Below are 576,716 nucleotides of genomic sequence, written 5' to 3' on the forward strand. Positions count from 1 at the left end.
AAAATTTATACTAGAAATTGGCTGTATATGACTAGTGTGATTAAGGCAATTGTACTAAGCTAAGTGTATTTTAAAAAATGGTATAGGTATCTTCCCCAAAGTTAAAGGAACTCTCCAGGTATTCTGTTAGAGGTAAATGTCTGGATTTAATAACAATGTCAGTAAAAATAAGTGAGATAAAGCTTTCTGGGGCCAGTCTTAGAACTCTTGGGGATGCATGACTTGGAATGACACCAGTAAGGTGATCTGTGCCAGAAGTATTCCCTTTGTGATAGGCACCAATGGGCAAGAAACACCATGTTCCTGTGGGTGGTGTTTCAAGTCCTGCAGGATGTAACCTTCATAATGCCAGGGCTTGGCGTTGGTTGAGGAGAGAAGCTGACCCGCCTGCAATCACTGCATGTGAACCGGAACACCTGTTTGTTGAACTCTGTTTCCATCTTCGTCATCTTTCTGCAGAGAGCACTTTGGGGAGCAGCTTGTTCTGAAGTCAATCTTGTGTGTCTGGTTAGTACAGAAGAATCAGGCAAAGAGGATGGGTTTAATGTCCTTTGCAACACAGAAGACAATGCACCATAGAAGGACAAAGATAATTGGTCTGCTGGACTCACACTGATGATCTGGAAGTCTAAGTCCCAATGAGAGCTGGATCACTGATTATACAACCTTGGTACCATGCTGCTTTGAGGCCCTTCTCATCTAGAGGCACCCTGTGCCAGGCCCGTCCCCCAAGGAAAAACTTCATCTGTACTGTCGCCATCACCAAGGGCAGCAATGTGGAGAAGAACTGCAGTGGATTGCTCAAAACCAAAACTGCTGGCAGAAAGCCTGGCAGGGAAAAGAGCGTGTGAAAGTGATCTATGGCTCCGAATCATGTTTACCCAAGGAAGAATAAAAAATGTTGAGACATTGCAAGTTTGGTCAAAATTACAGAGCAGTTGAAAAATACTGAAGATGCCACAATTTCCCCCAAATCTACACCAGCCCAAGTTCCAAGTAGCAAACACCAGAACACGCTAGATGAAATCCAGAGGGCTAGCAGTTTATGGTGACTGAGAGACAAGAAGCTGGTACTTTCTGAGGCTTTTCTTCAAGATGGAGCACCAGTCTGAACCCAAAATATCCTGTAGGTCCAGTCTGGAATTAAATTATGCTCTAAGCACACAAAAACAATTAATGATATTAAAATATCAGAAAAAAAATAGGAAGAGGGTGCAATAGAAATTGATACTGAATCTTTCCTCCCTCTTCAGTGATTTTCACACGGTAGGAGAACCTTGTTTTTTTAATTATGTATGAGTGCTACCAAAAACAAAACAAAAGTAGGTTAATAAAAAAATACATAACACCAGGAAGTTACTGAATCAGGTAAGTTTCTCTAACAGTATACTACCATAATAAGACTCCTTTTTATCAAGGGGTGCTAGACCAGGGGATGCCACAAAATTCTTTCTTTGACAAATAAAGCAGACTACAGTCAGGGTCACTGTTAGCCTTTAAGCATCCTTGGTGCTAACAAGAAAATGACGCCCCCTCTGGGCCAAACAGTCTTTTGCATATTCAAGCAGGAAAGCAGGTTATGCCTTTGGGCAAATCACAAAACTGCAAGCATCCCTACGGGTGAATAAAATGCCATGATGGGGCCATATTGTCAAGGGAGCTGCAAACTGGATTTTAGTTCCCACTTGGTCCCTTGGAAAGGTACTATGGTGCAGTGAACTTTCCACACAACTGTATGTGACAGCAATGCCTGTACTTTAATCACATTTTTATTAACAAAAATCACAGGAGGTGTAAGTATGAAAATTGGAAGGGTATACTAACCTTTGAACAGTATACTGGCATCTCTGGATTGTGAAATGGTGATATTTTTATTTTCAAATTATCTGTAATTAATAAATTATCCACTACAAACCAGTATCATGACTGAAATAAGAAAAATAACAGTAAAAATTATTAATTGTCAAATCCCTTTTCATTTGGGGTCTTCTCTCATACCATTATTTTTTGCCATTTGTTTTCACTTCCTGTTACTGTCTTTTGTTCCACTTGTTAGATTTTAAACGAATGCTAATGGCTGACAATTTGTCTGGCATTGTCTAATCCCTGGCATTAGATACTTCTTCAAGTACTGGGGTGTGGAAGAAAGCGGCCTTTGAATCTCAGGTCTAACAGTTTCTAATTTGGTAATATTGGTCATTTAACTATTCTGAATCTCGAACTCCTCATGTATAAAATGTAATCTTTAGGTAGTAAGCTTACTAAAAAGGATACAATTAATATGTATAATATGGCTATGCATAAGAGGTTTTAATAAATTATATATAATTACTATTACTATTATATCTGAATTTCTTCAAAATTTTGATTATACCCTGAGTAAGAATATTAAAGTCTCTTACAGCTCCCCGTGGCACTAACTGGTCATTCATCTTGGGTGAAACTGTACTTGAAGTAACTCTTAAATTAATAGGTTGGCTTTAAGTAATTGATTTCATTTCTCCTGAGTATATGCAGCTGAATTGGTTAAGGGTTGGGATGAGAATTACCTCGACAATTGAAAACAGGAAAGAAGTGTTGGTCTAAAGTATCGATAAGCATGAGCTGATATTAAGAGTAGGGACAGTTTTCATGAGTGGTGATGCCACACAGAGGTGGCAGAAGCAGGAAGTGGCGGAGAGGGCAGACAGGAGGTAGAAGGATGCTGGGTAAGACAGCCTGTGCTACCTGCCTGAAATAGAAGTGAGAATAAAGAGTCAACCACCGATCTCTGGGTTGTTGGCTCACTTAGAAAACAGCATGGAAGAGTCAGAGGTCTGGTTTCTAGAGCCACCTGCATAATTTCTGACTTGGCAATCTTTAGCCTGTCTCACATTTTCAGATTGCCCGTGTTATTTCTCATATTTGAAAAAATAATGATTTGAGTTCATTAAGGACCAAAAGAGACACGTATACAAAAATTGCATTTTAAACATTCTGTCCACACCTGAGTTAGTGTTACGGGCAGTCAGAGTGGTAGTCTTCCTCTCCCTTTGAGGCTTGCTAGATGCTGTGCCAAGAGACCAAGAGGAATACAACCAGGACTGAAGTTGCAATGCATTTCCTAGCGATGTCGATGAGTTCGTTGATAAAACAAGGGCTTATTTACCACCTTCAATTTACACATGGTAGATAGTGATACAATGTAGGGGTGCAGTGGTAAATAAGCCAAGATAATACTCTTCCCTATGGCTACCAGCTATGCTATATAAGTTCTAAGAAGGGAGTTGTAGGATGCTGTGAGATGGGGCCAGGATCTGGTCGGGTAATTCTCAAGGAGGAGACATTTGACACGAAAGCTGAATAACAAAGCTGAGTTAACCAGTCAAAGAGAGGGAGAAAAGAGCCTTCTGACAGGGCAGAATGGACAAATGCTCCTGAAATGAGCGCTTGTATATGGTAGGAACTAAAAGAAGTTCAGTGAGGCTGAAACATGGAGGCAAAGAGGATGAGCTAAGATTAAGGTGTAGTCAAGGTCCACTCCATATAGACATTGCAGGGCTACACTAAGGATTTTGGTCTTGAGGCAGAATGCAATAACCATATATCCAGTTGGTCAAGACTAGTGGCACTGGAGTATGAGAGAAGGACATAGAGAAAAGATATGTAGTTAGTCCTGACAATGGATTTGCTAAAGGTTATGTATTTATGGGTGATAGAACTGGAGGCATAATATATATTTCCTAACTCTCTGCCTGCGTATTTTGATGGGTAATAGTCCCATTTACTGACTGCCAGATATGGGTGAAAGATCATGACTTCAATTTAGGCATGATGAGTCCAAAATGCTTTTGAGATATCTAAGGGGAAGTGCTAAGTAGGTTAATGGAAATTCAGGTTTGCCATTCAGGAGAGGAGGTCTGGACTGATGTATAATCTGATCCTTACCCGAGAATACAGGAGTTAGAAGCCATGGGCACAAAGACGGAATTACCTAGGATAAAGAATACAATTAACTATATATATTTTTAATGTTTTTATTTATTTTTGAGACAGAGACAGAACATGAGCAGGGGAGGGACAGAGAGAGAGGGAGCCACAGAATCCGAAGCAGACTCCAGGCTCTGGGCTGTCAGCACAGAGCCTGATGCAGGGCTCAAACTCATGGATTGTGAGTTCATGACCTGAGCCGAAGTCAGACATTTAACCGACTGAGCCCCCCAGGTGCCCCAAGATAAAGAATACAATTAAAAGGGAAGAACAGGGGCGCCTGGGTGGCGCAGTCGGTTAAGCGTCCGACTTCAGCCAGGTCACGATCTCGCGGTCTGTGAGTTCGAGCCCCGCGTCGGGCTCTGGGCTGATGGCTCAGAGCCTGGAGCCTGTTTCCGATTCTGTGTCTCCCTCTCTCTCTGCCCCTCCCCCGTTCATGCTCTGTCTCTCTCTGTCCCAAAAATAAATAAATGTTGAAAAAAAAAATTTTAAAAGGGAAGAACACTTAGACCAAACCTGAGACAAAACTGACTGCTATGTGAGCTATACGGACCTTGCTTAATCTGCTACATAATCTAAATGATCTCTGAAGACTAAATGTCTATAAATTGCATAGTTGGATGCCCACCAGTCCCTAACTCAATTTTCAGAAGCAGACTGTGTCAATTATACTTCTTTTATAGCTTGGAGATACTCTTGCTATGATCATGGCATGTTTTTTAGTCAATCTATTTTGTTGTTATTTGCTACCACTTTAGATTATTAAAAAGAAATGCAGCCTGTTTTAGAGAGCAGATCACTCAGTAAAATTGTGCCTTGGTGCCAGAAATAACATTAAGAAAAATAAATGGAAAAGAACGCAAGATTCTTTGATGTGAAAACTTAGAAAATAGTACACCAAAACGGAATGACAACCTCACCCTGCTTGGGTCCACAAACCACCACACCTTTTTGTGGGCCCATCCAGGACTGTCAAGATAGCAAGAAATAAATGTCTATTAAATGCAGCCATTCTGGGCGCCTGGGTGGCGCAGTTGGTTAAGCGTCTGACTTCAGCCAGGTCACGATCTCGCGGTCCGTGAGTTCAAGCCCCGCGTCAGGCTCTGGGCTGATGGCTCAGAGCCTGGAGCCTGTTTCTGATTCTGTGTCTCCCTCTCTCTCTGCCCCTCCCCCGTTCATGCTCTGTCTCTCTCTGTCCCAAAAATAAATACACGTTGAAAAAAAAAAAATTAAAAAAAAATAAATAAATAAATGCAGCCATTCTGATTTTGGGTTAACTTGTTATTGAAAACTAATCCTTAATTTCATCCTGAGTGAGAGTGTTGATTTATTGATCTTTTACATGTAAATTATCTAATCATGGTGGACCATCCAGAGAGAGGACTTGTCAAGTTCAATTCAGCCTTGTTCAAAAGGAGCTGAGCAGTCGTTTAGATCTACCAGTGAGGGAGCTGCAGTGAATCAATACACTGTATTTATTGTGTATTTATTTTGACATTAAATATATAGGTTTTTTTAAAGTTTATTTATTTTGAGGTGGGGTGGTGCAGAGAGGGGGAGAGAGAGAATCTCAAGCAGGCTCTGGGCTGTCAGGGCACAGCTGGACTTCAGGCTGAGTCTCAAGAACCATGAGATCATGACCTGAGGCGAAATCAAGAGTCAGATGCTTAACCAACTCGGCAACCCAGGCGCCCCTAAAATGGAACATTTTGTCAAGAAAGATTTCATGGAGATTCTGGTAATCCAAGTAATAGAGTAGCATTCATGATCCTATTATCTATCTACCTATCTTCTATCTTTTTTTATTTACTACCTACCTTTATGCTATTTTTGTTGATTGATTAATCAGTGATACACATATAAAGTTAGGTTCTTTCCCTCCAGCTTCAGCTAGGTGAGGTTTTTGTGTGATCCTAATGACAAGTACACAAACATCAAGCGATCAAGGAAAAAGCAGTCCCTTAATCTGTTATTGCTGACATTGATAGGTACTAGATAGTAGCTCTTTATCAGGAAATGTGTTTATAAGTCACTCTAAAAATTTGAAAAAATTTTAAGACCTGCCAAATTTGCAAAAATATGCATAATACTAAAAGAAATACTGGAGAAAAACTAGGTGATCTTAGAAAAGAATGAATTGGTAGGAGATGAAAATATGACTCTACAACCATGACAACAAAGAATATTAAAGAGAGAGAACAATGGAAAGGAAAATAGTGAAATAGTATCAGATGTGAATATAACTAACAGGCATTAATTAAGTTGCAGGAGCAGAACATAATAAATAGAGAATTTTACAAAACAGACATTATAATGAAAAATACATGCAAGAGAGTTAAGCCCATTTAAAAATAATAGGACTTTGAGTAACTATGAAGTTGCCCTAGAGATAGATAGTGAAACCTTGGATTGCGAGTAACCTGTTCTGTGAGTGTTCCACCAGATGGGCGAACATTTCTAATACATTTTAACCTGAGAAACGAGCGATGTCTTGTAATTGTGAGTAGTCCGTGTGCCGAATGTCACATGATTGCAACTGAGCCAGTGGTTCTTGAAATTTGCTGTGATATACACGTGCTTTGGATTATAAGCATGTTTCTGGAATGAATGATGCTTAGAAACCAAGGTAAGCATATTATGAACCAAGTTATTTGGAGGCCAACATTGAAAGACCTGGGTGGCTCAGCTGGTTAAGCATCTGACTTCAGCTCAGGTCATGATCTCACGGTTCATGGATTCAAGTCCTACAACAGGCTCTGTGCTGACAGCTTGGAGCCTGCTTGGGATTCTCTCTCCCCCCTCTCTGCCCAACCCTGCTTGCACCCTCTCTTGCTCTTTCTAAAATAAACATTTTTTTAAAAATAAAGAATATTTAAACAGTGAAATAATAGAGAAGTTATTTGTGGATGATACCAGCAAGAAAAAAAAAAAAGGATAATCCTATTTTTAAATTTTTTTTTAACGTTTATTTATTTTTGAGAGAAAGAGACAGAGTGTGAGTGCTAGAGGGGCAGAGAGAGAGGGAGACACAGAATCCGAAGCAGGCTCCAGGCTCTGAGCTACCAGCACAGAGCCTGACGTGGGGCATGAACTCAAGAGCGGTGAGATCATGACCTGAGCTGAAGTCAGTCACTTACCTGACTGAGCCACCCAGGCACCCCAGTGATAATCCTATTTTTAAAAAGTTTTGACAATTATAAAATACTTACTTTTAATTTTTTTTTTTTAATGTTTATTTATTGTTGAGAGACAGAGGGAGACAGAGCGTGGGTGGGGAAGGAGCAGAGAGAGAGAGAGAGAGAGAGAGAGAGAGAGAGAGAGAGAGAGAGACATAGAATCCAAAGCAGCTCCAGGCTCCAAGCTGTCAGCACAGAGCCTGCCTTGGGGCTCGAACTCACGTACTAGGGAGATTATGACCTGCACTGAAGTTGGAGGCTTATCTGACTCAGGCACCCCTAAAATACTTATTTTTAAAAAAGTAGTGAAAATATGGGTACTCAGCCACTCAGGCACCCCTAAAATACTTATTTTTTAAAAAGTAGTGAAAATATGGGTAAAAGGCTATGGAGTTTTGAATAGTAGTTGGAGAAATAAAAGAGAAAAAGGAAACATTATTAACCAGTTAACCCATAATATTTTCTGACATAGACATCCTTTAAAAACTCACCTTTAGGAAAGAATGATTTTAAATGGATGTTGATATTCTTTCTGATAAGCAAACCAAACAAGCTAGAAAACATGAAACCAAAAATATTGGTGAAGTCATCAATATATGTTCTTTGACCAGATGTCTTTTTAATAGCATCCTTGGATTTGGGAAAGTAAATACAGGTTACAAAGTTAATTTGGACTTTGCCTTAATGAGAAATAGGGATTTGAATGTTCCAAAGCCAGGAATTATTATAACTCTAATACTGGCTAACATTTATTAAGGGATTTGTGTCAGCCACTGTACTAAGGATTTTACATGCTTTAGCAGGAACTATGATTAAACCAATTTTTACAGGTGAAGAATCTGAACATAGACATTTTAACACAGTAGCCAAGGTTGCTCAGAAATGGATACTTGTCAGACTGCACAGTGGGACGCCAGAGCCAGCATGCTCCCCCCCTCTGCTGAATCTGGTGATACTAGGAAGAGAGACAGTGGAAACTTGGCCTACAGCCTTAAAGTACTGAATTGCTTCTATCTATATAGGAAAGTGTGTGGTTCCCATTTTATTATATTTTATTTTTGAGCTTGACATTCATGTAGCAAGGAATCCAGCAGCACTAACTGTAATGCCAACACAGTAGTGTTCATATACTGGACAGGCAGGCTTGAGCCGATACGTAAGGTAGCTGTGGTTTACCTCCAAACAATGTGCAGCCACCACATACATAGGAGAGAGGCTCCCTCAGACAGGCCTGCTTTCATAGGACACCCAGAAGGAATGGTCTCACAAATCATCATGTCGAATACTAATAAAACTAATACCAACAATGACAAAAATAACAAACTCCAGGTAGAATTTTACTGAAACCTTTTCAGGCATACTGAGGAGGGAGTTAGCATCTCATGGTTCAGAGTGAAGTTCTCAACAATCACTTAACCATCTCTACTCTCTAATTTTTCTTTTCCTTTTTTTTTTAATGTTTATTTTTGAGAGACAGAGACAGAGCACAAGTGGGGGAGGAGCAGAGAGAGAGGGGGACACAGAATCCCAAGCAGGCTCCAGGCTCCAAGCTGTCAGCATAGAGCCCGACACAGGGCTCAAACTCATGAACGATGAGATCATGACCTGAGCTGAAGTAGGATGCTTAACTGACCAAGCCACCCAGGCGCCCCTACTCTTTATTTTTTCTAAGATCACTCCAATGTTTTTATAAGTTTTCATTGTCTCTCTTTTTCTTCTCTTTCAGCTCTTTTCAGGGCCCCCTCAACCTGTGTTTCCTCTTCTCCCTTAACTCTGAATCATCTGCTGAGTGTTTCTCTTTGTCTTTTTTATGTAGCACAATGTATCCCTCTCCTCCATCCACGGTTTTGCATGGTCATCTATCATTTCCCTTAACAAAAAGTATCTCAGGAGTAACTCATTTAAGAAGATTCAGGGTGAGGGGCTCCTGAGTGATTCAGTAGGTTGGCTGGCATACTCTTGATGTCAGCTCAGGTTCATGAGTTCAGGCCCCATGTCAGGCTCTGGGATGGGTGTCGAGCCTGCTTGAAATTCTCTTTTCTTTAACTGCTTGCCTGCGTACCTGCACTCGCTCCAAAAAACAAAAACAAAAAAAAAAAAAAAAAAAAAAAAAAAAGAAGGTTCAAGGTGGTGGGGATGATAACTTACCACATTTTCTCCAGTCACACTTGTGACTTTCAGGATCTGAATGGATACATGTCACCTCCTGTTATCCAGTTTCTCATGCCTTTTGTTCCATCCACACTGACCTCTGTGCTGACCCTTGGACCTGCCAGGCACATCTTTGTTTTGTTTTCTCTCCCTGAAATGTTTCCCACAAGGTTCATTTCTTTATCTTCTTCCTCTTTCATCAAAGTGATCTTCCAAGAGAGACTCAAAAATCTCAATCTCTGACATTTCCTCCTGGCTTTCTTTGTAACACTTAACCACTCTCTAACAGAGTATGTATTTTACTTCCATGCATATTTTACATCTATTTCCCTTTCAGAATTTAAAGCATAGGAAGGTAGGAACTTCTGTCTTCTTTTGTACACACTATGTCTTCAGAGCTAAGAATAGGGTGGGGCAGGCAAAGCTCGTTACATATTTGTGTTTGAATAAATTGTATCTAAGTGCCAACACATTGCTGGTGGGTACATTTTCAACTAATGACTGATTGACTTACTGAAGAAACGAGCAAACTTGCAGGGAATCAGAGAATTTAAGAATTTAAATCAGAGAATTGAAGTGAGTGGAATCTGAGAGTTGAGAGATCATATGCTTCATCCATCCAGTTTCACAGATAAGGAGATCGGGACCCAGATTGTAGGGATTTATAGATCCAGTGACCCTCACCCCACAAGTGAGAAGCAAGATTGCGATGATTATATAGTCATCTGACCTCTGAGTCCAGTGCCCTGTGACATGTGTAGATACATATTAGGAAAAGAATTAAATATATTTTATATTATTCTAAGGTTTATTTTATCAGATATTGATCAGAACATTTGAGTAAACCTCCCTGAATCTTAGCTTGGTGTCACATTCATTTTCAGGGCTTAAGCCTGGGTCGCTTCTGGCTTGGGCTGGTTTATTGTCAAAGCCCCTGCAACTTGTCTTTCAGCTACTGGATATTACTTCTCACTGTATGAGCCACGGGTGATCTTTTTAATTCCACTAAGCTGCTGAAGCTAATAAAAGTAAAGGTCTTTTTGCCTCTGTAGCACTCCCGTTGATGCAGAAATGTTTCTTCTATGTTCTCTTGCACTAAATCCTCTCGTTTCTTAATTATCCAGAGGATGGAAAACCAAAAGAAAAGAGCATTTGTGCCCAGCCCATACTGGAACAGGGGAAAATAGTTTCCAAACTATTCCTACTTTTAAAATAGACTTAACAAGTAGAAAATCTCTTTCGCTTCAATCTTCTACATTATTTGCCATTTAAAAGTGACTCAGAAACGATCTTCGTTTTTGGCATGGGCAAAAGAAAAACCCTGGGCTCTTGTTGTTTACATTGATGGTGATAATGGACCATTTGTTGCTTTTTAATTATTGTATACTTCATAGCAGAGTGGACTATGTTCTTAAAGTCAAATGTAATTAATGGTTTCAGCCTAAGAGAGGCATAATGATAACTCAGTAATTCCGTCCATTCAGAGATAAGGAAACAGGTAAAATATCTTGTCTGAGGGCACATAGCTAGAAACTGGAAGAATGTAGGTTTTAATTCAGATCATTCTGATTCTAATAGCTAAGCACTTTTGACTATAGTATGGCCATAAAGGAGAGTTGTCGTTCCCCTGTAGAGTAGTATCAACGGCTCCCAAGCTATTTTGAAAGAGCTTTTATTTATTTTAAACATTTAAATTGGATTCTGGATGCATAGACTCTCAAGACTGAAAAATCTCTGGTGTCCTCTAAGCCATCCTCTCTTGGCAGCTTTGATCTCTAATGCAGTGTCTGGGCCACTGAGCATCTGGTATCCTACTGAACAATTTGAGGGATAGGGAACTTAGTCATTACCTCCAAAATAGGATTCAGTATAATTCTGACTACTAGAAGAGTCATTTATTTTGATATAAGTTCTACATCTCTAAAACTTTTGAGTTGTTGGAACCGAAATATATCCAGTTCATCGAGACTATGTTTTAATTCTCTCATTTATCAACCTCTTCCAGAGTAAAGAATCAGAACAGAGCACAATACCTTCAGACCTCACTGTAATAATATATTTGGCGAGGGGCATGGCCCCAAAATTAAAATGCTGCTTAGTGGTACAAGGAGGTTCAGGAAATTTAACCGTGATGGACTTGGGGTCCAAAGGTCTGTCTTATGATACAAATCTACCTTGATCCCTGCTGTGCTTTGGTGCCACCTGGTGGTGGATGCTCTTTGACAGATGCTTTGATGTTTGCGGTGGGTACTCCGGTTGATTAGAAAAAAGCAGCCTTAAACAATGACACAAGTTAAGTTCGTTATAACAAACTGATAATTTCAGAGAATAAGAACAGTGGTAAATAGAATAGAACAAAAATATTTTATTGAGAGTGGAAGTAAGGAAAAGCCTCTTTGAGGAGGTGACATTTAAAACTTAAATGATTATAGGAGTCAGTCTAACCACCACCCCCCACCCCAACCCCAGTTAATGGTAAGGGAAGTAGCAGATACAAAGATCATCAGGAATATAGAAACAACATATTTAAAAAACTGCAAAAAGCTCAATGAGGCTGACAAGTTGTTAATAGAAGGAGCTGTTGATAGGAGGGTAGTTGTTAACTGCAGAAGTAGCCAGAAGCCTGAACTTGAAGGATCTTAAAAAGATTTGAGGTTTGAAGGATCTTGAAAAGATTTGAGGTTCTCAGACTGCAGGGGGAAGCCATTAAGGTTGGGATTGATATTACTGAAGCGAGACCAAGAGTAAAAGCAGGGAGACCAGTTAAGAGATTATTGAAATGGTTCCGCTGAGCCGGGCTTATAGCTTGAACTAGAATGGATAAAAATAGACGCATTGGCTGATTTGGGGGGAATTTGCTTTCTCTTGATTCCATTTTGTTTTCTCTTTTTCTCTTATGTGGTTTATGCCCACATAATGCCCTGCATTTTAGAATGAAGAAAATGAGGTAATTAGACGCACAACTGATTGAATTAAAACCAGTTTTTTGGAGTTTGTTTTCATTTGTCTGTTTACCTAGATAGACCATCAGAGATAACCCTCTGAGTTGTATACATTAAAAGTCTATCATTATTTGTGTCACGTTAGAGAATAACAGGAAACACTTCTGATGTCACATTGACCATCTGACTTCCAAGCAGGTACCAAAGAAGAGAATGAAAATGGGGCTTAGAAAGAATGTTTTCTTCCTTCCTTATTCTACCAAGGGGTTCAGCTTCCTCTCAGGTGTGAATAAGGAAGGTGCACACAGAGGCAGCATAATTTCATAAGTAAGAACACGGGTTCTGATACAAGACTGCCTCACCTCTGTTCCACGTCTTCCACTTGGTTGGGCAAGTTACATAATCTCTTTATGCCTCAGTTTTAAATCTATAAAATGAAGATGAAAATAGAACCCACTGCATGGAGTTGTTGGGATAATGGAATGAGTAATATAAAGTAGGTGTTTAGAAGAGCGTCTGGCATATAAGCCTTGTTAAAAAATATTAGCTTTTAAGTTTGTGAAAGATCAGTATGCGGTTGTTAAATAGTTTGAAAAGTTGTCACCAATAAGAGGGTTATATATTTAAAGTAAGCATAAAAGTACACTGTTTCACTTTTTCTATGTGCAACCTGGAGATGAGTCACGTACTGGAAATACTTTCTTGCCAACTTGAACACCCAAAAAATCCAACATCAGCAAAAGGGCAAAATGAAGAAGGAAAATGAAAGGAACATCTAGGGTTTCCACTTACGTCCTCTTTTCTATTAAGAATTTGAAGGGAGAGGCTCTTGGTAGATGTTTGCTATTTTCCAAAGATGGAAATCTGTTGGAGGAACCTCTACACTTAAGAGCATTTTGACACCTCTAATTAGTGTATTGCAAATAAAGAAGAAAACAAATAAGACAAGGCAGGCCATGGACTTTACAGTGACTAACCTTAAATACAACTAAAGACATAAACTCTGTGATGCGTTTTCTCTTAAAGAATTTTAAGAGATGCTAGAAAATAGTTTTGTCTGGATAACTGAGTTGGATTGTAAACAACAGTCTGCAAGAGTCATATTTCCCAAGATGGCACTCTTTTTTTTTTTTTTTTTTTTTTTTTTGTAAACCAGCAGACCGCTTTGGCAATAGCCAAAACATTCAGGAATAACTGTTAATGACATAGCCAGATGTGCCTTAGAGAATCAACTGTCTGGCCAAACCACCAAATTCTACAGAAAGGGAGAATGAGCTCAGCAGGTAGAAAAAATTCCATCATGCATGATGTATGCTAGGAATATTATTGTGACTCAATAGCATGGTCTTTATTTCCTATTGGGTTTAAAACTCTTCCTTAAAGAAGCCCGTTTTCTTCCAGTGTTACTGCAAGATAACAAATACACCTTCCTAAGTCATAGCCTGGTGTCCTGAAAGCATTCACCTGTGTTCAGCAGGCTTGATTCATTTCCAGGGCACCCTGTACTCAGTGGTGATTCTCGCTGATTACAGAAGACAAGCCAGAATTAGTCATTCAAATGTTTTATTACATAAGAGCTGTTTTACTATGTTTTGTTTATTAAGAATTTATTTTTTAAACAAATTATGATTTGAAGATACTTCAGTAAGGAAACACTGGGTTATCCTTATATTAGCAGGGAATGCTTTCTCACTTCTTGGAACCTCCTCAGGCTTCCCCTTGAGGTTCTTTACCAGAGGAGGCCTCTCCCTTCCTGTCTCTCTCTCCTCAGAGGAGGTGGAGGAAGAGGATTTATCTGAATAGAGAGTTTGAGAGCTCATTCAGGGCAACTTCTTTGTTTCTCTGTGTTTCTGTCTGTTTCAGTGTCTCTCCCTCCATTTCAGCCAGATGCTGGCAAGAAGATGCATTCTCAGCTGTACCTTTTCCCGCAAGAGCTTTTCTTGCCTGTAGGTGTTTTGCAATCTCATCTGCTTTCTGTCATGCGGTAACCTTATCAGATTAGGTTCTGGGTGGGGGTCGGAGAAGAGGACTGAGAAGGATCAGGCAGTTTGTTTTTGAAAAGGAAGTACATTCAGTTCAGAGGCATGGAAGTAAGTCCACTTGAGCTATTGATGCCAATGAGTGCCTAATTGCTAGCGGAGTGGGATAGGGCTAGGATGTCTCAGGGATGAAGGAATGAGACTCGAGGGGTATCCACTGGCTTATAAAGTATCTCCAGCGTTTGAGCAAGGTAGAGCAGGTGTAATTGTAAGGGCTGTAACGCTGATTAGTAAGCTGCTCTGTGCCATTTATACACCAAGGGAAGAAAATGATAGTGGCAGAGGACTTAACTCTTAGGTCAACATGTGAAAGCTGAAAGGCCTCCATGGTAGCATTTAAAGACCTCCTCATCTCCTGAAGTCACAGGGCGGACCATTGTAAAGTTCAGTCCCAGGACCTGGTTTTCAGACTAGCAGATTTACAAAGATGGTTGAACTAACAGCCCTCAAAAGTTTCCTTGGTTAATGTCAAAGTGCTGATAAAGGAATGAGATCTTGAGATATGGACGAAGAATGTGTAGATGACTGTCCTGGATACCCAGACTCTCAGCTCTACCCTGAGCCTTCTAAGCCAACAGGAGTGTCTCCTTCCCCTTGCTGTTGGACAGCACCCTCTCCTTGCTTGGAGACAACTTAAAGTCCTCATGTGAGAGATGTGCCTCTCAAGGTGTCTCTGGCCTCAAAATCTGCCCTAACATCCCCCATGGCTTCTGAACCACAAACTAGATTCAGTCTCAATGTGGCCTGACCAGGGAAATATTGGGAGGAAATAGGTTATTCATCAAAAATATCTCAGGGGGCACCTGGGTGCCTCGGTTGAGTGTCTGACTTTGGCTCAGGTCATGATCTCACAGTTCGTGAGTTCAAGCCTTGCCTCAGGCTCTGTGCTGACAGCGTGGAGCTTGGAGCCTGCTTTGGGTTCTCTGTCTCTCTCTCTCTCTCTCTCTCTGTCTCTCTCTCTCTCTGCCCCTCCCTCGCTCATGCTCTTTCTATCTCCAAAATAAATAAACATTAAAAAAAAAAAATCTCAGGACCTAGTTAATGTGTACTGGCAGGGACCAAAAGAGCATGCTGGGTACTGGATAAGGATACCTATAATTTAAGGTTTAATGTCTTAGCAAGTATACTTCTAGCTATTCCTAACAGGCTGCCAATATAGCTCCTTGAAGTTGGGGGAAAAAAATGATAGCTGGAAAAGCTGGAAATGCATGGATAAATACTAACAAAAAGCTCAGACAACTAGTCACGTCAGAAAAGATTTATTAGGTAACACCAGCGAAGGGTTGACTGTGTTTCCCAGAAGGTCCCAAAGGAAACTCCCATTCACTTGAGCCTTAGGAATCTTCTAGTGAAGGAGGACCAGCATGATAAAGAAGCTCAGATGGCTGTTCTTTGTAGGCAGGGCGGAGAGTATGCTCTACTCGTAAGGGTCTGGGTTCCCTCAAGGTAATAGGATTCCAGGCTAGCAAAGGCCACGTGGCAGCACTTAATGATCAGAGTCTAGATGGATGCAATTACTATCATGGGCAGTACTGTCAGAGCCAACCAGGGAGCCCTGACCCATAGGGATCGGTCAATGGTAATGATTTATAGACCATGGTGATCGTAGGGTCAAGATAGATGGACAGCCAGCAAAAGTATCCTGTAACATCTAAAATAAAAAATGCTAAAGAGTGTAAGAAGAGAAGGCTTTTGTCAGCCATAGCAAAGTCATGATCCCTTGCCAGTTTCCATACATGAGCCTGTTCTTAGACCTGGAGTTCAAAGACTTAAAAACTAACTTCCTTTGAGGAAAGATTCTTAAATGTCTATGTAATGTTTATATTGTGATTCTTAGTCCTCCTTCTTGGGAACCTATGACCATTGCACAGGTAACATGTATTCTATGGGGAAAGGAATATCTTTCAGGGTAGTTTGATACAGGGTGCGAGAGGACTTTAAAGGAGGGTGTAAAAACATCATCATGTCTCCCCTGCAAGAGTGCAGGGGGGCCAGTGATAGTGTCTTGGCTCAAAGTTGGTCTCACAGTGGGCCCAGTATGTCATTTTTCCTGGTCTCTGAGTGCACAATTGGTATGGATATACTTGGTAGCTCGCTGTACCCTCATGCTGTTTTTCTGGCCTGTGGAGTAAGAGCCAGAAGGGGAGAAGAGGCCAAGTAGAAGCTCTTGAGCTTGCTGACTTTGGCCAAGATAATAAGTCAGAAACAATACGTCATTCTATGTGCAATTACAGGGATCAGTGCTAACCTCAAAAACATAAAAGGATACAAATTACTATTATATCCCCATTTAACCTACCAGTCTGGTTGTACAAAAGTGAGATGAATTATGGCAGATGATGTGAAACTATTTATTGGGTAACATGGAAGGCTGTTACTTTAGAATGGGACTTTTCGGTATGTTCAGCCTGCATTACCAGCCCTGCTGCTACTTGGGCCATATGTCATGGCAGATCCTATGTGCTAGAGATTTCTTGATAAGGATGCCATGTACGTTTTCTGCAAGCCCCAAAAGAAGCATCATAGCATAGACACCCCACACTTCTGGAACAATATGACATCATCTACTACAGGGAACTTTTCATCTTTTGAAAAGTAACTCCTTGGGGTGCCTGGGTGGCTCATTCAGTTAAGCATCTGAATCTTGATTTCGGCTCAGGTCATGATCTCATGGTTCTTGAGATTGGGCCCCACATCCAGCTCTGTGCTGACAGTGTAGAGCCTGCTTGGGATTCTCATTCTCCCTCTCTCTCTGCCCCTCCCTTGCCCTACTCTGCTGCTGGACCATAACAGACGCTTGACATCTATGGTACATGTCCATCTGTATCTGGGTTTTGTCGACCCACCAAGTAATCATATTGAAGGTAAAGCATATGAAGGAAATGATACATTCAAGTTCAGACCCAAAGGAGCCTGGAGGGCAGAAAGAAGTTAAAGATAATCCAAATTTCCTCTTCCAGACACCTTTCCTTATTGCACTAATGCAGTTCCCTATGACCAGCTGACAAAACATGATGGGTTCAGGCTGTCATGTTAGCAAAATTCAAGAGTGTATTGCTGCTTTAATCGCACTCAAGATTGTCCTGAAAGATATCAGTGAGGCAAAATCCTCCTATGGGCAGAACTTTGAATGGTATACACAATCATCAAGTAGGTATGGAAGGGAAGTGATCTGAGGTAAGACTATGCATGTGCCTATATCCCTGACACTCTGACTATATCCATGGCAGCACAGTGCTTGAAAAATTGGCCTTTAAACAGAGTACTCAGAACATCAAGGATAAAGGTTTACACATGTATGCTAAAGGCTGCCCAGCTAGTATACATTTACTACCATTGCTGAATCTCAACCAATCAAAAGAAAAAAAAAAAAAAAAAAAAAGGATGTTAACCTACCAATATGGCACCGTTCTTCAAGAAACCAAACAGCCACTGGGTGGCAAGTTGAAAATCAGACCTCTTTCATCCTGGAGGGATGGATACATGTTTGAGTATATGTTTTTCCATCTTTTCCAGTGTTAAGGGGGCAGCACAACTCTCTATGTCTGAATACCTAGAAAGCTTCCAATCTCTTCCACTTTTTGCTTCTTCTGGCAAAGCTGGGGTAACATATCCACACTGTTTGCCTGTTTTGCTCACTGACAAAGCCATAGCCCAACAGAAGGGAACGGTATTTCCCTCATACACCTTGTGTCAGTCAAGCCAGTTTCAGAGACCAAAGGCTGCCTAGAGACTCTTGTAGACCCAGAGGTTTGGGTCCAGCATGAGTGCAGAGCAAAATCCTGATCAATTCTGTTCAGTGCTTATCTCTGCTGAACTTCTGTACTGCTTCTCGAGTAAGATGCACACAAAAAGAAGGTCTGTGGGAGACTCACCACTCCTTTACAGACTCATGTTGCCCAAGACTGACTTATTCAGCTGTCCTTTTCTGCTAGAACAAACAAGTAAAACTTAACGATATAGAAAGCTTGGTGACATTTTCCTCTAGCATCCCCAAACTGAAGAAGATGGTAATTAAGTCATTTCCTGTATAATAAACACAGCAAAATATTAAAGTGAAGCTAATCAGCCTGAGGAGCATTACTAAAAAGGAAGGGGAAGGAAGAGAGGGAGATAAATCACTCGTGGGTGCCATTGGGAGGAAATAAGGCAAGTGAGACTTGAAGTTTGTGTTTGGTAATATTCTAATTACAGCTACCCACTGTGGTGCAGAGTAAATTTAATTTTTATTACCCAAACGCAGCCTTCTGTTCTCACTGTGATAAGCATTACCCTAAGAACTAGCTTATGGGACTCAAACGGATTGACTTTTGGGGTTGGTGTCCTGAGGTGTCTTAATAATTTCATCCTCACATAAGAGAGTGCAGAGGAATACCTGGATGGATAAAGTATCAATGGCAATGTAATGGCAGATGTGGTGGGAATAACATTTTGCCTTATTCTTTCCATTTAAAAACCGTATTTGTTATAATATGTTTTCTCCTTTGCTTTGCTTTTGCTGGATGAATCCGGTTTTTCCTCCTCTTTCTTGCCTTGTACTGGCAACTTGATGTTACTATTATAGAGTTCTACTTTTCTAATGGCTAACTTCCTATTTCTAAGTACTAGCATTTCATTCTATACTTTTCGGTTGATGAAACAAATTTAAATAATATCATTCCTGGCAGTTTATTCCCCAGACATCAAAAAGAGTTCTGATATGAAACCCAGCCTCCACTGATTGCACAGGTATGGGAGTGAGCAGAGGGGACGTGTGTCACATGACAGTTTCTGGGTGAAAACCATCCAATATTGGTGGCTGTGGTGGGGGTTGTTGAATGATTCAAGGGCAAACACAAGAGCCAGTGACTCAGACTGCCTCAGTTCTTGTGCTTTTATTACAGTAAAACCTTGGTTTGTGAGCATAACTCATTCCGGAAACATGCCTGCAATCCAAAGCACTTGTATATCAAAGTGAATTTCCCCATAAGAAATAATGGAAACTCAGAAGATTTGTTCCGTAACCCAAAAATATTCATATAAAATGATTATAATACTGTAATACAATACAAAATAATAAAATAGAAAATATAAAGAAAAATAAACAAATTAACCTCAACTTACCTTTGAAAACCTTCATGGCTGGTGTGAGGGAGACAAGAGAGAGGAGGGTTATTGTGCAGGACAACTCTCACTATCACTAACAGAATCACTGCTATCTATCGGCTCAGTGGATTCTTCTTCTGCATGGGGCCATTGTATTCACTTGCACAGATGATGACTACAGTACAGTATTAATAAACTCTTGTTACATACTGTATTTAATGTAGTTGGCACTATGGCAGCAGAGGAAAGGGTCTGTATCTGCAGGCAGCCTGACCTAGAATGAAGCAAAGCATTCCTAAGCTCACTCTTATAGGGAAAAGCAAAGGACTGTCCATAGATGCTTTGAAGTGACAAAAACTACACTAGTGTCAGTTGCTGGCATCTTCCAACATTCTGAAAAATCACTGATTTTTGGCAAACACCATGGCCTGAGACCAAGCATCTGAGGATGGGAGACGATCACCCACAGTCCTGCAGGGGGAGACAGAGAGAGAACAAGAGGAGTACCATTGGCTCAGTTGTGATCATGTGACGTTCGGTGTCACATACTACTCATATTACAAGACATTACTCGCTTATCAAGTTAAAATTTATTAGAAATATTTGCTCATCTTCCAGAACACTCACAGAGCAAGTTACTCGCAATCCAAGGTTTTATATATTTGCATTTTTCTCCCCAGACCCTGCTGTACTTTCTCATCTTGTGGTTATTGATAGGTCCTGCTTTAAAAAAAAAAAAAAAAAAAAAAAAAATCCCTGAACTTTTGGATTTGTGTCTTTTTTTTTTTAAGGTTTTTTTTTTTTTTTTTTCTGGAATTTCAGAGTTTCCTCATCTAGATTTTGAGACCAAATTGTTCCTGTCCGCTTTATGTTTTTAAGAATTCCCCATTTTGCTGGTTTTGTTGTGCCAACATTTCCTGTTATTGGAGCCCCTATGAGTTAGACTTGATATTTAATCTGTAATTGAAGCTGCATTTTTTTTAAGGAAGGCAAAGCCATGACATACATGGCTATTGTGGTCTCTATGCTAAAATCCAGAGAAAGGGATTGATTGAGTAAATGAGAAAACAACAGATCATTGGGGGTTATTTATATTTTGTTTGTGAAATGCGATTGATACAGAAACTCATGAAACGTTTCCGGAGGCAGTATGCCTTAGATCAAATTTGAACATCATATAACTCATACTCAGTACTTCGTTTAATGCAAAAACAGCACAAACATTTAGATTTTATTTTCAAACAGTTTTAAGAATCACTCAAGAGGAAGATGTTGATCCTCATGACGTCTTGCATTTATTATTTTTATTCTCCTAGCCACTTGCTTTCCTTTTTCTTTGGAGTCAAACATGCAGGGTCTGTCAGTCATGAATCCGCCTTTTTTCACTACTTTTTTTGTTTTCTACATTGGCATGTTCCACTTAGTTCTTACTTTCCACTGTATCCCTGTATTGGAGGCTAGTTGTGAAAAGAGAGTTGGAGCTGACTCCGTGTGTGTTTACCCAGAATTTCACCACCCACTGTTCCTTGTCATTAATTGAAAGAGAAAATAGAAGCTAACAGGAACCAGAGTTGATGTGGCTTACAAAGTTAATGAAGTGGAGGAAATATGAAGATTCGGGAGATGAAGGACGACGCACCCCATGAATTACAGAAATAACTACTCCGAATTGAACGAGTTCCTGATGTTTTTTTGGATGCATATTCTTAAAATATCAAGGGCTGTGTACAAAAACACGAAGTAATTAGAAATCCAGAAAAATTAATGGAAATAGATTCACTTTGCCATAGAAGGAAGAGAATCAGGAGTTTGGAAAGAGTTGATTTAAAAAAGATTGGTACGATACGAAAGAGAATTAAGAAATAATGAAGAGAGAAATGTATGTCTCGAAAGCACTTAGGCTGTGATATAAGAGGTCAGTATTTCAGTGCAATAAAATTATGTAACTAGGAGATATCAACCAATATATGGCTCTAACCACCTATGCATAAAAACCTAGACAACGTCATCTCTACGGACATAACAATGTAAATATGTTTTGGGGGGGATTTTTTTTTAAGTGAATAGCACAACAATTCAAGGGAAAACAGCTTTATTGAGTAAGATGTTTTGATAAGCTTGTTAACCGGGACAAAAGCATTTCAGGTTAGTTCCCAGATGAAAGAGAAAGCAATTCTGCAACATAAAAGGTGGGGGAAATAAAGGGATGCTCAGTGTTGCCCTAAGGGTGCAGAAAATGGTTAGTATCGCTGACAAAACACTTTCAAAAGACCAGGCATATCTAGTGAGAATTTACCAAATTATTTGTTAGTGACTTTTACTTAAATCTTTTCTTTCATCTCACCCATAAAATTTTCAACAAATTCTCAGTTGCTCACTAATGCTTTTTGTGAATGGATTGTTTCCATGGGATATTTTAAAACTTCAGGGGAAGTAGTGTGATCTATGAAGAAAATCAAAATACCTTGGAAAGCCAAAAGCTTGGAACCACAGCCAGTCTGATTTGCGAAACTTGGAAACACAGTAAAAATATTTCTTTCATTTAGGAAATGACAGAAACTACCTACTCCTATATATTATGCTACTTTTAGTCATTCAACCTTGAATTATGGACTTTCTACCCTTCATAAAGCACTCGTTAGCACAATTGAATGATTAAGTTTACTTAAAATGGGATAGTGAGTAGCAATTAGATCTTATATAATCAAATACCAAAGTAATGTAATGGACACTAAGTATAATGAGTATTCAGAAGTATAGATCGCTCTGAAGAGATAACTGGGGAAGGAACTCAAAAAGGAAATTAAATATGAACTAGATTTTAAAAGATAGGTGAAATTGCTTTCCTTCCTGCCTTCCTGCCTTCCTTCCTTCCTTTCTTCCTTTCCCTTTCCTTCTTCCTCCCTCCTTCCCTCCCTCCCTCCCTCCTTTCTCTTTCTCTTTCTTATTTCCTTTTCTTTCCCTTTCCCTTCTTTCCTCCCTCCCTCCCTCCCTCCCTCCCTCCCTTCCTTTCTTTTCCTTTCCTTTCTTTCTTTCCTTCTTTCTTTCTTTCTCAGTAGGCTTCACACCCACCATAGAGCCCAACATGAAGCTTGAATTCATGACCCTGAGATCAAGATTAAAGCTGAGATTGAGAGTCAGATGCTTAGCTGACTAAATCACCCAGGTACCCAGATAGGTGTAATTTTTTTACACAGAGAATGGAGTGGACATTGAGGGACAAGAAGAAGGGGGATGTGTGAGTAACAGTGTGGAGATGTGGGCAAAGCACAAATGTGTTTGAGGAAGAGTGGACATAAAGTTCCAGTGGCAAGTGAGAATGGTAGCAAAATAAGCCAGAAATCAGAGTCTGATCCTACTTCACATGTCTGATCCTCAATCACAGCATTACCCAGGCTCTCTAGGACTTGTGGAAGTATGGGGATTTGTGGAGATTCAGAGGTCCCTGAGGCTTGGAATGTTGAGGTTAGGCTGTGGTGGAATGTATCCAAGAATTCTGAACCCACAAATCTCACAGAACTCCCTTTGCCAGCAGAGGCCCCCTTTCTTTTGTCCTCCAATGAGCTGGCTCTGCTGTACTTAAAGACCTCTGAAGTAGTGACCTCCTCTGAAGCAGGCATGTGAACATGGATTTATTTTATTTTATTTTTTTATGTTTGTTTATTTTTGAGAGAGAGAGACAGACAGAGCACTAGCAGGGGAGGGGCAGAGGTAGAGACAGAATCCGAAGTAGGGTCCAGGCTCTGAGCTGTCAGGACAAAGCCTGATGTGGAGCTTGAACCCACGAACCACAAGATCATGACTTGAGCTGCATTCCGGTGCTTAACCAACTGAGCCACCCAGGTGCCTGGAGAATGGATTTTTAAAGTGCTGGATCATAGAAGAAAGGACATGTCATTTCCTGGGCCATTTCACACACATACCCTCAATTTCTTCATATAATTTGGCAAAATCTTGCAATTCTTTTTGGGTATAAACCATCTCCTTCTGGGTCAGACTTTGTGTTTGTTCCCTGACCTGTTAGTTTTACATGGCTGCTATTACAAAACTACCACAGACTTGGTGCTTAAAACCACACAAGTTAATTCCCTTAGAGTTCTGATTATCAGAATCCCTTAATGGTGAGTCAGCAAGGCTGAGTTACTTTTGGAAGCTCTAGGAAAGAATCGGTTGCCTTTTCCATCTTCCAGAGGCTGTCAGCATTCCTTGACTCATAGCCCCATCCTCCACCTAGAAAGCCAACAGTGTGGCAGCTTTGAATCTCTTTTTCTCAATCTGACCCTTCTCTCCCCCTCTGATGAGGATTCTTGTGATTATACTGAACTCACTCAGATAATTCGGGATAATCTTCCCATTTCAAGAACCTTAATTTAATCACATCTACAAAGTCCCTTCTGTAAGATAACATATTCAAGGGTCCCAAGGATTAGGATTGTTAAAATAATTGAACAAGAGGCCATTCAATTGAGGTGGCTGTAATGATTGGTAGCCCATATAAGCAAACCAAAACCTAAGCCAGAGTCAATTTCTATAAGTGCTCTCATACCCCAGAAAACAAATTTAAGAACACCCAATCACAAACAGCCAACTAGGTTTTCTCATATAAGGCAACTACTTAAACTATAGCCCATCAAATATTTTCCTTTGTCTTGCTTCTGCAACTGCTGTAAAAAGCCCTTCCCTGGGGCACCTGGGTGGCTCTATTGGTTGAGCGTCTGACTTTGGCTCAGGTCATGGTCTCACAGTTTGTGGGTTCGATCCCTGCATTGGGCTCTGAAGTCTGTTATTCAGTCTAATCTAGCTGGAGCACATAGGGATCTGATGTTTGCTGCGGGTTTAGAGGCAAGAAAATGGGAATGAGTGGCACATGAAGAGAATTGGTATTTGGTTGTAAAGTACCTGCTTCAGCATAGCTGTCTCAGCCACAGTGATGTAGTGACAGCCACAGTCCCCAGAACTGTGAGTGACAGCAAGAGTTTCCTGAATTCTGGATTACAGTGTCAGGGTGTGACTCTTAATTCAAAAATTCAGTTACAGCTTCTGCCCCTCTACTTCATCCAATGGGTTTGTAAAAACACCTCCCCTTCGGAGGAAATCCTTTGCTGCTTGAAATATCTAGGTGGGTGTCTATTTTCTGCACTGAACTCTGATAGGCCTTTGAATCCAATACAGAGTTATGACCTATGGCAGCTAATAGCAATATTCTGACAGGTCTTAAGTTTGGAATCCCAGCTCTAACACTTAATGGCTGTGTGATCTCATATCAGTTTTATTTTTTAATACGCCTCAGTTTTCTTGCCTGTAAATGAGAGTTATAATATTGCCTGCCTGCTGTCACCCAGGGGTTTCTTTCTTACTTTTTTTTTTTTTTTAGTTAAATGAATGACTATATGTAATTAGTAAATGTCTGGAACATATCTTTACTATTATATAGAACATCACACCCCAAAAATATAGCAAATAATTTATTTTAATAAGAAAAAGTCACACAGGAAATCATAAAACTTTATCATTTGTATCAGTCTAGTAATTTAAAGGAAAGGATTTATATTTAAAAAAGTTCATGTTTATTTATCTTGAGAGAGAAAGGGAGAGAATGAGCAGGGGAGGGGCAGAGAGAGAGGAAGAGAGAATCCCGAGCAGACTCTGCACTGAATGAGCCAACCAGGTGCCCCAAAAGAAAGGATTTATATTTCAAAAGGAGACAATTTTAACATAAGTAATTTTTTTGTCTAGTTAACTGAAAAGGCAGAGAAGAACAGTATCATAAGGAGGCAGCTCTCACCCCTAGCTTTAGGAAAACAAAGTGAAGACATGGAAATTAATTAAAATTAGAAACTTGGAGGGCCCCCACAGAGCTGGAACCCTGGTCTCTGAGGAAGGCATGACTGGCTTTGCAAGAGTCTCTACAGGCAGTATGTTGAGGCTGATTCTAAAAGTATTGGGGAAAATATAAAATGGATGCAAACACTGATGCAGACTGGGACACACTTCCTTTGTTGGAAATGTTTTTAAAGAGCAAAGACAAGATGATGCTTATAGGAGCAGGAAGCAAACAGGAAGCAAGCACAAGGCAATAGGATGGAACCAGTTTCTTTTCTGTGTCCTAAAGCTCTGACTGTCTCTCTCTAGTGCCAGATACCAGCTAGACAAGAGGAAGCCAGCCCACAGCAGCGATGTGATGTGGAAACTTTCAGCCATAATATCTCAAAATGAATATGGAAGGATAGGTATGGAGCTGACAGAGAATAGATTAATCAATGACTAGCGAATCTACCTAAACTACTCAGCATCCGTATTTAAACTTGAGATAGGAAATTGAAATTCCCTATTTCTCCCCAACACAATGTCACTATCCTTCATACAGATGGAGATGCACTTGAGCTTTCCCAAACGGGAAGGGAAGCAAAATTCCAACACCCATTGTCCTCATCTCTGGAAGACAGCTGCACTGTCCCTTTCTGTGCTATGTTAATTAGTCGTGAAAATTCACTCATGGGTCCGACTAACTATTGTATTACTTAAAGACAACTTTTTCTTTTTTTAAGTTTATTTAGTTGGAGAGAGAGAGAGAGGGAGAGCACAAGTGGGGGAGGAACAGAGAGAGAGAGAATCCCAAGAAGGCTCAGCACCTTCAGCACAGAGCCTGTGAGTTTGATGTGGGTCTTGAACTCGCGAACTGTGTGAGCATGACCTGAGCCGAAATCAAGAGTCGGATACTTAACCAACGAGCCACCCAGGCACCCCGTATTACTTAAAGACAACCGTTACACAAAATTTTTATACAATACTAAAGAGAAGGAGGAGATAGTGCCATGGGGAGAATCCTCTCAAAGGGAAAAAGGCACAGTGCTCCATATATATATATATATATATATATTTTTTTTTTTTTTTACAACTTATTACAAAAAGAGTCATGATGTTTGGTAGGCTTTTTCATTTTTGCAGGCAACATTCTACCCATCTGAACACCTTTCTTGAATTTGCTCACCAAGTAAAATGACATTTTTGGATCTGACAGTTATTTGTGTTGAAAATAATATTTTAAAAATGGGTTATAATTGAGTATATTTTACCTAGCATTTTCTAGAATGTAAGGAGATAGTTACATTTCCAAAATTGTCAGATCATTCTAGCATCTCTCATACATTCTCCAAATATGCTCACTTTCTTCTCTTCCTATTTTTATACAGTTAATTTTTTATCCAATAAACATTATTTTCCATACCCTTCCATGAACCTTCATGATGTCTAAACATATTTAACTTGATATTGTTACTGATCATAACAATGCGTGTTTGATCTTTCAGTACTTCTGAATAAAGGAACTCTTGGCTTCTAATTGAAATGTAAATAATAGATATTTAAATACATTAGTGTATTATTATCCTTTTTTAAATTCCTTTTATGCACCTCTTCTCCCTTCATCATCTACAGGCATTTTTTTTCACGACAGATTTTAATTGTTATATGAAGGATGCCAACAGGAAGATGGAGTCACCATTTAGCATTTGATGTCAAAATGGGATTTTTGAGTCAATAACATAAAAATAAACTTGAACGACAAGTTTGTTGAGAAGAGGATTTCATTAACATACCTGGGGCCAAGCTATGTTGATCCGATCATAGGATTTTATCATAAGCCAAGAATAGAACAAAATCAGAATAAAGTGGGGGCAGTTCTTGTCATACAGGGAGGAGAGAGAGAGAGAGAGAGAGAGAGAGACAGAGAGAGAGACAGAGACAGAGACCATGCCTGATTGACCTTGAATGGGGGGAAGAAGGCCACAGCCATCATGGAAGTAAAGGTCTGTATCCTGTGTTCTATGTCCTCACGTCCCCTTTTCCAGACTAGTGGTCCAAGCATCATGGGGGGTATGTATTAGACATGTTCTGGAGAAAGTAGGAAACAGAATAACTTTCACCATGTTTTCTATTCAGAACCTTGGTATAACACACACCGGCTGACCCTTCTCCACCATAAGGGGAAATAAGGCAATTGGTGGAGAGCTGAGTGCAAAGAGCTAAGGTACCTTTGCTGGCTATGCATAACAAAGGCTGATACAAGGATCTCACAGGACTGGGAAAGCCATGCCCCATGCCTTAAGGACTGCCATGTTTTCCCCTATATCCTGATTTCATTTTCAAGAGGAAAGCAAAAGAAAGAAAGATCCCTGTGGTAATTTTAACTATGGATTGAGAGAATGTTAATGCAGTACAGATTTTTAATTGAAAGACACTGTGCAAAACAAAAAATAATAAGCTATTGTTAAAATTTCCCTCCAATCCCAGTGCCTGTTGTCCCTTGTGGATAGTTTAGAAGAGCTACAGATAATAATGGATGCTTGCATTCTTTGGACATCTGTGTAGTGTATGTGTGAATTTAATTTCACAATAATTATCTATTGATTTAAAAGAGCTTGGTGATAAGGGCTCTAGGCACATAACTACATATAATCTAAGTCACAGGCATTTTGGAGACAGAACTCCAAATAGATAAATGTGGGGATTATACTGTTTAAATATTTCTTTAAACTATTTGGCAATGTTGATATTATATAGCAAGAAGCGATTAGTTATAATAGTCAAATAGGTTCACTCATGTAAAAGTGTACAATTTTCAATCTTTTGTGATATTTGAGGCTATTTCTACTCAAGAGCATTCTTATTGGATTTACTTCAGAGAAAAACCAATAAAAATTACTTTATTATTTGTAAAAGACCACTATTCACAGAATAAATGGTTGCATTTATAAGTTATCAGCTATGAAAAAATCTGTTCTAGTTCGAAAGTTTGAGGATTTATTCTATTTTTTTTTTTACATTGTTTTATTTTTCATCCAGCTTACATAGTTACATCTTGATTTAAGCCTAGGCATTGACTAGCTATATTTAAAATGAGATAACATTATAAATGGGATTTTTTTTAATGTTTATTTATTTTTGAGAGAGAAAAAGCATGAGCTGGGGAGGGTAAGAGAGAGAAGGAGACAAAGAATCCAAAGCAGGCTCTGGGCTCCAAGCTCTCAGCACAGAGCCTGAAGCAGGCCTCAAAATCAGGAACTGTGAGATCATGACCTGAGCTGAAGTCGGATGCTTAACTGACTGAGCCACCCAGGTGCCCCAAAATGAGACATTGTAGTATAAACTATCATTTTATATAATAATTGCTGCCATATAATTTATTTTCCTATTTTAATACAGAATAATTTGATTTTAATGAGTTATCATTTTATTTGCTTCATACAATAATTAAAAGCCTCAGACTGGAACCACATTCTATTAAATATCTGTTACAACACATCTGTAGAAATGTCTGCTCTATGTGTATAAAATTCTCAGGAAACTGGAAACTTAATATTCAAGTTTTATATAATTCTGTTAAGACCACTCTTAGAAAAAACATTAAGGAAAATTTATGACTAAGGTACTGAAGTAGCTAACAAAAATTCTGCCAGTTTAGAATATCTGCTGGTTTGGTGCTATCCATAGAGTTTTTGTTTTAACGCCAGAATCAAAGATTCCTTTTAAAAAATAAAATAAATAGTATGTCTGGGCCACTGGTTGGCAACTTTTGATTCATGGATTTTGTGCTGCTGGTGTCATCAAATGTAAGAATTTATGTCTTCACTTTTTTTTATGTTCCAATTTTTGCTAAGTATTTCTTCACGCTTCTTTGAGTTCCATTTAATTTATTACTTTTTTAATGTTTATTTATTTTTGAGAGAGAGAGAGAAAGACAGAGAGCATGAACAGGGGAGGGGAAGAGAGAGAGGGAGACAGAGAATCTGAAGCGAGCTCCAGGCTCCGAGCCGTCAGCACAGAGCCCGATGCGGGGCTTGAACCCACAAACCGTGAGATCATGACCTGAGCCTGAGCCAGATGCTCAACCCATGGAGCCACCAAGGCGCCCCCTAGTTCCATTTAATTTCAACGTATTATTTTTTTCTCTACCTTTGCTTTGCTTCACTATTGTTTTTCCATTTCTGTACTATTACTTGGTTTGGAATGGATCTGTTTCCAAACAGGTGTTTTGTTTTCTGTGTGTACACTATTTAATATGATAATAATTTGCATTTATTGAGGACTTATCATAGGCCAAGTGTTGTACTATAACACACACACGCACGCACGCACACACAATCTCAATAAATATTCTCCCCTTAAAGAGGCTGGTATTACTATTACCTTTATTACAGAAGAGGAAGCTAAGGCATACACACAGAAAAAGAGTAATGTAACTTGTCCAAGGTCACAAAGCTAGCAAGTGAAAGAGGTGAGGTTTCATGACTTGTGGTCTGACTTTGAAGCACAGTTAACAGTATTCTAGTGAAGGGGCACCTGGGTGGCTCAGCTGCTTAAGCATCTGACTCTTGGTTTTGGCTCAGGTCATGATCTCACAAATTCATGAGTTCAAGCCCCCACATCAAGCAGTATGGAGCCTGCTTGGGATTCTTGCTCTCTTTCCCTCTCTCTGTCTCTCTCTCTCTCTCAAAATAAATAAAAATAAACATTAAAAAAAACAGTATTCTAGTGAAAATTCTATTAGTTGTGATGGAAATTTATCAGAAACTAGCTTATAAAAGATGGCATAAAATGCATCATCTATATGAAAAATCCAGGAGTGTATTTCCAAACACACTGGATTTAGATACTTAACTAACAACAGGGTCCCTCTTGTCACCCTTTGGCTTCATTCTCTTCCCTCTCAGACTGCCTCCATGTGGCTAGAAAAATGGCCACTGGTGGCTGTAGTCTCATTGGCCTTGGCAGCCAGAGATCCTAGAGAAATGAGAGCATCTTTCCTGGTACTTCTGGCAATAATCCTAGGGAGGGTTATGATTAGCATTGTTTGGGTCACATGCTTAAAGGTGAATTGTGGTCAGGATATTTAAAAAGTTTTTTTAAATCTTTATTTATTTTTGAAAGAGAGACATAGTGTGAACAGGGGAGGAGCAGAGAGGGAGACACAGAATCTGAAGCAGCCCCCAGGCTCTGAACTGTCAGCACAGAGCCAGACGTGGGGCTTGAACTCACGAACCACAAGATCATGACCTGAGCTGAAGTCAGATGCTCAGCTGACTGAGCCACCCAGGCATCCCAGAATTGTGGTCAGGATTTTTAAAGACAGCTGTGAACAATGGTCAGCCCTATCTAAACCATAAAGACTGAACAGGATTACTGCAGAAGAAGGGTTCGATAGGGACTAAAGAAGGATATTGGGCAGGCCAAAAAAACAAAAACAAAAAACAAAAACATTCAACATCCATTAATGCACACTGGCATTAGACTTCATGAATTACTAAATATACAAAACACAAAGAAACTACATAAAACTTTAGAAAAATACCATTATCTTCATTTTTTTCAGATAACAAAAACAAAGACTGATACAACTTGGCCAAGTTCACATCATGTGTAAGTTATCACACCTTTTATAGATAATTATGTATCCAAATGCATTGCTACCTAGGGGAAATACCTTACAGAATTCAAAGCCTAGACCTAAACATTAAGGCATCAATCTCACTATCAATTTTTTTAAAGATTAAATATATGTAAATGGATGAAATTAGACATCAGTCTGATTTAGTCCTTCAGGATTTGATGATAATTAATTTTTAAAAAAATATTCTAATGCCTTATGCATCATTTTACTTGCATTTCCTGAGGGTATAGAATCAGAATGGAAAATTTGCTTCAGCTTTATTCACTTTCTTTAGTTGAATGAATGTGATTGGTTGAAACCATACTGAATAAAATAGGTTCAGAAGTTATAAGAACTTGAAGCAACAGCAAGTACCTGATTAACAGTCTATGTAAAGCAGAAGTGTCATCAGGGAAAGGAACTTATTAATGTTTGTAAAGGTCATTATTGCCTAAGGAAGGGGGAATGACATTTCATATGCATCTATATCCCCAGTGTACATGCATTTCATATTTCTTTATTTTTTTAGTCATCTTAAGTCCATCTCTAAGCCTCCATTTGCAATAGATATTAATAAATTAAATCTAAGACATTACTAGGTTATGCCCCCTACGTGTGGGTGTCTAAAATCTAAAGGTTGTGCGCATCAAGTATCTCTGTTCCCCTGGAAGCCTCCCCTTGTCGAGGTTGAAACCATTATGTCTAGGGTCCAGGCTCTGCGGAGGCTGCTACCTAAGAGGAGTCAAAGGACCCATAAATTTTGGTCCCTTTGACACATTGTGGAAATATCATCTCTCTCTAATTGGCCTTGATGGCTTTCCTCTCTTCCACCCTCTCTCCTCACCTGCTGGGACAGCCAAAATGATCTCACCCATGAGCAAGTACTTCTGTAAAAAATAGGAATGGCTGTTGTCCGTAAGATGATTCTACTTCAAGCTCTGCAGAAAGTCCAGAAACAAGGAAATACAAATTGCCTGGCTCCCAACTTGAAATAAGAGGAAGAGGAAGAAATGGAAGACAAACACCAACTATTGTCTTAAAAATGCTGTTCTATCATGTGTATATCACCAGGATCTACAGCTTGAATTATATACAGGTTCATCAGTGTTGCACCTCTGAAATCATGTGGCATATGACAAGAAAGTCTCATTACCTCAAGCCACCTGGAAGTGTGGCTAATCAACCACGTCTCAGCTCCTGTGAGTTGGTGATTATACCTGAAATGGATGCCAGCAGGATCCATAAACAGCAGCTAGATGAAGGAATGAGGAGATTCCATTAGTGGGGTAAGCGGAATAAATATTTTAAAACCGTTGGAGAACAGTTTAAGAGGTCAGACAAAAATACCTACAGCTGGAAAGTGAGTCTACCATCTATTCTGAAACTGAAGGATATATAGAATTTTTGGTTTAGGGAGTCTTTAAACTCATCTAACTCAGAAATCATCATGTAGATTCTGTGGGTCCATGGAGGGGTTTAAAGTTTTCTGGAAATGTTTGATTGGTATTCCATTTATAAATAGTGGGGGTTTTTTCTTTTTGTTTTTTTGTTGTTTTTTGTTTTTTGGGTTTTTTTTTTTTTTTTGCTATCTGTAACACTGTAATAAAAAACAGAAAGTAAACTTAAATATATTGTGTAAATATACTTAAATATATTGTGAAGGGATACCAAATGGGTGTGTAAAATACAACTCAACTTGAGATCCCGACTTTCACATAAGATGGGACTCCACGGGGCCCATCCTGGAGGAATATCTGTTAAACCCAGGTGATGCTACACCCCTCCTCTGTTCAACATCTACACTGGCTTCCCACTGTACTCTAGGGGCCTAACCCAGGCCCACAGGTGCTTCAGGCCACACCCCTTACCTTGCCAACCTCATTTCTCACCACATTTTCTTTGCTCACATATTAGCCTCCTTGCTGCTCCTAGAAAGTATCACCCTTGCTCCTATCTGCCTGCAGTGTTCTTTCCATAGGCACCACTGTATTTTGCTTCCTCGCCTCCTTCAAGAATTTGCTTATATGCCATCTTGTGAATGAGACCCTTCCTGACCACTGTATTTAAAAATTGACTCCCTGTCTCTAAGCCTCTAATCCTCTTCTCTTACTCATGTATTCATATATTTTCTCACCATCTTACACACTGTGCAATTCAGTGTTGTGTTTTATTTTACTGTCTGGCATCCCCCACTAGTGTGCAAGCTCTCCAAGACAAGGACAAGGTAATTTGGTTTGCTTTATTATACCTAGAACCTTACCACATCGAAGGTGCTTAGTAAATCATGTTGAATAAATGAATACAGGGCTAGATGATCAGTGGAATAAAAGATCAAATGCCACCTCAGAAAGGCCAGAGTAAGTGATCAAATTTTATTTATATATTTGTGTCTGTGTTTGTGTATTGTAACACTGAATGTGTTAAAATATATATTGACACTTTTATCTCTTATTCCAAATCGTTATTGCAGTTTGTCTTATACACACACAAGTGCCCATGCATTTATTGATCACATGCTTAAATACACACACACACACACACACACACACACACACACACGAATCATATTCAAATATAGGCTATATTTGTTAAGCACCTTCTGTGGTCCAGACCTTATACTGGGATTGTTCATCTCGTTTAACTCAATTGATCTGCAAAACAACTTACAAAGCTATTAAGGTATTTCAATAGAAGTTAAACCCTGAAAGCAAGAGAAAGAGGGATTTTAGAATTCTCCACCTACCTTCTAGTCACTGCAAGGATTTGACAGGTTATCATAAAGGTAGAAAGTCCACATATTTGAGTAGACTCTTCCTTATTCTAGTTCAACAGTCCTCAAACTGAAATGACATTAAATACATCACACAGGGATATATATGGAAGATCATGTATAATCTACTTCATAGGCAAATAGGGATTATAAAGAGTAATTTTTACTCAACCTGATTTTTAGCTTATTTTCTAATTTAACCTGTTAAAAATGTCACTTCAGTTTTGTCTTAACATGAACCTCATTGTGATTGCAAGTTACCTGGTTTCTTTTTGCCTGAACTTCAGAATATAGCTTCAACTGTCATATATATATATATATATATATATATATATATATATATATATATAATTTATTTATTTATTTTTATTTTTTTAATTTTTTTTCAACGTTTATTTATTTTTGGGACAGAGAGAGACAGAGCATGAACGGGGGAGGGGCAGAGAGAGAGGGAGACACAGAATTGGAAACAGGCTCCAGGCTCTGAGCCATCAGCCCAGAGCCGGACGCGGGGCTCGAACTCACAGACCGCGAGATCGTGACCTGGCTGAAGTCGGACGCTTAACCGACTGCGCCACCCAGGCGCCCCTGTCATATATTTTTTTTAACTTTATTTATTTTTGATAGAGAGAGAGAGAGAGCAAGAGTGCGCTAGGGAGGGGCAGAGAAAGAGGGAGACACAGAATCTGAAGGAGGCTCCAGACTCCGAGCTGTCAGCACAGAGCCCGAGGCAGGGCTCGAGCTCCCAAACTGTGAGATCATGACCTGGGCCGAAGTCGGACGCTTAAACCGACTGAGCCACCCAGGCGCCCCTCAACTGTCATATGTGTGCACATACCTAAACATTTTGTTAAGCAACACTGGAACAAGAAGGTTGTTGTTCTTCTCCACTCTCTTTAAAATTCAAACTTGCTTGTGTCCGCTCACATAAAATCACAGCAGCAAACTCATCTGTTCTGTGTCTGCTCTTCACAGCATGGTTGTCAGCAATACAAGGACAAGAAAACACTGCAAGTGTTAGAATATATAGACAGCTTTATCTCCCATTCCAAATTGTTGGTGCTTCTGTCTGATTGCTGTATTTTGATTATGAGAGCTTTTTTTAATTCTTTTTTGATATTGTAAGTAAAAATCAAAACCCCCTACTTCCCTTTTAAGAATTTGGATCAGTTTAATTTCAGAGTGTCCTGAGATTGCAAGGTGAACTGTTAAAAAATTGCTACTATTAATAACCACTTATCTGCTTGAAACAGGATTTTATTTTTGAAATCATCTAACGAAAACTCCACAGGAATGAATTGTAGGCTAAATTCTAAGACTAATTGTCATCTACAGTCTCCAATGTCAAAGTTGTTGTTCCTTCCTTGAGTCTATCATACTCATCAAAGCAGCATCATTGTCCCTGATTGAATTTTTCAGCAAGCAATTATTACAAATTTTAAATTAATTTAAATAAATATACACTTGTTTGTTTTAAGCAAAGGGTTTTAGAATAAGATTTTCTCTCTCTCTCTCTTTAAGGTTCTGCTACTCAAAATAGTTTAAAATTCACTGCTGTCACCAAGGGGTTGGTAAACATTGTCTGAAAGGGCCAAATACGAAATATTTATTTTTTTCAAGCCAAGAGGCAAAACTGAGGATATGATGTACTTATGTAATTTTTAAAATGTAAAACCATTTTTAAAGTTCAAGAATCATTCTTAATTTTGAAGCCACCAAACCAAGGTGGTGGGCTGGATTGGGGCCTGTGGGCTGTAGTTTGCCAATCTCTGTGCTAGCCCAACATCATTCTTTTTGTAGGTCAAGAAATACTTAGCAGAAGTGAATGTTCTATGGAAGGTTTATAGACACTGTGGCAGCATTGAGAGAAGAGCGTGAACTGCACTGTGGGCCTCTCGGTGTCTGACATTGCTGGATTGATTGTTAATGAAAACTCAACAAGAAAAGAGGCCCAGATGTAAAAATCCAAAGACCCTAGACCAGGGGCACCTGGGTGGCTCAGTCGGTTAGGTGACCAACTCTTGATTTTGGCTCAGGTCATGATCTCATGGTCCACGAGGTCAAGGCCCGTATTGGGCTCTGTGCTGACAGCTCAGAGCCTGCTTGGGATTCTCCCTCTCTCTTCTGCTTGTGCTCATATGTTCTTTCTTTCTCTCCAAATAAAAACAAACAAACAAAAAAAAAGACCCACACCACAGGTAAAGCCAAAACCACATGGAATATGACCACATTAAAAAACAAACAAATAAACACGTTTAGCAGGTTTTTTTCTTCCCCATATTGAACCCTACTTTTGTATCCAAAGGAAAATTTCTTATACTTCTTGTATAATTTCCTATGTAATAAGTCAGAAATTCCAGATGTCTAGGAATTATATATACATATATAAAAATTTAACTCCTACTCTTACAATGCCAATTTAGTGAATAAAAAAGTAAAAAATACAGAAAACGTAAATATAGAAAAATTTAGCATCTTTTTCTTCTCAGAGCCACAACTTTATGTTCTGATGTGTAGATTAGAATATTAGTGATGACTAAAGATGAAATAGCAGGAAATGAGATTGTATCTGGTAGGAATGAGATTCTGTTTTTGGATTATTTCTATCAGTTTTACTGAGCAAGACCTTCTCAGGAACTGAATATAGACATCTTTAATGTTCAATCATCTTTTAAAACCTCTGGGTCATCAAAAATTTAAGATAAAAAAAGATTGTACCATCAGATAAGTTTTCTCCTCACAGAAGTATTCCATTTAACAAAGGAAGAAACAATGGTGAATTAGAATTATTACGATGTAACTTCTAATGAATTAACAAATCTAGGAATTCATTATTAATAGCAGCTTATGTCAGAAACAGAGACAAATATTTTGTGCCTCCTACTGAAAGCACACAATATCATCTATTGAGTAGTTTTGTTAAAAAACAAACAAAAAACACAAACAACAACAACAAAAAAACAACCCTGAACTTGTATCTGGAAATTCTCTAGGTCCTAATGCCAATTTACAAATTCACAGGACATACAGGAGACAGAGAAGCATGTGAAATGACACTGCAGGAATGGAATCTGCAGAATTCAGATGGTAGCAAACCCCATAGGACAAATGATCCACTTTTTTAAAAAGTTTATTTATTTATTTTGAGCGAGAGCGAGAGCGAGAGAGCCGGGGAGGAGCAGAGAGAGAGGGAGACAGAACACCACACAGACTGTGCTGTCAGCACAGAGCCCGACATGGGCTGGATCTTGTGAACCGTGAGATCATGACTTGAACCAAAATCAAGAGTTGGACACTTAACCGACTGAGCCACCCAGATGCCACAATACTTTTTTTAAAAAACCAAATATAATACAAGGAAAATAAGGCAGAACTTATTAAAGAAGCTTGAGAGACATATAAAACAATACTGATAATAAAAAATAGAAGTATAAATTCATAAGACAATTATGTAATTCATAAGACAAATTGTAAAACACATGGAATTGATGTGACTGTTGACAGTTTGAATGATTATTTGATATTTGATAATATTAAGAAATAATTATCAAATTCATATAAGGTGATGACATTTTTTTTTAAATTTTTTTTAATGTTTATTTTCGAGACAGAGAGAGACAGAGCATGAACGGGGGAGGGTCAGAGAGAGAGAGAGGGAGACACAGAATCTGAAACAGGCTCCAGGCTCTGAGCTGTCAGCCCAGAGCCTGACGCGGGGCTTGAACTCACGAACCGCGAGATCATGACCTGAGCCGAAGTCGGACGCTCAACCAACTGAGCCACCCAGGCGCCCCGGTGATGACATTTTTATAGTTTTCAGTTTTTAGAGCTACATATTAAAATATTTATGGATAAATGATGTCTGTAGTTTGCTTTAAAAAAATTCCAGCAGGAGTTAAGTGGTCAAGGACATACATAAAACAAGACTGGTTATGAGCTAAGTGTTGAAGCTGGATGATGGGTTCAGGAGGTTCCAGTACATGTACTTTGTGTATGCTTGAAATTTTGCATTGCAAAATGTTTTTAAAAGATAGCCAAAGGGAATTCTCAAAACCAACTAAAATGGTCATAGTGGCCCTCCACCAAGAATTCTAGTAATTCAAAAGGGGATAGTGATAGGAAAACATCAACAACTCCAATAGCCCCATAAGAAGATTTTTTATATAAGACACATTCATCCATGAATAGAAATCTGAATTTGCAAGGCACGCTTTTTGAAAATATTACTTTGTGTAGTAAATGTTACTTACATGGTTTGTATCTAATGTAATACAGAAAGTTCAGAAGTATGGCATTGGGAATGAGTATCACTTTAATTTGTGGCTTAGAGCAGAGGATGCCAGAGTCCTGCCCACATCTCCTTGCCTTTACCACTTCCGTGCTTGCCACTGATCTGTCTTCCAACTGTGAGCTCTTTAACTCTTTGATGAAGGGCTTTTTCAAACTGTGCAAGGGGCAGGCTAGAAGTACTGGGGAATGTGTCCCCTGGGAGCAGCCCTTGATCAAGACTGACAGAAGTTTGTCTATAAACATACCTGGCCTCTTTGCTCTTCCTATGGGATGAGTCTGAGGCCCATGGTCTACAATGACTCCAAGGGTTTCCCAAGTGGAATTGAACTCTAGCTTTCTTCAGTGGTAACTGACTTCAGCACTTACCTTTTATTGGTTTCTTTCCATTCCTTGAACTCTCCCCTTAACTTCTCCACTCTCCCATCAGTATTCCCCAGGATCACTTTCCAAATAAACCACTTGCTCTCAAATTCTTGCATCAGAGTCACTTCTTGAGGAACTCAAACCAATTTACATTCAATTTGTAAAAAGCAATTGAATAAAGGTGATTCTATCATTTTGGGCTGGCGAACCTAGAATTTCAGCTATGTATTCATGGTTTTGTTTTTTGGTTTTGTTTTCTGAGGGTGATAAATGTCAGTAAACTGGTATAACAATTCTGCTTTTATGTTAATTTTTAAATTTAATGTATGTTCTTAGGACTTTGAATTATCCCATTTATCAAGGAAGATTAGAACAGTAGGTTACAAACTTTAGTATGTTTAAGAAATGCTTAGGTGTCTTGTTATAGATGGGAATTCCTGGGGGCACCTGGGTGGCTCAGTGGGTTAAGTGTCGGACGGACTTTAGCTTCAGGTCATGATCTCACAGTTTGTTAGTTCGAGCCTGAATCGGGCTCTGTGCTGACAGCTCAAAGCATGAAGGCTGCTTCGGATTCTATGTCTCCCTCTCTGTCTGCCCCTCCCTTGCTCACATTTTGTCTCTCCCTCTCAAAACTAAATAAATATAAAAAAAAGTTCTTTAAAATGTGGATTCCTGGCCCCCACCCTCAGTGATTCTGATTCAGAAGAACTCCAGATTTACTATTAATACTTATGCACATGAAAACATTAGAAATATTTACAGAGGAGTCCTGAGGACCTTACTTTGAGAAACACTGACCTGGATGCCAAAGTTTTCGTTACTTTTAAGACCTCGTGGCCATTTGGGTTCTATATGCCTATCAGAAGGTTTCATCTGACTCTGATTGGCTATATCATGTCCTGGAGTCCCAATTCTATGCTGCTAATGCTAAAACTTAAATTTAATTTTAATCTGGTTCATATGGTACTGTGGCTATTTCTGTCCGTTTTCTGCAAAGGTAGACGTGGGAAGTGCAGTCTGGAAGAAAAACGTGTGGTGTAGTATGAAGGGTGTGGTAAGCAGAACGGTAGCAAAGGTCTTAAAAATGCAGTGCTCCACCCCTCACTTATTTCTTGGGTGTGCCTCAGCCATGCTTCCTTTTGAATCCTTTGTGCCCAGTTGGGAGATGAAAGCAGAAAGCACTGCTGGGAAATCACTTAGCTATGAGGCTAACATTTGCTCTTAATCTTCTCTTCAGGCTCTTCTAGTCTTTACTGCCCAGTGAAAAATCAGAGCTAAGGCCACAGGGAGCCAATGAGATAAAGTATCACCATGTCCCAGGCCTCCCCACACTCTTATTTTACATCCGGAACACTATTCTGAGAGTAATTTCCAAATGATGACCACTTATTTCATTTAGGTGAGCCACTTCGCCCTTGTCAATTAGTTCACACAGTTTTATTTGGATTTTACATTTTGTCTATTCCTGGAGCTCCAACTGGCTTCAAAGGGCATATAACTGCACCTTCAACTTTATTGGTATGGCAATGGTATCTTCCTCTTTCCTCATTACATTGTATGACTCTTAACCTCTAAAAGTCACTTACTGAGACATGTTCTTTTTGGCCCAGTAACACAAAATGGCACAGTTGGAGCCTTAGAATGATGCATCGTCCTAGAGTTAGTTTTTGTAGAAATGAAAAGTATATACTCCCAAATGTGTTAAAGTTACTAATTGCTACTTGATACAAATTAGAATTCTAAATGTCTGAGTGATTTAAATTCTTTTTGTCTCGAAAGATTCATTTCTGACATTCCCTTCCGACAGCAACACATGCAAAAACAAAACAAAACAAAACAAGACATCAAGGTACCAGATTCCAGAATGCAATAGGGGTGAATCTGAACACATGGAGGCAATTGTATACTTAAAAACATGTCACAGCTTTAAAAATACAAATTCAATGATGGTCACTCTCTTGTCATCCCAAACCATTAGACCAGTGTTCCATCAGGAGGAAGGCATTCTAACTCTTAATTTTTCCTCCTAAAAAATTGTCATGCTATTTCTAGTAGAAGAAAAAGGCAAATGAAGGTATTTCCTTAGACCATTGGTTTCACATGTTTGGTTTTTGAAAGCTCTTTACAGTCTTAAAAATCAATGAGGATCCCAAGTATTTTTAGTGTGAGAAATTAAAAATTAGAAAAAAATGACATAATGACTCATACAGAAATAACAAACCTACTATATTTTAAATGAAAAAACATTTTATGAACGTATGTATATGTTCCAAAACAAACAAAAAAAGTTGGAGAGTGGCAGAAAATAAAAGTTCTGTCCTCCCACTGCTAATATTTTATTGCCATCCATGACTTTCAAGACAATTGAAAGATGTGTCATTATTAGCTCACTATGAATTTAAATAAAAGTCCACTACTGGAAGCAGCAGTCGTCAAATGAACTAAAACTATTCCTGCCTTACTCTCTCAAAATGCAATGACAATGGGTTGAGAGATGTGATATTTAACCTTTCTCGCATCTTAGTAAAATATCCTGAAATTGCTGCATGACAGAAACGTCCCCCTAACTTCTCTTCTTATGTTTATTCTGTAATGGTAGTCTGGCTATAAACACACACACACACACACACACACACACACACACACACACACACACACACCTGCATGCACATGTATACATCATATTTATGTAACCATATGCAAAGTATTTGTATATTGATACTTAAGAAAGCACAATAAATCCTGTGAATGTTCTGAAATCCATTTGTCTTTGTTAATCAGAAAATGAGCTTTCGGACTTAATAGTCAGAAATGGCTATGCTGGATAAAATAAAATAAAGTATTTTATTTAAGATTCACATCACCTGTTTTTACTTTACAGAATGTGGCAACTAAAAATTTTTCTTTACATATGTGGATCATATTATATTTCTTTTCAACAGCAGTCATCTCTGGGGAGGAAAAGATAGTAATTTACAGGGTTTTAAAAGTTAAAGAAACAGGAAGGAAGGTAGCATGTGCATTTTAATTTTTGATAGATTAAAGTATTGAATTGGAGCTTATTAATATTTTGGAGAGTACTGAAAGGAGGAAAAATAAAAAAAACTTTTTTAGAATAAATTCAGATTGGTGATTAGGAGCTCTCTGAAGATTTTACAGCTCACTGCCTAATCATAGATTACTAGTACTTAAAAAGAAAAAAAGTCCTCATCATAAATAGTGCCTCTTTATTTGTTAAAGCATGATTGGGCGTTTTACTTATGTCGAAGAGACCGTATTGGAGCCCAGGGATGATGGAAGAAGTAGAAGTTTTAATTCTGATAGGGTCACCTCTTGTCTCTTCCATAAGTGACAGCAGGAGTCTTATTTCTTCTCAAAGTACATTGATGATTTTGAAGAAAGAACCATCTTCATACTCAGATAAATCTATAGAAAATAAAAGTCAGGGTGCCTGAGTGGCTCAGTCAGTTAAACATCCAACTTCAGTTCAGGTCATGTTCTCATGGTTTGTGAGTTCGAGCCGCATGTCGGGTGCTCTGTACAACAGCTCAGAGACTGGAGCCTACTTCACATTCTGTGCCTCCCTCTCTGCTGCTCCCCACTCATGCTCTGTCTCCCTGTCTCTCAAAAATAAATAAATATTTTTTTAAAAGTCGTATGTGTGTTGATTTTAAACAAAATATTTTCTTTAAGGGTTTTATTACAGGAAATTCCAAATCTACCCAAAAGTAATAACCCAGTCCAGTTATCAATCCCTGGTCAGCCAAGCTCCACCCACATCGCCATCCACTTAGCACCTCCCTCAATCCTGTGTTATTTGAATTCCAGTCTGCATGCTAGCTCATCTACAAAAATGTCAGTATGTAATTCTGAAAAAATAAGAACTTTATTTTGGAAACATAGCCACAATACAATTATCATATCTAAACAAGGAGTTAATAATTCCTTAGCATGATCAAATAGCCAGTCAGTGCAAAAAACCAAAACCCTACATTTTCAAGTTGATTAACTAAATGTTAATTAGAATTAGGCTCTAAAACTTACCTAGGGTCATCATGTGCTCTAAACAATTACCTTTTCCTATTTCAGTATATGAACTTCTATCACTCCCTCATGTGCTGATTTCTGAGGAAACAAACATATAATTAGTCATCTTGTTATGTGTCTATGCTTCTCTGTTTATTGAGATTCCTCTAGCTATTGATTGGCAATGTCAAAAATACCATATAACACAATCTACCCCTTAGAAACAAACAGAATTACATTATGATTATTAGCCACTAGATGCCACAGTTGTTTCACACAAATGAAATCAGCTCAGCCTTGGTCTGTCAAGAAAAAATGATAACATTCTAAATATCAGAGTAAAATACTAAATTGAAGTGTCAGAACTAGCCTAAACTGGCTTGCACCTAGTAGCAGACCCGTACATTGAACCATATATTTAAATATTTACCTTTAACTCTTGTACCTGAGCAAACTATGATAGCCACCCTTTTAAATGCATCTGTGCCTTTGTCTATGATTTTGAAGTTCTTGCTAATTCTTTCCAATCAATTCAAACATGGAATGGAGTACCTTCCGAGAAGCCTGCTGAATGGCTCTCTGTAAGTGCTTCAGACTTGATTTTGGGTTGGTTAAAGTTGCTAAGGATTGAGAGAAGACAGGGAATCAGTTCTGCATTTTTTTTTCTGGAAAACATCATACTTTTTAGAAGCTTTTGTTGTTATTACTTTCCTCAAAATCTGCTGAGCTGCTTCATCAAGATGAATCAAGTGGTTCACTAGTGTACCTACTGAAACATTCTTGTTTAGGTAAGAACAACAATCTTATCATTTTTGGTCAGCAATATTAGAATTATATACACTTCTGCAAGCTTTCTTTCAATGTAGTATTCAGATCTGGCTATATTTTAGTATACATTTAGTATTTTTATTCAATGATAAAAAGTTTCCATACAAATTTGTCACTTACCACCCCTCTTATTCAAATACAGGTTTTGTTGTTGTTGTTAACTTTTCCCTAGAATGTTTTACCCTATTCTTTGTTTTAATAAAAAAACGTAGCCCTTGGTAGAAATTTTCCAGAAAAGCATCTACCTGAAAACTCATGTATCTCAAAATTAAAGTAAGTATGGGAAAATTACTTCACTGACCTTGGGAAATACCAAATAAATAGCCTGAGGAATCTCAACATATACGAAATTACACTCTTAGGAAAAGCTTTCTCAAAACTTCTACTTAATAAAAATGGGGAAAAGGTGTAGACACTGTGTGGGATGTCATGGAGGTCACATCAGTAATGCTTTAAATGCTTTCCCTGATTCTACCCTTGTCCTTCCCTAACTTTTTCTTCTCACAGGAGCTAGAGTGGTCCTTGTAAAACATAAGTAAATAAAAAACATACTACCGTTCTACTCAACACCTTCGTTATCAATCAGAATGAAAGACCAAGCCTTTACAAATGTCTGTAAGCCTCAAAATATTCACAGTCTGATGTGATAGACACTAGTTAGATGTGTCTTTTGAACATGTGAAATGTAGCTGGTTTGAAATTAGATGTGCTATTAAGATGTGAAATACACAATGGATTTGGAAAACTTAGGACTGATTAAAAGAATGTAACTTTTCTCTGTAATAATTTTATATTATTATTTATATATAAGTTGCAGTAATAATATTTTGGATACACTGAGTTGAGTAAAATATGTTATTTAAATTAATTTCACCACTTTTTAAAAAACTGTATCCACAAGAAAAAAGTTAAATTACAGGACTGACATTTATGGCTCACATTCTGATTTTGTTGAATGGCACTAGCCTAAATGACCACCAGGTCACCAGCTCCCTCCCAGTTCCAACTCACATCAGCTTCTTTGCTATTCCTCAGTATAACCATGTATATCTCAAGCCTTTGTGTTGGCTGTTCTCTCCTCCTGGAAAGTCTTGCCACAGATATCCTTATGGTTAGTTTCCTCACTTTTTTCTGTTCTGTGCTAAAATTATCAGAAAGAACTTCTCTGACCAATCAAAGATGGCCTCACAGAACACTTGTACCTACCCACTTTTTTAAAAAACCTGTAACGGGGCGCCTGGGTGGCGCAGTCGGTTAAGCGTCCGATTTCAGCCAGGTCACGATCTCACGGTCCGTGAGTTCGAGCCCCGCGTCGGGCTCTGGGCTGATGGCTCAGAGCCTGGAGCCTGTTTCCGATTCTGTGTCTCCCTCTCTCTCTGCCCCTCCCCCGTTCATGCTCTGTCTCTCTCTGTCCCCAAAATAAATAAACGTTGAAAAAAAAAAAAAAACCTGTATCACCTAGCATATTATATATGTTTGTGTGCATGCTTACATGGTGTGTGTGTGTGTGTGTGTGTGTGTGTGTGTGTTTGTGTGTGTGTGTAGTATTTCCTTAGTAGAATAACCCCCATGAAGTCAGGGACTGTGTTTTTTTTATTCCTGTTCCTCTGGAATATTACCTGGATTTTGGTAGATACTAAATAAATATGTGTTAAATAAATGAAAGGATAAATATCACTAAAAATAAGTAAAGAGATATCTGAGGCATTTTATCATGAAGGTTTGGAAAATGAGAAGAATTAACATTTCCTGGGTGCCTACAATGAACTAGATACTGGGCTAAGCACTTATATATAATGTCTTAATCCTCACAGAAATGTATTTGCAGATTAGATATCTAAAGTTCAGACAATTTAAATAATTTTCCAAGGTCATTTAGCCAGTATGGAACATCATTTCAATACTTTTTATTTCAATGTCTCCAAGTAGCTCCCCTGACTCCCAGAATAAATCAGATGCTCTTGTAAATAATTTCTAAGTACTTCCCCTTCATATAATTTGTCACCACTGTATTCATTTTGTAGTGTGGCACTTAATGTCTGTCTTCTCGCTGAATTATAAACTTCATGAGAGGTGGCAGTGAATATCTTGTTGATATTTCCACCCTAATACTTAATCTCTAGTACATATTTATTGAATACATGAATGAATAAAATTAACTTTATCTTACAATATTATAACAGCTGATGAGTGGGTTATTTGTGGCCAATGAGAATTAATGATTTTGTAATCTTCTAAAAGAATGGCACTCATTAGAATGAAACCCTGCTGGATATTTCAGGGGAAAGTAAGCTGGTGTATAGGTGTTCTTCACACTTGACCATACCTTATGATCACATCTTATGGTCCACACCTTATGGATTTCCTCTGGAAATGTACTGTCCAACATGGTAGACATATAGGGCTATTTAAATAAAACTTAATTAGGGGCACATGGGTGGTTCAGGGCATTTGGACATCAGCTCAGTTCACGATCTCACGGTTTGTGGGTTTGAGCCCCATGTGGGCTCTGTTTTGACAGCTCAGAGCCTGGAGGCTCTTTCAGATTCTCTGTCTCCCTCTCTCTCTGCCCCTTCCCCACTCACACTCTATTTCTCTCTCTCTCAAAAATAAACATTTTAAAAAATTAAAAAATAATTAGATTCATTTCCTAAACTATATTAGCCACATTTCAAGTGCTCAACAGTCATACATGGCTAGTGGCTGCCTTAGGACAGAACAGATAAATAAAATTTCCATTATAGGGAGAGTTCTAATGAACTATTCTAGGAAGTTAAAAAATTCTTAGGAGGATGTATTTTTAAATCAGAAAGGGATGGTTCGATTAGTTTTGTATTCTAACTAAAATTAAACTTTGAAAAAGAGCTTAATCTGTATTCTCAAGTGTTTCTGGGCAAGACACAGACATGGAAAAGGAGCTTCATTGTCTAGTGGATGAAACGTTTAGTCAGACGAGCTCATGCACAGCCAGTGACTGGTGTGGAAAGAACCACTCCTCTGAGGGCTCTGGCCAGGCCTACTGTTCCAGGGAAGCCGCCAGCACCTGGCGGGATTGAGCCCTATGTCTAATGCTATTCAATACCATCCCTTTGCGTTTGATGTACAAAACAGAAGACTGAAATTTGAAGAGGAAAGGGTTTGGAATGCCAAAACGCACCTCAAACTATTAGACTCACAACTTCTGGAGAGTTTTTAAATGTCCCCTTCCTCAAAATGTTACATATCTTTGGGCAATTTCTTCATCATGTAACTTTCAATAATCTTGGCCAATATAATTGAACTTCCTTTGAGATTCTGTCGCTGAATGTCTTTCTTGCTAATTGGACAAATAAGACATTTCCTGTCATGCCTAAGAAAATAAAAAAGTTTATAGGCAAGAATAAAAATTACATTTTCTATTTTATTTTCTGATTAAGTTTACTTATTGAGGGCGGGTAACAAGAATTTTCTTAAATTGAATCTTCTGGGTATTGGCTCTAGAATTTGTTCACATTTCTCCAACATTGGCCTCTCCCAGTGAATAAGTCTTTTACCAAGACTGAAAATAGTTCATGGTTCTCACTTCTAGACAAGAGGCCAGTAGGAGAACTGAGGCGGAGACCAGGAACCAGCCCCACACTTCCCAACTCAACAGGTGGGGAACATGGGATTTTTATGTTCTTTGGGGACTGGGTCCCCACTCACCGTTATCTGTCAGTGTCTGCCTCTGAGATTTTCTTAGGAGAGACACCTAGGGACAGCGGTGCTCTGCATAGACTGGAGAGGAGTGGTGAAGGAGGCAGGCGAAACTGGGAAGTTAGGAAGGTTGGGAGGTGAGGTCCTAGAGCCCGGACCTAGGATGGGACAGATGGTTCCCCCAGCAGTGCGCGGGACACCGAGCGGAGAGCAGAGACACGGAGGAGCAGCAGCAGGGGAGACGCGAAAAGCACCGCAAACGCGAAGAGGGGAGCGCGCACGGACCTGGGCGGGGCGGAGTGGGGAAGGGTCACGCCGGGACGTCACCCGCTGTGGGCCGGGGGAGGCGAGCGGGGCGGGAGCTGTGGGCGCCTGCCGGGGGCTCTGGGACCCGAGCTCCGCCGATGAGGTCAGTGGATCCGACGCGCCGGGAGGAGGGCAGTGGAGCCCCCGGACGCGGGAGTTGCGAGGCCGGCGGAGGGGCGGGACGGGACGGGAAATGGGACGGAGAGCTAGGGCCGTGGGAGGAGGAACGAGGGGGCGTCGGCGCTGGAAGCCGGAGGCGGCCCGACCGGGATCGTTTCCTTCCGGAGAGGAGGCCGGCTCTGGACCGAGGCGGGGACGGGGGGCGTCCAAGGGCGGGTGACGGGGAAATAGCGCGGCTCTCGCTTCTCCCGGGCTGGCAGCGGTGCTGCTCGTGGCTCCTCCTCGGGGCCAGTCCGGAGCCCGGCGGCGGGGGGGAGCGGGAGGCGGAGAGCGAGGGCGGGGGCTCGGGAAGGAGGGAGGAGGGAGGGACCAGGCGCGCCAGTGACAGGGTGGCAGCCTAGGAGCGGACGCGTTGCCGCCGCCGCCGCTCCACCTCCTCCTCCAGCAGCTCCTCTCGCTGCTGCCGCCGCCACTGCCGCCGCCGGGAGAAGTTTCACTCCCGACCCTCGTTCGGAGCCCGGACCTAGAGCCGAGCGGGGGAGCGCGGCCGGCAGCGGCAACCCGCAGTGGGCCAGGCGCCCGGAGCGCCCCGACCGTGAGCCGGCGTCGGCGCCTCGGCGGCGGGCAGCGGCCCGGGCTGGGGGCGCTGAGGCGGAGGAGGGGCGGGTGTGAGCCGCGGGACCCGCGCGCAGCGCCGCAGCCACTCAGCTAGCGTCCGCGCCGGGGGCAGTCGCGATGGCCGTGCGCTCCCGCCGCCCGTGGATGAGCGTGGCACTGGGGCTGGTTCTGGGCTTCACCGCCGCGTCCTGGCTCATCGCCCCCAGAGTGGCCGAGCTGAGCGAGAGGAAGAGACGCGGCTCCAGCCTCTGCTCCTACTACGGCCGCTCGGCCGCTGGCCCCGGCGCTGGCGCGCAGCGGCCGCTCCCCCAACCTCAGCCCCGGCCGCGGCTGGAGCAGTCGCCGCCCCCCGCGCGCCAGGAGCTTCAGGGGCCGCCGCTGCCACAGGCAGCGCCCGGAGCAACCAGTTTTCGGAGCAGCCCCTGGCAACAGCCACCTCCGCTGCAGCAGCGGCGGCGAGGACGCGAGCCCGAAGGCGCAACGGGGCTGCCAGGCGCCCCCGGGGCCGAAGGGGAACCCGAGGAGGAGGACGGGGGCGCGGCTGGGCAGCGGAGAAGCGGCCGGCCGGGGAGTAGCCACAACGGCAGCGGGGACGGGGGCGCTGCCGCCCCGAGCTCCCGACCCCGGGATTTCCTGTATGTGGGAGTGATGACCGCGCAGAAGTACCTGGGCAGCCGCGCGCTAGCGGCGCAGCGGACCTGGGCGCGCTTCATCCCCGGCCGCGTGGAGTTTTTTTCCAGTGAGCAGCACCCCAACGCCGGAATGAGCCAGCCCCCGCCACCCCTGCCTGTCATCGCGCTACCGGGGGTGGACGACTCCTACCCTCCCCAGAAAAAGTCCTTCATGATGATCAAGTACATGCACGACCACTACCTGGACAAGTATGAGTGGTTTATGCGCGCCGACGACGATGTCTACATCAAAGGTGACCTCCCAGCGCCGGCTGTCCCGCCTGCCCGCTGCCCCCCACCCTCTTCTCCCGAATCCTTCCTCTGCAACCAGCCCTAATCCCTGCCCAGCCCCTCTCTGCTTTGCTGCCAGCACGTGCTCTGAGCTCCTGCAGCCCCCAGCCCTCGGTCCCCACCCCTCGCATCCGCCCACCATGCCTAGTCCGCTCCTCCTCTTCTGCTGCAGTCTGGACCCTCCTCACACCTGACCGGTTTTATTAGCCTTTCTCACTCTTGCTGTTCTCTTTTCCGCCCAGCGCTTGCCCCTACTCTTCACTCTGTGTCAACGCTGAGGAAAGGGACTTTAGGGTTAGCCAAAGGCGTTTCCTACTCTGTCATCCTCCGAAAGCCCGGGTGGTAGTAGTTTCCCAAATCTATCTAGAGGGGCGTGTCCTCAGTAAAGGAAGGGAAGACCGAGGAAGCGGGCGAGAGCCGGTCTGGATACGGGTGTTCTAGCGTTATTCCACAACGCTTTTGTTTTGATTGGATCTAGCGCGGTTTCAGAAATGGTGAGATTAAGGAATTATTTTCGCTATTCGGGACCGTTCCCTCTGCGTTTCCTTCCCTCTCTTACGACCCCGTCAAGCACCGGGAGTCCTTGAGCACCCACACCCACATCGCTCCAGCGCGCACCTCCTTCCAGCCACAGCAGTGCTGCACAGAGTCGGGCCCTAACCCCCACCCCGCCCCCCGTCCACCTCAATAAAACCCCGGGCGGAGGAGAGCATTTTCAGGAATTGGTGGTGCGCAGAAGGTGAGAGCGCGGGTGACTTATCCAGACCCCAGGAGCTCCAAGCTGTATTAGCATGTACTAATGTGGATCCTTTCCAATCCATCTTGGTGGCGGCGGCGATAAGCAGAGGCTTGGAGTCCTTCCCCAAAACCACGCGCAGCCACAGCAGGAGAAAACTTTGTCAGTTTTAAAAGAGGCGCGGTCTTTCACCCTCATCGTGGGTGGCTCTGGCCAGAGGTTTCTAAACTCAGCAGGGAGAAGTTCCTAAGAGCGGGAGTAAATCTTCCCAGTACCGCCCGCTGTGGAGATGGAGATGGGCGCAAGGGAAGTCTCAGGGTTGTGTTGAAGTAGGGTCTCCCAGTGCTTCCTCCATTTCCCAGCTTCTTGGTCAAAGGGGGGCAGCCCTTCCTTACTGTTAAGAAAGCCTCGTTGCTTTCTGCTTATCCAGGTAGTCTTTCACAGGATTCAAGGAAAAACAAACAAATTCCGTTTTGGCTCAGGGAGTGAATGTGGAGTAATAACTAGAGATTTCTTGGGGTTAGGTTGGGAAGAGCAAAGTCATTCCATTGGTGATTCGATACAAAAATAAATGGTTGCCTTTCTAATGAATACGGTATCTTACAGACAGATTTCAGATGTATAGCTATCTATAGCTATAAGTGATAGATCCCTTCTAGTCCCCTTGTCTTCTGTGTATGGTTGAAGTCACAAAGGTTTCCTGGCAGAAGTTTGCCACACTTGACAGAGAATTTCTAAAATGCACGAACAGCATCTACTTCTGTCATTTCTCTTAATGGTTTGAAAGACTGTCCTTCAGAACACCGAAGTGCCATATTCATTCCATCTCTATTAAGAATGAAATGCATTTTGGATTAAGAACCCAATAATAGCTAAAACTCACTGAAATCCAAGGGGGAGGGGGGGAGGTGTGGCGTGGCTTCAAGATAAATGACTGCAGATGAGTTCTCATCAAAAAACGATAGTAAAGATGCTGACTGGGAATATAAAGAAGGTGGCTACTTCATTGTGTCGCTTTGTAGAATACCAAATGTGTTTTAGCTACACAATTTGACGTTTAAGTGGTTTTTCTTGATGAACTTACATACTGTAAGGAAACCAATTATATTATTATTTTAACAAATGTTTATTTTTTCCAAAAAGGTGCTTTTCAAAGTTCCCAAGTTAAATTCCAACACAACTTTAATATTCTTTCTCTCTCTCAATTTTTGTTTGTATGTGACTCAAGTTTAGTTCAGGACAAAACACGACCAATTTATCAGGAAAAAATACTAATCGGATATCAACAATCTGCCAATCAGTGCTGAATATAAATGTTGTTATTTTCTGAAAATTTTATCATTAACTCAGATATGCTAAGAAATTTATCATTAATCTCCTTATCATAATCTCACCTTTTACAAAAAAAAAGTCTGGTGATTATTATACTTAAGGTTTTCCAGTGACCTTGAGTAGAAGGTTAAGAACATTTTATTATGACTTAATTAGTAACGGAAATTTCATAGTTTTAAAGTAATAGAATATTCAGAGAGGTCTTTCTTCCTTTCAGCTGTATTATGACTTTTGGGGAGTTTGTGCACAATGTTGAAAGGTCTTTCCCTTACTTTGTATGTTCTAAATGATTATGAAATTAGGAAAAGGAGAGATTGTTGCCTTTCTCTTTGTAGGTGATAAGTTAGAAGAGTTTCTTCGATCACTCAATAGCAGCAAGCCTCTCTACCTGGGCCAGACTGGCCTGGGGAACATTGAAGAACTTGGAAAATTGGGGCTGGAGCCTGGAGAGAACTTCTGTATGGGAGGACCTGGCATGATCTTCAGTCGAGAGGTTCTCAGGAGGATGGTGCCACATATTGGTGAATGCCTCAGAGAAATGTACACGACTCATGAGGACGTGGAAGTAGGACGATGTGTTCGACGCTTTGGTGGAACTCAGTGCGTCTGGTCTTATGAGGTAAGACAGGCTGTGATGAAAATGTTCACATGTTACAGATTCTTGCCAGTTTATTGCCTGGGGCAATGACTATGTTTATTCTCTTGCTTGGAAATGACAGCATCAGCCGTGTATGGACACAAGGGTGATTGTGGGGAATAACTTTCTTCACAGAGCCGAGGCCTGTGGGAGGTGTTTTTTATTAACATGGCCCTTAACTTTAAGCAGGAATCTGTATATATGGTCACATCTCTGGAAGATGCTCTTTCCCCTCTATTTGCTTTATTGGTGTTGATATACGTGCTTATCCATTTCCTGTCTCTAACAAGGGGACTAATTTTATTCTCTTGGGTTGTAGCTTTTAGCATTTGGTACTTGGTTGGTTGTTGCTGTTGTTGTTTTGGTTAGGTGTATAATTGCATCTCTTTGTTTCCAAACAGTTTTAAGTTTTCTTGGGAGATTTTCAGGTGGAAATTTAACATGCATGTTTTTTTTTTTGTTGTTGTTGTTGTTGTTTATATAGGAATATTTTTATTTTATTTTATTTATTTTTTTTTATGAAATTTATTGACAAATTGGTTTCCATACAACACCCAGTGCTCATCCCAAAAGGTGCCCTCCTCAATACCCATCATCCACCCTCCCCTCCCTCCCACCCCCCATCAACCCTCAGTTTGTTCTCAGTTTTTAACAGTCTCTTATGCTTTGGCTCTCTCCCACTCTAACCTCTCTTTTTTTTTTTTTTCCTTCCCCTCCCCCATGGGTTCCTGTTAAGTTTCTCAGGATCCACATAAGAGTGAAACCATATGGTATCTGTCTTTCTCTGTATGGCTTATTTCACTTAGCATCACACTCTCCAGTTCCATCCACGTTGCTACAAAGGGCCATATTTCATTTTTTCTCATTGCCACGTAGTACTCCATTGTGTATATATACCACAATTTCTTTATCCATTCATCAGTTGATGGACATTTAGGCTCTTTCCATAATTTGGCTACTGTTGAGAGTGCTGCTATGAACATTGGGGTACAAGTGCCCCTATGCATCAGTACTCCTGTATCCCTTGGATAAATTCCTAGCAGTGCTATTGCTGGGTCATAGGGTAGGTCTATTTTTAATTTTCTGAGGAACCTCCACACTGCTTTCCAGAGCGGCTGCACCAATTTGCATTCCCACCAACAGTGCAAGAGGGTTCCCGTTTCTCCACATCCTCTCCAGCATCTATAGTCTCCTGATTTGTTCATTTTGGCCACTCTGACTGGCGTGAGGTGATACCTGAGTGTGGTTTTGATTTGTATTTCCCTGATAAGGAGCGACGCTGAACATCTTTTCATGTGCCTGTTGGCCATCTGGATGTCTTCTTTAGAGAAGTGTCTATTCATGTTTTCTGCCCATTTCTTCACTGGGTTATTTGTTTTTTGGGTGTGGAGTTTGGTGAGCTCTTTATAGATTTTAGATACTAGCCCTTTGTCCGATATGTCATTTGCAAATATCTTTTCCCATTCCGTTGGTTGCCTTTTAGTTTTGTTGGTTGTTTCCTTTGCTGTGCAGAAGCTTTTTATCTTCATAAGGTCCCAGTAATTCACTTTTGCTTTTAATTCCCTTGCCTTTGGGGATGTGTCGAGTAAGAGATTGCTACGGCTGAGGTCAGAGAGATCTTTTCCTGCTTTCTCCTCTAAGGTTTTGATGGTTTCCTGTCTCACATTTAGGTCCTTTATCCATTTTGAGTTTATTTTTGTAAATGGTGTGAGAAAGTGGTCTAGTTTCAACCTTCTGCATGTTGCTGTCCAGTTCTCCCAGCACCATTTGTTAAAGAGGCTGTCTTTTTTCCATTGGATGTTCTTTCCTGCTTTGTCAAAGATGAGTTGGCCATACGTTTGTGGGTCTAGTTCTGGGGTTTCTATTCTATTCCATTGGTCTGTGTGTCTGTTTTTGTGCCAATACCATGCTGTCTTGATGATTACAGCTTTGTAGTAGAGGCTAAAGTCTGGGATTGTGATGCCTTCTGCTTTGGTCTTCTTCTTCAAAATTCCTTTGGCTATTCGGGGCCTTTTGTGGTTCCATATGAATTTTAGGATTGCTTGTTCTAATTTCGAGAAGAATGCTGGTGCAATTTTGATTGGGATTGCATTGAATGTGTAGATAGCTTTGGGTAGTATTGACATTTTGACAATATTTATTTTTCCAATCCATGAGCAGGGAATGTCTTTCCATTTCTTTAAGTCTTCTTCAATTACCTTCATAAGCTTTCTATAGTTTTCAGCATACAGATCCTTTACATCTTTGGTTAGATTTATTCCTAGGTATTTTATGCTTCTTGGTGCAATTGTGAATGGGATCATTTTCTTTATTTGTCTTTCTGTTGCTTCATTGTTAGTGTATAAGAATGCAACTGATTTCTGGACATTGATTTTGTATCCTGCAACTTTGCTGAATTCATGTATCAGTTCTAGCAGACTTTTGGTGGAGTCTATCGGATTTTCCATGTATAATATCATGTCGTCTGCAAAAAGCGAAAGCTTGACTTCATCTTTGCCAATTTTGATGCCTTTGATTTCCTTTTGTTGTCTGATTGCTGATGCTAGAACTTCCAGCACTATGTTAAACAACAGCGGTGAGAGTGGGCATCCCTGTCGTGTTCCTGATCTCAGGGAAAAAGCTCTCAGTTTTTCCCCGTTGAGGATGATGTTAGCTGTGGGCTTTTCATAAATGGCTTTTATGATCTTTAAGTATGTTCCTTCTATCCCGACTTTCTCAAGGGTTTTTATTAAGAAAGGGTGCTGGATTTTGTCAAAGGCCTTTTCTGCATCGATTGACAGGATCATATGGTTCTTCTCTTTTTTTTTGTTAATGTGATGTATCACGTTGATTGATTTGCGAATGTTGAACCAGCCCTGCATCCCAGGAATGAATCCCACTTGATCATGGTGAATAATTCTTTTTATATGCTGTTGAATTCGATTTGCTAGTATCTTATTGAGAATTTTGGCATCCATATTCATCAGGGATATTGGCCTGTAGTTCTCTTTTTTTACTGGGTCTCTGTCTGGTTTAGGAATCAAAGTAATACTGGCTTCATAGAATGAGTCTGGAAGTTTTCCTTCCCTTTCTATTTCTTGGAATAGCTTGAGAAGGATAGGTATTATCTCTGCTTTAAATGTCTGGTAGAACTCCCCTGGGAAGCCATCTGGTCCTGGACTCTTATTTGTTGGGAGATTTTTGATAACCGATTCAATTTCTTCGCTGGTTATGGGTCTGTTCAAGCTTTCTATTTCCTCCTGATTGAGTTTTGGAAGAGTGTGGGTGTTCAGGAATGTGTCCATTTCTTCCAGGTTGTCCAATTTGTTGGCATATAATTTTTCATAGTATTCCCTGATAATTGTTTGTATCTCTGAGGGATTGGTTGTAATAATTCCATTTTCATTCATGATTTTATCTATTTGGGTCATCTCCCTTTTCTTTTTGAGAAGCCTGGCTAGAGGTTTGTCAATTTTGTTTATTTTTTCAAAAAACCAACTCTTGGTTTCGTTGATCTGCTCTACAGTTTTTTTAGATTCTATATTGTTTATTTCTGCCCTGATCTTTATTATTTCTCTTCTTCTGCTGGGTTTAGGCTGCCTTTGCTGTTCTGCTTCTATTTCCTTTAGGTGTGCTGTTAGATTTTGTATTTGGGATTTTTCTTGTTTCTTGAGATAGGCCTGGATTGCAATGTATTTTCCTCTCAGGACTGCCTTCGCTGCGTCCCAAAGCGTTTGGATTGTTGTATTTTCATTTTCGTTTGTTTCCATATATTTTTTGATTTCTTCTCTAATTGCCTGGTTGACCCACTCATTCGTTAGTAGGGTGTTCTTTAACCTCCACGCTTTTGGAGGTTTTCCAGACTTTTTCCTGTGGTTGATTTCAAGCTTCATAGCATTGTGGTCTGAAAGTATGCATGGTATAATTTCAATTCTTGTAAACTTATGAAGGGCTGTTTTGTGACCCAGTATATGATCTATCTTGGAGAATGTTCCATGTGCACTCGAGAAGAAAGTATATTCTGTTGCTTTGGGATGCAGAGTTCTAAATATATCTGTCAAGTCCATCTGATCCAATGTCTCATTCAGGGCCCTTGTTTCTTTATTGACTGTGTGTCTAGATGATCTATCCATTTCTGTAAGTGGGGTGTTAAAGTCCCCTGCAATTACCACATTCTTATCAATAAGGTTGCTTCTGTTTATGAGTAATTGTTTTATATACTTGGGGGCTCCGGTATTCGGCGCATAGACATTTATAATTGTTAGCTCTTCCTGATGGATAGACCCTGTAACTATTATATAATGTCCTTCTTCATCTCTTGTTACAGCCTTTAATTTAAAGTCTAGTTTGTCTGATATAAGTATGGCTACTCCAGCTTTCTTTTGGCTTCCAGTAGCATGATAAATAGTTCTCCATCCCCTCACTCTGAATCTAAAGGTGTCCTCAGGTCTAAAATGAGTCTCTTGTAGACAGCAAATAGATGGGTCTTGTTTTTTTATCCATTCTGATACCCTATGTCTTTTGGTTGGCGCATTTAATCCGTTTACATTCAGTGTTATTATAGAAAGATATGGGTTTAGAGTCATTGTGATGTCTGTATGTTTTATGCTTGTAGTGATGTCTCTGGTACTTTGTCTCACAGGGTCCCCCTTAGGATCTCTTGTAGGGCTGGTTTAGTGGTGACAAATTCCTTCAGTTTTTGTTTGTTTGGGAAGACCTTTATCTCTCCTTCTATTCTAAATGACAGACTTGCTGGATAAAGGATTCTCGGCTGCATATTTTTGCTGTCTAGCACCCTGAAAATCTCGTGCCAATTCTTTCTGGCCTGCCAAGTTTCAAAAGAGAGATCAGTCACGAGTCTTATAGGTCTCCCTTTATATGTGAGGGCACGTTTACCCCTTGCTGCTTTCAGAATTTTCTCTTTATCCTTGTATTTTGCCAGTTTCACTATGATATGTCGTGCAGAAGATAGATTCAAGTTACGTCTGAAGGGAGTTCTCTGTGCCTCTTGGATTTCAATGCCTTTTTCCTTCCCCAGTTCAGGGAAGTTCTCAGCTATTATTTCTTCAAGTACCCCTTCAGCACCTTTCCCTCTCTCTTCCTCCTCTGGAATACCAATTATGCGTATATTATTTCTTTTTAGTGTATCACTTAGTTCTCTAATTTTCCCCTCATACTCCTGGATTTTTTTATCTCTCTTTTTCTCAGCTTCCTCTTTTTCCATAACTTTATCTTCTAGTTCACCTATTCTCTCCTCTGCCTCTTCCATCCGAGCTGTGGTGGTTTCCATTTTGTTTTGCATTTCCTTTAAAGCGTTTTTCAGCTCCTCGTGACTGTTCCTTAGTCCCTTGATCTCTGTAGCAAGAGATTCTCTGCTGTCCTGTATACTGTTTTCCAGCCCAGCGATTAATTTTATGACTATTATTCTAAATTCACTTTCTGTTATATTATTTAAATCCTTTTTGATCAGCTCATTAGCTGTTGTTATTTCCTGGAGATCCTTCTGAGGGGAATTCTTCCGCTTGGTCATTTTGGATAGTCCCTGGTGTGGTGAGGACCTGCAGGGCACTTTCCCTGTGCTGTGGTGTATAACTGGAGTTGGTGGGCGGGGCCGCAGTCCGTCCTGATGTCTGCCCCCAGCCCACCGCTGGGGCCACAGTCAGACTGGTGTGTGCCTTCTCTTCCCCTCTCCTAGGGGCGGGATTCACTGTGGGGTGGCCTGGCCCGTCTGGGCTACTTGCACACTGCCAGGCTTGTGATGCTGGGGATCTGGCGTATTAGCTGGGGTGGGAAGGCAAGGTGCACGGCGGGAGGGGGGGCAGGCTTAGCTCGCTTCTCCTTAGGTGATCCACTTCAGGAGGGGCCCTGTGGCAGCCGGAGGGAGTCAGATCCGCTGCCGGAGGTTTGGCTCCGCAGAAGCACAGAGTTGGGTGTTTGCGCGGAGCGAGCAATTTCCCTGGCCGGAACCGGTTCCCTTTGGGATTTTGGCTGGGGGATGGGCGGGGGAGATGGCGCTGGCGAGCACCTTTGTTCCCCGCCAAACTGAGCTCTGTCGTCCGGGGGCTCCGCAGCTCACCCTCCCTTTGTCCTCCGGCCTTCCCGCTTTCCGAGCAGAGCTGTTAACTTATGACCTCCCAGATGTTAAGTCGCGCTTGCTGTCGGAACACAGTCCGTCAGGCCCCTCCGCTTTTGCAAGCCGGACTCGAGGGCTCTGCTTGGCTGGCGAGCCGCCCCTCCGCCCCGGCTCCCTCCCGCCAGTCCGTGGAGCGTGCACCGCCTCGCCGCCCTTCCTACCCTCTTCCGTGGGCCTCTCGTCTGCACTTGGGTCCGGTGACTCCGTTCTGCTAATCCTCTGGCGGTTTTCTGGGTTATTTAGGCAGGTGTAGGTGGAATGTAAGTGATCAGCAGGACGCGCGGTGAGCCCAGCGTCCTCCTAAGCCGCCATCTTCCTGCGCCTCCTCAACATGCATGTTTTTAAATCATAGGAAAAGTTAACTCATAGGGTATCATTTATGATAGATTTATTCACAAAATAAAGGGGGCTTGTTACCTGGGAAAATAGAAGAAGTTATGAAGATGTTAAGTAACTGTTTAGTATTATGACTGGTTCCCTACAATTGGTCTCTGTCTGCCGTTCTATTTCCTGAACAGCAGCTGTTGTTTATATAATCTGAGTTAGGAACTGTTCTTTTATTGTGATAATTAGTTTTATGAAATACTCTGGGATTTTTTTTTCCTTCAGAAATTTGTTTTGAAGAGAAATACAATTTTGTTTGAAATAGTTTTCCTAAAGGTTAGTGTTAGTAAGAATTTGATTTGACATTTGGTGTATTGCAGTTTTGAGTAGTTTGGTTTTCAGGTCGTTGGAGTTTGATATACTCAGCTGCACACATATGTAAATTATAACTTAACTCATTTTTTTATCTTTTCAAATTTTTCTTGTCTCCTGGTATAGAAGAAACATGAAAATAGGTTCCTTGAGAAGTCATGATACCTCAAGATTACACAGTTACTTTGTAATTACTTTAGTAATTACTGTGTAATTATTTTAGTTAATTTTGCTTTATTTTTAATACTTTGTGGTATTTACACTTTTAGGGAATATTTCTTCTATCTATTAAAGAAACTAAAAATTATCAATAAATAGTTATTTGGAATATGTACTATGCAAATTTAAAATTGTTATTACCTCATTTCTTTTGATACTAAAATTGTAATTTTTCTTTTGTATAACTATGACTACCCTGTAGAATAAAAATGTTTGCAATGCAAGAACATTATAGTTAAAAATAGGTATTTTAGAATAAACTCACTGAAAAATATTTGTTTCTCCATTTACCATAAAACTAACTGAAAGGCATAAAACAAATACACAGTATAGAAAACACATTAGGTTGATTTTGTTTATATGAAGATACAACTTTGGAGACATTCACTCTGTATGGATGAGTAAACAAAATTATTGATATTTAAAAATAGAGATGGAAACTTATAATGTTTTATTTGGTACTTTATTGCCTTAACATCACATAGAAGGTCTTAAGGAACCTTTTGTTTAAATGTCCTTCCCTTCAAGTTTTCGTTGATCCTGCCGTCTTCATCTAGCTGTGAACCCATTTCATCTAGCTGTGTACCCATTTATGTTCCAGGAGAGTAAAGTAAACTCAGGTGACCTACATGCTCAAGAATCGACTTAATATTTTATTTTTAATATAGGCATTTTATAGTGGAACTTTAGGTCATATCATAAAGTGACATAAAAGAACAGATAAATCAAGAAATTGCAAATCTTACAAGATGTAACATCATGATCACAGTATTTTCATTAACTTTTCAAAATACATTTAAATTTACACTCATACTAGGTTATCAACTGAGTTCACAATCTATATGAAGAAATCATTTCTATCTTTTTTTCCTCGCAAAAGAAAATATTATTCTCTAAAGTTGTGCTGTTTTAGAAGGTTGACTTTATCTTTTGCTAAACAATTACATAGAATTTACTTTGTTTTGGAATATCAGTTTTTAAAGAGCTATTTAAACAGAATTTTGAGGGGGCATTGCTTTGGTAGTACAAAGTCTCAGGTGTTATTTAAAGGAATGATGGAACATTTCATGGCCAAGGTATTTATTAAATAGCATCTGTTGGGGCGCCTGGGTGGCGCAGTCGGTTAAGCATCCGACTTCAGCCAGGTCACGATCTCGCGGTCTGTGAGTTCGAGCCCCGCGTCGGGCTCTGGGCTGATGGCTCAGAGCCTGGAGCCTGTTTCCGATGCTGTGTCTCCCTCTCTCTCTGCCCCTCCCTCGTTCATGCTCTGTCTCTCTCTGTCCCAAAAATAAATAAACATTGAAAAAAAAATTTAAAAAAAAAAAATAAATAGCATCTGTTAATAAATTTAGTAATGGTAAATATACAATTAAGTAATAATTTAAGCATGTTAATATTAGGATGCGTTCTGTGTTATATGGGACTCCTGAGTAGATCAGTTGGATCACAGCCAAACTAGGGTTTTCCAGTTTAGATTTTAGGTTAGTTCATCTGATGTCCATTCTTTGCTACTGTTCACATTATTTGAAAAGAATCTATTTTACTGTACATTGGTGTCCTCAGTAAAGATGAAATTGTACATCTGGTCGTATAACAAGCTATGAAAGGATCTTTAACTTTGTTTTCTTTTTTCTTTTAAAAGATCCATCTGTGATAGAATTCTCTTAAAATCTTGAATTTCCTTTATCTATACCTTTCATGGATTTCAGAATTTTGTTTGGCTTTTCCTCCTAATAAAAGTTCTTACAGAGTTAAGAGCACTGCCTATGAATTTTGAGTTTAAATATATGAAGCATTCATGGTGCAATATTATCTTTTAAAAATGATAAACAGGCTTGAAGATCTTCCAGGAAGAGGATTGGGCAAACATAATTAAACTATATAGACTTTGTAGCTTTTCTTTATGATAAATTATAATTTTTATAAAATCTAGAAATCTTTTAGTATTATTTACTGTTCAATGAAAGTATACTTTCTCTGTTTTATATACAATTTAGCATTAATTGAGAGAGAGAGGATACACTTGAACTTGGGTTTGAGTTCTCTTGTCTTTGGTAAGTTAGTTCTTTGAGCCTTGTTTAGTTCAACTGAAATTGGACATTATTACAGTGTCTGCTACATAATTTTTGGAGAAGATTAAGTGAATTGGCGAGAAAACCTATGTAAAGCCCTTCATATAGTGTTTAGTACACAGTAAATTTTCAATAAATGTTAATTATTATAGCCATAATTGTTGCTGAATAGATCATGTATTATACATAACATGGATTCATCGATATTTTATTATATTTTTTAATGATTAGTAATGAATGATTTGTCTATATCAAAAGAGTCAAACTAAAAATAAACTGAATTCTTTTCAGTTAAGGAATCCAACTTTAAGGTTTTTTGGCAAAGAGCAAGAAAGTTTCAAAAATACTGAAAGTATGGGGATTCCATGTCAGTAGAACTTACTATAAAACATGGAAGTCTGCATGTTTAAATGATGCATTACACATATTTGCTTCAGTCTTTGAGCACCATAATAATAGTTTATCTTAAAAAAACAGTGTGGAAAATAGTATCTAACAAGTGGTGATCTAATATACATATTTAAGGAATGTCAAATACATCAGACTCAATATTAAAAAAAAAAATATTGTATAGGTTTCTAGATGGGTTGCCGGAACAATAGCCCCTTTTTCTGAGTTTCTCTGGAATTTTCAGTAGAAACAGAGGTTAATAGTGTCTCATTCTGCAATCAACTATATGAACACCAGGAACTTGGCTTTCAAGAAGCTAGAACCTGTTCCTGTGGTGCTCACTTTTGCAGGAAATGATGGATAGCTTTACTTCCTCCCTGGGGTAAGGTCCTCATGGTCTGGGAAAAATGTCTTGCATGGGGGCTTCTTGCTTTGTTTCTCTCTCTGTCATCTCCTCCCCTTTTACTTTTTTCTTTCTGTATTTAATGATATATAAAATAGATTACAAATGCATTTGGTATGCACCACTTTTCATCAAGTTCTTAGTAAATTAACGTGCTTATGATAGACCAGCTCCTATGTCACAAGAGATCACAGAATATGCGCCCAGATCACTCCTAGGGTGCAGGAATGACTTGACCTCTCCTGACCAAAGAGGCCTTTAGTTGCTGATCAGCCTCAGATGGACTGGTTCTCTGTGTGCCTAAGACCATTGGAGAGTCAGAATTATGATTCTCCCTTTGGTACTTGGAGGTAGAAACATCTAGAGTCCTAGGACATATGGCATATGTTAATCAACACACTTCATGGGTTGCTGTTGTACTCATTTATACCTCAAATTGTATAAGTAAAGATTACTAACTAAAGCATGTTCGTGAAAAATCATTCTATTTTATTCATTCTGTGAGTGTGAGAATTTATTGGCATCTACTGTTGGCTAAGTTCGCTTTTGTGGTAGAGCTCTATCTTGGCTACTGTTTTTCTAGTTCTCTGAGCTGCAATCTGGCAGCTTGGGAGGCTGCATATGGCTCTTAAACATTGTTTGGCTCATGGAGTGTTTTAAGGTTTTCTGTTTTTGTTTTCAGATGCTTTTAGGAGAGGCCGGCAGTCTTCAGTCCCCTTCATATCCTAATTCTAACAATAGGCTTCCCTTGCATGTTTATTTTAACTGCCTGGCCCAGGTATGCTTATGAGTCCTGATATTTTGAGGCAGATAACGCACATGTTGAAATTTTTATTAAAATATTCTCTAGAAGATGAAATGATTTTCTAGTGAGAATGAGATGCGTATTTTAAATACTGTAATTTACAGAAGAATTTTTTCCAACTTGGCTGTTAGAATTGTGTGTCATATAATATATTTATACTTCCTTTGTTGTAGGTGTATTTTTAGTAACTAGAAAGTCCTCACTGTTAAAAAAAAAAAAAAAAAAACAGTTCAGCCAATCCAGTTTCAGCATGTACCTTAGGAGAATTGCAAGTTCTATTTCTTTGGTTTCTGTTTTAGTGCGATTCTTTATATTCAAGCATTAAGTAATTTTAATTTCAATGATTCTTCTTCTCCCTATGAGGGAGTTTTACATTTCATCTAAGACTCATCTTCAGAATGGTGTGTATTTATCTTCTTAATGTTTATAGTTAAATGGAGCCAGAGAATGCATGTGTCTTTATTTCATTCAATTAAATGTTGTTTCGAATAAAATATAGCTCTATATTGATAAAGATATTTCTCTATGGGCTTAAAAACCATTTCTTAGGACTAAACAGATTTTTTATTAGATTCCTTAAAGAGTTAATTTCAAGCCAGAATGTCTTATGTCTCATGTTGGCCCCCTGAAGGCTATAAACACCCTAGAAAATTCCATTATTTCACAAAAGGATATGTTCTGGAAGTGTTTCTCTGGGCTTATAATACCAGAGAGCTATACCATAAAAATCTTAACTACATATAAGTTCTTCATAACATAACCATTAAGGTTAAAATAGTTGTGCCATTCTTAAAGGGCTATTGTACATCCTTCCTGGCATCTTCCTGTTAACTTAGGGGCTTCACTCTTCTACAATGCTGATTTTGCTGTATCATGAACATGGTTTATGCCCCCAGAGTATATTAATATGTATGGAGAAGCATAAGTGGGGACTTGGATCAAAAATTCAGTCGTTCAAACATCTTTTCTTGGTTCTTATTCACAGTTTAGTTTTTAACTAAAAGCGGTAACCTCCTCACACCTACCCTTCCCACCCCCATTTCGCTTGTCAGATGAAATCATCATGCATTGATTTTATGCAGCTTCTTTTCTGCTACATTGTTTTCTTCCTTGTACAAAATGAAATTGCATTCCAAGTTGAAGGAGAAACATGGTGTGGTTTTTCCATATTTTGTAGTCTTAGCTAGTTTATTGTTATTGTTAATGGATGCCTTATCACTTGAATTGTGACAACATATGCTTTATAAGATGATTCTGACAAATTGTGGAAAATAGTAAGTGAGAAAGATGCCTCCACACAATTTGAAATAAGTTCCATGACGACATAAATACTATCTTAGATTAAAAGCTTTGGATATTTTTCCTCCTTAATTGATCATAAGTATACTAATTTCCTGAAGAAATTCCAAGTCAACTTTTTACGTCTGCTTGCTTTGTCTTGGTCTCCAAAAAACCCCCTATGTTTTTAGAAACATTTATTTCAGTCTCTTTTCTATCGAATGAATTAGTGTTCATCATGCAAATAAATGTATTCAGTAATACAACTGATACAGCATTTTCCTTTGATAATAACATGTTACATGTTTTGAGCAAAGGTGTGCCTTTTAATAATGAGGTATTTGAGCTAGTCATAAATTTCATTAAAATAAAAAATTCAGCTTCTTTAGTCATCTGAGTCATTATTTGATATGATTGAACAATAAGAAAGCCTGAGTAAACTGAAAAATTAAGGGATTGCTGTTCCCTCAGAATTCTAACGTTCTGTTCATTTACTGTCCTAACTATTAAACAACACTCTAGTTAAGGCTTAACCACATACAAATAATTTTGAATGATAACATGCATTTAAGGTGACCCTGTCTTAGAAAGGTGTGGGACATTTATGGCACAGTATGTGATAAGTTTCTAAATTAATTAAATTAAAACAATGCTAAAAAAAAATCAGCAAACCCTGTTTTGGAACTAACTAATGAATGGAATGGATTTCTTAATTCATTGAGTTTCTAAAATCTTTATTCACCATTTGTCATTCAAGCTCTGTCCCTCATTCTTCACTGTCAATGGCATCTGCACTTTTCATTGTCTCTTTCAGTTTCATTCATTAAAGAGAGATAGCTTAAAAAAATATATGCATGCTAATAAAAGTAGTATGCAATAAAATTAAATTCAAATGTGAAGAAATAAAGGGAAAAGGAAAATGTAGAAAAATAAAAAAAAAACTTTAAAAATGTGGGTTGGGCTCATGTTTTGCTGTTGTTAAAGAGAACTTTACCTAGATACTGAGACCTGAAAGAGATCTTTCCCATAGAACAGAGAGGGGCTCTGAGGGATCACAAAACTCAGCACCACTTCTGTGAGTAGAACAGTATGAATTGTTTCAGTATTTCTTGTAAATCACCTCAACATAAGCCAGGAGTGCCACACAGACGGGCAGTTCTGCATGAGGAGTTCTACTTGGAGACAGTGCAATTATGTTCAAGTGCACCATTGCCTCCTGCCTTACTTGATTTTATTTTAAAATTTAGAATAGCTTTCAGAAAGCCCTTCATGGATATTGCCTCTCGCTAAGATGTTTCATAGTAGGTTGGCCAACAGGAAGTTTGAGTTACGCATGTTCTCTGGTGAGAACCCAGAATGTATCTGTTGTGTCATTGGTTAAGGACAGATACATGATTGTTCTTTGCTCATCAAGAGGATGATGGAAACACTAGCTAGACATGGAGAAATCAAACCAGATTAGAGACCCAATGGCCGTCCCACCTGAGGAGCTCAGAGTGAAGTCCAAGAGAATTCCTAACATCTTGGCCTAGAATTAGCAATGTGGTTACCTCGCTATCAAGTTGATTATTAGAAATGTCTATTTTCATTAATTCGATAATTTATGGTATAATCATATAAGTTATGTAATTTTTATTACTTTTTTATATAAATGTAAGTTTAATTTTAGGTAAAATTTGCACGCCCAAATGAAAACATTGAACAATCAACATTTTAATGAAAAAATCTCTTTTAATCTAATGTTCCTGTATGTAGAAATAAATTTTATATGAGTTGAGTATATTTAATACCCATGATGAGTGTTACGAAGTATGAGAAAAATTACAGTGGTAAATTAAATTTAAACTAGTCTGCCTTAGAATTCAGTCATCTCACATCTTATATAGCTGGCCGATTTCATTTGCCCAAATATGTCTCCATCAGCAGTGAACACACATAGACCTTCCTTGTCCTCATGGAGCTCAGAGGGAGGAGGGAGTCCCGCTTCTAACGTTGTCTTGCTTTCACGTCTGATACAGAGTTGGGTTTCCCATTTTTGTCATCCTTCCGAATTCTCTTTCATTCTAAGTCAGGAGAGCTCCACTTGGGTTCACCAGTGATGTGTGTGTTGGAACTGGGATCACGGGGTCTTTATCTGAGTTTTCTTAGGTGAACATCTTCCTCTCTTGTTTGTATTAATTTACTGAAGAGGAGTAAAACAAAGGCACGTTTAGTGGTTTGATGGCATGTAAATATATTTTTTGCCTTTTGTAAAGCACAGGCCACTAAGAATTTGTTTTTTAACCAAATCTAGAGCTGGAATACTTGGCTTCAAGTTGTAGATCTGCCATTCACTAGCTGTATGGCCTGAGACAGTAACTTAACTTCTTTGTGCCTTAGTTTCCTCATCTATCAAATGGATATAATCCCAGTACCCACCTCCTAGAATGGTTGTAAGGGTTAAATGAGTCAACGTATATAACAGCACTCACAATAATGCCTGGCAGTGTTAAGTGTTCTGCAGCTGTTAGCTATTTTCGCAGAAGCAGAATGGTATAAAACGGTGCCAACTTTACAGAGCCATTGTGAGACGTAAAAAGGTCAACGTATTAGAAGGCCTTAGACTAATGCTTGACACATAATAAGTCCTGTATAACTCTTAACTACTATTAATGTTTTCCAGTGTACAATGTTCATATTCTTTTTTACCCTCATGGGAAAGAGAACGTTGATTGGAAAGGGTTTATTGCAATTGCTTTCTGAAAGATGGGCTTTGCTGTAGCAGGGAACGTGCTGATTCAGTACTTCCTCAGCCTGACTGCACAATTGAATCCCCTGGGAGACTTCGGAAAAAATCTGATGCTGGAACCCATCCTTGACCCATTATATCAGAATCTCTTAACAGGTGAGACCTGCCACATAGGTGATGTTTCAAACTCCCTAGGTGATTCCAATGTGGCTCTAAGATTTAGACCTCTGTATAACTTTTTTTTAAATCACTCTCTGTATTCAAATATCCAGTCCATTCTTTATTCCTTAAAATTGACTTTTTGTTCTGTTTTACTTTGGGGTAGATCATAGGAGGGAAATCGACATTCTGCATTTCTGTCTATGTTTGTTACTTACCTGTTCCAAAGAGTTAGTGACTGGATTTAAGATAATAAATTTAAAGCCATCACTCATAACTGTAGGTTTTCTTATGGTCTGCTTTTCATGGTTCACATATTACTCTTTTCTTTTTTTTTAATTAAAGATAGATTTTAAAACATTCTTAGAAAAAAATATTTTTTTAACCCATGCAAGGCTAGAGTTTTTATACCTGTTTTTATTTAATATGTTTGAGTAATGTATAGTAACAGAGTTCTTAAAATTATAGGTGGAATGTTTTCATTGACTTGATTGCATTAACATTGGTGACTTGGAGCTCAAAAGGATAAAAGATAACGTAGTATCTGTTTGATTGCGGAAACAGTAATTTATTTACAAACTTTTTTGGGTAAATTTGATTTCAGCCAGTATTTTCAGCAAGTATTTCCATGCCCATGCTATAGTTGACTGCTATAATGGAGAAAAATATAGGATACACAGGATTATAAGGGAAGAAGTCCCCAAGGAGAAGAGCAAAGTGCAGTACTTCCTTCAAACTAGACGTCATATACAGGTGCATTGCCAGGTAAGTCAGGATGCCTGAGGAAGCAAAGGTGGAAGAACAGCATGATGGCAAATAGTGTGTTTGCTTCAAGTATGTCTGGAGGTAGGAGAAATGAGGCTCAAAAGCTGTTGGTAGAACTCAGGAAAGGCCTTGTACATCATCTTTAGAAGTTTAGGATTATACCTTGTAGATCACTGATTCTTAGAATCACCTGGGGAGATGTCATTGGTTTAGATACCGTAGTTGTGATGGAGCACTTGTGTAGAATTGCTAAAAATCTCTGGGCAATTGTAATGAGTAGTCAGAGTGGAAAATCAGTTCCATAGATCATGGGGAGCTTTGAAGATTATTTTTTCACTGGTGAATGCCATGATCACATTATGCTACAGGTAATGGTTGTAGCATGGAAGGATGGACTTTTTAGACTATAGAGTTCCTAGGGATAGTAACAAAAGACAACTAGGATGATATGGTACCAGACCCATGAGAGATGAGTCTTGATGAAAGAGTAAAAGTGGCAGTAGAGGTGAGCCTAGTGAGGAAAGAAAATTGATAGAAGTAGGTGATTGATTACATACAAGGTGTAATGGGGGAGAGTACAAGGTAACTCCTGGGCTTTGGATTCATATGCTAGTACTATTCCCAGAGACCGCGAATAAAGGAAGAAGGGTGAGTGTGGGTGATTGGTGTGTTTCAGGTGTGGGCAGAGGGTGAGGAAAATGGAGGTCCATTTTGGATACATTGAATTTTGTTTATTATTTATCTATTCAACAAATACTTACTGAACAACGAATATTCCTGGCCCTTTTATAGGAAGAAAAAAAGAGAAAGAAAAGAAATGGACAAAATTACTGCCTTGTTTTCTAGAGGGGAAAAAGAGTAAATCAGTAAGGGAAGGCCAAAAGAACACAAGACTGTGGGTGTGCAATTTTAAATAGGGTCGTTAGGTGGGCTTTACTAAGAAGATGATATTTGAACCATGTGAGGAAGAAGCTCTCCTGCCAAAAGCAGTCAGCAGTCAAGTCAAGAACTTGCCAGAGGGCAGAAGGGAAGCTAGAGTTGAATAACAGGCCAGGAGGGTGAGATCTGAGGGGATAAGGGGTAAGACATCATGTTCAGCTTTGCAGTCCTTTGTAAGTACTTCTTAGTAGAAGATTGAGGCCTACAAAGCTGTTGCTTTCTGAGATTAAGCTGGTAGGAGTATGGCTCTACCGTAAGTATTATCAGACTACGTGAATGCATTTGTTTTAGGCAAGCTTCACTCATGGGTGAAACAGTTATTGTTTAAAATGTAAAAAGAAAAACCATGCCAAAGCCATAGGATTAAAAGATTGTTTAAAATTTAATTTATTAAGAGTCATTGATTTTTAAATTGTTTACAATTCAAATTTTATTTGGTGATTGGAACCAGTAATATTATAAAATGGTTCAAAAACAAGGCATAAAAATAGATATAGTTAAAAATCTTTCAATTCCTGGACTCCATCTGCCTGGAGAGGCCTTCCCCCTAACAACTGTCTACTCTTTTTTCCAGAGTTTCTTTTGCATGTGAGACTATGCATGTATAGTATTGCCCACCTCTCGAATTTACATTTTTCACAAGAGGTGGCATATTATATACATTGCTGTGAATGTTGCTTTTTTCAATAAAGAACATTTCCTGAAGTTATTCTGTCGTTACCTCATTTTCATTAATCTCATTCTCTTTAAAAAAATCATCATTATCTTTTATTTAAAATTTTTTTTAATGTTTTATTTTTGAGAGAGAGAGAGAGAAAGAGCGAGCGAGTGGAGGAAGGCAGAGAAGAGAGTGAAATCCAGAATCTGAAGCAGGCTCCAGGCTGCTCAGAGCCAGACAGGGGGCTCAAACTCATGAACTATGAGATCATTACCTGAGCTGAAGTTGGATGATTAACTGACAGAGCCACCCAGGCACCCTATTCTCTTATTTATTGTTGCCTCGTATTTAAAAACGAAACTGAAAATTGTCTCTTATTTTAAGAGGCACTGCATGCATTTATGTGAGAGCAAAAGGAAAATGGACAGTGCAACAGCCTGCAATCAGTATATATATTTCCATCTTTTCTGGATTGCTAAATTTGAAAAAAAAATTTTAATGTTTATTTATTATTTGTGAAAGACCAACAGAGCATGAGTGGGGGAGAAGCAGAGAGAGAGGGAGACACAGAATCCAAAGCAGGCTCCAGGCTCTGAGCTGTCAGCACTGAGCCTGACATGGTGCTCGAACTCACGAACCATGAGATGATGACCTGAGCCCGAGTCGGATGCTCAACCGACTGAGCCACCCAGGTGCCCCAATTGCTAAAATTTTTTATTGTGTGTTTTTTTAAGGTTTTATTCAAATCCCAGTTAGTTGATATACAGTGTAACATTAGTTTCAAGTGTACAATGTAGTGACTCACTGCATCCATACAACCCAGTGCTCATCACAACAATTGCAAACAAACAAAACCAAAAAACTGGGGCACGTGGGTGACTCATTTGGTTAAGCATCCGACTTTTGCTCAGGTTGTGACCTCATAGTTTGTGGGTTTGTGCCCCATGTCAGGCTCTGTGCTGACAGCTCGGATCCTGGAGCCTGCTTCAGATTCTGTGTCTCCCTCTCTCTCTCTCTCTCTCTCTTTCTCTGCCCCTCCTCCACTCACACTCTGTATCTTTAAAATAAATAAACATTAAAAACAATTTTTTAAAAACCCTGAAAAACCAAACTAAAATAAATAAATAAATTTTTAAAAAGAGTAAGAGACTCCCCACATGGTTAACCCTTTTTAAAAAAATGTGTATTTGAATATGTAAAATTATTATCTGATTTATTTAAGATATGTATAGTGTGATCTGAAAGGTAGCCTGGTACAAATTGTAATATTAAAAACATATTTTACATCTTTTTTTTAAAGTTTATTCATTTATGTAAATAATCTCTACACCCAATGTGGGACTGGAACTTAAAACCCCAAGACCAAGAGTTGCCTACTCTTTCACTTGAGCCAGGCAGATAGCACCCCAAAAGCATATTTTATATTTCTTGAATATGAAGGAAATATTTAAATATGTATTAAATATTAAGGAAATAAATAAATGTGATAATATATTACATTTACCGTATAATATGTTAAGTATGTTTGTTATATTTAATGTAAACATGTATGTAAATATGCATATTTAAATTTATTAACTTAGGAGCTTCTGAGGACAGATTTAATCGAGAGGCACAGAAGTGCTTTACTACTAAACAACCAATAAGAAGATAACGGGCATAAAGCATAATAAATGTCAAGTCATAAATTTGGGCTTCCATTTTTTATACGTTATTTGCCAGATCTTGTATGCAATATATTATGTCATTGTAAAGTTTCCTGCAGTAGAATTACCAAATAAATTTAGGGTCATTGAAGTGTGGATCTATATTACACAATATTATTTGGCAATAGACTAAAGTTATTTTTACTTCTTTTGAAAATTTTGTTGATAGTTTTAGATAAGTAATTGATTGAATACTTATAGGATATTCTTTGTTATATCTGGAGGTTATTCTTACAGTATAGAACTAAGTTACAAGGTTTCTATCTTGTATGGCTTTTGCTTAGTGTTTAAATACCTTAAGATACATATCTTCCTTTGTGAAACTAGAGTTTAGGAATTATGAACATACAGTCTATTTTATGTCTTAATAGAACATTAGGAGCTTCTGCTACAAATAGATTTAGAGCAGAATACCTTAGATTAATTACATAGCATATAAATCCGTCATCCTTAATATCCTACCCATATAATTGCTTACATTAAGATTCATATGTTTCCTTTATTCATATGTTTCCTTTCTGCATTTCTCATATTTAACCTTTCTCTTATTTCGGTTTCCCATTTTAATTAAATAGCCTTAAAGATTTACAAAATTATAGTCAATTAAATCATGGCAAGAATGTCTGCTGACTTTGAAAAGTCTATAGAAAGACCCAGTATAATCAAATAGCCTTTGTTAATCAGTATTTGCTTTTCTGACAATACATTTTGTAGTAGTGTTTGTGAATGTTTGCTTTTATTGGTTGTCACCATGTGACTGATGATTACTCTTGTTGTTATACACATTTGTTGCAATAATATTTATATATTTACTCCAGTAAATTCTGCATATAGATGGTCTAACACTTAATCAATTTTTAAAATAATTTCAAATCCATTTGAATTGATTTGTTTTTTCATTTGAAGAGCATTTCACAGTATACCATAAATTAGATTTTTGAAACCTAAGCAATATAATAAATGGTAGTATATTCATTGAAATACAAAATACATACATAATTATAAAATGATTATGATATTTTTATAATAAAGCAAAATTAGTGTAAATGTAGGTATTTTCATCAGGTCCTGTAAGGTCCTAATTTGAATACATTTTAATTTTTGGTCCTTTTTTTCTTATCTCAACCAAGTTCTAATTTTTGTAATCTTAACAAAATTTTAATTTCCTGTCCTTTATTCTCTTAATGTTTCTTCATTTTCTAGCACTCTTAGTGTTGAAATGCAATTACCAGGTTTTATTCTGCCTCAATCCATTTTAAAAGTAATACCTTAGCTAGCAGATATATAGCCACAGTGGCATTATGAATTTTGATTACACTTCTCTTATAAAACTAAATTGCCATATTAAGGAAGAAAATACATCACCTTATTTCAATTTTGACACTTTTAACACAAGGTCACATGGTTTTGTGTTGTTAAATGCCAGGACCAGCCTGGCAGACACCCTCAAACTCTCCAAGGCTTGTAAAACTTAAATCTCTTTTGCATTAGACCAGAGTTCCATTTCTCCAAGTACCTCATTTGAAGAGTTACTTGAAACAGTCATAATGAGTGAAATTGATTTTATCAACTTTGACAGATAGTTGTAAAATGTGTCTGGAAATAATGGCGAGCAGATCTGTTCTGATGCTCTCCAGGCTTTATTTTCTAGCAATTACCAGTTGTATAAAATATGTAAGTAATGATGCTGATAATTCCTGATTATATAAAATGTTTTATTTAAATTTTTTTTAATGTTTATTAATTTTTTTGAGAGAGAGACAGAGCATGAGCAGGGAAGGGGCAGAGAGAGAGGGAGACACAGAATCTGAAGCAGGCTCCAGGCTCTGAGCTGTCAGCACAGAGCCCAGCATGGGGCTTATACTCATGGCTTATACTCATGAGCCAAAGTTGGCCACCCAACCGACTGAGCTACCCAGGTGCCCCCTTTTACCTTTTTAAAGAACCCTGCTTTCACTTTATTCCTTGTCCAAAAGATGATTTGTGACCGAAAATGCTATGTGAAAAAAATATTTTTAGGAATGTGAGTGGTGAATCCCTTTTTTAGTTTTCCATTTCTCCATACTAGTATTGTTTTTCAGTTTACATGCATGACTCTATGGGAGTCATCCAGTTTCCACAACTCTTAGGTAAGTTGAATAAAGAATGATTTTAGCAGTATATTATTCTCATGGCCAGTTCCTATACATTTATTAGTCACATTTTGGAATGTTAGAGATTTGTGAAAATGCTTTTTTTGTTAGCACATTTGCTGTACTTTTTTCTGTAAAGTAGAATTAATGTGGCTTAGACAAACTAATCTAGATCTGAATCTAATAGATTTTCTTCTATTTAAAAAATTGGTGGATAATGTTGGCATCATTTTGTAGAGCTGTATTGGTCAGATTTATTTCTTTTGTTTTTTTTTCTTTCCAAGTGTTTGTTTTAGTTCCATTTAGCTAACAGACAGTATAATCTTATTCTCAGGTATAGGGTTTAGTGATTCATCACTTACAATAGTCAGTATTCATCACAATAAGTGCCCTCCTTAATACCATCACCTATTTAGCCCATCCCGCTATCTACCTCCCGGCTGGTAACCATCATTTTGTTCTCTGTAAAGTCTGTTTCCTGGTTTACATCTCTCTCTCTTTTTCCCTCTTTGCTCATTTGTTTTGTTTCTTGATTTGTTGTTGATTTGTTTCAAATCCCACATATGAATGAAATCATATGGTATTTGTCTTTCTGTGACTGACTTATTTCACTTAGCATAATACACTCTAGCTCTATACACATTGTTGCAGATGACAAGATTTCATTCTTTTTGATGGCTGAGTAATGTTCCATTGTGTGTGTGTGTGTGTGTGTGTGTGTGTGTGTGTGTGTGTATGTATGTATAGATATACCACTTCTTCTTTATCCATTCATCAGTCAGTGGACGTTTGGGCTCTTTCTGTGACTTGGCTATTGTTGATAATGCTGCTATAAGCATGTGTCCCTTCGAATCAGTATTTTTTGTACCCTTGGGTAAATACCTGGTAGTGCAATTGCTGGGTCATAGGGTAATTCTATTTTGAACTTTCTGAGAAACCTCCATACTGTTCTCCCAGAGTGGCCGCATTAGTTTGCATTCCTACCAACAGTACATGCAGTGCACATCCTCTCCACATCCTCACCAACACTTGGTGCTTCTTGTCTTTTTGATTTCAGCCATTCTGACAGATGTGAGGTGAGGTCTCATTGTAGTTTTGTTGACTGTTTCCTTCACTGTGCAGAAGCTTTTTTTTTTTTTGATGAAATTCTGATAGTTAATTTTTGCTTTTGTTCCCCTTGCCTCAGGAGATGTATCTAGTAAGACGTTGATACAGCCCATATCAGAGAGGTGACTGCCGATGTTTGGCTCTAGGATTTTGATGGTTTTCTGTCTTAAATTTAGGTCTTTTATCTATTTTGAGTTTATTTTTGTGTATGGTGTAAGAAAGTGGTCCAGTTTCATTCTCCTGCTTGTTGCTGTCAGTTTTCCTAACGCCATTTGTTGAAGAGACTGTCTTTATTCCATTGGAGATTCTTTCTTGCTTTGTCAATTGACCATACAGTTGTCGGTTCATTTCTAGGTTTTCTATTCTGTTGTATTGATCTGTGTGTGTATGTTTGTGCTGGTACCATATTGTCTTGATCACTACAGCTTTGTAATATAACTTGAAGTCTGGAATTTTTTTTAAGAAGAACTTCTTTTGTATAATTAGTTAATTAATTATTTTGAGAGAGAGAGAGAGAGAGAGAGAGAGAGAGAGAATGAATCAGGGAGGGGCAGAGAGAGAGGGAGACTGAGAATCAGCACATATTCTGATGTGGAGCTCGAACTCATGAACCAAACTGTGAGATCATGAAGTTGGAAGCTTAACTGACTGAGTCACTCAGGCATTCCTAAAGTGTGGAATTTCGATGCCTCCAACTTTGCTTTTCTTTTTCAAGATTGCTTTGGCTATCTTAGGTCTTCTCTGGTTTGATACAAATTTTAGGATTGTTTGTTTTAGCTCTCTGAAAAATGCTGATGGTATTTTGATAGGGATTGCATTAAATGTATAGATTGCTTTGGATCATACAGACATTTTAACAATATTTCTTTCTTCCAGTCCATGAGCATGAAATGGTTTTCCATTTCTTTCTGTCCTTTTCAATTCCTTCCAATAGTGTTCTATAGTTTTCAGAGTACAGATCTTTTACCTCTTTGGTTAGGTTTATTCTCAGGTATCTTAGAGTCTTTGGTGCAATTTCTTGATATTGAAGTAAATTTAGTTGCATCTCTACATCACGTTAACAGTTAAGGTATGTAGCCCATGGGAAAATGGAAACCAGAGTAAGGATTTAGGGTAGTGTAAAAAGCAGTGTATACAACCCAGTCTAATGTTGATCCAGAGCTTAGTGTGGTTCTATTCATTTTACTCTATCTCGTTAAGAACAAAGACTATGCTAGGAAATGTCTAAACTGTCTAGTGTTTATTATATGATGAGCAATTACCTAATTGCCCACCTAAGCTTTTTAACTTGAGTACATAAAATAATAATAATAATAATAATAATAATAATAATATAAGCATCAAACTGGTTTATATTGATACATAGCTATAAAAATAACTATTGATCATTAGTTGCATACCAAACACTTTACTGGATGCTTTAACATGCTTTTCTGTGCTGTAAGGGTGATTAAGTGAGTTAAAGTGTCCTTTCTTTTGTCTTAGGGTATAAATGGGCACCATACTCAGAGCACTTTTGTAACTTGCCCAAATTCACACAGCCAGAGAGCTGTTTGAGTCTTGCTTTGAACTCTGGTTTATTTGATTCCAAAGACCATATTTTTCTCTGTAATATTACATTGACATTCTGCCTTAACTTTCAAAGAATGACATTTCATTTTTATTTTAAAACTATGTTGTCAGATTGGAATAGACAAGTTCAAGTATATTCAGTATGAGGAAATTGGAAAGAAATGACGTAGGCTACAAAGGTCAGACAGTAAAGACCAGAATGGAGAGCTGCTGCCATCAGTTTTAGCATCCTTGCCACATCCTTTCCTGTTGGAGATAAAGAGTGTCTTCATCTTTCTGGGAGAGACCTGTAAAGAGTGAATGAAAAGGACCAAAAGTGTTATAGTCCTTCTAGTCCTAAGCGTGTATGTTTACAGGAAAAATATCCGACACTAAAGTTTTCATTTTCTATAGAAGCAGAAAATTGTATATTTTACTTTACCTCAGGGCAAGAGTAAAAAGGTAGGCTGTCAGTTTTATCTTAATTTTTTTTTCTTTCAGCTGTACTGTTTAGGAACAAAGTACACATGGGCATGTGTATCACACTAGAATTTCACTTGTTGGGGTATATTCTGAGAATGCATGAATTTATCTTAAAAATATTCTTTGTTCTGTTAACTAGTTTGTGTTAGAATGAAGATTTCTCATGTACTTCTCAGAAGTGCATATACATAGAGGAAAATTTTCAGAAGTAGTTACATATTGTTTTTAAAAAAGCTGAAACTTTGTAGAAACCATTATTTCAGAGATTTTTATTATGAGTATTCATAATTATTAGCTTCTAGGAGTGCCTTTTACATGGACTTACATTGTTAATAAATTCTTGTGAAAATCCCTGCAGATAAATGGGTTTATTACCATTTTTATTAGAATCGTCATAATAAGCAGGCTTGTGTTGAGTGCCAGCCGAATGCTTAGCTCTAGATAGAATATGAAAAGAGATAGTGCTTCAGATAACAGCTTTAGAATCCTAGAGTCTTACAGTAAAGTCATACAGTGGAAATATTAGAACAACAGCCCATGTCAGAATGAATGCATTTCAAGCACTTACCAATATAAGATTGCATGTATTGTTCTAAAGACATAAACTCTTAAAGAGTTGAGAGTATAGCTAGGAAAAAAGATAATCTTCACTATAGCATGTTCAAAAGGAGCCATCCCTGGGGGCACCTGGGTGGCTCAGTTGTTGAGTGTCTGACTTTGGCTGAGGTCATGATCTCATGGTTCCTGAGTTCGAGCCCTGTGTCTGGCTCACTCCTATCACCTCAGAGCCCGATTTAGATCCTCTGTCCCCCTCTCTCCTTGCCCCTCCCTGCTCCCGCTCTCTCTCAAAAATAAAACTAAACACTATATATGTATACATATGTATGTATATATATATGGAACTATCCCTGGGAGCTATGAAATTTGGCAGAAGAGCTTCATGGAGAAGTTGATCTTAACTTTGAATAGTAGGTAGGTCAGTTTTCCAAGCATAGAGAAGAGATGAGCCAAGATGGGCTGTGCATGGTGCCCTGAGGGCATGGTTGTTGGGACCTGCCACCTCCCCTAGGTCAAAGCTGTAGAAGAAGGAGTCACAGCACCAAAAGAGAAAATTGGACATTCTTCTATCATAGGGATGACTGTGTCAGTGAGTACCAGAGAGCCAAACTGTTGGCAGAAAGCAACGCAAAGACTGCAGAGGAGACATGATCTGTGAATCCTGGAAAGAAGTGAGAATCTTCTTTGACCCCTGGGAACCTTCTAGGCTTCCAGTTAAAGTAATATCTTGGAATTCCAGGAACTCTTAGGCTACTAGGTTAACTTAATCTCTTTGAAAACTGCCATATTCAAATTCTTATCCAATGTAACTCATTCTTTCCAATCCAGTTAATTGTAAATTGCCTCTCTGTCCACCCCTCATTCAGTGGTAGTGAGCCAGCAAAAAGGAATGACTAGGCATGTAGAATTACCTAGCCAATAAGGGGAAAACCTGAGAAGGAACAAGGGGGAAGGAAGGGGGTTGATCAAAACCCTATAAAACAAAGCACCTTGCCTATAGTCGTGGCATTCACTTTTGAATGTCCCCTCTCTGTTAAGAGAGCTTTCATACTGTTCTTACGTTCTGATCTTACACTCTAATAAACTTTTGCCTGATGCTCAAATAAGTAAAATAAATAAGTACATACATACATACATACATACATAAATAAATAAATAAATAAATAAATAAATAAATTGCCTTTCTCAGCCTCCCCGATCTTATCACAACCTCCCTCTTGGCAACATTTATAGACTCACATATCATGCCAATTGAAAACAATTTTTTTTTCTCATTTTGAATAATCCACTGAAAACAGCTCCTGTTTAATACAGCTTTAAGAAAAATTTAAAACGTGTATTTGTGAAAAATATATCTAGCTTAAAAACGTGGCAGTACTCTAATCGACGCTGTTCTACAACCATTTGTACTTATGGACAACCTGACTACCTCATCTTGCTTTGTGTGTTTCAATTGATTGGCAGCGCTGATTTCCTCCAGCATTTTTCTGTAAATGAAGGCCTTTTAACAGAAGACACTCATTAATTTCTGTCTCATATTTTAACTAAGTAAATTATTAAGTGCTTAACAAATTATACCTGGGCTTTTAATATTTGTGTTAATTTTGTTTTTAACCTTTCTATACGGAAACAGTTTACCAGCTTAATGGGATAGGTATTTGGGTAGGAGTGTATAAAGCCATTTTATGAGTTATTGTGTCACATAGGAATGTATTTGACTAAAAAAAAAAAAAACCCACACAACAGAAAATTTGTACACAGTGGCTTTTGTCAATTTTCCAAAAGTGTAGGTGATGACTCCATGACTAAGTAGATGCTAAATGGTATCATCATGGTCCCATGCTTTAACTCTCTTTTTGGCTCTGCCTTTGCTTAGAATGTTAGCTTTTGTCCTCATGCTTACTGATTTCAGGCACTGTTAAGGATCTAATCCTAGTTCCAGGTAGGAAGGGGAAAGACTTGCTATTGCCGTGAGTTTAGTCCTTTCTTCAGGATGGAGGTCCTCCCCCATGAACTTCGGCCTACATATCCTTGGTTGGAATTGTGTCATATAGCCATCTGTGACTGCAAGAGAAGTGGGAATCTAGCTTCCACGGTAGGAAAAAAAAAAAGCCAAGGAGAAGAGCTTGGAAATGGGTGTTAATAAGGCTAACATGCTGTATTAGAATTCTCTGGAGAAACAGAACCAATAAGATGTATGGGTAGCTGTCTATCTGTCTATTGATCTATCAAGTGACAGAGATATTTTAAGGAACTGGTTCACATGATGGGATGGGTGAGGGGTGCTGCAAGTCTGAAATCTTCAGGGAAGGCTAGAGGTCTGGAAATTCTGACAGGAATTGATGTTGCAACTGAAATCTAAAAGTAGTCTGGAGGCAGAATTACTAATATCTGTTTAAAGAAGGGAAAGAATTTTTTAAGGAAAAAAAATTGAGTTTTCTTAGGGTCTTATTTAGTTCTAAGGTGGTAAATGACTTACAGCATTTTAACCAATAAGATTACTTTCACCGTAATGGACCAGAGAATGTTAGGAGGGATAGTGGAATGTTGACTGGCCTGGAAATTGGGATACCTAGTTCATCACCTTTCTTTTCTGAACCATGTAAGAGAACCACCTAATAATAGATCTCCTACCCTTCCAACTAGATTGTGACACTTACATGAGATAATGGATCTAAAAAATGCTTTATGAACCGCAGAGTGATAAAATACATGAGTATAAACCAGAATATAAAGGTAAGTGTCTTGTAATAACCTTCTCTGAGCTTTGAAGATGGCAGGGCTGGTGAGCTGTCAGATGAGAATTAGAGCTGAAAGATCTGTTCCTAATTTTTTACAGGGTAAGCTTTAGTGCAGAGGGCCTCAGAGGAACATCCGTCCCATGAAAGTGTGACTGTGGAAAGCAATAGGAGGGCCATTTCCTGGCAGAATGAGGAATGTTTGAAGTTCACATCAGACTGTTAGATTTGGTCAGCATGACAGCTGTTTCAATCCGTGTTCTCTTTGGACATACACAACATTCAACTAATATTGGGAGAATATGATTTAAGAAATACTTCATTTTAAGAATAAAATCTTCTAGATATACGTAGTAACTTCAAAAAAAATACTAAATAAGGGAATAACAGAAGAGTTTACCTAATGTTACATTTATTAAGAATAGCCTGTAAGTAATCCCAAGTGATGTTGCTTAAATTAATTTTACTTGTATATAGAATAACTAACCACAACTAATAGTCATTGATAATTTCTTAGTTCATTCACCCATCATTTAAAGCACATAAAAGTCAGCTATAATTCCACAAAGAGTTGATAATAAATATACCTGCAGAATAGGATTTATATAACCCTGACTATATTTACCATTAATTTCTGACTTCTTCCATAAAATTCTCAGTGCCTTTCAAAGAATGATTTTGAATGTGTTTGTGTAGGATAGCAACTTTCTTACAAAATGCAGAAGATGTATCTAGCAATTTAATTCCTTTCGAGAATATTGATGTTGAAACTCTTAAACACTAGCTGTTAGCACTTTTTCTTGATGTTCATGTGGAGTGGATACTTAAAACTTCAAAGTCGGCTTCAAGTTTTCAATGTTGGTTACAAGTAATCTTTCTTCTGTCCTAGCAGTTTTGCTGCCATTTACTGTAAGGAAAGTTGAGATTATTTTAAATTTGTAGTATTTAGTAAGTGAGGCACCCTTACCAGTAGAGAAAATGATTACAGTACTGTGCCTCTATATAATAGATCTGTAGTCACTAAATATGGTTTCCTACATTTGCAGTATGAAATAGAAAAAATACTTAAGATGTAATGTGAAAAGAATGAGTTAAAAGTGGAATATAAATCATAACCTCAATTCAATATATAAATTATATATTGCAGTATAATTAGGTCTTTGGGGATACTACTACATTGCTCTCTGTTATTCTTGGTAAGAATATATTAATATGTATAATACTGGGAGTCATCTGTTTAATGAAATTGATACTGGGAGTCATCTGTTTAATGAAATTGAGTGCATTTTTATGTGGGGAAATGAAAAAAAAAACAGACATATTGCCAGATGATGGGCATGGAGTCAACTGTAGCATAATTGATTTGAATTTAATGTGGTAGGCACTGTCTGTCCTATGTTCTTCAGTAGTGGAGATTCATGATTACAACAGCCTTGTAGGAAGATACCCAAAGTAGCAGTATGTGGAAAATTCTAGAAGAGTGATTGTATTTGAAATGGTGGATGGGAACCTTTTATTTGTCATTCATGATAGGTTGTTCTTTGGTAGTTGGGTGTAAAATAGGCTTGGGATTGGTTCTTGGAGAACATAAGATTAAATTTAGATATCTTGATTTTGTTTTCAAAAAACGATACAAACAGCTTTTTATTTCCAATAGAGGTCTGCTATGAATCAGATAGGAGAAAAGAAAAGAGAAGCGTTGGGGAAACAAATTGCTCTACAGAGGTTTAGTTTGACAGTTGAAAAGAGTCTCACTGCTATGGTTAGCCTACCCAGGAAGATAACCCTACTAATTTAGGAGCCCTGAGTTTAGAAGGTGGCCCTTAGAAATACAGAAGGAAATTCTCACTCATAATAAGAATTAGACCCTTACATTAAATCAGTCATAGTGAGAGTTGGGCTATAAACGAAAGACAAACTATTAAAAGAGCTATTTTATTTTTGCAAGCAGTGGAGGGACAAAGGGGGGCAAGAGAGAGACAGAGAGAGAGACAGAGAGAGAGAAAGTGAGAGAGAGAGAGAGAGAGAGAGAGAGAGAGAATATCCCAAGCAGGCTCCACGCTGTCAGCCCAGACCTGGATGTGGGACTCTATCCCGTGGACTATGAGATCCTGACCTGAGCCCAAATCAAGAGTCAGATGCCTAACCAACTGAGCTACCAGAGGCCTCAAAGAGCTATTTTAATTACTGTTCTAAGAAGTACATTTCTAGTAAAGATAAAATTTCTTTGGTTGTAACATGTTTCTCTTGTGCAGTTACTTTTTTTTTTTTTATTGTGAGAGAATTTTAAGTATTCAAATTGACATTTCTTCAGATATACTTCTCTGAAATGTACTGTTTTGGGCAGTTCCTTTAATGGTTAAATAATCTCTCTTTCTGATCACACGCATGAAAATATCATTATTATATACTATTTTTCTTCCTAGTGGTCATATAGAGTTATATATGAAATAGGAAATAAGAAAATCAAAGAACATATTTGTTGGTTTTGGGAAGTCTATCTCTTTATTCTCTGTTCCTAAATTAGACTCACAACACAGCCTTACTTCAGAACACTCATTTTCTTGTGCCAAATAATGAAGGACAGATACCACTCCTGAGGCCACTCTGTCATTCATCCAATTAAAAGGTTGGTTCTTGACAGTCTGTCGTTTGGATAAAATACTCATTTCACACAGTTTGCATTTCCAGAGTTCATTCATCCGCAAGAAGGCTAACAAATAGCTGTGTAAGAGGAGCTCTTCACATAAATTGCCTGAATAAAAAGTAGAATGAATGGAAAAGCCAGCCTAAAATTGTACTGAGACATCAGATGCGGGTGCTCTTTGGAGTTACTTACTTTTTACCAAATTCTAAGTGAATCACATGAAAATATTGCCTTTTTAAATAGGTGTTGTAGCACACTAGTTACAGCTCTCACGCTCTAAACTGAAGTTACACATCCAGGCATTCACTTGCATAGCTCATAAATCGCTGGCCCCTGTTGAAACAGTATTTGTTGGCAAAGTTGGTGCAGGACAGTGTCCTGTTAAGTCCTTTTTTAAAAAAAAAATAATGTTTATTTATTTTTGAGAGAGAGAGGGGAGAGACCGAGCACAAGCAGGGGAGCAGCTGAGAGGGAAACACAGAATCTGAAGCAGGCTCCGGGCTCTGAGCTGTCAGCACAGAGCCCAACGCGGGGCTTGAACTCACGAACCATGAGACCATGACCTGAGCTAAAGTCAGATCCTAAATCGACTGAGCCACCCAAGTGCCGTATTAAGTCCTTTTTACAACCACATTGCTACAGAGTAGTTTCTTATGAGACTGATCTGGGATCAGGGCTGGGAACAACTTATTTGTTGATTCAGAAGGCAATTTTTGGTATAAAAAATAATAATAACTTGAAGGCTAAAAAAAATAAAGGATTTCAAAACTTTCACAGAGTACTAATTAAAAGATTATCAATATTCATACTGCTTTTAAGTATTAATTCAGTAATACATATGTCTTTTTTTTTTTTTTTTTTAAATTTTTTTTTTTTTCAACGTTTATTTATTTTTGGGACAGAGAGAGACAGAGCATGAACGGGGGAGGGGCAGAGAGAGAGGGAGACACAGAATCGGAAACAGGCTCCAGGCTCTGAGCCATCAGCCCAGAGCCCGACGCGGGACTCGAACTCACGGACCGCGAGATCGCGACCTGGCTGAAGTCGGACGCTTAACCGACTGCGCCACCCAGGCGCCCCAATACATATGTCTTGATGTAAAATTTTGGGCAAAAGTGATCAACTTGATAAAATTCTTCAGTGGCTAAAAAGAAATAACACTTCTAAATCAAATTCACATTTGGAGAACATTAATTTGCCTCTGACTTTTGGTCTTACATACCCTGCAAAATAAAGGTCAAGCACTTTTGCAGGGCGTATCAGTCAGAATTCTTCATTGAAAGCACCTTAATGGATTCCTACCTCTGGTGGGAATTTATCAAAGAGGATCTTGGGCAGTTCAAGGAACTCTGCCAGAACCTGAGAAACAGGTTAAGGCTAGGCTCCCCGAGGCAGGTCCCAGAATTATGCTCCTGTCCCTGTCTCGTAAGATACCAGGTGTCACATGTGATGTAGCAGCCACCACTCTTGCAGGGAAGCAGTCTACACCGTTCACCTCACTAGCTTCCTGGGTGGGGAAATCCTAGATTAGATTTCCATACCCCAGCTCTAAGGAAGGCTGTGAACGTGACTGTGTTCCAATTTTTGCTTCTTGGACAGATGTAAGATGGGGGGATTCCTCAAACATAACAATGAGATATAGATGATGAGAGTCCAGAAGAAAATTAAAGTGTGTATGCATGCAAGGTGTTCAACTACTAGCTTCATAGCTTATTCTGTTCCACTCTCATGTTGTCCCGTATACTCTGCATTCTGGCCATAGCGTCCTCATCATCCCTTTAGCATCCCTTATACCTTTCTGATAGTGTGGTTCGGCTCATATTGCTCCCTGAGCTTGAAATTCTCTCATTTATGTGTACTGTCCTTCAAAGGCTGCCTCAGTAGCCAGGTGTTCCACAAAGTCTTCCTTTTTTTTTTACCCCCCTGGGAAGAAATATCTTCTCTCATTTGGAGTTCTCTCTCTTGTTCTCTTACTGTCTTTTGGAGTTCTGTCTCATCCCTATTTGAATGAAAGCCTGTGCCAACTTCATTCATTTTTATGGAGCTTTATGTCATACTGATCATTTGGCTGTATTCATTGGTCCATCCTCTTGTCAAAGGAAATTTTTTAAATATGACTCATTAAGACTCTAATTTTGCAATATTTGAATGGGAATTTACATTTTCCCTATTTCCTCCAAATGCTATTTTGCTTTTAGCTTTAGGTATTATTTTTATGCATAGTGTGAAAAATAAAACAATCCTGGAAGTTACATATTTTGAATTTTTCTCCGCAAATGTGTAATGTTAAGACAAGTTTGCTTTGGCTGAGAAAACAAGCCTGTCTACCTGCTTGTCTCAGTGTAGGTTCAATTATATTGGTAGGTTATCATAAAAAAATAATTTTTCAGATTAGAAACAAAAGACAAAATACAAACCTATTTTATTACCACGTGAAACCTTGGAATATGGAAAGTCTTATTCTGAATGAGGCTTTGAATTTGTATCATGTAGTGAACTTTATATCAGTGAGTCTGGATTTACTAATATTCTTCACTGGTATTGAAAATGATGGGCTCAAAGTAAAGGTGCTCCTCACTTTTTCACGCAGAGCCTGTAATATCAATTAACATGGGAAATCCTTTTATAAGTACTTCCTCCAGATGACAACTTAAAGCCTGAGAATATTAAGATGTAAAGATTATACATGGTTAAATTCTAATTATTCTATTTCATGTGATAGTGGCAGATATTATTCCCATTCACTGGGGACCATTTTCTGTTATCTGAGTTATAGAACTATTAAAGAAAGTATGATCTTGATACATTATCTTAGCTTCTAAATAGTTTATGCTAATCAAATTATAATGCCTTTGAAGGAATGCTTTAAAGGCTTGACATTAAATAGAAATGTTCTTAATTCCCTTTTTCAGTATGGGCTACCTTAGGAATGCACAAGGAATATGAGATTAAACCTATTTTTTAGGTCTAAAGGACTGTGGGGGTGTTTTCTTGTTTGTTTGTTTTTAAAAAGCAAACAAAACCTTTGATTATTGCAGATGTGAGATGAATTTCTGAGCATTGAATTATGAATAAATTGATGTGATGAATCTTCTTTTGTCTATTGCTAGTTGAACTCATTCTTAGCATTTGTCGTGATGACTTGTGTGTGAATCAGGGATTAAAGTTTTCCAGAAGAGATGGTTGGCAAAAATATGTCATCAGACTTTTGTAAAAATTTTATTTTCAGGAAGATAAGCTTGAGGCATTATGTTAACCTTTTACAAATTACACTGAGAACAGATCCACACATTGGTAATTTTAGATAGAGTCTTAAAGATGTGAACATATGCTTTTGGGGGGGAAATTACATAAATTTGACCTTGTCTCTCTTTTATAAACTGTTCTTTAAAATTTCACCATTACAAAAAAATGAATTGCGTATCCTTATGTGTGTGTATATAATACATATATGTATATAGTATATACAGATTACAGATTTATATGATAGAAAATTTGTGTAGTTGATATATACATTATATAATAATATATTCATTTACCTAAATAATAATTATACATACATATGTGTCTCTGTGTATGTCTATAATTATGTATACACACACACAGCTTTATAGTAGGCAGATTTATGAAGTCCTTCGTTATGACTTTTATATGACTTTTCTTGGCATAAATAAAACTTATCCAAATTTTTGAATATATCACTTTTGATACAGCAGATTTATGACTTCAATTCTTGTGATATGAATACTAAGCTCATAAAAACCATCTCACATGTGAAGATTACCACAGAGTAACACTCATTGAAACTGTAAGAATACTGCTCATTTGTTTTATTTAAATAAGTCTATCATGGGGCGCCTGGGTGGCGCAGTCGGTTGGGCGTCCGACTTCAGCCAGGTCACGATCTCGCGGTCCGTGAGTTCGAGCCCCGCGTCGGGCTCTGGGCTGATGGCTCAGAGCCTGGAGCCTGTTTCCGATTCTGTGTCTCCCTCTCTCTCTGCCCCTCCCCCGTTCATGCTCTGTCTCTCTCTGTCCCAAAAATAAATAAACGTTGAAAAAAAAAAATTTAAATAAGTCTATCATTCTCTTATAAATGTTAATCTCTAAAATTTCTATTAAATATTTGCAAAACTACATTTGTCAACCTTTTATAATTTTCGTAAAATTAATCTATGTTGTATTCTTGAATATACATTTTATTCATGTGTAATTATGAAATAAAATAATTATTACTTAAAAATTTTATTTCCAAAGGACATGGTCCCAATAAGCTGGAGTAAAAGAAGGTATAGTCACGTTTATTGGATCACACACTATGTATAAGATGATCTGTATTATCTCGTTTAGCTTTGATGGTAACCCTGCTGGTATGTATTCTTATCTCCATTTTACAGATGATGAAAACTGATGCTAAAGAGAAGGTTTAATCATCTTCCTAAAGTCTGTCTGATTGCAAAGCCTGTGCTCTTTGCACTCTGCCTCATCAGATCAGGGAGAGAGTGCACACTTTGGTTTGGATTTCTAAAAGTATCTTTTATTTGATAATGGATTTGAGAGGTAGAGCTTATGTTTAACATTTTCTTTATTTCAAGCATGTTGCAAATTGAGTCAATAATAGTTTACAAGATAAGCTTCATTTGATCCTTAGATTTATCCTGCCTCTAATGGAAACTCTCCATTGGAGTGTTTTCTTGAACCTCCAGGAATCAGCAGTTGCATTCTTTTTTTCTTTTTTTTTACATTTTTTGAAATTTTTATTTATTTTGAAGTTTTAAGTATTTTATTTATTTGAAGTTTTAAGTATTTATTTTGAGAGACAGAGAGAGAGAGAGAGAGAGAGAGAGAGCGCAAGCAGGAGTGGGATAAGAGCAGAGAGAGAGGGACAGAGAGAATTCCAGGCAGGCTCCCTGCTGTCAGCGCAGAGCCCTACATGGAACTCGAACTCATGAACCATGAGACCACCACCCAGAGATCAAGAGTTGGATGCTTCACCAGCTCAGCCACCCAGGCACCCCAACAGGTGCATTTCTCTGGGTCTGAAAGTTCTCGACAGAAGTTATTCTGTGTTTTATTTTGATGATAAAGTAAAAGTAATATAATGACACACGAACAGATTCTGAATCATTGGACAATGTCATAATTGAGTCTTGCCATGCAGAATCAGTATATTTATAATCATGTTTACTCTCTCATTGGAGCTAAATCGGACGCTTTTCATTATGAGTAAAGGGTAGCAGAGGAGAGTCAGACTTAATATGGACATAATACAGTAGCACCAAAATGAGGATTAAAATATCATCAGGGCACTCTATGAAAAGGGTTTTTCAGTAGTGCAAGCAGAGAAAACTGTTGGAGGAATTGCTTCATGAAATGGTGATTATATACACATGCTGAACTCAAAAGAACTTGTGCCATTGTAGGCAGGCGGTACCATAAACAATTTGCAAAAGAACCATTGTCACATTAAAATATTGCCAAACGAATGTTAATCCAAATTTTAAATGTTTGCATGTTTGTGTTGGTGTAGTTTAATTTGTGAAGTAATTATGTATAAATAAAACTATATTATTATGCAGGATTTAAGTCCACAGCTTTTATATTTAGTAATATGTTTATATATATTTAGCTAATACTGTAATAACTTAAATCAACAATCATGATCCTTCAGGTTTTTTTTTTCTTTTAAAAGTGTTTTGTCAATAAAATTTCATAAAGGTAGGTTAGGATATTTCACATGTCTGGAGGACAGGGACCAGGTCTAATTCAGAGCTCTAGACCATAGTTGTTTTCAATAAATTTGTGGAGAATTAAATTGTATCATACGTTACATTTGTGGCTATTAAGGTCATGCACATAGAACACTATAATAATGAGCGTATAAATTTTGGAGTTTCACTATTAAGCATTGCTGTGGAATTTGGAAGGCATTGACTGGAAATCTTGTGAGATTAGATGACGTCTTGGCAAGTTGTACCATGCTGCACAGAGCTAAGGAGCACATATGTACGAGAGTTGTAGTGAGGTTGTCTTCCACTATTCAGTGCTACTCTCTTTTCTAATGATAGCTCTTCAAGGATTGTTACCAAACTTCAAGTGTCCAATTAGAAAATGATAGTCACAGAACTATGGTTTTCCTTTGGGCTTGTACACGGAGTCTATAATATCCCTCTCCTATGGTGCTTGGAAAAGGGCCAGGTGAAATTCATCTGAAAAAGAGTCAGCACCTGTACCTGGAGGTCTCCTTTCTTGGACTGAGATAAGTGACCCATCTGAATATCCGTGACAGTTTGCTGGTAGAATTGGGGAGGAGGTGGAACACTACTTGTTCTGGACTGGTGGTTTAAGATAAGCTTGATTTTAATTTGCTTAAACAGAATTACAAGCCATGCATAGAGATGGCCTTATAAATTGCCAGTGGTCAGGGGCCTTCAGGTCATTCACTTGGGACAATGAAACAGATTGAGTATTTTCAGCTGTTGACTAGAGCATATATTTGTAACTAGTACATTAATTTTTTTAGATCAATGCACTTTTGAAAAGGTTACTAGAAAAGAAATTTGTCCTGTGTATAGATAAAAATATCAAGCTCTCTAGTTCTTCTTTTCTTAATTACAAAAGCAACGTGTTCTTCTTAAAAAGTAACAGCACACATAGGTGAGGGGAAGAAAGTAAGTCTCCTTTCTCTGTACCCTTCATAATGTGTGTCCACATTTTAAACAAATCTCGCTTCTTGTTAAAAAATGAATGGCACATTAAGGAATGTACTCCTGAAATCATTGTTGCACTATATGCTAACTAAGTTGGATGTAAATTGAAAATAAATAAATAAAAATGAATGGCACAGCAAGGATTAATTTATAATTTTCTTTGCAAATGCTAATGTCACATGATAATTTTAGTGTGCTAATATTCTTAGGAAATCTATTAGTTTCTTTTTTATTTCTTTAAATTTGTCTGCCCAAATTAACTGGATTGGAAATGAAAATAAATTGAGCCTACAGGTTGGATTTGTTGTGCTTCAGTAAAAACAGATGTCTATTTTAATACCTGATTATTCCAATATCCAAAGTCCATGAATCATCCTGAAGTTTTCTGTGAGCTGCTGCCCTGGGTTTTGTAGGGGAGGATAGGCATCTAGGGACTCTGTGGGACAGGAGGAATGTGGAACATGGCACATGAGCCTGCTTGGAGAAAGCAAAAACCCAAAAATCGCTAGTCTGTTCTTTCTACATTGGCTTGGGCACCCCAAGAAATGCCACAGGCTAAATATGGTACAGTTTACCGAAGTATTAGCTTTGCTTGTAGTTTTGAGGGCAAACAGTTACAATGAAATAAATAAGGCTATGTAAGGAATAAAATTAAGTGCCTAATTCATAGGAATTTTCAAGTTTTAACAGAAAGAAATTCTTTTTAAGCATTGAGTTTATTCCATTAATACCTGAGTGTACGTAGCTCACCTCCTTCCTCATGAGAGTACTTCTGTTTGATAGGCACCTGGGTAGTTCAGTCAGTTAAGCGTCAGGTTCTTGAGTTCAAGCCCCACATTGGCTTGCTGCTGTCAGCACAGAGCCCGCTTTGGATTCTCTGTCCCCCTCTCTCTCTGCCTCTCCCTCCCTCTGTCTGCCTCTCTCTCTCTCTCTCGAAAATAAACACTAAAAAAAAAAAAGAGTAATTCTGTTTGGGAAAATTTGAGAAACTCTCCGGTATGTTAAGGAAATGAGGAAAGAACAGAGAAGACACTCATGGACTTTTTATTTTGGACAGTATGGGAGAAAAGACAGGGAGAAAAAGAACTGAAGATTTCTCCTTTTTAAATTTCCTACAGGGGCGCCTGGGTGGCGCAGTCGGTTAAGCGTCCGACTTCAGCCAGGTCATGATCTCGCGGTCCGTGAGTTCGAGCCCCGCGTCAGGCTCTGGGCTGATGGCTCAGAGCCTGGAGCCTGTTTCCGATTCTGTGTCTCCCTCTCTCTCTGCCCCTCCCCCGTTCATGCTCTGTCTCTCTCTGTCCCAAAAATAAATAAACGTTGAAAAAAAATTTTTTTTAATTTCCTACAGTATTTAGTACAACACCTTGCAGATGATAGGACATGTAAAATGCTTATGGATTGTTTGATTCAGTTTCTCTTCTTATTAAGGAGAATCATGCTGGAATAGGGTACTAGCTCCCAAATTTTGCCAGTAAGTTTTCTTTAAAACTCAACTATTACTTTTTTTTTTAATCCTGTAAATGTAAGAAGCTCTGACTCGTGAAGAGCAAAAAAGAACAAGAATTTGAGAGAAATGAAACTATGAAAATATTACTTGAGCTACAAAACTTGTTTTTCTGTATTTTTTATTCAGGCAAAATTGTATATAACATTTTATTAGTTTCTGGTATGCTCTTGAACAACATAGGTTTGAATTGTGCGGGTCTGCCTATATCTGGTCTTTCTAAGAATACAGTATATAATACATGTAACATACCCATGAATACATGTTAATTGATTTTTTATATTATTGTTAAGGCTTCAGGTCAACATTAGGCTCCTGGTAGTTAGGTTTTGGGGAAGTCAGAACTTAAATGTGATATTCCATTGTGTTTATATACCACATCTTCTTTATCCATTCATCTGAGGATGGACACTTGGGTTGCTTCCATATCTTGGCTATTGTAAATAATAATGCGGTAAACATAGGGATGCATATATCTTTTGGAATTAGTGTTTTCGTTTTGTTTGGTTAAGTAAATACCCCGTAGTGGACTGAACAGATCGTATGGTAATTCTTTTTTTTAATTTTTTTTTTTTTTAATTTTTTTTTTTCAACGTTTATTTATTTTTGGGACAGAGAGAGACAGAGCATGAACGGGGGAGGAGCAGAGAGAGAGGGAGACACAGAATCGGAAACAGGCTCCAGGCTCTGAGCCATCAGCCCAGAGCCTGACGCGGGGCTCGAACTCACGGACCGCGAGATCGTGACCTGGCTGAAGTCGGACGCTTAACCGACTGCGCCACCCAGGCGCCCCTCTTTTTTTTAATTTTTTGAGGAACCTCCATACTGGTTTCTATAGTGGCTGCACCAGTTTGCATTTCTACCAACGGTGCATGAATGTTCCTTTTTCTCCATATTCTTACCAATGTTTGTTATTTCTTCTAATAGGTGTGAGATGGTATCTCATTGTGACTTTGATTTGTAGTTTCTTTTTTTTTTTAATGTTTATTTTATTATTTTTGAGACAGAGAGAGACAGAGCATGAACGGGGGAGGGGCAGAGAGAGAGGGAGACACAGAATCGGAAGCAGGCTCTAGGCTCTGAGCCATCAGCCCAGAGCCCGACGCGGGGCTCGAACTCACGGACCGCGAGATCGTGACCTGAGCCGAAGTGGGACGCTTAACCGACTGAGCCACCCAGGCGCCCCCCGATTTGTAGTTTCTTGATAATGAGCCATGTTGAACATCTTTTCATGTGTTTGTTGTTATAGTTATATCTTCTTTGGGAAATGTTTAAATCCTTTGCTCATCTTCTAAAAATTAAACTTTTTATTGTTGATATTTTAGATATTAATCCTTATTGAGTATATGATTTGCAAATCATTTCTCCCTTGATTAGGTTGCCTTTTCATTTTTTTGATGATTTTCTTTCCAATGCAGAAGCTTTTTAGTTTGATGGAGCCCCACTTGTTTATTTTACTTTTGTTGTATTTACTTTTAGAGTCAGTTCTAAAAGTTGAATGTCAATACCTATGTCAAGAGGCTTACTGCCTATGTTTTCTTCTAGGAGTTTGATGGTTTCAGGTTTTACATGCAAGTCTTTATCCATTTTGAGTTAAATTTTGTGTATGGTGTAAGATAGGGGTCTTAGATTCATCCTTCTACATGTGGCTATCCAGTGTCCCCATTGCCATTTATTGAAGAGTCTTTCCTTTCTCAATTTTACATTCTTGGCTCCTTTGTTGTAAATTAATTGACCATGTATATGGGGGGCATTTTGTGTACTCTCTTTTTTGTTCCATTGATCTATGTGTCTGTTCTTATTTCAATACCTTAATGTTTTGATTACTGTATTCTTGTATAGTTTGAAATCAGGAAGTATGATGCCTCCAACTTTGTCCTTTATCAAGATTGCTTCATCTATTCAGAATCTCTTGTGGTTTTATACAAAGTTTAGAATTATTTTTTTTTGTGTTCCATGAAAAAATGTCATTGACATTTTGATAAGAATAGCATAAACTCTGTGGACACCTTTGGGGATTACGGACATTTAAAAATATTAATTCTTCCAATTCATGAGCATGGAATATTCCATTTATTTGTGTCTCCTTCAGTTTCTTTCATCATTGTCGTAGAGTTTTCACCATACAGGTCTCTCTTCTACTTAATTAAATTAAATTTATTCTTAGATATTTTATACTTTTTGATGCAATAGTAAATTTTCTTACCTTATCTTGCTGATAGTTTGTTATTAGTGTGTGGAAATGCACCAGTTTCCTATGTATTGATTTTGTATCCTGAAACTTTACTAAATTAACTTATTAGTTCTAATAGTATTTTGGTGGAGTCTTCAGGGTTTCCATATATAGTATCATGTCATCTGCACAGAACAGTTTTCCTTTCTCCCTTGCAGTTTGGATGCTTTTTATTTTATTTTTGTTCTTGCCTAACTGCTGTGGTTAGGACATTCGGTGCTATGTTGAATAGAAGTGTTGAGAATGGATATCCTTGTCTTGTTTCTGATCTTAGAGGAAAAACTTTCACTTTTTCTCCATTGAGTATCGTGTTGACTCCGGGTTTGTCATATATGGCCTTTATTATGTTCACATATGTTCCCTCTATAGCTACTTTGCTGAGAGTTTTTATAATTGATGCTGAATTTTGTTAAATGTTTTTTCTGATTCTATTGAGATGATCATATGATTTTTTTCCTTTATTTTTTTAAAGTGGTAAATGAATAATATTGATTTTTGGTCATTAAACCATCTTTCCATCCCTGAATAAATCCCACTTGATCATGGTGAATGAATTTTTAAATGTATTGTTGAATGTAGTTTGCTAATGTTTTAAAAATTGAGGATTTTCGCATCTAGGTTAATAAGTGACATTGGCCTGTAATATTCTTGGTTTGTGGTGTCCTTCTGTGATTTGGTACAGGGTAATGCCAGCCTCATAAAATGACTTTGGAAACTTTCGTTTGTCTTCAATTTTTTGGAAGAATTTGAGAAGAAAAGGTATTAAATACTCTTTGAATGTTTGTTACAATTCATCCCTGAAGCCATCTGGTCCTGGACATTTGTTTGTTGGAAGTTTCTTTCTTATAGATTCAATCTCTACTGGTAATTGGTCTATTCAAATTTTCTTTTTTATCATGATCCAGTATTGATAGATGGTAAGTATCTAGGGATTTATTGAGTTCTTCTTTGTTGTCCAACATGTGGGCTTATAATTTGTAATAGTAGTTGCTTATGATCCTTAATATTTCTGTGTATTAGTTGTGAATTCTTTTTTTCTTGGTGCCATCAGTTTTATCTTTTCAAACAACCAGCTCTTAGTGTCTTTAATATTTTCTCTTGTCTTTTTTTGTCTCTGTTTTTGCTCTAATCCTTGTTATTTCCTTGCTTCTACTAACTGTGAGCTTCCTGTCTTCTTTTTTTTTTCTTTTTTTAAAATATAATTTATTGTGAAATTGTTTTCCATACCACACCCAGTGCTCATCCCAACAAGTGCCCTCCTCAATGCCCATCACCCACTTTTCCCTCTTCTCCACCCCCCATTAACCCTCAGTTTGTTCTCAGTATCCAAGGGTCTCTTATGGTTTGCCTCCCCCCCCCCCACCCCCCCCCCCCCCGCCGGTAACTTTTTTTCCCTTTCCCCTCCCCCATGGTCTTCTGTTAAGTTTCTCAAGATCCATATATGAGTGAAAACATATGGTATCTGTCTTTCTCTGACTGACTTATTTCACTTAGCATAATACCCTCCACTTCCATCCATGTTGCTGCAAATGGTTAGATTTCACTCTTTCTCATTGCCAAATAGTATTCCATTGTATATATAAACCACGTCTTCATTTCAGATAAAAGGCTAGTATCCAAAACCTATAAAGAACTCACCAAACTCCATACCCGAAAAACAAATAATCCAGTGAAGAAATGGGAAGAAGACATGAATAGACACTTTTCCAGAGAAGACATCCAGATGGCCAACAGACACATGAAAAGATGCTTAGCGTCACCCCTCATCAGGGAAATACAAATCAAAACCACACTGAGATACTACCTCATTCCAGTCAGAGTGGCTAAAATGAACAAATCAGGAGACTATAGATGCTGGCGAGGATGTAGAGAAACGGGAACCCTCTTTCCCTGTTGGTGGGAATGCAAACTGGTGCAGCCACTCTGGAAAACAGTGTGGAGCTTCCACAAAAAGTTAAAAATAGATCTACCCTATGACACAGCAATAGCACTGCTAGGAATTTACCCAAGGGATACAGGAGTACTGATGCATAGGGGCACTGTACCCCAATGTTTATAGCAGCACTTTCAACAATAGCCAAATTATGGAAAGAGCCTAAATGTCCATCAACTGTCTTCTTTATTGTCTGTTTGATGTTTTTGTTCTGTTGGTAGACCTGTATCACTAGGAACTTCCCTGATAGAACTACTTTTGCAGTTTTGGATTGTGATATTTCCATTTTCATTTGTCTTGACCTATTATTTTTTTTATTTTCCCTTTTTGATTTCTTCATTGATCCATTCATGTTCAGTAGCATGTTATCTAGTCTCCACCTATTTGTGGTTTTTCCATTTTTCTTCTTGTAATTAATTTCTCGTTTCATACAATTGTGGTCAGAGAAGAAGCTTAATAAGATATCACTTTTCTTAAATTTATTGAGACTTATTTTGTATCTAACATGTGGTGTATCCTGGGGAATAGTGTATGTGCACCTTAGAATAAGGTGTATTCTGTTGCTTTTAGATGGGATATTCTATACATATCTATTAAGTCCATCTGGTCTAATGTATTGTTTAAGGTTGATGTTTCCTTATTTATTTTTTGTGGATACTTTATCCATTGATGTGAGTAGATTATTAAAGTTCCTTACTATCATTGTATTGCTTTAAATCTCTCTCTTTGGTCTACTAATATTTACTTTGTATATTTAGGTACTCCTTGGGTTCATAAATATTTACAACTGTTGTGTCCTCTTCTTGGGTTAACCCCCTTTATCATTATGAAATGCCCTGTTGGTCTTTTGTTACAATTTTATTTTAAACTATTTTGTAATCGATATTTTTTTTTAAGTTTGTTTTTGAGAGAGACAAGGATAGCGTGAGCAGTGAGTGGCAGAGAGAGAGAGAGAGAGAGAGAGAGAGAGAGAGAGAGAGAATCCCAAGCAGCTCTGCACTGTCAGCAGAGAGCCTGCTGTGGGGCTTGAACTCATAAAACCGTGAGACCATAATCTGAGCCTAAATTAAGAGTAGGATGCTTAACCGACTGAGGCCCCCACAGCTACTGTTTTACAGTCTATTTTTTTGTGACTACTCTGGCTTTCTTTTTGTTTCCATTTGCATGAAACATCTTTTCCATATATTCAATTTCCATCTGTGTGGGAGACACTTCCCTGTTGATTCCAGGTTGCTGATCTGCTTCATCTAGTCTGCTTTCGAACCCTTTTAGTGTATTTTTCAACTCAATGATTGTTATTCTTCATCTCTGTGACTTCACTTTGGTACTTTGTTTTATGTCTTTGATGAGGTTCTTACTGTGTTCATTCTTCTGAATTTGGTGAGCATCTTTATGGTCATTAGTTTGAACTCTTTATCAGGTAGATATTTTATTTTTATTTCATTAAGGTCTTTTTCTGAAGTCTTCTCCTTTTGTTTGGAACGTATTTCTCTGTTTCCTCATTTTGCTTGACTCTGTGTTGTGTCTGTGTGTTAGGTGAAATAGTTCCCCCTCTCAGGCTTGATGGTGAGGCCTCTTGTTTAAGAGATGCCATCTTCTCCTTCACCATTGCTTTAGCCCTTCTTCATCTCTCAAACCTCTGTTATTGTTGAAGTAGCTGACTGTGTTCTTGATAGGTCCCAGTTCTTTAGGGTGTGACGAGGCCTGCCACTTTCCCAAAGGGAAAATTTCTAGTTTCAGTCTAATTGGAAGCCAGATCCTCAGGCAACACCTTTTAAAACATACCAGTATACGTGATCCTGAGAGACTGCAGTCATAAACCCTGCTGACCTCCAGATCAGGAGATCTAGATGTGTCCCTTAGGTGTATCTTGCAACACTTCAGACAAGTGTATGAGCTCCTTTTTCGGCAGTACCAAGGAAGTGTGGTGAGGCCAAGAGGGGCTCAAAGATGGTATCTCCCTGCCTACATTTCTTGCGAGCTTCTCTGTAGCCACTAGGTGTGTGGTATACCTGAAGCCTCTCTCTCAGGTTGAAGCTCCAGGATGAGTAGATGGGCCCTTCATACAGGCATGTTGTGGGGGTGTGTTTCAGTCTGCTGTCTGCGCAGTGCACTGGGTTTGGTAGTTTGGCTAGAACTCTGTTTCTGATAGTTTGAGTCCCTCAAGAGGAGTATCTGAGGTCCCCACAGTCTTCCTTCCCTCCATCCCCTAGACATAAGCCCTGTTGGTCTCCATAGGTAGATATTTTTAGGGGCTCATCTGCCCAGTGCAGGTTCCCAGAGTTGGGGTGCCTCCTATATCACACGAATCTCTCATCCCTAAGGCAGAGGCTCCAGACATGGGAGTTACCTCCCTGTTGTAAGTTGCCGTGCAGGGGTGGGGTTTTTGGTGAAACCATATCTCTGTGATCTCCTTGCTGCACTTAAAACAAAATTTTTTTTTAATGTTTATTTTTGAGACAAAGAGACAGCGCATGATGGGGGAGGGGCAGAGAAAGGCAGACACAGAATCCGAAACAGGCTCCAGGCTCTGAGCTGTCAGCACAGAGCCCAGTGTGGGGTTCGAACTCATGAACTGTGAGATCATGACCTGAGCCGAACTCAGCCGCTCAACTGACTGAGCCACCCAGGTGCCCTTCCTTGTTGCACTTTTATCCTTTATTGTGGAAGGAGTTGTTCACAATAAAGAGGGAGAAGTGGAGGGAGAACTTTTCAGTTCTTTTTCTGCAGGAGTTATTCCACATGTAGCTGTAGATTTGGTGTGTCCAGGAGAGGAGGTGAGTTCAGGCTTTTGCTATGTCATCATCTTGGACTTTCCCTTCCCACAAAACTTATTTCTTTTTTTTTTTTTTTTTAAAGTTTTTTTTTTTTTTTCAACGTTTTTTATTTATTTTTGGGACAGAGAGAGACAGAGCATGAACGGGGGAGGGGCAGAGAGAGAGGGAGACACAGAATCGGAAACAGGCTCCAGGCTCCGAGCCATCAGCCCAGAGCCTGACGCGGGGCTCGAACTCACGGACAGCAAGATCGTGACCTGGCTGAAGTCGGATGCTTAACCGACTGCGGCACCCAGGCGCCCCTATCTAACAGTCTATTGATACACAGCAGTAACTCTAAGAGCATCGGAGAAGCATAGGTTAACTCTCTAAAGTACTTGGGGGTGCTGGGCTGAGTTTTTCCACATTTATGGACACCTTATGTTGTTCATCAGCTATTTCTTTTGCCTTAAATATGTGAGAAGATGTTAGGTAGTATAGTTGAAGTAAATTTAAAAAATTTCATTTTATTTTTTTTAATGTTTTATTTATTTTGTGTGAGAGAGAGAGCACAAGTGGGTGAGGGGCGGAGAGAGAGAGGGAGACACAGAACCTGAAACAGGCTCCAGGCTCCGAGTATTAGGATATATACAACTCCGCAAAGGACCAAACATTGTAGGGCCATATGGTCTACTCCAACCTATTGCAGACGCCATAAAACTCTTTACTAAAGAGCCCCTCCGACCCCTTACATCCTCCATATTTATATTCTCACACGGAGTGTGAGATCATGACCTGAACCAGAATCAAACACTTAACTGACTGAGCCACCCAGGCACCCCTACATTTTTAAAAGGTTAAAAGTTTAAAAAATGTTCATTAAATAGTCATTTCTAGAAATTTTAATTTCTCATTTCATACATGCTTTGTAAAGAATATTTTGAAAACAGATTAGGGGATTTGGGAGGTAAATTTATTTCCAGAAAGGATTTCTCCAGATGAAGAAATTATTATCCATGATTAAGTCAGGGTAAAATATAAGATTATAGGATTAAAAGTAAAAAAGTATATGTTTTAAACCTAACAATCCCAATACAATTATAAATTTATGTGAACTTTTTGTTTGCATTGAAATTGTGTAAGTGTTGATAGATAATTTTGCATTAATCTATACTTATAATTTAGAAAGGTACAGTTAAGCAAAATATAAGAATTTTTATAATGCCTTTTTCACATTTTGAGAGTTAATATTATTTCTCAGTTTTTTTTCGGGTCTATAAATTGAAATGTGTAACTTAGTATAAGAAATAACATATAAGGTTTTCACTGTGACTAACATTTTTTTGAAACATTTGGAAGAGTATAAATAAAAAGTGGAATCTATACTGTTTAATTAATATTCAAAAATATTAGAGTACTATGGAATCTTAGAGAATAGGTTTTAGAATTTGCTTCTGTTCAAGAATGGTTAAATTAGGGGGCACCTGTGTGACTCAGTCGGTTAAGCTTCTGATTCTTGGTTTCGGCTTGGGTCATGATCTTGCGGTTCATCATTCTGGCCTCACATTGGTCTGTGTGCTGGCATTGAGGAGCCTGCTTGGGATCCTCTCTCTCCCTCTCTGTGCCCCTCCCCTGCTTGTGCTCTCTCTCTCTCTCTCTCTCTCTCTCTCTCTCAAAATGAATAAACTCAAAAAAAAATTTAAAAAAGAATGGTTAAATTAGTACACATACACAGATATTCTAAGAATTTTTTTTAAATCTTATCAATTTTCTTTTACCAAATATAATAGTTTTGTTACAACCTTCAGCAGATGATAACAGCTGAAAAAGTAGTCATCTTTCTCTCTGAATTACTATACAACTTTTGTCATTAGTGCACACTGATGATATTTTAATCTTCATTTTGGTGCTAATGTATTATGTCCATATTAAATCTGACTTTTTTCTGCTACCCTTCACTCATGGTAATGAAGAAAGTACTACTTGGCTCTAACAAAAGAACAATACTGATACTGCATGGGAAGCCTTAATTATGATTGGTCTAGGTATTAAAGGTTTATATTCCTTTTATTTATAAATACTTGTGCCCTTCAGATTTAGGATCCCCCTGCCCCATTATTTCTTTGATTCATTCCTCTGTTCCATTTTGTTTTCACTTTTTCCCCCATGATATTAATGCTCATTAGTCACATCTTTTACCTGCTTTATTTTTGCTTTATTTTTCTCTTTGTTTTTCTTTCATATTTTCCTCCTCATACTTACATCCTGGGCAGTATATTCAATTATGTGTTACAGACCTTTGGTTGATTTTTAAACTGACAATCTTGTAGCTTTCTAAATGTTATTTTATGTGTTAATGCTTTAAAAACATTAAATGTTTTAATGTTCTCTAATGTTTTAATTGCTTCTCTTTAGATCATGCAGTTATTTTTATGGCTATAGCACCCCTCTTGATTATGTGAATGTTATTCGTTTGTGTGTTTTTCTTTTGTGGCTTAAATTAGCACTTTGTTCTGTTCTTTCTTGCTCATGTTGTTGCTTTTCCTTGGAGATATGGTGACTTTTGGTTGTCTGCCCATATGTGAGTGAAAGCTTTGGTTGATTATTTAATTAGGCTGTGTGGATTTTTTCAATGTTGTATAACTAGACCCATTTCGTGCTGGGCCTTTCTCTGGCATAGGGTGTCTGACTGGGAACTATAGGTAGGAAGAAGATAGACTGAGTGAAAAGTATTACTTAGGGTGAGTGCAGGGCCAAGTAGTGGTCAAGTGGATGATCACAAGCCTTCATTAACAAGTTACCCTCCAGGGGGCATCTGGGTGGCTCAGTCGGTTGAGCATCAGGCTCTTGATTTTGGCTGGCATTGGTATGTTGGGGTTTGTGGGTTTACATCTTGTGTAGGGAGCCTGCTTGGGGTTCTCTCTTCTTTGTACCTCTCCCCACTTTCAAAATAAATAAACTGTCCCCCAGGGGGGCTTGGGTAGCTCAGTTGGTTGAGTGTCTGGCTCTTTATTTCAGAGCTGAGAGTGAGCCTACTTAAGATTCTCTCTTTCCCTCTCTCTGTCCCTCGCTAGTGCAAAACTCTCTCTCTCTCTCTTTCAAAAAAAGAAAAAAAAGCAAACAAAGAAGCTTTCCTCCAGGTTACTTTATAATTTTTGTAACTTAAGTAATCTCTACACCCAATGTGGGGCTTGAACTCACAACCCTGAGATCTAGAGTCACATGCTCCACTGACTGAATCAGCTGGGGTGCTCATTAGATTCCCTGAATTACCTTTATTATTCTTTTAAATTTCACTTTACTGCTGGTTCTGTATTCAGGGAAATCATATTAACAAGTTAAGAGTTAATTATTTTTAACCTGCAAAGCAGAACTGAAAGTAAACAACAACAGAAGGCACTGTGATTCCAGAGTATCTGTCACAGGTACCTTAGAGAAAAACTGTGAACTTTATTTCTTATCCTTCCTCTAGGACTTCATTGATTTTTACTTTTCCCTGTGTTTCTTTTAATGAATTAATTAACTAATTAATTACGTTTTTAGAGATTCAAAATATATAAGCAGGAGAGAGGAGCAGAGGGAGAGAGAAAGAAAGAATCTTTGTGTTTAATGTTTATTTATTTATTTTGAGAGAGAGAGGGAGAAAGTGCAAGCAGGGGAGGGGCAGAGAGAATGAGAGAGAGAGAATCCTGAGCAGGCTCCGTGCTCAGAGCAGAGCCTGATGGGGGGGGGGGGGCGGGTTTGAATCCTCGACCATGAGATCATCACCTGAGCTGAAATCAAGAGTCAGATGCTCAAAAGACTGAGCCACCCAGGCTCCCCCTTTTCCTGTTTTTCTAATTAGGTTACTTTCTTTTTCCATTTCCCATAGAAACAGAGAAGAATTAAAAACAAAAAAAGAGGTATGGTTAGAAGTAGGTGGCCTGCTGGAGACCACAAATAAATAGAATATGAAGCTGTGCAGTCTGAAGAAGTCCTATAATCTCCAAGTTAAACTGTTTTCAGTGGCTTCTTTTTAAGAAAATAGAGAAGTAATTTCTTTGATGGAGATTATTTTTGAAGGGCCAAAGAAATGTATAAAGATTAATCCTTGAGGGGCGCCTGGGTGGCTTGGTCATTTAAGGGGCTACTTCAGTTCAGGTCATGATCTCATGGTTCTTGAGTTCGAACCCCGCGTCGGGGTCTGTGCTGACAGCTCAGAGTCTGGAGCCTGCTTCGGAATCTGTGTCTCTCTTTCTCTGCCCCTCCTCGCCCAGGCTCTCTCTCTCCCTCAAAAAGAAATAAACGTTAAAAAAAAAAAGATTAATCCTTGAAAGTATAAAATTCAGGACTTGGCATTTCCCTGCTATCATAAATGCATGAGTTGTTATCCTAGCTTGTTAGCCACACATAGCAAATTTCTGTTTCTCATTCAGAGGTCATTTTGAATCTTGACTCTTTTAACAAAGTCTTCTCAGATAAACCCCAGTTGAATGTACTCTGTCTAGTTTATTGATATACTTAAATCTTTATTTTCCTCTTTCTTGTTAGACTTGCCATATTTTGCTTCATATGCTGATGTGCGTGCTAATATTAATGTTAGAAGTTAATCATGTGAAAAATATTTTAATTTTTAGTAATTTTTGTATATTTCTTAGATGTTTTTGCCTAGGAGACAGTAAATAGTATTGGTCTAATGATTGGAGTAATGCCAATCTCATAATTTTTCAGTAATCATTTGTTACTTGCTTCTTGGCAAAAAATACTGTGCATATATTGAGAATATTGCTGTCTTTTTGATGATTTCCTTTCGTATTTCCTAAGTTTATATCTGGGATTATTGTTTGTATTTTGACTTAGGGTTTGCGTCTTCAAGTTTTAATGTCTTCTGTTTTTTCACATTCATATTTATTGTAACTCAGTAGTGTAGACAAACTCCTAGTTAGCATGAAAAAGAATGTGAGATGTGTCAGTTTCAATATTGTTAAGTAGGGAAAAATAACAATAAACATATATTTATGATCTGGAATAGTTGAGCTCATTGTTATTCAGTTTGAATATGCAACTAAAGCGGCAAGATTATAAATGTAAGTGGTTTCCATAGATAGCATTTTTAGACTTGTTTGCATCAAGATTTCTACATCACCAGCTTGGGAGAGATGCTGAGAACTATAATAAATTTGGAAATTTTCTTCAATCACAGTTTTACTTTTCATGTACATTTTATTACAGTTTAAGGTACTGTTTTCCCTGTTATTATAATTTATGTATTTGTTTTAGAAACTTCCTGATAACACTATAAAATTTCCCTGATAGGTTATTGGATTATTTCATTACCACAGAGTTGAGTGGTTTGGAGTGTTAAAGCATTTCTGATGATGCTGGCAATATCATTGAGAAAAACCTCGGAAAATTGCAAATCCTCAGAAATATGAATGCATTAAGTTCATTTGATGACAACAGACGTCCATCTGATGAAGTTAAAGTGGCTTTTCTGGGACTCTGTCAGTGCAATTTTCCCATCCTACAGATAGCAATGTGCCCAAATTATTTCTGTTCCCAAAGGATTGACCACACCTTTTTAACACAGCCTATATGCTGCCTTTGTTGCCTTAATGGGCCTCTTTCTCCATTTGACTTTGTGCACAGAAGTTTGGGTAGGGCTTGATATTTAGCTGATACTCACTAAAACTGTGGAATGAATGAAGTCTGATTTCCTGACTGTTAACGCACCTTTGAAGGTTTTCAACCAAAAAATAACAGGGTGAAAAATCCGTCTCCAAAATATTATTTCCTGATACTCTAAAATGGCCTTTGATACTGGATTTTGTTACTTGGTTCATATTTTTAAATAAATATTGAAATTCAAAGATTGATTTTTTTATGGAATGTCTGAAATAAATGTGTAAGTTCTGTTCTCTGAAAAAGAAAACTGTGGTGAGATGAGCAAGGATTTGCACATTTTTCTTGAATACATTGGATTTAAAAAGGTAATTTAAGTCCAATTCTGGTTTCGGTTAGATTTGTTTTTGCAGCTCTCAGTGTAGTAATCTCATAATTTGGTAAATGTGAAATGAAAGTTTGCATCATCATTATTTTAGTACATCACTTGTTTTATACACTATTATCTTTTAAGTGATGAATTTGTTTCGTTGTTTAAGAAGTAAGCTAGTTTTTACTTATCTTGAGATCTATTTAGCAGATTTTTAAGGAACATTTAAATATACCCTACTTGCAATGTGAACATGGATAGGGGAGAGTGTTAGAAAGGACTGCTCTCACAATACTTTTACTTTTTATCTAGTGTTGAGTTATCAAATTAGAATTTATTTTCTAATATACTCTGAATACCGTGTCCACCAGTGGGTATGTTCAAACCAGTAGAAGATTTCTGCAGCCTGTTTCCGAGTTGAAATTCTTCCCAGAGTGACTTGAATTGGAATGTTGGGTTGATTGCGGCAAGTCTGACTTGCCTTTCACCATAAATGGTACAGACGTGAGTTTTCACAAAATGGGCAGTGGAAATTACAGCTAATGCATGGAATACACCAAAAGGGGTAATTGCTTCCTTCCTTCTCTCTTTAAATTTAGTACTTCTTACATTGCTCAAGTTGCTTAAAAGGCTCTCTTTCCTAATTGTGACATATTGACTCAGTAAAAGCAGGGGAGGTGAGTGAAAATAAAAAAGGGTTTTGAATTGAGAGAGAGTAACAAATATGTTCCCACTGGCCTGTTACCTCTTACAATACTTCTGTGTGAAACCATAGCAATGTAGAGAAGATTATTGCTCAAAGATGGTCTGAACTCAAGTTGAATCCTTTCATTTGAGAGTGAAATTTTAAATCACTTACTTACCTCTTTTAAAGAACAGTGGTCGGGGGCGCCTGGGTGGCTCAGTCAGTTAAGCATCCGACTTTGGCTCAGGTCATGGTCTCACGGTCCGTGAGTTCGAGCCCCGCGTCGGGCTCTGGGCTGATGGCTCAGAGCCTGGAGCCTGCTTCCAATTCTGTGTCTCCCTCTCTCTCTGCCCCTCCCCCGTTCATGCTCTGTCTCTCTCTGTCTCAAAAATAAATAAACGTTAAAAAAAAATTAAAAAAAAAATAAAGAACAGTGGTCAGTTGTGATGACCTCTTCACCTAATGTCTGAACGTACTATACATAATATACTCTTAGGCCTGGTTTTTTTTCCTGACACCCCAAAGGCCCTGAAGCTCTCTGGGCTTGACTCATGCCCCTGTATTTCAGATTTTAAACAATATCTCAACCCCTTCTCGGAGCACAGTTGTTCTTTTTCTTTCAGCATAATTATCTAGTCCCTGCTTTTCCCTCTATTAGTCTTATTCTTGGTTTTCTTTCATGTGTACATATGTGTGTGTATATATATGTGTATATGTATGTGTATATGTATGTGTATATATATATATATATGATTGATTATTCTAATTATCCTAATTAGAACTCATGAATAATTCTAACTATATATGTATACATATGTATGTGTGCATACATGTGTGTGTAGTACACACATATTGACATACATACACACACATGTACATACATATGTAATTTCCACACCATGGCCTACAATTTCAGGAACATTTTATATTACAGCTCCCTTTAAGCCCAAACTTTTTTATATCCCAACTCCCTTTAAGCCCAAGCACAGCCTGGTGTCAACTGGTGTAACTGCCCTTTATTTCTGTGATCTACATACTTTTTAAACTTTCAACAACTACTTCAAACTTTCTACCCTCACACTTTGTATTTCTCGTGTCATTCTCTACAGATAACCCTTTTTCTTCCACCCACAAGAAAATAAAAGGCATCATTTGGAAACTCAGCTTCCCTCAGCCAAAACTGGGAAGCTACCCATATCTGGAGCCATCCTTTCAACTTGTTACGTAGGAGGGGCCCTGCCTGTATTATACCCATCCCTTCATCTGGGCTTTGTTTCCTGTATCCCCAACACTCAAAAAATTTCCGCGATAAATTTCTCTTTTCTCTTTCTCATATCAACTGTTTCATCCCAAAGGAATCATTTCAGTCGTGACTCAGATTCAACTCCTCTGTGCTCGAACGCATGACCTTCAGCATCATCCCCTGCCTCTGATCCTCTGATCTAGGTAAATAGCACCACTCTGGGAAATTGCACACAGAAACATGAGGCACTCTTCTCTCACTCTCTGAATTCAGTCTATCCCCAAGTGTTATTGCTGTTTCTCCCTAAAGGTCTGCAGTAAACCTCCTTCTTTCCATGTCCCCTCTCAACATCCTCATCTAGGCTAGCGTGACCTTTGCCAGTGAGACTATGAAAGCCTCTTAATTCATCAAGACGGTTTTCCAATTTGAAGCTGTATTTATCCTTTCTGATTATAAATACCACCTCTCACTCCTCTGCTCAAAACTCTTTAGTCATTCCCCGTAACAAAGTCAAATATTTCTTTCCGTAGCCTGTGAGTTCCTGCATGGACTGACCCCTGCCTCCATTTGCACCTTTGCCTTTCTCTCCCCACGCTCCGTCCACGCCAGCCTTGTTTCTCTGGTCAAACTCAGGACTCCTTCTTCCTCCTCTTTGATGATGACACCAAGTCCCTGGACTCTGGCTTTTTTGCAAATACTAACTCAGTGGCGTAATTCTGTCTTCATGGATTGCATTCAAATGAAAACTCCAGCAGAAAGAGGAGAATTTTCTAGAGTTATCGAAATTATCTAGAAGGATAAATTGACTCTGTGAGAGTCGGTCTAGGATGCAGCCACCTTGGGGACTCTTAGCCATTTCAGAGCATCCATTTTTAGGTGGGGTTTGTATTAAATTTTCTGCTGCTGAAATTCTGTCTACTTCATGCTGGTTCTAGGAGACTTGGGGTGGTTAACACATTTCCGGCTTCAATGGTGAGGCTAGAATGACCAGAATTCACTATACTTACAATCAGTTCAGCAAAACTAGGGTGTGATGGAGCGAGAGAATCTCTGTGCTGACTCTAGGGCTAGATGAGTAAAGAAAATAGGACCTCATTTTATTTCTTAGGCAAGATGAGTGGATTGCAGCTGCTATAAATGCCTTACATCTCTGTAGCATTTTGGTGTTTATGAAACTTTGTTCATCTACCACTTCAGTTGATAATTCACTTATTAAGGTAGACACAACGCCCATTTTTCAAATTTTTTTTTGTATGGGTGAAGGAGCGCAAAGAAAGGTTACAACTTCACATGTCACTTAAGTTTCACAGCTAGAGCAAACAGCCGCATCTGATTTCTACGCTCGTCCTCACAGGGTTGGTATAAAATTCAACCCTATTCTGGATATAGAATATAGTGTGTACTATTAACATATTAGTGAAGTGTGATGTACTGGGAAAATAACTAGCACATGACATTAAGGAATCAATTTTCAGCTGGTTTTCACAATGCAGCCCCCTATTCAGCAGTTAAATCGACCTATTTTTAGTTGTGTTTGGGACGAGGCCCAGAGCAGTACTGAGCAGAATCTACAACCTTCTGTTTGGTGTTACTTGCCCTTCATCATCATTTGAATGTTTCTGATGTCATCTGACTCAGAAAATACACATTTTCATTGTTTGCTGTGGTATTGGTTCAGCTGATCCTGAGTCCTTTATAATGTAAGGAATTTTTTTGTGTGCTTGTTTTCCTTTAACAGGTTGAAAAAACCCTAAAAAATGACTCTGTAAGGAATCTTTTGTGTGCTTGTTTTCCTTTAACAGGTTGAAAAAACCCTAAAAAAATGACTCTGTGTGTGTGTGTGTGTGTGTGTGTGTGTGTGTGTTTATGCTCATGTGTGGGTGTGTATCCTGTAATTTGCTTGTGATAAAGCAATGTCTGAGTCATGGTAGTGCTTAGTTTCTCCATCCTCACTTTTCAGAATGTGTGTGCCAGTCAGTGCATAACCCCCACATCAACATCACTTCATGGCAGCAGGGGAGCGTATGCTGTATGGGAATGAGGTAATGGTTCGTCTCCTTCTTCAGTAGCCAGGCTTTCTGGCCATGTGATCCTAGAGTGACTGACTGCAGGTCTGAGTGACTCTGAATGCACCTATTTATTTAGGAGACAGGGTGTTTCCTTGGATAAGATAGCATTCCCAATAGTACCTCCATAGTTTCTCCTGTCTCATCAGTCAGTCTTTTGCCTAGCTAGGGAAAGACAAGGCAGGAGAAGGTGATAGTGGTCTAGGAAAGAGAAGAACGTGGTTTAAAGTTTCCTTGAAGCTAGGGGCTGGCATAGCCCAAGTATGCATCCATGTGAAGCATGGATGATTCCAATAGGTCCCAACCCATCTCTGCCAATGCTATATGTTTCTTTTATGTTTGGGATTCCCAGCTAGAAACAGCACATGGTCTCCAGTCTTAGACTGAGTTATTCAGTATATTTTTCCCCCTTGTGGATAGTAAATAGCATGTACAGAATCTTAATCACTTTAGAAATAATCTTAATTACTGACATAAGACAACTTATTAGTAATTCTGGTGTGCTTAAAATTCAAATTAATCCGAAGAGTCTTTATTCCTCACTGTACCAACTATGGAGCTGTGAAGCTGCTCACAGTGTAAACATTTCTTTCTTTTCTTTTTATTTTTTTTAAGTTTTATCCCTGTGACCAAAAACACAAAAGATTCTTGATCTTTCTTCCCCACCATGAGTTTTCTTCATTCAACTACATATCTTTTTGGAAATAGGTTTCGACTGTTACCAGAAAATACAGGTTGAATCACTTATAGCCTTTCATTTCTATCAATGTAAACTTTGATTTTTTTTTTTAATGAGAAAAACATTTTTACATACATGGTCATAAGAATCACCAGCCTAAGCATGGTGAACTTTGAGGGTCACTGTCATTCGCATCAAGTGCTGTAGCTATGCCTTTTACTTTGCCATCAGGACAGTACCCTTGAAGTATTTTCTCGGCTGCAGTTGGAAAGATCTATGTCGGTGCTGGTAGCCATACAGCAGCGAGTGGAGCACCCGCGCGTGCGTGCATGCGTGTGTGTGTGTGTGTGTGTGTGTGTGTGTGTGGTGTGGGCATGCAGGATGGTTGGTAGGTTCTAGAAACTTTCAGGCTGCTAGGCCACACACAGCAGGAGCCATCTCTGCTGATATCTATTTGTGTTCCAAGTGTGTTCTTCTAGTTAAAGGTAATACCTCTCATCTCCTTGAAGATTTAAGCGACTGGGATTGTGACTAAGTCTTTTGGCAATTCATAGAACATAAGCTCATGACAGGAGTTTTTTTTTTTTTTTTAATGCGTTTGTTTACTGCTTTATCTCTAGCTTCTTGTACATAGTAGGCACTCAGTAAATAAGCTTTTGAATGAGTGAGTGAACTGGTTTTCAAGGCAGCTCAGATACGAATACTCTGAACTACCCTCTGTAACCAGAGCACAAATTGATCTAAGTCATTGTTTTCTAAACTCTGTTCTCAGTGTGACATTTTCATAAATAGATTAAGAGCATTAATAAAAGCTTTGCATATTAAACATATTTATTCAAATTATTTTTCAGTGCTCATTATATGTCAAGAAGAGTTTTAGTTCCTAGGGATTCCAAGATGAGAAAAACCAAATCCCATCCCTCTTGGAATTTACATTTTAGTTCAGAAGAAGAGGCAACAAACCAACAAATAAATTATTCTATGTCAAGTGCTATAAAGAAAAATCAAGAAAACTCTCTGTGAGGTAACACGTAAACAGAAACCTGAAGGGAAAGTAGTGGTGATCCTTGTGAACATCTAAAGAAAGAAAATTGTAGGCAGGGAAAGTACATAGGCTTTGTGGTGGCAGCATGCTGGGTGAATTCATTTAACAAGAAGGCCAGTGAGGCTCTAGAAGGGCGGGCAAGGCTAAGAATAGTAGCGTGGAGTCAGTGAAATACTGGAGTGGGAGCAGACCATTTGTGGGCTTGGAATCCATTCTAAGTTACTTGCTGTTTTTCCTTTGAGTGAGGTTGGAAGCCGATGGAGGCTTTCTGAATGACTTGGTAGTGGGATCATCAAGGAGGCCGAGCAGGACCTTGGCCATCACCTCTGGCGGGTTGGCTATTAGAGAGCTACCCATCATTATGTCCATGGTGTCTGCAGAATTATGATGGTTATTACCCAGGCCAGCATATTTCTAAACAGAGCTAGCCCAAGAGAGATCTATAGGTAAAACTGACACCACTGATCCATGCCTCTAACCCATCAGTACACATTTATTTAACAGACATTTTCCTTTTAATTTTTTGTTACTCTCATTTTTAAAAAATGTTTATTTTTGAGATTGAAAGAGTAGGTGAGTAAATGCGAATGAGGGAGGGGCAGAGAGAGAGGAGACACAGATTCCAAAGCAGGCTCCAGGCTTTGAGCTGTCAGCACTGAGACCGATGTGGGGCTCAAACTCACAAACCATGAGATCATGACCTGAGCTGAAATTGGACACTTAGCCCACTGAGCCACCCACGCTCCTCTTGTTACTCTACATTTTAACATTAGTTTGACTTCTCTGAATGTGTGTTAGCAAAGACTTGGATTTAAGAGGAGTTTGCATTTCTGGAGTAAAAGATGAGATTGGACAGTCATGTAGGTACACATTATATCTTAGATAAAGCTCTGAAATGGGTGTCAGAAATCTGGTTTTCAGGTCAGCTTCTGATAAACACTGCCATATGACCTTGGGTAAATGATGTTACCTCTTAAATACATGTATCTGTCATTTAAAATCAGTGGAATTTGCCTAGGTGTATTCCAAAGATTTTGCTAGTCAGTGTGTTAGAGAGCTCAGGCTGCCTTAGCCTGGGTGGCTTAAACAATAGAAATTTATTTCTCACAGTTCTGGAGGCTTGAAGTCCCAAGATCAAAGTGTAGGCCACTTTGGTTCCTCGTAAGAGTTCCTGGGCTGCAGACAGCCTCCTTCTGTGTCTTTTCCTGTAACAGCGCTTATTACCTCCTAAGTACCATTAAATGGACGCTTCAACTTAGGCATTTGGAGGACACACAAACATTCAGTCCATTGCAGTCAACTTTAAATTCTGTGACACCATCACATCATTTTATTGAAGAATTTCCAAGTCATAATCTACTTGGTGCAGTTTGTTTGACATGCACCTCATCAGAAGTTGACTTTAACTGACAGTGGTGGTGGTTACATAAATAATTGTACGCCTTTGTTTTGTGGACCACTGGGTTTTGGGTATCATAGGCTATTTTGGTCCTGCAGCGAGCCTTGGGGTTGTTCCATTTAAACATACTTTATATGAATATAATGCTTCTGAGAATAGTTGATGAAAAGTTTTCGTTGTACCTTGTTTCATTGAAGCAAGCTAATTGACAGGTTTCAAAAAGAAACCTAGGTTACTAATTCTGACATATAATTAATAAAGAGTAATTGTCATTCCACATTAGCCAAACGTTTTCTTCAGTAATTATTCTTGGCACCTGTAAGAAAGGAATTGTAGAGATGTCTCTTTTTGAGTTACCAGAGACTATCTTTTGTATTACAAAATTTTCTGGTAGAAAAACATTTCAGTTAGTAAGATCAGTGGTTTAAATTATTGTTTTAAAAGTTATCCAATGAGGGGCGCCTGGGTGGCTCAGTTGGTTGCACGTCCAGCTCTTGATTTCAGCTCAGGTTGTGATCTCAGGGTCATGAATGTGGAGCCTGCTTAGGATTCTCTCTTTCTCTCTGCTCCTCCGCCTGCTCTTTCTAGCTGTCTTTCAAAAAAAAAAAAAAAAGTTACTAGATGAAGCATAGTTAACTAACTCTTCTCGTATAACATGAATATGATGACTTGGTGAGGACAGAGGAGTGGCTCTAACTCCTGGCCTTTTCACATGATCAGTAGAATGACATTTAAAAACTATTTAGTGCCTTGTACATAATAGGATGTTCTGTATGGTGAATGTCAATAGTCAACATCTCGTTCATCAGTGTACAGTTCAGCTGGTAGGTGGGTCATTCTGTAACTTGTTACACTGCCCAGGTATGAGTCCTGGCTCTAGCACCTGCTTGCCTGATGACCTGTCACTCTTGAACTTCGTGGGATCATCTGAAAAAGGGGCAATTCATAAGACCCGTGTCATAGAGTTGTTAGGAGCATTAAGATTGATAATAAGATGTTAATAAAATAATAGAATTTTAATAATAAATATTTTTATTTTTGGCTTAGTACATTTTAGAGGAATCCAAGCTGAAAAATTCCCAAGATAGAACCATTGAGTCATTTTGGAGTTTATAGAGCCTGCACATCAAGGAGAGATTCTTTACTAAGTGGGGGATTTTGCAGTTCCATAAAAATTTCTAGTTTTATCCAGTAGCCACTTGAGGGAAATACTCTAACCTACAATTGAGGATCAGTGTTCTTGAAATGTGTTTGGTTCTGGCCTTGAAAAGGGAAAGAAAAAAAGGCAGTGAGAAGTAACAATAAGAGGAGAGCCAATGCCTGACTTTATTTTCTCTCTCGGTGACCAAGTTGCCGGTCGTACACTGGGCATACTGTAAGTAATTTTATACTTAAAGTCAAAGGACTCCTTGTGTAGGGTCTCAACATGTCTAGTGTTACTTGTGTCGAAAGCAATTTAAGAAGGTAATAAATGAATGATTCTGACCATCTTCTATTTATATAACCAATTCAGAGTGACAGGGTTGTAATGGAAAAAACACTCATAATCAAAGGACCTTATGTTTAAAATCAGACTTCACTCCTCTTCTGCCCTCAGTGTCCTCATCTGTAAAATAAAAATAATACGCTTCTCTCATAGACTTCCTGGTTTTAATGTGCTTCATACATAAGTACCCCCTATACATTATTATTTGAAGTCAGCTTGATTTTTACACATGAGTTGGGAGAAACATCAAAATCCAACTTATTTGAAAGTGTGGTCATTTAGGTGTTGATCTGACCTATAGTACATCTCCATGTGTGTAACAAATTGGTTCTTCTGTATTTATGGGGATACAAAATAGCTTAAAGCTACTAGAGTCACTTATTCCAGTTTTTTAAATTCAGAATTGAATACCAATTATCCCTTGTTAAAATTGTTCAAAATATTTAACATCACAAAGTCTTGGGGTGCCTGGATGGCTCAGTCCGTTTAGTGGCTGACTTTAGTTCAGGTCATGATCTCACGGTTTGTGAGTTGAAGCCCTGCGTTGCACTCTGTGCTGACATCTCAGAGCCTGGAGCCTGCTTTGGATTCTGTGTCTCCCTCTCTCTCTGCCCCTTCCCCATTTGCACTCTGTCTCGCTTTCTCAAAAATAAATAAACATTAAAAAAAAAAATTTAACAACACTAAGTCTTTAAAGTTGTCATCAAAATAGTTTTTACAATTCAATTTGTAATAATTCTCAAAATTGGTGATTAGATTTTAGGTATTGAGCCATTAATGAAAGATAAATGAGTGAGCCAAAAAGTCAGGCATGGTTTTTTTTCTTCTTCTTTTTTTAATGTGTGTGTGTAGATGTTTTAATTAGATTTGCCCCTTAAAATTCCCTTCATTCTTCTTTCTCCAACTTGGGCATGATATTCCTGTGATTAAAAATGGGAGGGAGGATAATGGAAACATTATCACTCTTCAGATAATTATATTTACTGAGATTGATTAAAATCAAATTTATTGCAAAAAAGCTGCATAACTCAGGTGCCAGGGGCCCGGGGAAGATGAAGAAGTAGCCCTCGCTCCTAAAGGTCTTTTAACATAATCAATAGGATAACATTTGGCTGTAGGAAGGAGTTCTAGAAAATGGGTCCTGAGCAACGCCATAATCAAGTGTTGAGACATCTGGCTCAGGCAGGATTAATGAGCACAGAGCACATCCCAAGTAGAATTCCAAGTGAAAACGTGTCCTGTAATGCATAGTGGTAGGCAGGAAATCCAAAGCACACTTTAGGGTATGAGATGCAGTTCAAAAAGGATCAATTTAAGGGGCGCCTGGGTGGCGCAGTCGGTTAAGCGTCCGACTTCAGCCAGGTCACGATCTCGCGGTCCGTGAGTTCGAGCCCCGCGTCAGGCTCTGGGCTGATGGCTCAGAGCCTGGAGCCTGTTTCCGATTCTGTGTCTCCCTCTCTCTCTGCCCCTCCCCCGTTCATGCTCTGTCTCTCTCTGTCCCAAAAATAAATAAACGTTAAAAAAGGATCAATTTAAGAAGGATGCAAATGAGACTGGTTTTATAGGACAGTATGGTAAACTTCATAGGCCACATGTGTATAGGATGACAAAGAGTTTAAAGGAAGATGGAATCGTTTAATGGAGGCCCTTTACACCCGTCTCAAGAGTTAACACTTGATCCAAGAAGAGTCAAGTGATGTGAATGAAGACTATTTTTAAATGATCATACGTGATGAACAGTGTTTCTTTGACCTACAGGTTACAGGTGTGCACATATATGTGTATCTGGTTTACTTCTAAATATTCTTTGAAGGGGATAAAATACATTTATTTCTGTGGAAAGTGAGAAATAACTTCTAACTGTTCTTTTTCTGGCTAAATATGGCATTTATTTAAAAGGTCTAATATTTACCAGTCTCTGCTACTGTTTGCTTCCATAAAAACCCTCCTAATTATCTGAGAAAGCCAAATGTGATCTGGGCTTTCTTGGCAAAAGGATATTGACTTTCATTAAGACTGAATTGCAGTACAGTCCTTTAAGCCTTTATCTGCATCTCATTAAGTAGCATGTGATTTGGGAGAGTGGCTATTAATTATACAGAAGACGGTGAGTGAATAGAAAGGATCGTTCAAAGGCAAACCGTGCTTAAACCTGTGTCCTCAAGCATTATACACTTCATTTGACAGGCGTTCATTTGCCTAAGTATTCAGAGGCAGCCATAGTATGAGTTTTTAAAGGACATGTTTAGAAGCAACATTAACGTCTAGTTTTTTGTCAATTAATTTAATTTACTGCTGAGTCATTTTTCTTGGGTTTGCATGACTGCTTGGTTGAAGGGGCAAGAAAGGAGCATATATGATGTAATAGGAATAAATCCTGAGAAGCTAGTTTTGTTTTTCGAACTAAACCCTTGTCCTGTCCATCATCAACTATGATGGTGTGCTTTTCTGAAATCCACTGCAAGTTAAAATAACATGTTCTCTTACTGTAAAGATACAAGAACAGGCACTCCTCATACTTACTGTTAAGGGATCAAGAAGTAGATTATGTCTTGTTAAATACTGACTGTAATAGAAATCTGTATTCTGCTTTCACTAGTATTAGAGTGACATCTTCTCATAATATATTTTTATAAACTCACACATAAGTATAGATTAAGATGTCTTTGCAGTAAATTCTGTGTGAACTCTGTTTTCAATTTTATCTGTGTAGCTAATGCTTTTGAAATTTGGCAACATGCTGTCAAGTTTAGCTTCTTTTAAAAGTCAAACTTACATCTAATTTTTGTATGCAAAATTCGTATCCTTTCCAGTATTAAAATTATCTGCTTTAATGTAATTGGGCAAACTTACACAGAGAGTACATACGCATTATTCTACATTAAACCGTTTTTATGAGTGGCCAAAACTTGGAACCCTTACCACTTGAAAAGCAAGGTGAAGAAGAGAGGGTTTTCCAGCCCCCACTCATGGTATGGATGGAGTGATTAGTCATCTGATCTGATCCGTTAGTTTCTCATTAATTTTTATGAGTTTGAGTGTAACCATGTCTGTAAATGACAGATATTTCTTACACATTGGTGGAATGAAAGCTAATGGAAACCAATAATTTTGGTTGTATATTTTTATTACGTGGTAAGCATTATGTGACAAGATCCTGGAGTAAATAGGACACTGGATATTAAACACTCTTCTTGAGGTTTTCCAGGCTATGGAGGGCAGTTTCCCAAAGTTGGGGGTATCAGTAGGTCCACCTATCTATGTGATCTATGGGGTATTTGTTAATGTAGATTTCTTGCCCTGCTCCTGACTTACTGAGTCAGAATCTCTAGAAGTAGAGCCTGGGATCTTCATTTAACCCATTCCACAGGTGATTCTTAACCACTGATTTATCTTTCCAGCATCTAGGGTAGTGAGTGATTTATATCTATGAAAAATGTTTATACTTAGTGGATATCACATTATAGTTAAATAAGATTGGTATTGGTATGTATTTTAAGGAATTACTGTAACTTTCCAAAAAGGGATCTGTGGCTCTTTAGAAGTAAATTGATGCCACTGCGATAAGTACTTTCCTATTTTTTTTTAAATGATACTTCAAAAAATATAGTTTGTACATATATACAGAAACACACAGACGAACACACATGAAGTTAACAGGTGGCATGGTTTGGGTTAAATAAATTGGTATAAGTTGGGACCAGATTTCTATAGTCATTAGAAATACCACTATATTTAAAGTAATTGATATTAATTCCATTATCAAGGTAATGGTTTCCTCATTAATGTTTAATGCTTAAACATTACTTAATGTAATTAAATGAATCATATTTTATGATGCATATTTTCTTCAGCTAAGCGTTTGGTAATTGTGCTTAAGCCATTATAAGATACCGACTGCATGCTAAACACATTTTCTGCTCTTGGTAGACATTTAATTTGAAATACCGTAAGAGAAACTATCAGTTATTTTTCTTTGCCTCTGACTGAACTCAGGCCTGAATAGAAACTTTATCATGAAGTATTTAATTTATTTCTCTTTATATAAAAGACATACTATTTCAAAACATGATGTAAATGGATTTGCTAGGTTCTTTGGAGTAAAATATATCCTTCTCCATATTTTAAATTCTTGTATCTTTCACTCAGCGGTGTAATTAGCTTGGTAAGGTATTCTTAAGTGCTATTTCTACAGTAGCTGAAGGTCAGCCAAAATATAATCTCGAGCAAAATGTTCTACCTTAATTAATTCATTAGGACAGTTCTTTCTGTTTGAATCTTCTAGGGGTAGAGGTGGGGTTGGGGGGGAGAACTTAAAACCAAAGACTAGTGAAGCACTATGCATGTATTTATTTGCTGAGTAAATAAAACGTATGCTGCATTTTTTCAGTTTCTACAGTTCTCCGTCCTGTTTCCTGCCTGAAAGTTCTCACCACACGCTGTACTTTGCTTATAAAGAGGTCCCCCAAGTTTGCAAACCTGCCTCCTTCTCATCCTTTAGACTCACATTTGAATGCATTCTTCTCAGATCAGTTCTGTTTGCTCTCTGTGGCGTGGATCTCCGCTTTAGCCTTTTGTTTGCTTCTTTCTTAAGAGTTACAGTTGTAATTGTTTTGTTTGACTCATTCCTTGTCTGTCTTTTCCCCTGGGCTGTAAGCGACTTGAGATCAGACAAAATATTTGTCTCATAAACATTTGTATCACCTGAGCCTAGCAGAATGATGGCCACATAGGACGCACTCCATACGTATGTTTGTTTGAGTTCAGAGTTGGATGAATGGGTGGGTGGATGGGTGGATAGAGGGCTAAATAGTAAGTGCTCGTGGATGGAAGATATTTACAGAGAGAGAAATGTTCAATGGCATGCTAACATGAAATGATGCTTACATTTGATCAGTGATGAGGGACAGGTAAACCTTCAGAGTTTGTTACATTTACCTAAACCACTTGAATGGAAATGGACAAATCAAGTTGGAGCATTTTGTAGCTTGTGTCATTTTTCTGAGATCCTGTACTTTACATTGTTCTGTGTGAGTTGGTTCAAACTGTATGTGTCATTTTCTTTGTGTACCTGTAGACATACTTTCTTCTCCTTTTTATAAAAAAGACATGTTTTGTGGATATAATTTGTTTACTCATGCCACCAGCCATTCTTTTTTTTTTTTTTTAACGTTTATTTATTTTTGAGACAGAGAGAGACAGAGCATGAACGGGGGAGGGGCAGAGAGAGAGGGAGACACAGAATCTGAAACAGGCTCCAGGCTCTGAGCGGTCAGCACAGAGCCCGATGCGGGGCTCGAACTCACAGGCCGTGAGATCATGACCTGAGCCGAAGTCGGACGCTTAACCGACCAAGCCGCCCAGGCGCCCCATGCCACCAGCCATTCTAAGCTATAAAGTCATGCTGCCAGAAGTCATGCTGTGATTTGAAGTTGGTGCTTACTTAAACCTGGTGATACGTGGACAGTGCTAGGGAAAAAGTGAGTTGATGTATGCAGTGCTAAATTATTATTGTTTAATATCGATGTAAAATCCTCTACCAAGCCAGATAAATGTAAGGCCATGGCAGCTCCTTTCCATGAAACTAGGAAATTAAGGTTTGCTGCAGTGGGTATTTATGAAATATATACTTAGCACATTTCTCAGTGTTCTCTTTAAAAATACATGAAAACACTTAGAAGAAAATGAAATACTTGGAATTCAAAAGGAGTGTGCTGAACAGGGCCAAGAGATTTAAAGTGAGTAGTTTTCAAGATTATTCTGTTCTCTAATTTATAATAAGATGAAAGTAACTCTGCATGTATTTTAATTTTAATAATAAGGTAGGAAGCCATGCGTTTTAGTTTTGGCATCATTTTACAGAGAAAGGTAGTACATATTTAATACATTGTTGAATTAGTCAAATATAGTAAGACTGTTGCAAAAAAATTGTAAAAACATGGTGTTGATTCCTAATTTTATCTTCACGTGCTATTCATTTAGCTTTATAAATCTTCAGTCATTGATTAGTAAAAGACTGGCCTCAGAATCCCAAACACTGTAGGTTGAATTACTGTTACATTATATTGCAGGCACTGAGGTAGGCAAGTTTTTCATATATCTATATTCATAACGACTCTGCACATAGTAGTATTATCTCTGCTTTACAAGTGAGAAAATTGTGGCTTACAAAAGTTACTGGTCTAAAGCCATATTGCTAAATTGCAGAGTCAAGTTTATCCGGTTTCAAACCCCAAATTCTTTATGCTCTATCACTGCTTCCAGAAAATAACTTCAGCAATTTAAGAGACTATGCAGAGACATTATTAACATAGTTTGTGTTTTCCAGTTAGTCAGTCAACAAACATTTATACGAAGTGATGAGGCGCTGAACTGAGAATTGGGGATAGCCTAAAATTATGCACGAAACCTGTCTCTGAGGACCTTATTTTTGTAAAGGGAGACTGTTGCTGGCAGCTGTAGATTTCTGCACATGCTTGGATGCTACTGGAAATTCAGCGACACTGTTTTACACATCTTCTCATCTCTAGCTAATGCAAAAGCGTGAAAGGGTGCCTCCCCTAGAGCAACTCTCCGTGTGCCTTGTTTAACCAACAATGACTAAATCATTCTGGCAAGAGACAGATTTTCCCTTATGAATCAGATTGGAATTTTGACTGAATTAAAGTAGGTAATTTGAACAAAAAGAACTTCAGTGCCGCCTGCTATCTATGGAGTAAATTAAATTACTTCGATTGATTTTAAAAATATATCCCCAGTCTCTAAATTTAAGAACTTTCCAGACTGCTTCTAGATTACCTCTCTGAACCCTCAGAGCCCAAAGGCCAGTTATCTACGTCCTTATTCCCTAAATTTACCCTGGTGGTTATTGACACAAATCCTTTGCTGTAGGGTTTTCCGTGCCTGGAGTGTTTTTGCTGCTTTGGCAGATCTTAACTCGTATTTCACGTCTGGCTCAAGTCAACTTCCCTGGCAAAGGCATTTTCAACTGTTCTCATCCCTATTAATCATCCTTTCCCAGAACTCTTTAGCCCATATTGTTTCACATGTCCTTGCTGCCCAAACTTTTGTATACTCATTCGTCTCTATCCTCAATGTGTGACTATATTTTCAAATAGGCTGTACACCTCTGATGGTAAGGGATCACATCGTCTCTTCATTCTGTTTGTTTGTTTTGGCAATGCTCGGCTGGTGCTACAGATCCAACTGGCATTTAATGTTCTTTGGTTCAGTTAATAAATTCAATTACTAGGTGAGCATTTCTAATTTCTAGGGACCAACAACTGTGGTTATTTACCTTCTTTCAAGGTGAAAGCTCATTAGACTAGGACTAATTCATCCACACTGAGTATTTCAATGGGGAGGGATGTTACCTTTGAGAATAGGGGAGAGATTCTAAGCAGAAATCTCTGCTTCTGATGACTGTTAATCATCTCTGAGACAAAGGGCCAAAGGCACAAAGTTTTTAGTCCTAAGGACTCTGCAGTGAAAGAAGTTGCACATATACCTGGTTTGATACTTAAATTTTAAATATTCAAAAAAGGGTAACTGATTCTAATTAAAATGAGAACTTTCATGTTGAAATCTGTTAAAAGCTTAATTGAACATAAAATGTACATATAATATCATCGCCACGAACATGTGGACTGTCATATTGTTCCATTCAGTCTAATTGTCTTTCTGACAATGTCATCATGGGCCCTGTGCTTTTTGTTTTGTTTTTTTGCCTTTAACTAGATAATAAGACTTAAATGTGCCTAATTTCCTGAAATACACCATTGTCAGGGTGCCATCTGTAAGCATATATAAATATAGTTTCATCTTTTTCCACTTCTTTTATGATCTCAGTAACAAAATCCATATATAATATTTATACCATAATGTTACCTTCTGTTTAACCCAATACTTAGTTTGGGAACTACTATGAAAGGTAAGTGATGTGCAGGGCGTGGGGAGAGTTCCTCAGTGTCTGAAGTGAATAATGTTCTACTAATATGTGCCTGTGATCACTCTTTGCATTTGGAGTGCCCTTTGACCATTTCCTGCCGAACATCATGGTTTGAACTCAAATTCCTTCAGTAGACCTTTCTTCAAAAGGGTTGTTGCTCATATGCTTATGTGTTTTATTTATATTTAGTATTTTAATGTATGTTCATTTGGAAAAAACAACAAAAAGGATTTTTCATTTAAGTGAAGAATTTATTAATAGTTCCGGCTATATAAATGCCAAAGCATTCTAAGAAAATCCCAGTGTCTAAGCGGACTTTAGAGTTCTAGAAAGATAGAAGGGTGAAAAATCATGCAAGAGAGAGGGGATGCCTTGAGGACACTTAACACTGTCCCTGGAATGTTTCCCTTCCCACTTTCTATTTCTGGTATTCCAGGATGTGGTAGAACAAGCCCAGTTTAGTCCTCATACCCTCACAGGGTATATATAGAAGGAGGTATCCTGATATTTTTTCATTAACTGAAAATTCTTGGTGTTAGTGGCCCTTCTTTGCTTGGTAGAATTCTTCATGTTTGTTTTAGGAGCTCTGGGAAGTCTGTGCCATGAAAACAATTACTGGCCTATTGCTGTAGGCAAGTGTGTGTGAGTAGATATGCATGTTTGTGTGTGTTTGTGACTTTGTGTTATTTGTGTATCTGGATGACTATGGAAAATGCCTTGCAGTTGGACTCTCAAAAATACTTCCCCCATCCATTGTGCACTCAAAATCAGGCTGTAGTTAAGTTCAGGAATAAATAGGGAGACTCTTCTCTTGATTCCTCTCCCACTGTCCAGTTCTTAGATATTGCCATCTTGCTTTCTGTCTGTTGCCTGTATGCTCTGGTTGCTTGGGTCTTAATTTTGTGCCTTGTGTCTTCTTATGGCCGTCACCTCTGTCTTGCAGGCTTGTCTTTCCTGCTTTGCTCTTTTCTCCCATGCACTTCCTTCTCCCTTCTTACAAGACCTTTAGCCCACTGACCGGACCTTGTGATGAGTCACTCAGCTTTTTCATCTCATGATGAGCCTCATGCCTTCTCTTGCCCTCATGTGGTCGTTCTAACCATCTCACATGATGGTCCCTGATTCTCTCTCCCCTTTGATGGCTCTTTCATTAAGTGCCCCTATTGTGAGTTATCCTTTAGATGTGGTGTTTATAAACCTTTGTGCCATAGATCCTGCCTGTGCTAATGATGCCTTATCAGGAATTTAGTCGTATCCACCATGATTGTTTGATTCACAACATATCACTCAATGCAAGATCGTGTTTTCCAAAAAGAACCCATTCCTGTTTTATTCCTTCTAATTATCCTTTTTATGAAGAATTCTAAAGAGGATCCAGAATTTTATTGTAATTCTAGCTTAGCTACCTCTAACTGCATATTAAAGTGAACTGAGCATATTTTGTATGTCTTTATATATCTCTCTGAATTATATTCTTTTATGATTAGCTGTTTTCTGAATATAAAACTCTCGTCCTGTTCTAATGAATATAAAATGTTTCTTTTTGAATAGTTGCTAAATTTTTGAGATAATTTCAAATTATCTTCAGGATAATTTTCTTCAAAATTATCTTTCAAAATTTTCTTTCAAAATTTTCTTTCAAAATGATTATGTTTTTCTCTCTCTCTCTTTCTACTACCCATTGTTGTTTGGTATGATTTCTGTTAGAGATTTTCAGCAGTCTATATTGTGACTTCGTAAAATCTACTTTCCTCAGTTTTTGCAGGCAATGCTTTGATGAAAGGCCTCATTTCCTCTTCTGGTAGAATGATGAACTGCACCCTCGCAGTCCATGTCCTTTCCAAATGATGGCTTCTACAGTATTCTTTCTAAAACATGTCATTCTTGATAAGGCATTTTTATGCTTAGAGTTTTTTAATATCTCCCCATTGACAAAAACTAGACGAGACGGCAAGATCTGCCCCAGCTTATATTTTCAATAAATATTACCCTATTTCCTGTAAAACCCAAACTACTTGTGTTTTCTTTTATAATGCTATGCTATTTCACAATACCATGACTCTTTATACACTAGAACCTCCGTCTGGAATGCTTTTATTTTTGTCTGTTGGGCAAATCCCTATTTGCCATGCATTCTTAATAGATTGATACCCCTGAACTTTTTATAGTTGTAAAAATAACTTATTATCCCAAAGAACTGGATATAAAATATAGAATTTCAACATCTCTGTTTTATAGTAAATAGGGTTTTCTGGCACAGAGCTTAATCTAGTAGTCCTAAATCAGAAGGGAAACATTTTAGCTTTTGAAGCCCTTTACACAGATTTGGTTACAACCTCAGGCCTGGTCTTCCTTGTGAATCATGCATAAGGGATGGAATATGCCAGTCTGGGTGTGCAAATTATCACCACAGGAAGGAGAAACTCACTGGCCCTTTTGTGGTCTAACTCTGAGTTGGACCGGTCAGAGAAACTAATTTCAATGGAAATACTTGAAATGTGTTTGTGCCCACCCCTACCCTCTAGTGCTTTTGATATGGTTCCTGTTACTCATCTTTAAACTGGGATTTTAAAACATCAGAAGCTTTTAAATTATCTCTGCTGAAATGCAAATACCATGGGTGAGGGTCAAAATCATAGCATAGCTATAAGGGGTGCACTGAGGACAGAAAGCTGAGCATGGGGCTCCTTCACCAGGTGGTGTGGTGAGCAGAACAGGAGATGGTGAAAGAATCCTAGCAGCAGCACTGTAGAGTGTGACCTTTGTTCTTTCTGCAGAAAAGATCTAAATTTATAATTTATGCTGAAAAATATGCTATCGGCATCAAATACAGTGTAGAGAAGTCATGTTAAGCATGATGACATTTAAAACCTAGTAAGACTAGGGGCGCGTGGGTGGCTCCGTTGGTTCAGTGTCTGACTGTTGGTTTTGGCTCAGTTCATGATCTCACGGTATGTGAGTTCAGGCCATGCATGGGGCTCTGTGCTGACAGCGTGGTGTCCACTGGGGTTCTCTCTCACCCTGTCACTCGGTCACTCCCCTGCTCGCTCACTCTCTCTCTCTCTCTCAAATAAATCAACTTAAAACAAATAAAAAAAAAAACCTAGTAAGACTACAGTTTCCATTGTTTCTGATATAGTAGCAATAGCATCTACCCAGAACTTTAGGTTATAAACTATGTGTAATTATTACTTAAATATGGTTACTTCATAATTTATTATGTGACAAAATGACTTCTACTTGACCTTTAACTTGTAAAGGAAGTAGCAGGTTAAAGAATGTAACCAAAGCATCGATTATCAGCTGACTGTACTGATCTTTAATGCTAAAACGCTACTAGTTTACACAATAAAGAATTATTCATATGAAACAAAAACATTTTTGAAATTTTGTCTCAGATGGTCAAATAGAAATTTTAAAAAATGCTTTCCCTAATCTGATTACTTTTTTAACTTTATCAACAATTTGTTTTCTGTAAATGATAGTATGTCATTCTGTGAGTATTTGAAATATTTTCCTTTGAAGCTTTCCATATGGTCAGCATAGTGAGGCAATGAAGAAATTACTTTAGGGGCATCTGGGTGGCTCAGTCATTTAAGAATCCGAATCCTGGTTTTGGCTCAGGTCATGATCCTTTGTTCTTTTTTGCAGAAAAGATCTAAATTTATAATTTATGCTGAAAAATATGTTATTGGCATAAAACAGAGCGTAGAGAAGTCGTGTTAAGCATGATGACATTTAAAACCTAGTAAGACTATGGGGCACCTGGGTGGCTTAGTCAGTTAAGTGACTGACTTCGACTCAGATCATGATCTCACGGTTCATGAGTTCGAGCCCCGTGTCAGACTCTGCTGACAGTTCAGAGCCTGGAGCCTGCTACAGATTCTGTGTCTCCCTCCCTCTCTGCCCCTCCCCCCACTCACAATCTCTCTCTGTCTCTCTCTCTCTCTCTGTCTCTCTCTCAAAAATAAATAAACATTAAAAAACATAATAAAAAAAATAAAACCTAGTAAGACTAGGGGTGTCTAGCTGGCTCAATTGGTTCAGCGTCTGACTCTTGGTTTCGGCTAAGGTCATGATCTAATGGTATGTGAGTTCAAGTGCCTCATTAGGCTCTGTGCTGATGGTGCAGAGCCTGCTTGGGATTCTCTCTCTCTCCCCCCCTCTCTGCCTTTCCCCTGCTCGTGCTCTCTCTCTCTCTCTCATTTAAAAAAATTTTAAAAATGAATTACTTTTAACCCATCTTTCTTACGAGATTTCTCTTCAGTGATGATGACATTGATGATGATGGTATTATGATGATTATGGTATGAAATTTCAGCTCATATTATGTGCAAATCCATGTTCTAAGGATTTTGTATAGGTTGTTTCATAGATTAAAGGAAATGGTTTATCAGGTAGATGTCATCATGTTCCTCTTTATGCAGGGAGTCTGAAGCTTGGGGAATTGAACCAACTTGCCCACATTAGTAAATGGCTGCAATCAGAGTTGCATCCCAGATGGTCTGACCCAATTCTATGTTCTGTGTGTAAAAAAAAAAAAAAAAAAAAAAAAAAAAGAAAGAAAGAAAGGGAAAAAAAAAAGAAAATGAGAGCTTCTCTGATTGAAATTAGGGCCACAATCTATATCCATTTGCATAGCATCCCCAAATGTCTACAGGTTTCGTTGCATAATCTGAACTGAAAAATTTGTCTGAGCTTTTTGTTTCATAAATTCAGACACTGCTGAATAGAGAGACCATGTGACTGCCATGTGCCTTCTCAGGGTCACATATCAGTAGCCAGTTATGACTGAAACCTCATTACTCAAGTCAAATGTTGTTTCTGCTACATGATTTGCCCTCATATTTAGTTTTACTTGAATGCAACTTGTGTGTTTCAGGCATCTGTTACGCCAACATCTGTCACATATTTGTCCATTACTTAATAGGCACTGGGGCCATCTCTTTCTCCACACTAGAGGTGACTTAGACACTTATTAAAGGCGATCCACTGTTAGGGGCTTTTTAGAGGCTGAATTCACTGGCTCAGACCTGAAGCCATTATATTAGCTCCCCTTGGATTGGGCAGGAGAACGCTTGAAAAACTGTGTCAGAAATGAAACAACTGGCGAGAATTTCATCTTGCTCAAGAATACCAGCTGTCTTATTTGCTCTCATCTTGGTATAGTAGTTGGTTTGAAAATGTCCCTATCTTGGACCCCACAGCTACTGGAGTTTTGCAGTGAAGGTCTCACAAAGAAGTAACATGGGATCAGTCAGTTTGGAATTCGAATCAGTGTTTTGTGAACTGGAAATTGTACTGATTGGCAGAAGATTCCTGAGGAAGAAGACTGGCACTCTGCCACACAGAGTACCTTAACCAATTTGAATTGCTGAATGAACCCTTTCCTTCTACCATCAACAGATGTGGTGTCTTTGTAACTTTTCTCCCCACTGTGGATTCAGATTGTGTTGTCACGGTCAACATCGTTCCGTAGCTATCTTAGTCAATGAAGATTCCAGGTTCTTGCACATTATATTTAGGTACCGGCACATTGAGAGATCATATGTGTGTTCTGTTAATAGGTCAGGTATTGCCACTCTTAAAATCACATTCCCTCCTTACCTGCTGAAATAGGGGCAGATTCAAGAATTCAGGGTCTTTGTACTTATTTTAGAAGTATTGTCATCAACTTAACTTGGTATCAGAATTTTCTATGAGATTATTCATGTGTGTATAGATGTATTGTTGGTATTAACGAGGCATAAATTTACTTAAAAGTCCTTATGCATTGTCTTCTGAAACACAGTTCTCTTTTAGTAAGAGTATAATGCAAAAGTAAATAAATTCTAAATGTTTAGGGTGACATGCTCCATTTTTTGTAACATGGAGCATGTTGTTTTCCTCTAAACTATTTGAAGAACATTACGGAAAACATATTAAAAATAGGTGAAGGGTGTAAAGTCTGAAAAGTAAAAGAAGCAAATGTATAGTGATTTGAGCTCAAAAGCCATTCCTGTCTTGGTTTCATGTATAACATCCCAGGGAATATCTCAGATATTTGCTATAACAGATGTCCACCTAAAGACACTGTGAATTTTATCGGGATACTATAATCAAATGTTATAAAAGGAGATGGTTGAATATCTGAGGACCTGGACTTTTCTTGAAATTGTGTATTGTTATCAATATTTAATATAGATCTTTTTTCTTAATGTTTATTTATATTGAGAGAGAGGGAGAGAGCGCAAGTGGGGTAAGTGCAGAGAGAGAATCCCAAGCAGGCTCTGCACTTCAGGCTCAAGGCGGAGCCCGACTGATATGGGCCTCGAACTTTCGAACCAAAATCAAGCCAAAATCAAGAGTTGGACACTAAGCAGACTGAGCCACCCAGGAACCCTTTAATATAGATCTTTCTGATTGAAAGACTTACATGTACATAAAAAATGTCACACGTTGATTTATTTTTTAATGGTGGGATTTCAGTCTATGTATACAATGGTTTGTATTATCAACTTTCTACTATGGCATTTTTACCTATGATGAAGAAAACTCTACTAACTTGAGAAGAATTTGTTAAAAAGAAGAGCTGCATATTGGGTGCCTCGGTGGCGCAGTCAGTTAAGCGTCTGACTTCAGCTCAGGTCATGATCTCACAGTTTGTAAGTTCGAGCCCTGCATTGGCCTTTCCACTCTCAACGTAGAGCCTGCTTTGGATCTTTGATCCTCTGTCTCCCTCTCTCTCTGCCCATCCCCTGCTCATGTACACATTCTCTCTTTGCCTTTCAAAAATAAACATTAAAAAGCAAAAAGAGCTACATAAACACATTGTTTTTCTTGTGATGGTGTCTGACCGGGGTGGTTCACTTGAGCAATTCTTTAAAAATGTCTAAAACTGTATTCTTTAGTTTGTTAAGAGAAAGCAACTTTCTTGCTTATTAAATAGATACCAATAAGCTAGATATAAGATGTTATGGTATATAAATGAGATGTTCTTGTTTGTTTTAGTTTTGCCTATTTTTGTTGAAGATAATAGTCTAATATTTTCATTGATGTCATTTAACTGAGCAGCTACTTTGCAAGGAAGAAGTATATGAGGTAGAAATTATAACCCTGCTTTACTTACAAGAAAGCTAAAGCACAGATAATTTTATGTAAAATGACATTCCAGCAGTCATACAGGACATTGTATTATTATTCCAATCTCCAGTGTCTTAAAGATCACACGGTTTAACATATCCCACTGGCCCCAAGGGGAAAATGAATCCAGAGAAAGTAATTTCAATGATAGGTTATATATTCAACTACTGATTAGCAGCAAAATGATAAAGTATAAGCAAGCTTTTAAGGACAGTGCTTTGGGGGTGCCTGGGTGGGCTCAGTCAGTTGAGCGTCTGACTTTGGCTCAAGTCATGATCTCGCAGTTTGTGGGTTCCATCCCCGCGTCAGGCTCTGTGCTGACAGCTCAGAGCCAGAGCCTGCTTCAGATTCTGTGACGCCCTCTCTCTCCGCCCCTCCCCTGCTCACACTCTGTCTCTCTCTCTCAAAAATAAATAAACAGTAAAAAAATTAAGAACAGTGCTTTGTTTGGACACAGACTATTTGGGACTAACAACCTTTGTGAAATCTTTTTTTTTTTTTTTTTCAACATTTATTTATTTTTGGGACAGAGAGAGACAGAGCATGAACGGGGGAGGGGCAGAGAGAGAGGGAGACACAGAATCGGAAACAGGCTCCAGGCTCTGAGCCATCAGCCCAGAGCCCGACGCGGGGCTCGAACTCACGGACCGCGAGATCGTGACCTGGCTGAAGTCAGACGCTTAACCGACTGCGCCACCCAGGCGCCCCAACCTTTGTGAAATCTTGATGCTCACTGCTATGGAAGCTCAAAACAAAGCCATTCCTTGTGCATAAAATGTATTTTTATCAGATAAGTTATCAAGTTATTTTATTAATTTTATTAACTCAATTAATTATATAAGACACATTTGTCACATATCACCTGAAGCTGGTGTCAGTTATCTGTAAGAAAATTTTAGCCATGTAGACAGACAATAAGTAAAATATGCTGTTGATTCATCAAAACGTGAGAAAAGAATTCACTGAACAGCATTTAACCAGGTTCCACATTTAGTGGTAACTATTCTCCTTAAAGAAGTTAAGTGTTCTTTTCACTTGGGAAGAAAATCAAAGATTGAAAAATGTCATTTTATTATGGCCATACAAATGACAAAAGATTAATGATGAGATTATCTGTTCTACAGCTGTAATTGAAAATAAGTATTTTTTTTTTTCAACGTTTATTTATTTTTGGGACAGAAAGAGACAGAGCATGAACGGGGGAGGGGCAGAGAGAGAGAGAGGGAGACATAGAATCGGAAACAGGCTCCAGGCTCTGAGCCATCAGCCCAGAGCCTGACGCGGGGCTCGAACTCCCGGACCGCGAGATCGTGACCTGGCTGAAGTCAGACGCTTATCCGACTGCGCCACCCAGGCGCCCTGAAAATAAGTATTTTTAACAACATACATGGAAATATTAAGCCCTTCCCTTGATTTTGGCTTGCTCAGCATTACCATTATATGTGTAAGGAAAAAGCAAAACAAATAAGTTATTTCAGGGGAAAAAGATAAAGCAGAGGTAGATTTCCAAATGGAGCATATAAAATGCAATACTGAAAGAAATCCATCTAAAATTTCTTTTACCACATGTCCTCAGCCCTTTTCCTTTGTCAGTTTTGTTGTTCTTGTTTCCCATTTAAATGCAATTTTTTTTTTCTACAAAGTAACTATGTTAATTACTTATATAGGAGTTTACAATGCTATGAATTGAACATTAGTTTTATTTATTTTTAAACATTCCAAACTTGGGTTTCTAATGATTTTGTTAGCTTTCATGTTTTACTTGTGTTTTACTTGTGAGGAAAATGGCTGAAGTTCTGCTTCTAGTGAACTATTTCTGGAATGTTTGTAGTATATCCTTGATCCCAAGCTTATAATAATGTCTAATAGAAACAATTTATTTTAATCACGCATAAATTATTTAATATACAGTAATTTGCCAGTGGAAATTATGCTAATATGAGTTTTTTAGTAGCTTCATTAATATTTTTCTCTTACGTTAGATATATAAGAAGCTCCTTGAGCTTAAGACCCAGAGGTAATTCATCTTTACATTTTCTAAAATGTAGCAGGCTCTGAAACATTTATTGAATTGAACACTAATTGTAAGACTTTTCTAAACAGCTATGTATTTATCTTTTAAAGTGTATGTGTGTGTATGTAAATATTCTTGATTTTCATGGCCTTGTGAGGATATGAATTTGGTTTATAAAAGTAGAATAGGTTTGATGTTACCATTTAAGGTATTCTGACATTCTTGCACTTGATACTGTAGTCTCTCTGTTTCCTACCTCTTAAAAACGGAGAGATTTAAGCTTTGTTAAGCCTCATTTGAGTGTATCCACTGCTGGATTGAAAAGAAAAGGTAATTGTTATTTTTAACTCTCCTTTTTTAAAATGTTTTATTTTTTATTTGATTTTTAAAATATTTTTCTTGAGAGAGAGAGCACAAGTGGAGAAGAGTCTGGTACAGAGAGAGAGAGAGGAGAGAGAGAGAGAAGAGAGAGAGAGAAAGAGAGGGAGAGAGGGAGAGGGAGAGGGAGAGAGAGAGAGAGAGAGAGAGAGAGAGAGAGAGAGAAAGAGAGGGAGAGAGGGAGAGAGAGAGGGAGAGGGAGAGAGAGAGAGAGAGAAAGAGAGGGAGAGAGGGAGAGGGAGAGGGAGAGAGAGAGAGAGAGAGAGAGAGAGAGAGAATATCTTAGGCTCCATCTCACAACCGTGTAGATCATGACCTGAGCTGAAATCAAGAGTTGGACAATTAACCAACTGAGCCACCTAGGTGCCCCCCCTTTTAAAAAATGTTTTAAAATTTTGAGTATAATTGTATAGTATACAATGTTACATTAGTTTCAGGTATACAATGTGGTGATTCAACAATTCTATGCTATGCTCACCCTAAGTGGTGCTCCCATCTGTCACCATAGATTGGTATCATAATACCATTGACGTTATTCTCATGACTTAATCGTTTCACAACTGGAAATCTGTATCTCCCACTCCCCTTCACCCATTTTGCCCATCTCTCCAACAACCTTCCCTCTGGCAACCATCAGCTTCTCAGTATTTATAAGTCTGATTCTGTTTAAAATGGTTCTAGTTTTGAAATGTTTAACAAGGCTGGTTTGAATTTTGTGGTTTTGATGTGGCTCGTCTGAATATGACATATCTGAGTGAAAGAATATATGTACATAAAAAAATCATCTCTATGTTAATTGTGACCCTTACCCTCCAGTTATTTTGAATTAAATTGAGAAAAAGAGGATTGTTCATTAACAGAAAATAGGAATATAGAAAGAAGGAGTTTTTACACATTATGCTAAGTACTTTCTCTGGGTATTAAACAATAGTTAAAATTAGTAAGAGGTTTTTGAGTGAAATGTCACTTTAGTACATTATAATCCTAGTCGTCATCATTTACTTTTAGGACAAATCTAAAAAATTTAGGGGAAATACGAATGAAGGTATTTCTTGAAACATTGTTTATAATAGAGGAAAAACTGGAAGCAACCTAAATATCTACTACTGGGTGTATTTTAAAAATATCATAGCATATTTGTAAAATGTAACGTGGTACAGGCAATAAAAAGTATTATGTCTATTACCTATATTTATTATTTTAGAAAGATCTTCCTGATACATTATAAGATAAAAGCAGGTTGTGAAACAGCACAGGTTTAGAATTATTTTCTTTAGAGGGAACCATGTATTTGTATGCACAAACTATCCTGAAGATAATTTATAATATTAAAGAAGTTTGCCTTCAAGCACTAAATATTTTGCCTTTTTCTTATGCTGAAATGAATTTTTTACAGTGGCTATATATTAGCTTATCTAAATATATAAAAATAGATTTAATATACTTGGGAAAAAAAGAACAAACGGAGCATGTTTGATAATTTTTTTAAGTTTATTTATTTATTTTGAGAAGGAGACCATGAGTGGGTGAGGGACAGAGAGAGGAGAGAGAATCCCAAGCAGGCTCTGCACTGCCAGCACAGAGCTCAATGTGAGGTTCAAACTCACAAGCCATGAGATTGTGAAGTGAGCTGAAACCAAGAGTCAGATGCTTAACCGACTGAGCCAGCCAGGTGCCCCTTGATAAATTATTTTTAAGCTTGAATTATGGTTAGTATATGGCATAAAACACAACTGTATTTATTTATTTACATATTTATTTAGCTATTGAAGAGGTCAGAGGGCTGTTAGTGTTACACTGTCATTAGAAAAATTGCTATGAATTTAGTAGCAAGCAGTATAAACCAGAAATTAATTTAGTGTGAAAAATACCATATTAAATAAAATCATAAGTGAGGGTTAAAAATGGACTTATGGTTTAGATCTCTCTTTTTCATATTTTACATACTCATGGACTTATGGTTTAGATCTCTCTTTTTATATATTACATACTCATTCACTGGATGATAACATGTGGCATTTCAGCTTTTCAGTTCGTAACAAGTGGTTCAATTAGAATGAGATCCTGGCTTGCCTTTTTAAAAAAAAAAAACATTTAAATCGTTTTTAAAATTTTTTTAATGTTTATTTATTTTTAAGAGAGAGAAAGAGAGAAGACAGAGAGACAGAGAGGGAGGAAGGGAGTGGGTGAGGGGAATTGAGAGAGGGAGACACAGAATCGGAAGCAGGCTCCAGCCTCTGAGCTGCCAGCACAGAGCCTGATGCCGGGCTCGAATCCAAGAACCCTGAAATCATGACCTGAGCTGAAGTCGGATGCTTAACCAACTAAGTCAGCTGGTCGCCCCCTGGCTTGCTTTTTCATGAAATTTGACTGCCATGTATATTTTTAATTTTACCAATGTAAGTGTTATCTTTTAGTAACCTAGTTCCATAATTTAGTTTCTTTTATAAATCCTCTTTTTGGTTCTTTATACTACACTCTTCATTTAATTCATTTATGTGATAAGAGTTCAGTCATCAGTGATTCTTTTCATATGCTTCTCTATTTAAGTGTATTCTTCTGATGTGAAAAACAACTCTGCGAATTCTGCATATAATAATTGGCTTGGTTTTCTTCATAATCACAAATATTTTTAAACACAGGGCAAAGAAAGAATGTATTTATGTTGCCCTTGTATTACATGTAGATGTGAACACTTTTCTTTAATCATGTCCCCTTTGGAGTGTCGAGTATTATCTTTAAAGCAGTTTGATGAAAATTTGTATCTTGGAGTTTTATTTTGAACAGTTCAGAATTCTTTTAAAAAGGGAACAGTTACTGTATTTAATACAATACCTTTCATTCATTCTTGCCAATGTATTTTATGGGTCTCATCAAATCCTAATGTAAATGAAACATTCTCTTTCTAGGCTTTAAAATTTTTATATTAATTTAATTAAAACAAAGTCTTAGAAGCAGCGCTCAGTAAGTTCTATAAACCCTAACAGAGTTAAGCTTAATTAGAAGTGTATATACCTTTAGCTTTTGATTTAAACATGAAGTTTTCTAGCTTCTTAGTGTTTCCTTATCTGATAGAAGCAAAAATGAGGGTAACTCCCTCCAAAGAGGTTTTAAGAATTAAATGGCCTAATGTAGATAAAGGGATTAACGCGGTACCTGCTACACAATTAAAGACTCAATGAATAGCTTTTATTAATGGTTACTGTTCATTACAATTTTCTGATTGGAATAAGAATTTTATTTGTTGTCATTAAATTAACAAGTTAGTAATTTTCCATACCTTTCATATACTGAAGTGTGATGCTTTTTAAAATAAAAATGGACTTTTTAAGATAGAGTTTTAAAAAGACTGTATTATATATCTACCAAGTTAAAAAGTATAATAAAATAGACATCTTTTGAATACTTTAAGTTGTGCCTTTGGCTCATTTTTCTTCATTTTCTTCATTTATCAGCCCTGTAACTGTTCCCAGAATGGAAAGATGACATCTTTAGGCTTTGAGTTTCTCATTTAGGTCTCTGGTGCTGTGCTAAACTGTCATTCTTTTAAATTCATCCTCACAGAGACAATGTGATTCAATCTACTTCATTTCTGCCTTAGTATTCTTTGTCTTCCTGGAGTCATATTTGTCAATATTATAAACCTGAACAATGTGATACATTACTTACTGTGAAATAAAGTAAGTTTATGATTTGCTCCATTTTTAGAAGCACATCAGCATTTTTTCTACCGTATACACTTAGATGAAGCTTAAATATTCTTTGCTCTCTGAAGAAGGTGAAATCTTTTAATTTTTGTCTGATATGGGCTATAAATGATTCTGTTCAACACATACTTATTGAGCAGCAACTATATCCCAGTGTTAGGATCTATGCGAATGCTAAAACCATGAAAATTGACTCTGGCATGCTCAGGCACCTACAAACTCATGTCGAAGTAGTTTATTAAGTGTTAAGGCCAATTCATGCATAAATTGCTAGGGGAATGAGTGTCAGAAAAGTACCTAATCCAGTTTCCAGGAAATGAATTCAGTCCAAACAACTCTTCAGAAGGTGGACAGATAATTGTATTCAGAATTATCCCTCTGAATTATCACCACATCCTTAGTCATCAGCGGAGATTCACTTGTGATCATGGTAATTTCCTGAATATTAAACAAAACGTCCTAATGCATTTTAGTACAAAAAATTAAGGGTAGTAAACAAGGAGGGTTGTCTGCTCAATGATTAAGTAGAAAGTGCATCAGTAACCTCATCTCTTGAATGGTATTACTAGTCAAGGATTCTCACTTTATTTGGTAGAGACTATCTTAATTCTTAATATATTACGGTTTTTTATAATACCAATGTGGTCGGTTTATTGCCATTTTCTATATTTCAAAAAAAGTTTTCTTGTTAGTGAGTTTTCTTTGGTTAAAAACAAATTGGACAAAGCTAGAAAATAGATTCTATAAAAAGCTGTAGCAATATTTTTCATTTATTTTATAATTATTTAAATTACTAAAAATTTGCTTTTATTAAAGTTATGTTTTTTGCAAAGTTTAGTTAATAGGCCTTCACATTTAATAATTAAATATTAAAACATTTTAAGATATTTAAAATATTAAATATTAAAATAAAGAATACAGAAAACATAAAAGATTGCAACACGCTCTAGAATCTAACTTGTGATAGACGGAATTATGTTCATCAGTCTGTTAATAAATTTCTCTGGACTGTAGTAGGGAATTCAACATTATGTCCTTAGCAGGGCTGTTTGAAAAATAGAGTAATTCTGTAACACAAAACTTATGTTAAACACGCATCTCATTTAATGATGTATTAATAGAGATGCAAAATGTTGTCCTGGTCATATGAAATGAATGCAAAATGTTTTTAATATAATAGAACTTTTTTTTACTAATTGGATCTTAGGACAGATTTTGTGTAATATTTCCTAATTCATTGTGTTAGCTCCCAGGAAATATTTTGGGGGTAGTCTTTTCATTAAAATATAGTGGTTTTCTGGTATAGATGTAATCACTCAGGGTTAAAGGAATGACCTCTCAAGAGAAAAATTATCTTATTCAAAGATATTAGAGATTTAGTGTTGGCTTTAGCTTGGTTTTAGCTACTCTCAAAAGAAGGCCGCCATGTCAACTCATTTTTTTTTTTTTCTGATCACACATTAATTGGTGTGTTTGTGCTATGTATTATTTGACTATAAATCATACTTAAATAGTAGCTTAAATAGTAAGAAAAATAGGTAAATATTTTGATAGGAACGCTCTTAACATTTGGGCTATTTTTTTCTGTTGTTAAATACGTTAGAGAGTTGATAACTCTTATAGCTACAATTGTGTACCTTATGTCATTTATTTGAACATCAGCTGAAGATGTCCTCTCTGCCTGTTTCACATCATTCTCAAAATCTCCCTTTTACCTTACATTGTGCTGTGAAGTTTATAATAAGCAGTTGAATTTTTTAGGTGGCTAAAGTTATATCTGTATATACATAGAGATGTGTGTGTGTGTGTGTGTGTGTGTGTGTGTGTAAAACTCTTTATATATAGTTATATATAAATTTAGTGAAACAAGGAATGCAACATAATTAATTTATAGAAAACTTTATATACATAAGATTACATTTGCTTCAAAATGACATTTGGACTCAGGGCTGAAAACAGGTTATTGTCCTTGTCCAGGGAAGTGCACTTTTCTGATAATGGCATATTGTTCCCTGAATTTGGATGAGTAATGGCACCAGAGCCATTTTATGTGTGAGTCCGGATCTTTAGATTCTTTTAATCCCATTTAACTCAGGATGAGGAATACACAGGATGAAAGCATTATTGATAAAAGGCATACTTTGATCATTCATCCGAAAGATTAACATTATTTTCCTTTACCTTACCTTCCTTATCTTGATATGCCTTTCTCAAGCAGACCTATTTATAAACGCTGTTAAAGAATCAGGCAGTGGTAAGGATGGCCATGAAGCCCCCTTAGCTTTCATAGAATATTCTAGAATTATTCTTTTTTGTGTGGATGATATTGTTAGCTTCACATCTCAGAACATGTGAGTTCATGTATATGTTAGAAAGCAGAAGGACTGCTGTGGATTCTGCTTATTCTACGTCACTGTGTTTCATGCTTTGTCTCATATATACACTCACATATATGAGTGTATATAACCTCCACACATAAGTAATGGACTGATACTGACTGTATTCTCATGGTGTTGCGCAAAAATTATGTCATATCCCCCTTTACCCTTCCAAGTCCTCACTTTCACTTGAAAAAGCCTGTTTCCAAAAAGAGGATTAATTATATTAGCATTTTAAGAACATGTATAAAAATACCTAATGAAAAACAAAGCAAAAGGGGCATATGGAGAAGAAATCTTATTATAATTTAATGCCACAAATAATAAAACTTCTTTTACTTATTATGTATTAATTTTGAAAGGTGAAAATACACACTTATTACATTTTAAAAAATTTCTTTAAAATCCAGAGCAGGACTTCTCATTTATACCTAATTTAGGGTGTAATTTTGGTAAACTTTCAGGATAATTAAGCAGGTGTTTTAATTAGTTTTGTTCAGGGTTATATCCCCAGCACCTAGAACAGAGCCTGGCACGTAGTAGGTGTTCAAGAAATATTAATAAATGAATACATTATGTATATTCTGTTAGAATTGCCACTTGTGTGTCATTGTGTGGGCCAATCAAGTCAAAGATTCTGCCATTCGCAGATACTCTATTCTTAAGAAAGAGCTCTGATCTTCTGCAGTAATTTTAACTACTATTCAAGATTTTAGAAAGTGTGGAAGTATATAAATCCATGGTATAGAATTTAAATCAGTGAAGGAGCTTAAAACCTGTACTTTTGTACCAACATAGTTACAGGGGCCCCTTATCCCTCCTGGAAGGGCAGCTTGGAACATTTCTCCATACTGTTTCACATCTGGCCTACTTCACACAGCTGCATTTCAGTGAGGGAGGCCTCCAGAATAAAAGTACTTGCACATTAAAAGAGTTTGAAGTACAGGGCCTCCTGGGTGGCTCACTTGGTTAAGTATCCACTTCGGCTCAGGTCATGATCTCATAGTTTGTGTGTTCGAGCCCCACGTCAGGCTCTGTGCTGACAGCTCAGAGCCTGGAACCTGCTTTGGATTCTGTGTCTCCCTCTCTCTCTGTCCTCCTTTGGCTTGTGCTCAGTCTCTCTCTGTCTCTCAAAAATAAATAAACATTAAAAAAATTTGTTTAATAAAAAAAAGATTTTGAAGTACAATAAAATCTACTTGGAATAATTGATAATCCTCATGCTTTCTAACAATTTAGCCCTAAAGCTTCATCATTAAGAAGCAAACCAGAAAAAGTATGTCATTGAAGGAAGAAAGCAGCAAGATTAAGAATTATTTCAGGTAGATTTTATTAGATTTTAGAACCCATAGCATGACTCTGAAGGATACTACTGTGTTTTATATGTAAATATTTACTATTTGTGATATATTATTATTATTATCAAATATTTATACAATCATGGTCATTTTTAAAACTAGCAAACTGTTCATTAAATAAAGTACATCAAGTTAACTTGAATAAAAACACTGTGACATCCAGGGTGGTCAACTTGCAGAAACTCTTTTTTTTTGTCTCACATCAAGTTTTATAAAATTGATGTGCCACAGTGGAAAACAACATGTAGATTAAATAACAACAACAAAAAGAGATTTTGACTAGCATTGTTTGCTCAGTTTTTTTCTGTTAAATGAGGCAGTAGTTAAGAACACAGGCTCGGGGGGCACCTGGGTGGCTCAGTCACTTAAGTGTTCCACTTTAGCTCATGTCATGATCTCACGTTTCGTGGGTTCGAGCCATGCATCGGGCTCTGCTCCAGAGGTGCGGAGCCTGCTTGGGATTTTCTTGCCCTCTCTCTCTCTGCCCTTTCCCCCACTTGTGCTCTCTCTCTCTCTCTCTCTCTCAGAATAAATAAATAAACTTAAAAAAAAACACTTAAAAAAAAAGAATGCACGCTTGGAAACTTAAACTATGGTACCTCAGTTTATCATCCGTAAAATGGGAGTAATTATAGTGCTAACTTCATAGGATTGTTTGTGATTTAGTGATTTAATGTAGGTAAAATATCTAGAGCAGGATTCAGAAAACTTTTTCTGTAAAGGAACAGACTGTAGATATTTTAGGCCTGTGCACCTCCTGCACTCCATCGTTGTGGTTTTCAGGCAGGGTAGATAATCCCTAAATGAATGAATGTGGTTTTTTCCCAGTAAAAATGTATTTACCAAAACAGGTAATCCAAGTGTCAAAGATTGCAGACAGTCTAAAATAGTGCTTAAGAAGGAAGGTATAAACAGAGAATACTGATAAATGCAATGGTATTAGCATCAAATGTATATCAGGTGTGGCAGGTACTCAGTAAAAACTTACTGAATAAATAAAAAAAATATTGCTTAATACATAATCAGATTTCTAAAGGATTAGGTATTTTATCCCACCTTTTGAAGTTTTTTATCATTTAACCTATCATGGACACGCAGAATTCTCAATGTATAATGAAGTATCATATTTGAAAATCTATTTTTTTAAAGAAAAATACCAAATGATTATAATGTGAAATAATGTCTGAAAATTTCTGGTGGTAAACCCTCAAGTTAGTTGAAAGATATGATTTGGAAATTTTATTGTAAAGATAAATGGAATTGGCTTAAAGACATTCAATGATTTGGATCAAGTCCAGCTGGGAAGCAGCAGCAATAGGTGCTAAAGGGACGGTGTGTGTGCGTGTGTGTGTGTGTGTATGTGTGTGCACATGCATGCATGTGTGTGTGTGTGCGTGTGTGTGTGTGCACATGCGTGCATGTGTGTGTGTGTGCGTGTATGCGCACATCCCTGCCTTCTGGTTCTATGGTTTTTCTACCAGCCTGTCTTAAGTATGATTGGATTCAGAATGTCTACCCTTTAGCCAAAGAGAAATTGAATATGAAGACAGAAAAAAAATTGAATATAAAGCATTGTGCTTATTTGAAATTGGGTAGATGATATATTGTCAACTCAAACTTCCAATTTTATAGACCTTAACTTCACTATCTGATTGTACCTGACTTACTGCTAAAAATATTACCTCGGTCTCGTTTATATCAAGGTTGGATTCATCCAGTCTAACTTCATTTGTTTATGCAGTTGTGATTTTCACTTATATTCATTTATTTCTGGACTCATTTGTTCATTGATTCATTTAGTAATAATTTTGTTGAGTGCCTTCTCTAGAATAGGATATGAGGACAATAAGATGAAAAAAAGAGAGAGAAAGAGAAAGAACAGTCCCAGAAATCAGGGTGTTTACAGTAGAATAGTGACAATAGAGAAGCAGTAGGGTGATGACATCATAGTTGACAAAGGTACCATAGAAAGACACCCAGAGGGCTGTAAATGTGCAGGAGAGAGCACACAATCTAGCCTTCCCCAGGAGTTGCCACCTAAGCTAAGACCTAGTAGATAGGTTCTTAGCAGGTTTAAGGATGCCTGGAAGGGTGTTTCAGACGGATGGAACATCAAGGCAAGAGACCACAGGGGGATGTTACGTAGCTCACTAGGGGTAACAGCACAGGGAGCTAGAGAGGTTGTTGGTTTCTGTGGGTGTAATTACAGGGATGGTGACCACAGCATTTAAGTTGGGGAATAGCATGATTGTACTTACCCTTTGGAAGAACATCTGTGGGTGGGGGAGGGGAGGTTGATTGGAGGCAGATGAGTATGAAGGTTGACAAATTAAGAGTCTTGGAGTAGTAATCCAGGTGGAGGATGATTCCAGTTTGGACTTCTAAAGGGAAATTTAGGAGGCAGAGTTAAAAGATTGAGGGTAGATTCAGAGTGGGAAGGGAATGTTTAGATAGAATCAGGATAACTTACAGATTTCTGGCTCTTTTTTAGATTTGGCACCTTCAGTGTGAAATTTCAACATACATTAATTATTATACTATGTATTGATTCACAAACTAATGATAGTGTTGATGTGTTCAAGATTTGGTTCCTTGGATAGTGTAACAGTAATAAACACTAGATGAGGTGTTGAGATCTGATCAACAAGCTTCTGAGTTTTTCTATAAGTTGAATTGTAATCAGTTTTTTTTTTAATTTTTTTTTAACATTTATTTTTGAGACAGAGAGAGACAGAGCATGAACGGGGGAGGGTCAGAGAGAGGGAGACACAGAATCGGAAACAGGCTCCAGGCTCTGAGCTTTCAGCACAGAGCCTGACGCAGGGCTCGAACCCACGGACCGTGAGATCATGACCTGAGCCGAAGTCGGCCGCTTAACCGACTGAGCCACCCAGGTGCCCCTGTAATCAGTTTCTACCATAATCCTATAAACCTATCCTGTTAGGTTAGGTTATCCTGCCATTGTTAACAGTTGTGAAATTTGGATTTTGAAGTAATGTTACTGGGAAGCAGCCATAGGTAATAGATTTCACATAGCATGGGCAGTCTGTCACTGGATGAAGAATTAAGAGGAAGAGAAAAAAGAGAAGGAAGAGGAGAAGGGGAAGGGTCTTGATTCAGACTGGGAATCAGGGAAGCAGGTAATTCTTAGTCCTTAGATTAAAAAAAAGAATGCAAGGAATAATGTTGTCCCAGGGATTTTAGGGGAAATGAAATTGCTTCTTGGAACTGTCTAAATAGCTGTACTGTGTTTAATGTGTTCCCTGTGTCTAGAGTATATAGATAGACTCATAGCACAAACTACTCTTTGTTACTCCAGTTCATTCTAAGAAGCGTTGGAAACAGTCAAGGATGAAGAAAGAAAATTAATTAAAATTGTTTTGTAGCTTTGCTTTGAAGTTTTCTGGGCCCTTCTTCAGCAGTTTAGACCCAACATGTGAACATGTAGGCCAGCTTGCTAAAACTGAAAACTTGGAAGCATTCTCTTCCAGGATGTTATACACGTTTGCTAAGGCACACACTTTCTTTACCTTTAAATCACATACAACCATAAAAGCAAATTAAAATCTAGAGTTCAGTAGTACATTACCTTGGCATCCTAACAAATGATTTCCTTGATTAAACCAACATGTTTTTTCTTAAGAATAAGAATATCTCCTCTACTCTGATTTATTTATTTATTTATTTATTTATTTATTTAATGTTTATTATTATTTTTTTTTTTTTGAGAGAGAGAGAGAATGTGAGTGGGGGGAGGGGAAGAGAGAGAGGGAGACACAATATGAAGCTGGCTCCAGGCTCTGAGCTGTCAACACAGAGCCCGACGTAAGGCTCAAACTCACAAACCACTAGATTATGACCTGAACTGAAGTTGGACACTTAACCAAGTGAGCCATCCTATTTATTTTTTCATAGCATTTGATTTTATATAAACTTTTCAGTTGGAAGCCAGAAATCACGGACTTACTGTTGTTTTTTAGCTTCCAAAATGGTGCTGAAGTAAGCTACAAAAACAACATAATGTACATAATGGAAAGAAACTGACCTTCTTTGGTACTTAAAGATTTTGTCTTAAGTTCTTGAACATATTTCACATACTCTAGATTTTCAAATGGACTGCATTTGTATACCATCCCTGTGAAGCAAGGAAGCGATCTTGATGTCTGTTATTTGACGGTATTATAAGTAGAGGAGGTGGATTGTGATCAGTAGTCCTGACCCTTCAATATATCCTGTGTTTTATGGCTTCAGCAATCATTTGTAGTTGCTGTCACCTTTTGTGGCTTTGGCTTTGAAATCTCTGATCTGCCTAAATGTTTTGCTTGAAAGAGCCAAGCCGTTTTTAATTGTAACATGTTCTATTTGACACAATTTCCTAGTAAGTCCTCAGTTATGTCAAATTTTGCTCTAAAGCAGTAGTCCTACATTTAAATTTTCACGCATATTCTTTTATTATTATTATTATTATTAATTATTTTTTTATTATTGTAATAGATAAAATAAGTTTAGTTCCATGCTTTGAGTGTTGGTGTGTTTTATGTTGTGTTTTCAGTGTTTGGAATAACAAACTTCTGTTCACTGATTTGGGGCTCAGAATTGTGTTCTGTATATTGTATAAATGTCACATAATTTTCATCCTGACTCTTAGAAGTAGGTAGGGTTATATGCTGTTTCAGATGGGAAAGATAAGCTCAGAAAGTTTAAGTGACTTGCTCAAGTTTAGATGGCAAATTATATTTGTTGGAATCCGGATTCTGGTTCTTGATCATTCATTCTGACTCCAGTATTTAGCCACATTACTGTCTAGCCTTGCATGTTATACGTAAGAGATGAATTACTGGATTCTACTCCTGAAGTCAAGACTATACTGTATGTCAACTAACTTGAGAATAAATTTTAAAAATCTTTTAAAAATTAAAAAAAGGATGATCTTATTCCAAAGCATATGTGTACATTAAAAAAAAAGGGCACATTAATAGAGGTTATAGATATTGCTTTTAGACACTGAAAGTGCATGAAGAAATTTCCAACTATAGTAAATAGCCCCTTTTCAGGGCTACAGTTCACAGGTTGGAAAACCCTGGATTTGTCTCTTTAGGATCTTTTTTTCTTTTATTCCCCCTTTTCTCTACTCCTTCCTTCCTTCCTTCCTTCCTTCCTTCCTTCCTTCCTTCCTTCCTTCCTTCCTTCTTTTCCTCTTTCTCTCACTCTCCATCCCTCCCCCGCCACCCCAACTTTTTCTCTCTCTTAACTTCTAGCTATAGAACATCGAACTTTAAAACTGAATAGACCTCATGTCAGCGCTTGGTTTTCCTCTTCTATCCTATGAATTTTGAGAAAGTTACTGAACTGCCCTGAAACTCACTTTTCCCATCTTGAAAAGGGGTAATAGTACCTTTGTCAGAATAATTTCAGTGTAAATGATTTTGTGTCTGAGAAGTGCCTAACCATAGTAGCTGTTGTTATTGTGATTAAATCTTGTTATTATTGTCCATATTATTACTTCAAGTCACACTGGAGCCTCACTTTCAATGCTGCTGTCATTGATACACTCAACCAGTGCAGCCTGATGGCCTTATCGTTTGCTTGTAAGATCTTTTGAGAAACTGTTATTTCATACATCTGTCTGTAAATCTCCTAACAAACTATACAAGATGCCCAGTGGAATTATGGTGGCATTTTTTACACTCACAGTCCTGGAGTTGTTCGGATTTGTAGTTATGTTTATTTTTCCATCTTCCTACATTTTTAAATGTAGAACTTAATGCCAGCAACAGTTTCTCTCTTCCAACCAATATAGTGGATTTCTTGATTCGTTTCCTGGTTCATTGCTAGACAGAACTTGTTTTAAAATGCACAGCCAAGTTCTGTCTTGATGAATGTCATAGATAAGTTTCATGTGGTCAAGTTTTTGCAGAAGAGGCCTTCTAAACTAGACTGGATGTTCCAAACACATAGCAATTATTATTAATGATAAACAAATAGCAATTCTAAAGTCTGCCATCACCAGTACACGAAGTCACGTGTACATACACATTACATCATTGACTTTATTTTCTTTTCTTTATAGCATTTATCATGTATGTAACAATCTTATTTGTTTACTTGTCTATGATGTATCTTTCTTGCCATACTCAAAAAACCATAAGTGTATTTATTGAATATGATTTCAATATCCCCATTGCAAACCACATTTCCTGAATTTACATTTATATTTACATTTACATCAGTTTTTTAAATTAAAGTTATGAATGAAACCTGTAAACTCCCGATGTCTGGCTGTTTGTCTTTCTTGAATAATACTGGCCTGAACCTGTGATGATTGAACCGTATCAATGGACACATTTCTCAGACGACTTGAAGCATATTTTAAAAATTCTAGCTCTTTTGCATTTTTTTGCAGAACTAGAACAAACATTCCTAAAATTTGTATGGGGCTGCAAGAGACTCTGAATAGCCACAGCCATCTTGAAAAAGTAAAGCAAAACTGGAGGCATCACAATTCCAGACTTCAAGTTATATTACAAAGTTGTAGTCATCAAAACAGTATGGTACTGGCACAAAAATAGACATATAGGTCAATAGAATAGAACAGAAAATTCAGAAATAAACCCATAATTACATGGTCAATTAATTTACAACAAAGGAGGCAAGAATCTGCAACGGAAAACAGATAGTCTTCTCAAGAAATGGTGTTGGGAAAACTGGATATCTACATGCAAAAAAAAAAAAAAAAAACAATGAAACTCAACCACCTTTTTTACACCATACACAAAAATAAACTCAAAATGGATTAAAGACCTAAATGTGATTCCTGAAACCATAAAAATTGTGGAAGAGAACACAGGCAATAATTTCTCTGACGTCATTTGTAGCAACATTTTTCTAGATATGTCTCCAAGGCAAGAGAAACAAAAGCAAAAATAAGCTATTGGGACTACAGCTAAATAAAAACTTCTATACAGAAAAGGAAACAATCAACCAAACTGAAAAACATCCTAATGAATGGTAGAAGATATTTACAAAGGATATATCTGATAAAGAGTTAGTACCAGTCAGACAAATACCAGTCAGACAAATACCATACGATTTCACTCATATGTGGAGTTTAAGATACAAATGAACAAAGAAAAAAAAAGACAGAAACCAAAAAACAGACTCCTCACTATAAAGAATAAACAGATGGTTACCAGAGGGAAGGTAGGTGGGAATATGGGCGAAATAGGTGAACAGGATTAAGAGTACATTTAAGAGCACTAAAGGATGCATGGAACTGTTCAATCACTATAGTATATACCTGAAAATAAAAATGTACGTTAACTATACTGGAGTTAAAATTAGAAAAATAATTGTGATATAAGTCACATGCAACAGAACATAAAAATGTTGAGTGTAAAAAAAAAAAAAAAAAAAAAGTCTAGCTCTTTTGTTTCATTCTCAAGGATGATTTTTTTGAACAAGTTAAAGAAAACCAGACTAGCTCTCTGTCTGTTCTGACTTTGCCAAAACCAGCGTATGACAATATATGCCGTATATATGACTGATAGATGGCACCCAGCTCATCCTTTCTCAGACGGTAAAGTTCTAGCCATAATGATAACTGTTTAATACGACTTTTCTCAAGCTAGGTTTTTTCTTTTCATTGAAAAAGCTATCCATGCATAGTTTTTAAAAATTAAACAAAAACTGTATGATGTCATGAATGTCTCTTTGCCACTTCAGGCTCTTTGACTTCATGCCCAGAAGTAATCAATTATTTAATGTGCAGTAATTTAACAGTAAAATATTTAGAAACATTTTACTCTTATGCTAGCATCTGTATGTGTGTGTATACTTAAATGAATACTACCTTTGCTGTGAACCCCTTAGTTACTTTTCCCCATTTATAAGTATGTATTTTTTAAAGATTTATTTTATTTTGGAGATGGGAAAGTGTGAACGGAGGAGTGGGACAGAGGGGGAGAGAGAATCTGGTTTTTTTTTTTTTTAATTAATTTCATTTGAGAGAGAGAGAAAGAGCACCCAAATAGGGGTGGGGCAGAGAGAGAGGAAGAGAGAGATTCCCAAGCAGGCTCCATGCTGTCAGTGCAAAGTCTGACATGGGGTTTGAACCCACAAACTGTGACATTATGACCTGAGCCATAACCAAGAGTCAGGACCCACCCAGACATCCCGTAAATATGTTTTTAAAAGATCTTTCTATATTAGTACTTGAGGATTCTGATTAAAAAAAAAAAACTGCACAGTATTTCATTTTGTGGATATAATTCCATGTGCTCAATAGTGTATTAGTGAACATTTAGTGTCTGACCTTTTTAGCATTTAAAAATAATGCTAAAATAAATATTAATATAAATAATTTTTATACACATGTTAAAAAAGTGTATAGGATGAATTCTTGAAGTAAAATCTTAGGTCAAAGGATTTGCGCTTTCTAAGTGATAATAGATCTTGTCAAATTTTGCTCTAAGTCATTTGCCACAATTTATACTTGTACCAAGAGTCTGTAAAAGTGCCTTTCCTGTCAGGTCCTTAACAATATTGTTTATGATCAATCTTGTCAAATTATATTAATCTGATTAGTGAGAAATGGCAGGTCTTTTTTTAAGCTGATTAACTTGGATTTTTAATTATGTAAAAGGCTCAAGATCCTTTTATGTATTTGAAATCCATTTATATTTCTTTTTTTGTTGCCTATTTTTCCTTTGTGTTTTTATCTTTTCTTACTGATTTGTAGAAACACTTGAATCAATATGGAAATTGACTCTCTCTCCACCATATGTGGACAAATTATCATTTCAGTTTTCTGTTGGCCTTTTAAAACAACTTTACCATATTTTTTTTCACGCAAAGATTTTTAAAAATGCATTGTTGGGGCGCCTGGGTGGCGCAGTCGGTTAAGCGTCCGACTTCAGCCAGGTCATGATCTCGCGGTCCGTGAGTTCGAGCCCCGCGTCGGGCTCTGGGCTGATGGCTCAGAGCCTGGAGCCTATTTCCGATTCTGTGTCTCCCTCTCTCTCTGCCCCTCCCCCGTTCATGCTCTGTCTCTCTCTGTCCCAAAAATAAATAAACGTTGAAAAAAAAAAATTAAAAAAAAAATGCATTGTTACTTATCTTTTCCAAAGTTTCTGCCTTGATGTCCCATCCTCAGTGGTCTTTCAGGTCACCTGTTAATAGCACTTAGCACAACAAAATTCCATCTTTGTGTGAAGTCATTCATCCAATTTCTGTCTTGTTCTCTAGACTGGAAATTCCATAAGGTCAGGCATTATCCTTCTCTGACTTTGCATGTTGTGCTTAACACATGACATAGTGCCTGCCTGCTATAGAGAGCCTCTTAGGAGATGTTTGTTGAGTGAATAAGGGAAGGAAGTAATAAGTGATATGATGTAATTCATTCACCTTAAATGTGTGACTGCTTATAATCCAATGTGTGTTTATCACAGGCTGTATTCCCCAGAGGTATATAAATATATCTTAAAAAAAGAAAATATGATCCTTCACTCTTTTTTTGTCAGTACAAGTCATTGAAGACTATATTTGAAATTACTTCATATTTGGTTTAAGAACACTGGTTTTCATAAGGCCATGACATATTTCTCATTTCTCTCTTATACAGCATCACTTTGTTCATTCAGAAAGCTGAAGTATCCTGCTTGCCAAGAAACTTGTGAAAAAATTTAGCAGTATGTCTCAGAAACAGCTAACTTTGAACAGTGGTGAAAATATATATATATATATATATATATGTTTTTTAAGTTTTTTTTTTTTTTTAAGTAGGCCTCATTCTCAGTGCAGAGTCTAATGTGGGGCTTGAATGGGGCTTGAACTCATGACCCTGAGATCAAGACTTGAGCTTAAATCAAGAGTTGGACCCCCAACCAACTTAGCCAATAGGCAACCCAATAAAATACCTATTATAAAGGGGTGCTTGGGTGGCTCAGTCGGTTAAGAATACAACTTCAGCTCAGGTCATGATCTCACGGTGCATAAATTCAAGACCCGGGTTCGGCTCTGCGCTGAGGACTTAGAGCCTGGAGCCTGCTTCAGATTCCATCTCCATCTTCCTTTGTCCCTCCCCAGCTCGTGCTCTGTCTCTCTGTCTCTTTGTCTCTCTGTCAAAAATAAATAAATATTTAAAAAATGCTTTTTATAAAGATTATCACTATTTTTAAAGAGCTCATAATTTTTTAAAAGAATTGACAGTTTTCAAAACTAATGATTAAGAATAATATATATCTTTCCTTCTGTTGCTTTTTTTTAATGTTTTTTTTTTTGAGAGAGAGAGACAGAGTGTGAGTGGGGGAGGGGAAGAGAGGGAAACATAGAATCTGAAGTACTTCTGTTGCTTTTCACAAGAGATAAGGGCATGCTAAGAATGTTTTTCTATACCTTAGTTTAAAAGCATCCTACGAGCATTCTGTGAGAATTTATCTATTGTTGCTTCTTGGTTAGGAGATGGAGTAATAATATGTGTGACATAATTTAAAAGCCTATGTATTAGCTATTCTTCATGGTTATTTCATAAAAATTATAGTGTATTGTTTTTAAAAGATCCTTATGCTCATATAAATTGGCATCCCTTATTCTGAACATGTCTTCACCAACAGCTTTCAGCTTTCTGTATTTCTCAGTTAGGGGAATACAAAATGTCTGCACCCCTGTAATTGACATTCAGAGATTTAACCCAAAACATAATCTCATGTAAGCCAAAAAGGGAAAAAAAAAAAAAAAAAAAAAAAAAAAAAAAGGTGGCAGGACAAGTTAATTAAAATTCTGCCCAGTTTCCTTTAGGTTATTGATATGTAAGCCAAAGCTTTTATTTAAATTTGAATTACTCTCTATGCTTTTGTTCTAGTCTTTTTAACCCATGGCTTTAACAATAGAAGATAATATTCTGTTGCCTCTGTATAAAGATAGTCCAAGATGGCTTCCTTCTGTGTCTCATTTTGTTGTCTCTTATGGCTTCCTTCTGTGTCTCATTTTGTTGTCTCTTAGGAGAACTCTGTCTCTCTACCTTTTATGGCTCAGGCTTCAGGACAATTTCTATAAACTTTATAGTTAAGAAACAGTCTTTACTAAGAAAATGTACATAGCCAAGGATCAAGAAGAGAAGATATGGGTGTCTGTCTTCCTCCTGTTTCCATAGAGAAATGTGTCATGGCAAGGGTGCATCTGGGGCCATGATCACAGAGGGGAATACATAGTCTAATGGGTGCCGTAGAGCCTGGATTTAGGATGCTAGATGTTTAAAAGCCTGGAAATGCCAAGTGCTAGTACTTGCAGACCACGGAACTCTTGGCATATTATATACAGTTCCCTCTTGCAGATAGATGCAAGTTGGGGAAGCTGAGCCTGAATGGCCCTTCCTGTCAGTAGAAAAGGGAGTTCTCATCCCAGCTAGCTTATTGTCTACACATCGTGGATATTCCCAGAGTCATTTTCAGACAGTCCTGATCCTTGTACTACAGTGAAGAAGGCACTGAGAGCAGATTAGAATCTAAAGACATAAATAGGGGCCCCTGGGTGGCTCAGTCGGTTGAGTGCCCGGCTCTTGATTTCAGCTCAGGTCAGGATCGCATGGTTCCCAGGTTCAAGCCCTGCCTCAGGCTACCCACTGAGAGCGTTGAACCTGATTGGGATTGTTTCTCTCCCTCTGTCTCTGTCCCTCCCCTGCTCATTTTCTCCCTCCCTCTCTGTCTCTCTCAAATTTTAAAAAAAAAGACATAAATAAATTTTAACATTTGGAACCTGATATGCTTATTAAGCGTGTTTTTCTGTCTTTTTTGGTGGGGGAGAGGACTTATTATTTTAATTCATATAGCTGCATTTCCAACCTAATTGTTGTGCTCCCAAGTGGCTTTATAAATGCTTTCATTTGTTTGTTTCTGAATTATCATCCGCCTTGTTTTTAAATTTCCTGTGTACAGTCCCACTTGCCTGTGTCCCTTTGCACAGGAATGTTACCAGGACTTCTCAAGTAACTTTCTACTCAAACTGATTTGTTCTCAGCTGTCCTTCAACGACTGAAGATCAGCTGTGCGTGTCTTTAGAAACCTTGTCCTGGCTTTCGGTGTTGCCGATAGGTTTGTTGCTAATTAAATTGTTAGGACTCTGGACAGGATATCGATGACAGCTCAGGTTCTTGTTTTGAATACTGTAATGTGGTCAGCAGCATTATTATTCAGGTAATGAGTTTTTCATGAGGTACAGTGCTATATCGTAATCGACTTTGCTGGCTTGGAAGAAGAAAATTTGTCTTTGTTTCCTTTGACTGGACAGGAAGCTTTCAGAAAGCGATATTTTGTCATTCCTTTTGGGGCTTATTGTGGTCAGGATGCCCTTTCAGATTTGTGTATGACAGATGATTCACCTAAATGGAGAGCTGATTTAAAAAAAAAAATTAACTGAAGCTTTGTTGGAGAGGGTTGGTGGTGGCTCAAGAAGGGCAGCGTGGCATCGGGCACGCATGAAATGCTCCAGGATGAAATGGTAACTGGGGTGGGTTCAGTGTGCATCATGTCCTTAACTCATGCTCATGTGCTAAAGGAGCAAGGCATGGAGAGGTAAACAACACAGGATAGAACAATAAAAAAAAAAATAAAGCAGAACAGAAAAATCATCTCAAAGACCACAAGAAGAAAAATTATAAAGTTCTTCCCTATACAGTATGAGACTTTAAAAAACATTTTTTTAATGTTTATTTATTTTTGAGAGAGAGAGAGAGGCAGATAGAGAGGGAGACACAGAATCAGAAGCAGGCTCCAGGCTCCAAGCTGTCAGCATAGAGCCCGACTCAGGGGTCAAACTCACAAACTACAATATCATGACCTGAGCTGAAGTCGACGCTTAACCAACTGAGCCACCCGGGTGCCCCATACAGTGTGAGACTTCGAGGTTCAATTTTACCTAAATTTTTTTAAAGTATATTTATTTATTTTGAGAGAAACTATGCGAGCTTTAGTGAGGGAGGGGTAGAGAGAGGGAGAGAGAAAGAATCCAAAGTAGGCTCCATGTTGTTAGCATGGAGACTGATATGGGCCTTGAACCCACTAACCGTGAAATCATGACCTGAGCTGAAATCAGGAGTCGGACACTTAACTGACTGAATCATCCTGGTGCCCCATAACTTTACCCAAATTTTGCATAATGAGAAAAAGGGAATTATCATTGCGGAGCTGGCTTATGGACCTTAAATACTTCAAGGTTAATTCCAATGTAGAAAAAAATTTTTGAAAAATCATCCTTTGAGGTGTCATGAATCCATTTTTTTCATATCTTCTATTTTTTAGTAATGATTTATTTTTTACCTGCCTGAAGATAGATGTTAAAGCATTAGTGTTTTTGATAACTTATAAAATCCCAGTTACTGCATACACAAGTAAAAGTAGCTTTAATGTAATTTTACTAAGAGTCACTATAACTTTTTTTCCCATTGTTGAAAAGTGGCCATTTCAGAGTGATACAGACACCTTTCATAGTCATTTTAGTGCTGAAATTTGAGAATGCAAGAAAATAGTTTCTTTTAATAAAATTGATATGTGGGAAATTCAATTAGTCTTTAAGTCTTATAACTAGGACAGTTTTTAAGCATTTTATTCTTGGTCCACATTGCATAGAGAAATTAGTTACATGAATGAGAGCTGCTCACCTTATTTTTCAGCTTTGTAAGATATAATTGACAAAATTGTAAGATATTTAAAACGTACATTGTGATGATTTAGTACTGTACATTGTGAAAGAATTCTATCTAGTTACTTAACACATCTATTCATCCTTCCTTCCTCCCTCCCTCCTCTCCCTCCCTCCCTTCTTTTTATGTATGTATGTATGTATGTATGTATGTATGTATGTAAGTATGTATGTATTTAGAACATTTCAGTTCAACTCAGAAAATTTCAGTAATACAGTACAGTGTTCTTATCTATAGATCCTCTGACCTTATTTATTTTGTAGCTCAAAGTTTGTACTGTTTACTAACCTCTCTTATTTCCCCCCACTCTCCCCAACTTTTCTGTCCTCTGGCAACAACTTTTCTACCCTCTGTTTCTATGAGTTTGACTTATATTTTAAATTCCACATATAAGTGATACTGTGCATTATTTGTTTTTTTCTGTCTGACTTAGCTTACTGCCCTCAAATTTCGTCCATGTTGTTGCAAAACGCAAGATGTTCTTTTTTCTGAAGAGTATTAGAAATATTCATGGCTGAATAATATTCTGGTTTTTATACACCACATTCTTCTTCATCCACTCATTCCATCAGTGGACACTTGGGTTGTTTCCATGTCTTGGCTATTGTGAATAATGTGGCAATGAGCATTATGGTGAATGATGCTCTCTCCCTCTCTCTCTGCCCCTTACTCTCTCTCAAAATAAATAAACATTTTTAAAAATTTTGTATTTTCTAAATACTGCATTGAATTCCCCAAAAGGTAAATGAAGGACAGGTGCAGCACAGACGAGCAGGGTGCTGATACATTTTTGAGTTAGTGTTTTCATTTCTTTCAGGTAAGTACAGAGTTGGAGTTGCTGGATTGTTTGGTAGCCAATTTTTAAGAACCTTTTTTTCTGTTTGCTCCAGTGGCTGCACCAACTTACATTCCCGCCAGCAGTGCACAACGTTCTCCACATCCTTGCCAACACTTGTTATCTCTTGTCTTTTTGGTTACAGCCATTCTAACAGGTGTGAGGTCTTAGCTCATTGTGGTTTTGCGTTTCAATTTCCTGACAGTTAGTGATGTTGAGTACCTACCTTTTCACATACCTGTTCACCATATATATGTTTTCTTTGGAAAAATGCCTGTTTAGATCTTCTATGGTATTGTTTGTTTTGCAGCTATTGGATTTTATGAATTCTTTATATATTTAGATGTTAACCCTTTATCTTATGTATGATTGGCAACTATTTTCTCCCGTTTTGTAAGTTTTCCTTTCCATTTTGTTGATGGTTTCCTGTGCTATGAAGAAGCTTTTTCATTTGATGAAGTATCACTTATCTTTTCTTTGGTTTCCATTGCATTTGGTGTCCAGTCTAAATAATTATGGCCAAGACTAATGTCAAGGAACTTACAATGTTTTCTTCTAGGAGTTTTACAGTTTTAAGTCATAAATTTAAGCCTTTAATCCATTTTGAGTTGATTTTGTGTGTGATATAAGATGGGGATCCAGCTTCATTCTTTTGCACGTGGCTGTCATGTTTTCTCAACACTTGCTACTGGAATTTTAGAATTGTCCTATGAACCTCATGTAACATGGATATTTATTTGTTTATTTCAAGACTGGTTTGATGGAATAGCCATTTTTTTGGTTTGTTTCTGTTTTTCCTTTGAGAACTTCATTATTTGAGATCTCTACCTGTGTAGATATTCCAAACACTTGAAGCCTTTGATGAATTGAATATTCTCTAGATTTATGGAATCTTTATGCTCACTTTAATTTACTTCACATTATAGCTTTTTTTAAAATTTATTAAGGTTTATTCACCTTTGAGAGACAGAGACAGAGCACGAGCGGGGAGGGGCAGACAGAGAGAGGGGGGCACAGAATCCAAAGCAGGCTCCAGGCTCCAAACTATCAGCACACAGCCCCACTTGGGGCTTGAACCCACGAACTGTGAGATCATGACCTGAACTCAAGTAGGGACTCAACCAACTGAGCCATCCAGGCACCGCCACACCGTAACTCTTGAAATGCTAAAATGTAAGAAAGAAATCATCTCTTGTTTATTTCTGGATTCAACGTATAATGATCATTGAACTCACTTTTCTTCAACTATATTTTTTCTTACCTGAACTATACAACATGAACTTGACTGTTGAGTACCAATTAACAAATAGGGCGATATCCTTCACTAAATAAGTTTGTATTTTGCAATGTTGAAGATTTTTATATATTTGCATATCAGTGATAATAGTTCTATTTACTTCAAAAATTTAAATTTTTCTAAAGTAGAAACCCAAACTGGAACTCGCTCACTCTTAATGATGAGTTAAAGTAAAAAAGTAAGTAAATCTGTGATAGCTACAGTTACCTAGCTACTTGCCTGTTTGTTCTTTTTTTATTGCTTAATAATATCTACTTGAACAAAGACCAGATAGGATGAAGCAAAATATGAGATTTGGTTAGGGTTAGAATGAGAAGACCTAAAAATAGTGTAGTCTTAAAACTTGGTATTAGGGATTGAGGTAGCTCTGAGTTATTTATTTGCTACATATCTTTAAAAAAGGGATCATTTTTAAAGTGAATGTTTCAAAGTGATTTGGATATTATTCCAGAGACTGTGGAATAGTATTTATAAGACTAAAAGGTAATGAGGCAGGGCTTGAATGGACTTGTCACTTAAAAATTATAGGTAGGCATATTTTAATTTTTTTCTTATCATCTAATAATCTCATGTTATCTCAATATTATTCATGTGTCACCATTTTTATAATATGTAAATAACCACTTTTATAATATATAAAATAACCAATTTTTATAATATGTAAATAACCATTATACCAAGTTAAGTGATGGATTGAATATTATTGAAACATTATCTGAAAATTATGGTTTGTGCATATTTAATATTATATAATTTGAGAATTCTCTTTCAGTGCCACATATTTAAATGCAATCTATTAAATTTTTAAAACATATCATGGAATCTAGTTTTGCAAATTTCACCTTTATTTAAATAAGAAACCAGATGAGATATTGAAAAAATCACCCATTAAATAATCTATATCATGTCTAGTAAAAATAAAAGTTAATTTTTAAAAAATCACTCCAGTGGTATATATTGCTGTACACGAGTGCAACACATTATTGAATTTCAACTTAACATTCTGAAGATATCGTGGAACTTTAAAATTGCATTTTCAGTCTGTAGGTATTTCCAATAAGATCTAAGCACTGTAACACTCTTAATTACAAACTTGAAATGTGGTCAACTAAAGTATTCTAGTGAAATATGGGGTTAATGCATATATAGTCCCTAGTAATTTATGTTTGGCTGTAGAATACATTAATTCATGTATTTTTGTGTTTAGTTTATCTTCATTATGTTATCAAAGACAAATATTTATTGCCTCCCCAGTCTGTTTAGAGTATTGCTAAAGATAATGGGAATCCTAGAGACATAGATGTGCAACTTTATCTACCAGGTAAATTACACATGAAAAAAATGAACAGCACACAGTGGTACATGCTAATGTGTGTTGAATGTATGTGCCCAAAGCAAATAAACACTGCAGGAAGTAGAGCAGTATTTGGGCCATTGGGGTCTAAGGGTAGTCATTGAACTTCATGTTTTTGAACTATACTTGGATATATATAAATAAGCAGAAAACAAGAAGGAACATTTTTAAGCAGTAGAAATTTGAGTTAAGATGTGGAGTTAGAATTGTGTCTGGAATGCGTGTCTGGAAGAGGACAGATCGTGTAGTCTGACAGTCGGTGATAGAGATGAAGAAGTGTTAGGCTCAAGAGTTTGTTCTCTGTAGCTCCTGAAGAGCTGAGGCTGACAAGTGCTGGAGAACCAATTGCGTTGGATAGATCAGAGCAAGGAGATATTTCAGTATTTGGGGCTTCTGAGGAATTTATATTATCCCGTGTAGTTATAAGCAGCAATGGGAGGGCTCTTGGCGAACTACAGTGCTGGATGACCCAGAAAACCAATAAACTCTTTGAAGAAACTGTCGATCAGTGGCTCTCACATGTTAATGTCATAATCATTTGGGAATGTGGTTAAAAGTGAAGATTCTGAGGGGTGTCTCTGGCTGGTTCAGTTCTTAGAGCCTGTGACTCTTGATCTCGAGATTTTATTTTATTTTTTTTATTTTATTTATTTATTTTTTTTCAACGTTTATTTATTTTTGGGACAGAGAGAGACAGAGCATGAATGGGGGAGGGGCAGAGAGAGAGGGAGACACAGAACCGGAAACAGGCTCCAGGCTCTGAGCCATCAGCCCAGAGCCCGACGCGGGGCTCGAACTCACGGACCGCGAGATCGTGACCTGGCTGAAGTCGGACGCTTAACCGACTGCGCCACCCAGGCGCCCCAATCTCGAGATTTTAAATTTGAGCCCCACGTTGGGGGTAGACTTTACGTTAAAAATAAATAAATAAAGGGGTGCCTGGGTGGCCCAGTCAGTTAAGTGTCCTGACTCTTCGTTTCAGCTCAGGTTATGGTCTCCTGGTTCATGAGGTTGAGCCCCGCATCTGTCTCTACACTGACAGTGAGAGCCTACTTGGAATTCTCTCTCTGACTCTTTCTGTTCCTCCTCCACTAGCACGTGCTCTCTCTCTGCCTCAAAATACATAAACATTTGAATGAGTGAATGAATTAATGAATGAATGAATGAATAAATAAAATCTTAAAAAAAAACAAGTTTCTGATTCAGTATGTCTGGAGTGTAGCCACAGATTCTCCATTTCTAACAAGCTCCCAGGTGATACCACTGCTATATGTCCTTGGACTGCGCTTTGAGATGTACGGTGGAATTTTTATCAGGTTGGTCTCTTAGGGTATAGTGTATGCGCAGCAACATACTCCATTATTATGTGCTGATTTGCATTTGAAATACTGCTCTCAGATTCTTTCCAACTACATTTATTACTTGTTTAAGTGTTTGTTTATTTGTTTTGTGTGTGTGAGAGGGAGAGAGAGAGAAAATTTCAAGCAGGCTCTGCACCGCCAGCACAGAGCCTAATGTGGGACTCAAACCCACAAACCATGAGATCATGACCTGAGCCAAAATCAAGAGTCGGATGCTTAACTGACTGAGCCACCCAGGTGCCCCCCAACTGCATTTAAATACTATGACGGATTCGTCACTCTTTTCTTTTTTCTTGATGTTGTTTTAATTATCTTTTCAGTTACTGATCTGCTATGAAAGACAAACAGTTGTAAAAGATGTTTTCATCACATTGAGGATTAATTAGACATGAAGGTTAAAATGGCATAGCAGACCTAGAATTTCTGCTTGGATTTTATTTAGTGGGCATTGGGCACCGTCCATTAAAGGTTTTTGAGGTAATAGAGGTGATTGGGAAGGATGCGCTGGTAGAAGGAGAATGGTGAAGAGATGCGTCGGAATCTCAGTGTGGGGCATAGTGTAGGTGACCCTGGTGAAAGTCTGAATATAATTGGGTCTTTTTGGAGACACCTGTAACCATCGAGCCATGATAAAGGATGGGATAAAGCTTAATAGCCATGAAATTTGAAAGACACTGATACAAGCCAGATTGATGTAGGTTTTACTTTTTTACTATTTTCTTTATGGTGATTTGAAGTCCTTTGAGAAAAAGGATAATGTTGGCAGTTTGTTTGTTTGTGTGTTTTCTGTTGCCGCAGTGCTGGTGTGTAGGCTCGAACATGTAAGGTCTATGTTTAGGAAACGCCTGCCTCCAGATATTCTGAAGCTTACTGGCGGTACCACCTCTCCATTCCTGCTGCTTCTTTTTCCCCACTCTGAACTTGAGATCCCCTTACAAGCTAGTCTGTCCATTGCTCCAGGCTTTCTTGAGTCATTAAAGTTCCAGCTGCTTCTTGGGTAGATGTTTTACTGTCTGCAGGCACTGGGTTGGGGGCAACTTTCTAATCCTGACAGTAGTGGAAAGCATTGACAGAGAAAGTTATTTGACTAAACTGATCTCCTGAGAAGCCCTTATTATCCTGTTTTCTCCAATAAGAGAGTTTGACAAGCTTTTAAAAAGTCTTTTTTAAAGGAAATCTCAGTCCATATTCCTTTCTCTTGAACGATGTTTATAGCTTCCTTATTGTTGCCTTCAGACACATTGAGTGCTGATGCTCTGAAGTAAATTTTCTAAAATGTCCTATGAGCAGTCTTTCATTGTAGGATGTGAAGCTTAGTAAAACCTACCTTTGGAATACATTTAAAGAAAACATAATAAAGTATTAAGCCATGATATTCCATGGATTTAACATAGGAGCTCCAGGGGCGCCTGGGTGGCTCAGTCGGTTGAGCATCTGACTTCGGCTTGGGTCACGATCTCACAGTCCGTGAGTTCGAGCCCCGCGTCAGGCTCTGGGCTGATGGCTCGGAGCCTGGAGCCTGCTTCTGATTCTGTGTCTCCTTCTCTCTCTGCCCCTCCCCCATTCATGCTCTGTCTCTCTCTGTCTCAAAAATAAATAAAAAAAAAACTGTTAAAAATTTTAAAAAAATAAAAAAAAAACATAGGAGCTACAGAAAATAACAAAAACATTGCTTCCTTTTATGATTGCACTAGGGGATAAGAAAATCAGCCCTGACCCTCTTTATGCACCTAGAGCAAGGAAACTTACTGGTGGGAAAGTGGGTTTGAAGGATGCATGATTCCTTTGTAGTAACTGCTGTGTTTCTTGTTAAGTGTCCTGGGGGTCATAGCCGGGTGCCCAGTGCCTGGGCATCTTATGTGGGAATTATCCTTGGAGAGAATCAAAGTAGATTGCTTAGGTATAGATGTAGATTCTTTAATTTGTAAAGGGGAAGAACATAATTTTGAATTTGTTTAAAAAATCATATTAACTGAGTGGAAATATAGTTAAGTTCTTATTTGCCAAATAAATCTTTATGCTTCTTGCCCAGGTAGACATCTCCTAGTGTTTTGACAACTATTCAGAAATATTAACTGCTTACCTTAAAAGTATCTATACTTCAACAACTGTTTAATGTACTTAATGAATAAGTATGAAATGGTCCTAGTAGTTGAGATAATAAATACTTGTGCAGTACTCTTATTCTGGTTCAACCTGTTCTTTGAGTATTCTTCTTTAGCTTTGTGCCTTGGAATGAACATTTTCTTTTATTATTGTTTTTGTTATTTATTTTGAGAGTGAGAAAGAGAGAGCAAGCGGGGTGTGGGGGGAGCAGAGAGAGAGAGAGGAAGTCAGAGAGAGGAAGAGAGAGAATCCCAAGTAAGCTCTCTGCTGTTAACACAGAGCCCAACACGGGGCTCAGTCTCACAAACCTTGAGATCATGCACGACCTGAGCCAAAATCAAGAGTCGGGGGCTCAGCCGACTGAGCCACCCAGGTGCCCTGAATATTTTCTTGTTTAGAAAGATTGTGGGATGATTATATTTCTTGGAGTTTCCTTATTTATAAAATGATTTGATACCTTTAACTACTGGCCAACTTTATTGATTTTTATGGGTCTATCCTAATATATCTTGTAGAATATGTATTTTTTAAAGTATTTGATGTTCTCATTTTCATAACTATTTTCATATCTGTTTGTTTGCAGAGTAATTGCTCTTATAGTTACCATTGAACATGGCAATATTATTAGACCTTAACATACATTCTAGAACATCTTATTTTGCCCTTCTTTTCTTTTTTCCTCGTGTGTTTTTTTGATCTCTGTGAATGGCAGCATCCACTACTCCAAAACCAGAAACCTGGACATCCTTTGCCTTCCAGTACTCGTTCATTCCCCCCAAATTATTATCTGATCGATCCTCTTACTATCTTTTAATTATGTCACCTCCTTTCTGTTTTTATGTCCTCACTTGGCTCTCCTCCTCCTTACTGCATACATGTACCTTTCCTTACCTGGATTATTGCAGTTTCTACCGGAAAGTTTTATACATTTTTAATTCAGCTAGGTTGCCTCAGTTTGGATGCCACCTAAAGTCCTGTGCAGCTTTCATATCACTGGTACACTGGTGAGGGAACATGTTATTCTTCACACAGTTCTGTGGCTTAGCGATCATATTGTTCCATCCAAGAAATGGTAGTTTGTAGATATTTTAGATATACTTCAGAAAAATTTTAGGGATTTGGGTTGAGTTACTACATATTATAATTCTTTCCACTTAAAATAATGGGAAATAAGTTCCAATTAGCCTTTTGCCAAAGAACATCAGAACAGCTTATTTTCTTGGGTTAGCGATGTTCAGAATGAGATGCGTATGTTTTCCTAACACTTGTCTTTAAAGATCTTAGTAAAACACAGATTTGACCTCCTACTTCCCAGATTAACCTTTTTCTGGTTCCTTTACATCCTTTTGATTCAGGTTCAAAGTCTACCTTGCTTGCAAAAGCCTTCTCTACCTCCCCATGACTTTTCACACTGCCCTTCTGGTAGTATTTCTCTACCTAGAACTACTTGTATCTGAATCACCTGAAATGCACATTAAAAATATCATTTCCCAGAGCCGCCTGGGTCGCTCACTTGGTTAATGTCCGACACTCGGTCGCAGCCCAGGCCGTGATCTCACGGTCTTGGGATCAAGCCCCACATTGGGCTGTGTGGACAATGCGGGGCTCCTTGGGATTCTCTCTCTCTCCCTCTTTCTCTGCTCCCGCCCCCTCAAGATCAATAAATAAACTTTAAAAAAAAATGAGTCCCCAGACTGTTTCCCAGGCAGACAGAAGTGAAAATTCTGGGAGAGAGCCTAGGAATCTCTGCCTTTCCCTTAAGCTCATAAACATGGTATCTGCTGACCTTCACTTAAGCAGTAACTAGTTTGGGCCTGTAAAGTGTCTGTGTCACTCTCCTGGGAAGCTTGTCGCCTCTTCCCCTGTCCCCTCCTTAGAATGTTGTCAGGATGTTTCAAGTCTTCAAGATGCTTGTCTTTGTCTTTATGTAGACCTTTATCTAACTCCCCTCTATACCATAGTGTTTTCAGTCATTACCATGTTTTTTCTTCTCAGCTCTATTGTAGACTCTTCAGTGAAGGAGCCATGTTTCAGGATCATATCCCCAGAATTTGATGTGCAGCAAATGTCTATGCATAAGTGCCTGACAGATAGGTGAATGCAAGTCTGTCTGACAAAGTAGTAAGCTTTGGAGGCAGGACCTCTGTTTACTTGTCTTATTGACTATATTTATTTAGCATCTGCTGTCACCTTTTCTCTATTACATGCTTAGGAGGATGGGTTTACTTAAAAGAATCTTGTCCTGATTCATAACTCCAGTAAGTATGTATTAGCATTATCTACATAATCTTAGCTAAGGGGTATGACTAAGTGCTACACTAAGAAATTCTTGGTCTCTATGCCTACACTTGTGGCTGTAATGCCGTCCTTACTACCACCACCAATAATTTCCCCCCAATACTGATAATACTTAACTAGAAATATTGAAATTTTTTATTGCTATTATTTTCAATCATAATTGAATTCTTATTCTGACTCCATCAATGCAAAATGATTTTTTCTACATCTCCTGCTAACTATGGAGAGAATAAATGGAAAAAAATGCTTTCTTCTCAGTTTCCATGGTAATGAAGGCTTCTATGTGTTTAACTAGGAAAGGATGCTAGCAGAACTCTCTCTCTTATCCCCTCCTGTCTCTCACATGCACACACACACACACACACACACACACACACACAGGAAATTTATTATTTCTTTCTGCTTCAGTTCATTTTTCTTACCTAGTGCTATTTCCCTGATCATAAATAGGTAAACACTATCTAAGTTTATGTATATGATACACATTTAGAAAATGAGAAAGAAGCAAATGTGTGACATTTTCAAAATCTATTGTACCTCTCAGGGTTATGAAGACTTCTCTAATTACTGGAATTTCACTAAAATTAGGAAGTAGATCATTTTTATCCCTATTGTTTACTTACTGTCTTGCCAGTATACACTTTATGTCATCGGAAGGGTCTGAATAACTGGACAGACACATGGAACACAGAGGTAATTAACTGCATTATTCTTTATTGGTACAAATGAATGAGATCATTTGTTGGAAAGGTAGATTAAATTTCTTCTGTCCTCTGAAATGCTGAATTTACTTTCTGGAACTACCCTACCCCCGTATCCCTCAATGGGGGCTGAATGGATTTGACAACTTGATTTATAGTGTTAATGTAGAAAATAATTTAATTCTGTATGTGAAATTACTAAATGCCTATTTCCATCTATACCAGTTTGTTATTTTCAATAATTTAACTTTATCATAGCGTTATTCACTTTGATCTTCATGCATTTGAGAGCCACATCATTATGCTGTATATTTATATTCTTTATCTACAAACATTAGCATTGTCTACATAATCTTAGTAAGTGGTCATAACTATCAAACTGTGCTAAGTAATTCTTTGGGGCTTTATGTGTACACTTGTGTTTGAATTGCTGCTGTTAAGAGCACCACTAATAGTAATATAGTGACTTATATGTATGTTTGTGTATGATCGCAGCAAAGGTGAAAATACAGGAGTCTTTGAAAGCAGTGTTAACTCTACTGTGTATTCTGTCTGTCGTTGACATTTTGCCTTATTTGTGTTCTCTTTTTAGTCAAGTATAATGTGTAATTTATTTTCTAAAATGCATTTTGAACAGGAAATGAAGTGATAAACTTAATTAGTATGATTCTCTGTATAGAATTTAATCATTTTATATTCAGTGCATAGTCTTAAGTTCAGAGGGGCCTTCAATGAAATCACTTTATTTAAGTATTGCTTCCTATCTTGTATTTATTTTAGAATGTATGTAAAAATGAATGATAACTATATTACATAGAACATAAGCAGAAAGCATTGTTTTCGGTTTTGTAGAAAGATCCTATGAAACTTCCAAGAAACGTGAAATTTAATTCACTTGTAATTTAAAGTGTAAATATACATCCTATTGGGGTGCCTACGTGGCTCAGTTGGTTAAGCATCCAACTGTTGGTTTCGGCTCAGGTCATGATCTTGTGGTTTTGTGAGTTTGAGCCCCACACTGGGCTCCAAGCTGACAGCGCAGAGCCTGCTTGGGATTCTGTTTCCCTCGCTCTCTGCTCCTCCCCCACTTGCACTGTCTCTGTCTCTCTCAAAATGAATATATATATCCTATATATTCTATATCCTATATATATATCCTATATATATATCCTATAGTTGTATATAAGGAAAGGATAATTTTGAAGTCAAATAATGATTGACTTACAAAATTGAGATATTGGGAACCATAAACAATGACTAGAATGTTCCTGGATATTCCTGGAGAGGACCTCTCAAAAATTCTTGAAAGACTTCACAGTACCTTCTAGAATGCTCCAGGTTAGAGTGATTTCTGTGGTACATACTCTTAGATAATGTGACCCTCAACAACCCTTTTAGAAATGGGAAAGTTTCTGCATATCAATTGCATACTCTTTAAGTTTTTGTTTTTAAAAATTTTTTTTCCCTAGCCATTGCAGAAAAAATGAGGTTGTAGGGGTTACTGACGCTAGTGGACCCAACTGTAGGGAATTTCATAAATAATAAGAGGGTTTTTAGCACACATTTCTTCTACAGACATTAGACAAGGCAGAAGGGATCATAATCTGGTCTATGATTCTGATTATGCTGTATAATAACTTCTCTACCAATTTGCCTTATGATAACTATTGTGAAGCTAAATATAATGTAATAGCAATAATATAGGCAATATATAGTGGAAACTAAATTTTGGAAATGAATAAAGAGCATTTCTGAGAATTTCATTAACTGTTTAAAACCAGTGTGTTTAACATTCTACAAAGGAGAAGATCCTGACCAAGGTTAAGTGAGAATTAATCATTGTGCCTTATGCCTTCAGATTGCACATGTTTGGTAAAATGTATGTAAGCAATGAATAAAAGACAATGAGGTCAGAAACCATGATTACAAGCTATTAAAGACCGTCTTGGGAACAGTGTTGTAAAAATTAACACCCAGGCCTTAACATAATACTTACAACTTTTTTCTCTGTTTTTGGTTTCCTGTGTTAATAAAGTATGCAGAGAGGGCAAATGAGTCAGGCACTTTAAACGAGCATAGCAGGAAATAGTTGTTCTCTAAATCTGCCGCATTAAATTGCATATTACTTAAAAAAAACAGCAAAGCCTTTTTTTTTAAACAAAATAGCTCTTTGAAGAGAAATGCAATTTGTATAGCATGAATTACTATAATGATGCATAGTATCACATTTTCCTAATACCAGGTATTGTAAGTGCCTGTCAAGGTTTTTGAACAGTTTATTCTGTATGAAATATGTAACCAGTATAGATGCATTTTCTGGGTCCTACTTATACCTCCTCTCTACTGATCCAGCACCATCCCTGTCCTTCAGTGTGATACACAGCCAACTGATACTAAAAACTGCTCTTGACCATTTGGGGCTCTCTCCTTGCCTGTCTGCTAATTGTGTAGCTGTGGAACCTCCACCCCTGGGAGAAATCTAAATTTTTTCCTCAATAGGAATAAAATACGTTCAGCTTCCCCCCCCCCCGCCCCGCCCCGCCGCCCTAACTTTTCTTGTAGAGATAAAATCCAATTTGAATGAATGTGATAAGATTTCAAAATAACAATAGGTCATGTAAATCTTTTAAATGTGAAAGCCCATGGCAGAGGTCTGTATTTTATTGAATCTTTGTTAATACGAAACACAAAACAAAAAAAACCCCAAAAAACGAAAAAACAGAAAAAACAAAAAACAAAACAAAACGAAAACCTTGAGGGCTTTGAATTTACAAGTGGTTAGCTTGGGGAGGGTTTATATGTAGGACAGAAATAATATACAGATCATTAAGCCGGTTTCCTGCCTCATGCAGTGGTCTCAGAGAAGAATCTAGTCTCTGTTATAACCTCAGTTAAGGGTACATTATAAGATAGTTTTTTTTTTAATGCTTATTTATTTTTGAGAGAGGGAGACCAGGCACCACACAATATAAGATAGTTTTAATCAAGTAACATTTCACGTAATGTGTTTTTGCTGACTTCTTATTGACACTATGGGGAGCTAATTTTCTTCTACATACCTAGAGAAGTGACAAGAGATTAGAGGTTCTTTGTAACCATGGATAGCATGAAAAAGAAATTAGACAAAACACTGAGGCAGCATCCATGAAAAATCTGAAGTTTGAGGTAGGCATATTGTGACTGGTCACTACCAATGCTTTGTTAATTACTATGTATAAGCTCTAGTGAATAATAGGAGAATTCAAAAGGTAACTGATAGTACTGAGCCCAGAAGTAACCCTCCAACCCCAGCTGCATTTCTCACTGCCAAAAGAAATGGAAGAGACTTTGGTGGGAATTAACTGGGCAAGTAGTGATGTTGACAGATATTAAAAAGTGTTTTACAGAGTTCCAACAGCTGTTCCCATTTACTATCTAATTTAATCCTTTGAAAAACAGCACAAAATAGGCTGGACAGCTATTATTTTAATTGAAGTTTTACAAATAAGTTATCTGAGTTTCAGAGTTGCCCAGGATCAAAACTGAGAGTAGTGGCAATGGGACTGAATTCTGTTTTATGACTCTACAGTAATCATTAATTGATTGAGCAAATGTTTGATGAATGATTAATTTATGGTTTGGAGCAGGTCATGCCTTGAACACTAAAGCAAAGAGTTCTTCCCTTGAGAAGTACTTTGACAAACATTACATTTTCTTCACCATGTAATACTAATTTCCAGTGTTATTTAGGGACCTTTATGGGTTAGTGCTCTAAGCATTTTTCTGGTTGGCCAGCCTCTTGACTTGACTTCGCATGAGAACAAATAATAAGAGCATTCTAACTTGGATTTATTAAGGGCATCAATGAAATCCTTTGTAAAGAAGTAACCTTTAGGTTGAGAACTGGTGAAATTAGCCATGTGGAAAATGTAGTGAAGGGTGATATAGACAAAAGAAAAAAACACATGACAGGCACATTGCCAGCGCCCGCCTAGGAAGGTGGCCACTGTGGACAGAGTGAAGGGGCGGGGGGGGGTGGGGGGGGGTGGAGGGGGTGCGCGGGGAATCAGATAAGCTGGAGGGAGAGCCAACATAAGCCAAATCGTGCAGGCCCTTGTTGGGTCACAGAAAGATTTTCTTTTAGTAAAAGAAGGTGCCGCATTATTTAGAGGAGAAAAGTGATATCATCTGATTTATAGTTAAATAGATCGTTTAGGCCACCATGTTGAAAATGGACTGAAGGGCCAAGAAAGAAGCAGAAATAGATCCCTTTGACTAATTTTGGTAGCACCTTGTAGGCATCCAGGTGAGAGATGATGGTGTGCCCGAGGCACTGAATAATGAAGGAGAAAAGTGAATGGATGTGAAGGAAATCTTACGGGGACATGTTGCCTCAAACCAAGTAGGGCCACTGTTCATCGTTTTTGATCGTGTTTGATCTCTGATCACTGCAACCTGAGCTCTTCTTTTTTGAAATTTCTACATTACCATGGATTCCTTAGCAGTTTGGTATGGCATTCATACATAGGAATTACTGTTTTTCCATAGTATGTCCTCTTAATTACCAGTCCAACATTTTGAAAAACATCGCATCTTATTTGGAAAAGTATTAAAATGTGAGTTATGAACTGATTAAAATATAAACTGCTTTCACTATAATTAAATACTATACTAAAGAAAGATAATCATTTTTTAAATAAATTGACTGCCTGCTGAAAACATGGGTAAGCAAGATTTCGTTCAATAGAATTCATTACTTCACATCAGCAAAAAAATGTTACTGTGGACTGTCAGATGGGATCTGTAAATAGCAGTGATATATTATAGTGATATTGATGTAAGTGGATTTATGCCTTGTAATTTCTGAACCTAATTTGCCAATTTGCATTCTCACAGGAAAATCCTGTTTAATAACCATAGTCCAGAACCAATTCTCTGAAAATGGGGTTTTGCTGTGCTTCAAATTGTATGTAAATTGTTGGCATTTTATATTCAGTTGTGTGTTAAAATTAAGTTATTATAAACAAATTACAATAAAAGTTTGCCTTCCTTATGGAAGTTTGGCAGATTAGTCTAGTTAAATTTTAATTAAATAGCAATATATAGTGAACCAAAATACTTATAACATTTATTCTAGCATTTAAAAAATACTGGCTAGTTCACTTTTTTATAATTTGTGAGAAGAAAATATTTTCCCCAAGAACTTTGTGCGTGTGCATGCATGTGTGTGTAAATCTAATTTAAAATAATGGGTATTGGGGTGTTTGGTGCCCTCTTTTCCTGCATTAATGGCCGTCATTATTGAGGGGATACTATCTCATGTGACTTACCTGACAGCCCCTTAGGACTGTGACTAAATATGTGCCCCAAGACATCATGGGAAATTCAGCCTTCTGGGTTCTCTAGCTCCTTGCTACTTTTTGGGACAAGGTGAAGGAATTTTACCCTGGCATTTAGAAGATCTGCTTTGGCATTGAACTTAGCAAATTTCATATTAGTCTAACGAATCTACATCACATAAAGGATCTAGTCTTCCATTTGATACCCAGAAAAGTTAAAGCCCTAGTCAAATTTATTAAGGGAAAATATAGTTAGGAAGGAGAGTAGCCATCACTGTGCTGGCTGTTAGCTGGTTATTAAAATGTGTGTGACCCTGGGAAAACTGAAAAATGTCATAAGGGAATTACTGTACAGATGAAATTAAATAAGAGGCAGCAACACATTAGATATTTAATAGTTTTTGATAATTATGAGCAACTATTATTATTATTATTATTAATTATTATGTGAAGCATCCACCATGTTGCCTCATACATAATAGCTGCTTAATAATGATTTGGGTTGAAATGAAATCCAATTTAAATTGTAGTGAAGGGGCGCCTGGGTGGCTCAGTCGGTTAAGCGTCCGACTTCAGCTCAGGTCACGATCTCGCGGTCCGTGAGTTTGAGCCCCGCGTCGGGCTCTGGGCTGACGGCTCAGAGCCTGGAGCCTGCTTCCGACTCTGTGTCTCCCTCTCTCTCTGCCCCTCCCTCGTTCATGCTCTGTCTCTCTCTGTCTCAAAAGTAAATAAACGTTAAAAAAAATTAAAAAAAAAATTGCTGTAGTGAAAATGAGAACTTACTGTCTCACATTGCTACGAAGTCCAGGAGTATTCCTGGTTTCCGGTTCATCCAGAGAGGATGGTAGGAAAATTTAGTCAACCTCCTCTCTTTCTCTCCCCCTCTCCCTCCCTCCCTCTCTCCCTCCCCTCCTCCCCCCTTTCTTCCCCCTCCTCCATTTCTCTCCCTCTCCTCCTTCTGGAAGGGGTGCCAGGTCAGGCCCCTAACAGGCAAATGATCGAATGCCAGGCAAGTAGTGGAGGGCTGGGCCCAGGACAGAAACCTGGTCAGGGAGGCCAGGATGGGGGCTCCACACACCCCAGCATGGGGACCCTTGGATCCCCCCTCCCTGGGGCTACTGCAGTCCTCCCTCCTTCCCTTCCTCCCACTCTCTTCCTCACTGTCTCTCTTACTTTCTGTTTTCACTTCTACTTCTATCTTTGCCTCTCTGTTTTCTTCTGTTTGTCTTCTGTCCCTCTCTAAAATGTCTCTCTTCATCTTTTCTCTCATTGTCTCTTTCTTCCTGCTTCTATCTCTCCACCTCTCTTTCTCTTTCTCTCTTCTCTCTACCTCTTTGCATCTATCTCTTTTTTCTCTTTCCTCTTGCCTTCCTTCTCCCACCCCACCGTGCCCTGTGTCTCTTCTCTTTCCCTCCTTCTCTCTGTCTGTCTGGGTCAGTCCCTTTGGCTTTGGCTTTTCACCTGTTCTGTTTCTCTCCCTGCTCCTTTCCTTTGTGGGGGTTATAATTCTCTGCAGACTCTGGTGTCAGGGTAGCTTCTGACCATTTATATGGAAACCCATGCCTGTGACTCCACAGAAAAGAGGATATGATTTCTTCCATACTTCCAGCTAAAGTCCACGTACCTCACTTTGCCCGGCAGTGAGTGAGGTGCTGTGTCTGCCCTGGTCTGAAACCAGGAGCTTTCATCCATCAAAATCCATTGGACTCAAAATGGATTGTATGTAACAGTAATAAATACTGTAGCTTATTACGTATTTACTATGTAGCAGGCCGTTCTCTATGCATTTGTATAATCTTACTACATCTGCATAACGTCTTTGAATGTTAAGAATTATATTTAACCCCGTGCAATAAATGAGGCAATTGAGGTTCAGAGAAATGAAGGGTCTTGCTAGGGTATATCAAATAAGCATCTGAACTGGCATGAGAAAATAGACTGGCCCAAGCCCTATGCTCTTAATTCCTTACATACCACTGTCTCACAAGAAATTTCAATTCTTTGGGTCTCCATTTCTTCATCTGTAAAATAGGATGTTTGATTTAGATATGTATACGATTTGGTCCTCATGATGTTAATTTTGTAATCGATCTGCAGTATATTATAAATGTATTTAAACACCTTCTGCCCCTTCTAAGAGTCCTCAGCTCTGTTTTGTGTTTTAATAACAAAACATGGGATTTTATTTAACACATTGTTTCAGATCTATCAGAGCTCCTAGTAACTTAGCCTCTTCTTACCATCAAAGAGAAAATCAGCATTGTTGCTCTATATTCACAGTGTTGGCTTCCCTAACCAGCCCCCAGGCCCATTCATATTTTCCTTCATAAATAGGGATTTGAAGTCCAAGGACTTCTCATCCTCAACAACATGCCAAATCATATCCTTGTACTATAGCTAAAGATGTAAGAAGTGATGAGTTAGCTCTCTTTCCTTTGGATATTATAGATGACAGTTACTATAGGCATGAATATTTGCATCTGTTCTGTAATTAATTTTTTTTTCCTAATTGGTGGTTTGATTTTTTTATTTCTCACTTTTCTGTTTCCTTTTGAGAGGTCCTCTAATTTATTCTCTAGATTATTCTGTAAATTTTATTATTTTGTTTATTTTAACCAAAATAGGATTTTCTCTCTTAAAATATCTTTAGCATCACTAATATTTCATTCTAATGAATTGAAAAAGGAAGATTTAAATGTCATAGTTTTCTAGTTGTGTGACATTTAGCCAATTTTTTTCAGTGTGTAGGTTTAGAAGAATTTTTTTTAGGACTGATTTTTTTTTTTTTTTAACAGCAGTTTAAGTTTCTTAGGAAGACTGAGGGGAAGGTAGAGAGATTTACCATATATCCTCTGCCCCTACACTTGTACAGTCTCCCACACTATCAACATCCCACACCAGGACTGTACATTTGTTATAACTGATGAACCTTCGCTGGCAGATCATAATCACAGAGGACCGTAGCTTACATTAGGTTCTCTTTTTTTTTTTTTAATGTTTATTTATTTTTGAAAGAGAGAGAGACCGAGCATGAGCAAGGAAGAAATCATGACCTGAGCCGAAGTTGGACCCTTAAAGGACTGAGCCACCCAGGCACCCCTACATTAGGTTCTTTTTTGGTGTTGTATGTTCTACATACAGGTTTAGGCAAATATATAATGCCATGTATCCACTGGCATTATATAAGTTAAGGTTTCATGCAGAGTAGGTTTGCGGCCCTAAAAATCTTCCGTGCTACACATATTCCATCCTTCCCATACCCTCAGCAATTCCTGGCAACCACTGTCTTTTAACTGTTTTCATACTTTTTAGAAGAGCTTAAAAAAAAAAAAAAACAGTTGATATTCTTTGATTCCTTCTACCAAGGTATGCAGCCTGCTTTAAAAGAAGTTGAATAAAGTTATTTCTATTGCTTAAACTCCATTTCAGGGTTACTTCCTCCCAAGGAGTGTGTGTGTCACAACTCTTGATATAATTGCTGGTGTTTAGCTTACTGTTCAAAAACAGAAAAATTCTAATATTACTCCTTAGTTATTATCTTGTTTGAAAATAACCGAGTAATCGTGGTTTTTAAATACTCTTTTTTGGAAAATGTATTAGTAGTGATTCCTAATTCTAAAATCCACTTTGGAAATACTGTTAGGCTCTTATCTGAGACCTGATCCCACAGCGCCCTCTGGGTGGGCTCTTTACTGAGTCAGGGTAGTCTTGCCTACCTGTGTGGAATTCATTGTTATCCTCCTGGGGTTGCTTTCCTAGAGAGCTTATGAGCCCAGTCTCTCTGGCTTCTGAACTTTTATTTGAAGGTTCGAAGATGGCCTGAAGAATGGTAGGTAAGACGTGTGAGCATATTAGTTTTGTATAAAACATCCTGCTGCAAGAAAAACAGCGGAAGGTTTTTTGCCAAATTGCACAGCACTACAGAGGCAGAACAGGGAATAGTTTTTACTTTCTTATTTTTAGTGGCTAGACTATACCAGAAGTATAGACATGTTGTGGAAGAATAAAATCTTAGGTCTTTATTTTCCTTTGAAAATTATGAGTAAGACTTAATTAAAGATAGAAGGCAGATCCTGTAGTAAAAACAAGACTTGAACTCTGATGCTCTTTATATGTAGCTGGATGTGCTCTTAATTTTTCTCACCTTTACTGACCCATAAGGGGGCTGAAGGTCTATTCAAGGGTGGGTACTATTAAACTCTAATTGTTTTTATTCATCTAAGATATAGCTATTTGTTTGCTTTCTCATCCTTTGTAGATATGGAAATTTAAATAATGTAAATTTGAAATATTATAATATACCATAGTGTTGTCTTACTGTGTGTACAAGATTTATAATAGAGTGACACCCCACACTAACTTTTTACTTATAAAAATACTGTAAAATTTCAAAAATGGGTGATTAGGTTATTTGTTTACTTTATGACATTGCATGTGGGAACATTTCTATGGCTGGTAAACCAATAAACTTGTTATTGGTAATCAGCGTTCATTGAATTACACTTTTTAAATTGGTTGAGGTCTTCATGCATGCATATTTTGCATCAATTGTGAATACCATGTATAGTGCTCTATAAGATATTTCTAATGCCGTGAATGATTTGATAAAAGTTAGCTTATTCATTTAATCATGTACCTGAGTTACAGAAGATGGTGCAGACACAAAAGTGAACCAACAAGATATGATAGCTTCCCCCATAAAGCATGCACAGTGGTGTTATAAAGTAACTTTTGGGTGAATATGGAAGGATACTTGCTTTCAGTTTTAAAAATTAATTACCTCTGTTGAAATAAACTTGTTTTAACAGAAATATGCCCAAGCCAAACATTTTGGTATTCCCAGAGATAGGCTGGAAACTCTTAGGCAAAAGAAATGATCTTCAACTCAGATATTTAATTTGATAAATTTGCAACTTGATAAATTGGAGATTGTCAGCATTCAGTTAAACATTAAGCAGATTCCAAGTAAAAGCAAATTTATATTTCAGTTATGTTTGATCCCTGCTCTTGTACTACTTATGGTCAATAAGTCCAACTATGTAATTATACATTGGCAGATTTGGAATGTATCTGTTGCTTCTAAGTATCATTTGTGCCCTATAGTTACGGTATCCAGTGGGAGCCATTTTTGGGTCATGTTTTCCCCACATATTCAGAATGTGAGATAACTTGAAACAATAAAAGAATATTTCCCTCCTGAAATAGTTATTGTTTGGAAAATAGTATTCATAGCATCTAGATTATTTGTATTATATATGTAATAACATAATATTTTGTCAGTCTATGTTTATTTTTGTTTTTTAAATTTTTGTTAGGTTTATTTTCCATCACCTGACACACCTATACCTTGCTTGCTAATCAGTCTAGAATATTTGTTCCTTTTCACTACAGTGTTGTTCAAGTCTTATGTCCTTGCTTATCTTGTCTTGTTCTTATATCCATTATTGAAAGTGGAGTGTTGAAGTCTCCTGACACTATTTGTCTTTTTACCTCTCTCTTCAATTCTGTCAAAGTTTATGTCATATATTTAGGAACTTTGATGTTTGGTGCATAATTATTCATAATTGTTTTATCTTCTTGGTGAGTTAATCCTTTTAATTAAAAAATGTTCTTCGTCTCTTGTAATTTTTTTAACTTAAAGTCTCTTTTGTCTGATATTAGTATAATGGCCCCGCTTTCTTTGGGTTCCCATTGTATGAAAAATGTTTCCATCCCTTTGCTTTCAGCCTACATGTATCATTAGATCTAAAGTGAATTCCTTGCAAATGGCATATTGTTAGAATCTGTGTTTTCTATCCATTCAGCTAAACTGTGTCTTTTGATTGAGAAGTTTAATTCAGTTATATTTTAAAAAGGTTTTTACTGTTTATTTATTTTTGAGAGAGAGAAAAAGAGACAGAGCATCAACAGAGGAGGGGCACAGAGAGAAGGAGACACAGAATCTGAAGCAGGCTCCAGGCTCTGGGGCTGTCAGCGCAGAGCCTGACGTGGGGCGCGAACCCACGCGCTGTGAGATCGTGACCTGAGCCAAAGTCGGACACCTAACTGACTGAGCCACCCAGGTGCCCCTAAGCCAATTAAATTTAAAGTAATTACTGATATGAAAGGATTATTTCCATTTAATTCATTGTTTTCTGTATGTCTTGCAGCTTTTTATACTTCCCTTCCTTTATTTATTTTTTAAAGTTTTTATTTAAATTCCAGTTAGTTAACATACAGTGTAGTATTAATTTCAGGTGTACAATATAGGGATTCAACACTTCCAACTTAGTAGTATTTTGTTAGTCGTGTTTATTTTTGCACCAGAGTGTTAAAATGGAAACTTTGGCTGAGATGCATTATCAAGATAGATCTTGTTTAGGCCTCCCTCAGAGAGAACCCTGCTGTCACTCGGTACTCACCCTCTTTCCCAAATGAGAAGAGTGAGCATGTCCTCTCCTACCCCAAGCATAGTGATACAGTCTTTAAGGAGATTTATTGGAGGGAATTCTGCTGTGCTTTTTCACCCCCACCTTCCAACCAGTATTACCCTCTTCACCTCAGGTTAAGAGAGACAGGATTTAAGCAGGTCTACTCTGAGGGCATAAAATGAGTCCCTGAAGGGGCGCCTGGGTGGCTAAGTTGGTTAAACGTCTGACTTTGGCTCTGGTCATGATGTCATGGTTCATGGGTTCAAGCCCCGCGTTGGGCTCTGTGCTGATAGATCTGAGCCTGGAGCCTGCTACGGATTCTGTGTCTCCCTCTCTCTCTCCCCATCCCCTGCTTGTACTCTCTCTCTCTCTCTCTCTCTCAAAGGTAAATAAACGTTAAAAAAAAAATGAGTCCCTGAAGTTTAGAGGTGTAGTAGACCACTGTCTAAAGCATGCCCGGAAAATCAAAATTGAATGCAAGTGAAAGAGTGGGTGCTTTGGGATAAAGCCTTACTCCCCACCTTTGATGGAGCTTCCCAAGAGGAATCTCACACAAGTCCTCTCGCAGGTTGGATTCTTCAGAAAGCAGGTGCCGAGATGGAGTTAGCACAAAAGGTTTCTTGGAAAGTCAGCATCTGTGAAAGGAAAAGCAGGGAGGTGGGACGGACTGTGCCAGAGAAGCCATCAAACAGCCATGTGGGCCTGACAATGTCTCTGTCAGCCCAATAGGGAGCTCTGAGCTGAGGGTACTTTAGAAGAGTCTCCTGTTGTGTGGAAATGGCCAGGTCCTTGTACCAGAGTCTTGCTCAGTCACGGGCTGGGGGCCACGGTAAGAAGACTGTGCCCTTGGCATAAAAGCTGAGGCAGACCCTGATGAAGCTGATGGCTGGAGGCTATCCACTAACCAAAATCCTCATAGATGGGTCTCCAGTGCGTTCTTGGAGGGAAATCTCAGTGGGGCATCTCCATTTGTAACAAGCCCCCTAGCTTTTCTGTTTATACTCATAAAATGAAAATCCTTTGTGTGCTTTTAGTCACAAAACAGTCTCATCTAAGTAATTTAAAATTTCCAATCAAGCGTAGTAATTCAAAATGTTGAATTTCTTCAAAGGTTTTCTTTTCCCTCCATCCCCAACACATATTTGACTACTTACTTCTCTTTGCTCTTTAACTTTCTTTCTACCACTTGACAGAGGTAGTTTCTCTCCTTCCAGTTTGGACCCAGAGGGGATAAGCATTAGTGGAAAGAGGAGATACTGTCGGGGTCTCTTTGACCCATTATGTGTGCAATCACTGCTTCTTTCTTATGAACTGTTTTGTAATAAATGGTACTTTGTTGAAAGAGGAAAAGTATTAGATGCTTCTGATGTATTTTCATTTTTTTAATGTTTTTATTTATTTTTGAGAGACAGAGGCAGAGCACAAGTGGCAGAGGGGCAGAGACAAAGGGGGACACAGAATCTAAAACAGGCTCCAGGCTCTGAGCTGTCAGCACAGAGCCTGATGCGGGGGTCGAACCCACGAACTGTGAGATCATGACCTGAGCTGAAGTCAGACACTTAACTGACTGAACCACCCAGGTGCCCCAAGATTATTTGTATGTTTTCTCCATTCTGTACTTTATATTACTTTTGCCCCCACTACCCTCTTGATTTTTATTATATTTATCAATTACTGGTCTATATCAATTAGTACAAATTAAGTGAGTAAAACAATTAACTATCTTAAATCCAAATTTAAGTTGCAGTTGCCTGTATGTTAGGAAGGTAGTTTTAAATGTAAATATACACTTTTTTGCTTTAGGAAAAAAATATGTTTTAGCAAGTTGCAAAAAGAGTGAATGCATTAGAAAAGAAGTTGCTGAGAGTAACAGATCTGATTTACTAAATCTTGCCTTGGGCTGCTGCTAAAATATGTTTGTACAGGAAGGTCTCCCAGATGTTTGTTGGCAAATTGTTTTAGTGTTTATTACTTGAAACAGAATAAACATTTATTGTGCCTAGTTGTATTTTTTTTATGGTAGAATAATGCAGACATCAAGATTTGTGGGGGTGGCTATTATTGTTTACAAAGAACATATGAAATGGAAGCAAATTTTACCTCCTGTAACAGTGAATATTCTGATAGTTTTTAGCTTTTAATCTCGGCATAATTCTCCTGTGGGATACTCTATCATTATTAACTTCCTAAGTTATTCAGAATTCATCTCTTCCATATTTATAAGAGGTACAACTTTACATTTTTTAAAAGAATGGTTCATTTCCCCAAATAGAAATCTGAGCACTGACAATTTTAGCAACATTTTATTATGAGCAATTGTCACCATTCTCATCACTGACATTTAATTGGTTTCCTTTCAAAACCAAGAAAAGATCCAACCAGTGGATATTTATGGTGTAGGCACTATTCTAGTGGCTATGGATAAAACCGTGAACAAAACAGACAAAAAGCCCTTCACTTCACAACGCTCATATTCTAGAGAGGTGAGGTAAACAATCAAAAATAAAAACATTTAGCATACATGATGATAAGGGCAGTGTTGAAAAAAATGAAACAATATGTCAGGACAGAGAGTGCCAATGGGTTGGAAGTGAACAGTGTGTTGTAATTTTAAAGCAGGAAGTGGTCACTGAGAAAATGACATTTGAGTAAAGACTTGATGGAGGTCAGGGAAGGAGTCAGACAAATATCTAGGGAATGAACATGCCAGGCAGAGAGAACAGCAAGTGCAAAGGTCTTGAGGCAAGAATTTGCCTGGCATATTATAGAAGGAGCAGAGAGGTCAGTGTGAGGGCACAGAGCGGGGAACAGAGCAGATGAGGCTTGAGAAGTAATAGGGACATAGCAGGTAAGGTCCTGTAAAGTCATTTTTGGAACTAGGTCTTTTATGCTGAATAAGATGGGAGTGCACAGAAGTATTTTTATTGTAGGAGTGACAATGGTATGACTTCTGCTTCAACATACATTGAAAATACAGTGTAGCAAAGGCAGAAAGCAAACAGATTGGGTAGGAGACTATGTTAATAATCCAAGCGAGAGGTGATGGTGACCTGGACCAGCCATTGTAATGAGGAGACGGGGAGAAGAGGCCCTTTTTTGGAATATGCTTTGAAGATTACATCAGTGGGGTTTCCTGAAGGATTGGCAGTGGAAATTGAACAAAGAATCTGGCCTACCTTCAAGACTTTTGGTATTGAACAATGAAAAAGATGAATTGCCAAAATATGTGGTATCTCCAATTCACTCATAATCATGTATGCATATGGCGCTCACTAGACACAGTACAAGGTATTGCTAGATAAGAGAAAAATAGATTAAATTGGCTGTAGTTAAAGTAAAGCAACCTGAGGCTTATGGATGACCTTAGGCTGTATACAATGCTGAGAAAGCAAGTAGAAGTAAATGACATAACACATATGCCTCAAGATGCAGAAAGCAGAAAACGCACTGAGGTCATTTGCAGTGGGTAAAAATTATGTTGTGAAGGGGGTAATCAGTTCTGTTCTTGAAAATTCTTATAGTTAGATCAGATCTTCAGCCACTTTGAAAACAACTGTTTCTAGCTAAATTCCTTTCTTTTCAAATTCAAATCAAAACCACACTCAGATATCACCTCACGCCAGTCAGAGTGGCCAAAATGAACAAATCAGGAGACTATAGATGCTGGAGAGGATGTGGAGAAACGGGAACCCTCTTGCACTGTTGGTGGGAATGCAAATTGGTGCAGCCGCTCTGGAAAACATTGTGGAGGTTCCTCAGAAAATTAAAAAATAGACCTACCCTATGACCCAGCAATAGCACTGCTAGGAATTTACCCAAGGGATACAGGAGTACTGATGCATAGGGGCACTTGTACCCCAATGTTTATAGCAGCACTCTCAACAATAGCCAAATTATGGAAAGAGCCTAAATGTCCATCAACTGATGAATGGATAAAGAAATTGTGGTTTATATACACAATGGAGTACTATGTGGCAATGAGAAAGAACGAAATATGGCCCTTTGTAGCCACGTGGATGGAATTGGAGAGTGTAATGCTAAGTGAAATAAGCCATACAGAGAAAGACAGATACCATATGGTTTCACTCTTATGTGGATCCTGAGAAACTTAACAGAAACCCATGGGGGAGGGGAAGGAAAAAAAAAGAGGTTAGAGTGGAAGAGAGCCAAAGCATAAGAGACTCTTAAAAACTGAGAACAAACTGAGGGTTGATGGGGGGTGGGAAGGAGGGGAGGGTGGGTAATGGGTATTGAGGAGGGCACCTTTTGGGATGAGCACTGGGTGTTGCATGGAAACCAATGTGACAATAAATTTCATATATTGAAAAAAAAACAAAAAACAAATGGCATCCTAAAATCTGTGCAACTAATTACTGTTGACATTGAAACTAAGAACAAGGTATGTGGTTGATGAGAATACTGGCAATCCTCAGGGTAATTCGAGATCACTGAGTGTGCTTTTCATTTAGTGCTGCTTCACATGGAGTTCACGAACATCACTGAGTCAGGCATGATCATCCTGAGTCAAAAAGCTGTACATGGTAAAACTGTTACAAGTCACTCTACTCCATCCTGGCTGGTGAAAAAGGTAGCTTTGGTTCCAGATGTACTAGCTGCCATAACAAAATATAGGCAGATGGGTTTAGCATCTCACCCTTGTCCCACAGTCTAATGTAGCATGACAATAATTTGTGAACACTTCTCTTACACTGTCTCCAGGACATCATGGAGAATTAATTAAATAATACCCATGAAGCATGCACTCTTCAGGGAATGTATGGAGTAAAAACAGTAGCAACAACCTTCCCATACATACTCTCCATTAATTGTATCTTCTCATTTTGTGTATTGGAGATTACCAGATTTAAATTTATGTGCATTCTTAAATTCTCTAGATATGATGTCCCTAATATATCTCTTCTATTCATCTACTTAACATAACTTATTCAGAGTACCATATTTAAAAAGTATCTAAAATGCACAGAATTTGCTTTTTAAATGAGTGCTGTTTACAATTACTTTGGGTTGGTATACTGTAGATGCTTTTATGTATGTATTATATATATGTATATACATATATATGTATATAATATATATATGTATGTATGTATATGTATGTATATATGTACATATATGTATGTATGTATATATATATGTATGTATAATATATATATTAGCTCTTTGCCAGGTTTTTTTTCCTGTTTCATTGAGATATTATTGACATATGACATATATGTATATACTGGAAAACGATTTCCACAGTAAATTTATATAACATCTATCACCTCACATAGTTAGAAATTATTTTCTTGTGCTGAAAACTTTTTAAGATCTATTCTTAGCTACTTTCAATACAGTATTCTTAACTGTAGTCACCATGTTGTACATTACGTCCCCAGAGCTAATTGATCTCATTACTAGAAATTTGTACCTTTTGACCATCTTCTCCCATTCCCTCTGCCCACAAGCAGTCACTAATCTGTCCTCTGTTTCTGTAACTCAGCTTTTTTAAGATGCCATGTATAGATGAGATCATACAGCATTTGTCTTTCTCTATCTGACTTATTTTACTTAGCTTAATGCCCTCAGGGTTCATTTATATCATCACAAATGGCAGGATTTCCTTTGTAGGGGAGGAAAAATTATTTTCTTCTACGCTTTAGGGTCTTCCAGCTGGTCTGAAAATTAAGTTGACATGAGACAGATTAATAGGAGAAAAAAAAAAGTTTAATTATGTGCAAATGGAGGACCACTAATGAAATTGAGACCCAAAGACATGACCAAGGCGGGGTGGGGGGGGGCGGGTTTTATACTTTTTAGACGAAGGGACAATAAATCTGTGAGAAATTGACAAGACAGAAAAAACTTAACTTAGGAAGCTTCAGTTAGTAAAGAATTCCCAACAGAATTTGGACTGCACACTAAATTAGTAAAAAGTAACTAGTGCTGTTTATACAACCTCTGGCTCTCAGTTTCCTATCTCTGGTAATAAGGATGCCACTTTACCTCCTGGTACAGGGAAGGAAGCTTTTATTTATTTCCTGCTTTCACCGGGCAGAAGAGGGTGCAAGTGTCCTTTTGGCCCAGGTTGTCTCTGAAGTAATTTTTTTTTATTTTTAAAAAAATTTTTTGATGTTCATTATTTATTTTTGAGAGAGAGAGACAAAGCATGGGCAGGAGAGGGGCAAAGAGAGAGGGAGACACAGAATTCAAAGCAGGCTCCAGGCTCTGAGCTGGCTGCACAGAGCCCAACGGAGGGCTCGAATTCACAAACTGTGAAATTATAATCTGAGGAGAAGTCACTTAACCAACTGAGGCACCCAGGTGCCCCAAGTAATTTTTATTTAAAATAATTAATATGCCAGGGCGCCTGGGTGGCTCAGTCGGTTAAGCGTCCGACTTCAGCTCAGGTCACGATCTCACGGTCCGTGAGTTCAAGCCCCGCGTCAGGCTCTGGGCTGATGGCCCAGAGCCTGGAGCCTGCTTCCGATTCTGTGTCTCCCTCTCTCACTGCCCCTCCCCCGTTCATGCTCTGTCTCTCTCTGTCCCAAAAATAAATAAACGTTAAAAAAAATTAAAAAAAAAATAATTAATATGCCAAAGTGGCACATTGTGGGGTGGCCTGCGCTTGGCTCCTATACCTTCTTTCTATGGATGAATAACATTGCATTTCATGTATACTATATTTTCTTTATGCATTTATCTATTACTGGACACTTAGGTTGTTTCCATGTCTTGGGTATTACAAATAATGCTGCGCTGAACATGGGGGTACAGATATCTCTTTGAGATAGTGATGTCATTTCCTTTAGCGAGGGACCCAGAAGTGGAATTGCTGGATCATATAGTAGCTCCATTTTTATTTTATTTTATTTTATTTTATTTTATTTTATTTTATTTTATTTTATTTATTTTTTTAGATGGGGACAGAGTATACGAGTAAGGGAGGGGCAGAGAGAGAGGGAGACACAGCATCTGAGCAGGTTCTGAGCCCCACACGGGGCTGGAACCCAGGAACTGCGAGATCATGACCTGAGCCAAAGTTGGACGCTTAACCAACTGAGCCACCCAGGTGCCCCATTAGTAGCTCCATTTTTTATTTTCAGAGTAACTTCCATCCTTTTCTCAGTAGTGGCTGCATCAGTTTACCTTTCCACCTCCAGTGCACAAGGATTCGCTTTTCTCTGCACCCTCACTAATACTATATGTTGTCATTCTGATAACAGTCATTCTAACAAAACCACATCTCAATGGATTTTCCCTGAGGATTAATGATGGGGAACACCTTTTCAGGTACCTGCTGTCCGTTTGACTATCTTCTTTGGAAATGCTACCTACTCAGTTCACTTGCCCAGTTTTTTCATTGGATTCTTCATTTTTCACTATTGAGTTCTATGAATCCCTTATGTATTTCAGATATTAACCCCTTATCACATATGTGGTTTGCAGCTATTTTCAGTTCCATAGGTTGCCTTTTCCTTTTGTTTATGGTTTCCCTTGTTTTCCAGAATTAACCGTATTAAAATATCTATACTACCAAAAGCCATCTATGAATTTGATGCAGTTTCTATAAAGATTCTGGTAGCATTTTTTCTTTTTTTTTTTTTTTTAAATTTTAAAAAAAAAATTTTTTTTTTCAACGTTTATTTTTGCGACAGAGAGAGACAGAGCATGAACGGGGGAGGGGCAGAGAGAGAGGGAGACACAGAATCGGAAACAGGCTCCAGGCTCCGAGCCATCAGCCCAGAGTCTGACGCGGGGCTCGAACTCACGGACCGCGAGATCGTGACCTGGCTGAAGTCGGACGCTTAACCGACTGCGCCACCCAGGCGCCCCTGGTAGCATTTTTTCTCAGAAGTAGAAGAAACATCACAAAATTTATATGGAACCACAAAAGACCCCAAATAACCAAAACAGTTCTGAGAAAGAACAGAGTAGGAAGCATCACACCTCCTGATTTCAAGCTATACTACAAAGCTGCAGTCACCAAAACAGTATGGTACTGGCACACAAATAGACACAGAGGCCAATGGAGCAGAATGGAAAGCTCAGAAATAAACCCATGCGTAAACGGTCAACTCATATTTTACAAGAGAGCCAAGAAGACTCGTTGGAGAAATGACAGTCTCTTCAATAAACAGGGTAAGTTGGATAGTCACATGCAAAAGAGTGAAACTAGACCCATATCTTACGCCACTCATGAAAATTAACTCGAAATGGAATAAAGACTTAAATATAAGACCTGAAATTAGAGGAAAACGCTGAAAGCACAAGCAATAAAAAGCAAAGATAAACAGATGCTATCCTTTTTAAATGTAAAGTCGATTTGCTCATTGCTTGAAAAGCATATTCCTTGTTAAGCTGCCAAAAGATTGCTGAGAAGGAGTCCATTGCTCTTGATGCCCTCATCCCCTTCTTGCACGGAGGATACAGGAAGCGGAGTTAAGTTGCACCCTGAGGGCACAGGCTGCTACATTTGGTAAAAGAAAAAGAAAAAGACGCATTGGGAACGTTATTTGTAAAACATAAAACAGCAAGACTCACTTTCTTCAAACAAACAAGATTTTAAGTCAACAGGAAAGGCATTGGGGATGTCTGTTTGCATTTTCTTTGGCCAAGCAGATCTACTTCTTTGACATTATATGTAATGAAACCTTAATAGTGACTCCTTTTCATGAAGGTGGTGCAGAAGGGGCCTTTCCTTTTCACTTCAGAACTTCCCATTCTGTTTAAATTCTTTATTAGGAATACGATTTACTCTCTTTTAATATTCAAAGCTTTTTAAATGAAGGGGGAAATGCTGTTTTGTCTTAAGTGCCCAGCATAGTGCTGGGTTTATAATAGTATTTCAGAGCCTAACCTGGTACAAGAGATAACCGTCCTCTCAGGGTTTTAGAAGTGAAGTTCCTTGAATCCTGCTTTCATTTAAAAGCAGTCATCTGATCATGTATAGAGAAAAGAATGTAGATTGTTTTGTAGTCCAGGGGTCGTTAGTATTGGTAATGAGATATTTATTTTTAGAATCACTTATCCTCTCGACCCTTAATTTCTGTTGCTCTTTGACTGTTTAAAAAATGGCTGTGAGAGGATATTAAGTGAGGTAAATGTTATTAACCTGAACTTGATCTTTCATTAGCCCCTGTGATATGTAGTGCTACTGAAGTCAGAAGACACCTGTTTTAGGAGGTTAATTTCTGCCACAGAGGGAGTTGCTGAAATTTACATTTGCTTTGTATTTAACTATCTGTAGGAAATGACTTTAGATACTTCTGCCCAGGAAAAGGGCAGAGTATTAATACTGTGTAATTATCTTTTTCTTCCTATCCTCAGAATATTTGTCCAGGAAAAGGATTCAGTGCTAGTGAAAAAAGCACCTCTTCGTGTTTAGCTCTTTGGAAAGTTATAAGGTAGTATAGTTCTATTACCTTCTAGTAATAAAAGCAACCAAGTATTATTAAACTTGAAAAATATTTCTTTTTTTTTTTCTTAAGTAGGCTTCATGCCCATCACCCAGTGCCCAACACCCAGTGTCCAATGTGGCGCTTGAACTCTTGACCATGAGATCAAGACCTGACCATGAGATCAAGAGTCAGATGCTTAATCAACTGAGCCACGCAGGGGCCCCAAATACTTGAAAACACTTTTTAACCCACAGGAATACTATGCTATTGTAGGGAAGGAAAAATTCTTCCCCTACCCTTCCAGGTCTTCCAGCTGGACTAAGAATTAAACTTATATAAGACTGGTTAACAGGCACAGAGGCCAATATTTAAATTGAGGTCTAAGTAAATGGCCAAGGCCGGCAGCTTTTATACATTTTAGACAAAGAGGCAATAAATTTGTGAGGAGTTGAGAGGATAAAGAAAACAGGTGTTTGGGAGCTTTTATTAGCAGGGAATCCTGAGCAGAATTTAGGCTGAGGTACTACGTGAAAACAAACAAACAAACAAACAAAACAAAAACACTAGTAATGAAGTTTGTCTCTACTGCTTTTTCTGCTTTAAAGTCCTTATCTCTGGTGATTAGGATATCTTTTTACTTCTTAGTATAGGGAGGGATTGTTTCATATGGGAAATTTGTTTCCTACTTTCAGGGCAATAGAGGAGGGCCTGAGTGTCTTGCAGTGGCTGTTTCTTGCATAACTTTAAAATAATCAATACTCCAATGTGGCACATTTTAGGGCAGCCTGCCTGTGGTCCCTACACTATTCTTAGTCATAATTATGATCAAAAAGAAAAAAAAAAGGTCTGATAAACTTCCTCTTATATATGACAATGAATGTGTATTTAACAAAAAAGAGCAAGTAATATACAGATTTGCATGCAGAGGTTTGCACCCTGCATACAGAGCTTCGGAAAGACTGAAGTACATCAAAGCCTTAGGGATGCTGTGAGGCAGCTAATTCTTTTGTAGGGACTCTCTCTCTACTTTCTTCTCCATAGAGCACTCTTTGACCATTTTAATCTTTTATTCCTTTGCCAAATGATTAATTCCCCCTACATCTGCAAGAGAAGACAATGGGTGTGCTGCAGGCTGGATAGGGAATGTTTCTCAGCAGTGCACTAAACAATATGTGCACCATTATTGTGGGTGAGAGTGAATGCTGGGTTTTAGTAGCCCTGGAACAGAAGTCCTTAGGAAGGAGGAAAAGCAAGCATTGTTAACTAGATTATGCTTACTTCCCAGTCTATTTTCCCATCTATTATGCTTAAATATACTTCTAGTTATCAAAAGGAAAAGACACAGAAGCATTGCTAAAAGAAATGCTGAAATGTAGATTCTGCAACATAATGGTTCCTAAAAATTATTAGAGACAGAGAAAAAAATTGAAAAATTTGGAGATTAGAGTTAAAAAATTTTCAAAACGCTTGTCTGATATAACTGTCTCTAATTAAAGATTCACCAAGAAGAAGATGGCAAATGTGTAGCAGATTACCTTTGTAGGACCTTACAATTTTTTAGAGCATCTACTAGGATACAGTTCCAGCAGCAGCCAATGTCACAGAATAAAAACAAATGATAGATTGGTATGTGTGTATGGCAGGGGGGAGGGGTGGAGAGAAGTGACAGGTCTGTAATTATTTCATAATATTCATGAGGTTATGGTGTTGAGTGTTAAACATTTTACAAGATTGTTTCATATTTATTGTCTGGGTTCTAGAATTTTTCTCCTTAGTATAAACACTTTTTAATCCTAAATAGCAGCTGTGGCAAAAGGATTTATTCTTAAGAACAAATTTGTGGTTCCCTAATCTTTTTATGATACTTGATTTTCCAGGGTTCCCATTTGAAAGGTCCTAGATATTAGTTTTAAATTGTTCAGTTTCACATCAACGCCGTAGTTTTAGGGAGGTTGGTAATGGTGAAACCAGTCCGTCTCTTCTTTGTGGAAAGTGAAGTTGTCTGTAAACATTTTGAACTATAGACCAGGGTTTTGTGCTCTCTTGACCACATCACTGATTGTGAAGCATCTGGGTCCTTGGAAGCCCTGACCACCTGAGCTTTAATCAGAGCCTTTAGGTGTCTTTCCATTAAATCTGAGTTAAAGCCGCTTTCAAAATAAATTCAGTTTCAACCACTAATCAGTGACCATTTTCATGGAAACATTGAATCATTGTCTTGCATTTCGAGTATAACGTGTGAAATCAAGTTGTAGGGAAAGCTTTCTTTGTCCAGCTATCAGCAGTACATTGTCATCAGGCTTCCAGAGTACCAATTTCCATATTGTGTGACAAAGTATTCATTCTAAAATGTACTCCCCCAAATTGTTCAGACATGTAATAATGTGAATTTGAGGCTGTGAAAAGGTTTGAACTGTCAAAACTGCCTTTCTTTGACCGTATTTAATTTCGAAGTGGTGAGGAAGTCTCAAATCAGCAGGACATTTACTCAAATGTTCTGTGATAAATCCTCTATGGCTCTAGTGTTTTTTTTTTAATATTCTGTCATGGAAAGCTGTAAATCATAATATGCTACCATAATGATGGAAATTAGGAAGACAAACTATTTGAAACTTCATGGGCCTTCAAAATGAGCAAATGGTTAGGTTTCAGAGAAACGGATTCTACGTCAAATACCTAAATGAATAGTTGTCAACCTAAGCTGACATTAGTTCTTGAAGAAAGTGAAAAAGTGTTTTTTTCAGTATTCTTCCTGAACACTTTCAGTGTGCATTGCATACAGATCACTTTGAGGCGCCACCTATATAATTAAATACACAAAGTGGTCTATTTTCAGAAGAGAAAATAGTATTGATTAATCTCAAACAGAAATATTGGCTATTTCTTGAATGGCAGAAAATCAGTGCTAATTAACAGATATGACAACTAATGAAGATTTTAACTGTCTGAGCTGTTGCAATGGAGTTGAGATCCCCACCTGTACCATCATCGAGCCAGGCAGCAAGCTCCTCTAAGTGTTGACTGCCAACAGGTCAAGCTGTCTTTTTTCTCTCGAGAACTGCACGTGGCATAACAAGAGTTGTCTTACCCCTCTCAGAGGTTATGCTTCCTTCCTGACCCAAGGACTGAGGAACATCCGGATATAGAAGGTGGCCCCTTTGCTTCAAGGTGGAATGCACTCTGCTGTGCACTGGCACCCATTGCTGCCCAAGCAGTCAGGCTGGAGCTAGACTCCAGGTAGACCACACCAAGCTTAGGTCCTTCTGCTGTAAACGCTTCTCTTATTTCCTTTTCCCCAAGAGCGCTCCCCTCATAAGGCATGTGCACCTGAACCTGCCTCCAGGCAATAAAACTGAAGACAAAGTTGAATGCTGCATTTATTCACCTACACTATCACGTTGCTAGTATCAAATGGAAGACACACCAGATGTGAACAAAAAGCCATCCGCCACTTAGCTCTAATCATCATACTAAACTGACAGAATAATAAAAATGAGTGTTTTCTCAAAAAGTGTATCCTAATTCTGTAAAGATGAGGCTCAATGAAAAAGGCACAAATAGTGGCTTTAAAATACAGGCGTGTGGGTCATTTAATTTTCTTTTTCTGTCGTCTTTTAATTTGAAAGCCATGAAGTTATATTTTGATATAGGTGAAGATAAACAGTGCATTGATGGAAATTAAATGCATGGTGATTGCATTATAAATTTTAAGAAATGTAAAAAATTTTAACACATCTTTTAAGGATGCCTGGGTCTTTATAAATTGGGAAGAGCACAGAAAGGGTAACAGTGGTAGAAATGATAAAAAAACTTCCTATGAAATTTTAAGGAAGCTTGAAATTAAGATTCAAGAATCTCTTTTGTTACCAGATATCATTTCTACTGTCTAGATTTTAATTTGCATATAAATTTATTGTAGCATAGCATCTAACTAATATGCATTTCCCCCAAGACAGTAATTATTCAGGCAAATCTTTAATTAGATCAAGGCAAAATAAATATTCTTACACTCTAATTTTGAATTATTTGCACCTCCTATTAGAATTTTAAAATGATAAATTCTCATTGTGGTATCAGTTCTGTCTACTGTTTGTAACAAACATAGCTCATCACGTTGATCAGCACCCTGAATATATGAAACAGTGTTTCAGTGCTTACCTGTTTTGGGTTAAGATATATAGTGTTGATGTCCTAAGTTTGATAAAGATACTTTTTAAGATTTTGTTCGTAATTTTTAAAATGATGATGCTTTACAGATATAGCTAATCATTTGCTTCCCCTGTAGGGTAATATATAACCATTACAGTTAGCAGGATAGAGTTAATAAGGGACAAAGGGGGGCATTGCTGTCTTTAATTTTCCTCCCTCTTCATATACCCAATAAACATTAATATATTACTTTGTTCCTAGGGTGTAGGACCCTGGAGGAGTTTCTGCTTGTTTTAATGGCATATATTATATAACCCTCATTAGTAGAAATACAAAAATGTACTCAGAAAAGGAGTTTGATTTTCTGGTTCCTCAGCAGGCTCACGATAGTAACTTACAGAATTCTACCTCAGGAAATGACACAACCAGCTTTGATTATAGGGAGTCAAATAGCTGGCCTCAGGTAGTTATCCTAAAACGTGAAACTTATGTAGAAATACTGCTGACCCAGTGAGGAGACTGAGATGTTTTCCTTAATGTTGATACAAAATCTTGTTATAGAAACTTTACGTTAATAAGCAGGCCTTCTTCATTCAACACTGCCTCCACTAACTGGGTCAGAAATGCAAAAATCTCCCTTTTTAAAAGATTATTTGGGGGAGGGGTGCGCCTGGGTGGCTCAGTCAGTTGAGCATCCCGACTTTGGCTCAGGTCATGATCTCGTGGTTCGTGGGTTTGAGCCCTGTGTTGGCCTCTGTGCAGACAGCTCAGAGCCTGGAGCCTGCTTTGCATTTAGTGTCTCCCTCTCTCTTTCTGCCCCTCCCCAGCTTGCTCTTTCTCTCTCTCTAGAGCTCTCTCTCTCTCTCAGAAATAAACATTAAAAAAAATTTTTTTAAAGATTGCTTTTTGTTGTTTTTTATACTTTGTTTTGTTTCCTGTGCTGAAAGGGAACTTTACTGTTAAATGTTCAGATTCTATGAAATGTTCAAATAGGCTTATCCTACAATTTATAATACCAGGTGAGTGATTCATCAGAACTTTTCCCAAAGATACATTTTGACAAAGGCATAGAGATCGGAAGGAGGGTTTTGAATGGATTCAGATGTCCAAAGAATTGAGGAGCTAGGAATTGGAGGTAGGCAGCAATTTACTTGAGATATTTCCCTGATATCACAATCTTACCTACATAGGTCTGTTTGCATTTTCTGTTTTGGCAGACAGGTTTAAGGCACACACTCCCTCCAAATCCATCTTCAGTGGAGGGCAGTGACAGCACAAGTATCATTTGCTGTACCACTCCACAGTGTTTTGCCTTCTAACGTGGAATTAAGTCACATATAATGCTGGTTATCTGTTTATTGCATTTGATTTCATGAAGCAGAAGTAGTTGGAGATATCTTTGGAAAACCACCTGATGTATGTACAAATTTTACCATGTTTATGGTTGTGCTCAAAATCTTGGAAAAAGATCAGCCTTTAAAACTTAACTTGGAGAAAAATATTGGCTTCTGCATTTAGTTACCATTTAATTCTAGATTCAAGAGCAGGGTATTTTTATGTTAAAAAAACATTTCACCATGCATGGCTTCTTTTTTCAGCTTTGGGCTTTGGATATACCCTAAATCAGAACTTGGAACATGAATTTGGTGATCTCATACTTCATTCATTTTGCTTATTAAGCAAATATTTATTGAGCACCTGCTCTGTGCTCTTCACCCTGCTGAGTGCTGGGATCATTGAGGTTAACAGGAGAGCAGATCCCTGCCCTTGTGAAACTGACGACCTGTTAGAGGAGTCAAATAAACCAGAAAGCAAACAAGATAAATGTGAATCTTAAAAATGCATTGAAGAGAGTTAAATAGGTGATGGGACAGAAAGTAATAGGAAGAAGCTACTTGAAGCGAGCTGCTGAGTGAGGAACCTGCCATAGCTAGGTGTGATAGCTGGAGTTGAGGCAAGGCAAGAAGGCCAGGTCACCAGGGCATACCAGGCAAAGGTGAGACTGTAGAGCATGAGGCCAGACGGGTAGGCAGGGCCCACATCTCACAAGGTATTGTAGACAGTTGTGAAGGTTTCCTTGTCAGAAGAGTGGAAAGTCATTTAGAATTTTTTAAGCATGGCAGCATTGTATTCTAATTAGTGTTTTTATGAGACTCTCCGGCTCTGTCTGGAAAATTATGATGGGGGAACAAGGGTATAAGCAGGGGAGATTAGGTAGGCTGCTGAGATGCATGCAGATGAATGCGGTGACAGTGGCAATAGATGAAAATTGATGGCTTAGTGATACTTTTGGAGATAAAAAACCAGTGGGACTTGCTAAATTAGAAAGAAAGAGGAAACAAATTAAGGATTTCTTTCTTTCTTTTTTTTTTTTTTAAAGAAAAACTGCGTTTATGGTGGTGTCATTTATTGAGGAGGTGGAGGCTGGAGAGAGGTTGGACTGGGGGGCAGTATCAAGGCATGAATCAAAACTCAGATTTGGCCATGCTGAGGTTGCAATTCATGGTAGATATCAGTATGGAGGTGTTACATGCACGACTGGCTGGAGACTATAGCTTAAAGAATAGATCCGAGTTGGAAAGATATAAACTAAAATATATGTGTATATAGATGTACATGGGTAGAGTGTATATAGATGGCAATTAAAGGCCTGGGATCAGTTAAGGTTACTTAAAGAAGACAGCACAGAGGGGGAAAATGTGAAAGGTCCAGGAAAACTTATGGAGAACTTCCATCATTTGGAGGTCAAGTAGAGGAGAAAGAACAAGGAAATGATACCAAGGAGTTGCTAATAGTGCCGGATAAAAACCAGCAAGTGCAGTACCATGGAGAGCAACAGACTAGACTGTTTCAAGAAAGGGGGGAAGGAGGTCAGCTGTGTCCGCTGTGGCTAGAAGGTGAAGCGAGAGACAATGTGATTGAGGTTAGCAGCATGGGTTTTTGGAGGTGACCTTGATGAGAAGTTTCAGAGAGCATGGTAGACCGACATCAGATTGGAGTGTCCTGAGGCATGATTAGTAGGAGAAAAAAGGGACAGAAAGAAAGTTAAGTCAAACTTTGCTTGGAAGCAGGGAGAAGAAAAATAGATACTGGAGAGAATATGAGGTCAAAGGAGATACGTATTTTTTTAAGATATAAAATTCTTAGCCATGTTTTTGCATACTGATTAGGTGACCTAATAGAAAGGAAAAATTCATGGTACAAGGTGAAGATATTATTTTATAAGAACAAAATCCTAGAGGAAACAAGAGAAGATGGATCTAGAGCCCAACTGGAAAAATTGGCCGTTAGTAAAAGAAGAAAACTCCTCCTCCATAGTGACAAGAGGGAAGGCACAGAAGATGGGCACACATACAAGCAGATTTATTAATTCACTGATAGGAAAATGGAGTATTCTCACCTGATAGCTTCTGTGCTCTCAGTAAAATAAAAGGTATAATCTGGGGCACTTGGCTGGCTCAGTTGGTTAAACATCCAACTCTTGATTTAGGCTCAGGCCATGATCTCATGGTCATGAGATTGAGCCCCACATCTAGCCCTGCCTCAGGCTCCATACTTAGCATGGAGCCTGCCTAAAATTCTTACTCTCTTTCCCTCCCCCACTCACGTGTACACATGCATTCTCTCTCTCTCTCTCTCTCTCTCTTTCTCAAAATAATAATAATGAAAGTATAATCACTGAGTAAGAATGAGTAGGAGCAGGGACTAGGACGGTTTAGAGAATAAAACGTGTTAAATAATAATTTTTAAGAGTAGAAAATTGAGTTTATTAGGAAACCTAAAAGAATGTTCTGGCAATTCTGAGTGCTGTGTGATGTTTGTTGTTGTGAATCGAAAGTGGTACCATTGTGTTATTTCTTCCAGCAGTGTTAGATGCTCGAATACAGATGCAGATAATGACAGAAAACTTTGTTGAAACTAGGTCAGGATTTTTCTGGGTGGCCAAGACATTGGAAATATTTATGAGGCAGTGACTATAATGATGGACCATGGAATTAAAGCCATGTAAGGAAATAAGTGAATCTCAGAGGATGGTAATAGGCAGTGAAAATGTGGAAGGGTCAGTGAAAATCATTATGAGGTAGTAGAACTTTAAAATTATATATTTGAGTAAATGAAAAGTTTAGAAGGGTGTAGTCAGAGTAAGATGCCTATATGCCAGATGGAGGAAGTGGCATATTTCCAGATGAAAACCAGAACTGGGACGTTACTATGAGAGTGGAGGCTGAGAAGCAGAATAGAAAGAGATTATTGGGTGATGAAATCAAGGCATTAAGACATCAGGGTGTTGGATGGATATTCACATGTTGATGTCACTCAGAAGGGTGGCAGAGAAGAAGATACCTATGTTGTCAATGCATGACCCACCTTTGATAAATGACACTGGTGAGAAGGTATAATGGGTGACATATTTGGGTGGCATTAGGAATTAGGGATTTTAGTGGGGCTCGCTAAATTACAAATGGGGAAGCAAAATACTCATTAACACTTCCTGGCCCTGAAACAGGTAGAATATAAAAAGAAAATAAAAAAAGCATTCACTAGGATGGCTAAAATAAAAAAGTTATAAGAAATAAGTGTAGGCAAATATGTGGGGAAAAAAGGAACTGTCCGTGCATTGTTGGTGGGAATGTAAATTGGTACTACCATTATGAAAAATGCCATGAAACTTCCTCAAAAAATTAAAAATAGACATATCATAAGACCCCATAATTCCACTAGTAGGTATTTATCCAAAGAAAACAAAAACAATGATTCCAAAAGATACATGGTACATTTATTTACAGTAGCCAAGATATGGATAAGATATGAAACCCAAAGTATTCATTGATAGATGAACAGATAAAGATTGATATCTCTCTCTCTCTCTCTCTCTCTCTCTCTCTCTGTCTCTCTCTTTCACACACACACACACACACACACAGAGAGAGAGAGAGAGAGAAAGAGAGAGAGAGAGAGAGAGAGAGAGAGAGAGAGAAAGGAATATTATGCAGTCATTATAAAGGATGAGATCTTACCATTTGTGGCAACATGGATGGACCTAGAGGGTGTTATGCTAGGTGAAATAACTTAGGGAAAGACAAATACCATATGAATCCACTTATATGTGGAATCTAAAAAGTAAAACACATGAATAAACAAAAAGCAAAATCAGACCTGTAAATACAGAGCAATCTGATGGTTGCTAGAGGAGGGAGTGTGGGGAAGATGGGGGAAATGGGTGAAGGGAGTGGAAGATTCAGACTTCAGGTTATGGAATGAATAAATTATGGGAGTGAAGGGCACAGCGTAGGAAATACAATCATTGATATTGTAAAGGTGTTGTATGTAAATTTGTGGTGAGCATAACATAGAGACACATTGAATCACTATTTTGTACACCTGAAACTAATATAACTTTGTGTTTGGCCATACTCAAAGGAATTTTAAAGGCTTTTCTAGGGCAGGCTGGTTAACATAAATGACAAAAACAATGTGCTCAGGGTACATTGTAATTTAGGTATAGCTAGGTGAATGAAATGTTAAAGAAGAGATTGAGGGTAGAGGAAAGTTTAGCGATCATGGGTACAGGGTTTTAAAGGGCAGATTGGAGCATTGAGAAAAGAGTAGAGGAGTGGAGATTTAGCTCATGTGCACAGGACAAACTATGCATTAAAGGTAGGGCAATAGGATCTGAGAGGTTTGCTTTTTGCTGGTGGCCAGGGATGTGGGGCAAGATGAAATTTGTCCTGAGAGCATCACTGTGGAAGGAAGACTAATCCGTTCTGTCTGTATCCCTGGAAATTAATCTGCTGTGGAAGATTTGGTACCCTCCTTGAGAGTATATGGTGATGCCCTGGCTTTGGGATTGTTATTAGCGGTGAAGAATGTGGAAGCCTTATGCACTCCTCTCTTAATTAGCTTCCTTCCGTCTGGATCCTGTGAAATCTGGTGAGTCATCTGAGACAGAAAATATGTCACTCTTATGTCAGCAAATATGAATACCCTTTGCTCACTCAGAATGGATCAAGGTTCCCAACTCTGCCAAGGTATGCTTCAAACCTGATTGTTTATGGAAAATTCCCTGCGCTCAATGGCAGGGCCAGCAGTAAAGGGAATGAACGCTCATGAATGTCTAGCCCTGCTGAGCTCTTGACAACCGTGTCTCATTTGTTACGACTTCAGTCTCCTTTACTGCCCATTTTGTAAAAGTAACAGTCTCAACTCTACCAAGGCTGCTAAGGCTACAGAGTGGGAAACAACTGTTATAACTCATGTTATTATACTAATGTCTTTAAAATTACCTCATCAAAGGGGAAAAAAAGTACTGGCCCAGGGAGGCCCCTTTATTATTATCACATTATATTTAAGTACAAATGACACTGCATTTGAAACTTAGATTTCTTGCATCCTAATCTCCTTGAAGATAGGGAAGCAATGTAGCATAGAAATGAAGGGGAACTATGTTATTTGTATCAAATTTAAACTGGTTAAAAACTAAATGCCATTTGTGCTATGTATGCTACAGTAACTGGTTAAGGTTTGAAGAGATGGCTGGATGTTCATCTTGAAAGAAAAAAAAAAAAACCTTGCTCATTATTAAGGTGCTTCCAAACTTGATATTTTTTACCATGACCTTAAGCTTGTAGGCTAATAGAGTTGATCTTGTGATTATCACAAATATCTGTTGAACAGCTAATTTGAGGGAAGCTGTTCCTACAGATACAATATTAAATATGACATGTATCTTGATTTGAATGAACTTACCATCTAAAAGATACAATCAGTTGGCAATTGTAACACTCTAACCACCTACAATGGAAGACCAGGGAACCTAATCTCAGAGGCAGGGTGTCGGGCAGACCTCACAAATGGGAGATGTAAGCATCAATAAATAATCTTCAGAGACCTCCATATGAAATCAGAATTTTAATTTTTGAATTCAGTATTAAACGGTCTAGAAATTCAGACTTTTTGTGACCTTTTAGGTGCCAGCTTACTTGTAAACAAGTTCAGTGTATTTGCCTATTATCTGTTTGGAAGAAATTAGATTTTTAAAATTCATTATTAAATTAACTGTAAGAGGTGGCTTAGTCGGTTGAGCGTCCGACTTCAGCTCAGGTCACGATCTCGCGGTCCGTGAGTTCGAGCCCCGCGTCGGGCTCTGGGCTGATGGCTCGGAGCCTGGAGCCGGCTTCCGATTCTGTGTATCCCTCTCTCTCTGCCCCTCCCCCGTTCATGCTCTGTCTCTCTCTGTCTCAAAAATAAATAAACATAAAAAAAAATTTTTTTAAATAAAAAAAATTATAAGATTTACCAAAATCATTAAAAGTTTAAAACATGGCATTGTTTCTCCTATTCTGTTTCAGTGAGTACAGGTATTCCCATATCTTCTGTAAATACAACAAAAATAGAATAAGTCAAATTTAAAAGTTTATTTGAGAAGTTGTAAGATCTGGTTCTGCAGAAACCTTGGGATAATAAAAATAAGAGAGGAAATAGTTTTAGTTTTGTCTTTGACCAATGTGATCTTTCATATTCACATGAAATGACTTTAGCTCACCTCACCTGTTATCTGATATTTCTCCATTAAGATTTAACTACTTTTAGGAATGGGGAGGAGTCATTCATTCATTCAACAAACACTTATTTTTTTTATCTACTGTGTATAAAGTACATTTACCATATGGTTTACCATATAAAGTGCTCTGACTATGATATCAAGACAAACCAGACAGACGCCTCCAGCCACAGGATCTTACAAATACAAGGATCTGACCAATTACAAGTTAAATACTTTATATAGGAAAAACCTATTTCCCAAAAGAGTTGAGATAAGTAATTCATTGGCCACCTGAAGATCTTCATAATCCTCTGTTCATCCTCCAGGTTTTTTTCTGTCCAGATCCCACTTCTTTATAACAGGAAAATTCCTGTTGGTTTCAGCTGAGGTGAATAAAGTTCAAAGATAACATACTTCTTACACAGTGTATTCTAAAAACCCTCAGCAACATACTGAACTCTCACTAATGGCAAAGCAACAATAATATCTAATTGCATTTGAACTCTAGAAACGAGAAATAAAGACCAACCCGTTAACATCTGCAGCCCTTTTCCCTTCTGTCATTATCTCATCAAATCAGATACCATGCTACTGTTGTTTCATACATGTAGAGATGTGTAGTTGTTTAATTGCTTTTGTGAACTCATATTTCAGTGTAATGTTTCACTGTATGTGCTTACGGAATAGACTATGTTGCCACGTTTTTGTTTCTTTTAACTTGCAAATCTAAGGAGTAGCCATTCTTTTTCTTCCCTTCTTCAGTTTAAATAAAGCATAACCTGGGGCATCTGGCTGGCTCAGTGGGAAGAGCATGAGGCTCTTCATCTCAGGGTAGAGATTTCTTAAAATAAAGAAAAATTTAAATGAAGGATAGCTGTATCTCCTTTGCAAACATAGGGCTTTAAAAGAGAAGGAAACTCCCTGTGTCGGGCTCCTTGCATGGAGTCTGCTTGGGATTCTCTCTCTCCCTCGCTCTCTGCCCCTCCCCCACTCATGCACATGCACAGTCTCTCAAAATAAATAAACATTAAAAAATAATAAAAAATATAAAAGAGAAGCAAAACAATACAGGAGGGAAAAGTTTAAAAAGTAGTTTTGTTAATATAAAGTAAAATATATAGCTGCTCTCTACACTAATTTTCAACGTGTGTCCCTGAAAAATGATCATCCTACATATAATTACTTCAGCAGATGTGATTCTTTTTATTCTACGTCCCCTCGAATGTGTGGAGCTCAGCTTGCGGTGGAGGCAGAACTGGGCAGACAGAGCCTTGTCTCTGCAGGTCTCTAAGTGTATTCCTGTCTTCAGTTAGGGAACACACCATGTCCAGATCTGGGTAAATTACCCTGGCACATTTCTCCTTTTTTTTTTTCCTTTCTTTCTCTTGCTTCTCCTCTGTTTGTTTTTTTTTTTTTTCCTTCTTCTTCTTTACTCTTGTTATTTACCTTTTCTCCAAGTTCTTATCTTGCCCCAACTTCTTTCAGCATTGGGGTGAGATGGTAAGGATACATATGAAGACTTGGATTGTGAGCCAAACCCTACAGTCGGCCCTAATTTCCCATTCCCACAGTTGCAGGGAAAGAGATGGGATTGTGGTTGCATAATTGACAACATTTATAATCTGACCCTCCGTTGTCAGATGTGTTAATAAATCTCTAACCTCTCACTTTAGAACTTGGTGTAGAATTTCTAAATAACTGATAAAATATGACAGTTATCTGGCCAGCGTTGGGAATTTTGGTTTTCATGGTTGGAAAGAAATTATCGCTCCAAGAAGATATATATATATATATATATATATATATATATATATATATATACACACACATATATATACGTATATATATATGTGTATATATATATACATACATATATATATATGTATTTTTTTTTTTAATGCTTTCATTGACAGAGACTGGCGCTTCCCTTTATGTCAGCTGGGAACATGCTTGCGTAGTGCAGGGCTCTCTTGTGAAAGAAAATAATTTGTTAAAGATGTGTCCGCTCACATTTTGCCGACAAATAGCTGGCACATGCCATGAAAAAGAACAAGAAATCATTCTCAGATGTTCCCTTACAAGTCACACAGAGCCAAAGGCTACCCATGTAGCAGCTCCTCAAACGTTAGGAAGTCTAACTAGACTTCTGGGAAAAACCTTTCGAGGTGTTTATGTGACATGGAATCTATATTGTTTTAATTGAAAGAGAGACTGTCAGAGTACTCTTCTTACAGAATAAGCTTACTTAACTGATAAAGAATGAGGATAAACTCCTCCATTAGGATTTGCTTTGTAAATGTCATGGTAAAATGCTATTTGATACACTTATTAATTAGTGCATAACTGGGTGGTTCTCTTCAACAGCCAGCAATCAATCACTAATAAAACATTTCCTACATATATTTGCAAGTCCGTAATTGAGATATTGTCCACAACCATGTCTGTTCCTTAAGAGTTCACAAATGGGAGGAAATAAGGTTCTTCTGTTCCATAAAGTCAGCATGGTGGGAGAGTAAGCTATTTTCCTTGCGCTAAATTGAGAAATTAGAACAGAGTTTGTTGTGAAAGGAAAAATAGCTACTATTTACACACTCTACCTCCTAAAGGAGAACAGGACTATAGGAACACTAAGTCAGTAAAACCAGAGCTAGGATGTGGTTGATTTTAAGCAGCAAAGGAATGTTATAGACAATGAGGGCAGAGACAGAGTCAGGACCAAAATGGGGCACAGCAACTCAAAGTTATAAAGAATCAAGAACTATGATTGAGGGGAAGTGATATAGAATGAAAGATAAGAATTAGTGCACTGGAGGTAGCAAGGCCAGGTAGGCAAATCTATAGAAGGAATTCATGGAATAGTATTGAATTTTAATAATGATGATCATTCCTTATGTTGATGAGTCTCAGATCTATAGATTCTGCCTTGGTTCTACAACTCTCTTCCAGTTCCTGACTGTGAGCTCAGGCTTGTGAAGTCTTTGAATTGTGAACTTCCATATGATTCCATCACCTTTATCACTTCACATGTCTTTACATTGACTCTACTGACCTGAGTGAATTTCTGTTCTTTATAATGAGAAGAGCCCTAGATAATGAGTAAGTATGGTCAATGTCTCTGTCAGCTTGGCCTGCATAACAAAAATCCCATAAACAGTGTGGCTTACACAACAGAAATATGTTTTCTCACAGTTCTAGAGCTACAAGTTTGCAATCAGGATGCCAGTATATTCAGGTTCTGGTAAGAACTCTCTACCTGGATTGTAGACAGCTGCCTTCTCACTATATTGGAGAGAAAGAGAGAGTGAGAGTGAGCACGCGCAAGAGAGCGTGCGTGCGCACAAACTCTCTGGTGTTTCTGCTTATAAGGGCACTAATCCCATCATGAGTGCCCTGCCCTCATGACCTCATCTGACACTCTTTTTCTTTCAGAGGCCTCATCTTCAAAAATCATCACTTTGAGGGGCGCCTGGGTGGCGCAGTCGGTTAAGCGTCCAACTTCAGCCAGGTCACGATCTCGCGGTCCGTGAGTTCGAGCCCCGCGTCAGGCTCTGGGCTGATGGCTCGGAGCCTGGAGCCTGTTTCCGATTCTGTGTCTTCCTCTCTCTCTGCCCCTCCCCTGTTCATGCTCTCTGTCTCTCTCTGTCCCAAAAATAAATAAACGTTGAAAAAAAAATTTAAAAAAAAAATCATCACTTTGAGTGTTAAAATTTCAACATTTAACTTTGCAGGGGTCATGATTCAGTCAGCAGCAGAGCAGCAGTCAGGAAAAAGTTAAGGCATTGCATTTGGAGACTGGGGGATTGGAAGAATATTAATGTTGGTGACAGAAATGGGGAAATTAAAATGCGTCTGTTTACATTAGATAAGCTCAGTTTGAGATACAAGTCTTAGTTACATTAACTTGGAGGTGACCAAAAGCAGTGAAAATGCAAAAACATTTAGTAAATCTGAAAAGTTTGTCGTAATGTGTCAAGATGTGTCCATTTTACTCATTTACCCAGCATTCACTGGGACTTGTAAATCTGAGACTCTGAAAGTTTCCTGAGTTTTGGAACATTTTGTTTTATTTACATGTTCCCTTGTTTTATTGTCTTCTCTTTCTGCAAAGCCTATTGTCAAATATTGGACTCAGTCCTTGACATCCTTTGGCTTCCCTTTCATTCTTTCTGTGTCTTTGTATTTTTAACTGCTTCTGTGAGGATTCCTTGATTCATTCCAGTTTGTTCCTCAGCTGTGCCCATTCTCTTATATAGCTTGTCCAATGGGATTTAAATGTCAATGATCATTCTTGTCATTTCTCTGCAAACTAGTCAATTCTTTGCTATGGATGTTACAGCCTCTTATTTCCCTGATGACATTAATTATACTTAATCTAAATTCTTGAACAGATTTTTCTGTTAACTTTGTTTCCATACTTATTCATATTTATTACCTGTTTTTCACGGTGTTGGCTTTCCTGTGTGCTCACCTTCGTCATTGAGATTTTTTTGTTAGCTCAAGAAAAGGTTTAGTGAAGTGGTTAAGAGCATGAAGTCCAGAGCCCCATGGCCTAGGATGTGACTTGACATTTCTGTGTTTCAGTTTCCTCATGTATATAATGCAGGAAGTTATATCCCTACCTCACAGGGTTTTTGTGATAATTAGATGATGAATATATGCAAAGCTTTTGGAAGGCAGGCTATCCCCTTACCTTACCCCTACCACCCAATAAGTCTTCACTTTTAATGTTAGGAGAGTAATGAAATGTTTAGTACCAATAGATAGTAGCTGTTAATATTATGTGACTACTGAAGCATTTTATGGTAGCCAGCCTCTAGTGATTGTATGAGATGTTAGGCTGTGCTGCTGGGGAGTATACTAGTAGTTTATCTTTTAAGTATGGGGCTGCTCCAGAATGCAGTCAGCTGCTTGAGACCCACATTTACTGTTCCACGGGGGTGGGTGGAGTCTGGAGATGCGGATGGGAGAACATGATAGTTCTTTCTCCAAGTGTATGTATGTGCACACGTGGAAGACTCCCCCCGCTGCTCCAATCTGATACCACTACTTTTCATGCTCCTATTGGGAGCATGTCTGCTTGTGGGTCTCTATGTTTTATGTCATTTGTAGGGCTTTATGATGAGAAAGTAAAGTATAGCCTGTGCTCTGACTCTCACCTGGGAGATCGTCATTGATTGTTTTGAATGCAAGTTGCATAATTCTGTTTGACAAACCATTGTGCTTTGTTAACTGTCCTCTTCTCTCCCAGTAGGTATTTAGTATTTGCCCCGTGTCAAAAGGGTCATTTTTAGCTGCGGGTTTGGCAGTCCACAAAAGTGTTATAAAGATAAGATCTTTGTTCCGTTCTCTAGCTTATGATATGTGGCCCTGGTGTCTGAATGTGTCTGTTGATACCACAGAGTATAGATTTTTCCTTGTGAGCTAAGATTTTCACTCACAAATTTGGAAATAAGAGTTGGAAGCAAGTGGAAAACATCTTAAGTCCTTGGCTCTTTGGTACTAATGAAATGTTGGAAGAGATGTGAGGGTTTCTTCAACTGTTACTTAGCTTACTGAGCTGTCTTAATTGTTTTCGTGGGATGAAATAATGTCTTTAAGGGAAGAAAGTCGGCATGAGCAGATGAGAGAACACAGCACCTAACAGTATCTGAATGCTGCCTCCACGTCCCAGATGAGAGTTTGCCCAGGAGCTTGGTAGCACAGCGACAACAGCCAGAAGCACCACGGTGTGAGTGGACTCAATTTTCCAAGGAGGGTGCCAGTGAGTCCTGGGCATTTTGACAAGATGATCTATTCAGTGTCTGAGCTCATGCAGGGTGATGGCAGTGACACTTTCATACCTCCCTTGCAGAGCTGTCATTGTGGCAACTCATCACCATCACCAAGAAACGACATTTGATAAAAATGATACCAGTAGAAAGATGTGAAAGGGTGAAGAGAATTGATGTTGATTTTCTTTCCCTTTTGACCTCCTAAGTATTAACATCACCTCCGATTTGGTGCTTATTAAGATTCTCCTTAGCAGAAGAGGGGAATGCTTGCAATACCCCATCTGAGGTTTGGGTGACATGTCTTGAAAACCTCATGCTGCAGTTTCTTTCCTTTGCACATCCTAATTTCGCTGGGTTGGATACAATTCATTGACCCAGAAGGTATCTGATGGCATTGATTTGGCTCTTAAACAAACTCTCTGACTCAGCCAGTTAAAGAAAGTTCTGGTTCATCAGAAGCAAAAGTTTAAAAGGAAAAAAAAAAAAAAAAACTCGAGCAGTTTATTTAACAGATCTCAGTGTTCAGTTCAATTTAAAATGCGTTGCCCTTTTGTTAAAATGACAGCATTCCATTTATTATGGTTCCCATCTTTGGGCTTTTTTCTTTTGCTTAAAGAGCTTTGATAGAGTTGGGTAATAGCACTGTGTAAGAAAAAAGGAAATTTCAGAATTTCCTTTGAAAGAAAGAAAAGGCATTTCAAAAGGAGCCAAAGGTGAATCTTCACTGATCTCAGTAGAAAAGCAAAGGATAAATGGAAGCTTGACTTTCATAATTGATATTTTTGTTTTACAGCCAGTTGCCACTTCCATAAATATAAAAAAGAAAGCACCTAAGTGTACATACCTATTACATTCTGCTAAAGTGAATATCAGCCTTTATTTATAGCAGGCACAGCATAGAGGAGTATAGTTTAGTGACTGGGATCATGTGTAAAATCCTGGCGTAAACCCTTTCTTAGCTTTGTGGCCTTGGGCAAGATCCTTAATTGCCCTGTGACTCCATGTCCTCATATATAAACTAGGAATAATAATTTTATCCACTTGATATGATTGTTAAGAGGACCACATGGGTCAATACACAGAAAGTACATGGAACAATGACTATTGTATATATGGAAGGACTATATATATATATATATATATATATATGTGTGTGTGTGTGTGTGTGTGTGTGTGTGTGTGTGTGTGTATGTGTTTGCAATTAATGTTTCTTTTAAAGGAAATCACCTGAAATTTGGGGGAAGCTGAAGTTCTTAGACTGTATAAAATGAAATGATTTCTGAAGTTGTTTGTAAAATATATTTTATGGTTATGACATCATGTGTCATAAATGATTGCTAAATAACTCCCCCAATTCTTATTAGGAAACATGTAAATTAAACAGTCATTCCTCTTATGAGTATCATTGTTTTCTGAAGTTAAAATCATTTTCCTTCCTTTGGATGGATCAGTATAAAAAGTACCAAATATGTGATGTGCTACTTTGGGAAGGAAAATATTATCATACTCCCATAACAATAATATTTGTCATTAATAGCATGGCTCAGTGATACTATTTGTAGCATTTTTATTCATTTTCAGAGCTGATAGCAAAAAAAAAAAAAGTTTGCATTAAGTCTTTACATGCATTGAATGACAATGCCCTTTAATGTAAATATAAAAAGACTAGTCGTGGAATTGTGTATAATTCTTGTCTTGCTTTCTTTTTGTGTCTTCTTCAGGGTTAACTCTCTGTTGATGAAAATATTCATACCTAGATGTTTATCCAACCCCTCAAATTCAATATACTCTAAACTTAAGTCCTCATGTATGTTTCTTTCCCTCCACCTGTCATCTCCGCCAACCCTCCCCTTACTCCCCCTGCGTTAGCACACATAGCCATACACCAACATCCTTCTCAGATGTGCCTTTGTGTTTCTAATCACCCAATCCTAATCTCTTCCATCCATTCATTCAGCAGGCAACTAAATCTTAGTGGCTCTTCCTTTAAGTACCTCTCATTGTATTCCTTCCACTCTAACGGCCATAGAATGACTCTCCTTATATATTCCTTCTTTTCCATACCTGTCATGACTCTGGATAATATCTTCAATTTCTGATTTTCTTTTTCCATCCTAACACTGTATTTAACCGTCTGTGTCCATTGATCAAATTACTTTTTATTATTAGATCTAGATGCAAGACTCTCATTGCTTTAAAAATATTGTATCAGTTAATTATCCTTTAGGTGTGGAAAGATAAAAGATGGACAGGGGATGATAAAAATCCTAATATCATATCCTAAAATGACATGAGAAGAAGTTTAGATTAAATGGCTAAAAGCAATTTTCTGAGATGAGGTAGATATTAATTTTCTATTTATAGCTACTGAATTAGTTTTCTGTGGCTGTTACAGTCTATCCCACAAACTGGGTGCCTTAAAGCAACAGAAATTTGTTCTCTTACAGTTCTGGAGGCTGGACTTCTAAAATCAGGATGTTGGTAGGGCACTCCCTCTGAGGCTCCAGGATTGAATCTCTTCTTTGTCACTTCTAGCTTCTGGTTATTGCCACCTTCCTTGGCTTGTGGCCACTGCTTTCTGCTTTACCTTCATAGGGCTTTTTTTCTGTCTGTTCTTTTCTGTGTCTCCTTAAGGACACTTGGGTTAATTTTATGTGTAAACCTGGCAAGGCTCTGATGCTCCGTTGTTTGGTCAACTGCTAGTCTGGATGTATCTAGTGTAGGTGTTTTGTAGATGTGATTAACATTTGTAATCAGTTGACTTCAAGATTATCCTCAATAATGTGGGTGGGCCTCATGTTTTTAGCTGAAGCCCTCAAGAGCAAAAGCTGAGGTTTCCTGAAGAAAGATTTCTGTTTTCAAGGCTGTAACACAAAAAACCTGCCTGAGTTTCCAGCATCCTGGCATGCCCTCCAAATTTGAGACTTAAGATTGTGTTAAGTCTTACCTGAATTTTCAGCCTGCTCTACAGATTTCAGACTTGCAAGACCCTACAACTGCATGAGTCAATTCCTTAAACCTCTCTCTCTTTCTCTATTTATACATATTATATTTATTCTATTTCACTGGAGAACGCTGACTAATGACTAATACAGGACCCAACCAGATAATTCAGCATGATGTCATTTCCCAATGCTTAATTTAGTTCATCTGCAAAGACCCTTTTATCCAAATAAGGTAACATTCGTAAGTTTCAGGAACTTGATGTGAATATATTTTGGGGCCATTTTTCTGCCTAGTGCAACTACTCTGTAAATTAGAAATTCCTATTCGATTTTAGGAGTACCACAGAATGTTACTGAGTTTTCCAAGAGGTGAGACAATTCTCAAAACAATTACCAGTACAGAATTAATTTATTCACGTCAAAGAATGGATATGTATGCCAGATGTATGACAGATTGAACTCTTATAAGAGTAAAGAAAGTGATAATGTGTAGTAAATTGTGACTTTAAAATTCACGTATGTAGCTGTTTTGTTACATAAATCTAGAATCTGTGCCACACTTAAAAAAGTAATGAAAGTACAAGGAAATCCATCTTTCTACAAACTAGAAACCCAATTTCTAAATATTAGTCCTAGAGGTTAGCACATATTATATTTGTTTTCATAATTTGCATATTTGACAGAGTTTATGAAGAGGTTTTTCCAGTGAATAAATTGTTCAAGCTCTTTGTATAACAGACTGAAATAAATAATGACCGTATTTTTAAGGTATGTATTAACTCCTCTCCTCCTGTCCATTTTTTTAAAGCATGTTGAGAAAATAAGGATTTTTTTTTTCAAATAGGAGTCAGTGCCTAATAAGAAACAGATTTCTACTTAAAAATAATTTTGCATTCAGTGGATAATAAATAGCTCCTGGATTTTGTTGAGTGTGGTTCCTTTTAGCATTCTTTTCTTTCTTGCGTTTCAAAATCTCTTAAGATTCAACAATAGAACTTGGTCTTCTATATTAAATAACTACATTTAAAAAAAAATTTGTGATGAGGGTATTTAAGGTCCACTCAATTAGCAACTTACAAATATGCAAACAGTATTATTAACTATAGTTACCATGCCTGTAAATTATATCCCCATGATTTTTTTTAAGTTTATTTATTTATTTTGAGAAAAAGAAAGAGACAGGGTGGAGGGCAGGCACAGAGAGAGAGGGAGACAGAATCCCAAGGAGGCTCCGTGCTGTCAGTGCAGAGTCTGATATGGGGCTTGAACTCATGAACCATGAAATCATGACCTGAGCCGAAATCAAGAGTCAGATGCGTAATTGATGAGCCACGCAGGTGCCCCTAAATGACTTATTTTATAACTGGGAATTTGTATTATTTTGATTTTTAAATTTATTTTCTCAGCTTTTTGAAACAGCATAATTTTAAAAGATGGTTATACTCAAATATCTGAGTAATAATTTAGTGAATTGTCTACTGGCCTGAAACTCGTCAGGTATTTGATTTGATGAGCGGGAAAGAGCTGAAAATAAAGTAACAAAGTAAGAACTTTCAGTATAAATGAGTGAGCTGTGTGATTTTACAATAGCCGTTAGGGGCACCTGGCTGGCTCAGTCGGTTAAGCATCTGACTCTTGATCTCAGCTCAGATCTTGATCTCAGGGTCATGAGTTCAAGGCCCGCATGGGGTTCTGCAGTGAGCATGAAGTCTATGGGAGGGAGGAAGGAAGGAAAGAAGACAGGAAAAAAGGAGGGAGGGTTTTGGAGCCACACTTTAATTAATACTTATGCACCAATGTCAAAAAGTCCAATATTGGATGTATTTCACTAGTACAATTTCCACTGTACTAAAATGGTTTTCATCTGATTTATTATTGTTGCTACATCTCAAACATACATCTGAGGAGTTCTGTATCTCTCTTACCTCTTTTTCTCCTAAATTCCCATCTTTCTTCTTGGGAACCTGTCATTGTTATTGTTGTATTAAATATCTGAAAAGTGTACCCAGTCTTTTTCTAAAACTAGTATATTTCCATTTCCTGGATAATTAGGGAAGTGAATGTTGTCTAGGAGGTTTCTAGCAGTAAATTACTTGAAGATGACTGTAGAAGCAATCACCCTAAATAGGTGTTTCTATTCAGGCTCTATAGAAAAAGGAATTACAGGAGGCTTGGCAAATTAACACAGAGGTGTGGTAACGAAGACTTAGAAAAAACTGACTTGTCCTTTGGACTGGAGACATTTTTTTTTTTAATTTTTTTTTTCAAATTTTATTTATTTTTGGGACAGAGAGAGACAGAGCATGAACGGGGGAGGGGCAGAGAGAGAGGGAGACACAGAATCGGAAACAGGCTCCAGGCTCTGAGCCATCAGCCCAGAGCCCGACGCGGGGCTCGAACTCACGGACCGCGAGATCGTGACCTGGCTGAAGTCGGACGCTTAACCGACTGCGCCACCCAGGCGCCCCTGGACTGGAGACATTTTTACATTAAAAAAATATTTCCATCATTAGCCCATAAGCTGATAGATATTCCTATATACTAATATTACTAGTAGTTATTTTTAAGTATGCATACTCTGTCGGAAACTTGCCAGGTGTTTTACACATATTATTTCCTGTCCCTGCAACAGGACTGTCAGGTAGGTATAAGGTCCAACTTGCATGGAGAAGTTAAGGTTGACATTAGGTTACGGAATTTGCACATGATTATGCAGTGGCTGAGCCAGGACTGGAGGTGAGGTCTATTTCTCCCGTTCTTCATTGGCTCTCCGTTTTGTGTTTGGAGGAAAGGAGGTGGTTTTGAAATGTTCTTCACTTGCTCTAGGCATGTCTCAGAAGCAAATCTACTGTGACACATGTTAAGAATTTCGAAACATTTCAAATAATTTTACTTAATTTGGGAAACAGATGGAAATCTTCCCTGCTCTTCGTTGACTTCACGTTTTACATAATGAATATATGATGTTTAAATATGCACATGCCTGAATCTTTACCTAGGATCAAATCTGAGAGAGTTCCCAAGGGCAAGGGCTGCTCCCAGAATTCTTCCAAGTAATGTGCAGGGTCTAGAAAGTTAAGTCCAAAGTCATTACCATGAGAAAAGACAAAAACTGGAGAGGTTACCAAATAATCATGCTGCATATGAAACACTGTTTTCTGTTCCTTTCTTCTGTTGCTGCCTTTTTGTGTTAAGTTTATGGAAGTGCCTGAGAAGCTGCCTAGGGGGAATATTTTTATTTTGAACAGTCAGGAATCCATGTATAGTTTATGCTTTGCATATATCAGTTTGCAAGAGCAGTTTCTTTTTCTTCTCCTCTTTACTGTATGCGGAATGATTTCCTGCATATGCTCTGAACAGAACTTGCTTTCTGTAACTCATTCATCTGGAAGAAGTCCATTATTTTGCCACTACTGAGTCAACAGATGCAAATGCCTCAGAAAAATTGTATTTATTTAGAAATCTGTTGTTTTTTGCAATGGTTGTTTGGATTGGCCCTTAAAATAAGAACTTGATGTTGATTATTTGAAAGAATAAAGTCACTTTGAAGGAAGAACTCTGTGGCAGGCTAGCAACAACATTGACCTTTAGAACTGGCTTGTGAAGTCCTTTTTAAACAATATTTGAATATTCATTGAACAATTAGCAGTAGCTCTCGGCTCCCTAATTCTAATAAAAACAAATACAAAAAAAAAAAAAAAGTTCTGGAGGTCAGTGGGCCTTCATCTGTTTCTTTTCCTAGAAAATTCTGATTACAGGAATTTTAAGCCATCTCATATGAAATGAAGTTGTTCGCTAGTGGTCTGGAGTTCACTAATGTCCATCCTTTATGTAACACTTTCCCCTGGGGCAGCTTCTTGTTCTTGGGTGCATATGAGAAACTGATGGAGATCAGACTACTAAAGTGTGTCCTTGAGAACCTTACTGATTAACTTTGTAAATCAAGAAAAGCTGGTTAAGTGTAAGAATCCTCAAGCTATCGCCACATTAAACCACAGGGTAGAAGAATCAGAGAAAAATTGTACTTCTAGATTGACATTTCATCCACTTTGTTAATATGTTCCTAAATTTATTATATGACATCAGTGTTTAATCAGAACTATTCATTCATTTTTTATAGTTTGGTGAGATTCCATCTTACTAACTGAAATGTCTCATTCATACAGAGAACCCTCCCTTGTCACATTGGTTCATGGCCCAAATTTTCCTAATTCTAAACAGTTTCCTTGTTCAGGTTGCTTTATATTATACTAAGATCTCCCCAATGCTTTTTCAGTTGTATTGCATTAACTCATTATTCCCAAACGCATACTGGCTTCTGCCGTGGAAAATACACCGAAAATTGGACACACCATGTCCCGAGACTGCACCAATCCAAAAAGTCATGAATCTCCACCCTCATTTCTCCATAGGCCCTCAAATCAGTCTTTTCTATGCTTCTTTTGGAGGTTTCTGCTAATTATTAAAATTACTTCCTTTTTAATATTCCCATTTGTTTTTTTCTTTCTTTTATTATATTTTAGAGGATACTTAGGTGATTATTGAGCTCCTAACCAAATTTTTCTCTTCCTATTGATTTCTTGTATAACTATACTGGGTATTATTTCAGAACACTCTGAGTATAATCTTTTGCCACCCCCACAATGACAGAGCATGATAGGTACATAGGAACCTTTTGGTCAGCCTCCCTCCTTTTGAATAAAAGAACTAATGAGCATAAAAGCTAAGTGACTTGAACAGAGGTCCACAACAAATTAGTAGCACATCTGAAATCTGAACTTGGGACCCTTCACTGTAAGTCCAATATTATTTCTATGCTGCTCTGCTCTCGAAACAAAGTGGAACTTGGGTGTTTGGAACCGTAGGGCTTGACCACCCCCCAAAAAGAATGTGAGGAAAAACCAAAGGAGAGCTCTCCTCATCTCTCTGGGAATTTCACCCAACCCTCGGGTATGTAAAGACTTACCTAGTCTCCTTTTTGTATTTCTAATTTGTATTTGCACAAGTACCCTGACGTTTTTAGGTAATTTTCATTGTATAATCTATCTTTTCCCTGAAGAAAATAAGGAGTCCTCTCTGAGTGTGTAAGCTTCCTTTCAGGACAGGGAAAGGCCTGAAATGCGGGGCTAGATACTACTCACGGTCCTGACACTTCTTCGGCACCGTCCAGGACCCAGAATCTATGATAGGCTTATGGTGGCTACTTCCAGGAGGGTGTTGTTTCTTCCTGTGCCTGGGCTACTGCCAGCCAGACCAGGGTGCTAGATTCCTTTTGAATGGCCTATTAATAGAACAAATGTGTTTCCTAACAGGTCATGAGAATTTTGGGAGTTAACACTTAGGTCGGTTGCCCTGCTTGCATTTTATTTTTATCGTTTTAATATGCATCTTGTACAATCCAAGTTGTAGTGGGTGTGAATGGCAAATGGTTCTTTGCTAAAGTTGTTGCATTGTAGTTTGCTAAAACTCCCAAGTAGGGCTTTCCTAAAACCTTCTCTAATTCCATTGGCAAAATAGCTCTCTCCCTTTTATGTATCACAATCATTTTGTACCCTGTAAATTTCTCTGTGACTTGGCCACTTTCTATATATATATTTTTTTAATTTTTTTTCTTCAACATTTTTATTTATTTTTGGGACAGAGAGAGACAGAGCATGAACGGGGGAGGGGCAGAGAGAGAGGGAGACACAGAATCGGAAACAGGCTCCAGGCTCCGAGCCATCCGCCCAGAGCCTGACGCGGGGCTCGAACTCACGGAGCACGAGATCGTGACCTGGCTGAAGTCGGACGCTTAACCGACTGCGCCACCCAGGCGCCCCATATATTTTTATTAGATATACCTCTACCTTTCTGTTTTGTAATAGGTGTGAGTGCAGAGACCTTTTGAAAAATTGGCACATCCTTTATAAATGTAATAGAGTGGTTTACACACAGTGGGCCCTCAAATATTTTCTAATCATATGACTCTTTGAGATAATGAAATTTTGTTTTCTTTCCTGACTTTTCAAATAGCTATGAAATAAAAGCATGGATCTAGGCTATTTCTATAAAACAAACTTTTTGGGGTAGAAATGTGCATTTAGAAGAATTCAAGTTGTTCCAAGTATATAACCAGGAGGGAGATGGGAAGGAAAGCAATGTCTTTGAGTAATTAGACGGAATAATATTATTTTAGGTGTAAATTTGGAATTTATGTTCTTTTGATTTGACCTCCACCTCAGTCCTGTTACCCTCCATGCAAAAAATTATGACACTGTAAGACCAAATATATTATTTCAAACTGTCGTTTTGCTATGTGATTATTTTCTGCTGGAATAAATCATAAATTCAACAGAGTATGTGCCAGCCTGACATCCCATGATGAGTATAGAAATTTTCCTTGAGGTTTTATTCACACTCATTGTGATTTTGAAATGGAAACACACCATGGTGAGTGGTGAGGCAGAAAGCATTAAAAGGGGACTGTATACAAGAGACCCTACAAAGCAGCTTTTACTTTTGGACTTATTATGGCCGGACCATGTTTTGTCAGCAAACACCAACATTAAGTCAAAATATCGATGAGCAGTCTTTTCTTGAAACAAAATAAACTTACTGCAGCTGATGCCAAAATGGCCCCTTATTAATTAGAAATATGTACAATATCAAATGCAACATATATACATCAGTGATCACTACACTCTTTGCCTGTAGGCCAGTGCCTGAGATACTAAATTATAACAACAGTGGTGACTGCCTGAAACACTGAGTAGAATGAACACTTAGTAGATGGGCATTAACATTCAGTGACTAGGGCATTCTGTACTGGAATGGAAAGCTACATGAAAATAGGAATTCTTAGATAGTTTCATGGAAAGCATGAAATATGAAGGTGGTAAGTTGTGTGACTCAAATATGTAACACTATCAAGATCAAACTGCTAGACCCTATGGCTCTATCTATATTTTTAAGGACATATCTGTCAATTAGAGAGATCCTTACAGGGGTATGACAGGACATGCTTTTCTCTGGATTTTTTCCTTAGCTTCTGCCCTATATTTGTTTCTTTAGTTTTCATACCTGCTAGATCATCTTACCATCTTCATGTTCTTGCCATCTTTTTTCTAAACAGTTTATTGGATCCCTTCTTCTATATTATGATACAATAACTACCATCCACTCTGAGAGTGTCAACCATGTGGCTCTGGAGGAAGAACATTCCTGGCAGAGGGAAAAGTCAGGGCAAAAGCCCTGGCTTGTGTCTGGATTATTCTGGGAATAACAAAAAGGTTACTATGGTTAGTACGCAGTGAACAAGGAGGAGAGTAGTAGGAGATGGTGTGTTGAAAATACCCTAATGAGGCAACGTCAGAAGCAGGAATCCATCTACCCACGGAGGAGATGACAGTTTGGATTAGGGTGTCAGCAGGACAAGTGGTGAGAAGTGTACATGCTAGATATGCTTTATTTATTTTTTATTTTTTTTTAAAGTTTTTAAAAAATGTTTTATTCACTTTTGAGAGAGCACTAGTGGGCAAGGGGCAGAGAGAGGGGAGAGAGAATCCGAAGCAGGCTCTGCACTGTCAGCACAAAGCCTGATGCAGGACTCAAACTCACGAACCATGAAATCATGAGCTGACCTGAAGTCTGACACTCAACCGACAGCCACCCACATGCCCCTATGCTGGATACTTATTTTTTTTTTAAGTTTTAAATGTTTATTTATTTTTGAGAGAGAGAGAGAGAGAGTGAGGGAGGGTCAGAGAGAGAGGGAGACACAGAATCTGAAGCAGGCTCCCGGCTCCAGGTTGTCAGCACAGAGCCCAGTGTGGGGCTCAAACTGATGAACTGTGAGATCCTGACGGGAACCGAAGTTGAATGCTCAACCAACTGAGCCACCCAGGCACCAGGGGCTGGATATATTTTAAACAGGTCAACAGAATTTACTGAAGAATTGAAAGTGTGTGTGTGAGAAGAAGAGAGGAGTTAAAGATGACTCCAGATATTTTTACCTGACCACCAGAAACTAAAATTTTCAGAGATAGAGGGACAGTCATCCAGAGTTGCCATAGTTGACTGTGACAAGAAGATATAGTAGATATAATTTGATGATAGCAAATTCTCAAGTGGCTGTTTTTGTGGAGAGAAAAAGGGGAACAAGAGCAGTGGCAGTTAAGATACCTACCAGACTTCTGTACTTGATGGTACTGAGCTCTTAGGAGGGGAAAGAGCCACTCCTCAAGAAGGTTCCAGGAAAAGAGGTGCCCTTGTGAGAGAGACATTAGACAAGGAGGTGAGAGGAATGGTGACGGTAGAGGTTAAGAATATGAGCGATTATGGATGTTGGTGTATCTCTTTCTTCTCTTTCTTTCTTTCTTTCTTTCTTTCTTTCTCTCTCTCTCTCCCTCCCTCCCTCTTTCTTTCTTTCTTTCTTTCTTTCTTTCTTTCTTTCTTTCTTTCTTCTTTCTCTCTCTCTCTCTCCCTCCCTCCCTCCCTCCCCTCTCTTTCTTTCTTTCTTTCTTTCTTTCTTTCTTTCTTTCTTTCTTTCTTCTTTCTTTCTTTCTTTTTCTTTCTCATTCTTTTTTTGCCCAGTGTTGTATCAGAGCCATAGAATTTATTTTGTTCATATTTGGGTTCCAGGTATCTGTCACAATAAAGCATCATTGAATAATTTAATGTCGGAGAGGTTCCCAAAAATAATTGAGGACATTTTTGGGAAACAAATCTCAGCCATAGTTTAGGTTTGTGAAACTTTAATGTTTGTCACTCTATGAATAACTGTCCCAGTGAATAACTAGGTCCTTGGCTCGTAAATGTCCAGGCAACTGTAAATGTATATTCTGTATAAATAAGTAATATTTAAGATGCCAGCTCCTCTTATCATCCCTTCTTCATTGTGGCCTGTTTTCACATTGAATTTAATTTCATTTGTAATTCATTATTGGTTTTCCAACCCACAACTAAGTGTCATTATCATACACAGAGCACTACCAATTCCTGTTAATTAGCCCTATAATTGCAAGTGAAGGAATTGAATACACTTGAGTTTCCCATGAAAATTAAAAAATAAAATGGAAATCCACTAATTGCCTATTTCACTTTCACAAGATTTCATAATTACTGAAGCATCTCTCTGCTGCTTTGAATGGATGCTTCTGACTATAAATTATGGCCCAGGTGCTCACAGGATGGGCGGTCTTCAGTTGTGCCAATTTCCTATTTGTTAGTAACAAATAGGAAAACACTGTAAGAAAAATACTGCTCCTCTAATGCTCAAAAAACTATGTAACAGAATTTCTACTTTTTTCCTAAATTAAAAATATTTGTCACTTAGCATCCCTCAGTGTTTGTTGGAAGGAACATAGCAGGGCAAAAGGGATGCCAAGCAGAAAAATCTGGGTAGAAAATAGGAAACAGGATCAGCCCATACTATATTTCTTATGAACAACATAGTCTTGAATAACATAGTTCTATAAAATATTTTCTGAGAGCTTTAATCAGTTATGGTGGTATGTGATGTTTGTAGTCAATTTATTTAGTCTTCCATTATCAGGGTCTAGCTTAAAGAGCTGACCTTTCACTTTAGGTGAGCCAGTAGAATGTATTAAAAATAATTAACACTTGGGGCGCCTGGGTGGCTCAGTCGGTTAAGCGTCCGACTTCAGCCAGGTCACAATCTCACGGTCCGTGAGTTCGAGCCCCGCGTCAGGCTCTGGGCTGATGGCTCAGAGCCTGGAGCCTGTTTCCGATTCTGTGTCTCTCTCTCTGCCCCTCCCCCGTTCATGCTCTGTCTCTCTCTGTCCCAAAAATAAATAAACGTTGGGAAAAAAAAAAATAATTAACACTTATTGACCACTCTCTAAATGCTAGATACTGTGTTAAGCACTTTCTATGTATTATTTCATTGAATCTTTACAAAAACACAAGGAGATGGGAATTATTATTAATTCCATTTTACAGATAAAGAAACCAGAATCCAGAAGTAACTTTCCTAAAATCACAAAGCTAGTAGGTGTCAGAGCGGGCAGGACAGACAGTCTGAGCTGAGAGACCACACTGAACTGCCCCTCAAAGACCTAGTTCCTCATAAATGAGGTGTTAAACAAGTAAGGCTATGGCCAAGTCAGTTTGATTAGTTGCTAAAGATTGTTCTGATATGGGTCCCTGTGTGGCTCAGTCTTTTAAGCAACCGACTCTTGGTTTCAGCTCAGGTCATGATCTCATGGTCAGTTCGTGACTTGGAGCCCCTCATCAGGCTCCATGCTGGTAGCGAAGAGCCTGCTTGGGATTCTCTCTCTCTCCCTCTCTCTCTGCCCCTCCTCTGCTCATGCTCGCTTGCTCTCTCTCTCTCTCTCTCTCACTCTCACACACACACAATAAATAAATAAATAAAACTTAAAAAAACAAGATTGTTCTGATAGTCTTATATATATTCATTCAGTGATTTATTTACTGATTAAAAATATTTTATTAAGTGCTTATGTCAAGACCAGAAATGACCCTCAAGGTCAAGTATGCCAACCATTCTTGTATTGTCTGGCCCTGCTGTATTCCTTATCCACACTCAGGTATTTTAAGTGAATTATCCGCAAAGATTTTTTTTTTTCAGGAAAGTGGCTACAAACATTGTTATACATATTTATCAGAGGAATGCACATTACAAATTAATAGAGGCTCTTGTTTCCAGTAGAAATTCATTGAAAATGCATGTTAAGTGAATGAAATCGAGATATTTCAGGTTAATGAAAATGCCCAAATGCATAAAAGTAGTTATTTGCAAAACTGGAACCAAAACCAGTAGTGTATAACTCCCAGACTTCAAGAAATCTTCAGTACAAACATGGAAAAACATGGAAAACTCTTGTTTGCAGTGTCCTCTAAGAAAGATTAGACCAGATACCCTCTGAAGCAGTGTCTTTGTAGGAGGCTTGGGTGACTCAGTCAGTTAAGCGTCCGACTTCAGCTCAGGTCATGATCTCACGGTTCCTGGGTTCAGGCCCCGTGTCAGGCTTTGTGCTGACAGCTAAGAGCCTGGATCCTTCTTCGGATTCTGTGTCTCCATGTCTTTCTCTGCCCTTCCCCCATTTATGCTCTGTCTCTCTCTCAAAAATAAACATTAAAAAATTTTTTTAAAAAGAAAGAAGTATCTTTGTGAATAGTCTGTGTATATGGTAAGGTATAGTGCCTATAAGAATTCATCTATCCTTAAAGCATCTAAATTTTAGTAAACATCAAACAGAACAGCAAATACATATTTATTTTGGAGTCGTTTTTTTTTTTAAATAAGGTATAGTTGAATACATATCTCAACAGTATTTAATTTTTCTCTTTTTTTAGAATTAAAGGTCTTTTATTTTCACAAAAGAGATATTCAAGAAAACAGAAAAACATTAACATATGCTCTTACTATATCATAATTTTAATATTAAAAAAATAATTTAATGAAAATTAGTCCTTTTTTAAAAAAAGACAGTAGACATCTCTATGCACACACACATGCAAATAAATATATATATAGTCCATACACTATAATTGTATTTTTTCATTTACCTACAGATCATTGAAAACTTCTTCAAGGCTGGCACATGTCCTTGTAACCATTTAGTGACCAGTCTCATAATTTGCCTAATTATATCCAGCATTCTAAATACATTTCATTCATTCATTAAGATATTTATTAGTTTGATGAGTTTTAATTTTTCTCTATATTCTAGGTATGATATATATAAGTACGAAAACTGGAAATTTTGTAAAGTCAATTATTTCTATACATCTTTCATCCCAATTGCACTTCCATTTTCTCTTTCTAATATCTGTTATTTAATTTTTCAGTCTTCAGGACTTACCATGAGTTTTATCTTAAACCTCAGATCCTTTTTTGTCTCTTGTTCTATATTTTCTTCTTAGTCTCACAAACTCCAGGGACACTTATTTTTCTGCAGGTCATTTGGATGCCTATTTGTCTCGTGTACACACAGTCCCTATAGCATGGCCGACTGTTCACGTAAGCCTTTTCAACCCTCATTCTATCTTTCTCCACAAATGATGGCAGTTGGAGGAAGATAAATTAGAGATTTGACATTGTCAAACCCTAGAACTTTTTCTCTTATTCATAAGATATTTTCCCCTTTTCCCTCAGACCTCCCTCCTGCCATAATTGGTAATATTTATGCAGTCAGACATTCATTGTTTCATACATATCCTTTATTTCTCTCTACTATAGTCTGTTGCTACTTGTTTAAAATGGTTGAAAGTATGGCTTAAATGGGAAAGATTCTTTTAAATACATACTATTTAGAATATATACAGTGATTTTGTATAGGAATGCTTATGTGTCGTCTAAACTTTTAACTCTAAAATATTCATAAATGAAAAAAATTCACTAAAATGAGTTTTCTTTAACCTCACAGTTTTAAGTTAAATAGACTGAGAACGATTTTTTTTTTAAGTTAAAAAAAGGGAGGGAGATGCTCTGTACCTTTTGCTTTGTCTTGTTTTGTTTTGTATTGTTTTATATTAGTGCTCTCAATTTTCTTCACAGTTTCCTATTTTCTAAACAGGCTCTTTAAAAAGGTAATTGTCATCTCACATTTGGTAATATCATCTGTAATGAACACAGACCAGAGGTTAAGTACTTTTATTTTGTGTCTTCATTCCTGCCCTCCACCACATTACTTACATGTTCTAAGTTCAGTGTCTTGCAGGTTATATAAATTGACTATAGCCCACTTCAGCATCTGGGGATTTAATGAGAAAAGACTGGATGGTTTGCTTTGTGAGGAAATTGCTGAACAACATGCATAAATAAGCCAAGAACAAGGATAATTCTGAATGCCACAGGAGTAGGAGTTACTGGCCGTCTACAATAGTTGACTGCCAGTGATTTTCAAATTTTAAATTCCTAGGAGAGAGAATCCAAATGCTCCAGCTTGAAACCAGGGTGTTTACCCTGGGTTTACTGAGCTCTGGTCAGGGAGCAGGTTTGGAGCACATACACTATTAGATATCAAAGGCCATGCCTATAGAAAGAGGAGGTGAGTGGGTAGCCATCTTTAGGAGCATTTGCAATAATTGTCCATATTGGCTTCCCTCAAAGGGAAAATGAAAAATTCCACTCAATTTAAAGCATTGACACACACACACACACACACACACACACACACACACATACCAGTGAGAACATAAGTTCACTCTACTTCAGATAACTTAGAGTTTAAAACCTTGTTAACACTTAGTAATATTTACATACTATGATGACTTCTGTATTTTGTTGATTTGGTTCATCGAGAGCTTAGAATTATCATGTGTCAAAAACACAAGGTTTATGAGACTTTTTTGATTGTATGTATAATTAATTCATGCTTATGTTTTATACTTTCTGAAAGAAAAACTACAGTTCCAAGTGGGGGGTAAAGAGTGACTTATATGGGTAGTTCAATAACCACTATAAAGCATGCCAGCTGAGGAAAGGGATTTAGCTTTATTCAATTGAATATCTACACGATCTAGTACTAGAGTGCATTACCAGGCTAGAACTCAGTAATTATTTTTGAATGAATAAATAAATGGATGAAATACCCAAAAGATAGGCATATATTTCATTCTGTTTGTAGACAGGTTGTCATAGAAAGTCCTATTCTCTGTTAGGCTCCAGGGTTTAACCTTTAAATCAAGGTTGCAGAAATTGAAAACATAAGTACTAGTTAGCTCATTGGATGGTGAATAGTATTACAGTGACAGATGTGTCCCAGTTCAGGCTTAACATCATAGAGACTGTGTATGAACACATGGACACACAGCCTGTATATCATCTTCCCAGCCATGGGTGATAAATGGATTTGAAGATAGGAGGCTACAAAGGAGGAAATTATCATTAATATCGATTTGCAACCAAAAGAACAGGCAGAAATAAAATATACATTTGAATTTCATTAATTATATTAAACAAAGATATAAGAAAAACTTATAAGGAGCAATTTTCTCATAGAACTCTTTTTTTCTTTTTGATGTGCCAAGTCTTATTTGGCAAGTGTATGCATATGAATCTTTGTTGACTTGGCTCTTTAACGTTTATATAATTTCATGGCTGTATTTGCATAGTGTATCATTTATCATTTGACTTCTTACTATTAGTGTTCTCATTAGATTGAAGTTCCAGGAAACACAACATATTGTGGACTGTGCTTTAGATGAAGCTAGTAGGTAGGAATCTTAGAGTTTGGAAAACAATAATTATCTACCACTTACATTTATATTCCTTTTCTTCTCACCAATCTTTTCTCTCCTAAATTAAGATTTTGGTTGACAGTTCCTAGGTCATAAAAAAAAAAAACAATGTCTAAGAAAACAAGAAATAACAAGTCTAAGAAAAATTATCAATAATAGACATAATGGAAAATTGGATTTTAGAGTTTATGAGCTGTCTTACAAGTATAGCATTCTTCAGAACTTCAGAAACATCTTTTCATTCAATATGAGCCAATGGGATTGCTATGTATGCAAATGTTTCTCTTCATGAAAATCATATGTGTATATATATGATAGATATGTGAAAGATGTATAGATGACTTTCATGAAGAGCCTGCGTATTTGTTATTATCATTTCATTTGGATTCTTGTTATGTACTCATTGTCATATAATGTTAAAAGAAAAGGGAGCTACTAAAGTAATCAAGCAATTTGAGTTGTTCCTGGAATTGATGATACTGATTGTATTATCAGGCTGCTTGCTAGTAAAGGGAGTGGGATTTATCCGGTTTTCAGCCAAAACTGAGCCAAGAACTGGGCGCAGTGATTGAAAAGCAAAAGATGTTTGCTTGAATGAACCCTCCAAATCCAGATTTCCCTGTTTTCATCATAGTATGTTTTCTATTTATTTTGCTTTCTTAAAATCATCAAATAAAAAAAATCTTCTAGATACAAACATGCAGTTAATTATTGAAGTCATAATGCAGTTTTGAAACAATTAAATGAGATTGATTTTATTGAGGTTGAAACTAGAAAATAATTTTAAGGTCACTACTCATTTATTTGGCTAGAGGCTGTAACTCTTGACTTATTTATTATAGTTTTAGAAAAATAAATTCAGCTTTTACTACTTGGGGAAAATATACAGCTCTTCAATACTGTTGAAATGTTAATAAAAGTAAGATAAATCTCAGTAGTGTTAAAGCTGTCTTCAGCAGCCAAAATAAAACTGGCTAGGAATAAACACAATAAAAACAGTCAGATTTTGACTGCTTTCAAACTCGTATCTGTTTTATTGATACCTTAGTAAAGACTGGAAGTCACTTATAGTTGATTCATTTTCAATTGTAGGGGAAGGGTTTTGAGGTTTCACGGGCTTTTGTCAGATGTCAGTGTGTTCGTATGTAATGCCTTTTAACTATATTTTTTAATATGGTACAGCTTAATAGCTTGGAATTTAGCCTGATACCTAGCACTGTCGATAAATCAATGCCGTGTTCTCTCGGTAATATCACTATGAAGATATACGGAACCTCCTAAGCACATCTTTTGTTTCTTAGCTAATTGGAAAATTATCAAAGGCATATTTTGATAACTGTACAACAGAAGTAGCACATTAAGTGAAAAACTAACTAGTTTTTTGTGTGGCCTAATCTTTTAAATTTAGATGTTTGCATGGAAATGAATGAAAGTTTTCATTGAAAATTAATTTTCAAGCTTGATGTTTGCATATTGTCAGGAAGAAAGTTGAGTCCATCCCTTGAACAGCCTGGATGTGAATGAAATGAGTGAAAACACCCACCGTGTCTGTGTGAGAAAACTAAGCAGCTTCACTTCACCCCACAGTACAGGACCAAAGTATAGATGTATAGATGAGTAGAAAAATAGCACCACTGACAAAGTTGTATTGAAATAAACTATAATAGTATCCTCCCAAATTTTCATGTTAGGACACTGTATATAGTTTTCAAAGCATATTCACATTTACTTTTTTTATTATCGTAATAAACCTCAAAGCATATTCACATTTATTTTTATTCTCATAATAAACCTCACATATAGGGAGAAATGAGATACAGAGATTTGAAGTGACAAACTCAAGTTTGCAGAAGTCCTATGGAAAGTGCAATATTCTCCAAGTGGGAAATCAGACCTTTTTAGTTCATTGACTTTTTGTTTCCTTGTCTGTGTCCTAGTGAAATGATATGACGTTGGACAGTCTAATAGTTCTCCTTCAGCTAGAATTCAGCTATCATTTCTTTTCCATAATGGTGCACTACCTAATAGAAAGTGTGGTAGACATTTCTAAAAGATACAGCAACAGAGTAAAATAAAACTAGAACAATACAGAAAAATAGATTTGGGAGTAATGAAATTAGCTCACTTAAGTGACTGTAAAATCTTGATACAATATAAAGTTGCTCTGTAATTCCCCCAAACGTCAGTATAAAAGATCCAACTGTATGTGTGTGGAAAATACTTGGAATACTCCTGTTTTTTGGTTCTGGGAGTAGGAAACAGTTTGTTCTAGTAAATGCTCTTGAGAGAAGAAATAATTTATTAAAGGTTGTAAGACTGTTCATTCCTTTGATTTTTACATTAACCTAGCAGTGTCATAAATGTTCAGTACTGCCACACAAAAATATTGCTTCTATGTTTAGGATTCGGTGGTTATTGAATGCAGCTGGAAGCTTTGCTTTTATACTAAATGAGGAGGAAAGCTGAATTTTTGAGAATAGCCAGTTGGAGTTAAACAAATACATAACAATAAGAAAAATTCAAAGAAGGGGATTACTTATCATGGTGTTTGATTTAGTAGCCACATAACTTTGGGGGACTTACCCTGAGGTTCACTGTCATCATTTGTAAATGAATTAAGATTTCTTCTTGTAGGGGCACCTGGGTGGCTCAGTCAGTTAAGTGTCTGACTTTTGATTTTGGCTCAGGTCATGATTTCAAAGTTAATGAGATTGAGTCCCATGTGTTGGGCTCTGTGTTGACAGCAGGGAGCCTGCTTGGGATTCTCTCTCTCTCTCTCTCTCTCTCTCTCTCTCTCTCTCAAAATAAATAAACATTAAAAAAAATTCCTCTTTTGGGATGCCTGGGTGGGTCAGACTTCAGCTCAGGTCATGATCTCGCAGTTCATGAGTTTGAGCCCCACGTTGGGCTCTGTGCTGACAGCTCAGAGCCTGGAACCTGCCTAGGATTCTGTGTCTCCCTCTCTCTCTGCCCCTCCCCCATTCATGCTCTGTCTCTCTCTCAAAAGAAATAAACATTTAAAAAAAGAAGATATTGGGGCGCCTGGGTGGCGCAGTCGGTTAAGCGTACGACTTCAGCCAGGTCACGATCTCGCGGTCCGTGAGTTCCAGCCCCGCGTCAGGCTCTGGGCTGATGGTTCGGAGCCTGGAGCCTGTTTCCGATTCTGTGTCTCCCTCTCTCTCTGCCCCTCCCCCGTTCATGCTCTGTCTCTCTCTGTCCCAAAAATAAATAAAAAACGTTGAAAAAAAAAATTAAAAAAAAAAAAAAAGAAGATATTAAAAAAATTCCTCTTTTATTGGAATGTTGTCAGGATGAAATGGCATAAAGCACTTTTGACACTAAAAGTCTAATACACATTGAGGTGCTATACCATTTGTTTTAAAAGTATGGTTACATTTTTTTTTAACAACAGCATAAGGATATTATGGTATATCTACCTTAAATGTGTGTAAAATGTTCTAGGCCCAGTGATATACTCAACTCTTTATTTTCTTCTTGCTTTTACAAAATGTAAACATACCTTTTTCTTTGTGATCTTGGATCTAAAATGTAAAAAAAAAAAAAAAAAAAAAAACCTCACATTCTGTGTGTGTCTCTCTCAAAAATAAATTTAAAAAATTTTTTAAAAAGGTGGGGCGTGCCTGGGTGGCTTAGTTGGTTAAGTATCCTGCTTCGGCTCAGGTCATGATCTCTCAGTACGTTGGGTTCAGGCTCTTTGTCAGCCTCTGTCCTGACAGCTCAGAGCCTGGAGCCTGCTTCAGATTCTGTGTCTCCCTCTCTCTCTACCCCTACCCTGATCACACTCTGTGTGTGTGTCTCTCTCTCTCAAAAATAAATGAAAAAACAAAAAAACAAAACAAAACTCAAAACCCTGTTTTGTTTTTAACATTCTGGTGTTAACAATATTTTACAACGAATTGAAATGCAGTGATAATGCAAAAAGCAGTATACAATTCAAAGAGATTTGCGTATTTCTATATCATATACTTTAGTGAATTCAGTTTGTGCAGTAGTCTTCACTCTCTGGAAGAACTCCTTTTTGAATATACCGTACTTCCTCTCTGTGCATTTTCTCTTGATTTGCTTTAGGTTCCTGAGGTAGACTTGTCTTCTTCCCCAATTCGTTAGAGCTTTTACTTTGCAAGGGACTGTTACATGGAGAAGATCTTTTGCTAAGCACCATGAAGAATATAGTGATAAAACGTATAAGCCTTTATCTCAAAATGCTCAGCACATAGTAGGATAAAGGCCAATCAGTTAGAGATACATATTAAAATTCAAAACGTGAAGTAAGCAGGAGTGCCTGGGGGAAAATGGAACAGGACTTTCTGTATCATCTCTGAGGAAGACAGGGTCAGTGGTATGAGACTAAGGCATAAGAAGAAGGTGTCTCATCTTAGGTGTTTTTCATATGGGCTGACATAATTTATTCATCTTATTTGTGATTGTTTCTTTTGCTTTCCTAGCACCTCAAATTCAATGATCTAAAACCTAAAGTTGTCATGGTTTCCAAAAAGTACTATTTGTGTTTAACCTGATTTTCCTGTTTGTTTTAAGGGTATCATCCCTGCCCCGCCATCTTGGCTGTGGAGGCTTAAAGTCTTTGTAATCTTTGACTCTTCCCATTGTCTATATACCTACTCCACAAGCACAGGATTCATGCCTTGTTTGCAACTATGCTTTGTCTGCCCCTTTCATGGTTCCAGCCTTGCTTTGAATTAACTACTTCCCACTTTATTAACACACTTGATGCCACTGCTGCCCGGCACCCCGCATATCTCTTTTCCTGTACCTGGAATGCCTTTCCTCTATAATGACGTATGCAGGGCTGTCAATAGCGGACTCAGATGCAGCCTTGTCCATGAACCTTGCCTGTCCTCTTTTGTACCACGTACCGTTGCATCTGGCTTCAGAACAGCTGTAAGTGAATCCTTTTTTTCGAAATTCTATATTCCTCAGTTTCTGTTTGGTGGCTCTATCCCATGCTGCACCACATAATGATTAACTGAGAACATTCCTTATTCCTTAACTAGCTTTAAAGGCCCTCAACAAAAGGACTGTTCCTTTTCATGTGGCTATTCTGAGTCTTGTGGAGTAAGGTAGGAATATATGCTTGTGTATGAATGAATGAATATATGAATATATAACCGTAGATAATGTCAGATGTAAATGGTTCAACGTTTTCTTGAGATTAATATTTTTGGAAATATTTCTATATACGCTCTTTACAAATGTTCTAAAGAAGTACATGTATATTTAGATACATACACGCAGGATTTTACTTTTTTTACTCTTAGTATAAAAAGCATGTCTTCTTCCTAAGAATGCTACATTATTCCTTCACGATTTAAATGTAACATGGTTGGGGGTGGAGTGTAATAGTTGTTCCCTGGAGTTAAAGATTTTAAACTAGGAAAAACAGTGACAATAGTTAGAGGGATACATCTTGCTGGGGAGACTTGAGGCCTGCTTTGCAAATTTTTAAAATTCTCCCCATCCTCCATATCCCTGGTGATGCTGGAGTTTGTTTTAATTTCAAGCAGTGCCCCTGCCTTCTAATTTGAAGTAGCTAGATACCATCACATGGCTAGAGTATAGCAAAAGCCAAAGTAAGAATTTTAAACGAAGCTAGGAGATAAACATGGAAGTTCTCCTCGTGGACGTGTTGGTCCGGCAATGTCATGTATGCTGTGTGTAAAAGATGTATGAAATGTAATTAATTTTCTCCACTATTCAGGATGGTATGTTTAGTTCAAGGTAGGCAAGAAGAAAAGCTGGAAAATTCTTTCTTAGTGTATATGATATTTTGTTTTAAGCAAATGCTCTGTACCAATAATTTGAAATTATCAGAGAAGTCTGAATATCAGGAGAGATGATCCAGAAGTATCCAGATTACCCACTCTAAGATCTTATAACCTTTAAATTCATGATACCTGACTTTTGTGTGTGCCTTTTTAATTAACTTAGTAGTTTTAACATACATATGTGTGTCTACACACATATATTTATATATGTATTTATATCCCTTTTTAATTCAGAAATCATCTGAAGAAAAATTTTTGGCGTTTTATTGTATAGACCAAATAGAAACCTTCTAGTAAGACCATTTCTCAGGAAAATTTAAAATGAGTACGTAGTCACAACAGCTAACATCTTTGAGCACTTACTAAGTAACTTACGTGCATTCTCTTTAGCCACCCTATAACACTTTGAAGTTTTGAAGTATTGTTTCCATTTTGCAGACGAGGAAGCTGAGATAGAGAACTCAGAGAACTCACCCCAGGTGAAATAGCTTATGCATGGTTGCAACAGGCTTTTCAGTCAGGCCATCTGGCTCCACATCTTCCATGTGTGCCAGAGAACAATCCGTACAACTTTACCTGTCCTGTCCTTGGTGCCTGAGTCAGAAATGCCTCCTTGCCAGCCTACCAGCTGGGACTTCAGGAACCCCACATATCATTTCCATAAATTTTCTCTGCTCATCATGCCGTGATGCTTTTACTCCCTGGGTCTGCATGTTGTTCCAGGAAAATTAACAGTGAGTGCTTGGCTATAGAGCTGCCGCATAAAGGAACGCATGTTGTGATCTCTGCAGAGCTGCCCCATCTCAGTGATAAATCACTCTGGGATTAAACAGGGATTCAGTCCTGAGATCGTTGGTAAAGGCTTTCAAAGGTTCACACATCTGTTTTGTTACCAGTGGGCAGTGATGCTTCACTTTATCAGATTTTCAGAAAGCATACATATTACTTGTACTTTTTGCTCTAACCAGTCCTTGTTAAGCCAGATTGCTCTCTGGCCACTATTCTAGGAATAGAAGCAATGGGTTAAAAACCATGTGGCAGGAGGATGAATAACTGGACCTTAGAAAACCAAAATGCAAAACCCCAAAGTAAATTCCTACTGACTTCATCAAAGCAGGCCTGATTGTTTTGCTTAGCGCTTGAACCTTTGTTGATGCCCAGCTGGGATCCAGAGGAGAGGGAGAAAGACAGGCATCTGTCTGGAAAACTGCCGTGACCATCAGGAATGACAACCAGAGCCTTGGAGGATAAGATGGATCCACTGGTACTTGACCCCAACCTTGTCTTCCCTGTCAGCCTCTTTAATCACCCACCCCTCTGGGCTTGCTTGTCTAATATACTGTTGTCATCAAAGCAGGGCATTAAGTACTGAGATCCCTTTTCCTGCAAATGTTATTCTGAGGATTGATGAGATTATGTTTGTGAAAGTTTCTAGCAAACATCAAATGAAAAGCATTGCCTGTATAGCAGGAGCTGCTATGTTTGAAGCGGGACCCCGTTCTTCTCTGCCTTTTTCTCTTGTTTCCCTCTGAGACCCGTGACAACATTCATCCTCCGTTTTCCCCAGCTGGTGGGGAGACGGTAAAGAGGACAAAGCTCCAAGTGGAGACGAGATAGGCTTTCCTTAGACATTGATGTCCGACTTGTATGGCTGTCATCTCTTCTAAAAAGAATGTTTCCTTTCAAATATACGTTATGCCCCCATAGATGTAATTAGACAAATGGAACTTTCTTTTTTTTTTTTTTTAAATTTTTTTTTCAATGTTTATTTATTTTTGGGACAGAGAGAGACAGAGCATGAACAGGGGAGGGGCAGAGTGAGAGGGAGACACAGAATCGGAAACAGGCTCCAGGCTCCGAGCCATCAGCCCAGAGCCTGACGCGGGGCTCGAACTCACGGACCGCGAGATCATGACCTGGCTGAAGTCGGACGCTTAACCGACTGCGCCACCCAGGCGCCCCCCCAGGAACTTTCTTTTTTAAAAGACTTGAAGCCACCTCTCACAAGGAACATTGTATCTGGCTGTGGTATTTTAAATTTTTGGCATTGGGATAAACTTCAGCATTGGGAAAACAGAATGTTTTGTTAGGTTTAAAAGCAAATATTTTTGCTACTTGCATTTATGATTTCAATGATGTTCTCATATGTAGAATGTAGTCCTGCTCCAGGTTCTGTGGAAAATGGTTTTAGAGAGAGGCCGAAGAAGATCACAAGAATATAAGAATATTGATGTCAATCTTTCAGACGTGGGTTCAAACACTGAATTTGACGCTTACTAACTGCCTAAATTTAGACACACAGCTCAGTCTTCGTATATCTTTACTTTTTCTTCCGTAAAAATAGAATAATAGTCATACTTGTTGCATAAAGATGTTATGAGGAAACCAGGCATTCATATGAAACACTTGGCACAAGTTTCAAATGAATGGTCATTACTCATGATGGCTTGTGTGCTTTTAAAATACGTATCGAAAGCAAAGAGATCTGTGGGTACAGCATCAGTACATGAATTAGAAGGCTAACATTTCTCTCCCTGGCTTCCTTCTAATGATCCAAGTGGTGTTATGACCAGTAATTTTTTTGTTTGTTTGTTTTTGGCAAGATTATGGTTAGCCATGCTCGGGAAAATATTTTCAGCGCTAAAGAAATACACCTGAATGTTTATACACATATACATACACTTAAACATTTGCACAAAATGTGTGTGTATAGACATACGTACATACATCTATCTGTCTGTCTATGTATCATAAGGCTGATGCCAAAAGCCACAAACAACTCAATCCATTTAATGGCTGTGAGGCCAAGATGAGTCGATTGGCTGTCCGTTTATTCATCTATAAAATCAAAAGTTGAAAGTAGATGAACTCCCAGTTTTCAACCTATGAGATTTTTAATGTATCCTTTCTTTTTATCTTCAAATGCAGTCATATATAATATAATATAGTTATATAATACTAACCACCTCACTAAGGCAGCCTTTCCTTACCCTCTAACTAGATCACACCTCTGTTACACACTCTCATTGCACCGTGTACCCATCCCTCTGTATGACCAGGGCATCTCCACTGCTCTGTAAGCTCGGTGAGATCTATTCTGCCCATTACCCGCACAGTGCCTGTAGGGGACTACTGCCTAGTAAGGACTTCAGCCACACTGACTTTGAGACTGTTTTATACCTGGGCCTATTTCTGTGAATTTCCAACTGAAGCCGGCTGGAATCTCTTTCTTCTCAAAGTTTATTTCTGCAAGCAAGGTACTTTGTAACAAGCACATTATTTTGTTGATAACGTGTTGGCCCCGTTCTTAGGATATTAGGTAAAATCTGGGAAAGTAAACAAAATTTCAGCAATTATTTAATGTAATTCTTGGAAAATAATCAAGACCAGGAGTCAGTGTATGCTGAGCTGAACAGATTGGCTTCTTTAAAAAGGACCATCTGTATTGTTTCATTCCGTTAATACCTAAAAATTATGGGAAGCACTTAGGCAGAAAAGAGCTGAGTGCATCCAAGATGCTTCACTTCCAGTGCAGTCTTAGTCAATCTTTTAGAATCTCCAAGCCCTTGTTTTCGAATTGAACACTATATACCCCAAAGGCATAGTACGAAGATTAAATTAGATATGTTGCATGATATCTCAAAACAGCATCTTGTACCCAACCTCTATTTTTTGCCTCTTTTCACATATTTGCTACAACTATTTGACAGAGGAATTAAGGAAGGAAATTTCAAGTCATTGCTAAAACTAGAAATTATCTCTACTTATGTGCGTTTCATCAGAAGTAAATCCTGAAGACATTCTACATGGAAGCGTAGTATTTCTCCCAGAAACACCCACAGACCAGTGCACATTCTAGGAATATGGGGGAGATTGTATTTCTCACCCGAGTCCAGGCTAATGGAAACTCAAGTGGCAGTGTTAATCATCTGTATTGGAGGTTCATGGAGTTATGATGATGACGGTCACTTTTCAAAAGCTCAGCAGAAGTGGCATTTAAGGGAGATTGCTGAATTTTTACTTTTGTGTGAAAAAGGGCTTTGATTTTTTGAACGTAACAAGTTATTGATCATTGCAGTATGATTAATTACATTTTTAAAGACATGAATCTATAAGAAAATCAATACAAGGGATTTAGAATATGGCGACTTTGAGAAGCAGTTGCTAGTATATTTTATTCAGACATAAATCCAAAACACAGTGGAGTTTATTTCAAATCATATGTTTGATCTAATGAAATATTTTCTTATAATGCTTTATCTTTGGTACTGAATGCTGTGAAAGGAATCTCTCTTCTTCTATTGTTATGAGAGCTTATAAATAAATCCCATTAGTGCTAATCTCTAAATTAAAGAATCTGACCAAAGTCCTTGTCTACTGATTTTTAAAAAATGATTGTTTTCATGTTGAGTATATTGTGTTTTATCCCCAAAGATCATGGATGGTTGAGTAGGGGTGGGGCAAGGGTGGGAACATATGTTCTCACATTTTGGGCTGTACTTATAAAAAGGCTTCAACAAACGTAGAATAAACATTAGTTTTTTAATTACAGAAGTGTGGTGTGTTTAATTACTCTCATGTGCTTGGGTGACAGCCCTTCTTCTGAGATACTGGACAACTTTTTTTAAGACTTTATTTTTTTATTTTAATTTTTTTTAACCTTTATTTATTTTTGAGACAGAGAGAGACAGAGCATGAATGGGGGAGGGTCAGAGAGAGAGGGAGACACAGAATCTGAAACAGGCTCCAGGCTCTGAGCAGTCAGCACAGAGCCCGACGCGGGGCTCGAACCCACATACCGCGAGATCGTGACCTGAGCCGAAGTCGGCCGCTTAACCGACTCAGCCACCCAGGCGCCCCAAGACTTTATTTTTTTGAGAGCAGTTTTAAGTTCGCAGAAAAATTGAGAGGAAGGTACAGAGACTTCTCATCTGCCCTCTGCCCTCACATATGCATAGCCTCCCCATCCACATCCTCCACCAGAATGGCATGTTTGTTACAATTGCTGAGTCTACACTGATGTATCATAATCACTCAAAGTCCAGGGTTTACAGTTCACCCACCATGTTGTATATACTATAGGTTTAGACAAATAATAATGACAAAGATACATCACTATAGTATCATACACGGTATGTTTACTGCCCTAAAAATCCTGTGTTCCTCTTGTTATTCCTCCCTCCAACCCCTGGCAACCACTGATCTTTGAGAACCTTTTTTTTTTTTTTTTTTAAAGAAGGAATTGTATTTGTCATAGAAACAGAGGTGATAGAAGTGAGGAGCTTCGTTTATTTTCAGTGCTGCAAGTTCCCACTCAATAGTGAGGAAACGTAATGCACTCAAAACCTGACTATTTGTGTCTCTGTTTCCTTATATAACAAGGGATTACTTTATTCAGAAGTACTATTTTGTCTCCTTTGTGTTACTTTATTTTGTATTTGGGGGCTGTACATTTGATCATCAGTAAAGATGATCATTTCTCAGTTCCTCATCTTCCTACATATATACTCAAGTGAGAATAAGCAAATATTGGGCAGGCAACTCATCTTTTTTCACTGGATCCTGTTCTGTTATTTTAAAAATGTTACTCCGCTGTGTTAGCATTTTATGGAAATGTATGCATAGGAAAATATATCTATCTTTCTCTTTTCTCAAAACTCATTTGTACCGCCCTAAGGCTAATTAATATAAATTCCATGTTATAAGCAGGTATTATCACTTAGCCATCAATGACAAGAAAAATAATAAAATCACTTTGGATCATCACATGTAGCAACATCTCATTTTTATGGAATTATTAAGGAATTAGATAATAAATATAAATGGATATTTTAGATGATAAAGTATTATTTCCTTAAAAGTGCTTTTTTTTATTTTAGTAAGTTTTCTCTAATATATCTTTCTAGAACACATTTATATGTGTATGAATTTTTGAAATATATTATTCTGAATATCAGCAAACATTTTTATGATGAACAAAGATCATTATCAGAAAAAATATTTTTATTGTTTTGGATTTTTTTCTGTACTGAAATAACTCAGAAGCCTTTAATTTTTTTAATGTTTATTCATTTTTGAAAGACAGAGTCAGAGCACAAGCAGGGGTGGGGCAGGGAGAGAGGGGGACCCAGAATCTGAAGCAGGCTCCAGGCTCTGAGCTGTCAGCACAGAGCCCGACGCGGGGCTCGAACTCACGAACCATGAGATCATGACCTGAGCCGAAGTTGGATTCTCAACTGACTGAGCCACCCAGGCGTCCCTGAAATACCTAAGAAGCCTTTAAAGGGTGTACATTTTTTGGGCATTTTTATCAGCAGACTTGTGTTGGTCTTTCTGCTTTCTTTTTACATGTTCTTTTTTTTTTCTTTAAAACTTTTTAATTTTTTTAAATGTTTATTTATTTTTGAAAGACAGAGAGACACATGGCATTAGTGGGGGAGGGGCAGAGAGAGAGGAAGATGCAGAATCAGAAGTAGGTTCCAGGCTCTAATCTGTCAGCCTAGAGTCCGACATGGAGCTCAAACCCACAAACCATGAGATCATGACCTGGGCTGCAGTCAGATACTTAATCAACTGAGCCACCCAGGTGCCCCAACATGTTCCTTTTTTTCCAATTGGAGATTGTATTCAAGTATTTTCCTTTCTCTAAATGTGAAAAATGTATTTTTATCCTTCAAGTAGCCCTATTGTCCACCCCTCATATTTACCTCTCCTTTAATCTAGCCAAAAGAGTAATCCTGTTAAGCCAGTTAATATAATGTAGGCACAACTGAAGTTTCCTATGGTCTAAGAATTTTCATAGTCTCCTTAACATAATTTACATTAGCTCTGTGATTTTATGAAAGAGGCCCTTTCTCCACTTACTTCTGGGTTTATGATTGTTTCAGATACCTTTAATTGCTAAAAATATCCTCTTCAACAAGTGGAAATTCTTGTATCAGACTTTTAAATAGGAAAATGTAATACATATTGTTAATCAAATATTGATATGGATGTGGAGTGTGGAAAGCACCCTCAAAATTTCACGAACAGATTAAAATTAGTTTGGTGTTAGAAAATTTGTGTATAATTATCACGATTTTTATATTTTTAATTTTTTAAATATTTATTTTTGAGAGCACGCAAGCAGGGGAGGGCCAAAGAAAGGGGAACAGAGGATCCAAAGTGGGTTCTGCACTGACAGGCTGACAACAGTGAGCCTGATGTGGGGCTCGAATTCACAAACCGTGAGATCATGATTTGCTGAGGTCGGACACTTAATCGACCGAGCCATCCAGATGTCCCTAATTATGATGATTTTTAAATCAGAGCATTTTCTATCTCACCTGATATGGCATTATTTTATTCAACACCAAAAAACTCACTTTTTAATAGATTAAGCATGAAGTGAACAAAAGAAAAAATGCTGCCTTCCAGTGGGTATTATAATTTTTTCTTATTAATAGTTTCAATTTGCAAATGTTACAAAATGTGTTAGGTTGCATAACCATGATTTAACTTTCCAGTATCTCTGATCTGTTTGTGACCGTGGACACACAGGCATTGGTTGAAAAATAGTTGCCGAATTGATGTTAAAAGAATTAGGCACTGCCTGACTTGACCCTGCCTGTTGGATTTCTTCTCATTTACTTTTTGAAAACTGGATTCCTATTACTTGTGTGTGTGTAACTATATACATTTCTCTCTGTGTGGATATGTGGAGGCAGATCAGTAAGGGAAATACAGAGCCCTGTAAATTGGCAGCCATGAAGTCCTGATGATAAGAGAAATGGAAGCTTATTATTGTCAGCGTGTGTCCAGATAACAACAGTGGACTAACAAGGTTGTTCATCCAATATTTACACTTCAATGTGAAAATGCAGTTGTAACTGATTTATTGAACTAGCTGAACACAGTAGGGGGCACGCATCTTTATTCTTTAATGTTAGTATCTTTCCGTCATGCTCCTGGCTAAAATTCCTTGCAGTTCCCACCGCTTGTGCATTCACTCCAGGCACTAAAAAGTGGTTTTGTTTTTCAGGCAATAAAAAGTGCCCTGCAGCCTAATGTCAAATCTTCATTCTCTAACTAGCTTGCAAGTTCCTGTCTTCCCCTGCTCTGGCTTCCCTTAGCTTCTTCACTGTTTGCCTCCTCTTACACTCACTAGGCTGTCTGTGCTTTGGAGAGTTAGAGGAGATACATGAGACAGGGGAGAGGAAAAGAGAAGATAGGGCCCTCTGAGAAGGTGCCCTCTGAGAGAGCTGGAGATCCAAATGCAATTTTTTTCCTTGTGTGGTGCTTTTGTGGGTTTCTCCAGGAGCCCTTCCCTGGGGTGTTCCAAGTCTCTCCCGTGCTCAAGGCCCCTCCATTCAGCCCCCAACAAATAACTCCCCCTCGGTACCTGACTGCCAGTGCTTCCCATCTGGTAGCTTCTCCCATCCACTGGTCCACGTGGGCGGAGTCACTTTCAGGAGAAGGCAAGGTTGGCTTCCTTTCTCAAGGGTCCACCTCTCACCGTTAATACTCTCACCTCCTCCTGCAGGTTCTAGGAGGTCTGTTGAGCATTTAAACAATTTCAGCTGTGTGCTTGTCCCAATTCCCCTGCGTCCTCCAAACTCTGAAGAGCATGCATCACATTGCATGACCCACCCATTTCTCTGTCTATGGGTTATGTTCCTTGCCCATGGACTTGAATGCACGTTATTTATGTATTTATTAAAAATTTTTTTTTAACGTTTATTGATTTTTGAGAGACAGATAGAGCCTGAGTGGGGGAGGGGCAGAGAGAGAGGGAGACAAAGAATCTGTAGCAGGCTCCAGGCTCTGAGCTGTCAACACAGAGCCTGACATGGGGTTCGAAGTCACAGACGGCGAGACCATGACCTGAGCCAAAGTCAGATGCTTAACTGACTGAGCCACCCGGGCGCCCCCACATAATTTCTTTATTCATGGTGCACACATATCGTGGAGTTGTTTCCATTTAAGAGTGCCGTGCTCCTTCAGAGAAGTCTCACCGGTAGGAGAGAAGGAAGCAATCACTTAATGAAAAGTGCCTCATCTCAGATTGATGCTTCCCAAATGGAAGCTTTATACGTGTGTGTGTGTGTGTGTGTGTGTGTGTGGATAAAGGGGAACCTAATTTGCTTTCACCTGTGAAGTAAGTGAATGAATTTATGGCTGGAAGCATGCTGTTAGTATAGCCTGTCTGTCTGACATGCTTTCTTCTATTTCAGATCTGTTTTTTTTTTTTTTCATTTGGGATGTTCTATTTATGAAGTATTTATAATTCCTGTTTACCAGAAATGAATTTGGATCGTTGCCCAAAGCACCAGGTCTGCTGTTTCTGAACTTTAAAAAAAAAAAATTCTCTGCTTTTGTTCTGTTTAATTATGTAGGCTTTTGCTTTCCTCTTATCAGGACCATGATTCAGTCCCTTTAGTGTGTAATTATCCCAAGTGTCCTTGATTTGCTAAAGTGAGAATCTCTCTATTTTTGTCAGAAAGCAGGACGTTGTTCTGCTTTGGAAATCTTTTGCAGCATTTTGTTTTTAGTTGTGCCTTTGTGGTCCCAAATGTAAACACACAAGTTTGAATTCCTACTCAGTAACAAGAATTAATCTTGAAATAAATTAATAAAAACAAGGAGGGAATGTCTAAGCATCCATGCCTTATTTGTAAAACAGAGTAATGGCAGGACGAGGCCACATGATCTTTTGAAGATCCTTCTAAGTCTGTCCTTTTATATAGGGTAAGAACATGAACTTCTGAAAAAAAATTCATGTCTTTAATTTCCACATGCTTTATCTGTAAGATAAGCTGATTCTACTTCATTCAAGTTCATAGGAACATTATATGGCATAATAGTGCCTGAAACAGGAAACATGAAATAAATGCTTGTTCTCTCTAACAATGCAGTATATTTGCTAAAGGAAAATGTTATTTCTAAAACTGCCCTTGAAGAAAGGGGATTTTTTTTAATGCCAATTTTATTGTCTTCTTGCAAAGTTAATTACATTTCTGGATCCCTCAGACTTCATAAGGCTACCTAACCTGGCGTTTGAAATGGGATGGCATTCATAGTGACAATCCCTATCTTGCTGACTCCTACCCATGTCACGTCACCAGCAGTGGCATTTAGGAATCCCCAGAGAAGGAAGGCTTTCATTTGTTCTCATAAACAAATGCAGTCAGTACCTGTCTGGAGTCTGTCATTGGCTCCCTTTCTGTGCCTGCCTCTTTGAGTGAGGTCTGTTGCTGAATCGTAGGAAAGCTCCCCAGTGTTTTGGATTCTTCCCTGGCCCCTGTGCTGCTGAGCTCCCATGCTACAGACCCTTCAAGGAGGCATAAGGGCCTATAATCTATGAAACCTTCAAAACACTGTATCCCATTTATCCCATTCTGGTTCCTTGCCTATGATATGGGAGAATGTTTTCTTCCCATCCTGCTCTATTTCATCACACAGTAGAGAAGAGGTTACTTTGGGGGATCAATCCAAGTTATCTGAGTTATAAATGCCTAATATAGTAAGTGCTGGAGGTCCACTGTGCTAGCAGGTCAAATTTGCATAAGTTGGCCAAAACTCACAGTGATAGTATCATAGTCTTAAGCTGGGACCTCTATGATGATGATGTTTGGGTTTGTGCCTCTATATGAAATACTTAGAACTTTATTCACTGTCACTATAATCCTGTACCATAGAGAAAAGGTGCCCCAAACATCTAGCTTTAGAAACCAATGGGGCTTGGAGCACCTAGGTGGCTCATTCAGTTGAACGTCTGACTTCGGCTCAGGTCATGATCTCACGGTCCATGAGTTTGAGCCCTATGTCAGGCTCTGTGTTGACAGCTCAAAGCCTGGAGCCTGCTTCAGATTTTATGTCTCCTTCTCTCTATCTCTCTGTCCCACCCCCACTTGTGTTCTGTTTCTCTCTCTCTATCAAAAATACATAAACATTTTTTTAATTTTATTTGTTTATTTTTTTTAATATTTTAATGTTTATTTCTGAGAGAGAGAGAGACACAGAGTGTGAATGGAGGAGAGGCAGAGAGAGAAGGAGACACAGAATCCGAATCAGGCTCCAGGCTCTGAGCTGTCAGCACAGAGCCTGACACGGGGTTAGAACTCATGAACTGTGAGATCATGACCTGAGCCAAAGTCGGATGCTTAACCAACTGAGCCACCCAGGTCCCCTTCCAAAAAAAAAAATTTTTTTTTAAAGAAACCAATGGGGTTTATGTCCATGGGACCCTGGCGAGGCTCTGGGGATGTAAGATACTGCTTTGGAGAAGCTCACGTGCAGACTCACTCATGCTGGGACCCAGTACAAAGGCAACACTTGAAGACATGACTGTGTTATATGTGAAAGACATTTCTCTGTTAATAAGTGTCTTCTGGAGGGGCAGGGACAGGTTTGGACTTTTTTGGGGAGACAGGGGCACTGGTGAGCACCCTTTTTGCACTCTCCTTCTACCTTGCTAGTGCAGGCAGATATTCATGGACACAGCCTCATTACAGCCATAGTCATGCTCTGCCCCCAGCACTCATTTCTGGACTCCTGAAAACCCCAAGTGTGCCTCCCCTGCAGCATGGTTTCCTGGCCTCCTGACAGCTGTTCATGTGTCTTGCCTCTAGTGGTCTTCCCCCGCCTCACGAAACACAGACATGGCCTGCTCCGGAACCGTCCCACAGCCTCAAGAAAGCCAGCAAACACAATCCACACAGAGAATGCCTTTCATCATCTGGCCATCATTTGTGGCTGGAGAGGCTTGTGTTTCTGGGCCCCACAGGACTGTAACAATCAGAAAAACTATTCTGGCAGGCTACTCCCGTGAGGGCACTGCACAAAGAGTAGACTCAAATACACCACCGGTCTGCCTGTGAAAAAAAGCCCATATACTTGTCCTGTAACTTCAACCTGAGGGACAGGCTTTAGGTTTGCCACGCACCTAGAGGCCGTAAAGGAGCTCTTAGGGAGCATAGGCAGAGAAGTGCCATCTTTGAGCTTTCCCTTTGCCTTGCCACAGCTTGCTTGTAACTCCCAGAAAGGAGTGTATACAATCATCTAAAGCCCAATTTTTGTAAAAATCAAACAGGAACACCTCCAGATACTCTGGGGTGGAGATCAGCAGGGCTTACAACTGTAGTCCCACAGGGTTGTGTATATTGGCATACTTTAAAAGCTGCTACTTGAGGATCTGACTTCCAGTCAGCCTGAAACTATGTGCTGACTGAGATTCTCCCTTTGGGACACTGACAGGCCTACTCATACCCTCAACAACTGGAACCTATCAAGAATATATCAGGCTGATTAGACAATCACAAAGGCTCAGGAGACAACCAAGAGCTGGGGCAGGGTTGTACAGGGAGGCTCATTTCCTACACTGGGCACTCTTTCAAAACTGGGAGAGATAGGTGTTTCACATAATACACGGAAACAAATACAAAGTCAAACAGAATGAGTAAAGAGGGGAATATGTTCCAAATGGAAGAACAAGACAACTTCGAAGAAAGACTTTAATGAAACAGAGGTAAGTTGTCTACCTGATAAAGAATTCAAAATAATGGCCACAAAAAGCCTCCCTGAACTTGGGAAGATAAATGAATAAACACAGTGAGAACTTCAACAAAGCAATAGAAAATATAACAAGGTACCAAAGAAAATTCAAAGAGCTGAAGAATACAGTATATGAACTGAAAAAGGCACTAGAGGGATTTAACAGCCTACCAGATGGAGCAGAACAGATCAGTGACCTGGAAAAGAGGGCAGCAAAATGCACCCAAAGTAGCAAAAAAAAAAAAAAAAAAGGAATTTTAAAAAGTGATAATACCTTAAGGGGACACTGGGGCACCATCAAGCAGAATAACATTCATTTTATTGGGATTCCAAAAGGAGAAGAGAGAGAGAAAGGGGCACAAAACTTATTTGGAGAAATAATGGCTGTAAACTTTCCTAAGCTGGAGAAGGAAACAAACATCCAGGTCCAGGAAGCCAAGAGAGTTCCATATAAGATGAACTCAAAGAAATCCACATGAAGACACATTAAAATGAAAATGCCAAATGTTAAAGATAAATACAGAATCTTACAAGCAGCTAGAGAAAAACAACTTTTTGCATACAAGGGAACCCCCATAAGCTATCAGCTGATTTTTCAGCAGAAACCTTGCAGGCTGGAAGGGAATAGCATGAGATGTTAAAAGTGCTGAAAGGAAAAAGCTTCTAACTAAGAAGAATACTCTATTCCACAAGGTTATCATTCAGAATTGAAGGAAAGAGAATTTTCCAGACAAGCAAAAGCTAAAGGAACTCATCACCACTAAACTGGTCTTATAAGAAATCTTAAAAGGATTTCATTAAGCTGAAAATAAAAGGCACTAGCTAATAATAAGAAAATATATAAAAGTAAAAACCTCACTGATGAAGGTGAATACGCAGTCAAAATAGCCACTTATAAAACGAATGTGAAGGTTAAATCAAAAGTAGTAAAATTACTGTAACTACAATAACTAGCTAAGATGTACAAAAAATAAAATGATGTAAAACATGACATCAGAAACAACGTGGGTGGAACAAAAATGTAGAGTTTTTACTATGTATTCAAATTTAAGCTGTTGCTAAATTAAAATAGGCTGTTTTTTATATATAGACTATTATATGTGAAATTCATGGTAACCACAAAGCAAATGCTTACAGTAGGTACACAAAAAATAATGAGAGAAAAAAACTGTACATAACACTAAAGAAAGTCACCAAACCACAAAGGAAGAGAGTAAGAGAAGAAAGGAACAGCATCACTATAGCAACAGCCAGAAAACAATGAATAAAATAGGAATAAATACACACCTATAATAATTACTTTAAATGTAAATGGACTAAATTCTCTAAAACACATGAAGTGGCTAAATGAATAAAAAAAAAATCAAGACATCCATATGTTGCCTACAGGAGACTCACTTTAGATCTAAGGACACACAGACTGAAAATCTACGGAAAAAGATATTACAAACAAATGGAAATAAAGCTGGTATAGCTATATTTATACCAGAAAAATAGACTTCAAAAACAAAGACTGTAATAAAATATGAAGAAGGACATTACATAATGATAAAGGAGTCAATTCCATAAGAAGATATAACATTTATAAATATTTATACGCCCAACATAGGAGTACCTAAATATATAAGCAAATATTAACAGACATAAAGGGAAAGATTGACAGTGATACAATAGTAGGGGATTTAATACCTTACTTTCATTAGTGGATAGATCATCTTGACAGAAAATCAATGAGGAAATATTGTCTTTAAATGACACATTAGACTGATGACCTTAATAGATACATATACAGCACATTCCATCCAAAAGCAGCAAAATACACACATTTTTCTCAAGTGCACCTAGAACATTCACAAGGATAGATAACATGTTAGGCTACAAAACAACACTCAGTAAATTTAAGAAGATTAAAATCAACCATCTCCTCCAGCCACAATGGTATAAAACTAAAAATCAATTAGAAAAAAATAGAAAACCATAAATGTGTGAAAGTTAAATAATATACTGTTGAACAATCAGTAAGTCAATTAAGAAACCAAAGAAGAAATTAAAAAATAACTTGAAAGAAATGAAAATGGAAATACAATGATCCAAAATCTATAGAATACAGCATAAGCAGTTCTAAGAGGGAAGTTTATATGATATAGGCCTACCTCAATAAACAAGAAAAATCTCAAACAATCTAACTTTATGCCTGGAAAACTAGGAAAGGAAGAATAAATAAAGCTCAACATTAGTAGAAAGAAGAAAATAATAAGGATCAGAGCAGAAATAAATGAAATAGAGATTAAAAAATAAAAGATCAATAAAACCAAGAGCTGTTTCTTTGAAAAGACAGAACAAAATTGACAAAATTTGGTAGACTCGGAAAGAGAGGAAACAAATGAGTAAAATCAGAAATGAAAGATAGGAAGTTACAAGTGATACCACAGAAATACAAAGGATCATAAGAGACTTCTGTGAATAATTACTCACCAACATATTGAACAAAACAGAAGAAATGGATAAATTACTAAGAACATACAATCTTTTAAGACTAAATCATGAATAAATAGAAAATCAGAATAGATTGATTACTAGTGAGAAGATTGAAACAGTAATTTAAAACCTCCCAATAGAAAAAAGTCCAGGATAACACTGTTTCACTGGTGAATTCTACCAAACATTCAAAGAAGTTTTACTATGTTTTCTTCTAAAACTATTCCAAAAAGTTGAAGGAGTGCTTCCAAACTCTTTTCGTGAGGCCAGTATTACTCTGGTACCAAACTCAAACATGGACACCAATAAAAAAAAAAAAAAAATCACACGTCAGTATCCCTGATCTACATGGACACAAAAATACTCAACAAAATATCAACAAACCAAATTCAATAATATGCTAAGATTCATTCACTGTGATCAAGTGGGATTTGTTCCAGGGATGCAAGATGATTCAGCATCTACAAGTTAATCAACATGATATACCACATTAACAAATGAAGGATAAAAATCATATGATTATCTCATATAGAAAAGTCATTTGACAAAATTCAATGTCAATTATGATTAAAACTCTCAACAAAGTGGGTATAGAGGGAATGTACCTCAACATGATAAAGGCCATACATGACAAGCCCACAGATAACATTACACTCAGTTGTGAAAAGCTAAATGATTTTTCTCTAAGATCAGGAACATGACAAGGATGCCCTCTCTTGTCACTTTTATTCAGCATAGTATTGGAAGCCCTAGCCAGAGAAATATGGTGAGAAAAAGAAATAAAATAATCTAAATTGGAAAGGAAGAATAAAACTGTCACTATTTGCAGATGACATGATAATACATATAGAAAAACTCTAAAGACCTTACCAAAAAACTTTTAGAGCTAATAAATGAATTCAGTGAAGTTGTAGGATACAAAATCAATATATAGAAGTCTATTTTGGTTCCATACACTTATATTGAGCTATCAAAAAGAGAAATTAAGAAAAAGAATCCCATTTATAATGGCCTTGAAAATAATAAAATACTTGGGAATAAATTTAACCAAACAGGTGAAAGGACTGTACACTGAAAACTGTAAGGCATTGATAAAAGAAATTAAAGGAGACACAAACAAAATGGAAAGATACTCTGCACTCATGGATTGGAAGAATTAATATTATTTTGTCCATACTACCCAGTCCACACTTTTGTATAGAATCACCAAAGACCTAAATAATAAAAACAATCTTGAGGAAAAAAGGAACAGAGTTGGAGATATCATGCTTCCCAATTTGAAGATGTACTACAAAGCTATAGTAATCAAAACAGTATAGTATCAGCATAAAAACAGACAGATTAATGGAATAGAATAGAGAGCCCAGAAATAAGCCCATGCATGTATGGTCAATTACTTTATGATGTTGGAGCTAAGAATATTCCGTGGGGAAAAGAGGCTCTCTTCAATAAATGGTGTTTGGAACACTGATAGCCACATGCAAAAAAAAAAAAACCAAACAAACAAACAAACAAAAAAACAAACAAAAAAAAACATGAAACTAGAACATTGTCTCACATCATACACAAGAATTAAGTCAAAATGGTTTAAGAATTGAAAGTAAGACCTGAAACCATAAAACTTCTGGAAGAAAACATGCAAAGTAAACTCCTTGACATCATTCTTAGCATTGAATTCTTGGATCTGACGTCAAAAGCAAAGAAAACAATAGCAAAAATGGACAAGGGGACTACACCAAAGCTAAAAAGGCTTTGCACAGTAAAGGAAACCATTAACAAAATAAAAGGCAACCTACTGAATGGGAAAAAATATTTGCAAATCATCTATCTGGGAAGGTATTAATAATCAAAATGTATAAAGAACTCAAGTCAATAGCAAAAAGCAAAAAAAAAAAAAAAAAAAACAGTTAAAAAATGGACAGAGAATCTAAATAGTCATTTTTCCAAAGAACACATACAGTTGGCCAACAATCATGAAAAAATGTTCAACATCCCTAATTATCAGGGAAATGCAAATCGAAACCATAATGTGATATCATCTCACACCTGTTAAATAGCTATTATCAAAAAGACAAGAAATAACAAGCATTGGCAAGGATGTGGAGAAAAAGGAACTCTTGTGCTCTGTGGGTGGGAATGTAAATTGGTGCAGCCACTTTGGAAAACAGTATGGATGTTCCTCAAAAAATTAAAAATAGGACTACCATATGATCCAGCAATTCCACTTTTGGAAATGAACAAAGAAAACAAAAATACTTGCTTGAAATTATAAATGCATCCCTCATGTTTATTGCAGAATCGTTTACAATAGCCATGATATGGAAACAACCTACATGTCCATTGGTGGGTGAATGGATGAAGAGACACACGTGACTACACACACACACACACACACACACACACACGGTAGAATACTGCCCAGCTGTAATAAAAGGAAGATTCGCTGCCACTTGCAACAACATGGATGGATCTTGAGGGCATTATGTTAATAATGAAATAGGTCACACAGGAAAGAAAAATACTGTATGATTTCATTTTTATGTGGAATCCAGACAACAAAACTTATAGAAACCGAGCAAAGACTGGTGGTTATCAGAGGGGAAATGGGTTGAAGTGTGGGCAAAATGGATGAAGGGGGTCAGTTGTATGGTGACAGAAGTTAAGTAGGCTTATTGTGCTGTTCTGCACCTAAAACTAATATACGAATTTTACCTCAAAAAAAAAAAAGTATAGACTCAAATGAGCTACAACATACCCATCCCAAGACAGAGTGTCACTCTGATTCCTCAAAGAACTTAAATCATGGACATTTTTAATGTGCCCAGTGTATTTCCTGACTATCTTTCACCTTATATATTGGCCTTACCATGATATGAACATTTATTATTGACTTGTTACAGTGGTTTTGTATGCCTACTGTTGGAAGACATATACATACAAACAAGAAACAGGCATGGGTCAGTCTTCCAGGAATTTGCACAGTCTATAAAATAGCAACCACAGAGAAAAATTTAGACATACCAGTACATATTATCTCATCATTTCTGAAAGACGAGCACTACTAAGTTTATCTGAATGATCTGACCACACTGAACTTCCTTGGAATCATAGTTATTTAATAAAAATATATGGATAAAAATATTAAACACCACTACTCTCATATAATCAGATTTCCCTATCATCTAAGAAAATATGTGCATGTTCTAGGTACTGCAAATACTCGAACTTGCTTAATTATTATAACAACCTTGATAGTTATGTATTATATGGCTTATTTTATGAAGGAAACTCAGTGAGGGACAGAGTAGGTTGTGCAGAATCACATAACAGCTGGTCCAGGGCAACTGTGAAGTCTGTGCTTTGGATGTTACCTCCTCCTCTTTAAGGATACAGAGAGTCTTCTCAAAGGGTGGTTAATGTTTATTAATTATTTCATGATCATTTCACTCATTATTCATTATTTCATGTATATCTTTATAGCCAGCCACAGGTAGTAACTACCAGGAAGTACACTTGGAGAAATTGCTGTTTAGGCATAGAAAAAGGCCAATGAGTGATCATCATATCATGATAAGGATAATTACAAGTGGTTTTTAAAATTTGTCTTGCTGTTAAAATAGTGCTACATTTCTTTTATTTCCTTCTCTGAACACGCTCCAGGCACTTCCCTTTCACTCCACTTCACCATTATCCACTGTTACCCACAATAATCACAAAATCATGAGTTTACACAAAACTGTGCTAGCACACTATGCATGAGCCATTTGCTGTCAGCACACTCTTTAGAGGGGTTCAGTGGGAATAGATATGGCGGATTTTCTAGGGATCTTTGGCAAATAACCAACTGCTTTCCTGAAACATGGCTGTCTACCTCATGGAAGAATAAAGGCGCAAACGAGTATTTCCGTCCTTTTCCGTAAATAGTAATGCTGAACTATATAGACTACTTAGAAGATTCCAAATGTAAGCAATCGAAGAAGGAAAAATTAACAATGACAAAAAATCCATGGTGTAATTTTTGAGCTATTTAGATCCAATTAAAGGCCAAATCTCAGCACTAACGTTGTTTAGAACAACAGCACCTTGGAGCTTTATAGATTAGACTTTGTCTCTTTTGACTTTGAGATGCATTATTATAACATGGTTAAAATGCTCTATTTAATTCTAATTAATTCCAAACCATATATGAGGATAATTGAAGTTAAAGCTTGCTTTGGTCAGTGTTTGGGAGAAGGGCTATTTATACAAAGGTAGCTCCGAGAAATTCAGGGGTTGAAGAAACTGTTCTGTGTAGATTGTGGAGACTGAAACACAGTTCTGTGCCGTGGTCAAAATCTACAGAACTGAACACCACAAAGAGTGGATCTTACTTTGTAATTAAAAAAAAAAATCAAAGATGAGGGGAAAGATAGAATGAAGACCATGACAGATGAATCCAACTGTATTACCTATGAACCACGTAGCCACATTGAAGAGGATGTGACTAACTTTGGGAAAAGCAGAGTTTTGACCAGATACTGTAAGCGAGGTCCACAAGAACTGTGCATAAGCCCTGGAATCTACTTGGTCGATTTGTTGATGCCAGGATTGGGGAAGGGAAAAAAACACGATGAGTTTAGAGCATCTTGTGACGCTAGAAAGTGAGAGGTGCTAAAAATGGGATGGGGGATGAGGCATCTTCCCAACCTGGAAGAGCTTGAGTGACAGAACAATGATAGTATTCCATTATGATCCAATGAAAATAATAAATAGCCACAAGCCTGTACTGATATAAATAAATAAATAATTGAATAAGTAGATAAGGGGGTTAAACAAAAACTTTCTTGTTGAGGAATTCCTATTATAAACGTAGGAGGAAGGACTCCATTAGAAATATCCATTGGAAAATCCCCATTGGTGATTAGCTTTCAACATAAGAATTTTGGAGGGACACTTGAGGCGCCAGGGTGGCTTAGTAAGTTACACGTACAACTTTGCCTCAGGTCATCATCTCATGGTTTGTGAGTTGAGACCCTGCGTCAGGCTCTGTGCTGATAGATTGGAGCCTAGAGACTGGAGCCTGCTTTGGATTCTGTGTCTCCATCTTTCTCTGCCTCTCCCCTGCTCTCTCTCTATCTCTTTCTCTCTCTCTTTCAAAAGTAAATAAACATTAATAAATTTTTAGAAAAAAAAAAAGAATTTTGGAGGGGCACAAATATTCAATTTGTAGCACAGGGTATTGGCAGACTCAACATGCAGAATATTTCTATCCTCTGAAGGATCTCTCATATTGTCCTTTTATAGCCACATCTATTTCCCTCCTGCCCCACCCCCCATCCCTTAATTCCTGGCAACCGGCAGTCCTCTATTTCTATATGCACTTAAAAAAAATCATAAAGACAGATTGATTTACCTTCTTCCCAATGAAAGGCAGTCTTTCTCCTCTAACTTGAAGGGTAGATAGCACCACATTTGTAGACTATATGAAGAACATTGATTTTTGAGTTGGATGTTTGTGAGAATTGGTACATTCATGGTTTGGTGATAAATTCACAGGGCTCAGCACCAAGCTACCAGGGATCAGAGGATCACACTGCCCCTTACTAGCTATGTGACCTTGGACGACTTAGGAGACTTCTTTAAGACAGTTTTCTCACCTGGAAAGCCAGAGGTAACAAGAAGACCATAATGACATGTACCTTAAAGTCCTGGAGAGAGAAGTACCTGAGATGATTTAACTAGGTTACCCAACATAGCAGTTGGTATATACTAATTGATTCTTCTGGAGTTATTACGAGGTGGGGGTGGCACTGATGGGGTGCAGAAAACAAGGAAAAGGCAAGTGACGTCCAAATCTTTAACTCTACTTTTGCGAGTCCAGGAGGAAAAAATAACAAAAAAACAAATTTATACAAGATTATTCACCAAAAGTGATCATTATTAAGATACTGAGAAAGTGTGAAATTACCCCCCCACATTCCACATCTACTGATTGCAGAGTTCTGCAAAAATTAGAAATGATTCTTGATCAGTATTTTAATTTTGAAAGGGACCAATGACATTCTCGTTTCATTTTCTACACTCAGAACCTATCCATTAGTGTCCTTCAGGCTTTTTAATTACTTAGAATTTCCCCTTCAAAAAATTCCTGGGGTGCCTGGGTGGCTCAAACAGTTGAGCGTGGGACTCTTGGTACCAGCTCAGGTCATGATCTCAAGGTTCTTCTCGTGAGATCGAGCCCCCCCCACACACACACAAACAGTGCAGAGCCTGCTTGGGATTCTCTCTGTCCCCCTGCTTCTGCCTCTCCTGCATTCATGTGTATGCTCTCTCAAAACAAATAAAATGTTTTAAAAAGCCTTTATTTTAGGATATGGGTTTAACTTTACCTTGCACACACAACCCTAAATGTGCACCTGGACAGATTTAAATTAATTCTCTCTAAAGCATACAGATCTCAAGAGCATTTGGGCAGAACACTGTCTATAATTGATATAACATATTGGTAAATAAACACATTTATTCCCCCTCCCCCTGTGAGTCATGCAGCTGTATACATCTAAAATAAGCCTTAATTCTACCTCCCACAAACTGATTGGAAGACTCTCTGCTAATGTTTCTTTAGCGGTTGATACAAATGAAATAATTACATTGAATTTTTTTTTTTTTTTACCCTGGCATTTCCAGCTCTCCTTTTCAAACAGGTCTCTTTGAGAAAGTTTTTTTTTGTTTTTTGTTTTTGTTTTTGGTTTTGGTTTTGTTTTTTTTTGAAAGGCACTGCTGTCCCTTTCTCCTTCTTTGGCACGCTGCTAACAGTGCAGAGGAAAATAGATGTGTCCTTTGTTAGCAACGTTTTTTGTTTTGTTTTTGTTTTTGTTTTTAACTAATACTGGACCACATTTTACCACAGTTGCCAGGGATGTAGTGCCTTTGTGAAGTCTTACATAATTCTCAAAATTACATGGTTTACCAATGACAATGAAATAAGAATTCTCCTCCTTTTATAAGTGAATAAATACATTGGTTCACACGAGTATGTGACAATTCTATTTTGAATGTAATGTATTCTTTTCATATCCAGGTCATTACCTATAAAAGTTACATAGAGCATTCCATCTTTTCCTTTCTTTTATGCATGCATGAGGAGATTATTATTATAAATTGCATTTGTGAACCTGGAATTGGGTCAGAGGCAAATGACGAAACATTTCCAGGAGAATCTTCTCTTGCACAGATTCTCAGGCTAAAATCGTAAAGTAAGGTGTGGCACATGTCAATTTCTTAAAGTTAATGTCTGCCAGAGGTTTAGATCTGACTGGTCACCATAGGAGAAAGTCTGGTGCAGGCTAAATCAGGCTCAGTTATAGACTGCGCAGAGTCTGGTGGGATGTGTCTCATCTCTAATAAATCCCTGGTCATCTGCCATTTATTTTTTACTTTATATGAAATGTGATCACGTTTTGATCACATTATATGAAATAGACAATGTTTTGCATGAAAAACTTAGAAACTACATACTGTATTTGGGAAAGTATCAAGGATTGATGGGAGAATGTTTTTATGAGCACAAGGACAAAGAATGGACATATTCATAGAAGGACAGAGGTAAAAAGGCATTTAATATACTCTATTTGAAGATTTAGACTTCTAATCATTTATATGTTTTATGCTTATTTATACCTAATTATCAAATTATCCATTTGTCAGTTAATTACTGACTCTTCTCTGGATTCCACCTAAAGTTTGAATGGAAGAGTCAAATTTAGGTCCCTTACTGATAATAGTTAAATAAAGTAGTTGCCATTAATTGAATGCTTGTTATGTTCTAAGCACTGGGTTAAGTGCTTTGCATGAATTAAATAAACCTGAAACTAACCTTATGAAATTGATATTTCATTATAAATGTTATAGTAAAGTAAATTGAGGCTTAAATAAGATAAATAACTGAGGCAGTTGTAAATATTTGGGAAATGTATACTTTGTAAATTTGTAATTACTATCTCAACACTGTTAGAGAAGTCTTAGAAAAGGTACAATTTGATCAATTAATGTAGTCAAACATCAACCGTAGGATAATCAAAAAGCTCACCACAACTTTGCTTCAAAATGTTAATGTTTCATTTGTCTAATCTGGTCTAACCTTCTCTGAGTTGCCCAGAGTATAAACTATCTCTGTATCTAAGTGTATTAAACAGTTCCTGAAGTGCTCTTTAATAGAAAACCAAGATTGCTAGCAATTGTCTGAAAGGTAGAGTATCTCTAAAGAAGAAACATTCAATGAATTATTTTTATACTTCCATTTTCTCACTAGTGATCACACTGCCCAAAACCTTAAAAAAAACTCATCCATGGTTTTGTTTTGTCAATTTAGTTCTGTCAGAGTAATTCCAGCCAGATCAAATAAGTGCCATCTTATAGTTTATCCCTTCCCCCATACAATAATATGGTATATATCACTCATTGTTACCATCAATTCAGCAATTATTACAAGCTTCTGAGAAGCACTGCACAGCACAAAAGTTTTTCCTGGAAAAAAAAATCACCAAAAAGACATGACCATGTCAATCAAGTCTACATAATTATTTTTCAAAACATAGCATTCTTGGGGCACCTGGGTGGCTCAGTCGGTTAAGTGTCCGACTTCGGCTCAGGTCACGATCTCGCGGTCCGTGAGTTCGAGCCCCGCGTCAGGCTCTGGGCTGATGGCTCAGAGCCTGGAGCCTGCTTCCGATTCTGTGTCTCCCTCTCTCTCTGCCCCTCCCCCATTCATGCTCTGTCTCTCTCTGTCCCCCAAATAAATAAACATTAAAAAAAAATTAAAAAAAAAACATATCATTCTTAAAGAAGATACTGAGTAAGTATTACAAGTAAGATAGTACAAGTTATTATATTTAGAAATTCATGTATAGGGAGATTCAGTGATTATATGATTATATATGATATGATATGATATGATTATATATTATATGTATATGATTATATGATCCAGTGATTATATAATAAAATGTATAATTACAATTGATTTCTTTCAGTATTTTGATTTAGAAGTAATTGAAATTTGCCATTGGCTGAAAAGTAAACCGTATTAATTCTGTATCGCTCTTCGGTTTTTAAAAAAATTTTTTTAACATTTATTTATTTTTGAGAGACAAAGAGAGACAGGGCGTGAGCAGGGGAGGGGCAGAGAGACAGGGAGACACAGAATCTGAAGCAGGCTCCAGGTTCTTAGCTGTCAACACAGAGCTCAACGCAGGGCTCAAACTCACAAACCATGAGATCATGACCTGAGCTGAAGTTGGACACTTAACCAACTGAGCCACCCAGGCGCCCCCAGTCTTCAGTTTTTAATGAGCTTTCTCAAGGTGACTTGTTCCCTCTGCATTAGCTTTACAGGAGCAAAATATTTCCAAGCATCGTTTTACTTTTGCATTTTACAGCTTGCAATGGATGTTGAAAATAAGACTATATAGAAAAAAAATAGCATTGTTTGCAGTATTATTACATACAAGTGCTTTCTTTTTGATGTCAGTGATATTGTTTCCAACAAGATGTTGGTCAAAGGGTACAAACTTGCAGTTATAATATGAATAAGTTCTGGGGATATAATGTACAGCATGATGACTATAGTTAACAACATTGTAGTATATATTTGAAATTTACCAAAAAGATATTAAGTGCTATGTGTGTGCACACACACACACACACATATAACTTATGTTAGGTGATGGAGGTGTTAACTAAGCTTGTTGTTGGAATCATTTTGCAATAATATAAGGATATCAAACCCTCACATTGTACATATTAAAGGTACACAATGTTATATATGTAAAATGTATCCCAGTAAAACTGGAAACAAAAAAGAAACATGCATTCATGTATAGACACACACCAAGAATTGAGCTCAGTATCGATCACAAGTTTGATAAATATCTTATATCTTATCATTAATCTTATATTTTATTGCTAACAAATTGACTTTAAATCTTTCAGAATTACTTTATCATCAATCTTGAATGCTGTTTTAATTAAACAGTAAAATGTTTACTACTTATAAACTAGTGTCATTTGAAATCCTTTAATAAATCAGTATAATTGAAAACCTTACTGGGACTTAACTGTTGAGAAAGATTCTCTTTTTGTTTTTTAGCCACCGTCCCCCGACAATAAAAGAAAAACAGAAGTTCAGCTAGTTAGCAGTAGGATTTTCACTTGTTTTATAAATAACCATGTCTGGGGCGCCTGGGTGGCGCAGTCGGTTAAGCGTCCGACTTCAGCCAGGTCACGATCTGGCGGTCCGTGGGTTCGAGCCCCGCGTCAGGCTCTGGGCTGATGGCTCAGAGCCTGGAGCCTGTTTCCGATTCTGTGTCTCCCTCTCTCTCTGCCCCTCCCCCGTTCATGCTCTGTCTCTCTCTGTCCCAAAAATAAATAAACGTTGAAAAAAAAAAATTAAAAAAAAAATAACCATGTTTGCTTTATGGTCCGGAGCAAGAGCAAGATAATGACTTCAGTTATAGGTAGGGTTAGTATCCTTGCTGGTATTTAAGCAGGTGCCTGATATTAATTAATAAGATGAAATAAGGTTACTGACCCTGAATAATCCTTGAATCTAAAGGTGAAGCACAAGTTATGAGTATTGTTTAATTGGAATTTAAGTTCCTACATATTGGCCTGATTATGGAGGAGGCAAAATGGGAATGGGGTCTCAGGAATCTTCTGGCTTACGTTGTTTCAGAAGTTTATTGTGCTCCCTTTTGTGTGAGTCTTCTTACCTACATGTTTTCCTGGAAGCTTGCTCCCTGAGCAAAGGCTCTATGATGACTTGAGCTTACAGTGTCGCATGAGGATGAAAATGTTTACCAAGTAACTCAAAGGGCAACCAAAGGGTTATTTATTTGTTTAACAAAAAGTGAATCCCACGCCCTCCTAGAAAAGTAGGACTGCCTAGCTTCCTTGTTCCTAGATGCAACTATGGATTCCGCCAGATGAACATATGGCAGAGAGTAATTAAGAGACTCCTACTGGGAACAAGCCATGCACCTTCAGAGCCATTTCCAGAATGTTGAAAATTTCTAGCAACAGCATATTCTGTGGTCTTGTTTAGCTTTCTGGCCGCATTTGCAAGTTGTGTGACAATCCTACTTATGTAGGAGATGAGCTGTACGCAATCCATAGGTGAAGGGATCTGCAGAATTCTGTAATTAATATGTTATGAAGATTATATTAGGATTATTCCAATTGAATATTTTGCTCCTATGGTTTTGTACCACATTGAGAGCAGAAAGTAAGATCACTGTATGAACGCTGAGTATGTCTTATCAGGTTTACATAAATGTTCCCTTTCTGAGCCGCAATTTCATTATTATTATTGTTAATCTTCTTTTTATATTTTGGTCCACTCAAACTTCACCTTTTTGCTGAGCATACTCCAGACCGGGAAAATTGTGTAGCCTTGTAGAATCAGATATGTTAAGGGAGACAAATCTCACTGTTGAGAGAAAAAATGTGTGTGTGTGTGTGTGTGTGTAAAAAGTGTTTTTTTAACTGAAAATGAAAAATGTTTCTATGTGAACAATCTTAAAACTACGTAAACATTTACTCCTACAAATAGGGAAATCTTTTATATAAATTTTTGTTGATGTTTATTTTTGAGAGAGAGAGAAAAAGACAGAGTGTGAGCAGGAAGGGCCAGAGGGAGAAAGAGACACAGAATCCCAAGCAGGTTCTAGGCTCTGAGCTGTCATGTCAGCACAGACCCCGATGCAGGGCTCGAACTCAGGAACCGCGAGATCATGACCTGAGCCAAAGTCAGATGCTTAACCCACTGAGCCACCCAGGTGCCCCTACAAATAGGGAATTCTTAATGTTATGCATAAGTTTACCTGAGGGCATTGGCTTCTTACATATAGGCAAGTCTTGCTTTTTGCATTTGCATTTCACTCTCTTTATAAAATATCATCCTGATTCTGGCTATCCCTTGCTTTGTACATGCCCCGCATGTTTCTAGAGCTAGTGGAGATACATTGTTTGCTCCATGATAATACATTAATAATGGGGTTGCCAGGAGCCTCTTATATCTTAAAAGTGTCTTCTGTCTTAAAAGCAGCAGCTTGCTCTAGGCAAAGAGTAAATATGTGTTGATGGACTTTGAATTTAAGCATTCCTTTTTCATAAATGACCAAATGCATCTGCTATTTTTGTAGTTAAACTGGAAAGCACATTTTTAACTTCAGTGTTTTTTTTTTTTTAAGTTGATTTTTGTTTCAGGGGGTTTACCTCTTATTGTTTATATCACTAGCCCATAACACTCAGCAGAAGCACTCATGGCTTGATTATTGTGATTAATAAAAAAAAATGCTTCCACGATATTTGCCAGCAGATTAAAATTGAAGCCGTTGATTAAACACATATTTCAGCCCATCTCCACTGTGGTGTTTTCTTATGGGAATCCGTTCTCACTAAAGAGCTCTCACACATATATATGTGGCTTCGGGAATGAATTAACACTCTTGATCAAATTAACTAAATGTGTTTTCAAATACCACCTTCCATCATGGTAATGTGCTTTGTTAGTGAAACACAGTGAAACTCAAAAAAGAAAAATTGGGGCCTTGCGGGCTACGGGGAACACATAACCTCTTTTCAGGAGAGACCATACCAAAAGCCACAGCAGACATGCAAGGGTCTCAGTCTCGTGGCCTGAACTGTCGGGTGAACAGAGAGAAGGAAGAGCACTGCAAGAACAGCACCGTAAGCAGAGGCAGGGGATGGGGTGGGTAGGGCAACAGCTTCTGTAGGACATCCTTTTTCAGATGCTGTCATGGGTGCTAAAGGCCTCCAGTTGAAGGGGGAGTTTTGGTTACAGTCATCAGGTGTAAGAACCTATCCTGGCTGTTTGAGCAGGGCAACCTGAGTAATTTTCAGGGGTGATTAAGTGACAATAGAAAGTAGAAAATGTGAACATGAAATTCATACATAGACAAGGTATGAACTCTTTTAGCAATACAGGCCACTGAACATCCTTCCCCTGTTTTGGTATTTTTTGGTTTTTGGTTTTTGGGTTTTTTTTTTTTTTTTTACTTCCTTTTGTCTCTTCTCTTAAACATGATTTGAATAGAATTATTCAGATTATTCTTTGAAAACAAATTTTGAAACTGCAAGGTACTCTTTTATGTCACATATGTGTTGTTTAGACAAAATGATTCAGTCTCACTACCAGAGTAATTCACGGAGATAGAAATGGTTCCTAGGTGAGAGTTGGCCATTCATTTAATGCTTCATGTTGACGTTTGCAATGTGGCATGGTTTGTAATTATCAGAGTCAGTCCAGATACAACGATACACAAAGATGACAAACAGATTTCTTACCAACATCAAGAAGGGCCTGCATGAAGTAACACATTTTCAGAACGCGTTGGCATGGAATTAAACGTAACTTTTAGTCATCTGCACTGTTTCATTCTGAAAATAGGTTGTGGTTATGCGTCGTATTACGCACATTCCTCTACAGTAACTACTAACTAGATATTTAAAACTTATGCTTTCATTTATAGCCTCCTGACTGGTGAAAATTCTGTTAGAGTTCACGAACTACCATCCTCAACCTTTACTTTCCAGATGCATTTCTGCCACTATCATGAGCATTGAATTATCTCCAGATTACCTTATGGAAACATCAAATGTAAAACAAGGCTATTAAAACAAAGGCAGGGGGAACCTGGGTGGCTCAGTAGGTTAAGCATCCAACTTCAGCTCAGGTCGTGATCTCAGGAATTCTGAGTTTGATCCCCACATCGGGCTCTGTGCTGACAGCTCAGAGCCTGGAGCCTGTTTCAGATTCTGTGTCTCCCTCCCTCTCTGAGCTTCCCTTGCTCTGATTCTCTCCTTCCTCTGCTCTGATTCTCTTCTTCTCTCAAAAATAAGTAAACACTAAAAATAAAAAATAAATAGAACAAAGGGGGTCATCACATTATTTGTACAAGGTGCTATGTAGCAATTCAAGGATTCTGTTCTGAAAATCCCAATGATTGGTACTTATGTCCATTTATAATTGTGTCAAAATGTCTCCCTGGCATTTCCCAGAAGACTAGGATGATTTTTTTTTCTTTGTAATGAACAGAGTTTTTGGGTTTTAATTTTGGTTTTAGTTGGTTTTCATTGTGATTATGTGAAAATGTTTCACTCTGAGTGAGGCTTTTATTTAGCCTCTCAAAACAAACAACCCCAAATGGATTTAGATATGAAAATGAGAGTCTCAGGCTGCAAAGTAGCTGCCAATTATATTATTTTACTGCACCACATGATGCTTTTAATCAACCATATTAATTGTTAGAGAATGTTATTCTGTTAGTCATATGAAGAGACAATGCTTTGCTTTGCAGTGGCTTAAGTGGGTGTATTATACTGTCGTGTACTTATGCCTTTTTCATTAAGTCACATAATTTCAGTGCTTTTGAATATGTAAATCACCATCCTTATCACAAAATCCTTTACTTTGCGTTCAGAACATATTTCTTCTCACAATGCAGGAGGAGATCCACGCCCCATGGGCCAACCCATTACTTTGAACACTTGCCAGACGCTGTTCCAAGCTCTGGGGATACAGCAGGGGATAAAATAGATTGAGTCTCTACCTTCAGGCTGCTTTTATTCTATCGCAGGGATATAGATAGTAAACCCATAAACAATGAATATATTTTAGGTGGTAATAAAGTTTTATGAAGGAAATGAAAGTGACTCGGGGAGTGAGAAGGTATTGCTGGCAGGAAGGTATTGAACACAGTTTAACCTGTCGTTGATATGACTTGGGATCATCTGTTATAAATATTCATACTTGCATGGCACACTGATAGAGTTATGTTTGTCCCTAAAGACAGATTTTTAATCTCAGCTATCCCTGTTCTGGGAGTAATGATAGGTACCTCAAAATGCACCACTTAATATATTTATTACTTGCATGGGCAAGAAAGCCTGGAAATTAGCCTGGTTAGAAAAATTGCAGTAAGAGGGAATCAGTCTACCTCTGCATGAATACTAGGGAGGGCTGATAATTTTAGTCTAAGTATTTTTATGTAACATATGCTCTAGAATCTCAGTGATCTTTTTGGTTATACTTTGGTTATGCATTGAGGAGTGGAGATTGAACGAAATTTAATTAATTATTGTCCTTTTGTCCCCCATATGGATCCATTTCTGGCTTTGCCATTGAAGGATCCTAAGTCTTTTACTAAAATATGAGTAACTAAGATTATTAATATGGTTATTAATGTTAATAAAGTTATTAATACAGCATGACATTGATAAAAGTTGCTTCAGTTGATGTGTTTTTTTTTTTCCAGAGAAACATCATTTTTACTTCTCTAACTTTTATTATTTGGAACAGAGCCTTGATTATTCCATCTTTATCTGTAAAAACAGATAAAACTGATCTGAATTGCAGTTTTGCCATCCAAACCTTATATAAAGGGTAAATTCTCCTGACCTTCTTCAGAATGTTACCATAGCTGATGTTAATAATAGTAATGCAGAATTCTCACTAGCTCAGCAAAATGAGTAGTATATATTTAAAAATCAAGGTGGCTTGCTCTGAGTCCCTCTTACTGAATAATTAAGCATTCCTTAGAGGGCTAGTATATATCTGTATAAAGGAAATGGTACTGATATCGAAATAAATTTGAAAATAAGTTGGTTTCCTATTGCTTTATACATACATATATCACTAGTGTAAATGTGTTGTCAATTTCAGTAGCCCTGACTTCAGTCTTAGAAATATTACGTATGTATTGTTAAAGTATGTTTTGCCAATATGTGCATCAGACCCTGGCAGGTCTCAGAAAATCAAGGACGAGACTGGACTAGATACGGTGCAGAACTTAGTGATATTTGATAAATCAGATCAATTCAGTTTAGTAATTAGGTCTAATTATTGGTATCATGTATGCACATCAGCATCTAGCCTCCCACCTCTCCCCACAATTGTCCAAATCAACTGTTTAGTTCTCTCTTCTCACTGACTTCCTTTTGCCAGAAACAAAAAAGCCAACGGGGTATGTCTGTTTCATTGTTTAGCACGCTTTCATAAGCCTGGTAGATGCCTTCAGTACTCATGATGAGAAGTACTTCGATTATCAAAACAATTCATGTGACTACAAACGTAACACCACCTGACAATTTTATAATTCTTTATAATTTGTGAATGCCTTTCAGAAAGGACTTTCAGATACTTTTTTATTTTGGTACTCCAAATGGCCTTGTAAGTTAAGTGGGGCAAGAATTAATATTCCTGCCTAATTTTATAATTTACACATTCTAGTTGTTTGACATTTAATTTTAAAGCACTTGCAAAAACTTTTTACATAATGAAAATGCTTAAGATACATATATATTTAAATTTGTTGATGATGTGTTTGAAAGTTATCTGTAAAAATCAGACTCAGTTTGTAATTTCTATGTATAATTCCAGAGAATCCTTTTTTAAAATTATCCTCCTGCATTAATGTTTTATATTAAATATTTATATTAGTGCATATAGTATATATTATACCTTTTGGAGGGCAATCCAGAGTCTGTTAGCATACCTTAATACAAATAAATAACTTTTCCTTTGTCTAATTTGTATTGAGTGCCAATTTCCCATTTACCTAAGATTGGAGTTTTATCCTTTCAAGAATAGTACTTGTAATCAAATTTCCATAGAATGATAGAAAACAATAAAAGTAGCAATTAATTTAGGTTGTAATGCAGTGGCAAAGTTCTATTATAATAAAAACACGATCATATGTATATGAGGCTGTGATGTACTAATGTGAAGTTGAATCAACAGTAAGATTGAATTTATTGATTTTATTTTGTAAATGTGATAAAGCTTTTATATGATTTGAAAGAATAACTGCATTGATACTTGGTGTTTTTGTTAGAACATTCACATGGTATATCATCAACCAGAAGTAAATTCCTAAACAGAGACAGTTATTAAGCATTGTTATTCTGAAGTATTTTTGAAGATTTTTAAGAGGAATAACATCTGTAAAGCACCCAGAATAGTCATGGTATATATCATCTATTCAATATAAGTAAATATTAATTTCCTATTTTGTGGGCACAAATGGGCTCTACAAATTTCCTCTACAAATGGGCTCAAATAACCTAAAGCATGGGTATTACTTAGTTGACTATGCCTTAGCTCTCAAGTTTCTTGGACAAAAAGAAGATTGTAACCTACTAAAGTTATATTCCATAATTTACATTGATAGTTACACCATCCTTTGAAAAACAATAAAAAATCAAATAAATTTCTAGTGGAAACAATCTTCAATTTGTACATTGGGATACAAGTCTTTGAAACTAAAGAACTATCGACTAATTTATTCTTGGGCAAATACAGACTCATTACAGTTTAGAAATCTAGTTTGCCTACAGAAAGCCCCTCTTCACAGTCTTTGATTAGGAGTATAAACATCATTTTAAGTGTCCTGGATTGCCTTTAAATCTTCACCAGAGAAACACAGACTTATATTATATACTGCATTTCCAGTAGGGGGTGACGTACTATTGAAAGTAGTAAGAAGGAAAGGTTTGAAAACACTTGCCCTACCAATGAGAATGGAAATTCTTGCTAGAAAGCTCTGAAATAAAATGTTTTAAGAAAAATAAGAGAAAATAAAATTAATACCTTTGAAGGTGGCTTCTGGAAGGAGAACTCTAAAATCTTCATTACACATACACATAGCTTTGAAGCTTAAATAGGTTAGTCAAGCATTTTTTCTCCTCCATTTCCAAATAGGAGTTCCAGTTTTGTTCTCATCAGTGTAGAATGTAAGTAGAATTTCTATCAGAGAGACCTTTTACTTGCTTGATTCTTTAAAGAGCAAAGTCTCTTGCTCTGAAGAGAATAATTTTCAAAAACCAATTTTTGCACATAGAATACTTTGTAAAACAGCATGCAGATAAATACCGAGAAGCACTGGGTGGAAACTTGAGAAAGAGGTTGGAATCTGACAATGACTATGACATGCTCAGAGCTAGACCCTGTGGGAGGCAGGTTGCATGCACTGTCTCAAGTAGTCTTCACAGTCTTCTTGTCTGACGCATAAATGACTTGAAAACTGCAAAGCTCCAAAAGAGGAGGCGGGCTGGAGATTAGGTATTAGGCAGTAGAAGAAGGTGGGATAGAGAATGGGAGGTTCAGAATTGTTTGGCATACCATCACTTACCATTTGCTAAAGAAAAAGGCTTTCAAGGTGGCGCCTGGGTCACTCAGGGGGTTAAGCTTCCCAGTTCGGCTCAGGTCGTGATCTTGTGGTTCCTGAGTTCAAGCCCCGCGTTGGGCTCTGTGCTGACAGCTCAGAGCCTGGAGCCTGCTCCGGATTCTGTGTCTCCCTCTCTCTCTGCCCCTCCCCCATTCTCTCTCTCTCTCTCTCAAAAATAAATAAACATTTAAAAAATCAAAAAAAAAAAAAGACTTTTAAAGACTGGAGTTGAAGATTCCAAACAACATGTGCTCAGCCTCATGAAGACAAAACATTGAGAGATCGTGGGTATCAATAGCAAACTTTCCTGCCTCTGAATTTTTTTTTTCCCTGGAATTACTCTAAAAGAAATTTTCCAGAACCTTGTTTTTGTAGTGACTTGGAAAACTAGTCTTGGCTTCTAGTGAACGTGGCTTTGATAGTTGCCACTGTTTAGTTTAATTCAATTAGAAACCATTTAATTTCCTGACAACATTTTGGCTAACGTTTTGCCTTTAACCAAACCTTCTGCCATAAAGGGTTGCATCGTAAATGCAATGGATACCTCGATTTAGGATTAAGAAAAACTGTATCTCCAACTGATCTGCTTCGTCTGGCTGCCACGCCCATGATAACCCAAAGAGAGGCAGCTGCTTTTGAGAACTGCTCCTTCTTTAGCTTTTGTAATTCATAAGAAATATGGTCTAACATTTCTCAAGGGAGAACCCAGGTAAACCACAATTTAATCTGTGGCTTTCATTCTGCCCAGAGGGTTTTCTGCAGACATAAATGAGTATGTGAAACTCAGTTCTCATAAGGTCTATCTTCAGGCGTAGGGAGATAATAATTATAGTGGATAGACACTTAGAAGCAGTTTTTTTTTTTTTTTAATTTTTTTTTTCAACGTTTATTTATTTTTGGGACAGAGAGAGACAGAGCATGAACGGGGGAGGGGCAGAGAGAGAGGGAGACACAGAATCGGAAACAGGCTCCAGGCTCTGAGCCATCAGCCCAGAGCCTGACGCGGGGCTCGAACTCCCGGACCGCGAGATCGTGACCTGGCTGAAGTCGGACGCTTAACCGACTGCGCCACCCAGGCGCCCCTAGAAGCAGTTTTTTATAATAACATGGATGAAAAATGCATCCAACTTATTTTCTATTTCATATAAGAAGCATTGCTTTTTTACAGTTAATTAACTTGGGGATTTATTAAATCTAAATAAAGTATGAAGCATTATAGAAGATCCAAACTCTGTGTACAGTATATTCTTGGTATCTTCAAAAGGAATATTTGTAGGGTCTTTAGAAATCTCCAGGCTTGGGAATATAAAACCGTTTGGACAGTCTTCTGCTTTTGTTAAGAATTGAGTTTTTGCTGTGGGTATCTTTTTAGAGCTACCTTTTCAACTTTCACTGACACTTTATTTCTTACGTGTTGCCTGTCATCCATCTACAAACCTCCCATGTTTTTGTCCATGGAAAACGTGGTATGTGACTGTGAGGAAGTATGCTGTCCGGTGGGTGGGTGACGCTCAGTCACTAGCAGAGTAGCTCATGAATCCAGTTCACCAGCCCGAAGGCATGCATTCTTCAAATCTGTTTCAGTAAATCCATATCCCCATAGCTGTGGACCTTCAGGATGAAAAACTGGTAAGGTCAAACCCTCAAATGCCGAGAACCTGCTATACTTTGTTTTCAGTAGTGTTGCCAAGATTGAAGGATTGCTTCTTCAATCAGACAGGTGTTTAATATTCAGTACATGTCAAACTGGAGTGTTTGGAAGGATACCTTTTTTAACCCTGAATAGATATGCTTTATTTTATCCTAAAGCCTCAGACATGTCAAGTTCCAGACGTTATTAAGTGTGTGAGCATATTATGCAATCAGCCCAAGTTTTTAAACAGCTCTTATATGGCAGTAGACCTTTGCTCTATGCAGTATAAGGTTCTTCATATTGATTAACAGAGGATCTACAAATATGACCATTGTATTCTAGAAACATACCAATTCAGCTTGGATTGGGGGAATATTTAAAGTCTTCTAAAACCTAGGCTCCAGCCTAGATCAAACAAGTCAAAACTGTGAAATCAAACAAATTTAGAAAGCTTCCAAGATGCTGCTAATAGTCAGCAGGGACTGGGAACCACTGCATTAAACTGATTTCTTTCAGCCACCTGGAAATAACCTGCTGGCAGAGTATAAGCAGGTAAGACAAGCTGACTGTGGGGGGTGAAATATAACAGATGCAATCAATTTCACACATTTTATTTTTTTCCCAACACATATATAGGACCTACTAGATGTCAGGCAGAATTTAAGCAGTTGACTCATTCAACCCTTCCAGTAATTCCGTAAGTTACGTACTAACTCCTCCCCCTATACAGATGAGAAAATTGAGATAAACAACTTCTTCAGGTTTATTCAGTCGGTCAGGGGCTGAGCCTAGATTTAGAATCTATGTTTCAATTCATTGGTTCTCCAAGTGTGGTCCCTGAATTAGCTGCATTGGTCTCAGTTGGAAACTTGTTAGAAATGCAAATTCTCCGACCTCCCCATCCCTAGAGTTTCTTAAACCTGCTGGAGAGCCTGAAAGTTTATATTTCTACATTTCGAGATGCTGCTGCTACGACTGCTGATGTGGTTATCACCTGGAGAACCATTGTTATATACTGCAGAGCCTCTGTAAATCATCCAGCCATGCTCTAATATAGAACACTCTCGTGAATGATGGAACACCGTAAGTGTAAAAGTCCAAGTCTCAGTAAATGTAAAATATTTTTGTCACTCAGAGTCACCTTTATTTATTTGGAGAGGGATGGGCTTGCATCATTTGGAGTTGATACATCAGTGTGTAAATTGCACAGGCTACCAGTGAGTTCTTGATCAGAGACTGGGAAAGTGAGATTTAGCAAACAAAAGGCATTAAAAGACAAATGACATCGTAGATACAGAGCATCCTCGTTTCACTTTTTTTTTTTTCGCCACAATCCAACTCTTTCCCCCTTTAGGTATTTTGTTTCATGTCATTCTTACTCCTTTTTTCTTTAGCTAAATAATTCAGTGGTTAGCAATATAATGCAGAAAATTACTATTATGGTCTCATTTGTAGCTGATGTTTAGAGGCAATTGGAAGTCACATTTTAAGCTGGTAGTATTATTCTTTTGTTTTTGCACAGCTGTGCTGGGTGAGAGATATATTATATTTGGAATTGTATAATCTTGAGTCCTGCTATAAAAGTGATATAATAAGTGTATACATATGAGAGAGGAGAGTGAGAGGGACAAGGAGAGAGGAAGAGAAAGAGGGAAAAATTCTTTTGAGAACATGAGACAGAATATCAGCTAATATTCATAGCAGGGAAGACAACACATGATGTATTCATAGATTATCTCTCTGGTAATATTTCAGCTCCAAAATGTTAGTGTTTGTATAAATCAGGCATATCGTCCCAATATATTTTTGTCTGAGCTTAGATCTTCAGGTTGGCTTTGTCCATTACAAGTGAGTTTTGATCTCTCTAGGAACATGTTTTCAGTACAATTCTGTATATTTAATTATTTCTCAATCGATACATGTCACAATATGTATTTAAACTCACAAGCAAAATACAACTATTAAAAGAACATTTTTTATTCATTCAACAAAATCCTGTTTTCTATTATAAGTAGTAATCCAGAATTAAAGAAAAAATACAGACCCAGCAGGTAGAAAGCATGGATACCCTATTATTCCATGACTTCACACACACAGAGTAGTCCTCCAGTGTCTGAGTTCTCCTGTTGCATGATTCCTTTGTCTGGCATATGGTTCAGTCTCTCCATTTTAATCTGCAGTCTTATGCTTCCTGGGAACTACAGGAATGATAGACCTGCAGGAGAGACCGTACCATCCAGAGCTGTTTCACCAACCATAGCTACCAGCAAATGGAATCATTTTTGTAGTGCTCTTTTTACAGGTACATAAAAATCAACCGTTTTCTATAACAATTGCTCCTTCCAAAAAAATGTGAAGCAGGAAAGTGCTAAAAATTCTATTAGTAGAATCAATAAGAATTAGATAGATAATTCCAGGATACTCTTTTGCCATTGCCACCATAACAACTACATTATGTTTTTTGAATGTGGGGATATGATGCTACCCCTAGTGCTTTCTATCACTTACATCATTTTGTGAGACTTGAGTTTTGTTCATATCCTTTTTCTTCATTGTTGCCATAAATGATTTGTGTGAGGCAGGCTGAGAAAAAGTCATTGTAGATCTGAAAACCTCAGATCATAGTTTATCTCAAATGCAGTTATTATTAAACCTTATTTTTGGTAGTTCTTGATATTGGCTTATAAAGTCAACAAAACAGAAGCCCAGGGACTTTTCCAGCTGGAGAATTATGAATTCAGTTTGTTCGTGTGATGGCTACTGATTTGGAAGAGAAGGCATGGGAAGTGTGTATAATAAATGAGTAATACAGTGAAGACCTATTGGATGTTGCTGTTTGTTGCAGACTTTGAGTCTGGAGTTCTCTCTTATCCAGCAAGAGAGCAGACAGAGAATTGAGTATGAGAGAGGCTAATGTCCGGGAGGAGACAAGAGCCCCCAGTAAGGGTCCTCGTTCCATATTTATTAGGATCATAAGGCTTACAAACATGACTGACATGCAGAAAGAGACAATGAAACAGTGATCATTAACTCTTGTGTGCAAGAGAAAGACGATTTTAGGGGTTTGGATCAATACAACACAAAATCCCCGTGTATCTATCTACCTTAACTTGCCTGTGGGATGAGATAGATAGAGCATGCTACCTCAGGGTCAACAAGGCACCTTTCTTTTGCTAATTAGCTCCGCTCTGAGTAATTTCACCCTGCTGCCTTGGTCTAGCACCTTGTTTACCTGTTTACCTAATCTGGACACTTCTGTCCCGTGAAAGCCACTTCCCACTCTTACACTTTTGTTCTATGCTGGGGGCGTTTACCTATTCTGGACACTTTCATACTAAGTCTTGTTAACCCATTGGTGCAGGCTCAGGGAATTCCTAAACTTATTCCACACAGCTGTTCTTCTGGCTTCTTTTTTTTTTTTTTTTTTTTTTTTTTTTTTTTTAATTTTTTTTTCTACGTTTATTTATTTTTGGGACAGCGAGAGACAGAGCATGAACGGGGGAGGGGCAGAGAGAGAGGGAGACACAGAATCGGAAACAGGCTCCAGGCTCTGAGCCATCAGCCCAGAGCCTGACGCGGGGCTCGAACTCACGGACCGCGAGATCGTGACCTGGCTGAAGTCGGACGCTTAACCGACTGCGCCACCCAGGCGCCCCTCTTCTGGCTTCTTAAGACCCCAGAGCCCTTATGTGAGATGAGAAATGTAAAAACATGTAATACTTTTTACATCTCTGCATCCTGAGAATAATTTTATCATCCACTTTACAGAGGTGTCATGAATACGTAGTGCTGTGGAAGTGTTTGAGAAATGAAAAGATGAATTAACCAGAAATAGATTCATTGAAAGCTTCTTTTGGTGATGGTCCTGAAGCACAAAGCTTCACCCTTTAAATTGTCCCTGCCATTTTCAGAATATCTGCAAGAACTCTTCAGATTGTGCTCCCTTCTGGCTGTCCTTTAGGACATCACCCTGCGGTACCGGGCTGAGTGACGTGACCCCCCTGCTCCCCTTTCCTTGTACCTGTTTCTCTTCCTGACTGTTGCCTGCAGGAACATCTGTCCTTAGCTGACTCCCGAAGATGCCACTCTGGTATGGATGAAACAGTTCTCCCTCAATTAGTCGCATATCTATCAACTCTCAGTGGGGTCTGTAGATATCACTTTGGAATGTGCAACTGACATGTTAAAACAGAAATGAAGATAAAAAGATGTGCACAGAGTATGGTCACAACTATGCAAAAATATAAATACACGTATGTGCAGGGGGAAAATTAAGCCAATATTAAATAAGAGTTTATTGGCTTTTAGGCGATTTTATTTCTTTTCTTGAGTTTTTTAGAAATCGTACACAATGGAAGATTATAATATGAATGATTGCAGAGAGGATTTTTTTTCAAAGCCCATCTCCAACCCTCCACCCCCCCCCCCACCGCCAACACACACATTAGAATGAGAAGATTTAAGATTTTAGGTTTTTCTTTTTCATTCCATGTCTTTACTTCCATAAATACTGTTTTGTGCTCCAAAATTCCATAAATTTTGTGAGCAAATAACCAACTTTAATGTTTTGGTGGCAATATGTTTATATTCCTAAATTGCAATATTAGGTCTGAAGAAGTCACTTCAATGTGATGCATGAATTTCATATTTTCCCAATTCCCATCAAGTGCTTTTCCATGTTACCAGTTTCTAACATTTTCCATTATTTTTTATATCTCCAGAGTCCCATAGGTTACAAAACCAAATTTTTTCCTCCTCATGATACTGCTTGAACTTGAAGGCCCTAATCATTCTATCTGAGCTAGAATTTGACACTAGTGTTGTTCTTTCCTCCTCTTTCTTAAACCACTGATTCAGCCTTTCACTTTGTTCCTGCAGTATCTTTTACTTCCTCAAGGACTTCTGTCCTGATCTGTCAACAGTTTATCAATTTAGGGCCCAATTATCCATGGCTCACCTGGGTTATGGTAGCACTGTCTGTCATGACTTCCTGTCTATGCCTAGGTATGTTAGTGAATTTTGAACAACTAAGAACAAGGTGTATGTGATTGTTAGTGCTGAAGAACATTTGGACTCGTGGCACCAAGGTGGCTCAGTCCATTAAGTGTCTGATTTTGGCTCAGTTCATGATCTCATGGTTCATGGGTTTGAGTCCCGTTACCAGCTCTGTGCTGACAGCTCAGAGCCTGGAGCCTGCTTCTGATTCTGTCTCTTTCTCTCTGCCCTTCCCCCGCTCGTGTTCTGTCTCTGTCTCTCAAAAATAAATAAATGTTAAAAAAAATAATAATAAAATTGAGAACATTTAGACTGAGCTCAGTCAGGTTATGTGGTGATGCTGAAGACAGAGCTTCTCTTTGGAATGACATTGTCCTGGGGATTCTTCCTCCAGACAAGCAGCCTTCAGGAACCCAGAATGGCCTCTCATGTCAATATCCTTTAAAATGGCTCAGAGACACCTCTCCTCCTCTTTCCAAGTTGTCTCCCCCTTACTGATGGTGCAAGAGGTTCTCATTTATGATCTAGGGAAGGCTTTTAATCCTCAATTCATTAACTATCCCAAAGTGACCCAGTCTAAGTGCATCAGTGCCTCTTTCTTCTCCAGAATCTCCCTGGTGATTCCTCCATTTGCCTCCCGGAATTCTTTTTGAAAAATCTTTCTGGGAAGTTTTAAGATATTTGACCCAAATAGCAACAACAACATTTCCAGCAGTAAAAAGAGGAGGGTTATACTCCCACAGTCTTAAGCAATCATACTAATTATCCTAGAGGACTTCAATGTGTGACAAGGACAGAGTACTAATTGTAATGTTCACTCTCTGACACATTTGGGCTATAAATATGATATTCACAATCCGAGCAAGCACTGTGCTTTTAAATATATTCTTGAAATAAGTGTGTCACTTTTTATATACAACATTTAATTCTTCTGGTGTGTTTGTTCCTATGGAGTAAACAAGACTTCATATGAATCAAAGAGTGGGGAGGATTGATGGGCAGAATTAATCCTGTGACTTTAACAGCCTGGGCAGGAAGCTTAATTGGCATATGCTTTTCTTTATTCCTGATGTAATTGGTCAGTGTACTTGGCGGTGATGAATTCCTCCACCTCTGTGGACAGTTGGTGCATGCCAAGTGAAGTGCTTCTTCCTGATTTCATTAGTCCATCGCTCCTCCTGAAATGGATAATTCAACTACCTGTATGTATCACCTGAGATCACATAGAGCCTATATGCATGCCTCTCATAGGAATGACAGCCCGAAGGCAGCACCAGCAAGTGAAAATCATATGATCCACTTACTCAGAATTGGTTCTCCTGAGAGCTCAGTCAGCAGTATAAGGGACCTGGCTGACTGGCCCCAAGTGGAAATCACCTTTGAGCTTCAGCTTAAATCATCTGACTAAGGAAAGTTATTGCAGCAAAAACAGATTCATTGATTGAGTAGTAAGTGTTCTATTTTTTGTAGCTTATAAAGAAATTTGGCATGATTTCAGAGGGAGACAGGCTACCTTTTGAAGGACAGAGGAGAGAGGTGAAAAAGGAACAGAGAGCATCCTGATTCTTCCAGTCTTTTCCTCCTCTACTTAGCAACTCCTTGTCGTTTGAATGGGACTGTATGGGAGCATGTCAAGGAGAATTAAGAAACCCACAGCAGAAAGTGGTAGAAAGCAATGAGATACCTGTATGGGCACCCTCCTGGTGAGTGCAAGGAATTAGTGGGCATGGAAGGGCAATGGTTTTGATGTGCCTTCAGGATGTAGAGGAACCTGAAAGATGTGTCATATCTTAGTAATTTCTATACTGAGCAAGCATGCACTCATGGAACTTTGGTGATGGAAGAATTGTTGGAAACAAAACCATACCAACCATTTAAGTTACAGCCAATGAAAACTGAAGCCCAAAGATGCCCCCTTGGGATCTCATGGTTAGATAGTGGCAGAACTAGGAATAAGCAACCCATCTTCTATAACACATACCATACATCTGTTGAATATTGATGCTTCCAGACCGTTTTTTTTTTGGTGCTCAGAGTAATACTGCTGCATTTCCACAACATTCTCAATGTTAAGAATTAATATTTTAGCTTTGTTTTCAATATATATAAATCAGGGCATTCGTAGGGTTTTAAATGCAAATAGACTTACTAGAACAATTAGACCTTGCCAATTGTTTTATCAATAATCCAGGTTATTCTACACAGAAAATTAGCACATCTAGCATTACTGCATATATGAATAATCATGATCCACATTGCCTTTAGGCTATTTCTATATGGAGAAGAAAAATCGGAGCATGTGAGCCTGGACTACAGAGTACGGTAATTTTCAGCAGTATTTTTGTCAATTACCATCAATTTCTCTTCTCTACATGTAACCTAAAAATGAAGAATTGTGCTTTTCTTCTAATGGAGGTGAAATTTTCCTCCCTGAATTACCCTCAGTAAAGCACTTTCCTAAGTGATTCTTTAGCTAAGCGTCCATGAAATAGGAGTGTGTGATGCTTTTGTATTCCAGGTATGTCATTAAGGGCAACTGCAGTAATGAAGATCCTGCCAATTTTCCCTTCTTCTTTCTTCTACAGATAGGAAGAATGATGACTAAAAACCCAGCTTGTGTCGTTTAATGTCCCTGGGACTAAAAGTAAGCGTACAATTTTCTTTCAAACTGGACACATCTTAGAATGAAAGGGGACATTATTAATAATTACTTAGGACTGGGTGTTGTATGGAAACCAGTGTGACAATAAATTTCATATTGTAAAAAAATTTTTTTAAAAAGTAAGTTCCAAAGGTGAAAACAAAATAATTACTTAGGGGCAATCGGTAGAAACAAAGACACCAGGAAATGAGGTCATCTTATTTTTGACTCCTAGACAAGAACATCAGAGCCTCCCATCGAATAGGTAGCAAAACTAAGGTTTAGAGAGGATAAATAATTTGCCCCAGCATCCTATTTAGAAAGTGAAATGTCTAGGAGTCCAACTCCAGACTGTCTTGACTGCCAGACAGATGCAGTCTCCTCCATGCTTTCTTTCTATGGCGTTCAACAGCTCCCAGATGATTTACACAAACATACCGTTTTGCGGCCATGACTGCAGGAGCAAGAGTCAAATGCTTGAGCAAAACAGAACTGTGCTTAACACCCTAGCCATTACTCTGTGCGGTTGATGCATTACTTGGGGATGTAGTGTGTGAATGCCTTTGAGGAGCCTCAGACCTCATCGACAAGCTCCCTCATACCCACTCATATGCCCTCTCCTGCCTGGAGCAGCACTGGCTCCTGAGTTTCCATCTTTCTTCCAGGCTTCTGTTTGGCATATTCAACCTGATACTCCCAACAGAAGGAATTCTCTTTCCCCAGTGGACGTTCATTGCTTGTATTCTTGACTCATCACCTACGACATTTCCTCCATTAGAAACCACCACTCTGCCCCTTCCTGTCCCCACCTGCCCATTTGTGTGGAGAGTCTTTCAGCCTTTGCTCTTTGGTGACCTTGACCTCCTCCAGGGCCTCATTCCCTCTTGCCTAGATAATTCTAGGGACTTCCCTCACATATCTCTTATGTTTTTTTCTTACATTGCTACCAGAGTCATCGTCCTGAAAAGCAAACCTGATCTAGCACAATTTGGTGTGTCCCTATGTGTTCTCTGTTGCCTTTAGATACCATACAGTCTTCCCAGAATATTTACAACCCACTCCTTGGGGTCCGAGCGGGGGAGGTAGTATCAATCTCTCTTGAAAGAGGAACAGAGAGAGAGGAGGGAAGGGAGGGAGGGAGGAAGAGAAAACGTCTGTCTCAGGGACCCACTGTACAGCACTGTTGTCTGCGCAGGTCAACCTGACTGCTCGGCTCTGGCCTGCATGCTGCTTTCTGCTGCCCTGAGTCTAGGCACATGGATTAGACTGCCTGGAAGGAGAGACTTCTTGTTTTAATTTGCACAAAAACTCCTCCACTTGCCAAACCATGTGCTCACAGGGCTTCATCCATCTGGAGATCAGCACCTTTTAAAAATGTGCCCGGCGGGAGCGCCTGAGTAGCTCAGTTGATTGAGCATCTGACTTCAGCTCAAATCATGAGCTCACAGTTCATGACTTTGAGCCCCACATCGGGCTCACTGCTGTCTGCACAGAGCCTGCTTCGGATCTTCTGTCCCCCTCTATCGCTGCCTCTCTCTCTCTCTCAAAAATAAATAAAACATCAAAAGAAAATGCGCCCAGCAGCTCTGTTTGGATTGGGTGTGGCCCTGGCTGTTTCCTCTGAGAGACTTTGTACACTTCAGATGGAAGGCACTGTGTCTTCCTAGAGCTTCCCTAATGCGAATATGAATCACCTGGGGTCTTGTTATAAAGTGCAGGTTCTGATAAGGTGGTTCTGGGTACTGATGCTACTGACCCACACTTTGAATAGCAGGTCCTAAACCCTAGTCATGTTTTTAGCATATAGTAGGGGCTCCATAAAGAATTCTTGACTAGATGGGAAAATGGAAGGCAGGGAGGGAGAGAGGGATAGAGGGATGAAGCGTATTTCATACGTACCAGAGACCTAAAGTTCCATTTCTCTAATTTAGGGAAAAGATAAAATTACAGGGGAGAATTGTGAACTTTTTCCTTAGGTAAACTTTTTTTTTTTTCTTAAACAATTTCAGGCCAGACCATAAATCCATTAGAGGAGTTCTCTGTGTTTTTGCTCAGAGCTCCCCTGTAGCCCTAATCATAAAGCTTCACCTCCACAGTAGCATAGACATAGAGGGGGTGCATCCCATTTTAAAATAACTGCTGTAAATTATTTGTGTGTTGTGACATTTATGTAATTTTTGAGGAATTTAGGGCAGTAATCTTGTTGAATAGACTTGAAGCCATTCATTTCAGTGTTTACTTGTTTTCCCTTAAGAAATAACAAAAAGTACACACTTTGTCATTGGTGATAGACAGGCAATAAAAGCAAACACATTTTGTTTTGTTGAGCCACATACATCTCCCAATTGCTGATCTCATTTTGGAAATGGAGAGCTGGTGGCCGCTGAAAAGGATGAGTCTGGGCATCATGGAGGCGGCAGCAGACCTCAGTGCCTTTCGCTGCACGCGTCGTCCGCGCAGCACGTATGTATTGAGTGCTTACTGAGTGTAAAGACCCCTCCCTGTACCCGAGGCAGTGTAAGTGAGTACCTTGTATTAGGTGACCCCAACCTCCTTTTCCTGTCTTCAAGTCAGGAATATGTGTGACTTGCCATGATATACATAATTACATGAAGAAATAAGTAATTGAATGAATGAAAATATGTATACATACATACATACATAAATGACACCCATCTGTGATAACAGGAGATGTAGACATTCATCAATTTATTGCTATTTTTGTTGCCCCCCCCCCGTCTTTGTAATTATTAGATCATATTTCTTCTTGGAGTTGAATTAGAACTTTTTTTAGATTTTTAGCTAAGATTTGGGTAAAGCAAAAGATTGGTCTTATCTGAGCGGAACTATTGCTTTGTGTGGCCTTTACTTAATGGTGAATATCATTCCACACATGATGGCTTTCTGGAAAGAAAACAAAAAAGAAGCATACATCTTTATCCAAGCCTGGGGCAAGTAACACAACGACAGCACTCAGCTTCCTAACAACACTGTCTTCCAGAGGGTATTTGTGTCGGTTTATAAAGAGAAACATTCAGACAGTTCCATAGTTGTAGATAGGCAACAGCCAGCCTTTGCTGTTAGGTTGAGAGTTGAGGTTGTTAGTTTTGCTTATGCTGCTTCCAAAATTGAATACTGTTTTCTGGAGAAACTGATAAATATTTTGGCGTATGTAAATATCTAATGATTAAAAAAAGGTGGTTGCCAGCCAGGAATAAGTTTATTAAAGCATACTGTGTGCTGCCCTTTCATGTCATTTATAAATGTTCTTTCATACCAACACATATTAAAAGCAGCATATAATGTGAGAAAATTACGCACATAAGAAATGCATTTCCAGTATCTATTTGCTCTCACTTCAGTGGTCAAGAGAGGTGATGTTGACTCACCACATGACAGTATTTCTGTGATATTAGATGCTGCCCCACCTTTAGATTTTATGTACTTGGAACAAATATTCTGGCATCCATACTACTGGCCCTTTCTTGAATTGGTAGGTGTGATCCCTACTCAATAAAGTGGAAAAAAAAAGGTTAGTTTAAAAGTTTAATAGCACAGAGCCATCGATTAAAAACATTTCCATCAGATATTTATAAAATAAAAGATTAATTTTATAGGTTGCCACTGTGTTAAAAATAAAATTACAGTAATTTGAAAACATTTCTTTTGAGACTCAAAATAGGGAGACTGAGAAAAGGAGTAGGTTTTCAATTCACCATTTTCAATCTAATGAATATGCTGGGTTTTTTTTGCATGAGCTTATTAGAGCCCATTAGCTACTGTTCTTTCTATCTTTTTCTCAAATTCTCAAGTGCCAGGACACGCGGACACAATCAGTGTCCAAAAAGAGTTTATGACAGTGTTAACAAAATTAATGTAAGGAATAAGGATATGCAGTTCTAAGAGCAAAGGAGGGAAAGCACAGAATGGATAGAATACTACAAGATTTTTAAATACTACAGAAGATAAAAATCTGTTTATCTTTTGTGATAAAACAGAAGAGACAGAATTTGCTGGATAGCATGCAGTCCCCAGGATAAGTGCCCTGGTGTCAAGATAGTGTCTCAGAGGTCTGCTATTTTTGTTGTTCCCCCCTGTCTCTGTAATGATTAGACCATATTTCTTCTTGGAGTTGAGTTATAACTTTTTTTAGACCTTCAGCTAAGATTTGGGCAAAGAAAAAGATTGGTCTCAGAGGTCTGAAATAGCCTCTCTAAGCCAGCCTCAGTCTGTATGGTCCAACTTGTATCCCCTATTTTCCTGCTATGTTCTCTGCCCTTAAATCCGCTTCGTGGGAACACCCTACTGAGAATGAACCAACAGTAGTAATCCTTATAATCGTATCTGTAAAATGAGGAAGCGATGTTTGTGTCTTACAGATGTATCCATGCTTCTATTTGCTGGGAAGTTATTTCAATAAGAATACCAAAAAAACATTCCTGTTGAACTCTATAATCTTTAAAAATGCAGCTTTTTAAATTTGACTCTAAGTGTGATTTCTCTTTCCTTATTCTTCAGGCCTCTCTCTCACATTTTGCTGTCAGTGTCGGTAAAAATTCTAGCAGAGAAAATGCTTGTTAAAAAATAAATGGATTCAATAGCAGCCATGACGCATTTTTCTTCTTTTTCACTTTATCCCTGGAGAACAAAAGAGTAAGGGTTAGAAATGGAATGCTGAGCTATAAGTAATAAAATTTCAATGTAGAGAAGGTGATGAACTCCAAGTAAATATCTAATTTAAGATAAGAATAAGGGGGGAAGGGGCAAAATTTAGCCTCTTGATCTCCAGTCTGGTCTCAAAGCTGTACACAAGTGTGATGGTCACTTGGAAACAGGTCTGTTTGCCTTGGAATCTGTTGGATTGATGGTGGCAGGACCAAAAGCAAAGCGATAAGTGATCCCAGAGAGCTGCTTTTGTGAGGGTGTGCTGCTGTCTAAGGTCCCCTTGGATAGCAAGCCTGAATTTTATATTTTGTGAATCTGTCTCTTATCATTGTGCAAACTGATCCCATGAATGTCATCCCTCCCACTCTATAGCTGATAAAAATGAGAACAGTTAATTAGAGCTTTTAAGCTGACAGTAGCCTCTCAGCTTTGAAGATGCCTCCCTCACACACACTATTTTTTAAGTATATATAAAAATGATATTGATCATTAGGATAACTTGGGTTTAGCTTTTGCAATTCCTTTTTTATATACTTATTTTCTCATTGTTCTTTGTCGAATGCTATTCTATTTAATAATCACATTTTGAAGTCGCATGAAAATTGATTTCATGTCTGCCTCCGGTATGGCTTTCTTATCAATACAGCATCCCTAACACATTGCAGGTACTTGATAAGTATATGTGTATTGATTTTCTTCTGAATGCCCTCTGCTGGGCTCATTAAGCTCACCTGAGGAAGAAAGACCAATGATTATTGGCTATATAGATTGAGTATAAAATGTTGGGTATTAGTTTGTAGCATTAGATAATCTTGCTGTTGTGCTTCCAAATTCTTATGCAATTTGTTGAGCTTGTGTTTATACTCATTAAGACACTAACTCTGAATCAATGAGGACATAACTATGCTTGTGGTATTAAGCAGAACGTCCTAGTAAGAATGGTGCCCGTCTGTCTTTTCTTTCCTGTAATTATAAGATTGGCTTATAATTTAGTTAGAAGAGAGCAAGAGCTCGACCCTGCTCTGTCTGCAAATGGAAAAATGCACACTGATCTTAGGATTTTGCGTTTTTGTTCTGGTAGGCTAAAACTTGAATGGTTAGATCATTCATATTTCATTCCTTGACTTTTGTTTGTTTGTTTTGTTTTTTTTTTTTTGGTCATAAAATCCAATAGTAGTAAGACCACATAATAGATCATACAAACCAGGACGCTTGGCTAATAAAAGGGACACTTTTGTAATTATGTAAGAATGAAAAGTACAATTGGGCACTGTAAAGTCACCTTGTCATTATTGGGTTTTTCCCCCCTTTAAGCTGTTATTTCACTTGTGAGGCACCCCTGATCTGACGTCAACAGATGCCAGAAAGGGCCTTGGTGTGGTTTGGTTGCTCCTGGCTGTGTGGCTCTCCTAATGCTTTCTGGCTTTGCATCAAGTGGAACATCTTTCAAAGAGATATAAAAGATGTCAGCATCTTCCAGTGAAGGCTGTACTTATTTTTCTTTGATACATATATGGGCACTATCAGGGAATCTAATCCAAATCAAGCAGCAACTTTGTTTTCCAAGTATATATTATCAATATACCACGATGGGCAAAAATGCTGTAGCATGAATAACTGTAACTGATTTCACATTTTTCTCTTGAACCAAATCATCATGGGCTTAATGAAATTGCTAAATTTCAATCTGTGGTAATTATACCAATCATATTAATATTTCCAAAGTAAGCTTCTATTTCATGCCACCCACTGTGCCAGACACTTTCCTACATTATCTCTAATCATTAAAACACCCCTGCAAGATATGTGTTATATCCCCATGTGAAATCGGAAGGAAAAAGAAGAGAGAGAAATTAAGAAATTTGCCTAGTCAGGTAAACTGTAGATTGTGGGTTGTATCCTAGATCTATCTAACTATAAGCCCATGTTTTTCTCCTAAACCCTGAACTATCTGACCACAGCCATTTTCTATACTTTTGTGAATAAAGTATTTTATTCTAATGTTACTTATATCACTGTTAAGCAATAAATTAAGAAAATAGACAGTCACAAAATTAACAAGTTCTCAGGTTAGGTAAGTAAGGGCTTGTTAACACAGCGTTAGCTGCTTAAGGGTTAACCTGTTTCTTGTGATTTTTCTCCATGAAGATGAACTAACAAGGTTTTGTTCTAGTCTAAAGATTATCTCAGAGCGTGGGATGCTTTATTATGATTTTACATTATTGGTGCTCTCAATTCTATAAATATATGCTTTAAAATATAGCAGTGAGGTGCAATTCTAGCACCTTATCAACCAAGAAAGGAAGCATGTACCTAAATTATTACCACCACACTGACAATTTGCACCTTCACATTATTCAGAGTTTGAAAGAAATATATCCCAACTTCATCCTTAATGGAGCACTTAATACAGAAAGTAATGTTTTTAGCTTGTTCCAAGGAAATGTTTCCAGTTCTAACAATGAACGCATTCTGAGGAATGAAAACACCAAAATCCCACAAAGTAAAAAAAAAAAAAAAAAAAAGGAAGAAGGAAAGAAAGAAAGAAAATAATGCCAGTCTCTTTTAAAAATTCTGCTCTCAGAGTTTACCAAGATTGAAAGATTCTCCCTAACCGCCTTTATTTCTCATTGAAGGAAAGGATGCGTGCGTTGATGAAACTGAGATTTTTTTTTTCCTTTTTTTCAACATCTCTGTCTAGAGAATCCTCAAGCAGAGTTATGGCTACTCTAACTGGCCACTACTCTAGGGAAATGTGCATAGGCACACATTTATCTGCTCTGTTCTCTTCTAGTGATACACATCTTAACTGGCCAGATATAGAAAGTCAGTCCCGTGTGTCAAGTTCCCTCAAGATTATCAATGCTGATTATGTGGAAGGTCCGCGGTGCTTATTGTCTTATTCTCTACTATTTAATATGCCTAAAGTATAACACTGACAAAAGATATCATCAGTTTAGCTCAGATCTTCCCTGGACTGAAAGGCCATGTCATATGGGTTGAATCACTGTCTGACCAACTTGAAACGTGGCATCGCTCTAAAAGGATGGGTTAAACAAGGACTTCTAAGCTCTCTATTCGTGGTGTGCTACCCGTAGCATAGAGTTACATGTCCCTAAGGTTTTAGGTGAGCAAAGGAACTGCTTGGCTTTGTCAGGCCTTCTCCTTGTTTACAGAACACAAATTAATTTATAACACACAAGAGTTTCATTATCTCGTTTATCTTTCCAAGTCACAAAATGGAATGATAACCTTCCCATGTGTGGTTATACATGTGCTATTTACAAAATTAAGAAAATCTTGAGGCCTCTAGCCTCCTATAGAGATACAATGATGCAGGTACACAAAGAAGTTTAGAAAAATAAATATTAAAATAATTAATTTTGTGTTTCGTCATAAAACCTGTTATAATGGCAAGAACAATGGGCGATCTGCCACATGCTAACTATGTGCCTGTAGAAAAAGCTGTAGCATCTGAGGCTCATTTCTCTTATAAGTAAAGAGCCAATGATGCCAGATTTCTCAGAGTGACCATGACTACACAATGAAAGAAAGCACATTACAGTCCTTAAGAAGTTATACCATACTATATACATATAAACTGATATTATTAAAAATATTTCATTTGACATACTTTTCCTAAATCTTAAGTGAAACAAAATTGGCTTTTGATGCGGAAAATACCATCACAATGATTTCTTTTAGAAGATCGGAAGCAGGCTCCACGATGACAGAAGAGAGCCTGACGCAGGGCTCAAACCCAGAAACTGCGAGTTTATGACCTTAGCCGAAGTCAGACACTTACCCGACTAAGCCAACCAGGCAGTCCATCCTCACAATGATTTTTAAAAACCAATTAATTTCACAAATTTCTACACCAAAAGGATTTTATGAGAAACTAGAAATAGAGGAAATTAATTATCTTAACTATAATATAACTTTTAAAAATGTTTATTCTATTAGGAAATCAGGGTTTATAAACCAATGGTGTAAATACATATTTTCATTTGAATGACTTACTTGTTTTAATTTCATACTGTGTGTATGTGTGTGTATATATATATATATATATATATATATATATATCCCTCCTTAAGTTTACTTCCTCTTTCTTTTTCTTTTTCTTTCTTTCTTCCCTTCTGTCATTTATTCTTTTTTTCTTCCTTCTCTCCTTCCTCCCTCCTTCTTTCTTCCTTTTTTCTGTCTTCCTTTGTTATTTCTTTTCCCTTCCCTCCTCCTTCTTTTCCTTTTCTTTCTCTCCCATCACCTCTCATTTTGCTTTCTTGACATCAGGCCCAAATGCCATTAGGGCAGAATGACTTGTGCTAGCCCACGACCAGGAGGTTACATACCTGAGCAATCTTCCCCTGGTCATCTTGCTTTTATAGCTGTGACAGGACTTTCCCAGTTAATGCATCTCTGATTTCCCAATTCTTCTGAACCCTCTCTCCCAGAATTCCATGCCATGTAACTATTTTGAAACCTATATTCTTAAATCTGCGTGTATCTGAAATTCTGCTCTACTCTTCCCTCCCTAGCTCTCGCAATCCCTGGGATTCTAACAATCACTTTTTCTTCGGCTTGTCGTTATTTCACTAACTCATTTCTCCTCAGCAGCCAGCATTAGGGTTACAAGAGCCCATCTTCCAGTCACATCTCCTCCTTGGGACACTAAGACTTCTCCTAGTCTTTGAGAGAGACTGACAGAAGATGACCCAATTATTGACATTCACTCCAGCGCACTTCCTGACTCCCACCCCCTTGGTTCACGACATCAGGAGTACCTGTGCTTTCCTCCAATCCACCCAGGCAATTGGAACTTATCCCTGTGATGATTGTAATTCTCTCCCCTTTCTCTGTGTTCACATGCATGTTTCCCAATCCCTTTATTCCTTCATGTCCACAAACATTCACACAAGTGTTTGTTTTCTTTTAAGAGGTACTTCTCTGACCCATTTCTAGCAGAGGTTGTTTCTAAGAAGTAACGCGTCATCTTGTATTCCGTTTCCTGCTGTCCCTATGGCGGTCTCCCAGACATGTTCTCTTGTCGTGATTCTCCATACTCTGTAATTCCTCACTGCTCCCTGAAGGTTTTTCAGAGCTTATTCTTCACCCTTCATCCTTTTTCATCTCCACACATCTCGCTAAGTGATACCATTTACTCTCACTGCTTGTAAAGCCCACTGCCTGCTCATCACCTACTCAAACATCCTAAGTCAGGGCCACCCACAGTTAAGATTATGCTCCGGAATATTCCCCCAAATTCATTTCCTCACTGTCTTCTCCACCTTAGGAAATCATTGAATGGGTCAAGCTGAAAACTCCAGAATGTTCTTGGATTCCTCCCTTTCTCTCACTAGCATCCCTAACATATCCTCATTTGGTGCGCTTTTCTGTGTCTCCACACCACTACTGCCCACACCACAGTGGGCTTTACTAGGGACATGAGCGAAAGCCTTGTACCTAAACTCAGTTGTCTCCACTCAGCTCCCCACACAGCAACCAAAAAGCACCTCTACAGTTATAAATCAGATCATGCCATTTGCCTATTTAAAACCCAGGAATGTTTATATTGCTACTTAAAAAACAAGTATCTTCGCGCCTGTGTGGCTCAGTCAGTGAAGTGCCTGACTTCGGCTCAAGTCTTGATCTCACAGTCTGTGAGTTCAAGCCCCATCTTGGGCTCTTTGCTGTCAGTGCAGAGCCCACTTTGGATCCTCTGTCTTCCTCTCTCTCTGCCCCTCCTCTGCTCTCTCTATCTCTCAAAAATAAATAAACATTAAAAAACAACAAGTCTCTTTTTGAAGCCCAAGATAATAATGAATATTTAAATGTATCTTTTTATTTAACTACAAACACCCCATGAGGGAAGAACCATTAATAACCTAATTGAATAGAGAAGAAACTGAGGTACAGAGAAGACCGGAAACTGTCCAACATGACTAATAATAATGGGTGAATCCATGATGAAAACCCAGGCAGCTGCCTCCAGAGTCTCTATCATGAGTGCAGGTTTGCTGCTCAAAAGCACTGCACAGGTGGCCATTGTTCACCCATTCAGCCTGACTGTATCCACTAGATCATAAGCTCCACAAGGAGGAAGATGTTAATCAACTTGATTGCTATGTTCCCATATGTGGAACAATGTGTGTGTACTGGCAGGCAAGCTCTACCCGCCCGTGAACTTTGTCCATGCTGGTCCCTCTACCTGCACACAATTCTTTTTTTTTTTTTAATTTCTTTGATGTTTATTCATTTTTGAGAGAGAGACACACACACAGAGCATGAGGGGGAAGGGGCAGAGAGAGAGGGAGACACAGAATCTAAAGCAGGCTCCAGGTTCAGCACAGAGCCTGATGCGGGGCTCAAACCTATAGACTGCAAGATCATGACCTGAGCCAAAGTCGGACGCTTAATCGACTGAGCCACCCAGGCATCCCTCTGGACACAATTCTTAACCATACCATATAGAAACATCCTTCTTGTATGTAAGATGCTATCTAAACTAATTCCCATTCTCAAATCCCGCAAAAAGGCCCCCAGTGACCACCCTACGTATACTAAGTTGTATCTGACCACTCTTACCTCATAATTCAACTAATTTCCTTCATTCTGTATATCCAAATTTAAACCTATTATTAACCAATTTATTATTTTCCTTTTTTTATATATTTTTTATTTTTTTATTTATTTTTTAATGTTTATTTTTGGCAGAGAGAGAGAGAGAGAGAGAGAGACAGAGCATGAGTGGGGGAGGGGCAGAGAGAGAGGGAGACACAGAATCCAAAGCAGGCTCCAGGCTCTGAGCCGTCAGCACAGAGCCCAACGCGGGGCTCGAACTCACAAACCGTGAGATCATGACCTGAGCCGAAGTCAGACACTTAACTGCCTGAGCCACCCAGGCGCCCCCTATTCTTTTCCTTTTTCACTTACCTGGTAGAATGTCAACTCCACAAGAGCACAGACATTTTTACTATTGTAAATCTAGTGTCCCCCATAGAAGACATTTAAGAAATATTTGGTGAATGAACCTACTTTCCATTTTCAACTTTCAGCTCTCTTTACCCTCAGAGATCTCAAACCTTCATAAATGCCAAAGATGTTAAGTCATTTATTATGAGGCCTAGAAACTCACCTAGGAACTAGAGATACCACGATGAGAAGTTTAAACATGGTCTTGAACTTCAGAGAGCTCACAGTCCACAAAGGAGAAACATTAAAAATAACGTACCATCAAATAATTATAATATAAGATGATAAGTTATTACAGAATAACCCGTGTTGTTGGTATCTTAAGTCACAGTGCCAAAATCCAAGTTGATATATGACCTTTTCTGACAGACCTGCAATGTATATACATAATATATGTAGTGTAATATCCTAGGTAGATACTTCAGAAAGGGAGCCATGTTGGATCTGAACTATAGTCTGCCCTAAATCTTTCAACAAGAAGATGCTCTTTGCTTTGATTTTGACCTTCCTCAGAGGACAAATAGCAATTTGCTTTGCACATGATATTGCTTGGTGATTCCTGCTGATGTGAGCTCTTTCTCAAGCTCTGGCTTCTGCCTCAGCAGAAATGACTCCACAATGAGTAGACCTTTCTAGAAGGCATGCTTTCTGTCATGTCTGTTGTTCCCCTGCCTTGTTCTTTTTCTCTACTCTTTCTTGTAACACTGTATCTAATTCTACTCTATTCATAACATTTGTCCCTAACTCCCCAGAGATCCAATTTCACCCTCTGTCTACAGCATCTCATGCCCCCACTGTAATAAACTTAGCTTTACCCTTTTTTGTTGAATTCCTCAATAATCTGTCTTAAAAATGGAGGGGAGGTGGGGGGAGGGATGAGCTAAATGGGTGATGGGCATTGAGGAGGGCACTTATTGGGATGAGCACTGGGTGTTATATGGAAGTGGTGAATCACTGGGTTCTACTCCTGAGATTAGTACTACACTGTCTGTTAACTAATTTGAGTTTAAATACTTTTTTTACAAAACTGAGCACCGAATCTATATTGAGAGATGGCTGCAGCTATGAGCCACATAAGATCCTTCCCAGCAACTATTGCCATGTCCTGTCTACCTCTAGTCTCCATCAAATGCTTCCACATGGGTGTGTGTGTGCATGTGTTTATGAAGATACATATGTATCTCCCCACAGATATATCAAAATTGCCAACATAGTAAATAAGATGTACAGTGGACTTCTGTCCACAATGAGAAATTAAACATGAAGGAGAATAATAATTATTATTATAGTAACTAAGGCATTGTTCTAGTTATTTATACTGAAGAGAATGAGTAGGAAATTAAATCAAAATACAACAAAACAAATAGTGGGGGGCCTGGGTGGCTCAGTCGGTTAAGCGTCCAACTTCTGCTCAGGTCATGATCTCATAGTTTGTGAGTTCGAGCCCTGCTTCAGGCCCTGCTTCAGATTTTCTGTCTCCTTCTCTCTCTCTGCCCCTTGCCCACGCACACGGTCTCTCTCTCTCAAAAATAAATAAACATAATTAAACATTAAATAACAATAAAAATAAAAAACAAACAAAAACCTTGTTAGTCAAAGTTTTCATCATTCTGACATAATGGAGCAGCGTAGGTTCATAAATATCACCAAAGGGCTTTTAAGATAGTATTTATAGCTACTGATCGTTTCTTTAGAAATAGAATAAATAAATTGATGAGGGAACAATAATATTGTCAAACTGCTTAAAAGACTGGGACCTCCTCCTTCCCCACCTGCGAAGTAAATTAAATATTCATACAAATAGCCAATGCTTCTAAACTGGAGGCAATTTTACCTCCCACCCCAGGAGACATTTTCCAGTAAGACATTTACAATTGTTACAATGGGGGAGGTGCATCTGGTCAGTAGAAACCAGAATGCTGCCAAGCATCCTATAGTGCAGGGTGCCCTCCTTTGCATGTGCGTGCGTGCGTGAGCGCACACACACACACACACACACACACATAAAATCATTTTCTAGCCCACAAAGCCAATATTACCAAGTTTGGAAAACCCTGAGATAGCCTAATACAGGCCACAAAATCAGACTTCTATAGTCTTTCCCCAAAAACATCATAAACATTATAGTTAATATTTCCTAAGCCCCTTTACTAGGTATAATTCATTCAGAAGATCTTTATTAGAAATTACTGTGGGAATATAAACTGTGCCCCTTATTGACTCTTTCAATAATATAGGACATGTTGGAGAGAGGTGCTATTAGCACTGAGTCCTGGGATTTTTACTTAAAACGTTTTATAGTCATTTGCCAATTTACCAAAAGTTCCTCTTGGTAGATATAAGAAGGACTTGTAGTCTCAGCACTATGACAAGGGCGAGAGTCAGAAAGTTTTAATAATTTTACTTCCATTAAACTCTCAATCGTCTGTGAGATAATTGTGCAGATGACTTGTATAATTTTTCTCCTCTCAGTCAGTCTTGGAATTGACCCCTTGCTGTGCATAGACATGCGTGATTGTTGGGTGGCCTAGGGTGTCATCTGGGACACCTAATTTATACTTTCGGCTGTCGGAAATGTGGAATTAATGGAATATTATGATTTTCACTACATTTCAAAAGAGTGGGTTTTCGGAAGAGGTTAAACATAAAGATAAGTTTATAATGTAAGAAGACAGTCAAAATGTCTCTGATAATGGGCTACCAACCTAAGGGAGAGAAGCAGTGGACAAAGCTGGTTTTGGTTTGCTCCAAAATCTACACTCCCTTTATTCTGATTGCCTGCTTTCCACCTGATGGAAAGCTCTCCACCATAAAGGTAGTCACCAGCTGTCACCATAAACATTATTAAAATACTATTGGCTTTATTCCCTATGCTGTACTTTTTGTCTCCATGATTTAATTTATTTTATAACTGGAAGTTTGTGCATCTTAATCCCACTAATCTTTTAAACAACTCAGTGAGATATGTTCCCTTGTTTCTGAAGAGGACAATGGGGCTTAGAGAAGCTATATTGCTTTCCTGGGGTCACAGAGCTTATAAGGGGATGATTTGGATTTAAGTCCAGGTTTGTCTGGTTGCATGTGCAGTCTCTGGTCCTAATCTCCAAGTTATTGCTATACTAGCATGCATGGTGATTTATTTTAACATTTGAACAATTTAATTCGTTTTGTTTTTTGCTTCCATTGGTAAATTCATAAGTTTTATGATAATTTTAGAAGGGGAACCTTAGAAATTGAAATATATAATGTAAAATTTTGGTAAGGCACACAAAGATTTAGGATTATTACTTTGACATTGGCAGGTAACAGTCAAGAACATATAGCATTGTTCTGAATCCTGTTGATATTCACCAATTGTAAACTACAATTATGAGGTTATGTAACATTCTACTTACATATGTTAAAGACATTACCTTTCTTGAAGAGGGCCTTCATCTGCTGAGGAGAAACTTAGCTGAGTTTAGAAGGTTGTTCCTGGGGTGCCTGGATGGCTGAGTAGGTTGAGTGGCTGACTCTTGATTTTGTCTCAGGTCATGATCCTAGGGTTATTCGATAGAGCCCTGCGCTGGGCTCCACACTGAGCATGGAGCCCCCTTGGGATTCTCTCTCTCTCTCTCTCTCTCTCTCTCTCTCTCTCTCCCTCTCTCTCTCTCCCTCTCCCTTTGCCCCCCTCCCTCTGTTTGTGCTCTCTCCCTCTCTTTCTAAAATTAAATTAAAAATTTTTAATGCTGTTCCTAAAAATCATTATATCATCTTAAAATCACAAATTACTATTAAAACCACTATAATGATTTATTTAAGATCTCTGATTTAAGGTTTTAGCTAAAAGAACAAACAAACAGTAATTCCAATTTTGCTTGCAACATTTACCTACCCACAAAATACCACATACATCATTGTTTTAATGGTAAGGATAACTTTAGCACAGACTTTCCTTAAAACAGTGTGGATGATTAAATTGCAGTCATCTCTGGTTTTATTTACTTAAGGGTCCGTTCACATTTTGTGGAGTTTTTCCTTTGAGTATTATGTGACATAAAATTCACATATGTGACTAAAAATTCACAAACTACCAAAGGTAAATAATGAAAAGTATGTTCCTCTGTAACACCAGACTCTTTTTAAAAAAATTTTTTAAATATTTTTATTTATTTTTGAGACAGAGAGAGACAGAGCATGAGCAGGGGTGGGGCAGAGAGAGAGGGAGACACAGAATCTGAAGCAGGCTCCAGGCTCCGAGCTGTCAGCACAGAGCCCAATGCGGGACTCGAACTCACAGACTGTGAGATCATTACCTGAGCTGAAGTTGGACCCTCAACCGACTGAGGCATCCAGGCACCCCTGTAACACCAGACTCTTAAAGCCCATTCTCCAGAGTCAATCTTACCTTTCCAAAAAAAATTATTTGCATATGGAGATAAATAGGCATAGATATAGATACACACATTCACATTTGTATACAGACCCATACACATACTTGTGTGTGTGTGGTCTCTTCTTTCTGGCTGTAAAGGTGAAGATATTATATGAAAGTGTTATATAAATAGTTTTGTTTACGTTCACTCCATAGTATTTCTTAAAACTGAAATTTCTCTTAAAACCTACTCCACACTAACAAATACAAATTTACATTATTCCTTTTAAGGACTACAAAATGAATTGGTTTAGAGATGTTGATGTTTGTCTTTGGAAAATCAGGGTATGAAGCATTTTAACTGTCTGAAGTAAACGTTTGATTCTTTTTTTCATAGATTTTCATTTGTTCAGCATTGGAGCTCGTGACAGTCATATCCTTTCGTGACTTTTTATGCTTTCAGATTCAATTATGTTTGTTGTTTGTTACCATTGTTTTTCTCCACCTCGTTGTATCACAATGAATTGGTTTCCCTTCATGTCAAAACTGTCACTGAAAAACTGTTCAGAAAGCTCTCAGGCTTTTCAGCTAGTACTGAACTCATTACTCATTTCTCTGGAAATAAGGTAGCACTTCTCAAGAGGGACCGTGTCTTGATCATATATCTCTTCATAAAGGCAAAAGAGATAGAAAATTATCTTGCTACCCTCATTAATCTTTGACTTAGAGGAAATTTTTAAAAATTCAATTGTTTATATAAACAATTGTTTATATAATTGTTTATATAATTGTGTATATAATTGTTTACAGACTATCTAAGACCAATATAGCAAAATTAAGACAGTTAAGTATTTTTTGTTCTTCCAAACACTTATTGAAGGTTTTCCATTTCCTAGGTATTATGCCATGTGTTCAGGATTCGCTAAGAAAATTTCCAGACCCTTGTGTTTAGTAAAAGTTAATGAAGGAGATAAACAAGTGGGTAAAAATAATCGGCCATGGTATTATATAAACAGGGTTTGCATTGGTACTGTGAGAATCAGAAGACTATCTCATGTAGCCATGTAGGGGTCAGTGGAAGGCTTCACTGAGAAAGCAATGCTTGATTTGAATCTTAATGATTGAGGAGATTAAGCCACAGAGAGAAGGATTGGGGAGGGGTGGTGCAAGAGGTAGAGAAGTGGGTAAGGGTCCAGGCACAAGGAATAAACTCAGTCCAAGGCAAGAAGCAGCATAATATATTTGGGAGAACGTAAGTAGTTTTGTGTAACTGGAATGCATTGCGTGTGCAATGGCTACAGAGAAATCCCAGGACGGTCATGGAGCCTCCTGCCAAGGAGCTTTGAGCAACTGAAAACTGGAGGCAGGGAGCAGTACCAATGGATTTTAACTCTGGCAGCTGTGTGGCAGATGGAGTGGAGAAAGAGGAGACTGGGCCATTTCAGAAGCTACTGAAATAGTCCAGGCAAGAGCTGATGAGACACAGACCTAAGTACTGGCAGGGATGATGGAAAAAAAAATAGTTTGAGATTTATCTAGAAATTAAACAGACAGGGCTTAATTCACTCCTGAGTCATTCAACAAGAAAGTACTCACGACCTACTGACTGGTAAGCTCTGCCTGAAATCCTGAGGATCCATGGAGCGTATGAAGAAAACAGACAAAATGGGAGCAATGATATTCTCCACCCTGCGTTCGGAGTTTATACTTGGTGCAATGAGGACCAAGGGAGAGAGTAATCACTTCTATCTGTGAACTGCTAGTCTCAGGCTAGAGCCGTGCATGTGAATGGCATGGAAAGGAGTCAGTGAACAGGTCCCAGAGGCCTCACATGCCTCATAAGAGTTTGGAGTTTGTCCACTAAGCAAGGAAAGCAGTTGGCAGGTTTTATTTTGTTTTTTTTGGGTTTTTTGGGGGGTTTTTTGTTTGTTTTGGTTTTGATTGGTTTGTTTTTGTTTTTTGTTTTGCCTGTTTTTGTTTTGCATTAATGTTTATTTTTGAGAGAGGGGGGCAGAGACAGAGAGAAAGGGAGACAGAGGACCTGAACGAAGCAGGCTCCACGCTGACAGCAAAGAGCCTGATGCCGGGCTTGATCTCATGAACTGTGAGATCATGACCTGAGCTGACGTCGGATGCTTAACCGAATGAGCCATCCATGGGGCCCAGCATTTGGCAGGTTTTAAGCCAGATATGCCTTTTTTGAAAGTTTACCATGAAAATCATATGAAAAACAGCTTGGAGGTGGGACAAGAACTCAGGCGGGGCAACAGTAAAAAGGCCAGTTGAATAATTTAGGGGAGGTGACAATGCTAAACTCATAGTCAGAAGACAGGGAGGACACAAATAAGGCTGGTATTATGAGTTAGAATCAGTAATACTCAGTTATAAATTAGATGGGTGAGTGGAACAACAAAGTTAAGGATGACTCCTAAATTCTGGAATGGCCAACTGGGCCAATAAGTACAGGAGCATCACCAGATGGGTTGCATTAGTGGGAAAGATGATATGTTAGGTTTGTGTTCTGTTGGGTTTTGGGAACCTGTGGAAATATCAAGCAGAGAAGTCCACTTGGTGGCTGAATCTATGAAGATAAATCAGAATGTGCAGGAAGAGAGTGCTAATGGAGCCCCAAAGAAGTTGATGAACAAACTTCTGAAAAACCCTTTGAGTGATGGGTAAGGCTCTGTGACCTCCCCTTGTGACCCCTCCATGGCTTCAGTCTTATAGAACTTGTTGAGTTTTTCTGATACTCCAAAACTTCATTCCCCTTTAAGGCCATTAAACTAGAACTTTTTTTTTTCTACAGAAAATGGTCTGCTTGATGGCTTCTTCCTCAGAGAAGACATCTCTGAGCACCCTGTATTAGACTCTCCCCATTCACATCCCTGTTGTGTCTACTACATTACCCTTCTTTTACTTTCTTCGTAGCACATAGCACTAGGATTCTGATTGATCACATGTTTGGTGTTGCATATCTGTCCTAAATCCCTCCATCTTGAAGCACATTGAAATAAGATTTTACCTATCATTTTTGCCACTGTACTTCCAGCCCCAGATTTGTGCCCAAGATGTATTAAGTGCTTGAGAAATATATGAACTATGAAAGAATGCCAAATTCCTTATGCCAGATGTGTTTTTATTTATATACATGGGTTGTATAATTGTTGGCTTTATTCCTGTTTTCAACTCAGTGTGCATTTCCAGAAAGATCTTGACAGTTTTTTTATGTTCATATGTCTTATATATGTTTTTATCTTAGCATGTATTACTACAGCACCTAACTTTAAACATTTTATACTTAGATTGCATAGCATAAGTGGAGATTTTCATTATCTTTAGATCTGAGACAGAATCTCATTATTTGTACACTGTAGCCACAAAATTTTTGACAGTTCTTTTCCAAAAGAAATTGGATTTTATTTGGAACAGCTTTTCTATTTTTATGTTATTTTATGCACCAAAATATACATGACATTTACTTAAAATATAATGCATCATAATAACATAAACATTTTTGAGCCCATCATCTAACTCAAGAACCAGATCATCAGCAGTAAGTGAGTCTATTTATTTCTTCTTATACTCATCCCCCTCTTTTGGCATAATATCCACTGTATTGGATTGGAGCTCATCTTTTTCCGGCTTTAAAAAAATTAGTTCTATCATGAGAGTATATATGCCTAAAAACTGTATTAATGAATACATTAATTAACCAATTGATTAATTATGTTATTGAGCTTTATAAAATGATGTCACTGTATAGAGACTTCTGGGGCTTGCTTTTATTACTGAGCATTACTTTTCTAAAGGTTCATTCATGTTATTTTGCATCATTATCGCTCCTTAACTTTTACTATCACATAATATTCCATTGTGTGAATATACCATAGCTTACCTACCTATTTTTCCCTTTATTTTGGGGGGAAGGAGAGTGGGTTGTCTCACTTTTGATTTCAAGGTCTTTGTTGCACTTGTTCTCCTGTTGCAAACGGTATCATGATGAACATTCTTGACAGCCTGCTAGCAGTAAGAGTTCTCTAGGGCACTGCTTCACAAACTTTGTTGAATAATCAGTTTTGTTTTTCTTGTTTAGTTGTCTTATTTCCAATACTTCAAAGATTTAAAATATCCTGTGTAAAAGACAGAGGGAGAGGGAGAAGACAACAAAAATTGTTTCTTTTAAATGAAAAAAGACGTAAAAGCCATTCCTAATTTTGGGGTCACATTTAACAGAGGTGAATTACTCTGTTGAAGTAATTTATTCTGTGCCTCTTTTTTTTTCATTATTTTATTAATTTTTTTTAATCTTGACTAGGGTACTCTTTCATCTCTATCCACTACTTCCCTCATTCCCCCCACCTGCCTCCCCTCTGGTAACTATCAGTTGGTTCTCTATGGTTAAGAGTCTGTTTTTTGCTTTATCTCTCTCTCTCTCTTTTTCCTTTGCTTGTTTTCTTTCTTAAATTCCACATATGAGTGAGATCATATGGTATTTGTCTTTCTCTGACAGACTTATTACACTTAGCATTATACTCTCTAGCTCCATCCATGTCATTGCAAATGGTAAGGTCTCATTCTTTTTTTCTTTTTTTTTTTGTCTGAATAATATTCCATTGTGTATATATATATATACTACATCTTTTTTATTCATTCATCAGTTGATGGACATTTGGGCTGTTTCCATAGTTTTACCATTATAAATAATGCAGCAGTAAACATAGGGGTGTGTTAGTGTTTTTGTATTTTGGGGGTAAGTACCCAGTAGTGAGATTTCTGGATCATAGGATAGTTCTATTTTTAATTTTTTTGAAGAACCTCCATACTGTTTTCCACAGTGGTTGCACCAATTTGCATTCCCACCACCATTGCAAGAGGGTTCCCTTTTCTCCACATTCTCACCAATACTTGTTTCTTGTGTTTCAAGTTCAGCCATTCTGACAGGGGTGAGGCGATAGACAACTCATTGTAGTTTTGATTTGCACTTCCCTAATGATAGTGATGTTGAGCATCTTTTCATGTGTCTGTTGTCCATCTGTATGTTTTCTGTGAAGAAATGTCTCTTCATGTCTTCTGCCCATTTTTAAATTGGATTATTCATTTTGGGGGTGTTAAGTTTTAGATGTTCTTTTATATTTTAGCTACTAACCCTTTATTGGATATGTCATTTCCAAATATCTTCTTCCATCCAGTAGGTTGCCTTTTACTTTTGTTTCAGGAGACATATCTAGAAAGATGTTGCCATGGATGATGTCAAAAGAGATCACTGCCTATGCTCTTTTCAAGGATTTTTATGGTTTCAGGTCTCACATTTAGGTCTTTTATCCATTTTAAGGGTATTTTTACATATGGTGTAAGAAAAGTGGTCCAGTTTCATTTTTTTTTTTTTTTGCATGTGGCTGTCCAGTTTTCCCAGCACCATTTATTGAAGAGACTGTCTTTTTCCCAATGGATAGTCATTCTTCCTTTGTTAAAGATTAATTTCATAACTGTGGTGTATTTCTGAGTGTTCTATTCTATTCTATTGACCTATGTGTCTGGTTTTTCGCCAGTACTATACTGTTTTAATTACCACTGCTTTGTAATATGATTTCGAATCTGGAATTGTGATACTTCAGTTGTGTTTTCCTTTTTCAAGATTGCTTGGCTATTTAAAGTCTTTTGTGACTTTATACAAATTTTAGTATTGTTCTAGTTCCGTGAAAAATGCTGTTGGTATTTTGATAGGGATTACATTAAATCACTAGAATGCTTTATGCATTTTAACAATAGTTGTTCTTCCATACCATGAGCATGGAATGTCTTTCCATTTCCTTGCATCCTCCTGAATTTCTTTCATCAGTGTTTTATAGTTTTCAGAATACAGGTCTTTGACCTCTTTGATTAAGTTTATTCTAGGTATTTCGTTGTTTTGGTGCAATTGTAAATGGGATTTTCTTCTTAATTTCACTTTCTGCTGCTTCACTATTGGTGTATAGGAATGCAACAGATTTCTGTGTGTTGATTTTATATCCTGTGACTTTATTGAATTCATTTAGCAGTTCTAGTAGTTTCTTGGTAGGGTTTTTGGATGAGTCTTTAGGGTTTTCTATACATAATATCATGTCATCTTCATAGTGAGAGTTTTATTTCTTCTTTACTAATTTGGATGTCTTTTATTTCTTTGTGTTGTCTAAGGACTCCAAGTCCTATGTTAAATAAAAGTGGTAAGAGTGGACATCCTTTCTAACCTTAAGGTAAAGCTCTCAGTTTTTCTCCATTGAGTATGATGTTGGCTATGACTTGTTCATATAAGGCCTTTATTATCTTGAGATATGTTCCCTCTAGACCTACTTTGCAGAGAGTTTTTATCATGATGATGTACTTTGTCAAATGCTTTTTCTGCATGTACTGAAATGATCTTATGGTTTTAATCCTTTTTCTTATCTTTCTTTTGTTTTTTGTAAGTTTTTTAAAATTTATTTTAAGAGAGAGAGAGAGAGAGAGATAAGTCCCAAGCAGGTTCCACACTGGCAGCACAGAGCTCTATGCAGGACTTGAAGCCATAAACTGTGAGATCATGACCTGAGCGGCAAGCAAGAGTTGGGCACTCAACCAGCTGAGCCACCCAGGCACCCCTATCCTTTCTCTTATTAATGTGATGTATTATGTTGATTGTTTTAGCACTATTGAACCATCCTTGTATCCTGGGCATAAATCCCACTTAGCTGTGGTGTGTGATTTTTTAAAATATATTGTTGGATTCGGTTTGCTAATGTTTTGTCAAGTGTCTTTGCATCAATATTCATGAGACATATTGGCCTGTAGTTCTCTTTTTTCTGGTGTCGTTATTCTGTGCCAATCTTATTGCAGACAGTAAAAAAGTTTGAGGACACACTTTGAGAAGCACTGCCTTATAGTCTTAGAAATCGACTTGCCATAGGGTTATACTTGGCCAAGCAATGAAAATTGTTTCTAAATCACTGTCTTGGCTTACACTCCCAGCAGCAGTGTATAGGTCCCTGTATCATCCAATCATCACTGATATTTTCTGGCTTTTTACTATTTGCAGGTTGGATAAATATAAATGATTTTTTATTGAGGTTTCATTGCATTTCCCTGACTACTTTTGCAGGCGACATCTTTTCAAAATTTACTGACCATTTATGTTCTTCTTGTGTGAAATGTCTGTGTCTTTTGCCTGTTTTTCTGTTGATTTGGTTATTTGTGTGTGTGTGTGTATGTGTGTGTGTGTGTACTATATGCTAAATTTGTGCCAGCTGTATGTACTGTAAATATCTTTTCCCAGTTTGTGACTTTCCTTTTCACTTTACAGGCAAGTTTCACTGCATCAAAAAATATTCGTGCCTATACTTCCTCAAATTTTATGAGAAGACGTAAGGTATAGATGGTATTGTAGCTATGTCTATGTATTCCATAAGATGGACACTTCGGACATGTTTAAAGAATATTAATGTAGGCATGATAGTATTTTTTTCTGTTTAGCAAATGAGGAAGCTTGGGCTCAGAGACAGAACAAATGGGTCCTTGATAAGTGTGTACACACACACACACATCCACACATGATATATATGTCATGTGTGTCATATATAATCATGCATCCATATATATATACATATGTATATGTACATATATATATACATATGTATATGTACATATATATATGTATATATATATACATATATCTTTTTGATTCCTTTATTCCGTTGCAAATTCAAAATATCAGGGAAATGGATAATCCAACTGTTCCATATAATAACGTGAAGATATACCACAAAATGACAAGTAAGGACTGGTGAATGCATTGTATAACTAGAAAAAAAATGTTGAAATTCCCATGGTGTCATCACATCTTTAAGACTTAGGTTTGAAAGAAGATATGAGAGAAGGCTGTAGAACCAGTAATAAAGTGGGTTTTCCCCCTTTTATCTTTGATGAAACACTTCCTTTCCAACTGACAAGTTGTTTTTATTTCTTTCTAAATATTCCTAACATTTCCTCCTCAAAGATAAGAAGTTAGAGCAGGAAAAAAAGAAAGAAAGAAAGAAAGAAATCCCACAGAGAATGTTATATCTGGTCTCTGAAAGACAACAATGAGAGAATATCGTCAGAATTGTTTATTAGGAAATCTTTTAATATAGATATCCTTTTGAAGGTCTTGCTAATTACCCTGAGTACACATTTGCTCTTTTCCTGGGATAGTGGTTCCATTTTATTGGCTGTGATAAAGCAGAATGCACAAATGGCCTGTGCATTCTGAACATGCTAAATCATTTCCTTGTCTTGCTGGAGAGACTTAGATTTGCATAACTACATATTTTGTTAAAATAAAGTTATTTTCTTGACACTCTTCTCCCTCCCATTTAGAAAATCGATTAAATGCTTACGCTTAGACTTCATCTTAATCACTGCTGATCTATACAGATAGCATGATGTGTGAAGGAAATAAGTTTTGAGATTTTAAAGTACTCCATTATTATATGTGAATTTTGAGGCAAAACTAAACTGAACAACTGAAATTACGTGGGGTTCACATGTAAAAATGTCAGGGGAGTTATAGATTTCTTTAATAAAATGTGTTCAGTGTTCAACATTTATTAAACTACCCCTGTATGCAGGGCTTTGGGTTATGTGCTAAGGAAACATATACCTTAACTCATCAAAAACTTATACATGAGGAGGAAAAAAATAATGAACTATTATATTTTGATTTTTTATTTCTTTCAATGAGCAAAAAGTACTCTAGAGTAAAAGATTCATTTGATATGCACAGAGTATTTTCTAGGGATTATTTTCAAGGACAAGAATATATTTTTACCAAAAGAGTCACTCTTGTTAAAAAGTATATATTATTTTGATGATCCTTACCTGTGTCTAAAGTAAATGTGAAAAGGCCTTGGTTGGCATTTAACTTGTACAGAAATGGTAGGTACCTCTCTGATGAATCACCAAAGTATGTTCTAGGGATGGAAACCAATAGAAATACCCAAATGTATTGTCTCTGAATTGAAGGGTGTATTTCAGTGCCAAAAGCCTAATAAGCCTGAAAATGACTGGTATAACCTCAAAATTCTTAGGGTTTTCTTATCTTCCACTGGCCCCAAACAATGCTTAATGCTCAAAACCGTTACCTACCTTCATTCTTTCTTCATTTTTTCCCTTACACACTCCCTTTATCCCGCCTCTACTCTTTATATAAAACTGATTTTTTTAAAAAAATCAGTGTTCTCAGTGTAATGTCTCTTTTTACTGAAAAATCATAGGTATTTAGGTCTGAAGGCAAAATTAGGGTCTATAGGTGTTGCTGTAGATGCTTCTGGCACACAAGCAGGGATGGAGAACTTGTCACATCCTGTGGTTTTCCATACTATTTCATGCATCCAAAACATGTCTCCCTACAACTCTTTCCCATCATCAGTCCTGTGAAACCACACAGCAAGAGTTAATTCTTGGGGCACCTGGGTGGGGGAGTTTATTAAGTGTCCAACTCTTGATCTCGGCTCAGGTCATGATCTCACAGTTCATGACTTTGAAGCCCACATCGGGCTCTGTGCTGATGGCATGGAGCCTGCTTGGGATTCTGTCTCTCCTTCGCTCTGGCCCTCCCCAACCTGTGCGCTGTCTTTCTCTCTCAAAAGAAATAAATAAACATGAAAAAGTAGTAAAAAAGACTTACTTCTTCTTCTAACGACTCCTCAGATATGTGAAGATTATCGTGATCTGCTAAGTTTTCTCTTTTCCAGCTACATATTTCAATATTCTTAGTATTTCTTCTTGGTCTTGAATCATTTCACCATCCTGACCCTTTTCTCTGAAGTGGTCTATTTTATGGATAAAAAAACTTAAATGCCAACAAGAATTGGGCTAGTAACACAAATGTGTGAATTCAACTGGAAAGATGTCAGAAATGTTGCATATTGCACATTTAGGAATGCTTCCGTACCATTAGAACTATTCTTCTTTTTTTTAGCATGTAACTAGATCAATTATTTGTTTTCCCACTTTTAGTTGAGACAAGTTAGAAGACTTTATCAACTTTCCACTTAAATCTGGCATATGGAAAAATGCAGCAGTACCAACATGATGTCCAGGGTCATTGACATTTGGTTACAGTTACAGAAGACAATAGGTTACCCAGCAACTGTACCATCTGGAGAGAGAAATCACACACAACCTGAGTAAACAAGGACTGCTCATTTCAAGTAGAGGGTTGCCACGTGGCATCATGGATCTGACGTGTTACAGCTTCCACCTTCAAGACAGCCTGGAAATTTGTTTTTGTGTTCTTGTTTGCTTGCCTTTTTGTGCGAAATTTTCTAATTTGTAGAAGTCAGTAGTAAACTTAACAAAAAGAAAGAAAGGAAAAAATCTCTGTATATCAATACTGTGCTAGCCAAGCAAAACACATGAATACATCTGTAGGCCAGACATGGCAGGTTTGTAACTCCTGCTTACCAACCACTGCTTCCAGATGTTGTTTTTAGAACTGAAGCTCATTTGGCAGAAGTGTGGAGCCAAAGAGGCACAGCTGGGCTGAGGAGGCCATGCAAGGGCTGAGCCAGGACCAGGTGCCAGGACATATCTAGATGAGCCAAGGGCAGCATCTCCTTAGGAGTCTGGTGACAGGCTGTGGCCAAAGGTGACATAGTCTGTCAGCAGTACTAAGGAGGTCTCACAACTACCTAAACATGAGCAGGCTTTACCTGAAAGGCTTGTGCAGCAAAGAAGAAGGGCTCCATAGAAGCCCAGGTAATGGGCATAGCTTAGAGATAGGGAATTCAGAGGCAGTCGGCCAGGGAGAAATTCTGAAAGTGATACAGTTTTCAGGGCAGAAGTAGGTTACCAGGAAGGCAAGACGGAGAGCAGGTAATAGAACAGCAAATCAAGTCTGATTTGGTGCTGAACTATTAGCCGAGGCCCTTACATTCCTTATACCCAGAAATAGGATTGGTTCCAGAGCTGAGAGTGAGGCTGCACCTGGCAGGTAGAAGGTGAGGGATGGGGTGCAGGTGACAAAGTAGAGGGCAGGGCAAACATAAGTGTGGTAAACAAAATTTTTTTTAAAAAGTGCTCTGTTATCACAGAGGCAATTTTATTCTTTACCTAAAAACCCTAGGATTAAAGATAATTTGAAATATGCAAATAGGTGTGTGTGTGTGTCTGTGTGTGTGTCTGTGTGTATCTTCACTTTTATTAAAGTAGAGCAATGATGAAACTATCAAAGGAAAATATCTTGATTCAGCCAAGGCTAGAGTTTTTATATATATGAGACATATAAGATATATATTATATAATCTTCCTAGCCTATAAATGCTATATATCAAATAACTTATATATATAAATTTAAAGCCTACATATGTATATTTATATTCCTAAAACAGAATTCCTTGAAGAGAAATTTTTGTATGCAAGATCTCTAGTACATCTTCTTGTTCTTTCTCCCTTGACAAAGCTTTAAAAAAATTAAAAATGAGGTTCACATAAGAAAATCAGAGATTCTGGAGAAAGGTGGGCCTTTAGGGAAAGGAATCCTGGATCAAAGATCTCTATTGCAGCTGTAATTCCAAAACTTTTCTTGTATAATGGTTTTATCTTTTCCTTAGGAAGTCAAACAAGGAGGGCTATCACACCCTAGCTATTTTTGAATGGAATATGCCTCAAAAATTATACAAGGTTCATTATATGTAATTATCTGTTCTCCAGAGGTAGACAGGAAGGGGGTTCTAGGAACTTTTACAACATTAAAAATCACATTCATCTACCCATGTGGATAAGAACCAAAATATAATAACCAAAAATTAGCTGTTTTCATAATTACAGCTAATATTGATAATCCTTGTAAGATTCTGAAATCAACTGTATGAAAAGAAAAAGAAAGTAGCCTAAAGAAAAGTCTGGAGGGCCGTACTGCATCACTGAGCATATACCTAGTCTGGTATAGCATATGGTGTATATTGGTACTTAATTAGTGTTTGTTGAGTGAATGAATGTTTCACAGTATGGAAGGTGGTTTAAGGTCTTCTGAGAGAGAGGTAAATGAAATTTCCCTCTTAATCTGTGCTTATGGGAGATGCATTTTTCATAAGAATGATGATTAATAATAGGGTTAGAAGATTTTGTTTCAGGGTGAAAAAACTTTCTGAGGTCAGCGTTTGTTTATTTTTACTTGCAGAACCCAAAAGGGTAGACTAGTACATATTAAAATATTAACTGTTAAATCGTAGTCATAAATTTTTAAGGAACTATCTTTTGGGGAGCAATCTTATGTAATATGTATAAAATGGATCATTGTAGCCAATTTGGCTACATTTCATAATCATTGGCATAGATAATATAGAGATAATAGAGGCCACATGGGAAATAATCCCTTCATCTGCTTTAGCAGTCAGCAAGAGATAGCTAAAATAGTGATGAATTATAAGATAATGATGTGTTAACTCAAGAGCTGATACAGTTCCTGCAGGTTGGACCTGAATCCCTTTTGTTCAAGTAGAGCAGTGATGAGACTATCAAAAGAAATCTATCCAGGGGCACCTGGGTGGCTCAGTCGGTTGGGCATCCAACTTCAGCTTAGGTCATGGTCTCACAGTTGGTGGGTTCAAGCCCCACGTCAGGCTCTATGCCAATAGCTCAGAACCTGGAGCCTGCTTCCCATTCTGTGTCTCCCCCACTCTCTCTGCCCCTCCCCTGCTCACACTGTGTCTCTCTCTGTCTCTCAAGAATAAATAAAAATGTTTTAAAAAATTTAAAAAAAGAAAAGAAATCTATCCAAAACAGTGTGATTCTTCCAAGGCTAGTAATTGATTGGATCAGAGTTCCCTTAGGCAAGACACATGGGAAATAACCTTGAAGAGAGAAGTCCAGATCACAGTAATTGATGATGTTTCCCATTTTTTGAGGTTCAGAAGCTCAGAGCAAGCTGTGTGGGCTCTATCATACTTCAACAGGACACTGAATTCTTCGAGTGAGCTCCTGGTTAGAATGAATATGATAACTTTACATCTTGAAACTGAAACCTAGGTAGCTGGTACAGCAGAAAGCTGTTAATCATAAGAGATGAGCGTTAACTAACACTTCATTAGAAGATCTAAACAAGATCTAATTATTTTTAGAATAATTGCTGTTTTACGTTCAAGAGGTTTTCTTCTGTCCTGCTATTGGGAACATGTGGCTGCCCTCTGAGTTATTACAACAGAATACCAAACCATGCAGTTACACTCTGATTACTCTGTATTTAAAATATGGCAAAGAATATTCACAATAATCATTAGGGGTGCCATTATAATAGATGTTGACTATTGTGGAGAACTGGAAGCAAACCTAATATTTTTTTTTAATTTTTTCATGTTTATTTTTGAGAAAGAGACGGAGACAAAGAGACAGAGAAAGAGACAGAGTGGGAGTGGGGGAGAGAGAGGGAGACACAAAATTCAAAACAGGCTTCAGGCTCTAAGCTGGCAACACAGAGCCCAACACAGGACTCAAACCCACCAACCATGAGATCATGACCTGAGCTGAAGTTGGACACTTAACTGACTGAGCCACCCAGGTGCCCCAAACCTAATTATTTTTAAGGCTTCTGTCTTACGAGATTTCTTAGTAGTGTGGTTTTAAAACAAATTTTTAGCCAATGTGTTTACAGGAAACCTTACCCCAAAACTGTAACTACTTTTCATAAAATTTAGCTATCAAGTCAAGGTCCATGGTGGTTTTTGAAGCATTTTTAAAAATTGCAATAGTAATGTGGTTTTCACATCACTAGACTAGAAATCAGTATTTTATGAATTTTATTTAGATCTGGTTCACAGGGCCGATACTTAAAGCCACAGATAGAAGAGATGAGGATCTTATAGTACTTTGAAACTCAATAGATGGATAGATGGACGGATGGATGGATGGATTGATAGACAATGATTTCATTTATTTAAAACAAACTGTGACTTCATTTGATAGCTATTATTTCACTTGGTGACTCAAACATTTATTCTCTGATGTAAGAATCTTAGTCTTTTGTTTATAATTTTTCTCTTTCAATTGGAGAATTGAAACCTTGCTTTCCTAAAATGTTGCTTTTAGCTAAAGAGGAAATAAAATATTCCAGTGTGATTAGATTTGAGAAAATACTTTTCAATTATGGCATCAAAGTCAATCTGTTTTCTTTTCTTTTCTTTTCTTTTCTTTTCTTTTCTTTTCTTTTCTTTCTCTCCTTCCTTCCTTCCTTCCTTCCTTCCTTCCTTCCTTCCTAGAGAGTGTGCAAGTGAAGCAGGGGATGGGCAGAGCGAGAGGGAGAAGGAGAATCTTGAGCAGGCTCCACACTCAGTGTTGAGCCCTATACGGGGCTCAATCCTATGACCCCAGGATAATAACTTGAATGGAAGTCAAGAGTCAGACAGTCAACTGACTGAGCCACCCAGGCACCCCAAAGCCAATCTGTTTTTTAAAGAGTTATTGGTAGTGGTGGTGGTGGTGGTGTAGGAATTAATTGTATAATATCAAGAACTAAATCATCAAAACCTTACTTTTGATACTGTTTCTGTGCAAACATTATCTTGGCTGCTGTTAAATATGTAGGGAGTTCCTAGAACATCCGGTCAAGTCCCAAATCTCGACTTTCCAAGGATGCAAAATTGGTGTCCTTCCCCTTAATGGCTGCATTAGTTAGTTTTCTATTGCACTTGGAAGAGCCGAGCTCCTGGAAATAGGACAAAATCAGATGAAATTTTGTGGGTGGAATTTAAGATTTCCCAACAGTCAGAACATAGGAGATGGCAAAAAAGAGACGACGGAGCCACAGTTTCAAGAGACAGAAATCATGTACCTGGAACTGGTCCTGCGTTCTTCTCTACAAGTATGGAAATCTATTAAAGCCTAAATACGTTTGTTTTCTAACTAATATGTATTGCTATGATTTCCATGTGTCTATCTGAAAAAAATAAATCCTTAATTACAATAGCAAAATTCTTTGTAGATAAAAGTGTAGTGGTTGCTTAGTAGAAGGAGCTAGTACTTTCTTCAGACTATTTCTTTCCTTCGATCATTGTCACAGCTGGTCTGAGTTCCACCAGGTGAAACAAAAAGGAAGCCCTCCTCTGGAGTTAGGTAAGTATGAGAATGGTTGTAATAGCAAGATATAATACTAAATCCACTAGGAAAAATAAGTAGAACATGAACCCAAAAAGTCTGAAAAGACCCACTGAGGTACCAGAGTTCTAAAGATAGGTCAAATTAATATTAGCTGTTTGAAATCTAAATAGATGAATTCATATAGTATGTGCTGTTTTGTGTCTAGCTTCTGCCATTTAGCATTACACTTGAATCACCTATGCTGTTCTGTGGAGTTCTAGTTTGTTCATTCTCACCATACATTCATTCTACTGGTTGATTGATATTTGTATCCAACTTGGGGCTATTGCTACTATGAGTAATACATACTATGAAAAGTTTTACACATACCTTTTAGCAAACGTATATACATGTTTTTCACATATCAAGGAGTAGAATTAATGGTCACAGAAGATATAGATTCTTAGCTGTATTGGATATTCCCAAATAATTTCACAGAGTGGTTAAACCAGTTTTATACTTCCACCAATAGCAGATGAAAATATTACTTTTATATTCAGGAGAACTCCTGTCACAAAATAAACATCAGAGGGGCACTTTCACATTGTTGTCTTCTGTTTCAAAGTCATTCAATCTAAGGGTGTATAGACATTGAAGGGAGTGATTTGTAGGTTACCTTTGGGTCACTATCTTTAAAGAGTTCCAGATGTATTCATTCTTTAAAGATATTCTTCCAAGTTTTAAAATTATTCAGAAGTACTTCCATGTTTACTAATGACAAACCTTTGAATGACTTTGATATGAATAACGGTACTTTATATGTATGCTCCAATAATGGAACACAGGAATATCTTTCTAAAACCTGTAAGGGTTTTCACATATTGTTATCTAATGACAGTACTGTTCACATGATACAATTGAGATCCTGAGCAGTTAAAAAGTAGAAACCTTTGTTTAGAGAAAATCTCTCTACATTAGATTTTGGCCTGAGATTCAGACGTTCAGGGTGCAAGCTCCTTCTTCCCACAGGTAGACATTGATCTGTGAACGAGTCTTCGAAGTAAATAAGAATTATGGTTGTATTACCTGGGCTTTATTGATTCCAGGTGTTCAGTACCACTACTAATTTGCATGATCACTTTATCTTAATTTATATGTTAGTATTCTTTTGAAAAAAAAATTAGAGACCAAGTCAGAGAAAGATTAAGTGTCTTACTTAATATTACTGGAAGGTGATATTCCATTCCTCAAGTTTCAGTTAAAATGTGTTTAACTTCTACAACATTGAGGATTTTGACTGCATGTAATGGCACCTCATTACAACAGGTTATTACATTAAATGGGACCAATTTTGAGCATGCAAAGAATAAGAACTGCATTTTGGATACAAAGTCTGGTATACCAAGGGTCATATCAATTCCAAGAACTGGACAGAGTTGCTGCTGTGCAGTTATTAGTAGAAACACCAGCCTCTATGTCCAAGTTTCTTTAGTGAAGTGGAATGTTACAGTAATTTTTTAAATGTAAATTATGATTGGAATTTTTGTGCAGTCACTAACGATGCTTACGAACTATTTGAAATAACTAGCTTTAGAAGTATATTATGAAATGATATGTGCCTTATGATCACAACTATGTATGATATGTAGAAAAAGACTGAAAACACATATAAAAATATAGTGACTCGTGATCTTGAAAGCAAGAGTATATTTTGACAACTTTTTTATACTTCCCAAATTTTGTACATAAGTATTCATTTTTTAAAAATTTTACTCAATTTGGGGTGCCTGGGTGGCTCAGTCAGTTAAGCATCTGACTTCGGCTCAGGTCATGATCTCACAGTTTATGAGTTCAAGTCCCTCACAGGGCTCTGTGCTGACAGCTCAGAGCCCGGAGTCTGCTTCAGATTCTGTGTCTCCCTCTCTCTCTGCCCCTGTCCTACGTGTGCTGTGTCTGTCTCTCAAAAGTAACTAAACAGGAAAAAAAAAAAAAAAAAAAAAAAAAAAAAAAAAAAAACCTTTTAAAATTTTACTCAATTTAAACTAAAAACAAAAAACAAAACAAGTAACAGTTCACCCATTTCTTCCACTCCCTACCCCATGCCTCTTACAATCACCAATGTGTTCTGTAGATCTATGGGCATGTTTTTTTGGTGTTTGTTTGTTTGTTTGCTAGGGGGTTCCACATATAAAAGAGATCACACAGTATTTGTCTTTCTTTCTCTGACTTATTTCACTTAGCATAATGCCCTCAAGCTTCATCCATGTTGTCACAAATGGCAAGATTTCATTTTTGTAATTGCTGAATAATATTCCATTGGATATCTATATATCACATCTTCTTTATCCATTTATTTGTCAGTGGACACTTAGGTTGTTTCTGTAAATAATGCTGCAATGAATATGTAGGTGCATATATCTTTTCAAGTTAGTATTTTTATTTTCTCTAGATACCCAGAAGTGGAGTTGCTGGATTGTATGGTATTCTATTTTTAAGTTTTTGAAGAACCTTCATACTGTTTCCCAAAATGGCTGAACCAATTTACTTTCCCACCAACAGTGCACAAGGATTCCCTTTTCACCAGATCCTTGCCAATCCTTGTTGTTTCTTATCTTTTTGATAACAGCCATTCTAACAGTCGTGAGATGATATCTCATTGTGTTTTTGATTTGCATTTCCCTGATGATTAATGAAGTTGAGCATCTTTCCATGTACTAGTTGGCCATCTGCAGTATGTCTTCTTTGGAAAAATGTCTACTCAGATCTTCTTCCCATTTTTGTCAGTGTTTTAATTTTTTGCTATTGAGTTGTCTGAGTGCTTTGTTATTTTGGATATTAGCCTCTTATCAGATATGTGATTTACAATTATTTTCTCCTAATCAGTAAGTTGCCTTTCTGTTTTATCATTTCCTTTGCTGTGTAGAAGCTTTTTAGTTTGATGCAGTCCCACTTGCTTATTTATGCTTTTGTTGCTTTTGCTTCTGATGTCAGATTAAGAAAATCATTGCCAAGACCTTTGTCAGGGATCTTACTGTTTCTGTTTTCTTCTAGGAAGTTTATGGTTTCAAGTCTTACATTCAAATCTTTAATTCATTTTGAGTTAGCTTTTGTGTATGTTGTCACTGGTCCTGTTTCATTTTATGACACATGGTTGTCCAATGTTCTTAATGTCATTTATTGAAAAGACTATTCTTTCCCCATTATATATTCTTGTCTCCTTTGTCATAAATTAATTATCTGTATATTTCTGGGCTTTCCTTTCTGTTCCATTCATCTATGTGTCTGTTTCCATGCCAGTACCATACTGTTTTAATTAATGTAACTTTGTAGTTTAGTTTGAAGTCAGGGAGCATGATGCCTCCAGCTTAGTTCTTCTTTCTCCAGATTGCTTTGACTACTTGGGATCTTTTGAAATTCTATACAAGTTTTAGGACTATTTGTTGTAGTTTTGTGAAAAATACCATTGGAGTTTGATAGGTATTGCGTTGAATCTATATATTGCTTTGGGTAGTATGGACATTTTAACACTATGAATTCCTCCAATCTTTGGGCACAAAATATCTTTACATTTGTTTGTGTCTTCTTTAATTTATTAATGTCTTGCAGTTTTCTATATATAAGACTTTCACCTCCTTGTCTAAATTTATTCCAAGGTGTTTTATTCTTTTTGATGTAATTATAAATCAGATTGTTTTCTTAATTTCTCTTTATGATAGTTGGTTATTAATGTAAAGAAACAACAGATTTTGTGTATTGATTTTGGATCCTTCAACTTTATTAAATTTGGTTACTAGTATTAACAGTTTGTTGATAGAATCTTTGGCATTTTCTATAGATTATATCATGTCTTTTGCAAATAGTGGCAACTTTACTTTTTCCTTTCCAATTTAGATGACATTTATTTTATTGCCTAATTGCTCTGGCTAGAACTTCCAGTGCTATGTGAATAAAAGTTTGAGAGTGGGCATTATTGTCTCGCTCATGATCTTAAAGGAAAAGGTTTCAACCTTTCCCCATTTAGTATGATGTTAGCTAAGGGCTTGTCATATATGCCCTTTATTATGCTGAGGGTATATTCCGTCTAAACCCACTTTGTTGAGATTTTTATCATAAAAGGATGTTGAATCATCTTGCATCCTGGAATAAATTCCACTTGATAATGATGAATGAATCTTTTAACATATTGTTGAATTTGGTTTGCTGATATTTTGTTGAGGATTTTTGCGTTTGTGTGTATCAGGGATACTGATCTGTAATTTTCTTCTTTGTGTGTGTGGCATCCTTTTTGGATCTGGTATCAGAACAATGCTGGCCTCTAAATTGTGCTTGGAAGAGTTACTCACTCTTGTATTTTTAAGAAGAGTTGGAGGATTAGTATTAATTCCTTGAAGAGATAGTAGAACTCACCAGTGAAGACTTCTAGTTTCAGACTTTTGTTTGTTGGGAGGTTTTTGATTACCATTCCAATCTCCTTGCTGGTAATTGGTCTTTTCAGATTTTCTGTTTTATAATGATTCAGTCTTGGTAGGTTGTATACTTATGGGAATGTCCATTTTTTCTATGTTATCCAATTTATTGGAATGTAATTTTTCATGGTAGTCTCCTGATCCTTTGTATTTGTGTGGTAGCAGTTACAACAACTCCTCTTTCATTTCTGATTTCATTTATTTGAGTTGTCTCTTTTTCTCTTGGTGAACCTAGCTAAAGGTTTGTCAGCTTTGTTTATCTTTTCAAAGAATCTGCTCTTACTTTTCTTGATCTTTTCTATTATCTTTTTAGTCCCTATTTCACTTATTTCAGCTTTTGAGTTAGGCATTGATAGCTACACATTTCTCTCTTAGAACTACTTTTGTTGCATCCCATAAATTTTGGTATGTTCCGTTTCCATTTTCATTTGTCTCATGGTATCTTTTTTATTTCTCTTTTAATTTCTTTTTTGACCCACTGGTTGTTCGGTAGCATGTTGCTTAATCTCTACATATGTGAACATTCCAGTTTTCATCATGTAATTAATTACTGATTTCATTCCATTACGGTTAGAAAATATACTTGATATGATGTTAATTTTCTTAAATGTGTTAAGAATCATTTTATGACCAAAACTAGATATATCTTGAAAAATGTCCCATGTACACTTGAAAACAAAATAAGATTCTGTTGCTTTAGATGGAGTGTTCTGTAAGTATCTGTTTAGTCTATCTGCTTTAACACATTGTTTAAGGCCGATGTTTCCTTATTAATATTCTGTCTGTATGACCTGTCCATTGATGTTAGTGATTTCTACTATTATAGTATTGCTATGTTTCCCTTTACATCTATTAATATTTGCTTTATATATTTAGGCACTCCTATGTTGGGCGCATAATACTTACAATGTTATATCCTCTTGTTAGATTGACCCCTTTATCATAATGTATTGCCATTCTTTCTCTCTTATTACAGTTTTTGTTTTAAAGTCTATTTTACCTGATATAGGTATAGCTACTCCAACTTTCTTTTGGCTTTACTACTTACTACTTTAAGGTAAAAAAAATACTAGAAATTATGATGTGCTAGAGAAACCACTGAAAATACTGCTGATAAGCAGAGAAGTGTTTAGTCAACTGGTATTGATTAATAACAGTAAATACTTGATGATATACTCTTAACAGAATTCTAATGATTACGTGATATTTAGAGCTAAGGCAGTCTCTGAAGGATTACTTTTAGCCATAGTGTTAAGAGCATGGTGACTTTTTATGCTAAGTGTGCTCACTTACACATAAATTAGGACCTCAGTCAGAATTATAAACTGCATTAGCACTTACGTTCTTGCTAATGAAAAGCACATTTGAAGTAGCACTGGATCTGCTCCAGTATTAATACCATGGATTTTCCATCTCTTCTGAATCCCCAAGGAGGAATAAAACTTGCAGCTATATTGGTTTCTCCTTCTGTGTTTTATGTAACTTTGAGGCTCCATAAAAATATTTCCATGCACCCTAGAGAAATAATAAAAGATGTTTTAAAAGAAATCATGTGTTTGTGTGGGTTCCCCCCCCCCACCATTACCTCTAGATCTAGTTGCAACACCACACCAAATTGGTTTCAGAGCTTGACGACTAATACAGAAATGTTTCACGAGCTCACAATGTCTGGAAAAAAGAAAAAGAAACTGTAGTCCACTGTTATTAAGATGCACACATTTTCCTGGGACTATGGGTGCCATATTTTAAGTGATATGTGGAATGTGGATGCTGACTCATCATCACCCACCAAGGATGTGCAACTCTTTCAGGCACAGTCTCAGTTTTGTAGGTAGTTAGAGAGGAAAACTCTAACATTATAGTTTCAAGACTGCTGATGGCTGTGTAGGATGTCATCATTCTGAGCATGCTAATACACTGTTGATGAACAGTTGTGATGAGTCCTTTATCTGCCTGATGGTTTGTGTGAGACAGAGAACCAACCAAGTAGAGGTCATGAATTTCAGAAAGCAAGTGTTGACATGTTCAATTCATTCTTCTTGTATTTATTTAACCTATGGTTATGGAGTACCCCCTTTGTGCCAGGTGCTGATCTCATTGCTGGGGACATGGCTGTGAAAAAAACAAGCAAAATCCATTCCATCACAGAGCTTGTACTGACTTGCATTATCACTGTGGATACATCTCAAAAGCTTTCCATTCCATGAAGACGTGGCTGGGCCAGACACTCAGTGTGTGTGATTAGCCCAGCATCTTTGAAAAAATAGTTTTGGAAACATTTGCATCATAATCACTTAGGACACCTTTAAGAAAAATGGGATCAGAGGCACCTGGGTCTCATTTGGCTAAACATCTGACTTGATATGGGCTCAGGTCGTGATCTCACAGTCATGGGATTGAGCCTCACATTGGGCTCTGTGCTGAGCATGGAGGCTGCTGGGGATTCTCTCTCTCCTTCTCCCTCTGCTCCCCTCCCCTCTCAGAATAAAGAAATAAACTCAAAAAAATATATTAAAACCAATGATCCAAGAAGATAGATCTTATATTAAGTGTTCTTAATGTATGCACATACATGCAAATAATAATAATATGATAATAATAATAATAATAATGGTGAGGTGATGAGAGGAAATTCTAGGAGGTAATGGATGATATGTCTGTGGCCTTGATGGTGGTAATGATTTCATGGGTGTGTACTTATCCTCAAACTCACCAAATTGTGTATATTAAATGTATACATCTTTTTCCTGTCAATCATACCTCAATTAAGTGGCTCCAATTTATTTTAATTTAAAATTTTAGATTTAAATTAAAATTTTAATTTTAAAATTTAATTTAAAATTTCTGATGGCACAGAGCCTGCTTGGAATTCTTTCTCTCTCCTTCTGCCTCTGCCCCTCCCCTGCTTTCTCTCTCTTTCTCTCTCCCCCAAAATAAATAAATAAACTTAAAAAATGTTTTTAAATTAAAAAAATACATAAAAACCACTGGTGCAGGCATTTATTTCTAATATTTTTTATGCAGACATAAAGAGAGAAAAGTATTTGAGGCCAGAGTAATTTGCAAATTTGTGACCATAACCAAACCAAATTTTTGATTTGCCATGAAAGGTGTGGTCTTCCCATTATAACACTCTATATTTGGAAAGAAGCAGCTTCACACTGACTACATTAATGATTTCCAGAGCACATATTAAAAATTAAGTAAAATATGTTTAACAGCATGTTTTAATATTCTAATAAATTTCATCATTTTTCTTCTTCCTGTAATTTTTATAGATATTTTTGTGCTGAGTTTTTTTTTCTTTACTAAAGAGCAATTAAGATTTTTCCTATCAGTTCTATGATGGTGAGCAAGAGGGGAGAGTTATTTAAGTTCCTAATCAATGCACTTTTTCTAACATTGGAGGTAAATAAATAATTAAAAATCACAGATGGAATACTTACAATTAAAATTACAGATCTAGCAATAGACATAAAACTTTTCTTCAAAAGCAGCAAATAAAAGAATCACAGCTGTTGTTTAAAGCTGTTTGGGGAAGAAATATGAAGCCAGCTTGATTGATCATATTTAATGCCCTTTGAACATCTGTTAAAATCTCTTCTTTCATTTTTGATAATGTAGGGGAGGAAAAATAATTTCCCACCACCCTTCCAGGTTCTTGGCTAAGAACCTCTTATAATAAAAGACAGATTGACAGGAGAAAAATAAACAGAAGTTTAATAACATATATACCTCCTGTATACATGGGAGAGACCCAGGAAAACTAACTCCCCGCAATGGCCCAAGCCATCACCTTAAATACCATCTCCAGCTGGAGACAAAATAAGATGTTGGGGGTTGGGGGAAGACCAGTTACAGAAGTTATTAGAAAAGCACAATAAACAAAGGTAAAGTTGTTAGATCTGAGTCATTGTTTTCCCCATTAATGAGTTTCTAGTGATTTAGTCATCCTTTTTTCTTCTTGCTACAGAGGAGAGACATCCTTACAAATGGAGATTTCCCCTATAAATGTGAGCATCCCTTACCAAAAAAAGAATACATTCTACTTGGTTTTCAGTGCTTTTCCTGTGTCTGCTGTTTCTTAAAAATAATCAGCTCAAGACAGTCCGTATGCCAAAGAACCATATTTTGGGGTGACAAATTCTGCTCCCCTTCAGTAATTTCTAACAACTGAAGGAATTATTATGAGCCTTTTGGTGTAGCGTGATAAGTTTATATTCAGTGAAATATTATACAATTCTTCTATGTGGATTTTCTCCATATCTCCAGTCAAATCAGATATATCCTACAAAAGCAACTACTCATAAAAGAAGGTTCCCTACTTTTTTTTGCCCCATCCTGGAGAATGATCATTTTTAAGAAGAAATCATATGGTGTTATTCGCCAGCTGCTTAAAGTTAAGCACATTTGTTGCCTGTGTATACTCTCCTCCTAGTCATTCTGAACTCTGCATTTCATCAAAATATTCTCTCTCTCAAGCCTTTAAGTGTTGCAAATTAATTTTTCTGATCTGGAACATTTTCTGCCATGTCTCTCTTCCCTTTTACTTTGCACCTTTTGTTCCCTAAAACCTCAGCTCATAATTCCCAATCTGGAAAGCCTTTCCTCATTGCTCTGGGAAATTAGCCTCTTTTTCATCCATAGCTGCCTGCACACAGGCTTCTATTTCAGCACACATCACATTGTGCTTCCTCACACTGTCTGCCCCTGGAAAAGTGACAACTAGTTTTACTCATCATGGAACCTCCACCGTGAGGCTGCTGCCCAGCTTTTGGTGGGTCAGTATACCCTGGAGTTTAAAGTAGAGGCTGCAGACTTCAGCCCACAGAGGTGTTTTATTTGGTCCATTCATGGTTGGTTGGTCGGTTGGTGATTGATGGATTGATTGATTGCTTGTACCCAGTATTTAAAAGTTAGGTGATAGCACATGTCCTATAAATCTGGATTTCTGGCTATTTTTAAAAGAAGATATAGCAGCATTAGGCCCAACAGATTGGAGCTGACTTTTCAAGTAGGACAAATACCTTTTCACTTAATCCCCTTCATCTATTTGCTCCTGACCCTAATCGAATTTGTGTCCCACCCCCACATTTAAATCCCAGATGCCCTAGAATGGAGTGCAAGACATCATATAGCTAATCCTAGAGTATCTGTGTATCTCAATGAACCCTCATATGCTCTTACTTTACCCCCTTCACAATGTCTCAGAGCTTCCTTAAATGCCATGTTTCTCTGTGTCTATCCAATCAGACTTATAAATGAACTCAAGGGGTTTGCCATTTGCGGTGCATTCACTTGAACACAACCCAAGGAAGTGTTGAAAGCAAACAACTTTTATTACTTATTACGAGTAAAGAGACGGGGAAATAGCTCTCGAAGCACTGTCTCTCCCTGGGGTTAGTGCAGGAATCTTTTATGTAGTGTGTTGGAGACAGGACAGGGAATGTGTACATATTAAGGGGAACTTACACATCTTCTGTTAAGCACTCCAGTTCAATTGCACATACCTAGCATGTCAACATGCTAGAACATACATCATACATATGTTTTAAAAATGGCAGAAAACCCTACCCACAGGAGGAGATTTTTGTATTATAATGAGCTAAAAGAAATTTCTGGACAACTCAGGGGGGTTTCTGCTAGGGTCCTCAGCTCCAGACCAGCTCAAACTGGCTCACATAAGAGGCTATCAGGCAAAACACCTAGCTGGGTATCTCTCTTGGCGGGAATCGCAGGTTCTGCAAAACAAAACACATTTCTTCCTTGCTTTTGTTCCTTCTCCCTCCACTCTCCTACTGATAGCTCTCAGCCCTCCTAACTTCTTGCATCCTAGCTAGCAGCAATGTGATTACTCATACATTGATAACTCTTTGGGTTGAGAGTGTGTCTTTTTTATTTGTGAATGTTATATAGCACATAGATGTTCAATCAGTAGTAAAGCCGTGTCTCATTGTATTGCCCTTCACAGCTACCACAATTTTTACAAACTGAAGGTTTGTGGCAAATCTACCAGCGTCAGTTATCCAACAGCATTTGTTCACTTTGTGCCTCTGTGTCAATAAAGTATGTTTAAATTTGGTGTGTACATGTTTTCTTAGATGTATCACACACTTAACAGCCTACAGTACAGTGGAAACTTAACTTATATGTGCCGGAAAACCAAAAAGTTAATTTGACTTGCTTTACTGCAATAATTGCTCTATGGCAGTGGTCCAGAACTGCACCTGCCGTATCTCCCAGGTATGCCTAAAACGTGTTAATTAAGTAACTTTGACATGAAGCGTCTCTGTGGTATTACTGTATGACTCTCAGATTAAATTCTTTTCCATTCAATATTATATTGTAGCATTATAAGTTATTGTTCTGAAGGTAAGATGAGACAATAGGAGTACTCAGGGACCTAGAGATCTTCCTGAGGACACAGGGAAATGGATAGAACTGACTAACCCTCTGCTACTAAAACTCTTCACTTGCCTGCACATTACTTGGGGATCTTGTTAAACTGTAGTTCCTTATTCAGATGGTCCAGGGTGGGACCTGAGAATGTGCATTTATAACAAGTTCCAAGGTGATACCCATGCTGACACCTTGGACAGGAATTCCTATATATTTGACTCTTTAATAGAGAATTTCAGGAGCACCTGGGTGGCTCAGTCAGTTAAGCATCCAACTTCGGCCCAGGTCATGATCTCATGGTTCACGAGTTTGAGTCCTGCATTGGGCTTTCTGCTGTCAACACAGAGCCTGCTTTGGATCCTCTGTCCCACCCCACCCCCCTCTCAAAGATAAATAAATATTAAAAAAAAAGAAAGAATTTAAAAAAGTTTTAGAAATAGAGAATTTCATGTTGGTTAAGTGGTAGACCACCTCTCTAGGACACATTGCAATCTGAAGAAAGGGCGGTGGGAGGTGTTTACAGGAGTTTACTTAACTTTGGCCTTAATTATTCAGTGTGCCAAGAAAACTGAATACTGGACTCTGCATTACAAGTTTGTAATGGGCCAACAGATTCCCTGTGCATAGTAAACATGGTACCTTTATGTATTTAGGATTCCCTTATTCTGAAAAAATGTTCACATAAAGGAAGACCCTTTGATTTCAGTTCAAGGGCAAGCCATCTGGCTCTCTCCTTGTGGAGTAATCAGGCTAATAGTGCCAGTGGCTTCATTGGAGAAAGCATAGAATGGCACTTTAAAATCTGTTCAGGGGCCTATTTTTAGACTCTGGCAGTACAGGAAGGAGTGTTTATTTCATGTTGAATGCAACCTTCTACTTCAAACTAAAAATGTTTCTTTTCCTCTACTGAGTTGCTATCAAGTCTCCCAAGAAACACTGCCAGCTTTGCATATCCCTATCCTCTAAGATGATTAACTGTTTAAAATTGAAAAGCCCTAAAAATGCAAATCCTGCCACAGGCCCCTGATGGGGTAAAAAGACAACTCAAATAAAACGTTTCCAGATGGTTTAGGCATTATGTTCTTTATATTCTCCAAGCAAGGGAGGAATCCTAAACTGGACGAGTTAGTAAAAAGTCATTTTGAGGAATATTTCGCAGCTATTTTTTTTCCCAAAAGCCCGTGAAGGCCGCTGCATAGTTGCTGGGTATCATACATTAGTGACACTCTGCTGAGCAGCTGTTCATCCCTGGTAGGAGCTGCCTTAGCAGAAGGCTGGGATGGCTCATGTAGTCTCCTGGTTTTGAACGTTTATGCTCCCGATCTATTTTGCAATCTCAAAATGTTGTCTTAACCTGACAGTTTCGAATGTGAGAGCAAGCTGTGTCTGTTAATCCAAATCAATGGCTCTATTGCTTAAGAAGAGTGCAGTTTTACCTTTATTACTAATATTGCGTTTTTATAGCAAAGAATCCTGAGCTGTCAGGTCTCTAACCATAAACTACCTGAAATCACCCCCCCCCACACCACCCCCCAGCAACTTAGTTGCTTCTCTTTCTGACATTCCCTTAAAAGATAGCCCCTACCTTTTGAAAAGAGAGACATTCACATTACCGCTTATTTGTAACTTTCAGCCACAAAATCTATAAAAATTGTGTTGCTTCAAAATACAGTAGGAGCCTGACCAAGTGTATATTTTGAGCAGGTGTAAGGTTGTTTATTTGGTTTCCTACTTTGAGCCAGTGGAGGCCATTTCAGCATCTAGGACATGTTAATCCCGAGGTACACTTGTCTACTGTTGAATACACATATTTAGCATTTAAATAGCAATTTGCATTTTCAAAGTGTTTTCTGAACGTTAATTAGCATTTCTTCCCAGGATGCCTGTGAGATAGGTCACTGTCATTATCTCCATTTTACAGATCAGAAACATGGGATGGCAGAAGAGTGAAATAGAGTGGATTCATTGAACCAGCCTGCGAGTTCAAACGTGTGGCACTCTCTTGAGCATTGGTGCCCCTCCACCCAGTGTTCAGAGGGTGCTTACTATTAGTAAATGCAAAGATAGTTTTGCTTAAGCAGCAAAAGAACGAATTAGTAGAGAGTTTAGTTGACTAATTTTTCAGTGTTTATTTATTTATCTTGAGACAGAGAGAAAGAGAGAGAGAGTGGGGGAAAGGAGTAGAAGGAGAGACATAGAGAATCCCAAGCAGACTCGCACAGTTAGAACAGAACCTGACGCGGGGCTCAATCCCCCCAACCACAAGATCATGACCTGAACCCAAATCAAGAGTCAGAGGCTCAATGGACTAAGCCACTAAGACGCACCTAGTTGATTATTACACGAACTAGCTCTCCTGTAAGCCAGCTGTGTCACATGGAGACCTGCTGACTGAAACCATAGAATAGGCTTGTTGGCATCATCTCTGTGACATCATGGAAATTGTTTTTAGTTATAAGGAAATACTTTTTATTTAGCATCCACTCTGCATGCAAATGATCTTAGAATCTACAAAGGTCATTGCTGTGACACCTATAAGGTGGTATTACCAATCCTGGTTGATGGATTTAAGGAATTAAGGTTTATAGGTTAAATTCCTTGTCCCTGTCACTTAACTGACTCAAGATAAGGCTTAAATCCAAACACAAGTTCACGAAGGGTTTACTTGTGGTGCCAAAATGTGCAAGTGATGAGGTTAAGTGTCAGTCTGGAGGGAGGCTTTTCCTGGCAAACTACCCAGCATTGACTTCTCTTTCTCTTGTTCTTATCAGTGGCTCAGGCAAAGGCACAGAAAGCAAGCACGTCGTGTTTAACAACCCTGTGTAGATTGGGGCGTCTGGGTTGCTTAGTTGGTTAAGTGTCCAATCCTTCATTTTGGCTCAGGTCATGATCGTGATCACACTTCATGGGATCGAGCCCCGTGTTGGGCTCTTTCCTGATGACACAGAGCCTGCTTGAGATTCTCTCCCACCCACCCCCCCGTCCCTGCCCCACTCACTCGTGCTCTCTCAAAAAAATAAACTTTTAGGGGCGCCTGGGTGGCGCAGTCGGTTAAGCGTCCGACTTCAGCCAGGTCACGATCTCGCGGTCTGTGAGTTCGAGCCCCGCGGCAGGCTCTGGGCTGATGGCTCAGAGCCTGGAGCCTGTTTCCGATTCTGTGTCTCCCTCTCTCTCTGCCCCTCCCCCGTTCATGCTCTGTCTCTCTGTCCCAAAAATAAATAAAAAACGTTGAAAAAAAATTTTTTTTTAAATAAATAAATAAACTTTTAAAAAAAGAACCCTGTGTAGATTAATAGCATAAATGTTAGGAGAATAAGAGTACACTAAATTTTCTTTTTTAAAAAAATTTTTAAATGTTTATTTATATTTGAGAGAGAGAGACAGAGAATGTGTGAGCAGGGGAGGGGCAGAGAGAGACAGACAGAATCTGAAACAGGCTCCAGGCTCTGAGCTGTCAGGACATAGCCCGACGTGGGGCTCAAACCCACAAACCGTGAGGTCATGACCTGTGCCGAAGTCAGACGCTCAACCGACTGAGCCACCCAGGCACCCTAAGAATACACTAAATTTTCAAAAAGCCAAGACAGTGAGGCAAATCAAATGTTATGCTAATCAGGCCACACTAAAGAGCTGGTGAGTGTTTAGTTTGGTTTATTATACTCTAAGAGTACTAAAGACCAGCAAAAACATGTTTAGAATAAGTAATTCGTGTGCCAATAGGAGCTATTTAGGTTGTATAGCAGCAGATTCAACTGATCATAGCCCTCTTTTACCTGAAAATGTGTTGTGTGGAAGAAGGAATAGGATCTAGGTTTGGCTTATTAAATCACAGAATTCAGGGGTGCCTGTGTGGCTCAGTCGGTTAAGCATTCGACTTTGGCTCATGTCATGATCTCACAGTTGGTGAGCCGGAGCCCTGCTTCGGGTTTGTGCTGACAGCTCAGAGCCTGGAGCCTGCTTTGGATTCTGTGTCTCCCTCTCTCTCTGCCCCTCCCCAACTTGTGCTCGGTCTCTCTGTCTCTCTCTCTCTCTCTCTCTCTCTCTCTCAAAAATAAATAAACATTAATTTTTTCTAATTCAACCAAGTAAATTTGAAGATCTGGTTGTCTTTATTAAACAATTCATGAATTGGCAGGACCCCACCTGCCAAGTAGAGAGGCACTCGTAGGAGGTGTACAAAATGGAAGGTTTTTACAGACAGAGGACTGGGCAAGAAAGCTATTAGTGAAAGAAAAGGATTGCTCCAAGTGAGGCTGCTTGCTAAGGGAAAAGCAAGGCATCTTACACAGATTTCTTGATCTTTCTTTGGGGGATGGAAAAGACCTGGGTGACAAACTCGTAGGTGCTGATGGAAAGAAAAGTTTTCCTGACTTGACTGGTTCAGGCCCCATTTTGGGGGAGGTTGAAACTGCAATTTGTTGTGGATTAAGCCTGGGTTTGGGAATTCAGTGTAAGTGACACCATTTTAATCCTGCAGTTTTCTTTTTTCAGTAGGCACTAGACCACTACCTGTTGGAATTAACACCAGTGGTTAAGAGTTAGAGGGCCAAAGATCTTAGGAGAGAACATATTTATGATGGTCAGCTATATCCAAGCAATAAATCAATGAACTAGCAAGGTACCAGATCCCAACCATTAAAGTCCTTTGAATGGTTTAGTGAATGGCAGGAGCATGCCTTTGGAGCCTGACATGCAAGAGTGTGAGTCTCAACTCTACCACTGGCTCTGATGCTACCTTGCCCTTAAAGAAACAAGTAACCACAGGATCTACCTTACATTAAATTTCCCGAAGTACTTCATGGCCAACAAGAGCAAGTGGTAAATACTTAATATCAGTTTCTTAGTTTAAAGGGATCTAAATGGAATGCATTTAACATCAGTTAGAGACTAGACAAGATGTGCTTCAAAGGGCTCAATATTATACCCTGGAGAGCCTTTGATTTCTTAATCAGGGGCAGACATTAAACAGGGGAATAAATTTTTTAAGTGGTGATATTTCATAAAGGAAAGTACAAATGAGTTGAAAGTTTGTCTCCAAGCTTCTGCACCATGTCTCTGAAAGTGTTACTGAAGTGTAAAGAGAGAAAAAGAAAACTGTGGTCAGGGAGGTTTTCAGTATATTTTAAAAAATGTGTTCCTTAGTTGTGTATTAAGATGTTTTAAAGCATGTTGCACCCAGAAGCTGTACCTGAGTCAAGTATAAATTTAGTTGTAAGTACTTTTCTTTTACATATTGGATCTTCTCTTCTGTGTCCTTTCAACACGTTCAATTGAGGCATCATGAATAAATGAAATAAAAGCTGGAATGCAGCATCTTAATTATGTAATATGACTTTTCTCTGTAGGAATATAAATTAAATCTAATGACTTTAAGCAACCAAATTAGCATGTCAGTTATACTTAGCAATTTTTGTACACATGAGTAGAGGTGTGAGGAGTGGGACATGGGTATTGGCAGTATGTGAAAGGAAGAGCAAGGAAGGTTATAGATGGGCATCGGTGATTGCTGTAGGTCAACCAAGAAATGTATCCAACGTAATTGGTTACTGGCAATACTTCCCATGGAACAGCATCTTGGTAGAAGTGCATACCTAATGTGACATGGAATGTTTCCAACCAAAAAATCTCTAATCTTAGTTTCTTTGTTTTGTTTTTGTTTTGTTTTGTTTTACAAAAATCATAGGCAGCATAGTGGTTTGAAAAGAACTTGAAGGTGTCACCCTGGTTACAGAAAAGGGAGGCATATGTGTTTGAAGGATAATCTATTTTGAGATTCATTAGCACCATTTAAAGACAATTCCATCTTAGAAGATGATTTCTGTCATATCTTGCATTCCAGTTTGGATCTAAATCTGGAACAGATTGAGTTTTTGCATCCTATTTTTATTCATAGAAAGATTATGTAAATCAGAACCACAGATTTACTCATTTCAACAAAGCAGAGTTGAATCGACAGCAATCAAGTTCCCTGACCGTCTTATTCCCAATACTTGCCTTACTTAAAAGTAGTTCCTTAGAAGTCACAATGCAAGCAGACCCTCATCTTCCCACCACCAATCTTCACTCCTGCCTATCTGCACTCCTGTCTCCTCATTGTCTCTTATTGTAACACAGTCAGTGTCTTTTCTCCTATGCTTCCTGTCTCTGAGCCAAAGAGTTTTGATTGTTTCATTATCACAGAAGGAAGATGCTCAGAGACCTCCATTTCCCCCTCTCGTTAAGTACAACACTGTAACAGCTGCTAGAAGGGACCTATATTGGTTTCAGCCTCGCGCCTCCAGAAAGGAATCTTCAATTGTTAGTAAGGTGCTAACTTGGATGGCGTTGCTCACTTGGCCAAAGAGGGTAAAGGTAGAGGATGAAGGGGTGGCCAAGAGAGGGCGTTTCATCATAGTGGCAGCTAAACCTTGGAAGGGAAGACCGGGGGCAGCTCCAGAATGTGGAGCAAAGTTTTCTGGTCCTTTTTATTACTTTCCAGCAGGTATAGCCTATGGGCTTACGGTGATATTCAATTACTACTTATCTTCATGGTGAAATGCTTGTTTATTATATGTTTACCATATGTCAGCCATTCTGAACATGCTGTGTATACTGTGTAACCTTCATGATCATCATAATGTTTTCCACATTTTACTGGTACGAAAACCAGGATCAAGAAATATTAAACGAGGGGCGCCTGGGTGGCCCAATTGGTTGAGCGTCCGACTTCGGCTCAGGTCATGATATCGTGCCACATGAGTTTGAAGCCCACATCAGGTTTGCTGCTGTTAGTCTGTCAGCACAGAGCCTGCTTCAGATCCTCTGTCCCCCTCTCTTTTCCTCTCCTCTGCCTGCACTCTCCCAAAAATAAATAAATATTAAAAAAAGAAATATTAAATGATTTATGCTGGGTCCTATCAGGTGGTCTGATACCAGAGCCAGCCTACTCATCCCTGTTGCAAGATTCTCAGTGATCTGTTTAGGAAGACAACATCAAGAAGTCTCAACAAAAAGTGTCCTGTTCTCCCATAGACACATATACTCAGTATGTTTAATGTGCCTTAGTTGAAAGAACAAAGAGTAGAATGTATTAATCTGAGTCTTTTCTTATGAAAGTAAAGTCCCAAAGTGGCAGAACAGAATTCTTGGGTTCCATTTGGTGCTTTTTTTTTCTGTGTATACTCCATAACGTGTGCTCTTTTCCCCTATGAAAATCTTTCTTACCATTATTCAAATCTAAAGTATCCCATCTTGGGGCACCTGGGTGGCTCAATCAGTTAAGCAGCCTACTCTTAATTTTGGCTCAAGTCATGATCTCATGGTTTGTCAGATCGAGTTCCACGTGGGACTCCATGATGACAGAATGGAGCTTGCTTGCGATTCTCTCTCTAGTCTGCCCTTCCCCCTGCTCCGCTCTCTCTTTCTCAAAATAAACAAACATTAAAAATAAATAACGTAGGGGCTCCTGGGTGGCGCAGTCGGTTAAGCGTCCGACTTCAGCCAGGTCACAATCTCGCGGTCCGGGAGTTCGAGCCCCGCGTCGGGCTCTGGGCTGATGGCTCAGAGCCTGGAGCATGCTTCCGATTCTGTGTCTCCCTCTCTCTCTGCCCCTCCCCTGTTCATGCTCTGTCTCTCTCTGTCTCAAAAATAAAATAAACATTAAAAAAATAAATAAATAAATAAATAAATAAATAAATAAATAACGTATCCCATCTTAAAAGAACACACAAGTGAGAAAGGTAATTTTCTTGCAATACTTACATAATTTTGTGTTTTTGCATATAGATTAGTCATCATCCAGAATGTATATTTGCGGGTGTGTTCAAAATTAGGAATCAAATTTATTTTTCCTGTATTATGGACATAGCATTTGTTGAATAATCGCTTTACTTACCTATTAGATATACTACCCTTTAATTTATTAGATTTCCGTATATGTGTAGGTCTCTATCTGTTTTTTTCATTCTATTGATCTATTTCTCTGTTCTTGTACTGTTACCATACAATTTACATTACTCCAAGAAATGTGATGACCCTCTTTTCAAAACTTTTCTGTCTAGTTTTTTTAAACCAATGTAGATATTTTAGGGCAAGCCTGCCGAGTTACATTTTTTAAGTTGATATATTTTCGGGAACTGCCTTGTTTGTTTAAAAGGACTTTTAATAAATTCTAATTAAGTAATTAATTTGTAACTAATATAGCAATTAATTTTTAAAGACTTGCTTCCTCATTCAGGATTTTGATAAATTTTCTAATTTATTCAGAGTTTGTATTCTTAAATTCTCTTTAGTAACTATTACACATTTCTTACTAGGATTTTTGAAGGTACGTTGTAATGCATATTATAAAGTTGGCATGGTTATTTTGCAAAGTGTATCAGTCAATTACACAATCATTACAAACTTGTCACAATAAGAGAATGCTCAAGGCGTCTTCTCACCACTTTCATTTTAACATAATGCTTCTGATTTAGAATTGAGTGATTTTAATCCCTTACAATGTAGTTTGACTATTTTGTCTTAAAAAAAGACCCTAAAATTATTTTAGGGACTCAGAAATAAGATAATATCTAACATGAAAGCATCCTTAATTTTCCTGATAAAGGAGGGTCATAAGAAATCCTGAGTTCTGTGGTGCCTGGGTGGCTCAGTCAGTTAAGTGTCCAACTCTTGGTTTCTGCTCAGGTCGTGATCTCAGGGTTCATGGGATCGAGCCCCATGTCCAGCTCTGTGCTGACAGCTTGGAGCCTGTTTGGGGTTCTCTGTCTCTCCTCTCTCTCTGCCCTTCCCCCAGTCTCTCTCTCTCAAAATAAACAAATAAACTTAAAACAAATCCTGAGTTCCAAAGTAAATAATTGAAAACCAAGTTTTCTGGTCTGTGTCAACTAACTTCCTAACCTACTGTCCTTCCTTGCTGTTATTTAAACCTTTAAGTTAGGGGCACCTGCGTAGCTCAATTGGTTAAGCCTCTAACTCTTGATTTCAGCTCAGGTTATGATCTCACAGTTCTTGAGATAAAGCTCTGCAGTGACAGGGCTGAGCCTGCTTGGGATTCTTTCCCTCTCTCCCTATGCCCTTCTCCCCTGCTGGTGAGCTCGCTCTCTCTCTCTCTCTCTCTCTCTCTCAAATTAAGACAAAAAAAACCCCTTTAGATTGAGAAAACATGGTTAATAAAATATTAAAGCAATGATAATTTTAGAATGTGTTCAAACTGTACTATTTATATATCCTACCCAAGCTTTTCATACACTATTACCCCACTGAGAGTTACTGACCTCAGATGAATAACGCTTGATTTTTTTTTTTACTAGAAAAATAGTTGAAAACTTAACAGTATCCTTGGGTAATGTTTTGAATTTAGGTTAGAAAAGACTTTTATTTAATTATTATTTTGTCAATTGATTTTACTTCTCTTAAGAGCTTTTATCAATAAATATGTCTATGTAATAAATGTCATTCCTTGATTTGTTGGGACATTTATTAAACATTAACATATAACCAAAGATACATATTTTCTACATCTCTTATTTTAAACCGCTCATTTAAATAATGTATCATTGACGGGACGCCTGGGTGTCTCAGTCAGTTAAGCCTCCGACTTCAGCTCAGGTCATGATCTCACAGTTCATGAGTTCAAGCCCCACGTTGCTGTCTATGCTGACAGCTCAGAGCCTGGAGCCTGCTTCAGATTCTGTGTCTCCTTCTCTCTCTGCCCCTCCCCTGCTCATGCTCTGTCTCTCTCTGTCTCAAAAATAAAGAAACACATTAAAAAATTTAAATAATGTATCATTGATATAAATATATTTAATGTTTTCACGTAACTGTAATTCAAAAAAAAATTTTAGTGTTTTTTTTCATTTTTGAGAAACAGAGTGCAAGAGGGAAAGGGGAGAGAGAGGAAGACACAGAATCTGAAGCAGGCTCCAGGCTCTGAACTGTCAGCACAGAGCCCGAGGCAGGGCTGGAACCCAGAAACTGTGAGATCATGACTTGAGCCAAAGTCGAACACTCCACCAAATGAGCCACCCTGGCGCCTCAAAACTGTACTTTGATCTTCACACCTACATTGTACATGTGAATGGGCAATGGTTTATTCTCCCCAATTAATAGGTGAGAAGATTGACACAGACAAATCATGTGATGTGGTCACTATCACAGGGCTGATCAGTAGACTGTCAGTCCAATGGTCTTACTTGGAAAATCAACTCCTTCCTATAAACCTTTGCAAAAAGCCATGAAGCCAACAATCAAGATTCATATCCTTGCTTTTGTTTTTGTTTGTATGTTATTTCTCATTATGCTTTCTGCAAGTGGCAGTTCTGGGGCAGAGCTACAAGGACACGTTAGAAGGGCTTCTTGAAAGTCCATGCCAATCATAGTGTTGATCTCACAGTAATAGAGGGAATAAATTACAATGGCACAATCAACTTAGATCTAAACTCAGGTAATGTGAATGTAGCAATATTGTACCTTCTCTATGTAATTGCAATTACTTTCAAGTTTATTTTGTCATCAAACAAGCAATTTTTCAATCAGTGCAGCTTGTGCAAATCAGCACTCTGGTGTATGAATTATTTAATTCATTTATCATGCACTTCTTAATGGCCAGCTACACCCTCCTGAAAAAAAAAAGATCAGGAAGTTTAAGATCAGGAAGGTTAAGATCATGGAAAGCAAATATAAAGGGAATATCTGAGTTGGTTCTTATTCTCAAAATAATTTTTTTCAAGATAAAACTTAATGTGTGAAGACTAGAATAAACTTATTAGTAATATACATGATTTTATTTTATAGAGAAATGGAAAATATTTGTCAAAAATGAACATAAAGTATATTTTGTGCTTGGCTAATTTTGTCTTCTATTTATTGATTTATTTGTTTATTTTTAAATGTTTATTTATTTTTTAGAGAGAGAGAAAGCATGGGGGAAGGGCAGGGAGAGAGGGAGACAGAGGATTCAAAACGGGTTCTGCACTGACAGCAGAGAGCTCGACACAGGGCTCGAACTCATGAACCATGAGATCACAACCTGAGCCAAAGTTGGGTGCTTAACTGACTGAGCCATCCAAGCACCCCCTTCTTTTTATTTATTTTTAAATTTTTTTCCTTCTTTTTAGATAACTCGTGTAAACATACATAGGAGTTCTGTCTTGACAAACATGTTTAAGCAGAAAGAGAGTAACTTCGCATTTGATTTCCTACCACAAATGCCAGATGCCAGTCCCATGGGTTTCATTCCCAGTGGATCATGGCTTTTTTTCCCTTCAACTTCTGAATATTTCTCAACTTGGGGTCCCAAAGGGCTGCTCTTATTTGTTCTAAATTCTTCTCTAATAATATTTTTTTCCTAAAACAATGTATTTCTTTTTTCTTCTTCATTAATATCATGATCATTTAATCAGATTTTGTTACCCCTAACCATCTCAACACTAGTCATAGTGAGGTTAGTGTAAAATCTGTTAGATAGTATCTTTGCCAAAATAACTTTACAACCTAACTGTGGATAGGGGAGGATTGAAAATAACTAACTAGGTAGATAGATAGATGATAGATAGATACATACATACATACATGCATACATACATCTCTAATTGACCGAAGAAAAAATGAGAAAGCCAGATGTTATAGTAAACACCAAACTGCATGATATAGGGAGCTCTGAGAAAGATAAGCCTGTCCTAGAATTGATAGAAGATGCATGTGTATAGTAGGAATGTAGCTGTAATTAAAGGATGAGTAGCATTTGAATTGGTAGGGCTATGCAGAGAGTGCAATCTCAGGTGATTGAGAAGAGTGATTTTCAAACACTTTTTTACCTTTTGTAGAAACTTTTTCAAGTAAAATATTACTTACAAACCTAGTATCTAACAGCTTGCATCAGAGCTGCTCTGAATGGAGGAGGGACCAGGGTGCTGCTAATATGTCCTCCTGCTTTCTCCAGAATTTCTGATTTAGTATCAAAATTATCCATGAAATTTCATTTGTATCTTTATCTTTTGTGATTTCTTTGATGTCTGCATCCCATAATGGGGATGTTTGCAATAATTCAGACTTGAACCATGATCCAAGCCATAAAAGGGAAAGAAAAAGAAAGGATAATTAGGAAGCACTCGTTAAAAGGAAATAAAATGTTTTTAAAAGGGATGGTGGGAAGTAGAAAAAAGTAGTCTGAGATGTTGCTGAAGTGATATGTATATATGTATACATATCAGTAAAAAAAATAACTGTACCAGGTAGAGAACTGGGAAATCAGAAGAAATTATATTGGCTTCTTTGTTTTACTATGTATATGTTTTATTTATTGTTTCCCCTTTCAATATATCACTGTGCTGAGATGGGTTTTAAGGCACGGACTTAAGGACCAAATTTACACTAGTTGGATCTTTAAGTGTGTATCTTGTCTGAAAATCTGGAATCTACTCATAGACATGTGATGTACATCAAGGCTCCTATCCCCACACAGCCCTAGTCCTGCATTATTTATGGCCTATTAGGCACTGGAGATAGAATAATAAGAAGGCCTGGTCCTAGCCTTCAGAGAACTCCCAAATTCATTTTTAGATGAATAAACCAACGTAAAATTAAAACTGTGCTAAATACGTGGAGCAGAATGGTACCTAGTGCCGGAAGAACATCTACCAGTCCTGAACTAGTCAGAGAAAGGATCCATGAAGCAGTGATAGTCAAGCTAAGTAATAGTTAAATAGAAGAAGAAATGGAATTAACAGGTAGGAGAACATCCCAAGGAAAGGGAAGGGCATGTGCAAAGACACTAAGGAGGGAAGAAGCCATTATGGCTGAAGCATAGAGGGTGAGAGGTAACAGAGAAAGCTGGAGAGGAATGCATTTTTCTAAGAGCATTATTATTCTAAGGGTACTGGATTTCATTGATAGGGAAAAGGAGAGTCACACGATCATATCTGGGTCTTGGAAAGACGAATAGTGTTGCATCTTGGAGAATTGTTTAGAGTGTGGCCAGATGAGACACAGACAGGTGACTGCTGCATAAACACAGAAAAAGTTCTTGGTATTTTGAACCAGAGCAGCTGTCCTGAAGATGTAAAGCAGAGAATCAAGATCCAAGAGACATAAAGGACGTAAAACAGATTGGACTTGATGATGAGGGTTAAAGGAAAGCAAAGTTAGATTAATGATATATTAAGTATATAGTAACTCTTGACATGGCATCATTGTTGCAAAAATCACTTTCTCAATTTAATGTTTGCTTTTTAATTTTATTTATGGTGCTTTTGATATGGGAATATTGTAATGTATTATTAAAACCTATTATTTTTCATTTATATTTTTTGTTTATACTTTTGTTTTTGCTTAAAAAGGACTTCCCCGGGGTGCCTGGGTGGCTCAGTCAGCTGAGGCGTCTGACTTCAGCTCGGGTCATGATCTCACAGTTCATGGGTTTGAGCCCCATGCTAGGCTCTGTGCTGTCAGTTCAGAGCCTGGAGCCTGCTTCAGATTCTGTGTATCCCTCTCTCTCTGCCCCTTCCTCGCTCAGGCTCTGTCTCTCTCTTTCTCTCTCAAAAATAAATAAACATTAAGAACAAAAATTTTTGATTAAAAAAAGGACTTCCAAACATGATTAGAAAATGTAAATGTTTCCCTACATTTTCTTTCCATTATTTTTTTGTATTTTTCCTTTTTGTAGGTGTGGTACTAACAGGATTTAGGTCTTTAATACATCTGAGATACATACACATATATGTATGTACACATATACATACATATATATATATATATATATATATATATATATATGCATATAATGTATTCAGTATAAGATGTGAGGTAGGGAAAGAACCAAGGACCTGTTTTTCCTTGTAAATAGTTAACTGTCCTATAACCTATATATTAAATTGTGATTCCAAGTCATTTGCCTTTTTGTGAACTATTTTCACAATGAATATTCCACTGACATTAGCCCTACAAAGCATTAAAAAATTGGATTTGATATTCACATGAAAGTTTTAAGTGATCTGTTTTTTAAAAAGAACACTGTAAACATTATGTAAGACAAATTTAAAATGCTGTCCAATATTGGGAGCAGTACTGTTGAAAACAAATCCAATAACTAGTGAGATCTGGAGTGGACAGTTTTCTTATTTATCAAATACAGCCTTTTAACTCACTGAATATACTAATCATTGTTATTTTCCTGAGTTCTCATTCATTTTCTCCTTGGAATTCTACCTGTGACTTTTAGGACTAAAAATAAGTCATTTATTTTATTTTTTCTTCTCAAGAAGGACAAAGATTTAAACTCCTTTTAACCCATTTTGAAGGATCACTGTGAAGCTGTGAAACCCAGATTATCCTTTACTCTTTTACTAAAGGTAATGAGTGTATTGTGACACTTACTGGGTCCCAAGAAATGATTTTATTAATTTTTAATGTAAATTACACTTTCCTGTTATGACAACTTTATATATGAGAAACACAGATGAGGTATACCCAGTCTGCAGTAAGGAAATGTCATTGTAATTAGCAGGGTCAAAATGACTCAAGTCCTTGTGTTTTCATTTCCAGAAAACTTGACTTTTGAAAGATTAGGCTTCACTTATTCTGAGTTGGCACCATCTTGGAAACACCTACCTGCTAATTAAAGCTGTGATTCCCATCCATTCCCACAGCAGTGTGTGCCCATGCAGAAGTCTACAACACTATAATTAGGAATTTTCTTCTAGGAAAAACATTATAATAGACATCCTGCCATGCTTATGTTATTTTAATTGGGTGTTTAGCTCTAGGGATCATCATAATTTATCATGAAACTTTAATGTTAATAAAATCAGCTGGAAGGAAGTGCTACTTATCTCCTTGATTACACCATAAGGAATAGGATCTTAATTTGAGCCTTTCTTTTTCTTCTTTTTTTTTAAGCTAATGAGAGCAGAGTTTTAAGCAGATCAAGGGATCTAAGGGCTGTAACACAATGTTTCACCAAGTGTTGCCAGTGACCCACGAGAAACACTTTATTCAAAACTATTGCAGTATGGAAGAGAGATTGAATTCAAGCACTGCTGAAATAAAAGGCAGGAGAGTTTTTAAGCACTAGGGTGAGCTAATGAAAAGGTACTGGAGGACTTTAGCAAGGATGTTGGTCAATGTTATTAGGCCATCTGTGTTTTTAATGAGTGCTCATTGAACTTGGGCTCCCTCCCTTCCCACAAAGACTGGGAGATAGGGGCTCTTTCCCACTGATTACATTTCAAAAGAATGGTTCCCAGGTCCTTGGGAAAGACATTGTTGGGTTGTAAAGCTGGCGAGAGGCCAGAAGATGTCCACATCAAAGGAGCAGAGGAAGAATGTATGCAAGGTTTCTAAAGTAAAGGCTCTAAGAAAAGGGAGGTCAGGGACCTGTAGTCAGGAGAAAGTCTGTCTAAAGTTTAGTCAAATTGAAGGGAGTGTTAAGGCCATGTTGGTCACCCATTGGTGGACTTCTAGATTTTAGCTGATGATCTGGGAACTGATCTACAAGTCCCTTCCTACAGGCAAATGGATACACAATCTTACAATCTTTAAACTTTATTTATAACTAAAAGTTGCTCATTAGTAACCTGCCAAATTAGAGATAATGGGGCTATCTTTGCAATCTGCTGTAGAATGCAAGAAATTTCAACATCTAAAGTTTACTAAGCAATAATACAGAGACACCTGTTGAGTACTTAATCTATGCCAGACAGTGTTTTAACCATTTTCATATAATATAGAAAATAGTCCAGCAGTCCCTCTTGTCTTAGAAGTTGTCATTTGTACGTCAACTGGAAGTGGAAGAACATATCTCAAAACTGGGCCTGGAATTGCAAAGCCGGGATTTTAGCCCCAGATAGATACACATGAACATGAGCCAAAAGAATGACAGAGAAACAGACAGTAGAGTTTCATTTTTCTTTTTCCTTTCTTTTAAATGATTGAAATGTCCCCCAGAGCCAGGCCTAACTCCACAGTCCTTTAACAATTCCTACATAAACCACAGTTCTGTTTCTTTTTTTAAGTTTTTTTTTTTCAACGTTTACTTATTTTTGGGACAGAGAGAGACAGAGCATGAACGGGGGAGGGGCAGAGAGAGAGAGGGAGACACAGAATCGGAAACAGGTTCCAGGCTCTGAGCCATCAGCCCAGAGCCTGACGCGGGGCTCGAACTCACGGACCGCGAGATCGTGACCTGGCTGAAGTCGGACGCTTAACCGACTGCGCCACCCAGGCGCCCCCACAGTTCTGTTTCTTGAAGGGAAGGGAAGACTCTTGTCTCCATGCAGGTGGAAGGACCTTCTTCTAGCGTTGCTTTTATTCTCATTAACTGTGGTCTCCCAGCAGCACCTCATTTATTTGTGCAGAAATTATTAATGTGACAGAACCCACAATGATTTAGAATCAGTTTAGTTTCCTACAATCATTTCACATTCCAGTGGCACAAAGCAGAAATGATGATGGGTGTCCTCGACCTTTCTCCCTGCTTGGATGACTGCATCAATTATGGAAATAGTAAAGAGATGTATGACCACCATCAGTCATGGTACGGTAGTACGGACTGTGAGTCTCTACTTAAGTAAGATATAAAAGCTGTAAGATAAGTGCCAAGCCATCCACAACATAGATATTTGAAGTCTTGTGTTACATTTTACTTTTTAACTTGAGGAAACATTTAGAGGCCTAGGAAATAAAGTGGAACGCTGAGAATTTTCTTGGAGGGAATTAAAGTTCTTACAGTAAATGTTTTGATCCCTGTTTTGGTTACCAACTTGTTTGGTGGGGTGGAATATGTTAACTTACTAAATATTAATTATAAATATTTCATCAAGTGTTAGACCCAGGCTACCCTCTGGGAATAGGCCATCTAGAAAGGCACACGGTCAAGTAAAGCAGCAAATACAATATGGTATAATTAGTGCAGTGAGCACCTGTCAAAATCAGACAGCTACTTATGAATCTATATATTTACTGCTTGTCTCCTCATTAGGCAGTTAACTCCATGAGCACAGGGGCCATGTTTCTTTTGTGGCTGTATGCATGGCCACTGACACGTTTTGGAAACTCAGTGAATATTTTTAAATGGATGAAGGAGTCATTTATTCTGTAAGTAAGAGAGGCAGTCAAAAGGTTGGGGAGGACCGAATCAGGAATGGTGTGGGCAGGGAAAGTTACCAAAAGAAATTGTCATAGAATGTATTATGTTATCTTTCTCATGTGTTCAATGTTTATATCAAATGGATGCCACCAACTTTCTTGAGCATCTACAATGCACATGCCAGTTCACTGTGTTCTCTAATCCAATTTATCCAGTTAGACTGTATTCTGAATGTACTGGCAGCTGAAGTCGATTTTATACATAATGAATACGAAGTTTTTACTCCTAAATCTTAACAATATAATGTCTTATTTTCATTTCAAACTATATTTGAACATACACCTTCTACTGACATAAGACACTGCACAAACCAATTAACATTGAATGCTGTATAATGGCCCTCCTTCTATTTGTTGGAAGGTCATCAAGTTTTAGCCTCTTACAAACAGCACTCCAAGTTGCCCTGAGGGTTACTACAGGAATATTAATGACTATCTCTAAAAATTGTCCTGTAGCCAAAGTCCATAATTACAGAAGTGTATGTCATTCTTTAGACAAAATATCGTTAAGTGTGCCCTGTCAAAAGTTCAGAAATAACAAAACCAGTGAATCAGCAGAAGTAGCAATTAGTAAAAGTTTATTGTGCACACACCAAAAAGACAGTGTGAAAACCAGGAGCATTCAAACCAAAACATACAAAGAGGCTCAGCTGTCTGTTTTTATGAAGCAGCTTATATAGTGGGATGGCAGTGACTGTTTATTCTTTAGTGATTGAGTCGAATGTTAGGATTTTTTTAAATGATAAGGAATTGCTCAGTGGTTACCTCATATCGACCTTGGGAAACCTTTCAAGTTTTGCTTATGATTTCCAGGGGCATAAGCAAGAAGTGACCCAGATCAAGTTAGTCTTGCCAAATAAGCTAAATTGATGCCTACAGTATGCCTACACTGCTTTTGTCAGCTCAGGGAATTTTCAAGACTGGTCACTCTTCTGGTTTTTTATTTTAACAGCCCCAGTCCTTATCTGTCCCATTCTTAAACCTTCTGCATTTGTGGATGACTTGATGTTCAGACAGAATTAGATAAGTTATGATAAGTCTTTCATTAGGATAAATGGTGGCTTGAATTTAGGAAAAAAGGAAATAAAAAATTAGCAACAACAAAGAAAATCTTTGCCTTTAACTTTAGTTAAATAGGACTCTACTTGGAGTTTGAAAGCTTTCATAACTGGAATAAAATCCATGAACTTAAAAAAAGAGATCATTTTCTCTTTTTTTATTTGAAAATCAAGGTATAATTTTATACATGGTCAGTGCCATCAAATAGTCAATGAATTTCCTCCACTGGATACAATACATTCATTAATTGTGTTTATGCCTTTCACAATGTTGTGGCAACTGTTATCCATTCATCAGTCGATGGACGTTTGGGCTCTTTCCATAATTTAGCTGTTATTGATAGTGCTGCTATAAACATTGGGGTGCATGTGCTCCTTCAAATTAGCATTTTTATATCTCTTGGATAATCTATTATTACTTAGGATGTGACAGTCAAATCGCCAGTGAAGGGAGTAGTTAACTTATGTTGGTATTGCATGAATGAAGGTTGTGTGCGTGTTTGCAAAGTGGCAACTTGAAAAGGTCTTAAAATTCCTCTTTGCCTCTTCTAACAAATTGTGAGTAGAAAGAAAGGTTTAAGGAAAGAATGAGTACAGAACATTTACTTGACAATTTACCAAAACTTTTAAAATGTCTACAAGGGAAATGAATTGTTTACATTTCAACAATCATCAACTATTATCTTAACTATATATCAGGAAGCATCTTTATGCTAAATTTAGGTAAGTCAAGCTAAATCAGGCAAATTAATGTGCGGCCAAGTTAAATTATCATTAGTTTAGTTTTGTGTTTTTGATTGGAGTATTATTTTATTTATAACAGTATTATTTTATTTATTTTAATTGGAGTATTATTTTATTTATTTATTTATTTTATTTTAATTAAGGTGTATGGGTTTATTTAAACTAACAAATGCTTGAGGCACCTGGCTGACTCATTCAGCAGAGCATGAAACTCTTGATCTTGGGGTCATGAGTTTGAGCCCCACATTGGGCTTGGAATCTACTCAAGAAAAATAAATAAAAATTAAAAAAAAAAACTAAGAAATGGTTATGTGCCATGATACTATTATGAAATGAAAGCTCATTAACTTAGTGGTTTCTTTCTGATTTTAAATCTCTTTGATATTTGCCTTAGAAAGTATGTGTTTAGAATTTCCCTGCTGGGGAATCTATATCACATGATTATTTTCTGTGTTGTCTGAAGTATTTTTAAACTGTAGAGAATACATACTGCTGAGAAAACTTACATATAAGAATTGGTATCTGGAAGCTATTTTCTGTGTTGTCTGACAGTTTTTCTTTTTTTTTTTTTTTTTTAACTAACATAGCTAAGAAAATGAATTGTAGCAGGAAGACGAGTACCAGTTTTAATGGTACAGACTGTCCATAGGATTTCAATCAAGATTAAATTAGCTAATTAAACAGGGGAAAATCATATAGAGCATTAGTACAGAGCTGAAATTAAAATGTAGCAACCTATCAGATCATTTATGACAAGATTCTTTGGGTTGCAAGTTAAGCTGCAGAGCTAAACTACCTGAAACAGAGAAGGAAGTACTGTCCCTGGAAACCAGAAAGTCTGACAGTAATCTGGCCTGAGGTACAGCTCAGTGCTGTATTCATTGTTGTCAACAGCATTCAGTCTGACCTCTATCACTTCTCTGCCCTTGTGTGGGTGTCAAGGTCTGCTTTTCTTACTGTGGAATTATAATGTATAAAATGTGTACCTGTGGGGGCACCTGGGTGGCTCAGTCGGTTGGGTGTCCGACTTTGGCTCAGGTCATGATCTCACGGTTGGTGGGTTCGAGCCCCGCGTCCAGCTCTGTGCTGACAGCTCAGAGCCTGGAGCCTGCTTCAGATTCTGTGTCTCCCTCTCTTTCTGCCCCTCCCCTGCTCTCACTCTGTCTCTCTCACTCTCTCAAAAACAAATAAAGATTTAAAAAAAATTTTTTTAAATAAAATGTGTACCTATGGCCAACGGGAGCCATTTTTTGCTATCAGGAGAGAGAACTTGCCCATAAACAAAGCTTAATTAAAGTAAACCATTTATAACAAAGTATATTAATTAGCCACACTGTGACTTGTATTCTGGTTTAGGAAAGGTGAAGGTCACGTGAAATAAAAAACAAAGAACTTTTTTTTTAAAACCATTTTAATCGTGTTTAAGTGTAGAGTTCAATAGTGTCAACTGTATTCACACTGTTTTGCAATAAATCTCTAGAATTTTTCCTCTTCCAAAACTGAAACTCTATACCCATTGAACAACTCTCCATGCCCCACTCATCCTGCCCCTGGACATCACCATTCTACTTTCTGTTTCTATGAGTTTGACTACTTTAGGTACTTGTATAAGTGGACTCATAAAGAATTTGTCTTTCTGTGACTTATTTCACTTAGCATAATGTCTTCCAGGTTCATCTATGTTGTAGCATGTGACAGGATTTCAACAGGGAAAGACATTTTAAGATTTTTTAAGTTTCTTTAAAAGGATATCCAACAGGGACACCTGGGTGGCTCACTCGGTTAAGCGTCTGATTTCAGCTCAGGTCATGATATTGCAGTTCATGAGTTCAAGCCCCGCGTCGGGCTCTGTGCTGACAGCTCAGAGCCTGGAGCCTGCTTCAGATTCTGTGTTTCCCTCTCTCTCTGCCCCTCCCCTGCTCATTCTCTCTCTCTCTCTCTCAAAAATAAGTAAACATTTTTTAAAAGTTACAAGAAAATGCTATCCAAGAACTCAGATACCCTCTGGCAACTGAAATTCATGAAGGAAACATAAAGAAACTCTATGAGACTGACAATAGCTGGAAAATGCACTGCTCACTTAACATTTTTTAAACTCAAATTCATTTAGACCATTGGCTTACCAAAAAAAAAAAAAAAAAAAAAAAAAGGCACCATCACATCTGCATTCTTTGAACTACAACTTTTCAACACTTGCTGTTTTCAGTATCCTTTGGGGGTGATTTAAAAAAAAAGAAATGTGACAATTTTTTTTTAATGTTTGTTTATTTTTGAGAGCGAAAGAGAGCATAGGAGGGGCAGAGAGAGAGGGAGACAGAGACTCCCAAGCAGGCCCCTCACTGTCAGCACAGAGCCAGATGAGGGGCTCGAACCCACAAACTGTGACATCATGACCTGAGCCAAAATCAAGAGTAAGACACTTTATTGACCGAGCCACCCAGATGCCCTTACAACATTTTCTTTTAAATTTTTTGCATGTGATTTTTAGTTAAACCTTTTACTTTTAGGTAATTAGGTGATTTGTGTACTTCTGTAAAAAAAAAAAAAGTATTGCAAGGAAATCCAATCCCATGTGCGCCTTAACGTGGCAAAACCTTGCAAAACTGTAGTTAAATATCACAACCAGGACATTGACATTGATATATTCCACGGATCCTATTCAGATTGCTGCAATTTTCCTGGCATTTATTTTTGTGTGTGGGTATGTGTGGGTATGTACACACACGTGTCTTTATTTCCATGCAATTTTATCACATGTTGTACATTGAATTTTTAGAGTATGTGGATTAGATGTGGCTATTTCCAAGATGCTATTATTTTTATTTATCTTAGTAGCAAAATAATGCTCTTAACTTTATGTGACAAACATATAAAGATGATATGAGGAAGACCATATCTTATATTTAAACTAGATCTTACTAACTAAACTAGTCAGACGAGGTGCCTGACTCTTGATCTCAGCTCATGTTTTGCTCTCAGGGTTGTGAGTTCAAGCCCCACTTTGGGCTCCCTACTGGATGTGAAGCTTATTTAAAAAAACTTTTTTTAAATAAAAATAAATAAAAGTAAAAACTTAAAAAAAAATTTTTTTTGACGTTTATTCATTTTTTGAGAGAGAGAGAGACAGAGCATGAGTGGCGGAGGGACAGAAAGAGAGAGGGAGACATAGCATCCAAAGCAGGCTCCAGGCTCCCAGCTGTCAGCACAGAGCCCAACACAGGGCTCAAACCCACAAACCGTGAGATCATGACCTGAGCTGATGTCAGTGCTTAACTGACTGAGCCACCCAGGCGCCCCAATAAAAACTTACTTTAAAAAAATGTTTTTAAATAAAAATAAGAATAAAAACTTTGCATTCAACAACTTATCCAAGCTGTACCCTTTAAGATTTTTGTCATTCACTGTATGATTACAGAATGATATATGAATATTTATTTTTACCAAACTCATTTCTTCTCTTTAATATTTAGAATTGGGTACAGTTTTCATTATGGCATTATCACTGGAGAAGTAGGACATACTGTAAGAACTTTACTATTAATATTTGAAGACAATAATTGAGGGAAAATGATAGTGTTAATTTGAAAACCCACTATTTTGCCTATTACCTTCATATTTACTGGTTTTATAAAATAAAAGAAAGATCATAAGGCATTTTCATTGAGGGTAATAAGACTCCTCATTTAGTTATGTAGTATTGCATCACTACATCATAGAGGATAAAATGAGTTTCAACATTTGCAAAGCAAATTAACCAACTCTTAGGTACACGTTTGCCATTATATTTTATACCACTTTAATGATTTATTATTTCTTGTTCACATCCATACATTATTCTGATTTACAGAGAGTCTGTACTTCCTAGAACAAGAATGACTTTTTTTTCTCCTACAAATTCTCCTGAATCTCATTTGTAGGAAGAGATTCAAAGAAAATTTTCTAAGTTAGAAGATCCTTTCTTATAACAAAAAATGGAGCAGGATAAGGAGAACAAAAGAATTTGCACTAAATTGAAAGAGCGTCTTTACACAAAGTAAGGAAATTTTCTCCTTGGAGGAGAAAAAGTTAATGCAGCCACGTTCTTAATAGAGAACAGGAAAGATGTTCATGAACAGGTTTCTGATAATGGCATGGCCTTCACGTTCTCCTTTGTTTCGACAGAGACCTCATAAAGACAATTTAGCTTTTTAGTTTTTAGATGATGATATGAAGTCAAATGATGGGTACACTGAGCATACTTGAATTAATTTTTAAGGAAAACTTAAGGCCATTCTCATTTGCTCACTTTTTCAATACCTACACTAATAATAATAGTAAAAACAAATAACTACAGTAATAATACCTAATGATTATTAATACTCTTGTTAATGGCAATTACTATACACCTAGTACTCTTCTAGGCATGTTAATTTCTCTAATCCTTTGTAACTATTTATATTCCATTTTTTAAGCTTTCCTGCTTTTTTAAAAAAAGATTTTGCTTTTCTTTAAATGTTTATTTATTTTGAGAGAGAGCAACCAAGGGAGGGAGGGGTGGAGAGAGAGGGAGAATCCCAAGCAGGCTCTGCGCTCACTGTGGGGCTCAAACTCACAAACTGTGAGATCATGCCCTGAAGAAAAAATCAAGAGTTGGTCACTTAACCAACAGAGCCACCCAGGTGCCCCTAAGATTTTATTTTTCGTAATCTCTATACCCCACAGGGGCTCGAACTCACAAACTCGAGAGCGAGTTGCACTCTCCACCGACTTGAACCAGCAAGACACCCCTAAGCTTTCCTACTTTCTATCTTTTCTGTCCCTTACTGAACTCCCCATGATGTTTCTTCTTTTCCTTTCCTCCTGATTTTTTCATAGTTTACTTTTTAAGCTTTCTTTCTTTCTTAGTTCTGTGAACTGACATTTCGTCTCCCTGTCACATCTCTGAGATATTTTATTTCTCCTTTGTTGTTTTCAAAGATAGAGGAAATTGTTTCTTATGTTTTTAAAGCACTTGCTTAATGTTTCCCCCAGTTCCGTGGCTTCTGTTTTTCAGTAGGGTGTGTGGAGGAGAGGGCAGAGGCTAGTTTTTCATCTAGTGTTTGTTTGTTTGTTTGTTTGTTTTTTAATATGGAAACTTTGGGGTAATGTGTACTGTGTTCCTTTTTTGGAAAACATACTTATCCCTGGAAAAATTCCTTTTCCCTGGACAAGCTCTTCACCATAGATATTTTGGCAGGGATGCTTGTTAGTGTTCTAGGCTTACTGATTTCAATGGAGAAAAGGCTTTGGTCCTCTCTATACCTCACGGTAAACTTGCTTCTTGGAAACATGGCTTAGGGGCACCTGGGTGGCTCAGTCAGTTAAGTGTCGTTACTTTTGTTAAGTGACCTGACTTTTGCTCAGGTCGTGATCTCACAGTTCGTGAGTCCACGCCCTTCTACAGGTTCTGCCCTGACTATGCAGAGCCTGCTAGGGATTCTTCCTCTCCACCTCTCTCTCCCCCTCCCTGGCTCAAGCTCATGTGCTTGCTCTCAAAATACATAAATCAACTTAAAAAAAAATTTTTTTTAAACATGACTTCATGACTTAATTCTTTGACTTCTGTAGCTCCTTCTCTTCTCTGAAACAAACCGTTTCCATCCGGGGCTTATTCGGCCCTCCCCAATCACCTCAGCTCCTGCACCCATACATAATTGTCTACACAGGGTAGGTTTGATACCCTACATTGTCAGGCAGCGTGTCTTTCCTGGTTATTTCAGAGATCTACTGTCCTTTGAACCCTTTTGCCCCTGACATTGCTGTGTTTGGCCTTTTGTCCCCAGTTGCTTCCAGATGCCCCTGCTCAATCTCAGCTTTTGGAAAACTCACACATATTTTGGTGACTACGTACTGTTCTGGTCTTTTTGCTTTTTAAAGATGGAGTTGGCTGTATATGATTTTTAATATTTGCTATGTCTTTTAAAAATAGTCTTATCGAGGTCTAACGTACATTCTACCAAAGTCTCCCCTGTACATGTACAGATTAGTAATAGTAAATTTATACAGTTGTGCAACCATTAACAAGTCTAGTTTTCTGAACGTTGCGATGCTCCAAAAGCGACTTTGTTGTGCCTATTTGCGGTCAACCCCTCACTGTTTCTTTGAAAGTGTATTTGCTGAAATGGAAGTCCTTTACTGATATGGCTATGATCATTCCAAAAATTATCTATGCTATGTTTTCATTATTCATAAATTTAAGGGGGGAAATGGAAGGTTAATATAGTAGGAGACTAATAATAATATACAACTGTATCTTGGCATCTATTCTTCTCTCTGATTTTTATAATAGAGTTTTCTATAGCTTCTTAGGTAATTTTCTTATCAGAGAGTGAGATTTGTTGGAGGGGACAGTTGAAGCACTGGGGTCTGTCAGGACCCACTGATGTTAATTGTTGCTGTGATTTTGTTGGTGTGGAATGCTTTTCCCCTTCCCGTATCAATCTCTGGAAGTAGCGAGAAATCAGTTGGAAGTTCTAGAAAGAAGCAGCAGCCTGTCTGCATTGGAGTTCCTGAATTATTTCAAACAAGCTAATATAATTTTAAAAGTAAATTTTATACTTTTTCTTAAAACCATTTTGCTACATTCACAATTTAATGTGATAAATAATAAAACCAGCTGTTTATTCTGGTTGTAGTTGTGATCTCTTATATCTCAGTTGACTCAGGGTTAAATCACTTAAGCATGAACCTTGGTTTCCTGAAATCTCCTCAACAACTTATCTTTTGTTAGGAGGACTCTTGTTAGGAGAGGATGCCTCAGTGGCATGTTAGATGTATTGAAGCACTGAGTGTATGCAGCCAAATTGTAACTATTTCCAAGCGTTTCCAGAGATGAGCAAAGATGAGGCAAGCCAATGAAAGGGTGCCACTCTCCTTCTCTGAAAATTCCTAGCTAAAAAGAACAGCCTCAGGAGGAGATTGGCAAATCCTTGAACTGTTACTTATGTACAGTTGCCATTTACTGAGTGTTTTCCATATGCCAGACACAATGTTAAGCATTGTGTATATATTTTTCTTATAGAGCAACATTTTAATATACAGTGTGGCAGTTAACATTTTCTCTTTTATAGATAGGGAGGCTGAGATTTAGACAGGTTGGCTAGGAAATGGCTTAGAAAGGTAGAGCCAGTCTTCAAATCCCAATCTGGCTAACTCCATAGCCAGGTTCTTAAATGTTCTCACATTTATGCTGTATAGCTTGGACCTCCTCCCTACATATAAAAATAGGAAATTTGGATATGTTCTATGTTTCTTCATGGAAAATGTGGCACGAATTCAAGATGCTTTCATCATTACTGTACTTCCTGGAATGTGTCTGAATACATGGTTTCCAAGGATTGCCTCCATCATGGTCTTTGTCTATTTGTAATATTTCTGCAAAGGATTACATTAGAAAGATAAGCACCATGGATACAGCTTGGGCTATAATGATGTGAGTGATATGAGTTAGTTAAACATTTCAATACTTAGATAGTATTTGTTTTATAACAAAATGTCATCTTTATCAAATTGTGCTGTATTAATCACTTTAATAGCATGAAAAGAGCAAGATTAAGTCAGCAATTTCCCAGTTTGCCTCTGAACATTGTTTCCTGTTTAATTTAACATTGCCCCTTCTTCTTAGTACTGTAAAGCATGCCTTAAGAAAGAATAGCTTCATATAGCCAATACCTTTTACAGGTGGTATAATTAGTCTTTCATATATGATCAGAAATATTTTTTTTTTGCCTTCTTCCATACAAACAAAAAAAAGCATGGAAAGTTAAATACAGTAAAATATTGAAAGCAATTTCAGGTATAAAATATTAATACCACAGAAGTAGAGATACAACAGCTCACTGTAAATTATGGATTCAGTTTGATTTATCATCAATCAGAATGTTAAATAAAAATTATCATGTGTTTTGAGAAAAGAAAATGGATGCAGTTAAACTATGTCTTAAGTCCAAAATCCTTCTCAAAATATCTGCTGTTATATTCTTCAAAGTCATATCATGGTGATTTGAAAATCTGAGTATCTCAGTTTTACTGGAGATAAAGAATCTTCTATAGTATGGGTCCTACCCCTTTTAGGTGACCTTCTATAGGAAAACTTCTATGATTTATATTCTCTCTTTCTTTCTGTCTCTCTGTCTTCCCCACCCTCCTTTCCTCCCCTCCAGCCACATATCCACACATATTTATGTACATACATATCAGAAAATCCTACCTAATTCTACATACATGTATATCACAGTTTCAAATAAAATCTTTTATTAATTGGAATATAACAGACAAACATATCTTAAGTAATATTTCAATGAATGCTCACAAATAGAATATGTACATGTCACCATGAACTAGATCGACAAATAGAGCATTAACAGCTCCCTGTCCTCTTTCTTGAATTTTTATTACTATTCTAACAGCTAATAGTATAGGTTAGCTTTACCTGTGTCTGAATTCCATGTAAATAGAGTCAAACAAAACATATTCTTTTGTGTATGTCTTGTTTCACTTGTTTGTGAGATTTGTCCATATTGTTGTAGTAGTATATTTATTTGAATTGACGTTTTATTTGTTATTATATGAATATGTGACATTAATTTATGCTACTCTTGATACACATTTGGGTCGGTTTCAGTTGGGAGTATTTTGAATAATGCTTCTATGAAAATTCTTACATATATATTTTAGGTGTATGGATGGTTGTATTTATATTGGGTATATATCTAAGAGTAGAATTACTGAGTCATAGGAAATGTGTGGGGTCATTTTACTTGATACATTTTCCATACTGGTTGAACCAAGTTACAACCTCATCACACATGTATGAGAGTTCCAGATCCTAACAATACATTATCAGTCTGATTAGTTTTAGCCATTCTTATAGGTCTGTAATGTTATCACATCATTACTTTAAATTGCATTACTTGATGATGAATGAGATAGAGAATGTTTTTGTATGTTAATTGGGCATTTGCATATTCTCTTTTGTGAAGTGCCCATTAAGGGTTGGTTTTTTTTTGTTTTTTTTTTTTTGTTTTTTTTTTTCCATTTTGCAGCTGGGTTTGTCCTTCTTGCTTACTAATTTGTATAGGTTTATTACATATTCTGGGTATTAGTCCTTTTGGTATGATCTGTTAAAAAATGTCTTCTCCCATTCTGTAGTTTACCTCTTTGTGTGTGTGTTTGTGTGTGTGTGTGTGTGTGTGTGTGTGTATGTGTGTGTGAATTCTTTTTTTTTTCAAATGTACATAATTTACCCTTTATAATCTTATAATGATGTTTTTGAGGAACAGAATTATTAATTTTAATGTAGTCCAGTTCATCAATCTGTTTTTATAGTTGGTACCTTGTGTCATATTTAAGAGTTCTTCACACAGTCAAAAGTCATGCAGATATTTTATTGGGTAAACTTTTATATTTATAACAACAATCCATCTGGGATATATTTTCCATGTGGGGGCAGGGGGAGGAAGGGGACCAGTTTTTCCTTTTTTCCACATGAATATCCAACTATCCTTGCATTATTGACAGAAAAGACCATCCTTTCTCCACTCTTCAGTGTCTTTATTTGTTGTAAATTATGTGATATTGTAAATCATGTGGTAGGTTTATTTATGGATTATTTTGGTCTTTTGTTCTATTTGTTTATCTTTGTATCAGGATCATACTGTCTAAATTTCTATAACTTTTTAATCTGCAGTATATCTTTTTTTAACGTTGTCATGAATATACTTGGCTTTTCATTTCTCTATAAATTTTATATTTTTATTATTTTTTAAATGTTTATTAATTTTTGAGAGAAAGAGAGAGAGAGACAGAGCATGAGCAGGGGAGGGGAAGAGAGAGGGAGAAACATAGAATCCAAAGCACAGAATCCAAATCCTCTGAGTTTTCAGCACAGAGCCCAACATGGGGCTTGAACGCATAAACAGTGAGATCATGACCTGAGCCAAAGTCGGACGCTTAACCGACTGAGTTAACCAGGCACCCCTCATTTCTGTGTAAATTTTAGAATCATCCTGTTAATATAAAGAGCAACATTTTCTTTTTAATAAAGGGTGGGATTTGTATTGAATTGCATTGAACCTATATATCAAATTGAGAATTGGTATTTCACAGTATATTTTGAACAAACATTTGCAAATATAATCCAGCTGTATATAAAGAGGATGATATATCAGGATGATGATGGGTTTAGTCAGTGGATAAAATGGTTGTTTAATATTGGAATTTCAATTAGTGATTCACCATAACAGAAGAAAGAAAGAAAGAAAGAAAGAAAGAAAGAAAGAAAGAAAGAAAGAAAGAAAGATATCACACAGTCTTCTCAATGAATGCAGGAAAAAAAAAACCTTGGATCAACTTGAAATGTCATTCATGATGAAAGCTCTTACCAAACTAGAAATAGAAAGGAACTTACTTAATGTCTTGAAGAGAGAAAATGACAACTTCTTCTCTGAGTCTGGGATCGGAACAAGGTTGTGCTATACCACGTTTTACTGAAGATCCTGGCCCGAAACAAGGAAACTAACTCAGACTTGTGACTTGGCAGTTGGCTTCTGCAGAGTGGGAGTTCCAACAGACAAGAAGTGGAAGCTGCCGATCTAGAAACGGGTGCAGTGTTGTTTCTAGTGTGGTCTCTTAGTTAAAGTAGTGACAGAATCACTGGGGTCCAAGAGAAAGGGACAAAGACCCGTCTCTCGATGGGAGGAGCATCAGAGAATTTATCACTGCTATTCTGCCACAAGTTCTTTTACAAGTTAGGAGCTAGTTATTTTTTGCAGTAAACTTGAGCCCCTACCTTGATTGACTAAAAAATAATTAGTCATTAATTTGCTTCCTTGGGGTCTTCCTAGGCTGTACTCTACTGTTTTTCAGCACTGATGTTGCTATGGAAAATGTTGTGACAAGACTTGTTCTTTTCCCACTTAGAGCCAAAGTGGGTTTTGTTTGTTCATTCTTCTCTTTTTTTCTCTTGGCCTAATGACACATAGTTATATATCTGCCTCTATTTTCAGGGAAACATGTCCCTCAGGTATATTTCACATATATAATTTTATCTTAAATGTATATCTATGTGTACTGAACATATATTCAAGCCTTTAAATGCATATAAATATTTATATTTATATTTATATATGTGTATGCATGTATACACAAAGACTTATATCTCCAAACTTCTTATCCCCTCTTTTATGTTTCCATTATTCGGCTAAATTTTCTCAAGTATCTTTCTCCTGAGTTTTCCACAAATCTCTTTCTTGGGTTCTTGTAATGTGATTATCTTTCATTTTAGTTCTTTTCTTTAAGCTCATGTATCTATTTCTTGAATTCTTATTTATAGAGATTGTATTTTTTTTTAATTTCTTTGACTTGTCTATAATTTTCACTTGCTTTAGATATGTATTCATAAGTTTGCAATATTCTTTTCCTCTTTATTCATCAATATACTTACAGCTATCTCCTGTCGCTGCTGCCACTGGTAGTTCTCCTTCTGTTCTTCCTCCACCCCCTCCTTTTCCTTCTCCACTGGTACTTCTCTTGAACAAGTGTAATGGAGGTTTCTTTATTGACAGAGAAGAAAGAGTCAGCTGGCAGTTTGCAGTATGATCTCATAACTCTAGATTTTTCCCCATTTTGTTTCTATTTGAAGTAGTGAACTTGTCATACACCAGCATAGAAACCTTCTGGCTCGTAAGGATGTGAAACATGTCTAATTTGGGACATGATCCTTTAGATCAGTAGTGTAGATCAATATAATTTCTGTTCCACATTACCTTAACAGGAACTTACTCCGAGCGTTCCTGGGTGGTTCACTCAGTTGGACGTCTGACTTCATTCAGCTCAGGTCATGATCTCGCAGTTCGTGAGTTCAAGCCCCACGTCGGTGTCTCTACTGTCAGCTTGGGGTCTGCTTCAGACCCTTTCTCTCTCTATCTCTCTCTCTCTCTCTCTCTCTCTCTCTCTGCCCCTCTCCCACTCATGCACACATACATGCTCTCTCTCAAAAATAAATAAGCATTAAAGCAAATTAAGAAAAAAAGAACTTACTCTGTAAACATGGTATATCAGAATGCTCAATAAAACTTAGGTCTCCTTTGGGGCTGGTATGGCCATTCCAAGCAACAAGTCATGGGGTTTACTCCTCAAGGTTAACCCTCTATTTTGTAAAGCCCATGATCTATCCACACTGCCTGTCCCTCACAATGATCCTTTATGGGTTTTGGATATATTCAATTCATATTTTCTTTGATGTTTTGGGTTGACTTCAAAAGGAATAGAAGGACAAAGATTCTTTACTTTGGAATACACAGCTGGACTTTAGTGTGCAGTATATGTATGTAACGGGAGGTTAGGTTACAGTGTTTGAGCATGTGAATTTGACATTTTAAAACTGTTTTCATTTCTTTTATATATAAATTTGACAGTTCATTTTCTAACTAATTTCATTAAATATTTTAATTTAAGTTTAAAGGTTTTCACTTATTGCTTTATTTATTTTTAAATTTATTGTAACTTCTTGATTTCTTTTACTTTTCAGATGCAACAACTGTTCCATGAAAATTACGAACATAATCGGAAGGGTTATATCCAGGACCTTCACAACAGCAAAATCCATGCAGCCATAACACTGCATCCCAACAAAAGGCCTGCCTACCAATACAGGCTTCACAATTACATGCTCAGCCGCAAAATTTCTGAACTTCGCTACCGCACCATCCAGCTCCACCGGGAGAGTGCTCTGATGAGCAAGCTCAGTAACAGTGAAGTGAGTAAAGAGGACCAGCAGCTGGGAGTGATGCCTTCTTTCAACCACTTCCAGCCTCGGGAGAGAGATGAAGTGATAGAATGGGAGTTCCTGACAGGGAAGCTCCTTTACTCAGCATCTGAGAACCAGCCTCCTCGACAGAGCATCAACAGCATCCTAAGAACAGCACTGGATGACACAGTCCTACAGGTGATGGAGATGATCAATGAAAATGCCAAGAGTAGGGGACGGCTCATTGACTTCAAGGAAATTCAGTATGGCTACCGCAGGGTTGATCCCATGCATGGGGTGGAGTACATTTTGGATTTACTCCTCTTATATAAAAGACACAAAGGGAGGAAACTGACTGTGCCAGTGAGACGTCATGCCTATCTTCAGCAGTTGTTCAGCAAGCCTTTCTTTAGAGAAACTGAAGAGCTAGATGTCAACAGGCTTGTTGAGAGCATTAACAGTGACACTCAGTCGTTCTCCTTTATATCTAATTCTTTAAAGATACTATCTTCTTTTCAAGGTGCCAAAGACATGGGAGGGCACAATGAAAAGAAAATACACATTCTTGTTCCTCTCATTGGAAGGTATGACATTTTCTTGCGATTCATGGACAACTTTGAAAAAACTTGTCTTATTCCAAAGCAGAATGTAAAGCTGGTCATCACCCTTTTCAGTAGGGATTCTGGCCAAGATTCCAACAAGCATATTGAGCTGATCAAGGAATATCAGAATAAGTACCCTAAAGCAGAAATGACCCTGATCCCAATGAAGGGAGAGTTTTCCAGAGGTCTTGGTCTTGAAATGGCTTCTTCCCAGTTTGACAATGATACTTTGCTGCTATTTTGTGATGTTGACTTGATCTTCAGAGGAGACTTTCTCCAACGATGCAGAGACAATACAATTCAGGGACAACAGGTGTACTACCCCATCATCTTTAGCCAGTATGACCCAAAGGTAACCAATGGGGGAAATCCTCCCACTGATGATGACTTTGTCTTCTCAAAGAAGACTGGATTTTGGAGAGACTACGGCTATGGAATTACCTGTATTTATAAAAGTGATCTGCTGGGTGCAGGTGGATTTGATACCTCAATACAAGGCTGGGGACTGGAAGATGTAGATCTCTACAATAAAGTCATTCTATCTGGCTTAAGGCCCTTCAGAAGCCAAGAAGTAGGAGTGGTGCATATTTTCCATCCAGTCCATTGTGACCCTAACTTGGACCCTAAGCAGTATAAGATGTGTTTAGGATCCAAGGCAAGTACTTTTGCCTCAACCATGCAACTGGCTGAACTCTGGTTGGAAAAACATTTGGGTGTCAGGTATAATCGAACTCTCTCCTGACAGTCCAGGCAATACATATTGCCTTTTTAAAGGGGAGTTTACCTCATTGTTGGTTGTTGTTATTTTTATTTTATTATTGTTATTTTTATTATTATAATTATTATTGTTATAATTTTATTTTGTTATCCTGGTCTTAAACTACTCTTGGTTATCTTCCAAAGAGTGTTTGTTGACCTCAAGCAAGAAGAGTCTGCAGTTCACTGATATTTCAGATTTCTACTGAAGTCAATTATGTATTACTTTTATATATCTTTATTCGAGATTGAGTTAAATCGTGGCAATCAAATGACTTTTGAAGCTCATTCATCGTGAGAGACAGCTTAGAAGAATGTTCTCTTGGGGCTTAAAGATGCAATATCGACTTTTATTTCATTTGTTAAATTCAATGTGATACAAATATTTACTGGTGAAAGGTACCACAAAAGTGCTTTATGCTTCCTATGGGGAAGGGACTCTGTAACATAAACTTGAGTTTTGTAATTTATACAAGGACTTAAAAATATAGACAATAATTTTCTTCATCTTTAGAATTTTTAAAGTAAATGAACACTTATGATTGTATGTTTATTTTTTAAAAAAAGTTTTAAAAATTGAGGAGTTTTGTTCCACAAGCAACCGGTACGGGCTACCCTGGTCTTCTGACAATTATGTACTCCTCACAACTGTCTGCTATAAATGCGAATGAACTTTATTTTCTCAAGGAAATATGATTTAATTAAATATTCATGTACATTTTAGAAGCTTTATGAAACGATGTCCTTCATTTGCTGGCAAGAAGATAAACTATGACAGAACCTGGTTATTTATAATAAAACACAGGTATAACAGTAGTCTTTTTCAAAAACACTGAAAAGTTTGTGTTGTTTCCTTTCAGTCATACTTGATGTAATTCTTAGGGGTCATACTCACCAAAATGTGCTTATTATAGAGACTGGAAAAGTTAACAAGGGATTATAGGCATATTGTTTGTTTTGTTACGCTTTAAATCCTGGCCTTCACAACTGATTAAAATGAGTGGCTTCTTTATTCAATAACTTACATTCCAGGAGAAGCATTCTTCCTCAATCTCTTCAGCTTTGTGATCAAACTGAACCAAGAACAGGTCAGAAACTGCCTTTAATTGGGGTTAATTTGGGTTCTCACAAAATGTAGCATATTGTACATATTGTTCTACACTCTCGTTTTCTTTTTTCGCACAATAGGACCAAAAATTGCATCAAAGTTGATTTGAAAGCTGTTGTAAGTTGCTACCATTATTTGGAACTAATTGCCAGGAGGCCATACAGCATTTGCCTTAGCGATGGGTTTTGTACAGGGTAATAGTCTCTTTTAGAGAGGACACTTGGGGAGCCTCAAAAATAGATAACATTGCTTAATGTTGTGACAAATATGATGGCACTCTCCTTGACCATAACATATAATCTTAATAATGTCAGACTCATTAGAAAGGAATTACTGGCACTTTTAGACGTTAAAAATCTTGACAGGGCCAACAATTCAGAATTGATCTCTGCTCTAATATTTTCTCAGCCTTCATAAACCCTTACTTTAATAGCTTATTTTCCTACATCATGTGGCTTACTTTTTCAGTGGGTTTTATTTTCCTGAGCAGTAAATATATTATCATGCAGTAAAGATAGTCATTTGGAAAGATCTACTGCAAACTAATAATTGTTAATTTTTTCATTAATGAAGAAAAGAAATCAGTGTCTGCTCATCTGTTTAGCTTAGACAACTGAAAAAGAGCCCAAGTTGTGAAGCGACTACCCAGGGATGAAGTGGCATTCTCTGTAATACTCATGGAATTATGCTGATGAAACAAGGAAATGCAGAGATCTCATGTGACCTTAATTACATACACACATACTGTACTAAAATTAAGATAAGTGCATTTAAGTTCTGTTTTGTGACTTTGCATTAGGCTTTCCTATGATTTTTTTTTCAGGCACTGCAGTATTTCCTGACTGAAGATTTATTGGAATTATATTAGTGAAATTAAGAGTGTTTTCCTGTCTGTGCAGTGTCTATTATTTAAAACTCCTTTAAGGTTGAAGGGCAACACAGCATGAATGCAACCTGAAGCATCATATACGTATGTTACCACCATTAACTTATTTGGATAGCTGCGAGTTTCCTGTTTAAGCATCACTCCAATAACAGTTCAATCCTAGTGATCATCTTCTGTCCACTCAATATCATTCTATGCATTTTTCTTGCATTATCCTTTTATTTTTTTATTTTTTTAAGTTTATTTATTTATTTTGAGAGAGAGAGAGAGAGAGAGAGCATGAGCAGGGGAGGGGCAGACAGAGAGAGGAAGAATCCCACACAGGCTCCACACTCAGCGTGGAGTTCAACACGGTGCTCAGTCTCGTGAAACTTGAGATCATGACCTGAGCCAATATCAAGAGTTCAATGCTTAACAGACTGAGCCACCCAGGTGCCCCTACTTGCATTGTATTTTTAAACATAATCCTCTCAACATCTCTCAGAATACTGATATTATTTTCTTTATTCAACAGATATGGAAACTGAGGCCATGAATAATGAAGTCACATGTCCTGAGTTACACTACTGGCATACTGTCCTTGAGATTTAAGTTAACTCTTGTCCAGATCTGGAGCAGCTCTCTTTCCACGTGAACCCAAGGCTTCTCAGCTGTTGGGGTGATATAGAAGACAGTGGGCAAAGTTCTGGCTGACACCATGAACACGTTTGATCCGCCGTTCAGCTTACGTCTGCTATATGCTCATTCTGGGCCAAACTTAGTTTGCTGATGTTTGGTCAGTAAGAGCCCGTTCAGGCTTTTCATCCCAGTCTTCCACCACTTTGCTAGCTCCCTCTGAGTAGCACTGTGTTGGGGAAAGGTTTCTTCTAATTGCTTGCTCACAGGTCACTGGATATCAGCCAGTAGAAAAAAAAAATGCTGAGCGTTCCTGATGCCAGCAGCAGCCCTTATCTCTGTGGTGTCAGCCTGCTGAGTACAGAAGCTGTCTGCCATGAGCACCACCATGTAATTGTGTGATTATTTATGTCATTTGACCCATACAGACTTGGCATAAAGCAATTTTGTCGGAGCTATTTCTGAATCTAAGAGTTGAACCCATTGTGCCTAGTAATAGACGAAGAACAATAGGAATAAAATCCCCAAGTGTGTGAACTGATAGTCCAAACAACAGAATGGAATACTCCCTCGAAAGGGAAACTATAAAGTCCCACTGTTTCTAACGTAAGAAAGCTGGAGCCCATCTCCTCCAGTCAGCAGCTCCATTTCGGGGCTACTCTGGTTTCACGTGGTTGCATTTTCAGATCAGGCCTGGGCAGTTCCTTCTTCCAGGAAGAGGACCCAGAAGACAAGGGTCCTTTCTAATGGCTTGGATTGCCCAGATTGCCTGTCATGCTGCCAGGCTTGTTAAGCCCTCACCTGGTACTGTCTTGTTCTTGAGGGAATGGCCTAAGCCAGACGTGGTCCTAGAAAGAGACTGGTGTCTTCCCTCTTTACCTGTCTGCACCCAACACAAAATATTTTGAAGCAGGTAAAATATACCAAGATGAGTTGCAAAGAGCCAGTAAAATAGCTATAGCTCTATTTCAGCCATGGTGATGAGATTTGTATAGGAGAAGGAAGGCATCAACACATTTGAATTATGTGGCCAAGTTGCCTTTCTTTCCCTACCACTTGCTTTCTGAGTCACTGCAAGTCCCCTTCAAAGTTCTTACCCTAGGGATGTCTGTAAGAAGGGACTGCTAAATTCTGCAGGAAATTGTACACTTAAGCTCTCCTTTGTGCTTGATTATTGAAGGCGTATCTCTGTGATTATGGATATTACAAGGCAAGTGGGCAAAATAGTGTCCTAAGGGACAATACAGGTATCTGTTATCACTTCTTAGTGCTGCTGACTTGTCTACCCTTCCCATCTCCACTCTTTTCTTTTTTAATTTTTTTTAACGTTTATTTATTTTTGAGACAGAGACAGAGCATGAATGGGGGAGGGTCAGAGAGAGAAGGAGACACAGAATCCGAAACAGGCTCCAGGCTCTGAGCTGTCAGCACAGAGCCCGACGCGGGGTTCGAACCCACAGTCCTCGAGATCATGACCTGAGCCGAAGTCTGACGCTCAACCGACTGAGCCACCCAGGCGCCCCTCCCCATCTCCACTCTTATTAGCATCCCAATTATTGTCAAACATACAATACGTGCTGAGTCCAGAAGCCTTCTAGATCTTCAGTTTTTGAGCAGTGGCAACAGTAGAGGCAGGATGGAGATGCAGAATAGATGCCAGTGCAGCTCGGCCTCTGTGTGCCCCCCAGCCTCTCGCAGACACCAGCTGCACTGCCAACGTTGCCTTGACAGATGGTGGGGATGAGGAGACTTCCTTCGGCGGTGATTCATGCCCCCAGGTGGCGACATAGTCACATCTGCCAACCACCTGGTGCTGGCACAAAGCTGCCAGCATTTTCATTTCCATCTTCAATTTTGACATCCACTTGTCTGTTTCCCTCTTCCTTTCTCATGTCGGAAGCTGCCAAGGGCTGTGCCATATTTAGCGTTCTCTTCCATGAAGGATTTCACTTCAGTTGAATTAAATAGATATGTATTCATCTGTAGGTTGATTTAAAAGTAGAGATGGGACGCCTGGGTGGCTCAGTTAAGCGTCTGATTCGGCTCAGGTCATGATCTCACAGTTAATGGGTTCAAGTGCTGAGTCCTGCTCTGTGCTGATAGCTAGGAGCCTGGAGCCTGCTTCAGATTCTGTGTCTCCCTCTCTCTCTGCCCCTCCCCCCTCACTCTCTGTCTCTCTCTCTCTCTCTCAAAAATAAGTAAACATTAAAAACATTTTTTTACATAAATAAAAAATAAAAGGCAGACATACTGAGTTTTTATTATCCATCATGCACAAGTATACATTCTTGATATTCCATTCCCTGCTGCAGTCATTATAGGATCAATTTTGATGGAATTGGTGAGTATAAGATTGGAAGGAAAAAAAATGTATTTACAATGATTTAAAATGGGCCTGTTGGGGTGCCTGGATGGCTCAGTCATTTAAGCATCTGACTGTTGATTCTGGCTGAGGTCATGATCTCATGGTTTGTGGAATCTAGCCCGGCAGTGGGCTATGCACTGACAGTGCAGAGCCTGCTTGGGATTCTCTTAGTCTCTCTGTGCCCCTCCTTTCCCCCCCACCCCCCACCATGCTTTCTCTCAAATAAACATTTATTTTTTTTTAATGTGTTTATTTATTTTTGAGACAGAGAGAGACAGAGCATGAGCAGGGGAGGAGCAGAGAGAGAGGGATACACAGAATCTGAAGCAGGCTCCAGGTTCTGAGCTGTCAGCACAGAGCCCGATATGGAGCTCAAACTCACAAACTCTGAGATCACGACCTGAGCCGAAGTCAGACACCCAACCGACTGAGCCACACAGACGCCCCTCAAATAAATATTTCAAAAGCAATAAAATAAAATAGACCTATCATATAAAAAGAGAGTGTTCAACAGAAAAAAAAAAAAAGATGCTTTTCTTTTTTCCTAGAATGCTCTTTATTTTGGTAAAGTGTTAACCAGTTAGCAAATATTTATTGAGAACTTCTTGGGAACAAAAAGCTCAAGCAGGAACTCTTAAGACTGAAAATATGCGTCACCTGAAGGCAAACTTAGAGCTTCACTCAGGCCTCCTATGGAGCTGTTCTCCATTTCCTTATCAGGTCTTCCCCAACTCCTATTCCCTAAATCTCCACAGCCTTCACATTTCCTTATTTTATCCAAGTGGGGAGAAGTATGTGTACATGCCAAATAGAATCTGAGATCTGAAGGTGAATTTCAAATACAGAAATATGAACCCACCTTGATTCTTGCCTTGATTCTGGCAGCAGGTGTTCACCTTCACATCAGTCAAAAATAACTCAGGGCCAGAAGTTCATATAAAAGTGAAAATATACCTCACAACATTAGGAGTAATAGCTTTCTGTATCTCATCTGTTAACCATTCACAATCAGCCTCAGGTTTTTTTCCCCTTCTTTCCCAAACTTACCAAAGTGGCTCCAACACCTGTTTCTGAAAGGAAACTCTTGATAGGTGGTAAGTCAAATGTTAAAGGCAGTAATGCTAAGAAAATGGGGGAGGGGGAAAAGCAGTGTTCTGTGTATCCTTGAATTATTTTATTTTTCACTTGCCTCCTAGTTTTCATGCCATTCTAATATGCCGATAACCTACTCTTCTTTTTAATATTTTTATTTTCTCTGCCACTGGGTTCTTCCCTGTCCCTCCCCCCACTCCCACTTGGAGCTACTTGATACTATGTAAGCTTTAGACTGCAAGTTCCTGGTATTGGTTTTGAGAAGTTATATAAATCATGAGCTTGAAGGCTGAAGTTAAGATAAACTTTTCAACTCTTTTTCATTAGCAACCCTGGTCTGTTTAAAGTATGCTGGGATTCATCTATCCTCCTTGTTAGCCAACTGGAATCTCAAGGGCACGGATTTTACAAAGCCCCTTGCGCATTTGGACTAGAAACTGAAAGAAGAGAACTTTGAAACTCTTTGATCCGCTCCAAGTGCTTCCCGTTTCTCAATTAATCTGTTCAACATTAAATTCAGGTTTGTGCTTTGATGGAAAAAACGTTGCATCAAAATGTTTACTGAGCTAATCATTCAGTTAAAAGAAAATAGATTTTAGGAATAAATCTTACTGTGTATTTTTTGAAATCATTTTGCTTTTGTAAACTAAATTTATCACGAAAGATACCAATTTGCATATATTTTATAGTATTTTTCTGGAAATCTATTTTTCTATCAACACAGAGAGAATGCAGGCACACAAGTGGGCGAGGGGCATGGGGGGCAGGAAGGAGAGAATCCACACTCAGCAAGTGAAGCCAGCCACAGGGCTCTATCTCATGACCTTGAGATCATGACCTGAGCCAAAATCAAGAGTGCCACACTTAACTGACTGAGCCACCCAAACACCCCTCTGGTGATCCATTATTACATAGATCTTCCTTAAGAATATCAATGTTTATTTATTTTTGGGACAGAGAGAGACAGAGCATGAACGGGGGAGGGGCATAGAGAGAGGGAGACACAGAATCGGAAACAGGCTCCAGGCTCTGAGCCACCAGCCCAGAGCCTGATGCAGGGCTCGAACTCACGGACCACGAGATCTTGACCTGGCTGAAGTCGGACGCTTAACCGACTGCGCCACCCAGGCGCCCCAAGAATATCAAATAATTATATGATTTAAAAACTTATCAGTGTGTTTTCCCAATATCAATAATGTTCATATTTTCATATGCTACGTAAGACAAGCAGAATTCTTTTAAGAAGGCTAAGACTCAGAGCTGCGAAGAGAAAGGAACCATTATTGCTCATAATTAATTACCCATACTTTCTTTTACCCCTACCCCTTAGACAATGTGCCATTAATTTAGAAAAGGATCCTTTTGTTTCCAAACACTTCTGCCACCTATCACCTCACTTAGGAAGTCATTTTAATAAGGAAAGGGAAAAGGCAAAGTGATTTGTTTATGTTATTTGACTCCTTATTGTGACTGCAAAACAATATTGTTCATTAAATGTTACTCTGCACTGTTACTTAGGAAACCTCTCCTTTGAGCTTCATCAGCTCTCAAGTATGTACCATTATACCCATTTTAGAGATGAGCAAAATGACTTCAGAAAGATGCACTTTGTTACTGTAATTTTAAAAACTAGAATTTGCTTTAGAAATGTCCAGAGTCACCTTTGTTTTAAACTAATATTTCACTCATATGGGGAATTTAAGAAACAAAACAGATGAATATAGGGGAAGAAAAAGATAAATCAAGTAAGATGAAAACAGAGGGGGAGGCAAACCAGAAGAGACTCTTAAATACAGAGAACAAACTGAGGATTGATTGAGGGAAGGTGGGCAGAGGATGGGCTAAATGGGTGATGGACATTAAAGGAAGACAATGTGTGATGAGCACTGGGTGTTTCTACTCTTGAAACCAATACTACACTATGTGTTAACTAACTTGCATCTAAATTTTAAAATGTAGAAAAAAAAATATCTGAGGATATTTAATCTCCATTTGGATAAGATTCAGCACTGACTTTTGAAGACCCAAGTTGTGGTTGTTTGAATTAGTATGTTATAAAACTCCACAAGTAAGCAGGATTTTGATTATATATAGTTTCATTGTTACTCTCTTCTTAAAACTCTCTAAAGTTTTCCAAGCTTACTCAGAATAAAACCCAAACGCTTGTGCCTGGTGATCTGCCCTTGCTTCTCCCCTAACCCATCCCCTGTCTCCTCACCCACACCCTGCTGTGTTCTGTTCCCATCACACTGGCCTCTGCTCAGATTTTTAAGCATGCCAAACTCGCTCCCATGCTTAGGCCCCTGCCCTACTTGTCTCCTGAACTTAGAAAAATCATCCTTGAGATCTTGATCTTCTTCTCATGGCTGGCTTCCTTTCTGTACTTCGGGTCTCACCACAGAAGTCATCTCTGGAGAGAGGTTTTGCTCACCACCAGTCTTAAATAGCAACCTGCCACTTCATCTAAGTTATGTTCCTTAACCTCTCTGTTTATCACCATCAGATCATCATGATTACCCTGAGAAAGCATTTCATATACCTTTGTCTGGCATATTGTTTGTGTAAATCTGGTGTTTTTTTCATTGTTTGCTTTTTTATATACCTCTCTCCTTGTCTCCTTCCTTTCTAAATAATACACTCCATTAGAGCAAGGGCCATTACTGTCTTGCTCAGTGCTGTGCACTCAGGCTCTAGACGAGTGCTTAGCTGAACTCTCACTCTGGCTCAGGGATCTCAGTGCTGGGAGCATGACCCTGACTTAAAGAACACTGCTTGTATTGATCAGGCTCCTCTCCATTTCTCTCTTCTCTATCCCTGTAATTATTCTTCTTCCTTAATGCACCTTTTCACTTATTTTAGCTCTGTGAGTTTGTAGCTTCATTGTATTCAGTGTCATGCATCATTTTATTCCTTTTACTCCTCTGCCCATCCATCAGCAAATTTGTCATATTTTAGCATAAGCTGAATATTTGTTAAATAGTAAGCAATACAGGGGGGGGGATACCTCCCTCCTCATAAGAATAACAAAACACGAGGGGCACTTGGGTGGTTCAGTCGGTTGAGCGTCCAACTCCAGCTCAGGTCACGATCTCACAGCTTGTGGGTTCGAGCCCCGCATTGGGTTCTGTGCTGACAGCTTGGAGCCTGGAGCCTGCTTCGGGTTCTGTGGCTCCCTCTCTCTCTGCCCCTAACCCACTCGCATTCTGTCTCTGTCTCTCTCAGAAATAAATAAACATTAAAAAAAATGTTTTTTAAAGAATAACAAAACACGAAAAAACCAACCCCAAGTTCAAAGGGTTCTCCCCGATATCAGCAAGGATACTATTGCTTATTTCTTTCTTCCTCCTACTCTGCACAGTTGTGATGGTGCTTCCCTTTAAAAGCTGTTTTTATTTCCAGAATATGGAAATAAACCAGGTCTCCAGTTGTCATTGTACTATCACCTAATCCATGCTCTCAGATCCCTCCTATGTTTGAAATTGTAGATCAAAGACTCTAATTTAAGGGAGTCTACACTTCTGTGAAATTGAAACACCCCTGGGGTCTATCAGTGACCGTCGTGGACTCAGGGATCCACCTTATCAAGGGGTTTTAAGCAGATTTTGAGACTGACTGATCTGTGTTAACAAATCTTACAAGGCAAAGAATTCCAATGGCTCCTCAATACAATAACAATGCTGATTAGTTTACAAAGGCATATTGGCTGGCTCCATGTTATTATCTTTTCAATATCCAGAGCTTCCTAGAAGCAAAATTCAAGAAAAAGGGGTATCTGCTAAGCACAGGTTTGGAGTTAATGAAAACAGATGATGATAAACCATATTGCCATCAAGCTCTGAGGGGCTGAGAGTCAAAGGCTTAAAGCAAGAGTCTCCCTGGACCATAAGTCTTTATCTCAGATGGGCTACTAATCATCCTTCCAATGCATGTTACTATATTCCCTCTTCAGTTACAGCACTGTTAGAATAAAGTCTAGTATCCTAGTGCATGTACAGCCATGTTTTAGAGGGCAAAATATTTTGGACTATTTCAGTCTTCAGAGCTTATTAAATTATATTTTTAAAATATCAACTAGGGCAAACTAAAATCTTGCACTCTATGCAAGAGCAATTATAAAAAAAAAACAAACCTGCATTCTTACTAATGTGCATCGGTGACTAATGATCAGGCTAAAAAGACAAAGAGAAAAATATTCAGAAGTTTTCAGTGCCTTGAACTCACTTCAGTTACACACTTTATTTTAACCCAACTGTTTGAACTTTGCAATCAAATGTGTGCTTTGCAACTAAACTGAAAAAGCAGTACATGAAGGCAGCAACTTCTACGTTATTGAGAAAGTGACTAGCCACAGCTAATGACTAATTGCTAACTGATATGTCATATCCATCACACATGTAAGTACAAATGAGAGAGAATTGGGTTATACAGAAAACAAACTGTTTGAGGCATGACTTTCACCTTGACCTTTACAAAATCCAGACCAGCTCTGACTTCTTAACTGTAAGCAAGTAATTACCAAGCAGCTAGAAAATTCCAGTCTGCCAGTCTCCCTAAAATCATGGAGGTACTGTAAGAAATGCCTCTTGTTCTTGCCCCTGTTCTAGCTTGTATGCACAACATTATTCTTCTATCATGACAATGAGGCTTTATGAGGGATGTGTTAAATACGGTTAGATTACAGATTATTTTTTATAATTTTTTTAATGTTTATTTTTGAGACAGAGAGAAACAGAGCATGAACAGGGGAGAGTCAGAGAGAGAGAGAAACACAGAATCCGAAACAGGCTCCAGGCTCTGAGCTGTCAGCACAGAGCCCGACGTGGGGCTCAAACTCATAGACCTGAGTTTGATCAGATCATGACCTGAGCCGAGGTCGGACGCTCAACCAACTGAGCCACCCAGGTGCCCCAGATTATTTTTTATTGACTTCATTCTCACATTGAATCCATGAGGTTTGGGGGTGGGTCTGCAGTCCCAGAAACCACACACCTCTATTCGAGTTTATTAAAACCAGCTAATACAAGCCTCTGTGCCAAGGTTAGAGGTATGAAATTGGCAAAGCCTGTACTTCATCCCCATTCTCCATTTCATGTAAGTGGGAGAAATAATTTTCCACTTCACTGGTGACCATTTCTGCCCTTGCAATCAAGTTCTAGTCCTGCACAGAGTATGGGAGTCTAGCTAAAATCTGTATATGATTCTATTTTTAAAATGCTTAATTCTTGTCTTTAATAGTATTTTCCAACAGATTCCACCGCCTTCATCAACATATTTTATTTTTTGAAAATTACAGAAAAAGAATAAGAATAGAAACCTGATTAAGCAGACTCAGGGACCTCTAAGCCCCAAACAATACAACGTTCACTACAAGGCTGGGGACTTGATCTCCAAAGACCCCAATCCCGTTAAGTTTTTAAACCTATATTTATTTTGTGCTGATACAAGAGGTATCTGTCTTAGAGAACAGTCGATCGTTTACTTATGGAACATCGCGCATTGGTTTCCTATACCCCAGCTGCCTACGGGGTGATGCCACGAAAGCAAGACATACCTGAAAGTGTGCAAGGGGTGGAGACTCATATCACAGGAGAGGAACTCTCAAATTATGAATCTTGGAGCTTTCATAGAATGCCTGGCAGAGTGGCCCATTGCGTACTCAGGAGGAGAGACCTTATCTTTCTAATATGAATAAATCCTCTCTGACCAGAAGAGAGCAAGGACGCCAGAACCATTGCCCTTGTAACCTAAACTCTTGTTGGAGGGGCACTATATCTGTAAATCTTTCTCTCTGGTGTATCTCAATTTAGCTTCCATGGTGTGTGTGCCACTCTTTCATCTTAACCCCAGTTTCTGGCAATGTCTGCTCAGAAAGCTCTGACCATAAAGAAACATGACAGGAGTCATGGAACAATGTCTCCTGAAACTCGGTGTACTCACTTGCAAGATCGCCTCTTAGTTATGTGACAGTATATGACACAACATGGCAGGGTCTGGAGCCATACACTGGTTTTCTATTGGGTCGGAAAGTAACTATACTTTGTCTCAGTCCCTGTTTCTAAATGCTTCATCTTCTTGAGGCGTCTGGGTGGCTCAATTGGTTAAGTCTTCGATTTCGGCTCAGGTCAGTCATGATCTTGCAGTCCATGGGTTGCAGCCCCACGTCGGGCTCTGCTGACCGCTGGAAGCCTGGAACCTGCTTCGGATTCTGTGTCTTCCTTTTTTCTCTGCCCCTCCGCTGTGCTCGCGCTCTCTCTCTCTCTCTCTCCAAAAAAATAAATAAGTACACATTAAAAAAAAAAAAACCTTAGAAACAAAATGCTGCAACTTCTTTTTTTTTTTTTTTTAATGTTTATTTATTTTTGAGACAGAGAGAGAGCATGAACGGGGGAGGGTCAGAGAGAGAGGGAGACACAGAATCGGAAACAGGCTCCAGGCTCTGAGCAGGCAGCACAGAGCCCGACGCGGGGCTCGAACTCACAGACCGCGAGATCGTGACCTGGCTGAAGTCGGACGCTTAACCGACTGCGCCACCCAGGCGCCCCCAAAATGCTGCAACTTCTTTTAGTCCTTGGAGATCAGGGTGAGTTTCTCGTCTTCTTGTTCTCTTACCTGTCAATAACTCATGAAGTTAGATTTTGAAGGTTCACTTTTATATTGATTCAGAAAACTAAAAGAAGCGATTAAGTACTTTTTCTTTAAAAAAAAAGGGAGGATAAAAATCAAGAGTGACTTAATGTTTTTGCCTAGAAAACTTAGAAACTTGCTCCTGAAAAAATACTGCTCATTTGTAACAGGGATTCCCTCTGTCGTGGTTTACTTTGAGATATGGAACCATTCGTAGAGATTTTATTGTTTAGGTGGCAATGTGACTATTTTATGTTAAGTGTCTACACTTATGAGTAAAGCAAAACAAAACAATTTCACCCCAAATGAAAGTTTAGGTATTAATGGGTTATTCTCAATTGGAATGGAATTTCAGCATTAGAATTTTATTTAACTTATCTTTCAAATCAAAGGTTTTGTCCTGACAGAGATGAATGCATCTGCTAATGACAGAAGCATTTGTCATTTTTATGAACTTGACATCCTCTTCTCTCATCAGTTCTAAGCCAGGTCAAAAAGGCACACAACATTCTGCAGAAATTTTTAGGTAGTAGAAATTTTGACACTTTATCACTGCTTAGGTGAAAATTAAGGATAGGTGTGAAGAATATCAATTTTTTGTTACTACTATTATTTCTGTACTCAAAAGGTGTATTTTAGTTTAACATTCTCTGAGTAACCTTATTATATGCAAATTGGACAACTTTTCCAGCCTTTATAATTTAATCATTATTTCATTATTTATCCAAATGCTCTACTGAAACTCAAATAGAAGGCAGAGTTGATGTTACAAATCTATAAGAAGTTTTCAGTAGAGGGTCGCCTGGGTGGCTCAGTTGGTTGAGCGTTCAGCTTTGGCTCAGGTCATGATCTCATTGTTGGTGAGTTTGAGCCCTGCATCCGGCTCTGTGCTGACAGCTCAGAGCCTGGAGCCTGCTTCAGATTCTGTCGATCTCTCCGCCCCTCCCCTGCTTGTGTTCTCTCTCTCTTTCAAAAATGAATAAACATAAAAAATTTTTTTGAGAAGTTTTCATTAGATTCCCGTTTGTTCTGGTTAACTCTTGTTACACAATCAACTACTCCCAAAAGCTTTAGTGGCTTAAAGCAAACATTTTTTATTGCTCATAATGTTGTGGGTCAGGAATACAGGAAGGGCTCAGAGGATTCCCATGGCATCTGCTGGGATGGCTGGGGCAGGAGGGTCCACGTCCAGGATAGAGTCTTCACTGCCATTTCTGGAGCTGTGCTGCTCTTGGCTGTTTCTCTCCACATGGTGTCCCATCCTCCAGAGCCCTCTTCATGTGACTAGGGCTTCAGAAAGCATGGTTGCCCCAGGATAGTTAGCTTCATACGAGGCAGCTTGGGGGTCCAAGAACAAGTGTTCCAGGAGACCAAGACAGAGTCTGGAAATCTTCCTGTAACCTACCTTTAGAAATCGGCCACACTTGGGCGCCTGGGTGGCTCAGTTGCTTAAATATCCGACTCTTGATTTTGGCGCAGGTCACGATCTCACAGTTCGTGGGTTTGAGCCTCACATCAGGCTCTGTGCTGAAAGCGCAGAACCTACTTGGGATTCTGTCTCCCTCCCCCGCTCAGGCTCTTTCTCTCTCTCTCTCTCTCTCTCAAAATAAGTAAATAAACATTAAAAAAAAAAGAAATTTGCCACATTCTGTTTGCTCATCAGGGAAGTCACTCAGGAAGGAGGATTGGAAATAATTATAAAGAACATGTGGCCCTTTTAAATCTACAATACACTCAGTATGCATAGAAATTTATTTCATCATCTCCCTCCCCTAAAAACTGCAGATTAAAGCTACGGAAAGAAACACCAACTATCTCTGAAGCTTGAAATTTCAATCTCAGTATCATCAGACAAATTGAAATAAACAAAACGATGTACTGAACTGTAAAGAAAAGGAGCAAGAGTTGAACTTTTTTTTTTTTTCTCAAGAAGGCAGGTGTATTCATTGAAAATAGGTTTAAAAAGCACTTCACAGCACACTTTTTTTTATAACATTGCCTGTCAGTCTCTCACAGAGACAAAGGATTTCTAGCAGGCTGCAAATGCCATGATGGGAGAATGTGTCAATCAAGAGTCGTGATTAGAGAAAAGTGTTAGACATAGGAAACTTCAATCTCAGAAGAGCGTGTTTACTTGCTTTACCTTTCCAGCCATTTTCAAGTGCTCTGAAGAATGTGGCACTTTCACACAGGTAAATCCAGCATTTTTGTTTATCCGTTCATAAGATAACCTGAAAAATAAAGAGGAACTCTTTTTTACATAAAAGAATGATAGATAAATCTCATGTTTAAAATTGTCCTACAACCAAACCATATCACTTATACTCCAATAGATAATACATACATGGGTTTTATAAATCTAGTGATTTGTTTCCTTTCAATCTATCACCCTCTTCTGTACCCTATGTTTGGGATTTTTTTTAATCATTCAGAACAGTTTTGATTTACATACATTTCAATATTCATAGAAACTTTTAATTTTCAATAATGGGATTTTCAAAATTATTTCCTTTCTTTTTTTCCATTGTAGTAAATCATCATCATCATCATCGTTTTTCCTCCCGTAAGTCATTGTTGATGAATGGCTCCAAATAACTGCTTATTGCTCTGAAAATGATACATAAAGTTGTTTATTTTTATCTTTATTTCTCAGCATTCTCCCCTTAGGCAGATGCTGGCTCTCCTGCTCGCCACTTTATACGTTGATGTAAAGAATAAATGTTTCTGATAACTTTAGATAGCTGTGTGTGTTCTCTGACTTTCCCCTTCCCACTTTCTCTTATTAATTCTAGACTTTTAAATAGTTATTCATACTGTAAATAGTTTTGGTGTGCCCACTATGTTCCTCTCCATATAACCACGGCGCTAATTTCTGGGGCTAATTTCTTAGGGCTGTTGCCCTTAAGGAAATTATAGCCTAGCAAAAGAGGAAGAAGAGCCTTTGCAAAACACATGGAATGCCATGGTAGAGGAATGCACTGGAGAGTCAACAGAGTCTGCAAATTACCCTTCTGGACAAAAGAGAGAAGGCAGGCATCATCTTCTCCACAAAAGGCCAAAGACCTTTAGTGTCATACTAAGGACTTTGGAATTTATTCTGTAAACAAGGGCTAGATAACGACAAGAATAAACATGCATTTAGAATTATTTTTCACAACCAAGTGTTAAAGTCTATGACCTTTATCTTCAATTTTGTGAAAATTTTCAACATATTGTCTATAAAATTGTCTCTCCATGCATGCATATAAGAGTGTAAAGTGCTCTCCCTTCCCTAGATCTTTCTGTTTGAATGAGTTTGCCTTCCTACATATCTTTTCTTACTTTTTAGAATAAATCCTCAGAAATATTTTATCATGAAAGAATTCCTTATCCGGTATTTATGACCTTCTTTGAAAAAGATACATGGGTTATTCTTAACCAATATTTATATCTGAAAAGGATACAGGTTTAGATAACACTGCAAATAATAATAAAAATAATAAGTTTATTGGTGTCTAGTCATTTTCTAGTACTCTACTGATTATAGACATTTTCTCATTTTGTTCTATAATAACCTTACGAGTTAAGTATTATGATTGTCTCTATTTTACAAATGAGGGTGCAGAAACACAGAGATTAAGTTACTCTTCCCAGGTCTCTTGGCCAGGAGATGGAACACGAAGGACTGTAATACAGGCACCAAGATTTGAGAGTGTGTAAACTATTTCACATAAGAGACCCCCCAAAATATGGTACCAGTAGCCACTTAATAGATATTGTCCTACATTCTGACAATTTCTAAGCATATCATATTTATTATTTTGCTATTTTATTTTTTTATTTAGCTGTGTCATCCTGAAATTTTCAAAATGTCTCCTTTGCTGTAATAGCCGATGCTAAAGTGTGTCCTCCTTTTATTTATTGCAGTATCATGTGAATTCAATAAAATGCACAAATCTTAGTACAACTCGATGAATTTTCATATGTAAACATATTAATTCCACCCAGATCAAAACATATCCCTTTTCCCCAGTAGTTTTTCCCTAAAGCTTTCTAGTAAATAACTGTGCACCCAGACGTAACCACCATCCTAAACTCTGCCACCATAAATTAGTTTTGTTCCCTTTCTGAATTTCATATAAACAGAAGCATACAGTAGGTATACCTTTGAGTCCTGTTTGTTTCGTCCAGTGTAACGTTTTTGTGATTTACCCATGTAGTTACAGTAATTTTCTTTTTCTTTGCTGTATTCCATTGACTGAGTATGCCACACTCTTAATCAATTATACTATGGGTGGATATTTGAATTGTTTTCAGTTTGGGGCTATCATGAATAAATCCTTTTTGTGTGTATGTGCCCTTGTTTCCCTTCGCCACGTAATCCAAAGAATAAAATTGCTAGAGTATAGAATAGGTGTATATTTAATCTTATTACTACGTGCAACGGGTTGTTCAGAGTGGTTTACTATTTCACTTGTACTCCTACCAGCTATGTATGAGAACCACTTTTCTTTATAATGTCTTCAGTACACGTAAGTCTTTCTAATTTTAGTTTTTCTGATATTTTATTTTGGTTTTAACCTCACTTTACTCAGCTATCACTGGATCATGACTTAAAAACAGATTGGGCATTGCAAGGAAAACAATCCATTAAAATTTTTATTTCAGTTACTGAGTTTTAAGATCTAAAATGTCTACCTAGTTCTATTTTAGAGTTCCTATTTTTTTCTTAAAGTGTCCCATCTCTTTACCAATTACATCCATATTTCCCTTTAAATATTTTAATATATTGTTAATAACTGTATTAAATTCCTTGTCTGCTAATGTCAGTAACTTGCCTATTTGCAAGTTTGCTTCTATTGACTCCTTCTCTTGATTCTGAGTCACACTTTCCACTTTCTTTATGTTTTTAATGTATTTTATTATATTCTGATAATTATTTATAAAAGAATCTTGGAGACTAAATGTATATGTTTTGTTTATTTCTCAGAGGGTGCAAGCCCTTTCCTGTGTCTAGCAGCTTGTTTCAGGGCTGTTTATGCAGATTCCTTCCAGGCTATGTTGAGCTGGAGCTAGGCTGAAGCTGTAAATAGATTGAATTTACCGTGATTATCTCAAGTCACTATTCTCCGAGGTGCCATCTCTTTGTTATATTCATTATTTGTGTAGGGACAGGATTGGCAGAAATTTTAGATACTTGTGGTTCACCTTTGGATTCAACTTAGATGGGCTGCAGAATCCAATTACCTTGGTGATGCACTATGTGATTTCTTTCTGTTCATCAATCCCTCCTTTAACATTGCTTTCTGACCAAAATTAAAAGATGGAGAATTAATGATCCAGTTGTTTCTTCTTATAGTTAACTCATTTCTAGTTGCAATCCATTCTATTCTCAAAAACCCAGATGATTTCCCCTTCTTCGTGTAAAGTTTCTCCAACATCCCCTATATCCCTACCTGTACCCAGAGCAGTCACCTTTCTACGAGTATGAATGCTAATATGGCTCTGTTTGCCTATAAAGGGCTTGATTTGCTCTGGAATTCTGTCCATCACTACATCTTTGCTAGTTATGACAATCCACAATATTTAGAAGTATGAAGATGAAAATATTTACATATAAATCAATTAGAAAGATCAAGCACTACCATTTCTGTTGATGGTAGAACACTTAAATATGACAATTCTAGTAACTCAGTCATGTCTGCTTTAGAATTCAATCACTTTGGGTAAATATCCAGTCCAATCCAGGTCCCCACCTCCTCTTTCTCATTCTTACTTCTTGGTTACATACCTAGAGTCTAATGTGCCATTTACCATTATGGCACTAAGAGATAGTTACCATGTGGTCATACCCTTTGGGTCTTGGTTTTGGCTTCTGTTGAGGAAGAGCATCACACCTGATCCCTATCATCCTGAGCTATCAGATAATACTAAAGATATCCCTGTAATTTGTATCTTCTTTGTCTTCCTTATTCTTTCTTAGTCATACTTCTCTTCCTGCTGGGACTCTTGCCTAATGCTTTCCATCACTGCTGTGGTGTATAAAGGACTCCAGGAATTTGCCTCTGGACCGTTTGCCTAGGTCACCCACTCAGCCCTTGCCTGGGTACTATTTAGATGTGTATTCCTCTGAGGCACAGGAAAGCCTTAGAGCACACAAGGTGAAGAATAAGTTTATCTATTCTCAGATTCACCAAAATCTATGTGGAATTCCTTTCAGCTGATCCTGAGGATCTCAATCCAATGGAGAACCGAAGACAGGATTTCACATTTGCGTCTATGCTTTTTTTTCTACTTTTTTTCAGACATTTCTCTCCAAAATACCACCTCCTCCTTTTATAATTGAAAAAGCGTCCCTGCTCCACATTGGCAAACAAAAACAAAAACAAAAACAACAAAAAAAACCCCTATTCTCATAATATTGAATCTTTTCCTATTTTATGGTTTATGTTACTAGCCCATATTTATAGTTCTCTTGGCTTTGGTTCTCAATATGAGAAGTCAATCATTTGGAATTCAAGGAAATCTTTTCTCTAGCTCTTGAAATGAAGACTCATAGTTTTTAAGATGATCTTTTCTGTTAAGAGCTTAATTAACTTCTTTTTTCTACCTATATTTGTCTTCCACATTAACCAATGGATATATGAAATTATTCCACTACCTGAATCATGGGGTCAGTTAATGGTGCAAAGAAGCATGAAGACATGATTCATAAAACTTCATTACATTGGCTCTATTAGTCATGTTTCTGCCAGGAAAGAGATAGCATACTCAAAATGCAGAAATGAAGAAAGTTTAAGGAAGGGAATATTTACTAGGTTTGGACATGGTTGATGGAAGCCCACTAGAGGTGAAGGAAACAGGAATTACTATCTTTTGGTAAAGGATGAAATAACTGGCTTTAAAGAAGAGAGAGCAGCTAACACCCTTTTATATAGCTTTAGGAAAGGAATGATGATGTTCATAAACCATAAGTATTTAATATAGAAAGCAGTCTTCAAATTGGATTTATGAACTATGGGTATCATATTAAGACCTTAAACGAGTGTGAACACATGGTAAATATTAAAGGATTTATTTCAAGATGTTCAAGTTTTCCAGATTTGATGTGCCTGTGAAAGTGCCTTCTTTTAAGTCCTCCTCAACGTGGATAGAGATTCACGGTATTACGGCCTGGGTTGGAATGTTCTAAATTGCAATATATTGTGTAGTGAGGCAGAGGGAATGATGTCAATTTTCATTTAAAGACCTTGCCACTTCTCTTATCTCTCTTCTAAAAATGTATCAACCGGAGGGACAGAACTGGTGAGAAGGAGCTGTGGTTTTAGGTAGAGGAACATAGTAATTGTCAAAGCAGGACCTGGCCGAGAGGAAGCTGGGGGGAATAAATAACCCCATCTTTATTTCCTGGTACTACTCATTGCTATTGGCTGAAACCTTCAAGAAGCCAGAGGACAAGTAGTATAATTGATGCAGTGCATAAAAACCAGCTTTTGGGGACAAGAACCAGGAGATAAGAGTGGAGTCCTAGAAAGGGAAAGGGAGAATATACTTCACTAAAAAGTGGAGTCCTAGAAAGGGAAAGGGAGCGGGGCGCCTGGGTGGCGCAGTCGGTTAAGCGTCCGACTTCAGCCAGATCACGATCTCGCGGTCCCTGAGTTTGAGCCCCGCGTCAGGCTCTGGGCTAATGGCTCAGAGCCTGGAGCCTGTTTCCGATTCTGTGTCTCCCTCTCTCTCTGCCCCTCCCCCGTTCATGCTCTGTCTCTCTCTGTCCCAAAAATAAATAAACGTTGAAAAAAAAATTTAAAAAAGGGAAAGGGAGAATATAAAGCAACTATACTACTCCATTATTTTCCAGCTTCTCGATTATTTTCCATGCGAATGTAAGGACAGTGTAATTCCTACTTTATTGTATATGTAACTCCCCCTTTCCATCATTTTTCCCTCAAGCAATTCCTTTTCTCTTTAAGGAAGTGAGCTGGAGAGTATCCTCTGTCCACATTGTATTCCAGCTGTATACCAAGTATGCCCCCACTCCCTTTCTTTTTTCTGCTTTGCCTTCCTGACCAGTCACTATTCATTCTTTGAGATGCTATCAGGAATTATTGCATGGGATTGCTAAACATTGAATGAATGAATAAATGAATGAGGAAAATAACCTCTTGGAAGCTATATTCGGTCTTTCCAGTTTAACCACACTTCCTTCTTTTGTAGTTTTCCTTTATTCTCTTAAAGAACCACGTTTTAAACTCTACAGTTACTTATTCCTTCTGCACTATAATTGGTTGCTTTTCTTGTCTTTCCTCCACTACACTTTGAACTCTGGAAAGCAGGGATTATGTTTTATTTACCTCTTTAGTTGTGGGATTTAGCATAGGACGTAGCACACAGTAGGTAATCGTAAAAATTTCCTGAAGTAATAACTTTGTCCCTGTCCTCGTGAGGTATTTTACTTCTCATCATTTACAGAGTAGAGCCTTTTTATGTCTGCTCCTGTGATCAACATCCAACCTGGTTTTTTGTTTTTTTTTTTAAAGTTTATTTATTTTTGAGAGAGACAGGGAATGAGCTGGGGAGGGGCAGAGAGAAAGGAATACAGGAGACAGAATTCCAAGCGGGCTCTGCGCTGTCAGCCCAGAGCTGGATATGGGGCTCAAACTCACAAACCATGAGATCATGACCTGAGCAGAAATCTAGAGTACTACGCTTAACCGACCAAGCCACCCAGGTGCCCCAACATCCAATTTAACAACACATCCATCCCCATCACCCCAACTTTCTACTGAATGTAGATGCCACCTATTCCTTCTCACCCTTTAAATTGTCCTCTGAATTCTCCTGTTTCTTCCTCATCCCTCTTTCTTGAGTGTTTTCTCTTTCTATAAAAGTTATTGCTATTTTGTGCTTTCCTTCCATTAAATTTTTGGGATGCTATTCCCTTCCTTCATGCACTTTTTTTCCTCTTTTGCTGTCCTCCAATGAGATTATCTCTCAGTTGGAGCCCTTTTTTCTCACCTGCATATAAATTGTTTAATACTTTTCATATAGTTATTCTACAGCTTTTTCAACTTTACAATTATATCTATCACTTCTCTGCTTCCCCCAGATCATCTGCATCCTACGTTGTATTTTGTATTTTTTTATACTCATGCATCCCAAGGAAGATTCTTTTTATAATCTAAATCTTGATAGCTAACATTACTCTGCTCTCTCATATGCTGTGTACTATTCTAAATGTTTTATATATATTATGTTAGTTAAGCCTCACCACAACCTTATGAGGTACATACCTCAAGTATTGCCATTTTTATAGTTAAACATGAGGCCCAAAAACTAGCTGACCCATCACTCAGTTATTAAGTGGTTGGACTGGTATTCTCTGTCTCCAGAGCTCACAATCCTAACCACTATGTGACACTACCTCCTATATTTTCTTCTCACTCTGTAGACACATGTAATGAGATGGACAAATGTCACTAGCTTCGGTATTCCCATTTTTACAGCCCTACTGTTGTTTCAGATGTTTCAGATGCTTGTACCTTTCTTATTTTATATCATTTGTGTAGTTTGCATGAAGGTTCCAAAGCAGACTGATTGTCGCCACCTTGGTAGTCCCCATTTCAGATCGTATTGCAGGGGACCCCCGCCACACAGGACAAAATGCAGGAGGTTTGGACACGCCAAGGCCCCACAGGCCTGCATAGCCCCAAAGCCCAACGCCTAGGGGAAAGGCCCGTTCTGCCCATGCCCATGCCTTGAAGTTCGGGGAACCTGAGATTTGGAACAGTTGAAGGGTAGGGAAGCGCCAGGTCACTGTAGGGGTTTATGAGGTATCCGAGGCATCTAACTAATTCCAACCCCTACCCTACCTAATGTCACGTGTTCCCCATGAAGGCAGAGCTGGAGGGAATTCAAAAGTTTTGCCAGGTTACGACGGGAAGGGGATAGCCAGGAACCTCCTGGAAGAGGCATTTGGGAATCCTGGTTGCTGGCGTGGTTGCTAGGGGGCGGGGCCATCGGAGAGCGCGTGCGCGTGCCAATCCGCCCGCCCAGGATCCCGCGCAAGCTGGCGGGTGGCCGCTCTCTGGAGTGAGGTGAGATGAAACCCAGCGGCATGACCCAGTTCAGGAGAGGCCTGTTTCCAGGCTCCACTCGGGAATTCTTGAGGCAAACCAGGCATCTGGCGTGGTCTCCGCTCACACCTGCGCAGAGACCTTTATTCATCTTGAAGTCAGATACAGGAACACGGCAGCCTTCATTGGCGAGAACTGTGGGTCGTAGAATGAGAGACACCTGGGAGTACTGGTTCTTGGAGAAGCCCGTGTCCAGACAAGCCGTGTGACCAAATGCGGATTCACCGTCCTCTCCTTTGCTGTCCCAAGTATCAGATCATATTGCGAGGGGGACCCCTCACCCAAAACAATAGTCAGGTGGTTTGGACAGACCGCGGCCCCGCAGCCCTGGGGGGCTCATAGGCCCAGGCCTGCTGAAAGGTTGCATACTCCACACACGCGTGCTCTTGGATGTTGAGTGCATCTCCTTCTGTTGCCCAGCCCTCTCTGCCTCAGCCTGTATCTGTGGCCACATGTCAAGTTCCCGGAGACAGAGTTGACTGAGGAAGTAAATTACTAAACCTGATTTGCAGGTATGTATGCACAAATGATGGTACTACCCAGAAATGAACTCCTGCGCTATCCACGGGGTGTCCTTGAACTGTAATAAGCAAGTGGTCGTGTCTTGTTGGCTTTGTCCTAATATATATCTGGAGGGCTTGGAAAAAGATGGCAAGAAGTGTGACTATAAACCGATTCATGAACAGTGGCTGATGTTTAGATGGAATGGTCAGATAATTGGAAGAAGTATTTGAGGACTAGGAACTAGATTTGAGCCCACTTTAAGGATAGTCTTCTCAGAATGGGCCCAGAGTATAAGAACACCTGTGTCCCATCTGAATCGTCATCAAGGGCGCTCTTTGCAGAACAGGCTTTCTGTAATCAAGTGGACAACATGACTTTTTTTTTTTTTTGTTTTTTATGTCTGCGTAATTCTTTCCAGTTATCTCAGCGCTTTGTTTGCTTTTTGGGTTAATAAGTGGCCCAGGTGGTGAAGATGGGATTTATAGGATTCACAAAAACTTTGGCTTTCGCTCCGCAAAGTTGAACTGGTTAACCCCATTGCTAAGTGCCTCATCTGCTAACAGCAGAGACAAAAACTGACCCTTTTTCCTTATGTTAGGGAGGGTAAAACCAACCACATCAGCATGGATGGGGCACAAATTCCCCTTTCCTGGAATAAACATTTATTCTAGATACCGATTTGTCTTTTTTAGACAATCATAAATGTCTTATTCCTCATTATTGTATCCCTTATACATTGCTCTTAACAAAGAAACCATTTTATAGTGAAAAAGTGGGAAAACATGCTGATGCTTAAAGAATTCATTACAAAATGGTGCAGTTGTCAATAAATTACTTCAGTAGGACAACAACTTTCAAATTTGAGGTGCTGTCCCACAGGGTGCTCTGTCTGCTTTGAACCGGTAGCTAATATCTGATTCTTTCTTTTGCCCCAGAGCCAGAATACAGCCACTTAGGGCATAGTACTTTTCATTATTTCACTCTCTTGTAAAGATTTTGCTTTCATTCTCTCCGTCTGTGCTTTTGATAATTTAGAATTTTTGGTTTCCAAAGGCAAGAATGTTTTCACAAGGGTGCAAAATAATGGTTCGGTTGACCTCGCTGTTCATGCTGTTGACCTTTGGGGCTTCTCCTGCCCTTGAATCATTATTAAGAAGGTAGTTGATAAACTTTGGTGACTGATTCCAGAGTGAATATGATTGATGTTATTACACAGTAAAGGAGACATATGTGTGAAACTCCAGAAAATCTCAGGATGCCTCTTAGCACTTACACATCCAGTTGAAAATGTTCATGGAGGTTTCAAACAAACCAGTGATGGTGATGATTATGATAATAATAATAATAGTAACTACAGGCTACCAAAGCCAGTATGGTCGACTGAGAAGCTAAAATAATCAGGAAGTCAACGTTGAGTGTACATATCCAAGAACTATTCTGGACAAGAGAAACTGCACTTTGGGTAAAAAAGCAGGAGACTGAGAGACCGTCAATGTGGTAAACAAATAAATATGAAGTAATTAGTATGGGGCAGCTGATATATGGATAAGTGTGGCCACTTTTTGTTTGGTTACTCTGACCATAATAAATAGGAACAAATTAAAAAAAAAAAATAATAGTAACTACAACCACCACAACTACCAAAGTTCAGCCCCCCACAGGAAAAAAAGATTTGTATCAACTCTACCATCTGAAGAACATGGCTCTATGATCATACCAACTCTGACCTCAGTACCAGTTAAAGAATCAATTTTAACTACAAACTGTGTATTTTCATTTGTTTCCAATTTTGCTGTTTGTATATTTATGAACTTAATCAGTTTTCCCATTTTTTTTTCTTTTTCCTTACTATTTCATGTGCTGGTGGTGGTTAAATTTATAATTTAGTTCTGAGTTTTCAGTATATCATGGTAGCACTGTGACTAAAGTTAGAAATAAAAAATAGCCAGATATTGAAATAGTTACTAATGGAATGAAGGATGTATTTGGATATTTAACAAAGTAGTGGACTTGGTGAATTGGTTTAGTTCCAAGCAAATATTAAATGAGAAAAAGAGGGCCCTTTAAATGATAAAGCATGCAGTCCACAAGAAGTCTATAACTTTGAGGCATCTTTATTTACCAACTGTCATACCACAAAAATACATAAAGCAAAATGCTAGTGGAAATTCATAATAGTTGTAGGTGAATTTAAATAAACTCTGTCAGTTGATGATTGATGAGGTACCCCAACATATGTAAGAGTGCATTATATGATAAATCAGGTGGTTGACCTAATCAGCATGTCTCAAACACAATACCCTGACAATAGAGAATACTTTTTCTTTGTGTATTCTGATAAAACTTGTACAACTGATTATTTATTAGGCCACAAAAAAAAAAAAACAAAAACCAACCTCCATAAATTCACAAAAGTAGAAGTCATGTAGATCATATTGATTTCCTTTTTAACCTAAACAACCTAAATACTCACTTTTGTTTTATATTCACGTAACTCCCCTGTTTATTTTAGCAAACATTTTGCTGTTAAAATACTTAATAGAGAACTTGGAGAAAAAGAATGGAAATGCTTATGAAGAAATTGCTTCTGGCTGCTGCAGTGGAAAGAGTAGAATCAAGTTGCTGCATACTTTCCCCCTAGAGAATAAAAATAATGCGTTCTTACTTTTACTTAAAACAAACAGAACCTTTTACAAATCTTTCATTTTCTCTTTATAAGCCTTCAGATCAACTCAGGCTAGTACTAACAAGCAGAATTTTCCCTGGGGAAAGATATTTGGAAAAATTATTACTTCATCCTATTTTGCTTCTCAGTTATTTTATTCATTATAAACCAAGTCTGAGAATATTCGGGACTAAATTAAATAGGACTCAATTATGAGATGGAGCATACTGGCTGCTGAGTAAGGTGAATCACATAAAAGAAAGAAGGGTCTCGTCAGGTCCTCAGTATTTCAATATATTTTAAAAGCTATTGATCCCTCTCAAAGTTCTGGATGAACTAAGTGGACAAAAGATATCTCTGTATATATTTGATTTCTTCGAAATGTGCATGCTTTATTCCTCTAAGTATCCTCTTTCTTATCAAGGAATGTATCTTGTTTCTCTGCAACAATATGCATTTGTTTATCTCTTCCATTCTTATGTGCTCATACTGGGGTTTTGCATAATGTTACTACTCAGAAATCTGGCAGTGTAATATACAAAACAAACCAGGTGTGAATGTGAACTGCAGTGTGAATCTGAGTATAATGAGCAACACAGAAATAGTACCAAATGCTTTAGGAATTCAACCTTCCAGTGAGTATTTAATGAGGATCTACTAACTGTCAAGTACCATTCCAGGTACTGGAGATGAAAAGTGCCATACCCACATTCCACTGGAGGAAACAAAAAACAAACAAAACAGGCAAATATGTCAGAGTATATTATGTGTTATGAAGAAAAGTAAAGTGGGCTAAGGAAGACAGGACCAGAGTGACCAGAGGTTGCTGCCTTACACATGGAGGTTGCGAAGGCCTCTCTAGTAAGGTGACAGTTGAGCAGAGATTTGAATTAAGTAAGGATAGACTTATATCTGAGATAAGAGTTTCCTTAGCAAAGAGAATAGTAAATGCAAAGTCTTAAGATGGGACGGTACTTGAGTTTAGAGGAAGAGCAAAGAAGCACATGTGGTTATAAAACAGCAGTGGGGATGGAAGTGGTAAGTGATGCTAACTTAGAGGTTATATAAGGCATTATAAGGTATAATGACTTTGGCTTTAACTTAAATAATGGAAAGCCTTAGGACACTGTAAACAGAGAAGTGCTGTGATCTTACTTAGATTGTAAAAGATTTTAGGGGAGCTCAAATAAAGGGAGGAAGGTGGACAGATACTCCAAATTTGCCTAAACACTGTCATAGTGAATGGAAACATGTACAATGGAATTTAATTGTTGCAAGTGGCAAGACGCCATTCTTTTACATGGCTGAGTAATATTCCATTGTGTGTGTGTGTGTGTGTGTGTGTGTGCGCGCGCGCGCGCACACGCGCACGTATATGCACACTTACCACAACTTTTTACCCATTTGTCAGTCGATGGACATTTGGGCTCTTTCCATAATTTGGCTATTGTTGATAATGCTGCTATAAAAACTGGGGTGCATGTTATCTCTTTGAATGAGTATTTTTATGTCCTTTGGGTAAATACCTAGTAGTGCAGTTGCTGGATTGTAGGGTAATTTTATTTTTAACTTTTTGAGGAACCTCCATACTGTTCTCCAGAGTGGCTATACCAGTTTGCACCCCCCCCAACAGCTCAAGAGTGTCCTCGCCAACACCTGTTGTTTCCTGTGTGTTGTTAATTTTAGCCATTCTGACAGGTGCGAGGTGATATCTCTTTGTAATTTGATTTGTATAACTCTGATGATGAGTGATATTGAACATCTTTTCATGTATCTATTAGCCATCTGGATGTCTTCTTTGGAAAAATGTCTACCTATGTCTTCTGCCCATTTTTTACTAGATCACTTGTTTTTGGAAGTTCAGTTTTATAAGTTCTTTACAGATTCTGGATATTAACCCTGTATCAGGTCATTTGCACATATCTTCTCCCTTTCTAATGGTTGCTTTCTAGTGTTGTTCATTGTTTCCTTTGCTGTGCAGAAGCTTTTTATCTTGATGAAGTCCTAAGAGTTTATTTTTGCTTTTGTTTCCCTTGCCTCCAGTGATGAGTCTGGTAAGAAATTGCTATGGTGAATGTCAAAGATGTTACTGCCTTGTTCTCCTCTAGGATTTTGATGGTTTCCTGTCTTAGATTTAGGTCTCTTATGCATTTTGAATTTATTTTTGTGTATGGTGTAATAAAGTTGTCCACTTTTATTTCTTTTGTATGTTGTAGTCAAGTTTTCCCAACACCATTTGTTGAAAAGATTGTCTTTTTTCCATTGGATATTCTTTCCTGCTTTGTCAAAGATTAGTTGACCATATAGTTGTGGGTTCATCTCTGGATTTTCTATTCTGTTCCAAAGATCTTATGTGTCTCTTTTTGTTCCAGTACTATAACTGTCTTGATCAGTAAAACTTTGTAATATAATTTGAAGTCCAAAATTATGATGCTTCCAGCTTTGCTCTTCTTTTTCAAGATGGGTTTAGCTATCCAGGGTCTTTTGTGGTTCCATGAAAATTTTAGGATTGTTTGTTCTAGTTCTGTGAAAGATGCTGGTGATATTTTGATAGAGATTGCATTAAATGTGTAGTCTGCTTTGGGTAGTATGAACATTTTAATAATATTTGTTCTTCCAATTCATGAGTATTGAATGCTTTTCCATTTCTTTGTGTCCTCTTCACTTTCTTTCATCAGTGTTGTATAGTTTTCAGAGTACAGCTCTTTTACCTCTTTGCTTAAGTTTATTCCTAGGTATTTTATGGTTTTTGGTGCAATTGTAAATGAGATTGAATCCTCCATTTCTCTTTCTGTTGCTTCATTATTGGTGTATAGAAATGCAGCAGGTTTCTGTACTTTGATTTTGTGTCCTCTGACTTCATTGAATTTGTATATCAGTTCCAGAAAATTTGGGGAGGAGTCTTTTGGGTTTCCTATATAGAGTATCATGTTGTCTGCAAATAGTGAAAGTTTTTCTTCTTGTTTGCCAGTTTGACTGCCTTTTATATTTTTTTGCTGTCTGATTGCTGGGGCTAGGACTTCCAGGACTACATTAAATAACAGTTTTGAGAGTGGGCATTCCTCTGTTGTTCCTGACCTTAAAGGACAAGCTCTCATTTGTTCCTCATTGAGGATGATATCAGCTGTGGGATTTTGTTACATGGCCTTTATGATGTTGAGATATGTTCCCTCTAAACCTGCCTTGTTGAGGTTTTTATCATGAATGGATGTTGTACTTTGCCATATGCTTTTTCTGCATCTATTGAAAGGTCCATATGGTTCTTATCCTTTCTTTTATTAATGTGGTGTATCACATTGGTTGATTTGTGAATATTGAACCACCCTTGCAGCTCAGGAAAAAAAATCCCATTTGATTGTGGTGAATTATTATTTTAATGTACTGTTGGATTCAGTTGGCTAGTATTTTATTGAAAACTTTTGCATCCATTTTCATCAGGGATATTGTCCTGTAGTTCTTTTTTTTTTTTTTCAACTTTTTTTTTTTTATTTTTATTTTTTGGGACAGAGAGAGACAGAGCATGAACGGGGGAGGGGCAGAGAGAGAGGGAGACACAGAATCGGAAACAGGCTCCAGGCTCCGAGCCATCAGCCCAGAGCCTGATGCGGGGCTCGAACTCACGGACCGCGAGATCGTGACCTGGCTGAAGTCGGACGCTTAACCGACTGCGCCACCCAGGCGCCCCTGTAGTTGTCTTTTTTAGTGGAATCTTTATCTGGTTTTGGAATCAGGGTAATGCTGGCCTAATGGGATGTGATTGGAAGTTTTCCTTCTTTTTCTATTTTTCAGAATAGAAGAATAGGTATTAACTCTCCTTTTTTTTAAATGTTTATTTTGAAGGAGGGAGAAAGCGTGTGCCCATGAATTGGGGAGGGGCAGAAAGAGAAAGAAACTCAAGCAGGCTCTAAGCTATCAGCGCAAAGCCCCATGTGGAACTCGATCCCACGACCCTGAGATCATGACCTGAGATGAAATCAAGAATCAGACACTTACCTGACTGAACCACCCACATGCCCCCATATTAACTCTTTAAATGTTTGATAGAATTCCCCTATGAAGCCATCTTGCCCTGGATTTTGTTTGTTGGGAGATTTTAAATTACTGATTCCATTTCTTTGCTGGTTATTGATATGTATAGTTTTATGTTTCTTCCTGTTTCAGTTCTGGTAGTTGGTATGTTTCTAGGAATTCATCGATTTCTTACAGATTACCAATTTGTTGTGTAATTTTTCATAATATTCTCTTATAATTGTATTTTTATGGTGTTGGTTGTTATTTCTCCTCTGTCATTTGTGATTTTATTTATTTCGGTTCTTTCTCTTTTCTTTTTGGTAAGTGTGGCTAGAGATTTGGTAATTATATTAATTTTGTCAAAGAACCAGATCCTGGTTTCATTGATCTGTCCTATTGTTTTTGTTGTTGTTGTTGTTTGTTTCCATATTACTTCTTTCTGCTCTAATCTTTATTATTTTTCTCCTTCTTCTGGCTTTAGACTTCATTTTTTGTTCTTTTTCTGGCTCCCTTAAATGTAAGATAAGGCTGTTTGTCTGAGATTTTTCTTGCTTCTTAAATTAGGCCTGTGTTGCTAAATACTCCCTATTATGACTGCTTTTGCTACATCCTAAAGGTTTTGGACTGTCATGTTTTCATTTGTTTCCATGTTTTTTTTTTTTATTTTTTCTTTAATTTTCTGATTAATCCATTCATCCTTGAGTAACTTGTTCTTTAACCTCCATGTGTTTGTGGTCTTTCCAAATTTTTTCTTATAGTTGACTTCATAGCATTGTGGTCAGAAAATAGGCATGGTATAATTTCATTCTTTTTGTACTTGACTGAAACCTGATTTGTGACCTAGTATGTGATCTATTCTGAAGAATGTCCCACATGCACTAGAAAAAAATGTGTATTCTGCTTTAGGATGAAATGTTCTGAATGTATTTGTTAAGTCCATCTGGTACAGTGTATCATTCAAAGCCACTGTTTCCTTGTTGGTTTTTTTGCTCAGATGGTCTGTCCATTGCTATAGATGGGGTGTTAAGGTCCTTCACTATTATTGTAGGATTACCAATGAGTTGCTTTATGTTTGTTATTAATTATTTTATATATTTTGGTGTTTCAAGTTGGATGCATAAATATTTACAATTGTTAGATCTTGTTGGATAGTCTCCTTTATTATGATATATTGCTCTTCTTCCTCTCTTATTATAGTTTTTGTTTTAAAATCTAGTTTATCTGATATAAATTTGGCTACTCTAGCTTTCTTTTGATGGAGGACTACTGTTTTTCCTATTAAAGCTTTCGTTACCATTTTCCCTTCAAATTGTGCATGAATATCTTTTAGAGAAATAAAAGGTAAATTTACATTTTTAAAAAGAGGCCCTAATCTTAAAGCTTCCTAGCTCATAGCTTGTTGGTTATTGCCTGGTAACAGCTCCTTGATGAATCAGTCTCCTTTCCTTCTTCCTTCCTCCTTCCTCCTTTCTTTTTTTTTTTTTAAATTTTTTTTTCAACGTTTTTATTTTTATTTTTTGGGACAGACAGAGACAGAGCATGAACGGGGGAGGGGCAGAGAGAGAGGGAGACACAGAATCGGAAACAGGCTCCAGGCTCCGAGCCATCAGCCCAGAGCCTGACGCGGGGCTGGAACTCACGGACCGCGAGATCGTGACCTGGCTGAAGTCGGACGCTTAACCGACTGCGCCACCCAGGCGCCCCTTTCCTTCCTTCCTTCCTTCCTTCCTTCCTTCCTTCCTTCCTTCCTTCCTTCCTTCCTTCCTTCCTCCCTCCCTCCCTCCCTCCCTTCCTTCCTTCCTTCCTTCCTTCCTTCCTCTTTCATAGTTAACAGTCTTATATTCATTTCAGGTGTACGTTACAGTGACTCAACAATTCTCTATGTTACTCAGTAGTCTTCATGATAAGTGTACTTTTAATGCCCTTCACCTGTTTCTCCCATCCTCCCACTCACCTCCCCTCTGCTAACCAACAGCTTATTCTCTATAGTTAAGATTCTTGGTTTTTTGTTTTTGTTTTTGTTTTTTTGGTTTGTTTCTTTTTTGTTTGTTTCTTAAATTCCACATATGAGTGAATTCATATGATAATTGTCTTTCTCTGACTGATTTATTTCACTTAGCATTATACCTCTAGAACCTTCCATACTGTTGCAAATGGCAAGATTTCATTCTTTCTCCTGGCTGGGTAATATTCCATTGTATATACTACATCTTCTTTATCCATTTGTCTCAGTGGACACTTGAATTAGTTCCATATTTTGACTATTATAAATAATGTTGCAGTGGCTGTAAGGTTGCATATATTCCTTCTAATTAGTGTTTGTGTAGTCTTTGAGTGAATACCTAGTAGTAGAATTACTGTAATTATATGATAATTTTTATTTTTAATGTCTTGAGCAACCTCCATACTGTTTTCCACAGTGGGTACATCAGTTTTCATTCCCACCAAAAGTGCATGAGGGTTTCTTTTTCTCCACATCCTCTCCAACACTTGTTGTTCCTTGTGTTTTTGATTTTAGCCATTCTAACAGGTGTGAGGTGGTATCTTCATTGTGGTTTTGATTTGCATTTGCCTGATGCTGGGTGTTATTGAGCATCTTTTCATGTGTCTGTTGGCAGTTTGTATGTTTTCTATAGTGAAATATCTGTTCATCTCTTCTACCCATTTTAAAATTAGTTTATTTGGTTTTTTGGTGTTGAGTTTTGTAAGTTCTTGATATATTTTGGATACTGACCTTTTCTTTGATACTCTCTGATGAGTTTGAATACTCACTCATTAACATTTAGACCAGTGGTTTTCTACTTGTAGCTTGAAGTTTATACCTGGTCCACAGATGGGTGTTTTATGTCTTGCACAATGTTGACCCAAAGAGGGCTTTTCAAGTGTAAATTGGTTCCATCATCTAAAGTTGGGTGATTCATACACACAAAATTTCCGGTTTCCATTGAAAAATCAGATTCTGGCAACACTTGGGTCACCTTCCAATGTGACACAAAGTAGCTGGTGCTGAATAGCAACAGCCCATTTCACTTGGGTCTTGCCCTCTCTAGTTCTCTCCAGTCTCTACCACTTCCTGTTTTTTCTTTGACAATGAAACAAAGTGTCAGTTGCCATTTATTATTGTGCTGTGCTCTTGCTTTCTTACAGTGGAGTCAGGAGAAATATTTCTCTCTCAAAATTGGGAAATAAAAATGAGAGAGCAATATATTTTTAAAGAAAAATGGGAATCACGTATTTTTTACTAGGAATGGAAGAGAATGCTACTTGTTTGTATGCAAACCAAATGTGTCTGTGTTAGAAAAATACAAAGACATTATTATGAAACATGATTACTTGGTCAGAATTACAAGTTTTGAAAATTAAAAAAATACTTAGTGACCATAGTTTTAACAAGTTTCACTTTTTTTCAGTATGTGAAAAAAATAACTAGTACTATGTGGAATGCAGTTATGTCTTAAGCAAAAATATTATCTAGGTTTTTAAAACCTCTGGCGGATGAGAGTAACTATTAATGCAGCAAAAATAGTGAACCTAAAAACCACAAATGATGTTTTCTAAATTAATTCTTACCAGAAATGGTACTCATCAGCGTGTTGAAGATTTAGCTGATAATTTCCAGAACAATTGCATGAAAAGAGTTAAATTATTCCTTGGCAGGTGTTGAGAATACAGATGTAAATAATTCCAACTAGATAACATTTTGATAGGACTCTTGCATTTGACATGATGCCCATGACAAGTTCTGCATAAAGAACATTATATTTTTGTTTTAAAAAGCATCTTATAAATTTTAACATCAACTGGTCAAAATTGTTAACACTGCCTACACATAGTACAGCTGAGGAATGGTCCTTCTGACACTGGATCTGTTAGAGAAAAATAAAAGGAGACAACATATTGTGATATTGCACGAACATAAGTTCATTGTATCATTCAATGGGATGGAATTGTATTCAGAAGTTCAAAGTGGGGTGCCTGGTGGGCTTAGTCATTAGAGCGTGCGACTCTTGATCTCAGGGTCATGAGTTCAAACCCTACGTTGGGCATAGAGCTTACTTAAAAAAAATTCAAAATGAAATCCTTCATGTATTATATAAGATTATATCAGTGCAAGGAATAAGAGGTTCCAACTCATAATTGGCTTAAAATACAAAAATTGGGGCACCTGCATGGCTCAGTCAGTTAAGTTTTGACTTTTGGTATGGGCTCAGGTCATGAGCTCCTGTTTTATGAGTTTGAGCCCCATTTTGGGCTCACTACTGACAGCACTGAGCCTGCTTGGAATTCTCTCTCTCCCCCTTTCTCTGCCCCTCCCCTGCTCATGCTCTTTCTCTCTCTTAAATAAACATTAAAAAAAGGAAAATTAATAATTTCATAAGCAGAACTTGCAGAGAAAGGGTGGGTTTTAGGATTGATGGATTCAACACTTCATTGTGTCATTAAAGACCATATACATCCTCAGTGTCAAAATTTACAAAATATTTATTTAGAAAGTGTGTGTGTGCATGCGAGCAAGCATGGGGGAGGGATAGAGGGGAAGGGGCAGAAAGAGAGAGGGAAAGAGAGGAAGAGAGGGAGCGAAGGCCAAGCAGGCTTTACATTATCAGCACAGAGTCTGTTAGGGCTCCATCTCACCAACTGTGAGATCATAACCTGGGCTGATATCACGAGTTGGAAGCTTAGCCGACTGAGCCGCCCATGTGCTTCTCCTCCTCAATGTAAATTTTATATTCAGGCTTTAGCAAGATGTCTGATGAGGTGCAGAACACATTTATTTAAAATGTTAATATCCAGACGGAGGAAAAACAATCACTGGAAAGAGGAATTTTATGTACACCAGTGAAGCCTGTCCTGGAAGCCTCAGTTGGGTCACTTTCCCCTGAGATGCATGAACACTTAGATTTTCTAGGAAAAAAATCAGGGTTCTATTGGGATGGAAGAAAATGGATGTATATGCTAGATGAGAATAGACCCTGTTATCTTAGATGTGTTTTCCTGGCTTGAGCTGGAGACAGTTCAGTCTTGACTGATGAACTGCAGTCACAGTATGGTGGTTGGCTCTATTCATCTGAGGTTAGGTAGTTTTCTTAAGAAGTGGTGCTGAATCCTTCTATGGAAATTTTAAAACATTTAAAATCAGCTAACCAATGAAGACTGGATCAGAACCTTTTGGATGAATATTTTAACTTCTTGAAATCCTTTGACTGTTTCTTAGCAAGGTCTTTAAAAGAATTTATACCGTTGTATAACGGTATAATGATTTGCTTACTTGTTGTGAAATTATGATTGTGGGAAATCCTGTCAATCAAAAATCAATTATTTGCGAGACACAAACTGGTTTGCCTCCATCAGCCCAAGTTGGTTTTCAAAATGTAAGTAATGGCCTGAGTTGCATTCCAAAAATTTGGGGGTTGGAGATCAATTTTCAAAAAAAATTCTCTTTCATTACAAACTTTATGAAAATAAACTATAATTTTCCAGTTCACTTTCTCTCATACATTTGAAAGTGTGACTGCAAAATTACTAAGGGATGTTACTGAATTATAGGACTACATAGTACTAAAATGAAATGGGATAATATTAGAAACCAGAATTCTATAAATATGTTAGTAGTCATATCTATAAAAATACAAAGCCTGCTACAAAATATTATCCATGCTTGTAAGTACCTATTTTTGTGTACCACTCTTTCAAGGAATAAACTATTTAAAAATAAATACTGTACCAAGTTAAAGGATCAAAAACTGAAATAATTCCTGATTTTTATACTTTGGTGCCATAGAAATATGTCAGATTTCAGATTACAAGTCAAAACAGTAACATGTCAGAAGAGAAAAATTTAAAAACTAAATATTGCTACAATTTAAATTAATGTCCAGTATTACTTTCTTTTTCTTTTCTGTTTTCTTTTTCTTCTTCTTTTTTTTTTGTAAAGTATTACTTTCATTTTGTTTTGCTAAATGTTTACTCTGAGATTATATTGCCGGTAGTTGGATTTTTTTTTAACACATGCTCTGCTTTTTTCATTTGAATTACCTGCCTGTAGCTATTTAATTTGGAATCTGTTTTAGGTCTGAAGGTGTTAATTTACTTTAAAACTCAATGAAAATTGTATGAAGGACTGGAAAATGATTCTGCCTGGACCCCATGAGGACTGCTTTCTTAATTCCAGATCTGCATTTAGGTTATTTCTTTAGTGATTTACGGTTAAACACTCTCTGGTGGAGCTACCAGCATTTAGTGCTGGACCCCACCAGATGTGATGGTTAATTTCATGTGTCAGTTTTCTGTGTCTCTGTGGATGTTTCTGGATAAAATTAACATTTGAATTGATAGACTGAGTAAAGCAGTTTGCCTTCTCTAATGTGGAATGCTTTATCCAATCCTTTGAAGGCCTGAAGAGAGAAAGGTGGAGTTAGGAGGGAATTTTCTCACTGCCTCACTGCCTGAGCAGGGCTGTTGGTGTTTTCTGGCCTTCAGACATGAACTGAGACATCAACTCTTTCTGGGTCTTGAGCCTGCAGTCTTTCAGACTGGAACTATACCTTTGGGTCTCCTGGGTCTCCAGTTTGCCAAATATGGACCTTACAACTTCTCACCCTCCATAATTGCATGAGCCATTTCCTTCCAATAAATCTTATTTCTCATATATTTATACATATAGGTATATTGTTTCCATATATAAAGAGATATTTTACAGATAGCTATATATATATTTCAGCTATTTTATATATAAAATACATATATAAATTTTACATTTAAAAATTTTTAAATTATGTATATGTGTATATATACATATATGTATGGAAAAAATAAAACAAACTAGAAAACAGTTTTCATATCCTCTTGGTTTCAGCAAAAGTTAAATTAGGCAATTTATTGCATTCATGCTTCTCTTGATTGTAGCTGGACCCAACATTTGTGTATAGTCTATTTTGGGGACCTTGTTGAAATGAACTTCTAGTATTGTAGGTATGGAGGAAAGCCTTAATTTCTCCATTTCTAGCAAGCTTTCAGCTGATACCTGCACTGCTGATCTCAGGACTATTGTTTGAATAATAGAGTGTTTAAAAATTGTAGTTTTACAAACATTGGACTTACCCTTAAACTTTAACAATATATGAAGTCTCACTTTCTGTGGTCTTTGTAGATTTGTGTCTTGGCATTGCAACACAAAAGTTAGCTTAAATGAGACCATATTTTCAGAATCTTCTATTGCCATCTAATGATATCTTAGAAAAACAGTGAGGTCTGGGGTGCCTGGTAGGCTCAGTTAGTTTAGTGTCCGACTCTTGATTTCAGCCCAGGTCTTGATCCCAGGGTTGTAGGATCACCCCTGAATTGGGCTTTGTGCTAAGCATGGAACCGCCTTGAGTTTCTCTCTCTCACCCTCTGCCCCTCTCCCCCACTTTTGCTCTCTCTCTCTCTCTCTCTCTAAAATAAAAAAAAAATTAAAAGAAAAAAGAAAACTTTTATTTGGAACTGCTAACTAAAAATAAAAATCTGCAAACCACTAACAATTGGTTGTATAAACTTGAGATGATTTCATTTCTTCATGGCATTCCCAAATTCATAGAAGCAAGGAAATTCTTAGACCAAGCCTGACTCAGAGAAGAAATCTTTACAAGGAATTTTTTTTTTCACTGTAGAATAGTTCTTTAATTCTCCTTTTACGTATTACTTTACCCTGTCAAACAACACTATATGCATATGAGGGAACGAAAATTTTAGAAGGTAGAAAAAACTTTATCAGGAGGTTATTCCTATTTGTACTTTATTCTGGGAACTCTTACTCTTAACTAATGTCTAGTATTCTTACTGAATTGATGTGGGAAACAAAGGCAAATGAAAAATTAAATTTCCTTACTATCTACAGCCTATTTGATGAGTCCTTGAAACAGGCAGAGTGACATTCCTCTAGGGACTCAGCTGCCTTGATGGTGACCCTTTGCTAAGGGCAAACGGCATTCTTAGCCCAACCCCCAGCATCCTGTAAGTCTACCCTAATATGTAAAAATTCCTTTGGAAACTTGGTTTATATACCTCCCCCCCCACCAATATAGAGATTGGTAATCATACTCCAAGCTTCTGGTCCACTGATACATATCTGAAGGGTCTCATGACTGAGTTTTTACCCATTACTACCTCAGTAAAGCTCTATCTGCCCATGGGTCCTGTACCTGTGCTTTATTCACCTTATTGCACCAAAGATATCTCAAGAATTCTTTCCTGGCTATCAGCTCTGGACCCCCACCACTCTAAAACTGCATCAGAATGATCACAGTACTTTATAATTTTAATTATCTTCCCATAAATTCTGAAGAATTTTGGCTTGTCTTGGTGCCTGAATCAAACCTTGAAAATCTATTTTAATATTGTACCTTAGCATAATTAATATTTAATTTAATAATGGTCTTTCTTGAAATTTCAGAATATGAGAAAGATTTTAATTTACTTTATTTATTTATTTTGATGGAGTGAGTGAGCAGGGGAGGTGCAGAGAGAGACAGAAAGAGAGAATCCCAAGCTCTGCAGACAGTGCAGAGCCCAACATGAGACTTGAACCAGTGAACCGTGAGATCATGACCTGAGCTAAAACCAAGAGTCCGATGCTTAACTGATTTCAGCCATCCAGATACCCCTGAAAGATTTTAATTTCTAAGGAAAGAAATTTGAGATAACAGACACATTTATATAAAGACACAATATATTTTTCCTGTAACTACCTATATACATACAATCCCAATTATATGTGTAATTTTAATTATATGTATAATCTTTGTTACAAAGATGCAGTACTACTGCCTTTGCCTGAGTCTTCTGGAAAACAGAGCTGAGACAGTAATCATGTTGGCAGTACTTTGGGGATAGAAGCCCAAGGCATGCAAGGTGAGAGAAAATGGAAATGAAACAAGGTATAATATGATACATATAGCATGTGATGAGGCCTACTTGTTTACTTGGCCAAGTGCAGGGTTTCTCAGGAAGAAATACACAAAGAATTGAATTTGAAGTAACCTGTAGGAGAGAGAGAGAGAAAGAGAGAAAGACATTTATCTGACTAGCAATTTCTATCCCATTTATTATTTTTCAGTATTTATCCCAAGAGGGTTGAGGATTCTGAACTGCATCATCTGGACTTAGAGCGGTGACTCAAATAGTGATGTCCCATACCCTGCAGTGTGTTATTTAATCCAAATCTGAAAATAGCAGATTTTCAGTGGGCCACTGACCAAAGGAGGAGAGACAAAGGCAGTTGTAGGAATCGTAAAAACTTGATGTTAGAATATACTGGCATAAAACTTACTGTTTTGCACAGTACTGTGTGTAGCAATTCAGTAACTTAGCTAGAGTTTTATTTAAAACCAGACTCTTAAGTGATAACTCCTAGCGTCATTTGCTTACCCAGCCTTTAAGAAATATTTTTTATTGTCACAAATACCTAGAGTATCTACAAGATTTCTGGGCTAATTTTCATTAAAATGTGGTTCTTCAAGAGAAGTGTGGAAATACACTTTTGGCTAGCACTATATGGCAAATAAAAATATTTTTTGAACACTGTACATAAGAATGCTCAAAGTTCTTTTAGAAATGAAACTAATTATTTGCTGGGTAGATACTTCACAGAAGTTTTGTGCATCACTGTAGGTAGTGAAGAATGCAGATCCTGACCGTGAGGTTTCCTTTGATAAGTAAATGACCAAACTGGCAGAAAAGGCCACACTAATAATGCATTCAGTCTGTCTAAATGCCTGTGTCATTTTAATATCTCTAATACAGCTGGCTGAGCATAATTTTTGTATACTCTATTGGTTCTTAGCCTCCCAATTTTATAGGTGAATTTTTTGTGATTTCAAAGGAAAGTTGGGTTAGTTTTTCATTGTGCTTGTGTAGTATTTCAGACTATGATCACAGTTCACAAGAGATCTCTGAAAAATAAAATAAATGATGTAATGCCATAAGACAACAAACACCTATTTCCTGATTATTGAATGGAGCACTATTTTTGAGAACAAATCAGAACTTTTGGAAAGATCTATGAAATAGAGACATGAACTTCTATAAAATAAAATAGTATACGAAATTAAAAGTGCTGTAGTACTGTCTCATATACCAGCTGGGTGAATATTTCTGCCAGATTTGGAATTTGCTTAAGGAATGAATAGTTATAACTTTAGGAAAAAAACTCTTTGAATTTAGTGTTCATCCTGGGTAGAGCAGATAGATGAGCTTTATTCTTTGAGAATATTTTTAAGATTAATCACATGGTACTTTGATTTTGCCAGAATGGCAGACTTGCTTGTCTGCGGAAATTCTCATAATGAGACAATATGCTTTTAAGGGAGAGAAAAACCTGAAATATAAAGGAGTTGGTGGGAAATGAAATGAAAGATGTATGTAAACCTAAACCAACTGAATGTGTGTGTGTGTGTGTGTGTGTGTGTGTGTGTGTGTGTAGTGTTTTATTAAAGTATTTTAAGAGTCATATATTCAGGGTGCCTGGGTGGCTCATTTGGTTAATCAACCAACTCTTGGTTTTCGGCTCAGGTCATGATCTCATGGTTCGTGAGTTCAAGACCTGCATTGGGCTCTACACTGACAGTGTGGAGCCTACGTGGGATTCTTATTCTTTCCCTCCTTCTCTCTCTGTCCCTCTGTCTCTCTGCCTCTGTCTCTCTCTCCCCCTATCCCACTCTCACTAGCCCTCTCTTTCCCTCTCTCTCAAAATAAATAAACTTTAAAAAAAGTCATATATTTTTCTGAAGAATGGTTAATTGTTCAATATTATAATTTTTTGGTGCTCTTCAAGGAAAAAAGCTAAAATAAATATGGGATTGGTAAAACAGTAAGAAGAAATAACAAAGGCAATAGCATAGAAATAGGACAAGCAGAAAAGTTAAGATAATACAAGTAAGCTTGAGGAGATTAACAACCACAGTAAAAATGAATGGGTTGTAAATCAGAGAAAGCAAGGAGTAGAAACTAATTAGAATTTAGAAATATAATTAGGAGAAACACCATTAATAATAGGAATTAATAATATTAAAACAAAACTATTAGTAACCAGATGAGTAAGACTTGTCTGGAAATAAGTATTATTGAAAGTTATTAAAGAAGCTCTGAATAAATAGATATGTATTCCATATTTATAGAAAGAAAAACAAAATCATAAATAGTCTTCCCAATTTTACATTTAAGGTGATTCTCTCAGAGTGCCAGCAGTTTTTATATGCAACTTGAGAATCTCTTTTAAAATTTAGGGGCATCTGAGTGGCTCGGTCAGTTAAGCATCGACTCTTGGCTTTGGTACAGATCATGATGTCATGGTTTGTGAGTTTGAGCCCCATCTCAGGCTCTGTGTTGTTATTGTGGAGCCTTCTTGGGATTCTCTCTCCCTTTCTCTCTGCCCCTCCCTCCCTCAAATAAACTAAGAAAAAGAAAGGAATCTCTTTTAAAATTTATATGGAAGCACAAAGCCCAAAGAGTGGACAAGACCTCTTATGAGAAGAGTATAAGAACTTGCCCTATGAGTTATCATAACTCTCAAATTATAATAATCAAGACCGTATATAATGGTTCCAGCTTGGAAAACATTAAAATTTTTAATGATTCATAAAATGCTGATGCTAAGTAGTCAGAAGAGACTTCTGACCAATCAGAATAAAGGTCTGACAAGTCAGAAAAACAAAAGTAGATACGGTGTACCAGTTCTGGACAAAAGTATGAATAAATTGGGAAGAGAATAGAATGGATAAACTAAAAAAAGACCTAGTCTTACATGGAAAGTATGTATGGTAGAGGTATCCTCTTATCACTGAGAAATGAATAACTGTTTAATGAATGAGGTGGAAATGAGTGTGGTCGGATATTGAAAAAACACAGAATTCAGTTTCAACTGATTAAGTACACAAAAGCAAAAGAAAATACCTAAACATCTTATAAGAATATATTTAATAACATCTGTCATTAAAATAGGCAAGACCATAAAAACGTAAATTAAGTTTATTGCATTAAAATTAACAAATTATGTTCATCAAAACACAGAATTAAAAAGTCAAAAGGCAAGTAACAAACTTGGAGAACTTATTTTCAAAACTTAAAACTTACAAAGCTTAGTGTCCAGAATATATAAGGAAGGGCTAAAAATCAGTAAGAGAAATAATTGTGTAGGAAAAATTGTATAAATGTAGACAGATGAATCATAAATAAAAATTCTAAAATTGTGCTAAACCTTATTTGACATTTGGGATTTGCAAACTAATATCTACTAAATTGAGACTAACAAGTGGTGGAGAGTATATCGATAAATGGAAACTCCTACCCACTGCTTCAGAGTTAATTGATACAACCACTGCAGGAGAACATTTTTGATTATTGTGTCTTTGTTTGCATTACTGAAAATCCAGCAATTCTGCTCCTAGGCATACACCACAAAGAAGGGAAACCACTAAACCTTACAAGAATGTAGCACTATTTATACTAGCAACAAACCAAAAACATCCCCAAATGCCTCCTGGCAGGAGAATGGATAAATACATTGCAGTATAGGTACATAATGGAATACTATATAAAGAAGGACTCTGGGAAATTACATACAAACTTACTTTGGCACTAAACAAGCAAGTCCTTAAAGAGATTCCACATACAGAAATAAATCTCAGGAACAAACAAAACCAAGCAGCATGTCTTTTTGGAATACATATATGTGCGATAAAACTTTATAGAGAAAAAGCAAGAGATTAATTAATGTAGGATATTGTTGAGGGAATGGAGGAATGAAATGAACTAGGAGAGGAATAAACAGATACAAAGTGCTAGTCGTGTTCTTAGAACTTAAATTGGTTAGTGGAATTATGGATGTCCTTTTTATTTTACCTATGTGTAACTTACCTGTGTGTTATATATATTTTATATTTATCAAGTATTACATTTTTTATGGCATATAGTAAAAGAGGAAGTAAAATTATATATGTAGATTTCATTGTATTTAAAGTTCTAGATAGAAAAATATTAAGTATAATGATAATCAGTGAGATCCCACTAATTCACAACTTAGGATAATACAACTTAAAGCATATCAAAGTTCATATGTATACTGTAAGATATGAAATAATGTGTTTAACTATAGCACAATATATAGTAGATAGAGGAATTTAACAGTTTAACAATGAACTGTTTTAGGCACCTGTACAGAATTGTTTGCAAGTGTAAGAATGCTGTGAACTTAGATGGATCTAATTAAAGGTATCCTCGCAGGTAATCAAGACCCTGTGCTGGTGAAAGGGTGGTAGCAACCTCAGATAATGAAAGAGCAGCTTGAAAATATCAAGCACTTGGAGAAAACACACCAGGAAGGGAAGATGGAGAAAGGTTGTCCCTCTTATGCTGTCAGGAGGGGTGCAAGGTTGAGGCAGAGGATCCAGTAGATAACACTGTCATAGGATCTATGATGCCTACTACCCACAAGGAATGGGATACAACTTCCTGTGTCAAAGGGAACATTTGGGAATATGTGGGTACTCAGTGCAGGACTCATGTCAAAAGGAGCTGGATGATTAAATGGTTTCTCATGTAAAAACACACTAAAACACACCACTCACTTTCTCAAACTTCTGATCTGATTCTGTCAGTTAACCATAGTGATTTATACTAAATAAAGCCTTCTTTCTTAATTTAAACTTCAGAATTTAGTTATATTCTGACTTGGCCTGTGATAGTTCTATAAATGCTTTTTTTTAGACTTTGCAATGTCAAGAACCATGTGATTTTTGGCAAATGCTAACCACTTTATTTATTTACACAGGTAGAAATTGATAGTTTTTCTAAACGCAGGCAGTGCTCCTACCCTCATTTCGTACATGCTATGCTGATGTTCCTACCGGTTATTGTCTTCTCTCAGGAAACACTGATTGATATATTAGAAAATAGCTTTGACAGTAGCCTACAGTGGAGCATGTGAAATTGAATTCCTTCTGTAATTTTCTTTTATTTTTCCTTTATTATGTGGTATCCAGGAGATGGTAAGGTTAGAAACACTACCAATTTCTATTATCGAGTGATTAATGATAATTAAAGTGAGTCCATTATAAAGAGCCAAAATTAAAGTATCTCCAAGGTTTAGGCTAATATGAAAGTGATGAAACATTTTGAGCCTTAATATAAAAATAAAATAAATGAGATATATATATATATATATATATATATATATTTCTTTTGCATTCGAACCATATGTACCCTTCCTACAAGTGTATTTGCAGAAACATGTTTCTTTTTCATCAGAAAATAGAAGTATGAGATGTAGTGTACTGTGATTTGATGTACAAAATTATAGATATAGACAAACAGAAAATTAGCCATGCTAAAACTACTTTTCCAAGAACCCTTATGGTTTTGAGTAGGAGTTGGCCACAGGAGAAATTCTAAGATTTGGAAGGGGGAAGTAGATTACCGTTTAGCTCCTAAGGTCATTGTATGGTACTGGGTACCATCATCCATAGCTAGCACACATTGCTGATGATCTGCTGGCTTGTTTTGTTGGGATAGGGCAGCAATCAGTAAAGCTGATGACCTTCACCACTACATTTTGCCAAATTTATTTGCTAAATAGACATAATTTTTCCTCCTCTTTCATGTTAGGATTCCCTTACCTCCTTCCCCGGTGGTGGTTTCATTACAAAGGTACTACTGATCCTCCTAAGGACTTAACTACATTACCTCTATTCCTCCTAGACCTGTAACAGGGTTCAAGTCCCAGAAGACCCTGGAGGACAAGGGAGAAAGTACAGCCTCTGAGGAGTCTCACACCACATCAATACTTCCAAGATTTTGCCATTTCATATTGATACAAATCTAGGGAACAAATATGAGAATGAATCACAAGAAATATTCAATCAGGGTTATAGAAATATAAAGTTGGACTGAACTGAATTTGTAACTTTGGTTTCACTGAACAGAGATTCTGGATTCAATGTGTTAACTTGGGCAGCTCAGAGTGGCTCTGACTGACAATTTCCTTTACTGGTTAACTAAAAGAAACTTGGACTCAGAGTTGGCCCACACTGAAAAAAGTTGAGTTGTCAGAAGTTATTTGGTGTACCATAGAGGAAGGTATCTAATGGCTTAAGGAAATCAGAATTCTAAAATGGATTTATTATGTAAGTTACTTACACAACTTCAGAGAACAGTGTCTTCAACCACAGTTGTGAGAAATTAACATTAGCATCCTTGAAGGGCTCTGTCATAGCTTTGGTTGGTAGGTGAGAAATGACATTGGGTACTGCTGTTATCAAATGTAAGGCATGATTTCAGTGGAGATGATAGGATCCTACAGTGCTGGAAGCTGAGTGGTAGTTGGAAGTTACCAGCAACAAGTTGGGCACTGTAACAGTCACCAGAGGAAGATTAAGTAGAATGGATTTGATCTTCAGAGATTGTTGGTGTTGGCTGATTGATTAAGCTGTCCCTAGAACTGAAATATATGAGGCAAATTTTTAAAGTATTACTTGCTTTGAATATCCAGTTTCTCATTTGGTAAATAAAAGTCTGAATTGAATGTTTTTAGCCACTCCCAAGCTTAGGCTGATTCATCCACTCCGAGACCTTCTAATGACAGAGTCTGGGTTCTCTTGAAAAAGGATCCTGCTATATTGACAAAAATGTATGCTATTAACACTTAGAATTGTTCAAACCCAGGATCTAAGCCTGCCCCTGCATGACTTGGCCTCACTAGCCTTACCCTAATCGGTGTTGGATACTCACTGTCTTTATTTAAAATGTTGGCATTTTGTCCATCACAGATTTTTTTGCACAAATTTTAACTTTTATAATATTACATTAAAACATTATCCATCTACTAAGTTTTTGGCATCTCATGAGATTATGGGTGAGGGACTCGTTTTTAGGGTCTAGTGTCTCAATTCCTGGCCCTGTATCCAGCTCCTGCCAGATTTCCTCCAGCTTCTGTAATGCTGGGACAGACACATGTGCAGTTCTGTCATGCAGGGCATGTTTTTCTTCTGAAGGTCTCCCATGTGGTTGAGATCAATGGTGGGGAGAGATAGACATGGGTTAAATTTTGACCTTGTGATTCCAGTTTGTTGCTATGGGTTCTCGACTCTAGCTTATCCTCCTTCTCCCCTACCTCATACCATACTTCATCCCCTCTTCTGGTCTCACCAATCTACAATAAATTCAGGCCCACCACCAGACAGAGAAGCAGCCGCTTTTCATAGATTTCTTTACCATCTCCCACAGTTGTGTAAGATCCAGTCCTCATAGTAACCCTCATTCTGTATTGTTCACAGCAGTTCTCTTTCTCTGCTTGAACCTAACTAATGGACCCTCAGAATGCCTTGTTGCTTTTTCTTGATTTTTTTTTTCCTTGGAGTTCTTCAGTACTCCACAAACAGTGAATATTTTGGTTTTACTTGGATAGCTTGCCAGAACTTCACAGAAGTGTTTGAACTTCACCAACGTATACCACTTGAGTTCTTTGCCAGCGGAATTCTCAGCTCCCATTTACATAAGCATCTGGCACATCCTCTCTGACTAGTCACCAGATATGACCAGACATATCTGGCTTTCTCTTGCTCAGGCTGTAAACCCAAAATACCCAATATTTTACAACACAGTGACATTACTCCAATTAATATATAACCTAGGAAATGTCCTTCAAAGGTACTCAAACAGTATACAGAGGAGCATTTAAAGTTGCTTGTTAATATTTGCTTAAAATCGTATTTTTATGCAAGCATTTTTTTTTAGGTAAAAGACGTCTACCTCAAAAACATGATTTTCTAGACTTACCATCTGTATTCATTTCCTAGGACTGCCATAACGAAGTACTCTAAAGTGAGTGGCTTAAAACAAAATAACTTTATTATCTCTCAGTTCTAGAGGCTAGAAGTCCAAAATCAAGCTGTCAGCAGGGCACTGCTCCCCCTGGAATTTGTAGGGGAATATTTTCTTCCCTCTTCTTAGCTTCTGGTGGTTTGCTAGCAAATGTCGGTGTTCCTTGGCTTATAGCTGCATAACGCTAATCTCTGCCTTTGTCATACCTTTGTGCTCTTCTTCCTGCATGCATTGTGTGTTTTCAAAAAGCTATCTTCTCATAAGGACACCAGTCATACTGGAGCAGGGGTCCATCCTACTTTAGTGTGATCTCATGTGAACTAATTATATCTGCCACAACTCAGTTTCCAAATATGATCACATCCACTGGCAAGGGTTGGGGGCTAGGACTTGAACATATCTTATTTGGGAGGAGGACAGAGTTCAACCCCTAATACCATTTTCAGCCTCCTCTGGAGTTACCTTGCCAGTGTTCTTAAAACGTGGTGCTAAATTCTAAACAACATACTCTGAATGAGTTTTGACCAGAGCACAATATAGTGGGATTATTACTTTATTCTGCTATTGGCTTATTGTTTCATTTATCCTACAAATATCCATTGAGCTTCTCTTCCATGCCTGACATCCTGCTTATGCTAGGTGTACACCATAGCAGGAAAGGGATAAAGATGTTATGTTTGTAAAGCCTACATTCTCATGAGGAGAAGTAGACCCTAACCACATAGACTTAGGCTAGAAGTTCAATTATTTCTAAGTGCTATGAAGACTAGAATGAGGTAATTGAAAAGAAATGATAGTGGGTGTTATTTGAGATAGGACTCTCTTTGAAAGAGCCAGCAATGTATGGTATGGGTGCGATCATGGTATGTATGGGGAATTTAGGGCATAGAAGGGAGGTCGGGGTGGCCAGAGGACATCAAAGAGTGACCTGAAATGAGGGCAGGAAGGTAATCACAGCCTTAGAGACAGGACTTTGGATTTTATCTTAGAAGTAAAGTTAGTTGAAGGGGTTTAAGCCCCCTGAGTCACATGATGGAACATATTTTAAAGAATTCTTCTGGCTGAACAGTGCTCTATTCTATTCTGCTGTTATAATACAACAGAGACAGCTGACACACCTATTTTGGAGCCATTTACAGTAGTGCAGGTGACAGATAATGGAAACATGGGCTAATGTGATAGCCATAGTGGTGATAATTGGCCAGATCTGGTATGTATTTGGAAGACATTGGCTTTCAGGATTTGCTGATGAAGAGTAAGTGAAGAAAAGATGAGTGTTAGGTAAACTTCTAATACTTGGAGATTTAGAAGGAAAAGGGAACTCCATAAAGGATATTGAGAAGAAATGTCCTATGAAACAGAAGAAGAACAAAGAGTGATATCCAAAAGTCAAATAAAGAAAGTGTATTCAGAAGGAGGGTGTGGTCAAATGGGCAGATGCTACTGGTAGGTCAGGTAAGATGAGGACAGGGGATTGACCGTTGGAGGTCATTAGTGGTGTGGTATGAAGAGCCCCAGGGGAATCTCCAGAGAAAATGTGAGCTGAGGTAAAATGTTGAGTGAAGGCAATTCTTAATCACTATTGCAAACCAAATTATTGAAACACATACTCACCAGTTTCATTTCCACACGTGAACTTTTCCAAATTATCTGACCAGCCGTTTCTGAAGCTTTCCAGATGGCTAATGGACATGTTCCCAGGAGCAATTTCCTAAATGGTTGTCCACTCAGCCTCCTTATCTGTTCTCCACTGATTAGTTATAAATGTTAGCTTTCACAAAAACTAGCTGAAATACAATATTTTCCTTAAATGTTTTATATGAGTTTTCATTTAAAAAATGAGAAAACTAGATTCAGTTCAGTTTTTATTTGCAAGATGACTTCATCAGTGCTGTTAAGTATATCCTTTAGGAGTTGAATGCTGTTTGGTTATTTCTTCCTAATTATAGCAGAAAAATGTTGGATTTGAGTTATCACTATGTTTCATTTCCATATGGATATATCCAAGTTTTTTTTTTAAGTTTATTTATTTATTCTGAGAGAGAGAGAGAGAGAGAGAGAGAGAGAGAGAGAGAGAGCACGAACAGGGTAGGGGCAGAGAGAGTGGGAGAGAAAGAGAATCCTAAGCAGGCTCCACAATGTCAGCATGGAGCCTGATGCGAGGCTTCAATTCACCAACTGTGAGATCAATGACCTGAGCCGAAATCAAGAGTCAGATGCTTAACTAACTGAGCCACCCAGGTACCCCCTTCCAAGACTTTTTTTAAGGCCAAATTTTATACATGCATCTACTAAATTGTTTCTTAGTTCCTTTATGTCACTTTAGTCAGTTGAAACATTAAGCACATCCAAAAGCCATATTTTTCTATTTTGTACCAAAGTCTCAGGAGAAATTTTTGCAAATACCTTGATAAATCAAGGTAAAATATTTCAAGATATTTCTTCTAATTTATACACCTTGGACATAGTTAATCCATTGACAGTTCAGCAATCAACACATCCTTTACAAAAAGATTTAGAACCAGTCTATGTAATATTTAGTTCTACAGTTCTCATAGGGATCAATAATTAACTCATAGATCCAAAGTTTAATAAAACAATTTTTTTACCCTAATTTAGAAACTTCTGACCAGTTTTTCTGGAGCTTCCTTTAGCTTTATACAACTTCAAAAAGTGGGTAATGATTTGTGATTATATCTGCACATCTTTCCAATACTCTGAAATAGGATTTTGGGGGGATTTCATTTCTAATTTCTATTCTAGAATTTCTATTCTAATTTCTGTCTTCATGTCTTCTGACCTATTTTTTGCTCTCTATGTGTTCTCTAGCCTTTCTACTTTGAATATGATTCTTCTTGTAGAAAGAAGAAAACAAAATAGGAACTGGAGAATACTTCTCCTTGTCCATCTACCCAAGTTCTAAGGGAATTCCAAGGGAATGAATTTTTGTATTTGTTTATTTCTCATCCATTTTGCTCACCTCCTGTCTCCATTCTCCCCCATTCAATATCAGCATAATGACCACTGGAATTTTTTTTCATGTACTGCTGGATTCGCACCACCTGTATCAGTCCAAACACCAGGATGAGCTGAAAAAATATTTGTTGAATGAGTGAAGTGTTTTAGACAGTCTTTTTGTCATGATTTAAAATGCATATCTTGTATATATACAACTTTACACTAAAATGTCCCATTTCCTCTTTGTCAAGAAGAAATCTTGGAATCTTTGTACTTCCATTTCTAATTGTTTCATGTCATAACTCTTATATACAATTCTTCTCTTTTTTAGTTAATAACATATTTTTACTTTAATACTCATGTACATGTAATCCTAACACAGCAACACCTTTTTGGTTTGTTAAACAGTTTTCATTGTTTATTGTCAGTTGGTTTCAATCTGACTTTGTAGCCCAAGCTTTGTAGAGACTTTGATCAGAGTTCTCCGGGGATTATCAGTTTGATTTCTAACTCAGATACCAGATCCTTTGGACTGCTCGCCTTGTTATATCCTCTCTGACAGCTTATTGTGAGCCAGTTATTCAGCAGTTTAGTTGTGTTGGAAACATATTCAGTGTTTCAGGCTTCCTATCAAAAGAAACTTCTGTTTCACTCTGTAGTTGTAGCAGTGATTTTCTCTTTACATCCATTTCTTTGCACATAGAAACTGGGTAAGGAGGGGCACCTGGGTAAGGAGGGGCACCTGGGTAGCTCAGTTGGTTAAGTGTCCGACTCCGGCTCAGGTCATAATCTCACGGCTCAGGAATATGAGCCCTGCATAGGGCTCTGTGCTGACAGGTTGGAGCCTGGAGCCTGCTTCAGATTATGTGTCTCCCTCTCTCTGTGTCTCTCCCCTGCTTGCGCTCTCTCTCGCGCGCTCTCTCTCTCTCTGTCAAGAATAAATAAATATTTAAAAAGAAAAAAAAAAAAACAAGAAACAGAGGTAAGAATAGTGTTTACATAAGTCCCATCCTGACTTCCCTGTTTTATTTTCTGTACTTGTATTCAAATAGTTGAAAGTTGCTTTTTTTTTTTTTGTAATTGTTATTTTCAACTTATAAAAACTTTCTTAGGATTGATAAAGTGTTACTGATTTAAAAACACAGGAATCTTTGGTTGAGTTAGTAAGGAGGGAAAAAACCCTACAAGGATGTATAAGAAACTTCAAAGGAGATGGTTGATGGGAGCCATCAGCTGGAAAACAAAGTTGAGGGAGATGTATACTTTCTGTGCATTTTTATTTTAAGAACCTTGTAAAAAATATTACATATTAAGAAATTAAAAAAAAAAAGAAACCAGGAAATGCAGTAGTTTAAAATACCTTCATCCAAGCATTTAAAATGATGTAACAATAAAAGAACTAGATTAGGAATACTAAGGAACGTGAGAGTCTTGTTAGTTGATAGGATAAAATTGGGGGTAAATCAATTATACATGGGCTCAGGTTTCAAAAACGTTCTCCAAATTTTCAGAGTAAGAAATACTGTCTTTCCCTCTCTAGAATTGAGCCAGTTATTTTCAAATTCTATGAGATGTTTTTTTTTCTTCAGAATATCCCTTTGGTTGAGCTCTTCCTTTTCATTGCCCAGGGTAACAGACTTCCTCAGCATTTCCTCACACCTGCAGGGACATTCCTTGCTCCCTGCTTCCGTGTCCTCACTTACCATCCTCCACCTCACTTTTAGTCCAGACACTCAGCATGATTACATTGTGTCACCAGCCGATCAAACAGTTTAGTGGTTCTTTGCTTCCTTTTATAAGAAGCCAAACTCTAATTTAATCTAGGCCGTGGTTTGTCACCCTTGGCTCTAGGGCTCTAGGTTTGTCACCCTTCGATAATTCTTGGTTGTGGCAGGCTATCTTGTGCATTATAGGATTTTTAGTAGCAAACTTAAACTCTACCTACTATCCTCTCTACTCTCTACCTTCTACCCCTGTAGTACTGTCCAGTTGTAACAGCCACAAATGTCTCCAAACATTGACAAATGTCCCCTGAGGGGCAAAATAGGCCCCGATTGAGAACCACTGATCTAATCCTATTCTGCTTATTAAAAAAAAATAAGAGCCTGACATGGGGGTCAAATTCATGGATGCGAGATCATGAACTGTGCTGAACTTGGATGTTCAGCCGACTGAGCCACCTAACCCTAACCCAACCTTAACCCAATTCTGTTTATTAAACTCAGTCTCTCAGTGGCTGATTGCTTTGCTTTTCTATCAATATGATATATTCACTTCCACACTTTTTTTAATGTTTATTTTTGAGGCACAGAGAGTGCAAATGGGGGAGGAACAGAGAGAGAAGGGGGACACAGAATCTGAAGCAGGCTCCAGGCTCTGAGCTGTCTACATAGAGTCCGTCGCGGGCCTCAAACTTACGAATCAGGAGATCATGACCTGAGCTGAAGTCGAATGCCTAATGAACTGAGCCACCCAGGCGCCCCCCAAACTTGGTTTAAATGGTTCCTTTCTTCATCTTGCAAAGTTCTCTTTCTCTTCCTTCAGTGTAGGTGTAAATGCTATTCATCTTTTATTTTCTTCTGATTAAATGATAATACTGATTTCCTAAAAATACTTTATGGCCCTTCCTTACGAATTCAGTTCTTTCATCAGCAGCAATGAATTAATGCATTTTAAAATAGTTCATTTTGCTTCACCAAGTTCAATCAATCTGTCTCTTTAGTTAATAATTCGGGCCAATGACTCAGTTTTTACCATTGTACTTACTTTTTAAAAATACTCAATAATTTTTTCTTTCTAGTGATTCTTACATACATCAGTGAAATCTTTTGTTGGTTATCTGAGTCACTTCAGAGTAATCAAAATGATTATTCACCAAAATGTTTTTGACTTCTTTTATATATTATCCTATTTGCATATAGTTATGATAGGATTCTGTGATGAAGATTAAAATTAGATAAAAAAAGATTAGAAATCCTATGTACTAGATACTTTCTCCTGAGATATGCCAGTGTTCCTCTATATTTAATGTACTTACCTTTCTTAGGGCTTTTTCCTCTCCATTTCCAAATAAGTCTTAAGCAAACAATCAAACAAAAATAACATACTCATTTTATCCCACACTTTATCCCCTCACCCACCCCTGCACTGTCAACCATTAACAAAGGCAGTCTCCTCAACATACATTACAAAATGCCTAGCATAAACAACCCCCACCTGCCACCAAAGAAGCACGTTATATTGAAACTAATTTTACCATGGTAGCAAACACCTCCTAATTGATAAATCTAGTGGCTTAAGATAAATTCTTCTCGGGGAAGTCATAATAAGGTATATAGATCACCACCCTTTTTTTCTTTTCTAAATATATCACATGTTGTTTGGCCTCCACATGGCCAAGTTTGACAGAATAGCCCATCTTAGTAGTTATTTTAGGAAGTCATCCCCCTCTGTTTTGACAGGACAGAATCCTAGAGCTTAAACAATTCAAGAACGTTAGAAAAGAGTCAGCTCTTCTGCTGTAATCGACAGTTGTCACCAGCTATGCTGTGTCTCATGTTAAATATCTAATATTTCACAGATAATTCTTTTTTTTTTTAAAGTTTATTTATTTACTTAGAGTGAGCAAGAGAGCAGGGGTGAGGCAGAGAAAGAGGGAGACAGAGAATCCCAAGCAGGCTCCACACTGTCAGTGCAGAGCCTGATGTGGAGCTCGAATCCATGCACTGTGAGATCATGACCTGAGCTGAAATCGAGAGTCAGATGGTTAACCAGCTGAACCACCCAAGGGCCCCCACAGATAATTCTTTAACGTCAACACTCTTATCAGTTGATTAGAGTCTGTCTCAGAACTATTACTGAACTTTTTAGCCCCACTTTTGTTTTCTTAATTTAGGCCCTTATCATTTCTTAATACATCAGAGTCCTTCCTATAGTATGTTTGTACCTATTCTCTCTGAGCTTTATTCTCTCTTCAAATAGAGTAATGCTTAAAAAAATAAAAACTTAGATCTTTCCTTATCCTCCCAAATTCTATTATTACCAAAGTAAATTGGACTATTTCCTCACTTTTTTTTTACCTCATATTTCAGGCTTCAAATGCCCCCTTATGACTTTTCTTTGATTTCATATGTATAAATATGGGTCACCAATATGGTGCACTCGTGTTTCCAAGTGCAATAAGGACCACTGCTAATCAAATATCTGATTCTAGGTCCAGATGCCAGGACACGTTAGAAGGAACTTCTTAAACTTCTATAGTGTAGGAGTCTGTGAGGCACTGATGGGAATGCTTACAGATTTTAATTTACACTGATTCCAGAGCGTTTTGCTGGAGCAGGCCCCATTTAAAGTGGGGCCTTTAAGTAGCAGCATCAGTGGGATTAAGTAAAATTTGTGAATGAGAAATATGTTGTCTCCAGAGCCAAAAAGGACTAAAAGATGGTGCTCCTGTATGTCCTTAATGAGTATGTGAACCATATACCTTGGAGGAGGCATCATCAATGTAATATCATACCTGTGCTCATAGAGAAAGATGTATGCACTTAAGATCTTGTCTGTCAAGACTGTGTGTGATGACATGGCTGCTGAGGCACCATGGTAGCCTAATGCTGACACATTGTGCCCCTTCACAGAGGAAGGTGAACTGTGACTAAGAAGTTGTGAAAAAGTACTGACCAGAACTTATCAGCCAAATCTGTTATAACATATTTACCGGTTATTGATGAGACAGGGTTAGTAATTTTTTTTAATTTTTTAAATGTTTATTTATTTTTGAGACAGTGAGAGACAGAGTGCTAGTGGGAGAAGGCAGAGAGAGAGGGAGACACAGAATCTGAAACAGGCTTCAGGCTCTGAACTGTCAGCACAGAGCCTGATGTGGGGCTTGAACCCACAAACTGTGAGATCATGCTCTGAGCCGAAGTCAGATGCTTAACCAACTAAGCCATGAAGCCACCCTGACAGGGTTAGTAATTTTAATAATACTGGGTATTGGGTTTGAGGCCTTAATGGATGGTACCACAGCATTAAGTTTTCAGTAATCCCCTGTGAGGCACCACTTAACTTTTTTCAAATTTAGGAACAGGAAAAATTGGGTTGTCCAATGCAAAAGAAGTGAGGTTAATGACCTGGTCATTAATTAGGTCCCATATAAAAGGTCCTGATCCCAGGAAAGCAAGGCTCAAGAGACCCATCCTCCTACTGCCTTAAGAAGGCTTCACCTGGCCTAGTTTTAAAGTCCCTGGGGTTTAGCCAGTTAGCCCTGCTTGTATTCAGTATTCCCACAGAGAGAGGTGGCGACTTACATCTTTCCTTATCCTCCCCAATTCTATTATTACCAAAGTAAAGTGGACTATTCCCTCCTTTTTTTTTTTTTTAACCTCATATTTCAGTCTTCAAATGCCCTCTTATGACAGGCAGACAGAGATGTAAGCAGCAAAACTAAAGTGAAGCTCCAGTTCCTGCTCAGGCTGCTCTTGGGTTGCTTTGGAATGAAATTGTAAACCAAGAACAGACCTCCAGGAAGCTATTTAAGAGTCAGCGGTTGGGGCGCCTGGGTGGCTTGGTAGGTTGAGCGTCCGACTTCGGCTCAGGTCATGATCTCATGGTCCGTGAGTTCGAGCCCCACGTCGGGCTCTGTGTTGACAGCTCAGAGCCTGGAGCCTGTTTCCGATTCTGTGTCTCCTTCTCTCTCTGCCCCTCCCCTGTTCATGCTCTGTCTCTCTCTGTCTCAAAAATAAATAAACGTTAAAAAAAAAAAAATAAAAAATAAAAAAATAAATAAATAAATAAGAAAGAGTCAGCGGTTATGGCCATGCCATCCTGCTCACTGTGTCACTTGTAAGATTCTTCTGATGGTGAGACCCAACACCCTGACACTTGAATAGATGGAAGCCAACAGAAAGGCTGCCGGGCTCGGCCCACAGCAGGTCACATGTGGGTAAACTGCAGCAGCAGAGACACACTGGCCTGTCACAAACCAAGTGAGGTTAGCTAGGCTTTGTGGCCTTCCTGGGGATTAGCTAATCTGAATAATTTCAGTGGCTGCAGAGTATTGAGGCTGTGTCTGGTACTTGGCCCTGGGGCAATTAGTGTGGGCATTTAGTGGCCCAGAGTGTGAATGCCAGTAAGGGAAGTGACTGGTATAGATTTTAATAAGCTGCTCAGGAAGGGCAAGTGATTGGCCTCTAGCCAGGGCCTTAAAACTAGATGGAGACAGCCCTGGGGAAACAAGAGAAAACCAAACCAACACAGTATTTATTATATGTGTAAAAGAGGAAGGTTGCTGGACCCCTCTTCAGATCTCTTGATTTGACTTTCTTGGGCAGGACTTTGGGAATCTGTGAAGCTAATTTCTAGTATGGTTTCTAATTGCTCATGTTGGGCTCTGGAATTTGGCTATTTCATTTACAGGCTACATCTGCCAGCTCTAACCCCTGTACTCATTACTGTACCTCTTTAGATCCCAACTTTCGCACTGTAAAATTGAATACAACAGTGGCACCTACTTCCTTGTTGAATTGAGCAGTAAATGTAATAATAGATGTAAAATACTTAAGAGGTTTTGCCCCATATCATAAGTGTTTATATTAACCTTAAAGATGTATGAACTTGAAAAATTCTTTGAAAAAAGAGGAGACTCATGAATATTCAGTGTTTCTCAACAATTCATTTATAAGGATTATAGTAGTTGCTTCTGATTTAAAGAAATACTAAACACAGGATCAAGTCAAGTAGATTTCTCAATATATATATTTTTTATTTTAGAGAGGGAGAGAGTGTGAGCAGGGAGGGAGGGGCGCAGGGAGAGAGAGAGAGCCAGCGAGACTATCTTAACCAGGCTACATGCTCGGCACAGAGCCTGATGTAGGGCTTGATCCCTTGACCTGGGTTCATGACCTGAGTTGAAATCAAGAGTTGGATGCTCAACGGACTGAACCACCCAGGCACCCCTATTTCTCACTAATTTTTATTTTTATTTTTATTTTTTTTTTAAATTTTTTTTCAACGTTTATTTATTTTTGGGACAGAGAGAGACAGAGCATGAACGGGGGAGGGGCAGAGAGAGAGGGAGACACAGAATCGGAAACAGGCTCCAGGCTCTGAGCCATCAGCCCAGAACCCGACGCGGGGCTCGAACTCACGGACTGCGAGATCGTGACCTGGCTGAAGTCGGACGCTTAACCGACTGCACCACCCAGGCGCCCCTCTAATTTTTAATATTAGGAGTCACTGATCACAGTAGTCATGAGAAAAATCTTCTTTTTCCATTCTGGTTCATTTGATTTGAAATAAATCATCTTAGAATTTTGGAGCAATCGTACCTTCCAGAAGCCTTTAAAACTGTGCTTAAAGTACATGTTTTGCAGAAACACAAAAGGGGGCTATTTTAAAAGCCTTTAATCTTCTTTTAGAAAGCCTTCTCTCATCAGGAGAGAATTGATTACTACTTGCTTACAACTTTAGAAGCTGGAAAGACTCTATTGGCATTTCCCAGATCAATTTTCTCCCTTCACCTTTTAGCCACAACGAAAGCAAAATTGTCCAGTAATGTGATGTTAGTTGTCTGCAAGAATATCTGAAATGGCCCTTTTTCCATTTATAAGAAAATTATATTCCTTTCTCATAGATAAAACCCCTTTGATGGTTGAAGAGGAACTGCTATTTTTCAAAATCAGTCTTAAAATGATAAAATACATAGTTCTTATTCTGTTAGCAATGGGTTTGCTAGACTTCCACCTGTCTTATTAACTTTATATTAAATTTTTAGTTTATTAGAATATAATTGTTAAAATAATTACAGTTTTTAATGTCCTAATTTTACAAGCACTCTCACCGAATAAAATAAATAGAAAACTACATTTCTTCCCAATAGGTTAAATTAAAGATTTTTAAATAAGAATATATTTACATTAAAGATTTTTAAATAATAAGGTATTTATAGAGAAGTGTCCATCCAGTCAACTTACTCATTGAAATCACAAAAATGGGTAATATTTGACATGTTAAATATTTACTAAATTCAAATAGTTGATCAATGTCAAAAGAAACTCTTCTAACAACTTTTAGTGAAACAACATTTATTTCCTGGTTGGTCACAGTCTACGTAAATTAAACTTTTGCAGACTACAGACAAGTACCTTTTACATATCTTAATGAGTAAAGATCCCTGTAATTTATTCCACCAAACTGCTATCACAGATCATTTTACTATTGTTTTTAGTTTTAACTGATAAATCCTTAATGTATTCAGCACAGTGCCTGGAACATGGCTGATATTCAAAGAACATGCTTGCTATACATTTTAAATTTTTTTATTTCAGGTGTTGATCATCATTTATCACTGTCTAATCCTTATAGGTGTATACTTCATGTATGTCAATAATCATAGTAATCAGAATGCCAAAAATATAAGTAGCATTTATTTTGTGCTTACAGTGTACCAAGCCAACAGCCTAGTTGCTTGCACAGCTGTTATTTCATTTGTTCCCCAGAGCACTCCTAGCATAAAAGTAATATCATCATTTTTTTTTATCAGACACAAGTGTGAGCAATTAAATAACTTGTCCAGAGCCACAAAACTTTTAAGTGGAACAAAAATTTAAACCTCAACTCTTTTAATGCTGAAGTCCCTTCCCTCAACCCTCAGCCAAATGGCTTTTCTCCATAGGGAAAGCACCGTCTTCTCCAGGAGCCCACCTCTAATAGTTGACATTTGCTCTTGATAATGAAAGCCTCTTTCTCCTTTTTGGTGTATGGTTTGCGTGGGCATAGCTTACTGGTACTGTCTGGTAGAAATAGAAAGCATGCTATGTGCCTCATTTAAAATGTTTTAGTAGCCACATTAAAAAAATGGACAAAATGAATTTAATAATATATTTAGTTTAATCTGATAGATGCAAAATACTGTTATTTCAGCATGTGTCACTAGCCACATTTCATGCATCCTATTGCCGCTTTGGCTGGTGACTACCACCTTGGAAGGACCAGTCTAAAGTTCTTAATATTCGACTATTCAAGGGATTGTTGGTATAAGATAAATTACCTTATTACAGATTAGTGTCACACACATATCACAACACTTAAATCACAAGTATGTTTAATAATATTCTATTAATTTTCATAGAAACTTTCAATGAGTAGTATAAAATCTGTTACTGAAGATAGGAAATCATCTATCCAAATAAATGCTGATTACTGAGGCTAAAAACCAGAGTGGCATCTTGGAGGACAGGACTATGAAACCTTACCATGTACTTAAGCATCTTCAAGTTAGTTGCATTGGAGCCCACAGCATAAGGCAATATTATCATTGGGGGTTATACCCAGGGCTTTTCAACATTTGTTTCATTAGCTTCAGAAATGACTTTATGTACAATCAGCATAGTCTGTATTAGGGGTAATATATTATGAGGGAGTTTGTTTTCAGAGAAGGCTTTATGTGGATAGTAACAGCTTGATAATTTTTATGCCAGTAATATTGCAAAAACATCTTGCATACTTTTAAAAGTAAAGAAACTTCGGATGGTTTCATCCTCTTTAGTTTATCGTTTTATTATGGGGCACTTATTAATAACCCCATCCAAATGCCAGTGCCAACATACTTCTCTAAAGCTTTTAATGAAATGATGCATGAAATTTTATATTTTTAAATTATCAAAGACTGCTTTAATGTCACAGAGTATCCTAAATGCAATTAATTATTATGATATATTATGGTTGTAACTACTTTTAACTGAATTACATTGAATATAATTACTACATCATGTTTATTTTCTATGCCAACTTGCATGTTTTCCATAACCCTCACCTCCCTCCTTAATCTGTAAAAGTCAGTAACCAATTATTTGTCCCTGTATGGCTTAAGTAAAAGAAAAACATGTAAATGTAAGTGGCACTAATGAATTTTCAAAATATTAAAGTGAAGATATATTTCCCCTGCTTTAATGAATTATAAATTTGGGACATTAGGAGAAATTATGAAAGGGAATTTTTTAAAAGAAAAAACATAACTGATGACGATTATCTTTTACTTCATGGGGCTTACTTTTGCCCTGGGGTTCCTCATTTCCTTGATTCTGTGGTCCCATGGGTTTATTTGTGAAATTAAATAAAACAACACATATAAAATGCTCACATGTTTCTGATAGCACAAGCACGTCTCAAACAGATTTCTCATCCTCCTCTTTCTTTCTGCATAGTCATGGTAATTATGATAAATTATACCTATTTGCCTATGATCAGGTTCAGTTGTATGCCATAGCTGACTTGTGAGAGCCAGTTGTAAATTTTCACGAATTTGTGAGACTGTTCTTAAACATAGCTATTATTAAAAATTTAACTTTAGGGGCGCCTGGGTGGCGCAGTCGGTTAAGCGTCTGACTTCAGCCAGGTCACGATCTCGCGGTCAGTGAGTTCGAGCCCCGCGTCAGGCTCTGGGCTGATGGCTCAGAGCCTGGAGCCTGTTTCCGATTCTGTGTCTCCCTCTCTCTCTGCCCCTCCCCTGTTCATGCTCTGTCTCTCTCTGTCCCCAAAAAATAAATAAACGTTGAAAAAAAAAATTTTTTGAAAAAAAATTTAACTTTATAAGCTTACAATTAAATTATATGAAATATACATGTAATAGACACTAAAAAGATCTCTGTTTGTGATCATTTTAGTATATTCTATAGTATCTATGCTCTTGAGGTTAAATGCACAAAGTCCATTGCAGCTGTATGGTTAAAACACAGTATTATGGTGTGCTACTACTGAATGTTCCTTCCCAACTGTGCATTCAGTAATGCAGTTTGAAACTGACCGCAGTATAGCATTTATAGCACAGAAATTAGCAAGTGCAACAAATTAAGGCTTTCCCTCTACCCTGAAGAATCATTTGTTAAAATTTTTACCTGGGACAGGAAATATACAAAATATTCCTGGGGCAACTTACAGTGCCAGAAACTAAGGAAGTACTGAAAAGAAAGAAAGAAAGAAAGAAAGAAAGAAAGAAAGGAAGGAAGGAAGGAAGGAAGGAAGGAAGGAAGGAAGGGAGAAAAAGAAAGAAAGAGAAAGAGAAAAAGAAAAAGAGAAAGAAAATAAAAGAAGAAGAAAGAAAAAAAAATCTGTAATGATGGCGGTATGCAAAAGTGATGCACATATCAACTGAAAGAGCTCCCTATGAACAAAGCTAGAACAGTTTGAGTGACAAAGTAGTAGTGTATTATAACACAAAGTATGAAATACATATCCATGAGGCCATACTGATATAAATAACTAATTGAATAAATAAATCAGGGAGAATAAACAAACCTCACCTGAAGAAGAATTCCAAATAACTTACATAGATACTCTACCCTCAAGAAGGTGAAACAGAATTCTCCGCTCCTTAACTCTTGGCTGCACATGGAGACTTCCTTCCAAGAAGTGTGGTATAAAAAGGAGAAGAAAAAGAGTTAACTTGCAAGTAGAGTAACCTTACAAATACTATCTTAGGTGGTCAAGGTCATCATTTTCAGATAAATGATACTGACAGTATATGCCCTTGATAGACATGACAGAAATGGCTCTTTACTTCTGTGGTCTTCATCCCAAATCCAATAACCTCGTTCTAATCATGAGGAAATTTAAGATAAATCACATTGAAAGACATTCCACAAAATATCCAAGCAGTACTCCTTATATCTGGCAAGGTCATCAAAAATAAAGTCTGAGAAACTGTTACACCAAGAGGAGCCTAGGGAGACACAGTGAGTGACTAAACATAAAGTAATGTCCTGGATGGGATTCTAGAGCAAGAAAATAATCATTAGGTGAAAGCTAAGAAAATCCAGGCAAAGAATGAATTGTTGTTAATAATATATCAAAAATGATTCGTTAAGTGAACAAATTCACCATACTAATGTGAGATATTAATAGAGGAAACTGAGTATATGTTGTATGGGAACTCTACCTTCCACAATTTTTCTGTAAATCTCAAATCATTCTATTTTTTTAAAGAAAAATGTATTAAAACGCAACTAATCTACCTAGGTTACTGATGCTGTCATTAACTAGATTCTGCCCTAGTTAGCATCTGATGAAGTGTTCTACCCAGTGCCAACAGGTCAGTAACTCTGGGCAGACATCAAGCTATTTTATTGATATGCCAATGGACCCTGACATATCCCTCAAGTGTCTCATGCTGGAAGGACAAAAGGAACCTTGATGAAGTAGGCATTAATTAGTTTCTGTTAAACACATTATAAATCTATATCACATAGTTTGAATTCTTATCACATCACTGTTAGCCTCAAATATATAAGCCCAGGATAGCAAATAAACAAATTTTAGCACACCTCTTTAAATATATGGGTTAAAATTCACTGTGTTTGTCCTACATTTTGCTCAATATGGCCAGAATAGAGTTCTAATTCAAGGATATAGACTCTAAACCTTCAGGGTTAGGCTGGTAAAGGAGTGCATTGACTGGAGGGAAAGACATAGGGCACAGGGGAAGCTTCATCAACCTAGAGAGTGCTGCTCAGCTTCAAAGCATTCAAGTCAAATATTTATTTAAAAAAAATTTTTTTAATTTATTTTTGAGAGTGAGAGACAGAGCGTGGGCAGGGAAGGGAGAGGAGACGCAGAATCTGAAGCAGGCTCCAGGCTCTGAGGTGAGCCCAATGCAGGACTCAAACCCACAAATGACATCATGACCTGAGCCAAAATCAGATATTTAACTGACTGAACCATGCAGGTGCCCCTCAAGTCAAGTATTTATTAAAATGATTTTGTAGGCCTTGGAAAATTTGTCTCTTTTTTGGGAGGAACGTCTACTCCTCTAGGTTGTCAGTTAATTCCAAAGGAATTTTTTGACTGTCTTCAGTGAAATTGTTGTTTTTTTGTTTTCATAGTGTTTATAGAAATGTAGGTCTTGAGAAATGTTGATATACACTAGTAAATTTCTTCAATTTGAAAATAAAGTTTGTTTATCATGTTGATAAGTAGTGTACATTTTGTGCAAACTGGCAAATAGGAAATAAGCCACTTTCTAGAGTCTTTGTCAAAGTCTGTTTCTAAAGTATATTGTTTGAAACATTCATTACTAAAATTTAAGGTATTTTCAGCTTCATGTTACTGGAAAATCAATAGTTTTTCTGTTTATTCTTTTTAGTTCAGCGCTCTTTTGAGACTATACCTTAAATAATGCACTGATAAGTGTTTGTTTGCCAGAAAGTATTAAAAATAATGAATTCCACTACTTCCTTAATGCTCAAGCACATGCCTTTTATTTTTCTCTGATGTGAGTCCTGTTGAAATTAGTCAAGGGCAATGGGTGAGCTAAATATAAACCATTATTAGGAAAGACAAGAATTAAGACTTCTAGCCATGGCTTAATACAAAAACATTCATAGAAAAAGAAAATGCATTGGGTAGATTCCTTTGGGCTAAAACAATATTTTTTATTTTAGAAGGTGCAGAGACTACACAGAAATAATCATGTAAATCTCATGTAGAAATAAACTCTATTAATCTATTGGACAAGATTGTTTGTGTTTGGGGGCACTAATGCTAGAGTATAATTTTTCCCCACCTATAGATAATATCTTTTAAGTTTCTTAGCTATTTGAGATACGCTTGTAATGCACTAAAAAATCACCAGTGACCGACTTTATTACTACATCCAGTAGATACGACTTAGTTCTTATCTTACTTTACTCACAGCAGTAGTTGATGATAGTGGGAATTTTTTTGTTTGCTTTTTGCTTTTTTCCTTCTTAAAATGTCTGAATCCAAAGCCCCCACTTGTCTCCTACCTCTCTGGCTTCTGTCAAATTAAATTTTATGGCTCTTTTCCTTCTTTTCCCTTTCTCAGTCCTCTTGTTCTTAAATATCTCTTCTGCTCTCCCCCTCCACATGGCCAGATAACTGCATCTGTTTTCTGAGGTTCTCCAACAAAAATATATTTAAACATTGAAATTGATTTGAGTTTCCTGTGACCAATGGATTTTAGTGTTAACATATTTATTCTGGATTGAACTAATGATACAAGTATTAATAGTAAATATTCCATCAAAACAGCATATATTGGTCATTTTAATAGTAAGTATCCAACTTAAAAATTAACAACTTATTAGAAACCCATTCCTTAAATATATAGATGGCATTGCTTTTCTTTACATAGATATGAAATCTGAGAAGCTTCATTCTCACAGATAACTGGATGGGATGGAAGAAATTTTATTAGTTCAAAGTCAGTCATTATTTGAACTCCTGAGTTACAGGACAATAACCACATTGTTTTCTGTCGTAAAATATTACTTAAAGTATTTGACTGTTTGATTAGACTGCCTTCAGTTTTGTTGAATGCAAAAAATCAAAATCACCTGACCTGAAAAATAGCTATTATTTTTGTCATTACAGTCATTTGGTTTTCAGTTTCTTGGAAATTATCCAAAAACAATTTTACCAAGACTTATTCAATGATAATTTTATTTGTTGTGCTTTCATTGGAAGGCACATTGTTGATGGTATGCCCCTGGGGAAAAATAACTTGTACCTACTGGAAGACTTTTTTTTCCTCTTCATGAACAAAGAGCTGTACATTCAGGCCAAATTTTGTATTTGCTTTAGATTATCTAGAAGGACCTTATGAAGGCATGCCACACAGGCCAGCAATATGAACACTTAAAGATTATTACCCTTAGTTATATTTTAAATACTATTTCATGGTTGATAATCATCACACTTATAAACCTGGTTTAACAGAATTAAAACACTATGTCAACATGCAAGATGGAGGAATTAATCATAATGAAATAAAACTATTTTCTAAAGTTAAGGACATTATGTCTTAAATTGGATTCTGGGAGCATTTTTGTCCTATGAGTATATGAACAAGTATTATTATTCCATTTTACAAAATGAAATTTAGTCTAATTTGTTGAAGTTAGCAGCCAAAAAGAGGGCATTGACCCACTGGTACATAAGGGCTTCATAACCTTGTTAATGACTTAATATATGTGTTATTTAAAGTAGAATGCAAAACATTCAGAGTAAGCTAATCTATATTTAATATGCATTTTGTTCAAATGACTAAAGAAGCAGAGAGGTGTTTGACAAGTAACAATGAGTAGGAAACTTTCATTTGAATGAAAAATGAGAATGGATTTATAGCTTCCAATAAATCTCATGGCAAACCTTAATGGAACCATATCTTAAATGAGTCTGAATAAATGTAAATGTTCACGAATATTTCAAGCATTAACTAGCCTCTTTTATAAGTTTTCTTTTATTTGAAAATGTAACATTCATCTGTCAGAAATAAAAGTAGGATTATTAAATTTCTTCATGCTTAATATTATGCAAAACATGTAAGACACTGATGTATGAGAGTTCTCCCCATGCACTTTTTTTAATGAGGATGTAGGAGAAAACTTTCTCAGACACTCTTCACTCCCTGCTTCATATAAGTCTTAGAAAAATCTCATTGTAAGATAGATGGGCAAGACACAGAACCTTGCCATGAGTTTGTCACCGGTAGAAAATAATGTCCTGTTGGCTTCCATATTTTTTACTAATTCTTTCCCTTGAGAGTGATATGTTTTTAGAAAGCCCAATATGAGAAGCAGCAAGGTTTTTTATATGATAATTGGCATTATTCCCTCTGTCCCAGTGGACAGTACATTGAAATGTAAAACATCCCAACACAGGCCCTAATGTTCCGATTCTCCATCCTCCATAAGGTCTTAAAAAAAAAAGGTGATTTCTTAAGTACATCAGTTTTATGAAAACAAATTTAGAGAATTGAGGATTTAAAAATAAATCCCTTAATATTTACCATGTGTTCATATGCTTTCAAAGTCTAAATATTCTGCCAGGTTTGTAGACCACTATTGAAGCTGAAATACATTACTTGTGGTTTATGAACATGGCCATCTCTTTCCCATGGCTATATAAAAGTACAAGCTGTTCTCTCTCCTGTAAAACCAATCGTTTTACTCTTTTAGCTGACATTTCTTCTCTGTGTGGAAACAGTCTCTTAACCTGGATTAAGAGGGCTGGGAGTGTTAGTCAATTTCATTTTCCTTAGTATTCTCAATATTCTTTGGATAAATTTACATGCAGTTACTGCACTATACTATAATCATTTGTGTATGTCTCTAAATTAGGTTCTAGATCCAATTTCAATGTGTGTGTTGGGGGGGGGGTGTTCCCCACACACACTACCAAGCAATTCTCTGGACACCAGCTAAGTGTCCCAGAGTTCAACTCAATTCTGACATTATCTACCTGGAAATATCATCAGAATCCACAGAATGCAGGCTCAATCCCACAAGACTATCCCGCCTCACTTTAGATGCCACTTGCAAGCCCAGTTTGTCACCTGTGCTTCTGACCAATCAGCTCAGATTCCCATGACCCCCTCCTTGGGTTCAATTAATTTGCCAAAGCAGCTCACAGAAGTTAGAGAAACATTTTACTTACTAGATTACCAGTTTATTGTAAAGGGATGTAATTCAGGAACAGCCAGATGGAAGAGATGCATAGGACAAGGTGAGTGGGAAGGGGCATGGAGCTTGATTGCCCTCTCCTGATACCTCCACATCTTCATCAACCTGGAAGCTTCTGAACTCAGGTCTTTTAGATTTTTATGGAGGCTTCATTATATGGGCATGATTGATTAATTCATTTGCCACTGGTGATTGATGCAATCTCCAGCCCTTCTTCCTTCCTCAGAGTTGCTGGGAAGAAGGGTTGGGCTAGAAGTTCTAATCCTTTAATCACACAGTTGGCTGCATTGGCAACCAGCATCCATCCTTAGGTTCAGTCCAAATGTATCATTAAGAAAACAAAAGACAACTTTCCTGCTCTTATCACTTAGGAAATTCCAAGAGTTTTGGGAGCCCTGAGTCAGAAACCATGGGCAATGACCAAATACATATTCCTTATTGTAAATCACAATATCATGTTACTCTCCTCCATTAGGCATAGAAAATTTTTATGAGGAAGGATGAGTGCACTAGACTGTCCCTAGTGCACAATGCCTGTCTTAGTATTAATGTTCAGTACATTAATGTTCAGTACTGAACTAATGTTCAGTACATTGATAGTTACTGCATGAATAGTCATGACCACTAGCATAGCCCCTATAATTAGTTAAATTGCTCATCAATAAAATAATCTCTTTCAAAGCATTCTAACATATGGTTACCCAATTTTTGACCAAAGGTATTCAGGTGTAATTATGTTGCTACTTCTTGTGAAGTCCTTTAGTTGTTGGCTATCTTTATTTGGTACCTAAGCATGCCTCATTATAGCTTCAACATCATGTCTAGGTTCTCTGGGGAAAAAAAGTGCACAGACTGGTGCTTTTTTGTGGCACTTGTATTTTCTTCTCTCCCTTTTAAAAAATAATTATTTTAAGTTAAACCTTTTTTCAGATATTCAAAATACTACATGGTTATCAAACACTTAATTTTGGACAACTGCTTCTATGTCTTTTTTCAGATATCCTTTTTCTAATATGACATAGGAATTGAAAACATTAGATAGGAAATGATCAGCATAAAGCATATTGGTTACATGGCCTCCATAATGTTGATTTAATAATTCTATTATAAGGCCAAATGTTTAATATTGAACTACTGTTACTTAGTGCTTAAAGTGCTATCACATCTTAACTATATCATCTGCTCTTTAGATTAAAAGGTCAGTGCCTTTTTAAAACAAACCCTCCTTTGATCCACGAGGCCTAATAACTGTTGATCAGTTTTCTCTTCCTATAGTTTTCTCACTCAAGAGTGCCATGTAATTGGAATTATACAGTATTTGGCCCTTTGAGTCTGGCTTCTTTCTTAGCATAATACATTTCAAATTCTTCCATCTTGTTTCCTGTATTAGTAGTTTATATCTTCCTATTTTTTAATGGCATTCCTTCGTTAGTTTATTAGTTTACCAGCCAAAGGAAATCTGAATTATTTCCAACTTCTGGTAATTATGAATAAAGCTGTTATAAGCATCCACACATATAGTTTTATTGCACTTGGATAAATCCCTAGGAGTAAGATTGATGGCTTCTGTGAATGGGATGTTCAGTTCTATAACAAATATCAAGATACTTTCCATTTTGCATTCCCATCAGTAGTGTTTGAGAATTCCATTTGTTCAGTTAGAAAATTCTGTTTGCGAGGCGCCTGGGTGGCTCAGTCGGTTAAGCGTCTGACTTTGGCTCAGGTCATGATCTCAGGATTTGTGGGTTTGAGCCCTGTGTCCGGCTCTGTGCTGACAGCTCAGAGTCTGGAGCCTGCTTGGAATTCTGTGTCTCTTTATGTCTCTGTCCCTCCCCCACTCTGTCTCTCAAAACTGAATAAATGTTTAAAAAAAAAAAATTCTACTTGCACAACAGCCTCGCCAGCACTTGGTATCATCAGGTGTTAATTTTTATAATTTTATTACAGTCATTCCAGTATGTGGTTGGTGACATCTTACTGATTTTAAGTTTAATACTGTTTTTAATGTTTAGCATAGTACATTATCTTTTCTAGTGATTATTTCCCATTCGTGTATCTTTTTGCTTTTTCACATCTCTTGTCCGCTTACTAATTGAATTATTTGTTTTCTTATTAAGAAGTTTTGAGAATTCTTTATATCTTCCGGATATATATGTACCTTTTTTTTTTTTTAATGCAGGCTTTGCAGATATTTTCTCAGATTTTGTGACTTGTGTATTCTCTTTTTGAACACTGTCTTGCAAAAAGAAGATTTCACATTTCTTTGAAGTCCATTTTGTCTACCATGCCTTTTCTTTTATGGATTGTGCTTTTGGTATCACATCTAAGAAATCGTTTTTTCCTTTATTTTCTCTAGGGGTTATACAGTTCAATTTTAAATTTAAGTCTGTGGTCCATGGATAGGTGTTTAAAGGTTTTTGCATATGAATGTCCATTGTCCAGCACTCTGTGTTAAAAACTATTTTCCATTTAATTTTCTTGGTCAAAAATTGATCTTTGTCAAAATCAGTTGACTGCATACATGTGAGGTTTATATTGGACTTATTTTCCTGTTCCATTTATCTTTGTGTTAATCCTTTTGCCAATACACAATGTCTTGATTGCTATAACTTGAGGGTAAGTGTTGATAGTTGTTGTTCCTCTACCTTTGCTTCTTACCAAAATTGTTTCAGCTATTCTAGATAGTCTGTTTTTTCCATACAAATTTTAGTATCTAATTCCCAACTTCTGCAAAAAAATATTTTTTGCTGGGATTTTTTTTTTGTTGTTGTGATTGCATTATATCAGTTTTGGGAGAAACAGCACTATTGGGTCTTCTGTATATGAATACAGTATATATCACATATTTAGGTTCCCTTTGCTTTCTTAAGTGTCTTGCAATGACCAGTACACTTGTTTTACTAAGAATTTATTAGATTAATATGTAAGCATTTCACATTTCTCTGTACTATATAAAAAGCATTTTTTAAAGTTTCAATTTCTAGTTGTTCATTGCTGGTACATAAAAATACAGTTGATTTTGTACATTGACTTTACATTTTACTACCTTGCTAAAACCCCTAATTAATCCTAATAGCTTTTTTGCTTTGGTAGGCTTATTGGAATTATCTACATAGGCAATCATATCAGCTCTCAGTAGAGACAGTTTTTTATTCTGCCTTTTATTTCCTTTTTGCATGCCTCTTTACATTGACTAGACTCTCAGTAAAATCCAGAGTAAGTTTTATTGATGATAAAGAAGATATCTGTAACTTGGAGCACTGAATTTTCTGTTGAAAGACTCAAATTTGGATATCCTTTGATGATAGGCTGTTTTTAGAGAAGTTTCTGTTATTACATGTGCACATCAAACTTCTTTGTTCCTTCTACCCACATTCTGTGATATTTGCTATTCACAAAAGCTGGACAGAAACCTTGGATAATGCAGCAAAAAGTTCTTAAAAGCAAGACATGACAATTTGCATTTAAAATTAATAAACACCAAAGATACCAACCCTGCTCATTCATCTCAGTTTAATGTAGGGAGATTTAACCACTTACCTTAACCTTTTGTACAAAGAAGAACAATTGGCATATTACCCAAAAATGTTTATATTTGAAATAACATTGAAATGGATTCTGTGGGGAAAATAGTCTGTCAGCGCTCTGGCAAGGGCAAGGCCTCCATGAGTGGGAACTGTCAATACTCTGCCTTCAGGAACATTACTGAGTGTGACATTTGAAATAAATTTAGCAAAAGAAAAATAATGATAGGGTGTTCGAAGATACTTTGTACTCTTTGTCTAAAAGGCTTCCAAGAACACTGAACAGTTATAGCTCTTTTTATAATGTGTATTATCAAATACACTTAAAACTATCCTAAATATTATTAGCAGATTAGTTACTGCCCCAGGCTTGTAAAGGACTGCATGACAGACCTTTTCTAAAGCCATCATTTTTTTTCTTGTTCATATAACCATATAAAAACTGAGGAGCAAAATGCTTTCAAGAATTGTCAAACATCCACACATTTACTTCCTTCAAAGGTAAAACAAAACAGAAAAATGATAAAGTACAAAATGGTAAAATTGAAAAATGGAGACTTTTGAGTAGCTCTCATGGGTAAAACCTTGTTTATTTAAATCATATATTTAAAAATTTTTTTTTTCAATGTTTATTTATTTTTTTGGGACAGAGAGAGACAGAGCATGAACGGGGGAGGGGCAGAGTGAGAGGGAGACACAGAATCGGAAACAGGCTCCAGGCTCCCAGCCATCAGCCCGGAGCCTGACGCGGGGCTCGAACTCACGGACCGCGAGATCGTGACCTGGCTGAAGTCGGACGCTTAACCGACTGCGCCACCCAGGCGCCCCAAATCATATATTTTAAAATTAATTCTTGGGGGATAGTTTTAACTTCATAGAAAATTTACGAAGATCGTATGGAGAGATCCTGCGTATGCTTCAGTTAGTTTCTCCTCTTGTTCCCGACTTACGTAACCATGAAACATTTATTCAGATTAAGAAACAAATACTAGTACATGAGTATTAACTGAAGACATAATTTTGATTTCAACAGTTTTTCCACCAACATCTTTTCTGTGTTCCAGGATTCAATCCAAGATATCAAATCGCACTTAGTTGTCATGTCTCTTCATTGTCCTCTGATTAGTGACAGTTTCTCAGACTGTCCTTGTTTTTCACGACCTTAACAGTTTTGAAGAGACCAGCAAGTTTCCTTGCTTTATAAGTTTGACAGTTTAAGGAGTCAAGTTCATAGAATGTGCCTCAGTTTGGAATTGTCTGGTGTCTGTTGCATGATTTGACTGGGCTGTATGAGTTTTGGGAAAGAGATGAAGTGTTCTCCTCACATCATGTTAGGCGATACAAGACATCACTGATGATGTTAAACTTGGTCACTTGGTTGAGGTAGTGTCTGCTCATTTTCTCCACTATGAAGTTACTATTTTCTCTTTTCATACTTTGTTCTTGGAAGCAAGTGACTAATTCCAACCTATAAACTATATTTCAAATATACGTATTTTGAATATTCAAAGAACTTCACTAATACCGGGCAAAAAGTTCATTGTATTCCTGTTGTCTTCATATGAAAAAGGAGAGCAAAGACACCACCAGGATTCTTGACAGTTAAAATGCTGAAAGCAAGGATGAACTAGAATTTCAACTGCATGACTTCTTTTTGTCATTGTTAATTTCTCAGGCTTTTGCCACACTTCTAATGAATTTACCAGTAATTCAGTAACTGTAAGATTTCTAGGATTGAACATTCAGCATCCCTGCCTAACAAAGTGCCTTTCACACTGTAAACTAAATAAGTAATTTTATTATTCATTCATTCATTCATTCACTTGAAGCAGTACTAAGCCAGTGATACAAATAGTGCAGTAAATACATCTATCTGGGGAGTAAATGGAAAAAAATAGGATTGAAGAACATTCTATGTTGTAAAAGAATATGTATGTTTTTATTAGAACAGGTGGTTCAAGAATAAAAAGCAGTGTATTTAAAAGTTTGGCCTGTGCAAGATGCTTTCATGGCTAAGTTTGCTACCTCAATACTCTCTGAGAATTTGGTAAATAAAATTACCAAATTTTCTGAGAATATGGTAAATTGCTGAGACTATATTAAAGAAAATTGCTAATGCTTTGTTAAAGTTATCACGTGTATTTCAAGTCATAAATCATCATGATTTATTATAAAGGATGGACTAATAACTCATTAGTTTAATTGCTTGATTTTATATACCGTTTTAACGATCTTCTTAAGGAAACTTGTATACTTTAAATCTATGATCAACATAATTGGTTAGTAGAATTGGGTAAGATGCATTGATGATCTGCAAGATTTCTTGACTCAGGATTCAAGTCGCATGACAAAAGGAATACTATAACGTAACTAGTCTCAATAGTAACACATGTGGCTAATGATTTGTTTGAAAGGTACTACAAGTAGCACTTATTCATAGCATTGAACTGCAACTATTCAAATATATATTAATGCCATTCTTTAATCAAGTAATAAATATCAAAGAAAAAGCTTCCAGAAGCTTTGCAATCATTGGTCTCTTTGATAATTAAGTTATTAAAGTTCCAAAAATATTGCTGTAATACAATCTAATGCTTCATTAAGTGAGCTACAATGTGTGTGGGGATGGAGAAATCATGGCCTTTCAACATACTCTAGTGTATTCAGTTCATATCTGAAATACCATATTACAGCTAAGGTTCATTATAAGAGGGAAAAATATTGTCAAATTTCTGTTCATTCTACACTCTCCTTTTGTGAAAACACTCACTCCCACCTTCAATCCATAGGTGAATTCCTGCTGTCAAGGTAGTTGACCAAATCAGTAGATATCAATCCATAGTCTAAGCTAAGCTAATTATATGCTTCCTCTGGGAATTTGGTATTAGGACACAAAGTCTAAATTATTTGTTGGTCAGTTCAACACAACACAAAAAGTGATGTAAAACTGAGTCTGAGTCAATCATGCTGATCTGAGAGGATGTTTTGCTGGAGCAAGAGGACCAGAGAAATCTCTCTTCAGAGAGAGTGGTGATTGAATCTGATCCACTGAGAAAAGCAGAGGTGAAAGAAATCCTGATAGTAAGAAGACACAATAAAGCACAAATGCCTCTATTCCTGGTGGCTTTTATTCCCTGTTAAAATCTTCAAGGAACATGTCTGCCCTTCTCGTGTAGTCTTTGATATATCCATGTAATTTTCTAAGAATTCTCCCCCCCCCTTTTTTTTTGTTTAAACAAACTGTGTTTTGTTCTTTGCTTTAGTACAAAAAATTACCACCTAAATAGAAAAAAATGGACTAATCCATTTATCCTTCAAACAATAGAAAGTGTATAAATCAGAGGGCAAGAAGAGGGAAGAGAGTACGGTAACTCTAATGGCTGAAAGTCTTTCACATCATGTCCAGATTTGAAATAAATAAATAAATTTGAATCAAGAGTTGGAAGTTCTAGTTAGAGAAATATATTCAGGCTTAAAATAATGTAAAAATATACCAACATTTTGAGAGTAATCAAAAAAATGAGAAGACCTTCCTCATGCTCTCTAGATTTGTTCTATTTGGGAGCAAGAATGCCCTGTTCCTTTCAAGTTCTTTCTAGTTGGACTAAGAATCAAGTTAACCTGAGACAGATTAACGGGAGAAAATCAAATTTAATAGTGTATGTAACAGGAATCCACACAGACATGGAAATTCCTAAGACAGGCAGTATGAGGTGTATAGTCATCCTGAACGGAAGAGAAGGCTTTAGGGGTCTGGGACTTCAGAGGAATGGAATGCAGTATACAGGGCAAGAAGAAGGGCAGATTCTTGGTAATTCCATGTGTGCCCTAACATACCAATGGGTCACTGAGTAAAATTTATCTCTGCTAATAACCTCTATTCTGGGAAAGACCCTCAATTTAGATTCTTCTCTGTAGTTAAGGGAGAGGCAAAAGTTTCTCTTGAGACTGATGAGGGAGCATATAAGGTAGGCTGAGAGCAAAATACAAGCTAGCACACACACCCCTCCACCCACCCCAGGTGGGATATGTGTGATATTCCTCAGATATTCCTGGCTGCACAAGGACAAAGGAAAGGAAAGAAAACAAATGGCCAACTGATACAGATCACAGTTATGCAGGACATGGGTCTCCATCAGTTTACAAATAACTTAGTAAATTACAAGAAAAAGGGAATCTTATCAATAGCCTCATCTCCAGAAACCTGTAGACTTCAGTTCCTGGAGCCCCAGCATCACACCTCCACAGTGATAAGGGGAACGAAGCCAAGAAGGAAATGGCAGGTAAAATTAAATTTCTCTATTACCTGCCCATTGACAGATAAGAGGAAGGCAGGATAAAATGTTTCTCTTGGAACTCCCTACTGTCTTAATGTTAATGCCTTACTAGAGAGAAAACAACTTTAGCTTGACAATAACAAGGCCTCAAGTATTTTAGGAGTCCTCTTTAGCATATCAAAGTCCCTTTTTTTTTTTTTTTTTTTTTTTTTTTTTTACCTCCCCCAACTCCATAGTATATAACCGGTCACTCTTCACAATCCCAGTGCAGCTCTTTTTGCCCAGGGGTCCTTTCCCCATACTTTAATAAAATCACCTTTTTGCACCAAAGATGTCTTCAAGAATTCTTTCTTGGTCATTGTCTCTGGACCCCCTTCCATCACCCCAAAACCTCATTAAGTCTGTAGGGTCTCTATTGTCTTCAGCTCAGAATAATCTTCATAATAAAGTCGCCTAGCTTGGGGGGTAGCCTGCCATTGGCCCCTACATTTTCTTACCAGGAGTCTTCCAGAAAAGACTGCAGGACCCACCCTGGAATGTGTTACACTGAGCAAGAAGCTTTCCTGAGTTCTAAGTATGCTATGACTGTAAGTGATGATAAAATGATTCATCTGTTTTGGCCATTTCTGGAGGATGCTTAATGATGTTGCACAAGAAAGATGTAAAAATGTGGAAGCTTATTTTCATTTCAAACGAAAAGAAAAAAAATCCTTCTCTCCAAAAACTACAAGAAAGAAAAGATCCTTCCCTCCTATAACTGTACAGAGAAAATACATTCATTGTAACAAAGATTGCTCATAATAAAACACTGAGGTCAGAAAGCCAGAGCTGAAACATAGTCATAGTCCTTTCTGGAGAGGATAAATAAAGTTCTGCTTCTATAAACCTGTCCATAAGTAAATCCTGACAATTATCCGATACAGGAATAATGGCTGTGAAGAATAAAGTATCTATTTCGGTCAAGTCTAAAGTCTCTATAGATCAAGGTCTTTCTGGAGCCCCCTACACCTCCCCAAAATAGAGTACAGAGACTCTTCACCTAACCATTTCAATTAAGGATTGTCACTGATGCCTTAGTATAGAATGTCTGGATGTTGATACCAGAATCCACTAAATAGTCTTTGTAACTTGAATTCGTTAGTATGTATCAACAAAATGTTTATAGCTCTTCTTGCATAAAATTAGTAATTGTGCATCTAATTAAGTCTTCATAGAGTCCTAAATCAGTGAGTCATAAGTTAAATACTAACAATTCTGGTCATTTCCAATGTGTATTTCGGTAGGGGTGATCCTACGCCACCAAGCAATTCTCTAGCACCATCTTGAGATTCAACTCAATCCTGATGCTACCTGGAGATAGCATCAGATCTCACAGGTTAAAGTTTATCCTACAAGACTGTACCCTTCCCTCCAACTTCAGACACGAGTCACAATTCCAGGTTGTTACCTATGCTGCTGACTGACCGGCCACAGATTGGAAGTTCCAGCCACCCCTTCCATGGGTTCAAATAATATGCTAGAGCAGATGACAGGACTCAAACATTTTACTTAATAAATTACTGGTTTATTGTAAAAGGATATAACTCAGGAACAGCCAGATGGAAGAGACGCATAGGGCAATGGGGAAAGGGCACGGAGCATTCTTAAGTGCTCCCAGTACCTCCATTTGTTCACTAGCCCAGAAGATCTCCAGATTCCATCCTTTTTTGTTTTAATGGAGGCTTCATTACATATTCACAATTGATTAGATCATTGGCCATTGGCAGTTGATTCAGTCTTCAGCCCCCTGTCCCCTCTTCCTCAGGGTTGGTGTGGGGTGTTGTGACTGAAATTTCCAACCCTCTAAGGACATGGTTGAGTCCTTTGGTAACCAACCCCCGATTTTAGGTGTCTGTGTCTCTTCATTAACATAACAAAAGACACCTTGATGGCTCTTACTACTGAGGAAATTCCAAGGGTTTTAGGAGCTCTATGCCAGAAATAGAGACAAAGACCAAATAATATATACTTCTTATCACAATATCACAAATACTATCTTGGTTAATTGTACCTTACCAGTCTGTTAGATTCTGTACATGCTTCCCAAGAGTGGGTCTTATGTAAGGAGCATTCTTGTGCGTTTATTTGGCTCTGTCTGGTATAAAACTGGAAAAAAATTCTGAAAAAAATTTTCTGTGATAAAGCAAAATTTTAAGTTTAGGTATATTAAAGAAGACGTTTCTAAAACTAGTCCTTTGGAGATGTGGATTTCTTCCTCAGGCAAACCTCCCACTGAGAACCAGTCTTGGAATGAATTCTTTTGAGGCAGACTCACTTTTTTTGTTTGTTTAAGTTACTTGACAATAATATTAACCCCACTTCTTCCAGCTTTCTGATGAAACATGTTACACATCTCAGAGATAATTTAACTTTACTAAGGGGTGACAGATTTGATAGGACTATGTCAATAAGTTTTTAAAACATATTAAGGAAAGTTTGATCCTGTGAAAGGGTTGGAGTTTACCAGTGGCTTCAAAATCACTGATTCAAAAAGCCAAAGAATAATAGGGCATTTCGTGAGCCTGATGCATATGGACCTCAGGTTACATTTAAGTAACAACATCTCAGTAAGAACGGACTAAAGTGGTTTAATACCTGTAATAAATAATCATCTATTGACCCAAGAACTCTCCTAATCCTGGTGAGATTCCTAACTCAGTCTTACCCTCTCAGGTTTTCACTGCTCAAAATTTTTGTGAATTTCAAACTCTGATAATTGCTTTTCTTGTCATTGCCTTAGGCACTCTGTGACAGCACTGGATAGAGTACAGGAAGTGCAACAGAACTAGTATTTATTTAGTTCCTAACTTGCTCTAGGCTTTAGTGTCTGCAATTTCAGAATGGCCTTTGCAAGGTGAATAGAATTCAGCCATTAGGATTTGATAATGTATGAGCAGTATTTGAGAGTAAATAACATTATTTATTTATTAACTTTAAATTGATATTAATGCTTCATGTTACTTGTTTTAAAATAGTTCTCATTATTTCTTAGTAAAGAATTTGTGTTGGCAATTTGGTTATGTCAATCATTTTCAGGCTTCTTGACACAAATTTATTTAAATAAAATGTATTTCATAGTCTTTATTTGGTGTCCTATAATTTACCCCATATTTACACTCCTGTCAAATTTTCCATCTTCACAACACATGTTGGAGTACAGGACAGTGTGGGAGAGGACCAAGTCTGAATATGTATCACCTACCTTAGTAGATTATGAGCAAACTCTTCAAAGCAGAAGGACACATATTTTCTACTTTATCTCCTCAGAACCTGGTTGAATTCTTAGCAGAGAATAGGCTCTCATTAAGAGTCTTATGTATGAATATACAATGAGTCATTTCTATTGCCGTTTTATTTTATAGATGCATATAATCACAAGTGCACATTTTTGTGTATTTTAAAATTCTGCCCCAAGTCTCAATTCTGATTTCTAGAACCACATCTTAAAATGTACTTGTTCTTAGGAGCACCTGGGTGGCTCAGTTGGTTAGGCGTCTGACTTGGGCTCAGGTCATGATCTTGCAGTTCACGAGTTTGAGCCCCACATCCAGCTGTGTGCTGGCAGCTCAGAGCCTGAAGCTGCTTTGGATTCTGTGTCTCCTTCTCTCTCTGACCCTCCCCTGCTCACTCTCTATGTCTGTCTCGAAATAAATCAATAAGCTTTAAAAAAAAAAAAAGTGCTTGCTCTCACACAGTAGTAGTGGAATAAGGAGTAGCATCAATACCAGAGTGATTCAGAGTTTTGCCAAATGACTCTTTGCTTTGTAGGAATGGGCGTATAAATAGGGAGGAGTGTTTGGTAAGGAGAGGTTCATGTTATTTGTTTTTTTTTTTTTTCTTTTTTTCTTTTTTTTATATATATGAAATTTATTGACAAATTGGTTTCCATACAACACCCAGTGCTCATCCCAAAAGGTGCCCTCCTCAATACCCATCACCCACCCCCCCCTCCCTCCTACCCCCCATCAACCCTCAGTTTGTTCTCAGTTTTTAACAGTCTCTTATGCTTTGGCTCTCTCCCACTCTAACCTCTTTTTTTTTTTTTTTCCTTCCCCTCCCCCATGGGTTCCTGTTAAGTTTCTCAGGATCCACATAAGAGTGAAACCATATGGTATCTGTCTTTCTCTGTATGGCTTATTTCACTTAGCATAACACTCTCCAGTTCCATCCACGTTGCTACAAAAGGCCATATTTCATTTTTTCTCATTGCCACGTAGTATTCCATTGTGTATATAAACCACAATTTCTTTATCCATTCATCAGTTGATGGACATTTAGGCTCTTTCCATAATTTGGCTATTGTTGACAGTGCTGCTATGAACATTGGGGTACAAGTGCCCTCTTGCACGGTTCATCTTATTTGTATTGGTCCGGAAAATATGTGGAATAAAGAGGATGGCTGAGAGATTAGGAGGAAATAGAGAAAGCTTGGGGATAGTATATAAAATGAATGGTGGAATCTGGGACCTAAGAGGGTAGAAAGATAGAGATGAGGGGCACCTCGGTGGCTCAGTCAGTTGAGCGTCCGACTTTGGCTCTGGTCGTGATCTCGGCGGTCTGTGAGTTCGAGCCCCGCATGGGGCTCTGTGCTGACAGCTCAGAGCCTGGAGCCTCCTTCTCATTCTGTGTTTCCCTCTCTTTGCCCCTCCCCCACTCATGCTCTGTCTCTCTCTCTCTCTGTCAAAAATAAATAAACATTAAAAAAATTTTTTTAAAGAAAAAGATGAAAGAATGATGTGTTTAAGTTTTTTGATATAATGTGTTATAACAAATGTATTGTTAATGTATTCATTTATTTAATAACTGTTTAAAAACCTAATCTATACCAGATGCTATGCTAATTGTTGATAACATAATGTTCAACCCTGGAGATACTATAATAAGCTAAAGGAGCTTATTCTGTAGGGCGTCCTGGGTAATAGCAAGGTTGGAATTGAGGATGTATGTGTGAGTAGCTATAGTTAGAATGGGGCTGAAGATTCCTGGACCTGAAGAAGTGAATAAATTGGAGAGAAGATCTGTAACAGAGAATAAAGGGGGAGTATTGAATCAGCTACCCAAAATATGGGGTAAACTTCAGAACAGAAGTTTAGGAGGGTGTTATGCTATAGATCCCAGTGATAGAATCTCAGAAATTTAGGGATTTTAGCTTGAGGCATGGGCAGTGATCCAGGGAAAAATAGCAATGCTGTGCAGACTACCAGTCTTATCCTAACCTGAGTCTTGAGGTAACTAAGGTAAAGAAGGTTGAATGGCCCCTTCAGCAGAAAATTGCAGAGTAAATAAAGTTCAGTTAAGCTGAGGAAGGGCACTAATCATTTGATGCACTGAGTAAAGATGGCAGAAAAGGAAATCTTGGCAAGGTAGGAAACAGCGCTAGAGGAAGACATTGTGCTCTGTCCTCCATGAAGTAAGAGATGCTGGATTTTTCCAATCATGTATTTTCACTATTGAGCTACATGAGTGTATCTAGTGGACTCAGTTTTGTTAGTTAATACTGAATTAAATTCTCTGGAAGAAAGAATTTCTTTCTTTAAAAAAAATGTACATCTCTATCAAAATGCCTATCCAGTATGTTTTTAGCATTTCACAAATGCAAATAGAGTTAGAACGGTTGTACAGTTTTGCACCCTAGGTGGTATTTGTAACTGTGTGAAAAAGCATGAGTATTTTAGGTGTAACAAAATCTGCCTTTGACCTTTTGGATATTTTACCACATCCTTGTCCTTTTCAAAATGACTACCCGTTTTTAATTCCAAAAATTTACTGAGGTTGAGGCACATTTTAATATATTCAACCTGTTCTTGTTAGGACAAACTTAAAACATTATGTGTTCTGAACTGCAAGGCACCATAGTGACCAACTAAGACTATAATACCGTGGTATTTTTCTCGAATTTAGGCCATCTCCCAAAACAATTTTAGGAAAACAAGCAGTTCAGTGTGGATGGTATTTTGTTTTCTAGATTTTTCCGCCAAAACAAAGCCATTTTGTGAGAGGGAATAAGTTCAAGTATATGAAAAAATATCTGGTCATTATTTTAGACACAATTACATTTCAGTTTTGTTAGTAGAACAGACTGGTTTTTAAAGTAGTGTTATAAATTACAGCTGCAGTGAATCTTTGTCATAGATGGCATGGCAGCTTACCTCAGTGATTAGGAGGACATACCGGGACACACTGCTCTGCCTTGAGACTTCATCTTCATTTCTTACCAGGTGTTAGAGATGTCTCTCCAGTTTTTTTCTCTGTTAAATAGTGTTACCATATACCTTTATACATGCATTTGTGTGTGTGTTAGCTAGTAACATAGAAAGCATTTTAAAACTTGAGGAATTAAAAGTACATAATATTATATAAGCCAAAGAAGTAAGTATAAATATAAGAAAGGAAGGAAACCAATTTGTGAGTGCTTAACATGTATAAAGCTTGTATGTTGCATTGTTTAATCTTCAGAACAGTCTTCTGGGGTATGATCTCATTTAAGAAATTAGGAAACTGTGGATAAGTGTTTTAAGTTTTTTTTGTCAAGATCTCACGCTGGTAAATGTCCTAGATGGAATTCAAATCATGATCTAAAACCAAAATATATAGTCTTTGCATTTTATATAGTCTAAAAACCAAAATATATAGTCTTTGCATTTCTCCACACTAACAAACCTTGGTTGTATAAAATGGAACATTTTAAAATGAGATTTCTTGAATGTCAATTAGGTATACTATCACAAGGTTTTTTGTTTGGCTTCTATTCCTTTCCAGTATTTTTTACAGTACTGGAGATACTCACAAGGAGGAAACGTTTCTTTCCTGTTCTCCAGTTTGCCTACAAACAGAGCCACATTGTTCGTTTTCCCCCAAGCCTGTTCACTAGTCCCCCTCACCCCTTTATCCACGGTTTTGCTTCCTATACTTTCAAGTTATCTGCAGTCAACCGTGGTTCAGAAGCACATGATTCTCCTTCTTACATATCCTCAGTAGGTCACTAGTAGCTTAACACTGTGTCACAATGCCTACATCATTCAGCTCACTTCATCTCATTATGTAAGCATTTTATCAGCTCACATCATCACAAGAAGAAAGGGGAATACAGTATGGTAAAATATTTTGAGGGAGAGACCACATTCATAGAAGTTTTATTACAGTGTACTGTTATAGTTGTATTTTACTATTATTGTTAATCTCTTACTATGCCTAATTTATAAATTAAATGTTATCATAGCTGTGTGTGTATAGGAAAAAGCATAGTATATATAGGGTTTAGTAGTATCAGTGGTTTCAGGTATTCCCTGGCGGTCTTGAAATGTATCTTCCCCTTGAATAAGGGGGGACTACTATAGTCCAACCAGGTCATGGACAGAGAGATATATTGGAAATTCCTTGCATTCTTGCTTCAGTGTTGCCTACAGGATGAAGTAGAAATAATACAGAATACTAGTATTTATTAGAAATACTAGTGTTTCATTTTATTTCATCATGACGCAGAGTCTTCCTCTACCCTGTGAATCTGGGTGTGGTCCCATGGCTGTTGGGATCACATTAGCAAACATGATTTAGGCAGAAGAATGAAAAGTGCCTGTTAGTTGGAACTTCACTTCTGTGGCTGCTTGGAACATGTATTATATCATGTATACAAGACTGGACTAGCCTCCTGGAGGCTGAGAGACCACAGGAGGGAGACCATCTCAGCCACCCCAGTCAGGGTTTCATAGACTAAGAAACATGTAGGTAAGACCATTTTAAACCCAGCTAGTCTATAGTGGAGGAAATGCCAACTTAACCCCTGAATTGTGAGAAATAATAAATACTTGTTGGTTTAGATACTAAATTTTGGAGTTATTTGTCATGTGGCAAAGTCTTTCTGATATGACAGACATGTGCTGGACACTTTGCTTGTCACTTTGAGGGGGTTCAGAGATGAGTACGTCTTTGTCATCCTAATATTGGAAAAGATAGCACAGTAAAATAACTAAAATTCATGTTGGAGTTAGGGAGTGATGGAAACTTATTGTTCACATCAACCTCAAAGTCAGTGTAAGGAAAGAAGAATGTTTTTAGAGAATTGTGGAACTCGATTTTAGAGGCATAAGGAGCATTACCCCAATTCTCAAATTCTGTGGATGAGAAAATGGAGTCAGGGTGGTCATGGCAGTGACAGACCCTCATCCAACCAACAGTTTAGGTTTCTGTTGTTGGGTACCATTAGATGGCTGCCTTTGGATCAAAGAAGAAATGTTTCTCTTTTTTCTTATTCTCCAGTCCTTCCTGGGAAACCCCATGCTCTGCCCACCTGAAAAGAACCTGGCCCATTCTATCCACCATGGAATTCAAAAAGAAAGAATGTTGCATGATGGAGGATATCGGGTGAAGGAGCCAGCAGTTCACCACTGCACAGTGCTCATAGATGTGCTAGGTCAGAAACAGAGAGACACTAAGGCCCTGAGGCTGCTCTTCAAGGCAAATGCTTCAGGAACAGGCAGAAATAGTCCCTTGGGACAAATTTTAGACACTTCGCAGATGCCGGGAGGAATGAGTCATGAGAATGTGCAATGGAAAACACATCTGGGTTGCTGAGGCCTTGGACCTTGGGAGACATTAGATTGGGGCCCTGGCATTCCATGGCAGAACCTGGGGTCACTGCCCTGAGCCCTTAGTGCTCTGGGAAAGCTATAGGATTTTACTCCAGAGCAAGCGCACTTGACCCTCGCATTCTGGCTTGGGTGGGTCCCACACACAGCAGGGCCAGAGTGAAGTCCCTGCACGTGGCCTGATTTCTGGGGCAGGTGAACCTACACTGTGACTGAGCGGGGGAATAAAGACGCATCCACAAGCACTGGGGATTTTGTAGTGGCTACTGTGAGTTCACGACCTTATAGAGAGTCTGGGAGGAAGGGTCCTAGGCGCTGAGGTCCCAGGTGTTTTTCATCCCAGAACTTCCCTGCCAGTGTCCTGGATCTCTTAAGATCCCACGACAAGGGGCTTCAGCTGCGCGCCTCCAGCCTGATTCCGGCATTCTCTGCGCCACCACTCATGCTCAGCGCATCCCGTCCCATCCTCTTCCTGCAAAACCCAAGTACGATTCTTTTACTCCTAATTCATTTCTTCATTCACTTATTTATTTGTTCATCCTCTTCAAATTCCTTAGCCTAAATTATCCATTTTTAGGTGACCTGCTTCCTGCTTTCCTCAGCAACTTCGTCTCCTGCTAACTCTCTGTCGAACCGGGATGCTTAGAACTTCTGTTTGCTCACCTGGTCTACACTCAGAGCCCTCTCTGCTTGGCCAGCTCCTAGAAGCTGCCAAGTCGTGGAGCTAATCATGTTAAAGATTCAGCATCCCACACAAGCACAGCCTTCCTTCAAGGGGTTATTCATAAGCTTGGATTATTTTTGTCTTTTTCCTGATGAAGTCTCCCAGGAATTAGTGAGGATAGTATCTGCCACTACTTTTCCTCCTGACCACTTGGTGTCTCAGCCTTCTAGCGGTAAGAAGGGACAGGGCCAGTCCCAGGAGAGGGTCAGAGTAAACGGGGGGAATTAGAGGGAGGAGTATGTGAAGGGGAGATTCACTGTCTCCCGGCAATGACTTGGCCACTTTTTCTGTGCTGTTAATGTACAGCTATTCATTTTATTGTTTGGTAATATTTTCATTTTTAAGCCATTTTGACACCAATATGTTTAAAAAACTAAAGCACATATTTAATGAAAAAATGAATACATTTTTGTTTTTCAGTATTGTTGATACTCCATGTTTAACTTAAAATGTTTGTGAACATATAGCATCCATCCACCAATGGCACCAAAGTGATAACATTGATAATATAGATAGCAGACAACACAAATCTGCTTCAGAAACTTCCCCATTTCAGAAGTTATTATTTTAGGATGGTGACCAAAGACAATGATTTAACACTTGTATCTACAAAGGTCAATTTGCCTATCACTTTAGTGACACGACTTTTAGGTTAAATAACTCTTCTTCATGAATACTACTTTTGCTCATTATGACTTCATGTTTTCTTATGTATGTACATAGAATGAATTGATAGCTATCAATGCATTAGCAAAAGGGCATTTGCTCAGTGATACCACTTTTAGGTCAATATTGTCACTTCCTTGAAATAGAAACCAATGAATTTTAACATTGATTGCATTTTTTCATCCAATTCATGGAAGAAAAGAAAGCTTTCACAAGTTAATTCTCTCAAAAGTGACATTACTGGAAGACGTATCAGTTGATTCAGGAGTTAAAATGAAGTTAAAATGATTTGTTTTGTGCTGATTATATAAATACAGATTTTGGTAGTTCAGAGCATCATAGTTAAAAAAATGTTCTTAACAAATTAAAGCATTTATGAGGCAGAAATGAATTCATAATGTATCCAAAAAAGTTGAAATGCATTACCAATTTACATGGAAGCAAAAATAATTAAAATAAACAAGTGACATTGTATATAGTAACTGGACTTCAAGTTGTTTCCTAATGACGCCATGTTGCTTAGTGCTGATCTTTGGGAGAACATTTCAGTCTAAATGCTATCATAGTATAGACCACTGCTAGAAAATTTTGGTTTCTTTTTTTTTAATCAATTAAAAATCTTTAATAAAAGTATTCAACAGTTAGTGCACAAAAAACCTTAAGCTTTATCAAATTGAATTTTTGAAAAAAAAAGCTTGCAAATAGAGAAGCATTGAAATTTATCCCTACAAAAGCAAGGGATGTACTAAAGAAATGGAACAATGAGAAATTCAAATGATGGATGAATTTTGAAATTCCTTAACTGTGCTTTGGAATATCTCCACTTATGAGAAGAATCTTTGAAGTTGTATTTGTAGCTTAAATTGATATTCTATACTGCACTGGGTTGAGATTTAGAAGGCTTATAATTAAAAAAAAAAAAGAAGAAGGCAGCCTTGATTTTTTAGAATCTAAATTTAGTGAAACATTAAAAAAATAAATTTGGGGGGGTTCTTAACCATAACTTAATGAAATGAATTTATCTGGAAGTAAAAATATTTGAAAAATTTTATAACATTATTTTAGTGCCTCGTTTTACTCTCAAAACTCCTGATGTAGATGATAAATTATATGGTCACTCCACATATAAGGAACTAGAAGATTGCTTGGGTGCCCCCCTAGAGTGATATGAGTGTGTCTTGTAGGCATCAACTGGAGACACTGGAAACAGAAAAGTGAATAAAAACTTTCTTTCTTCCCGTAGGTCACAGTCCAAGGGAAGAAAAAATATTCATAACTTGGTGTTATTTGTTCTTTGTTGGAAACATACACAAAGCAAGTAATAGGCTATAATGGCTAGAGTGGTTATTGCAAATACATTGGCAACTTGATTGTAGAGTGGAATGTAGAGCTTTTAGAGTGTTGGCCATCCTGCTGCATATTTCTGAAAGAAGTTGTTCTCTGGTGTCAAAGAAAAATTGCACTGGATAGAGATAAATGTACAAGGAAAACTTGATTCAAGACTATTGCAAGAGGACTAGAGATTGAACTGAACTTTTTTGGGAAAAAAAAAAAAGGTTAGGAGGTGCCTGGCTGGCTCAGTCCATGAACATACAACTCTTAATCTTGGGGTTGTGGGTTCAAGCCCCATATTTGGTGTAGAGATTACTTAAAATCTAGGGCACATGGGTGGCTCAGTTGATTAAGTGTCTGACTCTTAATCTCGGCTCAGGTCATGATCTCACAGTTGGTGAGATTGAGCCTCACATCAGTTTCTCTGATGATAGTACAGAGCCTCTTTGGGATTCTCTTTCTCCCTTTTTCTCTGGCCTTTCTGCACTCACACACATCCCCACTTTCTCTCTCAAAATAAATAAATAAACTTTTTTAAAAAATCTAAAAAAAAATGGGAGAGTTTTTCACACTGAAGCAATCTAGTAGAGAAGTACTAGATGATGTTGGTGGTGCAGAGATAGATCATGATTAGATCATCTGTGTTTGCTAATTGGCATTTATGTTAGGCTCCCACCCTCGCACTGAAACTGGGAGTTAGGGGCTTTGGCTGTATCTTTCTTGATGATTTCTTTTCCAAGCGATAGCTCTCAGGACCTTGAGAAAGACTTTCCTGAGTTGTAAAAGTGGCAAGAGGCTGGGAGGAGATTTGCATTTCAGAGAGACAGAAAATTTATAATGTCAAGTTTTCAAAAGTACATGGTTTAGGTAAAGGAAATCAGGGTCATAATGAGAAAGGAACTTGTCTAAAGTTCAGTCACACAGGAGAATCTTAAGGCCGTCTTAGTGAGTGGACCTATCACTGTGTATTTGACTCTCAACTTAAAGGAAGATAAGGAAAACTGACTTTTCTTTTCTAGATTGACTCCTTAACTGCTTTTCCTCGTGGAGCCAGCTTATTCTCACCTGCAGGATAGATCTAATGAGGTTTGTTGGGCCATTTATGTCTGATCACAGGATTTTAAGATTAAGTGTGAATAAATAAATGCTTTTCATGCTTTTATAGTCATCTTGGGAATAGGCTTTTCCCCTTGGAAAAGCTTCCAGGGTTCCTCTATTAACAGAGATCTTTTTCACACAGTAAAGCCAATGAAAGTGTACTTTTTTGCAAATAGGATGACAATGACAGGATCTAACATCTGCTTTAAAAGAGACAGTGACACACAGTAGCTCCAAACTAAATTTCATCTACCCACTAAATCTTAGCTATGTTCCAGAGGAAGCATGACTAAAACCATAGCCTTAGTTTGTTCCCAAAGCTTGGATGTCCAATAAAGATGCCAAAAATGTTTTAATATTTATCTTTGATATTTGAAAGAAAGCCACATTTACTGATGATATTTTAACATCTTTACTAATTGCCTTCAACATGTTAAAAATGCAACCTTTAACAATTATTTTTCTTTTGGAAGGTATTTTGTGCTTTTGAATAAGGAGTAAAATATACAAGAATGAAATGAGGTGGTGTAATATTCCAGTCACACTTCTTGCTTTTCTTGCTGTGTGATTTTGCTCAAGTTCTTTAACTTCTATGAGTTTCACAACTTTCTATGAGGCTTTCTGAGCTCAAATGTAGTTGATGAATTTCTGTATTCTTAAAAAACAAAGTATTTGAAGATGCTCGTATCAAGCAATTACATTACTATTCATTTGTGAGTGAACCTTTTCCAGAGCATCTGAAGAGATGATGATTGTTTCTTGCCTTGGTATTCACTAGCACTAACCCTTGGCTAAAATTTTGGTAGGCAGTATCATAGCTTGAGTAGCCACCAGTGAAGGTATTCGGGTAACTTCAGAAGATTCATGCATGCATGCATGCATGCACGCATGCATTTATTCAGAAATTAGGTATTGAGTGCCTGCTATCTAACCAGCACTGCAGTAGGTGTCAGGAATAGACAATAGCTGACTCTTACTAAGTCCTGCTGGTACCAGGATATGGTTTAAGGACTTTATTTTTTATCCATTTACTCCTCAGTACTTATCATGAGGTAGATATTATTGATATCCCCATTTTGTAGAAAAGAAAATTGAGGGGCACCTGGGTGCCTCAGTACGTTGAGCTTCTGACTCTTGATTTGGCTTAGGTCATGATCTCACAGTTGATGAGACAGAGCTCTGTTTCAGGCTCTGGCTAACTGCGTGGATCCTGCTTGGGATTCTTTCTCTCCCCCTGTCTCTGCCTCTCATCTCCTTGTGTGTGCTCATGTGTGCTCTCTCTCTCTTTCTCTTTCTCATTCTCTGTCTCTCTCAAATAAACAGTTTTTTAAAAAGAAAATTGAGATAGAAATTAAATAACTCACTCATGATGACATTGGCTAGCAAAGCCAGGATCTAGGCAGTCTGGCTCTAAATGCTTTTGAGCATCACTCTATAATGTTTCTTCTCAAATAATCATAAGCAAAATAGACATGGTACTTGGCTTTCACTAGTGGTAGAGAAAGAAATTAATCGAATAATCACAATGGATAGATGATTATAAAATAAAGTGGGGTGTGTCCAGGACTTGTATTATTATATAGAGAGATCCTAATATATGAAGGAACATAAAGAATATGAGAAATTGGAGGAAGGCCAAAGTGGTTGGGACACAGAGAACTAGGGGAGGAATGTTCTAAAGTATTGCCATAGAGATAAGGCTCTTTGGCATCAGGCCGAAGGAGACCCGTGTTCCAGTTCTGGCCTTGCCACTTCTTGGCTAGTACTTTGGGCTAGGGACTTAACCTCTCTGAGCTGGTTCTTTACTCTAGAAATAGAGATAATAGAATCTGCCTCAAAAAGTTGCTAAAAGCAACAAATGAAATATTTCATGTATAACACTTAGCATAATTCTTGGCACACATGTAGTATCTAAATAATGTTTAGTTATTATAATTATCTTAAATACTAAAAATGGTTACAATTTTAATTCCTTATACTGAATCTAATTCTTTTCCTTAGCCTGAATTGATGCTCTGTAGTTTATACTCTTAATTTCCATAGAGCAAGATGTGAGCTAAACTATTCTGCTTTTTTTTTACCAGACTGTGGGCTAGAAAAAATATTTTTTTAATGTTTATCTCTGAGAGAGAGAGAGAGAGAGCAAGGGAGGGACAGAGAGAGAGGGAGACACAGAAACCAAAGCAGGCTCCAGGCTCTGAGCTGTCAGTGCAGAGCCCAACGTGGGGCTCAAACCCACGAACTGTGAGATCATGACCTGAGCCGAAGTCACACGCTTAACTGACTAAATCACCCAGACGCTCCTAGAAAAAAAATATTTTAAAAGATAGTGTAAAATAAAAAAATAGGCTAGTTGTCATGAAAACCCTAGCACCATCACCTGCACATATGCACACATGCCCGTGGGTGTGTGTGTGTGGGTGTGTGTGTGTTTACACGTGTGCATACACATGTACTCTGGTGCAGATACCCTTCTATATATACTCCAGTATATATAGACCACGCCAGTAAATTTGCCACAGACCAGGTCACCCATATTATTACCTACAGCACAGTTAAGTTGAATCCCCAAATCAGTGGTTTCACTGGTTTAGAGTCACCAAAGCAACCCAAGGAAAACTAGACAAACAAATTTCTAAGTTTAGCTTCAGGGATTGTTCACAGCAGTGACTATCATTCTAAGGAATGCTGTGGGTTAGTGAGTGGATTGCCCACACAGGTGGCACATTTCCTCCATTATACAAGACTAAGGTAGTTAGGGGGATTCATAAAAACTCAGTGGCAATGTAATTCTTTATTTGATTTGTTCTATGTGAATGGAAGAAAGGAAGATTTCTCTTTTGTAATCAGGAAGAAGGTAGCAATTATACTGAATTCGCTTCTCAAAAAGACAAGTCACGGGGCGCCTGGGTGGCTCAGTTGGTTGAGCGTCCAACTTTGGCTCAGGTCATGATCTCACGGTTCGTGGGTTCGAGCCCTGCATCAGGCTCTGTGCTGACAGCGCAGAGCCTGGAGCCTGCTTCAGATTCTGCGTCTCCCTCTCTCTCTGCCCCTCCCCCACTCACGCTCTGTCTCCCTCTGTCTCAAAAATAAATAAACATTAAAAAAAAATAAAAAAAAAAAAAGACAAGTCGCCAAGCTTACCCAGTGGCAGAGGTAGTGCAAGCCTATTGGACAACCCTGAACAACAGGCTTTTTTCAGTGGATGGGGAAATCAGACAACTTTCTGTATGAGTTATCATCTTACTGAGTCCTCTGTAATGAATGCCTTAAGAAGAATTGATTGATAGCACAAAGCAAGAACGTGTAGAAGCAGCCAAGTAAGTGGTTGAAGAGGGAGTCTGAGGAAACAATATTCATAGGAAGCGAGGAGTGCTGGCAAACGGGGCCCCTGGGAAGATGCCATAACAAGATTTGGCCCAGAGCTGTGTCATTAAAAATCTTTTTAGGTGACTCCTTGGCAGAAGTTCCTTCATTTCCTGTTTCCTGCAGGTATCCAAACTGGGCCTTTCAAGAGGCTGATGTCATTTCAATAGTCATGTCATCTAAAGAGCAACCAGGAGCACTATGAAAAACAGTAAAAATAAAACCATGTATTAATTGTCTCTATTTGAGTGTCTGATCTAATTAAGAAGCTTTGCAAGTTCAAGAACTTCACAGTGCTACCAGGAAGATTTGCATGTGGCTGATGACTTTTGTGTACCTTTCTGCTGTCTCCATCATAGGTTCATCATGCATCTGGTCACATCTCCTTACTGTCTCTGTGCTACCAGTCAAGTCATGGGAGAGAACATAGGGCATAGCTCATTTCGTGGCCCCACGTTCATGAGGTTCTTCAGTTAACTACTCTAAATACAGTCAAGATGAAGTTCATGTTTAGAACAACCAACCAGAAACTCAGGGTAGTAATTTTAAGTAGTAAACACTGTGTGGACCTTTGACAATTCCAGTTTAAGTGGACTATCTTTTCTTTTGTTAAAAGGGAAAACTTTCTTCCCATGTGTTTTTGGAAATTGCTGATTATTGTGTTTAGCTATCTAAATTGTCTATAAAGCCAAATCAGTTTTTGCTACAGTTATTATCAGTAGAGTACTAAAATATAGATATATCTGGGGTTTTCAATAGCTAATTGCTTTCTATAACTATTTTAAAAATGAATATGATGTTAATAGAAAATTTTGCTTTTAGTAACATTCGATGTTTCATTGTATTGAAGATAATGGGCATACTTGTTTTTAAAAGGGGCTGTAAGTCTGCTGAAGATTTGAACTTCATTGTTTCTGAAATGTGTACTTACTGATTAATTCAATTTTGAATCAAAGTAATTTATCACTTTTATAAATTAAATGACTTTCTCTTTCCTCTGAAACAATGAAGTTGTTAATCTAATGGTGCTGCAATATAATGATCTCTTTCGAAAGAACACTCTAGGCAGTTTAATTCTGATATGCTGCCAGAACCCAGGAAATTTGATTAATTTACAATATGCATATAAGTGACCTGTAAAATTATGACCAAAAAAGCACTCTAACTTGCCAAACTGCTTGGCTTTTCATTATCTGTCCGAAATATCATTTGAATAATTTTGATAATAGTATAAAGAGATCTTTATAGACTCTTATCATGATGCAATTCCTCATGATTTTGTCTGTGATTGTTATAAATGTTACTGACAATGATAGAGACCATTTTGGCAATTGCCATATGTCAGGCATTATTTTGAAAAACTGAGACTGAGTAGTACTGAAGGACATTACTTTGGATTCACACAAACCATGTTTTTCATTATAACTTTAAGGAGTATATCTTTATTACATTACATAGTCACCAAAATATAGCTTATTCATGTCTTTTTCAGGCAAAACCTCATGTAACCTCTGGGAACTCAGTTTCCATGTTTGAAAAACGAAGATGGTAACACCGATTACATAGGAATATTATTATGATAGGGAATTTATGCACAGCACTAAGCAGAGTTTTTGGAAAATTAAATTAGTGAAAAGCAGATCAAATCTACTTAAAAAAAATTAAGTTCAGGGTGCCTGGGTGGCTCAGTCATTTGAGCGTCTAACTTGATTTCGGCTCAGGTCATGATCTCATGTTTCATGGGTTCGAGCCTTGCGTCTGGCTCCACACTGTCAGAATCCCTGCTTGAGATTCTCTCTCCCTTTCTCTCTTTGCTCACACCCCCTCTCTAAATAAATAAATAAATAAATAAATAAATAAATAAATAAAGTAACTAAGTAAGTAAGTTCAAAAGCAATTACTTGCGGAAAAAAAGGCATTTGGGTTTGAATTGTTCAAATAATAATACTAATATTCCATTTCAGTTATTTTACATATATGTGGCATTTGGCAAGTTGGCAGTTTTAAAGTTTTAACTTCTAGAATTTATTTGTGTTGAATTATATGCTGAAGACTCATCCTGCTCAGTAGTTTTAAGTTAGTTCATCATACATGTGCTGCCTGGAGAGGTCATTATATATTTTGGGGAATAACTTGTTTGGCTATCCTACATATAGTTAATCATTAAAATACTTGAAATAATTATTAATAAGCTTCTACATGCTAAGATTGAATACTGAAATTATATTACTATACTTTTCAGTGTGATTTTACTAACATAATTCCATTGAAATTCAAAATTACTGAGATGTAGACAGATATATATGTATGTACTTTTTTAGAGGAAAACATTTTGTGGTATTCAGAAAAATAACAGTTGGTATAGGTTACTTGAGAACTAAGAAGCAAAGGTGACTAATTGGCTCCATATGCAAAGCTCTTATCCCATTGTCTGCTTCTTTATCCTTGGAAGACAGGTATGGGAAGATAATGAAATTCTATGAGAAAGGAAACAAACAAAAAAGAGGATAAAATTTTGCATTTATCGTGAAGAGTTATCAATAAAACTATGAACCATGGTACTACCAACATGTATGTAGTAAGAATATATGTCTTTTGGTTCTATTGACAGGCTCTCTAATTAGAACAGAATTCCTTTCCTATTCTCTTCCCATACCATTATTTACTTGATAATTATAGATATCTGAAAATCAGAGGCCCTCAATACAAAATCCTAAACATGAGAAATTACATTATGGCATATTACACAAATTACCTTATTATGTTTTGCACTTTTGATTTCCACTTTATAATTTTTGACTTCCATGAAGATTTCAGAGTTTTATAAATTGAAATACCTACTATATATGAGCAAAACTGGGACTGCCATCAAGCAAATAGGAGCAATTACACTAATCAGTCACAATTTTTCTTAATAACGTGCTCTTTTTCTTTTCATTCTCTTGTTGGAATATGCTGGTTTTGGTCTTTAATCATGTATAAATAGAATTAGTGTGAGAAGAAAATTTTCTCATATTTTAAAATAAGTTTTAATGAGCATTGAAATATTTCCACCTGTCACAATAGACCAATTAGACATGGTCATTTGTCTTAGGTATTTTATTTCAACTATGCATGGAAGTACTAACAAAATTTAGACACAAATTGAAGTCATTAGGATTTAGGGATGTACTAGAACTTTGGCCTTTATGAAACTTAATTAGCAAAATTAAATGATATAAAATCTGTGACTCTACAGAAGTACCAAATGCAAGGAATCCTGTAGACCTGTATATTCTGAATGTCTTAACTGTGACTAGATGCCTTTCTATTCATATCATTAAAGACTGGAAATAGATGTCATCCTTGTATTGTAATGACCTTTTTTCCTTAAGGAAAAACTCTCTATTAAAATAGTTATGTAAAAACTGAAGACAATTAAACAAAGCTTTAAAAAGTGATGGAATACTTTAGGAAATTAAGAGAAAGGAACAAACTAAATTCCAGGCTTAGTGGGATAAATTGTTTTGGGTTTCTCTTGTTGCTAGCCTAAAAAACTAAATTTGGGTGTTGTAGAGTTTTCCATCAGCTTACATATATGACACTGTTTTGCATCTGATATCATATTTGGGGGCAGTAACATTAACTGTATCAGGGTTGAAGAATATATTGGAAAAATAGAATACAGTTCTTGGGGTAAGCATTACACTGTCAAATAAATCAGTTAAAGAAAAAGATCTAATCTGTCAGATGTGAAAAAAACAAAATTATTATTCTTTATTGTCAGTTTTTTGTCAATTGATTGGTTCATTTAAATTCAGGCTAAAGAAGAAACAAATGAAAGAAAAGCTGCAGGAGCTGTAAAAGAATTTCCAACTCATCAGGAGAGGTAAGTGAATGCAATGAAAATAAGTAATATCTTGAAAGAGAAAGAAGTGGACACTTTTGCAGAGCCTGGGTGATGCTAAATAAAATTTACATTTTATAAAAGTGCAGTGTGCTGCAAGATTGATAATTTACAAGTTGAAGGAAAGTAAAAAGAAGAGAAATACATATTATTGATGGCATCAGCTCCTAAGGAAAACGTTGGTGATGATTTTGGTGTGTATCCGTGCATAGGCTGTGGTTTACCTACATAATCAAATTTTGTATGTGAATTTTTGTGCTAAGTTTTATTAGTTTATCATTATAACAGTGTAAGATTTTCATGTTACTTTAAGTGTAATAAGCATCTTTAATTCCTGCACAGTACATCTTTTAGGGTATCCGCAAGGGTAATGTGGTCATTCTTTGATATTTAGATTTTTTTCTCATTACACAAAAATAAATAATGATAGATAGATAGATAGGATAAATTCATTAGAGGGTGCCTGGGTGACTCAGCTGGTTAAGTGTCCTGCTTCAGCTCAGGTCATGATCTCATGGTTTATGGGTTTGAGCCCCATGTCGGGTTCTGTGTTGACAGCTCAGAGCCTGGTGCCTACTTCAAATTCTGTGTCTCCCTCTCTTTCTGCCCTTCCCCCTTCTCTGCTCATGCTTGCGTGAGCACGTGCTCTCTCTCTCAAAAATAAATAAATGTTAAAAGTTAAATTCATTAGGGTAAATACCACAACGTTATGTTTCTTTTTTTAAAAAAATGTAATGTTAATTTATTTTTGAGAGAGGGAAAGAGACAGCACACGCATTAGCAAGCAACTGAGCGTGGGAGGAGGAGGGCAGAGAGAGAGTGAGATACAGAATCCAAAGTAGGTTCCAGGCTCAGAGCTGTCTGCACAGAGCCGGATAGATGCAGGGGCTCCACCTCAAACTCATGAACCATGAGACCATGACCTGAGCTGAAGTCGGATGCTTAACTGACTGAGGCACCCAGGCACCACCACATTTCTTGATATACTTGTTCCTTGGTGCTTTTGGAAGATGTGCCCTGTAATCACTAGTGAATGCAGGTACCTATATTGATATGCTATTTAATATTAGGATTTTTTATTCTTGGTTATTTGTATAAAAACTAAACCGTCAGTGATCAATTTCATGATTAGGTCACCAGGAGTATTTTACATCTTAAAATGTGTCATATTAAATTTCATCATTCATAAGTAGTCTATTCTCTGTTTTGTCCATCAGTCTATGGAGGAACACTCTCGACTTACACCTTTATACTTCTCAGTCACCTGTATTCTGAGACTTTTCCCTGGGAAACCTGAGTTTACTAATTTGACTAACCTTAACTTCCAATCTTGTTTCTAATTTACAGTAGATTATAATAATACTTGTTATTTATTCAGCTTCTAGTACTGCCCCAGGGCCTGTCAAGTCCATCCGGATAAATTCTTAATAAACATGAAGTGGGACTCCTACAAATTCAAATATATATAGTTAAATCTTCCTATTTTCTTTCCCCAAAACAGAAAAAAGACAAAAAAGAAAATCATCCATTTTGATCTTTGTCTAACTTTAGCTTTGTTTCGTTTCATTCAACTCTTTCTAGAAAACATGCACCTACAATTACTAATAGAAGTAATACTCCTGCTTAAACATATTTTTAAAATTTTGATTTCTCCTTAGCCATCTTTGGAAACTTTATTAGACGCCCCACCCCACCACCCTCACATACATATTAGGAGACAAGGAGACAAGGAAAGTCGTTTTGCTTAAGTGAAGAATCTCTAAAAAGTCATGTGTTCTCATAAGAAGAATTTTTATGGTGCCTTTGAAGTAAACATTCTGGTGAAGTACAAGGATCTTCAAGAAATAGCAAACAGATCAGATTTCAGCATTAATAAAGCAGGGGTCAAAGTCTCTAATTGCATCTAAATTCAAATTTTACGAGTGGCACCAGTGACATTTCTTTGGCCTCTTCTGAAGGCAGTGGGTGTTGTTCAGATTGTTAGTTTTAATTTGTTCAGATGTGTTTTCATTACCAATTGGTACAGAGGTGGCAAAGGGAAATGATCTCTGGAGGAAGAACAAATGGTGAAATGTGTTTTTTGAGTCTCTTCCAGTGGCAACCAGTTTGATACCCCTTAGGAAATGTTTCTTGACAAAAATTATAAGAAAAATACCAACATTTGATTTCCAAATGTTTGACAAAATGGAAACTCTTTTGTTTGCCAGGAAAATAGAACCAGTGGACCCTTTAATCTCAATATTTAATGGAGTTTTAAGAAAAGTTTATAAAGGAGAGAATATGTAAATTGTGCCCCAAATAGTCTGTAAAGTCAATCTAACTAACAGACACTCTGGGTTTGTCAAGATCTACATTATTATTTTTTTGAAGTTTGGGGTTTTTTAAAAAAATTTTCTATCTTTCCTGCCTTTTACTAACTCATTAAGTTTTCTTTGTTCTTTTCTCTTTATTCTAGTTGTTTGGAAATTAGGCATTTAAAAATCTTTTGGTGGTTAGTAGAGATAAACACATTTTAAATATATTAATTTTGATATCAAGCTAGCCTGAAATTGTGAAATTTCCAAACAGTTCAATAAAATAAATTTAACACATGGAACTAAAATTACTGTCACCAATTCTTGGAGTCTTTTCTTTTTCCAAGAAAATGTTAATGAGAAAAGTGGCAGAAAGAAAAGTGACCACAACAATTGGCAGATTTGGTTATTTTTCTAGCTTTTAAAGTTTATTTTAAACACGAAAGGCGAAAATATAGGCCAAAAACAAGCACCACCCAACCAATAAAGCACATTTAAAAAAAATCTCAGTGACTTCAGTCCTCTGTTATTTTATTCGTCTTGCCCCTTTTTCTTTCATTTCCTTCTCTATTACACTCACTAATAACAAATAAACAAGGTCTACTAACTGAATGTGATTCAAGATAAAGCTTTTTCCATAAATCATAAATCACTTAATATCATTCTGCAAAGTGCCTTTATTTGCTCTATTTAACATCTGACTGAGAATGTTCACTTTTATAAGTCTGATAAATATTTGGCACCAATAGAAAGCTATTTCATTTGAAATTTTATTGCATTGCACATTAGCATTTCCTAGACACTCATTTATCCAGTCAATCCGTAATTAATTAGTTCATTTCACTTGAGTCATCATAAACCCAGTTCTCTTGTTCCCAGTATACTTGATAAACCTTGAAGCTTTGCAGGTGAGTTATTCAGCGCTTATCGCCAGGGTGTTCACACTGTTCTGCTTTTTCTCCTGTCAGTGTGATATAAAATCTATCCATGGTCCTCTTTTGTTTTTAATACCATATTGGATGGTAATCCTTTGTGGTTAAAAAAAAGAAAGAAAAGAAAAAAGGACATTTCAAGATGCCATTATTAAGTCCACATGATGAATATTTACTGTTGTTGCTATTTAGATGTCTCAGAGGATATTCAAATTAATTTGATGTAGCATGGGGAGACCAGAAAACAACATCTTTAGTCTTGGAAAAAACACTGATTAAAATAACTAAAATCAAACACAAGCCAAAAAAGGGACAGAAAGGGTAACACTTTCTCACACACTTGTTTTGGAAATTTCTACAAAAAAATTCTGACCGTTAGTCAGCAGAGCAATGTTTTTCAGATTTTTTTGGATTCTTATATATTCACCCAATAAAATCATGCTTTTATTTGTTTTTGAAAGTTGGTACATGATGACAGATTTGTTCTTCTAGCAGGAACAGTATTTTCCTGGGCTTCATGCTCCTTCACTTCTTGTTACACTCATTTATAATTATCAGGGAAGCACAAGGTAAACGAATGTGACTTAAAAATTATAAGTTATAGGGGTGCCTGGGAGGTTGAGCATCTCACTCTTGATTTTAGCTCAGGTCATTATCCCAGAGTTATAGGATGGAACCCCACATCAGGCTCTGTGCTGAGCATGGAGCTTGCTTAGGGTTTTCTCTCTCTCTCTTTTGCCCCTCTCTCCTGCTTATGTACTCTCACTCTAATAAAAAAAAGTATTAATTGGAAGGGCCTCCAAACTGATAGAAATGTTGAGCCACTGCCAAAAATGTAAATAAAATTGTGCCCCTGCTGCTTAAAATTCAGTGCAAATGTTAGAATGTTAGGCTTTATTTTCAGTTATTGAATAAACATTGCCTGAATATGTAGAAAATCCTGTGCATACATTGGGAATAGAGAAATGAATAAGTCATGCATTCCATTCTCGAAGAGTTCAATGTAAATGTAGGGAAATATTCATCCAAGTTTTAGTCTAAGTTAGAAATTTGGTACCATACTTTTATAGTCCCTTTTATTTGCCTAACTTCAATTTTACTTCCTGTAGAGCATCACAAATTAAACTGATTTCACCAACTGTTCTTCAGGCAACTAAATATTGTGATGGTCTTTTCCTGAACCCATCATCCATGGCCAGCTTTCTTTTAAATGTACAGTTGGAGTTACTCAAAATTGTACTTAATGATTATCTGATTGAGATGGCACATTGAAAATGTGGCATTACCATTTCTCCCTGTCTCCAAATTCCTTTTGAAATGACAAAGAGTAACTAGAAAAAAAAAAAAAAGCTAACAGGAATAGTTGTTCTTTGAGGAACCTTCGGTTAACAGTAAAAACATGGTTTGGGATTGATAGGTAAATTTAAAACAAAGTCACTGGAGACCATGTACACAATGCACATACCTCCTGCCGAGATGAGGATTGGTTTTCCTGCTAGAAATTCTAAATGTGGAGTTAAGGGGAGAATGTAGGTGATCACAGACCTTCCTGTCAGGTATTGGGTAGGACATGCCATTTACATTCTCAGAAACTCTCAGATTGGGAAATTTGACTCAAGCTTTATGATTCTCTGTATGTAAGAACATATATACACATAATAATTTAACTTCTTCCTTTTAAGATTTAGATATAATTTATTCCTTTGCCTTGCCTTAATTGCTGTTAACTAGGATTTCTAGTACTTTGGTGAAGAGAGTGGTGTGGTATTCCTAGTCTTAGAGGAAAACTTTCAGTGTTTCACTGTTGACTATGATGTTAGCTGTGGGTTTGTGGTATAGGACTTTTATTATGTTGAGTTATGTTCCATCTCTACCCAATTTGTTGACACTTTTTATTATGAAAGGAAGTTGTATTTTGTCAACTGCTTTTTCTGCATCTATTGAGGTGAACATGTGATTTTTGGCTTTCATTTTATTAATGTGATATACCACATTATTGATTTGTGGATTTTGCATCCCAGATAAATCCCAATTGTCCATGGTGTATGATCCTTTTAATATGTTGTTGAGTTCATTTTGCTTAATTTTATTGTGAGTTTTTGCGTCTTTATTCATCTGGGATATTCACCTGTAGCTTTCTTTTCTTCCACTGTCTTTGTCTGGTTTTGGTAATCTCAAGCCCAGGTGATACAGTAAACTAAGCAAAGTGGGCATTCACCTCACTGGGCATATGGGATAGAAGAAAACAAGTTACAGCCTAAGGTAATACCAAAATGAAAATAGAGAAAATAGTAAGAAAAGGCAGATGCATTTGGTGTTCTTCCCAGTATAAGTCATCCGTTGCGTTAGCTATCTTAGAGGCCCCATCTTGAATGCCTACTCTCCATTTATTTATCTCAAAAAAAGTTCCACTTATACAGAGTCAATATTCATCCCTTTCATTATAAAGAAGCCTGGTGCGGAAATTAGTTTCACAGTTATTTAAGCAATTCAAGTAACGTACCTATGTCAGTTATTATAAATGTCTCTTTTTAAATCATTTGATTCAGCTAAAACATTTTTGAGTCCATATGATACAAGCACTGATATAGGCATGAGATATTCAGACATGAACAAACCAAACAAGGTGCTTGTCATCAAAGAGTTAAAATTTAGGCGCAGCAGTAGGGCAGGGGGGTGGGGGCACTGAGGCAAGTCGGTTCACGGGGCGCTCCTTCAGTGGGAGCATGCAGCATCGGAACTCGGCCACAGGGGCGGGGAAGGAAAAATGCGCCAGCGGTCTTAGCGCGCGCACCCCACCCAAGGGCTGTTACTGCCTCTGCTCACCCTCCCTCACCCTCCCTCGGCTGGTGGGCCTCTGGTGTGGCGGTCTCTGATGGTGTCATCAAAGTGTTCAATGACATGAAGGTTCGTAAGTCCTCAACACCAGAGGAGGTAAAGAAGCGCAAGAAGGCGGTACTCTTCTGCCTGAGCAAGGACAAGAAAAACATCATCCTGGAGGAGAGCAAGTAGATCCTGGTGGGTGATGTGGGCCAGACTGTAGACGACCCCTACGCCACCTTTGTCAGGATGCTGCCAGACAAGGACTGCCACTATGCCCTCTATGATGCCACCTACGAGACCAAGGAGAGCAGAAGGAGGACCTGGTGTTTATCTTCTGGACACCTGAATGTGCACCCCTTAAGAGCAAAATGATTTATGCCAGATCCAAGGACGCCATCAAGAAGAAGCTGACGGGGATCAAGCATGAATTACAAGCAAACTGCTACGAGGAGGTCAAGGACCGCTGCACCCTGGACGAGAAACTGGGGGCAGCGCCATCATCTCCCTGGAGGGCAAGCCTTTGTGAGCCCCCTCTAGCCCCCTGCCTGGAGCATCTGGCAGCCCCAGACCTGCCCGTGGGGGTTACAGGCTGCCCCCTTCCTGCCAGACCCGAGGGGCTGGGGGGATCCCAGCAGGGGAAGGACAATCCCTTCACCCCAGTTGCCAAACAGCCTCCTCACCCCCTGGACCTTCCTCCTACCTCCATCCCTGACAGTTCTGGACTTCCCAAACTGCTTTTCATCTTCTCATTCCTCTTGGGTTGAAGCAGACCAAGTTCCCCCCCCCCAGGCACCCCAGTTTGGGGGGGGCTGTATTTTTTTAACGATACCCCAGTTCCCCACCTGTACCCCCCCTTTTCCCATGCTGCCAACTTTTAACGGCAATAGTGACTGTGTTTGTCTGTTTAGTCCTGTGTATAAAAGGAATGTTGTGGAGATGACCCCTCCTTGCGCCACTGGTTCCCTTCCCTTTTGCCCCTGGTCTTCGCCACTGATGGAGGCAGGACCAGTAAGGGACCTTCAATTAAACACACACACACACACACACACACACACACACACACACACACCAATAAAAAAAAAAGTTAAAATTTAGAGGATACAAATGGTAAATAAGCAAACAAAGAAATTTACATATTATGATAAAGTCTGGAAAAGATTAAAATTCAGGTGAGACGCTGAAGAGCAACGGAAATCACTTTTATGTGGGGTGATCAAAAGAGTCTGTGGCGATGTGAGGTTTAAGTTGAAATCTGAAGAAAATGACCAAACATATGAAAAGTTAGAAGGCAGAGCATTCCAAGGAGAGGAATAGTAAGCAATGGGGCCTGTTTATATGGGAAGGGTGAAGGAAGTGATCTTTAAGAAATTTAAATGAGGCCAGTGTGACTGGAGCATAATGAGAAAGGGTATGAATGATGTAAGGCCAGGTAGTGTATATATCAAGAAATGCCCTGTGGAACAATGTAGAGTCTGGATTATATTTCTTATCAGTGAGTTTCCATTGAAGGTTTTACCCAGAAGGTGGCATCATCTGGTTTTTATTTTTTTACAAGACCACTATATCAGCTATGTGGAAAATGAGTTAAATAAGGGCATGTGGAAAATGAGTTAAATAAGGGCAATGTAAAAGAAGGGAGACCAGTGACTGGTTTGTGACAGTAGTCTGGACAAGAGTGATGGTGTCTTGGACCCACGTAGTGGGCTGATTCTTAGATTTTTGGTTTGAGCAACAGGGTAGATAGTGGTGGTATCTATTGAGATGAGAATACCAGGAATTAATAGTTTTAAGTAAGAGGTAACCCAGAGGTTAGTGTTTAATAAGTTAGGTTGAGATGTGTAACATGTTACATTTAAAGGTGCTGAAGATCTTCTCTTTTTTAGTTGGGAGATTCATGTTTGACCACAGTGATGAAAAAGTATGCTTACATAAGTTTACTGAAAATTCAAAAGTAATCGGCAAAAGTTTAGAAATAGAATTTATAATTTCCAAGTAGCGAAGAAGAGTTAAGAAAACCTTATCAGTATGACCCACAGCTAGGGAAGGTCAGTGAAAACAAGAAAAAATAAATCATATTATAAACAAAGTGTCAGAATATATCTAGACATCTCAGTAATTATACTAGATCTAGTTACTTTGGTTGCTTATAAGTTTTTGCTATAATGTTTCATGCTAAAATGAGTATATAAATTTTGGTAAAAGTTCATGAGTATTATATTATATAGGAAAATTCCTAGCAGTGGCCTTGTATGTCAGAATGTACATTTTAGGTATGGCAGCTTATCAATTACATATCAATTGTTCTTTAAGACAAACAACTTTTGTCTTCACTTATTTTCCTTATTGATTGTGTTTTCTATGTTACTGATTTCTGGTCTGATATTTATCCTTTCCTTTTTGTATGCTTATTTTGGATTTCATTTACACTTCTTTTTTGGGTTTGTTTTTGTTTATTAAGGTAGAAGCTGAAGCCATAGTTTTAGTATCTCTTTATATACCAATAGATATTTTATACTATAAATTTCCCTCTAAATCCTGCTTTAGTTCCATTACACAAATTTTGATGTGTTCCCTGTTCTCTTTTCATTAAAGATAGTTTCTCATTTCACTTGTAATACCTTCTTTGATCCATGGATTATTGAGAACTAAGTTTTCTTAGTTTCTGAATGTTTAGAGATATCCTTCTGTTATTGAAATTAAATCCATTTTTGTCAGTGACCATACTTTGTATGACTTGAATTATTTAAAATTGATTGAGACTTGGCTATAGTTTAACTGGTAAATATTCCATGTATAGTTAAATGCAAACTGTATTCTTTTGTTGTTGGGGGAATATTCACCCTTCCTGATATTCTTTTGTTTGTTTGTTTATTTATTTTTGAGAGAGAGACAGAGAGACAGAGTGTGAGCAGGGGAGGGGGAGAGAGAGAGAGAGAGAGAGAGAGAATGAATGAATCAATCCAAACCAGGCTTCAGGGTTTGAGCTGTCAGCACAGAGCCCAATGTGGGGCTCAAACTGATGGACTGTCAGATCATGACTTGAGCTGAAGTCACATGCCTAACCCACTGAGCCACCAACACACCCCTCACCCTTCCTGATTTTCTATTCCATTAATCATTGAAAGTGGACTGTTAAAATCTCTGACATCTAAATATGTATTTGTCGATTTCTCCCTGCATTTTTATCAATTTCTGCTTCATGTGTTTTAAAGCTCTGTTATCAGATGCATAAATGTTTAAAATTATTTTCTCTTGATAAAGCAACACCTTTATCATTATAAAATGACCTTCTTTTACCCAGATAATATTATGCTCTGTAATCTACTTTGAGCGTAGACTCTAATCTGTGATTACTGCTAGCTTAACATTAAATATCTTTTTTAAAATGTTTATTTTTGAGAGAGAGTAAAAGAGAGAAAGCACACATGTGCAGGGGGAAGGGCAGAGAGAGAGAGAAAGAGGGAGACAAACAATCAGGAGCCATAAGCACAGAGCCCGATGCAGGGCTTGAACTCATGAACTGTGGGATCATGACCTGAGCTGAAATTAAGAGTCGCATATTTAATCAACTGAGCCACCCAGGTGCCCCAACATTAAATATATTTTACCATTGATTTTCTTTGTGGTATTATATTTAAAGAGTATTTCTTGGGCAGCATATAGTTGAGTGTCATCTTTTCATCCAATCTGACAATCCTTGCTCCCCCCCCCATTTTTTCCCTTTAATCTTTTATTCCATTTTTAAAATTATAATTCCAGTGTAGTTAATATACAGTGTTATATTAGTTTCAGGTATACAGTACAGTGATTAAACAGATTAAACAGATCCATATATTTACTCAGTGCTCAGTAAGATAAGAGTACTCAATCCCTTTCAACTATCTCACCCATTCCCCCATCTGCTTGTTCTCTATAGTTGAGTCTGTTTTTTGCCTTATCTCTCGCTCTTTTTTCCCTTTGTTCACTTGTTTCTTTTCTTAAATTCCATATTTGAGTGACATCATATAGGAGGTGTCTTTCTCTAACTGGCCTATTTCACTTAGCTTTATACTCTCTAGAACCATCCATGTTGTTGCAAATGACGAGGCTTCATTCTTTTTTATGGGTGAATAATATTACCTTATATATATAAACCACATCTTTTTTATCCATTCAACTTTGGATTGACACTTGGACTGCCTTAATAGTTTGGCTATCTTAAATAATGCTGCAGTAAATACAGAGCTGCTGGTATCCCTTTGAATTAGTGTTTTCATATTCTTTGGGTAAATACCCAGTAGTATGATTACTGGATCATAGGGTAGTTCTGTTTCTAATTTTTTGAGGAACCTCCAAACTGTTTACCAGAGTGGTTACACCAGTTTGCATTGTTATCAACAGTGCATGAGGGTTCCTGTTTCTCCACATCCTCATCAACAATTACTGTGTCTTGTGTTTTTGATTTTAGCCCTTCTGACAGATGTGAGGTGGTATCTCACTACAGTTTTGATTTGCTTTCACTGACAGTGAGTTATGTTGAGCATCAACATCATAAGCATCATGTGTGTGTTGGCCATCTGGATGTCTTCTTTGGAGAAATGTCTGTTCATGTCTTCTGCCCGTTTTTAAATCAGATTATTTGCTTTTTGGGCATTGAGTTGTATAATTTCTTTACATATGTTGGGTATGTTGTTTGCAAATGTCTTCTCCTATTACATAGGTTGTCTTAGTTTTGTTGGTTGTTACCTTTGCTGTGCACAAGCTTTTTATTTTGATATAGTCCCAATAGTTTACTTTTGCTTTTGTGTCCTTTGCCTCTGGATATATAACTAGAAAGATACTCCCTTTTTTTGTATGAAATTTATTGTCAAATTGGTTTCCATACAACACCCAGTGCTCATCCCAACAGGTACCCTCCTCAGTGCCCATCACCCACTTAGAAAGATATTCTTGCAGCAATGTCAGAGAAATTACTGGCTGTGCTTTCTTCTAGGGTTCTTTTTATGGTTTCAGATATCACATTTAGGACCTTAATCTATTTTGAGTTTATTTTTGTGTATGGAGTGAGAAAGTGGTCTAGTTTCATTTTATTGCATGAAGAGGTCTGGCTTTCCCAGCATCATTTGTTGAAGACACTGTATTTTTCCCATTGCATATTCTTGCCTCTTTGGTTGAAGATTAATTGACCATATAATTGTGGGTTCATTTCTGGGTTTTAACTTCTGTTCCATTGATTTGCATGTCTATTTTTGTACCATTACCATACTGCTTTGGTTACTACAGCTTTGTAATATAACTTGAAGTCTGGAATTGTGATACCACCAGTTTTGTTTTTCTTTTTCAAGATTGCTTTGACTCTCCTTGGTTTTGTGGTTTCATATAAATTTTAGGATTGTTTGTTCTAGCTTTGTGAAAAATACTATTGGTATTTTGATAGGGATTGCATGAAATGTGTACATTGCTTTGGGTAGTGTAGACATTTTAACACTACCTATTCTTCCAAACCATGAACATGGAATGTTTTTCAATTTCTTTGTGATTGTCTTGAATTTTTTTCATCAGTGTTTTCATAGTTTACAGAATACAGGTCTTTCATTACTTTGATTAAGTTTATTTCTAGCTATTTTATTATTTGTGGTGCAGTTGTAAATGAGATTGATTTCTTAATTTCTCTTTCTAGTGCTTCATTATTAATATATAGAAATGCAACAGATTTCTCTACATTGATTTTGTATCTTATTACTTTACTGAATTTATTTATTTGTTCTAGAAGTTTATGGTGCAGTCTAGATTTTCTCTATATAGTATCATGTCATCTACATATAGTGAAAGTTTTACTTCTTCGCTAACAACTTGGATGCATTTATTTATTTAGTTAGGTATCTGATTGCAGTGCTAGAATTTCCAGTACTATGTTGAAGAAAAGTGGTAAGAATGGGCATCCTTATTGTGTTCCCAGTTTTAGGGGAAAAACTCTCAGTTTTTCACCATTGAGTATGATATTAGCTGTGAGTTTTTCATAAATGGCCTTCATCATGTTGAGCTATATTCCCTGTACACCTGCTTTATTGATGGTTTTTATCATGAATAGATGTTGTACTGTGTCAAATACATTTCTGCATTTATTAAAGTGATCATATGGTTTTTATTTTTCTCTTATTGATGTGACATGTCATGTCAATTGATTTGCAAGTATTAAACCACCTTTGTATCACTGGAATAAATCCCATTTGTTTTAAAATTTTTTTTTTCAATGTTTATTTATTTTTGGGACAGAGAGAGACAGAGCATGAACGGGGGAGGGGCAGAGAGAGAGGGAGACACAGAATCGGAAACAGGCTCCAGGCTCTGAGCCATCAGCCCAGAGCCCGACGCGGGGCTCGAACTCCCGGACCGCGAGATCGTGACCTGGCTGAAGTTGGACGCTTAACCGACTGCGCCACCCAGGCGCCCCAATAAATCCCATTTGATCATGGTGAATGATTCTTTTCATGTATTGTATGATTTAGTTTTCTAATATATTGTGGATTTTGCATCTGTGTTCATCAGGGATATTGGCTTGTAGTTCTCTTTTTTTGTTGAGTTTTTATATCACTTTGGTATCAGGGTAATGCTGTCCTCATAAGATGAATTTGGAAGTTTTCCTTTCTCTTCTAGTTTTTAGAATAATTTGAGAAGAATAGACATTAATTCCTGTTTAGATGTTTGGTAGAATTTACCTACGAAGCTGTCTGGTCCTGGACTTCTGTTTATTGGGAGTTTTTTTATTACTAATTGAATTTCCTTGCTGTTAATCCATCTGTTCAAATTTTCTTTCTTCCTGTTCCAGGAATGTATCAATTTCTTCTAGGTTGTCCAGCTTGTTGGCATATAATTTTTCATAATATTTTCTTACAATCATTTGTATTTCTGTGGTGTCAGTTATTTTTTTTTTTGATAAATCTGGTTAGAGGTTTATCAATTTTGTTGATCTTTTCAAAGAACCAGCTCTTGGTTTCATTGATCTGTTTTATTGTTTTTTTAGTTTGTAGATCATTTATTTCTGCTCTAATCTTTATTATTTCCTTCTTTCTACTGGTTTTGTGTTTGTTGGTTCTTTTTTTAGTTCCTTAAGGTGTAAGGTTAGGTTGTTTGACATTTTCTTGCTTTTTGAGATAGGGCTGTATTAGTATAAACTTCCCTCTTAGAATTGCCTCATCCCAAAGATTTTGTAGTGTTGTGTTTTTTTTTTTTTTTTTTTTTAATTTTTTTTTTTTCAACGTTTATTTATTTTTGGGACAGAGAGAGACAGAGCATGAACGGGGGAGGGGCAGAGAGAGAGGGAGACACAGAATCGGAAACAGGCTCCAGGCTCTGAGCCATCAGCCCAGAGCCTGACGCGGGGCTCGAACTCACGGAGCGCGAGATCGTGACCTGGCTGAAGTCGGACGCTTAACCGACTGCGCCACCCAGGCGCCCCTAGTGTTGTGTTTTCATTTTCATTTTTCTCCACGTAATTTTTGATATTCTTTGCTTTCTTGCTTGACCCATTCATTGTTTAGTGACATTTATTTATTTTTTAAATAGGCTTTTTACTTGTAGCCCAACATGAGGCTTGAACTTACAACTCTGAGATCAAGACCTGAGCCGAGATCAAGAGTCAGATGCCTAACTGAATGAACCTCCCAATTGTCTCAAATAGCATGTTATTTAACCTTCATGTATTTGTGTTCTTTTCAGAATTTTTCTTGTGGTTGATTTCTAGTTTCATAGTGTTGTGGTCTGAAAAGATGTATTGTATGACTTTGATCTTTATGACTTTTTTGAGACTTGTTTTGTGACCTTATACATGATCTGTTATGGAGAAGTTTCCATTGGAACCTTCCATTGAACACTGGAAGGTTCCATTGAACATTGGAAAGAATGTGGCAGTGCCTGAGTGGCTTAGTCGCTTAAGCATCCAACTTTGGCTCAGGTCATGATCTCATGGTCTGTGGGTTCAAGCCCTGTGTCGGGCTCTGTGCTGACAGCTCAGAGCCTGAAGCCTGCTTCAGATTCTGTGTCTCCCTCTCTCTCTTCCCCTTGTGGTCTGTCTCTGTCGCTCTGTCTCTCGCTCTCTCTCTCTCTCTCTCTCTCAAAAATAAATAAACATTTTAAAAAATTTTTAAAAGAAAAGAATGTGTATTCTGGTGTTTTAGGATAAAATGTTCTGAATATATCTGTTACATCTATCTGGTCTAATGTGGTATTCAAAGTCACTCTTTCCATGTTGATTTCCTGTTTGTGTGACCTGTTAATTTATGGAAGTGGGGTATTAAAGTCCTGTGATATTATTGTATTACTATCTTGCTTCTGTGTTGGGTGCATGAATATTCACACATTACATCTTCTTGTTGGATTATCCCCTTTATTATTATTTGTTGTTCTTTTTTTGTCTCTTGTTACAGTCTTTGTTTTAAGGTCTATTTTGTCCAATATAAGTATTGCTACCCTGGCTTTCTTTTGACATTCACTTGCATGGTAAGTGTTTCTCCATCTCTTCATTGTCAGTCTGCATGTGTCTTTAGGTTTGAAATGAGTCTGTCATAGGCAGCATATAGATAGGTCTTGTTTTCTTAACCATTCTGTCACCCTACATCTTTTGATTGGAGCATTTGGTTCACTTACATGCAAATTATTGATAGGTATTTATTACCATTTTGTTACTGGTTTTGTAGTTGTTTTTGTAGTTCTGTGACCTTTTCTTATGGTGTGCTGGCTTTCTTTAGTGATATACTTTGGTTCTTTATTCATCTTTTGTGTATCCATTACTGGTTCTTTAATTTGTAGTTACCATTAGGTTTGTACATAACAACTGCATATAGTAGTCTTTGTTAAGGATGGTCACTTAAGTTTGAACCCATTCTTTACTCCTCTTACCACCTTCCCCCCCACCCCAACATTTTAGGTATATGGTGTCCTAGTTTACATATTTTATTCTGTGAGTCCCTTGACTGATTTTTACAGATATACTTCTTTTTTTTTTTTTTTTTTTTAATTTTTTTTTTCAACGTTTATTTATTTTTGGGACAGAGAGAGACAGAGCATGAACGGGGGAGGGGCAGAGAGAGAGGGAGACACAGAATCGGAAACAGGCTCCAGGCTCTGAGCCATCAGCCCAGGGCCTGACGCGGGGCTCGAACTCACGGACCGCGAGATCGTGACCTGGCTGAAGTCGGACGCTTAACCGACTGCGCCACCCAGGCGCCCCAGATATACTTCTTTTTTACTGCTTTTGTGTTTCCTACTTTTGTTACTCTTCTTTACAGTGTTTCCTTTCCACACAAAGAATCCCCTCCAGCATTTCCTATAGGGCTAATTTAATAGTCATAAACTCCTTTAGCTTTTGTTTGTCCCGGAAACTCTTTAACTCTCCTTTTCTTCTGAATGATAGCTTTCCTGGGTAGAGTATTTATGACTGCACTTTTTTTTTCCTTTCAGCACTTTGAATCTATAATGTCGCTTCCTTTTAGTCTGCAAAGTTTCTGTTGAAAAATCTACTTATGGGGTTTCCTTTTGGGGTTTCTCTTGTATGTAACTGTCTTCTTTCATCTTGTTGTTTTTCAAATTCTCTATCATTGCTTTTTGCCATTTTAATTACTATGTGTCTTTGTGTGAAGCTCCTTGGGTTGATTTTGTTGGCGGATCCTGTGCTTCCTGGATCTGGATATCTGTTTCCTTCTTCAGATTACTGAAGTTTTTGGCTATTATTTCTTCAAATAAATTTTCTGCCCACTTTAATCTCTGTTTTTCTTCTAAGATTCCTATAATGGGAATATTAATATGCTTGATGAGTCACTGAGTTACCTAAGTCTATTCTTATTTTGTATCTATTTTTTCTATTGTACTACCTGCTCAGCTTGATTACTTTCCATTAGTCTGTCCTCCAGGTCACTTACTCATTCCTCTGCTTCTTCTAACCTGCTATATATTCTATCTAGTGTATTTTTACTTTCATTTATTGTGTCCTTCATCTCTGATTGGTTCTTTTTTAATCTCCTTGTTCAGGGTCTCACTGATGTCTTCCACTCATCTCTCAAGTCCAGGGAGTATATTTATGATCATTATTTTAAATTCTCTATCAGACGTATTATTTATATCCATTTCTTTTAGATCTCCTGTTGTGGCTTTGTCCTGTTTTTTCACTGAGGACATATTCCTCTCCTCATTTCATCTAATTCTCTGCATCTGGTTCTTTGTGTTTGGAAATTCATCTATTTCTCCTGCTCATTATAGTAATAACCTTATGAAGAAGAGTTCTTGTAGTACACTGCAGTGCCATGTCCCCTGTTCACCAGAGCCTGGTGCTTCAGGTTTTTTCCTATGTAAGTTGTATGTGCCCTGCTGTTGTGTTCTGGCTGATTTTTCTTCCAGTCCACTCATCTGCAGTGGCTCTCTTTGCTTATTGTGAGCAGTGTTTGATCCCTGGCTGGGATTGGTTACATAGTTTTAATAAGGTATGCACCAGTCTGCTTATAAAATAAGACCTTCCCCTCCTGCCACTTGGACCAGGGGTGCTTCGGCCCATCCACAGTGTGTGCCTGGGTGGGGTGCACAGTTTTAACAAGGTGTGGGTGGGGTTCAACAGGGCTCCCTGCTGGCACCAGACCAAGGCAGGTGAAATGTACAGGTGGAGAGACATTGTATTGGCAAGGTTTGTGTCATTCCTCTGGTGGAGTGGACCAGCATTACCAGGACCAAGGCAAATGTGACTAGAAATGGAAGATCCCCAGAAGTTCATGGGTGACAGGGCTTGGTGTAAGCAAGTTAGGTAGTGTGTGTGGGTGCTGTGCTGCTTCCCGCAGGTGGCTCTGAATTTATGCTGCGAGTCAAGGGAGGGAAATGGTGACTGCCAGCTCCTTTGTTACTGGAGGAGTCTTCCTGTGAATTCTGACCCTCCAGGCACTCTGTGAAATGAGTAAATAATTCTCCCTCCCATGTGTTCCAGGCATTTTTCAAATTGCTGGTTGTACACTATATTTCTGCAGATTGTTTGTTGTGCTTTCTCTTTAAGGGCAGTCACTCAACTTCCCATCTCCCTTGGGACCCTCCCAGAACCAAGCTGGTTTATTTTTGAAATTCCAGGCTTTAAGTCCCATTGGTTGTAAGAACTCATGAAATTTGGCACCTCTTGCTTTCTTAGCCAAATGTTAGGGGGATTCATCTTCCCTGTGTGGGCTGCTTGGTGTGACAGTCTGTTTCTCTCACTTATCTGTGCCTACAGGTCCCTCCCTTGTGTGGATACTGTGGTCCCTTTAGCTTACCACTGCATGTCTGCCCTTCCTACTGTCTTTGATGTGTCCTCTTCTCTACCTTTAGTTGTGGAGTTCTGTCAGTTTTCATGTAGTATTCTGGACTATTTATACTGATATGAATGTTATCTAGTTATATCTGGGGGACCAGGTGAAGTTAGGGTCCTCTTACTCAACCGTCTTCCCAGCCTCCTATTCCCTGATAGTCCTTGCTTTTTGATGGGAATGATTAGGTTAGTTATATTTCATGTGATTATTAATATGGTTAAGTTAAAATCTAGCATGCTACTAATCTATCACGCTGTTATTTCTGTTCTTCTCTGCCTTCTTTGAATTAATTTTATTAGTATTTTGTTTCTCTTCTTTGTTATTTTATTAGCTATAACTTTTTTGGTATTATGCTTATAGTTGTTTTGGGGTTATATAGTATCCATCATTGATATATCACAATCAGCCATCAAATAGATGTTATGCCACCTCATTTATGATGCATGGACCTTAAAACTGAATATATCCATCTCTCCTTGCCTGACTTTTGTACCTTCATTGCCATATATTTTTCTTCTCCATGTGTTCTAATTCCCTCAGTGCATTGTTATTCCTTTTACATTAAGCTGTCAGTAATCTTTCAAAAATATGTAAATAATAAGAATATATTTTATTGGTACCCATTGAGTTATTTCTGGTATTTTCTCTTACTTTGTGTAAATTCATATTTTCATTTGGTTATCATTTTCCTTCTGCTCTAAGGACATCTTTAAACTTTTCTTTAATTGCAAGTCTTCTTGTGACAATTCTTTGAGATTTTGTGTGATTAAAAAAACCTCACTTTCTTCTTATCTTTTAAAAATATTTGCTGGAAATATAAATCTAGAGTGACAAGTATTCCCCCGTCCCACCTCAGTCCTTTAAGATGTTATTCTCTTGTCTTCTGGCTTGCCTTACTTCCAGTGAGCAGTATGCTGTCATCTCTATTTCTTGTCATGTGTATATACTGTGTATTTTCCCTCTGGTTAATTGTAAGATTATTTCTTTACCTCTAGTTTTAAGCAGTTTAATTTAGATGTGCTTTGATGTAGTTTTGGTTCTTTTGCTTCTGGTGATTTAAGCTTTTTGGGTCTGTGTGGTTGGTAGTTTTAATTGAGATCGAAATTTTCAAGCATTATTTGTTCAGTACATGGTTTTTTCCTTCTCTTTCTACTTTTTCTTCATGAACTATGGGCACATATATATTAGGCAATTCAAAGTTGTCCAACAGCTCACTCACACACTGTTCATGTATTTTTATTTTTCTATTTTATTTTGTACAGTTTTTTTTAGTTTTTAAGTTCACTAATCTTTTTGGCAGCAGTGTCCAATTTGCTATTAATCATAGCCTGTGTGTGTGTGTGTGTGTGTGTGTGTATGTTTTATCTTTGATATTATTATTTTCATCTCTAAAAGTACAATTTGGGTCTTTTTAAAGAATACATATCTCTCATCTCTTTTTAATAAGTCATTATTTCCTATGTTTTTTTTAAGTTATAAAGTACAACTATAAACCTGTTTTAATGTTCCTGTCTACTAGTTTTATTATCTTTGTTATTACTCTGTCACTTTCTCTTAATTTATTTTTCTTATGTACCATATTTTCCTTCTTCCTTGTTTTTTTTTTGCCAGTAATTTCTCGTTGAATGGTAGGCATTGTGAATTTTAACTTTTTTGGTGCTGCATATTTTGTGCTATATTTTTGTAATTGAGATTTATCACTTTGGCTGAAGCAAGACCATTGCTGTTTGTTTCCTCTCCTTTTTTTCCCCATGATGCTTTCTCTTGGTTCATATAGTGTCCTCATACACCTGTGCTAATGAGTCCTCAACTGAAGACTTGAAACCTCTGTAGGTTTCCAGAGTTTCTGTTGGTGTAGCCCTCTTGTCTCTGGAATTCTACTATATATGTCATAGCTGTGTAGGACTCACAACTCTGTTACCTCACCTCAGGGAACCAAGACACTATTGGCTTCCCACTCTTTGTACATGAACTGGATTCTTTATCCAGGATGTAAATTCTGGCAGTTGTAGGCCTCAGCTCATTTATTTCCTTCCTTTCAGGAATTACTGTCTTTCATTTCCTGATGTGTTATATATTGAAAACCATTCTTTTGTATATTGTGTTCCAGTTTTAACTTGTTTCTTATTTTTTGGTGAATCTGGATAGAAGTAGAAATTGTATGTTTTTATTTTGATTTAACTTGTTGGGTGCTCTGCAGCTATGGCTTGATTTTTTTCCTTCAGTTTCGAAATTTCTCCACCATTTCTTTTCCAGTCTTGTTCCTACCTATCTTCTATCCCTTTTTCTCTGCCATTCCAATTACACACATACATATATTGCAATTTTTCTTTCTATCCCCTGGGTCTTTTACTCTTTCATCTGTATTTTTCTTTACTTTTTTTCTTTTCTTTTTAAAAAATCTTTCCATACTTATTGCTAGAAAATTTCTGTTGATTATTTCCGGTAAGTGAATAATTACTTTTATAATATGCTATTAAATCCATTTTTAGAGTTATTACTTTTGAGATTGTATTTTTCAGTTCTAGAATTTAGACTTTCTTTTCCAGTTTTCTCCTGTAAGCCTTATTTTATTTTCATCTTATCTCCTTGAACATTGTAACTACATTTATTTTAATTATAGGCTTTGTGCCTTCATTATCTGTATTCCATGAGCATTCATTTTTATTGTCTGTTGTTTCTCTTCTTTTATATTTATGTTGTTTTATTCCTCTTAGTCCACTTTAATTTTGAATGGCAGTCACACATGTAGTATGAAAACAAAATATAGAAATAATTTTAAGTTTTGGATGATGTTCTTCCTTCAGAGGAATGTATTTGCTTCTGACAGGTAGCTCAAGCAAGTCAAAGTCATAGAGCTAGTATGTTTCCACATTTATGCTTATTCCCATGTTAAATGACCTCAGCACAGAGAGTGGAGACATGTGAGGTGCCTCTTCTTACGTTCTGACTCTAATTTTGTTCCACTAGCATGCAGTTGTCAAAATCATACCTCAGCTTTTCAGCTTCTCAACCTCTTCTCAATTTAGCAAGTAGCATTTGGAGAAATGTAGCTCCAAATGCTGGACTCCCCTCACTGCCTTCTTTTGGGTCTGGGTTTCAAAATTTTAGTGCCTTGTTGGGTCTCCAGTGCCTTCAGCAGATACTTTTAATATTTTGTCCAGTTACTAGTTATTCTCTCTGGGACTATTGGTTTGAATTACCTTGCTTGTGATTATTAGAAGAGGAAGTTCCATTCTTACTCTCATCTTATTATATTAGTAAGTATCTGTAACCCTTTGATCAAAATAAAATTAATTTATAATTAAATATTTTCTGAAGTAAGTAAATTTTATTTGACCAGAAGTAAGAAATGACTCTAAATTCTTTAAGCTAGGGACATGAAGAAAATGTTATTGGAGAAATGATCAAAATTAGAGGTGATAATTGGCAATGGGTATCCATAATTTTGAGTGGGGCTAAACTTTGTATGATAATGATTAATTTAGCAAATGTGGTTTTGACATACTAGTAAAAATAAGTTCACATCCCAGTTAATTGTTCACAGATACTCTGTTACTGTGCTTTTGGTAGTGATAGTTTGAGCCTGAGCTGAATCTAATGTAGTAGGTTATTTGTGTGTGTGTAGGTATGGTCAGTGTAAACTCTAGTAAGGGAAATTGGGAAAAATTAAAGCTTGGGAGAATGGTAAAAATCAAGAAGGTACAATGTAGAAAGATTACTTAAAATTTTATAATGGAAAAAAATTAAGTGTTTTATTAATTGAGGTTCATTAGGAAATATGAGTATGAACTAATGACTCTAGTAAAAGTGTATTTTTCAGCATTGTCACCAAAGAGAACCAACAGAATGTAAATACCAGTAATGGGTATTGAGGAAAAAATATAATATTCATACCTACTACTTATATTTTAGACTCTATTTCACTGTACATTAGAAGTATTATTTGAAGAGTACATGATTTCATGTCTCTGGCCAGGGAAACGTTAAAAATAAAAAGTGTTTGAAATATCTTATTGCCAGAAGTCAAAGGTCTTTTGAAATACTAGCATAGCCTTGAAGAAGCCAAGTTTATGGTGTTTCCATTAGCTAAATTGGTACAAAGTAAGACTTGAAAAGACTAATAATTATTGCTAATTGGAACAAATTGAGTCTGTGAGAATCTACTACTCCTTAATGATATTCAAAAGGGAAAAGTTAATATGATTTATATAAAAACATAGTTGTATTACAAAATAATTAAATATTCTTAAGAGATGAGTTAAATGTACAGGTCAGTCTATTATCTGCTGGACAGTAAAACCTCTTAGGGAAACTAATAATAATATGCTTCTTATTTTTTGTCTTCCTGGCCTGGTAGGCTATCAAAAGCACTACTCATTTTCTTAATCTCTTTGCCTCCTCTTCTGGAATCGTCATGTTTGCAGGAAGAAAGCAGATTCAAATGCTAGTATCAACTTACAGGGGGATTTCTATATTTATTTTTTTTAATTTTATTTTACTTTATTTTAATTTTTAATATGAAATTTATCGTTAAATTGCTTTCCGTACAACACCCAGTGGTTATCCCAACAGGTGCCTTCCTCAGTACCCATCACCCACCCTCCCGTCCCTCCCAGCCCCCACCATCAACCCTCAGTTCTCAGTTTTTAAGAGTCTCTTATGTTTTGGCTCCCTCCCTCTCTAACCTTTTTTTTTTATTGGAATTCAGCCTCATGATTCACTACTTGGAGGGACTGAAATGTATCTTCAAAAAAAACTCAATGCTTAGAAAAGAGTTAGGTGATCTTTGATGGCTCATGCTTCTTGCCACCCACTAAAAACATAAAATCATTGTGATTTGCAAATCATTAATTCACAAGTTTCCATTACTGCTGACTGATATGGTAAATATACATTAATGCAGAACCATTGATTATTTAGGCAGAAATACTGAGAAATAACTCAATACCGTTATTCCAGGGGAAATTCTGGCTGTGTTTAAAAATAGAGAATCTTTTAATATTGAACTTTTAAAACTCTTGAGTATTATAAGTATTTTTTCTATCATAGATTAGTAATACAAAGATAGTTTTAAAAATGTTATAAACAATAAATATAAGGTAAAATTCATTTTACTGCCCTGACCGTCTGGTCACAAATAAAAACAATTTCATAAAAGTGGATACAGGGGGAATGCAAATTCCTATTAATTCTGATGAAAATGAACCTATACCATATGAAAGACCATATTTGAAAATTTGTTAGTCATCCTGTACTACTTTTGGCAGTATTCTAAATGCTCAGCCTTAAAGTAGTGAAGGAGACAGAATGTCTGTGCTCCCATGGAAAGCTACCATTCCAGGGAGGAAGAAGTATCCAAAGAAGAAACAAAAAAGGTAATCCATAATTGTAGATTTTACTTTTATGTTCTTAGAGAGCAAATGTCATATATAAAAAGTCTCAAGGAGGGGTGCCTGGGTGGCCACATTGGTTAAACGTCTGACTCTTGATTTCAGCTTAGGTCATGATCACATGATTAGAGAGATCCAGCCTCATGTCAGGCTCCAGAACTCCATGCTAATCACGGAGCCTACCTAGGATTCTTTCTCCCTCTCGCCCCTTCTCCTGCTTACTTGCACACATGCTCTCTCTTTCTCAAATAAATAAACTTAAAAGTCTCAAGGACATTTCCCTTTTATAATGACAACTGTATAATTTATTGTCTAAACAAGGGCACTAAGGTGCTAAAATAATTGAAGTAATTTAGTTTTTAAATATTTGTTGACTGAGAAATTAGCTTTATTATCTGTATGAATTTATAAAATATTTTTTCTCAAATTATTTTTAATTTTAATTTTCTCAAAATGAAAATAACATGCATTTGTGTACATTAAACTAAAATTTTTTTTTGAATCATTGATTTTCTAACATTGAAATAGCACAATTTGTTTAATTTTGGTACATATGCACATATTTTAATCACTTTTTAAACTTTATTTATAATACTGTATTACAGGTATTTTTCTGAAGGACCCTTTTTTCAACAGGTTTTATTTTTATTTTGCCAGATGATTCCAATACTTTAAAAAGTAATTTTATTATTGGTGTACCTAGCTGTGTCAGTCAGAGAACATGAGACTCTTGATCTTAGAGCTATAAGTTTGAGCCCCATGTTGGGTACAGAGATTACTTAAAAAAATAAAATATTAAAAAAAATTTTATAATTAGTAATTTTGAAACGTTTTATATTTTTAATGGACTTCTTCTCTAAAGACCATATTTTTTAAATAGAGAAAATATTCTTTCCTTGGTGAGTCACCTGGAAACATCCAAGCAGGTTTTTCTCTAAATGGTAAATATTCTCAATCTTCATTCTGCCCCTATTGATATATATATTTTAATCCATGTATTTTCCAGGTACGGCCTTTTTAGCCTCCTTTAGAAGTTTCTTTGATAAAACCTTTCTTTCTAAAGCCCAAACTCATAAATTCTATTTAAAATCCTTTTGAATATTTTACCATATTTGGATGCAAATCATAGGCCTTCACAATTTAATTCTCTAGTATAGAATGTAAATTTTTCCAATTAAAAATAGGCGTTCTGTCAAAAGATTCTTCCAACAAGTCATGATATCATACAATTCAACTGCAGAATTTCAGGAATAAGTCTTATAAACTGTTTGATATTTTAGCATTCAGTTTGTTCAGTTCCTCACTTGTTCTGGAATAATTTTAACTATTTCCTGATTTGCAAATTTTGTCTTCATATTATTGATAGAAATCAAAATAGTGGTTGAGGACTGATGAAAGGAGTGAAAAGAAAATTTTGTGCAGTGATGGAACTATTCTATATCTCATTGGGGGTAATGGTTATACAAATTAATGCTTTGATTGAAACTCATCAAAATGTACTCTTAAGATCTGTGCATTTTACTGTAGGTAAATTTTATGATAAAAAAATGAAAATCAAAGCAAAACAAAAACCTAAGTGCTCATGTGAGGAGAGTTAAACAAACCAAAGTAAGCTATGAAGTCCATTAGCATTCATAAAAATTAAAAATACATATACATAATACAATAATACATGTTTTATAAAACACATAGGAAACAAAAAAAATCACTTAACAGTATAGAATGGTTGTTTGGTTGCAGAAGTTGAAGGAGGTGTAGAAATAGGGGGAAAGGGGGATAAAAAATTAAAATAAGAGTTTTCTTGCATTGTCCTTTGAGGTAGTAACTTGTATACTAAAGTCCAAAATTTAAAGAAAAGAATGTTATTAGAATTGTGTGAATAATCTTTTTTAAAGGACATTTTATAAACATGTTCACAATGAGAATTTGTCTCAGTTATTCTCATCTACTTGAGAGTAAAGTTTCATGAAACTTGGTCCATGAAAATTCTTCTCAGTGTAGTCAAAAGTAATGATACAATAATAAAATCACTGAAATGCACATGGCTGACTTTTTTTTTAGTAATAAAACAGAACAAGGGAAAAAAGGTCTGTGCCAAAGCATTTGAACCCCATTTCTCTGTTTTTTACACATATTAAATACAGGTTATTGATTTGAAGAATATTTACACAAGCACGGTAGTCCATATGTGAAGACAAAATTACAGTTCTTTAGGGCAGAGATGCCCAAGAATGCTCTCATCTTTAGATGGTATTCAGGTACCGTCTGAATTAAACATGGGTTTGTTGGCTCTACATTAAGGAAAATAGTGGATTTTAAACTATAGAGTCACTATCATAGGTTATAAAACATGATACTGCAAAATGCCAGCATATCAACTTTTATTATTCAGTCACTAGTTAGCATACACTTGTGGACATTTAGCTGAGAAGTATGAGAAAAATTATACTGTTTCTGACACACTGTTTACAGGCTTCATAATAGGGGTTTTGTAGTAGTATAAAGTATTCTTATTTGTTTTCATTATTTTATAATGTGTCCTCAAAACAGCAAATATTATTGTAGTATGATTCTAGGTAAGCAGAACTTCTGTAGAATTATTAAATGTTAGATTCAGAAACTAACCTGTAGGTTAGTCAGACCTTTACTCAAAACCTCTATTTGTTACTTGAGAATGGGTGTTGATACAATGCAGGTGATTTAGAGGGTCATTAATTTAACTTCTGTGATCAGTAACACTTTCTCTAAAAATCACACTCAGATTTCCTCCTACCTAAAAGTATTTAAACAGGTTTGTATAATTTTGTATGTTTAATTTGATTTTAACATATAATATAGATGCCATTTAAAACTTTTTTTATAAATTGGCTACTTCAAATATTTTTGTTTAGTTTAATATGGAAAATAATTTTAAAGAAAAAATATTTGATTTAAGGGTACAAAACACCATATAATGGCATCTGGACTTTTCATTTGCAGGAATAGGTATTTATCCTTTATAATAGGCATATATCCTTTAGACTAGGGAAATTTCATGTATGTTCTTTAGTACAGTATTAGAGTAAATTAGTAAAAAGAAAAGTAGAGTAATGTTACTCAGTACCCTATGTCTTTTTTTGTGAAGACTTCATTTTATTTTATTTTATTTTTTTTATTAATTTTTTTTTCAACGTTTATTTTTTTGGGGACAGAGAGAGACAGAGCATGAACGGGGGAGGGGCAGAGAGAGAGGGAGACACAGAATCGGAAACAGGCTCCAGGCTCTGAGCCATCAGCCCAGAGCCTGACGCGGGGCTCGAACTCATGGACCGTGAGATCGTGACCTGGCTGAAGTCGGACGCTTAACCGACTGCGCCACCCAGGCGCCCTATGAAGACTTCATTTAAAAAAAAATTTTTTTAAAAAAAATCCAAATTAGTTGCATTTACTCCAATTTAAAAAATTTACATCCAATTAAAAAAATCCAATTTAAAAAATTTACATCCAAATTAGTTGCATATACTGCAACAATGATTTCAGGAGTAGATTCCTTAGTGCCCCTTACCTATTTAGCCATCTCCCCTCCCACAACCTCTCCAGTAACCCTCAGTTTGTTCTCCATATTTATGAGTCTCTTTTGTTTTGTCCCTCTCCCTGTTTTTATATTATTTTTGTTTCCCTTCCCTTATGTTCATCTGTTTTGTCTCTTAAAGTCTTCATATGAGTGAAGTCATATGACTTTTGTCTTTCTCTGACTAATTTCACTTAGCATAATACCCTCCAGTTCCATCCATGTAGTTGTAAACGGCAAGATTTCATTCTTTTACGTTGCTGAATAATACCCCATCGTGTGTGTGTGTGTGTGTGTGTGTGTGTGTGTGTGTATACCACATCTTCATCCATTCATCCATCGGTGAACATTTGGGCTCTTTCCATACTTTGGCTATTATTGGTAGTGCTTCTATAAACATGGGGGTGCATATGTCCCTTCAGAACAGCACACCTGTATGCCTTGTATAAATGCCTAGTAGTACAATTGCTGGGTTGTAGGATAGTTCTATTTTCAGTTTTTTGAGGAACCTCCATACTGTTTTCCAGAGTGGCTGCACCAGCTTGCATTCCCAAAAATCTGTCAAATTATTATAATAATTAGAAATGTCAAAATGTGGAGAATCTATATGACAATTTTATTTAAGCTTTAGAAGTACTATTGAAGAAGCACATTTCCCCATTAAATGCCGAATCAAGCAGAGGCCTTTGAAGTAAATTGTTTACATTGATTTGCAATCCCATAAGCCTTTATAGGGAGCTATCCTCTTTGAGTTTACAACCTTGCTTAATTCAGCAGAAAATTACTTTCCGCCTATTTCAGAGACCCACTTAGAGGACTTGCGCTCAATTAAGAGAATTCTGCCTGTGATGATGATGAAAGAGGGCCTGAGAACCCCTTTGATAACAAGACATACAATTCTGTGTGTACACAGAATGGCCTTTGCTTGTGGAGAGCTGATTTTATACCTCTAAGGGGATGATAGAGGTGAAAAAGTATTCACCATGGGGCCTGGTACAGGATAGGCACCCAAATTATTATTCCTGTGAAACAGCAGTGAAGAAAGTGTTAACCTCCTCAAAACCTCTCATCTCTAGCGAAGGGGTATATAGAACTAAGATTCTTCCCGTGGTTAAGCAACTCTTAAATAGCAAACACTTTCTGGCCTTTCAAAAGATTGAATGCATCAGAGTACCTATAACACGTGAAATTAAAAAAAGGAAGTGAGCAGTATCTTAAGAATACCCTAAAGATAAGAAACACAGCTGTTACGAAACCAAATGTGCTAATAGAGAAATTTTTAAATAATTTTTTGGTTTACTTATTTTGAGAAAGAGAAAGCACGAGTGGGGGAGGGGCAAAGAGAAAGGGAGAGAGAGAATCCCAAGTAGGTTCCTAGTGTGGAGCCTGACGTCGGGCTTGAATCCATGAACTGAGATATTGACCTGAGCTGAAATCAGATGCTTAACTCAATGAGCTACCTAGGCACCCCATAGTAGAGAAATTTTCAAAGAGAATTAAAATCGTTCCTTAAAGTTTACCCAGAGAAGGGTAGTGTTTCATGATTAAGAAAAAAGAAAATATACAAGGCTCTTCTGTTAAAATGCCTATATTTTGTTGTGTACTCCCCGTTCTGAAAAGTCATATTGGGAGTCAACTACATACTGAGATAAAGGAAGCATAGGGAGAGGTGATCACATTCCACAGCAGACAGTGACTGAGTCTCAATTCTAGCTCTGCTGTTTACTAACCTCTTAACTAGCAATATTAATAATAGCTTCATCACAGGGTTGTTGGGAAGGTTAAATAAGTTAATATATGTGTAGCACTTAGAACAGAATGTAGCAAATAATGAATACTATATAAATGTTGACAGTATTTTATTTTCACTTCATAAGCATGAATTTTCTGTAATCAGAGACTGCCAGTGCAAAGCAAAGAATGCTTGGTGTGCTAAGCATGAACATATTTTTGTTTATCCACTGGACTTTCTATCACATGTGAGAGGTCTTTTGTTTACTTGATGGAGTTTAGGGTCAAAGAAAAGAACTGGTTTGCATGAGGTCATGTCAGTCCTTGATTCATTTGCTTTTAGAGCTTCTCTTTTTCTTCCCATAAGAAACATTCACTCTTTTATCTGCCGAGGATCATTTCCACCTTCTTGTAAGTACACACAATTTCCTTTGAAAATTTCCCTTCCCTGACAGGGATGTCAATCATGTTCTATCAAACTTAACAAGGGTAATATGATCAGGGCCTGGCCAGACAACCAGTGTATTGTCTAAATATTACAAAAGGAGGGCTAGCTTATCTTTATGTAGATATTAATATATAGAGCATACTTGGGGATCAGCAAGCTGGCATCATGTAAACCTGAGGCTGTCTGCAAATGTGTCATTCCCCATCATCTTTTGCTCACATACGGAGGAGGGAATGAGACACACACATAGAGGGAAGCAGAAGGGTTCACCTTGTGAGGGAGGTATAGAAATGCAAAGACTACTAGAATATACAATTGGTAAAGGATACAGTCTTCAATATATGATGTTGGGCAAACTGGATCCCTATGTTACACCACACACGAAATCAACTCAGTTGTATTAAAATGAAAAGACAATTTGTAGAATGGTAGAGAAAGTTTGCTAATCATATATTTGGTAAGGACTTAATATCTAAAATATATTGGAATTCACACAGTTCTGTAGCAAAAAAAAAAATTCTGATTTGAAAATGGGCAGAGGAACTGAATTTTTTCAAAGAAGAAATGCAAATGGCCAACAGGCACATGAAAAGGTACTTAGCATCATTTATCATCAACGAACTGGAAATCAAAAACACAATGAAATGTCACCTCATACATACCTGTTAATATGGCCATCTTCAAAAAGACAAGAACTGACAACTGTTGGTGAGGGTGTGGAGAAAAAAGGAATTCTTGTGCACTGATGGTGGGAATGTAAATAGGTGTATCTACTATGGAAGAGAGTATGGAGGTTCCTCAAAATTTTAAACTAGAACTACTATATGATACAGCATTGCCGTTTCTCAGTATTTATCAAAAGGAAGTAAAAACAGTATATCTGCATTCCCATGTTCCTTGCAGCATTATTCACAACTACCTGATGCTGTGCAATCCTCTATGCTGTGCAACATAATAATTTCCTGCATTAAAATATGCATTTCCTGGGATGAAACTTGGGGATGGGGGAAAGTACAAATTATCTTTCCTTCAAATCCCAGCATATAATTTTATCTTGCTGTTAGGCAGCATGCAACACTAGCTCTAAGTTGGTAATTAGGACCAAGGATAAAACCCCCATGCCAATTGCTAAGGTATAGAAAATACTCAACATTCCCTCACTTCAAAGCTTCCATTGATAAAAATTTTGACTTTGATTTTTAGGCGATAGAATCCATAAGAGCAAAATGAATAGCCAGCCAGCTGGAGTTTTATGAGAGCTGGATTGTCAGAGAAGTCTGAGGGTGACATCCAGGGGCATTTTATTGCCCAATACCTATGTTGATTTTTAGGCCATAAAACTGGCAGCAAGAGCAACTGGACTGCTGACCTGGCATAGTCACCAGCATTGGAAGTTTTCCCAGTGCACTTTCAAGTGTGAGGGAGAGAGATGCTGCAGTGAGCACAGCCAGAGACAGCCAGATAGGCAGAATGAGAAACTTGCACTAAGTGCAGAGTAAGAAAACTTTGCTGATTCTGCCCATCTGGATGGATATGAGCTAAGTTCTGGACTATAGTCACTACCACCAGTACCTTTTTCTCTATTTGTGTTTTAGGTAGATTCATCACACTTTATGGAATCCTGAGAAACCATTTCCAAATCTGATCAGTCAGAGGTGCGAAATTTGAAATAGTGTAGAGGAAATAGATATTACTGGACAATAACTGGATGTTATTGGATAGAAAACTAGATGTTATCCTTTGGTGAAGGGATAATTCCACTGTTGTTTATACATTGAAGAGTTCGTTGGAGCATTTTAAAATAAGTATGCCTTAAAAAAAAATAAAATAAGTATGCCTTAAAGTCCTCACATGAGTGAAGTCATACGATACTTGTCTTTCTCTGACTAATTTCATTTAGCATAATACCCTCTAGTTCCATCCACGTAGTTACAAATGGCAAGATTTCATTCTTTTTGATTGCCGAGTAACACTCCATTGTGTGTATATATATATATATATATATATATACCACATCTTCTTTATCCATTCATACATCGATGGACATTTGGGGTCTTTCCATACTTTGGCTATTGTTGATAGTGCTGCTATAAACATTGGGGTGCATGTGCCCCTTCAAAACAGCATCCCTGTATCCCTTGGATAAATACCTAGTAGAGCAATTGCTGGGTTGTAGGGTAGTTCTGTTTTTAATTTTTCGAGGAAACTCCCCACTGTTTTCCAGAGTGGTTTCACCAGTTTGCATTCCCACCAGTGGTACAAAAGAGATCCTCTTTATCCGCATCCTCACCAACATCTGTTGTTGCCTGGGTTGTTAACGTTAGCCATTCTGACAGGTGTGAGGTGGTATCTCATTGTGGTTTTGATTTGTATTTCCCTGATGATGATGAGTGATTTTGAGCATTGTTTCATGTGTCGATTGGCCATCTGGATGTCTTCTTTGGAGAAGTGTCTATTCATGTCTTTTGCCTATTGCTTCACTAGATTATTTGTCTTTGGGTGTTGAGTTTGTTAAGTTCTTTATAGATTTTGGATACTAATCCTTTATCTGATATGTCGTTTGCAAATGTCTTCTCCCATTCCATCAGTTGCCTTTTAGTTTTGCTGATTGTTTCCTATGCTGTGCAGAAGATTTTTATTTTCATGAGGTCCCAATTGTTCATTTTTGTTTTTGTTTCCCTTGCCTCTGGAGACGAATTAAGTAAGAAGTTGCTGCAGCCAAGGCCAAAGAGGTTTTTGCCTGCTTTTTCCTCGAGGGTGTTGATGGCTTCCTGTCTTAGATTTAGGTCTTTCATCCATTTTGAGTTTATTTTTGTGTATGGCATAAGAAAGTAGTCCAGGTTCATTTTTCTACATGTCGTTGTCCAGTTTTCCCAGCACCACTTGCTGAAGAGACTATATTTATTCCATTGGATATTCTTACCTGCTTTGTCAAACATTAGTGGGCCATACGTTTGTGGGCCCATTTCTGGGTTTTCTATTCTTTTCCATTGATCAGAGTATTCTTGTGCCAGTACCATACTGTCTTGATGATTACAGCTTTGTAATACAGCTTGAAGTCCGCAAAAGTGCATAGTTTAATAAATTTTGACATATGTATATACCTGTGAAATCACCACAATCAAGATAGTGAACGTATTCATCATCCCTCCTCAAATTTCCTTGTGTCTTTTATAATCCCTCCATCCTTACCTCCCTGTCCCTTGCTAGGTATAGATTTCTAGTTGACAGGTTTTTTTCCAGCACTTAGAAGATGTTATTCTACTATGACTAGGCTCACATTGTTTCTGATAAATCTTTTGTCATCCTTGTCTTTATTCCTTTATATGTAATGTGTCTCCTTTTTCCTGGTCACTTTTAAGACTTTGAGCAATTTGATCATGACATGCTTTGGTGCAGTTTTTAAATAAGTGTCTTGCCTTTTGCATTTGGGGAATTTTTCATACTGTCCTCTCTAGTTTCCTCAAACTTGTAGAATTTTAGCCATTATTCTTCAATTTTTTTTTCTGTACACGCTCTTTTCCTCTCCCTATGGAACTTTTAATTACACATCTACATTACTCTGTTTGAAGTTGTCATATAGCTCAGTAATTCTCTCTTCATTATATTTTTAGCCTTTGATCTCTGTTTCATATTCTATAGTCTCTACTGCTAGGTCTTCAAGTTGATCATTTATTTCTGCTATAATATCTAATCAGCCATGCAGAGGATTTTTCCATTTCTAACATAGCAATTTTAAGCTCTGGAATTTTGATTTGGACTCTTTTTAATATTTTTTATATTTTCCATGTCTCTACTCAGCATACTCTATTATAATTCCCTTAACTTTCAAGCATGTGGAATACAGTTGCAATAACCAATTTAGTGCCATTACCCTTAATATTAATACGTTGTTCTGGTTTACATTTGGTTGGTAATTTCTCTCTTAATTTGGGGTTGTATTTCTTTTCCCATTCCTTTTTATTTTTTTGTTTTTTTAATGTTTATTTATGTTTGAGACAGAGAGAGACCGAGCATGAACGGGGGAGGGTCAGAGAGAGGGAGACACAGAATCTGAAACAGGCTCCTGGCTCTGAGCTGTCAGCACAGAGCCTGACGCGGGGCTCGAACTCACAGACCGGGAAATCATGACCTGAACGGAAGTCGGCTGCTTAACCGACTGAGCCACCCAGGTGCCCCTCCCATTCCTTTTTAAAATGGAATGCTAGATGTGGTAACTTTTACCTTCTTAGGTGCTGGACATTTTTGTGTTGATATAAGTATGATTGAACTTGTTCTGGGATGCAGTTAAGTTACTTGGCAACAGTTCTTGTGAGATTTTTTAGGTGAGTAACATAGCATCCGTTGACGTCAGGCCTATTTAAAGCTACCTGGGTTTCCTCGGATTTCCAGCTCCAGCATCTCAAGTCAGGAAGTCTACTAGACTGTGTGTGGGCTTCCCCTCCCTGCTCCATTTTCTGAAACACTCAAGACAGTGGGCTATGGTGCTTGTAGGGCTAATTTTGCTTTTTTCTTGGCTGTGAGTGATCACTCTTTCCTTTTTTACTTAAAATTAAATGCCTTGAAAAATATTGTTGCATGTATTTCATTGTTTATGTTAGGAAGTTAAGTCTGGTCCCTCCCATTCCATCTCAGTTGAAAGTAGAAATCAACTAAGACAATTTACAGCTAAGACAGGAGAGAATTTGCCATAGTAGAAAATAATGAAAATACTTGTTATTTGGTACATAATTAAAAAAACTGATCATTTGGAAAGAAAATGACCTGCATGTATATGGAAAATTATTACCGAATAATTATAACTGATTTGAATTAGTAGAGAACCTACAGACTACTTAAAAATTGGAAAAATTGACAAGTATTTGGTAAAACCTAGAGTTACCCATTTTCACCACTTAAGTCACAAAAAATGAATTCTAGTTGAAATAAGGTTCTAAAATATAATAAACAAAATTTTTTTTTTCAACGTTTATTTATTTTTGGGACAGAGAGAGACAGAGAATGAACGGGGGAGGGGCAGAGAGAGAGGGAGACACAGAATCGGAAACAGGCTCCAGGCTCTGAGCCATCAGCCCAGAGCCCGACGCGGGGCTCGAACTCACGGACCGCGAGATCGTGACCTGGCTGAAGTCGGACGCTTAACCGACTGCGCCACCCAGGCGCCCCAGAATTTTTAAAGTTTTAAAAGGAAATAATTGAGAATGATTTTGTGACTTTGGGTTATGTAAATCAAAATTATAAGCCATAAATCTAGATTGATAAATTTGATTATATAAAAATTAAAAAGTCTCTGTTACCAAAAACTCTACCATAAATAGTACTAGAAGGAAAATGCAGATAGGAAAGAGTACATATATAACAGACATTGGATTCATATTAAAATATGTGAAGCGTTTATGAAATGAAAATAACAGACTAATGGAAAATAAGGCAGGTAATATAAACACTAATTTACACAGCAGAAAATGCGTATGGTCAAGAAACATATGAAAACAGTCAAGTAATTGTTTTCACTTGGCTAAAGAGTTTAATATTAAATATGATAGACTTATGGGAAATAGGTAATCTCAAAAAATTTAAAAATTGTGTGTTTTATTTCTTGTTATATATCCAGTTTTAATACACTTAAGAACAAGGAATAACAAAGATTTTCATTAAATTGTTGTTTATTATTGTTAAAAAAAACTGGAAACAACCCCTATTTCTGTTAGTGGGAAATAAACTACAAATCATGGTCTGTACACATTATGTCATACTATATGTCAGTTTTGAAAATGGCATGGAAAAGTTTCTGAGGGAATTGTGGTTGGAAGGGGGAAGAGGGAAGGAATCGCTTTTTATAATAATACATGTAATAGGGAGTTTCTGCCAAAAATATAAACATACACATACACACATTAACACTGTATATTTCTGTAAATACTTGAGTGAATGTGTGTATATTTAAAACATAAAACAGCTTGGAAATATACTTATTAATCTGATAACAGGGATTACCTGTGGTAGTCAAAGTGGATTTTACCTTAATCTATAATATTTCTTTTTTTTAACAATGAGAATGTGTTCTATATTCCTTGTGTAATGGTATAGATAATACCAAACACAGTAAAAAATGCACGTTATATTTGGGAGAAAGTACTTGTGGGTGCATGCAAGGAGGCTAAGTAGTGGAATGTGGTGCTTGCCTGCCATTTTTGTAACATAGCATCCTTTGCTCCTTTTCCAGTTAATAGAGCCTTTGAGGTCCTTTTAGTTGTTTTGTTTTATTTTGCTTAAACTAGTTGAAATGGGGTTTGTGTCACTTAAAATTGAACAGGTCTTTATTTTCTTACTAGGACTTTTCATGTTCTGTTGTCCATTATGTTTCAAAAATAAGCAAAACAGCACATTACTATCTTCTCTTCTCTTCAAGAATTGAGTCACTAGGCAAGTATGGAGCATGACTTCAATCTCATGAGAGGCAAAGGTTAGACCAGGAAAGGAATGATACTTTGGAAATTTGCTTTGAGAAATGTCTACATGATTTAAACAGAGTAAAATTTTCATTTCTCTCTTTTGTCAGTGAGGCTATAGATTTGAACCAAATTCCACTTTAAGTGGAATTAGAGTGATAGACTAATGAATTAGAAAAGTCAGAAATATAGGATTAAATAAGGTATATAAGATTCTAACAGTAGGGTTTTGATAATAGTTCGATATCTCCTGTTTGCCTGCTGTCACTGGCCACGCCATCAGAGTGTAGCCCTGAGGATCTGAGACCTGGGGAAGTTCCCTTGATACACCACTCTGCTCTCTTGCATGCCACTGCAGATTGCAGGATTGTGAAGTATCTCGATACCATGGCTTAGTATTACATTTTTTGAGTGTTTACAAATTGCTTTTATGTACTGGTGAATCTATGCTATACACCCATTGGAAACTATTTTTTAAAATTCTTTTGAAAAATAGGGATAACGTATCTATGTACATTAAAACAAAAACTTCTTTATATTGATTATCAGATCATGAAAAGTGACATGAGCAAAATAATTATTTTTGTTACATATTTGTAACTTTTTCCTGCCTTACGTCTAGTATCAGGTCAATGGAGTTCTTGTCAAGAATGCATGTTTTATGGCCTTATTCTTTCTTTTCTTTCTCATAATGTTTCCTCTAGTCTTATTAAAATTGCATTCTTATGGCTAAGAAATTCCTGATAACCTCAGATAAAATTCTCCTAAATGAAAAATATGGTGTTAAAATTTTTGTAATAAAATATGGAAATATTTTAACAGAAGTATTGTTGCAGGTACAATCTTTTTGTTTTCATGCACACTACAATTTTAGACAAATAATGTTTGGAAAACATCCAATAATTTGCCACCATTTGTGATTATTTTCAGTATTTGTCAGGTGTAATTGCTAACAAATATAGAATATAGAGCTTCTCAGTATTATAATGTTCCAGTGGAAAATCTAAATACATCCAATAAAAATAGGAACTTAATTCCTTTTACAAATATTTTAGGGTTCAGTTAAATTTGAAATTTAACTTTCATCCACTCTTTGAGCTTTCAGTGTTTAATTTGTTTGGTTCTTATGTGACTTTTAAAGTAAGCTTCTTTCTTATATAACATACATATTAAAGAGTGAACAAATTACAAGTCGTACAGCTTGGTGAAACTTCACTAAGTGATCAGCGTCAATGTAACTGCCACTCAGATCAAGAAATAGATCATTATGAGGTTTCCAGAAGTTCCTATCACCTCTGTTCCCCATCACTATTAGGAGTCCATTGTTTTTTTCAGCTTGGAAAAAACGTCTTCACCTGCTGTCCATTTTATGAGGTAGTGTAGCGTTCACATTAATTCATTCTGTGTGTGTGTGTGTGTGTGTGTGGGGGGGGGAGAGAGAGAGAGAGAGAGAGAGAGAGAGAGAGAGAAAGAGAACATGAGTGAGAGGAAGACTGTTGATGAGTAACACTTCATCTACTTCTGTTTTAATTTGAAGATGATTCATTATGTAAACCCATCTTTACATGTTCATTGATAAGGATGGCCATTATAAGAACTGGATATTTACTGTAGGTGTATATCCTTGACACAAAGCCAGAACAACCTATTGGAAATGTCAGTGCCAATTGCTCAGAGTAATGTAGTAAAATGGGTTCCTCTCATTGCATGGCTGCAGAGTGCCAGGTGCTTGGAAATCTTAAGAAAACAAGAGGAGAGACAGGAAGTGAAGGTGCAGGGGTGTGGGAAAACCAGTAAATCACATCTTGAACTTAGAGCCCTGGAAAAGAAACTGGTAGAGATCTAATATTGGCTTTGATGCTGATAAAGCTAATCATAGAATATGGCTTTAGTGTGCAGACCAAAGGACTTGCTAAAGAAAGTTTGGGTCTCTTAAAGCAAATATACTGTCCAGGGGTAACTGCTTTAAATGGACAGAGAAGAAAAAAAAAAACTAATCCCTAGTTCTTACAGATGTTTAATAGATTAGTTTTGCTAATTAAAAAAAAAAACATGAATCAATGCCTATCAAACCTTTGGTAATCAAGGACATATATATTCCACTCCTTATATATGGAGTGGAATAAACAAGGGATGAGGAAAGAAGAGTAGGTATTACAGGGTCATAGTCATTCTGCATGAAGAAATAAAACCAGGGGAATGGAGATTCCTCCATAATATTACATGTTAGTCATAACAAATAACATCTTTACAGACTGCCTATAGGTCTAAATGCTGTCTTCTGCTGTAATCAAGATAATTTCAACTTAATGTTCAAAAACCCTTAGGTAATCACATATGCCTATACAGAGAGTAATATAATCCTCCTTAGAATATATAAAATGAATTACTTAGACAAATTAATCAGTACTTTGGTGGTCGAAATAGCACTGAAGTATTAATCACTCCTGCCTTTCAAATAAATAGAATTTAATTAATAATTTGACCCCAGAATTCCAAGAATTGTGTATTTCTCTTACTGATAATGTTAAGTAAATCGAAGGTACTCTGCAGAAACAAACAAACAAACAAACAAAAACAGGAGAAAAGTAGTTCTAATATGTACAGTCTGTAAGCCAGAAAACTTGGCCTTCATTCTAGGCCCAAATTTAAAATCCATTATTAAAAGGTTGATATATGACCAGTTGGGAAGAAAAGCAGTAATCCTTAAAGCCACATGGCCTCATTAAAATAAACTATGTCAGAATAACTATTACAATTTTTTTTCTGAAAGGTTATGAGATTGGTAGTGTATAGAAATACTAAGGACAATAAAAATAGAAATAATTGTAAGGATAATAACAATAGCAATAATGTTCACTTTCATCTTATGAGCTGTTATGACATGAATACTAGTTTTAAAGCCATTAGAACACTGTGTGATACATGATAGCAGCTCAAAAAGTGTAAACTATTTTTATGGCTGTTATTGTTGCTATTGTTTTTTAAGGAACTTGAGGTAGATAAAAATATACCAGGTGCTATGGGCTGAATGTGTGTTCTCAAAATTCATATGTTGTAATCTTAATGCCCAAGTATTAGGCTATAATAATAATAATTATTATTATATTATTAGTATTAGGCTTTAATAATAATAATAATTATTATTATTATTATTGTATACTAGGAGGTGGGCCTTTGAAAGGCGATTAGTTCATGAGGGCAGATGCCCTATGAATGAGATTAATGCTCTTTTTAAAAAAATTTTTTTTAATGTTCATTAATTTTTTTTTAATTTTTAATTTTTTTTAATTAAAAAAAATTTTTTTTCAACGTTTTTTATTTATTTTTGGGACAGAGAGAGACAGAGCATGAATGGGGGAGGGGCAGAGAGAGAGAGAGGGAGACACAGAATCGGAAACAGGCTCCAGGCTCCAAGCCATCAGCCCAGAGTCCGACGCGGGGCTCGAACTCACGGACCACGAGATCGTGACCTGGCTGAAGTCGGACGCTTAGCCGACTGCACCACCCAGGCGCCCCTGATGTTCATTAATTTTTGAGAGAGAGAGAGAGATATAGAGTGTGAGTGGACGAGGGGCAGAGAGAGAGGGAGACAAAATCCAAAGCAGGCTCCAGGCTCCCAGCTATCAGCACAGGGCCCAATGCAGGGCTCAAACCCAGGAACTGGGAGACCATGACCTGACGCAAAGTCAGATGCCTAACTGCCTAAGCCACCCAGGTGCCCTGAGATTAAAGCTCTTATAAAAGAGGTCTGAATGAGTTCCCTCGTGTCTTTTACCATGTGAGGACAGAGAGAAAAGTTGGCAGTCTACAACCTGGAAAGGGGCTTTTACTAGACACAGAATCTGCCATTGCCCTGATCTTGGATTTCCCAGCCTCCAGAACTGTGAGGAATATATATCTATTATTTATAAGCTACCCAGGTTATGGTAGAGCAGCCTAAATAGAGTAAGAGATGGGGTATTAATAAAAAAAATTGTGCAAAGTTCTTAATATTGTATAAATTGATTAAATGGGACAGAGTTTAGTATAAAAAGGTGAACCTGTAACTAGGTGGTATATGAAGAAATATCTTCAGTGGAGTAACAAAGGTCTATGATGTAGACCCTTTTTATTCAACACTTTCATTAATGACTTTATGCAGACATGTCCATTAGTAGATAAATTAAACAGAAGAGTGGAAAATCAGGGCCCCAGGGGTTTTGTAATCCTGAAACAACATACAGGGTGCCATATATCTTTTTAAATTCGTGTTTCTGTTTTCTTCATATAAATACCCAGAAGTGGAATTACTATATCATATGATATTTCTATTTTCAATTTTTTGAGGAATCTCCATACTGTTTTTCTTAGTGGTTACACCACTTTATATTCCCAACAACCGTGCATGGTTCCCTTTTATCTACATCCTCAACAACACTTGATATTTCTTGTGTTTTTAATAGCTCATTTTGATTTTGATTTGCATTTCTCTGATGACTGGTAATGTTGAACATCTTTTCATATACCTGTTAGTCATCTATATGTCTTTTTTGGAAAAATATGTATTTAGTTACTCTGGCATTTTTTCATCAGATGTTTTTGTTTTGTTATTGAGTTGTTTGAGATCTTCATATTTTGGGGATATTAGCCCCTTACTGGTTATATGATTGGCAAATATCTCCCATTCATTAGATTGCCTTTCCTTTTGTTGATGGTTTTCTTCACTGTACAGAACTTTTATAGTTTGATATAATCCTATTTGTTTATTTTTGCTTTTGTTGACTTTGCCTTTGGAGTCAGATCGAAAAAATCATTGCCAAGACCTGTGTCAGGAAGCTCACTGACTGACTATGTTTTCTTCTAGGAGTTTTATGGTTTCATGTCTAATGTTCAAGTCCAGTTGTGTCATTTTGGATCTGGCTGTCCAGTTTTCCCAACACTATGTATTGAAGAGATTGTCCATTCCTTGTTGTAAATTCTTGGCTCTTCTGCTCTAAATTAACTGACCATATGCATGTGGGTTTATTTCTGGGCTCACTGTTCCATCAATCTTTGTATTTGTTTTCATGCCAATACCATACTATTTGATTATTACCACTTTGTACTATTCTTTGTCAAGATTACTTTAGCTATTCAGCATCTTTTGTGGTTCTGTACAAATTTTAGGATGGTTTGTTTGATTTCTTTGAAAACTGCTTTTGAAATTTTGGTAGGAATCACACTGAATCTGTACATTGCTTTGGGTAATATAAATATTTAAACAATATTAATTCTAATACATGAGCATGGACTATCTTTTCATTTATTTGTATCATTTTCAGCGTGTTATTGTTTCACTGGATAAGTCTTTCACCCCCTTGATTAAAATTTATTCCTACATATTTTACTGTTTTTGTGCAACTGTAAATGGGATTGTTTTCTTAATTTCTTTTTCTGATAATTTGTTTTGGTGTATAAAAGCACAAACATATATTGATTTTATACCCTGCAATTTTGCTGTATTTATTAGTTCTAATAGTTTTTTGTTTTTTGCTTTTAAAGAACCACCCAAGTGCTCAAGTTCTGGTTTTTTTTGTTTTGTTTTGTTTTGTTTTGTTTTGTTTTTAATGCAGTCTTTAGGGTTCATTGTACATAAAACCATGTCATCCACAAATAGTGGCTCTTTTACTTTGTCCTTTCCAATTTGCTTATCGCTTCTCGGCCTTTTAGCTAGGATCACGTGTAGTATCTGTTCTTATCAGTTTAATATCTAATATGTCCTCTATCCAATTTGGGTGACTTTTATTTATTTTTTCTGCTTTATCACTCTGTCTGGGACTTCCAGGGCTATGAATAAAATTGGCTAGAGGGGCTCCTGGGTGGCTCCGTCGGTTGAGCGTCCCACTTTGGCTCAGGTCATGATCTCACACTCCATGAGTTCAAGCCCCGCATTGGGCTCTGTGCTGACAGCACGGAGCCTAGAGCCTGCTTCCGATTCTGTGTCTCCCTCTCTCTCTACCCCTCCCCTGTTCGTGCTCTGTCGCTCTCTGTCTCAAAAATAAATAAGAACATTAAAGAAAAGTGGCTAGAGTGGGTATCCTTCTCTTCAAGGAAAAGCTTTGAGCTTTTCACCTTTGGGTATGATGTTAGCTGAGAACCTATCATATATGGTTTTATTATGTTGAGGTACATTTTTTTCTGTCCACTTTGGTTTATGTTGGTATCATAAATGGATATTGAATTTTGATGTGCTTTTTCTGCATCTGTTGAGATAATCATATGGTTTTATCCTTTTTTTGTTAATGTGGTGTATCACATTGGTTGATTTGTGGATGTTAAACTGTCTTTGGAATCCATGAGATAAATCACACTTGATCATAGTAAGTTATCCTTTAATGTATTGTTGAATTTTGTTTGATAAGATTTTGTTGAGGTTTTTTGCAACCATTTTCATCAGGGATATTGGCCTATAATTTTCTTTTTATGTGGTATCCTTGTCTGGTTTTAGTAATGCTGGCCTTGTAAAATGAGCTTGAAAGTGTTCCCACCTCTTCGATTTTTGGAAGATTTGAGGAGGATAGGTATTCAGTCTTTTAATAGTCGGTTAAATTCAACGCTTGGATGATCTGGTCCTGGACATTTGTTTGGGAGGTTTTTTTAAAATGTTTATTTATTAATTTTTGGTGAGAGAGAGTGAGCACACACATGCAGGGGAGGAGAAGAGAGAGAGAACGAGAATTCCAAGCTGGCTCTGTGCTGACAGCCTGGAGCTTGAACCCACAAACTGTGAGATCATGACCTGAGCTGAAATTACAAGTTGGGCAGTCAACCAACTGAGCCACCTAGGCACCCTTGATTACTGATTCAATCTCCTTATTAGTAGTTGGTCTATTCAGCTTTTCTATTTCTTCATGATACAGTATTGGGAGATTGTATGTTTATAGGAATTTATCCATTTCTTCTGGGTTGTTATATTTGTTGGTATGTAATTGTTCATAGGAGTTTCTTATGATATCCTTTGTATTTCTGCACTATCACTTGTAACTTTTCTTTCATTTCTGATTTTATTTATTTGAGTTCTTTCTTAGTAAATCCAGGTAAAGTTTTGTCACCTTTATCTTTTCAAGTAACTGGCTCTCAGTTTCATTGCTCTTTTCTCTTGTCTTTTCTAGCTGTTCTCTATTTCATTTATTTCTGCTCTGTTCTGTATTTCCTTCTTTCTTAATACTTTTGGGTTTTATTTATACTTCTTTTTCTAGTTTCTTTGGGTGTCAAGTTAGATTGTTTATTTGAGATGTTTCCTCTTTCTTGAGGTAGGCCTGTATCACTGTAAACTTTCCTCTAAGACCTGCTCTTGCCGTATTTCTGTGGATTTTGAATTGTTGTATTTCTATTTTCTTTTGTCTCAAGGTACTTTTTTATTTCCCCTTTGATTTCTTCATTGACCTATAGTTTGTTCAGTAGCTTATGGCTTAATTTCCACATAAGTGTGACTTTTTTCAGTGTTCTTTAAATGGTTTCCATGTTTTGGGGTGCCTGGGTGGCTCAGTTGGTTAAACATCTGACTTTGGCTAAGGTCATGATCTCACTGTTGATGAGTTCGAGCCCTGCATTGGGCTCTGTGCTGACAGCTCAGAGCCTGGAACCTGCTTCAGATTCTATGTCTCCCTTTTTCTCTGCCCTTTCCCTGCTCACACTGTGTCTATCTCTCTCAAAAATAAATAAACATTAAACAAAATAAAGCAATTTCTATGTTTATGCTACTCTTGTCATGGAAAATATTTCTTAAAATTTCAGTCTTCTTAAATTTATTGAGACTTGTATAATGGACTAAAATATGATCTGTTCTGCAGAATGTTTCATACGCACTTGAGAAAAATGTGTATTCTGCTGCTTTTGGGTGGAATATTTTGTATATATCTAGCAAGTCCAGTATGGTCTAATATATCATTTAAGACGAATATTTCCTTACTTATTTTTTGTCATGATGATCCAGCCATTGGTAAAATTAGGGTATTAAAGTCCCCTATTATTTTTATACTGCTCTCAATTTCTCCTTTTGGTTCTGTTAATATTTGTTTTATATATTTAGGTGCTTTACTGTTGGGTACCTAAATATTTACAAATGTTATATTTTGTTTTTTTGTTTTGTTTTTGTTTTTGTTTTTGTTTTTTGAGGGGTAGAAGGGCAGAGGGAGATGGAGAGAAGGAATAAGAAGGCTCCAGGCCCAGAGCAGAGACTAAGACAAGGCTTGATCACATAACTGTGAGATCATAACCTGAGCCGAAATCAAGAGTTCGATGCTTAACCAGCTGAGCTGCCCAGGCACCCCACAAATGTTCTGTTTTCTTGTTGGGTTGACCCCTTTATCATTATGTAATACCCATCCTGGTCTTTTATTACAGTCTTTTTTTTTAAATTTAAGTGAGCAGGGGAGAGGGACAGAGGCAAAGAGAGAATCCCCGGTAGGCTCACACTCAGTGTGGAATACGACACAAAGCTCGATCTCACAATCCTGAGATCATGACCTGAGCTGAAATCAAGAGTTGGTAGCTCAACCAACTGAGCCACCCAGACATCTCATTATGTTTTTGGTTTTTTTTAAGTCTGTTTTATCTGATACAAGTGTAGCTACCCCAGGTTTTTTTGTTGGGGGGGTGGGTGGCAGGATTTCTGTTTGCATGAAACATCTTTTTCCATTCCTTTATTTTCAGTTTGTGTGTGTCCTTACATCTGGAGTAAGCTTCTTAAAGGCATATTATACACGGGCCTTGTTTTCTTCCATTCAGCCATTTTATGTCTTGTGATTGTAAAATTTAGTGTATTTATATTTTAGTAGTTTTTGATAGATATGCACTTATTGCAGTTGTGTTCACTGTTATCTAGCTGTTTTTATACTTCCTCTCTGTTCCTCTTTTATCTTGTTTCTTCGCTTGTGGTTTGATAACTTTCTGTGGTGTTATGATTAGACTCCTTTCTCACTATTTTTTATATATCCACTATGTGTTTTTGCTTTCCGATTACCATGAGGCTCAAATAGAATAGTGAACATATATAATAGTCTCTTTTAAGTTGATTGCAAGTTCAGTTTGAACACGCTCTAAAATGCTACATTCCCATTCTCCCATTTTATGTTTTTGTTGTAACATTTTACATCTTTTTATTTTGCATAGCCCTTACCTAATTATTCTAGTTATAGTTACTTTTACCATTTTTTGTCTAACCTTCATACTAGTTTTATACATGCTTAGCCTACTACCTTTATTCTATATTTATCTTTACCAGTGTGATTTTTACTTTCACGTGTTCTCTTGTTATTAATTTGTACCTTTTATTTTTAGCTTAGACTTAAATTTATCTTTGTTTCATTAAGGTGCTTTATTTTGGTAGGGTTTTATCATGTTCTTTGGGACATACTCCTCTCTTTCCTCATTTTACTTGACTCTGTGTTTCTTTCTATGTATTAAGCAAAATAGCTCTTTCTTCAAGGAGTGGCCTTGTATAGGACATGAACCTCACTGTTTCATCTTGCTTTAGCTCTTAATTGTCTCTGGAACCTTGTGATTATCTAAGCAGCCTGATTTCTTCTTGGAAGGGTCCAGCTATTGAGGATGTGCTAACAAGATCATTGTTCCAGAGGGAGGGATCTTAGCACCAGGTTTCAGGCTGATTGGAAGCTGTACCTTAAGGCAGCATCTATTAAGGTATGAAAATATATACAGACCTATGACACCACAATTATAAATCCTCCTGGCTTCCAGACCAGGAACTCTAAAGGGTTCCCTTGACAACAGTTGAAAAATCAGGGCTCCAGGCAAGTGTATAGGTCCTTTCTGGGAGGTGCTGGCAAGCTGTAGTGCCAAGAGAGAGTGAGAAGATGGCATCTTCCAGTGTATGTTTCTGGAGAGCATGTCCATAGACTATAGATATGTGGTAAGCCTGAAGCCCATCCCTTAGCCTGAAGCTCCAGAACAAATAAATAAGCCTTTTTTTTTACAGAAAAACTAGAGTTCTGTTTTAGACTACTTTCTTTGTATTGGCCTAAGGGCCTGCCAACAAGTGTTTCTGTGGTTATCTTAAACCCACAGGGCCTAGAATACAATTTATCTTGGCCATCAGAGCCAGGTGCCCAAGGGGATGCTGTGTGGGCCATGCATGTGGCCATAGGAGTGGTGTGGGGGCGAGTCATTCCCCTTGTCCTTACTCAGTCCCTGGGAGTGGCATGGGGGTAGGTTGTGCCTCTAGTGCTAGCAAGGCAGAGGGAGAATGCAATAAATTGTGTGAACCAGTGCCTCAGCCCCCCACAGAAAGTTCTAACAGACTCCTGCTCCTAGAGAAGATGCTTTAAGATTAGCTAGTGAATCTCTTTCTCATATGGTGTTTGTGCTTTTCAAATGCTGTGTTTGCACTGAGCCCGGGGTAGTGAATCTGCAAGCAAGCCCTCAAGAGTTGAATCTCCATTCCCTACAGCCCTATGGTTCTGGATATAAGCCCTGTTGGTTTTGAAAGTCAGATGTTTTGTGGGCTTCTCTCTCAGAGGTAGGTCCCAAGGCTCATGGACCTCATGTGGGGCACAAACACCTTGCTCCTCAAGGAGAAGCTTCATGCTTGTGAGATCCATCCCATTTGTGGGTTGTCATGCTGGGTGTGGGGGTTTTGGGTGATATCCCATCTCTGTCTCTCCTCCCCATCTTGATGTGGCCCTTCTATCTTTTGTTGTGGAGAAGCAGCTCAGGTAGTTTTCAGATTTTTCAGAGGGGATTGTTGCATCTGTAGCTGTAGTCCTGTTGTGTCCATGGGAGGAGGGGAATTCCCCATATTTCTACACTGCCATCATGAACCACCTCCTCCTATATTCTCTTGCTGTTGTGTGGAGTATTCCATAGGTATCTATTAGGTCTAGTTGGCTTATAGTTGTGCAAGTCTTCTATTTCTTTGCTGATCTTCTGTTTATCCAGTTTGTCTATAGTTCTCTCTTATTGATGAGGCAACCTACAGATTAGCCTAATCTGAAATCACATCCCACTTGCCTTTCACTGCAGCCTCTACTGTTTTTTTAGAGTAACCTTAGGCTTCACTTTCTCTGGTGAAATCAATTCCTTTGGGAAGAGATTAGGAGCTGTTTCTCCACAACCCTCCCCTCTAAAATCTCGAAATCCAGGGCTCTGGAGGTAAGGGTGGATACAGTAGCAATTCTTTGACCTTGAGAAAGTCATCTGAACAGGTGTATTTCAGTTTGCTCATCTGTGATATGAGGGTGTTGATGAATTGATTCTGTTCTGGTTCCAGTATTCTTTGACTGCATGTGAGGTTACATGCTTTGGTGGGACATGGAAAGTTAACACCAATGACCCCTAACCACAGATTTTGAAAGACATGATATTCAAAAGAATATCTAAATATATAATGGAGTATAGTAAATGTTACATAAGCATTATAGAAAATAATTCTTTCCCTGCCAAATTTTTACATCCTGAATATAAATCACCTATAAATTCCAATTTTCTGTTTAGCTTTCATTGCCCCCAAATAAGTAAACTGTGGGAGAGAGAAGTCACTTTCCCAGTTGCAAAATATGAGGTCCGAGGAAATCCCTAGAACAGAGGGACAGATTTTTAATGAACTGTAACATTTTAGTGTACACAAATTAAGATCTCTAATTGTAGAAACTTTAGAAGCAGAATTTCAATTGAAGAATCTGCTAAATGCAGTGAAAAAATCTAGTTGCATTATAATTCAGTGCCGACTTAGCCAATAACATTTTTAAAATGAAGCAGCAGAAAAATTGATTTCTAGCTGCAGCTGCCTTGGGTTTCTTTTTTATTGGTTAAATGATGCAGGTACAACAGAATCAAACAAGTAATTTCTGATGGCCTCTAATAGCTCCTTCCTGTACCTCTGAGCTGTCAGAAGTGGAAATAGTTGCTCTTAAGGGTAATAACATATATGGGACCATTTGTCTACTTTGAAAGCTTTATGAATCATTTTCAATGATTTCCCTTGATACCTTGTAATATCAGCTATTATGGCCCTCTTCTGTTTCTTCTTAACTCCTACCTCTATGCTCCAAAGTCTTACTCATTTTGGATACAACTAAGTGTACCATCATCAGTAACTAGGTTCAAGGAATAGGTTTTATTTGTGACTTTCCCTGTAATTTATTCTCTGAATAATGGGAAAGAAAGATTTGAATGTGCTACAAAATTTTTAGGTGCTAAAACTCAGCGTAGTTGCCTCATGCAGTTAAGTAAATTTCGGTTAGGATATGATGCAGTATTCTTTAATTGCAGTTACACATTAATTTCTATAACAAAAATATTTTTAATAAAATGTGACAGTGTATTATAACATCCCATGGGCTTAGTAGCAATCAAATGAGAGCTAAAAGAAATGAGCTTGAAACAATGAATAAAAGCTGTATTTTAAAATAAAAACTTGCCAACATCTATATTTTATAAGTATTTGCCATATATCCTGCAGGAAAAATACCCAACTCATTTGGAAGTGAAAAACTGAGTCAAATTAATGATTCATTATCTAGTAGATTTTTAAGTACCTTTTTAAAAAGTCATTGGGTTGAATTCAGTTAAGCTTATGTGTTCTAAATATGAAGGTACAGTTTTTGTGTCTTCAGAAATTCAGAGTGTATAGATTCATGTAACTGCACGGTTCCAGTGGTTTCCAAGCTCAGATGTCAAAAAATGGAATTTTATATATTTTATAATTAAGCCCTAATTTGCATTATTGTATGCAACTTAGTCTAGATGTTTTCAAGAAATTCATTTCAGTTCAGGAATTTCCTGACCAAATTTAAATTCTGTTTTAAGTTTTGCACTTCTTGTTTATAATGTATTTTTACATCTTTTATTCTTTCTCATGCTGTTGTAAATTGAGTTTTTTCAATAATTTTGTTCTTCTGGAAGTTATTCCTGGAGGTATTGCTTACGCTTACAGTCAGCTCCTTCAGTTCTTTGAATGCTGTTATAATTCCTTATATTAAGCTTCTTGCTTAAATACCTTGAATGATATCTTTTGTCTGCAACAAACTCTGAATGATAGAAAATGACGGGTCATTTGTTGGGTCATGGTGACCTTATATTAACTTTAGAATATATGTGAAGATTTCACCTTTAGAAGTTGGTATTCTGTGTCACATAGATGGTGGGAAAATAATAATACATCAGTTTCATACATAAGATATAATAATAAGTATTGCCTGGGAGATGTGAAGTAAGACACTTGTTTTGGGATTCAGAAAATATCAAATATCACACCATATCAAACCAGTGGTAAAATTCACTGAAATGTTCTAAATGGGAAAGAATTTAATCATGTAACATCTGTTCCTATATGTCCTATGAATACAAGGGATATTTATAGTCTTTGATGTTTAGGAAGAGACTGGCTTCTGCAAATTTAAGAGACTTGATCTTATAAATAAGATTAGGAAAGCTGAACTTGAAGATGGAGCAGCTGTTTAATTACATAGGATGATGTGAAATTTTCCACTTTTCACAGCTCTGATAAAGAGAGAAGGAATATAGGATTAAAGGTTAGAAATCCCAAGATAAATTTTAATTAGTCAAAAATTTTTTCCATATCAAAATTAGCTAATAATTTGGAGGATACTGTTCTCAGGAGTCCTCATAAGAGATCTAACAGGTATTTTAACAAGGTCTTATTAAATGGTAAAGATAGCTGTTATTTTATCATTTACCTGATCTTAATCATTAAAAAGACTGTTGACAAGATTGGCAAGATTATCATTTAGGTTGCACACAAAAGTTTATATTAAAATACTTTTGGGTGCCTGGGTGGCTCATTCAGTTCAATGTCTGACTTCGGCTCTGGTGATGATCTTGTGCTTTGTGAGTTTGAACCGCGCTTTGGGTTGTCTGCTGTTAGCACAGAGCCTGCTTCGGATCCTCTGTCCCTCTCTCTCTTCACCCCTCCCTGCTCATGCTCTCTCTCGCTCTCTCTGTCTCTCAAAAATAATATATAAATTTAAGTATTGTGTGTGTGTATAGTATTCAAAAAAATACTTTTTAAAGGGTAAATACGAACTCATATTTAGTTGAGATTGTCAGATGTATTTCAAAGAAAATATGAAATTTTATTTTAAAAAACATAAAATACTAAAGTGGTATGGATGTTAGCTTATTATACCACATATCACGTACCAAAAATTTGATTAACCTGCTTATTCTAACGTGAATTAGAAAAGTAAAAAAAAACAAAACACAGGAGTTTACTCTCTTTATTAAGCATAAGAGATATGTCTTCTCACCCACAAAGCAAGTAGAAATTTAAGCCGGGGATCGCCTTTCATTTTAGAACTGCTTTATTATTGATGATTTTATTTTTACCAATTGCCATGTAGAGTGTCCAGATTCTCTTCATATTTTTTTATGTTCCATTTACTAACATAACAAAACATTTCTTATTTGGAGAAATGTTAGGGAGAGTCTTTGTATATATGAATTAATTGACCAGAGAATAGTAGGAGAATTTTAATAAACTCGTTTTGCTTACATGGAAAGGCCACAACTTTTCTTAAATCAGGCTGTCAAAATTCTATGATATTTGTGTTTCTCACATACTGCTTGGCCCCACATCCATTATATGGAGGGAAAAGCAGGATTTATTTCCAACTTGGTTTTTCTGATTTGTATCCCTCCTCCCTAATCAGTAGATTTCCAAAATACAGTTACATTTAACTCTGTTTCGTTCTTTCCCAACCATATCTTATTCTTTATGTTACTTTTTTCATTTTGTGCCTTTGACATTCATTATAAATAATTTTTCTTTTAAGATTTATTTTTACCTCCTTTCATCTTCCTTCTATTCATTGATTCCAAAATATTTAATGGGTATCTATTATTTGTCATATACTGTCCTGAGTGCAGGGATACAGCGATGGGAAAAATTGTAAACAAATTGAATGTTTTTTATACTGCTAAAAAGTAAATACACAATAATAACATGAATATAATATACTCCCAGGATTTAAAGGAAAGAGTAGGGATTTTGCTTTTTTAGACTCTACTCCAATTCCATTCCAGGGACACTTAACCGCTTTAAAGTTTAATGTCCCCCTTTCAGACTTTTGTATGGATTTATAAAAATAAATAATTTATATAGAAAGAAATATAAACTTCTGCCTGAACGGAATCATGCTATAAATGCTTCTTAATTTTATTTTTACTCTTAGTGTGATTTCGCAGTCTTTCCATTGCAGAACATGCAGATTCATTTAACTACTATACAAATTTCTATGGAGGTAAATTAATTTAACCATTCCTTTACTGGTTAACATTTAAGTTTCTACTAATTTTCTACTAATATAATCATTACTATAATGAATATATTTATACATATGTTATAGATATTTTTAGAGATTCTGTTTTATAGTGGGGCATCTGGGTGGCTTAGTTGGTAACCATCCGACTTCAGCTCAGGTCATGGTCTCACGGTTCATGAGTTTGAGCCCCGCCACAGGTTCTTTGCTGATGGCTCAGAGCCTGGAGCCTGCTTTGGATTCTGTGTCTCCCTCTCTCTCTGCCCATCCCTTGCTCACATTCTGTCTCTCTCTCTCTCAAAAATAAACACACATTAAAAATTTAAGTACACATATAGGTAGATTGATGTAGGTTTTCCTGTGAAACAGATTACAAAATTAGATCTCTGTGTCCAAACAATATATAAATCCCATGTTTGTTTCAATATTTAATTCCAAAAAAGATTGTACCATGTATACTGCTGTCAATAATTTTGTTAATTTCCTGTGACTTTCACATATGATCCCACGATAGTTGTTGTAATTTTATTGAATCTGAGAAATGAAATATATTATTGTTTTAATATGTATTTTTCTGATTTTTAGTGAGGTAGGTCATATTTTTGTATAAATATGGTCTGCTTTTACTCCTGTGTGTTGTTACTTAGTCTTTTTCCACTTTTAATCATTTACCTTTTGCTTACTGCAATGTAGACATTATTTATATATGACGAGTATAAAACCTTTGTGCATCCTATACAGGGCATCTATTATTTAATATATAATTAATACCAAATTTTTTATATTCCTATTATATTAGTTTGCTAGGGCTACTGCATATTAATTACATTTCTTAGCACATGAGTTATACTTCCTTTTTAACTGTTTTTAGTGATTGCCCTAGAGTTTACAATTAACACAACTAATTCAAGTCCACTTTCAAATAAACACTAAAGCACTTCATTGGTTGTGTAAGTTTCTTATAGTAACCAAATAATCTTAAACCCTGCCTCACATCCCTTGTACTGTTACTCTCATTCAGTTCACTTACGTATAAATATACAAAGCATGTGTGTGTATGTATGTATGTACGTATATATACGTATGTATATGCATATATACATACATATAAGCTTGCATAATCAAATATATTATTGCTATTATTTTGAAAAATTATCTGTTAGATCAATTAGGAAAAAGAAAGAGAAAAAAAAATTTTTTACTTTCTTTGATGTTCATCCTTTATGTTGATCCGAGCTTCTGACCTATATTATTTCCTTCTCTCTAAAGAATTTTTTTAAATATTTCTTACAAGCCAGGTTTACAGGCAACAGATTGTCTTAATATTTTTGTCTGAGAAAGGCTTTATTTCTCCTTCACTTTTGAAAGATAATTTTTCAGGGTATAAAATTCTAGGTTGGTGGTTTCTTTCCCTCAACACTTCAAATATTTCACTCCACTCTCTCCTTGTTTGCGTGATTTCTGAGGACAAGTCAGATGTAATTCTTCTTCTTGTTCCTCTTTGTGTAAGGTGTTTTTTTTCCTTTGACTTATTTTCGCATTTTTTTATCTTTAATTTTCTGTGTAATTTTTTTGGCACTTATCCTGCTTGGTGTTCTCTGAGCTTCCTGGATCTGTGCTTTGTTATCTAACACTAATTTGGGAAAATTCTCAGTCATATTGTCCAAATACTTTTTCTTTCTCTTTCTCTCTTTGTTCTCCTTTGGGCCATCTCATTTTATATATATATATATATATATATATATATATATATATAAATATATATATATATATTACATACTCCTTGGGTATTGTTTTTTTCAATATTTGTTCTCTTTGCTTTTCAGTTTTAGAGGTTTCTTTTGAGATATCCTCACGCTGAGAGATTTTTTTCCTCAGTTGAATTCAGCTTGCTAATAAACCATTTAAAGGCATTCTTCATTTCTGAGAGTATTTATTTGTGTCTAGCATTTCTTTCTGGTTCTTTCTTGGGATTTGCATTTCTGTTTACACTATCTTCCTTTTATTGCATGTTGTATGCTTTCTTTACCCATGGGAGTCCTCAGCATATTAACCATTATTGTTTACATTTCTGATCTGATAATTACAACATTCCTGCCATGCTTGGTTTTGATATATATCTCTTCAAATTATGTTTTTTTGCCTCATGCTATGCTTTGTAGTTTTTTCTTGATTACTGGACATGAAATACTGGGTAAAAGAAACTGCTGTATTTGGCCTCTAGTAATTGATGTGAGGTGTGGGGGAGGGAAGATGAGCTATAGTCCTTTGATTTGTTTTAGTCTTTTAGTGCACCTATACCTCTGGACTATGAGTTTCGTAAGTGTTTCTCAGTTTTCATCGTCTTCCTTAGGTAGGAGAGAATGACTAAAGTGGGCTAGAGTTCAGTATTTCCCTTTTTCCAGGCCCTTTAAGCTCTGATAATACCCCAGCAGGTCAGGTTCTGGTTAACTGGCTTCTCCTACCACCATGACTTGTTAAGAACAGGGTGTTCTCACGTTTTTCAAAATGGTTCCTTTGTTCCTGCCCCCTGCAGGAAGCATGAGGGTGTTTTTCTCTGATATTTATTTTGAGACTGTGGTAATGATCTTGGAGGTAAAACTTAGAAAATTGTGCTGTCTCCCCACCCCCATACTGAGTCTCTTAGGATTTTTAACTCTCAGACTTTTCCTCTGAGTCTTCAGCAATTTTTCAATTATAATTCAGCTTTTCCTCCCAGAAATTGTTTGCCATAGAGTTTTGGCTCATGAGTTTCTGTTGCTAGTAAGTTATGATTCTCTGTTTACCTGTTGGTCTCTCTAGTTTTAGGAGTAGCATGTTGCCTTGTGACCTCACTTCTCTTATGGCTCTAAGAACAGTTGTTGATTTTTCTTTCTTTTTTTGTTTTTTGAGTTTATTTATTTCTTTTGAGAAAAAGAGAAAGAGAGAGTGCACACATGTGCACACACAGGAGGGGCAGAGAAAGAGGGAGAGAGAGAGAGAATCCCAAGTAGATTCTGCACTGTCAGTTCAGAGCCTGACCTGGGCTCAAACTCACAAACCAGGAGCTCATGATCTCAGCAGAAATCAAGAGTTGGCCACTTAACCAACTGAGCCATCTGGGTGCCCCAAGAGTTGTTGAGGTTTCAGTTTATTCAGCTCTTTACTTTTTAGAATGTAGTGGCAACTTGCAAGCTCCTTATAAGAGCCTGTTATAAAGGGATATAAAGGAGTGTAAAGAGTTGAGTGATAGATTGAGTTCCCAACAAGATAGGTTTGTTAACCATGGTCTAAGGTTCCAGAAAGAATAATGAGAAGAGAAGGAAAGAAGTGGTGGATAGTTGTGTCAGGAAGGAACAGCCTTCTCAGGCAGAAAAGAAGGGGTTGCCAGTTTGTTAAGATGACTGCAGTACCCTGAAGTTTGGACTTTTCTAAGTTATCCTAATATACTTATGTTGCTCCCTTTTTAATTCCTAGGATGCCACTCTTGTCTTTTTTTTTTTTTAATTTTTTAATGTTTATTTTTGAGAGACTGAGAGAGACAGAGTGTGAGCAGGGTAGAGACAGAGAGAGAAAGGGAGACACAGAATCCAAAGCAGGCTCCACACTCCAAGCTGTCAGCCCAGAGCCCGATGTGGGGCTCAAACCCATGAACCCTGAGATCATGACCTGAGCTGAAGTCGGGTGCTTAAGCAACTGAGCCACCCAGGTGCCCCATGGATGCCACTCTTTTCTAACCAGTATTCTAATTATCCCATAAAAGCCCAGCTGATATGTCAAATTAAAATGACATAATTTAGCAATTTATAAAATTAAATTATTATTGATTTTTAAGTTACTTCAGCACCATGAAAGCAAGAGATTAGAAAGTTTCTTGGTAAGGTTGTAAAAGTCCCTGACTCTTCATCCATGATTTGAGCCATTAATTTAGAGCAATGAACTTGTCAATCTATTTCTTTAATCTTTCCAGTATTTAAAGAGTCCTTTATATTGTTAATAGGCAGCAATTACAAGTTTTCAGAAGTTTTGCCTTCACTCTATTCTTTATTCCAGGAAATTACACTTGCTAATTCAGCTATTTTACCTCTGTCACTGGTGGGTTGCCAGGGCTGGATGCCTAAATACTAGTGAGATTTTCACTTATGTCAGATAACCACTTTTTAATTCTCATTTCCTTCAAATTCTGCTTCTTGCCACCACTGTCGGTACCAATTGCTACATTAGTGATTTTTCTACATTTCAAATGGCACAATCTATTATGGGTGGTTTAAACAGAAAATAAATTCATTTACAGATTCTGTGCTAGGGCAAGACAATGAGGTTTGCAGGCAATATAAGGAGCAACACTGACAAATAATATTGTGAAAACAATCCAGCGGAGCCTCATTGCTACCACCCAAAACCCAGTTGCCAGAGTACATGTGTATATCCTAGCCACTTGATGTTTAAACTTCTGCCTCTTCTCTGTTGATTCATAATTTGACCCCATACACAAAAGGCAGGGGGAGACCGAGGGCATGGTGGACCACCCTCTGCCCCCAGACTGGCAAGTGGCAGTTTTAATAAGCAAGAGGACTTACATATGAGGCTTGTCTCGAGTGGCCACACGATGAGAAGATCTCCACACCAAGCGGCCAAATTTTAAAAATTTATATGTAGACACTTTAACTGGGTTCCGTCATATGTTCTACCAAGAGAGTTTCAACAACACTTTACTCTCTCAGGACTGTATCCTTGGAACAGCCCCTACTGGGGAAACAGTAGGGAGAATGTGTATTCCAAGGACAGAGGAAAGGGTAAGAAGCCTCTAATTGCCCAGGTCCGGCTCATCCGTCAGCCTGTGGTCTGTCCTCTCTATCACTTTCTCCAACTGTATCTCAATCAATGCTGGACATTCCTGCCAACTCCATGATGGACAGTGGTGCTTGCTTCGTCACATTATCTGCTTTTTAGTCAAGGTTTTACAAGGTTCATCTGAATGGCAGAGCCTGGATCACAAATGAGACTGAAAGGAAGGCTGCAGAAATTACTTTGGGATTTCTGCCTTGGGGTTGGTTATATACAGGCACAAAAACTCTCCAAGCATGGAAGGGATATGCAAAAGGTTTACGGCAGCCAAAAGGCATAATATTTGTCTCTGATACATCCTATTTTCTAACACAAAATTGCTAAAAATTATATGTTTTGAACATGATTTCCTTGTGCTACTGTCTGCATTCTGTAGCTCTGGAGTTAGTAGTGACCTTTCTTTTTTCTTGATGAAAAGAAGAGATTAAGAATTACTTTTACCCCTAAGCTTGTTAACTGTCTTCATCATATTATTTGTTGCAGTAAGTCTACTTTCTTCCTAAGTATAGTCTTGAAATTTTAAGACTTCCCTCATCCATTTTGGACTATTTACTTTTCAGGCTTACTACCTAGCTGTCTTTCCTGTTTTCTTCCATTTGCTCTTGTGGTTTAGTTTCCCTTTTTCTCTGATTCCATGTACTTTCTCTCTTGGATTCTTTTGCTTTTATAGACTGCCTGTTAGTTAATTTTCTCAGAAAGAGTATAGAGGAAGAAAGCTTTCTGAGTTCTTCTATGCCTAAAAGTTTGACTGTATATAAAATTCTAGATTCAAAATTATTTCACTCCAGAGCTGTGAAGATACTTGTCCATTTTCTTCTAGCTCTTAGTTTCTTGAGTATTGGTGGTAATTATATTTATTATGAGAATTCTAATATCTTTGGGGGCAACCTGTTTATGTAACTAGGTAATAACTATATTGGCTATCAATCTATGGTTTTAACTGCAGAAATAGTATTTTATTAAGTATGAGAAAAAGAAATGAAGATAATTTATATATGCATATCTTTAAGTAAATACCCTGATTTCATGAAAGGTGAGAGAAACAAGATGCTAAATAAAGAAAGAAAGAAATGAAGATAATTTTAGATGTGCATATCTTTAAGTAAATACACTGAGTTCATGAAAGGTGAGAGAAACAAGATGCCAAATAAATAAATAAACAAACAAACAAAACAAAACAAAACAAAACACACACATAAAAAAAACCCAGGAGGATACTATATTCACATGCTTTTTACCATCCACAATCTTAGTCTCTTCCCTTTCCTTTTTTCTGGATACAGCCATCCCTTCTTCTAGCACAAAAAATACCATACCTCCCACAACAGATACATGGTTGATTCTATATTCTTCAGCTAGGGTCAGTGCTTGGTTAGGAATTCTGGCTTCAACCAGGGAAGTAGAGTCAATAAGAGACATTTTATGTACACATACATACATATATATACTTACATACATTTGTTACAGGTAATCAGCTTACACAATCATCAGGACCAAACAGTCTTTTTAAAGCTATGTTTGTTTCCACATTTAAAACTGGACTTGAAGTCCACAGTCAGACCCTTAGGAAGGGAAAATTTTGAGCATAAGTTGAAACCCCATGAATATGTGCTGAAACTCTATGAAGATGAACTGAAACTTAAGTCTATTCTTGTTGCCTCTGACCTTGGTGAAAAGAGTATACTGCAGAAGTCTTAATTGCAGAGCTAACCACGTACCTTGCCTTAGGAATCAGAAAAACTGGAAGTGAATCTAGAGAAGGTAGAACAATTGCTGGTGCTTCATGCCTTTGAGATGTGTTAAGCAATCAGCAGCAGTAGAGGTAAGCAGTAAAATGGTTGCTTCCTTTCCTAGTTCTTCCAAGTCTTGCAAGAATTTCCTTCTGGCTCACCCTAATTGGAAACATACAAAAAAGGCAGTTCTGGGTAATGTAGTTTTCAACTTAACCAAGTGACACATTACATAGCCATTGCTATTCCCCCCAAATGATAAATGATTTACCTGAAATTTTATCCACCACAACTGGGAAAAATATTAAGCAAATGGCCAACAAAATGATCTTCCCACATGTCTAACAGAATGAGTTAGGCTAAAAATGAACCTAAAAGTAATAGTGATAGTATTTTCTATAGGAATTTGTGTAATAATTAATGGCTTTTTAAAATATTTGCCAGTGGAAATTCTTTTTGTTTAATCCTAGTTTTATGTTAGTAACTTTTTTGTAATAATTTATTTTTTAATTTACATCCAAATTAGTTAGCATATAGTGCAGCACTGGTTTTAGGAGTAGATTCCTTAATGCCCCTTACCCATTTAGCCCATCCCCCTTCCACAACCCATTCAGCAACCCTCTGTTTGTTCTCTGTATTTAGGAGTCTCTTATGCTTTGTCCCCCTTCCTGTTTTTATATTATTTTTACTTCCCTTTCCTTATGTTCATCTGTTTTGTATCTTAAATTCCTCATATGAGTGAAGTCATGATATTTGTCTTTCTCTGACTGTATGTCAATAATTTTTGAATAGTATAGGTCCCATTTGTTCAAAACTATGAGCAAAACCATAATGTTAGTATATACAAAGTTTTTCTCCTTTTTCTTTGCTCTGGTAGAAGAATCATCTTCTGTTTGATCAAAAAGTGGCATCACATTGTTATTAGATAATTTAACATCACTTTAAGTTATAATCTGTTTAGTTAAGATACCCATTCTGATTTCTCCTGCACTGATGGTATCATAAGCACCAAGACATTATAGAAGCATTAATAATCAAATTCACAGCTGGGTCTTGTCAACACAATCAAAGACTAATGAAAGTGAATTAAAGCTGAAAGCAATGGTTGGAACAGTTCTGGAATCATTCTGCTACTCCTCACATAGCCAAGGCCATTACATGGTCCTCCAAATGTATAATCCAAAATGGAAGGAAAATGAGATTCAGCTGGTCTCCAAGACACACAGGAGACCTGATGAAAGCATTGTAAATAAGCCAGTGGACTCCATCTATCATAAATAGTAGGCTGGTTTTTCATAAAACAAAGGACCTGGCAGAGAAAGTGCCAAAATGCTGTTCTTTAATAATGAGATGGAGCTGATAGTTTGTTCAATTTACACATCAATTTGTCCAGAAGATTTTTTTGAAAGGCAGAAATGTTTGAATGCTAATCACTTCATATTTGAAAGGTGTCTAAATCTCTAGCCAGAGGGCATTGTGGAGAGATTAAAACGTTCTTAGTTTGGTAGAGGCTGAATTTACAGCAGTGAGTTTGGGAAGCTAAAATGTAGTTTCCCATGGATAAAGCTGTCATTGAAATAGATATGTCCTGGGCATAAACATGATCATTTTAAGGCCTTGACTTGTCACATCTTGCGTTGGTTTTCATGGCACAACAATACATATTTCTTTTCTTTCTTTTTCTTTTTTTTTTTATTCTGGGAGTTGTTCCCCCCCCCCCCCCCCCACACACACCTCTAAAAGATTTTAGATGAATTTAATTATACACAGAAAAAAATAACTTGTATGCTTTTACCAAAGTGATATAATGGCTCAGTCCCTCTCAAGAGAACTATTTTAGTTGGTATTATGAAGCTAAATTTCTTGAAAAACTCTTTGAATATCCTAAAATCATAACTAATTATTTTCAGGGGAAAATGTGAGAGCAAACAAGGTGTTGAGTCTTATTCTAAATATGTAGCTGAGAGCGGGAACTAGTATATTTATCTCTATCAGATGAATTAGAAATTGTATGTATTTTTTATTTCAGTATTTTTATGATAACTCTTTCTTTTAAAATAATGCCTCAGGTGGGTGCTAAATTTCTAGAGATGGTTCCTCAGATTTCACAGAATTTCACTCAAATTTCACTAAATATGTTTATACATTATTAAAAACATAATTAAAAACACAAATGTTTTATGTAGCCTAGTTTAACATACTAAGATGATTAGTATGCTGATTTCTTCATATTTATGCAGTTTTCAAGTAGAAAATCTTTTCTTGGGAATTCTGTTTAACTGAAGAATATTCTAAGATTTCAAGATAAACTTTAAAAACATTTTACCATAGCCCCTCAGTTGTCTATGTAAGTGAAATTTGGATGCACGTATTATTTTCAGTCATTGCCCGTGACTCCAAATTGTAAATGTCTATGTTCATCAAAAAGTAACTTTGTCATTTCATTTACTTTTTAAAGAGTAAATGTTATGTATTTAATCCTACGTAGTTAAATAATATTAATAAAATTCTGTTCTTTTCTCTTGATTTTTGAGATGCCACTTAACATTTCTTATGAAAAAAGATTTATGCTGCTGAAAAATTTGAAAATTCACTTCTTCAACGTTTATGTTATTTATTTATTTATTTTTTATTTTTGGGACAGAGAGAGACAGAGCATGAACGGGGGAGGGGCAGAGAGAGAGGGAGACACAGAATCGGAAACAGGCTCCAGGCTCTGAGCCATCAGCCCAGAGCCTGACGCGGGGCTCAAACTCAGGGACCGCGAGATCGTGACCTGGCTGAAGTGGGACGCTTAACCGACTGCGCCACCCAGGCGCCCCGAAAATTCACTTCTTAAAATGTGTTAATTTTCAGTAAGCCACTTATTCCTCTTTAAGTTTAAGGGCATGAGAGAAAAAGTCACTCTTCCTGATCTCCTGTGCATTCATGGCAATGGTTATATCCTCTGTAATAGAGTATAGCCTATAGCCCTTTACCTCCTTTATAGCTGTTTAACAAGTAGGGCAACTAACCAGGGCTGACAGATCAGTTTAGAATAACTGAGAACTCCAGTCAGGAAGGGAGGCCATTTTACTTGAAGGCTCTTTTCCATAGTTATTTATCTACCTGGTGCCCACAATAAAGCAGGAGTTTGGAAAGTGCCTCCTTCACTGTTCAGGTATGCAAATGGTTATCAAACACCATTTGAGTCAGGCACAAAACCCCGTTTACCTTTTTGGATCCTACTTTCATTTAAAATAAACACCCCACCCCCCCCAATCCTAAGACTCAGAAAAAGATCCACTGCTTCTAGAGAAGGGTAGAGACAAAAAGGCCTTCTGTCTGAGGTGAGATGCAGGAAATTCACTTGGTTCCAGGCTTTGGCATCGACACAAAACAGGAATCTGTTCAGTTGGAAGAGAAGCAGGAAATTCTCTCCTTCTTCTTCTCCTTTTTTTTTTTTTGAATTTATTTATTTATTTATTTTGAGAGAGAGGGAAAGAGAGCGCACCAGCAGAGGAGGGGTGGAGAGAGAGGGAGACACAGAATCCCAAGCAGGCTCTGTATCATCAGTGCAGAGTCTGACATGGAACTTGACCCCATGAATCTGTGAAATCATGACCTAAGCCAAAATCAAGAGTCAGATGTTTAACGGATGGGGCTACCCAGGCACCCCTTCTCTTTTGCCCAAGACCTAGCATGGATACAGGTAGAGTTTAGCTGCCAAAGAGAGGAGGAGTGGAAATGCTGAAAAGGCCCATATACAGTGCTCAGCACAGGCCTGCATAATATTGAAGCACAACAAATAGAACTGAGAACTTGCCTGCTGCAACACATAAGCCCAGAAGTTTATCAACAGTGAAAAGCAAGAAAATGCCCTCTCTATGGCACAGACATCAGGAAGCACTGGAAACTGAAGGTGGAATAGAGTGAGTAAAATACTCTGGCATCTCAGGCCATATACTGAACATATGCTAACAGCAGCCTAGAGCTGGAAGAATTTGAAACCTATGATGCACAGACAGCTGTGTGACAATATTGAAGAGTCTAACATAGATGTGATTAGACTTCAAAAAAGACAAGACAGAAAGAACATGACAGAAGGAATATTTGAAGAGATAATGGCCAAGAATTTTCAAAATTATTGAAAGAATATCCTGAAGAAACTTATAAAACCCTAAGAGAATAAACAAAAATTTAAAAAATAAACAACAAAACAAAAGAAAACACTACTTTGACACATTATAGTCAAGTTTCTGGACACCAGAAATATAGAAAATGCCTTGAAAATATACAGAGAAAAAAATTGTTAGGTACAGAGAAACAAAAGTAAGAATTATAGCATACCATTCATCAGAAAATTTGTAAGTCAAAAAATAGTGAACAAATAATATCTTTTTATTCTGAAATTAAAAGAACTCAGCCAAATTACTATAGTCAGCACCTATATCCTTTAATAAGAAGGCAAAGATTTTCTTAGAAAATGTGAGAGAAGGCATTGCCAACACACCTGCCATCGAAGAAATATTAAAGGAAGCTCTTCAGGTACAGGGAATTTTATAAAAACTGGAAATTTGGATCTACATAAAAAATATGAAAGGACTAGAAAAGGTAAAATTAAGGGTAAATATAAAAGACATTTTTGTCTTAATTTTAATCACTCTAAAAATAATTGACAATTTAAAGTTTAAAGAACACAATGTATTTGAGATTTATGTAACATCAGTGGGTGGTTTCTTGTTTAGTGGCAAGGTTAGTAAGAGGTAAAATGTTGGTTGCATCATCTTAAGTAATTCCCCCAAATTTCAAACTGTGGATCAGCCCTTGAGTTTTAGGTGGCTTTGTCAACCATTCTTTGTCATATGAATGATTGGAGTCCTTAATTGCTCTTCCTAATATTTCTGCCCTTAAAAACTTAATCACTAGGATATCTTCAATGTAGTATGTTAAAATATTCTTGATAATTATCCATTCCAAGTTGCTCCATACTTGATTATGAAAGCATGCTGATGAATTGAAATATCTCTGTCATAAAACCATACACGTATATTGAACATCATTCTGTAAAAATATGTATTGTGCCTGATGTGACTTTGAGACAGAAATTAAAAGAAGATAATTGCTAAACCTATCATAGCATATCAACCAGCTTGCTCTGTTGGACTTTTGGTACTATCTTTACACCTAAAGTGTAAAGTGAGCACACCTCAAGTGCTGGAGTAACCACATTTCCCCTCCATAGTCTACTCTCTATCTCCAGAAAATATGCCTTGCACTGAGGCATCCCAAGAGTATCAGAGAGCTTTTGAAATCAGTGCTTCACTTTCAATCATTTCTCTGATTAGGGCTATTATCTCTTGTTGCTCTCCTGGAAATCCATATTGCTTATAGGGAAATCACGATAAGGGTATTAGCACGTTTTCAAAGAGTTCAGGAGCCCCTCCCTCACTTGCCAGTGTGGAATAATGTACATATCTGTGCTTTATCCTTTGTTCCTTCCCCTTTCCCTTCCCCCTCTGCCTCCTCCCCTCCTTCCCTCAGTCCCTACTTTCCCTCCCTCCCTCTCTCTCTCTCATCATTCTAGTCCAGTGGGTGACTTTGAACAATCCTTCTGAAGATCACGGCCAGATAGAAAGAATTCTCACCAATTTTCTATACCCAAGTGATGCATATGCCTGAAGCTATGGTTTTGTCCTGGATTCTCTTCTTTTCCCCTGTAGGTGGAAGGAAGTATTAAAAACAAGTGATGGATTTTTCATATGCGAGGATATGGTTATTTTTTTTCTATTTCTTTCTCTCCGCCAAAGATGCTACATCTTTCATAAATGCTGATGTAGGGGCGCCTGGGTGGCGCAGTCGGTTAAGCGTCCGACTTCAGCCAGGTCACGATCTCGCGGTCCGTGAGTTCGAGCCCCGCGTCGGGCTCTGGGCTGATGGCTCAGAGCCTGGAGCCTGTTTCCGATTCTGTGTCTCCCTCTCTCTCTGCCCCTCCCCCGTTCATGCTCTGTCTCTCTCTGTCCCAAAAGTAAATAAATGTTGAAAAAAAAAAAATAAATGCTGATGTAATTTTCTTTGGTAAGTTTAAGCTGTTGTGTTCACTTAGTCACACACTTTCAAATGCATTTTTGTCACAGAAATGTGGTATTCTGCTTTAGAGAGATCCTCAGTCCCAGTGACAAGGGGTTGAGATCAGGATCCCATTTTCCTCCGCTTAGCTTTCTCAGGAGCATTTTTCAGCAGTTTTGTCCTCTGTTTATTATTGTCTTCTGGTTATACATTGTGCCAAGAGCCTTAGAAATTTTTTAAAAATTTATTTAAATCTCAGTACACCTTAGAAAGTAGTCAACATTGTGATCTCCGTTTTATAATTGAAATTGAAGCTGAATATGTTAATTAAGTTATCCAAGATCACACAGTTAGTAAATGAATTTAAGGGGAAATGGCATTTTTGTCACCAAGCAACAATTTACTTCACCTGCAGTAATAGCCTTCAATTTTCAGGTCATGTGTTTTGCAAACTCTACAAACCCATGGTCTTCTTGGCTGGTATGTAACCTGAGATAATATGGAGCTGCATTTATTTTCCAACATAAATAAAATCATAACATGGAAGAGAGAAAATCATGCCAAGAGTTGGAGAGCAATTCAGTCCTGATGATACTGTTTGATTCCTGAATTTTGATTCTCCCTAAATCCAGATTACCCTGTAATTTTTCTTTTTTTCCTCCAGTTTTACTGAGGTATAATTGACAGATAAAATTTTATATACTTAAGGTGATGTTTTGATATATGTATACATTGTGAAATGATTTTCACAGTCACGCTAATTAAAATATCCATCACCTCACAGTTACCTTTGAAAGTGTGTGTGTGTGTGTGTGTGTGTGTGTGTGTGTGTGTGTGTGTGATGAGAACATTTAAGATCTACTGTCTTAGCAGATTTCAAGTACACAATCCACTATTAACAACTTTGGTCATCATGGTTTACTTTTCATCTCCTGAACTTATTCACCTTCCATAACTGAAACCTTGGAAATGTGTTCTGTATACACACACACACACACACACACACACACACACACACACAAGCATATTATTCAGTCTTGAAAAAGGAGGAAATCCTGCCATTTGTGACAACATAGATGAACCTGGAGGACATTATACAAAGTAAAATAAGGTAGAATGAGAAAGGCAAATGTGTGATACTACATATATGTGGAATCTTAAAAAGTCCAACTCATAGAAGCAGAGAGTAGAAAGGTGGCTGTCAGGGCCTGGGGAGTAGACACTATAGGGAGATGTTGCTGAAAGGGTACAAAGTTTTAGTTAGGCTGGAAATTTTCAATTATATGTGCAAACAAATTCCCTTTACTTGCTTAGGCTAGTTGAAACTTTGTTTTGTGATACAGTAATGGAGATAGGACTTGAACTCAGCTCTGCATGACTCTAAAGTTTATGATATAATTCATATGCTACTGTGCCTCTCCATGGGTGTTATACTGAGGACAGAGGAAGTTCAAGGAATTCTTTACCAATATCTAGTGACTTAACAAGTAAAAGATACTCTGTAATTTCCTCCTCTATCAGTAATGAGAAAATTGTCTTATATAAAGTTTAATGTACCCTATGTGAGCATTTATTAGGGAAGTACACCAATATTAGATATCTTTCTCAAAGCGCTAACCTATGTTATGAGTGAATTATCATTACAAATGCCATTATATAATTTTCTGTAGACTTGAGGTATATTTTACTTTTAAATGTCCAAGAAAGAGAGATCTCAATATTATTCTCTTGTTTTTTCATAAGGACTTCTCTCACAAATGACCATTTTTTTTTCCTAGTTCAAATTATGTCAATGTTTGTTAAAGGGAGTTAGACACATAGCCCACATGGCCCATTTGTTTTACTTCTTTCTAGTACCAAATCAATATATTCTAGTGATGAGACAAATGACTCTTTTCTCCTACTCCTACTACTAAAAGGAAATCACTTCACCTGATTCAGACTCTGGACCTGAGCATACACATTTAAGCCACCAGAATAAGCTGAAACCAAAGGAAAAAGGACTATTCTCAAATACACAGCCCTTAGCAGGGCTAATGCAAGATTCCTTTTTCACTTGACACATGGAGAATTTACTACTCCTGGATGATAAAAACACAGTGTTGATTGTTGACTGATACTTATACTTACTGGCTTTGAAATGAATCAAGTCCCTGTAATTGTTTAAGTGCCCAGTTAAAGACATTCGTTCCTTAGCTTGGCACAGAAATACTCAACAGCAAACCTGTGTCTGATGCACTATAGCTGCCTTTACCACCTTCTAGAGAGTTCCTGTGTATAGTTTCTCTGAAGCTGGTGCCAGCCACTTAGTGAGCAATGAATAAACATAGGAATAATTTTGTCTGAAAAAAAGGCTATAACATAAAGCAGCTCTAGAGAGCTCTCAGGAAAACCCCAAGACACAGAACTGCTTGACAAAACAGACTTAGCCTACCACCAAATTTTAGCACCCTGTTAACTGCTTTCTCAGGTTCTCCCTCCAGGGAGGTTGAGGGGATATTAAATAGTATTTTTCATGGTTAAAGACTCCATTTCACCTTGATGTCCCTTAAGCATGATACCATTTCTCCATTTAGATCATTTTGAGGTACAGAAGTTGGGAGGAAGTAGCGGGAAACTACAAAAAAACTTTGCAGGATGGAATAGAGGGAGGAGAACCAAGACTTGTGTATGCAAAAGGCCAAGGTTACACTTAAATGCCTGGAAGCTTGCGCACCCTTAACTAGGGGAAAAGGAAAATAGCATCTGTTTATCAGCCCACTTAGTGGGGTCTCCCAGGAACAGTCACTGTAAGTGGAGGGTACTAGGGTAGAGGTTTAGAAAGCTAGAGTGGAAAGGAAGAAAAATCCAAAGGAACATTAAAATATGATCTCTGTCATTAAGAAATAACAATGAAGTGGGAAATGGAACATGAAAAAATTGTTTAAAAGACAGTATAGCAGCAAACAGAGGAGCTAAAAGTTTAGTAGGACTTGTCATCACTTCTCTCCATTACCCAAATCCCATCACACATACTTTGCCCACTAACACTTTCCAGTTGTGCCAGGCCTTGGGTTCATATCTATCACATTCTCAATAAGCTCCTTGACTCAATTCCTGTCTTTTTCAGATTCTGAGTTCACCTCCTCCAGGAAGGCTTTCCTGAAATGCCATCCCCACTGGGCTCTATCACACCATATGTAACTTGACTGTAAGTACTTTGAAGAATATATCTTTACCTTTATCTTCAGAACCTGAAATACAGAAAAGATTCAAGAAATATTTGATGAATAAAATAAGGTCCACCCCCATTATTTTGTGGATGGGTTGATTAAGACCCTGGGTTAGATAAGACTTTTGCCCAAGGTTCAGCATATAGAATAGAAGACTTAAACTCTGGTTTTTGTTGTTGTTGTTCATGGCCCTGTTCACTCCAGTCTGTCTGATGTCTTTGCATCATAGGACTTACCCAATGTGTAATCTGTTACATACTCCAGGCCCAATATATATGTTAAAGACTGTCTCGCTTCCCACATTTGTCAAATGACTTTTTCTTTAAAAACTGAGGGTAAAGATTTTTTTCCTCCCAGAATTAGAAGGGCAAAATACTATGAAATATTACCTTGGACTTCAAGAGACTTTAATAGTTAGCTTGTATAACCCTCAATGGATGAATACAAATCTCTTTGACATTTAAGACAAACTGGCCATTTGCCATCTGTTTGAAAACTCTAGTGGTGGCAACCATAATTTCTGAGGGATGCTGAATGGCTAACATTTTAGAATTCTTCCTCATAATGTGCTGAAACATGCCTGAAGTTTCACAGGTCTGGCCTTCTTCCACATGGCGAAACTGCAAATGTTCATTGCGTGTCCTTTTTGGAGGGTTGGCCAGGATTGGACCTTCCATAGCAGTAACAAATCCCCTCGTGGCTGTGGCTCTCAGGAAGATGGGTCTGAACATCAAACAAATCACTGTTCCCAGGTGCTGATGGCAGTACATGAGTATATAAGAATCTGTGGGTAAACAGGAAGGAGGTAGAAAGTATGGCCATGGGAAGGATGATCTAACTGATGACCTGTTTTGGGTGAGGCTGGTGAGACAGAGCGTTTCATGAATATGCTAAGAATATGCAGTGTATTTGAGATAAATGTGCAACTTCTTCTTAAAAAGAAACATTTACATAGAATGTTAACCTCTAGAATACCTAGGAAGGCTATCTTTTTTATTCAAAACAAACAAAAATACAAGTCACAACCATTCTACATATATGAAGTCCTAGTAATTTCAAATAAAATTACTGCTCAGCTGAATGCTTAAGCAATTTTGGATTGCTGGAGTGAATCAAAGAATACTTATAATGTAAGCTCATTAGGTTCACAGGCAGATATGCTGATTTAATTCAAGTGTTCTCCTCGTTTAAATCTCACTTTTTCTTACTTTGGATTACTAGATGCTTTGGCTAATACCATTTGGTAAGCTACATCTTATAAAATTGCCTGTTTGTGAACTGTCTTGCTATTATTAAAACTTCCATAGCAAAAATCACTTGAATCAAGTGAAATCATTAAAAATGTGTGGCTCTTAAAAGCATGCCTTTCTCCCCTCCATCATAGTATCTTCCTATGCACAAAATAAGCTAGACCATTTATAATGGTTTATATGTCATGGCTTACATATGGCTTTTATATTTATGATGGTTCCTAAATATAAAATTCATTCCAGTGTTAATAGAGACCCAGTTGATATGGTGATTCAGTCTTGATTTTATAGTCTAGGATTTTCATGGGAGAATTAGGGGAAACCTTAATCTCTTTTCCACCCATACAATAACTCTGCTTATAGTAAAAGATACCTTTTTTAATTATAAACTGTGCTCTCACAAAATATTCCCTTTTTTCTGTAAAAATATGTAACAAGTTGGTTGTATAGTATTGAATGTATGTCCTGGTTTTAAGTTTTTTAGTTCAGAAATATTATCATTGCTCTTTATAAACCTATTTAGGAAAATATCTATTGTTCTTTTTAAGAAATTACTTAGGAATTACAGCATACAGCAGTGTAGCATTGTATGAATTTTATCATTTGCCTCAACTTTGCACTCTTAGATTGTGGACACATTAGTCTATTAAAAATAGACTGGCAGCGTGCCTGGGTGGCTCAGTTGGTTAAGCGTCCGACTTCAGCTCAGGTCATATCTCATAGTTCATGACTTTGAGTCCTGCATCAGGCTTTGTTCTGACAGCTTAGAGCCTGGAGCCTGCTTCAGATTCTGTGTCTCTCTCTCTCTGTCCCTCCCCTGCTTGCACTCTGTCTCTCTCTTGAAAATAATAAAATAAACATTAAAAAAATTAAAAATAGACTGGCACATCATGTTTACAGGCAGATAGAGGCTATGATCCACCCTCTCCCCAGTTTGCCCCCAAAATATCAAAACAGCAACAGCTTGGGGCCTAAGTCTGCATGGACCATTGAATTTGGCACAACAGGCAGAGATAGTGGAAAGCATAATGAATAAAAGCTGAATGTGGTTTACACATTTTTCCCCCGTAGGGCATGAAAAGAAATATAAATCCTTTAACTGTTTCCTATCTGTTAATGTTCTGAAGTTTTTTACTCATAGCAAGTAGAAAAATCACAGTGAAGCTTGTACCAAAATGAGAAGTTGCTTCAAAACAGTAGGATTAAAACACAAAATGTGTCTTTCAGTAATGTAATTCTTTTATTATAAATATTTCTTTGCTATGGGGTGCCTGGGTGGGTCAGTCGGTTAAGCGTCCATCTTCAGCTCAGGTCATGATCTCACAGTCTGTGACTTCGACCGTCTGTGCTGACAGCTCAGAGCCTAGAGCCTGCTCTCAGGTTCTGTGTCTCCCTCTCTCTCTGCCCCTCCCCTGCTCATGCTCTGTCTCTCTCTGTCTCAAAAATAAATAAAAACACAAATATTTCTTTGCTTCATAATAATTCAGTTGTTCACCAAGGTTCTACAGAAGAGAGAAAAATAAACATATAAATGTTAAAATTTATCTCATTTCATACCTCATCTAGCATGGTTTGTTTTTATATTACTACTTACAGAGTCTTTTTACTAGCATTCTCCCCAAGATACAGAATTGTAGAGATAACACTGATTGGAATGAATTTCCACTTTATACATAAGGACAAATTCTTGGGTCTTATAATGGCCAAAAATAGACTGAGTCTACACCAAAACAAAGTAAACAAGTACAACATTGGGGTTATTTGGGTTCAAAACAAAACAAAACAAAACATTTTCTGTTTCAGTTACCTGAATATTTCAGCCCAAAGGAGCATTTAATTAAGATCTGAGTTATCTGTTATTTGATCTGGCCATCTGTATCATTGTCATATATTTGGTATCATTGTCATTTTAAACATCCATTTCATTTTCAGCATTTAGGCACAGGTTTTGTTTACATGCATGTGACAAAATCTAGCACATTGTGAAAATATTAAACTGGTTAGTTTAGCATATCACAACATATTTGATTTGATCTATTGTGTTGTTTAATTTAACCCAAACAAAACTATGAAAAACAAGCATGCCTAGAATAGCTTTTTCTTTTTCAGAAAACTTGACTATTTTTTTCATGAAATTGTAAAAACTTTGAATATTCTTTCACACCTCAATTCCCTCATTTCAAAAATGAGCAAAGGATATTTATAGACCTATTTTTGATAGATACCTCGCTGACAGATGGAAGTCACCTTTAAATTATGAGGTGGAATATGAAATTATAGGTGAAATTTGACATTTTAAGGTGTTCATCGTCCTCAAATGCAATTATAAGAATCAACCTAGTTTGAAAATAGCAAATGCGTTTCACTATCCTCAGGATGGATATTTTGAAAAGCCTTGGTATGTTCTTGATTGGTATATCAAAGATTACTGAGGGTTGTAGAATAGTGATATATTGAATTGTATATTACCTTCACCATTTTTTCCAGCTTTATTGAGGCCAAATTGCCATATAAAGGTTACATATAGTTAAGGTATACAAAGTGATGATTTGATACATGTACACATTGTGAGATGATTACTACAGTCAACTTAATTAACACATCCATCACCTCATAGTTACCTTTTGTGTGTGTGTGTGTGTGTGTGTGTGTAGTGAGAACACTTAAGATCTATTCTCTTAGCAAATTTCAAGTGTAAAAAAATTTGTATTAACTATAGTCACCATGCTGTACATAGATCCGTAGAACTTATTCATGTTACAACTGAAATTGTGTACTCTTGACGAATATCTCACCATTTCCCATACCCTGGAGGCCCTAGCAACCTCATTTTTATTCTCTGGGTCCAAAAGTTCAGCTTTTTTAGATTCTACATAGAAGTGAATTCATACAGCATTTGTCCTTCTGTGCCTAGCTTATTTCACCTAGCATGCTATCTTCTACATTCATCCATGTTGTTGGAAATGGCAAGATTTTCTTCTTTATGACTGAATAATATTCCTGTGTGTGTGTTTGTGTGTGTATGCCAAATTTTCTTCATTCATCCCTTGATGGATGCTTCTGTTATTTTCATATCTTGACTGTGAATAATACTGCAGGGATGATGAGTGCACAGATATCTTTTCAAGGTACTGATTTCATTTCCTTTGGATTATGTACCCAGAAGTGGGATTGCTGGAACATATGGTAGTTCTATTTTTAAGTTTTTGTGGAATCTCCATACTGTTTTAAATTTTGGCTCTATCATTTTACCTTTTCTAATTTGAACCTAAAATTGTATTGCTTGATTATTTATGAACTTAAATCCCATTTTTTTCCTAATACAGTTTTAAGAGAAAAATATCAGTATGGTTTACATTAAAATATTTTTAGGGTGCTTTAGAAGGCTGTATATCAGTAAATGTACAAAAAAAAAGTCCATGTATTTACCAAACAGATAATACTGGAGTGCCTATTATGCACTAGTATGCTGTGTGTTGGAAATACAGTAGCAAATCAAGCAGAAATGGTTCTTGCTCTCACAGAATAAAAGACATAGACATAAAAGCTACCAAATGAAAAAATCTTTATAAATTGTGGTCACTGTTACTGACGAAATGAAGTGGAATGGAGAAAAATGTGTGTATGTGTGTGTGTGTGTGTGTGTGTGTGTGTGTGTATGTATGTGTATGTGGAATGGAATTACTTTGTATGTGGGAAAGCGTCTTTGAGGAATGGGTGTTTAAACTGAGAATTGAATAAATCAAAGGCAGTAGCCATGTGAATAACAAACAGAAGTCAATAATGAAAAATGTGGCAGGATCACGCTGATCAGTGGTATCTTATATAGTAAGGTCTTTTGGAGCAATAAACCAGGGTGAAAGCAAAGAAGGACCAGAAGGTGTGTTCGTCATTTGAATTTCAATCCCAAGTGCAATGGGAAACCTTTGGGTTTCAAGTAGATAAGGAACAGAGGTGATATGTAGGGAAGGATTGGTGGTGTCACAGGTACAAGCAGGGGGGACAACTGGAAAGGAGGCTACAAGAGTTCAGGTAAGAGATGACAGGATTGACAGGTATAGTAGGAGTAGATACAGAAAGGTAGAGGTATTCATAATATGTTTCAGAGGTAGATCAATTAAAACAAATTGTTGAAACTTGATGACAAAGTTCATGTGGTAGCAAGCAGGGATTGGCAACAAACTGGAAGAATATACTAACTTCTAAATTTCTGCCTTAAACTGGATATATGGTAGAACATTTAATCATAAGTGGGAAACTGATACATGAGTGAAAATAAAAGGATTCTGTTCTGCATTTTGAGTTTGACCTGTTTGAAATACTCAGTTATAACCATTAGGAGTTCATGTGGAAATGGGAGTGTAGAACCCAGAGGAGTGATTTGGGTTGCAAATATATATTTACCTATTTATTAATTTTTTAAATGCTTATTAATTTTTGAGAGAGATATAGCGCCAGTGGGGGAGGGGCAGAGAGAGAGGGAGACACAGAATCTGAAGTAGGCTCCAGGCTCTGAGCTGTCAGCACAGAGCCCAACATGGGGCTTGAACTCACAAGCCGTGAGATCATGACCTGAGCTGAAGTCCGATGCTTAATCAACTGAGCCACCCAGGTGCCCCGCAAATATATAATTAGAGATCATCAATATATAGATTTTGTGAGAGAATTCTCCTTTCTACTGATAATGTCATATTTTCAGAACTAAGTACAACTCAATTAAAACTCATGCAAATAGCATTTGTGTCCTTGCTATCAATCTTGATTATAGCCATCCTTACCTGTCTTCCTATATATTATTGAATAAAACACTGCACAGCGCTTCTGATACCAGTGACCTAGAAGTCCTCCCATTCCTCATCCTCCGCACATGTAAAAGCCATATTCAGATGTTTCAGGCCACCAGTCAAATAATCTGTGTCAGGTCTCTGGAGGGTGTATTACAGAGCCCTTCCTTTTCTGTAGTACCTTGGGTTAAATAGTATAGTAATGAATAAGTTGTGTTTTTTTAGAATTTCCTGTTGTTGCTGTTGTTTTTTTATTTCCAGTCAAACCTATTGTCTCTGTGTCCCATTCTGAGCCAATCTAATAAGACAGTTGGTTAATGTTTGGTTCTCATGAGTTAAAATGTCATCTTAAACCAGCTATCTACTTTCTCTGTTCTACATGGCTCTAATAGTGTTCCATCTTAGAGAGGCCATGGTCCACTTCTAGCCCCTGCCCCTCACTTTAACTATTTAATTTCTACCTACCCTACAAGGCCCAGGCAAGCATTTGCTGTCCATGAATCAACTTGAAACCTTTAGCTTACTCTTAAGTCCTTCTTCCTAAATTTTCCAAGGCCCTTGCTGCATACTTTACTTATTTTATTCTTGCTCCTTTCTGTTTCTCCAAATGTGTCTGATCTTATTTTCTAGAAAGTCCTCACGATTTGAATTATGACATACAATGTTATTATTTCTCTTGGAAGCTGTATGGCATAGGGCCAAGTTAAAAAAAAAATGTCCAACAGATGGTAACTGAATAGAACTTTAAGAGGTGCTTACTAGAGATATTTTTTAAATTCCAGTTAGTTAACATATGGTGTAACATTAGTTTCAGTAGTAGAATTTGTTATTTGCTTACTGGAAGTATTAAATGGAGTGATGTTTAGGCAGGAATTTCAAATCATCATAACTGTGGAAGTAAATATTGGGGGATTTATAGGCTTCTTGACACTTTCTATAAAGCCATATTTGTGGTGACTTACTTAGCATTTCACACGAACAATTTTGACACAGAATCATACAGAATAATACAAGACCCAGTTTGCCACACAGTAGTATAAGACACAGAGAAATGGAGTTTTTGCTCTTACTGTGGATGATACATTTATACTACCAAGTATAAAGTCTCCTTGAAATAGACTAAAACACAAACTTCCATTACACCATGGATTTTGTGTCCATTAACAGTCATCCTCTAGATTTCTGAGTACTTTCTGAGTTCAACAGTTAATCAGAACTTTCTGGAATTAGTGATTTTAACTTAATTCTAGCCGTTTTTTAAATTTTCCTTTGTACTCACATGCCAATTTAACAAAGAGAATATTAATCAACCCCTCCTACATATTCCATAATACGTGTTTAGAATAGCAATTCCACAGTGACAAGGATATTACACAATAAATTCATATGGGTCCCTCACTAAACAACTGTAACTGAATCTCAGATTTTATTTAAATGGATATTATGTGATCATTATGTAGCTCAAAAGAGTTCACTGATGTCCATCATATGATAATTTGGAACATGCACTTGGGAAGGCACTAGGGATACAAAAAATTAATAAAATATTTTATCAGCACTCAAGAGCTCAAAGGGGGAAATAGATAAGCAAAGAAACATAATGTCATAAGTACAATAGTAGAAACATGTATAAATTGAGTAATCATTGGTATGCATGGAAGAATAAGAATTACTAGGAGAAAAAGGAGAGCAGCACATGGAGAGAACAGCTTGAGCAAAGGTGCAGAGGTGGCCATGGGGGAAATGCTGGCCTCTAGCCCACCTTCTTTTTTTTCCTTCCCCCAGCTGTATGTCTTATCCAGCTTCGCTTTCTCAAACAACTCAATGGTCTTTGGCCACTCCTATAATCTAGGAATGATCACCCGGAAGATGTCTAAATTCAAGAAGGTGCTTCTACGGAAAAGGGCTGGTTACAGGTATTGGATATGCTATTGGCGCCATTTGGGCTGGGAATTTACCAGGGTTTCAGGCACCAGATACATGGCTTTACTGGTGGGGGTCGGGGGAAGCATACAGTATCACAGTGAGTTTGTCCCTTGGCGTCCCAACTCATAGCTGTTAGGGCACAGTGAAAGACAAACCAGAGAAGGGCCATATCAAGTATGTTATCTAAGCCAAGGTATGATCTTTCCCAAGTTTAAGGATTGTCTCTGTGGTCATTTTTGTTTTCTGTTTATGAGAAATGCCAGTGTATATTCACACCTTGGTTCCTAAAAATACTTTTCCAGATCCTAATGTTGGTAGTATTGTATTTTCCATGATAGGATGGTCAATAATGGTTGCCTCAGTGAGACAATGAATAATGAGCAGAATTACTTAAAATAAGTGATGGGGGCGCCTGGGTGGCTTGTTCAGTGAAGCATCTGACTCTTAATTTTGACTCAGGTCGTGATCTCACCATTTGTGGGATGGAGCCCCACTTGGGGCTCTACACTGACAGCACCGAGCCTGTGTAGGCTCTTTTTGTCTCTCTCTGCCCCTTCCCCACTAGGGCACATGGGTGCACACTCTCTTTCTCTCTCAAAGTAACATTTTTTTAATTAAAAAAGTAAAATAAGTGATGAAAATGTAGCCCTGCTTATAGTTTGTCTTTGTTTTTAAAGTCATGTTTAGTTTTTTGTGGCAGCTTCATACAACTAAATGTAACAAGATGTTTTTCCTAATTTTCAGCAAGAATGCAACACTTTTCTCTAAAAGTTCTGGTAGTTAATATTGTCTGTGACCTTCTCTGGGGGAAAACAGTTCAATTAACTGCTGTATTAAAAAGTCATTTGCTGTGAGAAAAGAGCACTCATCTTGATTCCATCTCATTTTCATAATCCTTTGAAACACCTTACACATAATGGAAAACAAATAAGTATGCCAGACAATTTATCGAGTCAAATAGCAGTTCACCCCCTTTTCTCTCATGTATTTATCTTGCTATTTCTGCTTGAATGTTTTATCCTCTGGGTGAATGCAGTGTTTTTTAATTATTTTGAAGAAAGCTTAACAGAGATAGGAATAATCCAATTAAAAATAGTCTTGTTCCTGCAGCTTTGTTACCTATTGTAGAAATTTAATTCTTGCTATAACTTTGGTTGATAAACATGTTAATAAGAGATTTTACTGAGAAAAATTAAAGCTTAAGCAAGAGATATTCCCTAGACACAATAGCCTCCTCTACAAATGATAATTTCTTACATTTTTTTTTTCTGGTGAAAATTCTAACATGTCCCCAATGATTAAATTCCATGGTCCTCTAATAAAATAACTTATCTTTACTTTGATATGAATAATCAGAGAAACTAATTACACATTCTGTCTGTACTTTTTCACCCTGTCTGTTAACATTTACTTTTCAGACAATGGCATTAGTGATTATTGGTTTTAAATATCTGAGTATTATTGAACATTAGCAACTGATAATTAATTAACATTAATTAACGTTGTCATCTCAGTAATTGTTTACAAACTTCATTTCTGTGTGGAATAGAATTTTTTATATAAACTTACTGATTTTTGCCTTTGTAGTACCATGACAATTACATAAGTATGTTGGGAAAATATACTGATACATTTTGAATATAAGTAGCAAACATAGGAAATACAGACACACTGGAGCGTATATGCAGAAGACAGGCTGCCCAAGCCAGAAGGTTACCTGTATTTGATTCATTCTTAACAATATTTTTTGTTGCTCTCCTTTAATTTCAACTATTAATGTAAAAGTCCCAGAGCTCCTAGAAGTGATGATGTGTGCCTAGTAGGTATTCTTTAATATAAAATTGCTGAACCATCTATGAGCTGTATTCTGGCAAAAAGACACTCAGAAGCAGCTAGTTTACATAGCTTTGTGTTCGTTCCTATATCCTTGGTTAAGATTTGCCCATGATTATTAAACTTCATCTGGGGAAGTGAACCCTATTTTCATTTCACCATGTGATAGATTTGGGAAGTGAATAATTCTGGAAGAACTTAAAAATAGATTCTGTTTTATTTCATGGACGTGTAGTGGGAGATAAAGTGGCAATGAATCCTACAGTTCTGTATCACTTTGGGCTGGATCATGAAAGCCAAGGCAGAAGAAGAGTAGTTTAACCTTTCTCAGAGATAACAAAAAACAGCAGAAGGCAGAAAGCCTGAGGTTCAATGCCATTGAAAGGACATGGTGTGGAGGAGACTTCTAAGAGAGAGCCAAAAAACTGAGAAAGGAAAGGTTTGTATGAAGAAAGGGTGAATGGTGTGAAATACCATTGAATGGTCAAGGAAGAGGGGCTGAAAAATTTTATCTGTGTTTATAAATTTGGAAATTTGGGTGACTTTGCGGAGAGATTTCAATGGAATGATAAACAGCAAATATAGAACTTCCAAGAAGTTCGAATAAGAAAGATAATTGTTTTGTGAAAGAGAAGATTGAGAGGGATTAGTTAAGTTTGAAAGACCTCTTTGAGAGTGTGTTGTATCGTGTCCTTTTCTAACATGCACTCTAGTATAAGGTCTTAAAATTTTTAAGGGAAAATTTTAATTTTTACATAAATTTTACTCTACATAATTTTTAAAAGTAATTTTATGAATAGAACACTCTATTTTCACCTTCAATTTGAATAAGTTATTAAGCAGTTTTTCACATAGATACCTTACCCAGCTTAATGTAATATGGACTGAATTCATAACTTTAAGTAACATATATTTTTTTTTTATATGAAGTTTATTGACAAATTGGTTTCCATACAACACCCAGTGCTCATCCCAAAAGGTGCCCTCCTCAATACCCATCACCCACCCGCCCCTCCCTCCCACCCCCCATCAACCCTCAGTTTGTTCTCAGTTTTTAACAGTCTCTTATGCTTTGGCTCTCTCCCACTCTAACGTCCTTTTTTTTTTTTTTTCCTTCCCCTCCCCCATGGGTTCCTGTTAAGTTTCTCAGGATCCACATAAGAGTGAAACCATATGGTATCTGTCTTTCTCTGTATGGCTTATTTCACTTAGCATCACACTCTCCAGTTCCATCCACGTTGCTACAAAAGGCCATATTTCATTTTTTCTCATTGCCACGTAGTATTCCATTGTGTATATAAACCACAATTTCTTTATCCATTCATCAGTTGATGGACATTTAGGCTCTTTCCATAATTTGGCTATTGTTGAGAGTAACATATAGCTGTGATTTGTAGTACTTTATGGTTTGTTTGCTTCCAGTGACGTTAGTACAGTAAAGATTCTAAATAATAATAAAAATGTGTTTCTGACTAACCATAGTTGTTATGTGCAGTGTACTTAGAATTGCAGACATTAGTAGTATCCATAAATTCACTAGTATACTAGTTTTTCTTAACAAAAAGGAGTTTTAGAATTTTTCCTGTGCCCTCAACTCCAAAAGCTTCCTACATTCTGATTCCAATGATATGTTGTAATCCATCACTTACTTGCTCTAATTGTTTCTTTTTTTTTTTTTTAAATTTTTTTTTCCAACATTTTTATTTATTTTTGGGACAGAGAGAGACAGAGAATGAACGGGGGAGGGGCAGAGAGAGAGGGAGACACAGAATCAGAAACAGGCTCCAGGCTCCGAGCCATCAGCCCAGAGCCTGACGCGGGGCTCGAACTCACGGACGGCGAGATCGTGACCTGGCTGAAGTCGGACGCTTAACCGACTGCGCCACCCAGGCGCCCTCTAATTGTTTCTTTTGACTTAGTTTATAAAAGTGATAAAAACATAGTTCTGAGACATGAGCTAGACCTTAGTGCAGTGTGGTCATCATTGACACATGTAGTCTGGAGGGAGGATGGGGACAGAAAGGTATGAATAATACAGCGCATTCATTCAGTCTGCATATGTCTCAGCTCAGTGAACCTTGTGGGATAAAAAAGTCATGACAAACTGTGAGTAAAGGCTAGCCTTTAGAGCAAAGAACCTCAAGTGTATCAGAGGTTTCATTGTATCAGATGAGGAAGGAAGCCACAGAGTCATGGTGTATAAATTTGCATTAGAAAATTTGGGTATGAAAGTGGTAGAAAAAGAAAAAAAAAAAGATTTTGAAAGAAACTAAGTTTCCCCCAATCCCTGTGCATTATCAAGCTGTTGTGGCTTGGAAACTAAAGTAGACAATCTTGGGTTTGTAATGAGTGAACACTGGTTTGAGGATATATGGACAAAATAAAGGCAACTTGTTTTTAAATTTGAACAGTATTGTACTATAAATAATAATATGAAAAATAAGTGTGAATTCAAAGTTAAATAATGACAGATTTCCTCAGGTATCCTTTTAGGTGAATGATCAGTCACATCTTCCATTTGTCCTGAATCACACAGTGCACTCATCAAAAGGCATTGATTTTTTTAAAGTGTTTATTTAAATTCCAGTTAGTTAACATATAATGCATTATTAGTTTCATGTGAACAATATAGTGATTCAGCCCTTCCATACGGCACCTGGTGCTTATCACAGCGAGTGTATTCCTTAATCCCCATCACCTTTTTTACGCCCCACCCACCTCCCCTCTGTAACCATCAGTTTGTTCTCTGTAGTTAAGAGTCTCTTTCTTGGTTTGTCTCCCTCTCTCTTTTCCCTTTGTTTGTTTGTTTTGTTACTTAAATTCCACATATGAGTGAAATTATATGGTATTTGTGTTTCTGTCCCTGACTTATTTCACTTAGCATAATACTCTCTAGCTCCATCCACATCATTGCAAATGGAAAGACTTCTTTTATGGCTAATATTCCGTTGTATATTTATATCTAACACCTCTTCTTTACCCATTCATCAGTCAATGGACATGAGCTGTTTACATAGTTTGCTGATTGTAAATAATGCTGCTATACACGTTGGGGTGCATGTATCCCTTTGAATTAGTATTTTTGCATTCTTTGGGGAAATACCTAGTAGTGCATTTGCTGGATCATAGGTTAATTTTACTTTTCAACTTTTTGAGGAATCTTCATTCTATTTTCCAGAGTGGCTGCACTGATTGCATTCCCACCAACAGTGCAAGAGGGTTCCCCTTTCTCTACATCCTCGCCTGTACCTGTTGTTTCCTGTGTTAATTTTAGCCTTTACGACAGGTGTGAGTTGATACTTTATTGTAGTTTTGATTTTTATATCCCTGATAATCAGTGCTTTTGAGCATCTTTTCATGTGACTGTTGGCCATCTGTATGTCTTCTTTGGAAAAATTTCAATTCCTGTCTTCTTCCCACTTTTTAATTGGATTATTTGTTTTTTGGGTGTTGAGTTTATAAGTTGTTTATGTATTTCGGATACTAAACCTTGATCAGATATGTCATTTGCAAATATCTTCTCCCATTCTGTAGGCTGCCTTTTAATTGTGTTGATTGTTTCCTTCACTGTGCAAAAGATTTTTAGTTTAATGTACTCCCAATAGTTTATTTTTACTTTGTTTCCCTTGCTTCAGGAGACATATCTAGGAAGAAGTTGCTCCAGTCCATGTCAAAGAGATTACTGCCTGTGTTCTTGTCTAGGATTTTTATGGTTTCATGTCTCACATTTAGGTCTTTTATCTATTTTGAATTTATTTTTGTGCATGGTGGAAGAAAGTGGTCCAGTTTCATTCTTTTGCATGTTGCTATCCAGTTTTCCCAGCACAGTTACTATGTTGAAGAGGCTATCTTTTTCCCATTGGATATTCTTTCATGCTTTGTGAAAGATTAATTGACCCTATAGTTGTGGGTTCATTTCTGGGTTTTCTATTCTGTTTTCTTGATCTGTGGGTCGGTCTGTCTTTGTGCCAGTATTGTACTGTTTTGATCACTGCAGCTTTGTAATCTAACTTGATGTCTGGAATTGTGATGCCTCCGGCCTTGGTTTTCTTTTTCAAGGTTGCTCTGGCTATTCAGAGTCTTCTGTGGTTCCATAAAAATTTTAGGATTGTTTGGCCTAGTTTTATAAAAAATACTTTTGTATTTTCATAGGGATTGTATTAAATATGTAGATTGATTTGGGTAGTATAGACATTTTAAAAATATTTTTCTCCCAATTTCTGAGCATGAAATGTCTTTCCATTTCTTTGTGTTCTCTTCAGTTTCTTTCATCAGTGTTTTATAGTTTCCAGAGTACAGATCTTTCGCCTCTTTGATTAGATTTATTTCTGGATATCTTACAGTTTTTGGTGCAGTTGTAAATTGTATCAATTTTTTGGTTTCTGTTTCTGCTACTTCATTATTGGTGTATAGAAATGCAACAGATTTCTGTGCATTGATTTTATATCCTGCAACTTTGCCGAATTCGTGTATCAATTCCAGTAATTTTTTTGGTGGAGTCTTTCGAATTTTCTACATAGAGTTTCATGTCATCTGTGAATGGTGAAATTTTGACTTCCTCCTTGCCAATTTGGATGCCTTTTATTTCTTTTTGTTGTCTGCTAGCTGTGGCTAGGACTTCCATTACTATGTTAAATAACAGTGGTCAGAGTGGACATTGCTGTCTTGTTCATGATTGTAGAGGAAAAGCTCTTAGTTTTTCCCCATTGAGGATGATATTATCTGCGGGTCTTTCATATATGGCCTTTATGGTGTGTTATGTTCCATCTATCTGTACTTTTTTGAGGGTTTTTATGAAGAATGGATGCTGTATTTTGTCAAATGCTTTTTCTGCATCTGTTGAGAGGATCGTATGGTTCCTTTTCTTTATTAATGTGTATCACATTGATTGACTTGCAAATATTGAACCACCGTAGCAGCCCAGAAATAAAACCTACTTACTCATAGTAACAGATTCTTTTAGTGTACTGTTAGATTCAGTTTGCTAGTATTTTATTGAGAATTTCTGCATCCATCTTCATCAGGGATATTGGTCTATAATTCTCTATTTTAGTGAAGTGTTTGTCTGGTTTTGGAATCAAGGTAATCCTGGCTCCATAGAGAGAGTTTGGAAGTTTTCCTTCCATTTCTATTTTTTGGAACATTTTGAGATGAATACGTGTTAAGTCTTCTTTATATGTCTGCTAGAATTCCCCTGGGCTCTTGTTTGTTGAGAGATTTTTGATTACTGATTCAGTTTCTTTGCTTGCTATGGGTCTGTTCAAATTATCTATTTCTTCATTTCACTTTTGGTAGTTTGTATGTTTCTAGGAAATTGTCTCTTTCTTCCAGATTGCTCAGTTTGTTGGCCCGTAATTTTTCATAATACTCACTTATAATGGTATTTCTGTGGTTTTGGTTGTGATCTCCTCTTCCGTTTGTGATTTTATTTCTTTTGGCCCTTTCTCTTTTCTTTTTGATATGTCTAGCTAGGGGGTTATCTTTTTTATTAATTCTTTTGGAGAACCAGCTCTTAGTTACATTGATCTTTTCTACTGTATTTTTTGTTTGTTTGGGTTTTTTTTTAAGTTTATTTATTTATTTTGAAAGAGAGAGCACCTGTGCATGAGCAAGGGAGGGGCAGAGAGAAATAGAGGGAGAGAGCAGGAATCCCCAGCAGGCTGCATGCTGTCTGCATAGAGCCAGATGCAGGGCTTGAACTCACAAACTGTGAGATCATGACCTGAGCCCAAACCAACAGTTGGATGCTTAGCCACCTGAGCCACCCATGTGCCCCTGGGTTCTGTTTGTTTGTTTCTATATTGTTTATTTCTGCTCTAATCTTTGTTATTTACCTTCTTCAGCTGGCTCTAGCCTTTATTTGCTGTTACTTCTAGCTCCTTTAGGTATAAAGTTAGGTTGTGTATTGAGACTTTTCTTGCTTTTTGAGATAGGTCTCTATTGCAGAACACTTCTGTGTTAGAACTGCCTTGTTGCATCCCAAAGGTTTTGGACTGTCATGTTTTCATTTTCATTTACTTCCATGTACTTTTTAATTTCTTCTTTAATTTACTGGTTAACCCATTCATTCTTTAGTATGATGTTCTTTAACCTCCACGTGTGGAAATTTCTTTCCAAATTTTTTCTCATAGTTGGCTTCAAGTTTCATCTTCAAGTTCCATAGCATTGTGACCTCAGAAATGATATGCAAAATATCATCTCAGTCTTTTTGTAGTTGTTGAGGCCTGATTTGTGACCCAGTATATGATCTGTTCTGGAGAATGTTCCATGTTCTTGCTGTTTGATAGACTCCTTAATTAGGATATAGTGCCCATCTTCATCTATTGTTATAGTCTTTGGTTTAAAATATGGTTTGTCTGATAGAAGCATGGCTTTCCTGGCTTTAAGGTCCATTAGCATGATAGATGGTTCTCCATCCCCTAATTTTCAATCTGGAAGTGTCTTTAGGTCTAAAAATTAGTCTCTTGTAAGTGGCATATAGATAATTCTTGTTTTTTTTTTATCCTATATAATGCCCTGTGTCTTTTGATAGAGCATTTAATCCACTTACATTTAGAGTAATTATTGATAAAAATTTAGTGCCATTGTGTTACCTGTAAAGTTGCTGTTTCTGGAGATTTTCACTCTTCTTTGGTAGTCTTTGTTGCTTTTGGTATTTCTTTCCCAGCCAAAGCATCCCTTTTTATATTTCTTGCAGGGATGGTTTAGTGGTCATGAACTCCTTTAGTTTTTGTTTGTTGGGGAAACTCTTTATCTCTCCTTCTATTCTGAATGACAGCCTTGATGGATGAAGTATTCTTGGCTGCATATTTTTTCTCTTCGGCACACTGAATATATCATGCCACTCTCTTTTGGCCTGCCAGATTTCTGTGGAGAGATCTGCTGTGAAACTGTAGTTTACCTTGTAGTTTGTTTTCCCTTGCTGCCTTCAGGATTCTTTCCTTATATCTATAGTTTAAAATTTTTACTATAATTTTTTTGATGTTGATCAGTTTTTGTTGAATTTGATGGGAGTTCTTTGTGCCTCCTGTATTTCAATGTCTATTTCCTTCCCAGATCATGGAAGTTTTCAACTGTAATTTGCTCGAATAAACCTTCTGCCACTTTTTCCCTCTTCTTTTTCTGGGACTCCTATGATAGGAATATTATTATGTTTTATGGAGTTGCTATGTTCCCTAAGTCTACATTCATGGTCCAATTTCCTTCCCTTTTCTTTCCTGCTTAATTATTTTCTCTAATTTTATCTTTTTTTAAGTTTATTTATTTATTTTGAGAGAGACAGAGACAGTATGAGTGGTGGGGTGGGGGGAGCAGAAAAAAGAGAGAATCACAAATAGGCCCTGCACTGCCACCTGTGAAGCGCAACACAGGGCTTGAACTCAGGAACCTTGAGATCATGACCTGAGCTGAAACCAAGAGTCAGACACTTAGCTGACTGAGCCACCCAGGTGCTCCCATAATTTTATTTTCTACATCACTGGTTTGTTCCTTTTCTCTGTTCTTGTTGTCATTACATCCAGTCAGTTTTGCATCTTGATTGTTACATTTTTAATTTCAGCCTGACTGGTTTTTAGTTCTTTTATCTCTTCCATAAGAAATTTTCTAGTGTGTCTTTGCTTTTCTTGATCCCAGCTAGTATCCTTATGATTGTTGTTTTAAATTCTGGTTCAGGCATATTACTTTTATCTGTATAAATTAAATCCGTGGTCATGATCTCTTCTTGTTCTTTCTTTTGGCATGAATTTCACCATCTTGTCAATTTGTCTAGGTCACTATGTGTTTTTGTGTTGGAAAAACATATTAAATTTCTTACTCCTGGGGTGCCTGGGTGGCTCTGTTGGTTAAGTGACTGATTTTTGGTTTTGGCTTGGGTCATGATCTCTCAGTTCATGAGATCAAGCCCTGAGTTGGGCTCTGTGCTGACAGCACAGAGCCTCCTTGGGATTCTCTTTCTCCTTTTCTCTCTGCCTCGTGTGCAGTCGGCTCGTGTGCAGTCTCTCTTTGTCTCTCTAAATAAATAAACTAAAAAAATAAATAAATCTTGCTCCTCAGAGTAATGGCTGTATTGAGAAGAGGTCCTCCACTGTCCAGCCCCTGACACTTCAGGAATTGTATCAGAGTGTGCACTCTGCTGTTGTGTTGTTTTGACTGCTCTTTCCCTCAGGTCAGTCCTCTGTAGAGTTTCTTCTTGCTTGCCATGGGGAGTGTGTGGACTTTGTCCCATGTGTGGTGTTTTAAGTAGGTATGCTTTGGTCTACTTTTTAAAATAAACCACGGGGCGCCTGGGTGGCTCAGTCGGTTGGGCGTCTGACTTCGGCTCAGGTCATGATCTTGCGGTCCGTGAGTTCGAGCCCCACGTCGGGCTCTGTGCTGACAGCTCGGAGCCTGGAGCCTGTTTCAGATTCTGTGTCTCCATCTCTCTCTGACCCTCCCCCGTTCATGCTCTGTCTCTGTCTCAAAAATAAATAAACGTTAAAGAAAAAAATTAAAAAAAAAATAAAATAAACCTGATCATATTTCTACCAGTGATGAAGCTTTGCAGCACTCTATATAATTAGTAGAGTTGGTGCATGTTGGGAGTTTGTGCTCATCTTCTTGGGGAGGGGTGTACTGCTCAGATTCTCAGGATGACTTGCCCTACTAAAGATGCACCTGCAGGGAACGGTAGGGCAGGACTTGGTGTAAGTGGCTCCAGCCTCCATGGGGGGCACTGTGATGCTCACTGAAGTCTGTCCATGCTAATGTGGAGGGGGGGGGGATTCCATCATCCTGTTGTCTCCTCCCTGGAGAGGGGGGTTCACACCTGCCTCTGTTCAGGAAGCCTTCACAGACAAGTGAACAGTCTCCCTTCTTGTGTCTCAGGCTTCCATCAGAACCCTGCTTTTATGCTGTATGTCCAAGCCATCCGCTTGCCTGGAGCCGTAGTACTCCTGTGTTTTATTTCAGCTGCATGGCTGGGTTTCAAGAACTCTAAATTTTAAGGGCATGGCATTGACCCCTGCTCATCCTCTGGAGGAGGATCTCAACATGCTGTGGCTAGTGCCAGTTTGTCATAGAAAAGCAGTTGCATGACTGTGCAGGGGGCTTGGGGTTGATGGTAAAGCACAGCCAAAAGCTGACTTCCAAGTTAGCTGCCTTCAACAATTGCCTCTGCTGCTCTGATAGTTAAAGGGAGGCAGTGCCACTTCTCCCAAATGCACTCCAAGAAGACCCAGAGATCCTCAGACCATGCTGTCCACTCCCACGCCTCTGCCTTCCTTCCCCATAGGAGTACTACTGGGCCTGCCAGGCAAAGGCACGGACTTCTAAAACTTCAGATTTTGAGCTCTGCTGCTTATAAAAACTTGTGAAAATCATCCGTTTTCCTTTTCCCAGCCTTCTCTCCCTCTTTCTTTCCCTCTCCTCTCTCCATATCAGGGCTCCCTCCCCTCTGCAGCACCCACAATTCTTATCTCTCCCAAATGTCTCCAAAACTCCTACCTTCCACGATGTGGCCATTTTTCACCCTCTAGATGTGCAGTTTGTTCTTTCAGTCCTCACATCAATTTCTTGGGTGTTCAGGATGATTTCATATTTATCTAGCTGTGTTTGAGGGATGAGGCAAGCATAGGGTCCTTCTACTCCTCCATCTTAACTCTAAAATTATACTTGATTCTTCATCTTATTTAAATCAAATATGAATGGATAAGCCAATCTTTATATTATTGATTGCTAAAATCTTTATAATAAACAAAAACAACCACTTAGGAATTAAGAGAAAAGAATATTTCTACACACATTCATACAAACTTAGCTTTGATTTAAAAATAAGATCTTTAAGGGGTGCCTGGGTGGCTCAATTGAGTGTCTGACTTTGGCTCAGGTCATGATCTCGCAGTTTGTGGGTTCGAGCCCCGTGTAAGGCTCTGTGCTCACAGCTCAGAGCCGGAGCCTGCTTCAGATTCTGTGTCTCCTTCTCTCTCTGCCCCTCCGCTTCTCATGCTCTCTCTCTCTCTCTCTCTTAAGAATAAATAAACATTAAAAATAAGATCTTTGTAGATGTTGTTTCCTGGGAGGAAAATACAATTTAGAAAATCAATTAAACATCAGAAGACATATAGGAAAAAGCATAAATTTGAGAGCTTTTAAAAAATACCTCTTTTGGGATAGTTGTTTTAATTTAAAAAAATTTTTATGTAAAAATTAGGAAGGATTCCTTGATATGAATACTGAAATATTTTTTTTTATCAGAACTGTTCTACTACAAAAATGTGACATTGTTGACCATATATAGTCTTGATTTACTAGTCACACCAAACAATGTGAAAAAACAAATATACGATGCCTTAGGACTTAGGAATTTTTTTGTGTGGCACTCTGTTTTTTTTAAACCCCAAAATGACTTGAAAACATTTTGTCAAAAGAAAATGCTATAATTATTAAGGAAAATGATATGATTATGAAGGGGAATATAAGTTATGGCAATCAAGTTCTAGGTTTTACTATGTAAAGTATCAAGAAATGCATCTAATATTCCCTTTATATAAAAGAGTCTAAATGTTGTTCTGATCCATGCTGTATTCTTATATCACTTTAATTATGAAGGATTCAAATTATATGGTCAACTACAGAGAATAATACTAAAAAAGCACTTACCTTTTATGTTTATCAAGAGAAGTGAAATGATGTTTGCCGAAATTACTTCAGTGATATAGAGATCTTACCAAGAAATGAAAAGAACTATGAATGTAACTGAAAGTGATGCACGTTAATAAATAAGGTCAGCTTCCAGATTATTATGGTATAGAATTAAGAGCCACATCCTGCGCGTTAGGATAATTTCAGGAGTTTCTATTGTTGGCTAAGCCTGGGAAAAATCCTTTTACCTATCTTTTCCTGGTCTGATATTCCAAAGTTACATGATACTGTCTTGAATAAAAGTTAAGGTTTTCAATGGAAGCTACTAGAAGCAAAATGTATAAACTTGTGCGGGTATGGTATCATGTAGTAATAAAAGCTGTCATTAATTCACAAGAAATTAAGAGTTAAAGTATATAATTATTAAGGTATGATGAAAAATGCTTTATGAAAATATCAATTGTATTTGAGGTTTACAATTACTTTTTGAAAAAGAATAAAAAAGGACTAAATAGAATAAGGAGTTAATACATAAAATAAATGCAAAAAAGGAGAGATTTTGTAATTGATAATAAAGAAAATATATCTCTCATATATATCACAGATTGGCAAATTATGTCCTACAGGCCAAGGCCAGCCCACCTTATGTTTTTGAAATAAAGTTTTATGAGATCACAGTTACAATTTTTTTTAACGTTTATTTATTTTTGAGAGAGAGAGAGAGACAGAGTGTGAGCAGGAGAGGGTCACAGAGAGAGGGAGACACAGAACCTGAAGCAGGCTCCAGGTTCTGAGCTATTAGCACAGAGCCCAATGCGGGTCTCAAACTCACAAACAGTGAGATCAGACCTGAGCTGAAGTCCAACGCTTAACCGACTGAGCCATCCAGGCGCTCCTATACTCACTTGTTGATGCATTGTCTATGACCACTTTCTGATTACAACTACAGAATTGAGTAGTTGCTACAGAGAATGGCCCTCACCTAAAATTTTTAGTACTTGACCCCTTATAGCAAGTTTGTTGACATCTGGCATAGAGGAATTCCAAGACAAAAATGTTAATTAATGCCATACTAAAACTACCATCCACATCAACTAACTGTCTCTTAGTTTAAGTAGTGTCTTTGGGCTTCATTATAAATAAATACATCTATAAACCTCTTATGACATGAGCAATGATAGAGCATTAAATATAACAAATTTGAATTCCTAATAAATAGTAAAAAAGTTATTCTTCGTAGGTATAAAATTCACCATTAATCTACATTTAGAACAATTTTTAATACCTCATTTGGTTTAAACTATTTAAAAAAAGAAAGTTTTACATTATGAATTGCATAAAATTGGTACACTTCTGAAATTAGTTTCTTTATTCTAAGTTACAATGAAAGTATACTCTTTGAATTGCAGTCATCTTCACTGTCTTTCTTCTCCAATACAAAAGCCTTCCATTGACACAGAGTTTAGTTATTTTCAGGGCCTAGCCTGGCACCTGGTAGGTGCCCTACAAATATGTTAAATAAATGAATTCCTTCTGACAAAACTTTTATAACCTTTGTCTCTTATTACCTGTGAAAGGAAGATTTGGGTAGTTGTTCATTTTTCTGCAGACATTTGGCAGGTTAGTAAAAGGCCATGTAAATTATATTAATCATAAGCACACAATTTCCAGAGATGGCCTTTCACTTGGAGATAATGAAATAGCCATGGCCGGTTAGCATTTGATTTACTTTAAGTTTCTATAGCTGATCTTTCCATTTAAATAGATTTGTGAGTCTCTTTCTTAAACATTTAATTTTTCCAGAAACAGTCTTTCTTTCCATGAATTTAAATGAATATTGATTTTTCTTTTGGTTTTAAAAGCCATCAATTGAGTTTTTAAAATGTATCAGTGATTATTATGAGAATTAAATAGTGCAAGTAAAAAAACCCACTTTAATTAATCCATTTCAGCAGTTAATGATCACAGTTTTACATGAGATCCTGTTCCCTTCTTTAGTTGGTCCAGAGGCATTTTGTCAGGAGAAAATAATTGGTATAGTACAGACTCTTTACATAAAGAGCTGATCTTAATGTAGAGGCTCTGTAACTGATCCTTTCAGAAGCTGATAGAAGAAAGGAAGAATACAGACAGTGACTCGGCCCCTTAGAAACAATTTATAATTCATGAGGTAAAAAAAAAAATCAGGTTTTCTTCCCACCCAAATGTTCTTACATTTGAAAATTAAGAGGCAAAATTAACCAACCCGTGAGTGATGTGTCATCTTTACTGCCCTTTAAAAAACAATAATTTTCCTTTTTTTCATTTACCTCCTATTCAAATATTTATATTTTTTTCATGAGAATCAGCTTTCCCCCCCGTTTTCTTTATTTAACCACTAAAATTGGCTTAAGTCCTTCAAGCAAGAGTTTTAAAGTGATTTTATTTAAAAATCTAGTTGAGATCAGATTAAGTCATGGTTGCAACTCTGAGACTGTCTTTGAGAAATTTGTGGTGGCCTCTATAGCTTCTCAGCTAGACAAAAGAGCTTCAAAGAAGTAAAAGGGCATTGTCTCATAGCTCCTTGACTTTTCAGTAGAAATGAGCCTGGATCAAAGATATGTATAGGAGTGGCTTGTGTCTAATGTAGTGGATTATATCTACTATGCAGTAAGCCCACAAATTTTTAAAGGATTTGTGCTATCTTGGGCTGAAAAGGAGAGAGACTGTTCAAATGAAAAGAGGTCTCTTGGCCCCCATCCTTCCATGGGGAGAAAATTGAGAGAACTACTCGCATGCAAATATGGACCATTTCTCCTAGAAGACAAGTAACTCAAAGGCTGGAACCAAATTTACAGAAGGCAGAGTCAAAAACCCTGAGAACTAGTCTCAGGGAGCCAAATGGGTTTTAATCAGTAACATTACCAAAGCCTCAGAGCATGATAGATGCAGTAAAGGCATTTGCTTTCAATATGTGATTTAATACGCTATTACAATACAAAACAAAAAAATTAAAACACTTAGTATGTTAGATACGTGGGGATTTCTAAAGCCTAACGAAAAAAAAATTCATGAAAATCTAGAGCAAACATTTTCTTAAATAGGGTAACAATAGGAGCAGTATCCTGTAAGACAAGTCAAGTATGTTTGTTCACTATTACTACAACTATTCTACGTTTTATTGGAGGCCCTAGGCAGTATAAGAAGAAATGAAAAAACCTATTAGAAGTATAGGATAAGAGAGCAAAAAAATTATTTGGAGATAACGTTTATCATTCACATAGAAAATGCAAAAGAATCCTTAACTCTAGCAAAATTACAGAATGGAGTTAATATTTATATACATCAAAAACAAACACCTAGAAAACAAAAATAAAAAGACACTGTTTACAGTAGTGGAAATACCATAGAAGAATGTAAGAATAAGCCTATTATAAGATAAATAAAGCCTCTATAGCTAAATTATAAAACTTTAAAAACTACTAAAATAATAAAAAAAACTGTAGAAATATACTATATATGTAGTTAGGAAAACTTAATATTATAACCTACAGGTTTAATGTAATTCCAATAGAAATTTCTGTTGAATCATTTTTTTTTATATATATATGAAATTTATTGACAAATTGGTTTCCATACAACCCCCAGTGCTCATCCCAAAAGGTGCCCTCCTCAATATCCATCACCCACCCTCCCCTCCCTCCCACCCCCCATCAACCCTCAGTTTGTTCTCAGTTTTTAAGAGTCTCTTATGCTTTGGCTCTCTCCCACTCTAACCTCTTTTTTTTTTTTTCTTCCCCTCCCCCATGGGTTCCTGTTAAGTTTCTCAGGATCCACATAAGAGTGAAACCATGTGGTATCTGTCTTTCTCTGTATGGCTTATTTCACTTAGCATTACACTCTCCAGTTCCATCCACGTTGCTACAAAAGACCATATTTCATTTTTTCTCATTGCCACATAGTACTCCATTGTGTATATATACCACAATTTCTTTATCCATTCATCAGTTGATGGACATTTAGGCTCTTTCCATAATTTGGCTATTGTTGAGAGTGCTGCTGTGAACATTGGGGTACAAGTGCCCCTAGGCATCAGTACTCCTGTATCCCTTGGATAAATTCCTAGCAGTGCTATTGCTGGGTCATAGGGTAGGTCTATTTTTAATTTTCTGAGGAACCTCCACACTGCTTTCCAGAGCGGCTGCACCAATTTGCATTCCCACCAACAGTGCAAGAGGGTTCCCATTTCTCCACATCCTCTCCAGCATCTATAGTCTCCTGATTGGTTCATTTTGGCCACTCTGACTGGCGTGAGGTGATACCTGAGTGTGGTTTTGATTTGTATTTCCCTGATAAGGAGCGACGCTGAACATCTTTTCATGTGCCTGTTGGCCATCTGGATGTCTTCTTTAGAGAAGTGTCTATTCATGTTTTCTGCCCATTTCTTCACAGGGTTATTTGTTTTTCGGGTGTGGAGTTTGGTGAGCTCTTTATAGATTTTAGATACTAGCCCTTTGTCCGATATGTCATTTGCAAATATCTTTTCCCATTCCGTTGGTTGCCTTTTAGTTTTGTTGGTTGTTTCCTTTGCTGTGCAGAAGCTTTTTATCTTCATAAGGTCCCAGTAATTCACTTTTGCTTTTAATTCCCTTGCCTTTGGGGATGTGTCGAGTAAGAGATTGCTACGGCTGAGGTCAGAGAGGTCTTTTCCTGCTTTCTCCTCTAAGGTTCTGATGGTTTCCTGTCTCACATTTAGGTCCTTTATCCATTTTGAGTTTATTTTTGTAAATGGTGTGAGAAAGTGGTCTAGTTTCAACCTTCTGCAGGTTGCTGTCCAGTTCTCCCAGCACCATTTGTTAAAGAGGCTGTCTTTTTTCCATTGGATGTTCTTTCCTGCTTTGTCAAAGATGAGTTGGCCATACGTTTGTGGGTCTAGTTCTGGGGTTTCTAGTCTATTCCATTGGTCTGTGTGTCTGTTTTTGTGCCAATACCATGCTGTCTTGATGATTACAGCTTTGTAGTAGAGGCTAAAGTCTGGGATTGTGATGCCTCCTGCTTTGGTCTTCTTCTTCAAAATTCCTTTGGCTATTCGGGGCCTTTTGTGGTTCCATATGAATTTTAGGATTGCTTGTTCTAGTTTTGAGAAGAATGCTGGTGCAATTTTGATTGGGATTGCATTGAATGTGTAGATAGCTTTGGGTAGTATTGACATTTTGACAATATTTATTTTTCCAATCCATGAGCAGGGAATGTCTTTCCATTTCTTTAAGTCTTCTTCAATTACCTTCATAAGCTTTCTATAGTTTTCAGCATACAGATCCTTTACATCTTTGGTTAGATTTATTCCTAGGTATTTTATGCTTCTTGGTGCAATTGTGAATGGGATCATTTTCTTTATTTGTCTTTCTGTTGCTTCATTGTTAGTGTATAAGAATGCAACTGATTTCTGTACATTGATTTTGTATCCTGCAACTTTGCTGAATTCATGTATCAGTTCTAGCAGACTTTTGGTGGAGTCTATCGGATTTTCCATGTATAATATCATGTCGTCTGCAAAAAGCGAAAGCTTGACTTCATCTTTGCCAATTTTGATGCCTTTGATTTCCTTTTGTTGTCTGATTGCTGATGCTAGAACTTCCAGCACTATGTTAAACAACAACGGTGAGAGTGGGCATCCCTGTCGTGTTCCTGATCTCAGGGAAAAAGCTCTCAGTTTTTCCCCGTTGAGGATGATGTTAGCTGTGGGCTTTTCATAAATGGCTTTGATGATCTTTAAGTATGTTCCTTCTATCCCGACTTTCTCAAGGGTTTTTATTAAGAAAGGGTGCTGGATTTTGTCAAAGGCCTTTTCTGCATCGATTGACAGGATCATATGGTTCTTCTCTTTTTTTTTGTTAATGTGATGTATCACGTTGATTGATTTGCGAATGTTGATCCAGCCCTGCATCCCAGGAATGAATCCCACTTGATCATGGTGAATAATTCTTTTTATATGCTGTTGAATTCGATTTGCTAGTATCTTATTGAGAATTTTTGCATCCATATTCATCAGGGATATTGGCCTGTAGTTCTCTTTTTTTACTGGGTCTCTGTCTGGTTTAGGAATCAAAGTAATACTGGCTTCATAGAATGAGTCTGGAAGTTTTCCTTCCCTTTCTATTTCTTGGAATAGCTTGAGAAGGATAGGTATTATCTCTGCTTTAAATGTCTGGTAGAACTCCCCTGGGAAGCCATCTGGTCCTGGACTCTTATTTGTTGGGAGATTTTTGATAACCGATTCAATTTCTTCGCTGGTTATGGGTCTGTTCAAGCTTTCTATTTCCTCCTGATTGAGTTTTGGAAGAGTGTGGGTGTTCAGGAATTTGTCCATTTCTTCCAGGTTGTCCAATTTGTTGGCATATAATTTTTCATAGTATTCCCTGATAATTGTTTGTATCTCTGAGGGATTGGTTGTAATAATTCCATTTTCATTCATGATTTTATCTATTTGGGTCATCTCCCTTTTCTTTTTGAGAAGCCTGGCTAGAGGTTTGTCAATTTTGTTTATTTTTTCAAAAAACCAACTCTTGGTTTCGTTGATCTGCTCTACAGTTTTTTTAGATTCTATATTGTTTATTTCTGCTCTGATCTTTATTATTTCTCTTCTTCTGCTGGGTTTAGGCTGCCTTTGCTGTTCTGCTTCTATTTCCTTTAGGTGTGCTGTTAGATTTTGTATTTGAGATCTTTCTTGTTTCTTGAGATAGGCCTGGATTGCAATGTATTTTCCTCTCAGGACTGCCTTCGCTGCGTCCCAAAGCGTTTGGATTGTTGTATTTTCATTTTCGTTTGTTTCCATATATTTTTTGATTTCTTCTCTAATTGCCTGGTTGACCCACTCATTCGTTAGTAGGGTGTTCTTTAACCTCCATGCTTTTGGAGGTTTTCCAGACTTTTTCCTGTGGTTGATTTCAAGCTTCATAGCATTGTGGTCTGAAAGTATGCATGGTATAATTTCAATTCTTGTAAACTTATGAAGGGCTGTTTTGTGTCCCAGTATATGATCTATCTTGGAGAATGTTCCATGTGCACTCGAGAAGAAAGTATATTCTGTTGCTTTGGGATGCAGAGTTCTAAATATATCTGTCAAGTCCATCTGATCCAATGTATCATTCAGGGCCCTTGTTTCTTTATTGACCGTGTGTCTAGATGATCTATCCATTTCTGTAAGTGGGGTGTTAAAGTCCCCTGCAATTACCACATTCTTATCAATAAGGTTGCTTCTGTTTATGAGTAATTGTTTTATATATTTCGGGGCTCCTGTATTCGGCGTGTAGACATTTATAATTGTTAGCTCTTCCTGATGGATAGAGCCTGTTATTATTATATAATGCCCTTCTTCATCTCTTGTTACAGCCTTTAATTTAAAGTCTAGTTTGTCTAAGTATGACTACTCCAGCTTTCTTTTGACTTCCAGTGGCATGATAAATAGTTCTCCATCCCCTCACTCTCAATCTGAAGGTGTACTCAGGTCTAAAATGAGTCTCTTGTAGACAGCAAATAGATGGGTCTTGTTTTTTTATCCATTCTGATACCCTATGTCTTTTGGTTGGCGTATTTAATCCATTTACATTCAGTGTTATTATAGAAAGATACGGGTTTAGAGTCATTGTGATGTCTGTATGTTTTATGCTTGTAGTGATGTCTCTGGTACTTTGTCTCACAGGGTCCCCCTTAGGATCTCTTGTAGGGCTGGTTTAGTGGTGACAAATTCCTTCAGTTTTTGTTTGTTTGGGAAGACCTTTATCTCTCCTTCTATTCTAAATGACAGACTTGCTGGATAAAGGATTCTCGGCTGCATATTTTTGCTGTCTAGCACCCTGAAAATCTCGTGCCAATTCTTTCTGGCCTGCCAAGTTTCAAAAGAGAGATCAGTCACGAGTCTTATAGGTCTCCCTTTATATGTGAGGGCACGTTTACCCCTTGCTGCTTTCAGAATTTTCTCTTTATCCTTGTATTTTGCCAGTTTCACTATGATATGTCATGCAGAAGATCGATTCAAGTTACGTCTGAAGGGAGTTCTCTGTGCCTCTTGGATTTCAATGCCTTTTTCCTTCCCCAGTTCAGGGAAGTTCTCAGCTATAATTTCTTCAAGTACCCCTTCAGCACCTTTCCCTCTCTCTTCCTCCTCTGGGATACCAATTATGCGTATATTATTTCTTTTTAGTGTATCACTTAGTTCTCTAATTTTCCCCTCATACTCCTGGATTTTTTTATCTCTCTTTTTCTCAGCTTCCTCTTTTTCCATAACTTTATCTTCTAGTTCACCTATTCTCTCCTCTGCCTCTTCCATCCGAGCTGTGGTGGTTTCCATTTTGTTTTGCATTTCCTTTAAAGCGTTTTTCAGCTCCTCGTGACTGTTCCTTAGTCCCTTGATCTCTGTAGCAAGAGATTCTCTGCTGTCCTGTATGCTGTTTTCCAGCCCAGCGATTAATTTTATGACTATTATTCTAAATTCACTTTCTGTTATATTATTTAAATCCTTTTTGATCAGCTCATTAGCTGTTGTTATTTCCTGGAGATCCTTCTGAGGGGAATTCTTCCGCTTGGTCATTTTGGATAGTCCCTGGTGTGGTGAGGACCTGCAGGGCACTTCCCCTGTGCTGTGGTGTATAACTGGAGTTGGTGGGCGGGGCCGCAGTCAGTCCTGATGTCTGCCCCCAGCCCACCGCTGGGGCCACAGTCAGACTGGTGTGTGCCTTCTCTTCCCCTCTCCTAGGGGCGGGATTCACTGTGGGGTGGTGTGGCCCCTCTGGGCTACTTGCACACTGCCAGGCTTGTGATGCTGGGGATCTGGCGTATTAGCTGGGGTGGGAAGGCAAGGTGCACGGCGGCGGGGGGGGGGGGCAGGTTTAGCTCGCTTCTACTTAGGTGATCCACTTCAGGAGGGGCCCTGTGGCAGCCGGAGGGAGTCAGATCCGCTGCCGGAGGTTTGGCTCCGCAGAAGCACAGAGTTGGGTGTTTGCGGAGCGAGCAATTTCCCTGGCCGGAACCGGTTCCCTTTGGGATTTTGGCTGGGGGATGGGCGGGGGAGATGGCGCTGGCGAGCGCCTTTGTTCCCCGCCAAACTGAGCTCTGTCGTCTGGGGGCTCCGCAGCTCACCCTCCCTTTGTCCTCCAGCCTTCCCGCTTTCAGAGCAGAGCTGTTAACTTATGACCTCCCAGATGCTAAGTCGCGCTTGCTGTCGGAACACAGTCCGTCAGGCCCCTCCGCTTTTGCAAGCCGGACTCGGGGGCTCTGCTTGGCCGGCGAGCCGCCCCTCCGCCCCGGCTCCCTCCCGCCAGTCCGTGGAGCGCGCACCGCCTCTCCGCCCTTCCTACCCTCTTCCGTGGGCCTCTCATCTGCACTTGGGTCCGGTGACTCCGTTCTGCTAATCCTCTGGCGGTTTTCTGGGTTATTTAGGCAGGTGTAGGTGGAATCTAAGTGATCAGCAGGACGCGCGGTGAGCCCAGCGTCCTCCTACGCCGCCATCTTCCCCTCCTCCTCTGTTGAATCATTTTTAATGGAACTTGTTCAGATTATTATTAAATGTATACGAAAGAATAAAGAGCCAAAAAATAGCCAGAGCTCTTTTGAGTAAGTCCAGGATGGGGGTTTGCCAAATTACATATTTTGAACCATAATTTTGTAGGTAGTATAGTACTGGAGCATGGATAGATAATATAAGAGTGTAAAATTAATGATAAATATGGAATTCAGAATGGTATTTGTTTAGACTGAGGTAGGTAGGAAGATGGGATATACAGTAATAAAGATATTTTTCGGTATAGAAATTCCTTAAATTACTTGTCCTTTAATCCACTGACACTGAATAAGGCATTAGAGATAAAAAAAAAATGGTGATCTCTCATGCATATCAGTTCCTTAAAACCATGTAATGTGAGAATCCAACCTAACTGGGTGTGATTCTAGTGTATAAAAATTCTAGTGTATAAGATGATGTGGTATCTTAACTCAAAGCCAGTGTCTCTTTTGGAACTCAGCTGGAGAACCAGCCCCTGAAATAAACAGTATACTTACTGAGCAGTGGTATCTCATGATCTGACCTGACACTTGAGTAAGATACATTGAGAATAATTTTTTTACCCTTAATTTTCATCTCATTACATTATTAACATGTACACTCACGTTGTATCATAACTTTTGTGTGAATTAACACTTTTTCCCTTAAACATTTTCTTTACCAAACAACATTTAATTAGGTGGAAATTAATTATAATCTTATTCATAATAAGAAAGGGTTTCTGTAATTATTTTTATTTTATTTTAGATTTTTATTGAAGTGTAGATGACAGAGTATCATATAGTTTCTAGATGTACAACATAGTGATTAGACAATCCCATACATTATAGAATGCTCGCCAAGATGAGTGTAGCTACTATTTGTCACCATACAAGTTTACTACAATATTATTGACTGTATTCCCTATGATGTACTTTTCATCCCCATGACTTATTTATTGTATTACATTTGACTTCTTCCTTATTGTGAGTTTCTTAATAAGATTTTGTCTTTGTATCCACCCTCAAGCACTGTACCTCCAGCATATACTAAGCATTCAAGACAGTTTGCTGAGAAAGTGAATAAACGGGAGAATGAATGAGGAACAAATTTACATGAAGATTAAGAATAAAAGCTTTAGAGTTAGGAAGACCTCTAACTCAAGTCCTACTTTTTTTATTCATTATATAAATTTGTAAAATTTAGTCCTTTTTAATTATTTAGTAAAGAGGTAGATAATGACAGCCACCACCTCATTGAGTGTGGTGATGGTTAAATGAGTACATGTATGTGAAGTACTTAATAGAGTGCCCAGAACATATTAAACACTCCATAAATTTAAGTTATTAGTGCCATCTATATTATTATTATTACTATTATCAAGAATCGTTGCCTCACTAGAACTTATCGTTACTCGATGGTACCCAATTACGAGAATTTATTGTAATATTTAAAATTAGAGAATGTATTGTAATCTCTAAACCAAGAAATTTATTACATTTATGAAGTCATAAAGACTAAAATGTTCTGTTAGGTAGTTTATTAGGCCCTAAAAGTTTTTCATCTTAGCAGTGGTCTTTATGTCCTAGAAAAGATCATTTAAACATCTTTGATTTTTCTTTACGAAGCAGTAAATGTTGATTATAGAATAGACATTTGGTATAGTTCTTCCTTACTGAATAAAAAGGATAGGCCAATTTTTCTAATGCATCGCAAAGAGGCAGGCCTTTCCAAAATCCTCTGTTGACTGCAAAATTATTCCAAGTGGTTTCCAAAAGGTTCTGATTAATCTTTGAGGAGGAAAACATATCTCCAGCACCCTGAATGATAGTGCCGGAAATTTCTTTTCCTTCAGTTTGGCAATAAGCCAGATCCGTATTGTATTGTTAGATGTTAGGGAAGTTCTATAGGTGGCCTAGAAGCTCCATTCTTAGGTTCCCCAGAAAAATGACAAACATGACAGTCACGGAGGCCATCGGCTTCTCTTGACTTTGACTCAGTGCTTTCCTCCAGAGAACCAGACAGGAAGGACTTGTGTTAGACGTTGAAGGTCCTAAAACTATCTTCTAAACAGAATTCTAATTTTTAGTATCTTGTAGTTAATTTCAAATTCCAAAAGAAACATACCAGCTCAAGCAGTGTAATTTGGCCAAGAAAGAGAGTGGTAGGAGATGGTCAGAGGGATGGTCCAGGACAGCATCAGGTAAGGACCTTGCAAGTCATGATGAAAGGTTAGATTTTTTTTAATGCACATTATATTTTGAAAATCGAGTTAAAATGTATACATATATATCATGAAATACACAAATTATTATTATTTGTATTTTTTAAATTTTTTAAAATGTTTGTTTATTTTTGAGAAAGAGAGCATGAGCAGAGGAGGAGAAGAGAGAGAGGGAGACACAGAATCTGAAACAAAGGTACGCAAGTTTTTAAATGTTTGATTTGTTAAGTTTAACAACTATATGGTAATATAATTACCATCCCAGTAAAGATACAGAACATTTCCATCACATCAAAAGTTCCCTTGTCCCCTTGTCCTGACAGTGCACAACCCCATAGAACCAATTGCTTTGGTTTATATCATCATTGATGAGTTTTGCCTGTTTTTGAACTTCATACAAATACAATCCTACAGTATTAGGGTGCCTGGGTGGCTCAGTCGGTTAAGCATCTGACTTCAGCTTAGGTCATGATCTCTCTGATCATGAGTTCAAGCCCTGTGTCGGGCTCTGTGCTGACAGCTCAGAGCCTGGAGCCTGCTTTGGATTCTGTCTCTCCCTCTCTCTCTGCCCCTCCTCCCCTGGTCACACTCTGTCTCTTTCTCTCTCAAAAATAAACGTTTTTTAAAAATTAAAAAAATTAAGAATCCTACAGTATTAACAGTGTGTGCTATTTTGTGTCTGGTTTCCTTCTCTCAACATAATGTTTTGGAGATTTATCCCTCTTGTTGCATGCATGAGTAGCTTCCTCAAGTACAAGTCTTTGTACAGACATACTTTCGTTTTTCTTTGGGTGAATACTTAGGTATAGAATGGCTAAATCATACAGTAGGTGTATGTTCGATTTTTTAGAAACCACCAAACTATTTTTCACAGTGCATTTACCTCTTCACATTCCCATCAGCAGTGAATAGGAGTTCCAGTTCCAACACATTCTTGCTAAGCTAACACCTGTATGAGCTGTCTTTTTAATTTTAGCCTTGCAAATAGTAATGGTATCCGTTGCAGCTTTAATTGTATTTTCCTTGTAATAATGATGTTGAACATCTTTTTAAGTGCTTATTTATCAAATATTTATCTTCTTTGGCCAAATGTCTATATAGTCTTTTGCCCATTCTTTTCATTGTATTGCTTGTTGTATTAATAATGAATTTTGAGGGTTCTTTATGTATTCTAGGTACAAGTACTTCATCAGATATGTGATTTGTAACTTCTTAATAATGAATTTTGAGAATTGTTTATGCATTCTAGATACAACTACTTAATCGGATATATGATTTGTAAATATTCTCCCAGTTTGTGCGTGTGGTTGGGGTGCATGAGCATGAATGCATGTGCTTGTTCTTCTAAAAGGATGTTTTGTAGAGCAAATTTTTAAATTTTATGAAAGCCAATTAAGTATTTCTTTTAAGGACCTTGCATTTAGTTTTATCTGTAAGAAATCTTTGATCCAAAGTCACAAATATTTTTCTTAATATTGTCTTCTAGAAATTTATAGAGGTTTTACATTTAGGTGAATTTTACATTTTGAGTCAATTCTTGTAAGTTGCAAGGTACAGGTTGATGTTCATGTCAGTGCATATGGATATCTAAATGTTCCAGCACTATTTGTTGAAAAGACTGTACTGTCTTCACTAAATTGTCTTTTCACCTTTGTCGGAAATCAGTTGTTCAAACATGTGTATATTAATTTCTAGTGTCTCTTTTCTGTTTATTTAATCTCTTTATTTATGACAGAGCAACACTGTCTTTATAACTGCAGTGTTATAATAAATATTGAAATCAGATAATGCCATCTTTATGGAAGTTTTAAAGACTCTCCTATGAAGTCGTCTTTGATGTTGTATTTTCTTTGTATTTCCACTTAAATTATAAAATCAGCTTATTTAGTTCTACAAAAAATTTATGAATTTTTTTTTTATCACAGTTGGCTTGGATCTATCAGTTTTGGGGGAATTGACAGAATATTGAATCATCTGATTTACGAACACAGCAAATTTTTATTTATTTAGTTTTCTTTTATTTCCCTAAGTAATATTTTAGAGCTACAGTGTCATGCATATCTCTTTTAATATAGTTCCCTAAATAGACAGTGTTATAAATGAATAAAGGCAGTTTTAATTTTTTCTTTACAATCTAGATGTATTTTATTTCTTTTTCTTGCCCTTACCATACTGGGTAGTATCTTTAATACAGTGTTTGGTAGAATTCACCAGGCAAATCATCTGCTCCTGGGCTTTACTTTGTTGGGAGGTTTTGATTACTGGTTCAGTATTTTACTCATTATTGGTGTGTTCAGATTTTCTATTTCTTCATGAATCAGGCTTAGTAGCTTTTATCTTTCTAGGAATTTATCTGTTTCTTCCAGTGTATCTAGTTTGTTGACATTTAATTTTTCATAGTTTTCTCTTATGATGTTTGTATTTCTGTATTAACCAATTGTAATGTTTCCTTTAATTTTTTAATTTTATTTACTTGAATCTCTCTTTTCTTTTTCTGGTCTAGTTAAAGATTTGTTAGTTTTTTGTATCTTTTCCAAAAAATCACTTCTTAATTCTGTTGATCTTTTTTATTGTTTTTCTGGTGTCTATTTCTATTCTATTATTCTATTCACTTATTTCTATTCTTGCCTTGGTTATTTCTTTCCTTCTCACAACTTTGGGCTTGGTTTGCTCTTGTTTTTCTAGCTCCTTGGGATAAAAAGTCAGATTATTTGAGATCTTGGTTTTTTCACTTCCATTTTTTTTCTTTGTCATGTAGGCTCCACACCCAATGTCAGGCTTGAACTCATCACCTTGAGATCAAGAGTCACGTGCTCTACCAACTGAGCATCCCTTGCTTTTTTCTTCATGTAGGTGTTTATCATTATAAACTTCCTTCTTAGAATTGCTTTTGTTGCAGTCCATACATTTTGGTATGTTGTGTTTCCATTTTTATTTACTTCAATATATTTTTTTTATTACTTTAAAACCATTTTTTTGACGCATTGGTTGTTCAGGAGTGTGTTGTTTAGTGTCCACATATTTGTGAATTTTTCCAGTTTTCCTTCTTTTATCAATTTCTAATTTCATACCATTTTGATCCAAACAGATACTTGGTATGATTTGTCCTACATTATTTGCTAAGACTTGTTTTATGACTAATATCATCTGTCTTTGAGAAGTTCCGTGTGTGTTTGAGAAGAATGTGTATTCTGCTGCTGTTAGAATGGTTGTGTCCATTGTTTCCTTACTGATTTTCTGTCTGGATGATCCACCCACTGTTAAAAGTAGAGTATTGAAATCCTCTACTATTAGTGTTCTTTGTTCATTTATTTCCTTTAGATATGTTAGTATTTACTTAGTACATTTAGGTGCTTCATTGTTTGATACATAAATATTTACAATTGTGACATCCTTTTGATGAATTGATCAACTCCTTTATCACTGTATATTAATGTGCTACATTTCTTGTTACAGTTTTTTAACATGAAATCAATCTTGTCTGTTATGGGTACAGACAACTATGTTTTCTTTTGGTTTCCGTTTGCATGTAACATCTTTTTCCATCCCTTCACTTTGAGTCTCTGTGTGTCCTTAAAGCTGAATAAGTCTCTTCTAGGTGACATATAATTGGTCTTTTTCTCTGATCCATTCAATCATTCTTTATCTTTTGATTGGAGAATTTTTTTCATTTACATTTAGAGTAATTATTCATAGGTAAGGATTTACTAATATCATTTTGTTAATTGTTTCCTGGATAGTTTTTAATTCCTTTGTTCCTTTCTTACTATTTCCCTTTGTGAATTGATGGTATGCTTTGATTCCCTCCTCTGTCTTTTGTGTATCTACTATAGGTTTTTGCTTTCTGGTTACACATCAAACATCTTATAGATGTAGCAGTCTCTTTTGAGTTGATGGCAATTTACCTTTGATCACATAAAAAACTTTAACCTTTTATTTCTCTTATCTTAGATCTTTTATATTGTGTATCCTTTAACAAAGTGTTATTTTACATTGTGTATCCCTTCACAAAGTGTTGTAGCTATAGTTGTTTGTAAATACGTTTCGCCTTTAACCTTTTAATGGTTAATGATTAACACACGATCACATTGTAGTATAGTATTAGAGTATTCTGAATTTGACTATATATTTACCTTTACCAGTTTTATATTTTCGTATGTTTTCATGGTATAAATCCTCTATTCCACATTTTGTGGGAAATAAAATGTGCTTCCCTTATCTTGTGAAGTGTGAATGTGAATTTCAGAAGCATTATAAGATCTTTTATAGTAAAAATTTTTCTTGCTTTTGATTTATTATTCATATTTCACATCATTTAGCTATGTTCTTCTCTTGCTCCACAGGTCACAGAGCATAGTCTTTCCAGGCCTTCACAGAACAGAAAGCACACTAACCTTTTGTGTGTAGTAGGTTTTAATAAAGATGTGGTACAATGCAAAGGGGGCTGTGTTGCTGCACTTAAAAAACTCTTTTAGTTAAGCCTACCCCTAGGAACATCTTACTAATAGGTTTCTGTAGTCATGTAGAACAGTCCCTGTTTACCCTATTGGTAAATCTCTCCTTTTTGTTCTTACTTTACTTTGAAAATGTCTCCCTTTTATTCCTTGTCCTTATGAATTCATAATGGAGAAATTACCACTTTGTTTTGCCGTCTCTTTTCAATGCATGATCTTATATTTGCTTATTCAGGTATTCTGTCAGACAAAAGCCTATATTCTCTAGAAAGAAACAACGCAACTTCCTAGGAGTAGTAGCTATTATTTGTGATCTTAAAATAGCAATTATTGATGTTACATTTAATAATGTGATACATTTCTCTTCTTTTGTTTGACTGTCATAACAATAGATGAACATATTTGTCATTATTTTTTTATGACCCCCTAGCTTTCATCTAGTGAGCACCTTTAAGAAACCACATCCCTGTGGTCCAGCTTTGCACCAAGTGCTGGAATATACATGTTCATGCCTAGTTAGGGCTGCCACTTAAATGGGATTTTCTCATTTGTGACCTAGGGCTAGCAATCGCTAAAACAAAGTTGTTCTGTGGTTCAAATATGTAAATTAATATGACTTATTAAATACAGATTATAAACCTAAAATACTATGTAGATATGAGGTATTGTTCTGTTTGTCATGCATTCTTTCATTCAAAAAATATTTCATGAGTGTCTGAAATGCTACAGTGATCTCACTGACGTTCTGTATATCGAGGACATAAAGGAAAAGTCCTTACCCTTATCAGCTTTATATTTCTCATATATTGAAAAGGGATATTTCTTTGTAAAATATAGGATTTTTATTTTTTTTTGTTCTCTTCTGTGTGAACTTATTTCTGTGGGACTCTGTCTAGTGTCTAGTTAGAAAATCTTATAGACATCGCCTCTATATAACTATCGAAAAAAGGTTATCTAATTATTGAAACAACATCTTATTTAACATGCAAACAGTAAGAATAGGCATAGGAGGCAATATAAACAGTACATTGTTTGATTGTACCAGTGTGAGAAATGAACGTAATGGTGCGTATATGGTGGAGGGTGGGGGGACTTAATTGTGGAGGTTTTTCTTTCTGAGATTTACCCTCTAATATATTGCTTTTAAAGACATTCATTTATTATGATCAAAGAAATGGAGATTTCAAAGCAAGGCATAAAGGTAGAAGTAAGAGCTATGAATTACCTGATAATAAATTGGAACCAGCCCTATGAGCCAAAATAGATAAAACATAGTTTTCATGACTTAACATCATGCCTCCCAAATGTCAGTGCTACATATATATTATATTGGAATTTCAAAATTGAAGCTTGTGCTAACTTCCCATATGATCCCAGAATATCTTCATTCCAGTTTATAATAAAAAAAGGACAATTTATGAATAAGAAGCCAGAGAATATGGTTCTTTTGACTCTTTGGCAGTAATGCTCTTATCTCTCACGTAAATCAGATGACATCTTCTTCATTAGCATCCAGGAAATCAATATTTAAAACCCTTTAATTCTCAGGCCCATGGACTTAGGAGCACCCTTTTATGATATCATGGAAATAAGATACACATATATTAGTCTCCACTGCAAGAACCATTAGCTACTGGGCACATGATCACATTTAGATTGTTGTTGAAGATGGAAAAGTAAATTCCTCATGCTTTTGCTGGAGAAATACTGAACGCAAAAGAAAAAACAAAGAAGAAAACTCCATTGCCTATGAAAATAGGAGATAGCCACACTTCTAAACCATAATCTGTGAAATAGTTGTGCCAAAAAGAATGAAAGATAAATAAGACTGAGGATGAGCAAACACACACCCCTGCAGATAAAAATCATTGTACAGAATTGTTCAAGAGGCGAGGGCACAATTTAATATCTGAGCTAATGATGCCTTTCTTATAATCATAATATCTAAATGTGCATACATTGTTGTTTTAATTAATAAGTTCATTAAAATATCAGAAACACACAAAACCTAAATAAATGTGCATACAAGCCATCTAATGTGTTGCCCTTATAACAAAGTAGGCAAATCAGGTTTTAAACATACACACACCCAGACATCATAACTGTGAGAATCCATTTCAGCATGATTAGATCATGAAAAAATGATACATTACAATTAGCTCTGCAATAGACACTGAGATAGGTCAACTGAGAAGCAAACATTCACTATATAGGAAGACTGTGGATATGGGACTTCCCTTTAAACAAGGCAGACTTCTGCCAGTTCATGAAAGACCAGAACCCCAAAGTGGAATGTTAGTGAAAATGATTAACACTTCTTACAACTTTCTGCCTCATGGAATTGAGCCCCGGTTGCTCACAAGACTAACCCACCTGTTAATATACTCCCTGAAATAGAGGCTCATGGATCCAGTCCTTGTAAAACACCAGGAGATCTGTGCATCCTAATTCTTTGCTCACCATTTTTGGATTGAATCAGTAGATCTTTTTCTACTGCCTTCTCTTATGCTCTGATGTTGTTTCAAAATTCAGTTTGTTTGTTTGTAAAATTTATTTATTTATTTATTTTGAGAGAGACAGCGAGCATGAATGGGGGAGGGGCAGAGAGAAAGGGAGACAGAGAATCCCAAGCAGGCTCCATGCTGTCAGTGCAGAGCCCAATGTGGGGCTTGAACCCATTAACTGTGAGATCATGATCCCAGCTGAAACCAAGCGTCGGCTGCTTAACCAGCTGAGCCACCCAGGTGCCCCAGTTTTTAAGTACTTCCAAAATTTCTGTAGTTTCCTAACAGACCCTTCCATTAGAGCAGGCAGCTCACCTGTGGGGGGAAAAAAAAATCCGTGAACAATATAATATTGATAATATAATATGAAAATAAATCTGTGTTATTTGAGTGAAGTCCTTTTCAATGTTAAATGAAGTCCTTTTGCTTCATTTATCTGTGGTGATTGATTGATCATCATTTCCTCAAGATCCATATCCCAAGTCAGTCTCATTATCTCTGTTTTTTTACATTGAACACTGTTCTCATATTCTTCTCCTGGGACTCCATTTTCTGTGGCTGCTGTGACAAATTTCCACAAACTTGGTGGCATTAAACAATAGAATTTATTGTTGCGTACTTCTGAAGGTCAGAAGTCTGAAATCATTTTCATTGGGCTAAAATCAAATTGTCATGAGGGCCACACTCCCTCTGTAGGCTCTAGGGAAAAATCCATTTCTCACCTCTTCCAGTTTCTGGTGACTTGGCTTATAGCTGCACTCTAATCTCTGCCTCTGTCTTAACATAGCCTTCTCCACAGTGTTAAATCTCCCTCTGTTTTGATGGACCCATGTGATGGCATTTAGGGCCCATCCAGATAAAACAGGGTAATCTGCTCTTCCAGAGATCCTTAACTTAAACTTAATAACATCTGTGAAGACCTTTTTTCCAAATAAAGTAACATTCCAGCAGTTAGGACCTGATACCTTTGGGACCACTATTCAACTTTCTGTAGACTCCATAGATCTAAATTTTTGTTTATTTGTTACGGAACCTGGTCTGGGTCACCTGGCGGAAGAACCAAGCAGCACTCAAGAGATCTTGGAAGGCAGGAGGTTTATTTCACACCCACAGGTTCAAAGAAGATCATGCTCCAGAGTTCTGAGTCCCAAGCTTAAGCAGAGGGAACAGTTGATAGTCTGTTACTTCTGCATTAGGAGGAATTTGGCTCATGGCAAGCAGGGTAGGAAGAACCTGGAAGGGGAGTCTTCGACCAGGGACTGGAATTCCCCTATCAGTACTGTTGGCTATCTTATAATTTTTCCCTATCATTCCCCACTTTGATGCCCCTTTAAACAGATCTAGGCTGTCCTGGAGGACATCATCTAATTTATTATGGGCTGGTCCTTTCTCTTAGTTCCCTGACTTAGGTTGTGACTATTCTGGGCTGGTTTTCAAAGTAACAGCATTCTTCTCCGAGGAGGATGCAGGTGTCCCCTTTCTCGGCAGTGAGGAGGTCAAGTGCCTGTCTGTTCTGGAGAGCAACTCCTGCCAAGAAACTTAACTTGGCTCTGGAAGGACACTAGGGAGTTGGCCACTCATTAGTCCCACAGAAGAGTCTATGCCTCCTATGCCAGTCCCTGTTCCCCATGTCTATTCCTGCCCCTCGGAGGACAGGTAGCAACATTGCTCATTTAGCCTGGGCCTTAGGGCTGAAGGTTTACAACTGGGGCCCAGAATAGAGGCAGCCAATACCAAGAAAACATCCTACGCATAAGAGGAAGGTGAGTGTGAACAGGAACCTCTTGCTGTTTCCCCAGCTTTCTGGGGAAACCTCTGCCAATCCGATGGCAAGGAGTAAGGACAGTCTGTTTATTTTACTGGACCAGGGATTCCTCAAGCTTCTGTCATGCTTAGACCAGACAGCTTCCAGGGTGTGGCTAGAGCAGGGCTCAAGATCCTAAGAATCTAGGACTCTCCAGAAGGTCGCTTTGAGCGGGTTCGTCAGACTTGGGTCAGTCTTCCAGGTCTGGGGCTCCTCAGGATTGGCCCTCTTGAGTCTAGAGTAGCGGACCCATGGAGTGATACTTGTGACCTTCAGGGCAGTAGGGTGGTGGGAATACCCATATGAGGCCCAGTCCGCTGTGGTTTGAAAGGGTCTTTTTTTCCCCCAATCTTTGTCCCAGACTGAGTCCTCTGATGAGAAGGGGACTTTAGGGGGGATCCTAAAGAGATTGGGGCCTTCTCTATAGTATATCGTTGTAACTTATTTAGGGTAGCTCCTAAAGCTTGAAGTTGTTCTCTTATTCCCTTATCCCCTATTTTGTGTAGGTTCACTGGTAGGCTCCCTAGACATGGAGGGGGCATGCCAAATATTAGCTCAAAAGGGGAGAGAGAAACCTTGAGTTCCTGGTGTGCAACAGACATTCAGGAGGGCCAGGGGCAACAGGTCCAGCCACGGGAGGTCTGTTTCCTGACAGAACTTGGCTGAGGTTCCCTTGAGGGTGTGATTCATCTGCTCTACTTTCCCTGAACTTGGAGCCTGGTCCAAGTGATGTTAAAGGAGTTGGTTAAAGTTTGTATAATGTCCGCCATGAATGCAGGCGCATTATCACTGTGGATTATGGCTGGTAAGCTGAAGGGGGGAATACTTTCTTTCAGGAGGACTTTAGCTACTTTCCGGCTCCATTCCATCCTGGTTGGGAAGGCTTCGACCTATACAGAGTATGTACAGACTATCACTAGGGGGCCAAACAGGGTAGTTCCTATTCTTTGGACTGCTGGTGGGAGTCACAGCATGAATCCGCCATTATTCTTGGCACAAGTCACACATAATTAGACTGATGTAATATTGTTTTTTGAGGAGGGCCTCTGATGCAGTTTTTATTCGCTGTCTGGATGCCCTCCCATTGTTGCTGGGATGAAGATGCTTCCATCTGGCAGTTTCCACCATCCTTTCTTGGTCTGGGTAGCCCCTTCGACCTCAGCCTATTTATTTTCTTTTTTAGTGTATCTGAGTGGAGGGGTTTCTGCTGGGGGCGTCAGGGCCATAGTAAGGGAGGGAGCTATGTCTACCTCTTTATTAGCTGCTATCTTGGCTGCTTTGTCTGCTAGACTATTCCCTCATGCTGTAGGGTCGTCTCCCTTCTGGTGTCCTTTGTAGTGTAGAACTGCAACTTCTTTTGGGAGCCAGACGACTTTGGGGAGCTTTAGTATTTCCTCGTTTTTGATGGTCTTCCATACCATGGTGAGGAGGCCTCTCTCTTTTTAGATTGCCCCATGTATGTGTACAGTAGAGAAGGCATACCAGGAGTCAGTATAGATATTGATTCATTTGCCCTCACTGATGGTGAGGGCCTGGACTAGGGCATGGAATTCAGTCCATTATGCTGACCATCCTGTGGGGAGGATGTTGGCTTCTAGGGTCTCATCTGTGGTCATCACTGCATAACCCGCTTTTCTAGTGCCCACTGTACAATGGCATGGGGGACTTTAACATGCAGTTCTTGTCCCAGGGCAAGCTTATCTGCCTCTTTAATGAGTAGAATCATTGCCGCCAATGCCCTAAGATGTGCAGCCATCCTGCTGCAACTGGGTCCCGCTTTTTGGACAGGTAGGCCACTAGCCACTGCCAGGGGCCAACAGTCTGTGTGAGAACCCCAAGGGCAACCTTTTCCTTCTCATGCACAAAGATGTTCTATATCTGGCAGGCCAAGGGCTGATGCCTGCCCTAGGATATCCTTTATTGCTAGGAAGGCAAACTTTGCCTCTTCTGTCCAGACAGGGGTTCTTGATCCGGCCCTACCAAGAGATTATAGGGGGGGTATTGCCATTGCTGAGAATCCGGGAATCCAGATTTGGCAGAATCCCACAGCCCTCAGGAATTATCATAGCCCCCTCTTAGTTTGGCGTTGGGGTAGGGAGGTGATGACCTCTTTCTCTCTGGCCCTAGTGCTCTTTTCCCTTGGGTGAGGAGGAAGCCTAAGTATTGGACTTGCTGTTGGCATATCTGTGACTTTTTCCATGAGACCTGATATTCTAAGTCTGACAAGAGTTGGAGGAGGGCCCTTGTGCCCTCTGTACAGTTCTCTCGGTATCGCTGGCAAGGAGGAGGTCATACTAGAGAAGGGTGCAGCGTGTGACTTCCCTTGGAAAGCCGGCAAGGTCTCCAGCCAGTGCCTTCCCAAAGAGGGTAAGCAAGTTTTTAAACCCCTGTGGGAGTCACATCCAAGTCATTTTAATCTGACGCCTCGTGTCTGGTTTGGTCCATTTGAAGGCAAACAAGGATTGGCTCTGGGGAGGTGGTGGGGCAAGTGGAGGCAGAAAAAGGCATCCTTTTAAGTCTAGGCAGGTAAACCAGCTGGCAGATCCTTGGATCTGGCTGAGGAGCATGTACAGGTTTGGGACCACCTGATGCAAGGAGACAGTCATTTTGTTGATAGCTCATAGGTCTTGAACTGATTGGTATCCTTCTCCCAACTTCTTGACTGGCAAGAGTGGGGTGTTCCAGGGTGATTGGCATTCCACGAGAATGCCTGCTTCTTTGAGTCTGGTCAGGTGTTCTTAGATGCCTGCCCTTGCCTCTTGTGAGAGAGGGTATTGCCGCTGTCTCTGCAATTGAGCCCCTGGAATTAACTCTGCGATGACAGGGGCCTGGTTGTGGGCAAGTCCTGGAGGGTTGTCCTTGGCTTATACAGTGGGGAAGGCAGTCCTGCATTTGCGCAGGCCGCTCGGTTGGGCCTGGGGGCAGAATAGCCTCAATTCTTTCTCTCTTAGCGCAGTGATTGCCATTGTAAGTGGGCTTGATTCTTCTCTTCTTGGATCCAATTGGAGGCTGGTGTGTCCCCTTCACTCAAAGGTTATTTGGGGCCCCAGTTTTGAGAATATATCCCAGCCAAGGAGAGGGATAGGGCACTCAGGTAGGTAGAGGAATTCATGCTGTACCGTGTGGCCCCCAATTTTACATTGATGGGCTTGGCAGAGGGCTGCTGCACTGCCTGTTTCCCTGTGGCCCTAAAGATGGTTGCAGTCTTCTTGCTAAAAGGGGCCATGTGGGAGGTGACCACAGAATGTTCAGCCCCACTGTTGACAATAAAAGTCATGGTTTGGCCCCCTACTTTCATTTTGACTGTGGGCTCATGGGGGCTAAGAGGAAGTGGGCCCGGCCCCCCTCAACCTGAATCTATTCCTGCTAGGCCTATGAGGTCTTTTCCACAGGGTTCTTCTGTGTATCCACTGGGCATCTGGGACTTTCCCCTATTAAGAATTTATTCTTCCAATGTCCTTTCTCCTTGCAGTTGGCACATTGATCCCTTGCTAAGGAGGTTCTGTACCTCCCCCCTTTTGGCAGCTCTCTTGTGCCTTGGGATCAAATGGGGTGTAAATGCGGAAAGCCTCGCATAGCCTCTCCTAATAATCCCCAGAGGATTCCCCTTGCTGCTGGGCATATTCATGGGCTTCTTAGCCCCTGCTTGGATCCCCTGGAGGAGAGCCTTTTGGTAATGGCAGATGTGGACTGGCGTCTGGAGAGCACTTGCCTCTGGCCAAGGGCACAATCTGGCCAAGTCCGGAGGTGGTGGGGAGACTGAAGGTGACAGAGTATCAGGAACCAAGGGGTTCCTATGGCGGGGCAAGATTGGTTCTTCCTCTGGATCACTGGTGAGAATTTGTGGAGGTTGGGACTTCTGTTGACCTTTCCTAGGGCGGTTTTGTCAAGGAGACTAACTCCCTAGCCTGTCCCTGTTTGTTGCAGGTAAATCGCACCCAAGGGGGAAGGGTTTGGGCAATCTCTAACCAGGAACTTATCAGGGTGACCTGGATCTCCAGTGACAATACACCAGATGTGGTGGGCCACTGGGACATCTAAGGTTCCTTCCGAGGAACATCTTACACCAAAAGTAGGCCATTCCAACTCACATAGGGTCCTTAACTTGCTGGGGGTCATCTTAATTCCATAGTCTCTCAAAAACCCCTGTTTTGCTCTGTCCTGATCCCATAATGTTCCTGTGAGATGAAGTCACAAAGACAGAGGGGTAGGGGTGCCCCCTCTAATGAGGATAACAGTCAGATGGCCGTCTGACTGTGTCCCCAAGGAACTTAGTTGACGCTTAGCTGTATTGGTCTCAGCTTTGTGATTTATAATCAGAAACTATTCTGATGCCACCATGGACTGTATGCTGTTCACCAGAGAATCGCAGATGGGCCCACTCAGACTCCGTAGGCTTTTGGCTACCTTAAGGGTGCCTGCCGTGGAGCCACAGATCAGTCCCAACTGGAGGACCAGCTTGGGCTGCACATTCACTCACACATTCAGACCAGAGGTTAATACATTCCCTCTCTGGGAATCCCTACCTCTGGGACCTCTAAAAGTTCTCTGGGAGGTGATCAGGCTCCCCGTTCCACCCTGGCAAGTGGGTCTTACAGGGGCCCCAGGCCTTACCTGTATCTGATGTCAGACCCAGGTCCTCACTTGCCAAGTCTCCTTGAGTCTGGCAGGAACAGTGGAGGGAGGCCGGCCTGAGACAACCGAGGGGGAGACTGCCAAATATCAGGCAGGGCGCGCTTTCCTCGTTCTGTCACCACCTTGCCATTTTCCCAAACCGGTGTCAACAATGAGCCAGCACGGCTGGGTCCCGGTCGGGGAACCAAATGTTACAGAACCTGTTCGGGATCACCTGGCAGAAGAATCAAGCAGCACTCAGAGATCTTGGAAGGCAGGAGGTTTATTTCACACCCGCGGGCTCAGAGGAGATCACTCTCCAGACATCTGAGTCCTGAGTAAAAGCAGAGGGAACAATTTATAGTCTGTTACTTCCACATTCTGCATTAGTAGTTATTTGGCACAGAGCAAGCAGGTTAGGAAGAAGAACCTGGGAGGGGAGTCTTCGACCAGAGACGGGAATTCCATCAGTCATGTCAGCCATCTTATAATTTTTCCCTATCACATTGTTCAATATCAGGTGCGTAGGTGGTCTTTCTTTTTGCTTTAGGTCTCTTGTGCTTGATTAATTAACATCCTCCTCTAAAGTTGGTCCAGTAGGGTCTTCTATTTATTCATAGAAGAACTTAGGTATTATTTAAAAAACAAATCCTTCCTTTCATTAACTCTTTGTGAAAATATACCCAAAGATTCAGACTTGTATTGACCAGCATTTAAACCAGACTTCTATTGTGCCTACTGTGGACATGCTAGACTCTGTGTTACTTTGTAACCTGTGCTGTAAGCCTTTACTTGGATTCCTGACTCCAAAACTGTCTTGGTTTTGCTTCCTACCTAAAATAACTACTACTATAAAACACACTGTGTAAAGCTTCATGTGTCCTCATTGATCTTCTTGGCCTTTCTCTTTCACTTCGTCAGAATTGTATGTTGTCACTTCATAAGTTGACTTTTAACTGTGTAAAAGGAATTTTACAATAGCTCATATCATCAGTTTCCTAAGGCTTTAAGAGATTTACTCTTAAAGAGGTCTTGGACCCAGTTTCCTTTTGTGGAAACAATAGACTGTGGGTCCAAGCTTTATCTTTTAGCATGTATTCTTTTTAGTAGGGGTTGAGTTGGATCTCTAAGACATTAAGCCTTTTAATCATCCCCCTTTCTATTTTTGTCACCTGATAATCTTCCAGTTTGCTCTCTTATCTTTCTGAAATTAAACTATGTCCTGAGATTAATTATTTATTCACATAAAATATCTTGTCGCTAGATATCCTTGGCCCTTGCTAATCAGACTATTGTGCTTAGATTGACATAATTTGTGTTACAGAGGCATCTGCTAAGAATGAAAATTTTCAAATCTATTAAATTAGACCTACTGAGTTAGAACCTGAAATATAACAAGATCTTGAGGTGATTTGTACATATGTTAAAGTTTGAAAAGTGCTTTGCTTACTAAACAACTTCTTTTTTTTTTTTTTTTCAACGTTTATTTACTTTTGGGACAGAGAGAGACAGAGCATGAACGGGGGAGGGGCAGAGAGAGAGGGAGACACAGAATCGGAAACAGGCTCCAGGCTCTGAGCCATCAGCCCAGAGCCCGACGCGGGGCTCGAACTCGCGGACCGCGAGATCGTGACCTGGCTGAAGTCGGACGCTTAACCGACTGCGCCACCCAGGCGCCCCTAAACAACTTCTAATGTAGTACCTAAGCATGCAATTTATAAGCTTAGTAGTTGTGTTTATATTTAAATTTATAATAATTTCATTCAGATTTTTCCTCTACCTCAGTCCAATTGGTAGTTACTAATTATGCCATTCTTAAGTGATTTCTCTTACCTTGAGGAAGGGAGAGAAGAGTGAGGTGGAGAGATTAGTAAGTTCCTTCCTACACTTCAGGAGTTAGGAGGAAAATTATTTTGAAGGGCAACAACTTTGATATTGGATGAGTAAACAAATAAAAAATATTTAATAGATGAAGTTTTAATAAAAGTGATATATATTAAGAATCTTCCATTATATTTAATGTAATCAACTTTACCAATTTTTCTGATATGTTTTGAAGTTTTTGTTTTGTTTTTTCTCCAAGTTCATAAGGATAATCTACTATGTTAAGTTTTAAAGTTTTTACAAATACTTTTTCACACTTTGATCTTTAATATTAGCAGAAATATATATGTAGTGTGGGACATGGTTTTATTTTTTTTCTTATTAACTATTGTTTTGGTAACATTTACTGAAAATTCCATTTTTCTACTTTTCTGCCTTTCACGAATGCTCTAAATCATTTCCATGCTCATATTTCGTTAGTGTTTTTATCCCTATGCCAATACATAACTTTAATAGAACTTTATAGTTTTTTTTTAAATATCTGGTAGAGCAAGTCTTCTGCTTCTGCCTTATTATTCGCATTGAACAATGTCATCACTTTTTAACCCCTCCTTCATAATATTCTTTGTAGAAAATCAAATAGCTATGTCCTGGGTTAGGAGATTATAGGGAAGCCATTGCAAAGCAGAGAGCTGCTTTCTAGCCTTGCTAAGAACAGCATGCTATGCTTCGCTTATCTAGTTAATGTGTATCTAGGGGTTAGGTCCTGTCTGTGTTCAAAAATTCCTTAGACCATGTTATCGCATGGAATATTTTACCATCTTAACTTGTTTCTCTGCACATTTTCTATATATTCTTACTGGCACGCAGCTCCCTGAGTATTGCATACTGTTACCCTAAATGTATGCTCAATAAATACAGGAGCTTGAGAGCAGCTCTGGGAGACTTCCCTTAGCCTCCCTCTCGCCTCTCTTGCACAGAGTCTTGAGTAATCCTTTCTGCCATCCTCGGCCTTTGCTGGACAAAGCTGAAAGCTGAACCCACAATTCATAAGCTTTTCCTTATGAATATTAAAATCAGCTTGTCAGGTTTTCCACCCCATCCCCAAACCTCCATCAAAATATTCTGTTTGGTTTTTGGTTGAAGTTCCAAAAGAATCTATTTAGGTCAATTTGGGGAAGATTGCCATCTCTGTTTTGCATACTCCAGATCATTAAATGTAAAATGGTACATCTCCTCATGTTTTTAGAAGTTTTTGAATGATTTGCAAGAAAGATTATAGTTTTATCTATATGGTTCTTGCACATGTTTATGCATATGTTCCAAAGAACTTATATAGTCATTTTGTATTGTATAGAGTAATTTTTTCATTATAATTTCTCATTGTATATTGATGAAGTTTGGTATTCAAATGATTTTAGCATATTGAATTTGTATTTTAAGCTAATATAATTAGTTATAAGTGAATGTATTTCTCCCGCTTTGTGTTTTCTACTTGTCCTGCACTATGTTTCTTCTCTCTTTTCTTGTCTTCCTTTGCATTGTTTGCCTTTTTAAATTCCGTTTTCCTTTCCTACTTTCATATTGTACAATCTTTTCTTATTCCTTAATAGTTACCCTAAGAATTTTAGAAGAGATACTTAAGGTTTTAATAGATAAAGTTAATAATAACTTTATCTCCCAACTAAAGACTTCAGGGATCTTAGAACACTTATGTTCCAGAACCCTTTTCCTATTTATATGCTATATTGTTGTCATGTATATTATCTCTAACTTTGGTTTTCTCATAAGGTATTTTATGTGTTTTTTATATATAGACATCCCTGTATATATTTATATAGGTATGGACTGAATGTGTTTCTTCAAAATCATATATTGAAATACTAACTCCCAATGTAATAGTATTAGAAGGTGGGGCCTGTAGGAGGTACCTGGTTCATGAGATTGGAACCCTATGGAAGGTTTAGTGCCCTCATAAGAGACACAGAAAGCTTGCTTACTATCTCTCTGCCCTTTGTCATGTAAGGATAAGTTGAGAAGATGGCCATGTGTAAACCAGGACACAGACCCTCACCAGACACCAGACCTGGTGACACTTTAATCTTGGATCTCCCAATCTCCAGAACTGAGAAATAAAGGTTTTCTATAAAAGCCACACACTACAGTAATTTGTTATAGCAGCCTGAGCTGAATGAGACACATATTGACCATTTGTCAACTCTTGTCTTGTGGAACAGACCTTTCCTCTGAGAAGCCCTTTTCTCCTGCCAGAAGTATGTGTTTAAATTGTCTTTTAATGAGGATTCCCTAGTGGAACACAGTTTTTGTTTGTCTGAAGATACCGTTTTTTCCCACTTGGAATACTGAGTCATATTTTTGTTGGATGTAGAATTCAAAGTTGACAGACAGTGTCTGTCAGCACATTGAAGACACTGTTCCACTGATATTTAGCTTCCAGTTTTACTTTAAAAGTAATTTCTCCTTTATCTATAGCTATATTTTATATCTTTATATAGATTTATTTTTATCTGTCTACCTTTATATAACTGGGCTTCTTAATTCTATAGATTCTGAGACTCCTCAACCATTATTTCTTCACATATCATCCCGGCTCTATTTTCTCTCTACTCTCCTTCTGTAACTGCTTCTAGTTCATAATCACTGACAAACATTCTCTCCTTGACCAAACTGTAGTCAGGTTCCTCTGAACTCTCTTTCTACTAGGTCACATCTGAGAGCATGTCTTCAAGAGCCCAGTTTTAGCAAGAATCCTGCTAGTTCTTTTTAGCCTGAATTCCCACTTACATTATCTGTTCACCCTTAATTCCTCATCCCCTGCTATCTCCCAGGTTATGTGTGATCGTAGTGGCTTGCCTTCAGCTAGATTCCTATTTGGACAGTTTAGCCAGAATTCTCTCTTACCCCGATGTTTCCTCTTAATAACTTTCTATATGCCACACACTCTGCTCCTTGACTAAAAATTCCCACTTTTCCATCATGTATTTAGAGTTGAGCACATTTTCTCTCCCCTACTGAAAAACCCCACTGCAGTAGACCCTTTACCTATTGTGATAGTCCTGAGTAAAGTCTGCCTTTCCATTTTGGGGTCACAATAAGTTTTCTTTAACACCATCTATATAGGGTAAATTTTTGTAGTAATGTGTGTGATAACCAGCTTATGGTTATAAATTATAAAAATGTATTTCTTCTCCTCTTATACGTAGTGCCAGAGTTTCAAACAGACAATTTTCTTTAAGGGAAAATTAAAGTTTACTACTAGACTATAGGTGTGGACCTTAAAGATCTCATTTTATGGTGGTGATCTTTTAATAGACATCTCAGTTTAGGTGGGCCCGAGGCTTGGTCTCCTAACCACTGAATTCTGAAATGCTTCAAAATTAAAGCTCGAATTAATTCATTTTGGTAATGTCCTTAAGGGTTAAAAAATCAGCTTTCATGTTCCGTTTACCTTTATCAGCTTCTGATTATTGCTTACTTTTTTGACAGTTCTCCAATGCATTTAAGATATTTAGCTTTTTTTAGTTATATACAATGGTCATATCTGTCCAGAGAAAATGCCATACTGTTGGACAAGCATAAAAATGTCTTACCTTGGCAAAAGAAAATAGTTTTATTTTTTGAGTCTATACGTTTTACCCAAAATAGCAAATGTGTGATTCTGTCTAGGTAATCTCTTATGTAAATTCAATTCCATGTGGCTTGACTACTTACATATGTAGACCTTTGCTTTTGCACCTCAAACTGTATTTTTCTCTTTTCAGTGTTTGGTTTATTTTATTTCTTTTAATCAACTTCATCCTAATATAAGGGACATAAACAGGCAGCAAAGAGAAGCAGTTACCAACCCAAATTCTGGAATCTTGGTTTTTCTACTTAATAGCTGTGAGATCTTGGGAAGTTATTTAATCTCTAGTTGCCTTGCTTTCTTCATTTGTAAGAAAGGAATAATAAAGATATTTAAGACATGGGGTTTTCCTGAGGATTAAGTGGGTTACTGTGGTTAATGTGTTCACAACATTGCCTTGCACATATTAAGTGGTTTGTAAATATGTAATATCATTATTATAAAGAAAAGCATTTAAACCCCAAAGCATAATAGTCCTGATAGTCCTTCGGTCTTAAAAGAAAAAATGTAAAATAGTAACTTAAAGAAAAGTTTAGACTTTATTATTCATGCCTTTTCTTCCCAGTAACAAACACAGTCAAAACTTAGCTATTAAAAACTATCTTGCAATTGTTTTTAGACTCTTTCCTGGCTCCTAACATAAAGAGGCAATATGTTTGGGTATTCAAGGTGCTTTTGGTGGTTATTTCATCATGGAACATCCAAATGTGGAACTTGCTTTCAGAAAATCCCTATGATAATTACTAATGAAGCCTCAAATTTGCCATAACTCTTCAAGAAGTAAGAATAACACTGCTGTTGTTTGTGGATAGCTGTAATTTTCATAAAGTTCTACTTCCTCCTGTATCATAAACAATCTCCATCTAACTTCTATGCCTTGTATTTTGTCCTGCCACCTAAGTGATGTATCTACTCCATCTTCCTGTCAAAACGGAAACTACCACTTCCTCTACAAATAAATGAATCGAATATTTTAAAAGCTTTTTGGGAAAAATAAGTATTTAAATGTTAGCTCCCTTCTTTAATTTTATCCTTTTTTAGAAAAATAAATCCTTCAGCTTATTCCCCCCTATCTTCTCTCCTTCCCTCTTTCCCTTACTTCCATCATAGCCTTCAGAAAATACATATCATATGCCTTCAAGTCTTACTTTCCTTACAGTTTTCCACAAAGCTTACCTTTATGAAATAGTTTCACAACTATTCACTGTTCTGTTTCTTTCAACACTTCACTTTTCCAACTGCTATCTTTAAAATGTAGCTCAAAGTAGTGAAGAAAGTGCTCTTTTCATTTCCTCCATTGCCCTGGCTACCCTGGTGCTGATGCTGTAAACTTTCCTCAGTTTTTATGTACCAAATCCCGCTTGGCTCACAATGAGCTTGAGGTCCTTCAAAATCCTCAAGGACTTTCTACGTTAATTGCTTTAATTAATGACTCCAACATTCATAATGCAGTTGTGCACTTGAAAATTTACCCTAAAACAGGAGTTTTATATTTATTCCTGTTAAATTATATCTTACTACTTTCTGGTCATAATTTGAGGCTATCAAGGTATCTCCTTGTTGATTTGACACTTCTTCCCATTATGTGCCAAACAGAAATTTGAAAAATCTGCCTTCCATTGTTTTGTCCACGTTATTGAGCACATTTTCCCATATCCCTTCACATATCCTTTTAGCATGCACCTCAGATACCAATCTGTTGATAAATATTACTTTCATTTATTTATTCAATCCATTAGGTCCCCCCAAACTCTATCACTGTGTGAAAACATTTTCTGTTCTTTCACTAAGGATGTATTAAAAGGCTTTATTAAATGCCATACAAAATTTTAAATTTATTTTATATACATGCTATTCATCTGATCTGCCAATTTGGAAACTATCCTCAAAAAACAAACTATTTTAATTTTCCATGACATTCTAAGTCAATTCATTCTTATTCCTAGAAAATGTATCTTTATTTAAATGTTCATGAGCCATCTGTACAAAAATCTTCTCTAGAATTTTGCCAAAGTATATTTTAGATGTATTTAACTGTAGCATATAAAATTCCTTTTTCCATGTCTGAAAATCTGGAACAACATGTGCTAGTGTTTAGATATCTGGCACTCTCTTATAGTCAGTGGGTTCCCAAAACTTTCTGAAAAGGCTTTACATTATCTTGATGTCTGATGAATTTATTTTCTCAGCACCCTGTAACTTATTTCCTCTGAATGCAGGTGCTTTGAATTCATTTAGAAAGATGCATTACAGGGGCGCCTGGGTGGCGCAGTCGGTTAAGCGTCCGACTTCAGCCAGGTCACGATCTCGCGGTCCGGGAGTTCGAGCCCCGCGTCAGGCTCTGGGCTGACGGCTCGGAGCCTGGAGCCTGTTTCCGATTCTGTGTCTCCCTCTCTCTCTGCCCCTCCCCCGTTCATGCTCTGTCTCTCTCTGTCCCAAAAATAAATAAACGTTGAAAAAAAAAATTTTTCAAAAAAAAAAAAAAAAAAAGAAAGATGCATTACTTCACTCTCTTATTTGGTATCTCACTTGGTGATCACTTTATAATGTTGGTAGTATCTGTCCTACTCCTTCCAATGTGAATGTAATTCTGGTAGATGGAGAAGATAGAAGCGGACACAGCTTGTGTACTACTATTTCTTTTTTTCTCATCTTTCATTACTGACTTAATGAAAAATTGAGTTGGTTCCTTGTATTTTTTTTCATTCACTCATATATTTTGAAATTGTTTTTAGTCTTCTTAATTTTCTTTATTTTTAAGCTTCAATAAAACGTTGTGACTGTTGGTCTAGTGAATTACATCTTTTAACATTGGTAATGCTCTTTGATCATGTGCCCTTATTTCCTAATACTTTAAATCATAGTCTTTCAGTAGGTTTCTTATTTGGGCAAATTTTTTATTAATTGGCTCCTTCTTGTCCTCATCTATATTTTATAAAACTTTATTTGAAGACCTTACCGTCTTCAGTCAGAATACACTTTAGAGTTTCTAGTTGTGAGACAAAACATAGCTTTTCTCATATTAAAAATTAATCTGATTTCTTAAAGTCTGGTGTGCATGTATCTATCTGAATGTGTTAATTACTCAGTTCTCGTATTGTTAGAATAATCAAAATTCTATTTTCATTTTCTCCCAAACTTTCTATTACTTCTGTACTATTTGTCATTTCTTTTTTAACTCCAGAAACAAGTCAAGGTTAACAATAACCCCTGCTCCTTATTCTAACTTCTATAATCACTTTTAGTAGATGATTACCATTAGAGGTTTAGATAGTTGATATTTTTTAATCACTGATTTATTTTGCTGCTATAACGATCCATATTCTTTATGTATCTAGAATATCTGTAGCATATTTATTTCCCCTGAAATACTGCTTTTTTCTTCCTTGGTGTTAACTTGTATGTAGACTGTCAGGCTCCACCCTTAGTCCATCCCACAACTCTTGAATTTTTGTACAAATAAATGCAATTATTTTTAACCCCTAAATGCCAGTTTGTTTCTTATTCTCATGTGAAGGCCATAAATAATGCTCAGAAGTCTCAGATTTACTCATGAGAACAAATAAATTATTTTTTTAAAGCTTTTTCTACCATCTACACTGTGTGCAATAAAACATATGTATATGAAATCATCTATCTCTGACATGTATTGTGTGTGTATATACAGTGTCATAGATATATGATTGTATGTGTTGTGTGTGGATTTACACACACACACACACACACACACGCACACACAGCACGTGTATAACATATGAACATATGTAAGTATTGTTCCTGACCGCCATCTTTAGTTTCCCCCTGGCGATTACTGAAATATTTTCCACACTCTTTTCTTCCTGTTTACAATACAACTTTGTCCTACATAGTATATGGGTGTCTAATGTAATTTAGTATTGTAGTCTTCTCTTGGTTTCAAAGTTCACTTCAGTGCTTTGATAAATTCTATTGCCTACCAAAAACATTCATGCTAATTTCCTAGAGAGTACCTTGCTTCTTGGTGATAGCCCACCATCTAATATTCTGACCCTCATCTATGAAATAAGCTTTTCTACAGTGTCAAGTATGTTAGATTTTGAATTAAACAGTTTGGAAATTATTACTTCAGCAAACATGTAATAGGTTCTGGGGTTGAAGTGGTATCAAGACTAACATCATTCTTGTCCTTATGGAACTCACACTTCTGTGAGCGTGACAGCTAGCAAATGACTAAATAAAAAAATTATCGAATGTTACCAGAGCTTTAAAGGAAATATGCAAAGTTATGTGAAAGGGAGTAAATGAAAAAGGGGAGACTCTGTTAGTTATGTGACTGCCAGAATAGATGTCAAGTTGAAGAAAAGATAAAAACAAAATTAACGTTTTTGTTCTACTCTGTTTCCTTTCTGTGTTTTTAAGAGACTCGAGATATATTCATTCCCATGTGAGTCAGCTGAAGTCAGTGGATTTGAAATTTTTTAGGAAGGTTTTTGAATACATTAATATTCAAGGGTGAGATGTGCAGAGGCCTGGACCCAACTTGATTCTGGACATGCTGATTGGTGTGTTAACCTTGGCTCTGGGCATAGGTGTCTGGTGGTGATGGGCTTGCTGTTTTGGGAGACATAGAGTTCTGCCTTGCCTTGGACTTGCAGTGTGACTCTTTTCCCCTCTTATGTTATATCAAGGTGATGAGCTCAGTTGCAAATAAATCATTTTTTGTTGTTAAGAAACCTAAAACTTTGAAGATAACGACCGCCATTGTTAGTTCTCTCTTCTTCCATGTCTGTTTATAGACTCACTAAAAATGAAAACCCTTCTTTTCTCCATGGGGCTGTTAAAAGGATGCAACCATTTTTATTTGGGACTGTTTATTCATCTTAAAGTTATACTGGATATTTTTTGTTGTTATTTCCTCAGAACATCCAGCTTTATTGTTCTTTTCAATGGGTAAAAAATATAGCTCAAAAGGGTTTTTATCTTCCTCCTTTTTCTTCATTATGTGATTTGATTTATCAGCCTCTTGACACTGGTTTTGGTTTTCTTCTTTATTTTTAGATTCTTTGTTTTTGTAAAATCTCTTTTATCTTGCCTAGTAAAACTCTTTATCTCTGTTAAGAAGTAAAGGATACATAGGTGTTTCTCAAGATTACTAATGATATTCACAGGCATAGTGATTCCCATCGCAGTCCCCTATGGGAGGCTTACAGAGAAACATCTCCTCCTGTGCTTCTATGTATTCCACTCCTCCAGAGAAAACCAAATGACTGACCCAGCACTGAAATGGGTCATTCAATTCCAGTCAAGTGGTCTTTTCAGCATACAACAGGATGAAATAGAGATTTGGTTAAGTTTCCAGTTTCTCAGCATGTGTACTGACCGTTGGTGGTTAAGAACCCCCAAACCCACTTTGAGTTTGTATTCTGAGTACATAGACACATTGATTAAATAAAATGGGTGATTTCCACACTTCATCTATTTTGAGAAACATGGGAAAAAGGCAAAAAAGGAACCAATATGTAATAATTAAAAGAATAAAGTTGAGCATCTGATGAAAGTTTTGAAATTATGATCAACATATTATGTCAGTGTGTGCGTTCAAGCAGTTAAAATGGTTTTAAATTAAAAGCCTTATATCTTTAAGATACCAACTTCTTTATATTTTTTATTCTTTACACAGCATATTTGTTAAATACTCCTGAACGTAGTTGTGTCATGTGGAACTGCGCATATCAAACCTCACAGCCACAGTGATTTTCCCAGTTTATCAACCTTTTAGAGAATTAATTCAAAATTGAACTCTTTGTGATATTTTAGGAGTGGAAATATGAAGTTCTGTAGACGCCAAGATGACCATTTCTCCCTTACAGTAGGCACTGGGTGCATTTATCTTTTTATGGATTTGGAGATTAGGCATAAAATTTTGATGGCTATGGTATATTTTTGCTATGATGTGTATTATTTTCAAGCTTGTGTTTATAGCCTAGTTGATTTTTAGGGAATTTTAATCATAAATACAATCTTCAGTGAAATAATAAATGACATTATCTACTCTTGACAGATTAATAATATAAAGTTTAATGTTTGCCACTATGAACTTAGGAAAAATAAATTTAGTTAACACATTAAAACTGTATTTTGAAAATTAATCAGTTACTTTTGCCTAGAGCTTTTCCATGTTTTCTGAAAATCAGGCATTGTAACAGGCAAATATATGCCTGAAACAAATTGACTTACTTATTTTGCAAGCTATTATCTCTTCAAATTCTCCCATTTTAGAATATAAAAACAGCAGAACAGAGTGACTAGTGTTCAAACTAGGTGAATGTCAGGGTACTCACTGGAAAAGACAGGATGACTAAAAAGTCTTCTCTCATTTTGGAAGGCACAATATGCAGGCAGCCTTTTATGGGTCAATCTTTGCTAGTATGTAAAGATAGCTTTTGTGAACTCTATTTTCTTAGTTCTCCTTTACTGAGCTTAATTCTACCAGAAAGAACATGGTTCCTTTGAGTTTAAATGTACAAAAGTATTAGGATCACTGGGCCAATGGGTACATTGAAATTTGAAGTTTCTTGTTGAGTACTATAGTTTTCTCAATATTGAATTGTCAGTAAACAACCACATATTCATATTAAGCTCTATAATGTTTTATTGTGTAACTAATTAATGATACATGTCCATTAAGAATATTAAAAAATATGCTGTAAGCAAAGTGAAAAATTAAAACATTCATATTACTACCAACCAGAGATAACATTTTGATGTATATTCTTTCTATTTTTTGAAATATAATTTTGAATTTTTATCTTAACCTGTTTTTTTCTTTATTCTCATTCTCTGCTTTTTCTCCTTCACTAAAAATAGCTCTTTCATAATACAGAGATATCTTTTAAAAAACCATTTAAATTCAGGTCAAAAAATGATGTTTAATGGCTAATGATAGAATTTAAACAAATTTTAAAGCTGAGAATTTTAAAATGAGAACAGTTCATTGGAAAATACTTAAGAATTACTCTTCAGAAACTTCCTAGAAACAGTAGCCAATGAAAAGTCCAAGCCTGCAACACATTCTGTAGTCATATTTGATTCAGTAATTTTAGGAAACCTTTCTGAAATTGATTTAAGTCTTTAATACTTCAGGGTCCATCAAAATGCTGCTGATGCTGATGTTGATAATGGTAACAGATTGTTCTCAGTTCCACCAGGCATGATATATAAACTTATGGTATGTTTATTTCACTTACACAAAATAAATACATTCCTTTGTAATGTAATAATCACTATGGGGGCCTACACTGCTCACATAGTTCACAAAATGTTTTTTGACCCAGAAGGTGAAATAGCCAAAAAGTCTAATTTGTGCTCCACTGACCAAATTGCTTTGTGAATATTCAATGATTTCCTCAAATGTCAGAAAGCATGATGAATTATCCAAATTATGAAAAAATGAACACATCTGTGCAGTTATAAACTAGATTTTAAAGTAGAACATTATCTCCACTGCACAAACCATTCAACATTCTTTCCCATTCACTAACAACCCTTCTCCATTCTTTAGTCATATTCTGGCATTCTGCCCTCTGACCCCAGAGATTAGCCCTAAACTTTATGTAGATAAAATCATATAGTTTGTAGTTTTTAATTTGTAGCTCTTACTTCTTTTGCTCATATTGTATGTGCAAGTTTTTTCCACATTGCTCCACATGGAAGTAGTCTATTCATTTTCTTCACTGGATCATATTCCATCATATGAATATGCCACAAGTTATTCATTCAAGTATGAGTAATACTGCTCTTAACATTCTGGTTTATGCCTTTTTACCTGCACATGTACCCATTTGTTCTGGCTTTTTACTTGTGATTCACATTGTTGGCCTGTAGGTTACATTATATGCTCAACTTTAGATTCTGCCAAATAGAATTGATGGTTTAACAAGAACCACATGATCCTCTTAATAGATGCAGAGAAAGCATTTGACAAAATACAGTATGATTTCTTGATAAAAACCCTCAAGTAAGTAGGGATAGAAGGATCATACCTCAAGATCAAAAAAGCAATATATGAAAGACCCACTGCTGATATCATCCTTAGTGGGGAAAAACTGAGAGTTTTCCCCCTAAGATCAGAAACACGATCAGGATCTCCACTCTTGCCACTGTTATTCACCATATATTGGAAGTCCTAGCCTCAGCATTTAGACAACACAAAGGAATAAAGTCATCCAAATCATCAAGGAGGAAGTCAGACTTTCACTCTTTGCAGGTGACATGATACTCTATATGGAAAACCCAAAAGATTCCACCAAAAAATGGCTAGACCTGATCCATGAATTCAGCAAAGTTGCAGGATATAAAATCAGTGCACAGAAATCAATTGCATTTCTATACGCCAATAATGAAGCCACAGAAAGAGAAATCCCATTTACAATTGCACCAAAACCCATAAAACACCTAAGAATAAACCTAACCAAAGAGGTAAAAACTCTATACCCTGAAAACTATAGAAAGTCTATGAAAGAAATTGAAGACACAAAAAAAAAGAAAAATATTCCATGCTCATGGATTGAAAGAACAAATATTGCTAAAATGTCAGTACTACCCAAAGCAATCTACATATATAATGCAATTCCTATCAAAACAAAACAAACAAACAAACAAACAAAAACAGCGTCTGCACAGAGCTAGAACAAAGAATCCTAAAATTTGTATGGAACCAGAAAAGACCCTGAATACATGAAGCAATCCTGAAAAAGAAAACCAAAGCAGGAGGCATCACAGTCCCGGACTTTAAGCTTTATTACAAAGCTGTAATCATGAAGACAGTATGGTACAGGCACAAAAAACAGACACTCAGATCAGTGGAACAGAATAGAGAACCCAGGAATGGACCTACAAACGTATGGCCAGTGCATCTTTGACAAAGCAGGAAAGAATTTCCAGTGGAATAAAGACATTCTCTTCAGCAATTGGTGCTGGGGAAACTGGACAGCAACATGAAGATGAATGAACCTGGACCACTTTCTTACACCATACACAAAAATAATGGCAAAATGGATGAAACATAAGACAGGAAGCCATCAAAATCCTAGAGGAGAAATCAGGCAACAAGCTCTTTGACCTCGGCCACAGCAACTTCTTACTTAACACATCTCTGGATGCAAGGAAAACAAAAGCAAAAATGAACGACCGGGACCTCATCCAGATAAAAAGCTTCTGCACAGTGAAGGCAACAATCAGCAAAACTAAAAGGCAGCCAACAGAATAGGAGAAGATATTTGCAAATGACATATCAGATAAAGGGTTAGTATCCAAAATCTGTAAAGAACTTAGCAAACTCAACACCCAAAAAACAAATAATCCAGTGAAGAAATGGGCAAAAGACATGAATAGACCCATTTCAAAAGAAGACATCTAGATGGCCAACCGACACATGAAAAAGTACTGAAAATCACTCATCATTAGGGAAATACAAATCAAAACCACAATGAGATACCACATCACAGCAGTCAGAATGGCTAACATTAACAACTCAGACAGCAACTGATGTTGGCAAGGATATGGAGAAAAGGGAACTCTTTTGCACTGCGGATGGGAATGTAAACTGGTGCAGCCACCTGGAAAATGGTATGGAAGTTCCTTAAAAAATTAAAAATAGAACTATCCTATGACCCAACAATTGTACTACTAGATATTTATCTCAGGGATACAAGTGTGCTGTTTCAAAGGGACACATGCACCCCAGTGTTTATAGCAGCACTATCTACAATAGCCAAAGTATGGAAAGAGCCCAAATGTCCATCAACAGATGAATGGATAAAGAAGATGTGGTATTTATATACAATGGAGTATTATTCAACAATCAAAAAGAATGAAATATTGCCATTTGCAACACCGTGAATGGAACTAGAGAGTATTATGCTAAGCAAAATTAGAGAAAGACAAATATCACATGACTTCACTCATATTTGGAGTTTAAAATATAGAACAGATGAACATAAAGGAAGGGAAGTAAAAATAATATAAAAACAAGACATAAGACTCTTTAAAATATAGAGAAGCAACAGAGGGTTGCCTGAGGGGTTGTGGGTGGGGAGATGGCTAAATAGGCAAGGGGCATTAAGGAAGACAGTTGTTGGGATGAGTGCTATATGTGGGAGAAGAATCAATCACTGGATTCTACTGAAATCATTATTGCACTATATGGTAAGTAACTTGGATGTAAATAAAATAAATTTTAAAAATAATGTTTAATTATACTAATTTATACTTCTAACAGCAGTGTAGGAATGTCTCAGTTGCTTGGCATGTTTACTAATTTTGTGATTACTTTAAAACTAATAGCCATCATGGTGTGGGTAAAGTGGTATTTCATTTGGATTTTAACTATAATTCTGGATGACTAACAAGGTTGAGCACCCTATCATATGTTTATTGGCCATTTGGTCATATTCTTTTGTGAAGTGCCTCTTCAAATGTTATCTTGTTCTTCTGTTGGGTTGTCTTTCTTTTTTTCATATTGGTCTACAAGAGTTGTTTATATATAGTTGGATGAAAGATTATTGTGGGTTTTATATGTTTTGAAAATATCTTCTCTTTCATTCTGCAGCTTGACTTTTCACTTTCTTAAGGGTGGCCTTTAATAAACTGATTTCCCTAATTTTAATGTAGTTGAATTTATCAATCATGATTGCTGTCTGTTCTGTGTTGTGACATATTTTAGAAATTTTTGGTTATATAAAGATCAGTAAGATATTTGTCTTATTTCCTAGATGTATCATTGTTTTATCTTTCATAATTAGATTTATAATTCCCTTGAAGTTGACTTTTATTTATAGTATGAGGGGGTAATGTTTAGTTTTTCATTACATTTGAATATACACTTGACCCAGGCTTTTTTTTTTTTTTTTTGCTCCACTGCCCTGCTCTTCAGAGTCACCTTTGCCACTACTCAAGTATTTATAAATATGTTAATCATCAGAATCTGTTCTCTTCCATTGGACACTATGTCCTTATTCTTTTCTTCTATTCTTACAAAGAATGTGACTTTACTATAAGAGTTCCTATTCAGTAGTATAAATCTCTAATTTTGTTCTCCTTCAGGACTGCCTTTGCTATCCTTAGCTCTTGGTATTTCCATATAAATTTTAGAAACTGCATGTTAGTTTTTTAATGTAATGGTGTTAAGTCTATAGATCAGTTATGAGAGATTTTAGTCTTGAATTTTTTATTCCATGAACAAGATGGTTTATCAGGAAAAGGCCAAAAACATCACCTTGCATAATTTTATGGGTAATCATCCTCTTTTCTACACTGTTCAGGGAGTACATGAAGTTCTTGTGCCAAAGACTAGGGAGTTGAGTGAAGCCATTTCCACCCCTCTTGCACATGTGCACATGCACACTGATCCACGACAGTGAGCTAAGCAGTGCCACCTAGTGGAGAACAAAGCCAGTATACCAAGCTCTGCACAAATGCACCCTCCAAGCACATCCCCCAGAAGACCAGCACAAGTCCCTCCACCTGCTTAGTGTAGGGACTTTTGAGTGCTTCATAGTTTGACTTCTAGGGGAAACTGAATGTAACTACATTTGGGTGTCATTCTGTTTCCTGGCTCATTTATTTGTTTTCTTTGCTTCTCTTTTTGCTTAAATCGTTTTCTTTTTTATTTTTCGTTCTTGGATACGTAAAGAGAAAAATTGGTTTTTATTTTTTTACTTAATTAAAAAAGTTTTATTCTATTTCATTTTCTTTATTTTATTTAACTCTATTATATAATTTTTTAGTTTTAAAAATTGTTCTTTTTTTTTCTTTCCTTTCCCTTTTTTCTCTATCCTAGCAGGCTTCTTTCAACAAGCAGACCAAAACACACCTAGGATCTAGCTTCCTTTATTTGATTTTTTGTTTTGTTTTTAATTTTTAATTTATATTTTATTAATTTTTTTCCCTCCAAAATGACAAAATTAAGGAATTTAGCCCAAAAGAAAGAACAGGAAGAAATAGCAGTCAGGGGCTTAATCAACACAGGTATAAGTAAGATGTGTGAAATAGAATTTAGAACCACAATAATAAAAATACTAGATGGGTTTGAAAATAGCATAGAATCATTTTCTGCAGAGATAAAAGAAGTAAAATCTAGTCAGGATGAAATTAAAAATGCTATAACTGAGATGCAATCTCAAATGCATAGCATGGCAGCAACGATGGATGAAGCAGAGCATAGAACCAGCAATGTAGAAGACAAAATTATGGAGAATCATGAAGAAGAATAAAAGGAAACTAAGGCAAAAGAGAATGATATAAAAATTAGAGAATTAAGTGACTCATTAAAAAGGAATAACATCCAAATCATAGGAGTACAAGAAGATGAAGAGAGAGAGAAAAAGGTTTATGTGAGCAAATCATAGCAGAAAACTCCCCTAACCTGGGGAAAGACACAGGCATAAAAATCCAAGAAATAAAGAGAGCTCCCACTAGATTCAACAAAAACCAACCATCAACAAGGCATATCATAGTCAAATTCACAAAATACACAGACAAGGAATGAATTATTAAAGCAGCAAGGGGAAAAAACTCATTAACCTATAATGGAAGAAAGATTCCCAGCAGACCTATCCACAGAAACTTGGCATGCCAGAAAGGAGTGGCATAATGTGCTGAATCAGAACAAAATGCAGTCAAGAATTCATTATCCTGCAAGGCTGTCATTCAAAAGAGGAGAGATAAAGAATTTCCCACAGCCCTGCAAGAAGTTTTAAGGTGGAGTTTGGGTGGAGAAAAAAGGAACAAAGCAAAAAACAACAAAATAACAAAGAAATGACTACAAAGGACCAGAGAACATCACCAGAATCAAAGAAAGACTAGAAAGGACCAGAGAACATAACCAGTAACACCAACTCTACAAGCAACACAATGGCGCTAAATTCATATCTTTCAGTACTGACTCTAAAATTTTTTTAATGTGTATTTATTTTTGGGAGAGAGAGAGACAGAGTCTCTCTGTGAGTGGGGGAGGAAAAGAGAAAGAGGGAGACACGGAGTCTGAAGCAGGCTCCAGGCTCTGAGCTATCAGCACATAGCCCGACGCAGGGCTCAAACCCACAAACCATGAGATCATGACCTGAGCTGAAGTCAAACGCTTAACCAACTGAGCCACCCAGGTGCCCCATTTCAGTACTCACTCTAAATGTCAATGGGCTAAACCCTCCAATGAAAAGACATAGGCATCAGAATGGATAACAAAACATGACCCATCTATATGCTGCTTACATGAGACTCATTTTAGACCTAAAGACACCTGCAGATTGAAAGTAGAGAGATGGAGAACCATCTACCATGCTAATGCTTGTGAACAGAAAGCTGGAGTAGCCATACTTACATCAGACAAACTAGATTTTGAAATAAAGACTGTAACAAGAGATGAAGAAGGACGTTTTATCATAATTAAAGGCTTTATCCACCAAGAAGATCTAACAATTGTAAGTATATATGCCCCCAATATGAGGGACTCCAAATAATCACAAACATAAAGATCAATTAATCATAAACATAAACTCATTGATAATAATACCATAATAGTAGGGGACTGCAGCACCCCACTTATAACAATTGACAGATCATCTAAGCAGAAAATCAGTAATGAAGCATTGGCTTTGAATGACACACTGGACCAGATGGACTAACCAGATATATTCAGAACATTTAATCCTAGAGCAGTAGAATACACATTCTTCTTGAGTGCACATGGAATATTCTCCAGAAAAATCACATAGTGGGACACAAATCAGCCCTCAACAAGTACAAAAAATTGAGATCATACCTTACATATTTTTAGACCACAATGCTATGAAACTAGAAATCAACCACAAGAAAAAATTTGGGCAGACCATGAATACTTGGAGATTAAAGAAAATCCTGGTAAAGAATGAATGTATTAACCAGGAAATTAAAGAGCAAATTAAAATGTACATGGAAGTCAATGAAAATGATAACACCACAGCTGAAAACCTCTAGGGTACAGCAAAGGTGGTCATAAGAGGGAAGTATATAGCAATCCAGGCCTTCCTAAAGAAGGAAGAAAGGTCTCAAGTATACACCCTAACCTAACACCTAAAAGAGCTAAAAAAAAAAAAAACAAACAAAAAAAACAAATAATGCCCTAGACCAGAAGAAGGCGGGAAATAATAAAGATTAGGGCAGAAATCAATGATATTGAACTCAAAAAATAGAACACATGAATAAAAGGTTCTTTGAAATAATTAATTGATCAACCCACAGCCATATTGATCAAAAAGAAACAGGAAAGGACTGGGGTGCCTGGGTGGCCCAGTTGGTTAGGTGCCCGACTTCGGCCTAGGTCATGATCTCACCATTGGTGGGTTCAAGCCCTGCATCAGGCTCTATGCTGACAGCTCAGAACCCAGAGCCTGCTTTGGATTCTGTGTCTCCCCCCCCCTCTCTCTCTGCCCCTCCCCTGCTGGTACTCTATTTCTGTCTCTCTCAAAAATAAATAACCATTAAAATTTTTTTTAAAAAAGAAAGAAAAAAAGAAACAGGAAATGACCCAAATAAATAAAACCGATAATAAAAGAGGAGAGATTACAGCCAACATTGCAGAAATACAAACAATAATAAGAAAATATTATGAACAATGATATGCCAACAAACTGTGCAGTCTCACAATCTGGAAGAAATGGACGACTTACTTGAAACATATAAACTACCAAAACTGAAACAGGAAGAAAGAAAATTTGAACAGCCCCATAATTCAGTAAAAACATTGAATCAGTAATTAAAAATCTCCCAACATACAAGAGTCCAGCGCCAGATGGCTTTCCAGAGGAATTCTACCAAACATTTAAATAAGAGTTATCACCTATTCTTTTGAAGCTCGTCCAAAAAAGTGGAAATGGAAGGAAAACTTCCAAACTCATTCTATGAGGGGCGCCTGGGTGGCGCAGTCGGTTAAGTGTCCGACTTCAGCCAGGTCACGATCTCACGGTCCGTGGGTTCGAGCCCCGCGTCGGGCTCTGGGCTGATGGCTCAGAGCCTGGAGCCTGTTTCCGATTCTGTGTCTCCCTCTCTCTCTGCCCCTCGCCCGTTCATGCTCTGTCTCTCTCTGTCCCAAAAATAAATAAACGTTGAAAAAAAAATTAAAAAAAAAACAAAACTCATTCTATGAGACCAGCATGACCTTGATTCCAAAACCAGACAAAGACCCCCTTAAAAAGGAAAACTACAGACCAATTTCCCTGATGAATGTGGATGCAAAAATTCTCAGCAAGATCAAACAAGATTCAGCAATACTTTAAAAGAGTTATTCACCACAGTCAAGTGGGATTTATTACTGGGATGCAGGGCTAGTTCAGTATCTGCACATCAATCAATGTGATATATAACATTAATAAAAGAAAGGATAAGAACCACATGTTCATCTCAATAGATACTGAAAAAGTATTTGACAAAATACAGTATCATTTCTTGATAAAAACCCTCAAGAAAATAGGGATAGAAGGATCATACCTCAAGATCATGAAGGCCATATACAAAGACCCACAAATAATATCATCTGCAATGGGGAAGAACTGAGAGTTTTCCCCCTAAGGTCAGGAACACAAGGATGTCCACTCTAACCACTGTTACTCATCATAGTGTTGGAAGTCCTAGCCTCAGCAATCAGACAACACAAAGAAAAGGTATCCACATTGGTAAGGAGTAAATCAAATTTTCACTCTTCACATATGACATGATATTCCATATGGAAAACCCAAAAGATTCCACCAAGAAACTGCTAGAGCTGATCCATGAATTCACAAAGTCGCAGCGTATAAAATCAGTGCACAGAAACTGGTTGCATTTCTATACACCAGTAATGAGGCAGCAGAAAGAGAAATCAAGGAATGAATCTCATTTACAATTACACCAAAAATCATGAAATACTTAGGAATAAACCTAACCAAAGAGTTAAAAAATCATGAAAACTGTAGAATACTTATGAAAGAAATTAAGGAAGGCACACAAAAATGGAGAAAGATTCCATGCTCATGGAGTGGAAGAACAAGTATTGTTAAAATGTTGATACTCTGTGAAGTAATCTACATATGCAATGCAACCCCTATCAAAATAACACCCACATTCTTCACAGAGCTAGAAGTAATAGTCCTAAAATTTGTATCAAACCAGAAAAGACCCCGAATTGCCAATGGGATCCTGAAAAAGAAACCAAAGCTGGAGGCATCACAGTTCTGGACTTCAAGCTGTATTACAATGTGGTAATCATCAAGACAGTATAGCACTGCCACAGGAACGGACACACAGATCAGTGGAACAGAATAGAAAACCCAGAAATGCACCTACAAAAATATGGTGAACTCATCTTTGACCAAGCAAGAAAGAATATCCAATGGAAAAATACGACAGTCTCTTTGGCAAATGATGTTGGGAAAATTGGACAGCAACATTCAGAAGAATGAACCTGGACCACTTTCTTACACCATACACAAAAATAATGTCAAAATAGATGAAAGACCTAAACATAAGACATCAGAATTCTATAGGAGAAAGCAGGCAACAACCTCTTTGACCTCAGTCCAGCAACTTCTTACTTGACCTGTCTCTAGAGACCAGGGAAACAAAATCAAAAATGAACTTTTGGGACCTCATCAAGATAAAAAACCTTCTGCACAGTGAAGGAAACAACAGCAAAACTAAAAGGCAACTGACAGAATGGGAGAAGATATTTGCAAATGACACATCAGATAGAGGGTTAGTATCCAAAATCTATGAAGAACTTGTCAAACTCAATACCTAAAAAACAAATAATCCAGTGAAGAAATGGGCAGAAGACATGAATAAACACTTGTCCAAAGAAGATATCCAGATGGCTCAATATTAGTAATCATCAGGGAAATACAGATCAAAACCACAATGAGATACCACTTCACACTTGTCAGAAAGGCTAAAATTAACAACTCAGGCAAACACACATGTTGGCAAGGATGCAGAGAAAAAGGAACCCTAATGCACTGTTCATGGGAATGCAAACTGGTGAAGCCACTCTGGAAAACAGTATGGAGTTTTCTCAAAAAAATTAAAAATAGAACTACCCTATGACCCAGCAATTACACTACTATGTATTTATCCAAAGGATACAAGAGTGCTGATTTGAAGGGGCACATCCACCCCAATGTTTATAGCTGTACTACTGACAAAGTATGGAAAGAGCACAAATGTCTGTTTACAGATGAATGGATAAAGCAGATGTGGTGTGTGTATATATATATACGCACACATGTATATATATATATACATACGTACATCTGTATATGTGTGTGTGTATATATGTATGTATATATGTATATATATATATATGTGTGTGTATATATACATACACACACACACACACATATACAGAATGGAGTATTACTAGCCAATCGTGAAGAATTAAATCTTGCCATTTGCAACAACATAGACTATGCTAAGCGAAATAATAAGTCAGAAAGAGAAAGACAAGTATCATATGATTTCACTCATATGTGGAATTTAAGAAACAAAACGTATGAACATAAGGTAAGAGAAGCAAAAAAGATAAAGACAGAGAGGGAGACAAACCATAAGACACTCTTAAATACACAGAACAAACTGAAGGTTGCTGGTGGGGTGTTAGGTGGGGACGGGCAAAATGGGCAAGGAGCATTGAGGAGGACACTTGTTGGGATGACCACTGGGTATTTATATGTAAGTAATGGATTATTAAATTCTATTCCTGAAATCATTATTACACTGTGTTAACTAATTTGTTAAATTAAAAAAAAACACACAAAGAATCAAAAAGGATGTAACAGCCACCCATTTGGAAGGGGACAGTTGGAATATATATATAGAACGAGACAGTTGACTAGGTATTTCTTAATATCCCACTTTGCTTCAATATTGAAGTTTATTATGGGGCGCCTGGGTGGCTCAGTCAGTTAAGCACCAGCTCAGGTCATGATCTCATGGTTCATGGATTCAAGCCCCGTGTTGGGCTCTGTGCTGACAGCTCAGAACCTGGAAGCTGTTTCAGATTCTGTGTCTGCCTCTCTCTCTGACCCTCCCCCGCTTAAACTCTCTCCCTGTCTCTCTGTCTCTGTCTCTCTCAAAGATAAATAAGCTTTAAAAATTTTTAAAAAATATATTGAAGTTTATTATTTTTTAAATACTATTATTTATACTCCTGTTTCCATGGAAAATAGGTGGTAATTATCTATTATATGTGAATCGATAGAAGCATTAGTGACAAAAGAGAATAGAATAGGAATAGAATAGAATAGGAAGAGAATAGGAGAGAGCAAGGAAGAGGGGAAGATGAGAGAGAGAGATAGAGACAGAGAAAGAGTGACTTCCCTTAAAATGTATTTTTAAAAATTTGAACCAAACACATCTCTTTTGGTTCACAGCAGGGGGCATGTTCAATTCTACAAATCCTGTCAGTCTTTGTGTAATTTTTTTCTCAATAAATATACATATTCACTGCTTTGTATGCATTTTATCACTTACTCATCGCAAGGCCAATGAAACAGGCTTTTTCTTTCTAAAATTAAAGAAGTTAAGGTATACAGAGGCCAAATAATTTTCCAACATTACCAGGATGAATGGCAAAGCTGAGGATGAAATCCAAGGTTGTTCTCTAAAGGTCACATTGTCATCTGCTTTGGTATATATCTTTTCCCCGTTAACAGACCACTCCCAGTGATTCCTAAGGAGGGGCCCAGTGAGAATATTGTACAACACATGCTCTAGGACAAGATATGAAATATCAATGGAATGATATCATTTATTTCTAATTTAAAGGTTATCCTTTCTTGTACTGCATTCTTTGAATTTTTAATTTGGCAAGCCAAAAGTTTGGGAAATGTTTCAAAATTGAAAATTCTTAGCAGTCAGTGGTGCTCAAATAATCCATAAATTTATATCAAGCGCATGACGCTTGAATATTTATTGAAAATACAGATAGGTTCAGAAAGATAAAATTTCATAATTAATGTGTTTTGTGACTTACAGTACCTCTGTAGTGGAAAGGTACTTTAGTGCTTTGTATTTATAAAGCTTGTTACCTAAATGTAATTTAATAATGGTTGTTTTAGTTGTGGTGAAGCTTGAAAGGAGAAAATCCAGATAAACTGCTGTGTTCTCTACTGGGCACCTACCTTAGAGTGCATCATCCAATCATGAATGAACATCTCACAGCAGTCTTGACCTGTTCGCCTCCTCTGTTTTCCTTTGCAGTGGGTAATTTTTTAAAAATCTGCTGGCACCCTGGATTCACTTTTGTCTTAGATATTTTATTGTCTTATATTGGGGTATATTTGCAGATGTTGGGTAGGGTTCTTTGAAGCTATACAGTATTTTTATTTGCTAAATATTTGAATTCCCTGCAGAACTTTTGTGTGACAATAGTAAGATGCTGAATGAATCCATCATTTCCAAAGATTAAATAGGCTTAATGGTGGAGCATGGATTGAAGTATATGGCTACTCTACTCAAAATGGTCACTGTTTATTATAAGATAAGGAGAGCTCACAATGAGATGAAATCACCAGATGGGCCCCTTGAATCCTGGAGCATGTGATTGGAGACAGTGTTTAAACTGACAATTTCCTGTTTTCCTAAAAAAATTCCAAATTCCTCTTATGGCATGTAGGTTGGATTTTTTTAACACAGTAAAAAGGTGATTGAAAATAAGTTCCAAAGGAGGAGAGTTTATATTTTTGAGCTAAACTTGTCATATTGAATCACCCACATGTAGGATGTTCACTCAACAAATTCTCCTAAGAATCTAAGGTGAGAATTGTATCTGTTTTCTTTCTATAAGGAGGCTACAAATAATTTCTAAAACTGCTTTTGTTAAATCAGGCACAGACACACACACACACACACACACACACATATATAATTTAATTATTCTGTGGTAAACATTTGTCTTTGAATTTCCTTACTAATACTGATTGTCTTAGTTTCCTCCAGAAGCTGACCCAGAGTCACAGAATGAGGTGCAAGCAGTGTATTTGAGAAGTTGTAAGGACATTGGTAGGCTAGTGAGGAAGAGAAACAGAAGGGGAACCAACCATGACGGAGCAACTGGAGCTAAATCGTGTAGGGAAACTCTGGAATATGATGCCTAACACACATCTCAGAATTGTACCTCCAATGGATACAGCATAGCCATGGCTGAAGAATTGCTCCCTGGTGGGTGTTAATTCTTTGTCTTTTGGTCTGGTCTGCTTCTGGGCAGAGCAACCATGACAGACTGTATTTTTCAAACATGACCACAGTGAGATTTCTCATCCTGCATGCTGTTCAAACATTATGACTGTGACACTCTTCTCATCTGGATAAGGGATTTTTATGTATCCTTTTCTTGAATTTGTGCATAATTATGGTCACAGTGGAAACAACGCTTTATGACTTCTAAGCCTAGATCATAAAAGGTGATACAACTTGTACTTGGTTCTTTTGGAATACTTTCACTTGGAACCTAAGTGTCATGCTGTGAGGAAGCCCATGGCTTCCTGTGGAGAAACCCAAATGGAGAAGAACAGGACACCAGCATCAATGTGCCAGCTATGTGAGTGAGCCATCTTGAAAGAGAATCCTCCACTTCTAGTAGAGCTATCCCACTTAACACTGCATGGAACATGATCTAATCCTGCCGAGCCCTGCTCATTTTATTAAATGTAACAAAATAAGTGACTGTTGTTGAATCAAGCCATTACTAATTTGGGGTGGCATTTGATTTTAATTTATTTTAATTTACATACACATTAATTAGCATATAGTGCAATACTGATTCCCGGAGTAGATTACAGCGATTCATCCCCTGTGTATAACACTGAGTGCTTATCCTAGCAAGTGTCTTTCTTAATGCCCCTTTACCATTTAGCCCATGTCCCCACCCACAACCCTCCAGCAACCCTCTGTTTGTTCTCTGAATTTAAGAGTCTCTTATGTTTTGTACCCCCTCCTTGTTTTTATATTACTTTTGCTTCCCTTCCCTTGTGTTCTTCTGTTTTGTATCTTAGATTCCTCATATGAGTGATGTCATGTGATAGTTGTCTTTCTCTGACTAATTTTGGTTAGCACAATACCCTCTCGTTCTAACCACATAATTACACAAGGCAAGATTTCACTCTTTGATTGCCGAGTAATACTCCATTGTATATACATACCATGTTTTCTTTATCCATTCATCTGTTGATGGACATTTGGGCTCTTTCCATACTTTGGCTATTGTAGATAGCACTGCTATAAACACTGGGTGCATGTGCCCCTTTGAAACAGCACACCTGTATCCCTTGGATAAATACCCAGTAGTGCAATTCCTGGGTCATAGGGTAGTTCTATTTTTAATTTGTGGGGGAACCTCCATACTGTTTTCCAGAGTGGCTTCACTAGTTTGCAACCCACCAGCATTGCAAAAGAGCTCCTCTTTCTCCTCATCCTCACTACCATATGTGTTTGCCTGAGTTGTTAATTGTAGACATTCTGACTGTTGTGAAGTGGTATCTCATTGTGGTTTTGATTTGTATTTCCCTGAAAATCAGTGATGTGGAGCATTTTTTAATTTGTCTGTTAGATATTTGGATGTCTTCTTTGGAGAAGTGCCTATTCATGTCTTTTGCCCGTTTCTTCCCTGGATTATTTGTTTCCTGGTGTTGAATTTGATAACTTCCTTATAGATTTTGGATACTCTTTATCTGATATGTCATTTACAAATATCTTCTCCTATTCCATTGGTTGTCTTTTAGTTTTGCTGATTGTTTCCTTTGCTGTGCAGAAGGTTTTTATTTTGATGAGGTCCCAATAGTTCATTATTACTTTTGTTTCCCTTGCCTCCAGAGATGTGTTGAGTAAAAAATTGCTATGGCTGGGGTCAAAGACGTTTTTGCCTGCTTTCTCCTCGAGGATTTTGATGGCTTCCTTTCTTACATTTAGGTCTTTTATCCATTTTGAGTTTTTTGTGTATGGTGTAAGAAAGTGGTCCAGGTTCATTTTTCTTCATGTTGCTGTCCAGTTTCCCAGCACCATTTGCTGAAAAGACTGTCTTTTTTCCCATTGGATATTCTTTCCTACTTGGTCAAAGATGAGTTGGCCATACGTTTGTAGGTCCATTTTTGGGTTTTCTACTCTGTGTCTGTTCTTGTGGCATTGCTATACTGTCTTGATGATTACAGTTTTGTAATAAAGCTTTAAGTCTGGGACTGTGATACCTCCAGCTTTGGTCTTCTTTTTTAGGACTGCTTTGGCTATTCGGAGTCTATTCTGGTTCCATACAAATTTTAGGGTTGTTCTAGCTCTATGAAGAATGCTGGTGTTATTTTGATAGGGATTGTGTTGAATATGTAGATTGCTTTGGGTAGTATTGACATTTTAACAATATTTGTTCTTATCCATGAGCATGGAATATTTTTCCATTTTCTTATGTCTTCTTCAATTTCTTTCATAAGCTTTCTATAGTTTTCAGTGTATAGATTATTCAGCTATTTGGTTAGGTTTATTCTTAGGTATTTTATGGGTTTTGGTACAATTGTAAATGGGATCGATTCCTTGATTTCTCTTTCTGTTGCTTCATTATTGGTATATAGGAATGCAACCGATTTCTCTGCATTGATTTTATACTCTGCAACTTTGCTGAATTCATGGATCAGTTCTGCCAGTTTTTTGGGGAATCTTTTGGGTTTTCCATATAGACTATCATTTCACCTGTGAAGAGAAAAAGTTTGACTTCCTCCTTGGTGATTTGGATGCCTTTTATTCCTTTGTGTTGTCTGACTGCTGAGGCTAAGACTTCCAATACTATGTTGAATAACAGTGGCGAGAGTGGACGTCCCTGTCATGTTCCTGACCTTAGGGGGAAAGCTCTCAGTTTTTCCCCATTGAGGATGATTATTAGCCGTGGGTATTTGATATATGGTTTTTATGATCTTGGGGTATGATCCTTCTACCCCTACATTCCTGAGGGTTTTTATCAAGAAAGGATGCTGTGTTTTGTCAAATGCTTTCTCTGCATCTTTTGAGAGGATCATGTGGTTCTTATCCTTTCTTTTCTTGGTGTAATGTATCACATTGATTGTTTTGCAGATATTGAACCAGCCCTGTGTCCCAGGAATAAATCCCACTTGGTCGTGGTGAATAATTCTTTTAATGTATCATTGGATCCAGTTGGCTAGTATCTTTTTGAGGATTTTTGCATCCATGTTCATCAGGGAAATTGGTCTGTAGTTCTCCTTTTTAAGGGGGTCTCTGTCTGGTTTTGGAATCAACGCCAATGCTGGTGTCATAAAATGAGTTTGGAAGTTTTCCTTCCATTTCTATTTTTTGGCTCAGATTCAAAAGAGGAAGTGTTAACTCTTCTTTAAATGTTTAGTAGAATTCCTCTAGAAAGCTATCTGGCCCTGGACTCTTGTTTTTTGGGAGATATTTTATTAGTAATTTGATTTCTTTATGGGTTATGGATCTGTCAATTTTCTATTTCTTCTTGTTTCAGTTTTGGTAGTTTATATGTTTCTGGGAACTTTCCCATTTCTTCCAGATTGCCCTTTTTATTGGTATGCAACTGCTGATAATATTCTGTTACTATTGTTTGTATTTCTGCTGTGTTGGTTGTGATCTCTCCTCTTTCATTCTTGATTTTATTTATTTGGGTCCTTTCCTTTTTCTTTTTGATAAAACTGGCTAGGGGATTATCAATTTTGTTAATTATTTCAAAGAACCAGCTCCTGGTTTCATTGATCTGTTCTTTTTTTTTTTTTTTTTTTTTTTTTTGGTTTAATATCTTCGATTTCTGCTGTAATCTTTATTATTTTCCATCTTCTGCTGGTTTTCATTATTTGCTGTTCTTGTTCCAGTTCTTTAAGGTGTAAGGTCAGGTTGCCTATCTGAGACCTTTCTTTCTTCCTTTAGGAAGGCCTGAATTGTTATATACTTCCCTCTTATGAGTGCCTTTGCTGTGTCCCAGAGGTTTGGGGCTGTGGTGTTATCATTTTCATTGGTTTCCATATACTTTTTAATTTCCTCTGTAACTTCTTGGTTGGCCCATTCATTTTTTAGTAGGATGTTCTTTCGTCTCCAAGTATTTGTTGTCTTTGCAAATTTTTTCTTATTGATTTAGAGTTTCATGGCACTGTGGTCTAAAAATATGCAAGTTATGATCTTGATCTTTTTGTACTTGTTGAGGGCTGATTTGTGTCCCAGTATGTGATCTATTCTGGAGAATATTCCATATGCACTCTAGAAGAATGTGTATTTTGCTTTAGGATGAAATGTTCTGAATACATCTGTTAAGTCCATTCGGTCTAGTGTGTTATTCAAAACTATTGTTTTCTTGTTAACTTTCTGTTTAGATGATCTGTCCATTGCTGTAAGTGGGGTACCATAATACCTACAATTATGGTATTATTATCAATGAGTTTCTGTATGTTTGTGATTAAGTCATTTATATATTTGGGCATTTCCACGTTTGGAGCATAAATGTTTACAATTGTTAGTTCTTGGTGGATAGACCCCTTAATTATGATATAATGCCCTTCTTCATCTCTTGTTAAAGTCTTTATTTATAAGTCTAGATTGTCTGATATAAGTATGGCTACTCTGGCATTGTTTGGCAACGATTAGCATGTTAGATGGTTCTCCATCCCTTACTTTCAGTCTGAAGGTGTCTTTAGGTCTACAATGGGTCTCTTGTAAACAGCATATAGATGGATCTTGTTTGCTTATCCATTTTGTTACCCTATGTCTTTTGTTTGGAGCATTTAATCCTTTGACATTTAGAGTGAGTACTGAAAGATAAGAATTTATTGCCATTATGTTGTCTTTAGATCTGGAGTTTCTGGTGGTGTTTTCTGTCCTTTCTAGTCTTGGTTGCTTTTGGTCTTGTTTTGTTTTTGTTTTTTGTTTTTTTGGTTTTATTATTATTTTTTTTTGTCTTTTCTCCCCTCAGAGAGTCCCCCTTAAAATTTCTTGCAGGGCTGGTTTAGTCATCACAAATTCCTCTAGTTTTTCTTTGTCTGGGAAACTTTTTATCTCTCCTTCTATTTTGAATGACAGCCTCGCAAGATACTGAATTCTTGACTGCATGTTTTTCAAATACAGCACATTGAATATATCCTGCCACTCCTTTATGGACTGACAATTTTCTGTGGCTAGGTCTGCTGTGAACCTTATCTGTCTTCCCTTGTATATTAAGGACTTTTTTTTCCCTTGCTACTTTCATAATTCTTTCCTTGTCTGAGTATTTTGTGAATTTGACTATGATATGCCTTATTGATGGTCAGTTGTTGAAACTAATGGTAGTTCTCTATGCTTCTTGGATTTTTTATGTCTGTGTCTTTCCCCAGGTTAGGGAAATTTTCTGCTATGATTTGCTCACATAAACCTTCTATCCATTTTTTTCTCTCTTCATCTTCTGGGACCCCTATTATTCGGATGTTATTCCTTTTTAATGAGTCATTGAGTTCTCTAATTCTTATATTGTGCTCTTTTGCTTTACTTTCCCTCTTTTTTTCTGCTTCATTATTCTCCATAAGTTTGTCTTCTATATTACTAATTTGCTGTTCTGCTCATCCATCCTTGCTGCTGTGGCATTCATTCGAGATTGCATGTCAGTTATAGCATTTTTAATTTCGTCCTGACTAGATTTTACTTCTTTTATGTCCTTAGAAAGCGATTTTATGCTTTTTTTCAACCCCAGCTAGTAGTCTTATTATTGTGATTCTAAATTCTGGTTCAGACATCTTGCTTGTAGCTGTGTTGATTAAGTCCCTGGCTGTCATTTCTTCCTCTTCTTTCTTTTTAGGTCAATTACTGCTGAGTTCTGTGCTTCAAGTGGTGCAGACTGTTGTGTTAATCCTCAAATCAGTTTTCTACGTGTGCAAGATGCTTTGGTGTTGATCTAGCTGCATTTAAGGGAAGAGAGAGGCAGGAAAAACTTACTCACTGCTCTGCCATCTTCACCCCTGGACTGGCTTTTTAGATAACAATAGATAATTGGTACACTTTTTTTCTGTACCAGCTGCCATGAGTGGCACCTAAGTTCTCCCCTTGAAACCATCACATGAACCTTTGTAACTGCTTTAACCATATATTTGAATTGAGTATTTTAAGTATAATACTGTATGTTAATTATACTGGTTTTTTAAAAATAAATAAAAATTTAAAAAACATAGGATAAATAGAAAAAAAATGCAGTTGCAGTTGTAGATCAGCATTTTCATGTTTAGGAATATAGCAGATTGCATTTAACAAGGTGGCCAGAATAGTATCTCCCTTCCTGCATCGTTTTCTAGAATTTTACCTCCAGTCCATCAAAATGTGCTCCCCCCCCCCACCGCCACAAATTCAGTGGATGTTTGTGACTGACTTGTCCAACAGTATATGGCAGAAATGATGTTATGTGACATCCACGGTTAGGTCTTAAAAAAGTCCACTTCTTCCTTGTTCACTTTAGACACTTATCCTGAGAATCCAGCCACTATATCCAAGCAGCCAATGGAAAGCCCACATGGAGGGAAACTGAGGTTCCATGCCCATAACTCCAAGTGAGTCTCAGCTGACACACAGTATCTACTTGATCTGGACAGTCATTTTGGAGTGAATCCCAATTTTCATTCAACCCATGACACCTGATCATATATCATACCACTTAGAGTAAAGATAAGCTTCCCTATTAAGCCCTGGGAAAACTGCAGACTTGTCAAAATTAATGATTATCATTTTAAGTTACTAAGATGGGGGTGACAGTTTACACAAAGAGTTATGTACACTGGGTTAGGCAAAGAGATATTGTGACACAAAGCACAATCTATAGAAAATATTGATAAATTTAATTTTCTCAAAATTAAAATCTTTGCAATTCAAAATACATGGGTAAGGAACTTTAAGGACAAACCACAATGTGGAAGAAAATATTTGAAAAACAGATACCTGATATAGGACCTGTATCTAGAATATATAAACCTTCTTAAAACTCAACAATAAGAAAATAAATTTTTAAAAGGGTATGAGAGAGGGACAAAAGATTTGAATGGACACTTTACCAAAGATGACACATGGATGAAAATAAGTGTGAAAAATGATGC

General features: G+C 37.5%; 1 protein-coding gene, 1 long non-coding RNA gene and 2 pseudogenes across 2 annotated transcripts; 3 read left to right on the forward strand and 1 right to left on the reverse strand.

Moving 5' to 3' along the window:
- The first annotated feature begins 47,903 nt into the window (after positions 1 to 47,903).
- CHSY3 (chondroitin sulfate synthase 3) lies at positions 47,904 to 339,691 on the forward strand. Its single transcript, XM_030317441.1, has 3 exons — positions 47,904 to 48,711; positions 51,152 to 51,435; positions 337,291 to 339,691. Exons 1-3 carry the CDS (start codon positions 47,904 to 47,906, stop codon positions 338,851 to 338,853), a joined length of 2,655 nt encoding a protein of 884 aa, XP_030173301.1. The 3' UTR covers positions 338,854 to 339,691.
- A 99,020-nt stretch (positions 339,692 to 438,711) lies between these two features.
- Positions 438,712 to 439,449, forward strand: LOC115502845 (annotated as a pseudogene).
- Positions 439,450 to 473,221: 33,772 nt separating this feature from the next.
- LOC115527005 lies at positions 473,222 to 473,440 on the forward strand (annotated as a pseudogene).
- Positions 473,441 to 514,697: 41,257 nt separating this feature from the next.
- LOC115502922 lies at positions 514,698 to 526,483 on the reverse strand. Its single transcript, XR_003965251.1, has 3 exons — positions 526,447 to 526,483; positions 519,286 to 519,289; positions 514,698 to 514,791 (listed from the first exon to the last, which is right to left on the reverse strand). It is a non-coding gene; the product is annotated as an uncharacterized LOC115502922 (long non-coding RNA).
- Positions 526,484 to 576,716: the final 50,233 nt, after the last annotated feature.

The sequence above is a fragment of the Lynx canadensis genome, chromosome A1 (genome assembly GCF_007474595.2).
Source record: "Lynx canadensis isolate LIC74 chromosome A1, mLynCan4.pri.v2, whole genome shotgun sequence".
Classification (NCBI taxonomy): domain Eukaryota; kingdom Metazoa; phylum Chordata; class Mammalia; order Carnivora; family Felidae; genus Lynx; species Lynx canadensis.

Bases quoted from the DNA above. Each gene is read 5' to 3' on its own strand.
- CHSY3 (XM_030317441.1), top strand. From the start codon at position 47,904: ATGGCCGTGCGCTCCCGCCGCCCGTGGATGAGCGTGGCACTGGGGCTG. The intron at 48,712-51,151 runs GTGACCTCCCAG...TTCTCTTTGTAG, and splicing joins CGACGATGTCTACATCAAAG to GTGATAAGTTAGAAGAGTTT. The intron at 51,436-337,290 runs GTAAGACAGGCT...TTTACTTTTCAG, and splicing joins AGTGCGTCTGGTCTTATGAG to ATGCAACAACTGTTCCATGA.